The sequence below is a fragment of the Cynocephalus volans genome, chromosome 2 (genome assembly GCF_027409185.1).
Source record: "Cynocephalus volans isolate mCynVol1 chromosome 2, mCynVol1.pri, whole genome shotgun sequence".
Classification (NCBI taxonomy): Eukaryota; Metazoa; Chordata; class Mammalia; order Dermoptera; family Cynocephalidae; genus Cynocephalus; species Cynocephalus volans.
Genome location: NC_084461.1, coordinates 54,405,727 through 54,913,974, shown reverse-complemented (window position 1 = coordinate 54,913,974; position 508,248 = coordinate 54,405,727). Strand labels below are relative to the sequence as shown.

The window sequence follows — 508,248 nt, the reverse complement described above, 5'->3', positions numbered from 1 at the left end:
GATAAGAAGGCAGAGTTATAGGAAAATATGTTTCAGAGGAGAGAAGAAAAAATGTGGTCTAGTGCACAAATGAATGGAAATCTACTGATGTTTTACAAATGAAGAGTCTTGGACAATCTTCCCCTGAGTCTGTAATAGAAATTCAGTGTTGTTGATCTTAGCCCAATATTAAAAAGAAAATCTAGGTTTACAGTGTCTAGCTCCTTAGCATATGTTTATAAAATAATCTATTGAACAAATAAAGGGCTACAAAATAATAACATCAGCTGACATTGGGGAGTGAGGCTTTAGAACTCTTGAGTTTTCAATTTAATTCCTGAAATTCTGACACATCAGAGAGTGGTAAAAGAAATTCCGAGTCTTCTGCTAGGGAGCCAGCTCAGAACCTGGCTTGCGCTTTTTGTCCGAATCTTGTTCTGAGATAAGAGTCTACAACTCCTCTCAATAACCTGATCTAGCATGCAACAAACCTTGCAGCGAGGACATTCTTTTTTACGTATATTCTACATTTTCTCCCTAGAGCACTTTAATTCCACTTCTTTAGTGAATATAGGAAATAAATAGCATCTGTTGCCAGACTTGAAGTAAGACAGATGAGTTAAAATAAAAACTGGGTTTTCAAACTGCCGGCGTTGCTAAGTCTTTGGAACTCTGACAGAAATGGGGAGAGAACTAGGCTGGGAGAGAAAGAACTAGGTTGTCTCTCAACCCCAAGACATGGAAGATCTAGGGTTCCTCCTCCCTAAAAGAATTGGGGAATAAGAGGGCCCTTCTAGGGGACTGAAAGACGGAGGTTTTACACCGGACTAGGATGGATTCCAGCCCCTTCTGTTTGGCTCATTCTGTCCTCTTTTCATTTCTGTGGAAGTTGGAAGGACTTCTCTGGTGTCCCTGTTCTGGTAGTCTGGCAGAAGAAGAGGGTGTCTGACTTGTAGTTTGGCAGCAGCTGCAGCTGCAGTGCCTCTGGCTTTTTCAAAACTGCCAATGCAGAGTCCACCCCAGCTGCACTGATTTGTTACACAGCCACAGGTGAGAGGAAGCCACTATGCTCTCTACGGTAACTCTCGCATCCTGAAAGATTCATATCAAGCCACCTGTTAGGTTTTTTCCTTCCAGGCAAAAGCATTTAGTTCCTTCACCTTTCCTCAAAGATGTACACAATCATATTTGTTATTTCAAAATACTTGAAACTAACCAATGTAATAAGGTCTCTAACAATATCTTGATCGAAGTGAAAATAACCTTCTTGTGCCTTCATATTATATCTAACGAATACATTGAAGCTCTAATTACTATTTTTAAAATTAAATGACTGCTCTAATAATCTATGTTGACTTTGTGGTCTAAATGATAGTTATCAGATAATTCTTACTTTATATAAAAACATTAGTAAGAGAAAAGATAGAATAATAGACTTTTAAACCAGGTCTAAAAAGATAAATAAAATAGATAAGACAATAATAAAGGTTGATTAATAAGACATTTCAAAAAGAAAGGTCTTTGTTTTATCATTATCAACTATTTTTTTTGTGCATTTAAAGGGGCCAATAACTTCTTTTTATATATCTGATCTTTCATGTTACTCTATAGTTATAATTTCAATGACAATTACCAAAAAGTTCTTAGATAAGTTGACCAGGAAGTACTAGATATCTGGAGGAAGTATCTGAATCTAGCACTGTCCAGGAATATACTGAGGAATCAAAAACTGATATCGATGATTGATAGATATTTCATTACAAGGCTAAAAGACAATTGATTACAAGGAATTCATTACAATGTTAAAATGTTTTTTAGTTTTGTACAATAAACTCAGATTATCATCAACAAAACTATTGAATGTCTGGTGTTGGCAGGGCATTAGGTTATGCAATAGGGAGTCCAAGAAATTAGATGACACAGTTTCCACCTTCACAGCCATACAGATATTGATCTGAGAGAGTAAAGCTAAATGTCATAATTCACGACTGACTATGAGGCATTATATCAAAGGGGAAGAAGAAAGTCTAGGTGCGATTAAGACAAGGAGAACTGATCCTTGATGGGGAACTAACTGTCCATTATTCTGTGTTCAAACAGACAGGGCAAAATGGGGTGATTCATATTCACACAAATATCCACAGAGGTCTAATTTAGTCAGCAGATATTTCTTTTGGTTTGAAAAACATGACTCATGTGGTTACTAGTGGCTGGGTGTTGGGGAAGGGGTGGTGGGGAGATGGTGGTTAAAGGATACAAAATTCCAGTTAGAAAGGAGGAATAAGTTCAAGAGATCTATCGTACAACATGATGATTATAGTTAATAACAATATATTGTACTCTTGAAAATTGCTTAGAGAGCAGTTTTTAAATGTTCTTACCCCCAAAATAATCAATATGTATGATATGCATATGCTAAATAGCTTGAGTTAGACATCCCATAATATATGCATATTTCCAAACATCATGTTTTATGAGATAAATATATACAATTTTAATTTGTCAATTAAGAAAAATAAATAAATAAGTTAGGAGAAAGAAAACATTAGAGAAAACTAAAATTGAACAACACTCTACAAAAACCTGACTAACGTTCTTCAAAAAAGTCATGGTCATGACAAGGAAAGACTGAGGAACTATCAAAGATTGGAGTAGACTACAGAGACATGATGACTAAATCCAATGTGGTATTCTTGATTAGATCCTAGATCAGAAAAAGGACATTCATGGACCATCTTGAAATCTGGAGTCTATACTTTGGTTAATAGTACTGTACCAATGTTAATTTCTTAGTTTTAACAAGTGTACCATGGTTATATGTGAAATTAACATTGGGGGAAGTTGGGCAAAGGGTTTACAGGAAATCTTTGTACAATTTTTGCAACATTGTCATACATTTAAATTATTCCAAAATGAGAAGTTTATTTTAAAACATGACTCATGTACCTACTATGTGTTAGATGCTGAAGGTACAAAGACAAATAAGACAGATCTTTGCCTAAGAGAAACTTACAGTAACAGAAGTAGAAATGGCAACCAATATAGGTAGGGTGGCAGAATCATCTGTGACAGAAGCCTGTTGGGAGTGAGTGAGTCTCCAGCAGACAAAGGAACAGGGAAGCAGGCTAACGAGTTCAACAAGATTCTGAGGTCACAGAGAAGCAGGCTGATATTTGGACCTGGATTCCACTTTGCAGAAGGAACTGGAAAGTTGAAGAAAAAATTGAAGCAGAAATTAGGTGATATGGACCATGCATGCCAGCACTCTAGGGAACAGAGAAAGGCTGCAGCGCAACGACTTTACTGGTATGCAAACTCATCCACACCAGGCTTCTGGACTTTGGCAATGAGACTGGTTGTAGATATGGAAATTTCTGTGTACTACCTGCCTTAGGCAGGAGTGTCTGGAAAGCTGGGAGTAGAGCCGAGTTGGCTGTGGCACACACAGTGTCTTATTTGACTACAGCAGGAGAAGGGAAGGACTCACATTTTTTTACTAAATGAGTAGGTGGCCAGAGTGCTATAAAAGTTTAGAGGAGGAAGCTAGCACATTGCTGAAGTTGTAAAGAAAGTTTAAAGAGAGAGATGAGATCTGAGGTGGGTCTTGAAGAAAAGAGATGAGACTTAGATAAGGAGAAAAGAATGGGGAAAGCATTCAAGGCAGGGGAATCAGTGTGAACAAAAGCACAAGAGGAGGGTTCAAATGCACATACTGTAGTACGTACTGGGAATGAAAAGTACATCAGTTTGGCAGGATCAGAGGGTTTATATAAGAAATAATAATCAAGAAGATTGGAAAAGTGGGTGGGAGCCAGATTATACCATGCTAAATATTTTGGACTTCATCCCATAAACAATAGAGGAAATTGATTTTATTTTGGAAATAAAAGTTAGCAATATTTTGAGAAGATTAATCTGTTATCAGTGTGTAGAATGCACAACATAGAGATTAGAATGAGAAAGATTATTGTCCTAAGATAATGGAGGCTAGTATTAAAAATAGCAGTGGAAGAGGAGAGGGGGAGTTGTGAAAGACATTGCAAAGGAAGACTTGATAGGACTTGGAATGATAGGAAAGGGAGTCTCCAGAGTTGTATATTTAGGAGGCTAAACAACGTTGGAATCATTGCCTGTATTATCAAAATCCAGAGGAGAAGCTGGATTATAATAAAAAAAAAATTATAGGGAAAACAATTAGCTTTGATATAGAAGTATTAAACTGAGGTGATAATGAGCCTTCTTAGGGAAGTAGTCCTGCAGGTAATTATATATACCACAGCTGAAATTCCATAGAGATTGGGGCTCAAGATTGTGTCTGAGAATCCTTCTGGTAGAAGTGAAGTTTTAAGCCCTTCACTTAATAGATCATTCTCCAGGTGAATGTGTAGAAAAGTGATTCTCAGCCCAGGCTGTGTTTTATAATCACTGGCACAGTGAGCAGCTATTGTTTCTTCTACCTTGACTCTTCTGGTTGTTACCAGACAGCTCTTCTTATCTTAGGGGCTGACTTTTTTACTCTCCATATGATTCTGGTGGCAGGTGGGGAGGGGAGCTTATTATGGAGTCCCACTTCTCATATCATGAAGGAGGGCCTGCAACCCAGTCTGGATAATTAAAGCATTCATCTCCTAGATATAATGACTGGTCCAAAGGTAGAGATATGACTCAGTGTCCTTTTAGTATTTAGCATGTAGACCAAGGTAAAGAGGGCCTAACTCTTCTCTGGAATCACTAGCTGTGTAGATGATGGGAGCCAGAAGTTTCCTATAGCCCTCTTTTCCACAACATAAAGAAAGCCTGACTGACAATAAAGCCAACATAAAGAGAAGCAGAGATGGGGTCCTAATGACCTCATTTGAATCCCTAGAACAGACATTCCTGAATTTAGTTGTACCACATGTCTGCCAACATGGCCACTTTGCATGCCATCAACCTGCACCAGGAGGTGGCTGAAGAAGGAGGTAGAGGCACTGGCAAAGGTTGCCGAACATCAACTGGCTGAGTCATCTTGTTCATTTGGCTAACTGGACCTTGCTGATGATGGGATAATCCTGTATCTTGTTGGTAGTGGTAGTTACACAAAACTACACATGTGATACAATGACATCTACACACACACATTAAACCAATGTCAGTTTCATGATCTTGATATTACACTATTGTTATGTAAGATGTAACTGTTGGGGAAACAGGATAAATGTACACAGAACTTCTCTGTAATATGTTTTCAACTTCCTGTGAATCTATAATTACTTCAAAATAAAATCTAAAAAAAGTTGCTATTTATAAGAGACACATCTAAATACAAAGATACAGAAAGACTCAAATTTAAAGGATGAGAAAATACATTCTATGTAAATAATAACCAAAATAAAGTTAATAGATGTATTAATATCAGACAAAATAGACTTTAAAATGAGACAATTATGTAAGATGATGAAAGTCACTCTGTGGTGGTAAAAATTTTAATTTACTACAAAGGTATCTAATAATATAACCTCAAAATATATAAAGCAAAAACTGACAATTAAAAGGAAAAATAGAGAAACCCACAATCTTAATAGGAGATTTTAACATAAATCTTTCTCAATAATAGATCAAACTGTCAAAAAAAAAGTCTGTGCTAAAGTAAATCTGAATAGGACAATAAATTGACATATGTCCAGGATCTACAACTATAGAATGTGTACGTATAGAAATATCAACTCCATGCTGGACCGTAAAGCAAGTCTCAACAATGTTCAAAAGTCTGGCAGCATACAAACTTCATTCTTTGGCTACAATGCAGTTAAGTTAGAAATCACAACAAGAGATAACTAGAAAATTCCATATGTTTGGAAATTAAAAAAGACACATACACTTCTAACAGTTGTGTCAAACAACTCATGATGGAAATTTTAAAATATTTAAATTGAATGATATGAAAATATTGTACAGGTGCTCTTTGAGTTAAGATGGGGTTATATCCCAATAAACCCATAAATAAACCCATTGCAAAGTAGAAAAATCTAAATCAAATCATCATTAAGTCAGGGACTGTCTGTATGTCAAAGCTTCTTTGATGCTTCTAAAGCAGAAAAGAGAGGGCGATTTAGGGCCTTAAATGTTTATATGAAACAGAAGGGCTAAATTAATGAGCTAAGTATCCAAGTCAAGATTTTAGAAAAAGACAGTGGAGAAAAAAACCCCAAAGAAAATATTTGGAAGAAAATAATAAAGATAAAAAAGTAATTAAAGAAATGGTAAACAAACTGACAATAAAAAGGATCAATAAAATGAAATTGTTTTTTTGAAAGATTAATATATTTGACAAACCTCTGGCAAAGGAGAAAGCATATGCAAGCAATATTAGTCTTTTAAAAAAAGGTCATTTCTATAGATGTTGTAGACATAAAGACAGTAAGATATGAACAATTTTATGTCAACACATTCCAAAATTAGATGACATAAAAAAATTGTTAGAAAAACTTATTTTAAAAAACTAAAATAAAATTCTTTTCTCAAAGAAGAAATACAAACCCCAGATGGCTTTATGGGCAGATTTTATCAAACTTTAAAGCAAAAAAATAATTCCAATCTTAAGCAAACTATTCCTGAATATAGATAAAGAGAGAGTATTCCTGATAACTTGTAACACTAGCATAATTTTGATAAGGATAGTACAAGAAAAGAAAATTATAGGTCAATCTCACTCACACAAAAACCCTAAACAAAACATTAGCCATGATAATCTATGTACAAAGATGTTAATACGGCATTACCAAGTTGGGTTTATTCCTTTCACGGAAGGTTGATTTAATACAAGAAAATCAATCATTATAATTTTTCACATTATCAGCTAAAAGGAGAAAAATTATGATAGTTTTATCAGATAAAGCCATTGACAAAAATTGACAGCAACTTATTATAAACAGTCTATGAGGAAGCTCGGAAATAGAAGGAAAATTAACAAACCTTATAAAGGGTATCTACAAAAGACTTAGAACAAGCATTATCCATAGTGGTGAAACACTGAAAACATTCCACTTAGGATTTGAAAAACTACAAATGCCTGTCATAACTACTTGCATTGACATTGAATTAAAGATCCCAGCCAGCATGATAATGTAAGAAAAAATAAAGGAAATAGGGAATAGAAAGAAATTATTATGTATAGAAACCCTAAAATAATCTACAAATAAATTGTTAAAAGAAATAAAACATGTTTATAGTTAAAAACTTAGAAGAAAAAATAATCATTTACAGTCTTGACACCCAGAGGTAACATGTTGGTGTACTTTATTTTAATCTTTTTTTCTACATTTTTTTAAAAAGTATCTTTATTTTTTCATACATTTAACTTTCTGTTATATGTATGCAGTTTTGTAGCCTTGATTTTCACTTTAGCCTTGCACTTTTCCTTGTCACTTAAAATTATTTAAAAAGTCATTTTGTTGGGCCAACCCTGTGGCTCACTCGGGAGAGTGCGGCGCTGGGAGCGCAGCAGCTCCCACGGCAGGTTGGGATCCTATATAGGGATGGCCAGTTCGCTCACTGGCTGAGCGCGGTCACAAAAAAGGACAAAAAAAAAAAAGTCATTTTGTTGACTGTATAATATTCTCTTATATGGATGACAATAATAACTTTATTTTCCAAATGTTTAGGGAGTTTCCAAATGTTTTTACTGTAAATAACCTAGTGATAAAGGTCTTTGTCTTCATTTTACAATATGTTCTTATGATAAATTCTTAAAATGAGGCCTACCTTTAAGATCATATGAATGTTCTAAAACCCTTAATAAATATTTCCAAATTGCTGTTCATGCATCACATTAATTAAACTGCAACCATCATATTTAACAGTTTTCAACTCACTAAACCCAACGATCATTTAATATTATCATCTGAATTTATCTTTGCTATTGAAAGAGTTAAGAATATGACACCCCAAGGTATGCTGCTCTGGCATATTGACTATTTTGAATTAAAGGCACTTAAAAAAAAGAGCAGGTACAAGAAGATCACTCTTTCATTCTGTTTCTTAAAAGCAGAAGATGAAATTCCCATGTGAAAGATGTCCTTCCTATACTAAAAGGAGAGTAACATTCTTATCATCAAAGATAGAAAGTTGAAACCAGGGAAATCTGTACAAACAAACATTGTTAATCTAACGCTTACCTTATCCCAAGTTCCTTTACCATATCACAATTTGACTCTAAATGTTCTTTGGATCTTCATTTCCTTTTGAGAACTCCCATGCCATGTAAAACTATATTAAAGAAATTTTTATGCGCTTCTCCTATTAATATATCTGATGTCAATTTAATTCATGGACTCAGCCAGGATCCTAAGAAGATGGAGGTGGATTTTTTTCTCTCCTACACTATTTTGAGAGTAGGACATTTTTTCAATAGTCTTTATTTTTTTAGAGCAGTTTTAGATTCACAGAAAAATTGAGAGGGAAGTACAGAGATTTCCCATATATCCCTCGCCTCCCCCGATATCAATATCCCCCAACACAGGGGTACATTTATTACAACCAATGGACCCAAATGACAGAAATTTACATCTTATTTTATTTGATATTTCCTTAATTGCTACTGAGGTTGAATATTTTTCATGTTTCTGATTTACTTGTACTGTTTTATATATTTTCTTTTCATTACCTTTTCCCATTTATCTATGGTAGTTTATCTTTATGGTTTAAAAAATTGGTTAACAGCTGAATAGTATTCCACTGTGTATATATACCACGGTTTTTTAATCCATTCATCCATCGATGGGCACGTAGGTTGATTCCATCTCTTAGCTGTTGTGATTAGTGTTGCCCTGAATGTGGCACTGCAGGTGTATTTTTGACATATTTATTTCGTTTTTTTGAGTATATATTCAGCAGTGGGATAGCTGGCTCATAATGTAGATCTATTTTTAGTTCTCTGAGGAATCTCAATCCTGTTTTCCAGAATGTCTGTACCAATTTACATTCCCACCTGCAATGTAGGAGGAGTTCCCTTTTCTCCACATCCTCCCCAGCATTTGTTATTTTCTGTCTTGTTTGTAATAGCCTTTGTAACTGGGATGAGATGACATCTCATTGTGGTTTTAATTTGCATTTCCCTGATTAGTGATTTTGAGCATTTTTTCATGTGCTTGTTGGCCATTTGTATGTCTGTTCAGGTCCTTTACCCATTTTTTAAATTGGTTTATTTGTTTTTTTTGCTTTTGAGTTGTATGAGTTTCTTATATATTCTGGATATCATCTCCTTGTCTGATGTGTAGTTTGAAAACACTTTCTCCCATTTTGGAGATTATCTCTTCACTTTGTCAGTAGTGTCCCTTGCTATTCAGCTATAAAAATAAATTATACCCTGTCATTTGCAGCAGCATGGATGGAATCAGAAACCATCATGTTAAGTGAAGTAAGTCAGGCACAGAAAGACAAATTCTGTATGATCTCATTCATATGTGGAATCTAAAAGAAAAAAAAAAAGTAGTTCTCATAGAAGTAGAGAGTAGAATAATGATTACCAGAAGCTGGAAGGTGAGAAGTGGTGGACTAATGGGTACAAAAGTATGCTATCTACCCTAAGTGAATCATTGTGGAGTATACACTTATATTGAAAAACACACTGTACCCACAAAAATGTACAAAATAAAATGTTAAAATAAAAAAAGAAAAAGAAAATTAAAAAAACAAATAATTGGTTAAACTCTGAATATAGTGAGAATATCATCATTTTTCTATATTTGCTGTAAATTGTTTTCCAGTTTTGATTTTTGCTTTCTATCCACAAATAATAACTTTTATTTTCTTTGGATACAATGTATAGTAAAATATTTTAAAAATTTTATTTATTATTATTATTATTATTTTACATTCTAAGATGTTGCAGAACAGTGGGAAAGGGAGGGGAGAGGGGGATGGAGGTGGGGGTGAAGAGGTGGGCTCCTCTGCTGGCCTGGTTGTAGAGGGCGGGGGGATGTGGCTGAGGCCCTTGGCCCCCCTCCCACCCCAGCTTGGGAGTCTGGGGAGCTTCCAGCTCTTCTAGGTTTTACAGGTGTTCATTGGTGGTGTTAAGATATTTAACAGATAATATCAGAACTTTGTCTCTGATCTGTGGCTTTTTTGTGTTTTCTTTCAGTTCTTTGTTGGATTATTAGCTATCCTCACCCCTTTAACTCTGCACTGGAACTAATATGTTGTCTTTTGCTTACTTCTAAAATGGGATAACTTCCTATGGGGACCAGCACTTGTGTCCTGTGAATGAGCTAAATTGCTGCTTTGCTGCTGATTCTCTGGGAAGGCTTTTGTGCAGCTCAGGTTTTAATTGTTGACCTTGTAAGTACTTTTGGGTCTTTTGAGGTTGGATACACCTTGCTTGTGTGCACACTCTGGTCTGGGCCTGAGTCTATTCAACAAACTGCACCCTCTGCAATTCTATATTCCTGACCAGTCTTTACTGAGTGAGCCTGTGCTGATTGGGAGGCAGATCAGCTGTCCATGCTGTGCCCTAATGTTCCTCTGGTGGGCCAGTCTCTTCCACCCCACACTCTAGACACTTTCCTTGTGGCAAGCCATGCACAAGTCCCTTGCAATGACTCACTGGCCTTTGAGTGGCTCCTTTATTCTGTTGTTCGTGGCCTCTTGCTCCTATGTGGGTATACGGGAACCCTGTCAGTGGTCTTGCTGGCCTGGTGAAAGCCCTCCTTTCCCCTGCAGTCTCCAAGCAACTTCACACAAAGGGCACAGCTGTGATTTTTGCCATTTCTTGCTCTGTGTGCTCCCCAGCGTTGAAATGACTAGGGCTCAGAATGGTTGGAGCAGTCCCTTCTTTCTCTAATTGTGGCTTCTCCCATCTTCATGCACTCCGTAAGTCTCTCCTCCTCGTCCCCTGAGCTCTGGTGGCCCCAGCTTGGCAGTCTTTGCTTTTTAAAAGTTGTAAATTCATAAGTTGTGACTCTGGGGATGGTCTATTCTGCCATCTTGATTCTCTCCCCAAATTTATTGTATTATATTTTAACTTTCATTTCTCTGTTTTTAGCAAAATTATTTTGTTTCAGAGGAACTGAGAAATAGTGTAATATCATACATACAAAGTGAGAGAGAAAAAGTGAAGTTTGGTTGAGCCAGAATAATACTTTTTAATATTCTAATCATAAGGTAATATGAGAAATGGTAAAAGTGTCCACATTGCTGTGTGTTTAATATTTTAACCAGGAATGGTGATCATTATCAAGTAGAAATGACCAATTAAATGTCTCTGTGCCTAGTTGATGGTAACAGTCATCTTCTCTGAGTGTGGCATGAAGAGCACTTATGCAAAAAGGACTGGAAGAGAGCTTTCAATTTCTTTTCCCTATAGGCCTAAATTCCCATTGTTTAAAAAAGCTTTTTTCTCTTAACTAATAGGCCTAAAAATAGCTAATGATTCTACTGTCTTTGGAGAAAGAGAGGTCAAAGAAATATCTGAATCTTTATCCATAACTTTGTATGTTGCTTCCTGAGTTTTTGCCACTGTCTCTCCTATTAGAGTTGTCCCTCAAAACTTCTAAAATGATTTAAACTGACATAAAAATTAAGTAATTTGAGGTTTCCTTAGACATTAGGCCAGTACTATTTCCTGTCTTGACTTACGGACAGCAACATTGTCCAACTGACCTCACAGAAAAAAGATATCACCAGAAAACAATACAGTCGTCCCTCTGTATCCATGGGGGATTGGAACCAGGACCACCCTCCTCACCTACTCCCCACCCCAATACTCTACAGATACTGAAATCCATGAATGCTCAAGTCCCTTACATAAAAACATGGCACAGTATTTGCATATAACCAATGCACATCCTCCTATAAACTTTAAATCATCTCTAAATTACTTATAATACCTAATACAATGTAAATGCTGTGTAGGTGGTTGTTGTAGAGTATTATTTTTATTTGCATTACTTTTTGTTGTTTTTTTTTCCCAAATATTTTTGATCTGTGGTTTGTTGAATGTGCAGATGCAGAGGGCCTACTGTACGATTATAGCACAAATAATATAAATTTAATAATATAAATTTCCTGAAAATTAAAATTTAGGAATCTGAATTCCTCTCCCACTATCAGTTTCCCTTAAGAAAATTAAACTCCACCTCCAAGTAAATGGCCTCTTTTAATTCTTAATCTGCACTGAAATTTTAGTAGCTTCATTAGCACAAATGTCAAAACTCTCATCTATGTATACAGTTTGAAAAAGCTCATTTCATTCCAGGTAAAAATAAATGAAAAGATACTTACATCCATACATTCTAGCAAAATATTTCAAATATTAGGATAAAGAAAAAAAAAATCCTATAAGCACAAGGGAGGAAAAATAGGTTAACTACAAAATATCAAAAATCAGGCTGACTTCAGATTTCTCTTTTGCAATATTAAATACCAGAGGACAATGAGCAAGGTTTATAGAGTCATAATGAGAAAAAATTATAATTTCCAAATTTTATACCCAACTAAGCTGTTTTGTATATGTGAAAGTAAAAGAAGGACTTTTAAAAAACATGTAATGACATATTTTTCTTGATAAAATTTTTGATAGTTGAAGCAGAATTAAGAGCTAAAGAGTGGAAAAGTATAAAATACAAAGCTAAATCTGATTAGTTTGGTCACCCTGGTAATATAACTACTCTTAAAAAGGGGCAATATATTGATAAATATAACACAATAGAAATAATCTAAGTTTTAAGCCTCAGAGTTTGCTAACTAAAGCTGTGAACTATAAATGTAAAAAGAATGGGGTGAGCATTGAAACCAGCCCAAACAAAGCTAGATGTAAGCAACTGTGGTACATCTGGTTATGAACTTATCTAGAATACAAGTTACATGGTACAAATATAGCAACACGATAATAATCTAGACCTTAAATCTGAGACATTGCTATGCAAAACTGAGAATTAGTGGGGAGGAGAATGAGGAGTTAAAAGTGTGCTACAACAATTGCACACCAAGAGAGAGGAGAGTGGTATTTAACCACTGACATTGTTTAGAATTTCTGGTGCATGGTGATAATAAAAAGACCAATTTCAAGTTGGTTTTATTTTCATTTAAAAATATTTATACCATTTAAATTTCCTGAGCCCATTCAGACTTCTCCTACTAACCATTCTTTCCACTATGCCATAGGTCTCATCAAATGGGGAATTTAAACATGGCATATTGCTTACTATCAACTTTAGAAAGCAGTATAAGTTAAATAATGCCTTTAAAGAATTTAGGAGAACTTCTAAACATTGGAAAATTTCAAATAAAGAGAAGGAGTGGAAACTTCTAATAAATGAGTGTAGTTATTTGAATCATACCACAGATATAATTATAATAACTGGATAAAATATTTTAAAATACAATAAATTAAAGGTATTGGAAAGCATCTGAAATAGAAGCTGGAGAAAAGTTTTCCCTTGAAAACTGCAATTGGAAAGGGTAAAAATTTCAAGGTTTTGGCTTGGCCTCAGAAGGCCTTGGCCTGACTGTTCTCCCCAACCCCAGGGCTACTGTGTTAGAAAACCACATATGTGAACCACAGACTTATCAATTCAAGGTGCCAGGTTAGACTTCAGGATTGAAAAGCAGCTGGAAATTTAAAGGGAAAATTCTGAATGAGACAATGACAAAGAGTATAAACTCTGCCTAAATTTCCACAGTACTAATGTGTGGATACACAGCAAAAAGCAGAGACTTCAAAAGTAGAGCTTAACACAGTGAGAGCTGTGTTTGCTGCCTTTTTTTTTTTTTTAACTGAGTGTATTTCTCAATTGTGTGCAGTTTGAGCAGCATAAAGCTGAAAATTAAGGGAAAATAAGTGTCAGAAGACAAAGCCTAAGGATGGAAGAGTATCGAAATTAGGGAGGGATTGCTAGAAACTAGGAAACTCGAGAGTGAGCCCTCAAACATGAGTATAATGTCTGTCCAAATCCTGGACGACTGCCAAATAATACAGGCACAGGCTATACACCAAGAGCCAGTAACCACACACCATAAGATTAGAACACATATATCAGTAGTTGCATAATGCATGAAACACAAAGTTTACAGTTTGAACACAAGCAAGATAGCTACTTAATAGAAAAAGAGAACAACAATCTTCAGATAAACATAACAGAATTCAAAGTCACGTCAACTTATTATTACATAATGTTTAGTTTCCAACCAAATATTAGTAGACGTGCAAAGAAACAGGAAAGTGTGAGTCAATAAAAAATAACTCCAAGTGAGCCCAAATGTTGATGTAGTAGAGACCAAGATTTCAAAGCAACTATTATAAATGTATTCATAGAATTAAAGGAAAATATGTTCAATGAGCTAAAAATAAATGATCTTCTTGATCAAAATTTTTTGGCAATTCTGGTCCTTTCCTGTTCCATATAAGTTTTAGAATGAGCTTCTCAATTTCTGCAAAAGAGCCTGTATGGCTTTTCTTAGAGATTTTGTTGAATCTATAGATCAATTTGGAGAGAACTGACATCTTAATAATATTGAGTATTCAAATCCATGAATACGAGATATCTCTCCATTTATTTAGAACTTCTCTAATTTTTCTCAACAATGTTTTGTAATTTTTGCTGTACAAGTCAGCCATTTCTTTTGTTAAATTTCTTCCTAAGTGTTTTGTTCTTTTTGGTGCTATTATGAACAAAATTGTTTCCTTAATTTCGTTGTCAGATTGGTCATTGGTAGAATAAAGAAATAAGATTGATTTTTGTAAATTGATCTTGTATCCTGTGATTTTGCTGAACTCCTTTATTAGTTCAGTTTTTTTACTCTTTAAGATACACTTTTAACTTTAAAAGTTTTAGATTTTACAGAATTGTTGTGAAGATAATACAGAGAGTTTCTGTATACCCCATTTGAATAGTTTTTTTTATTTAGATTCTTCTTTCTTTCTTTCCTTGTTTTCTTTCTCCTTTTGTTCTTCTTATAGTGTTCTCCAGGACTCAAATAATCTTTTAAACAGTGATGATGATAGAAGTCAGCCTTGTTTTTTTTGCAGTCATGAAGGGAACATATTTAAAGTTAGTTTACTATGTAAAATTTTGCTGTTGGTTCACCAACCTAAGAAAAGTCCTTTATTCCTTAGGTTGCTACAAATTTTTAATAATAAATACTACATAACTTTATCAAAGACTTTTTGCTTTGCATCATTTGCCGTAATCATTTAATTTTCTACTTCAATATATTAATATGGTGAATTATATTGATAGACTTTTCTGATGTGAAACCATTCTTAATATTCTTGGGATAAACTCTAAACAATGTAATTTTGAAATGTACTACTGGATTTAGTTCTTTTTTAAAAGTAATTTTATACCCACATTTATGAAATGAGTTTATAATTTTATCTTCCTCTGTTATTATCTGGTTTTGGAATCATGATTACACTAGTCACATAAAATGAGAAGTTTTGTGTAACTCACTTGTTAAATATTCTTGGCCTGTAGATTTTTGGAAGGAGAGATTTTTGGCCACCGTTTCAATTTCTTTAATGTTCACTTATTTGTTCAAGTTTTAATTTTCTTATTTTATCAAATTTGGCACTTTGTATTCTTTTAGATGTATCCATTTAATCCAGGTGCAATTGAGCAAATAACCAACTGGCAATATTTCAAGGGGTTGTAGCACCCTGGAGTACCTTATCGATTGACTAGATTCCATCAGTCCACAATAACTACTGTAAAATATCATTCCATACAAACATCAGGTTTTCACTTGCTTTGTTCTCACAAGGAATGTCAAAGCCCACACCACAAAGATAGTATTTCAGTGTCATAATATTAGAAATGATAAAAAAAACAGCTTAAGAATCATGTGGTAAATCAGAAAACAAATTGTGAAGTGCCTAGATTCTAAGCAAAGGTGAAAGGGAAAAGCCCTTTTGGATTATGGTAGAGGCAGGAAAGGGCCCCCCTGATTATGGCAAAGTCTGGCAAGAATGGGGCTAGGGTGAGGGGAAGGCATCCTGCAGTCTCTGGAGGGCAAGGGCTGTGTATTTTGTTCATTTTCTTATCAGCACCATGCACAAGTACCTGGTGCGAGTATAAGCGTGTTTAAATTTTTCGAATTAATGGATAAGTTGAAAGACTCCCAACAGACAGGAGGAACCATGGAATTGGGTGCAGAAAAGGTTTTATTTAGAGTTTTTTTACTAATGGGCTCCTATTTTCCTTCAAAGAGGGCAAAATCCTTACAGAGAGGAGCGTGAGGATCATGGTCAAAAATGTTCGCCCAACAAGATTTTAAAGAAATGAGCGTTTACTATATTCCCTGAACGATGACGTCCGCTAGTTCGAGATCGGCTTCAGGCATCCTGAGAAAAGAAGAAACAAGTGGTGTCCGTTAAGCTTTCAATGGCCCTCGCGCAACTGAGATGGGTGGAGCCGCGCACGCAGGCCGCGGGCAGGAGGCGCAGGGAGAGCCGGGAGCTGCGCGCAGGCCGCGGCGCGCCGTGCTCGCGTGGCCGCCGCCCCAGCCCTCCCGCGCGCCGGGCCACCACGGCCGAGACAGCCTGTTCCTTCCCCGGAAAATGGAGGCCGCAGAGGCACTGTCCCAACCCTCAAAGCGGGAGCCAGAGCCCTCTCCGATAACCTGGGAGGACAGATCAACAGACATCGGTCCGTACGACTTGACCATCCTTCATTTCAACGATGTTTACGACGTGTACCCGAAGCTTGAGGAGCCCCTAGGAGGCGCTGCTAGGTGTGGGCCGCCATCTTTCCCGCCAAATCCTGAGGGGACCGGGGGTGGGGGGCGGGCTGGAAGCCTGGCGCTTCTCCCACACAGACCTTGTGGGTCCCTGTTGCAACTCCCTGCTGGTCCTATTAGTAAATGGGCTGGTTTTCGAGGCCAGGAGCAAGTGGCAGGGTTTACTAAAGGAAAAAACCTGGAATTAGTGTGTGCACGTGTCAGAACAGGAATAAAAACCTATTCAAGTCTGGGCTATGAGAAATGCCGTTATTGTGTTTGATTCAGACCTGAGTTCACACCCAGCTTTTCCACTAACCATTTGTATCATCTTGGACAAAGACTTACACTTCTTGAGCCTGTTTCATCATATGTAAAAAGAGAATTATTCATGGAAAGTGTCTATCACAGTGTCTTGCCTGTGGTAAGCAGTTAATAAATGCCAGTTTTTAGTTATTCCTGCTTTTCTGTAGTATAAAATTGTCAGTGCTCAGTGAGACCTCTGTAAGTACTAATAGCCAGGGACCCCCAATTTTTTTTTTTTTTTTTTTTTTTTTTTTAGCACATCTTTTCTTCTTTCTTTGCCAGGACTTTTACAAACTAGTAACACTGGCGTGATCAAGAAAGACATTTGGCTGGAATTTAAAGAATGGATATGATGTGGGTTAGGTGGAGATGGGAAAGATTTCAGGATTGGTATTTAGGGGACTAGGTTTTTTTTTTTTCTTCTTCTTTTTTGCTAATTCTGTGGTTTGAAGCAAGTTACTTTAACCTTCTCTATGGGCTTTCTTTTTCTTTTTCTTTTTTTAAATTAGGAGGTTGGACTCCATGCATCTGACATTTTGCTCTGGCTGATTCAAAGATGGAAAGTACTAGGAAATGGGGAATTACAATGGGTGCTAAGGTAAGGTAGTGTGCTCAAGTAAAGGAATAGTGGGTTATAAAACTTGGGGTCGTGAAGACTTCAGATGCTTGGCTAACAGATGGAGAAATAGTCCAGATTTTTGGATGATCAAAAAGGTGTTTGTGACATGACCCAAGAGGTGTCTTAGAAATATTAAGCATGGTTTTGAGTGGAAAGATCAGAATGGGGTAAAACCTGGTAAGAGGAGAAATCAGTGAGACCTTTTGTGCTAGTATAGTTATGTCAGTTAGGTGGCGCAGTAAGAATCAAAAGGAACAGATGGATTTGAGAGAGAGCAGACACAGTGAACAAGACATGGTTACTCGATGTGTGAGTGTGTGTGTGTGTGTGTGTGTGTGTGTGTACATGTACATAAGCAGAAAGGGGAGGGATCTACAGTTCTGTTGTTTAATACTGTTTTTGAAGGAGTAGCTAGTGTGATGGGAATTAGTGTTGGAAAGGCAATGTTAAATCAGTTGAATTTAAGATGCTTGCTGACTATGTAGGTAGAAGTTAATAGCAAGCAGTTGGGCAAATAAAATCTCCCAACTATCCTTTCTCTTTCCAGTATTTTTTCCTAAAGCTCTTTTGTCTAATGTACTTGGTAAGAAAATCCTATTCTTAAAATTCTGTGGCTTCTCTGTGGGGAAGTCCACTTGTTGTGGTACTGGCCATTTTGGGGGCTGCTAAGTACCTCTACATAAGGGTAGGCTAGTTTCTTTTCTTCAGATACCCATGCTTACCATCTGCCCATATGTTTTTGGTGAAGGCTTCTGGACACTATGGGAGGTGTACTTGGCATCATATGTTGAGGATCAGGTAGGAAGCTGCATTCACCCTTGATTGTCTTTAAGAACTTTGGTGTTTGCATTTACATCAGAACATAAACTACTCAGATGAGAGACTTTGTTTTTACTGTCACTATTCTAAGCACCTGTAGTAGTGACTGGTACAAAGTGGGTACTGAGTAAATACTTTATGAATGGATGAGTATGGTAATTGCTGGTATAATCTGAACCAGATAGAATGGCTCTGAATGTTGGCTTTCATTGTAACTTAATCTATGGAGGTGGCGGTGGTGGTGAAGTGAATTCTATTGATTCTTGGCCGTTGATTTATTTTTATTAAACTTTATTTTTTGAGGTGTTTTAGATTTACAGAAAAATTATGAAGATAGTACACAGTTTGCATACTCTCCCTATTATTTACATCTTACATTAGTATGGTACATTTGGTATAATTAATGGGCCAAAATTGATACATTATTATTAACCAACATCCATCCTGGATTCAGATTCCTTAGTTTTTACCTAATGTCCATTTTCTATTTCAGGATTGCATACAAGATACCATATTACATTTGTTCATGACTCCTTAGGCTCTTTTTAGCTATGACAATTTGTCTAGACTTTCCTTGTTATTAATGACCCTGACAGTTTTAGAGTTCTTGGTCAGGTATTCTGCAGAATGTGTTTTACTTGGGATTTGCCTGATTTTTTTTTTCATGATTAGACTGGGGTTATGAGTTTTGGGGAGGAAGATCATAGATGTAAAGTGTCAGTTTCATCACATCATTTCAGGGATACACTTTATTGACCTGACTTAACCTGACATTTGCCTGGTTTCTCCACTATAAAGTTACTCTTCCTTCTCTTCCCTTTCTAAACTGTACTCTTTGGCAGGAAGTTACTATGCACATACACACTTGAGTGGGGAGTTATGCTCCACCTCCTTGAGGGTGAAGTACATAAATTATTTGGAGTACTTCTGAATGGGAGATTTGTGTCTTCTTTCTCATTTATTTATTTGTTCAGTCATTTATTTATATCAGTATTGCATTAGTTTCCCAAGATTGATGTAAGGAACTACTACAAACTGAGTGGCTTGAAATAATAGAAATTTATTCTCTCACAGTTCTCGGGGCTGACAGTCTGAAATAAAGGTGTCGGCAGAGTTGGTTTCATTAAGGGTAACAGATGGAGAAATGGCACCATTTATCAAATGTACCATGTGAGGAAGAATCTGTTCCATGCCTGTCTCCTAGCTTCTGGTGAAGGTCCACAATTCTTGGTGTTTCTTGGCTTATCATTGTATTATTTTAGTCTCTGGTTCTGTCTTCACATATAGCCTTTTCCCTCTGTGTGTCTCTTTGTCCAAATTTCCCTTGTCTTGTAAGAATATTAGTCATTGAATTAGGGCCCATCCTAATGACCTCATTTTAACTCGATTATGTCTACAGAGACTCTGTTTCTAAATAAGGTCACATTCACAGGCACTGGGGGTAGGGCTTTTTTTGTGGGACACAATTCAGCCTCTAACAAGTGTGGATTCATGGATGTCATTGATTTTTAGTAGGATGCTTTTCAGTTTTTGTAGAAGCCCAAAGAAAAGCCATGGGTTGGCTTTTGAGGGATTAAAAACAAGGTATTTTATATGTCACATGGCAGAGTGGTATTTGGGAAATGCATTTTTCTATGGATTGTGTAGTTCAACGTGGTTTTATTGTAGGACTTCATCTCATGCCTCTTATCCAAACATACTATTCATATACATATTAGTCATATAAATGAAAATGCCAGTTTCTTAGGAGATTATGCAGCTGCAATGTGTTTGGAAGGTCAAAGGTATAAAACTTAGAGACCTTATGCAGAGATAATAGTGAATAAAACTTTAGTGACTGGCCTTTGAAGACAGAAAGTATTCATCTTATTTCTGGACTATTCTGGTTATGAAAAGAAACCTGAGCTCATTAAATGAATATTCTTCTATGGTTGGTGCTTCGGAGATATTTCTGTTCATAATTGTTCTTCCTAGCAAAGTGGTTGCTATAAGAATTAGTGTTTATTTAGAGTGGTGACAGATCTGAACCATTTTTACCAAGGTGAAAGATTACCTTTTCTTTTTAGCACTAAGATGTTATAATTTCTGTATTCTTTAAATGTTGATATGTCCTAAAGTTTAGTCTTCAGCCTCTTTGTTCACTTCTCTATGTGTGTTCTGGATATTAATCCTTTGTCTGATGCATAGTTTGCAAATATTTTCTCCCACTCTGTGGGTTTTGTTTTTGCTCTGTTAATTATCTCTTTTGCTGTGCAGAAACTTTTTAGTTTGATGTAATCTCATTTCTTTATTTTTCCTTTTGTTGCCTGTGCTTTGGGGGTCTTATTCATAAAGTCGTTGCCCAATCATACTTCTTGAGTGTTTCCCCTCTGTTTTTTCTAGGAGTATTAAGTCTTTAATCCATTTAGAGTTGATTTTGGTATATGGTTAGAGGTACGGGTCTAGTTTCATTCTATATATGGATGTCCAGTTTTCTCAGCACCATTTATCAAACAGGCAGTCTTTTCCCCAATGCATGTTCTTCAATTCTTTGTTGGAGATTAAGTATGTGGGTTGATTTCTGGGTTCTCTATTCTGTTCCATTGGTCCAAGTATCTGCTTGAATGCCAGTACCATGATGTTTTGGTTACTATATCTTTGTAGTATAATTTGAAGTCAGGTAGTGTTATGCCTCCAATTTTATTGTTTGTGTTCAGGATTGCTTTGGCTACTCAGGGTCTTTAGTTGTTCCATATGAATGTTAGAATTTTTGTTTTCTATTTCTGTGAAAAATGTCATTGGTATTTTGATGGGGATTGCAATAAATCTGTAGATCACTTTGGGTAATATGGACATTTTCACAATGTTAATTCTTCCAATCCAAGAGTATGGAATATCTTTCCATCTTTTTGTATCCTCTTTGATTTCTTTCAACAGTGATTTGTAGTTCTCATTTTAGAGATCTTTCACTTCCTTGGCTAAATTGATTCCTAGGTATTTTATTTTTTTGGTGACAATTGTAAGTGGGCTAGCTTTCTTGATTTCTTTTTCTGCTAGTTCATTGTTGGAATATAAAAATACTGCTGATTCTTGTGTGTTGATTTTGTATTCTGCAACTTTACTGAAATCATTTATCAACTCTAAGAGTGTTTTTTTTTTTTTTGTTAGTCTTTTGGCTTTTCTATATATAGGATCATGTCATCTGCAAACTGGGATAATTTGACTTTGTCTTTTCCAATTTGGATGCCCTTTATTTCTTTTTCTTGCCCAATTTCTTTGGCTAATACTTTCAATACCATGTTAAATAGGAGTGGTGAGAGCAGGCATCCTTGTCTTGTTCTTAAGGGAAAAGCTGCCAATATCACCCATTAAGGATGATACTGGCAGTGGGTTTGTCACATATGGCTTTTATTGTTTTGAGATACTTTCCTTCTATACCTAATTTGCTGAGAGTCCTTATCATAAAGGGATGTTGAAATTTGTCAAATGCTTTTCCTGCTTCTATTGAGATAATCATATGGCTTTTGTCCTTGATTTTGTGGAAGTAGTATATCACATTTATTGACTGGCATATGTTGAACCATCCACATATCCCTGGGATGATTTCCACTTGGTCATTGTATATAATTTTTTTGATGTGTTGCTGTATTCTACTTGCTAATATTTTATCTGAGGTTGTTGGATGAAATGTTCTGTAGAGTTCTGCCAGGTCCAATTGGTCTAAGATGTTGTTTAGATCTTGTGTTTCTCTGTTGATTTTTTTCCTGTATAATTTGTCAGTGTTGAGAGTGGGGTGTTCAGGTCCCCTACTATTATGGTATTAGTGTCTACCTCTTTCTTTAGGTCTAATAGTGTTTGCTTTATAACTCTGGCTGCTCTGACATTGGGTGCATATTATATTTATGGCTGTTGGATAGATCTTTTTATCATTATATAGCAGCCTTGTTTATCTTCTTTTTATGATTTTTGGTTTAAAATCTGTTTTATCTGAAATTAGAATAGCTACTCCAGCTTGTTTTTCATTTCTATTTGCTTGATATCTCTTTTTCCATCTGTTCACTCTCAGTCTGTGTGTGTCTTTACAGGTGAGGTGAGTCTCTTGAAGGCAGCATATTGTTGGGTCCATGTTTTTAATCCAGTCAGTCAGTCTGTGTCTTTTGAGTGGGGAATTCAGTCCTTTTACATTGAGTTATTATTGAAAGATGTTGCTTTGCCTTGCATGGGTTTATCACCTCTCTTTCCCTGGGTGACAGAGATGCAAAGGATTTCTCAAAGCCCATCTCTTTTGGGCAGTGAGAGATCCCGAAGGGGTTAATCTCCTAGAACCCTTAAGAGAGAGGCATTCCTTCCTTAGGAAATTAACCCTGACTTGGGGTTCTCTCTCAGTATTTATTCTCCAGGCCAGAAAATTACAGAAAAGGAACATAGGTGGAGTTATGGCTAAGTATAGTTTAACAATAGAAGCTGGTAACATCAGTGAAACAAGTAGAGTGACATTCCATAATGCAATTTGCAAAAGTTTAAGTTGATCCACCAACAAAAGCTTGATCTTAGCAAGCACTGTTTTTCCCTACAGCAATTTCCCCAGTATTTTACATATCAGTCAAGTAACTTGTCTATCCTTGAGCCAGCAACTTTGCTGTGTTACAAGAGTTTAGCCTGAGGAAAGTTTCCTGTCTTTTGCAAGGTTAACATTTCTATATGTAATTCCAAAAGGTAAGGCTAAACCTGAGACTACAGGACTTTGGAAAATAGGCCCTGTGAAATACATTTGCTTTATAAATGTTAGTGCTCTCTACAGAAAGATGTTGATTTACTCCTGTCATTTTGTTGATTTTTGTTTGGATGTTTTAAATATCTTTTGTTCCTTTCTTTCTGATTTGCTGTTTGTCTTCTGTGTTTGTTGGTTTCTTGGGATGGTAAATAAACTTTTTTTCCCCTCTATATTGTTAGCATTTTTATTTTACTGATGGGTTTAGTTCTTTCTTGAGTATTCACTGTAGTGATGGTTGGTTTTCAGGTACCAGACCCAGTACTCCCTTGAGAATTTCTTGTAAGGCTGTTTGTGTAGTAGTGAAATCCTGCAGTTTTGTCTGTCTGAGAAATATACTATTTGACCTTCATTTCGGAAGGATAGCCTTGCTGGTTAAAGTATTCTTGACTGGCAATTTTTGTCTTTTAGTATTTTGAATATATCATCCCATTCTTTTCTGTCTTTTAGGGTTTCTGATGAATAGTCTGATGTTAGTCTCATAGGGGCTCCCTTATAGGTGACTTGATGCTTTTCTCTTGCAGCTTTTAAGATTCTCTCTTTGTCTTTGAGTTTTGCCAATTTGACTATAACATGTCTTGGAGAGGACTTTTTTTGGTTGAATAATATTGGGGGATCTTTCAGCCTCCTGAATCTGAAGATCTGTATCTCTCTCTATACCTGGAAAGTTTTCTGCTATTATTTTACTGAATATGTTTTCAATGCCATTTTCTTTTTCCTCCCCTTCTAGAATACCCTGGATTTGGATATTTGAGTACTTAAGGTTGTCTGTTATCTCTCTTAGATTTTCTTCAATTTTTAAAATTCTTTTTTCTTTTTCTTTTTTGTCTGCTTGCGTTATTTCAAACAGGCCATCTTCAAGGTCAGAAATTCTCTCTTCTGCTTGTTCTAGCCTGCTGGTTAAGTTCTCTGTGTTTTTTATTTCATTGAATGAATCCTTTAGCTCCACAAGCTTTGCTACATTCTTTTTCAGGGCATTGATTTCTTTGTACATTTCCTCTTTCAGGTCCTGTATACTTTTTCTCATTTTGTTGTGTTTTCTAAGTTTTCTTGTATCTCATTTAGTTTCCTCAGAATTGTGGCTCAAAATTCCTTGTCAGTCATTTCAAGGACTTCCTGTTCTATAGGATCTGGAAATTAGACTTGTTATGTTCCTTTGGTGGTGTCATACTTTCTTGGTTTTTCATATTTCTAGTATCCCTCCATTGGTGTTTAATCATTGTGTCAGAGGCTTTCATGGTCCACTTGTTCCACCCTGGTGTCTGCAGCAGTGGCAGGGAGTTTTGCTCTGGCTCAGCTGCCTGTTGCTGCCTCCGGGCCTGGGGGCTATTAGTTTGGGCTTCTCAGGGGAAGGAACTCAACTGTCCTGGATCCTGGGGCGTATGCCAGGTGGGAGCTGTTGCCTCAGAGCCTGGAGGTCATCCATTAAGGCCTCTTGGGCAGGGACTCACCTGGCCTAGATCCTGCAGGAGCTGCCAGGTGGGAGCTGTTGCCTTGGGGCCTGGGGGTCATTGGTTCAGGCCTCTTGGGGTCAGGGACTAGCCTGGCCTGGATCCTGCTGTATTTTTCTTTTAAATGGTCAATAAAAGAAAAAAATTAACCCATATTTGCCTTTTCCACTGCCTTTCATTTCTACCTGTAGTTCAGTGCATTCGCCTGGCATCATTCTTTTAGCCTGCATAATTTTGTGTAATATTTCTGGTAATGCAAGTTCAGTGTCAATAGATTTTCTCAGTTTTTGTGTATAAATGTTATTTCATTTTTGAATAATTTCTTGTTGAGTGTGAAATTCTAAGTTAGCAGTGTTCCCCCCAGCACTTTAAAAATGTCATTCTAATGTTTTCTGGCTTGTTGCAATGATAGCCATTCATAATATTTCCTACCATTGCTATCACCACCCCACCACTCTTGCTTTATGTTATATTTTTTCTCTTTGTCTTTGTTTTGTTAGCAGGTTGACTATGATGTATCAAAGTATGTGGGTAGTTTTTGGTTTATTTGTCTGTTTTTATATTTTTCCTTCTTTGGTTCACTGAGATTCTTGAATATGTGAATGTGTATTTTTTTTTTTTTAATCAATCTTGGGAAACTATTAGTCATGTCTCCTCAAATATTGTTTCTGATCCATTCTCTTTTTTGTATCCTTCTGGGATACTAATTACTTGTACGTTGTGTATGTTGGATTTCTTTCTTTTTAAAAAAATGCTTCCACATTTTTTATGCTTGGCTTTGTTTTTATTCCCCCATTTTTTTTCTGTGCTTCAGGTTGAGTATAATAAATATTAAACAGTTTAGAAATTTTATAATTTCCATTTGGTTTTCTATTAAAATTTTTCATCTCTTCATGCTGTCCTTTTCGCTTGTAGTTTCCTTAACATTTTAACTTAAATTATTTTAAAGCCCTTGTTTGAAAACTCCAATGTCTGGATTATCTGGGAGGCTCCCCATTTTCTAAATCTTAATTATTGGATATGTTTTTGTCTCTTTTCACATGTCTAGTAATTTTTTAATGCATACCAGACTATGTATGAGGGATCCTCAAAAAGTTTATGGAAATATTCATATTATCTTTTAGTTGGTTTTTTTTTTTTTTTTTTTTTTTGCAGCTGTTTGGTATGGGGATATGGGGATCCATTTTCATGAGCTTTTTGAAGTACTCTCATAAGAAGGAACTATAGAAGCACTGGATGATGCTTACTTCTTCCAGAAGTGTGTCCTTTTTTCCTTTTCTCCTGTTTTTTTTTTTTTTTTTTTTTTTTCGGTGGCTGGCTTGTGCAGAGATTGAATCATGGACCTTGGTGTTATCAGCACCATGTATTCCCTATTCCTTTGTCATAAGGATAAGATGAGGGGTTGATCACCTTAGCCTATCAGCTGAATCAGCCTGAATCAGTTTTGATTGCAGTTTTGGCAAAATTCATTCTGCCTTTGGTTCTTCCTTATTCATCAGACTTTGAGAACTTGTTGAGTCTTTACCACATTAGCCTTAAAAGATTGGGAGATTCAGTCTGCTCCTTAGAACTTTGCTCTTTGGCCTGCTATCCCATTCTATTTACAGATTTGGCAGCTATCATTCCTCTAGTAGAACGTAGTGTCCTATCTACCATGAGACTATAGGAAATTTTATTTTATTTTATAGAGTTCTCTACCCTTCCAGAATGTAGGAAACATATTGCTATAAATTAGCCACACATTTTTGACTCCTGAAATTTCCAATTTATGTACCAGCTCTATACAATCCCTAAAAACATTGCTAGTTTCTTTTTTTTCCCTAGAAAATCTCCTCTTTGTGGACCAAGCTCAATCCTCTGCTCTTATTGATTCATAATTCACAAATATCCCCAGAGAAGAAAACAGCCAGTGATTGTTTATCTCAGAAAGGTTTTCTACTTTCTGGAATTTCAGGTCACTTGGTTCTTTTTACTTCCTTAGTTCTCTGATGTCTTTAAAAACATTTTTTTGTTTGTTGAAGTGGGAATATGGTCTGCTACAACCTGCTTCATTTTACGTAAGACCAGAAATCCAACTTAGTCTCTAACTAGACCGTTTAAAACTCAAGTTTAGGTAGTATTTCTCATACTTTTTATAGTACAATACTTGGTATTTACTAAATATTTGGTGATTGATATGAGATTTTGATTTGGGAATCATATCAAAATATGGACTGTAGTTGAGAACATGTGAGTGGATAAGTTTTGTAACAGAGGAGTATAAACTCAGGATACATTTATTGGATACATACTGAGTGCCAGGCATCCCACAGATATAAAAGCACTAGGAATTTAAATATAACGAAGACAAAAATATTTATCCTCAGAAGCTTAACAGTCTTAGGGGATTGGAGGAAAGACATGTAAATAGATTAAATGTCATGACACTGTTATCATGAAGGTGTCAGGAGATTCTTCACAGCACTAGGTCTTAAACTGAGTCTTATGGAACAAAAAAGAGTTTCCTGGATTGGGTTGGTAAATGGTACTCTATTTTGGAAGGAACAACGCATATGAGATGGAGGTTTGAGAGAGCTCCTGCAATATGCCTCTTACGAAAGTCCATTTCGGAGAAGGAGATAAGGCTGTAAAGACATGTAGGAACCAGACGGATCTTTAAAAGGTCTTAGGTTTTTGATGGTAATGTGGTCACAACAGTAAGTTGCTCAAGTGGACTAGAGATGGTCATTGAAGTAGAGAGCCAGCTAAGGCTGCTTTTACAGGGTGTTAAAGTCATCAAGATGGTTTCAGAATATGGAGTAAAGTGAAAGGTTTAAGCCACATGAATGTGGGGGTAGTGAATGGTAGTTTTCATTGGGAAAAATGGCAGATCAGAAGCACCTGGGTAGATTTTTCAAAATATACACTTGGGTCCCCAAAGCTAAGGCTGTTATTACATGTACATCAGAACCCACTGGCATGGAGAGTGGTAAATTCATATACTGTGAGGGTTGAAAAGAAGAGCTTATTGTCCAGTCTGAAATTAGCTTTAGGGAATGTCTTATTTCTTTTCTCGCCATTTCCCTTACTGTCTATTTTGTTTATTGTGGAGAATCAAAGAATGTGTAGTGGCCACTAGAGAGGGCTGGTGTAGTTAAGTGCTTTCCTCAGGGGAAGTTTAGATTTCAATGAAAAGCAAGAGGAGGCAGTAGGATGAAGGAAGTATTCAGTAATGAGGTTTAGGAGATTTGTTTACCATTGGAACATTAGATTATAAGGCTGCAGAGAGGCATTATCTTACATCAAACTTGATGCAATGAATTTAATTTTAAAAACCTAGTAAGACATTGAGCAAATCTCCTTTCATCTTGCTTCCAGGGGATATAATTTGTATTTAAGGATTTGCATTATGTAGCATAGTTTGAGTTTTCCTATATACCCTAGAGTATGTGTATTTTTTTAAGCAATTAAAAATTATAATTTTGAGGACATTTTCTGTGGTATGATACATTTTATATTTAAATAGAAAATATGACTGATTTAAGAAATGTGTTTTAGCGTGTCCTTTTAGAATGCAAATATGCTAAAAGATGAGGTATGTTGGTTATACAAAGTGGTTTTATTAAAAAATTTTTTATTCACACTTTAGTTTTTATTCTAATTTAGAATAATCTTCATGTGCTATTTAAAATATTTCCTTTGTTTTTGATAAAGACATAAAATTATAGCACTTACGATTATTTTTTCAGATTTGCAGCAGCTGTGAAAAACTACAGTTTCCTGAATCCACTTTTGATTTTTAGTGATGACTGCTTAAATCCTTCAGTTTTAAGTACAATAACAAAAGGAAAGCATATGATTCCTATATTAAATGAATTGGGAGTACATTTTGTAGTTTTTGGTAAGTATTTGTAAGCTATCCCTTTTACTCTTATTTGAAGTTTCTAAAGTAATTTATGTACTACTTTTAGATTATTTGATTTAAGAGGAGTTGAATAATTCTGTTTATCAGTTTATAGGCATTGAGACAGAGCATTTGAGAATAAATTAACAGGATTGCTCAATGAATCTGAAAATTCGTAATCAAACCTAGATTTTATTTTGTGTGGTAAGATTTTTAATTGTGCCTGTACAAAAGTGAGAAGTGTTTTCAGAATAGTTGAGATCATAGGCTTTAAAGTTAGTTGGGCTTGGATCTGAATCCTGATTCTACCATCTTCTAGTTAAGTGATTTTTTAAAAAGTGACCAATCTCTCAAAGCCTCAGTTTTCTCAGATGTAAAATTAGGAAAATAATGCTACCTACCTCACAAGTAATGAAAAGAAAAAATATCTGAACTATTGGTGAAATGTGTTGAATTTTGATGGGAAGATAATAGTTTGGACATTATTTACCTATGTTGAAGAGATAACTAGGGAATTTAGATAGAGGCTGAGATAATAGGGATTTATCTCTATATCTAATTACCATCTTATTTTAGAGATATACAGTGGTTAATAGTGGATATACAGGTATAAGAGATTTTCATGTTTTTCTGTGAGTTTTTCTAGATTTTTTACAGTGAACCAGTGGGATCATTGATACACATTGTTTAATAATTTGTTCCCATTGGGTCAGCATACTATGTTTTCATTTTAAAAAGAAAATTTTATATATTTTGAACATTTTCCCATATTATAGAATCTTTTTTATTATTGTAAATATTTATAACATAAATTTACCATTTTAACCATTTTTAAGAGTACAGTTCAGCAGTATTGAGTACATTCACATCGTTGTGTATAAAATGGTTTTTATAACATTATTTTTAATGGTTGCATAGCATTCCATTCAGTGGGTGGTATTTCATTATTTAACAAATATAAAATATTTAGATTGTTTCCAATTTATTATTATTTCAATAAAATTGGGAGTTTGGAGAGATTGATTTAGGGAACGAAAGGATGCTTAAATATTTTAGACAAATATTAGTGAATGCCTGTTGTTAGAATAGGTAGGATAGCAAGGCCAAGCAATTAAAAATGAAACGATTACATAGAATCTGAACATTTATGCCATTCTTCCAAACCATGAATAGACTTTGTTTCTTTGGGTGATGGAGGAGATAAAGAATCAAGGGAAAAAAGGCAGAATGAGCCCTAGGATTTAACTATTCTTTCTTCACTTTAACCTACTTAACATGGTCTTTGGTGTGTCTGCCACAGACTTCCAAAGCTCATTACCATGTGAGGTAAGAAGTTAGAATATAAAATTGTACCATGTTTAAATCCAGGATATATTTGGTTCCTAATTTTAGTCTACATGTTGAATTGGACCATAAGTCCTGAGTTTCTTCTACTTACTTACCTATGTTATAAAATTAGGAATGTGTGAATGGTGAAACCCCAGCTTTGTGAGGAATGTATAGATCTGCTGTAAATGATACCATTTTCAGTTTATTTGATGCTCTGTGTATACCTCAAATCTATATTGATCGATTTCAATTTTCTTTCTTTTTTAAAATTTTAATTTCTCAATATACATTGTAGTTGACTTTTGTGAGCCTTTACCCATTCCTCTTTCCCTCTCCCTCTGTCCCCTCCCTACCCCCCATATCATATCTGTTCCCTTGTCTTAACATGTTCAAGGGATTGTTGTGGTTGTTGTGTCTTCTTCCCCCTCTGTCTGTTTGTGTGTTTATCTATTTATTTTTAGTTCCCACAAATAAATGAGAAAATGTGGTATTTTTCTTTTTGTGCCTGACTTGTTTCACTTAATATAATTTTCTCTAAGTCCATCCATGTTGTTGCAAATGGTAGTATTTCATTCTTTTTTATACCAGAGTAGAATTCCATTGTGTAGATATACCACAGTTTCCTTATCCACTCATCTGATGATGGACATTTGGGCTGGTTCCAACTCTTGGCTTTTGTAAATAGTGCTGCAGTAAACACTGGAGTACAGGTATTCCATTGGCGTGATGATTTTCATTCCTCTGGGTATATTCCCAGCAGTGGAATAGCTGGGTCATGTGATAGATCTATCTGTAATTGTTTGAGGAACCTCCATACCATTTTCCATAAAGGCTGCACCATCTTGCAGTCCCGCCAACAGTGTAGGAGGGTTCCTTTTTCTCCGCAACCTCTCCAGCACTTATCATTCTCAGTCTTTTGGATATTAGCCATCCTGACTGGAGTGAGATGGTATCTCAAAGTGGTCTTGATTTTCATTTCCTGGATGCTGACTGATGTTGAGCAGTTTTTCATGTGTCTGTTGGCAATTTGTATCTTCCTTTGAGAAATGCCTATTCAGCTCCTTTGCCCATCTTTTAATTGGGTTATTTGTTTTTTTGCTGTAAAGTTGTTTGAGTTCCTTGTATATTCTGGATATTAATCTTTTGTCAGATGTATATTTTGGAAATATTTTCTCCCACTCTGTTGGTTGTCTTTTCACCCTGTTGATTGTTTCTTTAGCTGTGCAGAAGCTTTTTAGTTTGATATAATCCCATTAGTTTATTTTTCCTTTAGTTGCCTATGCTTTGGGGGTCATATTCATGAAGTCTGTACCCACTCCTACTTCCTGGAGTGGTTCTCCTTTGTTTTCTTTAAAGAGTTTTATTGTGGGTTCTATTGTAAGGTGAGAACAAGTAGTCAATCCATGTTGGTTGGTTATACTCAGCTTATCAGTTTGGCTAAGTATTATATTGCATTTTTGTTTTGACATTTAAAATTCTTTTTATGAATTCAATGCAATTTGGAGATACAGAAAAGTACCAAGAGACAGAAAATAATCACTCCAAATGCTATAATTTAGGGTAACATTTTGTGATATTTCCTTCCAGTTTCTTTCATGTACATTTTCATGTAGTTGAGATCATACTGTAATTGTACAATTTTGCATACTAGTACTTTTTCTTGAACATTATATCAAACATTTCCACATGTGTATGAGTTTCATCCTGGCAGTAAATAGATGACACAGCTACATGGGTAATTAAAAGAGTTTAATAAAAAGACTATTTACAAAGGTATGGGGAGGAGGAGGGAAACCATAAGGGAGGGGTAATATAGTATTGAGCACTTAAAATGTGGCTAGTCCAAATTGAGGTGTGCTGTAAGTTTAATATATATACTGAATTTATAAGAGTTTGAAAATAGGAGAATGTAAAATATTTCATTACTTGTTTTGTAAGCTGATTACATGCTGAAATGGTAATATTTTGGACATATGTTAAATAAAATATATTAAAATTTCTTTCACCTTTTTTTTTTGATGTGGCTACTAGATAATTAAAATTATATACATTGCTAACATTATATTTCTGTTAGTGCTAGTATGGAGTATAGTATAGGGAGACATCTCTAAGTCTGTAAAAGGAAGAGAGGAGTCCCATGGAAAGGTCAGCTAGTGGAATACATATCTGTAAGTAGAGGATTGCAGCCAGTCTACATTGACCCAGAAAGAAGGGGGAAGTGTGGGGAATAAAGACTTTGATCGTGTTCTGTTCCTCAACCATTTCCTCTCAGATTCCTGCCTCTGCCTAACATTGGTTTAATCAAACAGGAAGCCAGTAGATAAGAGAGCCAGTTGATACAGTTCATAGGGACTGGCCTACCTGAGTCCAGAGCAGGGTAGAAAAAGAGAGAGAGTGAATCTGAAGGAGCCTGCTGAAGATATCCGGAATATCACCTCATTAAATGCTTTGAAAATATAATTTTCAAGAATTGCACATTCCATTTTATATATTGTATTGTGAATATGCTGGAAAAAGTTATGTAGTCTAATTATCAGAATTATTTAGGGTATATAGTTTTGTTTAATATAAATAAAAGATAATTCAAACAATTTTTTGTTGGAACAGCAATCGAGCATTTCATTGATAGTTTTTTTTAAGTGTACTCCAGAATTTGAAAATTGATAGAATTTTGACATTGCCTATTTAATCCTCATATATAAAGTAACACTTTAAGATTATTATTAATTTTTTTTATCTAAACTGACAGTGGGGCATATAGCCTTGTTTGGGGTTGACTTTATTTAAAACTTTTCTATTTATTGATTTAATTCTGAGATATTGATTGATAATCTAATTCATTTTAATGGAACTTGATGATTCTAAGGTGATGAAAATCAGTAGTTCATTTCATTTTTAAATGATAGAGCATTTAAAAATGTAATTTTTTTCATTACAAGCATGCATATTATGAGCCATTTGTTAATAAAGGCTTGGTAAATAAAGGACTTAATTAAAAGGCTATCTAGGACATTTTCTTTCACTTATCTATGGGATTGAATGTCTGTTAAGTATGAGTAATATGATTTCTTACCTCAAAGAGAATACACTAGCGTCATCAAAATCTTTAAAGTTTGTTCTCAGGTAGTTTGAGCTATGCCCTTAAAATATATTTTTGCTTTGTACTTTTATTATAGACATTACAATAAAAACATCTGCTCAGTTCTAAAACCTAATACACATTCAAAATTAGTAGAAATAACATTATTTTCTTAGTTCAATTTTTTCCTTTTAACTCTATTTTTTATCATTAGTATTTCAGAATTAAACTTGTAACATATGAAAGTCTTAGTAGGTGATTATTCTGATTATTGATATGTGTAGAGAGACAAAACTCAACTGTAGTTCCTTTTGCGTTTAGTAATGGCTATCTAGTTCTGAAAATGTTTTAAGATTAAATAACGATAATCCATGTTCCCTGAAATATACTATTCCTTTGGAAAACTTAGCGTTTTCATAAGATGTTATTAATTTTATTAATGTGTTTAACTTTTTCATATAGGCAATTACATAGTTCAATAACCAAAAAATTTTAATTATAGAATAAAAAATCTCTTTCCTATTTTTGGCCCCTTCTGCCCAGTTCCTACTCCTCTTAAGTAACTTTTCTTTTTAGTTTTTTAGGTTTTTTTTCAGGGTTTCTTTGTGTGTATATGTAAACAAATATGCACATTGCTTCTTATTTTTCTTCATTTTTACACAAAGGGAGCATATTACATATACTGTTGTCATTTCCTCACCACCTCTTTCTTACATTTTTCTTTTTATTTCTGCTTTTTGGTCTTCCTTACTTCTTTTATTGATTCTTAATTATTGGATAAACATTTTGTCAAAATTTAAATCTCTTCTGTGGGAAGATTTTTTTGAATATTCTTTCTTGTCAGGTAAGTTTTGCTGCTTTTCCTGTCTTTTTTCTTTTACCAGTATTGTGCCAGGTAGGATTCAGTGCAAGCTGGTGATGGGAGTTGTAGGAGTTGTTGGAATTGTTCCTATGTTTGGGAAGTTAAAGCATTTACAACAAGTGTCAGTGGGTGAAAGTAGTGACATAATATGTTTGCTCGTGTATCGGCTTGTTCTGGAGTTTGGTCTGTGGTCGCTCCCTTTTTGCGTCTAGCTGGGTGTAGTTCTGGCTTTTAGTGAAAGTGACTCAGCATTAAGAGATGAGCTGCCCGAGTGCATTGGAAGTTATTTGGTGGTTAGGAGCCTGACCAGACAAAAGTAAATGATCCAGGATGGCTGGGTCATTTTAAAAGTAATCTTTTAAAAATATATAGCTAAAAGTCAGACTCAAATTTCAAACATAACATTGATATCTAAGTTCAAGTTTGTGTTAGCTAAATTCATATCTGAAGTGAACTAGTCTTCAACTTTAGAAGAAAGTCCCGATAAAAATAAATCTTATTTAGATTTTAATCTAATCTTATTTAGATTTTAAGTGTTCTCACCACAAAAAGATAAATATGTAAGGTAATACATATATTTTTCTTTGACTATAAGTTGTTATACATATATTTTAAAGTTTATTTTTATAATTATTATTTTTAATTGACAGATTATAATTATATTTATGGAGTGCAGTGTGATGTTTTGATATATGTATACCATGTGGAATGATTAAATCAAGCTAATTAACATTCATCACCTTACTTAATATTTTTTGTGATGATACATCTGAAATGTATTCTCCTAGTTATTTTGAAATATACGATACATTATTATTTACTATAGTCACTCTGCTGTGCAGTAGATTTCAAAACTTGTTCTTTTGTCTAGCTGAAATTTTATACCCTTTGACCAGCAACTCCTCATTCCCTGCCCTAGGCCCTTGCCCAGCCTCTGGTAAACATCATTCTACTTTCTACTTTTATGAATTCAACTTTGTTAAGATTCCATGTAAAAGTGAGATCATGCAGTATTTTTCATTCTGTGTCTGGCTTATTTCGTTTAGAATAATGTCTTCTAGATTCATCTATGTTGTGCCAAGTGACAGAATTTCATTCTTTTTTTAAGGCTGAATAGTATTCCATTTTGTATATACACCACATTTTCTTTATCCATTTATCAATTGATGGACACTTAGATTGATTCCATATCCTGGCTATTGTGAATAATGCTGCAGTGAACATAGGAGCGCAGATATCCCTTCAACATATTGATTTTAATTTCTTTGGATATAGTCCCAGAAGTGGGATGGCTGGATCATAAGGTAGTTCTATTTTTAGTTTTTTGAGGAACCTGCATACGGTTTTCCATAATGGCTGTACTAATTTACAATCCCACCAATAGTGTACAAGTGTTCCCTTTTCTCTGCATCCTCACCAACACTTACCTTTCATCTTTTTGATAAAAGACCTTCTAACAGGTGTGAGGTGATATCTTGTGGTTTTAATTTTCCTTTCCCTAATGGTTACTGATGTTGAGCATTTTTTCATGAACCTGTTGGTCATTTGTACATCTTTTTTTGAGAAGTGTCTGTTCAGGTCCTTTGCCCACTTTTACTTGCTTATTTGTTTTCTTGCTATTGAGTAGTTTCAATATATTTTCTACATATTTTGGGTTAATACCTTATCAGATGTATGGTTTGCAAATATTTTCTCCCAATCTGTAGGTTGCTTTGTCACTCTGTTAATTTTTTTCTTTGCTGTGCAGAAGCTTTTTAGTTTGACACATTCCATTTGTCCAGTTTTACTTTTATCTGTGCTTTTGGGGTCATATCCAAAAACTTATTGCGCAGATTAGTGTGTAAAGCTTTAGGTTTTTGTTTTCAAATGAATTTGTAAATCACTGTTTATTAGTACAGTAATGAGCCATATAATGAGCTTTTGGTCAATGATGGACCACATATGCAACAGTGATTCCATAGATTATAATGGCTATACCACATAGCCCACGTGTGTAGTAGGCTACACCATCTACGTTTGTGTAAGTACATGCTATGATGATTGTGCAATGACAAAATCACCTAACGATGTATTTCTCAGGACATATCCCCATCATTAAGCAATGCATGACTGTATATCCCTCATTTGGAGATTCATGCTGTATATCATAGTGTAAAGATGCAGAGAAGTTGATGAGTAAAGAAAGCCCTTTAACTTTTGCTTAACCCATTTTTTTCAAAACAACTGAAGAATTATGTTGAGTCTATTAATATCCCAAAGAACTAAGATTTCACGGAATACAGTTTGGTAAATATGGGCCCAGAAAAAAAGTCGGATGTTGTTTTCATTCACTTCTACCTACCTTGAACTTTGCTAAAGCCAGTGGTCATTTCTCAGTCCTCATTTTTTTTTCCTTATTAATAACATTTGATGCAGGTGATAATTCCTTTCTTCCTGAAACACTTTCTTCACTTGGTTTTCAGAACACCTAATTTCCTTTTTTTTTTTTTTCTAGTTATACTGGCTGCTGTTTCTTGATCTCTTTTGCTGGTTGCTTCACATATCTTCAACCTCTTAATGTCGGACCATCCCAGAAATAAGTTCTTGTTCTTCTTCTCTATATTTCCTCTGCTATTGATCTCATCCAAACTTCTGACTTAGAATCCTATTTGTTTGCTGACTCCAAAACCATATATTCAACCTGGACCTTTTCCCTCAAAGCCAGACCTGATTAACCAACTGCTTAATTGATATATTGACTTGGGTATTTAATAGGTCTGAAATTAATTCTTTATTTCCCAACAATATATTCTCCTATGCAGTTGTGCCTTTCTTAGTTGAGTTAATACAACTCTATCTTCTTTATTCCTTCACATGCTGAGGTCAAAAATCTTAGGTGCCATTCTTGACTTCTTTGAACTCTTACAGCCCCCAACCAATTTGCTAGTAGTTCCCTTTGGCTCTGCTTTCCCAAAATATCCAGAACCTATCCACTCTCTGTTACCTCCAGTCTATCACTCTGATCCAGGCACCTTCGCCTCTTTTCTGGATTATTACAATACCCTCTTAAATGGTTTCGCTGCTTCCGCTCTTGCCTTCCTACAGACTATTCCTATCAACAGCAGGCAGGGAAATCTTTTTAAATGACAGATAATGTCATTTCTCTGTTCAAAAATTCCAGTGTCTCCTGAACTCATTCAAAGTAAAAATCAAAGTCTTCTGTGCCCAACTAGACCCCATCTGATCTAGCTCTCCATTATTTTTTTTGTTTTTATCTACTATTGTCTTGTCACTCATTTTGCTGCAGTTACTTGTCAGTCTCCTTTCTGTTCCTCAGTCACACCAGTTATATTCTCAACCTGAAGTCTGTGGTTTTGCTATTTCCTTTGCCAGGTATTTAAATGGCTGGCTCTTGCTTAAATGTCATCTCAGTGTGGCCTCCACTAAGGAGACTATTTCACCTTATACCCTCTACTCGGGTACTGTCTGCCTTTCTTGTTTTATGTTTTTCCATCACGCTAGCTTCTAATACATGACATATTTTACTTAATTATTTGTAAAATATTTATATTTTACTTAATTACTTTTTTATTGTCTGTCTCCCCTCATTCCATGAGAGTAGAGATTTTTGTCTGTTTTATATCTGCTATATGTCTAACACCAAGAATAGTGCGTGGCACACAGAAGTTGCTCAATAATGTTGAGTATGTGAATGAAAGCCTTTATTTGCACCATCTTCATTGTTTCTAAGGTCATGAGATTATCTTGACTTGTTTCATAAATTGTGCAGTGTTAGTATGCAGGGTCAATAATTATGCCATAGTAATAATGGGGGATGTTCGTGTCACTATCTACACTGTTTTCTAAGTGAGATTACCAATATTTATAACCAATGAAATTGTGATGCTTATAGCAAACTGCCAGGCTTTTACACATCTTTACTGCTATATCTTTTTAAGAAAAGGTAGACTTTATTTTTTAGAGCAGTTTTAGGTTCACAGCAAAATTGAGCAGAAGGTACAGAGATTTCTCATATACTCCTGCCCCACATATGAATAGTGTCTCCCATTACCAATATCCTCAGCTAAAGTGGTATATTTGTTAAAACTAATGAACCTACATTGACACATCATTATCACTCAAAGTCTGTAGTTTACATTAGGGTTCACTCTTGGTGTATATATTCAATGGGTATGGACAAATTTATAATGCATGTATCTACCCTTATAGTATCATACAAATAGTTTCACTTTCCTAAAAATCCTCTGTTCTCTGCCTATTCATTCCCATTCCTCCACCCAACCCATGGCAACCACTGATCTTTTTACCCTCTCCATAGTTTTTTCTTTTTCAGGATGTCATGTGGTTGGACTCATACATTGTGTAGCTTTTCTAGATTGGCTTCTTTCAGTTAGCAATATACACTTAAGGTTTCTCCATGTCTTTTTATGGCTTGATCACTCACTTCTTTTTATCACTTAATGATCCATTGCCTGGATATATCACAGTTTATTTATCCATTCACCTACTGAAGGACATCTTGGTTGCTTCCAAGTTTTAGCAATTATGATAAAGCTGTTATAAGCATCATGTGCAGCTCTTTGTGTGGACACACATTTTCAACTACTTTGGGTAAATACCAAGAAGTACAATTACTGGATAGTATTGATAACAGCATGTTTAATTTTGTAAGAAACCACCAAACTGTCTTCCAAAGTGGCCGTACAATTTTGCATTCCCAACCGCAGTGAATGAGAGTTCTTGTTGCCCCACATCCCCACCAGCATTTCGTGTTGTCAGTATTCTGGATTTCCTAATAGGTGTGTAGTGGTATCTTATTTCCATTTTTATTCCCCTGATGATATATGATGTGGAGCATCCTTTTACATGCTTACTTGTCATTTGTATAACTGCGTTGGTGAGATGTCTGTTGAGGTCTTTGGCCCATTTTTAAATTAGGTTGTTTGTTTTTTAATTGATGAGTTTTAAGAGTTTTTTGTATATTTTGGATAACATTCTTTTCTTAGATAAGTCTTTTGCAGATATTTTCTTCCAGTCTTTGGCTGTCTTCATTCTTTTGACAGTGTCTTTTCCAGAGCAGAAATTTTTAATTTTAATGAAATCCAACTTATCAATTCCTTCTTTCTGCCTTTAGAGTTGTAGCTAAAAAGTCATTGCCAAACCCAAGACCATGTAGATTTTCTCCTGTATTATCTTGTACAAGTTTTATACTTATTGTGTTTTACATTTAGGTCTTTAATTCATCTTTGGTTAATTGTTATGAAGGGTATAAAATCTATTTCTAGCTTCATGTTTTTAACATGTGTGTGTCCAGTTGTTCCAGCATCATTTGTTGAAAGGCTATCTTTTCTCCATTGTGTTGCTTTTGCTCCTTAATCAGAGATCAACTGACTGTATTTATGTGGGTCTAATTCAGGGATCTCTATTCTGTTCCATTGATCTATTTGTCTATCCTTTCACCAATACCACCCTGTCTTGATTACTGTAGCTTTATAGTAAATCTTGAGTACTTTCAGTCCTCTGACTTTAATATTATGTTGGCTCTTCTGGGTCTTTTGCCTCTCCATATAATCTTTAGAATTAGTGTATTGATATCCACAAAATAACTTGCTTTTGACTGAGATTTTGATTGGAGTTTCATCAAATCTATAGAATGAGTTGTAATTTATATAGATCATATACATATTTTGTTAGATTTATACCCAAGTATTTCATTTTTGGGGTTGCTAATGTAAATAGCATTGTGTTTTTAATCTTAAATTCCAGTTGTTCATTGCTGGTGTACAGGAAAGTGATTGACTATTGTACATTAACCATAAATCCTGCATCCATAATAGTTCCACAGTTATATCTTCATAAGATTTGTGAACATCAAAAGTGTTATTGTAGGGAATTGTAAGTAGTTCTTTAACTACTATCTTATTATCTCTAATAGTCCTTCCAAAGAGTTTTCCCAAGTAATGCTGTGGGGAAGAGGGAGATATGCCGGAGGTATTGGTGATAAAACTTTTCAACTAGTTTAATATTTATAGAATTCCCCAGGGGTGTAAAAAGGCAAATTTAATTCATCAAGATCTGTGATTTAAAAAAGAAGTGCAGATGGATTGTCATAATTTGTCAACACATTTTCAGAAGTAATGAAACCAGTTTACACTTGATTTTTCCCTAAATAGTTGGTTTCGGGCCGGCCCGTGGCTCACTCGGGAGAGTGCGGTGCTGATAAATAGTTGGTTTCATATATCATCCTGATTAATTTAAAAAGGCATATACATTTTTTTACTGTATTGTTCAAACATCCTGCTTTCTATAAATCTGATGCTTCAAAATAGTAAATGATAAAAAGGCAAATCAATAGAAAATTATTAATATTAGTGAAGTATTTTTTCATTTACAAAGTGATCTACCAGAGGACGAGTTTTAGTAGTAATTTATGATTTCAAAAAATCATCAATTGTGATTTTCAAAATTACTATTTATTTACTCTAATAAGGAGCACAACTCAGAAAATCCAGCAGCACTACATCAGATTTGTATTTAGTCCTTAATGGTATGGATGAATTTTTAAAAATTTTATTGTAGTTAGCAATAAAGATATCTTTTTATGAAGTAGGCCGGTGTGTCTTCACTGACTAAAAATAATCTTTAAATTGCCATGCTGTTAACCCAGGATTCATTATATCATTGCATTTCCCCAATATTGTAAGGCGCCTTTTGCATTCTACTTCAGAATTTCTTTGAGAATACAATGCTACCTGGATTACAAAAAGAAATTCTGTAGAAAAAAGACTTCTAAAGGTTTTATTATTTGTAAGTGAAAGTTGGGATAATTAAATGCAGTATTTGATAGAATGCATGCTTTTAAAATATAGTCTTGCAAGTACAGGAAACTACTGTTTGGAGAACTACAGTACTTAAGTATAAAAATGGAATAACATTCTCAATTTTTAAAATTTTCATTTTTATTTTTTAGGAAACCATGAGTTTGCTTTTGGTGTGGATATTTTGGAGGAATACACGAAACAAATGCACTTTATGTGGTTTCTCAGTAATGTCTATGACACATTTACTTTTGAACCTCGTGCACATGGTGCAGTAAAAAAAATAGTTAATTGGAACAATGTAAAAATTGGCTTAATGGGATTAGTTGAAGAAGATTGGCTAGATACTTTGGCTACAGTTAATAAGTCAAATGTAAACTATAAAGATTATGTTGAAGTTGTTAATGAAATAGCAGGAGAACTTAAAAAAGAAGGAGTAGATCTTGTTATTGCAGTAACTCATATGAAATGGGAAATGATACTAGGCTTGCCCAAGGAGCAGAAGGGATCAATTTGATTCTTGGAGGCCATGACCATGATTATGGAGTTAGGAAGGTGAATGAAACTTGGATTGTCAAAAGTGGATCTGATCTTAAAAACTTGACAAAAATAAATTTAGAGTCTTTGGTGCATCTCTCCAATGTGTGTTTGAGTAAGTGGACATTTTGAATTATTTGGAAGAAGATTCATATATTAAAGCAGTAGTAAAAGATTTTACTCAAAACACACAGGTAGCTTAATATTGCTTATGTAATTCAGCGAAGTACAGATTGATCACATGAACATTTATTCGACAGTACTGCAACATAATAGCATGTAATTAATGAATAACTAGCACTGCAAATGGCATCCTCAGTCACAGTAAATTAGTGTTGGTGTTAGCTGTATTGGATTTTAATTTTCATATTAAATTTATATTTTATTTTGACTTTATAAGTAACATAAATTTAGACCCTACTTTAATGTTTATTCTTATTTTAACTACAATTATGAAAATATTTTTCAACACAAATTCTAGAATAATTTATTTCTTTAATAAAGGGATTACTACTCAAATTTAAGAAACACTGCATTAACAAAAGAACAGGTGAATTTTACATCAGCTTGTAATGAAAAGGCACTTTTTCCTCCCTTCTCTTCTACTTTACTACGTCAAATTTTGAATGGTTCATAATTAAGACACTTAAACTTTTGTATGTGTTTGAAGCCTTGAGGCCTGTCTTTCTTCCAGGAGCCCATACACATTGGAAAAAGTATAGTGCCCAAGGAAGTGCATGCATTACATTTGTAAGAACTGATGGAAAATATGAGCCAGGTTCTATTTACATCTATGCATGTATTATCTCATATAACCTCTGGTACCTGACTTGGTTCTATGGGAATGGAACTCCCTGTTTTAGTTTTGATATAAGTATTAATGAATGACTTTATGTTTGGATCAGCTTGGTGTCAAGAATATTCGATATTGTTATAACAGTTTTCTGTCTGTGGAAGGTATAGATGGGGGCTCCTAAAATTTATAAGGGTACTTCAGAAAGCTCATGTAAAAAATAGAATTGAAAGATAATACGAATCTTTCCATGAACTTTTTGAAGTATCATCTGATGGCCTGGCTTCTTAAATGGCTCTGAAAAGTAGATGATTGGAATACGTAATACAGGTTGAGCATGCCTAATTCAAAAATTCTAAATCTAAAATGCTTCATAATCCGAAACTTTATGAGTGCCAACATGATGCCACAAGTGGAAAATTCCACATCTGATCTTGTGACAGGTCTCAGTCAAAACACAGGAGCACAACACAGTTTATTCATCAACCCTAGGGAAAAAAAGACCCAGCCCCCTTCAGCTGTGATATAGCTTTTCCATACACTCCCAGATTCCCCCACACAAGCATGTCCACACAGGCTGGATGTGCCCATGGCGGATTACCATGATGCCCCATATGGGGCCAACACCTATGTGCCTTATTCACTGTGTTTTTTTTGCTTGTTCTCTGTTCTGTGGTGTAAAGATATCATTGACAATGCTAAAAAGGCCTGCAGATACCCCTGTGGGTAACAGTGATAAGAAAAAGAGGAAGCATTTATGCTTATCTGCATCACAGAAAGTCAAGGTGTTAGAGAGACTGGATAGCAGGGTAAGTGTGTAGTGTTGAAATGACCACCATATATGACATAAAGAAACAGAAGGATAAACTGTTGAAGTTCTATGCTGAAAGTGATGAACAGAAGTTAACGAAAAATAGAAAAACATTGCATTAAGCTAAAAGTGAAGATCTCGATCATGTATTAAAAGACTCAATCTGTCAGTGTCGTAGTGACCACATGCCATTTAATTGTATGCTGATCATGAAACAAGCAAAGATCTAGCACAATGAATTGAAATTGAAGGGAACTGTGAATATGCAACAGGCTGGTTGCAGGAATTTAAGAAAAGACACAGTATTAAATTTTTAAAGATTTGTGGTGATAAAGCATCTGCTGATCATGAAGCAGCAGAGAAATTTATAGACAAGTTTGCCAAGGTCATTGCTGATGAAAATCTGATGCCAGAACAAGTCTATAATACTAATGAAACACCACTGTTTTGGTGTTATTGCCCCAGAAAGACACTACAGCTGATGAGACAGCTCCTACAGGGAATTAAGGATGCCAAGAACAGAATAACTGTGCTGGGATGTGCTAATACAGCAGGCATGCATAAGTGTAAACTTGCAAAAGCTGTGACCTCGTTGTTTTTCAGGAGTGAATTCTTTACCAGTCCGTTATTATGCTAACAAAAAGGCAGATCATCAGAGACATCTTTTCTTACTGGTTTCACAGACATATTGTACCAGTGGCTTGTGCTCACTGCATAGAAGCTAGACTGGACGATCACTGCAAGATTTTGTCATTTCTTGACAACTGTTCTCATCCTCCAGCTGAAATTCTCATCAGAAATAATGTTAATGCTATGTACTTTCCCCCAAATGTGACTTTATTCATTCAGCCATGTGACCATGGTATTCTTAGATCAATGAAGAGTAAATATAAAAACTCTTGAACAGCATGCTAGCTGCAGTGAATAGAGGTGTAAGGTGTGGAAGGTTTTCGCAGGAGTTTAGCATGAAGGATGTCTTATATGCTGTTGCCAATACTTGGAACATAGTGATTAAAGACACAGTTACACATACCTGGCACGACCTCTGGCCTGCGACTGTTTAGTAATGAAGATAAATAAGCTGGTGACTATTTGAAGGATTCTGTATATCAAGTGAAAAATAAATGATGTCTAACCTTCTTACATATGCAAAAAATATATCTTCAGAGTCTGTCAGTAAGCTGGAAGAAGTGGATATTGAAGTTTCTTCATATTGATAGTGAGGTTCCAGTTCATTCACTGACTGATAGTGAAATAGATGAAATGGTCACGAATCAAGGTGATTATGGTAATAGTAATGATGAAGATGACGTTGTTAACACTACAGAGAAGGTGCCTATAATGGTGAAAATGTGTGATGGGCTTAATGAAGACTAGAGCAGCATGCATTTATAACAGTTTTTATGTCTCTATTCAATATTCATGAGGCATAATAGTGTGTCGTTTTTCTTTTTGTATCGTCTTTGGTTTTAATATTAGGGAAATACTGGCTGCATAATATGAATTGTGAGGCATTCCTCCTTATCCGTTTTTTGCATAAGATTGTGTGGAATTGGTATTAATTCTTCTTTAAGCATTTGGTAGAATTCTTTAGTAAAACTCTCTGAGTTGGTAGATTTCTTTTCTTTTTTCGAGGCTTACTCCATTGTAGGTACATACCAAGTTTATTTATCCATTTACCTAAGAGTGGACATATGGATTGTTTCCAATTTTCTCCTTTTATAAACAGCACTGCTGTGTGAATCCACACACATGGTGTCGTTCTGTGTAGATATGCTAACTTTCTCTAGGATCAAACCTAGAAATGGAGTTGCTGGGCATGTACAAATGCAGCTTTGCAAAATTGCTCCCCATAGTGGTCATAACAATTACTAAGCTCACCTGCAGTGTATAAAGTTCACATTTTCTCACTTGGTATTATCAGATGGTTTAATTTTTGCCAATCCCATCATTAAGAATTATTCTATTTTAGACTCCTGAGTAGAAAAGATGGACTGAGAATTTAGGTGTAGCTCCCAGAGCACTTGCTTTAATCCTTTTTGTCCTCTACTGTGCTACACAGTTATGTGGGGACTTCAAAAAGTTCATGAAAAAATAATATTAAGTGATAAAAATGAACAGTATAAACTTTATTTCTCAACATAAGCTCCATCAAGTTCAAGAGACTTTTATAAGCAATCATACCAGCTGTTTACTCCATCCTGAAGAACTGAGGGCCTGGGAATTTAACCATGTCAATGGAGTCTTTCTTACATTATGAACTGAAGATAAATGGGTGCCCTTCAAAGATTTTTTAATATTAGGAAACATATAATCTTTGTACCTCATAAATATGTACAATTAATACGTGTCAATTAAAAATAGATTAAAAAATGTTTTTTAAAAATAAAGAAGACCAAAGCAGAAAAAAAAAAAAAAATTAGGAAATAGAAGTCAGAAGAAGCCAAGTCAGAACTGTAAGGTGAATGCCTAATGATTTGCCATCGAAGTGCTTCCATAATTGCCTGTTTGATTCGAGAAATGAACAGGAGGAGCATTGTCGTGGTAGAGAAGGACTCTGGTGAAGCCTTCCCAGGTGTTTTTCTGCTAAAGTTTTAGCTTTCTTGAAACATTTTCATGATAAGTAGAATAATAACAATAATGTTATTGTCTTTGGCCTTTCAGAAAATTAATGAGCAAAATGTCTTGAGCATCCCCCCAAATCTTGCCATGATCTTTGCTGTTATCTGGTCTACTTTTGCTTTGACTGGACCACTTCTGCCTCTGGGTAGCCATGGCTTTGATTGTGCTCTGTCTTCAGAATAGTATTGAGAAAGCCATGTCTCATCTCCTTTTACAGTTCTTCAAAGAAATGCCATAGGATCTTAATCTTACTTGTTTAAAATTTCCATTGAAATCTTATCTTGTCTGTAGCTGATCTGAGCACAACAGTTTTGGCAACCACGTTGCTCAGCTGTAATTTTTCAGTCAGAATTGTGTAACCAGTTGAGATGTCTATGTTGTTGGCTGTTGTTTCTGTTGTTAATTGTTGGTCCTCCTCAATTAGGGCACAAACAAGATAATTTTTTCCTCACAAATTGCTGTGGATGGTCTGCCAGACTTCAGTGTCATCTCATCCATTCTCAAAATGAGTTACCCATTTGCTGATTTCTTTGGGGCATTGCCCCATAAGCTTTCCATAAAGTATTGATGATTTCATCATTCTTTCACACAAGCTTCACAATGAATTTGATGTTTGTTCTTAGTTCAATTTTATCAGAATTCATGTAAGGGCTCTTTAGAAACTGATATCTTATACTTCTTAGTGCTTCAAAGTAGATCCAGTTCAGACATGTTATTACAAGTTAGTACAAAGTTATTTTGGCGCAAAAAAGTTTTGAAATCCATGCACAGTTTTTCGCAATACACATTTTCCATGAACTTTATGAAGATCCCTTCTATATGAGAATACTTCAAACAGTTTGTGGAAAAATAGAATTAAAAGATAGTCTGAATCCTTATATGCACTTTTTGGAGTACCTTCGGATACCAACACAGTAGCTGAGAACTGATATTCTATCCTATTATGACCAAACATTTTATTGTATGAAGTGAGTGCCTTCTCTCTCCTCTTATTTGTTTTCAGAATGATCATACAATAAAATTGATTTTTTTGTTGTCGTACAGTCCAGTGAACTTTAACAACACATGTATAGATTATATAACCATCACCATAATCAGGATAAAGAAAAGTTTCATCACCCCCCAAAAATTTCCTTATGCTATTCTTTATAGTCATATTCCTCCCTTTTAAGGCCTTGCAACCACTGATCTGTTTGTTCTCAATCACTATAGTTTTTTTCATAATGTCACATAAATCATGTAATCATAAAGTATATAACCTTTTGTGAGTAGGCTTCTTTTGCTCAGTATAATACTTTCAAAATTCATTTAAGTTGTTAAATGTCAAAAGTTTGTCATTTTTGTACAGGTTTCTGTGTGAAAATTATTTTTAGTAGGGTTGTTTTTAACATGATAAATATGTTTGTTTTTTTATAACAAACTGTTAAACCTTTTCCAGAGGGTTTGTAATATTTTTTACATTTTTACCAGCATTGAAGTTTTAGCTGTCCAGCATTTTTGTTTTATCTATTCTAATAAGTATGTAGTAGTATCCCATTATAGTTTTAATTTTGTTTCCTTTGTGACTAATGATGTTGAACATCTTTTTGTGTGCTTCTTTTCTATCCATATATCCTCTTTGGTGAAGTATCTAAATCTTTTGCCCATTCAGTATGTATGGAAAAATCAAAATTAAAATTACAATATTACTTAAAAATTCTCCAAAGAAAATGAAATACTTAGGTAAAAATCTAACAAAATATGTATACAGTATGTATGCTGCAAGTTACAAAGTGCTTATGAAAGAAATCAAAGGAAACTTAAATAAGTGGGGAGACAGACCATGTTCATGGATTAGAAGACTCAACATGGTAAAGATGTTAATTCTCTCCAGATTGAGCTGTACATTTTAATTCAATTTCTATCAAAATTCCAGAAAGATTTTGTAGTCGTAAGTTTATTTTAAGATTTATATGGAAATACACAGAACCTAGACTCACTAACACAATTTTGGTAAAGTGTAAAATGGGATGAATACCCAATGTAAAGGCTTAATATAGCTACAGTAATCAAGACTGTGGTATTTAGTAGAGGAGTAGATACATAGATAAATGGAATAGAATAGAGAACCCAGAAACAGACCCACATAAATATGCTGATCTTCTCCACACTCTGAACCACAGCTCCTTTTTTTCAGTTTTGGTTCTTGTGGAACCTACATCCTGGTTCCACTTCTGGTATGTTGAGTTTAGGCTGGGAATTACTGGAGGGAAACAAGGTAGTAAACTCACCGCCAGTTCAGTGATATTTTAAATTCTGGTCTTTTTCTAGAATGTACCCACAACAGCTTACTTTTCAGAGTCTTCAAAGACCTGTTTCATCCATTCTGTCCAGGTTTTATTAATGTACAGTCATGCATCGCTTAATGATGGGGATTCATTCTGAGAAATGCGTCATTAGGCAATTTCATTGTTGTGTGAACATCATAGAGTGTACTTACCCAAACCTAGATAGTATAGCCTACTGTACACTTAGGCTGTACGGTATAGCCAGTATAATCTTATGGGACCACTGTCATATATGCAGTCTGCCTGACTGAAATGTTGTTACATGGAGCATGACTGTATTTATTGGGATGGACAGGGAGGAGTGTGATTATATCTAACCCAGAATTAGAACCTCCTCTCTTAGACTGCAGATTATGACTGTGTGACCATCTTTGGTCAACCTAAGATATTATGCCATCAAAGTCTTTCTTTTTTTCCCCTCCCTTCCTTCTTCCCTCCCTCTTTCTTTCTCTCTCTTCCTCCCTTCCTTCCTTCTGTCCATCCATCCTCCCCTTCTCCCCTTCTTCTGCTCTGGGTGCTTTTGGTTTCTTACATAAACTAGTAAAGGGAAAATAGAAAGGTATGTGTGACTTTGTTTCTTTCTTCCACCCTATTGCGGAATTCCAGTTTTCTTTCTTTTCATTGTTGGCATCTTTTCATTGGCCAAGCCTACTCCTTGCCATCTCTGTCATTGCCTTGTCATCACTGCCAGCAGATCTGCTCTTGGTCAGTCCTATGTGCTTCTCATTCATTTTTTTCCCTCATTTTTTGTATCTCTGACTAGTGCTTTTCTTATAATTCTCTGCTTTCATGCAAAATCCTTCATGTCAGAGCAGTTTTTCTTTTCTAGTGATGTAACAGTTATAGTGAAAATCAGATGTATTTTTTCTCATTGTCTCTGTGTTGTTTTTCTTTAATGGGGATCTGTTGTGGTATATGTGTGGGGGCAGGGCGGGGAGAGATGAGTACTATATTAGTGATCCAGGGATGTATCAGAAGCCCTGTACTTTGGATAATTTTTTTTTTTAAAGATTAAAACAAGCAGTACTGTCTTTTTTCTTTCTTTATGTTAACTAGCTATATGAATAACTTGACCTTAGTTTTTATGCTGTATTTAGCACTTTTTCACTGCATCAAAGCTTAGAAGAAAGAATACTTTATTAGTAAGGAGATTTGTATCTAATCATGGTTCTAGTACAGTACTTGTTAGGTAATACTAAATATTAATTTTACTAATTCATTATATTTTATTTATGAATGAAGTAATAATGATTGGATAATACCTACTGCAAATCTGGGTACCAAACAGGGTAGTTCCCTTTGGTCTGAAACTTCAAGAGGAATGAGCAGGTGCAGGGGAGGAAAAGAGACAACAGGCAGTGGAACCAAAATGAAGAGTCCTTCAAGAAGGTCATGCAAGACTGAATTTATGAATTTAGAAGGCAGATTGCATGGGAATAAACCATTTGGTTTTTTCTTTCCCCACATTTCCAGTTTTACCTCAAAATTACCAAAAAGCTAAAGGGAATAGGGGAAATATCTGTGATCAGAAGTAGTTATTGGAGAAAAATTAAGGATTCGTTAGGCTTACACTTTAAAGATGAGAAAGGGACTTTGCTTCCTCCAGGCCATGGTACCTGTTTTTTGTGCCCTCACAGCACCTTGTGCCCACTTCTCATGTAATTCTCATCACTCTGTGTGACCATTTCCCACTTACTTAACTGTTTCTCAAACTAGATGACAACATTCTTGATGGCAGGATTTGTATCTTTCTAGTACCAAGCACAGTCCATGACATATAGGTGGTGCTCAGTGATTATTTTATTAATGAATGCATTTTAAAGATATTAAAAAAATTATCTCTAATAGCAACAAATTCATTGCAGGCAAACACATGAGAATTGTGTATTCTAATTTTTAGAAGATGAATAAGACAAAAAATGCTTATTAAGATGCACAGTTGTATCTTACTTATACTCTGTGTTACTCAGGAGAATAAATAAGCATAATAATAAAACTTTTAAAATCCCATTGCTATTCACTTTAAGGACATTATATAAGTTGCCCAAATGAGAAGTGGTTTGATTGAAATTTCAGAGCATCTGCTCTTAATACATTCAATTTGGTAGTCTTGTTTGAAACTAGTTCTTTTCTCTGCCCAAGATGTCTTAATATGTATATGTTACAACTTGAAATTATATAAACTTCTTACATGTTGGTTTCAGTTATTCTGGAGGATTTCTGCCTGACTCCTTTAAGTTGCTCCTCTGGAAACCTCTAAAGTGAAAGTCACATTTACTGTATAGCCTGTGCCTATAAGTTTAGTAAAAATCTTTTTAGCCATTTCTTAATGTTGAAGTAATAGTCAAGGAGAAACTAGCTAATATTTATATTTAGTATGGACTGCATAGATAGCCAACATTTTTAACAGATGTATATATTGTCTGCTGTACCACTGTATTCCTTTAGGAACTGAGGATGGAAACAGACAACAGAAGTCTCAGAGTAGTTTAAAGTTGTAGGAGAACAGAAATTCTCTTTGAGTGGAAGAAAATAAGAATGAAATTTACTATCATCTCTTTATTTCTTGAAAACAGGTCATTTGGCAAATTCTTCCCAGCTGTGTAAAGCCACCAACCTGTACACGCTTTGGTCATTTAAGTAGCATAATAAAATGTGCTCACTTAAAATTTAATGCTTTCTCTTACCTATTATTAATATATCTTTTGCAGAATTATCCAAGAATATATTTTTAAATTTCAGATTTCCTCAAGTTGCTGGAATAGAATTTGGATTTGATCCAGATGCAGAACCAGGACAACGAATCATAAGAGATACTGTAAAAGTTCAAGGACAATACTTATGGAAAAAAAAATTACTTTCTTGCTATTAAAGAGTACATTGCAAATGTGAGATTAATTCCTTTTGAAAACATTTTAAATAGTCATTATCTTATGTTAATACATACATTCATATACGTGCACATAAACATGTAATTTTCTTTTGATGATTTCAGACCTATGGTAGTTTAAATGTTTTCCATTTTTATAGTTGATGAATTAAGTTTATTTTATCATATGCAAATTTGATTTTATTAATTTTTTCTATTATCAGATTTAAAAATACAGAACATCCAATATTCATGCTTATTAATGGTGTTCTCTAAATGATTGGCAAATATAGCCAGAGGTAGCTAAACAAATACAAAAAATGCCATAATGGATTGCTGAACTTTAAATTTAGTGATAAACACTTCTAACACATTTAATGTTCATATTTTAAGTATATTTTAACTGTTTATGTCATGTTTAGTTATGTACAATAAAACTTCGATGACTAAATCTATAAGGACCTTTAAGCTTAGTTCAGAGGGTTCTTCAATTCTGGAGTCTAGAGCTGTGTCAGGGTGGTGGCAGGAAGCTTGTTAAAGCAGATTTTAGAGTTCCTTTGCTCGGAAGCAGATTCCAGAGTTCCAGTGCTGAAAGCCATTTGGTAGATTTCAGATGAGGTTCAATATTAACATTCTAAAGAGACCTCTCAGTTGATTCTATTTTATAGCAAATTTAAGCATTGTATGTAGCCCACTCCTAAAGCTGCTAGCCAATAGAGCGAAGGACAACAGGTTCAAGGCCATCATGTTTAGATCCAGGGAGAGGGACAGAAATTTAAAGTATGTTAGTTTACATATATGGAAATTTATGCCTTTTTGTACAAATGTATGAAATTGCATTTCAGAGCCAACTATAAATTTAAAATAGATATTTGTTTTGATTTATTCATATTTCTGGATTAGAAAATAGAGTGTTTTGATATTTCAGGGGAAAGATGGTTACATTATGCTTAGAAGTTGTCCTCGAATGGTTGACACAGAAACTGCACAAGTACTTTCTACAGTACTCATGAATCACTTTGAATCAATAAAAATTTTGCATGGAAGGAAGAAGTGCCTTTCAGGCCATCGGATGAGTTTAATTACTATTACAAACAAATCACCATCACTAACAGGTGACAATATAGTTTATTTTATTAGAAGTGTTTCTTTTTTGAATAATTTTTTGTTAAATTCTGGGCAGCAGACAAATACTTTTTGGCACTCTATTTTCGTATGTTTGGGGAAATGTAATAAAAAATGAACAGAATAGTAAAGACCGAGCTTTATTTGCCAAGGCAAAAAGCTAGACCTGAAGGAAATACAGTTATAAAAGAAGGCATAAGCAAAAAATCAAAGCCAAAAAGCCCAAATAAGTTCTAGAAAATTATGTTTTTCAAATTCTTTTTCTTCACATTCTTACCTCAAGTACCTTTTTTACTTTTTTTCTCTCACTTCTATTCTGCATGAGCCACTTTAATTAGTCAAATTGGCTTACTTAGTGTCTTGTAAAACATCTTGTCTTTTCGTACCTAATAAACACTGTGCCTTAGCTTATACAACTTATTTTATTGATTCCATTTGGAAGTTTTATTCTTTTAAAAGTGTCACTTAGCCATCACTCAAGACCAGATTAGACCAAATTCATAATAGGTTTTTATACTTGGTTAATTGTTTGATAAAATAATTGTCTTCCTAAATATACTCAATTTCTGAAAATCATAGTTATAATTTTAAAAGTAAAATTTACCATATTTTAAGCAAAAAAGAATTAATGTCCTTTTGATTATCTATAAACTTAGTAAATGTCTCTGTTGAAATCTTATTCATGGTCGTACAGTTGATTGTAGGGAATGGATATTCAGAGAAATTCTGGTTACAATTTTATTATTGATGTGAGTTTTAATTCATGCATTCTAATAAACTTTTAGGCCTAATTATATAATATTGATTTTAGAGGCCATAATGTATTTCAACTGATTTTATTGTACTTACAGCTTTTGAGGAAGAGTCAGTTAAACCATCAGCAGTAATTGCAGTACCTGGCATAGAAGGTCGGATTTGCCGTATTTCTCAGGACATGAAAGAACATTTGCACCAACTTAGAACTGCAAGAAAACAAGGATTAAGTTTTCCCACCATTAGTGATAATGCATCTGCACATTCTGATTCTGATTGAAATACTATTTAGGTAATGTGTTTTATTAGTCAATGCCAAAGTGAATTGTCAGCATACAATTTTTGTCATTGTTAAGCATAGTAATATAATTTTGATTCTTTTGTATTGTTCTGAAATTGATTTTAATTTTAGAGATATTGCTCTAAATGTTCTTCTGTTCCTTTGATTCTTATCAAGTCATGTAACTTTTGACTCCTCAATGTGTTATGCAGGAAACAATATATGCATACTTGTGAACATGTTGTTTGTGATTTAAGTATATATATCGCATAATGTTTCAAGATTAAATTATATCCATGCTTATTTTTTCATAGTACTTACTGACATATTATTATTGTTTTTTCTCGATCTTGCTTTATTTTTTTCCATCTGAATAAAATATATGTCCTCTTCCTTCCATTGTTAATTTAAAATGACTTTATTTCACTTTATATTATGACTCAGATTTGATTCAAAATAAGGGGAAAAATGTATATGACACTGATCATTACTATTCTTTGTTCCAGTAAAGATGATGATGAAGTTGTAAGATATAGCAATGGAATATTAAATATTTTCATTTTAGAAGTCCTGAGTTTTTTTTCTTAATGAAATAAGACAATGTAGTCTTTTTCTGCAGTTTGCTTACATGTTATTATCATTTCAGTTAAAGCAGTCTTTCTTCTTACCAGAAAGAAATGAGAGGAAACATTGTAGCGTTTATCAATAAACTTGATAAAAACTAATTTCACAATAATTTAAAACCAGATTGAATCAAATTTATAGTGGGTTTATAATTGGTTAATTGATTAATAAAATAATGGTCTTTCCTAAATATACCTCATCTCTGATAGTTTTTAAGTTTATAATTTTGGAAAGTAAAATGCACCACCTTTAATTCTTCCTGCCTTTTCTCAGTTAAAAGCTGTGCATATCATAATTAGGGCAAAGGAACATTTCTAGCAAGGCCATGTATGCCTTTTCCTAATTTGAAAGAAAAAGATACACCTAATTAGTGTCTAGAAGCGGTGAATAGCAGTAACATGAGGAATTATGTACCATAGCATAGTGGAGGTTTATCAAGTAGAAAGCTGTGGTAGTGCAATTTTCATTTAATTTTCCTCTGCATTTAGCTATTAGCCATAAGAAGAAATGGAAGTGCTGACATTCATATACTCATATACCTATTATCTCTGATGAATCCACGATAATAGAAAGCAGACAACAGTAGAAAACTTTGCTTCCAACAGTAGTGTTAGCTTTCATTTGAATAATCAGATACCAGGTAGATTTCTGATGTCTGTTTTTAAATTAGAAAGAGTGTATAGACTGTTAGGTCACAAGAGTATTATTATGAAATCCTCATGGTCAAAAGTTGAATTGAACGTCATTTATAGAGTAAGTGGGCATTCATTCATGTAATGGATATTTATTTAACAGGTACTCTTTTTGTTGGTTGAATGCATGAATGAAGGAGGGGAACTTGTTATGTGTTGTTGTTGAGTTTTACTGTGTACAGGACTGCTATTTTATATGAAAGTTTTACAGTAGAGAGAAATGTAATGAAGGAGGTTAAAACCATAAAGGGAACTACTTCATACAGGAAAACTGAAAGTAGAGCATCCGCAAGGATAAACAGGAAAGACAGTATGCAAAAGAAAAGAAAAAAAAAAACGGGTGCAGGGGGATATAATACTTGGCTATGCTGTAACTTACTATTAGCTTTAATAATTTATTGATATTAACTTTAAACAAATATATATTATATATAAAATAATTTAGTAAAGATGGCAGATATAAAATGGCTTTTCAAATTATGTTTATCAAAACAAGAATTTCAGAATTAAAGGCTATTTTGTCAGAGAAGTAGGAAGTACGATGCTTTAAAGAATGTGTATTAATTTAAATTCATATTCAGACAGAGCTGAATAGGAATATATAATATTCTTTGGAAACCCCTTATAATGCGAATATATAGTATTAAAATGTTTGATGGTTTAGAATACATAAGAGAACATTTTAAGCTATCTTCTCAAGCCATTTACCTATTCGCATGTGTATTACAAATCTTCAGAAGCCTCTTAAAGTTTTTCTCTAATTATACTTAATCGATGAGGGTTATGGAAGTTTCTACTTTTCATAGGCTTGCAATGTAGTTACTTGAAGTTTTCTATGTTTCACTTTTTTCTTTCAGCAACCTACTTATTTATCACTTTCTATCAGACCTCAATTCAGCATCAAGTTTCATTTCATTTTACTGACACATGACTTCCATTGAGGCAGGCTCCCTATTGGGAAGCAGGGGGTGTTAATGAAAGGATCTATTTTTGGTTGTTATTCTTTGAATTAGATTGTCAGTTATTGTACAGAAGTGAAGAGAGATATCCTGTATTAATTGTCATGCAAACATATTGAACAAAATTTAATGACCAAAAAGTCACAAGTGGGTAGAAATAGGAGGCTACATAGGTCATTAGTTCTCAAACTTTACCACATATTAGAATTAACATAGGGAGCTTTTAAGAATCCCTATTTCTGTATCAAATCAGATTATTTGGGGGGTAGGACTAAATATTGTGGTACCAAATAATGGTAGGCATTGTTAGTATTTTTAAGAACTCCCAAGTAATTCTACTATGCAGCCAAAATTGACACAGATTTATAGTTGGCAAACTATGGCCTAGGGGTCAAATCCAGCCAGTGACCTGTTTTTGTAGTAAAGAAGAAAGCTTTAAAAAGGCAGTTAAAAACAAAAATATGTGACACATATGTGGTCTGCAAAGCCTAAAATATTTACTATCTAGACCTTCACAGAAAAAGTTTATTGGCCTATCATATAGATGGTGTTGTTTTATTAGACTGGTAGCATTAGCATCACATGAGAACTTATTAGAAATGCAGAATTTCAGGCCTTATCTCAGACATATAATCAGATCTGCATTTTAACAAGATCTCTAAGTGGCTCACATATAAATTAAAGTGTAAGAAGCATGGATACATTTGATGTTGATGATAATAATGTAAGTGTTAAGCTCCCTGTTACTTCCCCTTACTGACATAGGTATCTCAGTTCATTTGGATTCTTAGAACAAAATGTCTTAGCTTGGGTAATATATAAACAGAAATTTATTTCTTCCCAGTTCTAGAGACTGGGAAGTCTAAGATCAAGGTGCTAGAAGATTTGGTGTCTGGGGAGGGCTTGCTCTCAGCTTCACAGATGGTGCCTTCTTGCTGTGTCCTCACATAGTGGAAGGGCAAACAACTTCCCTTGGGCCTCTTTTATAAGCGCTCTTATCCCATTCACGAGGGCTCTGCCTTCATGACCTAATCTACCAACACATTGGGGATTAGGGTTCAACATATGAATTGGGGGGGACACATACATTCAGACCATAGCAATGGATAATTGAGATTGATTGACTACATAGTTGACACATTATTCAATTTTGTAATCCTTTTACCGAGAATTATTTTCATATTTCCTAAACTTCCCATGTGGTGATCTCCTAGACTGATAGATTAAAAACTGGCCACGAAATCTTTGCTACTTGTTCCACTGAGAATCTTTTTTTTTTTTTAAAGAATAAGAAATTCTGTTAATATTAATTTTTACATTCTAGGATGTTGTTGAAGAGCAGTTGGGAGGGACGGGGAGAGGGAAAAGGGCAAGGAAATGGGATGGAAGAAGGAAGGAGGAGGAGGGGTGGGATTGAGGCCTGTGGCCTCTCATTCCCACAGGGGAGACGGCGGGGGGGGCTTCCGGTGGTGGCTTGGTCATTACTGGGCTGAGTGCAGATGTCAGGGGGGTGTGGAAAAGCCCTCCCCCACATCGTTTCAGCTTGGGAACCTGGGGCCCTTCTTGCTGTGGCTTGGTGGTCATCACTCAGCTGGTTGCATGTGTTGGGGGGCATGGCTGAGGCCAGAGGGCCCCCCTGCTTGGGAGAGCCTGGAGTGCTTCCTGTGGTGGCTTGGTGGTTGTCTAGGGGCTGGCTGCATGTGTCCGTGGGGTGTGGCTGAGTCCCTTAGCCCCCTACCATCCCGGGTCAGGACAGACTGGGGTGCTTCCTGCAGTGGCTCAGTGGTTCCAGCTGAGCTAGCTGTGTGGGTCAGGGGTGTGTGGCCAAGGCCCTCATCTCCCACCCTTGGGATTGGTTGTGAGTGTCAGGGGGCATTGCTGAGACCCCTGGCCCTCCCCACTTTCTGGCTTGGTATCCCAGGGGACTTCCAGTCCTTCTCACCAGTTCTTTCACCAAGAACAGGTGTTCTTTGGTGAAATGAGACCTTTGCTAGTTAATATGAAACTTTGTCTCTGGTTGCAGGTACTTTGTTTTTTCTTTCAGTTCTGTGTTGGATTATTTGCTGTTCCCACCATTTAAACTCTGCGCTGTAACTAATTTGTTGTCCTCTGCTTACTTCTAAAATGGAGAAACTTCCTGTGGGGACCAGTACTTGAGCTGTGTGGTTGAGCTAAATTCCTGTTTTGTTGCTGATTCCCTGGGGAAGGGTTTTTGTGCAGCTCAGGTTTTAATGGTTGACTTTATAGGTACTTCTGGCTCTCAAGAGATCTGAAACTCAAGTCTGGGCCTGAGTCTTTTCATCAAACTGCACCCCATGCAATTCTATTTTCCTTACCAGTCTCCTCTGAGTGGTCCTTCAATGACAGGGGGCAGATCAGCTGTCCTTGCTGTGCCCCATTGTTCCCCCAGTGGGCCCATCTCCCCCACTGCCCATGCTGCAAAACTTCCCATGGGACAGGCTGTGTGCCAGTTCCTTGCAATGACTCACTGGCTTCTGAGTGGCTCCTTTTTTTCAGTTGCTGTGGCTTGTCGCTCCTATGTGGGTCCACAGGAACCCTTTCAGTGGTCTTGCTGGCCTGGGGGTCGCCAAGGCCCTCTTCTCCCCTGCCGCCTCCGAGCAACTTCATCCAAAGGGCACATCTGTGGCTTCTGCCAGCTCCTGCTCTGAGCACTCAGCAGCTCCAGACTGGGTGTGGCTGGGGCTCAAAACGGTCCGAGTGGTTTTTTCTTTCTCTCATTATGTCTTATCCTGCCTTCATGCACTCCGTAGGTCTCTCCTCCTCTTCCCCTGAGCTCTAGCGGCCCCAGTTTGGCTGTTTTTATTTATTTATTTTTTTTATAGTTGTAAATGGGTTTATTTGTGGGAGAGAGTGATCTTGGGGACTGTCTATTCTGCCATCTTGACTGGAAGTCCTCCACTGAGAATCTAATTCTCTGTTTCTTGAATCTGGTCTGTGTGACTTTCTTGATCAACAGAAAGCAAAAGGAATAACATTTCAGGACTTCCAAGGCTGGTCTTAGGAAACTTTGCAGCTTCTGTGTAGATTTCATGGACACTTCCTCTAAGAGTTCTTGAGTCACCATATAAGATGTCTAACTACCTGAGACTGCCATGCTAGAGAGGCCATGTGTTAGGTGCTCCATTTGACTGTTTCAGCTGAGCCTAGATGTTTAGCCATCTGTACTAAGATACCAGTCATATGAGTAAAGCTGTCTTAGACCCTCCAGAGAAGTCCATCCGTCAGCTGAATACCATCAGGTGACTTCTGTTGATGCCAGTGGAACAGAAGAATCAAGCAGCTGAGCCCTGTCTGATTCTCTAACCCACAAAAATTGAGATATAACAATATGATTTTCTAAGACATTAAATGTGGGGTGGTCTGTTAGTCAGCAATAGACCACCTACATAGAACATTCAAACACTTTTACGGTACAGGAGAATTATTACAGGTTATGCCATAAACTTTTAATTTGGGTTTATCTTCATTTTAAGATTGGTCATTTTGTATCAATAGCCCAAGGATAAAATTTAGTGAAAGAGAAGTTAGCTGAGATGGGTTTGTGGTATGTCATCTTGGCTAGGCTAAACTACATTCTGTAGAATTCTCTTTCCAGTACAGTTCTGGACAAGTAGGCTAGAAGAGATAGTCTCTTGCAAGAGCTGGAGGATGGCATGGAAGCATGAGCTGTTTTGTAGCAGACACACACTTTCTCTTAATTATTCAGTCAAACACTCTACTAGCTGCTGTTGTGAAGAGATTGTGCCGGTATAATTAATGTCCCTAATTAATTAGGGAGATTATCCTGCATGGGCCTGACTTTATCAGTTGATAGGCCTTAAAAGAGGACATAGACCTTCTCTGGAAACTGAAACAATAGCTTCAGCAAGTGTCTGTGAGGCTCTAGTCTTCTTGTGATCTTTTCTTTCTGATTGCCTTCCTTATAGACTCTGGGATTGGTTAACCAGCCTCCAAAACTGTGTAAGCCTATTTCTTGTTATATGACATGTACACACACACACACGTATGCATAGACAGATAGACATCTTCTGCTTGTTCTGCTTGTCTGGTTGGACCCTGACCCAGGTTTTTGTACCAGAAGTGGTTCTAGAGGAACAGATCTTAATAAGGATGAGTTCTCTGAATTGGTTCTGAACTTCTGGAATTCTTTGTCTAATCTGATAAAATTTAAAGGTGCTAATTAAGCCTGTTACCAGTGGTGGAAAGGACACTGGTAGACTATGGTATGATGTTGCAAAAGAGTTACTCAAGTGATCATCTTTAGATACTATAATTGAGTACCTATAGAAGGTGAGAATCAGGGTGCTTAAGTATGAGCTACTTGAGAACATTTTAGTTAAAATAAGGAGTGTAATGGAGCTGGCTGGTTACTAACTGCCCTAGAGAAAGTGGCAAAGGAAAAGATGAGCTCAGGGCCTTAAATTCCTAGCTAACCGACCTGACAGCCTTTATATCTTCCCTCAAAAAAAATCCTATTCTGTAGCTATAAGGGTGGGGTTTCTGAAAATGAAAGTCACAGTCTTTTCCTGTGAGTGGCAAACTGAATTTCCAATCACTTCCGTTAAAGTTTGGTCACTGATTAGGAAGTAATGGGCTTCTACAAATGAGAGTGGGGAATTATGGGTAGATTCTGATAAAACTGGGGAGCTCAACCTCCTAAATGAAATTGCTCTTTGTTTCTAGTAGCAGCAGTCCTTCCACCTCTGCCTGAGGAAGTATGATGTTTGATTTTATGTGTCAACTTGAGTGGACCACAGGGTGTCAAGATATTTGATCAAACATTTTGGGGGCTTTATCTGAGGGTGTTTTGGGATGAGATTAACATTTAAATCAGTAGAATGAATAGAGCAGATTGCCCTCCATAATGTGGATGGATCTCATCCATCAGTTGAAGGCCTAAATAGAAGAAAAGGCTGACCCTCTTCTAGGAAAGAGAATTTTCCTGCCTGATGGATGGCCTTTGAACTGGGACTTCAGCTGTTCCTGTTTCTACAACAGCCTACCAGCCTTCAGCCTTCAGACTTAAATTGGAACACTGGCTCTTCTTCCCGGCTCTACAGCAGCTTCTGGCCTTTGGACTTTAGACTATCAGCTCTGCTGATTTTGGACTTGCCAGACTCCATAATTGCATGAGCTGATTCCTTAAAATATATACTCATGTGTAAATATACATATGCACACACACACAGACACACACACACATCTATTTCTCTGAAGAACCTTAATATAGGAAGACAGCTCCCCTTTTCTGAAAAACTGGGAATAGCCTCCCCTGAGGTATTTGCCTATAAGGTACTCCTGACCCTCCTTGGGACCTACTCCCCAACACCCCTTTTTGTTTCTAGATGTGTAGCTAGACTCAAGTTGAAGTAGTCCTCAAAAGATGAGGTACAAGGCACACCTTGTGACTCATGAACAGGTGTGATATACACCAAAAAGATCTGCATGTTTTTTCAATTTATATGAACAGAAGTCAGAGGGATACGTGTGGGAATGGATATTAGGGTGTGTGATCAAGGTAGAAGGAATATAAGGTTGGATCAGGCTGAATTTACAGGCTTACTAATCAGAGATGGAATGTTTTAGCTCAAGGTGTTAGGAAGGGCTTAACTGGTTGGTTGGTTGGTTGGTTGATTGTTCAGCTGGACCGAAAGAGTGGCTTACACTAAATAAAGTTGAAATGCCTTGTTACATTGTGGAAGAAGGTATCCAAAAGCTTCAAGAGATTGCAGTGTTAGAATATATTTATAGTGCAAGACATATTTACCATGCAAGATTTCTCTCCAATCCTGGAAGGACGTGCCCTTCACAATAGCTGTAAAAATGAATTTGTTGGGGAGCCTTAGTTAGCATCCTTGAAAAGCTCTGTGGTATCTCTTCATAAGTCAGAAATTACATAGGAAACTACTACCATTGAACTAGGATCCCCAAATGCAATGGAGATAATGAGATGCTCTGATGTCAGGGGCCAAATTCTGGCACTTAATTGGCAAAGATAAGGTGGGCATAGTTACTATAATGGACAGCAGAGTCAAAATTGTTATTATAATAGTTTGACTTGAAGAGATTATGGTGTTGATGAGTTATCACGATGATTCTAGAATAGAAATAGATGGGCAGTCTATTAAATTCTTACTTGATTTGTACACAGGCACTTTAAAAGAGTTTCTGGAAAAATGAAATTGAAAGATAATATGAATCTTTCCATGAACTTTTTGAAGAGCCCTAGTGTGAGCAGATGAGTTCTAGGTTTAGTGAAGAGAAGTCTGACTTGAATTACCAAAACATAGAATCAATTCCTTCAATCAATTCCAAATTTGAGTCAGGTAACAGACCCCCTTGAAGAATGATCCTACTACACGGTCAAAAATTTATACTGTTACTGTTTCTTTCACTCTTTCCCCCAAAGTGACCTATGGCCCTTTACTACGTCGACTATGCATTGTGGAAAGGGAATTCTGGGGAATGGAGTTCAGCCTAGCCAGGTCGAACACCACAAAGCCATCACAGTCCACCTCTTGTCAACTTGTCATACACATTTCCTTAAACCAGCTCCTTAAAACATACTGCCTACATGATACAACTATCCCATATATAACTGCAAACGTGACGATCCTTTTCTCAGAAGAGAATATAAAATCATTGGGTGACGTTCCTCTTCTCCTTTGTAACTTAAATACTAAGATTAACTATCATTAATACAGCTTGGGTTAGATGTGAGGATGAGAGGGAAGAAAACAAAAATGTTCAGTTAATATTCATACAAACATATTCGTACAGAGAGGAAGAAATTCTCATAACTAATGCAGTCTTCATTTCTGCAGCTGGCCATGTGGTTGTAGCTGGTATTTATAACTGCCTTCTTCAGTTACCCATTTCATATTCCCTTCGCTTTCAGCAGTTACCTCAGCTGACCATGATTTTTTGCCTAGTGGGATGACACAATCCTTCATTCCTGAAGGGTCTGGGCCATTATCAGTCCTGCCTGATGTGCATTTTTGTAGCTTTCCATTGACATGAATCACAGGACGTGAGTACTAGGCGGCACTTTAGGAGCTCTTCTGTATTCCAGACATACTCCTCCTTATACCCATTGTGTAGTAAAAACCCCATCTTGATAGTCAGAAGCAATTACCTCAGCCATTATAGTAACCTCTTTGTTTGCCTATCCTTCCAGAGGCATAAGGAACACAAAGTGACCAGGTGGTAGTCTCAACTTCCAGTTTAGTGGAATAATTGTTATATGCCCTCGTAGAAGCATTTGTCCCTCTGGAACTAAGATCCACTGAAGAGCCTTCTCTTGTTTTGGACTGTATTCTATACTGGTAGCTTTTGGGGTCATTTGGTAAATGGGTCAGAGTAGTACACTAGATACATGTACATGTATCTGTACATGTTACATACAAAATCCAAAGAGGATCCCTGGACATTGTGCCTTTTTTCAATGGTAGGTGGTGGGATGTAGCACCTTATCTTTCACCTTGGAAGGGATATCTTGACATGCTATATACCACTGCACCCATAGATATTTCACTGAGGTGGAATGCCCCTGGATTTTTGTTTTATTTTCTTACTGTTAGAGGAAAACTCTAAATCAGGGATTGGACTTCTTAGAAAATGTAGTGGAAAGAATAAAGCCTCAAGCACTAGGCATATCTGGGGTTTGACTCCTATCTGTACCACTTGGTAGCTGTATGACTTTAGGAAAGCTAGTTAACTTCTTTTAACTCAAATTTTCTTGCCTATAAAATGGATGTGGTAATAGAAGTTTTTAAAGGTGAGAAGTGAGATAGTACATGCACCTTGATAATTACCTGGCATATACTCAGCATTGACAATTGTTAGTTCCTCCTTCTATTATTAAGAATCACCCATACAAATGTATAGATAATAGGCTGGCTGATTAGTTCAGTTGGTTAGAGAGTGGTGTTATAACACCAGTGTCAAGGGTTTGGATCCGCATATCAGCCAGCTGCAAAAAAAAAAAAAAAAAAAAAAAAGGTATGGATAGTAGGTGATTTTCAGTCTATAGCTGTCTCTGTCATTAGGTAGACATAATTGACTGTGGTGGTTTTAATAACTGTGTCAACTCGGCTAAGCTAGAATTATGTTTCCAGTATGCCTTTTCCCATAAGGCTCCACTGTAGTGGTTTTGTTCTGTGCCTTTTCTATGGGTCCAGTGGTGTATAGCATGGAAATAGTTTTTTTAGAATTTCCTTCCCTGTATGGTGCCAGGACGAATTTGTATGAGATTTGAAAGTCAGAAGCAAAACAGCTGTCATTATACACTGAAGGTCTTTGTGGTTAGAGGCAGTAAGAGGCTGATGCACAGGTTTTAGTTTGTCCTGTTCTTTCCTGATCCGTGTCTGACCAAGAACAGCCCCAGGCCCACCACTTGCCTTTGGCTATGGGTTAATAGAAGTAGTAGCTACACAGAAGCAATAGCTTTAATAGACCAGCTCCACTTTGTGGTCCTACTTCAACAGTTGGATTTGCTTAGCTTCCATGTTTCCTTGAAACCTCCCTTTCCTAATACTTCATGAGGACTTTTCTCTGATCCTCAAATTCTCCTTTTCAGACCCTTACTTTTCCAGCTCTTCCCAGAATTGTGTCAGGTCTAATTTCTACAATAAATTCATTATTGCATAATAAAGTACGCATAGTGGCTTTTCTTCCCTGATTGAGCCTTGACTGATACATTGATATTAGCCTGTATTGTCTAATACAGTTGCCAGCTATTAGCCACATGTACCTATTGAGCACTTGAAATGTGGCTAGTCTGAGTTGAGCTGTACTGTGTGTGTGAAGTTAATACTGGATTTTGAAGACTTAGTACAAAAGTAAGCATCTCATTAATTCAAAATATTTATATATTATGTTAAAATGAATATTTTGAATATTTTGGGTTAAAAACATTATTAAAATTAATTTTATCTGTATATTTTTACTTTTTTATGTGGCTACTAGAATATTTAAAATTACATATATGGCGCATGTGATACATCTCTGTGACAGTGCTGATCTAAGCCTTTTTCTGTTATATAGATACAACACCCTCCAAGGAGGATCTTCCTCTCTTTAACCACTACCTTATTACATCTGTGGTAGGTGTTTCTGCTGAAGGAGATAAATGTATTCCTAGATATCTAGAATTCTATCTAGGAATATTCATATGTCCCAGGAAGTGGGGTTAGGTGCAGTTGAAAAGTTGTATCAGTACTCTGCCTCTAATACATTATATAAGTTTATATGGACTAGTGGACTAGTCTAGAACTCAATTATTATAATTTTTTTCTATGAGAAAATATATTCAAAGTTCCAAAAAAAAAAAAAAAAAAAAAAAACCTTAGAAGGAAGACTTTGTAAAAATATTCTGTTTTTAGTTAGAGACTATTACTATATCAGGAAAACACCATAGAATTTGCTTTAAAATATTTTAGAGCCTATAAAGTATAAGCATTGAAATTTACTTCAGATATCAAAAAATGTCCTTATTATTACATTAAGAATTAATAGCCTTATGTTAAAAAAGTGATTGACTTAAAAAAATTACCTTTAATCTAGAAGAGCTCTTTAGTGAGCTTAAAGATAATGTAGTATGCTATCCTGAGGGTTATGACCAGAGATATAACTCAGTGATGTACTCTGACTGCATTTTATGATTTACTAGCTAGATTAATACATTTATGATACTTTTATATGAATTCATAACTGTACGAAATAGGAGTCTCCTTTTTGCCCCGAATTGATATGAAATGACATGTAGTATATACGCTATACCTAAAAAACACGAGTGCAAAAAATTAAGAGCACTATTTTAGATTGAATTTATGGTAATAAAAGTCTTCTGTATGTTAAACACTATGAGAAATAACACTGTAATTCAAATTTTTAAGTATCATCAATATTATTTATAATTTTAAGAAAATTAATGAATGCCAAAATTGATAGCAAACATTTATTTCATTGAACACAAAACTTGCTGGATAACAGATTTAGAAAATCATACTCCTCAGCCTTCTGAGTAATTTTGTAAATTTAGCATAAGACATGCTTTTGCTTTAAGTTCTCAGTAAGATGATTTTTTTGGTGTAGCCGTGTGTCAGTAGCCATGTACTATGAATTTACTAAATCTATGGTTAAAACAAAGTGGGACCCATGACAAAATATAAACAGACTTTCATTCTGTAGGCTAGAAAACTTGACCTGTAATCCAATTGTGCCTGATGGCCCAGTAAATGGATCAATTCTTTGCTTTACTATGGCTATAAGCTTAAGGGATTATGACATTTAATTAGTGGTAATTAAGGATTCTAGTTGTTGTCCATAAACAATAAATGTATTTATATCTCATTAATATCTTTTTAAAAATAAGACCTTTTCTGTGGCTCTTTCAAAAGGTAAGTTTTTAAATGAGGGGAAGGAAAAGAAACACATTTATTGAGTGCTTGCTTTCATTAGCATTATCTCTTTTCATCCAAAATACTATTTTTTTCTTTATTATAAATGAAGAAACAAAATAAAAGGGATTAAATAGCTTGCTCATTATCCAATAGTTGGTAAATATTGCCTTGTCTTTGCACACACCTTTTATTAAAGAACTTTTCTATCTGTTCTCTAATTTTCTTGTGAATTGAATTTTATCCCAGCAGTAAGGCTGTGAAGGTCTGTTTTATTATGCATAATTCTATATGTGAGGAAAATGAGGAAAACAAAGTTAAGCAAATTTTAGTCATATAACCTTGGATGACAATCAGGTGTATTGATTTTTGCAATTATAATGTATAGTAAGAATTAGAGGTAAGCAGAAATGCCATAGTATATATTTTCTTTCCTGTTGCCAGATGTGGTATTATAATTTTACACTTATTCTATTCGAATAGATCCTAGATATATGAAGACCAAAGGGTGGGTAATGAGGGAAAATAGAAAAAAGTGGGGAAATAGATTTTTTTATATATAAAAAAAGCAAAAGTTTGAATTACAGATTTTAAATAAACTACTGATGTATTACTACCTAGACTTTATTTTTGTTTGCATTTTTCCCTCAAAGATTTTATTGAAGTATATTATATATACAGGAAAGTAAACATATCATAAATGTATGGTTTCAAACATCTTCACAAATTAAGTCAGTATGTAACCAGCACCCAAATAAACATACACACTTCCCAGCACCCCTGATATTCCCTTCATACTCCCAGTTATTAATCCCCCTCAAGGGTAACCACTTATAACCTCTAACTTTTAATGTACGGGCTGTTATTGCATTGTATTTTATATTAGAATAAAGCAGTATGTACTCTGTGTCTGGTCTTCTTTCTGAATATTACATTTAAAAAATTCATCCATACCAATGTGTACAGTTGAAATTTTAAAAAACAGTTGTTATCTTCTTGTTGATTTAAAACACAGTTTATTAATTCATTCTACTGCTTGTGGACATTTCGGTAGTTTTCATTTTGGATCTACTAGAAATAATCAGTGGCAGGCTGTTCATTTTGTGAAATGAGCAAACAAATGACCAGACCAAAGGGCACAGAAACAAGATTTAAGAGAAAGTGTCTCATGCTTTTTATCTTCATCTATATCCCAATTCTTCACATTTTAGCAGACCTATTCTCATAGGAAAGAAGGCTATCTGAGGGCATTTGGCATCAATCTTCTGTTTACCTTTACACAGAGGTTCCTACTTTAGTACTTGGGTACTACAGGTCTATATTTTATTTTTTAAAGATAATTTATTACATAAATGTGGGGTACAAAGTTGACTTTCAGTCGTTGTGTACAATGTGTGATGGTCAGATCAGGATGGTTCGCTTATTCATCATGACGACAGGGGATCCTTGGTGTCTGTTGACCAACTTCTTGTTACCCCTCCCCCCTCTCCTTTTCCACCTCTAGTAGCCACAGTTCTTTTCTCTCCTTCTGAAAGTTCAACGTATTATTGTGATTGTTGTTTATTTATTTCTTTCTGTCTGTCTCTATTGTTTGTTTATTTATGGATTCAGCTCCCACTTACACATGAGAACATGCGGTATTTCTCTTTCTGTACCAAGGTTGTTTCACTTAGCATAATTTTCTCCAGGCTCATTCATATTGCTGCAAATGGCAGAATTTCATTCTTTTCTAAGGATGAGTAGTATTCCGTTGTGTATATGTGCCACATTTTCCTTATCCAGTCATCTGTTAATGGACATTTAGGTTGGTTACATATCTTGGCTATTGTAAATAGATCTGTGATGACCGTGGGAGTGCAGGTATCCCTTTGACATGATGATTTCCATTCTTTTGGGTATACACCCAGAAGTGGGATTGCAGGTCATATGGTAGTTCTATCTGTAGTTGTTTCAGAAACCTCCATACTGTTTCTCATAATGGCTGTACTATTTTATAGTACCACCAACGGTGTAGGAGGCTTACCCCTTCTCTATATCCTCTCCAACATTTGTTTTTCTTGGTCTTTTTAATAACTGGCCAGTCCAACTGGGGTGAGATGAAATCTCAATGTGGTTTTGATTTGCATTTCCTGATGATTTGTGATGTCTAGCATTTTTTCATGTACCTGTTGGCCATTTGTAATCTTCCTTTGAAAAATGTCTATTCAGCACCTTTGTCCATTTTTTAATTGCATTTTATTCTTTTTTTCTCTTTTATAGTGAAGTTGATTGAATTCCTTGTATATTCGTTATATTAATCCCTTGTTGAATGCATAGTTTGTAAATATCTTCTCCCATTCTGTAGGTTGTCTTTGCACTCTGTTGATAGTTTCCTTTGCTGGGCAGAGGCTTTTTAGTTTGATGTAATCCCTTTTTTTCTTTTGTTGCTTGAGCTTTTAGGGTCTTATTCATGATGTCTTTGTCCAGTCCCATGTCCTGAAGTGTTTTCCCTATCTTTTCATCTAGGAGTTTTATAGTTTCAGGTCTTATACTTAAATATTTATTTTGAGTTGGTTTTGGTTTATGGTGAGAGGAATGGATCTAGTTTCTTTCTTCTACAAATGGACATCCAGTTTTCCCAGCACCATTTACTGAAGAGGCTGTCCCTTCCCCAATGTATGTTCTTGGTTTCTTTGTCAAAGATCAGTTTGCTGTAAGTATTTCTGGGTCTCTATTCTGTTCCATTGGTCCATGTGTCTGTTTTTCTGCCAGTACCATGCTGTTTTGGTTGCTATAGCTTTGTAGTATAGTGTGAAGTCAAGTAGTGTAATGTAGTCTGTTTTATTTTGGCTCAGGATTGCTTTGGCTCTTTGGGAGCTTTTTTTGTTCCATATGAACTTTAGGATTTTTTTTTTCTATTTTTGTGAAGAATGTCATTGGTATTTTGATGGGGATTGCAATGAATCTGTATCTTTCTTCGGGTAGTATGGACATTTTCACAATGTTAATTCTTCTAATCCATGAACGAGGAATGTCTTTCCATCTTTTTGTGTCCTCTTTCTTTCAGTAGGGTTTTGTAGTTCTCATTGTACAGGTCTTTCATCTCTTTGGTTACATTTATTCCTAAATATTTTATTATTTTGGTATCTATTGTAAATGGGTTTGCTTTCTTTTTCTGCTTGTTTGTTGTTGGTGTATAAGAATGCTACTGATTTTTGTGTATTAATTTTTTATCCTGCAACTTTACTGAATTTGTTTATGAGCTCTAGGAGTTTTTTGGTAGAGGTTATGCACTACCATGGATTTTCCACTCAGCTAGTCTGCCTGCTCACCTGCGGGGGAGCATGTGCTGAGTGAGTTCGGATGTGGGTCCCAAAAAGAAAAGGGGCACTCCCTCAAGGTTAGGGAGTTTGTGGTGTCAGTGGGAATAGCTGGGGTTTGTGGTGTCAGTGGGAATAGCTGGGGTCTTTTCCAGCTTACCTTCTCTCTGTCTGGTTCTAGGCCAGTCCCTGTAGCGGGGCTGAGGCTGGATGCCTTGTTCTGCCCTTTATGGTGCTGTTCTCTTCTTCCATGCTTCACAATAATTTCCTCAGTCTCTTGGTGCTCTGCACCATGTTTCCTCAGGGTCCAGTCAAAACTTACTTGTTTGTCTCTGTTGTGGTCTCTTTTTATGTGAGGGGACTAGTGCCAGACCTCTCTAGTTGGCCATCTTGGGGAAAAAAACCCTGAGATCAAGTTACGATCAAGACAAATGCCAGATAGTGTCCTGCAGATATTAAGAATTTTTTAATTAATATAAGCCATTCAGAAGACAATTAGAATATCCATTTAGAATGCTCCTCCAGATTCTGCTTTCTTTTTTTTTTTAAGGGCATTATATTTATTTAAGGGTATTATATATATTTGTATTTAGTTTAGTTTATAGATACAGATCTACAAACTGATACATATCACTGACTTGACTAACATATATACAGGGAATCAACTTTGTTTCTCTGAGAAATCTGTATTTATAATAATTATGTATTTACTTTAAGTTACATATAATTAAAATCAACTTTTAGAGTAATTTAGGAATGAACGAAGACATATTTACTAGAGCATATAATCCAGGAGTTGTCTGGGAAATGGCTGCAATTTGTTTGACAGTTCTTAAAATATTCCTCCCCTGCCGCCCCATCCCCCCGATTCAATATGAGTTTTGTTAATTTCTCAATCTTAATATGTATATTAAGAGGGCTGACATTTTCCCTTATAGCTTATCTTTGAGTAATAAATTAGTGATCATAAATATCCATTTATGAGCAGTAATTTATCTCTGTATTTCTAAATTGTATTTAGTTTTCTGCCTTTTAGATTTGATGATGTCTAATATATATTATTATTTTCTTTCACAGATAAATCTGTACTATTCTTCCATATTTCTTAGAACATGACATACCATCAATCCAGTGCTTTTATTAAAACACACTTAGTATTTAGGCCAAATTTTTGCTTTTCATAGACTGAACTCTAAGCCCAAGCCATCTCAATTTTTTTTGGGGTGGTGGTAGTATTTATAGGGCCATGAGACATTCACTGATTTTATGTAAAAACATGCTTACTGAATTATCAGATATATGACATCATAGTGTAGAAATGTTGGATTAGCAGTTCATAATCAAAACTTTTGTTCTAGATTTCACAAAGACATCTGAATAACTGAATAAATAAGCTTATATCTCTTTCTGCTTCAGTTTTCACACTGTTGAAATTGATACTTGCCCCAATTCCTTCCCACATTGAAGTAAATTGAATCTCCTTTATTTTTCAGTAAGAATTGTAAAGATTACTGTAATTATAAGTACAAATAAATGTCAGTTTTTCTTTCTATAAATACATTAGCTTATTTCCAACAATTCTTTATTCCAGACATTAAATAACAATGACAATAAAAAAATCTAAAAGCCACTCTTTATTGCACATTTAAAATATATTTGACACTCTTCTAGTTAAATGAATCACTAAATTCATTACATTTGGACATGCATTGCTCTTTTAGACTACTGAAAGTCAGTAAATTTTTTTTTTTAAATTTCTTAAGGTGATCCATTCTACAATTTGGAAAGTGTTAATACAGTTCTCTAAAGTGTCTATTGGTGGGAGTTAGTCTCGTAGTTTGTTTGTATTTACTATCCTCTTGCTTATAATTAAAAATGTTGCACTAAAGCTATTATTTAGCTCTGCACAAATATGGTGGTCAGTTTTACTGGTAATAGAAGGGAACATAATTAGAGATAATTGGAAACTGAAACTGAATATACCCTGTTAGATTAGTTCCCCCAAAATATAGTTTATTTTTAATTGATATAATTTGCCTGAGAATAAGTGGTGATTGGCTAAATATTTTATCAATGAAGGTACTATCTACTCAGATTATTATTTCATTTTATATTTTTACTATTTTTAAGTGGTGGGAAAACATGTCTTTACAATAAAAATAAGTATAAAAGTGATATTGTAAACTGAGAGTCCCAAATCCTAAACCAAGAAGAATCATAAAACTAATACTCACAGTGCATTGTTGCTAAATGCTGGATAGACTAGCTCTTGAATAAAATTTAGTTTCTTATATGAAAAACATTGATAAATAAGTCCATTATTCTCAGGCTTTCTATAAACACCAACAATTTATACAATGCAACATTATAAAAACTTCAAAGCACATTTAAAAAATGTTTAAGCAATTGTTATTTACATAATTTGATTGTTCAACTCTAGTAAGTTATGAAAATTCCTAAAACGGAAAGAAAAAATAGCAAAGAAAGCAGAAAACAACAAATCCAATGACCCAGTTCACGGAATAAATGTAGATGATCACCATATCCATATCAAACCACCATCCACGGCTATCATCCTCAAAGTGCAGGTAATCCATCCTGTGTGCACCATGTGGGAACTGCCTTCTTGTAACTGGAGCTGCACGTCTGTGGAAACCTAGAAGATGTATGAATATATGATTTTAAAGCTCATTAAATTTAGTTAAGTGCTCAGAAAGGAAGCTGAATTATGAACACAGGTCCCATGCACATATCTTGGTTTCACTGAGTGGTATGTTGTATTCCTGACAGTTTTTGCAATGATACACAACTGTCAGAAGTCTCTGCTAGTTCAGGGTGGTAAGGACAGAGACAGTAAAGTTAGCAAAGAGCATGGGATATGGAACCAAGAGACTAGCCTTGTTCTGTCACTCACCTGAGGAAATATTTATCTTTTTGGGTCTATATTATCTGATCATTTCAAAAATTTGTGAGGATCAAATGTAGTTATTTTGACATGAGAACATTTTCTAAACTTGAACTCCACTCATGTTTTATTTTCATAACTACTGTTACAACTACTGTTTGTAACTTTTGATCACCAATTTAATCTTGTACCTTGAAAATTCCATTTAGTCCAGTTATTTGAGCAAAATTCCCTGAGAAAAATGTCTCTTATCTGTGTTGTCATTGAATAAACTGGACAGACAGACATAATGGTACTCCTTTGAAAAAATTTAGCATTAATTTTAATAAATTTCAAAGCATGGGCCTACTTAAGGATATTCATTGGCACATAAAAAGCAAATCTTGAAAGTAAACTACAGTCTACTTTTTACTAAATAAATATGACATTTCTGAGAAATATTGCAGTTCATGAAATGCTGGGTTTTTTTCCCTTTGTATATTTACATGCTAATTATTACAGCTTGAGTATAAACTTATCAAATGGCAACCTGTTTTTGTTGGGTGACCAATATATAACACCAAATGCATTTAAAAAACAAAATTCAATTTCCTAAAGACTGATAATCTCACAATCTTTTTTCTTTTTACTTATTTACTGCCTACCTTAAGTATTTATGTGTTTATTAGTGTTAGAGAATGGGGATAGCACAATAAACTAAGGGAAAAAAGCTGTAATTCTGGTACTTGCTAGCAACTCTGGTGATATAGGTTCTGTGAGGCTCTAGCTTGAAGAAAATTCTGGTTCATCCAGTTTAACAATTGAGTAATGTTACGTATTATGCTGTAGATCAGGCTGCTTATTCTGACAGCAAGGTTGTACTCACCTGGATATTAGTATGGTCATTTAAAGTCAAACCTCTTTTGTTTTTTGGGGGGGAGGCAGGCAAGATGGCCAACTAGGGCCACCTGTACTCATCCACCCCACAAAAAAAGGACCTAAATAATGAATATCCAACCATATCTTGATGGTAGTGCCTGGGAAAATATACTAGAGAGCACCAGAATAGCAGCAAAACCCCTCTGAAATGTGAAAGCCCAGGATACCAACACAGAGAGGGGAACAAGGCACCTTCCCTTTGCCACACCATCTACCCAGCCAGATGGGCTCAGAGTCAGGGAGGACTTCCTATGGGGAAAAGGTAAGCTAGAGAACCCCAGGGGTCCCTATAGCTGCCATAGACACCAGAAGTTTTTGCTATAAAAGAGTCCTCCAGATCCCACAAGCCCCAAATCCAGGTTGGAAAACTGGATTTGGAGTCCACATGGCAGTATTGCTCCAGAGTGGAAACTCACATAGTGCACCTGCCCCACCTGTGTCTTAAAGTGCTGCAGCAGGGAGCCATCTTCAAACCAGATTCACTGCTGGAGTGTATCTGATCATGGGGGCCAATGCCACCACTTCTCTTTATCCCTGAGGATCTGTCATCATATCACTGCCTCTACTGGGGTGCCTACACTGTTGCAGCCCCAGCTGCATGGAGCTTGGGCCTGAAAGAGTGACCAGAATCCTGTGTCCAAACCCATGTGGTACCCCATAGCCCCACAGGAGATAGGGCAGACTAGTGTCATGGAAAAATCACTGCATGACCAGCCAACCCTTGTACCAGTATGGTGTGATCTAGCACCAAGCCTAATACTAGGTGCAACACTGTCCTCATCCTCTGAGACACTACTACACTTCCAGCTTGCCCATGTGCAGTTCAACAGTAGGCTCAATAGTGGCTCTGCCTCCCTGAAGTCATGAAAGTACAGCCCACAAGTCAGGAGTAACTGTGACTGGCCCCAACAGCAGGCCCTGTCATGGTCCTGCTTCCTGGAGGATCTGTGCTGCAGCCCATTGGCCCATGCTGACAGCATCTACCCCCAACACAAGACCAGCTACATCCCTGCCTCATGAAGACACCACTGCACTTCCAGCCTGCATGCTGTGCCTGCATCTTGTCCAACAGGCTCTGAAGTGGCCCCAGCTTCCTGAAGACATCACAGCACAACCCACTAGCTGGCAGCACCAAGAATACTATACTTGGCGAAGATATCCTTTAAAAATGAAGGAGAAGTAAGGTTTTTCTTATTTCAAACAAAAACTGAAGGAATACATCACTACAAGATCAGGCCTACAAGAAATGCTAAGGAAGTCTTACCTCTGGGAGCAAAATAATGATAACTACTCTCATAAAACATGTGAAAGTAGAAAACTCACTAGTAGAACAGATACACAAATGAGAAAAAGAAAGGAATCAAACCTTAACAGTACAGAAAACTACCAAATTGTAAAAATAAACAATCAGAGAGGAAGAAAGGAAGAAAGGACATACAAAACAGACAAAAAAAAAAAAATCCAAAAAATGATAGTAATAAGTCCCCAGATATTAATAATAACATTGAATGTAATGGATTAAATTCCCTAATTGAAATGCACAGACTGGCTGAATGTATATTTTAAAAAATCCAATTATATGCTGCCTACAAGAAACTCACTTCACTTATAAAGACACACATAGACTGAAAAAGAAGGGATGAAAAAAGATATTCCATGCAAATAGAAGCCCAAAGTGAGCAGGAGTAGTGATACTTATATCAAATAAAACAGACTTTAAACCAAAAACAGTAGAAACAAAGAAAGATATTACATAATAATAAATGGATTAATTCAACAAGAAAGTATAACAATTTTAAATATATCCACACCTAACACCAAAGCGGATTTTTTAAGCAAATACTATCAGATCTAAAGAGAGCGATAGACACCAATACAATAGTAGTTGGGGATTTTTAACATCCCACTCTCAGCACTGGACAGATTATCTAGACAGAAATCAACAAAGAAAAATCAGAAGTAAACTGCACTATAGACCAAATGGACCTAACAGACATCTATATCCAACAGAGGCAGAATGCACATTTTAAATATCAGCACATGGGACATTCTCCAAAATTGGCCATATCTTAGGTTACAAAACAAGTCTTAACAGGTTTAAAAAAATTCAAAATCATATCAAGTATCTTTTCTGACCACAATGGAATAAAACTAGAAATCAATTACAAGGGGAATTTTGGAAACACTATAAATAAAAGGAAATTAAACAACTCTTGAACAACCAATGAGTCAAAGAATAAATTAAGGAGGAAATTAAAAGTTTCTCAAAACAAATGAAGATAGAAGCACATACCAAACTCTACTGAATATAGCAAAAGCAGTACTAAGAGGAAAGCAATAAATGCCTTCATCAGAAAAAAAAGAAGAGAAAAATTTCAAGTTAACAACCTAAGAATGTACCTCAAGAAACTAGAAAAGCATGAATAAACCAATCTCAAGGTAAGTAAAATAAAGGAAATGATAAAATTCTGAGCAGAAACAGATAAAATTGAGACAATAAAAACAATATGAAAGACTGATGAAACAAAAAGTTGGCTTTTTGAGAAGATAAACAAAATCAACAAGCCATTAACTAGATTAATAATGGAAAAAAGAGAGAAAAGATCCAGATGAAGTCAGAAATGAAAAAGAAGACATTAAAACTGATACCCCAGAAATATAAAGAATCATTAGAGGCTGTGATGAACAACTATATGCCCCAATACTGAAAATCTAGAGGAAATGCATAAATTTTTGGACACATATCACCTACCAAAATTAAATGAAGAGGAAATAAAGAAAACCTAAACAGACTAAGTATGAGCGATGAGACTGAATCAGTAATAAAAAGTCTCCCAACAAAGGAAAGCCCAGGACCAGATGGCTTCACTGCTGAATTCTAAATTCTACTGAACTATTAAAGAAGAACTAATACTAATCCTTCTCAAACAATTTTAAAAAATTGAAGTAGAAGGAATTCTTCCAAATTTATTCTATGAGGCCATCATCACCCTAATACCAAAATTAGACAAAGACCTAACAAAAAAAGAAAACTACAGGCCAATATCCTTGATGAGCACAGATGCAAAAATCCTCCACAAAATATTAGCAAATCATATTTAACAGCACATCCAAAAAATTATCAATCACAATCAAGTGGGATTTATCACAAGAATGTGAGTATGGTTCACACAAATCAATAAACATGATACACCACATCAACAGAATGAAGGACAAAAACAATATGATCATTTCAATTACCACAGAAAAGTATTTGATAAAATTCAACATCCCTTCCTGATAAAAACTCTCAACAAACTAGGTATAGAAGGAACATAGTTCAACAAAATAAAGGACATATATGACAAACCCTAACATCATACTGAGTGAGGAAAGCTCTCAGTTTTTCTGCTAAGAACTGGAACAAGACAAGGATGCTCTCTTTCACCACTCTTACTCAATACAGTACTGGAAGTTCTAGCTAGAACAACTTAACAAGAAGTAAAGGGCATCCAAATTGGAGAAGAGAAAGTTAAATTGTCGCTGTTTGCAAATGACATGATCTATTATCTAGAAAAACCGGAAGACTCCACCAAAAACCTCTTTAGAGCTGGTAAATTTAGTAAAGTTGCAGGATACTGACAAAATCAATACACAAAAATCAGGAGCATTTATATACACCAGCAATGAACTAACTGAAAAAGAAATTACAAAGGCAATCCTATTTATAATAGCTACAAAAATAAGTAAAATACCTAGGAATAAATTTACCCAAGGAGGTGAAAGATCTCTACAATAAAAATTATAAAACACCGATGAAAGAAATTCAAGAGGACATAACAACATGGAAAGACATCTCATGCTCATGGATTGAAAGAATCGATATAGTTAAAATGGTCATACAACCCAAAGTGATCTGCAGATATAATCCAATCCCTATCAAAATACCAATGACATTCTTCACAGAAATAGAATAAACAGTCCTAAAACTCATATGGAACCTCAAAAGACCCTAAGTAGCCAAAGCAATCCTGAGCAAGAAGAATAAAGCTGGAAGCATCACACTACCTGAGTTCCAAATATACTACCAATCTATAGTAATCAAAACAGCATGGTACTGTCATAAAAACAGACATATAGACCAACGGACAGAATAGAGAACCCAGAAATAAACCCATGTATTTATAGCAAAATGATTTTTGAAAAAGGTGACAAGCACGTACACAGAGAAAAGGACAACCTCTAATGAATACTGCTGGGAAAACTGCATATCCACATGCAGAAGAATGAAAGTAGACCTCGATCTCTTATTATATACCAAAATTAACTCAAAAGGGGTTAAAGAAATAAATGTAAGACCCAAAACTATGAAACTGCTAGAAGAAAACACAGGTAAAAAGCAAAAATGGGCAAATGGGATTATATCAAACTAAAGTTTTTACACAGCAAAGGAAACTATCAACAGAATGAAGAGAAAGTCTGCAGAAAGAATGAAAATACTTGTAAACTGTGCAAACAAGGGATTATTATCCAGAATATACAAGAAACTTAAACAACCCAACACCAACAAAATAATCCAATCAAAAAATAGACAAATGAACTGAATAGACATTTCTCAAAAGAAGACGTACAAATGGTCAACAAATATATGAAAAAATGCTCAACATCACTAATCATTAGGGAAATGCAATGCAAAACCCCAATGCAATATCACCATACCCCGGTTAGAATGGCTATTGTCAAAAAGACAAAAAATAACAAAAGCTGGAAGGATGTAGAGAAAAGGGTACTTTCATATCTTGCTGGTGGGAATGTAATTTAGTATAGCCAGTATAGAATACAGTATGAAGAGTTCTCAAAAAACTACAAATAAAGCTACCATATGACCCAGTAATCCCACTACTATGTATATGTCCAAAAGAAAGAAAATCAGTAAGGCAAAAGGATACCTTCACTCCCATGTTTATTGCATCACTATCCACAATAGCTAAGATATGGAATCAATCAAAGTGTCTATCAACAGATGATTGAATGAAGAAAATGTGTTGCATATACACAAAATAACACTACTTATTCATAAAAAAGAATGAAAATCTGCCATCATAGCAACATGGATGAGCCTGGAGGGATATTAAGTGAAATAAGCCAGGCACAGAAATATACAAACCACATGTTACTAGTTGTTAGTATAGGTTGGAAAGGTTTTGAAAGTAGAATAGGGAGATGTTGGTTAATGGACACAAAATTACAGCCAGATAGGAGGAATAAATTCTAGTGCTCTATAGCACTGTAGGGTGATTTTAGTTAACAATAATTTACTGTATAATTTCAATTAGCTTGACAGAGGATTCTGAATGTTCCCAAAACAAGAAATGACAAATGTTTGAAACAATGAATATGCTAATTCCTCTGATTTGATCAATACATACTGTATACATGTATTCAAATATCACATTGTACCCCATAAGTATGTACAATGATTGTTTTAATTTAAAATAAAAATTGAAGAATTAAAAAAATAAAGTCAAGCCTCTTTAATCAAAAACAATCTTATTTTACTGTTTATGTATGTTTATTTGTAAATTATATTTGTACTATGTAAATTTAAAATAAAAATAAAAAGGATGAGATAAAAATGAAGAGATGTTTTATTTTTTTACTTATTTTTATACTGTCCACTTTCTAAAATTTTTTAAATTAAACTTTTTAATTTTACTTCTCAGAATACATTGTACTTGATTTTCATGCCCCTTTACCTGTTCCATTCCACCCCTTCCATGTCCCCCCTGCCCCCGATCATATCTGGGCACTTGGCTTAAATAGTTCAAGGAATTTTTGTGGTTATTCTGTCTTCTTCCACCCACCCTTTATTTGTTCGCATGGTTTTTTTAAATTAATTTTTAGCTCCCACAAATAAGTGAGAATATGTGGTATTTCTCTTTATGTGCCTGACTTGTTTCACCTAATATAATTTTCTCTAAGTCCATCCATGTTGTTATGAATGATAGTATTTCATTCTTTTTTATAGCAGAGTAGTATTCCACTGTATAGATGTACCACAGTTTCTTTATCCACTCATCAGATGATGGACATTTGGGCTGGTTCCAGCTCTTGGCTATTGTATATAGACCTGCAATAAACACTGGAGTACAGATATCCCTTTGACGTGATGATTTCCATTCTTCTGGGTATATTCCCAGCAGTGGGATCACTGGGAATATGGTAAATCTATCTGTAATTGTTTGAGGAACCTCCATACCATTTTACATATAGCCTGCACCATTTTTCAGTCCCACCAACAGTGGATAAGGGTTCCTTTTTCTCTGCAACCTCTGCAAAACTTATTGTTCTCAGTCTTTTGGATGTTAGCCATCATAACTGGAGTGAGATGGTATCTCAGTGTGGTTCTGATTTGCATTTGCTGGATGCTGAGTGATATTGAGCACTTTTTCATGGGTCTGTTGGCCATTCATATATCTTCCTTTGAGAAATGCCTATTCAGCTCTTTTGCCCATTTTTTAATTGGGTTATTTGTTTTTTTGTTGTAAAGTTGTTTGAGTTCCTTCTATATTCTGGATATTAATCCTTTGTCAGATATATATTTAGCAAATATTTTTTCCCACTCTGTTGGTTGTTTTTTTACTCTGTTGATTGTTTCTTTTGCTGTGCAGAAGCTTTTTAGTTTGATATAATCCCATTTGTTTATTTTACCTTTAGTTGCCTGTGCTTTTTGGGTCCTATTCATGAATTTTGTACCCACTCCTATTTCCTGGAGTGTTTCTCCTATGTTTTCTTTAAGGAGTTTTATCGTTTCAGGGTGTATATTTAATTCTTTAATCCATTTTTGAGTTGATTTTGATACACGGTGAAAGATATGGGTCTAGTTTCATTCTCCTACATATGATTATCCAGTTTTTCCAGCACCATTTGTTGAAAAGGCAGTCTCTTCCTCAGTATGTAGACTTGTTGCCTTTGTCAAAGATCAGATGGCTGTAGGAATATGGGTTAATTTCTGGGTTCTCTATTCTGTTCCCTTGATCTGTGTGTCTGTTTTTATATTGGTACCATGCTATTTTGTTTATTATAGCTTTATAATATAGTTTAAAGTCACGTCTCATTATGCCACCAGCATTTTTTGTTGTTGTTTTTTTGCTCAGGATTGCTTTGGCTATGTGTGCTCTTTTTTTGTTCCATATAAATGTCTGAATAGCTCAGAGAAAAATGTCATTGGAATTTTGATGGGGATTGTATTGAATTTGTAGATCATTTTGGGTAATATGGACATTTTCACAATGTTAATTCTTCCAATCCAAGATCATGGGATATCTTTCCATCTTCTTGTGTCCTCTTTAATTTCTCTCAACAGTGGTTTGTAGTTCTCTTCATAGAGATTTTTCACCTTCTTGGTCAGCTTTATTCCTAAATATTTTATTTTTTTTGGTGGCTATTGTAAATGGGCTAGCTTTCTTGATTTCTTTTTGTGCATGTTCACTGATGGAATATAAAAGTGCTACTGATTTTTGTGTGTTGATTTTGTACCCTGCAACTTTGCTGTGAAATCGTTTATCAACTCTTGGAGTTATTTTATAGAAGCTCTAGGCTGTTCAATATATAGGATCATATCATCTGCAAAAAGGGACACCTTGACTTCATCCTTTCCAATCTGGATGCCCTTTATTTCCTTCTCTTTTCTGACTGCTCTGGCTAGTACTTCCAACACTATGTTGAATAGGAGTGGTGAGAGTGGGCATCCTTGTCTAGTTCTTGTTGTTATCCCATTCAGGATAATACTGGCAGTGGGCTTATCGTATATAGCTTTAATTATGTTGAGATACTTTCCGTCTGTGCCTAACTTGTACAGAGTCTTTATCATGAAAGGATGATGAATTTTGTCAAATGGTTTTTCAGCGTCAATAGAGATGATCATGTGGTTTTGGTCTTTGCTTTTATTAACATGCTGTATCACATTTATTGATTTGTGTATGTTGAACGAACCTTACTGGGATGAATCCCACTTGATCACAGTGTATAATTTTCTGTATGTGTTGCTGTATTCTGTTAGCTAGTATTTTATTGAGCATTTTTGCATCTATATTCATCAAGGATATTGGTCTGTAGTTTTCTATTTTTGATGCATCTTTGTCTGGTTTTGGTATCAGGGTGATATTTGCCTCATAGAATGAGTTTGGGAGAATGGCCTCTGTTTCAATCTCTTGGAACAGTTTGTAGAGAATGGTATCATTTCCTCTTTGAAGATTTGGTAGAATTCTGCAGTGAACCCGTCCAATCTTGGGCTTTTCTTTGTTGGGAGCCTTCTGATAACAGTTTCAATCTCTTTTACTGTTATTGGTCTGTTCAGATTTTCTATATCTTCTTGTCTCAGTTTTGGTAATTTGTATGCATCCAGAAATTTATCCATTTCCTCCAGATTTTCAAATTTGTTGGCATATAAATGTTTATAGTAGTCTCTAATGATTCTTTGAATTGCTGAGGTGTCAGTTGCAATATCACCTTTTTCATTTCTAATTTTTGTTATTTGGGTCTTCTCTCTTCTTTTCTTAGTTTTGTTAAAGGTTTGTTGATTTTACTAATCATTTCAAAGAACCATCTTTTTGTTTCATTAATATTTTGTATTGTTCTTTGTGTTCCTATTTTATTTAGTTCTGCTCTGATCTTAATTATTTCTTTCAGTCTATTAACTTTAGGTTGGAATCATTCTTGTTTTTCTAGATCTTTAAGGTGAAGTGTTAGGTTATTTATTTGCCATCTTTCCAGTCGTCTGAAGTAAGCATTTAATGCAATAAATTTCCCCCTTAAAGACTGCTTTTTTAGTATCACACAGGTTTTGGTATGATGTGTCATTATTTTCAAGAAATTTTTTGATTTCCTGTTTAATTTCTTCTTGGACCCACATGTCATTCAGTAGGATGTTGTTTAATTTCCATGAGTTTAGATAGTTTTCAGAGTTTCATTTATTATTGATTTCTAACTTTAATCCATTGTGATCAGAAAAAAAAAATGGAATAATTCCAATTTTTTTGAATTTGTTAAGATTTGCTTTGTGACCTAACATGTGGTCTGTCCTGGAGAATGTTCCATGTGCTGATGAGAAGAATGAATATTCTGAGGTTGTTGGGTGGAATGTTCTGTAGATATCTGCCAAATCCAATTGGTCTAAAGTACTGTTTAGATCTTGTGTTTCTCTACTGATTTTTTGAGTGGGGTATTCATGCTCCCCACTATTATGGTGTTAGTATCTATTTCTTTTTTTAAATCTACTAGTGCTTGCTTTGTAAATCTGGTTGCTCTGACATTAGGTGCATATATATTTATGATGGTTATGTTTTCTTGCTGGATAGATCCTTTTATCATTATATATTGGCCATCTTTACCTCTTCTAATGGTTTTTGGTTTAAAGCCTATTTTATCTGATATAAGAATAGCTACTCCAGCTTGTTTTTCATTTCTACTTGCATGATATACCTTTTTCCATCCTTTCACTCTTAGTCTGTGTGTGTCTTTACAGGTCAAGTGAGTCTCTTGGAGACAGCATATTGTTGGGTCCTTCTTTTTAATCTAGTCAGTCAGTCTGTGTCTTTTGAGTGGGGAATTTAGTCCCTTTACATTCAGAGTTATTATTGAAAGGTGTTGATTTACTTCTAGCATTATACTGATTTTTGTTTAGATGTCTTAAGTATCTTTGGTTCCTTTCTTTCAAATTTTCTGTTTGTCTTCTGTATTTGTTGGTTTCTTGGGGTGATAGATAAACTATTTTTTCTCTCTTTTGTTAGCATTTTTGTTTTGCTGGTAAGTATTGTTCTTTCTTGTATATTCATGGTAGTGATGGTTGTTTTTGTGGTATCAAATCCAATACTTCCTTGAGAATTTCTTGTAGGGCTGGTCGTGTTGCAGTGAACTCCCACAGTTTTTGTTTGCTTGATAAATATACTATTTGTCCTTCATTTTGGAAGGATAGCCTTGCTGGGTAAAGTATTCTTGGCTGGCAATTTTTGTCCTTTAGTGTTTCGAATATATCATCCCATTCTTTTCTGGCTTTTAGAGTTTCTGATGAAAAGTCTGATGTTATTCTGATTGGGGCTCCCTTATAAGTGACTTGTTGCTTCTCTCTTGCCTCTTTTAAGATTCTCTCTGTCTTTGATTTTTGTCAGTTTGATTATCCCATGTCTTGGAGAGGACCTTTTTGGGTTGAATGTGTTTGGTGATCTTTGGGCTTCCTGAATCTGGGGATCTGTGACTTTACCTGTATCTGGGAAGTTATCTGCTATTATCTCATTGAGTATGTTTTCAATGCCATTTCCTTTTCCCTCCCATTCTGGAATACCCATGATTTGGATATTTGAGCATTTAAGGTTGTCAGTTGTCTCTCTTAAATTTTCTTCAATATTTTTGATTCTTTTTTCTTTTTTTCTGATCTGCCTGTGATAATTCAAACAGCCTGTCTTCAAGGTCAGAAATTCTCTCTTCTGCTTGTTCAAGTCTGCTGGTTAAACTCTGTTGTATTTTTTATTTCATTGAATGAATCTTTCAGCTCCACAAGCTCATCTACATCCTCTTTCAAGGCATCAATTTCTTTGTACATTTCTTCTTTTAGATCCTGTATGTTTTTTCTCATTTCATTGTGTTGTTTCACTGAGTTTTCTTGTATCTCATTTAGTTTCCTTAGCATAGTTACTCTAAATTCCTTGTCTGTCATTTCAAAGACTTCCTTGTTCTATAGGATCTAGCACTTGTAAGTTATTAATTTCCTTTGGTGGTGATGTACTTTCTTGATTTTTCATATTTCTGGTTTCTTTCCTGTGGTGTTTCCTCATTGTGGCTCAGGGTATTCCTGTTCACTACATTACATATGTTTATTACATATTGTATACATGTATTCAAATATCACATTGTACCCCATAAATATGTACAATGATTGCTTCAATTTAAAATAAAAATTGAAGAATTAAAAAAATAAAGTCGTCTCTTTAATGAAGAACAATCTTATTTTATTGTTTATGTATGTTTATTTGCAAATTATATTTATACTATGTAAGTTTAAAATAAAATTATAAAGGATTAGATAAAAATGAAGTAAGTGATGTTTTAGAATAAATTGTAGGGCCACATTTCAAATAGGTCTTTGATAATTTTTAATTTCTTTTGGCTGGCCTATCATATTTGATTTAATTTTTAAACTTGTATAGCTTACAAAAAGTTTAGGATAATGTGTTAGCTCCTTCATTTTTGTTTTCTTTTGTTGGCATTATTAGTATTATCTTAAATCTGATATCTTTATTGGATTCAGTTTAAGTCCCTTGTCTATTTTGTGTTGGTAGTTTGCTAAGAGCAGATACTATAACCCATTCAACTGGGCACTTGTTAACCTCAATACACTACAACACATGGAAAATAAAAAAACTAATAAAAGTCAGCCCTTCTGTGTTGTCAAACTTCCAGTTTTTCCTCAGCTAATGTTACATACTATCCTGGCATCTAAGTGAGAATGCCAGTGTCAAGTCTCATTAAATATTACTAAAGCTTAATTTTTCTTCTATTTAGATAAACATAATAAGAAATTTTAATGTTACCTTCCTATATTCCACTGGATTGCCTTGCACCCAACCTGTGGCATTCTACTTTGGAGAGCACCAGTCTAGGAAACTTCAATACCAACAGCTTTTCTAGATTATCTAAACCACTGTTTTCAAACCTTTAGTAAGTATATGAAGGGGAAAGGGGATTTTTTATTTGTGTAGAAGAAAGGGGAAGTGGGAAGAATTTTTCTCACATCTAAATATCCTACTGCATAAACACAAATATTCTCCAGGTAGAATTTAAATACTTTTTCAAAAGCTTCTTCACAAATATAGGCCAGAGAACAGCTAACATTGTTACTAGGAATCATTATTATTAAAAAGATGTGAGGTTTCTTCCTGTGCAAAAGGATTAGGTCTAGGCCTTAGATTCTTCAGATTCAAAAGTTTCATTTGTTTGGGTCAGAGGAGTAATGATATTAATGGAATAGGTACAGAAAACAGAGTTGAGAGTAGATATGGCACAGAAGACTAAGAATTATGAGTAGGGTGATCATACATGCTCATTTCCCCAGGATGGCTGCAGTTTACTCTTGTTGTCCTGGCATAATTACTTTTATCCTAGAAGTGTCCTCATAAATGCTAATTTATTGGTGGATGGATGGAAAATGCTGGATTACAAAATGCCCAGCTCTGAACACCAGGTGATGTTGACCCATTAGATCAATTATAACATGAGAAAAATTACCAGAACACATAATCATGGTGATTAATTCCAGATTATTTTGTAAAATGATAATAATGAAAATACTTAATTCACTGGGCTGTTATGAAGATTAATACATGTAAAGCACATTCCTGGCTCATAGTAAAGGTTCAATAAATGTTAGATTCTTTTTCTTGTTTTTTTGTTATCACTATGGTTACTACTTTTTTAATATGAGGAAGAAGTTGCCTTTTCCTGCCAGTGCTTGCTCTTCATATAATGTCTCTTTTCTGAACAGTTGTGTAAGCTTACTATTCTTTGTTCAAACAAATGACTGTGAAACTGTGTCCTGCAAGTATGAGCTGATCTCTCTAAGTCAGTTGCTAACTTTAAATAAACCGCCAGAATTATCATACATTGAAACTATAGTATTAAACATTTATGGAGAGTATATGTACTCTATTTTAGTGGATGAAGATTTAAAGATACTTTAAGACATAGTTCCCATCTTAGAGAAACTTAGTCTAGAACAGTGTTTCTCAATCTTTTTTTCCATTATCATCCCCATAAGGAAAAAAATTAAGTTAAATTTATTTAAAATTAATTATTTTATTCAATAAATTAAATCAATCTAAATTTAACTTAAACTTAATTTCTCCCTAATAAGAAGAATGGTAAGAATAAGATTTTTATCTGGTAGGGTTGAGTTCTAAGGGCCACAAGGCACTGGAGTACCTGAGATTTTTTTTTTTGTCCCCCAAGAACTAATTTTTGCGCCCATTTATAGTGCATAGTTTAGGAGACAGAACACCTAAAACCATTATAATAATAGTCAATGTATATATCTTAATATATACAACCATTCCAAAAAAAGATTTCTATTGGACATAATGGAGTGAGAAGCTTCTGCACCAGGAATTCACTTTTACACACTTAATCACAGCCTACTATTTGTGATAAGCTAATGAGAATTGCTTTGGTATTAAGGCATGGTTTAAAGAGTATCCAAAACTCCTAATATATTTTAGTTTTAACACAATAAAGACACATACTTCAAACACTTTTTTTTTGCCATATATTCTAGTGGGGAAAAAAAAACATACTGTAGTAAAAATTGTATTCTTTAAGGATTCTGAAAATTTGGATTCTTGTGCCAATATTCCACTCATTACTGTCAAGTCAAAATAATTTTTCTGTATCTACTGAGATGTTCATATGGTTTTCTTCTTTAATCTGTTAATGTGATGAAATCAACCAGTAGATTTTTCTAATGGTGAATAATTTTTTAAAATATAAAGTGTTAGATTTTTCAATGTTTTATCATTCCTTCATATCTAGGATAAATTCCATATGTTTCTAGTATTGGTTTTTAAACACTGATGGACTGAACTTGTTAATATTTTATATGATATTTTTGTGACTATTTTAAAAGGGAGATTGGTCTATAATACTCTGATTTATGCTATTTTTGCCTGGTTTATGTATCATGATTTTATTGGCTTTACAAAACATGTTGGCTGTTAGGTGACAATGCTCCATAGATCTTTGTGTATTTGCATATCCTGCAAGCAGAGGCACTAACTGCCTTTGTTCTGGATTATCTTTTGAAAGATAATTGTAGCAAACAGTCTGGGAAGATAGAATGTCTCCCTTTGGAGCAGATGGCAAGTTTGCTTACAGTCTTGGAACAGTGCACACCTAATACCTATTATAAAAGATCTGAGTTTCATAAGATCAGAGTTCTACCATGTAACCCACCCCATTGCATGTGTAGATATCACCTGGCCCTATTTGCGATACCCTATGGGAAATGGGGCTCAGATATCTATCACAAATGCTGCTATTCTGGCCACTGCTGTGAGTTAAACTGTCCTTTGTTTCTGACCCATGAGTCTTGTGTCTTCTGCCAACATCCATGAAACTGGTTGAATTACTTGTTAGCTTGCAAATACGATAAAATCTCAGACCCTTAACAGTTCTTGACAAGGGTAATCTTGCAATCTCATTTAGTCTCTGAAACATTCTGCATAAAATCAGAATCCTTGAAGGTTTGATAAATCTAGCCTGTAAAACCATTTGGGCCTGTAGTCTTTTCAGGTATAGGGGCAGATTTTTAAATATCAATTGATTTCTTTAATAGCTGTTGGTTTGTTCATGCTTCCTAGCTGTTCTTGAGTCATTTTTGATAATTTTCATACATTTTCCATTCTAAAATTTTCATAGATGTGGTACACTTAGGGATTTTCACAAATATTCTATTCTCTTTCTGAGTACATGGTTTATTTGCACTTCCCTGCCCCTTGGAAGTTAGGCATGGCTATGAGAGTTGACCAGTGAAAACCACTGTCCATTGAAAGTATGTTGTTTCTGGATAAATGCGTTTATCAGATTAAGATGCTACAGAAGTCTCTTTTTCTCTGCCACAACCACCATTAATGTACCACACACAGTTTGCTCTGTCATCTTGGGTCCCAAAGTTTACAATGATGTGGAGTGAAGTTAGCACCCAGCAGTTTAGGGAAAATTATTTCAATGTTAGTATGAATTCTGACTAAAAATCATGGAGTAACATATAAAACTATTGAAGAAACAAGTGATAAAAATCTTTCACGTGTGATGGGACAGACAAAAGGTTAAAGCACAGTGTTTTACTGCTCCATACTCTTCACATTACATAAGAATTCTGTTGTGACAAAAATTGATTGATATAAGTAGGTCTTAGCAGAGGTGGAGTGATTTATTTATAGTCCCAAATAGGTATAGAGTTACTTGAAAATTTAATGCAAAATAGATTTTAAATTTCATCTTTATTTCCTATACCTTTAGGCTCCTAGAGTCAAATTTATTAATCCTTGCAATAATTATCTTTTAACTGAATAAGTTAAAATGTCTTAAAGATGACTTATAATGCTATAACGTCTGCTTAAATTTCAATGTAGTTTATAAAGTTATCAGGATAAATTACAATTTTTTAAAATGTTTTGGTTCCATAACCAGGTAAGAAGTGAGCACACCATGTCTTTTCAAAAAAGTATTTTATTGGGTAAACTATCTATATATATAACATAAAGTTTTCCATTTTAACCATTTTTAAGTGTAGAATTCAATGGCATTAATTACATTCACAATGTTGTATAACCATTACCACTATTTATTTCCAAAAGTTTCTTCATTACCCCAAACAGAAACTGTAGCCATTGCAATAACTACTCATTTTCTCCTCTCCCCAACCCCTGGTAATCTTTCATTTACTTTCTTCTCTTTGCCTATTCTAGATATCTCATATAAGTGGGGTCATACAATATTTGTCCTTTTGTGTTTGACTTATTTCACTTAGTATGTCTTCACAGTTCACCTATAGTGCAGTATGTATCAGAACTTCATTCCTTTTTATGGCCTACATTCCTTTTTTCCCCCACTGTATGTATATGTCACAGTTTATCTGTCTATTCAATTGCTGATGGAAACTTGGGTTGTTTCCACCTTTTGGCCATTGTGTATAATGCTGCTATCAACATTGGCATACAAGTATTTATTTGAGTCCCTGTTTACAATTCTTTTGGGTATATACCCAGGAATGGAACTCTAGAGTAATATGGTAATTCTACATTTAGCTTTTTGAGAAACCTCCAAAATGTTTTCACAATGGACTGCATTTTACATTCCCACCAGCAATTTCTCCTTGCCAACACTTGTCATTTTTCTATTATTATTACTACTGCCATCCTAGTAGGTGTGAATTTCATTATAGCTTTGGTTTCCATTTCCCTAATGACTAACGATAGTGACATGTTTTCATGTGCTTCTTGGCCATTTGTATATCTTCCCTGTAGAAATGTCTGTTCAAGTTCTTTGGCCCAGTTTTTAAATTGGGTTGTTTGCCTACTTGTTACTGAGCTATATGATTTCTGTGTATATTCTCAATATTAAGCCCTTATCAAATATATAATTTACAAGTATTTTCTACCATTCTGTAGGTTTTCAGACTGCCATTTTACTTTCTTGATAATGTCCTTTGATGCACAAAACTTTTAATATTTAGGAAACCCAATTAATTTTTCTTTTGTTACTTGTGCTTTCGGTGTCATCTTTAAGAATCAATTGGTCATAAAGATTTACTCCTATGTTTTATTCCAAAAGTTTTGTGGTTTTCAGCTCTTACATTACAAAATGTTCCTGGAAAAATGGAATTAAAAGGTAACATAAATCTTCCTATGAACTTTTGAAGTCCTATTGTATTTGGGCCACTGATCCATTTGGAGTTAATATTTGTATATGATGTGAGGTAGGGGTACAATTTCATTATTTTGCATGTGGAAATCCAGTTGTCCTAGCATAATTTGTTGAAGAGACTATTTCTTTCCCTATGGAATGGTCTTAATTCACACCCTTGTCAAAAGTCATGGCCACAGATATATGGATTTATTTCTGGACTTTTTATTCCATTGGTCTACATGTCTATGTTTAGGCCAGAACCACACTGTTTTGATTCCTGTAGCTTTGTATTAAGTTTTGAAACTGTGAACATCGTATTTCTTTTTCAAAAATTTTTTGGTATTCAGAGTCCCTTGAAATCAGTTTTTCCATTTTTGCAAAAAGGCTATTGAAATTTTTATAGGAATTACATTGAATCTGTAGGTAGTTTTGGATAGTTCTGATGTCTGAGCAATATTAAATCTTCTAATCCATCAACACGGGTAGTCTTTCCATTTATTTGAATCTTTAATTTCTTTCAGTAATGTTTTATAGTTTTCAGTGTTTCAGTCTTTTGCATCCATGATTAAAATTACTCCTACATATTTTATTCTTTTAGATGCTATTGCAAATGGAACTTCTGTCTTACTATCCTTATTGGATTGTTCACTGCTGGTATACATAACACAATTGATTTTGTATGTTGATCTTGTAACCTGCAATGTGGCTAAATTAGTTTATTAGCTCTGGTAGCTTTATTTTAGATTCTTTGGGATTTTCTGTGTACAGGATTATGGTATCTGTGAATAGAGATAGTTATGCTTCTTTTTTTCTAATTTGGATGACTTTTATATCTTTTTCTTATCTAATTGCTCTGACTAGAACTTCTAGTACAATGTTAAATTGCAGTGGTAAAAGTGGGCATTTTTGCCTTGTTCATAATTTTAGGAAGAAAGTTTTCAGTTTTTCACCATTGAGTGTGATGCTAGCTGTAACTTTTTCATAAATGCCTGTTGTGTTGAAAAAGTTCTCCTCTATTTCTAGTTTTCTGAGTGTTTTTTATCATAAAAGAGCTCTAGATTTTGTCAAATTACTTTTCTGAATCCTTTTATTTTAATCATATGGTGTATTATATTGACTGATTTTCTTCTGTTGAGCCATGCCTGCATTCTTAGGATAAATCTCATTTGCCTGAAAAGTATAATCCTTTTAATATGCTGTTAGAATCAGTTTGTTAGTATTTTGTGGAGGAATTTTGCATCCAAATTCACAAGGGATAATGGGCTGTAATTTCCTTTTCTTGTAATATCTTTATCTGGCTCTCATATTGGGGTAATTCTGGCCTCATAGATTGAGCTATGAAGTGTTCCCTCCTCTTCAATTTTTTGAGAGTTTGAGAAAATACGTGTTGCTTATTTAAATGTTTGGTAGAGTTAATCAGTGAAGCCATTTAGTCCTGGGGTTTTCTTTGCTGGGAGGTCTCTGATTATTGATTCAACTCCTTTACTTGTTATAAGTCTGTTGATATTTTCTATTTCTTGTTGAGTCAGTTTAGATAATTTGTGTGTTTTTATAAATTTGTGCATTTTACCTCTTACCTAATTTGTTCATGTACAGTTACTCATAGTATTCTCTTATAATCCCTTTTATTTCTGTAATGTCTACACTTTCATTTCTGATTTTATTTGCATCTTCTCTATTTTTTCTTTGTCAGTATAGCTAAAGGTTTGCCAAGTTTGTTGATCTCTTCAAAGAGCCAACTTTTAATTTTGTTGATTCTCTCTATCATTTTTCTACTCTGTATTTCATTTATCGCCATTCTAATCTTTTATTATGTCCTTCCTTCTGCTAGCTTTGGGTTTAGATTGCTCTTTTTCTAGTTCCTGAAGGTATAAAATTATGTTGATTTAAGATCTTTCTGCTTAATTAATGTGGGCATTTATAGCTACAAAAACACTGCTTTTGCTGCAATCTATAAGTTTTGGTATATTATATTTTTGTTTTTATCATCTGAAGTATTTTCTGATTTCTCTTGTTTAAGAGCGTGTTGTTTAATTTCCACATATTTCTGAATCTTTCAGTTTTCCTTCTATATAGATTTCAAGTTTCATTCCATTGTGGTCAGAGAAGATAATCTGTATGATTACAACCTTAAAATTTATCAAGACTTGTTTTGTGGAGGAGTATGTTTTTTTAACTTTTATAACTTTAAGCACCAAAAATAAAGTTGAATTTATGCTTTAATTTTTTCCTTAGGTTTTGCGGGCTCTAATACTTGTCATTAGGATATATAGTTTATAATATATTTACATTTATATTTTATTTATTATTTTTACATTTTATATTTACATTTCTTTACATGAATTCTGAGTTTACATAATTTTATTTCTAATTTGCCACAACTAGGCTTGACATAATTTATTTTTATTTATTTCTCTCTCCAGAGTAAATATGTATATAAAAAACACAAGTGTTTGAACTCTATTAAAAAGGTAAGCAAACAGCAATTATGCAATATTTAGTGATTTTAGTTTTGACTGAGTGATTGCTTTCTAAGATTTAGACAAGTATAATCCCTTTTTTTTGATTTGTTTTACTTTAATAGTATAAAATTTATGTTCAATTAGATTTTCTTTTTTTCTTTTTTTTTGGTCTTTTTCGTGACCAGCACTCAGCCAGTGAGTGCACCGGCCAGTCCTATATAGGATCCAAACACGCGGCGGGAGCGTGTTCAATTAGATTTTCTAATGTAATCTTTTTATATTCAAAATTGAGAATTTTTTCCATGTAGCAAAATTTACTGTTTTTCTTCCCTAAGAAATGTAGTGTTTTTTTTCTTCACTTGTGTTAACACGGAATACAGAATAAACTAGATCTTATCAATTAGTCCATTTATAATTATATAACCATATGTTAAAAATTTAAGCTCATTGGTAATATTTTTAGCAGTAAATTTGGCCTGGAGATCTTAACTCTTAAACTGAACCTAATTTCAAACATATTACAAAAGTATTTTTTGTCAAGAATACATCAAAGAGCCTCATTTATGTTGTGAAACAGAGTGTATTGGGTCATCACAATTATCAGCAAGTCATTCAGGATGGATATGTTCCCCCATTTGACAGATTAAAAATAAAAAAAGAAGGCTCTGGGCATTGGGAGTTTAGTTGGTTTGCCATGGGTCAATATAAGTAAGTGATGGAGCTGCGTCTTCAGTCAGTTTCTGTTTCCATATCTATGATAACACTGTAAATTTCATATATTTCAAAGCTATAAGACAATTCAAAAATCTCCATTAGCCTGACATTTTATACAAGAATATTTCTAACAAATTGATTTTTGAGAAGACGGTTATTTTTAAAAATCATTTTATCGGCTCCCTCAGGATACATAAGTATATCTCACTTTAAAATCCTTTCCTTGACCTTAAAAGAATAAGCAACCCTAATTAATGTTTAAATCCATTTGTAACCTCAGTTGTTCTCAAAGGGTTATGGTTGGAGACATTTGGAAATATATGGGGCCATTTTTGTTTGGTATAAGAAGTTGAGGGAATCTACTTTTGGTCAGGTGTGCTAAATGTTCAGCAGTGTTGATTAGTCTCACAGCAGTGTTGGGTTAAAATTGACCAATAGGGGCCGACCCCGTGGCTCACTCGGGAGAGTGCGGTGCTGGGAGCACAGCAGCGCTCCCGCCGCGGGTTCGGATCCTGTATAGGGATGGCTGGTTTGCTCACTGGCTGAGCGCGGTCACACACACACACAAAAAAAAAAGGACAAAAAAAAAAAAAAATTGACCAATAGATGTCCTTCTGGGAGACACTGTTGGGGTCCCTTACTTGGCAATCTTTCTGAAACAAAGGAAAGAAGAAAATGGCCCATGGGTGGTTAAAATCATAACTAAAGCTTATTATTATATAAACCTATCTTGTCAGATCATGGCTCAACCAAGGCATTATTTAAGTAGTAATATCCATATTAAACAAAAAATTATTTCTCTAATGTCTAAATCAACAAATAGAAATTATTAGAGTGACATGGTAAATAATTTATACTATGAGTTATATTACTTGGTAATCAATTTTATAAATATCTAGTCACTTAGAGAATGAAAAAAATATATATTTTATAATTTTTGATTTATGTAGAGATTTTAGGTTACTAGTTATTAAATATTTTGAACATCATCCTAATAGGAAATGTTGTTCAGAAAAGTCAGACTCCATTAATTTAATGACAACTCAATTTAGTAAAAAAACATTTTATCTGCTTGAGAGATTATTTTCCTTTTGAGGGTAAAAATAGTAAAAGCACTATTGCTTCTGTTAAGTCATATGTTCTCAAGCCTCTGATAGTGTTCCTGACAGTGCCCACTTGACAGGAAGTCATATTATCAAATTCAGCTTGAAAAGTCTCATATATGGCTATCAGTTGTTTGCATAATTTCTTTAAAACATGAGCCATTAACCTATTTTTTTGATGTATGTGAACTCTTAGTATATTCCACATAGGAAAGTAGAATAAAATAATTTGAAAGCATTGTATATATTTAAGAGTGAACTCAAATTTTCAAGTCATTTAAATTCTTTCTTTCAAATTACCTTTGTAATATTTTAAGAAATCATCCTATGATTTTCATCATCTTTCATTTTCTCAGACCAGGAAAAAGTAAGAAAAAAAAAAAGCATTCCCTGTGGCATATCGTATTGTTTTATCTCTTTACTATTTTAGGAAAAAAAGGATATTTAAATGTAGTACTGAACAAAAAAAAAATGGGACAAAAACTAAATATTTTCAGACAGCTTATATTTTCAGTTTATATTATATATATATATATAATAAAATCTGTAATTTATATATAAGCTTGCATTATATTCAATCTACCTATAAAATATTTTAGCATATCAGAAATGTAGAAGATTATATGTTTTAGGTGATAAAATAATATGGTAGAACCTTGTTTTAGTCCGTTTTGTGTTGCTATAACAGAAATACCTGAGACGGAGTAATTTATAAAGGAAAGAGGTTGATTTGGCTTACGATTCTGGGACAGCTGCATCTGGCACAGGCCTCAGGCTGCTTCTACTCATGGCGGAAAGTAGCAGGCAGCCAGCGGGTACAAGCAGATCACATGGCGAGAGGAAGCAAGAGAGAGGACGCGACAGACAGAGAGAGAGAGAGAAGGTGCCAGGGTCTTTTTGAGCAACGAGCTCTCGCGGGAACTAATAGAGCCAGAACTCACTCATTAATCCTCCCTCCCCCAGGGAGAACATTAATCCATTCATGAGGGATCCACCCTCATGACTCAATCAGTTTCCAACACTGCCACATTGGAGATCAAATTTCCACATGAATTTTGGAGGGGATAACACATCCAAACTCCGTCAAACCTCTATTATATTACCAAAATAATGGTCTTGCTTACAAAAGAGTAGTATCTACCATTCCTCAACAAAACCTTGAGTTATTACAATACAATCCTAGAGAAGTTAAAACATGTGCGTAGAATAATTTTTTGTTAATAAAAAATATTGAATTGCCAGCATAGTTATAATGTTTTTCTGCAACACTTTATTTATGAGTGAATAAAATCTAAAGCTGCTTTGGTTAATTTTAACACAAGCCTGATACCGGTGAAGGTAAAGATCCATTTTAAACTCTTCACTTGTTTGTAAATTTTCAATAGCAAATTGTAAATCTACAAACATTAAAATGCTTTCATATTATCCTATTAATTTTAATGAGCTAATACTCTAATAGCTACTGAAATTTGAGTATACACCTAATTTAATAGTCCTCTGTTTTAAGCCATAATAAATAGGTCCTTCTACTTAATATGTACTGTGGAATATGCAACTACAGATGTGGTATGGTAAATCATGGTAGTAGCTTCACCAGCTGGCAAAAAAGGTCTGAAACTTTTGTTTTTATCATTACGCCATGTAAACATTTTTTTGTGGCCTTGTACAAATTTCTCCCTATCCCTCCCTTGTGCTCCCTACTTTCCCTCTTCTGGTGGTCTCAGTTCCATTCTATCCTTTTGAAAGTTCAAGGAATTATTGTGATAGTTGTATCTTTCTTTCTTTCTTTTTTTTCCCAACCCTCACTTATGAGGACATGAAGTATTTCTCTTTCTGAACTGTTTTTTTTTCACCTAATTTTTTCTAAGTTCCTCCATGTTGCTACAAATGGCAGAATTTCATTCCTTTTCATGGCAGAGTAGTATTCCATCGCGTATCAAGCATATCTTTAAAATCATTAACATACTTCTCACATCCCCAAAAGAAAGTTGGAACTGCCCCTCCCCTCTTCTCCAGATACTTGTATACTTGTTACCTTTCTTTTTGAAACTTCTTTTTTTTCCAGACTACCTTGATATCCATTTTCACCCACTTTCCTCTTTTTTTACAGATTTTTTTAAATGTAATTTTTTACAAATATAAAAAGGAAATAAATTTAATGTCTCGTATACAATACAGAAGTACTTTAAACACTTTGTGGTCTCCCAAATCCCATGGCATCTTCCCCAGAGTGGTGGTGTTCTCAGCATATTGGCTAAACTCAAATTTGTGAAATTACTTGCAAATTTCTTAAATTTGCACTGTAATTTCAATTAAATTTGTATTTGCTATCCAAAACAAATGGACAATTGCCATGTACTATTAAACTATTACTATACTATGCCAGAGTTAGCTTCATTTCAGTGTAACACAAACACCGTTTATCTCTTTTATTTACAGCATTGCATTCCCTCTGATTAATTCATTTTTCATAGTAATTTAGACATGTTACTATGTGGAAGTCAGAGAATAAACAAAAGGATTTTTCAAGATACCTTTCCATTTTGAGTCCACAATTCTGTTCTGCCTTATAGTATCTCTTAACCTTGGTACTTTGACTGAACACTGGCATCACCCAGGGAGCTTTAAAAAATGCTGGTATTTGGGACTCATTTCCAGAGACACTGAATTAATCGGTCTGGGATATAGCCAGGGCACTGGGGTTCATTCAAGGCCATAAGTGTGAAAGAATAGAAACTAATACCCAGAATTGTTTCACAAAACAAAACAAAACAACACAAAACAAATCTTTAGATCTTCTCTTCCCTCACGCAAAACATTTTAGTTTTTCTTTTTCATCTGTTAAAGTTAGTTGAGGACCTTGGGATTTTCCAATATGAGATGAAAAGTTCAGTTTCATAACAATGGTCTTATTTTGTAGTTGCTCTGTTTTGGGAAGCCCATTTCCTAAAATTCTGGATTAAGATTATGAATGCTGATAGCTCTTTTAGAGGTTCTTTACCTCTTTATTAGAATCATCAAGCTAAATCCTTGATTGATTGACTGAGCAGTTTACTCTAAGGAATAAATGATTTCAAACTGTAATTTCCTAGAAGCTGGTTATTTTATGTCATTTTGAAAAATCTTTTAATTGAGTAAATATAATCATACTCAAAAAAATAATCAGAGCAAAAATTCTATAACTTCTTTTGGTTCTAAAATAAATTTATAAGATTTATGTATATTTAAAATAATAGCTTATAAACAATAGTGGGCTTTTGATAAGTAATATAAGTAATGTTGGTTAATAATCCCATCCTTAATTTATGTGAAAGAAAACAAATTATTTATATGTGTTTCTTTTTGCATCTCTCATGGCAATTGTTCTAAGTGTTATTGGTTGGAAGTGACCCAGCCTTTAAAGAGAAATCCTTCTTTTCAAATCATTTATATCTGAATGTTGACAAAAACTTCACTAAGAAATTGCTTAGACTATACACATCTTTTTAATCTATCTATAATTAATATATTTTAATTTTATTTAATAAGAATCTCACCATTACTTTATTTTTCTCGTATATAAATGTTGGGGTTATTACACTGCTTCCTGATAGTTATGCATAGAAGCCAAGAATACCCATATGGATAGTTATCTATCCCAATGGAGAGGCTACCCTCAGGGTCAAGAAGCCAAAACCATAACTACAACCCCCCTCAGAAAAGAGACAAGACACAGAGTGAACATATACAGACACTTCTGCTGTGCACTGCAGAACTCATAGACAGCTATGTCAAAGGTGCTTCCCAGAGTTGGGCAGTGTGGCATCCCTGACTTCAAAGCTCTCATTGCTTTCTTAACTTCGAAGAATTCAAGAGATAAATAAATTCATGTAGATAATCCTCTAAGATGAGGTAGGCTAGAAACCATACCTTGGCTAGCTATATTATTGCTGTGGATTGAACGTGTCCCCCAAATGTTCATGTGTTGGAGACTTTCTATTGTAATAGTGTTAAGAGGGTGGGAAATCCCATTATGGTAATTGAAAGGTGGGGCCTTTGAGAGGTGATTAAATTGTGAGGACCCTACACTTGTGAATAGATTAATCCATTGATGGTTTAATGGTGGTCATGGGTGTGGTTCTGATGGCTTTAAAAGGAGAGCAAGTTAGGTTAGCTCTTTCACTCAGCCCATTCACCAGGTGATAACGCTGAGTCACTGTAGAGTCACCACCAAGAACAAGGCCCTCACCAAATGTGCCCCCTGGACTGTGGACTTCCCAAATTGTGAACTGTAAGAAATACATTTTATTTCTTTAAAATTACCCAATTTTAGGTATTCTGTTATAAGCAACAGGAAACTGACTAATACAATTATCTAGATTCTGGAAAATGGATCACTAGCCAAATAAGAAACAAAACACTGCTTTACTGCTTCGGGCAGTTACCATAGTTTCCAAAATGCAAGGCTAATGGTAAAAAGATCTGAAGAACTAGGGGCCTCTTGTTCCCTCTTTTAGTCTATAGCTTGGGATCCATACATGAGGATACATCAAAAAATCCTGTAAAGATTTACATTATTTTTTAATTCTATTTTCCCACAAACTTTTTGAAGTAACCTCATACAGAATAAGAGGTAGAATTAAGCGTAGAGATTGAACTGTCAGTCTGTTTACTCAACCCAGATGTATAGTTGAAGGAGCAGAATTTAGAGAAGCACAGCAGGTTTATATCATTCAACCTATAACAGACAGAAGAGAATGGGAACAGTGAATTAGCTAAAAAGGGCCCTATGGGGTTCAGAGAGAGGAAGTGCATGGGTGCCCAACGTACTTCAGTACAGGAAGTGGAAGTGGGAGGAAAAAGAGTAGGCAACACCACTCCAAAGCACTGACTTCGAACACAGAGTCCCAAGCTACTAATAACATATGGCCCCATGATTGCCAAGCCACAACTTTTCAGATTAGCCACTGCCCTTCCCTGGAAAAGGATCTTCTACATCCTTGTGTATTGTGTGTGTGTGTGTGTGTGTGTGTGTGTGTGTTTACTCTTTTTAAAATTTTTTCTTTCTACTAGTTCCTGACACAGATGTGTTGAAATTTCCAACTGTGATTGCTGATTTATATCTATTTCTCCTTTTAATTGTCAAATTTTGTATTATATGTTTTGAAACTGTTTTTAAGATGTATGAAAATTTATGGTTTTATGTTTCCCTGTTGAATTGCCTGTTATTACCATTAATTGTTCCTTTTTATTTGTAGTAATTCCTGTTCACTTAAAGTCCATTTTTTTTTTATACCAACATAGCAATACCTGCTTTCTTTTAGTTAGTGTTTGCATGGTATATAGTTTTCTGTACTTTTACTTTCAACTTTTCTGTGCCTTTATATTTAAATGTTTTCTCTTATAAACAGTGTATAGTTGGTTCTTGTTTTCTAAATCCATCTGTCAATCTCTCTTTTAATACAAACGTTTAGTTTGTTTAAATTTATTTGTTGTATCCAATCTTTATTCCTTTATTTTTTTTATTGCTTTCCTATGGATTAATCAAGTATTTTTTCTTATTCTATTTTCTCCACATATTATCTTTTTTATTTTTATTTTTAATAAATTTTAAATTTTATAATAGTTTTATATTTACAGAAATGTCACAAAGATAGTACAGAGTTCCTATATATACTGTTTCCCTTTTTACTAACATGTTACAGTACATGTCATAATTAATGCAGTACAATACATGCCATAATTAATGAACCAATATTCATACATCATTATTAATTAAAATCCATATTTTATTTGGATTTCACTAGTTTTTATCTAATGTTCTTTTTCTGTTCCAGGATCCTATCTAGGATGCTACATTTTACTTAGTTGTCATGTCTCCTTAGGCTACTCTTGGCTGTGATAGTTTTTTAGTCTTTCTTTATTTCTTTATTTTTATTTTTATTTTTTTATTTTATTATATCAATATACAATGTAGTTGATTTTCATGTCCCTTTACTGATTCCTCCCTCCCCCCCACCATCAACATCATATCTGTTCACTTGTCTTAACAAGTTCAAGGAATTGTGATTGTTGTATCTTCTTCCCTGCCCCCCTGTTTGTTAGTGTATTTATTTTTAGCTCCCACAAATAAGTGAGAACATGTGGTATTTCTCTTTCTGTGCCTGACTTATTTCATTTAATATAATTTTTTCTAAGTCCATCCATGCTGTTGCGAACGGTAGCATTTCATTCTTTTTTATAGCAGAGTGGAATTCCATTGTGTAGATATATTTTTAATGACCTTAATAGTTCTGAAAAGTATTAGCCAGGCATTTTATAGAATGTCCCTCACCTGGGATTTGTCTGATGTCTTCCCCATAATTAGACTGTGGTTATAGGATTTTGAGAGGAATTCCAGAGAGGTAGAGTCTCTATTAACTTTTAATTGCACATTCCTTCATTTTTCTTTGAGTAGTTACTCCAGCCAGTAAATATGCAATTTGAATAATGACATATTAGTACTTTTACCACTTCCCAAACCATGCGAGAACCTTATAGCAGTTTAACTCCGTTTACTGCGGTCACCATTTTTGCTATTACTGTCATATAATTCATTTTCTATGTTTGAACTCACCAGATATTATATTGCTGTTTTAAATAGATAACATTTATTCTTATTACCCACATGATTACCCTTTCTGGTGTTCTTCCTTGCTGAAGTTCTATGCTTCTAACTAGGATCATTTTCCTTCACCCTAAAGAACCACCTTTAGTTTTTCTTGCAGTGTACTGGATGCCTGAAAATGTCCTTATTTCACCTTCATTTTTGAAGGATATTTTGCTGGGTAAAGAATTTTAGATTAGAGCATTATTTTTTATTTCAGCACATTAAAGATGTTATTCTACTCTCTTCTGGCCCTGCTGTTTCTGTTCAAAAGTCACTCACCCTTGCTTCCTTTCTAGTCTTTCTTCATCAAAGGTTCAAAAAATCCAGTGTCCAATATCAGAGTCACTTACTACATATTTGAACATTTTAACTTGGTGTCTCTATTCTGCAAGGTAGTTAGAGAAAGCATTAGTATTGAGACTAATGAGCTCAGGGCCAAGGTCAGGACTGCAAGATGCAAGTTACCTTTTCCTACCAGGAGAATTAGTTTCCTGTGCTAATTTCAGAGGTCTTGTGGTCAGTGGGGTGGATTTTTAATGCATGTGCATAGGTATGCATTTACGTTATGCATGACAAGTGTTTTAAAATGAAGGCAGCATTTCCTACCAACATCCAACTTTATATGGAATTAATAAGCAAGGTCTGTATATGCAAAATAATAAAAAGGATGGAGTTTAGGAGGAAGGGAGAAAGAGAAGAGGAAGATTGAGAGAATAAAACACTGCTGGTAATATTTAAAATAACTAGCAATTATTGAGTGGTGCTATTTGAACAAAATGTACAGTTTGTATTATAATTCATTTGAATCCTAAACTTAATATATAAGAAGGAATTTTGAGTTCATTGCCCAAGTGAACTATTTAGCCTTAGAAAGTGACCCACCACCAGAATAACACTGGGTAATGTGAAAAGGAATGGAAATACTCTAGATAAATATAAGCTAGCACTTTACATTGCTTATCAGGTCCTAGTTGTACTGATGACTCTGTCAATCGTAGTTCTTCTCCCTGAAATATCTATCACTTCCAGGCATTGCATCCTCAGTTTATTTTATTAGTATCAAATTGACACGATTTCTAGCCTCATTAAACTGGTAATCAGGATCCTATAATCAGGTTCCATGGAAAACAACTGAAGTGATATGGATATTTAGTGTATGGATTTAAAGACTTGTAGGAGACATTATATATCTTTGCATATTTTAAGTCATGTAAAACAGATTAAAACAGACTTGAGCCAATAAAAAGAAATTGTGAGAAGGCAGATTTTCATTCGACATAGAAATTTGTCTGATAGAGTTGTTAAAATGGACAAGCTTACTTTTTAAGGTGGTGAGTTCCTTATAGCTTGATGGAGTTTGGATGTGTTGTCCCCTCCAAAACTCATGTGGAAATTTGATCCCCAATGTGGCAGCGTTGGAAACTGATTGAGTCATGGGGGCGGATCCCTCATGAATGGATTAATGCTCTCCCTGGGGGAGGCAGGAGTAATGAGTGAATTCTTGCTCTATTAGTTCCCATGAGAGCTTGTTGTTTATAGGACCCTGGCACCTCCTCTTGCTTCCTCTCTCTTGCTTCCTCTCACCATGTGATCTGCTTGTACCTGCCGACTGCCTGCCACTTTCCACCATGAGTAGAAGCAGCCTGAGGTCCACACCAGATGCAGCTGTCCCAGAATCGTAAGCCAAATAAACCTCTTCTCTTTATAAACTACCCAGTCTCAGGTATTTCTGTTATAGCAACACAAAATGGACTAAAACATAGCTACATGTATAAGGAGTGCCTAGAAGTCTGTCTCTGAGTGTGATTGTTGAGGCTGTTCTTGAATTGGTTGGGGCCATTACTTTACGCATTCTCTCTAACTCTTTAGAATCTATGATTTTACATTTTAGTGGGAGAGCATGTAACTACTTGTTTTTAAAGTAGTTTATGATAATGTAAGACTTATTATGGGGTCAGCACTGAAATAAATTTTAAACTCATAAGTAAACTCTGCAACAAAACCAGAATCTGATTCTGCCAAAATAAAGAAAAATACACTTTAGAATTTGTAGGCTCTTTCAAAAAATTATCTTGTGAACAAAATTGTTACAGTTTCATAAGAAATGCAAAAGACCTTTCTGCTAAAAGGCAGCACTAAGTCTACAGCATATTTTAAAATTTCTAACTTACCTCCAACTTTCTGAGAAGGCCGACTTCTGGGTTATATCCAAACTCCTGCTGTTTGAGCATATACTGTTTTGTTTTCTATGTCAGACAAGCATTCTTTTCCATATGGATATCCTTTGATTTATACTGACCATGTTTAAACTCACAGAATCAATCTAACACCTTCAGACAAACTAATGACTAAATAAAACATTTCCCCAGGCTTTCACTAGTGTTGGAAAAATAGAATAATTTAATCAGGCCCCCTCGCCTTAGGTCTGGTTGGGGGTGCTGCGGCGCATTCTCTGTAAGCAAATTGTATGTGTGGGTGGAGTTAGTACCCTGCCCAGTGCCGCCAACCTGGCTGGCGTTGACTGCCTCGGGCGTATGCCCACACAGCCATGCTCTTGAACCTATGGCTTCCAAGGACCTGTTTGCTGGTTATCTAGCTCATAGACTTGTGTGTGAGGGGTCTGGTGACCCAGCCTGGCATGTGAAGGGTTTGTGACCCAGTCTGGACAATGGGCTTGAAGGGTCTGTGAGCTCCAGACTCAGCCCTAGCTCAACAATTGGCCCAATCGGCAGGATTATGGGCAGATAAAAGAGCTCGGCAATGAGAAATGAATGAATTTTTCATAAATATAACTCAGACACATGCATTTTCAGCTGCATGTTTTTGTTACAGCCAACGTAATTTGGACATGGAATTTGAAATCCTGACTTTCTTTTTCATTTCTTGACTTTAGTATATGTAGAAAAAAAACTTCAACAATGTGAAACCTTTTTTTATTTTGGGAAAATATTTTAGTAAAACGTCTTAATATAATTTGCTTTGTGTATGTGTGTGTATATATATTATCTGTGTGTGTACATATTATCTCTGTTAAGAGATGCAAAGTGTTATCTCACAGTTATCTAAAATATTTCCATTCATTTTTATATTACCCATTTTATGTATAAAGCATGAAATATGTATTTGTAAGAAGAAAAAAAATTTAAATATGTCTGCTTGCTCATCAATTTAGCCAAGATACTACTTCATAGGGTAAAAAGAAATGGATCTATTACAGGTAAATGGGAGCAGTTTTATGGCTGAATTCAAGAAATTTCATTGGTTAGGAAACCTATAACTATGTTAAAATGTTTTTTTTTTTTTTTTTTTAGTGTGTGAAAGAAACACTAATTTTGTGGAGAAAAAGATTTTCAATCTATGGGAAAATCCATTCTTTCCCATAAATTCTCCCCTCTCCACTTTCCTTCCTTGTACTAACCTTGAAAATCTAAGCTGAGAAGTACATTTCTTAGGAAATCTATTAACATAGAATAGATGGCATAGTATGTTGAGTAGTGCAGTATAAAAATGGGAATACAGACCCTAATTTTCCAATATGATCCTAATTTTGTATATTTTTACTATTTTTAATCAAGATGGTTTAATCAATATATAATTAAATTGTGTTAAATTATGAAAAATAATTAGAAATAATTAATAAAAATACTACACGTGATGAGAAATTTATAGCTTTAAATAATAAAGAGAGTAACAATGATAAAAATTAATGACTTAGAAAGTCACCTTAATATTTTATTAAAAAGAACAGAATAAATCCAGAGAGAATAATAGTGAGTATTTAATAAAGAGTAGAAACTAATTAAATAGAAAATAAAGATACACTATAGTCAATTTTAAAAAACTGGTAATTTAAAAGGAATAATAAAACTGACAAATATCTGGCAAGATCAGAGAAAAAACCAAAACAGGACATGAGTAAATAATATTAAAAATACAAACAGAGCATAACTATTTAGATACAGGAGAGATTAAAAGGTATTAAAATATTATAAACAACTTTATGCCAATAAATTTGAAAACAGAAAAAATATGAAAAAATTCCTAGCAAAATGATGTATTATTATATAAACCGATTTAAGAAGAAATTAACAAAATGAAATGGCCAGGACACTCTTGAAGCAAAACAAGTTGGAAGAGGAATATTAAGACTTATTATAAATCTTTACTAATTGAGACAGTATGATTTGGCATAATTATAGACCAATAGACCCCTAGAACCAAATAAAGACCTCAGAAATAGAACCATATGCATGAAAATTTAACTGTGACTGATTAGCACTGTAGATCAGTGGGGAATGATAAATTATTTTCAAAAAATAGTTGTAAGAAAAAATTAAATAGGAAAAAAATCACACAAAGTCAGATCCCTACGTACAACACAGCAAAAAATAAACCCACAAAACAACAAGAACATGAATCAATTCTAAAGACCTTTAAAACTGTTTGATAAACACACAGAAACATATCTTTATGACCCTGGAGATAGAGAAAAATTCCTTAAGCAAGACAGTTTATACCAGAAAGATGAGGAAGAAAATGAAAAATACATTGAAATATCATTAAAATATATCGTTAAAATATTTTAATGAATTATCATTAAAAGATATTGAAAGAGACCTAGGCCAGTGAATGGCCATCTTTGGAATAACTAAGACCAAGCAGAAAATTTCAGTTAGCCATGAACTTAGGAACAATGCTATTACAACCAGTGACTTGCTGGAGTCACAGTTCCCCCTTTTTCAAGTGAGTCATAGTCATTCCAAGCCGAGGAACTGACAGTCATCAATTCCTTCAGGTTAGCAGAGAAATTGAGAAACTGACCGTTAAGGCCGAAACTGCCTGGGGATGAAATCATGCCCCAAAAGGATCCTTCTCAAAAGTTTATTTCTATTTATCTCTCATTACATGCTGTTATGTTAATTTACTTTGGATGCTGCACACCTAAAATTAAGAATTGAAAGTAAGTTTTCTTGTTTTCCCTATCTTTCCTAATCAACTGCAAATGAAAGAATTCCAAGAGAAAGGCAAAGCACCCTCACTGATTATTAACACACTTTCTTGCTTAAAGGAAAATTGCATTCACGTTAGTTGGAGGTATAAGTCAGGTATTCTTATGTTCCAGTGGTGCTTGACTGAGGTTATTGTCTTTGAACTCTCCCTAGGAGATAAGGAGCCTGGCCCAGAGATAACATCAAGGGTTTGAAGCTGACCAGTCGCCAACTGCAGACTCCATGAGGCTAAAGCACTCAGTCCGTCATGGGTCCCTGACATCTGACTCAGACCCTCTGCTGATCCCATGACCAGGCTCCCCCTTTGCTTGCAGGACCAAAACCCTTCCCTCACCTTCCCGCCTCTTCCCCTTTATAAACTTAAGAATAGGCATCAATAGGTGGGATGATTTTAGCCTGGTCATCCCCCAGATGCCAGTTATCTGAATAAAGCTTTCAATCCTTGCACCAACTTTTGGATTTTTGGGTCATTTGTTTACAAGGCATCTGAGCCTGTTGATGGTAACTATTTCATAAAGTGAAAAGACAAACCACAAGAACTGGGAAAAGATAATAGGCATTTATATAATTAACAGAAAAAGGAGTCACTAGAAAATACTTTAAAACTCTCAAAAATCAACAACAAAAATACGATAGAAAAATAGACAAAATTTGCAGGCAGGCATTTCATCAATGAAAAAACTCAATGGCCAATACACATATAAAGCTATATTCAACCCCCGTTAATAATCACGGCAATGAAAACTAAAACCCCAGTGATACCATTTTATACATATCAGACTAGCAAAATCTGAGACTGAAAATACAAAATGTGGTAAACAAAGGTGGTGAGAGAGAGATCGGTAGAGCCATTTAGAAAAACAGTTTGGTTTAGGAACTCAAGTAAAAAATGTGCTTTTCCTATGACCCAGAAAGCTTCCACTGGAATTTATTCTAGAGAAACTCTTATGTTCCAGGAGACAAAAAAGAATGTTTATAGCAGCACTGTTTATAATAACAAAAACTGGACAACTCAATTGTTCATCAACAGGTGAACGGATAAATTGTGGTATATTCACATAATTGACTATAGTGCAGCAGTAAAAATAAATGAATTGGCTACACTTACTGAAATGGATGAATTTGAGAAACACAGTATTGAGTGACAAACTAAATGCAGAATACATACATTGTCACCACTGCAAAAGTTCAAAAACAAGCACAATTAAATAACATTGATTAAATATTCATATGTATACCTATATAAAGAAATGCAAAATTCAGGGGAAGCAGGGTAAACAAAGAAGAAGTACAGAAAATGTTTCAAGAATACTGGTAATTGAGGAGTCTGGTTCATAATTAAAATCCTGTCAGCAAGTTTTCAGGCCCGACCACAGGCAATTACAAAGTCTTTCCCTGGCAGGACTTGGGGGGGAAAGCTGGCCTTCCCACAACAGACCTGGTACACAGCCAGTGCATTGCAGTCTGTGAAGGAAGTTGCAGTCAAGGTCTCAGGTCCCCCTGGCCACAGATGCTTGTTCACATATTCAAATTCCTAGCCCCAACTTCATTCCTAGGTTTTTTTATCTGAGGCCTTGGGCAAGAGGCCTCCTTAAAGGGGTGGGAGGAGAAAACCTGCAAGATACTTTTTCCCCACTCTAAGTCAGTACCAAGTATTTCCCCACTCCTAGCCTTCCCCCCTTGTCACACCTCCTGGCCCTAAAGTCCACATTACTGATGGAGCTTTTTGTCTGGGGCTCCCTTAATGGTGAGGCAACCTCCATGACTGTGCTGCTCCACCTGGCTCTGGACAAGTGCACCGTTCCATGAGGGCAGAGGAACAGGGGGGAGTTAGCATCTCTTCTGGTTTTAGATTCTTGCTAACATTGCAGTAAGTGGTTAAGGCTTAACTCTTTCATTTTTGGATTGCTGTTTTAATTGCCTGCTCTGGACACCTAACAGCTCAGCTCTCGTCCAGCTCAGCTGAGCTCCTGATAGTAATATATTTTTTTAAGTTGGGTGATATAAAATGCTACTTTGAACATCCTCCATAAAAAATATATTTAAAAAATTATGTGGAATTCCTATGGGAAAGACAAATAAGACGAAATTACAAGGAGGCAACTGTTTAAATGATAGCTTCAGTGCTACATTGGAATACAAAAAGACAAAGGAAAGTGTAGGGTTATTGTAAAAGAAAGATGCTTCATTCTTTTAAAAACTTGAGTATAAGGTGAAAGGTAGGATACAAGGGAGGAATCTTTTAAGAAACATAATGTAAATTACAAACTTTCTTTGACATGAAATCCTTTAAGTAAGACTGACTTTCTTATATTTAATTTCGTTTTGGGCTAAATGTAATATATTTCAAACCTATTTAAATCAAATCTCTAGATAATAACATTTTACAGTTTCTAACCACTTCATAAAGTAGTATGTGCTTATAAAATGTCCTTAAATTATTTTCTTCATTTAAACCATGATATAAAGTTATATTGGTCCTTAAACTACTTCTTTCAAACTTAAGAGAGTTCATGTATCTATTTTTCGCCTCAACCGTACAGGTGCTGCTTCTATCTCCTTTTGGTTTGTGTCATTGTTCTATTGATCTTGTTGCTGTTCTTATGTACAAGTTCCTCCTGTTCCCTAAAGGCCACAGTTCCTCATATCTGAACTTTTCCTACAAGGCCCCATAACATCATAAGTGGTAAATACTAAAACTGCACAGTAGTTCATGCTCTAAGGAACATGGTTTTATAGAAGATGAAATTATATTTTATGCCCATACTGTATACACAGTAACAAATTCTCAAACCTGAAAAAGGTATTAGAAATTGCCTTGCCTTTATTTTGATAATTCCTTATATCTATACAGTGCAATTAGTTATAAATGAAAATGTGCTTTCACATTAGTTCATTTGATCTTTACAACGGTACTAATTAGGTGGAACAGATATAATTATCCCCATTTTATAGATCAGAAAATGGAAACAAAAGAGGATTCTATGACATCCCTGAAGTCATACAGATACTTAGACCTGAACCCAGAAGTTGGTATTTCCAGATCATGTACACCTCTGATCCATCCTCTACAGCAAGGTTCTGTCACTTTCTACTTGTCTTAAATAATAATAGTAAAAGAATCTTTAAGAAGAGTACCAGTGCTTTTGTCAAACACAGTTTTTGTCAGATCTGACACTTTTGAGATGCTTTTTCATTATCTATCCACATGTTAAACATTATTGATGGCAAAGCAAAATCAACTTAGTCTTGGGTTTCTCTCAAATTTGGTCTTATTGCATAGTCTTCATTTTCTTCACATGTAGGAGGATACTTCGAAAAGTTCATGGAAAAACAGACTTAAAAAATAATATGAATCTTTCCATGAACTTTTTGAAGCACACTTGTACACCCATAGCTTTCAGCAAAGAGATACTTAGCAAAATCCTTACTTAAAGTTAATTAATACAGAATATGTTTCCATTAGCATTTCTTTTGTTTGTTTTTTATTTTATTTATTTATTTTTCCCACTAGCATTGTAGAAGTTCAAGCAAAAAAAAAAAAAAAAAAATTAGCTTTTAAAAAAAGGCTTGGACAAAGTTACCAGAATTTTTTTTTTTTTTGTATTAGTTTTCTTACCTCCAAAAAGATGAAATGCTTTTCTGCAGTTTGGTAGGGGCCATTTTGCAGAGCTGGATTTCTGAAAGCTTTGCTTTATTTTTAAATATTCTTTAGTAAAGAATGTTTTTGTGGCATTGTTCAGTTCTACAATAAAGGAAAAGAAAACAGTATTTTTAATCATTAATTTGAATAAAATGCCAAGAACATGACAAATGTTTGCTGCAGTGTTATGATAATAAGTTCAGATCTCTTTGAGTCAATGAAGACAAAGGTAGATTCAACTTTTTTCTTAACTCAAGCAAACACAACTCCCCCAAATACATATCTGATGCAACTTTGATATGCCTACGTATAGAACATAATAGTTACTGAGTAGCTCCTATGTCAGGTACTACACCGGCTATGGAGAATACAACAATAAATAAAACATAGTCCCTGACCTCAAGAAGACTGCAGTCTAAAAGATGGAAATAAACAGGTGGACAAAAAAGGGGGAATAATGTGTTACACGTGTAGCAACAGACTAGCTAGAGTGCAGTCAGGGCTAAGGAGTGACGGTGAAAAAAGAAAACCTTCTTAGAACTTTTTACTTCATAATCTATTTCATTCTATATGTGATGGATTGAGCATTTACTGAATCTCATGTTGCATATTTAAGAAAGTTTAAAAATGTAAAAATAAATTATCAACCTTTCAGCCTGCTAATGAGTTAAAAAGGAAATACTCATTTGAAGTACACACAGACCAGTCAGAGAACACACATGATGATATTCATGTTTAGAGGTGGAAAGTCCACATATATATGAGCCATGGAAAGCAAGCCTGATCTGAATCAGACTGTTTAATGGAAAGTTGTTCATAGGCCAGTGCAGAGCTGGTTATTAACCTGAGAAGTAAGCTAGCCTTTCCATCAATTATCCCCTTCTAATTTCATCTCACAATTATCACCTGTAGCGTTTCCTCAATTTCTAGCCTACTTCAGGCTTTGAGCTTCAGCTCAAGCCAGTTACCCTAAATTTTCTCTGTATTTCCTAATCACTGCCTTAGATTGACTCTTACCTAAGAAATTCAAAGGGAAAACGGATTCACAAAGTTTACATTTAACAACAAAAGGAACAATTTTAAAAAAGACTACTTTAGGCAAGTGAGGTTATGTATTCAACCTGCAACTCCCAACTCACTTCCCAATTCCACACGTATGACTAGTAATTCAAGCATACAAGTTAAACAAAAGGTATTTTCATAGTCTGTATACTTATGAGGTATGCTATGGTTGCTATAGCAAGCCATTGTTATCCTTTATATGCTTAATAGTTAAACTGTTTCAGGTTGGATATTCTCACACTGGTTTCTGCAGCAACGCACAGCTATTTAAGTCCACTTAGCCCACTGCCCGTGAATAGCCCATTAGTACAAGATGATCGTGGCACTATCACCTGGTTAAAAGGGCTCATCGGTGCCATTCATACTGATGAAGAGAATGGAAAAAGTTATCAAATGACTTGTAACACAATCATTTACAGTAACAATAGTCGTCTTGCAAAACTTATCCTTAAGAACTGATGACAGTAATTCACGATATTTTCTGAGAAATTAAAAATCCTGTGAGATGAGTGGTATTGTTCTAACCTATGAACTCTTGGGCAAATTCATCACAACTTTCTAAAGGCGCTTATACATGAGACCAGCGTGTGTCAGTGAAGATATCACCTGGGGAGATAACACAAACCAAGGTGAAGAGTTTGAAACTCAAGAATTCTTATTAATCCTCCTCTTTCCCTTCCTTTCCCCTCCCTCTCTCCTCCTCCTCCTTCTTGAAAGTTTGTAGTCATGTTTTGAAATGTTGATGCAATAAATAGAGATACCATTGCACTACCCTCTCCTAGACTGAAAACTTATTTGCAAATGTAATTGAATTCTAGTACAACAGATTAAAAAGACATTGTAGCAATCATTCAATACCTGAAGTTTTGATAAATGGCCACAAACTTCTTATAGGAAGTGGATGTAAGAAGTAAAAGCAATAATGATGACTGTGATATTTTGTTTCCTGGCTTCAAGGAACTTATTACACAATGTGCTTTCTAAACTATTTAGTAAACCCACATACTAATGCACCAAAGCAGAAAAGGGTCAGGACGTATCTTTATAACACCTAAGAAAATTATGATCAGAGAAATTATTTAATTAAAATTTACAAGATGAGATGGGAATTGTGTCTACAGCATATTGTTGATCATATACACCTGTATGTCCATAACATAATCTTAAGAGACTGACAATTTTGGATGATTTACTATACTTGATCTGAAAGACCTTTGGAAAAGAGAGGATCCAGAAGCCCTTGTTCCTCCATTGCTGGGGCAAATAAAAACTGGGTTCTAATGCTTCTTAATTTGGGACATTCCATAAAAGTCACTGAACTTCTCTTTGTCCCCACTTTCTGCCACATCTCTTGCAAACATTTATTTTGCGCCTGCTATGCACGTGACACTTTGCTGATCTAGCTAGGAATGCAGAGACAAATGAAACATAATTCCTGTTTACAGGGCAGTGTACTAGGTAGGTGTTTCCAAAATGCCTGGCTATGCATCAAAATCATGTAGGGTACTTGTTAAAAAGACAGACATAGATTCTAGGACTTCATCTAGACATACTGAAGTAGAATCTCTGTGTATGTGACCTAGGATTCTGCACTTTCTAACATGCTTATTGGCTGATTCTGATACACCTCTAGATTTGATTAACATTGGACAAAATGATCTTAAATCCTCTTCTGTTCTAAAATTACTTAAATTTATTTAAGTATGTTAAGCCTTATCTCACTCCACTATAAAACTGTACTGACATTCTCCAAGGATGTTGTTCTTTCTATAGCTCTATCTGTGTTGCCCCATTCCAGTGGCATCTGAGCTTGAAAATGCAGGATTTGGCAACAAATAGAATATTCAAATTATTTTCCTAAAATTACCTGGAAAAAACAGTAAGAAAAATCTCAAGGCAGACCAAGATGTAGGGCTTTGAGATAAAGGTGATGAAAACCTCTTTCATCTTCTCAGCCAAAGCTACCTATTAGGATAATTTTGAACTGCAGAATGCACTAATTGGTGGTACAACTTTGATTTCAGCCTTATGCTTAAATGTTGGTAACTTATTTAAATGATTAATTATAATTAAGCAAATATTTGTTAAGAATAGTTTCAAGCATTCTGCTAAGTGCAGGAGTTAAAGCTGTGTAATAGGGATAGTACCTGTATTAATCCTATCTACTAAAAAGGTAATACTAAAGTTATGAGGTAAGTGCTCTGATAGGGTCGGTCCAGGGTGGCTTAGAGTCTTATTTAGCAGAGGGAGATGATAAGAGTATTACTATAAATATAAGGCACAGTCATTTAGGTGGCCCCACTGGAATTATGTTCTAATTTAAAAGGATAGGAGATGTTTGTCCAGCCACCACATCATTCAGATTATTAAAGACCTTGTTTACCTATTTAAAATTATTTCTCATTATTCTAAAAGCTCCCCCTACCAATTCCCTTCTCAGTTCTATGTTGTTTGATACATATTTCATTTTTTCTGGAGATGCAAAGTGCACAGAATGATCTGACCAAAAGGAAATTTGTAATATGCTGTAATCATAACAACAACAATAATAAAAAGATTACTTTTCCAGGAGTTTTGAATGTACACTTAGGATGGGTCCTGACATGGAGTGCAGATCCAACTCTCCTAAGTTGTAGTAGTTGTTGTGTATGCTTGTTCACAGGCATTATTTGGTTTTAGGAGATTAATGTACAATAAGGGGCATTTGTATAGAATAGACACGATTGGGAATTAAAGTCCCAGTCAGTGGCATTGGTGTAAAAAGGGAGACCTCTAACAAAATAATCTTTACCAGCTGATGCTAAAATCCTTGTTTCTAATATAGCTTTGGGTTTAATAATATTTTGTGAAATGATCTTTAGAACTTTTAGATTAGTCTCATCTCACTCTTATCCCTTAATATGTTGATTTTACTATTTTTCAAAGGTATATAATCTAAAATTTTTTCATTGTATTGTTGAACAGTAGCAAGAGTAAGGTTGGATTACAATGCTGTGTCAAGGACATTTGAGATCACTCCCTTACATAGGAATGGAGAAGGGTTAATATAGTGAGAATATGAATATGACTTGCTGTACATCAAGGAAAATCCACAAACTGTCTTAAAACTATCTTTAGGGATCAGGGCAATGCTTACTTTGCACCTCTGCAAGAAGGGCAAGAAAGTCCCACTTGCAAGGGACCCTAACAGTCCTTCTGGCAAAATTCATTTGCATCCATGTGAGGAACCCAGAAATGTTTATAAGGTGAAAAAACAAGTTAGAGAAAAATTTGGGTCTGCTATCCCAGCTGTTCCAATTATTGAAAAAATTACCAGTTCGAGTCACAGAAATACATAATGTAAAATAGAACTGTTTAAATAACAGAGCCAGCTCTTGAGATCTGGCAGGTTCTCATGATGTGGTAGCTACAAGGTCTACAAATAACTGCACGCTCTATGGGATTTAGGGCCTAAAGACTTTGTATGCTGGGAAAGGAGAGGCCAAACAGGAATATCTCACCCAATACTGATAAGTACTTACTGATATATACTCTGACAGCAAATTTGAATCTGATTTTCATACCTTTTCCTAGTGAACTGTTCAATGTTAAAATCTTGCTTGGGAAGTCCCATTCTCTAGCTAAATATGTAGCCCGATGACAGAGGCATATACAACAGGGACCCCAAAAAAACATACAAAAATCATTTATTGGCCTGGTGGTCAATGCTGGGCTGGATGTGGATGTTGGGGGGCATGGCTGAGGTCCCTGGACTCCCCCTGCCCTGGCTTAGGAACCTGGGGCCCTTCTGGCAGTGGCTTAGTGGTTGTTGCTGGGCTGGATGCAGATGTCAGGGGGCCATAGCTGAGGATCTCCGCCCATCTACCCAGGTTCAGGAGCTCACAGTGCATCCAGCAGTGGCCCAGTAGTTGTCACTGGGCTGGATGTGAACATCAGGGGCCGGGGGGAGGGTGTGGCTGAGGCCCTCAGCCATCCCCCCACCCCAGCTTGGGAGCCTGGGGGCTTTCCAGCTCTTCTAGGTTTTATATGCGTTCTTTGGTGGTGTTAGACCTTTACTGGTTAATATCAGAACTTTGTCTCTGATCTGTTGGTGTTTTGTTTTTCTCTCAGTTCTTTGTTGGATTATTCACTATTCCCACCACTTAAACTCTGCACTGGAACTAATTTGTTGTCTTTTGCTTACTTCTAAAAAGTGGGAACTTTCTGTGGGAACCAGCACTTGAGCACTGTGGTTGAGCTAAATTGCTGCTTTGCTGCTGATTCTCTGGGGAAGGCTTTTTGTGTAGCTCAGGTTTTAATTGTTGACCTTTTAAGCTCTTCTGGGTCTTGTGAGGTCCAGTACTCCTGGGTTGTGTGGAAACTCTGGTCTGGGCCTGAGTCTTTTCAGCAAACTGTACCTTCTGCAGTTCTATATTCCTGACCAGTCTCCACTGAGTTGTCCTGTGCTGACTGGAGTATAGATCAGCTGTCCATGCTGTGCCCCATTGTTCCCAGGGTGGGCCAGTCTCCCCTACCACCTACACTCCAAACACTTTCCACGGGATGGGCCATGTGCTGGTCCCTTGCAATGACTCACTGGCCTCTGAGTGGCTCTTTTATTCAGTTATCTGTGGCCCCTTGCTCCTATGTGGGTCCATGGGAACCGTTAGTGGTCTTGCTGGCCTGGGGGCCACCAAGGCCCTCTTCTCCCCTGCTGCCTCCAAGCAACTTCATACAAAAGGCACAGCAGCAGCTTTTACCAGTTCTTGATCCGTGTGCTCACCAGGGCCAGTCTTGAAATGGGTGGGGCTCGAAATGGTCAGAGTAGTCCTTCCTTTCTTTCATCATGGCTTCTCCCACCTTCATGAACTCCATAGGTCTCTCCTCCTCTTCATATCTCTAGCAGCCTCAGCTTGGCTGTCATTGCTTTTTAATAATTGTAAATTGGTTGATTGTGGGAGAGAGTGATGCTAGGTGCCATCTACTCCACCATTTTGATCAGAAGTTGTCTTTTTATTGTTGAGTTGTAAAAGTTCTTTATATATTCTGGATATTATATCCTTATCACACACATGATTTACACATATTTTCTTTCATTCAAAGTTTCCAACTTTGGCTGAGTCTAATTTATCCATTTCTTTCTTTGGTTGTTGGTGCTTTAGGTGTTAAATCTAAGAAAGCATTGCTTAATCCACAAAATCCAGCAAATCCGTTGTTGGACCCTAACACTACTTCTGGCAAAACTCATTTTGTACCCATATGAGGAACACAGAAATGTTTATAAGGTGAACAACACAAACTAAAGAAAAATTTGGGTCTGCTGTTCCAGCAGAGTTACTGCCATGGCCATGGCAGCTGCAAATACGGCTCATCATCACAGTAGCTGTCAGAGCCACTGTGCAGGTGGCCTGCCAGTCACTCAACCAAACTGACACAAGGAGAGTTACCAGTAGAGACTGGAAAAAGAGGAAGTCTCTATCCTCGTAGCCCACTCTAGAGTAATAGAAGAATCTGCCCTACCAGAAGACTCTTAGACATCAACATAGACATTCTGGGATATGAATATCCAATAAAATATGACACCACTGAAAGAATACAGTAATTCTCAAATACCAGACCGTATAAGAACAGGAAACCCTTGAAATGACTGAAATGGAATCCCGAGGAACAATCCAGGAAACTCAGTGAGATATGAGAAGGCTCAATTAGACACCATAATGAAACAAGAAAAAGAAAATTCAGGATATGAAGAAGGAAATTCACAAAGAGATTAATATCTTAAAAAAGAGTGTAGCATAACTCATGGAACTGCAATATTCATTTAATGAAATAAAAAAGACAACTGAGATTTAAGCAACAGGCTAGAACAAGCAGAAGGAGGAACTTCTGATCTCAAAGACAGTCTTTTTGATATAACCCAAGTGGACATTAAAAAAAAAAAGAGAAAGGAAAAAAGCATTTTTAGAAAATGAAGAAAATCTAAGAGAACTAGCAGACAACCTTAAGTGCACAAATGGGTATACCAGAAGGGGAGGAGAAAGAAAAAGGCATGGAAAACCTATCCAATGAAATAATAACAGAAAAGTTCCCAGGTATAGGGAGAGATATGGACCTTCAGATCTAGTAGGCTCAGAGATCCCCAAACAGGTTCAATCCAAAAAGATCCTTTCTGAGACACATTATAGGGAAATAGGCAAACCACAATGACAAAGAGAGAATCCTAAAAGCAGGAAGAGAAAAGCATCATGTCACCTATAACAGAGCCCCTATTGGACTAACAGCAGACTTCTCTAAGGAAAATCTACAGGTGAGAAAAAAATGGGATGATATATTCTAAATACTGAAAGAAAAAAACTGCCAGCCAAGAATACTATACCCTGCAGGATATCCTTCAGAAATGAGGGAGAAATAGTGTGTTTTCTAGACAAAAACTGCAGAAGTTCACCACCACATGACCAGCCCTATAAGAAATCTTCAAGGTAGTCCTTCATCTGGAATTTGAAAAATTATAATCACTACCATGAATACACAAAAAAGAACAAAACCCAGTGGTAGAACAAAAATGCAAACAAGAAAGGGAAAGAAACTAAATAAAACTACCTTAAAAAACCAACAAACATCAAAGACAAACAATAAAAGGGAAAGAAAGGAACAAAAAATATTTAACATATACAAATGAAAATTGACAAAATGCCAGGAGTAAGACAATACCTTTCAATAACAACCCTAAATGAAAATTGATTAAATTCCCCACTCAAAAGACACAGACTGACTGACTGGATTAAAAAGCTACACCCAACTATGTGCTGTCTTCAAGAGACTCACCTCACCTGTAAAGACACATGCAGACTGATAGTGAAGGGATGGAAAAAGATATACCATGCAAATAGAAATTAAAAATGAGGAGTATCTATTGTTATATAAGATAAAATAGAATTAACCATAAAAAGAAAGGACACTATATAATGATAAAGAGATCTATCCAACAAGAAGACATTTATAACAATTATAAATACATAGCACCTAACAATGAGGCACCCAGATATATAAAGCAAACACTATTATGCCTAAAGAAAGAGTGACTATTGTGAATGGACTTACTTTCCTTATTTCTCTTTCTGGTAGTTCATTATTGGAGAGTATAAATGCAACTAATTTTTGGGTGTTGATTTTATATCCAGTAACATTACTGAAATTATTAATCAGCTCTAAGAGTTTTTTGGTAGAGTCTTTAGGTTTTTCTTTATATAGGATCACCTCATCTGCAAACATATACAGTTTGATTTCCTCTTGTCCAATCTGGATGCCCTTTATTTCTTTCTCTTGCTTAACTGCTGTAGCTGGAACATCCAGTACTATGCTAAATAGGAGAGGTAAGAATGGGCATCCTTGTCTTGTTCCTCTTCTTAACAAAAACCCTTTAGTTTTTCCCCGTTTAGGATGATATTAGCAGTGGGCTTGTCATAAATGTTTTTTATTGTGTTGAGTTACTTTCCATCTCACACCAGTTAGACTGGGCAGTATCAAAATGATAGACAATAACAAATGCTGGCAAGGGTGTGGAAAAAGGGGAACACTCCTACAGTGTTGGTGAGACTGTAAATTAGTGAAGTGATTGTGAAAAACAGTATGGAGGTTTCTCAAACAATTGCAGATAGAACTGCCATATGAACCAGCAATCCAGTTGCTGGGTGTATACCCAAAGGAATGGAAGTCATTATGTTGAAGGGATACCTGCATTCCCATGTTTATCGCAGCTCTATGTGCAATAGTTAGGAGTTGGAACCAACCTAAATGCCCATTGATGAATGATGGATAAGGAAAATGTGGTGTATACACACAAAGGAATAGTACTCAGCCATTAAAAGGAATGAAATTCTGACATTCACAGCAACATGGATGAACTTAGAGAAAATTATGTTAAGTGAAATAAGCCAGGTAAAGAAAGAGAAATATGTCATATCCTAACTCATAAGTTAGAACTGAAAAAAAAAAAAAAAAGTAAGTAAGAAAGGTACGACAATTGCAATAATTTCTGGAACTTTCAAAAGGAGAGAATGGAACTGAGGCCACCAAAGGTGCGAAAGGGGGAAGGGATGTTAGGTAGAAATTGGTAAAGGACCACAAAAAATGCTTATATTGTGTAATGATTAAAAAAACATATATTTTTCAATTAAAAAATGAATTAAAAAACAAAATAAAATGCCAACTATCCCCAAATTAACCTATAAGTTTAATTAACTTGTGAGTTATTATAATATGTGCTAGAATAATTATAAGAGCAAATTAATGGTATAGGACAAGAGAGAATGGTGAATGAAAAAATAGTTGTCAAGAAACACACATTTTGATAATTATTATTATCACTGCTTTTTTAAAGGAAGACAATTCAATCAGCAGAAGAAAAATGGATTGGTTAATCAATGTTGCTGGAATACATGCCTAAGGAATGGAAAAAAGATAGAGTACTTTGTTCTTAACCAAACCATGCACCACAATATATGGATTGGATTAAATGTGGGCAAATGAGGGTAAAATGAAACCTAAAATAAACATAGATAAAGTGAATGTTTATATAATTTGTAGTAGGTAAAGCCTTTTAATACCTAACTTTGAGATTAGAAATAATAAAGGCAAAGGTCACCACATGAGACTACATAAAAATACAGAAGTTCTGCACATTCATGCAATACCATAAACAAAATTAAAGTACAAATGACAAAAAGTGAAAATTATTTGCCTTATATGACAGAAGTTGACATCAAATATAAAAAAATCCTCATGGTCAGGGATTTAAAAAGGAAAATTACAATAGCCAAGACTGTAGCTCTCATAATATTGCTGCTTACAATAATTTTGGAGCATAATTTTGCAACACATACATACCCTTAAAAATATGTAGCCTTTACCATTTCTACTTCTGGAAATTTGTCCCTAGAAAATACTCTGAGATATGTTCAAATATTTATCCTCATATATCAATCAATAAATAAGTTATAAATAATAAATTAAATGTTCCAAAAGAGTAGATTCGTTAGGAGAGCATGAAATCATCATAAGAACTTTAAATTAAACAAACAAAGCAGGTTAAAGACCATATGTACAATATAATCTGATTTTATTTTTCTTGTAAAAACAACAAAAAAGATTAAGTCTATGTATACAAAATATTCTGGAAGGATATTCACTAAATGTTGTCTTTAAATGTTAGGAATATGGGTGATTTTGAGCTTGTAATTTTACTTATTTGTATTTTCTGATTTCCTTATAATGAAACTGTGTTATCCACATATTTTTAAAAGTTAATTTTATAAGAATACTGGACCATATATTTTTGGCTACTAGCAATGTTGCTTTCCCTACTTCATACTCTGATATTTCCTCAGTTTTTATCAAAGCATACCGTAAGAAACAATGTCAGCATACCAGATACTGCATTCACTCTGAGGATGTTTTTGAGGACAATGTCTATTCCATCTCCCAATACGCTTTAGAGGAGAAATCACATAAAATATTCCTTTTAAAGATAAGTGCCAGAAAACCTTTGCTTACCCTGAGGAACTGGTATGTTTCTTTTCATCGGTCATGAGAATCATTTAATTGTGTACTTTTATTTTTCCTCAGGCAGTCAAAACATTTAAAATCAAATACTTCATTTTACCGTAGTTACTATGTAGAGCCATATGGCTTATGTATTTGCCTACCTCCTCTCACCCCATTCCAATTCATAATTCTTTTGTCCTATTTCATTGAATGCATTTTATAATCATTTCAAATACTTTTCAGGTAGGGTATAAATAATTAGTAGGATATTCTCATTATTATTATCAGCCTCTAAATGATAGTGCATAACTAATTATAATCTTCACTGGAAGAGACTATAAGTATTCCCAATATGATTTATTTTAGAAGCACTGATTTTGAAAACAAAGAAAAATATGAAATTGTTTTGATAAATGAACCAAGAAAGGCTTGAGTCATTACTGTTCTAAGACCTAAAGTAAATAAATGTTATAATCCCTACCAGTGTTAAACAAGAGCATGGAAGGCAGGGACGACATGTCTAAACACTATGTACACTGCCTTGATGCTTCCTATCAAAATGAGATTTTACTAAATGCTTTCTTGCATAGCTGGCAAGAGATAACATTGAGAAAGAGATGTCATTGGTGCTCCTCTCTTTGTTCACCCCAAAGAACCCAGCAGGGGCTCTAGTATAAGAAAAGAGCCCCTTTCTCCCACCTCAAAGTCCCAGCCATAGGCCAGAGAAGAGGAACTCCCAGTAAGCTTCTGCCCTCTCATGGAAGTGCCTCCTTTCCTCTCTCCACCCCTTACTTGTTCTTCTCCACGAAAGGAGGAATAACTGAACCACCTGGTGAAAAGGATGACAGTCTGGTGTCACAACCACATTTCTCTACTGATACAGTCACTATGCTTGGCGTGTCCTCTTGTCTCTGAGGTCAGTGCAGTGATTTGGGGCTGCAGTCTACATGCACTTCTCATATGAGAGAGACACCTCTTTACTTTCTTTTCATTGTCTGATTACTGAGCCTATAAGGCAAGTTTGCAAACCTTCATGCAGCTTGTTGGGTGAGGGTACTCAAAGTGTACTTTAATAATCTACTTCTCCCATGCAGATGGGTCCTTGGATTTCTTTCAGGGAAGAAAAATATGTGTGTATATTCTCATTTCACTATTAATGAAGTACATATTTTGACCCCCATTTGGCTCCTTTATGGCGGAGGTGAAAAATGGAGATAGAAATTTTTCCCTCTAACATGTAGCACACTTAACATGTAGCACACAGTAGTGCACACTATCATTGTACCCATTTTTTACAGTAGTTCTCTATATTCCACATTCATTAGTTTTTATCTCTCCATTAAGATGTTTTAAATACTGTGTTATATTCCATTTTTTCATGACAATTAGGTAAACAAATCCTTGCTCCAATTTTACTTTTTTCTTGTTCAAAAAGAAAGACCTTATGAACATTAAGAAGTTTGAGAAGACCTGGAGTTTGAGGGAAAGGCATAATAATTGTACTCAGATATGTGTAGATGTATTTTCTGAGACTCCAGAGGAAATAAACCAGGGCCAAAGGATGATTTGTAGTGGAGGACAGTATGAGAAATAAATAATGAACAGCACTGCTTCAGATGGAATTTCCTTGACACCGGACATGTACAAGTAAAAACTGAACAATTAATCAGGATGTTTGTGAAATGATCTGAGTGTAGAGTAGGGAATTAGAGATGAGGACCTATTCTCATCTGTAATTTTATGATTCTAACATAGTTTATGAGTTGGGCAAGCACTATTTTACAAACTGAAGAGTAACAAATTATGCTGTATATGATTTTCAATAACTTTTTCATAATAATTTATAAAGTACCTTTAGAACTAGAACAAAGAGGTAGTCAGAATAATCAGACAATCGTGTTAATGAAAGAGAACAGTTACCTGTCTGGAAAAAGACTCTAGAAATAATTGTCCGACACAATGGGCAGGGAGTGCTTGCAGGATTGTCTTTGGCCAGAGTCCGTAAGCAGGGCTCACAGAAGATGTGGTGGCAAGGGTAACACATGTAAGGGTTGAAATAAACATCCAGACACACTGCACAGATGTAGCTATCCTTTTCTTCTGCATATTCATTATCATCATCTGTACTCATCTCATTATTCAAAGTCTGCAAAACATAAGAAAAAACAATTTTCTCAGTTCAGTATGAGATTGATTTCCTTGAGAGAGATTGACTTTACATTTTGTTTAAATGAATACAAATATTTATGAGAAGCATATAATATCTATTTCTGTGACATATTCAAAGTGACAGAAATGCTGCCTTCCAAAGTGAGAAGAAACTGAAAATATATATGAAAAACCCAGAAGTCTAATTGTTCTTTTCCGTATTTTTACATAATAATGCTAAATACTAAAATATACCTAAACACATTGAGTATACCTGTATTTCTATCTCACCAGCGCTAGTTAAGTAGGTGTTAGGTGTACCAGTCCTAGGATTACAGACTCCTCATCTACCCCACCTCTACCACAGCAAATAAGTTGATTGTCTATAATAAGCTTTAATGTGAGCATCTACGCATGACGAAAAGTGAGGGCTGAAGGATGTCATGCGTGGAGCATTTTCTGTTATATACCTTGCATCTTCCTGAACCTCAAAGCCAAGAAAGAGCCAAAGCTTAGGTAATATCAGGAGGTAGGCATGGCAAAGAACTCAGGGTAATTATGGGATTAGCCTTGTGGCTAGGAAATATTATGAGCCCCTTGCCGCTCCCAAATGGAGTAGGAGGAAAAAGGTAGTTAAGAAAGAGGCAGAGCAGAGCTTAGTAATACAAGGTCTGGCAGCAGAATTTCTGTTACTTAGCCTCACAATTTCTTCATCTGTGAAGCTGTTGTGAGGCTGAATGAGGTAATCCACTTAAAGAGTTTAATACAGTGCCTGGCACTGAAAGACTCCCAAAGTGGGTAGTCAGTCAGTTCAGGGAGACCCTCCCAAGGAACAGCGAGACCACGAAGACGGATGCAAACAGCAAGAGGTTTATTTGAACACACGGGTACCCGGGCGACACAGTCTTTTGGAAGACTGGCGCGCCGAGTGAAGCTCCTGGGTCCTTTTTATAGCAAAAAGCGCGGGTACAGAAGCGAGAAGCGAGTTTAATTGGTCAGTTCAAATAAGCGCGGGTACAGAAGCGAGAAGCGAGTTTAATTGGTCAGTTCAAATAAGGCCTGGGGTGAGCTTCGGTTATGTGGGAGTCCTTGAAACAGCTGAGGGGCACCCTGGAAACTGGTGGGAGTCCTTGAAACAGCTGAGGGGCACCCTGGAAACTGTTGGGAGTCCTTGAAACAGCTGAGGGGCACCCTGGAAACTGTTGGGAGTCCTTGAAACAGCTGAGGGGCACCCTGGAAACTGTTGGGAGTCCTTGAAACAGCTGAGGGGCACTCTTGAAACTTTAACTGACTTGTCTATTTCTGGGAACTATCCGCCCTTTGCCTCGGGCCGGGGCCCAGGTGCATAACCACAGATATCCTGTTCGTTATCTGGTCTCAACCTCAGGCTGTACTTTTCCTATGCTAGGGACTTTTAACCAGGGTAATGTTTTGTGCCTTGCAAAATGGCGTTACTACGGCTAGCTTAAAAAGTTCTTTCTTCATTCCCCCATTTCTTTTGTGGATAGCTCTAATCTTAGAGCGGAGTTAAAAGTTATTTTCATTATCTATAGTCTGATATTTTTGTCTAAGAACCAGGACTTTAATTGTACTTATTCTATCATTGATGAATTGGACTAACCTGTTGATGACACAGGGCCCCAGAATGAGCAACAGAAGAAGGAGTACTAGGGGCCCGGCGATGGTTGATAGTAGGGTAGTGAACCAAGGGGAGCTATTGAACCAACCTTCAAACCAGTTTTGATCTTTTTGGCGCTCTAACTGTCTTTTATCTAGTCTTTGTTTGAGTTTGGCCATGGTGTCTCGTATCACACCTGAATGGTCTACATAAAAACAGCACTCCTCTCTGAGGGCCGCGCAGAGGCCTCCCTCTCTTAAAAACAGTAAGTCAAGGCCTCGCCTATTTTGGAGTACTACCTCAGATAGAGAAGTCAATGAGTCCTCTAACTTGCTGACTGAATCCTGGAGGGCCCGGAGGTCAGTGTCCATGGCAGTCTGGAGCTCGGTTAGGCCCCGCTGGAGGTCTATAGGTCCTTTAATCAGAGCAGCCGAGCCGGTACCTATACCTGCCACAATTCCCAGTAGGACAGCTAGGGTAAGTGTGAGAGGTTCTCTCTTAAACCTGGGATGAGGGTTGTCATAGGCCTGCAACAAAGTTTCTTCAGGATGGTAATAGATGCGAGGAATCAGCTGAACCTGGACACAGAAATCCTTAGACTGATTAAAAACTGAGAGGGAAACGCAAGGGGTGAGACCGGTGCTGCAAGCCCACCAGCTATGGTTGGAGGGGAGAAGGTACTGATGGTCCCCGGAGGAATTGATGGATAGGGTCTGGTTGCAAAGATGTTGATGGGTAGAAGGTATTGTTCCTATACATAACCCTTGTCCTGTGACCTCTGTGAGAGTAAGCTTTCCCTGGGTCCCCCAACGGCAACTCTCGGCGCTGGTATAATTGGCCTCTCCCAAAAAGGCTATTCCTTCATAGTAGGGGGGGCTTATGGCCAGACAGAGCCAGCAATGCTCTGTGGCGTTCGGGTTGGTGGCATTTAGAGCTAGGAAGGCCCCCTGTACAAGACCAAAGAGCCTGTCACCCGTGGTGGGGGGTAGAGTGCCTGGTGATAGGAGGCTCTGTGTAGCAGTGCTCCTTTGTGCCGCGGGGGGTTGCCTGCTAGTCATTGGGTACAGCTTGTTGCTAGGAGGTCCCTGTTCTGCAAGGACGGGGTCGGGGCCCACTGCCACAGTTGGCATATTGGTGATATCTAGGCGAATGGTGAACAGTACACCTGGATCGTTTCCCGTCAAATAGAACCTTAGTCCCCAGGTTCTTCCTTGTGCCCAATCTCTGGAATTTTTTCCTTTCTCTGTGAATTTTATTTTAAGGGGGTTACACCAGCCGGTGTTGTCACAGTTTTTACTGCTATCGTTACGTTCTACAGTTATGAGGTCCCATGAGGAACTAGGTCCCCAGTAGACTGTCCCCGTGGTTTCACAACCCCATTCTTTGCAATATAGGGATTCCAGCCCTCCGCACCTTCTAGCTTCTGAAAGGGTCCGGCCATCCCGGGGGCACACGTAGAAGGGGGAAGCGGCAAGCCTGTTTCTAGCTCGGGGATAGCTGCACCCTGGGACCCCCCAGGTGATCTGATTATAAGCTTTTGTGTAGTCTGAATCAGGGGGTCTGATCTGGGCCTAGCCCGATGCTATGTATCCCGGGATATCCCAGGTCTCAATACCCGCCGCCAGGGCACATACATCAGGTTTAAGATCGGGCCACCAAGTCCAAGGCGGCTGGGTAGCCTGTTTGGTCCAGACAACTTCTCCAGTTTGGGACAGTACCTTCCAGGTGAGGATCACAGGCCGGTGGGGGTTCTTACCCGGTGGACTCATTTTTCCGCCGCCGAATACGCAGCTTAAGAGGATGATCAGTCCTTTCCAGCTCCCAGGTCTCGTTTGGTGCCGGGGGTGGTGCAGGCTTGAGATGGGAAGCATGGACCCAGGCAGCGATGCCATCAACTTTTACTGCGGTCGGGGTGGTCAGCAATACCAGATACGGGCCTTTCCACCGAGGCTCAAGGTTGCTGGGTCGATGGCGTCTGACCAGCACTCGGTCTCCGACCTGGAACGGGTGGGGGACAGCTATGGTACCGGGCTGATATGTCTCTTTGATCTGGTCCCAAATCTGGGTCTTCACAACTTCTAGAGCCTTTAAGTGGGTAAATAAGACAGGGAGAAAATTATCATCGGGACCCAGTGTTTCTCCCAACTCAAGTATGGGGGGGGGTCCCCCGTAGAGGATTTCATAGGGAGTTAGACCGAACTGGCCAGGGGTATTCCTGGCTCTGAACAGCGCTAAGGGAAGGAGGGCCACCCAGTCTTTTCCACCGGTCTCTAAGGCCAATTTAGTTAAGGTCTCTTTGATGGTTCTATTCATTCTCTCTACTTGACCTGAGCTCTGGGGCCTATACGCACAATGTAATTTCCAATTTATCCCCAGTTGTGTGGCTAGTCCCTGGCTTACCTGAGCAACAAAGGCTGGGCCATTATCTGACCCGATCACCTTAGGGATCCCGAAACGGGGCGCGGACCTGCCTGGGGGTTGTGGGAGTAGGGATCTTCATAACTGTAGCTTTCCGGGCCGGGGTCAGCCATCTTTTTCCCCCTTTGAGCAGGTACCCCAAATAGGTGACCTCTTTCTGGCATAACTGGGCCTTTTTAGCTGATACCCGGTACCCCAACTTACTCAGTTCCTGCAAGAGCTTTTGTGTCCCTCTTTTGCAGCCTTCATATGTGGGAGCTGCCACTAGGAGGTCGTCCACATATTGGAGTAATATGACCTGGGGGTTGAGAGCCCTAAAAGGAGCTAAATCTCGGTGGAGGGCCTCGTCGAAGAGAGTGGGAGAATTTTTGAACCCCTGTGGCAGCCGTGTCCAGGTCAGCTGACCTGTGTTACCTTTTTCTGGGTCTCTCCACTCGAACGCGAACAGTGGCTGGCTGTTGGGGTGTAGTCTGAGGCAAAAAAAGGCATCCTTGAGATCCAGGACTGAGTACCAAGTGTGACTAGGCGGAAGGGAACTCAGGAGGCTGTATGGATTTGGGACCGTGGGATGAATGTCTTGCACCCTTTTGTTAATTTCTCTCAAGTCTTGGACTGGCCGATAGTCATTGGTCCCTGGCTTTTTTACTGGTAGCAGAGGGGTGTTCCAGGGCGATTGGCAGGGCACTAAGACCCCTAGGTCTAAGAACCTTTGGATGTGGGGTCTGATGCCTTCCCGGGCTTCTTTAGTCATTGGATACTGTCGGACGGCCACCGGTGAGGCACCTGATTTCAGCTCTACTACTACTGGTGGGACGTTATTGGCCAGTCCCATACCTGTCTTTTCTGCCCATACGGTGGGAAAAAGTTGGAGCCAGGATGGGTCGATGGAGGGAGAGGCCGGCTTTTCATACAGCCGGTATTCTTCTTCTAGGTTTAGGACCAGGCACATGGTAGAGTGATCTCCCCATGTTACTTGTGGGCCCTCTGTGGAAAACTGGATTTGAGCCTTTAGTTTGGTCAGGATGTCCCGGCCCAACAGAGGAGCAGGGCACTCAGGTATGACCAAAAAGGAATGGGTCACTTGCCTATGTCCGACCCTTAAAAGTCTCTGAGTGGTCCAGGGGTAGACTTTGCTGCCGGTCGCTCCTACTACGACTGTCCGCCTGGACCCTACCTTCCCCATGGGTTGGGTCAGCACCGAATGTTCAGCCCCGGTATCGACCAGAAACTCGATGGGGGTCCCCTCCACTGTCAATGTTACCCTAGGTTCGGGGAGGGGGTCCGAACCCCGACTCCCCTAGTCATCTAGGGATAGAACCTTGGCTTCTCTGATGTTCTTTTTCCGGGGACATTCTCTTGCCCAGTGACCCTTCTCTTTACAGTACGCGCATTGGTCTTTGTCTAGAGGGGGTCTTCCATCCCTAGGTGTTTTCTTTGCCCGGTTGCTCAGGTTCCCTGTCTGCCTATCTCTAGACCCTCTTTCACCTACCACTGCGGCCAAAATCCTAGTTAAATTTTTTTCTTGGCGTTTATCACGCCGCCTCTCTCTCTCTTCTGTCTCTTTTTTTTCTCTTTCCTGTCTTTCTTCTTCTGTTTCTCTCTTGTGGTACACCTTTTCTGCCTCCTTTACTAAGTCTTGTAAGGAAAGGTCTTGGAGCCCCTCTAGTCTTTGTAACCTTTTTTTAATGTCTGGGGCTGACTGGCCGATGAAGGCCATTGTGACCGCAGCCTGCTGCCCCTCAGAAGAGGGTTCAAACGGAGTGTACCTTCTATAGGCCTCCATTAGGCGTTCTAAGAAAACCGAAGGGGGTTCTGCCGGTCCCTGCAAGACCTCTCTTACCTTGGCCAAATTGGTGGGGCGCCGGGCTGCCCCTTTGAGACCTGCCACTAGAGTCCGGCGGTAGACCAGAAGACGCTCCCTACCTTCGGCCGTGTTGTAATCCCATTGAGGTCGATTGAGGGGGAAAGCCTCATTAATGAGGTTCTCGAGTTGTGTAGGGGCCCCGTTATCCCCGAGAACGTTCTTGCGGGCCTCCAGAAGAATCCTTTCTCGCTCTTCAGTGGTGAAGAGGATCTGGAGTAGCTGTTGGCAATCGTCCCAAGTGGGCTGGTGAGAGAACATAAGGGACTCAAGAAGTCCCGTGAGACCTGCTGGTTTTTCAGAAAAAGAAGGATGGTTAGACTTCCAATTGTAAAGATCTGCTGAGGAAAAAGGCCAATACTGCAAAGGGACCAAGCCATTTGGCTCAGCTGGGGGCCCTATGGCTCGGAGGGGCAAAGCTACGGTGGAGTCAGGACCGGAGCCGTCTCTCGGACTGCGAGGTTGGCGGCTCCTAGTCCCCGCAGCCGGTCCCTCAGGGCTAGGATCACCGGGCGCTCGGCCTGGTGCCGATCTGTTTCCCTGAGGGGCCAGAGGGGGCAGCGGAGCCGCCGGGTAAGGTGGGGGTTCAGAGAGAGAAAATAGGTCATCTGGTGTCGGGAGGACGGGGGGTTGGGGAGGGGCGGAAGGCTTCCTTGTAGGTGGCCTTTGAGTATTTTCTGATCCCGAAACAACAGCGACTTTGCTGGAGGGTGGCACCCAGGGAGGGGGATTCTGGGCGAGGTCTTGCCATACCACGACATAGGCAACCTGGTCCGGGTGTCCTCCGGTCTCCTGAAAAACAATCTTTTTAACTGCAAAAATGACAGAAAGGTCAAAGGTTCCCTCTGGCGGCCAACCTACGCCGAATGTGGGCCACTCAGACGAACAGAAAGTCTGCCATTTTCCTTTTTTGATCTCCATGGACAGATTGTGAGCCCTGGCTTTGACATCTTTCCAATGATCTAGAGTAAGGGAGAGAGGCGTAAGGGCACCTTGCCCCATCTCGAAAATTTCCAATAGGGGAACGACGACGCAAAGACCTATCACAACTAAGACAAAAAGAAACCAGAAACGGCGACGAGACCGAGTGCCGTAGAAATAGAAGAAAGAGTCCGATGGCAGAGCGCGCCTCCCGAGACGCGGTGAGACCAAAACACAATAATCCTCTGCCAAGGGGTCCACCAGGCGTCCCTGGTCCTCCCCTGATCCTGGGACGTCTCCCAGGATTGCCGGGTGGCGAGCCCCCGAACACGTCTGTTCGCTACCCGCACTTCGCTCCCAGAGCGACTAACCCGGAACAAACTGAAACCAAAATGCGCGCACTCAGAAAGACAGTCAGAGTCACAGGATTAGACACAGAAACGAGACACAGAAACGAGACACAGAACGACTGCTGGCCAGCTTACCTCCCGTTGGTGGGTCGGTGGTCCCTGGGTGGGGGTCTCCGATCCCGGACGAGCCCCCAAATGAAAGACTCCCAAAGTGGGTAGTCAGTCAGTTCAGGGAGACCCTCCCAAGGAACAGCGAGACCACGAAGACGGATGCAAACAGCAAGAGGTTTATTTGAACACACGGGTACCCGGGCGACACAGTCTTTTGGAAGACTGGCGCGCCGAGTGAAGCTCCTGGGTCCTTTTTATAGCAAAAAGCGCGGGTACAGAAGCGAGAAGCGAGTTTAATTGGTCAGTTCAAATAAGCGCGGGTACAGAAGCGAGAAGCGAGTTTAATTGGTCAGTTCAAATAAGGCCTGGGGTGAGCTTCGGTTATGTGGGAGTCCTTGAAACAGCTGAGGGGCACCCTGGAAACTGGTGGGAGTCCTTGAAACAGCTGAGGGGCACCCTGGAAACTGTTGGGAGTCCTTGAAACAGCTGAGGGGCACCCTGGAAACTGTTGGGAGTCCTTGAAACAGCTGAGGGGCACCCTGGAAACTGTTGGGAGTCCTTGAAACAGCTGAGGGGCACTCTTGAAACTTTAACTGACTTGTCTATTTCTGGGAACTATCCGCCCTTTGCCTCGGGCCGGGGCCCAGGTGCATAACCACAGATATCCTGTTCGTTATCTGGTCTCAACCTCAGGCTGTACTTTTCCTATGCTAGGGACTTTTAACCAGGGTAATGTTTTGTGCCTTGCAAAATGGCGTTACTACGGCTAGCTTAAAAAGTTCTTTCTTCAGCACATAGTAAACATTCAATAAATGTTAGCCTCGGACATACCCCTCCTCCCCACCCCCAAATCCCTTTCCCCCTTCTCTGCAGGCTCTGTAGTTTTTGTTAAGGCCTTGAGAACATTTTCCTCAAACCAGGAATGTACTTAATCCAGTGGGGCATAATGGGAGTCTACAGAGTCTATTTTTTTTCTCCCCACTTTGATGTTTATAAAAAATGGAGGTCAATAATTAATATTTGAGTGGGCCTTGGGTTTAATAAATATTCGTATGTTACATGAAATGTAAAGCTACATAAATGAGTCAACACAACCTTGAGAACAGAAAAACCTTTTGTTATGATTTGGTGTTTGTGTCTCTTGCAAAATTCATATTGAAACTTAAATTCCCCATGCAATAGTATTAAGAGGTAGGACTTTGAGGAAGTGATTATGTCATGAGGGCAGAGCCCTCATGAATGGGATTATGTAGAGCTAGGGCTGGAGTCTGGTTCTCACAGACCCCTTGAGCCCGTTCACAAACCCTTCACACGTAGGTCTATGAGCTATGTAACTGGCAAAAAGGTCCTTGGAGCCTTGGTTGAAGAAGGAATTGTCTTTATTCAGCACACCCACGTCTGAGAGCTAAGCAGTACAAAGAGAAACTCAGAAACTCCAAAACTCAACTGCTATAGGCAAAGTCCAAAGAAAAACTGAAACTGAGCAGCTGCCAGCAGAGTAAACATGCTCTATTTTTAGACACAAGCTAGCAAGCTGGCTTCAGAAACTGAAGAACACACAATAGCAATTAACTAGAAAAATACATAGGTGCACATGTGCACCAACTCCACCCACACTTGTTTACAAAGAAATGTGGAGGGAGCCTGACTAAATTATCCTATTTTCCCCACAATCCACCCCTTCAGGGTCCCTCACCGTACAATCTATGTGTTAAAAATCTTCTGCGATGTTCCTTTAGTGAGGATAAATGACCCTTTTATTTATACAACCCATTGTCTGTTTGATATGGCTTAAGGCTTGTCCTGTAGTTCTGTCCTTCAGTCACACATGTCCGGTTAGTAGTCATCACTGGTGTGATTTTCCACAGTAATCTTGTGGTGATACTGATGTGAGGTTCAGTGTATATTCGTAGATGATCACGCCAATGTATGTGTGTACCCAGTTGGCTCTGGTGCAGTGCCTGCAGCCAGAACACTATGGGCGAAAAGACAAAAGGGTTATTGGAACCAATAGGGGAAGTTCTCGCCCCTCTGGTTAGATAACATGCCAGTTTGCCATCAGAGAAAGGATGGTTGCAGGAATAGGTATCTTACCTGGTTTATGATACCATACTTTATCTGCTAACACTGTGGGATCTATAGGTTCTACATGTAACAGTACAGGGGAACTCATAATTGACCATACTGATAATGCAAATGTGCCCTTTAGAATAGAGCACTTACCTGTTCCAGGCCATGTTACCTTTACTTGAGGAGGCCAGGTACTTGTCACCAAGGTGAAACTTGCAAGCCCTTCCTCTTATCCTTTTCCCCAAGGCCCCATTAAGCCATCCCAGCATATATGGGGGCTTTTATTCTCCAAGGCCATTCCCATTGTATTGTCTGTCCCTGTTGCAAACAGGTTGGGGCCAGTAAGAGAATATTTCCATTCTAACCATATCCTGGCTTCAAAAGCTCATCTTTAGTAGTGACTTGCAGTTGTATAGGTGCTGCAGCCCTATGCAACAGAGCTTCCACTGGAGAGGGCCCACCCCTGTGGGGTCTCTCATTTAGAATTCTGACTGTTGGCCATTACTGAGGTGACCACCCCTTCAGGGATGGGGGTTGGGTAGATAGCCTTAGTCCCTTTTTTAAAAGACCGCTGTACCATTCAATCATTCCCGCTGCCTGGGGATGATATGGCACATGTAACTTCCACTGAATGGACAACTGGGAGGCCCACCTCTGAACCCCATGTCCACTAAAGTGGGTTCCATTATCACTTTCTATAATTACAGGCTGGCCAGACATAGCCATAAGGCTATTCAGTGCCTTCACAGTGTTTACCTGGTCTGGGGCCTTACAAGGCCATACAAACAGACCAGTAGCCATATCAACAGCTGTGAAGATGTATCCGAAATTCTCTGACCTTGGCAGTGGTCCCACAAGATCCACCTGCTACTGCATCAGGGACACTCTCACAAGAGTTATCTGCCCATCAGGGGCACCCATCTGCTCATCAGGAGCACATCTGCCCATTAGGGGCATTTTTTCTTGGGTTAACGTGGTACCCGGCGAGCCACTGACCACCCGGCCTTTCAGCCAGCATGCTGCATTCTCTAATGTAGCCACCCAGCTACATCACCTGCTGGAGCTCTCTCCAGCCACCTTACCTTAGCCAGTGCATCAACTTCATCATTGCCAATTCAACATGAGGCCTCCAGTCCCCGCCTGCCCCCAAAAGATGAGCACCTTGGCCTGCTCCCTAATCAGAATGGAACAGTTCATCTGCCTCCTCAAGAACAATAAAAAAAAAAAAAATCCTTTAAATCCACTGAGCATCCCTTGCTACCTGTTTCTGGACATCTGGTGAAATGCTGATCAGAGTGCAATTGTTGCCACAAGGCAAACAGAACTGCATTTGGTTGCCAGTCAATTTTCTTTTTGTCAACCCCTACTGCAAGCAGGTCAAGCCACATCTGCTTACAGCTAGTCTTGCTTGGTCCTCTCGGGATAAAATCCTGAGTACTTCTTGGGGATCTGGTCTTAGTCACCACCTTTTAGAACCATTTTGCTTATCTGCTATCCTCTACTTCACCCAAGCTGGCTATCATGGTCATTACCTCATGTAGAGGATGACCAATGTATGGGGCCAGTATGACCATCAGTGACCCAAAGGACATTGATGGGGCATTCTGCAGCACTATGTCTCTCATGCTGCCTATAAAATTTTCATCATCCAGGCCACGAGTGTTCACATTAAACATGGACTGCCGCATCCCCAGCTCTCAAATTATTTGAACTAATTCAGCATACGTTTGCCACTTACTAACAATCTTGGGCAGTTCTCCAGCATTTGCCCACATGGTTCGGGCAGCTGCACTCACCCAGTCCGTTAAGGAGTGATTAAATGGCCCTTGTGCATACCTGTGGCTATTCTTCAACCACTGCCTCAGTGACGGGGGCCTGGTGACGGAGGCCAATTTTTCCATCTCATCACCAGAGCATATCACACTATCCACCCCTAGATCTCATAACCGCAACAGCCAAGCAGCAAGGGGCTCCCCCTGTTTCTGCTGAAACTGTCTGGCCAAGTCAACTAACTCAACCCGGGGATATGCAACATAGGTGGTAAACTGGGTCATCTGTGGATTGCCCACTGGTTGCTCGCCTGGTCCCACAGGCTGCTAGTGCTTCATTTTCTGATGCACAACAGGTCATACCTGGGGACACAGTCTCCCCCAACTCACCACTGGGTTTGTCATCTTCCCTGGTATGAGAAGCTGGAGTGGCCAGTTGCTGCATGTCATCCTCCAGGACATTTATCTGTGTTTCCAACAACTCTGCCTTTTGCTTCATATCTTCCAGTTGCTGCACATCATCCTCCAGGACAATTGTCCATGGTTCCAACAACTCTGCTTTCTTCTTCAGCTCTCAATAAGTTTGCAGCAGAGTGAGCAGCAGCCAGGCTCCGGTCAGCAGAAAAGTGGCAATTGAGCACCACACACTCAAAGACAGCCACATTTCCTCCCCCTCCCAAGGGACTTTCTGCTTCAGTGTCTGGTCTATGCTGCCTTGCATTACAGTGAGCAGCAACCAGATCCTTGTCAATAGGAAAGTGGCCACAGGGCCTAACATGTTCAAAAGCAGCCACATTTCCTCTTCTCCAAGGGCTTCTTGGCTTCTGTACCTGCTCAGAATCCTGCTCTGACTATGTCAATTGTAGAGCTAGGGCTGGGGTCTGGTTCTCATAGACCCCTTGAGCCCATTCACAAATCCATAGGTCTATGAGCTAGGTAACCAGCAAAAAGGTCCTTGGGGCCTTGGCTGAAGAAGGAATAGTCTTTATTCAGCACACACATCTGAGAGCTAAGCAGTACAAAGGGAAACTCAGAAACTCCAAAACACAACTGCTACTGGCAAAGTCCAAAGAAAAACTGAAACTGAGCAGCTGCCAGCAAAGTAAACATGCTCTATTTTTAGATGCAAGCTCTCTGCCAGCCAGCCTGCTTCAGAAGCTGAAGAACACACAATAGCAATTAACTAGAAAGATACACCCATGTGCACCAACTCCACCCACACAACTTCTTTACAAAGAAATGTCCAGTAAGCCTGACTAAATTATCCTATTTTCCCCACAGATTAGCAACCTTATATAAGGACTGGAGGGAACACTATTCATCCTTTTTGCTCTTCCACTCTTCTGTCATGTGATGTCATGTCTTGGAGTGCGTGTCCCCTCCAAGAAAGCAATGTTCAAAGCACCATCTTGGAAGCAGAAACTGGGCTCTCACCAGACACCAAACTTGCTGGGGCCTTTATCTTGGACTTCCCAGCCTCCAGCACTGTGGGAAACACATTTCCATTTTTATAAATTACCCAGTCTGTGGTATTTTTGTTATAGTAACACAAACAGACTAAGACACCTTCTACCACTGGATAAAACTGTTATTTAATTTATACAGATGGCTTTGCTTCCCCTCTGCTATCCTCTTTCTGCTACCTGTTGGTATTTTCTCTTTTATAAAAGACAATTTGAGTTTTTAGCCCATTTATTTTTAATTGGGTTGTCTCATTTTTAGTTAATCTAGTTGTTTGTTGTTACTGGTTAGATATTTTCTAAGTATTTTTTTCCATTTCTCTTGTTCACTTTTTCACTCTACATGATGTCCTTTTATAAAATGAAATTCTTAATTATAAAGTGGTCTATTTAATCACATTTTTCCCTTATGGTTACTGCTCTTTGTGTCTTATTAAAGAACTCTTACCTTTACCAAGATCATTAAGGTAGTATTATTTTACATTTCCTAATATTTCATAATCTTATAATATACCTGAAGTGGATATTCATGTATGGTGTACCTTACAGGTAAATTTCATTTTTCTTCTTCACATAGTTAATTGGTCCAGCCCATTTGTTGCAAAGCCTTTCCTTTCCCTCACTGCTCTGAAGTGCCACTTTATCATTAATTGAGACCATATATGCATGGAACTTCTGGGACTTTTATTCTGTTCCATTAGTTTACTGTCTATTCCTATGCCATAATCATAATCTGTTGAAGCTTTATAATAAGCTTCAATATTTGGCAGAGGAAGTACTATCATCATATTATTTTTCTTCAAGAGTGTCTTGGCTTTTCTTGGCCTTTTCCGTGACTATATAAAATTTAAAAATACCTTGTCACGTTCTTTCTTAAAAAGTTGAAATTTTTATTGGGACTGCATTGAACCTACAGATAAGTGTAGGAAGAGTTAGAAATCTTTACACTATAGAGTTGTTAAGTATATGAGTCTGGTTTATTTCTCCATTTATTAAAATTTAAAAAAAATTCATGGTACAAGTCTACTTATAGTGAGCCAATGTTTTCCTCTCTCTCTCTTTTTTTTTTTTTTTTTTTACTACTTCACTCCCTTTTCTGAACAAGCTCATTCCTATTAGTATATATGACATCCATGCTGTAAAATCACACCAAAACAAAATGAATAAATGAACATGTAAAAAAAAAAACTTCTCCAGTTCATGCTACATTCCTTTATTTCCTTTCACAGCAAAACTTCAGAAGATACTTGACCATACTATATGTGACAACATTATATTTCTGCTTCCTCACCTCCTATACACTCTTCAACTCACTCTAACCTGACTTCTGTTCTTAATACTCTGCTGAATCTGATCTTATCCAAGTCACTAACAGCCTTGAGTATAGCCAAATCCAGGGTACCTTCCTGACCTGTGTTCCTCAATCTCTCAGAAGCATTTCTTAAGTAGACCAGGACCTTTTTCTTCCCACTTTCTTAGTGGCTTCTTTTTACATTTGGAATAAAATTAGACTCCTTATAATAATCTACAGAACGCTGAATGACTCAGCCTACTTTTTTTCCCCTGTATTGAGCTATTCTCCATTCACTGGTTGCCTGTCAGCTCAACAAACACACCAAATACATTCTTGCCTTAGGGTCTTGAGACTTAATGCTTTTCTCCTCCTAAAAAGCTCTTACTTCATGTGGCAGAATACAAAATAAATAAAATTCTTCCTATCTTATATGTGCACACTATATATTTCATCAAGATGGAGAGGTTAGTTTTCCACCCTCTGAATTTAGGCTCTGCCATATGACTTGTTTCGTCCAATGGATCATAAACAAACATGATGCAAGTAGAGGTTTAAAAAATGCTTGTGCCTTGGAGATAGCCCTCCTTTACTGTTCTTGGTAACCTTGAATCCACTACCATGTAAACAAGACTAGGCTAGCTTGCTGGATGATAAATGACACATGGTCCAGTTACCTCCATTGTGACTGCTGACAAGCCAACCACTAGATGTGAGTGGAACCAATGATTGTCCGCTGACTGCAAATGTACACATGAGCCCAGATGACACCATTAGGAGCAGAGACAAGCCATCATAGCTCAGCCCAACCCAAATTGCCAACCCAGAAAAGTCGGTGAATAAAGGATTTTTTTTTTTAAATAACTAAATTTTAGAATAATTTGCTACATAACAAAAGTTCATTGACTTTGGTGTTGATTCTCTGTCACTGCTACTTGTTTATTTCCTTTACAGCTCTTATAATTTTTGTTTTATATGCCCATTTATATATGTGTCTCATATGTGTATATATATGCTGAATAAATGAATAAATGAATAGATAGGTTGTTCCAAAGTTGATGCTACCACTCAGTATCCTGATTATGGTTGCTCTCATCTTCAAATGCTCACAGGTTCAGGTTGTACAATATCATATTGATTTGTACCCTCTTGTGGGTACTTCTGTTAAGTTGTTCTTAAGTATTCTTGTGGACCTTTTGGATATTTCCAGTGAGACAATAAGCATTCTGTGAAATTCCATGTACTATATACAAAGTTCAACACAGAAAAGATATGAAGTAAATGCCCTTAACCAACAGAAAGCTTGTGGCTATGATTTAAACAGTGATGAAGAAAAATCTGCTGGAAAGGCAACAGTACCTTTTTGCTCATTATTGACATATCACTGTTCCCTCCTGAATTTAAGAGACATTTGAAAAATGAAAGCTATAATGGATAATTAGTACTGAATTGGGTGCCCCAGATAAAAATATCTTTGGACGTACAGGCTTACTTACCTAAATTTTATTTCATAGTGCCAGCTTATTCAGTTGCTATTAGAACGTCAAGATAGTGCCTTGAGATTTGAACTCATTAACCTTGAAGAAACCCGTGGCATACAAAAGCTTAATTTGAAGAACCTCCTACAGAATTACAAATTGTGCCCCAAATATTTGTGCAGAATTTTATTTATATGAAATATTTTATACCTACATATACAACAAAAAATGACCAGACTTCACTAAAATGTACTTCATAGAAACAAAATATTTGCTATTTAAAAACACAACATCCAACACAGAACTGAAAGAAAAAACAAAGTACCCACAACAGAGACAAAGTTTGATATTAACTAGTAAAGATCTTATTTCACCAAAGAATACCTATAACACCTAGAAGGACTGGAAGTCCCATGGGCTACCAAGCCAGATAGGGGTGAGGGCCGGGGGCCTCAGCTATGCCCTCCAACACCCACATCCAGTCTGGGGAGAGGGGGCTGAGGGCCTCGGCCATGACCCCCTGATACCCACAGCCAGCCCAGCAATGACCATCAAGCCACCAAAGGAAGTGACCCGGGCTCTCCTGAGCAGGGGTGGTGGGGAGCCGAAGGCCTTGGCCATGCCTCACTGACACATGCAACAAGCCCAGAGATGACCACCAAGCTGCAGCAAGAAGGGCCCCAGATTCGTGACCCGGGGTGGTGGTGGTGGGGGATGAGGGCTTTTACCATTCCCCCCTGACATCTGCACCCAGCCTGGCAAGACCAAGCCACCACTTGAAGCCCCCTGGTCTCCCTGTGGGAATGAGGGGGGAGCTGTGGCCTCAATGCTGTCCCTCCTCCTTTCTCCTTCTTTCATCACATTTCCTTCCCCTTTCCCCTCTCCCCTCCCTCCCAACTGCTCTGCAACATTACAGATTGTAAAAAAAATTAATCAAATTTTTAAAAACCCCAACAATATTCTGAAAATATACAAAGATGAAAGTTTGTAAATAGAATATAAGGTTGGAACTATTCATCTATTATTTGAGCTACATGAATCAATACACAAAATAGAAATAACTCATACAAAGACCTCTTGGATCATTGTTTTAAGAGATTTAAAAGGCTTAAGAATTTTCATTAATCCAGTAAACTGCACATACCTGGTTTAAAAAAACAAAACAAAAACAAAAAATAGTGTACAAGGACAACAAATTACCTCAAGGGTGGAATTCCACTGGGTTTTTTTCCAAACTGGTTAGACATAGGGTTGTAAAGTAAATTTGCTGTTGGATAGATAGTTATATTTGTAAAAATCACGCATTAATGGATCAATGTTAACCTGGAAAGAGGTTTTTCATGGATGTGCCTATAAACTCATCCTCATCTCCTCAATACTTTAGTTATCATAGGTGGGAACCCCAAAGATGCTTATCAGAAATATGGGGGAGGGGACAGGAAAGATAGCTGACTGGTTTAGAACAACCCAAATCCTTTCTGGAACAAGGTATGACATTAACAGATAATGTAAAAATATAAACTAGGCTAAACCAGATGGCAGAGTCAAGATTTAAAAAACAGTCTGAAATCAAGATGGAATTTTTCAAGGATAAATATAAATCCCTTATTTAAGACTCCAAAATCGACTTCACACATAGAAGTTGAATGAACCTAAGCCTAAAGCAATTCATGTAAAAAAGACCTGGGGATTATAACTGACTAGAAGCTCAATATGTAATATGTTTGCTTAAAAAGCAAAGGAAACTTGAACTGCAGTATAGTGTGGATTTACATGCCTACCACTGTACGGTGATGATATCATAATCAGTAGCACACAAGTTGTACTCCTTTGAGGGATGCAGACTTTGTAGCCACTTTAAGGGACACAGACAACTAGAGTTATTCACAGAAACGTATTGAGGGCCAAGGCGATGAGTTCTGAAACTACGTCAGGTGAAGTATGGTTAAAAGACTGAGGATATGAGGTCAAAAATATTAAGAAGAGACAAGATAAGCGTATTCAAGTATTTGTGTAAGAAAGATCATAAATTTCCTGTGTTGTTCTCATGATTAGATCTAAAAATGAATGGATATTATAAGAACACAGATTTTGAGAGCTTATAAAAGAAATTCCTACTTACAAACCAAACGGACATGACCATGGAACAACGTATATTCAGCCAGGAGCCAAACATTTTATCTTGTGTTCCCTACCAGATACTTTGGGACTTAGATGCAAGATGATGAAAGTTGTATATATTAACTCATTTTCTCAACACAAAAATCCTATGAAGTAGTTACTATTATTATCACCAGTTTTATGATCAAAGGGAACTGATATATACAAATCTCACGTGCTCAAACTACCAGTGTGAGGCTGGGGTTTCAATCCATGGTTTGTATCTAGAATAACATTCTTCATCACAACATTCATAAGTGAATTAATGTACTTCAAATAGTTCTGGCAAATAATTGATGCTCAATAAATGTTATCTGATGATGATAATGAAGTAGGTTAAAAAAAGAGAGGCAGATTTAGACAGGACCTACAGGGAAGTTTGAAATAGCAAAGCATCATTATCATAACCAGCAAATGAATATAATAGGTGCCCAGTTGTCTAACTGCTTCTGGCCCACGGAAATTATCTACAAAGTCAACTAGACACACTCAATCTCTCAGGCTCCTTTTTCAAAAAATAATAAAGTGATAAATACTATAAAGCAAATAAGCTTTTAAAAAATCAGTAAAAATTAGTATAAAATTTAATAGACTATGAGTATTTATTGATAATAAGGACGACAAAGCAGCAGTGACTTTGAACTCATTTACAATTATTGTGATTAGTGTTATATATGGCCTCATTCCTCTTATTGTTTTCAAGAAGCGACAGTAGCATGGTGGTTAACAGCACAAATTCCAGAGCCAATATGTCTGGATTTTGCTACTAATGCCTGTGTGATCTTATGCAAGTTACTTAACTCCCTGGGGTTAGACTTCTCATTTAGAAGGTGGGGATTCTAATGGTACTTAGCTCATAGAGTTGTAAGGATCAAAAGAGTTAATATATATAAAGTATTCAGAACAGTGTTTGGAATATAAAAAGCACTATATAATTGTTTGCCATTATTATTTCCGATTTCTACTGTTCTCAAAATTAATCTCAACCTTTAACAAAAATAGTTGAAGTTCAGTACCTGTGAGTATAAACTCCCTCTTCTAAACAAGACAGAATGCATTTTACTCCCCACCCAAAAATACACACTGCTCTGTGCCTCTACTTTGTTAGGAATGCCTTCTTCAAAACTGAATTAATCTATATTTATTTTAACTATGTTTTATTCTTCTGCTTATTTTTATTCTTCAGCTTAACATTGCTTCCCCATGTCCCTTATTATCCTCTCTCTCTTGGATTCCTTTAATGCTTTACTCTAGTGTGTCCTTGAGACTTTTTTCTTTTTCAGAAAATGTATGTGGATGGTAAATTTTGCATGTTCTTGCACGTTTTAAGCTCTCTTTATTTTGTCTTCACATTTGAATTTTATTTGAGTATAAAACTGTTTTGAAAATAATTTCACTCAAAATTTTGAAGATATTGATCCACTGTTTTGTAATACGTAGTACTGCATATGAGAGGTTTGAATGTCAATCTTATTTTTGTTTCTTTGTTTGCTGAAAGTTTTTATAGCTTTCTCTTTATCCTCAGATTTGAAAAATTTCACTAGTATGTGTCTATACTTTTTCCTGTTCAGTACTCAGTAGTACCATTTAACCTGAAGACTCAAGTTTTTCTGCAATGCAAGTTTCATTTTTTCCCCTAATTAATCACTGCTATCTATTCTCTCTGCTCCTACTTCTGTAATTCTCATTATACACAGATTGGATCTCTTGGATCTATCATTCATGGTTCAATTTTGTCTTCTATTTTCCAACTCTTTATGTTATGCTATATTCTAGGAGAATTCCTCAATTTTATCTTCCAGGACATTGGAAAATCATAGTCACTCATTCTTTGATTCAACAAATGTTCACTGAGTGACGGCTAAAGAGTGGACACCATTCCAGGTGCTGGTGACAAAGTAGTGAGTATAATACAAAATTCACCTCTTCAGGAAGCTTGCTTTCTAGGCTTATGTTTTGCCCCATTCTGTTACACAACCCTCATATCATTGTTTCTTTTAATTTTTTTTATTTCAGCAATCATGTTTTTAATTTTCTTGAATTCTTTCCTGTTCTCTTATTGCTTTTCAAAATTTAATAGGCTATTCTTGCCCTCAAGATACAATAACCTCTTGAATATCTTAGAATAATAATTAGAGCTTTTATAATATCCCTCCTCTTTCCTGGATATATCTGTTTCCCCTGGGATGAATTTTTCTGTTTATCCTTCATAGTATTGGTGTTCCTCAAAAGTCTGACAATACTTGGTTTATTTTTATAGAGAAAGGATTAGGTTTATTGGTCTAGGTAGCTGGCGCAGATTTCCTTAGCCAAGTAGGTCTGTTTCTGCAAGAGACCACTACTCTGAATAGGAGACGTGACCGAAAACCCTGTACAAATAATCCAAATATGTCAACAAATATGCATCTTTTGGGTACATGAGTGGAAGCAGGTACCTATAAGCTTAGGATTCTCAAAATTGCTTACATATAGAATATTTTCCTATAGGGTGAAGAACACATTTTATTTCACTCATGAGATCTGCTTTTCCACACCTACCATCATTTTCTTTCTAGACTTTCCTTTTCTTCTGCTCCCAACTCCAAGACCCAGACATACCCTTGAGTTGATTTGGAAAGCAGTTCCCAAGGTGTTATCCAGGGGTAAACGTCACAGCCAGGTGTTCCTATGTAAGAAGGGCAGGAGCAAGAGTAGACCAGCTATTCAGTAGGTAATCAAGTAATCAGTTATCATAATGTTCACACCTGTGGTTCTAAAACTTCACCACCTGTAAGAATCACCTAGAAAACTTGTTAATCCAGAGTTTCTGATTCAGTAGGTCTGGGGTGGGGTCTGAGAATTTTAATTTTTAACAAGGTGAGGCTGATGCTGCTGGTTCAAGGACAACACTCTGAGAACTAATGATTCATACCACTGCCCACATTCCTACTGACTAGTTCATTTTTTTAAAAAAAAAGCAATGTCCGGACCATTTTAATAAAGTTCCTCACAAGTCCCACTGTTCTAGATCTTACGGATCCTGTCAAAATTCTGTAAAAGTAAAGATTTATCTGTATATGTTTGTTTTGTTCTGATTATTGATTTTTTTTGTTTGTTTTGGTAATAAAAGTCCCCAGGCATGTGGCCTAAGAGAGCGCTGACTTTAAATTCTGACACCACTCTGCACTCATTCTTTAAAAGGAACGACTTCTTCCTTGGCTGCAGGATACTCTCCTCTGCTCAAATCATATACTGTGTTGCTCAAAGAGAACATAATTTACTTATGACCTCAACCAACCCACATGAAGGGCGCAGGAAAGCTCTAGACTTCTGTGCAAAAGTGCTAGGTTCTAGTGCCAGTGTTGCCTGGGTCTCAGACTCATATTTTTTTTTTTAGTTTTGCATATTTAAATAACAACTTCAAATTTATGTAAAAAGTAAAAAGCACAAAGAATAATACAAAGAACCCTAGGCTCATCAATTGTTAACATTTAGTCTTTCTCATATTCTTTCTTGTTCATATTCTTTCTCTTATATCTAGGTGACCTTTTTATAGGTACAGACTTTTCTAAGTACAGTTTTACTTCTATTTTTAATTTTTTTTATTATTAGAATCCCACTTGAGCACAGTGTATAATTTTTTTGATGTGTTGCTGTATTCTGATTGCTGTATTTTGTTGAGGATTTTTGCATCTATGCTCATCAAGGATATTGACCTGTAATTTTCTTTTTGTTTTGTTTTTAATTTATTTTTATCTTTTTTCTTAATCTTTATCTGGTTTTGGTATCAAGGTGATGTTTGCCTCATAGAACAAGTTTGGGAGAATGGCTTCTGTTTCAATTTTTTTGGAATAGTTTGAAGAGAAGTGGTATTAATTTTCTTTAAAGGTTTGAAAGAATTTAGCTGTAAAGCCATATGGTCTTGGGCTTTTCTTTGTTGGAAGATTGCTGATTACTGCTTCAATCTCATTGCTTGTTATTGGTCAGTTCAGGTTTTCCATTTCTTCTTGGTTAAGTCTTGGTAGTTTGTATGTGTCCAGAAATTTATCCATTTCCTCCAGTTTTTGTACATTTGGTTATAATAATCCCTAGTGATTCTTTGCTTTTCTGTTGTATTAGTCGTAATGTTTCCCTTTTCATTTCTGATTTTTTTATGTGGTTCTTCTCTCTTCTCTCTCCTTTATTTTTTTTTGTTAACCAAGTTAATGGTTTGTCTATTTTATTTATCTTCTCAAAAACTAACTTTTTGTTTCACTGATCTTTTGTACCATTTTTTTGGAGGGGTCTCTATTTCATTTAGTTCTGGTCTGAACTTAATTATTTCTTTCCATCTATAACTTTTAGGATTGGATTGTTGTTGCTTTTCAAATTCTTTGAGGTGTAGTGTTCGGCCATTTATCTGAAGTCTTTTCATTCTTTTGGTGTTAGTGTTTATTGCAATAAACTTTCCACTTAACACTGCTTTTGCAGTATTCCAAAGGTTTTGGTATGATGTATCTTTATTTTTGTTAGTTTCAAGAAATTTTTTGATTTCCTGTTTAATTTCTTCTTGGACCCATAGGCCATTCAGGAGTTTTATGTTTAGTTTCCATGTACTTGAGTAGTTTCCAGAGTTTTGCTTGTTATTGATTTCCAGTTTTAATCCATTGTGGTCTGAAAAGATACTTGGAATGATTTCAATTTTTTAAAATTTGCTAACTTGATCTGTGACCTAACATGTGGTCTATCATGGAGAACGTTCCATCGGTTGATAAGAAGAATGTGTAGTCTGTAGTTGCTGGATGAAATGTTCTGTAGATGTCTGCCAGGTCCAATTGGTCTAAGGTATAGTTTAACTCCTGTGTTTTTCTGATGATTTGTTGCCTGCAAGATCTGTCCAATGCTAAGACAGGGTATTTGGGTCACTCACCATTATAATATTATGGTCGATTTTTTTAGATCTAAGAGTGTTTAGTTTACATATCTGGGTGCTCCAGTGTTGGGTGCATACATATTTATGAGATTGTTATGTCTTCGAACTGGATAGATCCCTTTATCATTAAATAATGGCCTTCTTTGTCTCTTTCTATGGTTTTTGGTTTAAAATCTATTTTATCTAATATAAGAATAGCTACCCCTGCTCATTTTTGTTTTCCATTTGCATGGTATATCATTTTCCATCCCTTTGCTTATAGTCTGTGTGTGTCTTTATAGGTGAGGTGGGTCTCTAGAAGACAACATATAGTTGGGTCCAGCTTTTTAATCCAATCAGTCAGTCTGTGTCTTTGGAATGGGGAGTTTAATTCATTTACATTTAGGGTTGTTATTGACATGTACTGCTTTACTCCTGTCATTAAATTGCTTTTTGTTTAGATGTTTCAATATAATTTATTCCTTTCTTCCGCATTTGTTTTTTATTTTCAACGTCTGATGGATTTTTGAGGAGACATGATTTAGCTTCTTTCTCTTTCTGTTTGCATTTTGGTTTTAATGGTGGGTTTTGTTCTTTCTTGTGAATCTGTGATAGTGATTATTGTTTTTCAGGTTCCAAATGCAGGACTCCTTTGTGAATTTCTTGTAATGGTTGGTTGTGAACTCCCATAACTTCTGTTTGTCTGGAAAATGCACTATTTCTCCCTTATTTCTGAAGGATAACTTTGCTGAGTATAGAACTCTTGGCTGGCATTTTTTTTCTATTAGTATTTTAAATACATCATCCCATTTTCTTCACCTGTAAGGTTATAGTTGAAATATCTGCTGTTAGTGTGATGGGGTTCCATTATAGTTGACGTGACACTTTTCTCTTGCTGCTTTTAGAATTCTCTCTTTGTCTTTGAGCTTTGCCAGTTTGACCATAATGTGTTTTGGAGAGGATCTTTTTGGACTGAATCTGTTCGGGGATCTTGGGTCTTCCTGGATGTGAAGGTCTGCATCTCTCCCTATACCTGGGAAGTTTTCTGTTGTTATTTCCTTGAATAGGTTTTCAATGCCTTTTCATTTCTTCTTCCCTTCTGGAATACCCATGATTCAGATGTTTGTGTGCTTGAGGTTATCTGCTAGCTCTCTTTGATTTTCATTTTTTAAAATTACTTCTCCCCTTTTTTAGATCTGCCAATGTCATTTCAAAAAGACCATCCTCAAGCTTGAAATTCTTTCTTCTTGCTCTAGCCTCTTGCTCAAGCTTTCTGGTTATATTTTATTTTATTTCATTGAGTGAATCCTTCAGTTCTAAGAGTCCTGTTACATACTTTTTAAAAGTATTAATCTCTGTTAATTTCCTTCATATCCTGGATATCTTTTCTTGTCTCATTGTGTCCTCTAATTGATTTTTCTATAACCTCTTTGAGTTTTCTTAAGATCAGTGCTCAGAATCCTTTTCAGACTTTGAAGGGTTTCCATCTCTATGGGGTCTGGAAACTTGAGAATTACCACATTCCTTTGGTTGTGTCATATCTTGTATATTTGCAGTCCTAGTATTTTTTCATTGATGTTTGGTCATCTGGTAGGGCACTTATTTCTTCTATTACTCTGGAGTGGGCTATGAGGGGAAAGGCTTCTTCCTCTATTTGCTTTATTTGTAGGCTCTCCTGGTGACTTCTCTTGTATCAGTGCAGTTGAGTGTGAGATGGGCTGCCTTGGCCCTTGCTCAGTTGGTGGGTGGGCATCTCTTGGGCTGAGATGTGGGCTGGAAGCACAGGACTGGCACTCACCTGGGCTCCTGCTCTGGCCTAAGTACAGCTTTAGATTTACAGAAAACTTGTGCAGAAAGTACAGAGAATTTCCATATACTCCTCCACACCTGCCCCAACAGTTTTGCCTATTATTAACATCTTGCATTAGTGTGGTACACTTGTTACAACTGATGAATCACTATTGACACATTATTAGTAACTGAAGTCCATAGCTTACATTAGGGCTCACTATTTGTACTGTATAATTCTGTGGGTTTTGAAAAATGCATAGTGTCATGTATCCATAATTATAATTCAATACAGAATAGTTTCACTATCCTAAAATTCTCCTGTGCTGTACTTATTCATCCCTCTCACCTTCTTCTGCAAGCCCAGTCAACAAGGAATCATCTTAGTACCTGTATCGTTTTCCTTTTCCAGAATGTCATAGAATTAGAATCATATAATATGTAGCCTTTTCATACTGGCTTCTTTCACTTAGCAATATACATTTAAGGTACCCTCCTATATAAGTAATCTTGAAATTTCTCTAGATTTCTCATGAGAACTGCTCTCAATTCTGTGTCAGTTTTTCTCTTGGAACTTTTTTTAAAAAAAAACAATTAGTCCACTTTGTTTTCTAAATAAATGAAAATCCAATTGCTTTTTACCTTCTAAAAATTCCCAAAAGAGTCTGGTCCACTGATAGTATTCTGTTTTGTTTTCCAGCAGTGTGATTTATTTATTCTTTTAAAAAATATACCTTATTCTGTAATTCTACTTTCTTTAAAACTATCACCTAAAAAGAAATAGAAGTATTAGAAAAATTGTTTCCAAGGATGTTGTGAGTATGATTAAAATAAGTTAACATTTGGAGCAAATTCTATTTTATATATAGGTATACCGGTATATGTATGTGTGTTTGTGTATATATTGTATTTCAGTGTAAAATCAATAAACTTAACATTCTCTTGTAATATAGAAATATACAACAGAAATAAAAGATAGGCATTCAAATTGCTTTCTCCACCAACAATACATATATATTTCAAATTTTCAAGATTTTTTTTTTTTGTATCTAACTCTTTTACTTTCTATCAGTTGTTAAGATTCAAAGATTAAGGATATATTAGGTTAAGAATTAAATGTGTTGGATTTGGAAATTTTTATTCCTAATTTAATAGTTAGATATAGAAGTGACCATGCATATAGCTTAGGTCACCTATTTGTTGCAATTTAAAAGATACAGGGACAATTTCACAAAAAAGTCACTATTCTCAACCCTAACATAATATGTTCTCAATAAATTATGTATAGATGAATAAATATTGCTCGGGCCATACATTGTCCTTTCTAATTAGGCCTCTTTTTTTTATAATACAAACACTTCCAGAAATGGGCACCTCATTGCCTGTCTGTAGTATCTTTGTATGAGCTTATTAAATCATATTCCTCTGGAACAAAATAAAAAGATAGGGTATTTGTGGCAGAGAAATGTTTAATGAGAGAATAGAGTTTTGTAGGACAATGATTCTCAAAATGTGATCCATAGATCCCAGGGAGCAACAAGACCCTTTCAGGGGATCCAGAAGGACAAAAGTATTGTCATAATAACACTAAGATGTTATTTGTCCTTTTCACTGTGTTGACAATTGTCCTGACTCTGCAAAAGTAAGTGAGTTAAGAGTGATGTCACTAGGAGTTTGCAAAAGTGTCGAAAGCCATGGTGGGCAGGAGAAAGGATCACTTCAAACAGCCCTAGCCCCAGTCTTCACTTCTAGGAAAAAAGATCACTTCAAAACGCTCCATCCTATTTCCCAAGCCAGCATAGCTACTCATAAAGTTCCCCTGTACCCACACAGGAGAAAGAGGCCACAACCAGTGGGAAGAAAGGATCACATCAGAACATTCCATCTCCTACCCCCAAGGCCAGCACAGCACCATAGGAGAAGGCCACTGAACTAATGTCTCAGAGGTGAGAGAAGAGAGTAAGAGATGGGTATCTGATTTGCCCAGTGGTTTTTTAGTTTTCACAGGGGACTCATCCAGTGCCTGCTCCACAGGAAACATGTGGAAGGCTGGGGTGGGTGTGCTGATCTACCAAGAGTGCATTAAGGGGCAGTGTGACAGCTGATCTGTGTCCGGAGCAGCACAAGTGCCACACAGTGGGGACTGGCCAATGTAATAATGCTCTGGGGGGGGCACAATCCATGGAAAAGACTCAGTTCCCAGGCTGGATTTTCCACACAGCCCAGTTGCTCATGTAGAGTCTCCCCATGACCTTAAACTAACTAAAAGGCCAACAATTAAAATCCAGTCTGCACAAAACATCTTCTCCAGACTGAGAAACAACAGCAAGGCAACAATTTAGCTCAGGCACAGCATTCAAGTTCCGGTCCCCACAGTAAGTCATCCCCAACCCAGGAATTAAAGACAAAAAATTAAATTTTAAACAAAATTTAATTAACAGAATTAAAACAAAAAGTTAATTCTAGTGGAGTGTCTAAGTGGTGGTGGTTACTATAAATCCTCCACAGAATGGAAAAACAACAACAACAAAACAAAAAAACAAAAAAACTACAGACCAGAGAACAAGTTCTGATATTGAGCAGTAAAGATCTCACATCACCAAAGAACATATACAAAACTTGGAAGAGGTAGCTATCTCCTCAAATATTTAGGTATCAGCGTAAAGACACAAAGATCAAGAAAGAACATAGAAATTTGACATCAACAAAAGAAACCAACAAAGTTTCAGGAATGGACATAGAAGAGACCGGATTTATGAAATTTTGGGCAGAGATTTCAGATTAATTCTCTTAAAGATGTTCAGGGAGTCACAAGAAAATACAAGTATAAAATTAAATTATATTTGGAAACCAATCCAGGAGCAGAATGAGAAACTTCACATGGAATAAAATCAGTTAAAAAAAAATAGAAATTCTAGAAATAAAGAATAAATTATATGAAATGAAAAACTTGATAGAAAGCCCCCAAAGCAAACTTGATCACATAGAACTGCAGCAATCACTGGACACCATCAAGTGAAATAACCTACACATGATCAGAGTACCTGAAAGAGATGAAAGGGGAAGAAACTTAGAAAGCATATTTAAGGAAATAACGGCTGAAAATTTCCTGAGTATGGAGAAAGATGACAGCATCCAGGTACAAGAAGGTCAGAGATCACCAAATTTAATCCAAAGAATGAATTTGGCAAGGCACATCATAATTAAATTATCAAAAACAAAAACAATACTAAAAGTAACAGGAGAAAAAAAACACATAGCATTCAATGAAGCCCCAATATGGCTTTCAGCAGATTTCTCTGTATTTCATGAAAATAAAAACTAAAAAGAGCAGGAGTAGCTACACGTATATCACATAAAGTAGACTTCAAGTCAAGGAAAGTAAAAACAGATAAGGAAGGTCATTATATAATGAAAATAGGATCAATTCAGCAAAGAGAATATAATAATTCAAAATCTATATCCACCCAACATTGGAGCACCCAGATATATGTGAATATTATTAGACCTAATGGGAGAGACAGACTCCAACACAGTAATAGTTGGGACTTTAACATTCCACTTTCAGTAATGGACAGATCATCCAGACAGCAAAGTAATCAAGAAACATCAGAGTTAATCTCCACTGTTGGCTGATTGGACCTAACAAGCATTTACAGAACATTCAACAGCTGCAGAATACACATTCTCAGCAGCACATGGAGTACTGTCTAGAATAGACCAGAGGTTAGGCCACAAAACAAGTCTCAACAAATTTCAAAAAATTGAAATTATATCAACTATCATTTCTGACCACAATGAAATAAAATTAGAAATCAATAACAGAAGGAACACTGGAAAATGTACAAATACATGGAAAGTAAACAATATGCCCCTAAACAACAAATGGGTCAAAGAAAAAATTAAAAAGGAAATTAAAAAATCCTTGGAGATAAATGAAAATGAAAACACGACATACCAGAACATATGGAATACAGCAAAAGCAATTCTAAGAGGTATTTAAAAAATTAAAAATTTTAAAAATTGAAACATAATTGATTATACATATTTGTGGGGTATAGAGTTGAATATCAGCACCTATGTACAATATGTGATGATCAAATCAGGATAATTAGTATATTAATCATTAGAAAACATAATAATTCTTTGTGACCCTTTACCAATTTCTCACTGGTTCCCCTCCCCCTGCCCCTCCCTCTTCCACCTCTAGTAACTGTAGTTCTGTTCTTTCCTTTTGAAAGTTCAACATATTATTATGATAGTTATATCTTTCTTTCTTTTTTGTGTATTTGTTTGTTTTTTAGCTTCACTTATGAGTGAGGACCTGCAGTAATTCTGAGGAATTTTTATAGCAATAAGTGCCTACATCAAAAAAGTAGGAAGACTTCAAATAAACAACCTAATGTTACACCTCAAGGAAATAAATAAAGAGAACACACCAAATCCAAAATTAGTAGAAGGTGAGAAATAACAAAGATCAGAGCAGAAATAAATGAATTAGAAATTAAGAAACACCACAAAACATCAATGAAACAAAGAGTGGGTTTTTTTTTTTTAAGAAATAAAGAAAATCTATAAAACCTTTAACTAGACTAATGAAGGAAAAAGAGAAAAATCCGAAATGAAAAAAGAGACTTTACCACAGAAATACAAAGGATCATACAGGAGTGAACAACTATACCTTAACAAATTGGAAAATTTAGGAAAATGGATACATTCCTGAACACACTCAAGTTGCCAAGGCTGAATCATATTAAAAAACCTGAAAAGACCAATAATGAGATTGAAGCAGTAACAAAAAGTCTTCCAACAAAGAAAAGCCCAGGACTGGATGGCTTCACTGCCAAATTTTATGAAACACTTAAAGAACTAATACTAATTCTTCTAAAATTCTTCCAAAAAGTTGAAGAGGAGGGAATACTTCCCAAACTCATTCTATGACACAAGCATTGCCCTTACACCAAAACTGGAAAAGGATACAACAAAAAAAGAAAGCTATGGACTAATATCCCCAATTAATGTAGATGCAAAAATCTTCAACAAATTGCTAGCAAACTGAATCCAACAATACATTAAAATGATCATTCACCACGATCAAGTGAGATTCATCTCAGCAATGCAAGGATGATTCAACATACGCAGATCAATAAACGTGATACATCACATCAACAGAATGAAGAAGAAAAACTATATGATCATTTCGATAGATGCAGAAAAAGCATCTGATAAAATTCAGCACCACTTCATGATAATAACAGTCAACAAATTAGGTACAGAAAGAATGTACCTCAACACAATAAAGGCCATATATGACAAACCTGCAGCTAATACCATACTGCACAGACAAAAGTTGAAGGCTTTCTTTTAAGATCTGGAAAAAAGAGATGGATGCTCACTTTTCCCACTCTTATTCAATATAGTACTGGAAGTTCTAGCCAGAGCAATAAGGCAAGAGTAAGCAAAAATATGAAATACCTAGGAGTAAATTTAGCCAAGGAGGTAAAAGACTTCTACAATGAGCACTACAAAACATTGGTGAAAAAAATTGAAGAGGACACAAATAAATGCAAAGATATCCCATGTTCTTGGATTGGAAGAATTTGCATCATCAGAATATCCATACTACCCAAAGAAATCTACACTTTCAATGCAATCCCTATCAAAATACCAATGATCTTCTTCACAGAAATAGAAAAACAATCTTAAAATTTTATGGAACCACCAAAGACCCCATATAGCAAAAGCAATCTTGATCAAAAAGAACACAGTTGGAGGTACCTCACTTCCTGATTTAAAAATGTACTATAAAGCTATAGTAACCAAAACAGCATGGTACTGACATAAAAATAGACCAATGGAACAGAGTAGAGAAAAATACAGTTACAGCCAAATGATTTTTAACAAAGGTGTCAAGCATATACAGTGGGGAAAGGACAGCCTCTTCAATAAATGGTGCTGGAAAAACTGGATATCCACACACAGAAGATTGAAACTAGACCCCTATCTCTCACCATACACAAAAATCAACTCAGAATGGATTAAAGATCTAAATTTAAGATCTGAAACTATGAAACTACTAGAAGATAACATAGGGGAAACACTACACAAAATGGGAGTGGACAGTACTTTTTTGAATGAGACCACAAAGGCATGGGCAATTAAGCAAAAATACACAAATGGGACTATATCAAACTGAAAAGCTTCTGCACAGCAAAGGACACTATCAACAAAGTGAAGAGAAAACCTGCAGAATGGGAGAAAGTGTTTGCCAACTACACATCAGACAAGGGGCTAATATCCAGAATATATAAGGAACTCAAACAATCCAACAGCAAAAAATCTAATAACCCAATTAAAAAATGGGCAAAGGACCTGAACAGACAGTTCTCAAAAGAAGACATACAGGCCAACAGCCTCGTGAAAAAATGCTCAACATCACTAATCATCAGGGAAATGCAAATTAAAGCCACAATGAGATACCATCTCACTTTAGTTAGAATGGCTATTATCATCAACAATACAAAAAACAACAAATGCTGGTAAGGATGGAGGAAAAGGAACTCTCCTATATTGCTTGTGGGAGTGTAAACTGTTACAGCCACTGTGGAAAACAGTATGGAGTTTCCTCAGAGAACTAAAAACAGATTTACCCCATGAGCCACTATTGTGTATACACACCTAAAGAAAATGAAATCAATATATCAAAGAGATACCTGCACTCCCATGCAGCACTATTTACAATAGCCAAGAAATGGAATCAATCTAAATTTCCATCAATGGATGAATGAATAAAAAAATTATGGTATATATACACAATGGCATACTATTCAGCTATATAAAACAACTGAAATTCTGTCATTTGCGGCAACATGGACGGAACCAAAGACAATCATGTTAAGTGAAGTAAACCAGACACAGAAAGACAAATACTGCATGATCTGCCTCATATGTGGAATCTATAAAAAAAAGAAAAGAAAAAAAAAAGTGGTTCTCATAGAAGTAAAGAGTAGAATAATAGTTACCAGAGACTGGGAAGGCAAGGGGGCCAAGGAGGAGGGGAAAAGTTGGATTCATGGGAACAAAATACAAGTTAGGAAGAATAAGTTCTGGTGTTCTAGGCTGACTAGAGTTAACATTATATTGTATATTTCTAAATAGGTAGAAAAGAGGATCTTGACTGTAAACACCACAAAGAAAAAAATAAATGTTTAGGTGATAGATAAGCAATTTACTCTGTGAATCATTGTACAATATATGCATATATTGAAATACTATACCCCAGAAATATGTACAATAATAAATTGAAACAAAAAATAGTAATTGTGAGTTAAACTGCTACTGCAAGTTAATCAAGGCAGTGAACCAAAGTGTACCAAATCATTGCATTCTTTGCCACCATCCACTTGCAAGAAAAAAAATAGAGCCAATTTCCATTAAGACTATGCTTAATGAAGCTAGAAAATATTATCTTTTATTGTTTTCACCCTTAATTATACATCTCTTAATACTACATGTGACAAAAATGTGAAGTCCACAGAAAGCATTTCTTTTGCAAACCAAAGCATAATGGTTATTTTGAGAAGAAATGGTATTCCACTTACATAGCTTTTCATGGAAAGCTAAACTAGCTGCTTTTTTTCATGGAATACCACTTTTACTTAAAAGAACAGTTACTGGACAAACTGATTATTCAGACTTGGTCATTTGGCAGACACAAAAAACCCAAAGTAAATTTGTCACTTCAAGGGAAACAATAACAACATTAGTTGCCAATCAAAATGACAAAATTTGAGTTTTCAAGCAAAATTCATCAGAATTTTAAAAACCTGTATGTATTTACAGCTTCTCCATAGTACACTTTTCTGAAGAGATTGGTGGTTATATTAACAATTTTTTTGATATTACATAATGAAATATGTCAACATTTAGAAGAGCTGCAAAACTCAGTGAACCAATATTTTCTGACTGTTCAATACATGATATTACAAAATCATGCATGGGAAAATGAACCATTCAATGTGCAAAGACAGACCAATGGATTTTGATGTAACAGAATATTTAAAGTTAATATCAGGTATTAGATTCTGTATTGCAACTAGTCTTTTAAGAATCTAGCATTTGTCAAGTTTTCTGTAGTATCCAAGACAAATATCCCAAATTATCCTGAAAAACTATTATAATACTACTTTTTTTTTTTTTCTGATTACCTATCTGGCTGACTTTTCTTCACATGCTTCAACCAAAACAGCGTATGGCAACAGATTGCATGCCAAAGCAGATGTGAGAGTACATCTGCCTTCTATCAAGCTAAATATGGACATTAAAGAGATTTGCAATAATGTAAAACAATGCCACTCTTCTCAAATAGTTATTTATCATAAAATATGTTATGCTACGTGCAATGGTATATCATCTTTATATGAATTAATAAATAAATACTTTAAATTTTTCTTAGCTTTATTTTCTAATATGGTAAATATTATAATCCAAACACACAAAAGCCCTTTGGTGCTCTCAAAAATTTTTAAGACTGTAAAGGGATCTTGAGTCCAAAAAGTGTGAGAACTGATACACTGGGAGACAGAAATAAAAGGCAATTTGAGCCTTAGGCATGTATTAGATACTGTATTAAAATATGTAAGTATTTAATTAATTGGTGATACTGTTAATGATCTCATCAATAATAATAATAAGCATGATAATTTGCAGTAAAAATTCAATGTGAAGTCTAAATTATGATAAATTCTTATCTGGGATCCAAAGAAATAAAAGCTCAAAGAGGTTAAAAAAAAATGTTGGCACACTGTAAATTTTACAGGGAAGGACAATAAAGGAAAAATACTAAGTATATACCTCAGAAAGCCACAGCTAGATATATAATAGTATCAATTCAAAGATTCAGCTTTATATTTATAGTTCTATTATATGATAAATAATTTCACTTAAAATTAGAAGAGCTACTATAAGACCTAAAGATGACCTCTGAAGCATCAAAGAAAGATGAAATTATCTTCCATACATTTTCAGCTGTATTTTTAACATTGTAATTATTTAAAAATTGGTAATCCATATGGAGTTGTTTAATATATTCAACTAATAAAAACATTTCATTAGTAAATTATCCTACATAGATTGCAAATTATTATATCTGAATGTTTTTTATACCGATCATTTTGCAAGACAAGAATACAGTTTTAGTTTAGAGTTCAATCTAGGAATCTGTGTCAAAAGTATCTAGTTGCCCTGGCCTTAGCGTTTGTGTCAAGGTTACTTAAAGAAAAAGTCAGAAATAGCATCTTGAGCTACCGAATGTGTGTTAGTAGCTATTAGATACAAAAGAAGAAACAGACCAAATCCCTGAATTCGTGGGACCTCAAAGGAACTCAGGCTGTGCAAACCAAAAACTTGACAGGGAATTTCCCAGTACTTATTCCTATAATCTACCAGCATACCCATGGAAAGGAGGGGACTAAAGGGAGCCTCCGCTTGTCTCTGAGAGGTCACCAGTGCTGGTTGAGAGTATCTTTTCCCCAGTCACCATCACATTGCTATGAATATTTGCAGGTTAATACAACACTCACTATTGCCAAGAGCATCAGACATAGTTATTCAGACTACTTATTCTATTTATGTTGCTCGATTAATCCCATCAGGGTCTGACTCTATGTACTAATAAAATTGCCACCTACTGAGACACGTGTGTAAAACTGAAAATTCCAAAGGAGCTGTAATTTTCCTTAAAAATTCACTAGAAGAATTACACTTATCTCATTAAAAGCTCTGGGGAATGCAACACTACATAGATTACTTGCTGCCCTAATAAATACTAATATTATATCAAAATAATAATCCTTTTACTTGTGAAATGAAATGAGAAAAAAGAGAAAAATTTAATAAAGGCTAAGGAAATAGTCCTTACCTTGAAAGAACTGAAAATGACCCACATTCATAGTAAACAATTGCAAAAGCTCAGGCTAAGATTTATAAGTTCCTGCAAGTTGCTCTTGTTTGGGGACTAAAAACAATGAATTAGAATAAAAATCCTTCTCCAACAAAATTGAAAGACTTTATTTCTGCTTTTTTTGGTTCTCTTTAGAGTACATAATTTTATGTACACTTTTAATAGAAAAGTCTATGACTTCTGCTTTTTATAAGCTATGTGGTCCACCACCCCCAAACCTGGTTTTAGAAATAAAAATTTTGTAACATTTTGTATAGACTATCACAATTTGAAAATATCTTCTTTTTTGCTTTGAAAACCATGGATGTGCTAGCACTTATTTTTAAAATACTCTGTATATTGTATAAATTTTAGATCTTTAGAAAATAATAAATGATGGTGTATATTCTATGGTATATTTTCAAAAAAACATTTAAATCCAATAATTACATACACTAGAACAATCACTAGCCTGTCTGAAATTAACTAAAGGAAGAGAGTTTTCTAATACTTGGTAATTCTGGAAAATTTTCACTTCATTTAGGAAGTCTTCTGCCATGTTTACTTAAGGCAAGAGAATGGGAATTCCAAGTGATTGGTAGGGCCAAAAAGAACATGTCAAGACATTATATCTTTATTTATGCTTATAGTTGCTAAAATACAACCAAGTCATTCAAAGCCACTAGTTAGCATATCCTTAAAAGACTACAAAATGCATTTATCATATTATGGAAGACATTTTACTTAGTCTCAGTTTTACTCTGTGTGTGTGTGTGTGTGTGTGTGTGTGTGTGTGTGTGTGTCCTTCCCTTTGTCTCTTTCAGTTTGGCTGTAACTGTACATTTGTTATATCTTCCTTTTTCTCTGAGTATGTCAATGTGTACCTTCCTGTATGTCTATTATGTACTTTTTTTAGACATACAATTCACAGTTTTAAAGTGTACAATTCTGTAGATTTCAGTATATTCACAAATTTGTGCAACCACCACCATTATCTAATTCCACAATATGTTTATTACCCTCAAAAGAAACTTCGTACTTATTGGTAGGCACTCCCCATTTTTTCCTTCCCCCAGTTCCTGGCAATCACTAAGCTACTTGTCTCAATGGATTTGCCTATTTTGGGCATTTTTATATAAATGGAATCATACATTATGTGGCCTTTTGTTCCTGGCTTCTTTTACTTAAAATAATGTTTTCAGGTCTCATCCCTGTTATGCTAGTTTTCAGTACTTCATTCTTTATAGTATATAAAGGATATAGTATATAGTATATAGGATATAGTAATATCCTACTATATAGATATACCATATTTTGTTTTGTTTCTTGTTACTGACCTTTTATATATATCCTTCTGTCAAAGTCCTTTTAGTGAGGGTGTTCTGAAAGATTTTGTTCTGCACTTTCTACTTCTCTGGGTGAATTTACCCTCCCTCCTTGTCTCTAGTAACTATTACCATCATGCTGATGCCACTTAGTTCTCCATGTTTCTCTCTCTTCTGAACTCCAAATCTACACTTATAGAAGCAGCTTCTTGGAAATCACCATACTAAAACACCAATGATACTATATCACAAACTGAATTAACTTCTCTCCCTGATTTGACACCTCTTTCTTCTTCATCTCCTGTAACAATCCTTGCAAAACTTAGTACTTCAACAATTTTAATGTTCCCCTCCACTTACCTATGTTTTCATGCTTCCTTTTCTTTTCATTGCTAATTCCTAATTCAGGCCCTTATGATAGAGATAATTCACTCAACAAATATTTACTGAGTGCCTACCTATACCAGGCACTGTCTCAGGTTTTGAGAATACAACATTTGGTCTAGTGGAAGAGAATAAAAGTATGCTAAGAAAGCATAAAACCAAAGAGCTCAAATTAAACCTGGGGTCCAGAAAGGCTTCTGTGAGGAAGTGGCATTTAAGTGGAGATCTTGCTAGAATTCTTTTTGTTACAAGTGACAGAAAACTCAACTCAACAATTAAAATGAATGCATTGGGATAAGTAATCAGAAAATCCAGATTATATATAGCTTCAGGCAAGATTTGACTCAGTAGACTAAGTGACATCTTTAAGAACCTGAATTTTCTTGGCTATGCTATCTGATGACAGTTTTATCCTAAGGCCCAGCAACTTCATTCTCTCAGACCTCGTGCCCTTAAATGGCTCTGGCAGCTGTCAGTCTCACATACTTGTACTACCATATTATGCAATGAGAGAGGGTCTATTTCAGTAGCTCTTACAATATGTTTGCCTATCCTTACACAAATCACTATGCTCAGGGACACGATTGACACTCAATCACTTAAGCTAATTGGAGCACACAGTTATGGCTGTAAATGGGGGAAGGGTAAATTTTCTAATAGAGAATTAGGAAGTTATTGGCAGAAGATGGTTGGAACAGATACTTGAGAGGTTTCCAAAAAAAAGTCACTAAACCAGACCATGTCAAATCTGAATAGTTTTAGGAATTAGCTATGGGAAGAATAGAGGTGGAAAAAGCATTTCAGACAGAAGAAACAGTTTATGTAAAAGTCTCCAAAACAGGAAGGAATTTGGTGCTGCTGAGAAACAGAAAGGTAGTTTGGTTAGGTGAATATGAACCATGAAAGAGAGGACAGAATTTATAATTCGATTTAAGAATTTTAGACTCACACCCTAGTTCATGTATAGGTATATCCACATCTACTTTGTCAGGTACTTGAGGACAGGAAACCATAGTGATCGTTGTGTCTCAAGGATTAGGCACTGTACGTTAACACATACTATACTGGACAGAAAGTAAGTGTTCAGTGACTTAAATTCCAAAGTCTGATGCAAACCTATGCTTTTGCAATCTGGTTAGTATTTAATCTGAGCTACATTGACCATAACTTAGTAAGGACAGAAGAGTGTTCCACATTCCCAAGAGCTAGGCTAACACTTAGTATTCTTCAGATCAAAGTACCTGTAAATTCTACCATGAAATTCGTTTTGGTATTTTTAAGTCCAAAAGTGATTAAAGCCTATTAAAATACATTATAGTTGTTCACCAAACCCATTTCTTATTATTCCTGGGTCCTCAGCTAGACTACATATCCAGACTGCCTATCAGTTAGATGTGGCAGGAAGAGATGAATGACTGATGTGACTGAGCTCTAACCAAAGAAATATAAGTGGAAGTGAGGTAGGCCACTTTCAGGCTTACCCCAAGTAAAACTTTCCACTGGTGATCCTCCATACTCTGTCCCCTTCCAGATTGATGCAGATAAGCACAGTTGCCTTGGAAGTCACATGCTGAAAGATAATAGAGCTACAAAATGGAGGAAGCCTGGATTCCTGCATTACCACTCAGAAAAGGACTGTGTGCTGATGAAAACTTTACATAAAAATTTATTCATGAGACTTCCAACCAAGATGGCAGAATAGACAGCCTCCATCATCACTCTCTCTCACAATCAACCAATTTACAACTATTAAAAAGCAATGAATGTCAAGCTGGGGCCGTTAGAGCTCAGGGGTAGAGCAGGAAAGACATATGGAGTTCATGAAGGCAGGAGAAGCCACAGTGAGAGAAAGAAAGAACTGCTCCAACCATTTTGAGCCCTGACTGACCACTTCAAGGCTGGCCCTGGTGAGCACACGGAGCAAGAGCTGGCAAAAGCTGCAGCTGTGCCCTTCATATGAAGTTGCTTGGAGGATGCAGGGGAGAAAAGGGCTTTGGTGGCCCCCAGGGGTTCCCATGGACCCACTAAGAGTGAGGGGCCACAGACAACTGAAGAAAGGAGCCACTCAAAGGCCAGTGAGTCACCGCAAGGGAATGGAGCACGGCCCACCCCATGGGAAGTGTCTGGAGTGGAGGAGGCTGGCTCACCTTGGGAACACTGGGGCACAGCACGGACAGCTGATTTGCCCTCTAATCAGCATAGGCTCACTCAGTGCAGACTGGTCAGGAACACAGAACTGCAGGTGGTGCAGTTTGCTGAAAAGACTTAGGCCCAGACCAGAGTTTCCACACAACCTTGGTAAACTGGACCTCACGAGACCCAGAAGTACTTACAAAGTCAACAATTAAAACCTGAGCTGCACAAAAAGCCACCAGCAAAGCAGCAATTTAGCTCAACCACAGGGCTCAGTGCTGGTTCCCACAGGAAGTTCCCCCATTTTAGAAGTAACCAAAGGACAACAAATTATTTCCAGTGCAGAGTTTAAGTGGTGGGGGTAGCTAATAATCCAAAACAGAACTGAAAGGAAAAACAAAAAAGCCACAGATGAAAGTTCTGATATTAACCAGTAAAGGTCTAACACCAGCAAAGAACAATTATAAAACCTAAAAGGACCAGAAGCGCTTTGTGCTCCCAAGCTGGGGTGGGGGGGCCAAGGGCCTCAGCTATGCCCTCCTTCCCGACATCTGCATCCAGCCCAGAGAACAAGACTACCTCTGGAAGCACCCCGGGCTCCTGAGCCAGGGGGATGAGGGGCAAAGAGCCTCAGCCACACCCCCTGACATCCACATCCAGCACAGTGACAACCACCAGGCTGCTTGGGAGGTGCCCCAGGCTCCCAAGCTGGGGCAGTGGGGAGCTGAGGTCCTCAACCACGCCCCCGAACATCCACATCCAGCCCTGTGACAACCACTAGGTCGCTGATGGAAGTGCCCTGGATCCACTAGCTGGGGCAGTGGGGGCTAAGGGTCTCAGCCATGCCCCCCCGACATCCACATCTAACCCAGTGATGACCACCAAGCCACAGCTGGAAGCACCCAGGGCTCTCAAGCCACTACAGGTGGGAGGTCAAGGTCCTTAGCCATGCCCACCCAATGTCCTCATCCAGCCCAGCCATGACCAAGCCACTGCCAGAGGCCCCTGGCCTCCCCTGCTGGAGTGAGGGTGGTGCCACAGGCCTTGACCACATCCCTCCTCCTTCCTCCTCCTTCCATCTTATTCCCCTCCCCTCTCCCCTTCCCTCCCAACTGCTCCACAACAATATCTTAGAATTTAAAATAATAATAAATATATTTTTAAAATTTTATTCCATGAAATAAATAAAAAATTATTACATTAAATGACTGAGATTTTGTGTCAGTTATAGTTAGTATTACCAAGTAATACAGAAACTTATGTCCGTAAAAGTTTTTTGCAGCTCAGTAACACTTATTAGTAAAAGTATTTTGCTGTCATAACATAAACCTAAAATATGAGGCACTGGATTAGCAGACAGTGAGGAAAATAACTGACAATCAGACTACAAGATGGAAACCTATATTATGCAATGACAAAATGTTTTGTAAAATTATCATCTGCAGCAACACGGAAGGGAGATGATGTACCTATGTAGCCTATAGCTCTAGGAGAAGTGGCCAGAAAGAGTCAGAGTAATGTGTACATTGACTTTTATGTGTTTAAACTATATGATAAATGACATTAATTTTTGAATGTTGAACCAGCTTTGAATACATGAAATTACTTGGTCAGTGTATAATTCTTTTTATATATTGTTGGATTCAATTTGCTGATATTTTGTTGAGAATTTCTGCATCTATGTTCATGAATGATATTGCTTGTATTTTTTTCTCTTATAATGTCTTTGCCCAGTTTTGGTATTAGGGTAAAGCTGGCCTCATAGAATAATTTGGACGTACTCCTTCTGCTTCTGTCTTCTTAGAGGATTTATAAAGAACTGGTGTAATTTCTTTCTTTCTTTTTTTTTTTTTTTGTTTTCAAGGTCTTTTTAAAAAATTGATTATGCATATTATGGGGAATAAAGCTGACCATCACCACGTGTGTCCAAGAGGTAATGTTCAGATCAATACAATCAACAAGCTCATTACCACAAATTGCAATTATTGCCCATGTCCCCCATCCAATTAATCCCCAACCTCCCTCCTCCTTCCCACCTCCTCTCCCTACCCCAGGCAAGCCTGGATATGCTCTCTCCCTATGCAAGTCCAATGCACCACTGTGGTCTTTCCTTACTTCTTTCTCTCTTAGCTCCCACTTATGAGGACATGCAGTATTTTTCCCACTGTGCCTGGATTATTTCACATAACAATTTTCTCTAAGCTTATCCATGTTGCTGCGAATGGCAGGATTTCATTCTTTTCTTATGGCAGAGTAGTATATGTGTCCATGGTGTATATATACCACATTTTCCTTACTCAGTGGTCTATTGATGGACATTCATGTTGGTTCTATATCTTAGGTACTGTAAATAAAGCTGTGATGAACATGGGAGTGCAGATATTACTACAACATGATGATTTCCATTCCTTTGGGTATATACCTACAAGTGGGATTGCTGGATTGTATGGTAGATCTATCTGCAGTTATTTGAGAAGTATCCATACTGTTTTCCATAATGGCTGTACTAATTTACAGTCCTACCAACAATGTAGGAGTGTTCCCTTCTCTCCGCATCCTTGACAGCATTTGTTTTTCTCCATCTTTTTGATTATAGACAGTTTAACTGGAGTGAAGTGATATCTCAATGTGGTTTTGATTTGCATTTCCCTGATGATTAGTGATACTGAGTATACTTTTAAGTATGTGTTGGCCGTTTGCATGACTTCCTTCAAAAAATGTCTACTCAGCTCCTTTGCCCAATTTTTAATTGGGTTATTTGCTTTTTTACTGTGTATTTGCTTGTGTTCCTTGTATATTCTGGATATTAGTCCCTTGGATATACAGTTACAAATATTTTCTCACATTCACTTTTGTTGGTTATTTCTTTTTTTTTTTTTTTTTTTTTTAATTTTATTTTGTCGATATACATTGTAGCTGATTAATGCTCCCCATCACCAAAACCTCCCTCCCTTCTCCCTCCCCTCCCTCCCCCCCAACAATGTCCTTTCTGTTTGTTGTATCAACTTCAAATAATTGTGGTTGTTATATCTTCTTCCTCCCCGCCCCCCGGTTTGTGTGTGTATGTGTGTATGTGTGTGTGTGAATTTATATATTAATTTTTAGCTCCCTCCAATAAGTGAGAACATGTGGTATTTCTCTTTCTGTGCCTGACTTGTTTCACTTAATATAATTCTCTCAAGGTCCATCCATGTTGTTGCAAATGGCAGTATTTCATTCGTTTTTATACCTGAGTAGTATTCCATTGTGTAGATGTACCACATTTTCCGTATCCACTCATCTGATGATGGGCATTTGGGCTGTTTCCAACTCTTGGCTATTGTAAAGAGTGCTGCGATGAACATTGGGGAACAGGTATACCTTCGACTTGATGATTTCCATTCCTCTGGGTATATTCCCAACAGTGGGATGGCTGGGTCGTATGGTAGATCTATTTGCAATTGTTTAAGGAACCTCCATACCATTTTCCATAGAGGCTGCACCATTTTGCAGTCCCACCAACAATGTATGAGAGTTCCTTTTTCTCCGCAGCCTCGCCAGCATTTATCGTTCATAGTCTTTTGGATTTTAGCCATCCTAACTGGGGTTAGATGGTATCTCAATGTGGTTTTGATTTGCATTTCCCGGATGCTGAGTGATGTTGAGCATTTTTTCATATGTCTGTTGGCCATTTGGATATCTTCCTTAGAGAAATGCCTACTTAGCTCTTTTGCCCATTTTTTAATTGGGTTGCTTGTTTTCTTCTTGTAAAGTTGTTTGAGTTCCTTATATATTCTGGATATTAATCCTTTGTCAGATGTATATTTTGCAAATATTTTCTCCCACTCTGTTGGTTGTCTTTTAACTCTTTTAATTGTTTCTTTTGCTGTGCAGAAGCTTTTTAGTTTGATATAATCCCATTTGTTTATTTTTCCTTTGGTTGCCCGTGCTTTTGGGGTCGTATTCATGAAGTCTGTGCCCAGTCCTATTTCCTGAAGTGTTTCCCCTATGTTTTCTTTAAGAAGTTTTATTGTCTCAGGGTGTATATTTAAATCCTTAATCCATTTTGAGTTGATTTTAGTATACGGTGAGAGGTATGGATCTAGTTTCATTCTCCTGCATATCGATATCCAGTTATCCCAGCACCACTTGCTGAAGAGGCAGTCCCTTCCCCAGTGAATAGGTTTGGTGCCTTTGTCAAAGATCAGATGGCAGTAAGTGTGTGGGTTGATTTCTGGATTCTCTATTCTATTCCATTGGTCAGTGTGTCTGTTTTTATGCCAGTACCATACTGTTTTGGTTATTATAGCTTTGTAGTATAGCTTAAAGTCAGGTAGTGTTATGCCTCCAGCTTTATTTTTTTTGCTGAGCATTGCTTTGGCGATGCGTGGTCTTTTATTGTTCCATATAAATGTCTGAATAGTTTTTTCCATTTCTGAGAAAAATGTCTTTGGAATTTTGATGGGGATTGCATTGAATTTGTATATCACTTTGGGTAGTATGGACATTTTCACTATGTTGATTCTTCCAATCCAAGAGCATGGAATATCTTTCCATCTTCTTGTATCCTCTCTAATTTCTCTCAGCAGTGGTTTGTAGTTCTCATTATAGAGATTTTTCACCTCCTTGGTTAACTCAATTCCTAAGTATTTTATTTTTTTGGTGGCTATTGTAAATGGGCAGGCTTTCTTGATTTCTCCTTCTGCATGTTCACTATTGGAGAAAATAAATGCTACTGATTTTTGTGTGTTGATTTTGTATCCTGCTACTGTGCTGAAATCATTTATCAATTCCAACAGTTTTTTTGTAGAGGTTTTAGGCTGTTCGATATATAGGATCATGTCATCTGCAAACAGGGACAGTTTGACTTCATCTTTTCCAATCTGGATGCCCTTTATTTCCTTCTCTTCTCTGATTGCTCTGGCTAGTACTTCCAACACTATGTTGAATAGGAGTGGTGAGAGTGGGCATCCTTGTCTAGTGCCTGTTCTTAAAGGAAAAGCTTTCAGCTTTTCCCCATTCAGGATGATATTGGCAGTGGGTTTGTCATATATGGCTTTAATTATATTGAGATACTTTCCCTCTATACCTAACTTATAGAGGGTCTTTGTGATGAATGAGTGCTGAACTTTATCAAATGCTTTTTCAGCATCTATAGAGATGATCATATGGTCCTTGTGTTTGAGTTTATTAATATGGTGTATCACATTTATTGATTTGCGTATGTTGAACCAACCTTGCATCCCTGGGATGAATCCCACTTGATCGTGATGAATAATTTTTCGTATGTGTTGCTGTATTCTGTTTGCTAGTATTTTAGTGAGGATTTTTGCATCTATATTCATCAAGGATATCGGCCTGTAGTTTTCTTTTTTGGTTATATCTTTACCTGGTTTTGGTATCAGGGTGATGTTTGCTTCATAGAATGAGTTTGGGAGATTTGCGTCCGTTTCAATCTTTTGGAATAGTTTGTAAAGAATCGGTGTCAATTCCTCTTTGAATGTTTGGTAAAATTCTGCTGTGAATCCATCTGGTCCTGGGCTTTTCTTTGTTGGGAGCCTTCTGATAACAGCTTCAATCTCCTTTATTGTTATTGGTCTGTTCAGATTTTCTACGTCTTCACGGTTCAGTTTTGGGAGCTTGTGTGTGTCCAGAAATTTATCCATTTCCTCCAGATTTTCAAATTTGTTGGCGTACAGTTGTTTATAGTAGTCTCGAATGATTCCTTGTATTTCAGATGAATCAGTTGTAATATCGCCTTTTTCATTTCTAATTTTTGTTATTTGAGTCTTCTCTCTTCTTTTTTTTGTTAGCCATGCTAATGGTTTGTCAATTTTATTTATCTTTTCAAAAAACCAACTTTTTGATTCATTGATCTTTTGAATTGTTTTTTGGTTTTCAATTTCATTCAGTTCTGCTCTGATCTTAATGATTTCTTTCCGTCTGCTAACTTTAGGATTGGATTGTTCTTGTTTTTCTAGTTCTTTAAGGTGAAGTGTTAGGTTGTTCACTTGCCATCTTTCCATTCTTCTGAAGTGAGCATTTAATGCAATAAATTTTCCCCTCAATACTGCTTTTGCAGTATCCCACAGGTTTTGGTATGATGTATCATTGTTTTCATTAGTTTCAATAAACTTTTTGATTTCCTGCTTGATTTCTTCTTGGACCCATATGTCATTAAGTAGAATGCTGTTTAATTTCCATGTGTTTGTATAGTTTCCAGAGTTTTGTTTGTTATTAATTTCTAGTTTTAAACCATTGTGGTCTGAGAAGATACATGGGATAATTCCAATTTTTTTGAATTTACTGAGACTTGATTTGTGACCTAATATGTGATCTATCCTGGAGAATGATCCATGTGCTGATGAGAAGAATGAATATTCTGAGGTTGTTGGGTGGAATGTTCTGTAGATATCTGCCAATTCCAATTGGTCTAGAGTCTTGTTTAGATCTTGTGTTTCTCTACTGATTCTTTGCCTAGATGATCTGTCTAATATTGACAGTGGAGTGTTCAGGTCCCCTGCTATTATGGTATTAGTGTCTATTTCCTTCTTTAGGTCTAATAGAGTTTGTTTTATAAATCTGGCTGCTCCAACATTGGGTGCGTACATATTTATGATTGTTATGTCTTCTTGATGGATCAGTCCTTTTATCATTAAGTAGTGTCCCTCGTTGTCTCTTTTTATGGTTCTTAGTTTAAAGTCTATTTTGTCAGATATAAGAATAGCTACTCCAGCTCGTTTTTCTTTTCTGTTTGCATGGTAAATCTTTTTCCATCCTTTCACTCTTAGTCTGTGTGAATCTTTATGGGTGAGGTGGGTCTCTTGTAGGCAGCATATAGTTGGGTCCTGCTTTTTGATCCAGTCAGCCAGTCTGTGTCTTTTAATTGGGGAATTTAAGCCTTTAACATTAAGAGTTGTTATTGAAAGGTGTTGATTTATTCCTAGCATTTTATTGGTTGTTTGGTTGTCTTAGGTGTCTTTTGTTCCTTGCTTTCTGATTTACTGTTTGGTTTCTTTGTTTGTTTGTTCCTTAGGTTGTAGATAGTGTTTTTGTTAGCTTGTTTTCTCTTCATGAATGCCATTTTTATTGTACTAGCGGGTTTAGATTTTTCTTAGGTTTTTATGGCAGTGGTAGTTATTTTTCAGGAACCAAACCCAGTACTCCCTTGAGGATTTCTTGTAAGGGTGGTCGTGTGGTAGTGAACTCCCGCAGTTTTTGTTTGTCTGAGAAATATACTATTTGCCCCTCATTTCGGAAGGATAGCCTTGCAGGGTAGAGTATTCTTGGCTGGCAATCTTTGTCTTTTAGTATTTTGAAAATATCATCCCATTCCTTTCTAGCTTTTAGGGTTTGTGATGAAAAGTCTGATGTTAACCTGATTGGGGCTCCCTTATAGGTGATTTGACGCTTCTCTCTTGCAGCTTTTAAGATTCTCTCTTTGTCTCTGAGTTTTGCCAATTTGACTATGACATGTCTTGGAGAAGGCCTTTTTGGGTTGAATACGTTTGGAGATCGTTGAGCTTCCTGGATCTGAAGATCTGTGATTTTTCCTATACCTGGGAAGTTTTCTGCCACTATTTTTTTGAATATGTTTTCAATGGAATCTCCATTTTCCTCCCCTTCTGGAATACCCATGACTCGGATATTTGAGCGCTTGAGGTTGTCTGATATCTCTCTCAGATTTTCTTCCATGTCCTTGATTCTTTTTTCTTTCTTTTTGTCTGCTTGTGTTATTTCAAACAGCCCATCTTCAAGTTCAGAGGTTCTCTCTTCAACTTCGACAAGCCTGCTGGTTAAACTCTCCGTTGTGTTTTTTATTTCGCTGAATAACTTCTTCAGTTCAGCAAGTTCTGCTACATTTTTTTTCAGGACATTGATTTCCTTGTATATTTCCTCTTTCAGATCCTGTATACTTTTCCTCATTTCATCATGATGTCTAGCTGAGTTTTCTTGTATCTCATTCAGTTTCCTTAGAATTATCACTCGAAATTCCTTGTCAGTTATTTCAAGGGCTTCTTGTTCTATAGGATCTAGAGTATGAGATTTATTAACTTTTGGTGGTGTACTTTCTTGATTTTTTGTATTTCTGGTGTCTTTTTTTTGGTGTTTATTCATTGTTGCAGGGGGTTTCACAGTCCACCGGTTTAAGACTAATGGCTAACTAGGATGTTGCTGTGGTTGCCAATTTGGTATGGCTCCTGCCGTGACTGCTCAGTTGGCCTCTAGTGTCTTGTGTGTGTGGTTGCCTCGGGTCTTGGGCTTCTCCGGGGATCCACCTTCCTGGTCAGCTTGTACTCTGCTGGGCTGGTGGATCACGTACCACAGGGTGTGTGATCTCTGTTGAGCTTTCACTTTCTGTACAGGACTTCTCCCCGTTCCGTGTGCTCTGGCCCAGGCTGTTAGATCGTGCAGTGGCGACCCCACCAGGTGTGTGGTTTCTGTCGAGACTCTGCCTCCCTGGCCGCACGTCTCCCCCCTCTGTGCACACTGTGCTGGGCTGGGGCGTGTCTTCTGCACCCCTCGTCTATCAGCTGGGCCTTCAAGACCCTGCTCAGCACCGCCTCGCCCAGGAAGTCTACCAGGTTTCTGCTAGGCACAGACGACCGGTCTCTCTGGGTGCCTTTGTAGCACTGTGTAGATCTTTCTCGGGTCTTGTTCACCTTTGTATCCCCCCGGTATAAACCGAGTCTAGTGCCCGCCTGCAGCCTGCTCTCCGGCAGGTTCAAGCGGACCTGGGAACTCTCCTACCACACACTATTCCCAACCAGAAATTCGTTAGGCTTTTTTCCAAACTGGTGGTCGCAGAGATGGTATCTCCCTCCCAGTAACAGGAAGTTTACCGGGGCCGGAGTCCAGGGTGTGGTGGAGTGACAGTCGGCCCGCACGTACTTCCTAGCCCTCCCAAAACTGGTCGGGACGCCCCACTCCCCCAGTCCTGCCAGAGAACCGCGGAGGGAGTGGGAGATGAGGTCGGCCCGCAGGGTCCGGAAAGCCCCGCGCCAGGCCAAGCAAATGGGCTCAGTGATGGCCGAGCAGGGCGGAGCTGCCCGCACCTGGGAAAATGGAGGCAGCACCGGGGCAGTGAGTGGCCTGGTGGTGCAGGCAGAAGCCGCGTGGGCATTCACCCCCGAACAGAGCTGTGCCAGGGATCACTCACAGTGCTGTGCCAGGTCGGGCGCTCGCTCTGTCTCTGGTTTGTTGCCTTCCGTGTTCTCGGCGCTGCCGCCTCGGGCTGTTCAGTCGCGGCGCCGCTCGGGCGCTCCCAGGAATCTTCTTTAATGCCGGCCTGAAACCTCGAATCCTGAATAGGGCAGCTGGCCGCCTTCAGTGCGGCCCCAGCCTCCGGGATCCTGGCTGCATCCACAGCAGCCCTGGCGCCGTGTTCCCTGTTTCAAGACTCACTTTTGCAGCTAAGAATCAGTTCTTTTCCTGCTCCACACTTCAAAGCTGTTGCCTGTAAATGAGGCAGCCTCTCCTGCCGGGGGCAAAGTGGCGTTGAGCCCCCACGACCGGCCAGCAGCAGCAGTCCTCCCTTAAGAGATGGCCAGAGGAAGGTCCACAAGTTTCCCGGCTGCCTGAGGCCCAGTGGCCACCTTTTCCACCTCAGCTACTCCGCGCCAGCCGCCGCAGCCGCCGCCATCTTGAAAACCGCCTTGTTGGTTATTTCCTTTGCTGTGCAGAAGCTCTTTAGTTGATGTTATCCCATTTATTTATCTTTTTAATTGTGGCTTGTGCTTTTGGGCTCTTGTTCATAGAGTCTTTGCCCAGCCATACTTCTTGAAGTGTTTCCCCTATATTTATCCTTAGTAGTCTTACAGTTACAGGTCTGATGCTTAAGTATTTAATCCATTTTGAGTTGATTTCGGTATATGGTGAGAGGTGCAGGTCTAGTTTCATTCTTCTATATATGGATATCCAATCTTCCCAGATCATATATTGAAGAGCCAGTCTTTTCCCAAAGTATGTTTTTGTTGCCTTTGTCAAATATCAGTTGGCTGTAAGTCTGTGGGTTCTCTATTCTGTTCCATTGGTCCAATTGTCTATTTTTATGCCAGTAGTGTGTTGTTTTGGTTACTATAGCTTTGCAGTATAATTTGAAGTCAAGTAGTGTTATGCCTCCAGCTTTATTTATTTATTTATTTTTGCTCAGGACTGCTTTGTCTACTTGGGGTCTTTTGCTGTTCCATATCAACATTAGGATTTTTTTTTTTCTATTTCTGTGAAGAATGTCATTGGTATTTTGATGGGGATTTCACTGAATCTGTAGATCACTTTGGGTAGTATGGACATTTTAACAACATTAATTCTTCCAATCCAAGAACATGGAATGTTTTCCATCTATTTTTGTCTTCTTTAATTTCTTTCAGTAGTGGTTTGTAGTTTTCATGGCAGAGATCTTTCACCTCCTTGGTTAAATTGATTCCTAGATATTTTATTATTATTTTTTCTTTTGGTGACTACTGTAAATGGGCTTACTTTCCTGATTTCTCTTTCTGGTAGTTTGTTATTGGAGAATATAAACACAACTGATTTTGGGGCATTGATTTTGTATCCTGCTACATTACTGAAATTGTTAATCAGCTCTAAGAAATTTTTTGATTGAGTCTTCAGGTTTTTCTATATATAAGATCATGTCATCTGCAAATAGTTGTGGAGTACACATAAAGCAAATGTACTTCACAGGGTCTGGTTTTCCAAAGCCTTGCAGTTTCAAATATTGACCTTGCAAAGGACAGGAAATTTTCCCCAGGCTATAGTCTCTGCTGTAAGATAAAGAATTGTAACACAGCAAGGTTGCTGGCTCAAAGACAGACAGATTACTGATTGATATGTAAAGATACTGGGAAATTGCTGTAAGAGAATGTTTGCTAAAATCAAGCTTTTGTTAGTGGATCAACTTAATTGCATTATAGAATGTCACCTTGCTTGTCTTACTGAATGTTACCAGCTTCTATTGTTAAACTTGTTAATATGTACTTAGAAAAAACCCCACCTGTGTTCTCTTCCTGTAACTTCCTGGTCTGGAGAATAAATGCAGGAAGAGAACCCCAATTCGTGGTTAATTTCCCAAATGGAAGGAATGCCTCTCTCTTGAGGGTTCTGGGAGATTAACCCCTTTTTGGGGCTTCTCACTGCTCTGAAGAGATGGGCTTTGCATAATCTTTGGTGGCTCTGTCACCCAGGGGTAAAGGGGTGACAAATCTGTGGGAGGTGAAAGCAACAAACAGTGACAGTTTGACTTCATCCTTTCCAATCCAGATACCCCTTATTTCTTTCTCTTGCTTGATTTCTCTGGCTAGTACCTCTAGTACTATGTAAAATAGGAGAAGTGAGAGTTGGCATCCTTGTCTTTTTCCTGTTAAGAAAAAGCCTTCAGGTTTTCACCACTCAGGATGATACTGGTGGAGGGCTTGTCATAAACAGATTTTATTCTGTTTCGATACTTTCCTTCTACACCCAACTTGCTGAGAACTGAGAGTCCTTACCATGAAGGGATGCAAATTCTGTCAAGTGAGTTTTCTTCATCTATTGAGATAATCATATGGTTTTTGTCCTTTTTTTGGTTGATGTGGTGTATCACATTAATTGACTTGTGTATGTTGAAACATCTTTGCATCTCTGGGTTAAATCCCACTTAATCTTGGTGTATAAATTTTTTGATGTGTTGCTGTATTCTTATTGCTAGTATTTTATTAACTATTTTTGCATTTATGTTCATCCGAGATATTGGTGTCTAGGTTTTATTTTTTGTTTTTTTTGTATCTTTGTCTGTTTTTGACATCAAGGTGATGCTGGCCTCATAGAATGAGTTTTGAAGAGTGGCCTCTGTTTCAATTTTTTGGAATAGTTTGAAGAGAATTGGTATTAATTTCTTTTGAAAAGATTGGTAGAAATCAGCAATAAAGCCTTCCAGTCCTGCACTTTTCTTTGTTGGGAGACTGCTGATTACTGCTTCAATCTTATTGCTTGGTACTGGTCTGTCAGGTTTTCTATGTCTTCTTGGCTCAGTCTTAGTAGTTTGTATGTGTTCAGAAATTTATCCATTTCTTCCAGGTTTTCAAATTTGTTGGTGTGTAGTTGTTTGTAATAGTCTGTAATTTTTTTTTTTTTTTTTTTTTTTTTGCATTTCTGTACTATCAGTTGTAATGTTTCCTTTCTCATTTCTGATTTTTGTAATTTAGGTCTTCTGTCTTCTTTGTTTTTGTTAACCTGGATAATGGTTTGTTTATTTTGCTTATCTTCTCAAAAAAACCCCACAACTTTTGTTTCATTGATCTTTTGTACCATTTTTTGGGTCTCTATATCATTTAGTTCTTCTCTAATCTTAACTATTTCTTTCCATCTACTAACTTTGAGACTGGATTGTTCTTTTTCTAGTTCTTTTAGGAGTAGGATTAGGTTGTTTATTGAAATCTTTTTTTTCTTTTTGATTGAAGTATTTATTGCGATAAACTACCCTCTTAGTAGTGCTTTTGCAGTATCCCACAGGATTTGATAAGATGTGTCTTTACTTTCATTGTTTGCTAGAAATGTTTTGATTTCCTGTTTAATTTCTTCTTGGACCCTTAGGTCATTCATGAGCCTGTTGTTTAATTTCCATGTATTTGTATAGAGTCCTGAGTTTTGCTTGTTATTAATTTCTAGTTTTAATCCATTGTGGTTTGAAAAGATCATTCAGATGATTTCAATTTCTTTAACATTTCTGAGACTTGATTTGTGACCTAACATGCAGTCTATCTTGGAGAACATTCCATGTGCTAATGAGAAGAATCTATATTCTGTAGTTGTTGGATGAAATATTCTGTAGATATCTGCCATGTCCAATTGGTCTAAAGTGAAGTTTAAGTACTGTTTTTCTCTGTTGATTTGTTTCCTGGATGATCTGTCCAATGTTAATAAGGGGGCATCAGGACCCCAGTATTATTGTGTTGGGGTCTATCTCTTTCTTTAGGCCTAATTGTGCTGGCTTTATATATTTGGGTGTTCTGGTGTTGGGTGCATATACATTTATGATTGTTATGTCTTCTTGCTTGATAGATCCATTTATCATTATATAGTGGCCTTGTGTCTTTTTATGGTTTGAGGCTTATAGTCTATTTCTTCTGATATAAGAATAGCTACCCTACTTGGTTTTAATTTCCATTGGTTTGGCATATGTTTTTTCATCCCTTCACTGTTAGTCTGTGTGCATCTTTACCAGTGAAATGAGTCACTTAAAGACAGCATATAGTAGAGTCTTGCTTTTTGATCCAGTCCATCAGTCTGTGTCTTTTGGGTGGGGAGTTTAATTTACATTTATGGTTGTTATTGAGAGGTACTATCTTGTTCTTGGCATTTTGTGGCTTTTTGTTTATATGTTTTAAGTATCATTTGTTCCTTTCTTCTCCTTTGATTATGGTCTTCAATGTTTGTGTGTTTCTTTTTTAGGCAGTAAGATTTAGTTTCTTTTATCTTTCTCATTGGCATTTGTATTTTACTACTGGGTTTTGTTCTTACTTGTGTATTCATGGTAGTGATTATTGTTTTATGGATTTCCAATGCTAGACACCCTTGAGAATTTCTTGCAGGGCTGGTGGTGTGGTGATGAACTCTCCTAGTTTTGTTTGTCTGGGAAATACACTATTTCTTCCTCATTTCTGAAGGATAGCCTTGCTGGGTATAATATTCTTGACTGGAAGTTTTTTTCTTTTAGCATTTTGAAGATGTCATCCCATTTTCTTCTCTCCTGTGGAGTTTCAATTGAGAAGTCTGCTATTATTCTGATGGGGGCCTCTTTATTAGTGTCTTGATGCTTTTCTTTTGCTGCTTTTAGGATTCTATTTTTGAGCTTTTCCAGTTTGACCATAATGTGTCTCACAGAGGATCTCTTTGGGTTGGATCTGTTTGAGGATCTTTGAGCTTCCTGGATCTGAAGGTTATGTCTCTCCCTATTCCTGGGATGTCTTCCATTATTATCTCACTGAATAGATTTTCAGTGCCTTTACTTTTCTCCTGCCGTTCAGGAACACCCATGATTTGGATGTTTGTGCATGTAAGATTATCTGCTAGCTCTCTTAGTCAGTCTTCATTTTTTAAAAAATCTTCTTTTCTTCTGTCTGCCTGGGTTTTTTCATAATGCCCACTTTCAAGTTTGGAATTTCTTTCTTCTGTTTGTTCTAATCTGATGCTTAAGTGCTCAGTTGTGTTTTTATTTCATTGAATGTGTCTTTCAGTTCCATGAGTTCTGCTACATTCTTTTTTAAGGTATTAATCTCCTGGATATTTTCTCTTGTTTCATTGTGTTGTCTTACAGAGCCCTCTCTTATCTCATTGAGTTTCCCTAACATAGTACTCAGAATTCCTTTTCAGTCATTTCAAGGGTTTCCTGTTCTGTAGGATCTCATACTTGACAGGTACTGAATTCCTTTGGCAATGTCATATTTTCTGATTTTTTTTTTTTTTTTTTTTTTGGTATTTCTAGTATTTCTATGCTGATTTCTGCTCTGCTGGCAGATCAGTTTCTTCTTCTATTACTCTGGAGAGGACTTTGAGGAGGAAGACTCCTTCCTCTTTTTCCAGTCTCCTCTTATGACTCTCCTTGTGTCAGTAAAGTCAAATATGTGGTGAGCCACCTGCATGGTGGTTGTGTATGTTACTAAGACAGTGAGCCGTCCTGTAGCGGTCATAGCCTTGGTGGTGGCTGTTGTGGACCACCTCTGAGGAAGCCGTGTGAGGTCTTTTGCCTTGGTGCAGAGTCTTCCCTTCTGCATGGGTGGGGTGGGGACTGGCTGGGTGGCTGGCTGGGTTTCCTGCCTGCCTGGGGCTTCACACATCCTAGTTTCTTCCTGAAATATTTGTTTAAGGAATTTACTAGAAAACCCATCAGTGTCTGGAGCTTTCTGTTTTGGAAGGTTACTAATTATTGATTTAATTTCTTTAGTAGGTAGAGGCCTATTCAGATTGTCCATTCCTTTTTGTGTTTTTCTAGATTTTATCTTTCAAGAAATTGGTCTATTTCAGGAGGGTTGTCACATTTGTGAGCAAAGAGCTGTTCATAATAATAATGTACTATCCTTCTAATGTACATGGGATCTGTAGTCACGTCCCCACTTTCACTTCTGATATTAGTAATTTATGTCCTCTCATTTTTTTGGTAGTTAGCCTGGCTAAAGGCTTATCAATTTTATTCACTTTCTCAATGAACCAGTGCTAGGTTTTATTGATTTTCTCTACTAAACTGTTTTCAATTTCATTGATTTCTGCTTTAATTTTTCTTATTTTTTTATTCACCTAACTTTGGTTTTAATTTTTCTTTTTCTAGTTTCCTAAAGTGGAAGCATAGATTGATTTTAGGTAGTTCTTCTTTTCTAACATATTCACTCAATGCTTTAAATTTCCCTTTAAGCACAGCTTTTGCTATATCCCACATATTTTAATAAGTTCTATTTTCATTTTCATTTAGTTCAAACTATTCTAAAATTTCTCTTGATATTTTTTGACCCATGTATTAGTTAGAATTGTGTTGTTTAATCTCAATTATTTTGGGGATTCTCCAGCTTTCTTTCTGTTATCGATTTCTAGTTTAATTCCACTGTGGTCTCAGAATATATAATTTTTATTTTTTATATTTGTTAAGGTGTGTTTTATGGTCCAGAATATGATCTATCTTGGTGAATGTTCCATGTGAACTTGAGATAAATGTGTAACCTGCTGCTGTTAGATAAAGGCATCTATGGATGTCAATTATATCCAGTTGATTGATTGTGCTATTGAATTATTACTTCAGTTGAGTTCAAATAAGTCCTTACTGATTTTCTGCCTGCTGAATCTGTCCACTTCTGATAGAGTAATGTTTAAGTATCCAACAATAATACAGTAAATTTATCTATTTCTTCTTGCATTTCTGGGAGTTTTGGTCTCATGTATTTTAATGATCTGTTGTTAGGTGCATACACATTAAGAACTGTTATGTCTTCTGGAAGTACTGACCACTTTATCCCTCTTATGTAAGGCCCCTCTTTATCTCTAACAACTTTCCTTTTTTTGAAGTCTGCTCTGTCTGAAATTAATGTGGTTACTACCACTTTCTTTTGATTAGTATTTGCATGGTATATCTTTCTCCATCCTTTCAATTTCAATCCATACAAAAGTACTTCAGAAAGTTCATGGCAAGATTCATATTATCTTTTAATTCTATTTTCCAGAAACTTTTTGAAGTACACTTGTATGTGTCTTTATATTTAATGAGGCTTGCAGACAACATATAGTTGGGACTTGATTTTTGATCCACTTGGACAATCTCTGTCTTTTAATTAATTAATTTAGACCTCTGGCATTTAAAGTGATTATTGATGTAGTTGGATTAATACCATATTTGTTACTGTGTTCTATTTGTTGCCCTTGTTCTTTGTTCCTATTTTGTCTTCCACTTTCTGCCTTTTGTAGTTATAATCAAGCAGTTTATCTAATTCCATTTTCTCTCCTTACTTAGAATATCAATTATACTACATTAAAAGGTTTTTTAGTGGTTGTCCAAGAGGTTGCAATATACATTTACACCTAATCCAAGTCTCCTCCAAATAATACTGTACATTACTATTTTATGGGTAGGACAAGCACCTTATTCTAACAAAATATCCCTAATTCCTCCCTCCTGTCCCTTGTATCATTGCTGTCATTCATTTCACTTATGTACAAGAATACTTAAGTATACATAATTGAATACATTGTTGCTACTTGATGGAGTTTGGGTGTGTTGTCCCCTCCAAAACTCATGTGGAAATTTGATCTCCAATGTGGCAGTGTTGGAAACTGATTGAGTCAGGGGGGTGGATCCCTCATGAATGGACTAATGCTCTCCCTGGGGGAGGGGGGATTAATGAGTGAGTTCTCGCTCTATTAGTTCCTACAAGAGCTCATTGCTTAAAAAGACCCTGGCACCTTCTCTCTCTCTCTTGTTTCCTCTCTCTTGCTTCCTCTCACCATGTGATCTGCTTGTACCTGCCGACTGCCTGCCACTTTCCGCCATGAGTAGAAGCAGCCTGAGGTCCACACCAGATGCAGCTGTCCCAGAATCGTAAGCCAAATAAATCTCTTTCCTTTATAAATTACCCAGTCTCAGGTATTTCTGTTATAGCAACACAAAACGGACTAAAGCACTACTATTTTGAAAAATTTATCTGTTAACTATTAAGAATAAGAAAAACAAAAGTTTATATTTTAACTTCACTTATTCATTCTGTGATGATCTTCCTTTCTTTATGTAGACTGAGTATCTCACCTATACCTTTTCTTTCTCTTTGAAAAACTTCTTTTAACATTTCTTGCCTGGAAGGTCTACTGACAACAAATTCCCTATTATTATTATTATTTTTTTCTGAGAAAGTCTTTATTTCTCCTTCACTTTTGAAGAATAATTTTGTAGGTACAGAATTCTACAAAATTGATTATTTTTCTTTTATTTCAACACTTAATATTTCACTCCACTCTCTTCTTGGTTATATTATTTCTGAGGAGAAGTTGGATGTAATTGTTATCTTTGATACTCTATAGGTAAGGTGTTTTCTCCCTCTGGCCTCTTTTAATCCCTTTTTTTTGAAAAATCTTTGATTTTATAAAGTTTGGATATGAAATTCCTGTGTATTTTTTTTGGGGGGGGGGGAGATTTATCCTGCTTGGTGTTCTCTGAACTTCCTGGGTCTGTGGTTTGGTGTTTTACGTTAATTTGGGCCATGTTTGCTTCAAATACTGCTTCTGCTCCTTTCTCTTTTTCCTTCTTTTGGTATTCTCATGACAGTACGTTATACCTTTTATAGATGTCCCACCACAGTTCTTTTTTTTTAGTCTTTTTCTCTGTGATTTTCAGTTTTGAAGGTTTCTGTTGTCATATCTCTAACTCAGAGATTCGTTCCTCAGCCTTTTCCAGTTTCCAGTCTACTAATATGCACATCAAAGGCATTTGTCATTTCTATTACAGTACTTTTGATTTCCAGCATTTCTTTCTTATTCTTTTTCAGAATTTCTATCTCTTTGCTTACATTACCAATCTGTTCTTGCATGTTGTCTATTTTTCCCACCAAAACCCTTAGCATATTAATCACAGTTTTTAAAAAGTCTTTGTTTGATAATTCCATATCTGACTCTAGTTCTATGATTAATACTCATCTTAACAGTTATCTCTAAGTCTTTAGTAAAAGGCTATTGCATATTCCAATTTTGTGTTACTGGTTATTGAGGAACAAAGAAAAATATTTTATGTTCTTACTCTGGGCAAGGTGGGAGTGAAATAGAAAAGTGGTATTGGGTGGTGGGGCACAGTATTTGGGATCCAGAGGTGACAGAAAACACTACTCCACCCCACCAAATAGAACACACACTCCCTAGAAATTGTCAGAATATTGTGGCGGATATTAGACTTCTCAAATTATAGGCATAATTTATTTGTATATTAAAGGAAAAAATGACACCAGAATCTTTGAAGACATAAATATGCTATAATATAAAGTTATAAAGAAGGGGACTTTATATAAGAAGTTGATATATATAGTTGATTCTCATTATCTGTGGTAGTTATATTCCATAAAGTACCTGTGAACATTGAATTAGCAAATACTGAATCATTGCTCCAATGCATAACTGCACCACAGTCAAAATAGCCTTGGTTCCTTCTTGTACTCAGAACAGGTCAAATTTATATCATAATTCATACTATTACACTCTTCTAGGAATGCCCTTCATACTCTTTTCCTGAAAATTTCAATTACTTCCTTCAGAGCCCGACTAAAAATTCATTTTTGAGAAGACTTCACCTGCCTCAGCCATATTGCTTCCTGTGATTTAGCATATTTTGATTGCTATATGTGCATGAGTCAGATTTATACTAAACAATAAACTTGCTTATACTTAGCTTTGTAAGTGTTCTTTGAATGCTTTAAAACAGTATTTTGTTTTCCCAGTTAGATAATAACATTTGACAGCAAAGAAGAGATGTCTAAATATTAACCCTAATTTTCAAATGCAGTTTAACCAAGTCTCATTAAGATGTGACTGTGTCAGAAATAGCAAATAAGCTTCATGTCTTAAGCCAACTTAATTAAATAATGATCATTGTTAAATGAATAATGACTGCCTGAAGTATCTGAATACTGTTTTGAGGTTTCTGAGGACCTGTCCCAGGCTAGATGGGTAAGGGCCACAATTGATTATTAATGCCTACAAAGGCTACAGAGAGAAATGAGAGGAAGCATGGGGAGTATTTGTTATCCTTTGACTCGTGTTATGCTTTTAAAAATGATTTAGGGATATTTTGGATTACATTACCCATTTGATGGTCACATCTTTTTAGTGGACACTGGGATGTACATGTTCCTTTCCTATATATAGGTTACATGACCTTTCTGTTTTTCTTTGATCTCCATTAGTTTAAATTTACCCCCCTTTCCAAAATGTCTTTCCTGCTATGATTGCTAGACATTACATATTTCCTTTCTATTCAAAATAGACACCTTAAATTCATGTTGCTTTTTTATATTTTTATAAATACAAATATTTTTACATACATTATCTTATTTTTAAAAATTAGAACCTAAACTTTTCCAACATTCATGATTTTCTTTACTGAACCTGTCTTTCCACTGTGATATCATCAGTTTAATACTTACTCTTTCAAATAGTTGTTCTCAATCTGAATAATAAACATGTTACTACTTTGTAAATAAATATAAGGGTACTTCAAAAAGTTCATGGAAAGATTCATGTTATCTTTTAATTCTATTTTTCCATGATCTTTCTGAAATATAGTAACCTCACAAAAAGCAAATAATGATTTTTATGCAATTGGTCTCAAGAAATTTATCTGTAGATTTAGCTTAGCTCTTTTCAAATCTAGTAACTACAAGTTACTTTATTAAAAAGTATGGAAGTACATTATAGCTGTAGTAGATTAGATTTCTCTTTACCCAATTATCTACTTCTAATCCTTATGAAAGGATTTGTGTACTCCATTGATGTCAAGTTTGGCCATGTCACTTGTTTTGTCCAAAGAAATGTGAGTGGAAGTGATGAAAACCATGTCAAAACAGATTTCTTTAAAGAGTCACTGCATGATTCTACCATGGCACTTTTACCTTGTCCTTAACAATGACATGTCACAGATAGTGGCTGCTCCATAATTCCAGATGTCAGGATTAAGCAGCCAACATCTAACATGAGAAAGAAATAATCCTCTGTTGTCTGTAAGCCACTAAGATTTGGAGGTGGTCTGTTGTTGTACCAACATAGTGACTGATAAACTGGTACAGAGGTACTTCTGTAACAGAGTCTAAGATGTGTGGCAGGGACTTAGTGAGAAAACTGTTATTAGGAGCTGGAAAAAATGGTAACTCATTTTATGCAGTGGTGATACATTTGATAAAACTGTCACCTGTGATAAACTGGAAGGCAACTATTGAGCAAAATTAGCTTAGGAAAAAGAATTCACTAACATGCCTTGGTGCTACTGGCTGCATTTAACATGGCACAACAAGAAAAAGATAAGCTCAGAAAGAAATGATCTGCTTTCAAACACCAATGAAGAGAGAAAGAAAGAATCCAGAATTCTAGGACTCATAGAATTGAAAGATACAATTTTTTCTCATTTCTAACCAGTAAAAGGTAATGTTAAAAGTGCTATGAGAAACAAAGGCTGACCTGGAGTCAAAGACCAAATCGAATATATAACTGTCATGTCCTTTGTTACATAACTTTCCAATAAATTAAAGGGGCACCCAGTAAATACTTTCTAGATTAAATGCAGCCCCTGTAAATTTTTGAACAAAAGTGGATCAAAGAAAAGAGACTGTGCATTTTCTCAAGTAGTCTGATAAGCTTAAGGTGACAGTAGTTAAGTCTAAAGAAATGAAGATATCTTGAAAATAACTGTGTGTGTGGCTACTGACACATGTAGACAATCGGAATAAAATAAATAAAAAGGTAAGGCTCAGACATTTATACTGCTGAGATTGCTTCTAGCATGGACTAAGAGAGACTGACTATTTGAGACTTGAAATGACCCTTAGGCTCCATTCTTCTATGTCAATGAAGCGGCCTGATAAAGTTACTTAGCCCTAACAAGATAAATATTCCTCAATACCTTCTTCTGATGTGGCCAAGGAAGACACTGGAAAAGGATGAATCAAAAATAAGAATCAAAATCCATGGAGACAATGGACTAGAGAGCTAACACTAGAGAAGAGAATCAGAACTAAGTAAAAAGAAACAAAAAAACCCCTCACAACCCCTAGTGTAGGTGTCCCTTGTAACATACTGCAATGCGATTTTAAAATTGCTATTAATTAGTGATTCTTATGTGCCACCCATTTTTCCCCTTTCTGAATTGGAGTTACTGTGATTATACTGTCCCTTCTTCAGCAATGTACTCTGGGTATATGTGGAGCAGATAACTTGTCTTTTTAGTTTGTTGCTCACTGGATTAAGAAGAGCCAGATGGAGATTTGATACAAAAACTAGCATTAAATCCTGCACTTTGAGTCTGAAATGGGACTTAGAACGTCTTAGAGAGTGGGTAAATATTCTGCAATGTATAAGAGGAAGAAACAAATATTTTTGACCAAAGGGGTCACAAATATGGTAGACTATATCTATGTTAAGTTGTATTATTGCTTTGCATTATTCACTCCCACTTCTTGTGAAAGAATTATAAGTTGTTGCCCTTAGTCTCGGCTATATGACTTGTTTTGGCCAATGGAATGTAAGTGCCATTCCTAAACAGAAGGTGTAAGAGTCATCACTTGGTCCTCCCCTGCCATGAGAATTGAGACAACCTGATCAAAACCAAACAAATCATCAAGAAAAATGCAATTTGAAAACTATATATATTCATATTTGTTTTTTCCTGATGCTCTATGCAACAAATATGACTACGATTTCTTTAAAGCAGCTCTAATTTCTAGATGATCTGGTTTTTAAAAGGTCATTATACTCACTGCTGAATATTAAGCCATATGCCTGAACATTAATCAAAGGGAAGAAATGGTCAAGTTCTTTCATAGAAATGTTTCTTAACTGTATTTTCCAGATCTAACTGTTCTTTCTTTAACAAATATGTAGTAAAAAATAAAACAGTTAATCAGAAAACATCTGCAATTTCATAAAGTGAAATTTAAAAATCATCTTTCTCTTTAATTATTTGGTTAATTTTCAGAACTAAGTAAAAAAAATCATTGTAAGATCACTGAAATACTCAATAATCTAAACTCAAACATGAAATTTTTTTTGAAGGTCAAATCCTTTGAAGGTAAGGTTAATAATAACTATCAGAATTGTACAGCTGTCACAGATTTGCAGTTGTATATATATCATACTGAATAAATTTAATTGTTATACTTGGGTTTGTTCATTTGCTGTTTGTTCTTGTTGCTGTTGTTTGGTTGGAAGGGCTACGGATAATATACTCAGGAATTCTGTTACTTTCTTCCATCCAGCAATGAATCTTTATTGTTTTACAATGCACATACAGCACTGTGGTAGAAGGATTGTTTTGTAAGAAACAAACAAATCAACCAGCCTCTAACAATCTGGAATTTATCTTTCTGGAACTCTAGGGTTTGGAAATGTCTCTGAAAGTGAAGTGGTAGTTCCTGGGAATCCAGCATCAATTTTCCTAAATATACCAATAATCCTTGAAAGCAATGAGGAACAAGGTATATGGCGTGATACGGGTTGAGTGTTTGTCCCCTCCAAAGCTTGTGTGGAAGATTAATCCCCAATGTGGCACTGCTGATAGGTGGGGCCTTTAGGAGGTTATTGGATCATGAAGGCCCTGCTCTCACAAATGGACTATCCATTAATGGGCTAATGGATTAATAGGTTGTCATGGGTGTGGAGTGGTGGCTTTATAAGAGAGCACATGAAAGCACTCTTGCCATTCTCACCATGTGACAGTATTGTCACCTCGGGCCTTTGTAGAGAATCCACACCAAGAAGAAGGCCCTCATCAGATGTCCCCCTGGACTTTGAAGTTACCAGCCTCTAAACTGTAAGAAATAAATTCCGTTTCTTTATAAATTACCAAGTTTCAGCTATTCCATTGTAAACAGAAAAGTAATACATGAAAGTATAAAACTTGGCAAATGTTTACTGCTGTACCACATTGTTCTCATGCTTTAATTTTGTTTTTATTTGTATACTCTATCACGTAGTAAAATAAGAGTAAATAGATAACTTCTATAATTGTGTTTCTGTCCCCTTATTCTTGAATTTCAAACATTTTTACTTCATGTATTTTGTTGCTTAAATCATATACATTTAACAATGCCATACTTCATTACTAATCATAGGCTTTATCAAAATTATCCTACGAGAGTCAGGTTTTTATACTAGACTCCCTATATTTGGTAGGTTTACTATTATAATGTAAAGTCATACTCTGGTTGGTTGCTACTATCTGTAAAAGTATGAACTTTTCTGTGACTATTGAGAAGGAACAGAAATTACAAATATTAAAAGTTAAAGGAATTTTAAAAGATCCTGAATAGAAACAGTGACCAAAAACAAAAACAAGGTTAGTGAACAGGAGATATAGTAAAGAGTTAGTAATGTATAGAGCAATGCTTTACTAAAGAACCAAATGACCTTCAACACAGTGCCTCTGAAGCCTTAAAGCATCTCTCTATTGTGTGCAATGGTAGGAGATGCAGAAATAAGTGGGAGAATACAATATTTGTGCCATACTCATTAGTATTTAAATGCTCAAGATCTGATCCTTAAGGAGTTAATTCTCAGATATCCAAACAATGTATTTTCTTAGATCAGTAGTTCCCAAAGTTGATTGCTCCTGAAAATTCATTTTTGTGCTTAAGAGATAGGATGGCTAAGTTCCAACACAAGCCTACTGAATCAAAACCTTCTAGGGTAGGGCTTGGACAAATGTACTTTTTAAAAGATGATCCTAACACATACCTCTGGTTAAGAACAGCCTCAGAGGCTAGATCTAGATAGGTATATCAATTTTCATTTACAATATAAAAGAATGCCAAACAATAAACAAGAACATTTGGCATTTTAAAATCAAAGGGCTGTTTTGAAACATTTTTATAATTAAATAATAAGGATTAAAGACAGACAACCAGATGAATGTTTAATTTGTATGTCTGTAAGTGTCATAATAGCCCAGTAACTACTGAAGTCATTGCTGTATAGGCATGGGATAATGACTATTTTCATAAATCATGACCCCATGTTACCAAGAAAAATAATTGAATGTGTCAGTCCATTCAGTTGCTATAACAAAATACCATAAATTAGATGGCTTATAAACAGCAGAAATTTATATCTGATAACTCCGGATCCTAGGAAGTCTAAGTTTAAGGCACCAGCAGATTTGCTGTCTGGTGAGGGTCTGCTTCTTGGTTCACAAATGGAGAGCTGTCTTTTCACCATGATCTCATATGGTAGAAAGAACAAGAGAGCTCTCCCAGTCCTCTGTAAAGAACACTAATTCTGTTCCTGAGGTCTCTGCCCTTGTGACCTAATCACCTACCAATGGCCCTACCTCCTAATACCGTCACTCAGGGGGTCAGGATTTCAACATATGAATTTTGAAGGGACATAAACATTCGATCCACTGCAGTATGCTAATGCAGAAAAGGGCATTATACATTCTATTTTTGGAATGATATCCTCAATAAAAAAGTTTCACTGCTTAAAAGAGTAAGATTTAGTTTTAAGAAAGTATTATTTTATAAAATAACATTTAGACATGGACTAAATATAATCTTTTTACCATAAACCAATATACTCTTTTGCAGCTTTTAAATTTTCCTCTCATTTCAAGTAACCAAGTTTGTAAGCTTTCTCCTGAAGTCTCTTAGAAATTGTATAGTGAATTCAACTTTGAAGTCAAGTCTATTTTCTTCTGCTATGGGTCAATACTAGAAAAAAAAAATTTATTATTTCCAAATGGTCTTAAGAAACTCTCCTAAGAAGTAGAAACTGCATCCAAATTTGGAGGGATTTAAGGAAATTGAAAATAAAATTGAACAGTTTAATTGAACAAAATAATTGATCTATAGAGAGAACAGACTGGACCTATAAACCTTGGCACTTCCTGCATTGCCCTGAAAAACATAAGAAACCAAGGCCTTTTGTGAGAATTCTCCAAGAATCTCTCTCTCTACAAATTAAAAGAAAAAAAAAGTAACTATGAGAAGAAACCAAGCTATCTCAACCAGTATAAAAAATGTTAGAAGAACAGACTATATGTACCATCTGATGAGACTAATAATCACAATAATTTAAATTTATTAATTTATTTTCAATAATTTCAGTCTTGATCTATTATTTCTAACTAGTAGTTATTGACTAGAATCTACTTCCATAACATTTATTTTAAATATGTGTTACTATCTCCATTTTTCCATATGTAAGAAGTTTATTTTTGTATATGTTTATAAGATATAGCTAGAAAAGTCACCCTTTTCCTATTGAAAAACCAGACATATAGGGTGTGAGTGTTCCACAAATAATGATGGAAAGGCCTTTCTCATGCATAATCAAACCTTCATTTCAAGAGAGGTACAGACAATGGTATCTCCTGATGTCTAGGCAGACAGTACTGGTCCTCGGAGGAAGGTGGCAGCAGCTCCAACTATGCATTTCCCCATAAGAGCCTGGGACAGGAGAGCACCAGCTGCAAAAACATTCTAATTACACGTGCAGTGGCACATTTAACTCATTAATGCTTAATCCTTTTCCTTTTCTTTTGCTGTTGTTTTTCCTCCCAAGATCCTTCTGAGAGTCTCATGAAAGCTATGGATTCTCTCCATACTTTCTATACATGCTATTTTGCATAAAATTTCTGGGGGTTCCCAGATACCTTAAATCTTGACCATGGATCAGATTTAAACTTCTTGTTTAGCACTGGATAGAAGTTTAGTCTTCAGTTAATAAAATTTGCAACATTAAAGTACCTAAAGATATAAATGTTAAATTGAGCATCTTTAAGAATATGTCCATGACTTAACCACGTTCAACCATACTATATTTTGAAACAAATCTGTTTTCTTCTCTCTATTGTCTATTTCTTCATTAAGTAACAAAACAGTGGGGTAAGTAATATGGGATAAATATCAGGAGGCTGATCCTGATATGCCAGTAGCCCTACTTTAGAAATTGTACCTGTATAGACCTTAATGCCCGCCAGATTCTCTCTCTAAAAAGTCCACTGTCCATTTTCAAGTTCTTCTCAAAATTGTCTGAAATAGCCTGTGATCACAGTAGGAGTAAAGTTCTTTCAATCCAAATCTACTACAAACACACCAATAATCATGTTTCTGGAAATGATCTTATTTCTCCTACTGGCAGAGCAAGCAATGGAAGCAAGTGAATAGAAGTAGAAATGGCTAATCAATAACCCTCATGCCATTTCTATATATCTTCTGCCCATCAAGTAGGCACCATAAATATTATGTTTAACCAGTGTGTTCCTATCACTTAGAAGAGTGTTTGGCACATAGAAGATGCCCAATAAATAAAATAAACTTAGAGAAAACTAAGACTGATAAAGGAGAAAAATCTTTCAACATACTTCAAAAATGGGGAAGATCCTAGAGAAACATTCCAGGTGAGTACAAGAAAAAAAGACTAAAAACAACCTAAATGTCTACATATAGGATGCATTAGTTGGAGTTGTCCAGGAGGCGGAGCCTGAAGTAAAAATTTACCTGACACTATTCTGTTAGGGAACACAATGGTGAGGGAAAAGGGAAGTTAAGGGAAAGAGGGAGAGCAAATATGAAGACATGGATTTGTGAGTAGGACTTCAATCAGGATCAAATACAATCTTCCCCAAAGCCCTATGAACTATTATGTCCCAACTTCATGTTGTATGAGCTACAGACTGTTGAGGGATGAAGGGAGAAGAATTTATCTGCTGGAGCCCATCTCTTATAGGTCAAAAGTTTTGTGCATAGAGCATTAACACCTCATTACTTCCAAATTACACACACATGAGAACCAAGCAGGTTTCACTGCATCTCATGCTTTAGTGGCAACAGAGAAGCCGCAGGAGACAAGTACTATTATTCTCCTTGCTGGAGTAGCAGCTGGGCATAGCCCAAGATAAATTGTTCTCTGAGATGATAGGCCAGAAAGAGTGTTCAAAGGCCTAGAGACAGTTGAAAGTAGGAGGATTCATAGAAGCACAGATGAAGATACTGTGGTATATTCATATAATGGAATACTACTCAAAAATAAAAAAGAATAAATTGTATACCCAACATCATGGATGAATTCCCAAAACATAACACTTAACAAAAAAAACTTTACACAAAAAATATATAGCAGGCTAGCAGGCTGGCCAGTTTGCTCAGCTGGTTGGAGAGCAGCCTTATGACACCAAGGTCATGGGTTTGGGTTCTCGTATTGGCCAGCTGCCAAAAAATAAAAAGTATATGTGTATGTGTATGTGTTTGTGTGTGTGTGTGTGTGTGTGTGTGTGTGTGTGTGTGTATGCTTTTATATATATATATATATATATATATATATATATGTATGTATATATGTATGTATATATGTATGTATATATAGCATATGATTCTATCCATAAAATTCTAGGACAACTGAGATAAATCTATGGTTAAAAAAATCAGAAGTTTCTTTTGAGGGTTGGAACAAAAATGGAATGGGAAAGGGGAATAAGGAAACTTTCTGGAGCAATGGTAATGTTTTATGTCTTGGTGGGGACTGGGTTACATAGGTGTGTGCATTTGTCACAATTAAATGGATAAACAGCCAAGATTTGTGGATTTCACTGTAAGTAACGTTTATATCAAAAGAAAAATACATAAACAAAAAATGTGGTGTATTCATACAATGGAATATGATTCATCAGGAATGAACTATGGCAGCACAATTAAATATAATATGATACCATCTTTGTGAAATAATGCAGGAATAACAATGTTATATATTTTTTATGCATCGATCTACCTACCTACCTACCTATCTATTTATCTAATTATTTTCTTTAAAAGGACAGAAGGTATAAATTTCTAATGGTGATTCCTTCTGTGGGAAGTAAGAGAGGATCTAGATTGGAAGTACTTGTTAAAAGATCCGTCACTTTAAAAAAATTTTTTTATAATGTCCTATTTTTTTTAAGTGGAAAAATGTATTAACACAATATTTATATTAATTTATCATTTAAATATAAAAAATTGTAAAACGATATTAAGGTGTAAATGGACTCAAATGCAATTAGTATGTGGTGACTTGTTACCCCCACCTCCACCCCCAATATTTTTTCTTCTTTGCCTGAAGTATGGAATAAAAACAATAACTGGTTTAAAAACCCAACCCCAAACGAAAACTGTTGGCAGGTGGTTATAAGAGAGGACTAGAATCTTTGGAGCTCTTTCTACTTAACTTCTGTGGGTAGTTTTGAAGCATACAGGCCCATGCATCATGCACACATAGCTACAAAAATACATTTTTTAAAAGTATATTTATATACAAAGTGAATGTGATTATGCAGAATATAGGAAAAGGATGCACCAAAGGATTCTTTAGTGGTAATGTTCTACTTTCTTTCCATTATATATCACTTTTCAGAAAAAAATATTCAATATGCACTGATATTTAACTGAATTTCAGTATTTAGTATAATGCTGTTTCTGGCAAAAGATGTTTGAGTACTTGCTATAGTTTGAATGTCCCCCCAAAACTCAAATTAAAAACTTAATCCCCAATGTGGCAGTATTGAGAAGTGGGTACTTTGGGAAGTGATTGGATTGTGAGGGCTCTGTACTCATGAATGGATTAATTTATTCATGGATTAATGGGTTATAACAGGAGTGGCACTGGTAGCTTTGTAAGGAGAGCAAGTGGGTATGTTAGCACTCTCAGCCCTCTTGCCATATGACACCTTGTGCCACTTGGGGACTCTGCATATACTACCCATCACAAAGAAAGGCCTCACTGGATGCTGTACCTTGACCTTGGACTTCCCAGCTTCCAAAACTGTAAGAAATAAATTTCATTTCTTTCTTTCTTTTTTTTTTTTTTTGACTGGTAAGGGGATCGCAACCCTTGGCACTGTGTGGTCTGCACCACGCTCAGCCAGTGAGCGCACCGGCCATCCCTATACAGGATCACGAACCTGCGGCCTCCACGCTACCAGTGCGGCACTCTCCTGAGTGAGCCACGGTGCTGGCCCTTAAATTTCATTTCTTTATTAATTACCCAGTTTCAGGTGTCTTGTTATAAGCAACAGAAAATGCACTAATACACTACTTTCTTTGAAATGAGGTTCAGAAATAAAATGTGGAAAGTAATAGTAAGTAGATCACCAATAAATCACCTATGGCTCCACTTCCCAAATAAAACCCTGCTCATATTTTGATGTGCTTTCTTTTAGATTTTTCTTTTAATTTTAAATAATATTTGTAATTATACAGTAGTTAAAATTATGATTCTAGATTCTCATTTACATGGTAGATTAAGAGCTTTGCCTCACAATAAACAATATGTTTAATGGCTGTATAATATTGTGATTTCAAATTTACTATGGTTTGCTTAAATATGCTCCTATCACTAGCTGTTTAGAGTAATTGCCTTTTATCTTTTCACGAATTCCACATAACTTTGTGCTTGCTATTTTCTCCACCTCAGATACTTTCCCCTTGTCTCTATGAAGGGCTGGCTATTTTCTACTTCCTTTAGGTCTCACCTCAAATATCATTACCTCAAAGAGTCCTTCCCAGAAGACCCTATCTAAATTAAGGCAGCACCTTCCCACCTCCACCAGCTCCCACCACATACAAAATGTAATCCTTTATCACTGGGGTTAGAAACAATGAGCAAATCACTTAACAGATTTAAGCTGTTGTAACATCATATGTAATATACGAAAATGTTTGGTGATCTAAAATTGTTATAGCAATATAATGCAACACACACACACCATTTTTGCCCAGCAGAACTGAGGACAAGAACACCTCCAAACCACATTATTTTTTAAAATTTTAGTTTCTCTGAATACATTTCTACTACCAGAAAAACACCCTGAAATTCCACCATTAAAAGGATGGTATAATTACAGCAAAGTAGGTGTGAGACCAACAGTTTGGTGTAGGCTTTATCTCCATGGAAAAGTTTGCATCAGCAAGAATACCTGTCTTATAATTTAGAAATCATATTTCATATATTCAACAGTTTCGCTGGTTATTGTTTTTTAATGTAAATTTCATAGCTCAATAAATTATAATTTATATATAACATTACTATGATTTGAATGTTTGTCCCCTCCAAAACTCATGTTGCAACTTAGTCCCCAATGTACAGTATTAAGAGGTGGAGCCTTTAGGAGGTAATTGAATAGATTAACCCATTCATGGATTAATTAATTAACGGGTTGTGATGGGAGTGGGTTAGTTATAACTAAGAGTGGGTCTGTTATAAAAGCCAGTTTGGCTCTTAGTGAGCCTCTTTCCCATGCAATGTCTTGCACTGCCTGCAGAGTCCCATAGGCAAGAAGGCCTTTACCAGATGCGGCCCCTGGACCTTGGACTTCCCAGCCTACAGACTATAAGAAATAAATTTATTTTCTTTATAAATTACCCAGTCTCAGGTATTCAGTTACAGCAACAAAAAAATGGACTAAGATAAAAATATAAAATCCAATTTCATATAATTTCCAGAAAATATTATAAAACTTAACTATACCTACCTCCTGATTTGCTTATTGGTAAGGTTCCTGAAATGTACTGGGTTATTAAACTGATTAAATCATAGTGGTTACCAGAGGCAGGAAAAGGGAGGGTGGGTGCTGGGGAAATGTTGGTAGACTGGTACAAAGTTACAGGTAGATAGGAAGAATAAGTTCTGGTGCTCTAGTGTGACAATGACTAATAATACTGTATTATGTATTTCAAGATAGCCAGAAAAGAAGATTCTGAATATTATAACCACAAAGAAATGATAAACACTTGGGTGATAGATATGCTACCTATTCTGATTAAATCATTATGTAATATATGCATGCATTGAAACAAACTGTACCCCATAAACGTACAATGAAAAAATAAGTTAAAATAAATTTAAAAATTACATTGATTAAGTCAAAACAATATTCCCAGGAGAAATAAATAAAAAAACAGGAGCTATGTTTTAATAGGTTATAAAAAGAGTTTTAATCATGCCCCTATCTGCAACTTCAAATTAATATAAATGGCAATAAAAAGTTTGAGGCAAAAGTAAATATATTCAAAATGCTTATTCATCAAAACAAAACAAAACAAAACAAAACACTGACAGTTTCCTAAGAAGTTATTATTGGCTGTCAAAGCCTACAATTATATCTTTACACAACTACAACTTCATCTTCTCTATCTTATTTGCTCATTGATGTTCCAGATTAACACTTCCTTTCATCCTGAAGACTCTGTCCTTTCTGATTACAAATAAATTTGTTTCCCTAAGAGGAAATGTGTACAGTATAAGTAATTGTGATATTTTCACCTTTTTTTCAGTGTAGCTGATAACCTTTATTTTGATTTCTTTGGTGAACGGCTTCTTTATCTGATGAATCACTGTGATATTAACTGCTATTTATTTGTCATAATTTAAAGCTAAAGCAAGCAACAAACAAACAAACAAACAATACTTGGGAAACATACATATTCATATTGTAATCCCAGAATAATTCAACAGGACATTGATGAGATATTCTGTCATACCTGGAATAAGGATGAGTTAGGAAAGTTACCCTATATGTCCACCTGTATGCCCAGTAGTACTCCTGAAGTACTCTGACACTGTGAGAGCCCCAAATTGTGCCAGGCAGTTTAAACCATATTATTCTGGTAGTTCTAAATTAGGATTTATATTTCCAAGGTATTAATTTCTTCATGTTATTTCAAACATTAAATTAATTGCAGATACTGAGAGGCAGGTATACTTAACCATAGGATATCTGTGTTCTTGGATAACCCAGAAACTGTACAGAATCCTCCACCTGCCATTATAGGTCAACTAGATATTCTAGAAACTAACTGGATGTGAGCCCATTCTGAGAATTACTCAGTAATGGTAGAGAAATTTAGTAAACCACTAATAATAACTACTTTATATTTGTACTGGGGTTTCTTTACTTCATTTGACTCTGGTAACCTGTTTTCAATTAATTGATATTACAATATAAAAATAAACCCAGACTTTTCTTTCTAGATTAGCATTTGAGTTTTTCTATCTTCTTGCCCTAATTTCCCTTCCAGTTCCTTTATCACTCTCCCACAGGCGATTTGCTCTGCGAGAAACATGTCCTATGTTTATAGGGCTCTGTAACTTTCCTTGCTACCACTGTTCCTCTTCCAGAAACCCTATCACTCTTTGCTGTATCTCCTGTGAAATTCAATTTCAGCTTCTCATATACATAGTTAGTCCCTTCACTTGGTATGTAAACTGAGAAGGGATCATCCCTTTCTTACTTCTGTATTCACATTAAGTTTCTAGAATAGAGCACTCTGCACATAGTAGGAGTTGGTTGATTACTTAATGAATGATCCAAATGCAACTTAAATGGAAAAGATAAACATTCGCAGAACTCCGATTGTTTGAAAGATTTAATATGCCTCAAAAAGTGATCAATAGACTCGAAACTCAATTTTTCAGTTCTAATACAGCTTCTGGCTTCTCATCTTTCAATTATCCCCCTTATCTTTCTCTTATCGGATGATTACACTGCTTTTCTGTATAGTTAGTGTATTGGAATTAAGGGCTTGGGCTTTTGTAGTCTGACTGTTCACCAATCATAGAAGTTTAATCTTCAAGTATTCTGGTAATTCATGTCATAGAGCAGTGACTCTGTGGCTTCAGACTGGGACCTCAAGTTTCTCCATTGACCTGGTTACTAAGACATCAAATAAATGATGTTTTCCTACATACATACTTGCTAATGTAAATGATACCATATTATTAAAAACCATATTTTTGAGGCTGCATGTCATTGTTGAAAACTTTCTGGATTCGAAAATTTCCTAATAATCTTTTCATTAACAACTGCAACCTTGTGTTAAGCTACCTCATCAACTGGCTTCATTTGTGGAGAACTAAGTGACATTTAAGCAACATTGGAGTTCTTATGTTTTATGATTTAATGGCCTAATAGTATCACTGACTCTTATTTAATATAAAACTCTGTTTATGTAGCCACTTACATTTTAAAGGAACAGTTAGCTAAGAGTATGTTCACTTACAGATGGCCTATTTCCATGGATTCAACCAAGTGAGAAACAAAAATATTCAGGAAAAAAAATGTGTCTGTACCAAACATGTACAGACTTTTTTCTTGTTATTATTCCCTAAATAATACGATATAACAACTTTTACATAGCACTTGCATTGCATTATGTATGACAGGTTGAGCATACCTAATTTGAAAATCCAAAATCTGAAATACTTCAAAATCTGAAACTTTTTTGAGTGCCAACATGAGGCTCAAAAGAAATGTTCACTGAAGCATTTTAGATTTCAGATTTTGGATTAGGGATGCTCAACTGGCATGTATTCTGCAAATATTCCAAAATTCAAAAAAAAAATATGAAATTGAAAACACTTCTGGTCCCAAGCATTTTAAATAAGGGATACTCAAACTGTATAAGTAATCTAGAGATTAAAGTATACAGGAGGATGTGCATAGATTATATGCAGAGAGCATGCCATTTTATATCAGGGACTTCTGTGAATTTTGGTATCCAAGGCAGGTCCTGGAACTTATTCCCCGCAGATACAAAGGGATGACTTCATATTTTAATATTTTGCATATTTTATGAAAATGAATTGTTAATTTTCTTGGATGTTTCCATTTTGGCTTCTGCTTGTGTGCTTGTCTTGTAGTGTTTGTAATCAAGTTCCTTCTTGTCTGGAAATATCTACCATTCTATTTTATGTAGATGTGAAACATTTCCCTAATTAATGAGAGTGTGTATAGAATGAATCATACACTTACTATTCCCATTATCTTCAATTATTCAGGTGAAAAGTAGTCATCTCATTTTAGTAGAAAGTAGTATTGGAAAGATTTTATATAAATCACTGTAATTTAATGGAAAATTATAATTATTTTTTAATCAGACTACCTTTTGAAAACATAGAAGATATGTATCATACTTTTGGGAAAGTAGAAACAACCATTACGAAAATTTGCAGAATTTAGGAGTGTAGTAAGTCCTTTATATCTAAGCCTTACAAATGTCTAATTTCTGAATAAAAAATGGCATTAAATAAAATGTAAATGGCCCTATGCAAATAATTATCATGACAATAATACTGTTATTTACAAAGTAATGAATTTATTTTATGTAAGTTCTGTCCAGCTGTTCCATACACTGGCTCTCCCTTTTTACGTTGTTCAAGTTAAATTGCTTGCAAAATAAAATGTTTGAACCAAAGACTGTGTATATTGTTTAAAATATGAAAAAAATGCTCAAACACACAGTATTTTAGTATCTGGAGGGTGGATGGAAGGTAGGATATAATCCTTGACTCAGCTGAAGGGGGCTAGTGGGGAAGGATCTCAACTGTTGAAAATACCCTAAGGAGAATTGTTGGTCATCCAAATCACAGTGCCCATAGGACATAATGATTTTAAATCAGTCTAGGCTAGTATCAATATTCAAAAGCCAGATATGAAGCATAGGGAGTGGCAGCAAAGATTCCAGGGCAGTGATGACAATCATGGCATTTCAAGGACTCCATGTATTTGATATAAACCCCTAGACAGAAAAACTTGACAAGGTCTAACACCAAAAGGATGGAAAAAAAAGGTGGCTGTAAAGTTACTAAGGCACCACCTAAGTGAAACAGAGCTCCAGTCTAAGGTGAAACATGAGTGCAAATCATGAAGGCCACAAACTGTACAAGCTCAACTGAAGGCAGAGGCCACGCTTGGTAACAGGACTATTTCTGACCCATTTTCTACCAGAGATGGAACACCTCATTGTTAACAAGCTTAGGGAGAATTGGTTCAGATACAGTGTGAAGCTGAGCTGGGCAAGGCTGGGTAGGCAATGATTTTTATTACTGACATTTACAACCAAATAGGATTCCAAAGCAAAAATATCTGACTATATACATCTTTGGCTGTGATTCTTTCTTCCCAGTGTTTAAACATTTCTCATATTGGAATGTAATTTTAACCAGGTGTTTTAGTATGTTTGTGCTGCTAGAACAAAATATCACAGATGGGATAATTTATAAAGAACAGTAATTTATTTATTACAGTTCTAGAGGCTGGGGAGTCCAAGATCAAGACACCAACATTGGTGTCGGGTGAGGGTTAGCCTGTTTCCAAGATGGTGCCTTGCTGCTGCATCCTCACATGTTGGAAGGCAGAAGGGCAAGAAGGGTGAACTCTCTAAAGTCTCTTTTATAAGGGCAATAATTCATTCATGAGGTAGAGCTCTCATGACTTAGTCATTTCACCAAAGGCCCTACCTTTTAATACCACCATAATGGGGATTATGTTGCAACGTAAATTTTGGAGACACTGCATTCAAACCATAATGCGAAATATGTTTCTTTCATTTGAAAATCTTCCCACCTCTCCCCAAAGGCTTTACTGATTAGATTGATTATGTCAGTCCATGGTATCTTAAAAAATGCAGGAAATACAGCAAGTTTGCCTCTAAGTTAAAAGAATAAAGTTACTATGCAACAAAAACATTTACTTAGTGCTTACTGTGTGTTAGGCATAGTGCTAAGTGCTTTTCTATATAACATCAAATTTAATTCTCATAACAACTATTATCATCACTGTTATGGACTGTGTTAAGGTCTGAATATGTGTCCCCTCCAAGGCTCATGTGGGAACTAGATACCCAATGTGACAACGTTGAGAGGTGGGGCTGTTAAGAGGTAATTGGATAGTGAGGACTATGCTCTCACAATAGGATTAATGCATTCATGGACTTATAGGTTAATGGAAGAATGATTATCACAGGACTGGCACTAAGGACTTTATAAGGAGAGCAAGTGAACATACTGGCACACACTCACCCAGCCCTCCTGATGTGACAACACTGCATCGCCACAGGACTCTGCAGAGAGTTCCTATCAAGAAGGCCCTCACCAGATGTGCCCCACATGTGGGACCCTGGACTGAGAAGTCTCCAAAATCATAAGAAATAAAATTAGTTTCTTTATAAATTACCCAGTTTTTGGTGTTCTGTTATAAGCAACAGAAAGCTGACTAATACAGATTGAATGTTTATCTCCTCAAAATTTATATGTTGAAGCCCTAGTGCCCAACGTGATGGTATTTGAAAGCGGGGCTTCTGGGAGGTAATTAGGCTTATATTAAGACATAAGAACTGGACACTCATGATGGGATTAGTGTCCATATAAGAAGAGGAACACAGAGAGATCTCTCTTACCCTGTCTCCACAGGCATGTGCCAAGGAAAGGCCATGTGAGCATAGAGTAAGAAGGCAGCTGTCTATAAGACAGGAAGCAGGTCCTCACCAAGAACTAAATCTGCTGGCACCTTGACTTTGAGCTTCTCAGTCTCCAGAACTGTGAGAAGTAAATATCTGTTGTTCAAGCCACCCAGTCTATGGTATTTTGTTATGGCCATCTGAGCAGACTAAGATAATTCCCATTGTACAGATTAGAAAAGTGAGGCCCAGAGTGATTGAGTAAGGCTAATGTCACAATAATTTATTTGAGCCACAGCCCTGCTTGACTTCAAAACTCAAACTCTGAACCACTTCTCTATACTGGATCTGTGAAATTTAATGCTGTGCTTTCAATCATATATTACTTTACCAGCTTCTTCTGTATTTTTCGTATAACCCACATTCATCATCTGGTGGGCATAATCATCTACTGCCAAAATTGCTGCAATAGCCTCTTAACAGGCCTCTCTGCTTCTACCTAGAGCCCACATCCACATTCTCTCTTTCCTTCCTCCATGTTCCTTATAGTCTATTATTAGCATAGAAACTAGAGGAATTTTTATTTTTTTATTATTTTTTTGGCAGGTAGCCGGTACAGGGATCAAACCCTAAACTTTGGTGTTATTGGCACCATGTTCTAACTAACTGAGCTAACCGGCCATTCTTAAAGAGGTATTCTTAAATGTCACATCATATCACAAGACTGCTCAAATCTACAAGGCTCATAAAACCACTAGCAGTAACACCCACAATCTTTACAGCCTCTAGGCCCTGCATGATTGCCCCCAGCTACCCTTACTACTTTGACCTCATCTCGTACTACTCTCTACCGCATACCATATTCCAGCCGCATTCCCTTTTGGTCCTACCTTATGTCCATATTTTTGCCTTATGATCCTTACATTTTTTATTCTATCTAAGGATGCTTTTCACAGATATGTTTCTCATCCCCTTCAAGTCTCTGATCAATTCTCATCTTCTCAGTAAGATCTCCCTTAACTACCTCTATTTAATATCACAACCTGCTTCCTCCACCTCCCAACACTGCTACTGTGCTCTACTTTTTTCCATGGAATTTATTACCTTCTGACATACACGTATTTTTGATTATTGTGTTTATTGTCTGACCTCTCTTACAGAAACTAAGACCTATGAGGGCAAGAATCTTTGTCTGTTTTACTCACTGATATAACTCTAAGTACCTAGAAGAACACCTGAAACAGAAACAAAATATATACTGATTGAATTAATTAACTTTAGAAGACATAAGATGACTTGTTACTAGAAGACAGGCTATGTCTTAAATGAGATATTGGAAATAAAAGGACCCAGTCAACTCTTCATTAATTCATTAACATAATGTAGTAGGAATAAAGGTAACTCTACATGGTCTCAAATGTGTTTAGAGTCTCAATAAATATCCATTATGGAAAATTAAGAAATAGAGAAAAATACAAAGAAAAAATAAAAGCCATCCATTAGCCAGTATAATTATTAATAATATTTAAGCGCATATCTTCCTCATGTTTTTTCTTATGTATAAACAAACCTTTAATTTTTTTAAAAATTAAGATCATCCTCTCTCTCTCTCTCTCTCTCTCTCTATATATATATATATATGTCCTTTCCTAAAGGAGATATAAATGTACAAACATCTTTTATTAAAAAAACCAATAATCAGCCACAATGTATATCGACAAAATAAAATTAAAAAAAAAAAAAAGCCAAAAAAAAAAAATACTCCACTAATTAAAATACTTACTTTTAAAAGCTAAAAAAAAAAAAAAAAAACCAAAAACGAAAACACAACATAAAAACCTCTTTGGATGCTACATTTCCATCTAGCTACAATCACTTCTGTCCTTCCCATTAGAGTCAAAGTTCCTGCTCCTTTCTGTCTATTATTTCCCACTGCTCACTATTAAAATAAACCTTCACTAGCCAAAAACCTATGTCCCAATAGCCACATCTAATAGACTATTTTTAATTCTTGTTGTACTTAATAATTCTGCAGCATTTAACGCTGTTGGCTAATCTCTTAAAATTGTTTAATGCAAGGATGCCACTTGAATAGAGTTTCCTTTTAACCCTGTTTCTTTTTTTTGTCTGTTCTTCCTCTGGCCAACCATTAAATGTTGATATTCTGTAGGGCCCTGCCTTGGACCATTTCTTTTCTAACCGTATATGTTCTCCTTGACTAATCTTTAATTCTTATGGTTTCAACCACTGCTTGTAATATTAATGATTCAGTAATCTCTTGCTTTAGCCTGGATCACTCTCCTGAAACTCCAAACAATTAATCTATCTATTAGATATCCATCTCTTTATGGATTTTCCATAGAGGCACAGGAAACATAACATGTTCAAAGGTAAGTTAACTTTTCCTTTAAACCTGCACCTCATCCAAAATCTTAGTGACTGTTACCACAATCCAATTGTTATTTATCCAAGAAAGAAATTTACCAATCATTTTAGATTTTTCCATTATCTTCACTTTCTATATCTCACCAGCCATCGATTCATTTAAATTCCACTTGCTTAACAGCTCTTATATTTTACTCCCTTTTCTCTCTTGCCATTGTTACTGCCCTTGTTCAGCTCTCATAATTTCTTGTCTGGATTTAGCATCTCCTCCTCTTTCACAATCCATACAATTCATACTTTGTACTGCTGCCAGACAGATATTTCTAAATGAAGTCTGGAACACATACATTGCTGTCTGTGTCTCTTAGAGGGAAGGAAACTTTTTACTCTCTTTCTCAATACAGAGAAACCTCCATCCAGCTTCACATGAAGTATTTACAAATCATGTAAATCAGTGTACAGGTAACACACCAAATCATGATTGCTAACTGGTCGATGAGGTGCTATGTTAAAAGTGTAGGCCCAGCTACCATCTTCTCCTTTCTTTTTTTCACATGACACTTTGATGCTTAGAAATCTCACACTTTTAGGCTAAGAGACCAGCTGGTTGGCTGACGGTATCTTTGAAATTAGATCTATATTTTCTAACAATAAAAGTAACACATGTTTATGGTAAAAAATGAAATAATACAATATAATAACTTATAAAGGCAAAACAAATAATGGCAGACACTACTGGCTGGATAACCCAATACTTTTCCTAACCCTCTTCTCCTGTTTTAAACCTTTCCCCATTATAGAACCTTTTAAGCCTAACTAGATGTTTAGCTAGGCTTTCTTACAGCTGGAGTTGATCCAGATTTGGTCAATGGGAACAAAAGAAAAGTATGCTGAAAGTTTCTGGGAGAACTTTTGATGTTCTGATGAAAAGGGCAGAAATAGCTGACACTAATTCCTTTCCCTTTCTTGAACATGATTGATCTTGATATTTGGATCTGTGTCTGCCATCTTGCAACACAAGGCAACATGCTTGAGAACAGAAGGAAGGTGGACACAAACTTAGGGTCTGTATCCTTGATTGTAGAAACTATCTGTAGGGCCGAGCCTGTGGCACACTCGGGAGAGTGCGGCGCTGGGAGCGCAGCGACGCTCCCGCTGCGGGTTCGGATCCTATATAGGACTGGCTGGTGCACTCACTGGCTGAGTGCCGGTCACGAAAAAGACAAAAAAAAAAAAAAAAAAAGAAACTATCTGTAGACTTCTTATATGAGAAAATAAACATCAACTTGCAAGCTCCTGTCAGTACTGTTTCTATTATTTACAGCTAAAATCACACTAACTATATCCATCCCACCTGCCCACTTCCTATCTTCCAGAGGCAAGCATCCTTGGGGCAACATGGTGAATCCTTGCATACCTTTTCTTGGATCACACAAAATATAAAAGCATGTGTGCCCATAAGTACACTGCTGTTGCTTTTCTTCCCTTACCAACATATCACGATCTCTCTATAAGTTAGTATATATTGATCTATCTTCTCCACTTATTTTTGATCTAAATATATACCTATTTTATAAAAATAATATGATCTCGTCTGTTTTTTTAAATTTTATGCTTTTCCTTATTTTCATTTTGCTTGCCCTCCCTCTCCTCTGCTCTCTTAATCTTGCTCATCCTTCTACTCTCTCCAGTCTCATTTCTTGTAGTGCTCCATCTTATATCTTTTCATTTCTTCTGTGAGGGGTCTATCACTCTCTTTTCACTATTCTACCCTCTATAAAATGTTCCATCTCTTTCTTTCTCTCCCTACTATTCTTTTTATACCTTCTATAACACCTACATTGATTACCTATATATACCCCTCCCCCCATTTCATTTATAAGACCCTTGTGGGCATAGATGGTGTTTTATTTTTATTTAATTCCTGGACTTGGATGGAAGAATAGAAAGTGGAATCAAGGAGAGAAGTGGAGGGGAAATTCGAGCCAAGTGGAACAACATGGAGTGTGTAGATAAGGTGCCTGTCAATCTGACCAGATTGAACTTTTCCTTTAAGGAGCAGTAGGCCATATTCCTTGGAGAGCTAAGGTAGGTCAGTTGCTATTGGCCAGGGGTGGGCAAACTGTAAACTGTGGCCCAAATCCAGCCTGCTGCCTGTTTTCATAAATAAAATTTCATTAGAACACAGCCACACTCATTTGTGTATATATGGTGCATGTCTTCTTGTGTGCTACCATGGCAGAACTAAGTAGGTGTGGTAGAGACTGTACAGTCAACAAAGTCTACAGTAGAGGCTATTACTTATCAGCCTGAGAAGTCTCATCACATTCCTGAATGCAATATAGCACTGTTAATTTCCATTGCAGTCAGCAAATATTTATTGATTGAGGTAAGCATAATTTCAGGCTTGGGGCAATATCTTAATCTGCTTGGGCTACCATAACAAGATACCACAGTTTGGGTGGCTTAAACAACAGAAATTTATTTCACGCAATTCTGGAGGCTGGAAGTCAGAGATCAGCGTGCCAGCATGCTCAGGTTCTGGTGAGGAGTCTTGTTTTGACTTGCAGACAGCCACCTTCTAACTATGCTTACCGTGTGTTAAGCCCACCTTTTGGGGAGGGGATCAGTCTCCTTTCCTCTTATAAGGCCACCAATCCTACTGGATTAGGACCCCACCCTCATTTAACTGTAATTACCTCTTTTTAAAAAGCCCTATCTCTAAATACCATCACATTGATGGTTAAGGCTTGAACATATGAATTTTAGGAAAACATAATTCAGTCCACAGCAAGTGGACTGAATACACAAGGCACTAGGGATGCTGCAGTGAATGTATCAAGCAAGTAACACCAATAAGCGAATTTTTTTAAAAAGGACAAAAACATGAAAGAATATATTTTCAAGAATATAAGTGCTAAGTGGCAGAAAGCGGCAGTAACTAGGACACGGGTATCAAGGGCCTGAACCAGAGTGGTTCACCGGGAATTTAAGAAATTTTGAAAGCAAAATCAGCAGGAGCTAATTTTCACTTGTGCGGAGGAGGATACATTGGTTTTATAATGAACAATTTTGATTTTTTTCCTTGTAAGTCTTAAAATAATCTTATCTCTTGAGTTCACATTTTAAATTTGATTTGCATTCCTCTATTTCTTTTGAAGAGTTTAAAAAAGAAGTTGAAGACCTTAGTTTCTGATTTCCAGGTAAGTGAGTAGTCCTTCTGGGTTACCACCTAGAGAACATGGCTCCCTAAGAAAAGCCATTTTTCAGCCTCCAGCAACAATCTGTATACCTGTCAGTTGGCCTAGATCCACTGAATCCAGCTACTCCTAATCCACAGCATGCCACACATTTTAAAAAGTTAAGAAGTCTTTTATTCTTCTCTTTTCTTTACCAAATCTCTTGGGCCTCTATTCCTTTGTCTTTTATTTTCTTTGGTTCTTTGTAACAGAAAAACATTTATATATTAACCAAAGTGTTTTTTGTTTCCAGTTCTGGTTATGCATGACCCTCCTCCATTCAGGCAGAAGCAGATAATGTTTTAGTTACTGACTCAAGGAATGGATAACACAGCAGTATATTAAATAACAAAAAAATTAAATTATTATATTTTTGGCATTTAATTTTCAAAAGCCTAGGATTCCAAGCATAAATGATAGATTTGGAAGCTGTTTTTCCTTCTCCTCCCATCCCTATCTCCTAATACTCAACACATACGAGAATAGACTCTATGAGGTTGAGGCAAGATGCTGGTGGATCTCTGGGAAGGTACTCTACAACATATTCACCTCTGCTTAGAACTGGTAGAAGGATGATGAACAGAATAAGACATTCTATCAGGTTTGGAATTTTGTCAGCAGGGAAGCCCACACTGTCCCAACTCCAGAGCACAGTCTAAGGAGAAAGCAAGGTCTCAAAATTCTTTCACACTTAGTGTATTGAGGGGACAGCAGAATATGACACTGATTTGGTACTGAGTAGATAGTAAAGATCTTCTAGTCAGTACAAAACACAAAGTACAGTGACTTGGTAGACTGAGAGCTCAGTAGGCATCAACCAGGCCAAATATTCATACCATCTGCCAACATACTGAGACTTGGACTTGGATGGCACTAAGGACACAGACCTAGGTGGAAAGGGGGAGATGAAGACCCTGTTTTGGTTAAGGTTATTTTCTAGCCCCTGATAGAAAGTGGGCTCAAAATGGAAATAAAATTCAGTAACTAATCCAACAAATACCCATTATACCCATTGTATTATATACAAATAACTTTTAATTAAAAATAATAAAAATTAAATTTCTTAAATATCTGACTTTGTAGACTGTGATTCATTCTTAGAAAAAATTCCTTCCTCTCCCGTCTTTTCATCACATCATTGAACCTCTTCACATAAACTTGAAATATGCTACTTTTCTCTAAATCTTATTCTATTGCATTCTTCATATGTCTGCCACAAAGTCCACACTATGCTATGGAAAAAGTTTAGATATTAAGGTTATCAGAAATTAGCAGTGATTAAGAAACAACATATGGAAGTTACTTTAAATATATAGACATATATGTTACAGAATCCTTTTAATTTCTGATTCTTAAAGAAATGTAAATTTTTATAAATGTCATTGTTGTGTCACAGGAATTTGTATTTCTAGTCTCAGAATATGACTTCAAATTTGCATAAATACATATTCCAAATATGACAGTTTTGGATTTCTAACATATGCTAGCTTCCATATCAGCCATCAAAATATTTATTTTAAGAATCAACTAGAAAAGTTTTTTATATAGCCAAAAAAAGACTTTGGACAAGTTGGAGGGCCAAGTAGATGCAATAAGTCTCTCTCCAGTGCTAATTAAATAGAAATGCTATATAAAAGTTTTAAAAATCTGATATGTATGTTGGGGATACAGGCTGGGAGTCAAAATTTTGGGCTCTAAGTATAGCGGCAAGCTAGAAAGCCTGTTTGATTTGAGGAATATGGCACAGAAGCCAGCTAGTCTGGACAAAGGGTAGAAAAAGAGTCCCTAGAAGGATACCAGCACACCAAACCTGTACTACTATGTGTGGGTGTGAGACTGAATTAACACTTCTCAAGAAGCTTGGAAACCCTGAACAGAAAACTAACGTTAAAATAAGTCTTTTATTAGTGAAAGCCATAAAATCAAGAGAAGTCAAACACAAAACTGGTCCCACTGAGTTGCTTCCACAATTCAGGATATCCGAGACTCACACAGAAACAACTCCCACTGAAAACAAGCTCAGAGGTAAAAATCGCAAAGTACGCCAGGAAACAAACTGCGGATGAAAAAGTATAAAAGTAGATGAATGAACAAATTCACTTTGAAGAACTACATATAACTGAGAACTATATAAGAAACTTTAAAATAAGTTTGTTAAAAGAAATTAGAAGAGGAATACAGTCAATAAGGCAAGAAGGGGCCAATAAAAAATAATTTCAAAAAAGTACACAAATGGAGATTTTAAATATGAAAAGTCAGGCTAAAGAATATAGAATGAGTAAATCAGAAAACATTAGTAAAGAAACATATGCAACAATGTTCCGTACGTTGCAGCTTGGCTGGCTGGTTAGCTCAGTTGGTTAGAGCATGGCCTTGTAATGCCAAGGTCAAGGGTTCAGATCGCTGTCCCAGATAGCTGCTAAAAAAATCCTTAGTTTATTTTAGAGAGACAAGGTAAAGGCTTTCTTGAACCTTCCCAAGCATGGCATAGGGCTATACAGAATTTTTAGAAAAATAGTCTAATTCAGCACTAAAATCAGGGCTTCTTTGAAAATCTCTTTCAAATAATGCTCTGTACATTTCTGTGTGACATTATAACTGTATATTCTTCTAGACTGGCAGTTCTCAACTCCAGTGGCAAATCTGTGGAAACAATTCTAATACGTTTTTTCTGGCCACCTTATTAAGTCACTGACTAGCTTTCTGATATGACTCTTCTGAAATCTTCGCCACTCCTTTCAAATTCTTCCTGGATCTACAACTTTGCTCTCTCTAGTGGCTTTCCACATTTAAAATACAAAAACATACAAACAAGTAGAATTGTCTTAATCTTGCCTTTCCTTCCAGCTACCTCCTTTGTCTGTACTTTTCTTAATTTTCTTACTTCCATAAACATTCTTCAACCCACTTTCTGCTGTTACTAGATCCAACAGATATTCTTCAGTCTTCATCTTTCTTGACCTCTTGGTTGCATTTGACACTGTTGACTATTCCCTTCTTAAACCTTTTTAAATGTCTTAAAATATGTGCAACTTCTCTTCACCTTTATGCTACGACATTCTTTTTTCCTACTTTCCTGCTTGTTCCTAAAGTGCACATTCCTCTATCCTCCCACAAAGTTGGAGTTCGTTAATGCTTGATTCTAAACCACCTCATTCAATATGCCCATACTGAATTCACAATCTTCTCTCCCTAACTGAGCCACCTCTAATTTTCCTTTACCTATTGAATACATCCAGCTCCATAAGTTAGTACCCTAGATATTATGTTATCCTTGATATTTCTTCCCCATTTATCAGTAGACCCTATTCATTCTAGTCCCTGAATTTCTCTCAAATCCATTCCTATCTTTCTATCTTTACAACCACCACTCTCTTTCCTGGACTACTTCAATAAGTTACTAACTGGTCCGTATACTCGCTCTTGCATCTCTCTAATAATGTTTGCACAGTTTGCCAAAATATTTTTTTTCTAACAGTCATTCTTATCATGTCATTGCATAGTTTAAAAACCTCCAATGTCTTCCATTGCTTTTAGGTGAAAGAACTAACATATGTACTATGGTCCCTCCTACCCCACTCACTCCAACCTCACCAACTTTATCTCTTACCATCTATACCATTGTCCTCTGAGCTCCAGTGTGACCTTTTTCTTTCTTAAAACTACCATTTTCCTGCAGGATATAGACTTTGGCAAATGTTGGTCTGTTTATCTGGAATATTTGGCCCTTATACCTCTTAACCTAGTTAATGCCTACTCATTTATTAGATATAGGCCAAAAAGGCAATTTTTCCAAGAAAGCCTTCCCTGATTCCTCAATCTAAAATAGGTCCCTCACTTATATGCTGTCACGGCAACATGTACTTCTCCTTCACAGCATTTATCGTAGTTTGAATTTTACATATTTGGGTATGAGACCTTCATTAATGTGTGCCACTCCCACTAGACTTTAAGCTCTACCCAATACATTGCCTGTTATATAGTAGCCACTCGATATTTATTGAATGTATGTTACAATAATTGATCAATGTATGTTGAATGTATGTTACAATAATTGATCATTACCAATGTTTGTAAATCATTTAGTTTTTAAATTCCTTATTTCTATTTTATTCTATTTGATACACTCTAAATCTATTTGCATTCTGATTTTCTCTTTTTGATTGGAAAAGAAAGAGATGGGTTATAACTGCGGACCTGGGAACTGTGCATAAAACTGGGGATGTTCCTCAGAAAGTGTGTGAAATCCTCTTTCTTACATGTCACAGTAAGAAAACAAAACAAAAAAAATAAAAACCAAAAAAACTGATAACTCTTGTTCTAGACTGTCAACTAATAGCTTGCTTGTTATTTTTTAAAAATAAAACTAAAGTTCTAAGAAAAGTAGAAATAATCTTGAGACACATTATGCCTCTCTAGGCTAGTCAGCAACATGTGACTGAGAGAGGTCACATTTTATTCACTCTATTGTATCTGCTCCGTGGTGTCCTAGTTTTAATCTCCCCTCCAGGAATGAGCAAGCTTTTTTGATAAGAAACTATAACAGGCAGAAAGTAGAACAATCCAGTCTTCCAAAATAATGCTTCAAGTTTAGGAAATATATTATATTTATTATAGTGGCAGTTTTATACAAGAAAGAGAATATCAGGGACATGCTCTAGTTCCATGGAGATCAATAAAAATTAAATTTACATATATATATTTTTTTCTTAATTTATCAATATATAATGTAGTTAACTTTTGTATCCTTTTACCACTGATAAATTTACATATATAATATTTACTTCAGCCTTTCAAGCATCATGCATTGTATAATATGCTGAAGTAAATTTTAAAATGTTGCCCAGTCTGTGGAAATTATAGTATCATCCATTTAAATAGTTGAATATTATATATAATGCATTATTTTTCTGATTAAAAAATTATTAAATGCAAAAAAAACTCACAAAGAAACTAAGCCCCCAAATAACACTTTCTCCTGATGACCAAGAATAAGATAACCACTGTTAATATTATATATGTTATTTGAGTTTTGTTTTTGGTATGTCTGTGTACGGTTTTTTACAAAGATAATATCATGGTGTACATATTTTCCTATTGGGAACATTTTGCAAATCTGTATTCTTTCCTATCCTTCATATTGGATGCAAAATATTCTAGAGCAGTGGCTTTTAATCAGGGTGATTTTTCCTCAAGGGGATATTTGGCAATGTCTAGTAGCACTTTTTATTGCTATGACCAGCTAAGTAGGGATAAGGAAGTATTGTTCTAGCGTGTAGAGACCAAGTATGCTGCTAAATATCCTATAATGCATGTGCAGCACCCATAATAAAATTATCCACTCAATAGTGGCAAACATCAATAGTGACAAGGTTGAGAAACCCTATTTTAGTACATACTGCATTTTAAATACTGCAATAAATGGAAGGTAAATTTAAATCTTACACTGCATTATTATAAATTTCTGAAGATGTATTACTAAATCTCCACTATACCTTTTCTACAAAGATGCATAAAGTCCCTTTTAATATTTCTAAAATTATCTGTGATTTATTTCTATTGGGTAGCTTTTGAAAAGCAAAGAAAAATCCTGGCACCCAATCCATAAAAATCCATTTGTGAAAATGTAATTTTTAACTCAGCATTATACACTTTCATAACACTGTGAAACTCTTCTTCCTAGAATTTGTCACAATATAATTTTTAATTGATTTATGTATCTCCTCCACTAAATTATAATTTCCAAAGGACAAGGAACAGGTCTGTCTTTTCTCATCCCTATGTTCTCTAGCACAAGGCCTTGCACATAGTAAGCACTTAAATACTTACTAAAAGAATGACTAACATTAGTAATCAGTGCAATGATGTAATCAGTTTTTATATTTTGGTCACAAAACTCAAATAAAATATAAATATAAATAACACAAAAGTGATATGTATTAATTGTATTTAATATTCAAAATCAGCATATAAAATTATTCTAGCAAATGTTCAAAATTAAAAAGAGGATTCAGCATTACTAAAATGCCAGAAAATACCAACAGTAGGTATTCATACACATTACACTGTAATTTTTTAAATAAATGATTTAATACAATAATCTGGTTCATACTCAGTACTAGTTTTTTAATTTCTACATTCACTACTTTATCTATATAGTCTTAGTTCAGTTTAATACACAGGCACAGAAGATCAGTCATTACCAAGCACATGAAATATCTAATTCCTTCAAATTAAGTATTTTATTGCTAAATTCTGTTTTGTCTCTTTCAACTCTAATAGGAATCAATGACCAACAATTACATTTAAAGAAGTCAATTAAAAGTATTTATAAGACTTTAAGCTTATAACTCAACGATACAAGGTTAACAAAATTACATCCGTTATTTTGTGGTCATAACTTAAGCTCTTTCTTATTTTCATCAAAATCCTCTGAATTTACCATCAGATACATTTTTAGTATGAGCAAAAGATTCTGAAATTATATACTTCCCTCAGTTACTCAAAATCTAAATGGGAGAAGCAAAATAGACAAATAGCTAACAATTAGATTACAAGTAAGATACAGAAAAATTTTTTTTTACATCCTTAAAATTTATTGCTTCAGAAAGGCATAAGTTGAATCTCCAATTTTGCCACTTGATCGATTTTGCAATCCTGGACAAATTATTTAATCTCTCTGAGTATCAGTTTACTCAAACTGCATAATGGGAAAAATACCACTTACCTCATAGAGTTGTAAGAATTAAATAATATCATGTACATAAGAACCTGACACAAGAGCACATTAAATAAACTACCCCTTTAAGGCCACAGGCATATTCAGCAAATATAATTCAGAATCCCTTACATTCCTGGGGAAGAAAGGCAAGAACATCTTGCAGTAGTTTGCTTACTGGTTAGATGGCTGTATGGGGAAACGAATAGAACATTTACTCATCACGTTCCTTTTTCCCTTCCCAGCTATTTACTGTCAAACAGAAGAGAGAAGAATATAGACTAACACTGCTTTGGTGGTGTAAAATCCAACACCAGTGAAGCCCACTATTTGATTTGTCATCACTTAGGCAGGCTGGTTATCAATAATAACACTCCCTTCTAAAAATGCAATAAATATAGACAAGGCAAACAAAATGGTTTACCATTTTAAAGAGATCTTCTCATGTGTTTCTGTGAAATATACTAATTCATTTAGGATGCACTAAAGAAGTAGGCTTGTTCATTGATTTGAGTGGGTAAGGGGGGAGAGAGGAAGTAACTCCTATCAGCAGATTATTACACGAGCAGGGTCTACCTGGCCCATGGATTTTAGCCAGGCAATGAAAGCCTGCAGTGTTTCCTCCAGTCAATATCTGCAGTAACTGAAAATTGATGGCTACCTCTAAGTTCCAAACTAAAGTTTTAAAAAGTAGGTCATTACTTCACATACATGCCAAAACCTTTGCTGCTCTATTAGAAAATCAGCTTTAATTCAAAAATAATCTTTAAAATTTGAAAATAAAGTCAGAGGTGAACAACTGCGGTGCTAATCACAATTTCCAAAGGCACACGTGATTTACTCTGATGTTCCACAGCTTAGCTGAACGGTGCTTATTAGAAGAGCAACTTATCTCAAACACATCAGGGCCTTTGGTAAGGTCTTTTGAAAATCATTTCCACTTCCACTTAGAAAGAAACAAGTAATTTTCAGGCATTTACCTGGGGATACCGGAACACTAAAAAAAGAGACTGCAGTGCTCTATGAGGCACAAGGAAATACAGAAGAGTTACCTCAAATTTGTCACATGTGGGCTACTGCTGGCAATGACAGCCCATCACAGGGGAAATTTTAGGGAGAACAAAACCATCACACATTTTCTCTTTAAAAATGTGACAGAGGTGTGATAATTTTCATTGGGCAAATATATAAAGAAGACAGCAAGAAAATAGTAAAGATGTAACAAAAAAGTGACTAGAATAGGATGGATTCAGTTTAACAATGTGTCATTGGATGGGCTGTTTGAAATTACTCACAAAGAAAGTGACAGATATAGACCATTAAAGAAGAGAAAGGACAAAAGAGAGACAAGAATGGTATGACCACGGCCATGGATATGAGAATTAGCAAGTTGGTTTTGTTTGTTTGTTTGTTTTTTGTCTTTTTGTGACCAGTACAGGGATTGCAACCCTTGGTGTGGTGTCGCCCGCACAGCGCTCAGCCAGTGAGTGCACCGGCCATTCCTATACAGGATCCGAACCCGCGGCGGGAGTGCCGCTGCGCTCCCAAGCGCTGCACTCTCCCGAGTGCGCCAGGGGGCCGGCCCAGAATTAGCAATTTGGATGTCAGTATGCAACAAATGGAAGAGATATTAGAGGAAGTAACAGTAGATAAAAGTGGTTTGGTGGTTCCCTGATAGAGGATTTTGATGCTGTGTTATGAATCAGTATAGGTTTCAGGGAAGGACTCCTGTGATTAAAAAGGAATGTTTGAGGAAGAGCTGGCAGCTCTGCATATAACTGACAGAAGAGGGACTAAAGGCAGGACACCTACTGAAAGGTTGTTGCTGCAGTCCAAATATAGGACGATGAAGGGCTAAACCAAGTTTTTAGCTGTAGCACTGCAGGGAAATGAGCAACCGAAGAGGGTAAATTTTGCTTGGAAAGGAAATTAGAACAAATTGGTTCTTTCGGTCCCTAAAAGTTGAAAATTTCAAAATCTTACTTTGGTATGTTCTTCTCCTTCATGTGTAAGAAGTATTTTGATTTTAAAAGTTAAGGATTCACTAAGATGGTAGTATCTGAAATGTCAGTGTTTAAATGTCAGCAGAGGATATACAGATAAGTTTTTGTGCCTTCCACACAAATTCTCTCTACCTAAGACATTTGGAAATTCATAATAGGAAAGGAAAAAGAAATGTCCATTTTATTTTTCATTTCTTTGAAATGGAAATGTCATGAACACTAAAACATAGAAGTAAATCAAAGTATTTCACTGCTTCCTAATTTATAATTAGGCTCTAAGAGAATACACTCTGAAAACTAGTACTATATCTAGAATTCAGCCTAAAAATACATACTTGGATGCTTTGTCTGTTGTACAGTAAACTCAAAATAAGGCAGAAACTGTCTAATATAACACTAGGTAAAAGTAAAGGCATATTTAAACTCCGGCTTCATCACCTTCTGAATCCAAATGAATCAACATCAGAACAAATAAGACAGACACATTTATGGTGAATATTATCTGTAACCATAGTCCAAGATTCCAGGGTTTCTTAAATTGTGCCCCATGGGTAGAAATGTGTGTGTGTGAGGAGTCTATGACTTTGGATGGTAAAAAGAATTACATACTTACTTTATCCAACCTCTATTTGATACTTATCATTTCCTTAAATAAGACAACTTGAGAAGTATTAGCACTCCCTGTGACTCTGTCAACAGAAATCAAAGATATTGGCATAGGACACTGCAGTGATTGCAGATACCCCCAAGTATCATTTACACTCACCACTGCAATGACTTTACAGTAACAATTAGGCTCACTGCTAGATCCTATTATTTAATGCCTTAATAAAAAGTACACATAGTACTATATCACAATTTTTTCATATTTTGATAACTTTTTCAATATAATTACTTTCTTATCCTTGTATTTTATTTTACACATTTTAAAACTTTTTTTTTTTTTAAAAATAAAAGTGTCTATAAGCTTTACCAGTCTGCAAAAGAGATTGATGGCACAAGAAAGCTGAAGAACCCATGGTCTAGGCATGAAATTTGTTTACTGCAATTATAATCTGTTGATAGAATCCTTAGGGTCAGTAGTGTTTCAGAGTTCAGAATTTTTAAAATTTCAGACAGGCAGAGAAACAATATAATGTAATGTCCCAGAACAGTTTGGGGCAGCATCCTAGAATCAAACATAGTAATATTTCTTCAGCAAAAATATAAAAATAAATACCAAGTAGAATAAATGAAAGCAATAAATAATTTCCCCATAAGTTCAAGTCAGATTTTGCTACCAAATACATTCAGATCAGGACAGGTTTTGTGATCAAATGAATTACGAAAACAGAAACAAAAAAAGCTTGGTTTTCAGGAGTTTTTGATCTTGGGAATTGCTATAGTTTGGATATGTCCCTCCCCCCAAAGCTCATGTTGAAATCTGATCCTCAGTGTGGCAGTGTTGGAAGTCCTTTGGGTCAGGGAGGCAGATCTCTCATGAATGGATTAATGCTCTCCCTGGGGGGGGAGGGGTATTGAATGGATTCTCACTGTTTGTTCCTGCAAGAGAACAAACAGTTTGTTGTTTAAAGGATCAAGGCACCTCCTCCCTCCCTCTTTCCTCTTGCCATGTGATCTCCTTGTACCCACTGGCTGTCCTGCCATGAGTAGAAGCAGATATCTCCTTGCCTTGCCTGAAACCTTTTCTTCCCCAGTGCATCACTTCTATAGCTTTCTCATGAAAGACTGCTCCTCCTATATCACACTCCTCACAAAGGAGGTGGTGTTATTTTCCAGCCCCATCAATTTCTCTTTCAGATTATTGCTCTTCTACTTCTGAGAAAAACAAAACAAAAAACTTCCATTAATACTCACTCACACATGTGGCTACATAAGCTTCTCCTACCCACTGCTGTCCCATTGTCTGTCATTACTCTAGAATACCTTACCTCTGTACTTTCAATTTCAAGCAAGAGCCCTGCCTAGACTTACATCTCTTGTTTCTTTATTCCATCTTTTAATGATGGTGTTCCTCAAGTTGCATCTACAACTCCTTTCATTTTTCAAATTACCTACTCTCCCTTCATGAAACTAGTTGCCCATGTCTTATTAGTTATTACCTAAAAGGTATTTTTCAAACTCTATTTCAGCCCAAAGATATTTTCTAAACTCTAAACATATATAATATATAAAAAAACAACTGTTGAATATGTCTACCTATATATCCCACACCTCACAAGCATATCAGTTTCAACATGTCTACCCATTTCTTACCTCACTTCCCTTCCAAACTTGTTCCCTTACCTGCATTTGCAATCGAAGAAAAAAGCATCCCCAACTAAACCACCAAAAAACCTTGATTATTCTTCCCCTCCTCTCAACCACTGCATCTAACTGATTAAGATACTAAGTCCTTTTGGGACTCAGTCATTTCAAGTTTGTCGTTCCTTGATGTCATTTTATTGGTTTAGTCTCAAGAATTCCAATAATTCTAACCAGAATTCCTATAATCTAACTCGTTTCTCTTTCAACCTTATCCATCTCCCTTCCCCCATTCACCCTCCATACTTTCACTATACTGACTTCAAAACCACAGCCTTATCAGGTCACTCTTAATCTTACTTGTGCCTAGCAAGGCATAAAATGGCCTTTTAGTTGTGGGCTCTACACACTTTTCTACCTTAATTCCCAGTGATAAATGTTCCCATATTCATTCTTCTACCAATGTTACCAGAAAATGTGGTTAGTCCTTGAAAAGTCCATGTGCTCTTTTCTCTCTTCTCTACCTCACCTGACCAGTCACCTCCTTACTGTCCCACAAGACTTCAAGCAAGGATTCCCATGAGGAAATCCCTTCAGACCTTTTGCCTTTCCCAGACAGAGTTTGCTGTTTCTCCAACATCCTCCTGTTACGGCACTGGCCAAATTATGATGTCATCACTACTTTTACCTCCATGTTGGCTTAGACTGTGATTTCCTAGAGGACAAGAAGTATATCTTTATTTCCTTAGCAATAAGCAGAGTATCTTACACACAGAAAGTGTTTAGAAAATGCTGAATAAATGAAATATATCAAGAATTTTGAAGCTTTACCCAATGTCGAGTTTTTTACTTTTTAGATCGTTGTTTCAAGGATTTCCAAAACAGTAAGGATCCATAATTTATCTCATAGATGATTAACCTTTTGAACAATGTTTCAAAAAGTTTAGTTCAAAACAATTGTGATCTTTCTTTAGAACTATGGAGAACATGATTTATTTGTGGGAAAAGTGAAGTAAGGTACAATTGGAGCTGACTTCTGAGAGTGTGGGCTCTCTTTCCCTAAAGATCAAGATATCGGATGTCATTTCAAATAGCTCAAATGTATTTACCAAATAGCTTTCCAAGGTCCCTTATGAACTTGTGAATCCAGGAAATTATATTTAATTATTAAAGGCTGGAGAAAACCACAGGAATTAAAGTTTTCTTCACTGTCATTCTGTACATCTTCTTAGGCACTTTGTCTCATGTAATTTGCTTGAAGCTCACCATATGGTATAATTAGCTAAGTCCATTTTTTCATAAAATTTCCAAACAAAAATATTATATAAAAAGAATAAATAACCTTAAGTGACTGTTCCTGTACTTTTATGATGGTTTGCTTTATGACTGTGTCATTGCAAAAGCCAGTTTTATTTGCTAAATCTATTTATAAATTAATTTTTCTCCAGCTCAACTCTCCCAAATGCTTTTTTAACATAACAAGTTATAAAGGAATGTTGAAAAATTCCAGAGTTTTCTGATCTCACCAAGGCATAAAATACTTTTTTGCTATTTAAACAAAAGGAGAAATACTGTAAACAATTTCTGTTTGAAGAGTCACAGATTACCAGAAACAAGGCACCAATATGGTTTTGCCAGTCTCTGAGAAGAAATTATCAGATGAAATACCACCTCCACAATTTTCATCTTCATCTTGTCATCAGGACCCACCATTCTGACATTGCTCCTTAAATAGCAACTTCCCTAAAAATAGCTAAAAGTGGACTCAAAGGTTTAGCTCTCTAAAGACTTTAGCTCTCTGAGGTGTTAGTACTCTTTAAGCTTTAAAAATACTTTCATAACCTTGATTTCTCAACCTTTTATATAACTGAATATTTTAAAATATCTTTCATTTATCAAAGGTGAAGTGGTGGAATTTGGGCCTAGTATTCAAGTTTGGAATACCCAAATGTTGTATTTTACCTTTCTGGATAATATCAGTGTAATCATTAAGAATACAGGTCTGGAGAGAAAGGGTATACCCCTAGTAGCAAGGGTAAATTTAATATAAAAAATTATTTTAACTTCAATAATAATAGCTAATATTTATCAAATGCTTACTATGTGCAAAGAACTGTCCTTAAATCAAAGTGTATTATCGCACTTAATACCCACAATAACCCCAGAAGGTAGGTATTATTATCTTTAACTTACAGATAAAGACATAGTAACCCAGAGATGTTGAGCTGGTTGACAGCTAATAACTGAAGAACCAGGACACAACAGACTTGATCTATTCCAGAGCCCAGATCCTTAATCACTATTCTAAGCTGCTTAACCTCTTAGACTACTAATCATGTGATAACTGATTTAAAACACATTGAGATTTATGAAGCAGATAAATAACATTTAAACAACCAACAGATTTTTTGGTTAATGCTTTTAAAATGATTTGACTTATAAGTAGTGATTTATATAAATTTTTCTTTTTAGCCACATACCTACAGCTCACTTATTCAACTAATATTTATTAAGCTAGACACAGATTTAAGTACTAGGGATACAGGAGTAAAAAAGACGAAACACTCTCTCCCATGGAGCTTACCTTCTAAAGGAAGTGAGAAATAATATACAAGTAAACAAAATAAAAAGGATAATTTCAAGATAAGTACTATGAAGAAAATAAAATAGGAATAGGTGACAGCTATGAGTGATCAGAAAAGGCCTCTCTGAGAAGATAGCATTTGATCAAAAACAAGAAAGAGCTAGCCATGCAGAGATTAGGAGAATAGCAGAGCCAAAGGCCTGAAGACAGAACCACATCTGATATACAGTCACCCCTCTGTATCCATGGGGGATTGGTTCCAGGACCTCCCATGGATACCAAAATCCATGGATGCGCAAGTCCCTGATATAAAATAGTGTAGTATTTGCATATAACCTATGTACATCCTCCTGTATACTTTAACTAGGTTGACTAGATTATTTATAATGCCTAATACAATGTTCAATACAGACACAATTTTTTCTTCTAATATTTTGGATCATGGTTGGTAGAATCCACGGATGTGGAACCCACAGATATGGAGGGCTGACTGTAACTGGGAAACAGCAACAGGGACAGCATAATCAAAATGAAGTAAACTAGTGGGAGTATGATAGAGGAATGGTCAAGGAAGTAGGCAGGAGTACTGGGCACATCATTAGGGCCTTGAGGACACAGTAAGGAGTTTATATTTTATTCTATGGCATATACCTTATGGAGCAACGAGAAGCCATAGAACATTTTGATACAGGAGAATAAGACGATCTGATTGACGGTCTAAAAAACCACCATGGCTGCTATGGGGTTGGTGGTGGGGGTGGGGGGGTAGTGGATGGAATGCAGGGGGCAAGAACAATAGCAGGAAGATAAATTGAGCTGGTGCAGTGGTCTAGGCAAGTGACAATGGTGACTTTAATGGTGGAAGATGAAGGAAAATAAATGGATTCAGGAAATATTTTGTAGATATAATCAACTATATTTGGTTGACAGAAAATAACTATTTTTGTTAGACCAGAGGAACTTGCTATTTCAAGGAAGCCTATGGCAACTACTTTGAAATACAAATTTGTCTTTATTTCAATCATAATATAAATTTAGAGTTTGACATATCAGATTTGATTAAAAGTAGAATATGCCTATTTTATCTCTTACATTGGTTTTACTCACATATTTTTTATTGAAATGTAATTGATTATACATATTTATGGTGTACAGAGTTGAATATCAATACCTGTATACAATGTGTGGTGATCAAATCAGGATAATTAGCATATTCATCATTACAAAATTTAATCATTTCTTTGTGATGAGGACATTCGATCTCTCCTCTTCTAGCCATTTGATAATATGCAGTAAATCAGTGTTAATTAGAGATACCTAGATCAACTGTATACCAATAGAACTTATTATTTCCTAACTAGCTGTTTTGTGCCCATTAATGTAAACACAGGGGTTATAATGAGAAGCTTCATGTATTAAAAGCATTTGCAGGATAAAGACTCTAGAAAAAAGTGAAAGCTATTCTACTTCTAACTATATGTTTTATCCTAAGATCTTACTGATCTTCAGTTTTGCCTATGCATAAAAACTCCTAAGAATCCATTGCCTTTACCAGGTTCATGAAATAAATAAAACGCAAAAAATGAGGAACTACAGTCTCTACTCAAGAGATTTTCACAGACTGAAAAATTGCAATCCCAATAATATTTTTGTAAAACAATGTTAAACACCAGGGGATTAAATTTTAACCTTATTTATTTATTCAAAACAAGAAGAGATAACTGTGGAAATTTCAAATTTTTATTTTTATTTTTTGTCTTTGAAGAAAAAGAAGTGTTAGCATTCCACTAATTTACAGAGAACACTACTTCAGTTGTGATGGTTAAATAACAAGAGGGATATAAATGATGTGAAAAATTCATAGAAATTGAAAGCTCAGCTGACGAAATTCTTCATATTCTACAAGAGACATAAACGCTACTGAAATGCCTTAAACTCTTGGCATTAAGAAAGAACAAGTCATAGAATGAAAGTCTATAGCTTTACAAATGTTTATAACTTTTTTTTCTTGTACACTTGAATTTGGCAACTTTGAAAAATATGAATTTCAAAGTTACTAAACTCAGATGTATAAGAACACAATCATTTCTCAGCAAGTGAACCTAACTTGTCTCTTTCGCTCTCATTTCCTCTGTATAAGACTAAGAAACAATCTTTAGGGAAAATCATTTACTTCCAGGTTAAAGCTATTTCTTTGTGGTAAATAGTTCAGGATTCTTTTTTGAAGAATCTTGTTTTTTAACCTTCTCCTTCCCTTCTCCCATCCTCGATCCCTCAGAGGATTTTGGGAGTGTATTAGTCTATTCTGTTGCTTATAAAAGAATACCGGAAACTGGATAATTAATAAGGAAAATGACATTTCTTATAGCTTTGGAGGCTGGGAAGTCCCCGGTCCAGGGAACATATCTAGTAAGGGCCTTCTTCTTGGTGGTGACTCTCTTCAGTGATGCAGGATATCACATGGTGAGATATGGCATGAGCAAGAGAGTTAACCTTCTTACTCACCCTCCTATATATAAAGTCATCAGAATCATGCCCATGTTGACCCATTAAACCATCAACCCATTACTTCGAGAGCACAGTCCTCATGATCCAATTCATCTATTAAAGGTCCCATCTTTCAAATACCATCATTGGATTTCATACCCTCTTAAAACACTGTTACAATGGGGATCCAGCTTCTGATGCATGAAATTTTGGGAGACACATAAGACCCATAGCAGGAAGGTACAGAGCTTACAAGATTGAGGTCACATGAGAGGTGTGTGTGTGTGCGTGTGTAGATGAGGAGGTTGAAAGGTTCATGGATGTCTTCTGTCATTACTGGCTCTGCTGTGATCTAACTGGTTCTTCACTGTCCTCATCAATGTGCCCCAGAATCTACTACTAATGCCTGTGTCCCCACAAGGCCTCCAATCACCATGCCATCATCTCACCATTGTATGAAGCCCCTTTAGATCCACTGTCTTCTCAGATATGCCCTTGACTTCTTTGAGACACAGAAAACTTTTAAGTTTTCCATGCTTGGAACCACTAAACTCTGGGCAGCTGCCCTCACACCCATCCATTTATATACCTAACTCAATAGGTGGCACCGAAATAGATGACTTTTCTATAAGACTTGTCATCTTCCCAAGCCCTGCTTTCTTTTCTTAAATTTATTTTTAGTTTTTTTAATTGACAGACAAAATTGTATGTGTTTACAACACAATGCATTGAAGTATATATACACTAATCTAGCTAATTAACATATGCATTGTCTCACACAGATATCATTTTTATGTTGAGAACACTTTACATTCACTCTCATAGTATTTTTGAAGAAAACAATGTATTATTAACTATTGTCACTGTGTTGTACAGTAGATCTGCTGAACTTATTCCTCCTATGTAAAATTTTGTATCCTTTGACCAGTCTCTTCCTAACAGCTGCCTGCCCCACCAACCCCACAACCCCACCCAAGAAACCCCAGCCCCTGGTAACCACCATTATATTTTCTACTTTTATGAGATCAACTTTCTAAGGTCCTATATGAGTGAGATCATGTGGTATTTGTCCTTCTGTGCCTGGCTTATTTTACTTAACATAATGTTCTCCGGGTTTATCCATGTTGTCACAAATGATAGGATTTCCTTTTTTTTTTTTTTTTTATGGCTGAATAGTATTCCATTGTGTATATATACCACATTTTCTTTAGCTATTCATCTGCTAATGGACCCTCAAATTGATTCCATATCTTGGCTAGTGAGAATAATGCTGCAACAAACATGGGAGTGCAGATATCTCTTTGACATACTGATTTAATTTCCTTTGGATATATACCCTGTGGTAGAATTGCTGGATCATATGGTAGTTATATTTTTAACTTTTTGAGGGACCTCCATACTGTTATCCATTAGACACCACTAATTTACCAGTGTGGATCATAATCCCAAAAGACACAACCCCGAACACCGTAATCCTGAGTGCTGAAATCCCAGAAGATCAATATCCTTAAAGTCTGAAATCCCCAAACTCCCAGTCCTAAAGGATCAAAACTTGAAAATTATGGAAAAAAAATTTTTTTTAATTCTCAAAAAGACATTTATTATTTACATTTCTAAAAGAGGATTTATTTGGGAAACACAAAACCATGACAGAACACATCATAGGCTACTTTACCCAACAGGTGATAATAACATACATATTTTTGCAAGCATAAACATTCAGGTATACCAACAATAGTTGTACAGATATAACAGCTATGAAAAGACAAATCATATTCATAAAGAAGTGGGTCAAAAAGTGAAATGTAGAAATGCTTATCAATATAGTTGGTGAATGTGTGCACCCAGCTTTTTAACTGTGGTTATCTAAAATATTGTGAGGGACAACCTAAGACTTTTTTTTTAATTTGGGAGCTGGCCAGTACGGGGATCTAAACCCTTGACCTTGGTATTACCAACACCATGCTCTAACCAACTGAGCTAACCAGCTGGCCCAAACCGATTTTGATGAAATCAATCAAAAACTGTGATGGATCACCACCATATATGTAGTCACCCAAAGAACTGAGATCTTGAGAAATTTTATTTTTCACAAATGCAGATATACAGAAAACCCATCTCTTCACATATTGAGGAAATTTCCACATTTTTACATATATGTACTTAAAGTCTTGTCAACCCTTGTCAACTGGGCACCCATACATATTTCCTTAAAACACAGTTAATTTCTAAATAAAGACAATAATAAGGTAATAGTTTTGCCTAACATGATGCAGTAAAAATGATGAAACTATTTTGTATACAACCAAAAACACACTAATCCCTTCCCCAGAATTCAGCTTTGAGAATTTCAGTATGCAGGATTTTAACCATTTGAAATTGTGATTTTCAGAATATTAGATGTTAGGGAGTTTAGACTTTAGAGATTTTGATCATTAGGGTTTTGATCCAATTTGGATGCCTTTTATTTCTTTTTCTTGCCTAACTGCTCTGGATAGAACCTCCAGTACTATATTGAATAGAAGTGGTGGTAGTGGGTATCCTTGTGTTGTTCCACACTTAGAGACAAAGCTTTCAACTTTTTCCTATTGTGTAAGATGTTAGCTGTGGGCTTGTCATATATGAACTTATTGTGTTGATGTACATTCCTTCTATACCTGGTTTGTTGAGAGTATTTATCATGAAACAATATTGAATTTTGTCAAATGCTTTTTCCAAATATTGTATTAAGATGAACATATGGTATTTGTCCTTCATTCTGCTAATGTAATGTATCACATTTATTGATTAATGTATGTTGAACAATCCTTGCATACCTGGGATGAATCACACTTGATCATGGTGAATGATCCTCTTAATGTGCTATTGAATTTGGTTTGCCAGTGTTTTGTACAGGATTTTTACATATATGTTCACCAGGGATATTGGCTGGTAGTTTTTTTTTTCTTTTTCTTTTTTCCCAGTAGTGTCTTTCTCTGGTTTTTGTATCAGGCTTATGCTGGCCTCATAAAATGAGTTCGGAAGTATTCCCTCCTTTTCAGTTTTTTTGAAGATTTGAGAAGAATTGATATTAGTTGTTCTTTAAATGTTTGATAGAATTCAGCATTAAAGCCATCAATTCAGGGCTTTTCTTTGATGGAAGACTATTACTGATTACTTGTTTTTTTTGATGGAAGACTATATTACTGAATACTCATTGTGGTCTGTTAAGACTTTCTATTTCTTCATAATTCAGTCTTGGTAGGTTGTATGCCAAGGAATTTGTCTGTTTCTTCTAGGCTATCCAATTAACATATTATTATTCATAACAGTTTCTTATCATCTATTGTATATCCATTGTATCAGCTGCAATGCCTTTTTCATTTCTGATTTATTTGTCTTTCCATTTTTTCTTAGTCTAGCCAATGATTTGTTGATTTTATCTTTAAAAAAACTAGTTTTGTTGATCTTGTCCATTGTTTTTCTAGTCTCTATTTCATTTATTTCTGCTCTAATCTTTATTATTTCCTTCCTGCTGTTAACTTTGGGCTTAGATTGCTCTTATTTTTCTAGTTCTCTGAGGTGTGACATTAAGTTGCACGAGATATTTCTCTTTTTATTGATGTGCGCATTTATTGCTATATACTTTGTAGGCATTTATTGCTATATAATTCTTTGAATTGCTTTTGCTGTGTCTCATAGGTTTTGGTATGTTGTGCCTCTATTTTCTTTTGTCTCAATTTTTTAATTTCCCTTTTTATTTCTTCATTGACCCATTCATTGTTCAGGAGCACCTCATTTACTTTCCATATATTTGTGAATTTTACAATGTTCTCCTGTTATTTATTTCCAGTTTTATACCTTTGTGGTCAGAAAAGATACTTGACATAATTCTAATCTTCTTAAATTTAAGATTTGTTTTGTGGCCTAACATATGATCTGCCCTGGAGAATTTTCCATGTGCTGTTGAGAATATGTGTATTGTGCAAGCTGTTGGATGGACTGTTCTGTATATGTCTGTTAGGCCCATTTGATCTAGAGTGTAGTTTAAGTCTGATATTTCCTTACTGATTTTCTTCCTGTCTGGATAATCTGTCCATTCCTGAAAGTGGGGTGTTGAAGTCCTCTGCTATTATTATAATCTATTATTATAATAAATCTGCTACTATTATAATAGATTAATAGCCCCCTGATATTATTGTAATCGAACTCTCCCTTCAAATCTATTAATATTTTCTTTTTACATTTAGATGCTCTATTTTGCATACATATATTTACAAATTGCTATATCCTTTTGCTGAATTGTCACCTTTATTATTACATAATGACCTTGTCTCTTTTTACAATTTTTGACTTAAAGTCTATTTTGTCTGATCTCACAGGTACAACTTCTCCTGCTCTGTTTGGTTTCTCTTTGCATGGAATATCTTTTTCTACACCTTCACTTTCAGTCTGTGTGTTTCCTTACAAGTGCAGAGTCTCTTGCAGGCAGCATACAGTTTGGTCTTGTTTTTTTAATCCATTCAGATAATCCATGTCTTCTGATTGGAGAACTGAATCCATTTACATTCAAGGTAATTAATGCTAGGTAAAATTAACAAATAGTTAATTGTTTTATAGTTGTTTTACAGATCCTTTGTTTCTGTCATCCTCTCTTGCTGTCTTCCTTTGTGGCTAAGTGATTTTCTCTAATGGTATGTTTTGATTGCTTGCTATTTATTTTTTTGTGTATCTACTCTAGGCTTTTGCTTTCTAGTTACCATGAGGATTACAAAACAGATATCATAGTTATGACAGACTGTGCTAAGCTGAATAACAACTTAACTTTGCAAAACAAAAACAAATGAGAAAGCCACTCTACATTTTTACTCCACTTACCCCACCTCATTTTGAATTATGGTTGTCAAAATTTACAACTTTTTATATTGCATATCCCTTGCCAACTTATTGTAGCTATCATTAGTTTTAATTTTTTTATGTTTTAACCCTCACATTAAAAAATAATTGAGTTACACACCACTATTACTGTGTTAAAGTATTCTGAATTTGACCGTGTACTTACTTTTACCAATGAGTTTTATACTTTCAGATATTTTCATGTTACTTCTTAGTGTCCCTTTCTTTTAGCTTGAAGAACTCTCTTTAGGATTTCTTGTATGACAGGTCTGATGGTGATGAACTCCCTCAGCTACTATTTGTCTGGAAAAGTCTTTATCTCTCCTTCATTTCTGAAGGATAGCTTTGCTGGATACAGTATTCTTGGTTGGCCGGGGTTTTTTTCTTTCTTTTTTTTTTTCCTTTAGCACTTTGAATATATCATCCCACTCTCTCCTGGACTATAAGGTTTTAGCTGAGGAGCCTACTACTAGCCATATTGGAACTCCCTCATATGTTATTTGCTTCTTTTCTCTTGTTGATTTCAGGATCCTCTCTTTGTCTTTCTTTTTTGACAGTTTAACTGTAGTATGTCTTGAGGTAGGCTTATTTGAATTTAAATGACTGAAGACCTTTGACTTTCCTGTACCTGAATATTTACGTATTTCTCAACAGTCTCAGTTACCTGTAGTCAATCTTAGTACAAAAATATTAAATAGAAAATTCCAGAAATAAACAATTCATGTTTTAAATTGTGCATGATTCTGAGTAGTGTTATACAATATTGTGCTGTCCCCTCTGTCCCTGTCAGAAATAAATCATCCCATTGTCCAGCATGTCCATACTATATACACTATCCACCTGTTAATCACTTATTAGATTTCTTGGTTATCAGATCAACTGTTGCAGTACTGCTCTATTTTATTATTAATAAGTTATTGTCATTAATTAATATCTTTCTGTGCCTAATTTATAAGTTAACCTTTATCACTAGTATATATGTATAGGAAAAAATATATAAGGGGTCTTTAAAAAGTTCATGAAAAGATTAGTTCTATCTTTTAATTCTATTTTTCCACAAACCTTTTTTGGAGGACCTCATATACAGGGTTTGGTACTATCTGTGGTTTCAAGCACCCTCTGGGGGTTTTGGAACATATACCCCATGGGTGAAAGTTGTGTGGTCCCATCTGGCCTGAGGTGGGTTTAGAGGCTCAGTCTATAATGGCAACCTGGAATATGGAGCTGTGGGAGGTCTACTCAGTACTGGGTTTCCTGTGGAAGGCTTATTTCTTTAAACAAGCTTTGTACTCCTTTATCTTTCTCTTATCCTTCTTGAACTCCTATAACTCGAAAATCTCCCCTTTAAATGCTGTCCAATAAATCCCATAAGCTTTCTTCATTTCTTCTTTTTTCTCCTGCCTGTTTATTTTCAAATAACTTGTCATCAAATTCACAGATACTTTTCACTTAATTCTGCTGTTAATGCTATTTCATTGTCATTTCATTCATTGTACTCTTCAGTTCCAATATCTCTTATCTTTTTTTATTATTTCTACCTCTCTATTAAACTTCTCATTCTAGTCACTTACTGTTTTCCTCATTTCATTGAATTGCTTAGCTGTATTTTATTGAAGTTTGTTGTGCTTCCCTAAAACAATTATTTTGAATTCTTTGTCAGGCTGTTCATACGTCTCCATTTCTTTAGGGTCAGGGACTGGCATCTTATTTTGTCTATTGGTGATATGATGTTTCCCTAATTGTTCTTGATCCTTATAGTCATGTTTCAGTGTCTGAGCACTTGAAGAATTAGATACTTATTCCAAGCTTCAAAGACTGGCTTTGTCTGAGAAAGCCCTTGGTAGGTGCAGCACTGGGGTGCACCAGAAGCCCAGGGCCCACTATAGCAGGCACAGTGCTGGGGTGGGCCAGAAGCCCAAAGAAGATGTGGCCAACAGGGTGCTGGGTCACACCAGAAATGCAGGGCCTCTGAGGGCTGCCTGCCACTGAGGCCACTGAAATCAGCCCAGCAGGGTGTGGGCCTGAAATCAAGTCTGCCATGCAAATTTGAAGCCTAGGGTTTATGTGGTCCTACCAGGCACTGAGGTCAGTCTAGAGGCTAAGTCATGATGCCAATCTGGAATATTGAGCTGTGGGAGGTTTACTCAGGGCTGGGTTTTACTGTTTAAGGCTCAATGTTGGAGTCAAAACCCTGTGCTTACTTCTCTCTCCTCCAAGCAAATGGTATCTCTCTCCACACTATGCTGCCTGGGGTTGAGGGGGGTGTGATACAGATAATGTAAACTCTCCTTCCTACCCTCTTCAATTTGTCTTTTCTTATTATTATGCTACAACTACATACTGTCATCTCTCACCTGGTTTCCTTAGCTCTTGTGAAGGTATTTTTGTGCATGGATAGTTGTTCAAATTGATGTTTCTGTAGGGGGGCAATTGTTAATGAGTACTACTCCACCATTTTGGTTCACTTCTTTCTTCCAAACTTCTTTTTTTAATGATCTTTTGCTATATACAATAAACCTTGGACTATCAATGATACGAACATTTTTTTTTCCTTGCACCAAAGTTATATGATTGAGGCAAACTTAATCTTTATAATTCATGAGCTTAATGTTTAAGCCTTTTGATTTTGGAATTTCAAAAATAGTCTTTCATTTTGCCTTGAAGTGGGGTAAAGGAAATTACCTTAGTTTCTGTTCAAATCTTGTCTCTTCCCAGCATGCTGAAAATGACTTCCTATGATGGAGTTAGACAGATGTGAAGGGAAGTTCACCAGCTGTCTAGCCACTCTCATTGTTGTTTAATTACATTTTCTATCTATCTGTCTTTTATCAATTATGGAGGCCAAGAAGTCCCACCACAGAACATCTGCAATCTGGAGAACCAGAGAAGCCAAGAGCATGGCTTACTCCAAGTCAGAAGGCCTTTGAAACAAGAAAGCTGATGGTGTAACTCTGAGGCTAAAGGTCTGAGAGTTGGGGGGCCAGTGGTGCAAGTCCCAGAGTCTATAGGTTAAGGAACCTGGAGTTACGAAATCCAAGTGCAAGAGAATGATGTTCTAGCTCCAGAAGAGAGCTAAACCCTACTTTCTTTAGCTCTCATCAACCTTTTGGAATGCTCTGTTATTCTTCTCTCCTCATCCCTCTTTTAATTTCAATGCCCAGAGTAAACAAGGTTTGGGATCCATTTCTAAAGTATCCATCCCCACCATTATTCATTCACTTTGTTTTCACAAATTTTGGGGAGGGTATGGAACAGATCTTCTCCCCCAGGTATAGGAAAGATTTTTATCTGCCCTCTACGTGCATGAAAAATAAATTTCTACATTAATCCTTATGCCTTTCCTTTTCAATCACTTATGGCATAAAGTTCATGTGTAACTCCTTCAGGACTTTGTCTTTGAATTTTCTCAAAACTTGTCTTTTGTCAAAGAGCCCAGTTCTTACAAATCAAAGGCTTTTATTTTCTAGAAAAACAAATTAAATTAAAAACATCATCAAAAACAAAATAAGCAAAGAAAAAACCAGACGCTCTACTTCATTGATATTTTTTCTGTGCTGTGTTTGCCGACTACTTGTGAACAATACATGGATAGAAAGCAGTTGAATGAATGATGGAGAAAAAGTGAGGGGAGTGGGGACACATGGGAGAAACCTCTATTAAAAGCTTATAAGATTATCCACTACAATAAGACTTTCGAACTTTCTTAAATTGAGCTGCTAACTGCAACTCTAGGAAAGTTACACTTTTTTATCATCTTTAATTTAGAGTGTAGCATAGCATTGAAAATTAAGATAAAATTCATTAGGCTGCCTGGGTTACTAAAAGTACTTAGAACATGACCATTTCTCATTCTCCAATACTCAAAGGCATAAATTAATACAATGTAAGAATCATCAACTGTGTGCCAAGCACTGAGCTTACCCTCCTCATACAGATTTTTGTATTGGTTAAGAAAGCTTTCAAATACAATAAACAGAATAAGTGATTATATGTGTTTAAACAAATAGGGGTTTATTTTATCATGTACTAAGAAGTCTGAACATGTAGGCTGTATGATGGCTTCCACAGCTTTAGGTACTGCTTTGTTTAAGACAGGAAAGAGAAGGGTCTGGACCAGCTACATTTATTCCTGTTGTACACAAGTAGAAGCTTTCCCAGAAAGCTCCAGGACATGTTTGCTTATTTCTCATTGACCTAAATTATGCCACACAGATAGTCCTAGCTACAGGGGAGACTGGCAAAATGAGTAAAATATTTAGGTTTTATTTATTTGTTTGTTTGTTTGTTTGTTTTTTAATCCTGCATCGCAAAGGCAGGAAAGGAAGTAGAAGCCTGGAAATAGGTGCTAAATTAGTGAACTAACAATGTGTGCCATAATTGTGTATTTGATACAGCTCTAAAATTATGTGTCTAATGTTAAAAATACAACTGAGAGAAGCTCAAACAGAAATCTAATTTCTACATACTTACTGCAATGTTTGTCATTCATTCATTCTTATTGAATTTCTAAGTGTACAGTAGTAAATACAACCCCCAAACATCTTTTTCCTATATAGCTTATAGTCTAGTGGGAATAGAGAAATAAAGTAAATATATATTTGATGGCAATAAGTAATGTGAAAAAAAATAAACTGTGTTAGGAAATAGAGTATATATGTGTAGGGTAGGCAGGTCACTGTTTAGACAGGGTAGTCAAATAAAGTCTAAGACATGTGAATAGAGATGTGAATGAGGAAAGAGACTCATGTGGATATCTGAGGGCAGAACCTTTTAGGTAGAAGAAACAACAGGTGTGTGCTTGGTGTGCTCCAGAGATAGTGAGGAGACCTATGTGAATAAAGCAGAGTGAATAAGGGGACAAGTGATCAGCGATGCCCTCAGAGAAAGGGCACAGTATCAGGATAGGATGTTGCAGTAAATCCCACTTTTAGGAAGTAATCATGGGTTAAAAGTTCTGAAGTAGCTTTGTTACCAAGTTTTCATTGGGAAGGTAAAATCAGTGACTCTGTATCAGGTACTCCATCCAACACATCAGTATGTTTAACTCTAACAACCTAGTTTAGAAATAAGGAATAAGGTTCCCACTAATTAAGGCTCTCATAGGCTCTTTTATAATATGTCCTCATCATCTAGGCATATGGCCTGCTAGTCCTTGTCACATAGTTGTGCTAGAAATGCTGGGTAAAGCAAAATTTTTAGATTTATTTCACAGAGGATTCATCAGAGCTTTTATTTTACTGATTTGTATTTTGAGTATCCAAAAAGAAGATATAGTTTATAGAGTATTTCTATATTTATTATACTAGAGAAACACTGATTAACATTATGTGGAAAGCAAACTATGAAATGCTGCTATATATTATAGTTCTATATGTATTTATTCTGCTGATGGCTAATGTGGAAGAAGGATACAAGTATCCCTTCATGTTAAAATCTATTTGGTTCTTGAGTTCAGATAGTGAGGAGCAAGAATACACAAAGGAAATGCATATCTCTGAAAATTTATTCAAATTTGGTTCCTGAGTTTAAACAGTGAGAGATACCTGTAAATGGATGAGCAGTACTTTAGCCATTTCATCCAAGATTTGAAAAGGCAACATCTAAAAATATATTTTGTTGTATTCAGCAAACAATTGTAATCTCAAATAGAACTTTTATCATGTTTCTCATTTAAAGTACAGATACGGTCTCCTTGAAGAAATGAATTTGCAAAGTAAGCATTTTCAGATGATGATAATGCTTCTTATGCTTTTTTTTTTTTTGTAAGATTATAGTTACTTATTTATATCCAGGCAGATACATTATAAAATTTTCATTAGCACTAGCACATCTTTAAGAGAAAGATAACAGAACCATGACAGAGAGCACCATATTTCATAAGATCACTTATTTTAAAATGTATCTATCTGCCAAATGAAGCCAAATTAATAATTCAGCTAGCTCTAAATGCCACAATCAATACAACAGCTTTTAACTCAACTGAGGAACAACACTTTAAAAGACAACTGTCTTATAAAATTGACTACTCTTGTTTTGAACCAGACACAAAAAAGCAAGCTTTTCAAAGAAAGGACAGTATTTACTACCAGACAGAAAAATGTAACATACAGCAAAAGCAATTACTACCAGGAGCAAAGTAAACTATTTATAAAGCTGGAATGAGCTGGGCACAAAATAGCTGAAAACAATGATTCTCAGACATTAAAGGGTATATAAATCACCTGGAGAATATATTAACACACTGATTCTAATTCAGTAAGTACAGTGGGGCCTAAAGTAGTATGTTTCTAACAAGTTCTTGGGTGATGCTGATGCCATTTGTCAATGGACCCCACTTTGAGTAGCAATACCTTAAGTATACCATTTATAAAGTCATCATACATGGGATACTGCTGGGAAGACTATACTACATGGATCAAACTAATACTCAAATCCTTTCCTTAAAAAAATTATGCTTAACTCGTAGAAGAAATGGTAAGTTCTCCAAAAACAAAATCCCACATCCACAAAGCACTAATCACCATTATAAAATTAATCTTCAAAATTATAAAAATTTCAACTGATATTTAAGAAAGAGAAAAAAAGACTAATTTGAATATTAAGAACTTCAGGGTCTCTATGGCAATGATTTTATGCACATGACACCAAAAGCGCAGGCAACAAAAATAAAAACAAATAAGTAGGACTAGTCAAACCGAAACTCTACACACAAAGTAAACAAACAACAGAGTGAAAAGGCAACCTATGGAATAGGAGAAAATATTTGCAAACCATATCTGATGAGAGGTTATTCTCCAAAATATATAAGGAACTCCTATAACTCAGCAGTAAAAAGCAAATAACCCAATTTAAAAAGTGGACTAAGGACTGAACAAACATTTCTCCAAAGAAGACATACAAATGGCCAACAGGTACATTTAAAAAATGCTCAATGTCACTAATCCTCAAGGAAATATAAATCAAAAATATAAATCAATGAGATATTACCTCATACCTGTCAGGATGGCTATTAAAAGAAACCAAAAGACAAGTGTTAGTGAGGATGTGGAGAAAAGTAAACCCTTGCTTACTGTTGGTGAGAATGCAAAATGATATAGCCACCAATTTCACAGGGTGGTTGCAAGAATTAATATGCACTAATAGATATAAAGTACTTAAAACAGAACCTGGCACAAAGTAAGAGCTATATAAGAGTTGAATGGGTGTTTTTAAAGGATTAAGCTGGTCTCTGGCTAATGCCATGTCTGAGATGATATTATTGTTATAATTATGTTTTGTCTCCTGAGTCTATTAACTAGCTTTAGGACCTTTGGAGATAACAAGCCAGATAGAAGAGGCTAAATCAGAGCTAGAATACCTTAATGTGGTCAAACAGCAGGCAAGGAAGAACTTTACCCAGTGTTTTAAAACATGCAGTAAAATGGCTACTCATAAATTGCTGGTAGGAAGGTAAAATGATTCAATGTTTCTGAGATACAATTTGGCAGTATGTATCAAACCAAGATCATAACAATTCTGCTTCTAGGAATTTAGCTTAAGGAAAGTAATAGAGATTTTCAGAACACAGTGATTTATATTTAAGCTTCCAGTTTATAATAACAACAATTTGGAAATAATCCAAATTTTCAACAATGTGATATGGCTGTAAAAACATTTGGTATATTCACATATTGCAATTTTATTTACAGTATATTAATTACATAGAAAATATTCGATAATGTTAAATTCTGAAAAGCTGAATACAGAACTGGAGGTAGAATAAGGAACACAATGTTCTTTAAAAATTCTGAATATAAGATACATAGGAAAGTTTATAGGAAATCAGTATTTCTGGAAAAAAAATAAAGCTTTAATATTTAAAGAAAAATTCCCTAACAGATATATTTCCTTTATCTGGGTATTCTAGGGACACATTTTTATACCACAAAAGAAAGGATATAAAAAAAAGTTGAGTTTATTATTTGAATCTATCTTCAGATAGCTCTGAAGGTATCTGATACATCATTCAGGATGTATGCAGCAACTATAAAAATATATCTAAAAATTAAGTTGTTAGATTTCTTTAACAGTAATGCATGTTGAACTATTTCCTATCCCTTAAAATAATATGATTTTTCTCAAATGTGGCATTTTAATGCCTTTCAAGATCTGCTGAATATTTATTTAGTTCCTTATAGATAAAAATATGAATGAGCAATAGTCAGTGCATTCAAGGAGAGACCAGGCATTTATATGAACAAGGGAGAAGATGCTAAGTGACACTTACTTGCTTTTAATAAAACAAAAACAACTTTTTATGTATATTCACTCCGCAATGACACAAATTAAGTTTACTTTCTATATTTAAACTTCAAAACACATAATATAGAGCATATATACACTTTTAAATAATTTAAATTCAAATAGTATAGTATCTTAAATTATAAATGACTCCTCTAATCATTTGATTTTTTTTCCATATAGAGGAGGAATATATTTAAGTATTCCCCTGACCCACCCTTAACAGCCCCACTCTTGGATAGAATACCTCAGAAGTATTACCACATTGTTATTGTTTTTGTTAAGTGTTTATACTGTTCTAAGTACTTTATATTTATTAGCTCATTAAATCACAGCCACCATATAAGGTAGGTAGTAGTATGAGTCCCATTTTAAAAACAAAAGTGATTAAAACATATTTAATCATATAACGACTTTAATCATCAGAGATTTTAAATACACTTAAGTTAAATAATAGATGACAGATCTAGGATTAAAATCTACAATCTGGGTCCAGAACCCATGCTTATCAGCATTATCTTATTCTGACTCCTGAAAACTATAACTAGAGGTCTTCTTTTAAAATATGAAAGAGAGAAATTAAGGCCTGGATGGATTAATGTATTTAGAGGGTAACAAGCACATACAGTCATAAACAGCTAAATATGTAACCTTAAAATATTTAAGTAAATGAACAGATAATTGTTGAATAAATGAATTATTAGGAAAACTAGGATGTATTAACAAAGCACAGATTTGATCTGCTGAAACTGAATCAAAGAGAACCATCAAGTCCTTCTTCTGGGGCCATACATTTGCCTTTAACAAACAAGCAACCTCCTATTCATTGCAGTTTCTATAGTTTCTATTATCAATGCTATATGAGCTATTCTGATCCAAAGGCAGCTTTGTTTAAATGACTTATTACCTGTACAGAACTCAGAACAGGGCCTATCACAGCAGTGCTCAGTAGATGTTAATAGTTATCATCATCATTATTGCCATTTAAATGTACTTACATATATCATAGTACACCAAGCACATAACAACAATTATGCAAGACCTGCTTTTGTTTATTTGAGCATTCTTCCAACACTCTTAGTGACATTTTTATGTGCAAATCGACTTAAAGAGATCTGTAAATTTTCCCCTTCAGGTCTAGAGAATTAGATTCATTGTGTTTCCAAAGCCTTCAATGTTGCTGGAGATGAAACAATTCAGAATCAGTGTGTCCAGATGCAAAGGCTGGAGGAACAATTTATACTGTTCGGTGTTACTAGGAGAGAGGGCCAATGTAAGAGGTGAAACAAAAGAAAACTGATAATATCTTGCCTTTCAACTTCAATTCCCAGTATTCTATACCCTTCTGCCTGCTAAGGGGCTGATTAAATTTATTATTTTTACTTTTCAATAATAACAGTAACTATTGAGCGTCTCTAATGCTAAACAAGTGTGTCATTTAATCATTTCAACACCACAGTGAGATAGCCACCTTGCACTTTTCTCTGGAAAGGACACAGATCTAGAAATTGGACACGTTTGCTTTGAAACCACAGCTTTCTCATGTAGAAGTAGTAGGATACTGGGTAAGTTTTTAGCCTCTTTGTATCCCGGTTGTTTCATTTGTGAAAAGGTTAGAGTAAATGCAGAATACTATAAAATTAGAAATATCTTTTATATAACAGGCACCTATATATATGACTATATGCCACATATTTTTTACATTTCCAAGAATTCTGATTTCTGTAATGCCATTTTAATGACTTTTGATCATTTAACCATATTTAGTTTTACTTTCTAATATTATCTCATAATGACATTGCTTCACCAAGTGGGAAAACTTAAAATGTTTTAGTAATCCATAGTGTATAAAAATATGTCATGTGGTTAGACAGCATATGACAGTATTTCCACAGGCAATTTGGCATTAAGTATAAATAGCCTTAAAACTCTGCATATCCTTTGATGAAAGACTTTACTTCTAGAACTTATTCTAAGGAAATAATCCTGGATACACACAATATTTTTAGCTATAGCAATGTTCATTTAAACATGCTAAACAACTGCCCAACAATTAAATATATTTTGACATAATAATCCATTTTAATACTATATGGTTATTTAAAATGTTATAGGAGTATATGTACTAACATGTGAACATATCATGATATAATTACTGAGAGAAAAGCAAGTCTCAAAATAATACATACAATTTGACTTTGTTTTTTTATAAAAAGGAGTGACAAAATGTACAGAAATGTGTAATGACAGGATATACATAAGGATGTTAATAGCAATTATTACTGGTGAGATCACAGTTGATTTCTATCTTTTTGCTTACTATTTTTTTTTTTATAATAAGCTTGCATTTTTGCTGCATGATAATAGGGACCAAACAGTTAACACTTCATTTATATAAATCTAGTTATACAGAGATATGTAAATAAATAAAAAGATAGATGTTATAGATATAGAGAGAAAGTCCAGGAAAGAAAAGGTATGAGTAGATTCTTAAGGCATACTAGCAGCAGATGTAAACATAAGCTGCTGGAAGAAAGAAAGAATAAAGGCAGGAGAAAGCATTATCAAGGACAAAGGCAGTAACACAGTAAAGCAGTGCAGAAAGTCTGATGAGGCAAATGCTATATAACTAACCATTTGTGATGCCTCATGCTCCCTGTTCCTGGTTTATTGCCATCTATATGTGCCCACTTATACGGCTTTTAAACAGTAATGGTCATTAGAGTAAATGGAAAACAAGGAACACCATTCTTCCACCAGGATAGCCTAAATTTTCACATGTATGAAAGAAGAATATAGAGGGAATACTTTCCAAGAATAAATTAAGACATTGAGAAGTACCTTAAGAAAGGAGCTTATTCATTAAAGTGTTACCATTATCATTTATCATATTTTAAACTAATCTAAATTACTGTAGTGGGGCCCTAACTCCAGCTTGGTTGACTGTTAAAGCTGATAGACCTGTCCTTACTTGGTGACTAGAGTATCAGCAGGAGAGGATAACCTTGAAGTCCCTGCCATTCTCTCCTTAGAATATTTGTTTTCCACTTTGGTAAAGACTGCATGCTTCACTACAAGTACAATATTACATCCTCAGGGACTATGTCTGGGACCTGTAAACCCCATTGCTATAGGTTCTCAGGCACCCTGTGCATTCCTTATTACAACATTCTTTATACAATATAGTATTTACCTCTTTAATATCATGACTAATAGACTATGAGCTCCATCTTGGGTAGGAGACATGTCTGTTATGCTCTCTGTTGTATTCCTAGTGTGTAGCATGCAACCTGACATAACATAGGTACACAAATATTCCCTGGATGTATGGGTAACAGCTATATGCCTTGATGACACTTTGGTCCTTTGCAGACCTGTCATAAGGCTACGAGCTTACATTAAGATGAATTATAAAAAAAGCTCCTCAAAATTTATTTTTCTACTTATAACAAGAAAAGTTACTGAGAACATGGTTTGCCAAATTAAATATCCTTTTTGTGAGGGGCTACAGGGAGATGACTTCTCAGCAGTACCAAAAGTATGTTTCTCAAACTAGTTTTTACTTCACACACTATTAATTATATATCTGGTCATTTCCCACTTTATAGTGGCTCTGTAAATTTTGTGTACTAACCTTAACCACAGACTCATCTTATTTTAGCTATTCTCGCTTGTCCTTCCCCAAATTTCTTCACTTACAAATTATATATACGTGTGTGTGTGCATGTGTGTGTGTGTACCTCAAATCTTTCTAGGAACAAATCAGAAGATATAAACAGATTATTAATTCATGAGGTCGACATTGGCAAAATTATAATAATCTGTGGCTGAGACAATTCTGGAAATCCAGTGCTAAGGATAATCAATTTCCAGCTCCTACTATATTCAATTAGTATACTTTAGGATAATTAAGGTTTGAAATAAGTGTCTTTAGTAGGACATTCCTTAAATACCACCTTGGTTTAGTTCTCCTAACTCTATTATGTTTCTTTCCATCCCTACAGATAAGGTATTATTTAAATCCCTAACTGGATTACTTTGACATTCCACTTTCTGATATTCTGGTCTCTGAAGAACTTGTCTCAGTCTGCACAAAGCAATCACTTCCAGAATAGTGACCTCTCTAAAATGCAAACCTGCTCTCTAAAATGCAAACCTCCCTGTTGCCTAAAGGTGTCTTTAGCATGGCCTATAAACCTGTCATTGGGTTTTGTTCCCCCGACCACCACCAGTTTTCCAGTCTCTTGTTTAGTCATACCGAACTATATGACGTTCCAAGAACAAGGCTAATTCATACCTCTGTACTTTTCTTCATGTTACTCTCACTGCTTGGACTGCTCTTCCCCACTTTGCCTAACCAGCAGCAACCTTTTCATTTTCCAAGATAACATCTACTCATCTTACCAGACTCAGCTCAAGCATCGTGTACCTATGAAACATTTTCAGTCCTTTGCAGGTAGAACTAATTACTTCCTCTTTTGTACCCTTATTGCACCTCATAAGATGCCCATCATCACACTTTATTTTCATTTTTCTTTACATTTGTCTCCCTTCACTAACATGTGTTCACCAAGAAAGAGGTCATGTTTAATTTTTTCCCATATCTTCAGGACCTAGCATAGTGCTAACACACGGCAAGGGCTTACTTGACAAATCTATATTGAATTAAACTAAATTCCTCGCCTCAACTACTTGTATATTTTTCTCTGCCCAGTTCTTTGCAATGATTCTACTGAGAAGTATTGTGCAATGCTAGGATAAAAGCAGCAGTACTGGTGGTGGTGGCAGCAGCAGGCAAACCAAATGGCTTTTAACACTCACAAAATGACTGATTTTGAGCAGAGGCATGAGACGGAGACTCCAAGATGAAGAGGCATAGTCACAATCCATTAACAATCTTTAGAATTATTTAGAAGTAGTATTTATTCAAACTGTAAGTTTTGGCCCATTTGTGAGTCGAGAAATCAATTTAATGGGCCAAAAGAAAAATCTGAGACTAACCATGCATCCTCAAGGCATAAAAAACTATCCCTTTTATTTAAGCCATTCTTATACATGCAGAATGTAAAAACATCTTCAGGCCCTAAGTTCATAGCAATAGTGATTCGTGACTCTGCAATAAAAATGAATTAGATCAATATGCTGGCCTTTATATGTAGTCCAGCTGTAATCTGTTTCCCTACCACTGTCATCTGGCCAGGTTCCCTAATATGCTCCTTGGGCACATTATATACTGCCTTGTTGGCTCAATCTTCTTCAGAAATGGAGTCCTAGAGCTGAAACTCGGGTCCTTGTGTGGATCTCTACTTTCCTCCCTAACTAACCTGAATGACCCCTATGCCACCAGGCTCTTTTGCCCCATGCTCCATGACCCTCCTCCTCTGTTTACTATTTTCTCCTTTTCTTCCTGAACCTTTTTTACACTGAACACATGCAGCTTGCTTTTGTCCTGGTCTCACCTGTTGAAGATATTGTCTGTATAGCTCGGCACTTCCATGAGGATTCTGCCATGTCCTGGTTTGAGCTACAGTGGTGTGATAATCAGGTATGCCAATCTACTACTCCTTGGATCCTTTTCTTCAGGTGTGCTTTAATCCTATTCTATTAAATTCCAAAAGTATGAAGGATAAAGGCTTTTATTATTTTTTATTTTAGTCCTCTAGGAACTGCCAAAAGATCTGCAACTGTTTCAAATATTATAACCAAGTTAACTGCAGTACAGAATAAAGTTCTACTTTAAAACTTATAATGATCTTGATTTTCTTTATAAAACTGATAGTTTCCATTTTATTCTATTGTCAAAGTACTTGGCAAACAATTCATGAAAAATGCTACTTGTTTTTTGCATGGAAAAGTATGTGTAAACAGATACACATACATGCATATCTACATGTGTGTGTATATGTATATATATATATTCATAGGCCTTTAATTTTGCAAGGATTAACTGTCCCTTAATAGTAATTCCAAGCTTTTGTTTTTGAACAATTAATTTTTATGTGAATTTCACCTTCCCAAGGCTGTTTTAATTTTATACTACAACAGCACTGAATATTTTTTTATTTTAGTGAACAGAAGCATTGATTGTTAGATTAATAAAAACAATTTACATCAGTTATCCAAATATAACCTTTCACATCTGAAGTCATCCTGAACTTTTTCAAGTCTTCTTATAGCCACTTTACGAAAGAACAGACTCAGTCCTGAGAAAATTATAAAATATAAAAACAGCCATAAAAAAGACTCATATCTTAATAAATGCCAGAAATATAAATTTTATTTGCAGATAAAATTTTAAAGGGTACTTTCTCTTCAATATGTTTTACTTCTTTAGCAGAAAGAATACATATGCTTGATGAAAAGTAAATAATGTAAATTACTTACATAATACACAAATAACCTAAACAGTAAATATTTTATGATATTAGAACATCAGAAACATATGGGTAGACACTCAGGAACTCTTACATATGCATGTTGATCCATAAATAAATAAAGAAATGTAGATGCAAGAAAGTACCTTTATAAAGAAAAACATAAAGTAATAACACATAAGCATCTTCTTTTGAATCCAAATATGAGAGACTCAAAAAATGACACATACTAGAGTTGGAAGCTGAAAGACAGATCCCTCCTAAATGAGGCTGATTGACACTAACATAAGCAGAGTTATATTGGTAAGTGCCAATTTGTACGTGGTGGAGGGGGTGGGGAGTGGAGGCTGGTTTAAAATAGAAATTGATAATGAATTTATAGATAAAAATCTTTTTCTATAGACCATTATTTAGGAACTATCAAAAGATCTGCAGCTGCTTCAAATAGCTCACTTGTGGTTTATATGAATTAATAATAATCCTTTTTTTAAGGTCAGAGTTAAAATATTATTCAGTTGTAACACAGTACTAGATTAAACATTTCCTTTATGTGATTATTAATTCTAAAACATTAACAAATGTTTCTTTTCATCTCAGAGCTACTCTACCACTTACTTGCTACAAGACTTGGATTAAAATAGTTCATTTCTCTAAGCCTCAGTTTCCTCATCTATAAAATAAGCATACCTATGTGATAGTGTGCAAATTGGAAATAATATGTGTAAAGTACCTAGCACTTTTCTCTTTTTAATCACACAGCTAACAAACAGCAATTTCAGAATTTAGGTTTCTTAATTTAATTAAAAAAACAAAATTATTATCAGTTATAGTAACCATTCTACAGTATTACAACTAGTTACTCATTATTTTCATCTTCTTGATGAAACATAGTTAACAAAATTATTCTTGTGTACTTTGTTAAAATTTCTTATCTTCAATACTGTGTTTGAATAAAGATCTTCATTATGTGGAATTTTTTTGGGACAATGAAACTAAGAGTAAATATTTCATTTAAGAAAGCTCTTCTCGCACCCCAACACCCATGCACTCAACTAAATTGTTCTCAATTGTTATTTTGTTTTTTATTATTTGAGGATTTAAGATTCATGACTAATCTTTACGAAACTCAGTCATGAAAGAAAAAAAAGAAAGAGGAAATTAGAAACCAGTTTATGTCACATTCAACAAACAATAACTAACTGCCTACTTTATGGCTGGACCTGTGAAATATTAAGATGAAAGGCCCTGCCCTGCAAGGCTCACAGTCTAGTTGGAGGACGCATGCAAATCTTACAACGTGTTACATTTTATAATCAGGGTACTTATAAAGAGCCTAGAAGACGGGAAAGCAGGTACATTTGCCTGGGTAAGTTGATAAAAGTTTAATACTAGTACTGAGTCTTCAAGGATGAATAACTGCGTAAATGGAGAACGCAGAGTAGAAAAATCAAAACAGAGGGGCCAGTTATAGATACGTGAAAGCACATGTCATTTTCAGGGAACTGAGAGAAACCTGGACCAAAGAGAGGTGGCAGGGAGAGTTGAGGGAGAAGAAATGAAGATGAAAAAAGACATGTAGTGTGGGACTATACTGTTAGTTTGAACATTATCCTTCATAAATGATGATTCATAGATTTTTTAGGCAAAGATTGTTGTGATTAGGTATATTTTAGCTGTAATTCAAGGAGACAGTAAGGGTTTAAACTAGGGCCTTGAGTGATGGGAACAGAGAAGAAAAGGACCACTTAAAGGTGGAAGGAATCGAATTTAATAGTCATTATATCTGAGTGTGATAACTAATTACATGTGGGCAATAAAGAAAATGGAGACACGTAAGACTCCTAAGTTTGTAGCAATGGCAAATAGTTAAATGATACTATAAATTTAGGTAGAAAATTCAGGAAAAGTGGTAAGAATTTCAACACAGGGGTTGGCTATTTTAGAAAACTTTGGAATTGTATGTGGATTCAGCATTACTATGAGAATAGCTATCATTCACAAAATGAATGTGTAAACCTGTCTCAGAGTATAGCTATCTTTCACAAAATGACTGTATAAACTTGTCTCAGAGTGTAGCTACCTCTGGCAAATGTACGTCTTAAGGGAGAAAAAGTATTGTTTATTTTTTGTTATAGAAGAAATTCATGCTTTTTAAAATATTTGGAAAGACAAAGAGAAAGATCTTTGTAAATCCCTATAAAATTTCGATGTTTTCTTCCAAGTTTTTTTCATGGTTGTGATTAAATTATCTGTAAACACACTTTGATAGCCTGCTTTGTTTTTCACTTAACATTATGACATAGCATTTTAAAGAAATACTTTAAAAAATATTATTTAGAATTAAGGTAAATTAAGAAAGGGTAACTGCCATCTGGAAAGTTCAACCATATTAGACTATGAGTTAGAAAGCCTAAGGTCATAGTATTGTCACTGACCATGTTGGTAACATTTAATTAGTCTTTAATTAAAAGGAAAAAAGTGCTTGCTAACTGAATCACAAATGGGAAGGAAGAGACATGTCAGCAGCACCTATCTATCTAATTCTTCCTTTCTGTGGATAAGGCACCAGACATGTAAATGAAAGGAAGGCTTGGCTGAATTAAGTACCTTGCATAAAACCACTCAACTAAGTTACCAGGGTAGCTAGGATTCCAATCTGTTGGGACTTCTAGTTCTCTTTCCAATATACTGTGCTGCCCTCCTCCTGCCCCCCAATTATAAGCCATGCAGAAGGACAAGTTTTTTGAAATAGTCCAAGGCATTCTTTTAAAACACCAGGAAATTATTTAGGGCAGGGAGTCTTAATCCTAGTGATGGTGAAGAAGAACCAGGCAGAGTGAGCTTTTCCTGTTCTAACATTCTGTGACTCTGCAATCCTGAAGGATTACTGAATTCTTGTTTTCTTTCAGCTCCCAATGCAATCAGTTTTACTTCACAGATTTTGGTATATGTTACTCAGTACACATTGGTCTAAAGTCTCTTCTCAGAGGCCTGAATACAATTCCCATAATAATTAGGGGAGAATATATGCAATAGCTCATAGGCAAAACCTGTCTCTTTGTGTCTGATAAATTATTAATTTCTCCTCACATTTTAAAAAATTTCTTTCATTTATAGCTTCATTAAAATTATTTATGTTGCCTATTTTATTTCCTATTTTCAGTACTTCACATTGCTTTAAATTAGGTGCAAAACTTAAAACTCAATAAGGCAACAATCTGGTCTTTGAAAACTGTTTCACGTAACTTCTGATTCTACCAGCACAGGCACTGCTCACTTTTTAAAAATATCAGATAATGAGCAGTATAAAAAGAATATTATCTAATGTAGTGGTTCAAAACCCTGGCTGTACATGAGAATAACACAGAAAAGATTTTAAAAATGACAATGACTAGGCCTGCTCTAGATGAATTAAACAGGAATCTCTGGAGATAGGTCCTTAATATAGGTATTATTTTAAAAGTTATCTGCAAAATCCATTTAAACCAAAGGCCAGTATAGTCATCAGAGAGCAAAATGCATTGGATACAATCAGTTTTCCAAGGAGTTTTCTAAAGGAAACAAAAGGCAACTGAGGATTAACCCTTAACATTCTGAAGTTTGCTATACTTGTGATATACTGTCTGAAAATATGGTCATAATAACTCTTCTCATGCTTGTATGCATGTTCCTTCTCAATGTGACTTTGTTGCTCCTCTCATCTAGAGGAATACTCTATTTCCCCACCTTATGAATCTGGGATGGCCAACAGTATGTAGTAGACATGATGTTTTGTGACTTCTAAACATAGTCCTGATACATTCTTCAGCTTCCACTCTAGTCCTCTTAGAAGGCAATAATGCCTTGTGAAAAAGCCCAAGCTAATCTCCTTAAGGATCAAAGACCATACAGAGAGAGAAGCCAACCCGACTGCCAACACAAACCTCCTGACATGTGACTGAGGCTATCTTGGAAACTTCAGCCTACTTGAGGGGCAGATGATGCAGCTGAGACCAGAAGAAGAAATGACCAGCTAATGCTAACTGAAATTGTTGACCAACAGAATTGGGAATAATATTAGTGTTGTTTTATGCCATTAAGTTTTGGAGTAATATACAGTAAGAGATAATTAATATAGTAGTCTTAATGGATATGGTAAATATTAAAGACAAAGTAATAGTTCTTTCCTGCTTTGCCCAAAATAATTTTTATGTGCTCCAAATACTTGTTTATGTATTTTAAAAAAGACAAGAAAAGAAACCAAATGTATAATTTATCAAACATATCTTTCTGTTTTCTCTGTTAATAATTCAATAACAGGTATTCACATTAGAACTTGAAATGAAGGATGAAAATATAAGGAAAGACCGTTTATATCATACAACAAGCTACTATATAAGTGATTTTGTAACGCGCATTCTACATTTAAAACTTACAGATTCCTCACTTTGTTTATGAAAAAGCTCACAAGCCAACAAGCTCACGAGCCTCAAAACTTTTAAAAGTTAGCCTAACACAAAGTATATATCATATGGATGAATCCATGAAATCACTCAAATGTATAGAAAGTTTCAGTATACTGCCTTTTCACAAAATTCACGAATGGCTCTTATATTAACCCATTCACTTAACCATTTATTGTCTATATACAAAGCACTGTGTTAGATGTTATCCATGGAAGAACCAAAGATATCTGGTTTAGTAATTTTTCACTACTTACAGAAACATGAGAAACAAAGAAACAATGATTGCTGCCTAAATAGTTAACGGAAGAGTCCAAGAAAAAGATGTACTTTTAATTGCACCTTAAGAGATGATCAACATTTCAAAAGGATGCACTGGAGGACAATCCAGGCAAGTGGAGTCACAAAAGAAAGCTAAGAGATGAAAAATGTTCAGAGTACAGTAAGTAGTCCAACTTGGCTGAAACACAGGGTATATGTACAGAAATTGTGGGATACAAGTGACATTAGATCAACAAAGGCCTCGAATGGCAACCTAGATGTTAATTTATTCGGTAGGCAACTGGCGTCAAAAAGGTTTGAGAAGACAATAGTAATAGGAACAAATGTGGAGCTGTAGACACATTAACATACACTGAAAAGAGAGACTAATAAAGAAGGCCGGCTGGGAGGCTACCACAGTAGCCCAAATGCCACATTAATAAAGATGGAAATGAAAGAGACTAGTAAAGAAGGTCAGCTGGGAGGCTACTACAATAGTCCAAATGAGAAGAAATCTTATCTGTTACTGCAATAGGCAGTAACCCTAGAAATAATAAGAGAAAGAAGCAGAATTTGGAAGGTATAAGCAAAGGGAAATCATAAGGACAGTAAGTCTTTCCATAGGTAGTGGTGTGATGATGCTGTGCACAACTCTCCAGATGTCCCAGGATTCAGAAAAATAACTGCTTGTAAGCAGTAAGTCAAGCTCTGGAAGATTTTTTCTTCGTAACTGCTTGGGAATAAGATGATTTCATGTAAGGAAATTACTTCAGCAGCTTAATAAGGACATCAAGAATTGCTCCTTGTGAGTTCTCACTATTAGCCACTAACATCTTCTTGAGAGATGCTGGTAGTCCTTCCTTATTGAATTCCTCTAGGACCTTTTTGTACTCTCCTGCAGCAAAGAGTCCCTAGGGATGGGACTGCCTGTATCCTGGTGCTTAGATTGTGATCTTAGTTTTTACGACATACCAGCTATAGCTAATATCCAAACCACAAGATTCTTTAAAACTACCAATGCTTTAAATTGGTCCATCTAGATTATTTCTGCACAGCAAACTACATATTTCTATTATCTCACTTGAGAGTTTTGTTGAACTATCCATACAGCCATACAACTGCTAAGATCTAACCAGTTATTACATTCCAAACAGTCCTGTTTCCAATAATTTTTCATTTTTTAGGCTTCTTGACTGTTTAATGTCTCAAAATTTATAATACTCATTTAATGATAGCTATCAATGATTGGGCGCTTATTATGTAAAATGCATGTGTTTGATATTTTGCAAACATTTCTTAACTTAGTCTTATCTAAAACCTTATAAGTAATATGTTTTAAACTTCATTTTTTTTTTGAGGAGGAAACCACAAGGCCCAGAGAGAGTAAGTAATTCACCTAAGTGATTACATAGCCAGTGCTGTGCACAAAGCCCATGGTTTAACCACTTACTGTGTTGCTTCTCATTATTCATATGGGGCTCCCCAGCATAAAAGAATCACGAAATAAAATGAAAAGCAGAGGATGGAACATAGTGACTAAGGGCACAGCTTCTTAAGCTAATGGCATGGGTTTGAGTACCAGCTCTACCACTTATTAGTTGGGTGACCCTGGGCAAGATACCTAACTTCCATCTGTAAAATGGCAATAATAATAATAATAAATAGCAATAATAACCACTTTACAGGGTTGCCATGCAGATTAAGTGAGTAATACATCTAAAGGGCCTGGAGTAGTACCTGGCACATAGTAAATGCTATATAAATATTTATTGATTTTGTTGCTATTGCTGTTATTTATCACTATTATTATTATTTCCATTCTTTATCTCCAAAGTGAAAAGACTACCTTTGAAGTCAATCCTTTAAATGTGGCATACCATTTAAGAAATTTTATTAATTTTCATTCACTAATATAGATCTTATGATCTTTGACAGAGGTAGTCTAGTAACATTAGGGAGAGAATGATCTCCTAAGGTTTACCTTGAGTTGACATTTACGAACAAACATCTAAGAGTTACCAAGCCTAGCTACCCATTTGTATTAATGAGGGTGCTTTTAAAAATTTTCTGGGTCCTATCCCAGACTCGTAATACCACAATCTCTGGGGAAATTTTATGAATTCCCCTGGTGATTCTGATGCAGCTGACCCATAGATGAGCATCTGAGAACCACAGTGCTACACATTTTTTAAGGAGTAAAGAAACTAAAGAGACTAAAATCTCCACTTATTCCCTAAGCATGTTCCTAAGGTCAAGTTCTATGAAAAGGCTAGAAATATAAACCTCGATGCTCTGGTATTCTTGTGAAGGTGAAGCCATTACATTCTCAATATTTATTACTGCCTAATGGACAGGAAACCTCTGTCACTCAGTATGACAATTACGTATTAGGTACCAATAAACAATGTGTACAAAGGTTTTTGACTTCTCAAGTATGTAGTCCTGAACTTTGATAAAAGTGTTTTTAAAAAGTATTATTAAAAAGCAAAATACCCTAACACAGAAACTAGTCACTTCAAATAAAGAGACCTTCTCCTATAATTTCAAGTGTGCTGAAATGAGCAGTCCTACTCTTTGGCTCACACAGACCCATAGTGGTGGCAAAGGCTTTTTGTTCTCTTAAAATGAGCAGAGACATTATTTTCTTTCCTCTTTAGTTTTAATTCCAATAATGAACACATTCATCTAATCTAGGCTAGAGGATGGAACTGCATGAAAGTTAGGGACTGTACAGAATGCTCGAGAGCCTGCTGGTAGAACAGAATTCAGCAGTTCACTTCTGAGGAAACAGAAACTCATAAACATATCACAACATACACTATTTCCCAAACTACTACTGATTAGTTTCAAGGCTAACTCAAAGATCTGCTCCTATATTCAGCATAATGATTTGGGACCTACATAACTAATGAACTAACTGAAGGAGAGTTCAACTCTTCCTTATCAAGTTCAACTCTTCCTTCCAATTCAGCAAGTTTATGGTATCTATTTCTCATTAAATTCACACCATCTAAGAAGAAATTGAGATGTTCTTTCATAGGGCATTTAGTCAATTCAAAATAACAAAAATAACATGAAAAAACTAGACTTTTAGTGTACTTAACTCACTAATAAGTGTAAAAAACTAACACACATTGGCACCCAAAATGAAAGCTATCATCTTTATCATTAACACACGTCTGGTCTGTGACGTTTACTATTTCCATGGACTGAAATGGACACTAGTAGTCCAAAGGTCTTGGCATAGCTTTGTGCTACTTGGGAGTTATTTTCATACCAAGAAGATGTGGTTTGTCATGTAATACTTCTTCACTTAGTCTTGGTTCCAGGCGGCAAGTGCAAGGTAGGTCAATATTATCTTCAGTCCCATACCTTTTACCTTAGCAGCACATGTGGCTCTGTTCAGGGCCCACTAAACCCTTTCAAACAATGCCTGTGACTCTCACCTTTCCTGATCCAGCTTGCCATCCAAATTTAATTGCCCTTTATACTACTTAGGCAAGACCCAATGGACTTATCTGGTCATTTCTCTCAAATTATGATAGTAATGGTGGATACATAATTAATGAATTATGCTTCCTAGAACACATTTGGATTCATTTTCAAAACCCCAAGAAAAACTAGAGTAATGTGGTACGTAATGTGGAAATTCCAGGGAAGGTCAGAGAAAACACTCATTTTTCTAGAAGCTATCAAGACCTGTAAATGGCTATCTCTTCTCTTTCAAGGCTGGCCTAGCTCAAAGATTCTATCCAAACCATTTGTGATAAAGATGATATACCCCTATGCCCCCCAAAAGAGGCCCACATCCTAATTCCTGGAATCTGTGAATATATCATGTCAACTGGCAGTGAGAAATTAAGATTGCAGATGGAATTAAGTTTACTAATCAGTTGACCTTAAAAAAAAAGATTACCATGGATTAATTGGGTGGGCCTAGTGTAATCACAGCGTTCTTAAATTAGAGAGAGGGAGAAGGGTCAAAATCAGAGAAAGGACATCATAAGAAAGACTCAACCAGCTATTGCTGGCTTTGAAGATTTAAGATGGGCACAAGCCAAGATGCAGACAGACTCTAGGAGCTAGAAAAGGCAAGGAAACAGACTGCCCCCTAGAGTCTCCAGAAAGGAATGCAGCCCCGCCAACACATTGGTTTTAGTCTAGTGAAATCCATTTCAGACTTTTGGCCTCTGGAACTATAATAAATTGTGTTTTAAACAACTACATTTGTGGTAATTTGTTACAGCAGCATTAGGAAACAGATATACCATCAAAGTACACAGAGAGAACTAGTATCTCATTTCCTTAAAATACATGCTTGGTATTTATCCTGCTGGATTATGCTGCTGCTTTATAGTAGAAGTTGCTTTGTTCATATTTGCTAGTGATTAGATAACTTAAATATATTTTTGTTTGGCTGTAGATAAAAGGGAAAAAGAAAAATCTGACAGCCAGAAACAATTTAATGTACAACATAAAAATATCTTTAAATGTTTAATTGGACAAAAAAAGTATAATTAGTAAAAAAAAGTCATTGGCTGGTGTGGCCTTGTTCCAATCACTCTTTTATTTAAGACTGGAAGAAGGATGTTTCATCAAATGCAAGTTAACAAAACTCTGCTAAATATAAATATATGTGAATGGTTCACTGTGACCTACTGGCTTACATCATTCCACTCCCCTCTGCCAGCACCCCACTCCACACGGAAGCACAATACTTGCCATTGATCTTATCCTAAACTTAACGGACATGACTATTTCCAGAAGCCTACACATGCCACCTGAAACTTAAAACCAACCAGAATAGAAGACATACATGTAGGTCCTTAAAAATAAGTTGTCCCAAGCATTAATCCAGAGTAGCTGTTTTATTCCCCTCTGAACAAACATTAATGAACAAACAAAAATAAATGTCCCCTGAAAAACAGTTTAGTAAAAGCACTGAAAGATTCTCAGCTGATGGCAGCAAGAGAAAGCCTTACTATGATTCTGTAAACCCTTTCTCACAAAGCATACAATCTCTTACTTTTATGATCTGTCAAGAAATTAAAAATATACCATTCCATATTCTACCCCAGTCTGAAATTCTCTGATAGAAAGAAATGACTTTGTTTTGCTCCAGGAGGAAATTTGGTGCCCTCTGGTGTTGGAAAACAAGATGATCCATTTCACCTTTACAAACTAGCACTTCACACAGGCTCATAAAAGCAAGAATTTAAGAGCAGAATACCATAAGGCAGTGCAACACAGACATATAATTATTTTTTAGTAGAAAGTTTTGGTCGTGGATTATTAAATATTCAATTATTATGACAGAGTATTAGAAAATCATTATTAAAAACTGAACCTCTTAGGTAAAAGAATATTTGCCTATATTATCTGTTGGAAATTTTCCCTCTAGCTTTACAACAAGGACAATAAAGGTGAGTGATCTAAGATTCTGCAATGAAATAATGAATGAAAAAGGGATGACATCATTAGGGAATATGATTTATAATGGATTCTTCAATGTTTTATAAAATACTGTAGATATACAAAACGTAATAGAACAGAGGATAACATTTGTTATTATACTACCCAGCTTAAGAAATAAAACATACTCAATTAAGTTGGAACCCTCTACATAGCACCCCAGATCTCATTCTCCTTTCCTTTCACAGGTAACCTCTCTCTCAAATTTGGCATTTAAATAACTGATTTTTAAATGTGCTTTTCATTTTCTTGCACTTTCTCTATTGCTTCTAAAATTAAAAATTAACTGTAAAATATTACTCTGTAAAAGAAAGTCCAAGTGATACCAATTACATTTGATCATGCCGAGCCAAGGAAAAAATTCCAGGCACCTCCCCAGTTTGGGGGCAAAAGGAAGCTGATATGATATTGTGAGATCTCTATGTGTGAGAAGAGTAAGTGAGACCAGTATCTCAGCATGGGACAAGTTTTAAGGAGGTTTGAACAGGACAAAGAGGCACATGAGTGTGGTTTTTAAAATGTGTAAGGGCAAAAATGGGGCAATAAGGGAGAAAAATAGGTTGGCAGTGTGTCTTGGTTGATGTGGCAAATGAAGAGAAATGTAGAGGTTTAGAATAAAAAAACTGACATAGTCTTCCCAGTGCATACAAGGCCAAAAATGCTGAAGGCATCACCTAGTTCTATTCATCAAACACAGCTGGCACTAAGTCCAGACCTACATAGCATGTTCAAGTTTTCTGTTTGTGTTGCTCTGTCACTAGCTCACTGATGATTCGGATTCTTCCCTTCCCAAAACAAGTTGGCCTTATACAAAACTTAGTGCCTTAGTCCATTTGTGCTGCTATAACAGAATACCTGAGACTAAGTAATTTATTAAAACAAAAAAATTATTTTCTCACAGTTCTGGAGGCTGGGAAATCCAAGGTCAAGATATCAGCATTTGGTCTGGTGAGGCCCTTCTTGCTGCATCCTCACGTGGCAAAGGTGAAAGGGCAAGAGAGCAAGCTTGGAATGCTGTGTAAAGCCTCTTTTATAAGGGCCTTAATCTCATTAATGAGGAGCCCCCCTTAGGGTCTAATAACCTTTTAAAGGCCCCTCCTCTTAATAATCTCCCATTGGCAACACCCGATTTCTGGAGGGGACACATTCAAACCACAGCACTTGGGAAAGATAGCATGCATCTTTGCTGTTCTCCTATCTCCCAATTGCCTTTTCTCCCCGGTGCCTGAGAAGGTCAGTGCTCCTCTCTAGCTGCCAAAGCCTGCCATCCTCACAGCTTCTCTATATGCCCCAGTGATCTAATAGCTCATGCAAATTAGGTAATACAAGTGAAACATCCCATACTGTACCTAGCATAAAGCTCATTAAATGTTAAGTGCTGCTATCATCACTCTCACAACCACAACTTACTTCTTCCTTCCCTTCCCTTCCTCCCTCCCCCACCTCCCTTGTTACTAATCAAAGCTCATGGTCTCTCAATACCAGGCTAAGAAAAGTTATCTGAATATACTAAATGTTACTTGGACATAAATATTTATACCTTTTTTGACAACACATAAGGAGATATATTAGGTGTTGGAAACTATAGGATCAAAATATTTTGTCTCCCTCAATATTCATTAGCTGAGCATTTCTCCCCTCTTCTCTGTCATCAATTTTCCCACTTCTGCATAATCTTCCCACCCCTTCCCAATCAAGCTTGCTCCTTTGTGACTGCTCTGGGGTTTTCGGTTGCAATTCATGGTCTTGGCCAAAGTAATGTCATATTAAGTAAACTGTTGACCAAAATTTTCTATGATATGGCACATACGCAAATACACAAAAAAAATGATGACAAAAATGTGTCTTCCCCATCCACTGAAAAGTCTCTAGGGGAAAGATAACATTTCATTCATTGTTGCATCCTCAATTCTTAGCACAGTTTCTGGCAAAGAGTAAATTACCAAATGATCATTAGTTAAATGAAGGAAAAGATGATAAAGAATACAGATATATAATAGTAAAATATTTTCTGAATCATCAAAGAAAGATGAAATATGTATGAAAAATTTTCTTTCTTAAGATTCTGAAGTCATCACCTAGAATAATGGTTAAGAGCATAAACTTTGGGACCTAGATCTATTATCATATACTAGGTTTGTGGGCATACGAAAGTTATTTTAACCACTCTCAGCCTCAGTTTCTCCATCAATAAAATGGAGATAATAATAGAAATTATCTCATAAAATGGTGCCAGGATTAAATTAAGCACTCAGAAAAATATCTGGCATATAGTAAGGTCAGGTAGGCAGAATAATGACTTCCCCAAAATGTCCATGTCCTAATTTCTATAATCTGTAAAAATGTTACATTGTGTGGCAAATGGGACTCTGCACTTATGATTAAGTTAAGGACCTTGAGATGGGGAGATTACTTTGGATTATCCAGATGGGCCTAATGTAATCACAAGGGCCCTTAAAAGGGTCAGAGAGAAGAGTGGCAAAAAAAGCCAGGAGTTGGAGTAATGCCAATGCTGAAAGAGGGCCACAAGCCAAGGAGTGAGGACAGAATCTAGATACTGGAATGAGCAAGGAATGAATTCTATCCTAGGGCCTCCTGAAGGAATGTAGCCCTGCCAACACTTTGATTTTACCCCATAAATTTTCAGACTTGTGACCTCCAGAACTATAAGATGATAAAACTGTGTTGTTTTAAGCTACTATGTTTGTGGTAACTTGTTATAATAACAACAGGAAACTAATATAAGGGATATATAAGTGTGATAATTATTTTTTTCCCTCTATTACATAACATTCCTGAGTTAACAACAACAGTGTTGTTGTATTGATAGTATATATTCTTGTAATGTGATGAGAATGGCATTTTACCTCTGTGGTCTTCCTCCCTAAAATTCATGCGTAGGGACTGTCTGCTCTTACAAGTTGGCCATTCTGGCATCCAGAAACTTGAATTTTGGGACGGCTCCCACCATCCCAATTAATAAGGGTAGCTCACTGTACCTAAATTGTTTGTGCAAACAATGTGGTTTATACTGAAACCTCCTGCTTTCTTCCGGAAGACTGGAATTTTGGTACATTCTAGGCAGAGGGGTGCTCTCATGACCAGTCCCCCCAAAAAACCCTGGACACTGAGTCTATAATAAACTTCCCTGGTACACAGCATTTCACCCATGTTGTCACAACTTATTACTGGGGGAATTAAGCACATTCTATGTAATTCCGTGGGGGAGAGGAAGCTCGCAAATGGTTTCCTCCATATTTCACTCCATGTATCTTTTCCCTTTGCTGATGCTGGCTTATATCCTTCTGTGGTAATACAACAGAGATCGGAGTATGACTATATATGCTGAGTTGAGTCCAGTAAGCCTTCTTAGTGAATCACTGAACATGAGAATGGTTTTGGGAACTCATGACAGAGGCCATAACCCCAGTTTAATCATGGGGAAAACATCAGACAAATTCCAGGTGAGATACTACTAAACATCTAATCAGTACTTCTCGAAACTGTCAAGGTCATCTAAAATAATGAAAAATTGTCACAGCCAAGAGGAACTTAATGAAACATGACAACTAAATGTAATGTGATATCCTGGAACAAAAAAAGAACACTGGGCAAAAACTGAGGAAATCTGAATAAAGTACAATCTTTAATTAATAAAAATGAATATTGGTTCATTAATTGTGACAAACGTACCATATTAATAATGTAAGATATTAGTAGTAGGAGAGACCACGTGTGGGGCAGATAAGAATTTGCTATACTAACTTTACAACTTTTATATAACCCTTAAGCTATCCTAAAATTTAAAAATGCTTATTTAAAAAAAAATCCTGAACACTCATTATGTACAGAATACTGTGCTAAGCGTTAGAAAATTTGCATCTATGTAATTACTTAAGGTAAAGGCATAATCAATTCTATGTAATTCTGCTCCACATCTATTCATTTATCTATATTTTGAAACTATTCACAATAGCAGGAAGGCAAAATTAAAATATTTAGTATGTTTATTTAAATTGACTTCATATTTATATCTTTTTACCCTACTAGGCGGTGACTTCCTGGAAGGTAGAAGCAAATTAGAAGTATCAACCTATTGATCAAGCCCTAAATAAAAATGTTTGCATTCATAAAATGAAGAGACTGGCAAACTTATACTGAAATAGTAATTTGACATAAATTAGAGTGAGCAATAAACATTGATCTGTCTCAAGACACGACTGAAAGTCATGATATTCTTTCAATCTATTGTCTTTTTCCTAAAAGAGCATTTCATGGCTATGTTTCTATGTTTAATGAAACCATCAATAATCTGTATCTTCTAATTAAAACTGTCCCATTGTTATTACTTAAACTTTTCATTCCAATAAACTATTAATTTTGTTTGAAGAGGAAAAGAATGAATGGGGAATAATTCTTCAATATTTGGATTACTATTATAATTCTGAAGCACAGACAACCAAATACCTTTTTGGAGTGTGATTTGTATGTGATTTGAACATGATAAATAGAGTGATAAAAAATTAAATGAACTTTAAGAACTGAAAAATTCTAAGTAATCCCAATGTGAAATTCCACGAAAATAAAACCCAGTGCCTTTGTGGACGATATATCCTTTGTAAACAAACCTGAATAAGCAAGTCTTTAATATAATTTATTGGCCTCTATTCTCCATAGTGGCTAAATCACACCCTTTTAATACAAGCTGCCTTACTTAGCTCACCAAAAAGAATGTAATAGAATCATTGTAGTTGATTCAGTGATTTATTACAAACCATGATATATGGTCAATTGTTTAAAGTTTTTATGCACAATATTCCATAGAAACATAAGGCATTTAAAAAGGCATTTAACTATGAATTTGATTTCTTAAACAATTATAGGAAAATTCAGGTTATCTATTTCATATTAGGTAAGTTTTGTCAGTTTGTTTTCAAAAAATGATCCAAGCTGTAAAAATTATGTGTGTAGCATTGTTCATAGTATTTCTTTCTTCCAACAAAGAAATCTCCAACCTTAGGTAGTTTCAAACATTTAAGTAAAAATTACATTAATTCCCCTCAGTATTTTCTGAAAAATAGAGGAAAGAACTAACTCATTTTATAAGGCCATCACTAGCCTAACATCAAAGCCAGACAAAGATGATACAAAATTAGAGAAAATTTTAGACCAATATCCTTCATGGATGGAGGCAAACCCTCCCCCCAACAAAATCCTCAAAAACTATAGCAAATAGAGTGTCCAGCAATATATAGAAAGATTAATATAATAAAATGGGGTTTATTGTAGGAATGCAATACTGGCTCAATATTTTATCATCAATAAATATTAACATTGAAAACACATGATCATATCAATCAATACAGAAAAAACATTTGGCGAAATTCAATATCCATACATGATAAAACAAACTATCAGCAAAGTAAAAACAGAAGGAAACTTCCTCAACCTGATAAATAGCATCTACAAAAAACCTACAACTACTATCCAACTTACTGTTTAAAGACTGAATGCTTTCCCACTAACATCAGGAAAAACACAAGGATATCTATTCTCACCACTTCTATTCAACATTGTACTCAGAGTTTTAGCCAGTGCAATAATGCAAGAAAAACAAACAAACAAAATCCAGATTGGAAAGAAAGAATTAAAGCTGTTTTAAATTATCATCTAAGTAGAAAACCTAATGGGAACTACAAAAAAACTACTATTACTAATAGGTGATAACAGAAAGATTGTAGATAAGATCAACATATAAAAATCAATTGTATTTCTGTATACTGTAATGAAAAATTGGAAATTAAAATGTAATAAAACATTACCATTTACCAACAGATTAAAAATATGAATGCTAAAGGGATAACTTCAATAAAAGATGTCAAAGACCTGCACTCCCACACCACAGGATACAAAGTCAAAAGTTGATCTACAGATTTAACAAAATTCAAATCAAAATCCCAACAGGATTTTTTGTAAATATAAACAGCTGACTCTAATTTTTATATGGAAAATCAAAGAAACAAGAATAGCTAAAACAATTTTTGGGGAAAAAAAAATAAGCTAGAGGACTTGTGGAACCCTACTTTTTGACTTACTATACAGTACAATAAACAAGAAAAAGGGGTACTGACAAACGGATAGACATAAAGATGAACTTAACAGGAAGGAGTCCAGAAGTAGACCCACACATATACAGTCTATTTTTGACAAAGCTGGGAAGAATTTCAATCAATAAAGGACAATGATTTCAACAAATGATGCTGGAACAACTGAGCATCTCTATACAAAATAGTGAACCTCAACTTAAACTTTGCACCTTATTTAAAAATTTAATTCAAAATGAATCATTATTCTCAGTGTAAAACTGAAAACGATGTGACTTTTAGAAGAAACCATAGGAGAAAATCTTCATAACCTAGGGTGAGGCAGAGTTTTTAGATATGACACCAAAAACAAGATCCATTAAATTTTTTTTGAGAAATTGGATTTCATTAAATTTTTGCTCTACAGGAAAAAATTGTTAAGAAAATAAAAAGACAAGCTACAGACTGGAAGAAAATATTTACAAATCACATGTCCAGTGAAGGACTTGTATCCAAAATATACAAAGACTCTCAAAACTCAATTGGAAGAAAATAACCTAATTAAAAAATAAGCCAGAGATTTGAATAGATGCTTAACTAAAGAATATACACAAATGGAAAATAAACATATGAAAAATATTCAGCATCATTACAAAAATGCAAATTAAAACCACAATATGATATAACTACACATCTATTTGAAGGACGAAAATAAAAAGTATTAACAACACCAGGTGCTTGCTTTCAAGGAAGCACAGCAAGTGGAACTCTCATACATTGCTACTTGGAATAAAAAATGGTACAGCCATTCTGGAAAACAATTTGACAGTTTCTTATATAGTTAAATATATATTTACCATACGATCCAGCAATCCCACTCCTCAGTATTTACCTTAGAGAAATGAAAACTTAGGTTCACACAAAAATATGTACACGAATGTTTGTAACAGCTCTATTCACAATTGCCAAAACCTGGAACAACCCACCTGTCCAACAAATGAATGGATAAACTGTGGTTTATTCATACAATGGAATACTACTGAGAAACAAAAAAGAATAAACTATAGATATATGCAAGAACTTGGAAGAATCTCACACAAAATTTTGCTAAGTAAAAGAAGCCAGTCTCAAAAGGATACATACTGAATGATTCTATTTTTATAACACTATGTTGTTATTATAACATTATCAAAAAAGACAAAACTAAAGTAAAGGAGAACAGATCAATGGCTTTCAGGGATAAGGGAGGGATAAAGGCATGATTATAAAGGTGCAAGTATACAGCACAAGGTAGTTTTGGGGGTGATGGAACTATTCTGTATCCCCATTGTGGAGGTCATTACATGAATTACACTCATGTTTAAATCACAGAGCTGTATGCAGAGAATTAAGTCAACTTTACCACATGATAATTAAAATATAAATTAAAAAAGGACTGTGATGAGTGCAAAAGAGGTTTCCTGGCTAAATGCAGCTCAGTACTATGTCTTTCCCCAATGTAGATGCTCAATTAACATTTGCTGGATAAAAACACTGCAAACTGGATAGTAGTTTCTGCTTCAATATCAGCCTCATTTACATCTCTAAGTTTCAAAAATTTAAGTGACTTTTTGTAGGGTCTTTAACACTTTCTTTCGTGGTAAATGTCACTGAAAGATGCCTCGATTACACAAAAATTTATTTAAAATGTCAAGTGAAAGTTGGGAATCCAAATGTCCCAACCAATTATTTTAAACTTCTTAAAAATGATCATTAATAATCGTAACTCTTACTTTATATTTTGTATGCTTATCTTCCTCATTTAAAAAAGGGTAGGAACTATATCAAAGTCATTACCCAAAGGTATGGTATCAAGAAACAGGAACTTGATAAATGCTTATAGAATTAACCTTTATTAAACATGCAATAAGCTGCATAACTATGCCATTAATTTATTTCATATATTAACTTTTTCTAGGATTTGTCATCTTGCTTGAATTAGCAAGACTAACTTCTAAAAATTATTCTTCTTTCTGGCTCTCACCATGGTGTGTACTCATATCACTAACTCACTACATTTCTGTGATGCTCTACTTTTTTTTAAAGTTTTACTTTTTTTTATTGTATTTGTTTATGAAGTACAGTTTGTTGTTTAAAAATATATTGCTCTATGCTTTAACATTTTCTTTGCTAGAGACATTGTACATTTATTTGGCTGTAGATCCTGTGCAACCAATCAAACCTGTTAGGATCCTGCCACACCCCTATACTGATCTGTGACAACAGGTCGAAGATGCATTAATTCTGATCAGTTAGCTAAGCAGATTGGTCAAATCACACATGTGAATGAATACAAATAATTTCCTCTATTAAAAAAGCAACAACTACCACCTTAAATTTGCTCTTCCTTTGCTTTAAACTATGTAAAAGGGTATTCCTATGCTGTAAAATAATTAATAATATAGCTGAGGTTTTCAGAAGTACCTAGCTCAAGGATTAAACACATTTTTAAAATTTCAAAGATGTTACTCATATTTGCATAAATTTACAGTACAGAGAAAGTATAACTTTCACACTTCTTTTAAATTTATATTTGGTAGAGAATTATTTTACAGCCCTCCACATTACATTCATTGTTTTTAAAGTATTCTTTCTGAATATTCACTTAACATATAATCATCTCCAACTTACCTAGGTAGAAGTCAAATTCTCAATAAAAATTTAAAATTTTACAGCTTCAATAAATTAAACTATGAAATATATTATAATAATGCTAAAACATATTCATTTTCTACATTCTATAATCTATACTTTGATGTCACATTACACCATCACTTGCAAATAAACCAAATTGGAATGCTCTTGTTAGCAACCAGGCAAAAATATAATAAAAAATTACTTCTAATTATAATTGTACTATGTAACTGAAAGATGAAAAAACCACCAATATGATTGAAACACTCAATGCAGTAATTTTATTTTATCAAGTCTACAACTATGATCATAGACCATAATGAGTTTGCTTATTTTTAAAAGAATAAACTATCATATGAAGTTGTAGCTTTCTATATTTTAGTTCTGAGCACACTGTAATATTCATCACACTGATTAGTAAGGACTACTGTCTATTATGAATAAGTACATAATAAATGCAATTTGCAAAAAACAGTTTATACAGACATATATAAGTCCTCAAACTTCCAAATTTTCATAAGTCCCTCATCCATTGGCTTTAATGGGTTTGCATAGCATCTACCATTTACTGTTCAGTCCCTTCACACATGCTACCCTGGAGCATATTATTATGGGCACAGAAGTAGTTCAAATCATAATGAAGCATGCTTTCCTACAAAATTAAAGTAAGGCTAAATTATCCTTTAGGTAATTTTCACAATTTAGCACAATTAATCATGTCTGGATCATGTGGGCCCCAAATTAAGTAAGACTCCTTGGAAATATCCGTTTAAGCTAAATATGATGAAAGGTGAATGAATTTGCTACCTGACTAGATTTACTTAAACATTTTTTTTTCACCTTAACCTGAAATAAAATCACTGCAAAACAATTCTAACATGCAATAAACTTAAAATGAATGTGACAAATGACTGAGTATCATGAGATTGATATTCCTCTAAAATGTTAGCAGAATTAGGAAAAACTGCACAAAAGAGGCTTTTCTGAAACGTGTGAAAAATACAGAGTTATACATATCAATTATAATTGGACTGCATGATTATTAAGTGCACCTAGAGAGAGAGATCATTTCAAAAATTATGAAAACCAAGTTTTTGTAATACAGGTATTCAAAGTTAGCTCTACTCCCCAAACTCTGATATTTATAATACGGAATTTCTAGTAAACTCTTTTTAAAAAAGTTACCTGTTTCTGTAACCATCTTTCATGCCTTCGTTGTTTCCTTCTTAGATTCTTCAACTTGTTCCTTTCTCTTTTATTGAGCCTCTGATTAATGGTACCCAATGAAAAACTGGCTGAGTTCAGGAATTGCAGAGTGGAAAGGTGGTCTTCTTGGTCTGAGGCCTCCAGCATGCTTCTGGTAGCTGAGGGCAGGTCCATCAGGAAAGTCAGGTTGTCAGTATTAGCATGGTCAGAGTACACTGAAGAAGCTTCCAGACCACACTGAAATTCTCTTCCTCTTTGTGTCTGGGTCTCACGGGGAGCCACTGAAAATCTTTGCAGCAGCATATTAGGATCAAAGCTGGATGGATTTTGAAAGGAACAGCTATTTTTACTAGATGGTAAAGGCAAGCCTGAAAGGTCAATAGGCTGTGTTTCATTTAGCCTGGAAAAGGCAGTAGTCTTACTATGCATTTCATATAAAGTGGGTAATAAAGTTAGTTTCTCACTGATGTTCAGATCCAAACTATGTGATTTTCTATGAAAAGCTCTTGCAGCATATCTGCCAGTTGCAAGCTGTGGAACAAAAAGCTGGTATTTAGGATCTGATGCTCTGAAGAGCAGTTTTTCATTCTTCATCTCAAAATATGTTGATCGCACCTCTAGGCAGAGTGCTTCTGTTAATCTCCCAGGGCCATTATTGATTTGGGCCATGGTTAAAAGCCTGTGATTTCTGTTTTTGGAGCTACCACCTGTGAGCAGAGTTTCCTTGTCACAACTTGACTGAATTCTAGGATGTGACAAGTATTTCAGCGATGGTCTCATCAGTCTGCCTGCCTGTGTTGGCTGATAATCGGTCCGGCTCTTGGAGAGATGTACAGCTGCAAGCTGGCCACAGGAACATTTTGGAGTGCTGACAAAATCAAAGCCCCCTAAACGGGCCCCACAGAAAGGGCAATTCAGTTTTCCAACTGTCCACTCGGCCTACAGGTAATAAAGGAAAATAAAGACAACGCCTTCATTGTAAAATAACCGAAGAGAATTGAGCTCAAATAAAAAGAAAAGAAAAGAGAAGGAAAATCAAGCTGATCACATGAAAGTTTTCTATGCCACAGAAAAAGCTAGTTTTCTGTTTTCTGATTAGTAGACAGAATAACAAATGGAAACAAGCCTTCCAATAAATAGAGATAAGCAGCTCCAAAGTTCTGGAATGATAACATATTGCAAATCATGCCTATCCAAACAATACTCCTAAGAATTCTAAAAGAGAATCCCTTAAACAATAGGTTGAATATGGATACAGTGTGAACTAAGGAAAAGAAAAATACACCCTGGAACCAGGAAGGAAATCAGTCTACAGAGCTTAATTTGCAAGTAAAATTTCACAGAAAAGTGTCTGTTTTGATACACTTCTTGCATACCAAGCACTGTGGAAGGGAACTTTTACCCAACCAACAGAATAAAGCTCTTCCTGGCCTTTTACATACAAAAGATATTGACTGCATACATCAATTTATGCATTTTCTATACTCAGATTAGAAAACTAATAACAAACTGGCTTAAAATTATCTTTTCAACAAAGATGGTAGACCATCTGTGGTGTCCTAATATATCTTGTAAAGTTCAGGAAACTTACAAGCAGTGCACTGGCATTTTCCCAGGAAATCATCAAATGTGAGACTAGATGTAAGGGGTATCTATCAAACATTAATTTTTTTTAACAAAAATAGTAAGCAACTCAGTGGAGAAATGTGATTACAGTTTTCCCAAAATCATATTACTTATATGTTTCTAAGGCAGGTGTTTTGAATTGTGAGAAATAACTATACCATACTATTAACAAGGTAAATTCTTGATCTTATGTTTCATTAAGGATCCTTTAAAGTGTAGTATTTTCATTTTGATAATACCAATAAGAGTCACTAATTATCCAGTTTATTTTATATGTGGATATATTGTGTGTGTATATATATGAATGATAAATACAGGATATTTCATTCACTCAACAGGCACCGTTCTGTTTAGGTGCTGTAAACATAGGAATGAACAAAACATAAAAATCCCTAACTTCACAGAGCTTATATTCCAGTGGATGAGCTAAAAAATCAACAAGATAAGCTATATTTGTTTGTGTATAAAATGTATATATTTATATATGTCATATACACTTATGTACATTCATAAGTAATATATATTATTTGTAGTGTGTGTAGCTGTAAAATATAGATATGTATATAAAGCAACTAAGGGAAAAAGACAGTGAGAAGAGGGGTAATTGGGGGAGGGCACTTGATAAGCAATGCATCCAAGAAAAATAGCTCTAAAATGTAGACAAAAAAATTCTGATGGTAGAATAGTCCTAATTTTACTCAGAAACTAAGAAACTTACTTTTTGTATTAGGCAGTTTATCCACTCTGGAAGGGCTTCTATATTCATGTGCCACACATGGCAAATATTTTGAGCATCAATTGAATCATGTCTATCCTGTTATATAAAAATGAATATTAGTAATTACCAGTTCAGAATTTATTTCACAAAATTTATATTTAAGTAAAATTCAAAAATACCAATTCAACTTTAGCTAGAAAGTAAGTACACACTGCCCTCCTTTCCTCACTCCCGTCATTAAAAACAAGCCCACAAGAAGATAACATTTTTTGAGTGAATAACTACCTGTAATTAAAAAAAAACACAAAACACCCTCCATTTCATTAAGTTCATGAAATGAAATTTAAAATGCAACATTAAGTTACTGAATGGACAAATGCAGTGCTTTATTCTTTGTGTGTGTGTGTGTGTGTGTGTGTGTGTGAGTGAGAGAGAGAGAGAGAGAGATAATATAGTGCCATTCATGGCAACTTTCCTCAGCCTTCAGTCTCTGATTCTATCTGGATTCTACGAATGACAGAATAAAGAAGTTGCTATATTCTCTATCAAGATACTTGATAAGTGTGCAGGATGATGAGGAGAGGAACGATAGTGTTCAGAACACACTCCCGCCAAATATGCCACCTTAACATACTGAAAAATGACAGAAGCAGGAAGGTCTCTCCAACCCTTCCCCTGTCCTTTTCCCCTGAAGTTGGTCAAAAGCCTCGGATTTTCTGACCTCCCTTGAAGCATGTCATTAGACTCTCATGTGAGAGGGGCCCCTTTTCTACCTGGAAGAAAGAGCATCCTTATCTCTAAAGAAGGGTCACAGAGAAGAATCAGAACAAACAGGCCTTGCTAAGTTTCCCCCAGTTCATTATCATGCGATAACACCCCCTTCGCCCTATCATACTTCTCTAAAATTGTTCTTTCTTCATCAAACCTAGCTTAAAAACACACATATTTAACCATTTTTTAGGTCTTCATCTCCTAATGAAGGTTCCTATGTCACATAAAACTTACATTCAATAAATGTGCATGCTTTTCTCTTGTTAATATTACTTCCATTATAGGGGTCTCAGCCATGAACCTAGAAGAGGTAGAGAAAAAGATATTCTCCCTCCCCTACAGGAACAATTGTGTAGGCAGCTGAAAAAGCCATCACCAAACTTCAGCTGTGTAAGACCAACAAAATTTTAGAAAAAGAGATCTTAGGCTTTCTAAAGTAGATTTGTAGAAATAAATGTTATATATAATTGAGATAGTACAGCTTTCCAACATGTCAGAAAAATGCAGGGTAGACCAAGATGAAGATATGTGGCTCTTTACTACATATGTGACCTTAGACGAGTTAATTTACCTCTCTGGGTCTGTTTCTTTACCTGTAAAATACTGCTTGATAATTGCTAAGGTCCCTTCTGGGTCTACAAAATTTCACTCTATAAAATGACAGTGATATGGTTTGAAGGTATCCCCCAAAAGTTCATCTGTTAGAAACTTGTTGGCCATTGTAGTGGTGTTAAGAGGTGGGGCTTTTGGGACACAACTGGGTCATAAGGGCTGTGTCCTCATAAATGGATTAATGCTGTTATCACAGAGTTTGGTCCCCTTTTCCTCTCAGTGTCATGTACTCACTTCTGCCTTCCACACTTCCACTATGAGATGACCCTCAGCAGATGCTGGTGCCATGCTCTTGAACTTCCACAATGCCCTTGAACTTCCAGGCCTTCAGAATCATGAGCTGAATAAACTTCTTTATATATATAAAATAATCCAGTCTTTATTTCTAGACTGTCTATTCTATTCTATTCTATTCTATTCTATTCTATTCTATTACAGCAGTAGAAAATGGATTAAGACAGAAAAATGGTACCAAAAAGTGGGGTGGTTGCTGTAACTGATACCTGAAAACATGGAAACAGCTCTGGAATTGGGTAAAGGTTGGAATAGTTTTGAGGAGCAGGCTAGAAAAGCCTGTATTGCCATGAATGGAACATTAAGGGCAATTTTGGTGAGAGCTCAGAAGAAGACCCCAGAGCTAGGGAAAGTCTGAATCTTCTTAGAGCTTATATGTGTGGTTGTGAACAGAATGGTTGGTAGAAATATGGACAGTATAGGCCATTCTCATAAAATCTCAGAGAGAAATGAAGAACAGATATTGTAAACTGAATTAAAGGCCATCCTTGTTATCAATTAGCAAAGACCTTGGCTGAATTGTGTCCATACTGGAGGGTTTTGTGGAATGCAGAACTTAAGAGCAAATGAACTAGGATATCTGGCAGAAAAAATATCTAAGCAGCAAAGCCTTAAGGCTGTTGTGTGGTTACTCTTGAGTGCATACAGTGAGTTGGAAAAGAAACGACTTAAAAATGGAATTTATAATCAAAAGAAGCAGAGTGGAAAGATTTGAAAAAAATCTCAGCCCGGCTGTGTAAAGAGTAAGAAAAGCATGTTCAGGAGGGGAACCCAAGGGTGTGGACCAGTAACCTTCTGCTAAGGAGATTAGCATTGATAGAAGTAATCATCAAGACAATGGGAGAAAGACCCTGAAGGTATTTCAGAGATCTTTGACACTGCCCCTCACACCACAGGCCCAGGGCTCTAGGAAGGCAAAATAGTTTCAGGGGACAGGCTCGGGGAACCCTCCAGGGTCTTGCCAACCAGAGCCACCTTGGATTTCTGTTCCCTGATTTCTGGCATAGCACATATCAGCCACCTCAGCCATAGCTCAAGCAGAATCAGGTACAACTCAACTCACTGCTCTAGAAGGTACAAGCCAAAAGCCTTGGCAAGATTCACATGGTGCTAATTCTATAGTTATGCAGAATGCAAGAGCTGTGTGAGTATAGCTAACTCCACCTAGATTTCAAAGAATGTCACAGACAGCCAAGGGGCTCAGGCAGAAACTGGCCACGGGGGCAGAGCTGCCACAGAAAGTCCCCACTAGAGCAATGCAAAATGGAGCTGTGGAAGTGGGGCCACTCCCAAGACCACAGAACTACAGAGCTACAATCATGCAATGCTAGCCTATGAGAGATGCAGGCATGAGACTCGAACTGAGAGTGCTGAATTGTGGTCTAAGCCCAGCAAATGCATGAGGGCAGGGCTGCCCAAGGCCTTGGGGGCCAACCCTTGCACCAGTATACCCAGATGGTGAGACATGGGAGTGAAAGGAAATTATTTTCCAGCTTTAAGACTTAATGTTGTTTTCTCTGTTTGGCTTCTAACTTACCTGGGGCCTGCTACTCCATTCTTTCCCCTATATTTCCCTTTTGGAATGGGAATGTCTATCCTATGCCTGTCCCAACACTATAATTTGGCAGTAGATCAATTATTTTCACTTCATAGGCTCATAGCTGGAGGAATTTGCCTTGAGACAGTAATGCCTTGAATCTCACCCATACCTCGTTTAGATGAGATGTGACTTTACAGTTTGAACATTTGAGTTGATGCTGAAATGAGTTAAGAATTTTGGGAATATTAGGATGGAATGAATGTATTTTGCATTTGAGAAGAACATAAATTTTGGAGGCCAGGGGCAGAATGCTATGATTTAAATGTTTCCCCCAAAGTTCATGTGTTGGAAACTTGGTTGCCATTGTGGCAATGTTAAGAGGTGGCGCCTTTGGGAGGTGATTGAGTCATGAGGGCTCTGCCCTCATGAATGGATTAATCCTGTTATTGCAGGAGAGGGTTCAGCCCCCTTTTCCTCTCTGTCTTGTGTGCTTATTTCCACCTTCTGCCCTTCAACCACGGAATGACTCTTGCCAGATGATAGCACCAGACCCTTGGACTTCGTAACCTCCAGAACTGTGAGCCAAATAAACTTTTTATGTTTATAAATTACCCAGTCTGTGGTATTCTGTTACAGCAGCAGAAAATGGACCAAGACAGGATAGGATTGGTTGAGAGAAAAAGGGAAAGAGTAAGGCTATTACCCACATACTGTTTCTCAGGATCAGATTTTACATTGAAGCAGCTCCACAAGTTACCCAAGTACGATGCTTTCTCTCTTGGATTTCCTAAGCAGTTGCACTACTAGTTACTAAAATCAGGTTAATAAAATAGCAAACAAATAAATTTCTAAACACATCCTGTAAGTCTGTATTCAAAGTGATATAAAAGGTGCAGGGTTGAATCTCTTTAAGAATACTCCTCTGAAATCTACCTTAGGTTGTATCTTAGAGCAGAGACTACCCAGAATTTCTAGGCTTAATTTCCCAAGCCAGTCCATGCTGGACCTTACACCATTTTTCTCTTCCATCATTAGATCTTAAGATACTAAAAGTTGACCAGACGTAGACAAAAAGTTTCTGTGTGATTTATTTGTATATTGGAAAGATACATAAAGAAGCCATCTCAATCTAATTTTCTTCAGGCAAAAAAAAAATTACAATGTAAATTAGAAAGGGAAAGGGATTTGAGCTATTGTTATATGTTGGACAACATTTCATTATTTTGTAACACTGCACACAACAGTAGTCCATATACTATAAACATAAACCAGTGCTAATCCAAATTCAATATTATAATGATAAAAAAAAACTCTCAAAAAGATTTTGAAATTTTTACAGTTCTAATGTTTTAAAGATCCTACAACACATGTGGAAAATATTCAATGGCAAATAGAAAGTCTTGGGAGGGTTTTTAGTAGGCCAAAGAGAAACTTCAATCTTATGCATAATGCCTGAACTCCAAATTCAGGGTAACAAAATGCAACTTTTCTAACTTTCAATACCGAGAACAATGAGAGGGGGCCAGGCAAGTGCATGGCAACATGAAAAGAATATTATTAAATGGAGGCAAAGTTAAGAAAAGGAAATGCTAGTATTAGTCTCTAGCTCAATCACTTTAACACTCCCTAATATGTCTACTCACAAGAGTAACAAATAAATACACAGCAGTTTATTTTATTCTATTTTCTGATACAATAACCTAGGGAAAATTAAGGCAGAGAAGGATATAATTATTGCTTTCAAGATAGTATAGTGAGTACATATTCCAATCATTCTTCCTTTGAAACCACAGAACCTATAGAAAAGACTTTAAAAAAAAAAGTAGCTGAATTAGAAAGTACAGATGGGGAGCTTTCATGGACCAGAAATTGTGAGGACTCTTTGAGAGATTAATGAAGGAAAAAACAGCATACTGTATTCAAGTACATGATATATAAGAATAACACAAAAATGATCCATGCCACAATGTCAGAAAACAGAAGCAAAAAAGGGGCCCTGGGGAAACTATTGGAGGTAGAGTTGAAGTCTGTCTCCAGGCAGAAATAGTACTTGGGTCAGAAAGAAATAGGGCAGCATGCTAGTTTGGCTGGAAAGGCCTGGAAGAAATGGAGAGTATTTGCAGCAAGTCCAGAGATGAGTTGGTAAGGACCAAACTCTGTTCTTATTGAAAAGAGTACCATGAGAAATAAAGGGAGTGATATAGATTTGTTTGTACTGATAAGATACACACCTAATACTCTTTGTTAAAAAAAAAAAGTAAAAGAGAAATAAATACAGAATGCTTCATATCTTATAATAGTGGTAGTTACATAAGTATGTATACATTGGTCAAAACTCACTGAAATGTGCGTTTTATTATATGTAAATTATACACTAATAAGATAATTCAAAAAATTCAAAAAAATATTCTTTAAAAACAGTGATCAAGAAACACTTGCAAATCACAAAATTTTATTCTCCACCCCCCCAAATTAGCAAAAATTAAAGTATACCTCTTCATACAAATAATTAACAGCAAGAGATCTGCTCCTTTTTGCATTTGTACCTTGGAGAATTAGAGTGCAATATAAATTATCCGGGTTAAATTACTCAGTAAACAGACTTTTTTCAAAAAGTTGTTTGGATATTTCCTTCAAATTTGCAGAAATTAAATTCTCTGGGGAATTCTGTCAAAACTTCAGTTGAATCTAGCCCTCTAAGTTTACTAATTCATCTCATGAACTGGGCAAGAAGGGGTATACTTCTGTGCAGGTCTGTACATGGGTAAGCATATGACAGACTAATAGAAATTTTGAAAAGTGTATCTACCAAAAGCTTGACCTAAACTGCCCTCATAAAGATTTCAAACTTTTAAAGTTGCTTTTAACTTTACAAAAATGTCAGATAAAATTAGAAAGTTTCAAAAGTAACCAAGATTCAGGCTAGCAGAGACTAAAAACTACAAAATTAACTAAACTAAGGCCAAGGACCAATTCCAAGAGTTGATGGAAAAGGAAGTTCTATGTGCCTGGAATAGTGGTAACTGCTTTACATGTATTTTCCCATTTAATCACCATAACATCATGAGATAGTTAATGTAACTAACCCAGTCCTACAGATGGAAAATTGAGACTTTAAGAGGAGAGTTGTCGCTCAAGTTGATATATGATTAGGTGGCAGATTCACATGGGACTTGAACTCATGCAGTCTGGATGAGCGTCCTGCCTTTAGTCACTAGACTGTCAGGTCACAGGCTAAAACAACTCTGGGCAGAAAGCCTTCAGCATCCTTCAAAATCCTCAAGATAAGGCATCTTCAATTTTAGCAAGAGAGGAGAACTTCAAGTCACATTAGTTCTCCACTGGTTTAGCAGTAAGCAAATGGCATGAAAACAAGCAAACATTCTTGGATCCTTTTTCCTAAACCTATAACATAGGTAACAAATGTTAATAGCTATTATTAGATTTGCCCCCTACAAGGAGAAATTCTGGCATTGTTCAGTCATTGGTAATTCTAGGGCTTTCAACTTTAATTATTCTAAGAAATCTATGGACAGCAAATTCTACAGAGATTTTGAGATAGAACAGCAAAACTCTGGTACGTTTCAAGATTCTCTTTTAACTAGCACTAATGAAAATAATCTAGATCAAGATCATAAGCTCTGTGAAGGGCTGCCTTAGAACAGTGTTTCCCCAAATGTGGTCTCTAGATCACTAGCATCAGAGGCCACTGGGGTACTTATTAAAACTTTATACTCCTGGGCCTAAATTCCTACTTACGATCCTCATATACACTAAGGTTAAGAGCCTAGAGACATCTTTTTTAGAATTTGATTTTGTGTGCTTTTGTTATCTACCTTTTCCAACATTTTATATTCTTATAGTGATTAATTTTTAATAACAGTTCAGTCATTACTGGCCTTTCTTTCCAACACATATATAAATTAGGATGACATGGTGTCGAGCTCTTTTACCTGCCCATAATCCTGCTGACTGGGCCAATTGTTAAGCTAGGACTGGGTCTGCAGTGCACGGACCCCTCAAGCCCTTTCACAGACTGGGTCACAAATCCTTCCCATGCCAGGCTGGGTCCCCAGACCCCTCACATGCCAGGCTAGGTCACCAGACCCGTCACACGCAGGTCTATGAGCTAGGTAACTGGCAAACAGGTCCCTGGAAGCTGTGTAGGTTGGAGAGCATGGCCATGAAGGTGGATGCCCAAGGCAGTCAATGTCAGCCAAGGTCGGGGCGCTGCACATGCACACTAACTCCACCCACACACAACTTGTTTACAAAGAATGTGCCACACCACCCCCAACCATCCCTAAGGTGGGGGGGGGGGGCTGATTAAATTATTCTATTTTCACAACACTTGGGAAAAGCACTAAACTGAAGATCCTCTCTATCTTTAGTGTACTTTATCAGGAAGTTTGAGAAAGATATCTTTAAAGGTAGAATACATTGGCAAAAGATGGAAAGAATCTGCAGCCATTAGATTAAAAATAAACAAGGTATATTTAAATGTTTCTAAATGCTTATGTTGATCAAAATGTTAAATACATCCACTCTATTTCATGTTAATATTTTTAGTATTATTACAGTTATAAAAATACGAAGAAAAATGATTTTTCAAATAATTTTATTTTCTATATATTCCAACAACTAAAATATAATTTCATTTTGTTTATGCTCATGACACATAACCCTGTTTTTCATCCGGAAATAATCTTTCATCTCCTGAAAATCTCTCATTTAAATAGTAGAGGCCTTTCTTGTTTTAATTCCCAGGTCCAAATCCCATTAATTGGTAAGCTCCATGGGGACTGCACTATCTTAGTCCTCTTTGTACCCTCAGATTATAAGACATGCCTTGAATATAACAGGTACTTAATAAATGCTGGGTGAACAGATGCCTACTTTGTATAAAATTTTATATATTTCACTGTAATCTTTACTTTTTACCTCCCCTAGCTTCTACCAAAAATATGTCCTGATAACAGAGTGCTTGCTTTTTACTTTATATATTGTTTGAAATTTTTCATTTAGAAATCTGAATTCTCAATAATTTGATTCCATATAGGTCAGGATCCATTATAACAAATTTAAATGGGCTATACAAATCTATTTTTTAAAGAATCTTGGTGAACTTATTAGAAGTGACTCAATAAAAATAAACAGTGTAGCTTTACCTAAATACTTCGCTTCAGAAACAAAATGAAAGAATGGATAGTTTTTGAAAACTAGAATTAATGTGAAACATCCATAATCATACTCATTATCTCCTTCTATTAGAAGCAGACAATTATGCAGATTAGTACAACTCTAATAAATTCTTAAAAAGGCCCTTATAGAGAATACAAACTGGAATGGACTAATAAAGTTGTCTTTTCATTACTACATCCAGAATTTTTTCTGACTTTTCAACATTCTTTCTACATGTAGGAAGGAAAGAAAGAAATATAAAGAAAATTTCTACACTGGTAGAAAGAATAATAGAATATTAATATCAAGGTAATTTAATGGCAATCAACCTATCAATATTTATACAGTAATTACTAGATATAGTGTCGACCATACGAAGAGTGTGAAGAGACTTACTTATTAATATGCCAGGAACTGTGCTTACATGTATTATCTCACTATGCAAATTTCATTATTTCACTTAATCATATAAATTGAACGTGATGTTTAATCACATAACATTGATCAAAACACTAAGAAACCACTATCCACTATAAATTCTTGAAATGCTTTGTGAATATTCCTATGATAATAAACAGGGTCCTAGTTGCAGGTAGGTGAAGGAAGTTTTACAATGTACTTATTCTTATTTTTACTACGTAACAAACATTTATATTGTGCTTACTATTCCCGAGGTACCATTTTGAGAGTTTTTACTATCTTACAGATAAGGAAACTGAAACAAGAGAAATTAAATAACTTTTAAGTAATTTGTCAAGGTCACACGTAAGCAGCAAAACAAAGATTTCCATACAGGCAGGCTGGCTTCATAACCCATGTCCTCCACCAACAATCTTCCAATATTACCTCCTATAACAGATAAATACTATAGTTCTTAAGGCAACAAACTTTCTTATCTCTCTAGCCTGAGTATGTTTTAAGGCATGACACCGCTTTTCTTCCCTAAGCTTACAAAAAACAAAACCAAAACTAGGGCATAACATTTTTTAATTAACCCAAAATAATACACTAATTTATATATGGAGAGGTAGGTTTAGAAAAAATCCCTCAGCTGATTCTGCTATTTGATCCCCCAACTTGACCTCCTTCATTTGAGAACTATTATACAGAGCAAGCACACATTTTCACTAAACAGTTAAAAGTTAAAGCATACTTCCATGCCAAAAAAAAAAGAGGAAAATCAGTACACTGATACAGGTGGGAGGAGCATAAATGACTCAGTTGGGTGTACAGTATTGTTTCCTTTTCTGAAAACTTAGATATGGAGCTCAGGCAAAGACAGACAAGCAGGGTACATACAGACACGTCAATTATAAATGAGACTGCCAACTATTTCACTGGTATTCACACAGTTTTAAAAAATATACATATATGTATGGTATTTGTGATATTTATTTCTAATATAATGTTACAGGTAAAATAGGACATATCCATTATTATTATTTTTTGTGTGTGTGACCGGTAAGGGGATCGCAACCCTTGGCTTGGTGTCGCCCACACCGCGCTCAGCCAGGGAGCGCACCGGCCATCCCTATATAGGATCCGAACCCGCAGCAAGAGCGCCACTATGCTCCCGAGTGCGCCACGGGGCCGGCCAGGAGATATCCATTATTAAATTTACATTTATAAGCCTTAAGTCACTTAATTTTTTAAAAATTGCACAAATACATATATGATAAAACAAGTTTTAATGGGCACACTCAGATGAATGATGAAACTGGAAACGACTGATTTATGGAATTCAAAGCCTTTAAAGTAGTGGCACAGCAGTTTATCTACTTGGGAAAAATTAAACCAAAAATTAGAAAAATTGTTTTACTAGGATTAAGGAAACTTTATTGGACAGAATTTTCATGTCTTAAATTTATCATGCGGGGAAAGCAGGAAGAAAAGAAGGAAAGTAACTAAGCCAATTTCATATAATGTTGTCAGAAAAATGTTGACAAAATAATGTCTGCACATGAAATAATCTGTTCAAGCAGCAGAGGGAGCTAATGCATTTTTTTTGTTTTTTCTTTATGGTAGAGAATGTTTTCGGTTGCTGTGTACAATGAGAACATCATTTAATTTTCAAATTACAAATTTGATGCATTATCTTTTTATTATGTGATCTTTAAGGTTTTTAATTAAGCAGAACAGATAAAATGTAAAAATTTAACTAACCATTTAATTTTATTATATGCTATTTTGAAAAATGTTTAACACTTGGCATTTCCAATATAAGCAATAACATTCATTTAACTAAAGGGTAAAAGTGAGCCATCTATATTATTTAACTACTGCAGCTATAAACACCAGAGGGAACATATTATGTAACAAAAATGTCATTTAGATGAACATTATTAATTAAATGTTCAAAGGGTTATAAATTAAAGGAACCAAAATTCTACTGGACTGCCTGTTTTTTCAATTTGTACTTTGAGAAGTTACTTCAAGGGTGCAAACTTTTTAAAATCAAAAGTTCACAATAGATGAAAAAAAAGTGAAAGCCTCACTTGAGAGCAGATAGGCTCCTTCCATCCGTTCTTGCTACCTTTCTAGTTCACTCTTCACACTATAACCAAATGATCTTTTTACAAGGCAAAGACCATGTACCTTCCTCTCAGTGATTTCTCAGCTCTTAGGATAAAGACTATAGTCTTAATTTGACTTACAAGACCATAAAAGATATGACCAATATCCATCTTTTCAGCCCCAAATCTTGTCAAGATCCCTCTTGATCTCTGAACTCCACTCACTGTAATCTCCCTTAGTTCCATGCACCCACCATAGGGCCTTTGTACATGCTAGTCTTAAAGCTTGGAATGTTCTCCCTCCTGTGCTGCTCTCACTCACTTATCCATCACATCTATACACAAGTCACTTTCTCAGAAAAGCCTTGCCCTTATCTTACAGCTAGGTCCAGCACCCTGTCTATATCCTACTCCTACTGCTCCACTTTTCCTTTTTGCCACTTATATAGCTAATCACTTAATATTTATATGATTGACCAATATTTAATTTTTACATAATTGATCAACATTATAAATATTATTATTATTAATTTTTTTGACCGGTAAGGGGATCGCAACCCTCGGCTTGGTGTCGTCTGCACCACGCTCAGCCAGTGAGCGCACGGGCCATCCCTATACAGGATCCAAACCTGTGGCCTTGACGCTAACAGCACTGCACTCATCTGAGTGAGCCATGGGGCTGGCCCATAAACATTATTTTAATGTTAAATTATAAACTTAACATTACATTACTAATATGTGTTAACATTATTAAGTATAGTATATAATTAATTATAACTATAACATGTTTATAATTATAATGTTATAATAATTATATATTAAATTATAAATTTCTAAAACATCACAAGGACAAACCATCTGTCTTCTGCTCATGTTTTAATTTCCATTGCCTATTACAGAGCCTGTGGTGTCTTAGTCTGCTTGGCTGCAATAACTAAATACCATAGACTGAGTGACTTAAACAACAGGAATTTATTTTCTCACAGTTCTGAAGGCTGAAAGTACAAGAAATGAGTGCCAGCATGTTTGGTGCCCATTCTGGTGAGGGCTCTCTTCCTAGTGTGCAGACAGCTGCCTTCTGTGTCCTTACATGATCTCTCTTCCTCTTTGGAATAGGGCCCCACCCTTATGATCTCTTTTAACCTTAATTACCTCCTAAAGACTCTAACTCCAGATATAGTTACATTGCAGCTTTAATGTATGCATTTAGGGGCAAACAATTTAGTCCACAGCATGTGATATAACTAAGTATGGAATAAATATATGCTGACACTAAGAGAAGGGAGCACAAAATATTAAAAATAAAATAAGCAATAAAAATATGATTTATTTCAGTATTATAGCCATTGAAGGAAAGATGTCACCAGAAAAAATAAAGCCAGAGAGAAAATGGGCAAATTATCTAACCAAAAAGTGAAGGAAGAGGTATATAATCTAATAATCAATCCAGCATTCATTAGTCATATTCATGGCAGCCAGTGCATTGGCAATGTTGTTAAAAGGATGAAACACTTCACAGCCTGGTGATGGGAAAAGAGCCATAATCCAATAATTAAACTGCTTTATAGTAAGTGGTGAACCATTCCTCAGTTCCCAATGTCCTCAACCCATTGTAATTTGGTATCTGCCCCTACAGATCTCACAATTACAATGAACGCTGACAAATTCCCTCTTTGCTAAAACCAATGCAAACTTTTAACTCTCATTCAGGGTCTTTACATACAGCTATACAGTTTGTATGCCAACTCTACATTTCACAGTCTTTCTAGCACCTTCTAGAATTGTGTAGTATACAACCTGCACATTCAAGGCAGTGTCTTGCCTTCTAGATCGCCCTACAACATTCAACACTAATAACCAATCCTTTTTTCTGGAAGATATTTATTCCTTGACTTCTATAACACTATATCCTAATTTCCAGTCTAATTTTTTAATGACTCTTTTGTTCTCCTTTGTGAGCTTCTCTTTTTCTTTCCATCCTATAAATGTTCCTAGACCCTCTTCTCTCTCACTCCATTCACACACTGCATGGTGATCTCATCTACTCTTCCTGCTTCACTCACCACTTAAATGCTGATTACTCCAAAGTTCATACTTTTAGTTCCGATCTCTATTCTGAATTCCATATCCATAGAACCAGCAGCCTACTAAAATATCTGAATGTTCTATAGGCCATGTAAACTTGACACATTCAAAACTGTAACAAAACTAACTGAAACTGAGGACACCACTCCCCACCACAGACTATACAAATGGAGATAATTTCTGTTATTTTACTTTTATGTTTTAGTGTTTTTGTTACCATTTTGGTTTTTGCCCATACTTCATGTATCTTAGGCCTGAAGGTAGGGTGGAAGTTCCCTTATCTCCCTGTGGACACTGCAGATTATCTCAAAACTCCATTCTAAATTCCCTGTCTAAATTCCATGCAGCATGCCTTACTGCATGCCAGTGGCTGGAAAAGTAAAGCTCAAATGTCCCAGATTCCCTTACAGCTCAAGTTCCACACATGACCTAGCTTCCACCAAGCTGATACACCTGCTCAGTATTACAAAAGCAAAAGTGAGGACTGTATATGTAATGTTTCTTGTAGCAAGCTTGGTTTTGGAGATACTTTGTTATTCTGCAGCAAACGTCACAGAAATTCTAGTGTCCAGTTCCTAGCTTTGTGAAGGCTGAGAGGCAAATGAGACTTCCATTTCCTGGCAGTTGTTAGGGCTAAAGAATTGTGGTACTGGAGCCAACAGCTATGGATATTGTTTTCCCAGTTTTCTGATCTTCTATTTTGTTCTGAGGGCCATGTCTGCACAGGGTGTGGAAGACAAGTTATAAGGCCCAGGACTTGCTCAGGATGGAGAAAACCTAAGGAGGAACACCCTATATAAAGCTGGGTTATAACCTCAGTAAAAGGGTAAATGAGAAATAAACCTGCTACTCAGAAGGACACACAAGGAAACCTTCTATCTCAACTTTGTTATTTGGTAGAAGGAAAAATAAAACCTACCCACCAAGATACAGAAGACTTTCTTAAACAAAAAGTACAAAACATAAAGAAAAGAACTAATAAATTCATCTAAATTATATTATGAACTTCTGTTCATCAAATGATACCATAAGAGTGAAATATAAGTTACATAAACTGGGAAGATATTTGCAATACAGTAACCAACAAAGGAACAGTATTTATAATACATAAAGAATTTCCAAAAATCAAAACAAAACCTAATAGAAAAATAGGCAAGAAAAAAAGACATTTTGCAGAAAACACAAATGACCTCTGAGAATGAGAGGTTAAATGCTGGTGAGACTGTCATTTGAAAACAGCTTAGCACTACCCAATAAAGGTGAACATGCACGTACCCTATGAAGCTGCACCTCCACTTCTAGTAATATACTCCTGCCCACGTATGCCAAGATATGTACAAGAAGGCTCACAGAAGCACTGTTTATAAGAGCAAAACAAATAGATATAACAGAAATGTCTATCAAGAATAGAATGAATTACAGATTGTACGGATTAATACACTGGAATACCATACAAAAGTGAAAATAAACTAAAGCTATACTTCGACATGGTAACATTGAGTAAAAGCGGCAATTCCTAGAAGAGTATCTACCTACAGTGTTATTTCATTGATACTAAGTTCAGAAACCAAACACTTATTTATATATATATATAGATAGATAGATAGATAGATAGATAGATAGATAGATAGATAGATAGATAGATACATTTCTTTAATTCTAGTTCCTTTAATAGGCAACAAATTTAGGTAATTTGATATGTGATAAATTTCAGCACAGCATCTGATAAAATTGTTTTTAGGCTCCAACAATTTGTTTGGTGGTTTCTTTTAATTAAAATAGATTATTTTATAGTTCATCTTTAATATTTTTATGAAGTGCCTACATTTGTAAAATATGGTATGTTTTTATAGTTTACAAAAGGATTTCAAGAAAAGCAAATACCAATATGCCCACTACCCAGATTAAGAAATATAACATTAACATTACTTTAAAGGCCTCCTGATAGTCCCTCTCTGACTACACACTACTCCTTCCTCCAAGACTTAACTGTGATATTGAACTATTTTTGTCTTGTTTTTAATAGTTTTTATATGTGTATATTTTATTGTACATACATATATTTTAATATATATTTTTACATATAATTTTAAATTATAATAAAAATTTATATAAATATATATTTTATTTCATGAATTCAAATAGTTTATATATATATTCTTATTATGCATATGCATATATTTTATTTCATATATAAATCTATAGAGACAGAAATCAAATTACTTGGGGATGGGAGCAGGACAAACAGGCATGAGGAAACTTTCTGAGGTAATGAAAATGTTACGAAACTATACTATGGTGGCAGTTGTACAACTAAACATCATTGAATTGTATTCTTACAATGGGTGAATTTCATGGTTTACAAATTATATTTAAAAACTGTAAAAAATACATATGTATATGTATGTGTACGTGTATATACATATATATGCTCACATATTACCTCTTCTGGGAAACCTTCTGTGACTAGCCCAGGCAGAAGTTTGTTTGCATTCTCTGTTACAGTACTTCCCCAAACAGGCTACACTAGTTGGCCTATTTTCAACTAGAATTTAGAGCTCCTAGAAATCTGAATGTTTTTTCAATCCTGTATCACTTTCTTCCACTACCCATTCCAATACTTCCTATAGCAGTCCCTGAACTGTTCTTACTCATTAAATATTTGTTTAAAGGATGAATGAGTGGGAGTTCTCTGGGTAAATGAAAGAACCAGCCACTCTACTGAGAAGGTGTGAAATTGCATGATATCCTGAGGGAGAAGCAAATGCAGCAATGAGAATGTAGAGGCTAAGAGCACTGGCTCTGGAGCCTCATTGCCCAGTCTAATCATAGGTGCACTTAGTAGCAGTGTGAATTCAGGCAAATTATTTCACCTTTTGTGCCTCAGTTTCCTTATCTGTCAAACAGAAATAACAGATTATATTTCACAAAGAGTTAATGTAAGGGGGTTGGCCAGTTAGCTCAGTTGGTTAGAACATGGTGCCGATAACACCAAGGTCAAGGGTTCAGATCCCCATACTGGCCATCCACTAAAAGAAAAAGTTAGTGTAAGAAATGAATAATATAAATAAAGCATTGAAAACAGTACCTAATCAAAAAGCACACAAAAAGGTACTTTACATCATCAGTTACCAGGAAAATGCAAATTAAAACTATAATGATACACTGTCTATAAATGCAAATTAGAAGTATAATGATATACTATCTATCAGAATGGTTAAACTTATAAAGACTGAAATACTAGGTATTGGCAAAGATGCAGAGCAACTTGAATTCTCATACTTCGCTATTGCAAGTGAACATTCACTTTAGAAAACAACTAGCAATTTCTAAAAAAATTAAAATATACCTACCCCATGACCCCCAAATTCATTCCTATGTATATATTAAAAAGGAATAACAAAACATATCAAGAATTTTGCAAAAATTTTGATAGCAGTTTTATTCATAACTTAAAACTGAGATGAGTGAAAATGTCCATCAACAGAAAAACCTGATAAATTGTGGTATATTTATATAAATAGCGTACTACTCAGAAAAAAAAAAGGAACAAACTACACACAAAACATAAATGGATGTCTAAATGACTGACAAAAATAAGTCAGGCCCAAAACAGTACATCCTGTATTATTCCAGCTGAATGAAGTTCAAAAACAGGTGAAACTAGTATATGGTGATAGACTTCAGTTTAGTGGTTGCCTTGTGAGAGGAATAGCATTGCCTAGAAAAGGGGAAGACAGAAATTTCTGGGGTTATTCAACTGTTGTGTATCTTGGTATGATTCACAGCAGGGCTGATAAAATTTATCACATTGTACATTTAATTTTTTTTTACTCTATGTAAATTATACTCAAAAAAATGCTCTTAACCTGAAATTTTTTTTTCCTAATTAAAATGTTATGTCAGTTTTAAAAAAAGTATCTGCATGTAGCAAGTATGCAATTAAAGTTATATACTATTATCAGTTCAGGTTGCCTAATTTGTTAGAGTGGAGAGGAAATAATCATGAACAAGTATGGCTGAGGCAAACAAAACAAAACAAAAACCTGAGTGTTTCCCTCAAAGGAAGGAAGGACACAATAACAGGTGACTATAGTCATGCTCTCTGTTGAATTAAGAATTCCCTGCAAAACCAATGGATTATTTTCTAGTTTGCATCTCTTTGATACTACCTATTCGATATTGCTCTTACAGAAATTTAGGGAATTTTGTTTTTGTAGTTTTGAAAACACTTATTTTTATCAGAATGACCAATCAAATGCTTTTAAATAATATTCAGATTTTCTTGTGGGTTACTTTTATATATATTACACATGAACTTTCTTTTCTAGGCCCATATTGAATACTCAAAACATAACTATGTAACAGGTTTTCCATTTCTTACTAGGATCCTGAATTTAATTGTGCTGTGATCACTAAGGTTCACTCATGGCAGGGGTAAAATTCATGGACTATTATCTTCAATTTATGTTTATGACATTGCACTTAAAACTTTAAGGTCATGTTAACATTAGCAGCTAAAGATAAAATTAGCTGTAACTGAGGAAGGTAGAATGCCTACTGATACCACTTTGGAATGTTTTCAGTGGGTTGGTAAGATAAGGTAAAAGCATAATAAGGTGTGGAGGGGTAAGTATGACAGTGTGTGGTTGTGCCAACAGCATTCCTGTACTAGGAAACTGTTTGAAGATTGAAGTTAGCAATACTCACCCTATTCACTTGATTCTCAGGATATTTCATGAAACAACCAGAACTCGCTATACATTTTCTACATTTCCAACAACGAAGAATACTTATTTCCTTTTGATTACGATTTTTAGTTATCGATTCTTCACTTCTTTTCATCTGTGGGAAGATTAATGCATTTTTAGAATGTTAAACCATGTCAGATAAACTTGATTTTCTAAATCCTTAGCACAACATTAGCTACAAGTGGGGCATAAAGAAGAAAACTATCTTTTATTGAGGTGCCTACTAGCTGCCAGGTCTCAGGCTAGGGACATTCTATAAACCATGTTTGGGATTGAAACTTCCACTTAATACTGATGACGATGCATTATATTATTAATTACCAGCTTATTTTCTTTTTGCAGAATATTTTACGTTTACTGCTTTCCATTTGTCTCTCACGAAAAGCAGTGAAAAGTGAATGTTGAAGAGTCAATTCAATAAGTTATTGCAGTGGTTTTAAAACAGTCATGAAAAAGAACTATAAACATTCTTCAAATAGGATATTTGGAACAGCTACATTAAAATTGAAGTATGATAGGATTTATTGAGTTGTAGTTAATTATGTAAAAATTAGAAGTGCTAATTACTTTAAACTGACAACAAAAACCCTTTACCTGAATGCAACAAGTTCTCCTTTATATTGTACTCAATGGAACAGTTAACTATGTACATCTTCTGACATATGTGTCAAACAATGACTCAGAGAATAGCACCCAATTTTTGTCTGTTTTTACACCCAAGATTTTATATCAATACTTTGATTTAGACCATTTGAAATAATAGTTTCACACTAATATGTAAAAATCCCAAAAGAGAAATTTATTAACTTGCCTGGTAATTATTCATTATAAAGAAAGGTAAATGTTATTTATTAGGCTACCCACAAGGGCCTGGCTAGTTCCCTGGCCACATTTCCTCATTTGTCCACTCTCATTTTTCATTCATTCACCATTTACTGAAAGCTGATCATTGGCCAATGAGTCAAACTCTGGGGACATGAAGTCTAAAACTTATTTTCTGTCTCAGAGATGCTCACTATGATATAGATGAAGAGTTTTCTAATCTAGCACATTAGAATCACATGGGAAGCTTTAGAAAATAGTGATGCCTAGGCCCCACTCCTAGAAATTTTAATTTATTCTAAAACAGGACAGGTTTTTTGTTTTTTCTGTTTTTCCTGGCAAGATGGCTGAGTAGAGGCAGCTAGCCCTCACTTCTAATGCAAGAAAAGTCTAAAGCAACAAACAGTCACCTGAAGAATAGAGTGTCCAGTAGAAAACAATAGAACCCAGCTAAACAGTGAGGAAAACTCCCCAAGACCTGGAAACTCGTGACAGCAATGTCAAAGGATAGGAGAAACTCCTGACCAGGACTGGTGCAGACACTTAAGAGACCCTGCACTGCTGGGACAAGATAGGCAGGGGAGGGCCAGCAGCCAGTGCTCCCAACTTAGACACCTGCAAACCAGGCTGCAGGGTAAGTCTCATGGACAGTATGCCCAGCATGCGAAGTGGCTAAAAGCCCACGCAATTGTACTTTCCCAGAGAGAAAATACATGCAGAGTCACCCCTCCCCTTTTGGTCCAGGCTGCTGCTGGACATTGCCATTTTGGGATAAGAGCTCAGAGTCCTGCTGACCCAGTGGCTCCACATACCCCAACAGAAAGCACAGGAGTGGGGATGGGAGTGTGCCAGCTACCTGGATACATAACTTCCTTCTTTCCAGGAGTGCAGAACCCCAATCAACATAGGGGAACTGCCCATGCCAGCGGACAGTTGGGGAGCACACTGGTCATCTGGATCAATGCCTTCCTCCTCTGGGGTCTCAGAGCCCCACCCAACTCAATGCCCTATGTCTGCTCCAAGGGACAGTGAGCAGGGGTTGCACCAGCCCCTTGTGCTGGTTGCCTAGATCCATGCCCTCCTCCTCTGAAGCTCAGAGCCCCACCTGACTCAGCATCCTGCACCATCCTCAGTTGGCAGCAAGAAAGGGCTGTACCAGTCCATTGCTCGGGTCATCTGAGTCCATGTACTCCTACCCCTAGAGCTGACACAGCAAGCCCAACAGCACCAGCAGAGAGTGCACCAGGGGTATACAAAAGCCTCTTAGATCCATGCCATTTTACCTGACAGCCATCTGTCAGTGTCCCATCTGACACAGCAGCCTGCCCGCACCAGCAGAGAAGGTACAGAGAGTGAGTCAGCACTTACAACCACACCCACCCAGAACCAAACCTATGAAGCTCAACCTGATAAATACAAAACACTTCTACAGGTAAGAGTCTCTCCACTAAAAAACCATTTTAAAATTTAAAGGACATGACTACACTACCAGATGCCCAGACATCAATGCAGATATACAAGCATGAAAAAAAAAGGGGGGGAAACATGACACCTGCAAAAGAAGACTACAGTTCTCCAATACCAGACACCAAACAACAGGAAACTGGTGAATCGTCTGAAAAGAAATCCCAAATGTCAAAATATTAAGGAAACTCAATATGATGGACCAAAAAAATGGATAGAAATAATAATGAAATAAAGAAAAAAAGATGATGATCTAGGACACGTATGACAGATTCAACAAACCGACAGAAACAATATAAAAACCAAGCAGAAATGCAAAAGCTAAAGAATTCATTCAATGAACTAAAAAAACAACTAAAAGCAGACTAGAACAAATGCAATAAATGATTTCTGAACTAGAAGACAAGTTTTTTAACACAGTGGGACCAAGAAAAAGGAATTTTTAAAAATGAAGAAAGCCTATGACATATTTATGATAACCCTAGTGTACGAACATCCATATTATTGGTGTACTGGAATGGGAAGTGAAAGGAAAAGGCATTGAAAGCTTCTTTAATGACATACTAGCTGAAAACTTCCCAAGTACTGGGAAAGATATGATCCCACACATCCAAGAAGCTCAAAGATCCCCAAACAGATTGAACCCAAAAAGGACCTCAATGAGACACACTGTAGTTAAATTGTCAAAAGTCAAAGACAAAGAAAGAATTCTAAAAACAGCAATAGAAAAATGAAAAATCACATACAAGGGAATCCCCACCAGGCTAGCAGCAGACTTCTCATAAGAAATCCTACAGGCCAGGAGAGAGTGGGATGACATATTTGAAGCCCCACTTCTGTTGAACATTCAGTCAAACAGAATTTTTTTCACCAGCACAAGACCAAAAGAAAAGAAAAAAAACCTGCCAACCAAGAATACTATATCCAGCAAAGATTTCCTTCAGAAATTAAGGAGAAATAATATTGTTCCTAGAAAAAGAAAAGCTGTGGGAATTCACCACCCCAAGACCAAATGTTCAACAAATCTTCAAGGAAGTCCTACATCCAGAATCATAAGAGCAATATATATCACCATAAATACTCAAGAAAGAATAAAAATCAGTAGTAGAACAGATACACAAAAGAGAAAGAAAATATATCTTATCACTACCAAAAAAAAAAAAAAAAAACCCAGCAAAAGTAAACAATAAAAGGGAAAGAAAGGAACAAAAGAAATATAAAACAATCATAAAAAAATTAATGAAATGACAGGAACAAGGCGATCACTTTCGATAACCCTAAATATAAATGGACTAAATCACCCACTTAAAAGATAGACTGGATGAATGGATTAGAAAACTAGACCCAACTATATGCTGCCTTTATTTATGCACTTCACCAATAAAGACAAACATAGGCTAATAGTGAATGGATGGAAAAAGATATTCCACACAAAAAGGAACCAAAAACGAACAGGAGTGACTCCTGTTTGTTTTTGGTTCCCTTTTGTGATATAATATAGCATTCAAACCAAGAACTATAAAAAGAGACAAAGAAGGACATTATACAGCGATAAAAATATCAATGCAGCAAGAAGATGTAACAATCATAAATATCTATGCATCCAATATCAGAGCACCCAGATATATAAAGCAACTCTTATTAGATCTAAAGGGAGAGACAGCCCCAAACAATAATAATTGGGGAATTTAACATGCCGTTCTCAGCAATGGCAAACAGACTGAAATCATATCAATTATATTTTCAGACCACAACAGAATAAAACTAGAAATCAACAAACTTTGAAATCTATACAAATACATGGAAATTAAACAACATGCTCCTGAATGACTAAAGAGTCAAACAAGAAATGAAGGAGATCAAAAAATTCCTTGAAACAAGTGAAAATATAAGCATGACTTACCAAAACCTATGGCATACTGCAAAAGCAGTACTAAGAGGTAAGTTTATTGCCATAAATGCTTACATTGAAATAATACAAAGTAAAAATAAAGAACCTAACAATATACCTCAAAGAACTGGCAAAACAAGAACAATCCAATCCCCAAATTAGTCGAAATATTTAAGATCACAGCAGAATTAAATTAAATAGATACACCCCCAAAAAATGATATAAAAGATCAATGAAACAAAAAATTGGTTTTTGGAGTAGATAAACAAAATAAACAATCCATTAGCTAAGCTAACTAAAAAAAAGAAGAGGGAAGATGCGAATAACAAAAATCAGAAATGAAAAAGGAGACATCACAACTAATATAACAAAAATACAAAGAATCATTACAGACTATTACAAACCATATGCCAACAAATTTGAAAATTTGAGGAAATGGATAAATTTCTGGACACATACAATCTACCAAGGCTGAACCAAGAAGAAATAAAAAACTTGAACAGACCAATAATGAGTAATATGATTGAATCAGTAACCAACAGTCTCACAACAAAGAAAAGCCTAGGACAAGATGGCTTTACTGCTGAATTCTACCATATCTTTAAAGAGGACTTAATACCAATTCTCTTCAAGCTATTACAAAAAAAATGAAACAGGCCATTCTTCCAAACTCACTCTATAAGGCCAACATCACCCTGATACCAAAACCAGACAAACATACAACAACAAAAAAAGAAAACTGTAGGTCAATATCTTTGATGAACAAAGATGAAAAAATCCCCAATAAAATATTAGCAAATGGAATATAGCAACACATCAAAAAAATTATACACCATGGTCAATTGGGATTCATCCCAGGAATGCAAGTATGGTTCAATATATACAAAGCCAAAAAATGTGATATACCACATCAACAAAATCAATGACAAAAAACATATGATTATCTCAATAGACACACAAAATGCATTTGACAAAATTCAACATTCTTTCATGATAAAGACTCACAGCAAATTAGGTATAGATGGAAAGTATCTCAACACAATAAAAGCCATATATGACAAATCCACTGCCAGTATCATCTTAAGAACAAGACCAAGACAAGGATGCCCACTCTCACCACTTCTATTCAGTACAGTATTAAAAGTATTAGCCAGAGCAATCAGGCAAGTGAAAGAAATAAAGGGCACACAGATGGGAGAAAAATGAAGCCAAATTGTCCCTGTTTGTGGATGACATGATCCTATACATAGAAAAACCTAAATACTCTACCAAAAAACTCCTAGAGCTGATAAACAAAGCAAAGTTGGAGGATACAAAATCAATATGACAACAGTCACTAGCATTTCTATACACCAACAATGAACTAGCAGAAAAAGAAATCAGGAAAGCAAACTCACTCACAATAGCTATCTAAAGAATAAAATACCTGGGAATAAATTTAACCAAGAAGCTGAAAGATCTCTACAATAACAACTACAAAACATTGCTGAAAGAAATTAAAGAGGACACAAAAAGATGGAAAGACATTTTATGCTCACGGATTCAAAGACTTAACATTGTGAAAATATCCATACTATCCAAAGCAATCTACAGATTAAATGCAATTCCCATCAAAATATCAATGACATTCTTCACAGAAATAGAAAAAACAACCCTAACACTCATACTGAACAAAAGACCCCGAATAGCCAAAGTAATCCTGAACAAAAAAATAAAGCTAGAGGCATTACACTATCTGACTTCAAATTATACTACAAAGCTATAGTAACCAAATCAGCACAGTACTGGCATAAAAAGACACATGGGCCAATGGAACAGAATAGAGAACCAGAAATCAACCCACTTATTTACAGCCAACTGATCTTTGACAAAGGTACTAAGAACATATACACGGGAAAGGAGAGCCTCTTCAGCAAATCATGCTGGGAAAACTGGATATCCATGTGTAGAAGAATGAAACTAGACCTGTACATCTGGCCATATATAAAAATCAACTCAAAATAGATTAAAAACTTAAAAATTTGACCTGAAACTATAAAACTCCTACAAGAAAACATAGTAGAAACATTTGAGGATGAAGGTCTGGGCAAAGACTTTGTGAATAAGACCCCAAAAGCACAACCAACAAAAGAAAAAATAAACAAATTGCCATTATGTCAAACTAAAAGGCTTCTACACAGCAAAGGAAACAACAGAATGAAAAGACATCCTATAGAATGGAAGAAATATTTGCAAACTGTACATCTAACAAGGGATTAATATCCAGAATGTAAGGAACTCAAACAGTAAAAACAAAACAAAAAAACCCACCCCAATTTAAAAATGGGCAAAGGAGCTGAATAGACATTTCTCAAAAGAAGACATAGAAATGGCCAACAAGTATATAAAAAAAAAAATGCTCTACATCACTAATGATCAGGGAAATGCAAATCAAATCCACACTGAGATACCATCTTACCCCAGACAAACTGGCTATTATTAAAAAGACAAGGGGTAAGAAATACTGGCTAGGATGTGGAGAAAGGGGAATGCTTACACACTGACGGTTTTATGAATTAGTGCAGCCATTATGAAAACAGTATGGAGGTTCCTCAAACAACTACAGATAGAAGTGCCATGTGACTCAGCAGACCCATTACTGGGTATATACCCAAAAGATTGGAAATCATCATGTTGAAGGAATACCTGCACTCCCACGTTTATCCCAACTCTATTTACAATAGCCAAGATATGAAACCAACCTAAATGTCTATCAATAGATGACTGGATAAGGAAAATGTGGTATGTATACAAAATGGAATACTACTCAGCCATAAAAAAGAATGAAATTCTGCAATTTGTAGCAGCATGAATGAACTTGGAAAAAATTACAGTAAGTAAAACAAGCCAGGCACAGAAAGAGAAATACCACATTGATAAGTCCTCATTCAGAAGTGGGAGCTAAAAAGATAAATAAAAGAAAGAAAGTCCACAATATGTTGAACTTTCAGAAGGAGATAACAGAACTGTGGTAGCTAGAGGTGTGAAAGGGAGAGGGGAGGGAGGTTAGTGAGAAATTGGTTAATCAACACAAGGAATGATTAAATTTTATAATGATGAACATGCTAATTATCCTGATTTGATCATCACACATTGTACACAGGTATTGATATTCAACTCTGTACCCACAAATATGTATAATCAATTAAGCTTTAATAAAAGGAATAAAATGGGAAAGGGAGTAGAAATGAGTACTTTTTATTTTATTTATTTTTCTTTACAGGTTAAGACAAATTTTATTAGGAAAGATCAGTTAGTAAGACATTTAAACTAATTATGAAAAAATGAGGTAACCTGGCAGAGGTATATAATGCATATATCTAAATATATGCTCAATATTGATCATTACAGAGAGTTAAATATGTCATAAAATCTTTTAAAAATTTTTACTTATTTTTTAATTGAAATATTCATTGTACATATTTATGAAGTGCAGGGTTATATTTCAGTATGCATATAATGTGTAGTGATCAAATCAGAGTAGTTAGCAAATTCATCATCACAAAAATTTATCATTTCTTTCTGAGGAGAACATTAAAGTCCTCTCTTCTAGCCATTTGAAAACATACAATAAGTTATTGTTAATTATAAATGCCTAGCACTACTGTACACCACTGGAAATTATTTTTCCTGTCTAGCTATAATTTTGTGTCCATTAACTATCTTCTCTCTGTATGCCCCCTGCCCCCTCCCCAGCCTCTAGTATCACAATTCTCTCTATTTCTAATAGCTCAACTTACATATTAGCTCCCACATAAGAGTAATAGCATGCAGTATTTATTTTTCTGTGCCTGACTTACTGCACTTAATGTAATGTCTTCCAGGCTCATACATGTTGCTGCAAATGACAGAATTTCATTCTTTTTCATGGCTGACTGGTATTACAGTGTGTATATATACCATATTTTCTCTATCCATTCATCTGCCAATGGGCACTTAGATCGATTCCATATCTTGGGCATTGTGAATAGTGCTGCAATAAACACAGGGGTGCAGATATCCCCTTGGTATGCTAATTCCATTTCCTGCAGATAGATACCCAGCAGTGAGATGCTGGATCATACCCTATTTCTATTTTTCATTTTTTGAGGAACCCCCATTCTGTTTTCCATAATGGTCAAACTAATTTACATTCTGACAAAAAGTGCATAAGAGTTCCCTTTTTTCTGCATCCTTGCCAGCATTTGTTATTTTTTTTTCTTTTTGATAATAGCCAATTTAACTGTTGTAGTGCAGTCTCCATGTGATTTCTTTGATTGTATTCAATGTTGGAGTTGTCTGTGTCTCTGCTGCCTGGAAGCTAGGGCATTTGGCAGCTTCTTGCTGAAGTATGCAACACTGGGCTGTGTCCCAGGGGTCATGGACGAGGTCTTGAGCTCTTGGGAGAAGCACTGTAGTGCTCCGCAGCTCCTCAGCTAGAATGGGTAACCCTGGATGGCATGCTTTGCAGCTCAACTTAAGTGGCAACCCTGGATGGGACTTCTGGGGTTGCTGTCAGGACCTTGTACCTTGAGGGACAGATACAATGAGGTGCTCGCTAGCCCCTCAGATGAAGTGGGAGACTCTGGGCAGGGTCACTGGGGCTTTGGGCTGGGCTCTGCCCACCAAAAGAGGCAATTTGGAGCTACTCAACTGAAGTGGGTGAAACTGGGCGAGGTTGCTGAGGCTGTGGAGGAGGGGTGGCCTTGTCACCTGAGGAGAGATGCTGGGGTACTCTGCAGCTGCTCAGCTGAAGTGGACTTTGGGCAAGGCCACTATGGTCGTGGATAAGACCCCTGTATCCCCAGTAGAGATTCTGGGTGCTCTGTAGCTCCTCAGCTGAAATGGACCACTCTGGGCAAGGTCATCAGGGTTATAAGTGGAACACTGTAACCCCAAAGAGCAGTGGGGTGCCTGGCAGTTCCAGTGTTAAAGTGGTCTGCTCTGGTGTGGTTTTTGGGGTCCTGGGTGGGTCCCTGCACCCTCAAAAGAGACACTGGGCTGCTCTGCAGCACCACTGCTGTAGTGGACCACCCTAGGTGAGGTCATTGAGGTTGTGGATGGGATTCTGTGCCCAAAGACAGATGCTGGGGCACTCTGCAGCCACTCAGCTGGAGTGAGCCACTCTGGATAAAGCTGCTGGGGTTGTGGGAAGGACCCAGCACCCCAAGAGAGATGCCAGGGAACACTGCAGCTCCTCAACTAAAGTGGGCCACTCTGAGAGAGGCTGCTGCAGTTGTAGGTAGGCCCCTGTACCCCTAAGAGAAATGTTGGGTCACTTCATAGCTCCTCAGATGAAGTGGACCACTCTGAGTGAGGTTGCCCGGGCTATAGATGAGCTCCCACAACCCCAAGAAAGACACTGAGTCACTCCACAGATTCTCAGTTGGAGTGGGCTGTACCATGCAAGGTCTCTGGGGTTGTTGGTGAGCCCCTGTGCCTCCGAGAGAGCTGCTGGTTGCTCTGAAGCTTCCCACCCAGGGTGGGTGGCCCTGGGCAGGCTCACTAGGGCTACAGACAGGGCTCTGTGCTCTTAAGAGAGGTGTGTGGGCACTCCAATTTCCTAGCTGAAGAATGTGTCTGGGTATGTTTGCTGTGGCTGAGGTGGTACCCTGTGCCCCTGGGAGAGGTGCACAGGTGTTACACTGAAGAGAGCAGGGCTGGTGGCAGTGGCAGAAGGCCCCAGTCAGTTGGCTCTCTGGCTCCAGAAACTGCATGCACTGGCTGCCCGTCCTGAGGGTAACCTCTGCACTGCGCTGAGCTGCATGTTCCCAGGTTGCAGGGCGCCATGCTGGCTCAAGTCCTAGTGTGATGAGGGGGCCTTAGGGCTGGAGATGTCAGAGCTATTGAGTAAAATGTACTCAGGTGTTGACTTTAATTTCAAAATAGCAACATGCTGCAGCAGGCCAGGACCCAGGCTGTGGGGGAATTCATCATGATCTCCCTTCCTGAATTAATGCAAACCATGTGTGCTCCCAGCAGCTTCCCACACTGGGATCACAGTCTGCAAGAGCTGAACAGCTCCCTTGTAGCTTAGATTGCAGGCTTCTGTGGCACAACTCTGGCTTACCTTTTCTCTACAGGCAGAAGTTCCTCCTGGTTTCCTGCTGCTCCTGGCTGGGGGATGGGGTGGTAAAGGCCAGTATTTTCTTCTATTCTCTATGTGGCTATCCTTAGCTTCTGTGCTCACTAGTGTTTCTGTTACTCCTTTGATGTACTCCAGCTCTTTAGTTATTTTCACTCAAGTGTCCTTGCGTATTTGTTATTTTGTCTGTCTTTGAGGGAGACATGAGCGAGCAATAGTCTTCTAGTCAGCCATCTTGCTCCCAGGGATGAGTACTTTCTAAAAGTTACCCCGGTGATTACACAATGTGGTCAGGGTGATGACAGAGATGCATGTACACAACTAAAATGCCACAGCTCTAAGAACTGTAAGAGAGGGAACACAGATAGACCATAACCAAATTAAAGGAAGGATTTAAGTAATTCTGGCAAGGAGCTCAGAGCAAGTTCCTCTTGAAGCCAAACTAGCTCTGACCTTTCAGAAGCTAGGCAGCAGTTCTGTCTCCACTGACTTATCTTCAGAACCCATCTTAGGGCACTCTTTAACCTACGACCTCATCATCGATCATCAATCATCAAAATCTCTTAAAGTGCATATGTCCTACCCACAGCACTTACCTCTTACTTAACTTCTTTAACATCCCTACCTTTCTATACCTTTCTCAACCTCCTTTTTCCTCATCTTCTTTTGACACTGGTTCTCAGCCAGAAACAGGGACTGCAGAATCAACTATGGAGAAATTCCATATCTGCCTGTGTCCCTGTCTTAGTCCATTTTGTGCTGCTATAACAGAATACTTGAGACCAGGTCATTTATAAAGAACAGAAATTTATTTCTCACAGTTTTGGAGGCTAATAAGTCTGAGATCAAGGGACAGGCATCTGGTGAGGGCCTTCTTGCTGCATTATCCCATGGGAGAAGATGGAAGGGCAAAAGAATAGACATGAGAGAGAGGGAAGGGGGCTGAACTCATGAACTAGCCACCTCTTAAAGGTCCCACCTCTCAACACTGATGCATTGGGAATTAAGTTTCCAACATATGAACTTAGACAGAACACACTGCAACCACAGCAGTCTCCCAACTCCAAGACACCCACCAGCTTCCTGAGATTCTTCCATGCCCTCTTGGGGTACAACTATATAGTAGAAAAAGCCCTGTAGGTAATTCTAATAAATTTTCATTGAAATTCACTGAAAACTATACTCTCTCTGTGTGACAACTCTTCTATGTTTATTATTTTAAAATCTATATATCTAGTTTGGATCTTCTTCCAAAGCTCCAGACCAATATTTTCAACTTCCAGATGCCAAATGCACATCTCCACATCAATCCCCTTCAGGGTCTTTGTACTGGCTATTCAGTATATAGCTTTGCAAATCTATATGGTAGCCACTCGCTAGATGTGGCTTTTGAGCACTTGAAATATGACTAACCTGAATAAAGATGTGCAGTAAGTACAAAATATACAGTGGATTTTGAAAACTTAGGGAAAAAAATGCAGAATATTTCAATGCTTTTTATATTAATCTGTTAATGATAATATTTTTAATATACTGAGTTAAGCAAAAATTTTATAAATTAATTTCACCTGTTTCTATTTTTAAATGTGGCTTTACAGTTATGGCTTGCATTATATTCCTACTGAACAGCACTTACCTAGACCTCCTCATTCCAGATCTTTGCATTGCTGGCTCCTTTCTCATCATTCAGATCTCAGCCCAATGTCACTTACTCAAAGATATAGTATAAGAAGCACCTGGTGAGTTTATTTAAATACAGGTCACTGGGCCACAATCCAAGAGATTCTAATTCAGTATTTCTAGGGTAAAACCCAAAAATCTACATATTTAACAAGCACACTATGTGATTCTGTTACAGGTGATCTGATGACTACACTTTGAAAGACACTGACCTACAGAATACAATCTAAGCTCCCTACTTAAAAATAAATAAATAAATAAAGGCATTTTGGTAGCATGAGTGATCCTTGTGATAGAACTGTTCTGTATCTGATTGTGGTAGCGGGCACCTGAATCTATGCAGTGATAAAACTGCATAGGATTAAATACACACAGAAATGAATGCACGAAACTCGTTAAATCTGAATAAAATAGACAGATTGAAGGGTGTACAGGATCTCACTGTGAATCTACAATTCACAATTCATGCATTAGCTCAAAAAGTTAGAAAAAAAACCTTTCATACATACATTACAAACTCAAAATTATAGAACCATAATATTTTTACCAATTAACCATCCTGACACACGAATAATTCTCTATAACACTTTTTCCCTAACTCTTAACTGCATGCTTTTTGATTGTCTCTTTATATAATAACTTTGTAATATTTTTTACAAAGTGAATAAAAAGATAATTCAGTCTTTCTTAAAAAAACAAAACAAACAAACAAACAAAAAACCAAAACGGCCTTTTACACCCTTTAAAACCTGACTCCAAACTGATTCTCAAATCTTGGCACCAACTCCATGAACACTTCTATGCAGATCTTTGCATAGTTCCCTAAAAATATTTTTTTCTGCTTTTCCACCTTCAAATTTTCTGCTCTCTCTTCCTGTAATACTTGCCTTTCCCCTGACTTAATGTTAAGAAATAATTCTCATCCTTTAAGGTTGAGTTCAAATTTTTCTTTTGCAGATAATCCCCAGGAAAACACAATTACTCTCTCCTCTGTGTTCTAATAGCACTTTTGCACTCCACAGCATTAGTCATTCTGTATTATCTCTGTATATGTATGTCTTATAAATTTAACTGTGAGTTCCTAAAAAGAACTGTACTCTATTCAACTCTGTATTCTCACAATCAAACATGATACCTGGCACCAAAAAAGACTCTCAACAACTGTTTGTTGAAATCAAATGAACAAGATCTGGCAGAGAGCTCAGCTTACACAATCTTTTTCTAATACCAGTTGTTAAGTATGTCTAGCCAACTAGTAGGACACCAAATAGAAGACCTTTTGCAGTAGACATGAGGAGCCTACTGGGGAAGAAATACAGCTGTGTTTATATAGATCTGAGCTTAAAAGAACTGAAGGCTACCCAACAGTGATCTATTCTTGGAAGAGCTAAGTTGCCTTCTGTCAGAGAACTTATGCTAAAAGAAGGGGTTCAACATGGTAACTCAACCTATCAATAAAATGGTAGTCTTTGAATGTATTTGAATACAGCATGTTTATTGGCTGCTAAGTGAAATCCATCCTCAATCCAGCAGTTTAGACACTAATATGGGTCTTAGGAACAGAGCTAACTGCATAAGTAAACTGAAAACAATGCTTTCTGGGCACTACGACACATGGGGTCTAAACAATTTTGGGTAGCATAAACCACATGGCTTTAATATTCTGAGACCTTGGGCAGCAACTAGAGAACTATTCAAGCAAGCAAAGAAGGAGCAGAGACAAGATGATATTGGCGAACAGTACAAGATAACAGGGAAATGATCTTATTCCTGAGTACCCAGATGCTCAGATGCCCTCAGATGCTTGATGATCTCAGATGCTTAAGATGCCCGAGGATGCTAAGAAATACTTATAGGAACTCTGCAAGGGGGTTGGTTTCTGAGTAACAGATCAGAAAAACAAACAATAAGATTCTGATATTAACGTTCAAATGGATTCAGGAGAACTTACAGACTGACAAGGCCTAAGAAATTCAGGTATCTTAGTCTTCTATTTTCTTCCCAAATCCTGTTCCTCATTTTTTACTCCAATTCTGATCAGATCAGATGAATCTAATTTTCTAAGATAGAGTGCTCTCCTTGAACCCTAGTTCTTCCTACCAATGTTGGTCTTTGTCATGGTAACCTGATCTTCTTATCTCCATGGCTGGTCTCTTGAACCAAGCTATGTGCTAATATCTGCTTGACTTTCTTAATATTGCCTGCTCATAGATTTCCTCTTAGTACACTTCACTACCTATCCTGATATTCCTGTTGCTTTCTGGCATTTCCTGAATATACTGGGTATGTAGAAAATAATGTTTTGCTGAGTTATGTATATCTATCAAATACTGAAATATTATACAATATTGAAAACATCACATTTGTTAATATCACCACCAACCTTAGCAAAAAGTTCTTTAATTCTTGGGCAGCAGTCAAGGTCATAGGGGTAGATACAAATTTTCCAAAATTCCAGTTTTTCTTTAAAGTTCAAATTTTATCACTTGTAATAAATACTGCCAAATATTCGTCTGAATAAACATTGTTGTCAATCATTCAAGTGAAAATGGTGTGCCACAGAAAGGTGGCTAGTTAAGCTCTCAATTAAAACAACTGAATAAGGCTCCTCAAGACTACCATAGCCTTCAGTAGAATGCAGAAGAGCTTTAGATGTTCTCTTTCCCTCCCCCCACAAAAGCTATTAAAAAGACATGAATTTAAGAGTAAAGATGTAATAAAATCAATGACATTCACTGCTTTGATACACAGTTTTTTTAAACTGTATGTGTGTGTTGGTGAAGAATAAAATGACTACTAGAACAGGTTGTCTTCATTGCCTTGGTTCAACTAAGGAACCAGCAGTTTTATCCACTGTTGCTTTTGTATTATTAGTAAAAATGTCAACATGGGGAAAAGGCAAATAACATCTCAGTGTTACCAACAAAATAGTTTTGACCTGATTCCCTGAAACCGTCTTCACACACAAGGGGGCATGGACCACATTTTGAGAACTGCCACTTTGCATAAAACAGCTGTCTCAAAAATGTTGCCTATGAAAATCTTATTTCCCAATAACAGCCTTTAAAATATTTAATTAGGACAGATGTGTCCCTGTGGAGAAACATATTCGTAGCAGATTAAGTTGAAATTTTCTGTAACACCAAGCACTAGAATTATAACCTCCATAAAGAAATTGCATTCCTTTGTTTACCTTCTGCTATCTCCTACTCTTTATGGTAAAATACCGGCATTTGCCACATATATAATTTCATGGTCCTGGGTATCCAATCTTTTCAGTCATTCTTGTTTGTTATTATGGATTTAAACTTGAGATGAAATGGACAAAATTATAAACTATTAAAAGTAACCTAAAGTTAGAAAACATAAAAAAACCAAAACAATTTCAAAAATTGAGATAGACTCCAGATATTTTCAAAACCAAAAAAAAAAAAAAAAAAAAAAAAACTTTGGAGGGGATAAAGGCACAAATAGTCTAACTAGCAGATTTTACCAATCTTCTTAGAAATGGATAATATTTGGGCCGACCCCGCTGGGAGTGCAGCGGCGCTCCCACTGCAGGTTCGGATCCTATATAGGGATGGCCGGTGCGCTCACTGGCTGAGCATGGTGTGGGCGACACCAAGCCAAGGGTTGCGATCCCCTTACCGGTCACAAAAAAAAAAAAAAAAAAAAAAAGAGAGAGAAAGAAAAAAAATGGATAATCTTTATAACTTATGTAACTATGATCAAGAAAACAGAAAAGAACAGATTCCACAAATAATTTTATAACATTAATATAACACTGACATATATTTCCAGATAAGGAAATATAAAACTAGACAAGGAGAACATAAGTAAATTATAGACAAATCTATTTATGAGTACAGACACTAAAATCTTAAATAAAATATTAGCCAAACCCATTAATAAATTAAATATCAGTTTTAGGAATTTCAAGGATGATTCGAATTGCAAAAAAAAAAGTCTATTCAATACATTCAACAAACTAATTGATTAAAAGAAAAAACACATGGTCATCTTAAAAGATGCAAAAATAAAACTTTTGGTGACATTTAACACTTGGGCACAATTGAAAAGCAAAAGCACTTAGCATCCTAGAAATAAAGAAACTTCCTTAACCTGATAAAGAGAGTTTATAGAAAACTTTAGCAATTAAAATACTTGATGGTGAAACTTTAAAAGCATTTCGTCAAAATCGTGAAGAGCACAATGATGCTCACTTTTTGCCCTGGTATTCAACTTTGTACCAGGACTCCTAGCTAACAACAGAAAAAGACAAGTAAATAAGAGGAGTGAGGATTGGAAAGGGTTAATCCGTGAAAAAGAAACTAAGTGCCTGTTATACATGACACCATTTTTCCCTTTTAGGCTACATAAATTTCCATTTTGTTAGAACTATATATAAGTCACAATGGTTAGCAAGTATGTTCTCTGTTGCTGAGGAGCTGAGGAGTACACATGTATGGATAAACAATATATGCATTATATTACACACAAACACACACCCCATGTCGATGTGGTATTTCTTCCCTCACTACATATGGAGATGGGTAACGACTATTTGCTCTCTCAGGATTTTCACCTCAACTATATCACTTTCATATATTTGATATATAAAACATGCCTATACTAGTAAATATATTTCATTTAAAATGTTTAAATTCAACTTTTGGACTTACATTTGATAATTCTTTCAGCATTACTAATCAGCCAAAACAAAACAAAACAAAACCCACTCCCACTATGTACATTTCTCACTAGTTTACATGGTAAGAATAAAATCATGTAAATATTTTCCTACATGGTTTCCCTTATTTGAAGGAGAAATTGTGCTGCTCAAAGAAATCTGCCAGGATACAATGTTAAATAAAAAAATATTGTATGTTCTCAAATGGCTAGAAGATCAAATGTTCTCATCATGAAGAAATAATAGTTTTGTGATGATGAATATGCTAATTAATCTGATTTGACCATTACACATTGTATATGTGTATTGAAATACAACTCTGTACCCCTCTTCAAAGAAAAAAAAAAGTAATATTGGAAAGTAATATTGTGGAAATCAACATTAAATGTATTTTCAAGAAGTCAATATTAAATGCATTTTTAATAATAATAGGACTCGGGTCAACTTTTAATCCTTTTTATTAAAAAAGTTAAATATTTATCTCTAGACAATTTGTTAATGAATAAATGCATACCTAAATACTTTCAAGAGCTAATATAGTCACAGGATTGAAAATATACCATTTTCTTTGACAAAATAATTTAAGTGGTACACTGGAAAGGGGAAGCAAGACTGAAATTATTTATACCATTTTCTTTGTCAAAATAGTTTCTGTGGTACACTGGAAGGGGAAGCAAGACTGAAATTATTTATTCTATTTTCTTTGTCAAAATAATTTCTGTGGCATGAAAGGGAAAACAAGACTGCAATTATTTGGGAAGGAAACAGGGGTTCAAAATTGGATGCAGACTTAGAGGGTGGAGGAAATATGGAAATGCCTGTCAAAGGGTACAATGTTTCAGTTATGCAAGATGAGTAAGTTCTGGAGACCTAGTGTACAGCATGGTCACTATAGTTAAAAATACTGTCTTGTATACTTAAAATTTACTGCGAGTAGACCTTAGTGTTCTCATCACACACACACAAGAAGTAATTATGTGAGGTGATGGATATGTTAGCTTAATTGTGGTGATCATTTCACAAGGTTATGTTTATCAAAACATCAAGTTGTACACCTTAAATATATGTAATTTTAATGTGTCAATTATACCTTAATAAAGCTGAAGAATAAAGAAAAAATAAATAAAACACAAGGATTTAAATAAATAAGTAATAAGCTAACGACATTTGATAAGCTTTTTTGGTACTAGAAATAAATAATTTCTGATGTACTATTAGTTTCCTGCTCTGGGTACTGGTTATATGGGCATGTTAACTTTGTGAAAGTTCATCAAGCTGTATGCTTGTGATCTGTTCATTTTTCTGTATGCATATTTCAATATAAAAACGACTTTAAGAGCTTATAGTAACTTCAAAGTGTGTCTCTCTTCCTCTCTCTCTCTCTCCCTCTCCCTCTCATCAATATAACCACGTTTGCCTCTGAAAACAGTAGATAAAGAATGCTCAATATGGAGCAATGTCAACAGTGAAAACTCTCAAGGAAGTCAAGTATTTCCAATGGGACAAAGAAACACAGATGTATTTTCCTACTCCTGCCTATACGAGCGGATTACTTATCCATCTTCAAGGAAAAATTGGAGAATACGGAAGTGTAGGAACGTGTTCAGGGTGCTCTCTCATTATAAAAGTGATATATGACAAAGATCAGTTTATATTTGGATAAACAGTCCCAGCTTCTTTTACCACTGAAGTTTTGGTTAAATGCTAAAGACGACTTTCAGAATCCAAATCCTGAACAATTGGGAATGGGCCAAAATAGAAAAATCTAATGTAAGTTGAAGATAAAAAAATAATTTTGTGACATACTATTTGTTACGTTGACTGACATGCTAGTATTTTTTAAGCTTTACTGAGGTATAATTGATGCACAAAAAATTGCACATATTTAATATATATGTATTGGTGTATTTGACCATACACATACACCTATGATAATATCACTACAATCAAGGTACTAAACATATTCATCAGCTCCAAAAATGTCCTCATGTTCTTTTGAACATGTTGTACAACATGTTCTCTATGTTGTACAACAGATCTCTAGAATTTATTTGTCTTGCATAACCGACACTTCATACCTCCATTCTCCATGGGAAGTAACAATTCCCCATTTCCTCCTCCTCCCTGCCCATGGCAATCACCATTCTATTCTCTGCTTCTGTAAGTCTGACTTTTTTAGATTCCACATATAAATAAGATCATGAAGTACTTGTCTTTCTGTGACTGGTTTATTTCACGTAGCATAATGTCCTACAGATTCATCCACGTTGTTGCAAATGTCAAAAAGAAGGATTTCCTTCTTTTTAAGTCTGAACAGTCTTACATTGTATATACATACCACATTTTCTTTATCTGGTCATTTGTTGATGGATACTTAGGATGATTCCATATCTTAGCTATTGTAAATAATGCAATTAATATGGGGACAAAGGTATCAAAACACACAATGGGAAAAGGACAGCCTCTTCAACAAATGGTGGTGGGAAAACTGAATATCCCCACTCAAAAGAATGAAACTGGACCCCTATCTTACACCATACACAAAAATCAACTCAAAATGGATTAAACACTTATACATAACACCTAAAATTGTAACGCTGCCCAAAGAAAACAGAGGAAAAGCTTCTTGACGTTGGTTTTGACAAAGATTTCTTGGATTTGGCACCAAAAGCACAGGTAACAAAACCAAAACTAAACAAGAAAGACTACATTAAACAAAAAGCTCTGCATGGCAAAGGAAATAATCAACAGAGTGAAAAGGCAACTTATAAAATGGGGAAAAAATATTTGCTAACTATCTATATGATAAAAAGCTAATAATGAAAATATGTAAAAATCTCTTAAAACTCAATAGCAAAAAAAGGCCCAACCCAATTAAAAACCAACATGTTAATCTTTTAAAAAGTCAGACAACACAAAAGACATTTTGTATTTCATGCATAGAACTTTGTGAAGTATTATAAATTTTCTATCAGAATACTAAAGAAAGACAAGTTCAAATCAGTATTTTCTAGCAGTTTCATCATCTTCTTGTGTTAACATCTCATTATTTGTGGGGAGGGAGAGAGGAATGAATAGGTGCAACATAGGGGAATTTTAGGGCAATGAAACTATACTGTATGATACTATAATGGTGGATACATGGCATTACATATTTCTTGAAATCCATAGAACTATACAACACAAGTAAATACAATGCATATTATGGACGTTACTAATTATAATACATCCATATTCATTTTCCAGTTGTAACAAGTGTACCACACTAACACTTGTATAAGATGTTATGATAGAAGAAACTGTGGAAGGGAGAGGGGGTGTTCTGTACTTTCTATACAGAAATAAAAACGGCAGCTTTCTGTACTTTCTGATCAATTTTTCTGTAAATTTGAAATTGCTCCAAAAAGAGTCTATTAATTGAAAAGAATCTAATTATTTTGGTATCTAATAATAGTATCATCTACTCAAAGTAATTACTATTCATTAACAAAAAGGGGAAGTTTACTTTGTCTTGCTTATTTAGATAATTCAAAATAGCCCTTCCTTTGAAATTTGATATCAACACTGATTTTCTTTTTTTAAAAATTTAATTTTATCAATATACAATGTGGTTGATTATTGTGGCCCATTACTGAAACCTCCCTCCCCCCCCACCCCAACAACCTCATATCTGTTTGCTTGTCATAACAACTTCAAGGAACTGTGATTTCAACACTGATTTTCTAATGTAAGAAATTTTCTGCCTTGTTGGTAGAGTACCTGTACTAATCTGCTTGGCCTGCAAGAACAAATTATCACAGACTGGGTGGTGTAAACGATAGAAATTTATTTTCTCACAGTTCTAAGGGCTGGAAGTTCAAGATTAAGATGCTAAAAATGTTGTTTTCTGGTGAAGCCTCTTTTCCTTGCTTGCAGACAGCCATGTTCTTGCTGTGTCCTCACATGACCCTTCCTCTGAGGACATACTTCTGGCTGGTGTCTCTTCCCCTTCTAATAAGAACACGAGTCTTACTGGATTAGAGCCCCACCAATTTGATTTGTGTAACCTTAATTACCCCGTAAATGCCCTATGTCCAAATACAGTCACATTGGTGGTTAAGAATTCAACATATAGATTTGGTGAGGGGAGATAATTTCATCTATAACATTCCTCCCCCTGTGACCCCCCCCCCCCAAATTCATGTCCTTCTCATATGCAAAAAACATTTACCCCATTCCAACAGCCTCCAAAAGTCTTAACCTATGCCAGCATTAACTCCAAGTCCAAAGTCTCACCTAAATATCATTTAAATCAGGTATGGGTAAGATTCAAGGTATGATTAACCCTGAGGCAAAATTTCTTCCCATCTATAAAATGGTGAAACCATACAAGTTATGTACTTCCAAAATACAATACTGGGACATGAATAGGACAGCCAAAGCCACTGCCATTCCAAAAGGGAGAAATCAGAAAGAAGGGGTGACAGATCTCAAGCAAGTCCAAAACCTAGCAAAGCAAATTTCACTAGATCTTAAGGCTCAAGAATAATACTCTTTGGCTTAATGCTCTTCCTTATGGGCCCAGTGTGACAGTGCCTTTGCCTTCTAGGCCCACTGGGATGTCAGAGCCACTACCTTGGCTCAAGGCAGCAGCTTTGTCCTTCAGGGTATGGGCAGGAGCAGCCTAACCTGCTGAAACTGAGGAGGTGGCCCATACTCTGAAACAGAGGAGGCAGTGGCCGTTCTGCCAATCCTCTAAATCACCCTTGAGGACATTCTTCCCTTTTCTTGAAGGATAAGGCATGTTCTCAGCTAGATAAGTCTATTGTCCTATTCTGTAGAATCCCAGAAGTCCAAAAGCCTTCCATTATTTTGACCTGTCTGCCCCCTTTAACTCTAAACTTGCAGTGTTTCTGCTTGAATAATCCCATTTCTATTCCTGGTTTCCACTGAGATGGCTGATTAAACTATAGGGAATCCCTTATGAAGAGATCGTCTAGTTACACACTGGGAGTTCTCTCCAGAACATGCTTTATAATTTTTACAATATGAATAGGCTGAGAATTTTCCAAATCTTAATTTCTGATTCCTTTTTCCTAACCAATTCCTTCTACAATTTGTCCCTCTCCTCTTTCATTTTACTACGAGCAGGAAGGAGAAACCAGGCTGCATCTTCAACACTTTGCTTAGAAATCTGCTCTGCTAACTACCCACGGTCATTACTCACAAGTTCTACCTTCCACAAAACACAACAATACAATTCAGCCATTTTTTTCCATATTATAACAAGAATTGCCTTTTTTCCAGTTTCCCATAACACATTCCTCATTTCTGTCTGAGAGTTCAACAAAATTATCTTTAACATCCATATTCCTACCAACGATTCCTTCAAGGCAATCTAGGCTTTTTCTAATAGATATATCAGAACTCTCCCAGCCTCCACACATTATCTAATGTCAAAGCCACTTTCACATTTTTAGGTATTTGTTGCTGTAGAACCCCATTTCAGAATAATACAAAAGTCTGTATTATTCTGCTCAGGCTGCCATAACACAATTCTACAGACTGGGTGGTTTAAATGACAGAAATTTATTTTCTCACAGTTCTGGATCATGGAAGGTTCAGGATCAAGGTACTAGCTGGGTTTCTTTCTGGGAAACGTGAAAGAAACCTCTCTTCCAAGCCTGCAGATGACTGCCTTTTTGCTGGGTCTTCACATAGCCTTTCGTGTGTGTGTGTGTGTGTGTGTGTGTGTGTGTGTGTGTGTGTGTGTGTGTGTGTGTGTGTGTGTGTGTGTGTGTGTGTACTTCTGGTGTCTCCTCCTCTTCTCATAAGAACACTAGTCCTATTAGATTAGAGCCTCACTCTTATGACCTCATTTAACCTTAATTACCTCCTTAAAGGCTTTATCTCCAAATACAGTCATATTGGGAGGTAGAGCTTTAACACATGGACTTGAGGAAGAGGGAGACACAATTCAGTCCATACCAGTACCTACAGAACCCAAGCCAGTCCTCTCAATTTTGACATTATTAGAATGCTCATGTTTTATTGTGTGTCTTTTCTGTTATACTTAATGCATAGAATAAATACATGGCATAAAGGAGAAAAATATTGAATTCATAATCTCTCAAAAGGTAAAAATCACCTGTTAGTGAACAAGAAAAAAATCAAAAAGTGAAATGACCAAGAAATTTGGAGCTTCCATATTATCAGTATATTTCTTAAAAATTGGAAAAGATAAAAAGACAAGTGAGGTAAAATTGTTAAATGTATAAAAGGAGCAATGCCTAACAACTCAGAAAGTAAAATGCTTAAATGATTTAGCCAGTTCAGACCATTTCAGAGCAAATAATATTTCTAAATTTCATTTTTTTTTAAGCTTCCCATACACTCTGGGGGCTTATATAAAAAATGTGCACAGTTTTTGGCTTACAAGCTCCATGGTGTATTTGTAGCCATTAGATTATGGCATAATCAATCACCTAAAAGTTATATACTGGAAGTGCTCAGTACATTATATCTCCACGAAATGAAAAGGAATATTCCTTTTGTAGACATAAAGAAACAGCATGTTCTTAATGTAAGAAAAATCTCATTGTTATGTAGGACTATTATTCCCAGAAGTAATCCACAACTGCTTTGTAGAAGTGAGCTTTGGAACCTGTGACTATTCACATGAACAGAACATCATATGTAATAACTCTGCCAGGAAGGAGCTGCACACATACTTATTATTTCGTAAAATTGATAATGTATGAGCTCCCCTAGAAGTATAAATTCACATCCCAAACCTGAAGTTAAAGATTCACAGGTGATTTGGAGAATGTCAGAATCTGAAAATGTATAAAGGAAAAGAATCCAATCAAGTGTTACCCTACCTTTGCTATACACAGACTTTTTCAGGGTAACCAAACAGGTGGTAAGAAAAAAATCTTCAGTTTAGAAACATGGTGCTAATAAATGTAGAATGATTATATTAAAATTACCATTGATATGATGATATGATGATATGATGGATCTAGATAAAACCATCAAAAGATGCAAAAACTATTTAAAAAAATGATAGAGCACTTTATAATGGATGGAACCACTTTATCTACTATATGAAAAATAGAGGAATATGTTAAATGACACCATGAGGACACTACTAGCCAAATCCAGAATGTGGGAAATTCTATAGGACAAATGACTTATTTTTTTCAACAAATAAATTTTTAAAAGAGGGCAGAGAAACTTGAGATTTGAGACACAGTCATCGCTTAAAGGGTACAAAAGTTCAGTCAGACAAGAGGAACACATTTTTTGGTATCTATTGCACAGCACAGTTACTATGCTTAATAGCATATTGTGGGTATGTATGTATGTATACACATACATATGTATATCATAAATCACTTTGCATCCCATAAATATACAGAATTATAATTTGTCAGTTTACAGTAAAAAACGAGAGACAGAACAACCAAAAAAAAAAAAAAGAGAGAGAGAGAGAGAGAAACATCCATCAAATGCAATGTGTAGACCCTTGTTTGAATCTCAATTCAAACAAATCAACTCTAAAAAATATATTTTGAGACAACTGGAAAAAAATCACACACGTAATTGGTACTGGATGATATTAAAGAAATGTTAATCTTGTTGCATGTGATATATAATAGTTATGTTTTTTAAAGGTCCTTAGGCCAGAGGTAAGCATTGACGTATTTACAGGCAAAATTATATAGTGTAGAAACAAATTATATAATGTAGAAAATGAACAAGAATGAAAGAGTATTAATAACTATCAAAGCTGGCTGATGGATATATAAGGATTCATTATGCCATTCTATTTTTGTGTATGCTTCAAATTTTCCATAAAAAGTTTTAAAATCTTAAACAGAATTTTCAAATGAGACTTTTCCTCACCTTTTACTTAGAGATTTGGCCAATACCGACTTCCTTATAGCAGTGGACCATTTTTTCTTACCTACTGTTCTTCTGAGGATATTGACCTTCCCAAGTCCTGGCTTTCATAGGGGTCTCAGGTCCCACCTCTTTGCTTCATGTGTACCCAAGGCCTCAGTCTCCTGCGTGGCCATGAGTACTAATGAGTACTAAAACCCAGGCACTAGACTAGTGAAGCTAGCAACCCCACCCTCACACCAGGGTAGTTTTTATTTGATGTATCTATTTGCCAAGCTCTCCCCACCATGGTTCTTTTTGGTTCCTGGGGCTTTCCTTTCCATTGTTACAAGTTCATCTATGCATCTTTCAGCATTTAGTCAAATATTTCTACAGCAGTTCTAGGTATTTGTAGCATATGTTTTCAGGTTATCATAACTGAAGGCTCCCCTTCTGTTAACCATTCCAAGAAAAACTTCTAATTCCAGTCATTTGGCAATATCACTCAGAGTTACAGTCATGATTCTTAAGATTTGGCCTGAAAACTTCAGGATCCTGAAGGGAAGGGGGAAAAGGACAAAAAGAGGTTACGGTGGGTTGAGAGCAAAAGCTTTCTTGCCAGCCAGCTCTTTCAAAAAGGTAAAACGGAGCAAAATTTCTCTCTTTTACAGACCAAGGAAATTTTATCCCATATACTCTATAAACAATAAGCAAATATGTGACTTCAAAAATTATAGGCCAGAAATTACAGTTCCAGCCAACAAGGTTTTACTTTATGAAAATCTGAAGCACTTCTATTCTCCATACTGAAGGTGGAATCCTTCTTGAAATGCAAAACATATTATTCTCCTGCTCCCTTCTGGGGCTTCCCAGTCCTCTGCTGACCAGGCTACTACCCATGCACTGCCTCAGTCTGCTCTGCAGTCCAGCAATCCAGCCCTCTTTCAGTTCCTCTACTCCACCAGCAACCTCCTTCTGCTCCAATCCCTGGATCCCTGGGAACCTTGTCTCTAGCCTCTAGGGAGTGCCACCACATCCTTCAAGTCTCAGCTTAATGTCTCAGTGTGGGAAAGGAGATGGGGAAATGTCAGGTCTTCCTTGGCCTAGGTATGACCCCCTCTTATTTTCCTCCAAAGGCCTTTTTATGTTTTCTTTTAGAAAATTCATCACACTGTTAATTACTTGTTCCTTGTTTGTCTTCTTTGCTGATCTGCAAACTCCTCAACAGTTTAATAAAATATAGTGCTAGCACAGAGCTGGGCACTTATCAGTAGAATGAATGCATTTGAATAAGCAAGCAAGCACAAGCAAGACAAAAAAATAAGTCACCTTATCCTTATTCTGCTTAAAGTCAGAGCACAATTTATTGGCATCACCAGGATAAATTTAGTGAACACCACCATGGGAAACTGTATTACCTTCATAAAACTATTATAGAGATTAACTTTCTATAGACTCCATTACAGAACACAGCCTGAGTTTCATAACATCTTATATGGTTTGATGACTGTCTGTTACTGCATGTATTGAAATTATTTATAATCCTCCTTATGAAACTATCCATCAGAAAATACATAGTTTTCCCCTTTTTAATTAGCAATGGGCCAGAAAGTAGTATACCTTCCATAATTTTAATCCTAAAATCACATATTAAAACATGAAGTCAAGGGGTTGATTTTTTTAAAAAAACTAGCTACTATTTTTGAGTACAGTACTTATTAAGTGACATTAGCTCCTCTAATCATCACGATATTCCTATGAGGTAGGGATTAACTTTATTTTATAGATAAGAAAACTGAGGCCTAAAGAAGTAATTTCTCAAATTATTCCCATCAATTTGTGAGGAGGATGTTCTTATTTTCTAGAGTCTGGAGATTTCTAAGGATGAGATGACTGAGGTAGGCTGAAATACTGAGAGAGAGAGTTCTAAGTTAGGATGGGGAAAGGTGCTCTCTGTGAAGTCACTTATTGGAACACAGGAGAAAACAAACTTCATTGACTATCCTCCCCAACCTGTATATTAGCTGGCTACAGTAAGAAAAGCAGAAGGTAAGGCATAGAAGCAGCAATGAACTCCAAGGTGAAACTTCAAGATCTACATACACTCTTGGTCAGCTTTTGGTTGACATCAGAAGTGGTCTTTAGCCATTCTAGAAATAAAACAGGGTCCAATAAGTTGGAGGAGTCCACCAAAACTCTGCACACACTACTATCTAACCATATGGATATTGGTGGACTTTTTTACTTTTAACTTTTGCTTTACCTTTGTGTACTTTCCCCCCCTTTCTTTGGAAATATGAAATATACATCAAGACATACCCAATTTGCTATCATTTATTCCCCTGTTCTCTTGAGCTTACCATCGTCTGGCAGCAAATGCCTCTGCAGACAGCTGTTCTATACAGTCCTTCAGCATGGATCTCCCTGAAATTCAGAGATATTTTTAGATAATAAGATGAAGATTTGGCTTGTAATATTAAAGCAGCCAAGCTGTGCTAGTTGTTTCTTCTTCCTCACTCAGTGAGGCCCTTAGAGACTACTGAAGTATTTAGGGTTTAGCTTGCCTTCTTTAAATGTTTCGAGGCATTAATGTTCTCTACATTCTGTATAGTTACTCATGACTCTCAGTAAATGCAACATCATTTTCACAATAAAACTTTTAATGGTGATTAGTGAAAATCCCCTAATGAAATTAGATTGATTCATTTTGTGAAATTTCTTCAAAATAATTTTTTTCAGAATCACATTATTTAAGAAAGCAGAAGTTGCACTTTTCCTCTCATATAAAATCTTACAAAGATTCCCAAAATGTCAACCTGACAAAAGCAATGAAGGAATTAAAATTTTCACTATTTGCAGAACCAACAAGGCTTTACTTTATGCTTTTACTTTAAACACAGATTGAGCACTACTGATATAAAACACAGTATTTATGTACCACAATAAATCAAGTTATTGAAATTAATGTTATTTTACAATTAGTTTCAATAATAAAATTTCCCTTATTAAACGGTATTTCAGAGTTTTTATTTTAAGTTGCTTTATTTCTATTTCTTCCTATACATGTTCAGTCACAGGAATATTTGCCCAGGCTTGGTGCCAAACAGACAAGTTGAGGAAATTACCCATGATCCCTTTTCTGCCCACTTGCACAGAGCTGAGGTAGCAAAGAAGCTACTAATAAAAAAAAAAAAAAAGGCACTCTGTCCAGTTCCCCTATGTCTAACAGGCCTTCACCACCTGATTCTCTGTTCTCTACTCTGTTTTTCAGAGGGGGTATCTTGCACTACCTCTTATTGCCTACCTGTTTTCCTGGGACAGGCACTTATATGACCCATAAAAAAAAAATTGTAATTTAAATTGCTGCCAAGTATTATCACCAGGGTACTTTGTATCGCAGGCCTCCAAGTGCTCCATGGCACCCACCGTAAACTCCCTCTCTGCCTAATGACTTCTTGGAATTTGCTGGGAACACAGGAATTAAAAGAAAATCCAGCAGGTTCTGCCTTACAGAGCACATATGAGAGAGAGAAGGATGTCTTTTCAATTTGCTGGTTAGTAGAGGCACTATATGAGGGAATTGTCTACAGGGGCAGAATGAAGCCTCTTAGCCATTCAACAGGCAGTCCAAATCACAGTGCAAAGGTGGGATATGCAGGTGCTGATGTGGGAAAATTTCTCTCAATCTAGGGCCATAAGCTCCTTAATTAAGGTTACCTCCTCCTAGTTTTTGTGTTTTAGAAGATTTTTTTTTTTTGGTTTTGTAGTGAATTTTCATTTTATCCTACATACTCATAGGAACTTAATGAAAAATGAGATAAGGCTACACTGGATGCTGCTAGTTAGATCCTATTTTTAAACTGGGAGACTCTTTCATATAAATTTTTAAAGATTAATCATTTTATGTATATTGCAATAAGAAACTATGTGGCATGTTTATTTCTTCATTTATTTATTTATACCCTATCTTTCCTAGGAAGAATTTTTGAAAGTAAGGTAGAAAGCTACAAACCTTGGAAAGGTCAAGGTTGTGACCACGTGCTGTTCCAAAAGAAAACAGAGTAGAATATATTGATAAATTGAAATATTGATAAAAAATTTCAACTTCAGTATAAGAAAATAGACAACCTACAGACTAGAAGAATAAATCTGTAAATATAATAAAATGGTTAATATCTATAATTAACTCTACCACACAAATTTTTAAAAAGACAAATAACTAATAGAAAAATGAACAAAAAGAAGAGAAAACCCAAATGGCCAACAATCTTATGAAAAGTTCTCAACCTCACTAGAAATTAGGAAAACTAAAATTAAAATAAGATATCATTTCACATCCATCGTATTGGGAAAAATTAAAAAGTCTTACAATACCAAGTATAAAAATGATATGGATCAACAAAAAGAATGTTATAAACCACTATGGGGGGGGAGGGGTATAACTAGGCATAATCATTTTGGAAAGCAATCAGGCAAGATCTGTTAAGACAGGATTTGTAGTTCTACTTCTAGCTTTGTATGTACATAAGAAAACGTATCACACAAGAATGTTCATTTTAGCAACACTTTGCATCAGTAAATTTGATAAATATATTTTTGTTCATTCATATAATGGAATACTATATAACAATAAACATTAATAAACTAAAGCTACATATATCTAGAAAAAATCCAAAATTATTTTGAGCAAGTAAAAAAGCTACAGAAATATACACACTAAAAAATAATACAGCACAGTAACAGTTTAAAAAGTTTTAAAGCATGTGAAACAATGTTACATTTTGTTTACTGATACATGCATATGTAGCAAAAGTATAACAACATGGATGACACTGAGATTAGGATAATAGTAACGTCTAGGAAGGAATCTAAGGGGGCTAAAATTTATCTGCATTTTTCTTTTTAAAAAAATCAGAAAATAAAATGTTAATATTTTATAAAGCTAAGTGGTGGGAACATGATTTTCCCTGTCACGATTCTCTGTATTGTACATTTGAAATATTTTATAATTTTAAGAAAACTAAAACTTTATTTTTTATTAGAAATATGGAAACCACATATTTTGCATCCTTTATCATAAGCATTTCACAATGTGAAAAACACAAAACATTTATTTTGCTTTGAAGAGTACATAAAGTAGCATTATATTTCCATTTAAGCCTTAATTACTAAAGAATACTATCTATATTGAGAGGAAAGGGGCTGCCACCATAACAGTTGGGTCAAAATTATTACCTGTGCAAGTGGTTCTCATATGTTGTGCATCTGAAATATCTGAAAGTTTCAAAAAACAGAGGCTCAAGACTCATCCTAAACCTGCTTGAATCAAACTGTCTGCATTAAGAACCACATACACCAAGACTGAAAATCACTGATCCATGTAAATGGCACAAGGAGAAAAATGAGCAACCTTGATTGATTCAGACAAATCATGAGGTTGGAATGGTCAAGGGTCAGTTTTGTCAATGGCCATGTGGACAGTTCTATGTATCTTACCTGTGCATTGTACAACAAATTTAGGTAAAATATGAAAAAAAATAAATCATGGAGAAGAAATTTGATAATACTAAACTAGCTAATACCACAAAAAAATGGATAGTGGTTACATTTCATATGAAATGCACCAATCATAAAGTGTTCCTGGATCTTACAACTGAATCACACTAGGAAAAACAGGGATGTCTTTTAGGAAATAAAGACAGAGCCAAAAAGCTTATATAACTATAATGGAAACACTCTCTTGATATGACTATAGTTCCGGATATTCTTCACTCTCTCCTGATCTATTCTCCACCTTCTTTTTTTTTTTTAAAAAAGATGACCGGTAAGGGGATCTTAACCCTTGACTTGGTGTGGTCAGCACCACGCTCACCCAGTGAGCGAACCGGCCATCCGTATATGGGATCCGAACCCGGGGCCTTGGTGTTATTAGCACCGCACTCTCCCGAGTGAGCCACGGGCCGGCCCGAAAGTCATGGGCAATGCTTTTTTTTTTTTTAATGTATATATAAACTACTGGAGGTTATGTTTTTTTTTTTTGTTTTTTTTTTGGTCGTTTTTTCGTGACCGGCACTCAGCCAGTGAGTGCACCGGTCAGTCCTATATAGGATCCGAACCCGCGGCGGGAGCGTCGCCGCGCTGCCAGCGCAGCACTCTACCAAGTGCGCCACGGGCTCGGCCCTATTCTCCACCTTCTTTACTTTGCTCTAATTCCCAGGAGGCTGACTTTTGGACAGCAACAACATAGCCACATGGCTGGGCTGCAAATTTTCCAAATCTAAATTCTCTGCTTCCCTTTTAATTATAAATTCCAGCTTTATGTCATGCTTTTGCTGTCATAACTGAGCACAGGCTGTTTACAAGTAGCCATGCAGCTGTCTGAATACTTTGCTGCTTAGAAGCTTCTTCCACCAAATATTCTAGTTCATAACTTCAAAGTTCCACATTCCATAAAACTCTAGGGGATGAACAGAATGCAGCCAAGTTCCTTGCCAGTTCACAATAAGAATGATCTTTGTGCCAGTTTTTAATAATCTCCTCATTTCTGAGACCTCCTAAAATAGTCTTTATAGTCCATATTTCCATAAGCATCTGGTCACCACCATTTAACCAGTCTCTCAAATGTTCCAAACTTTCCTCACCTGCATCTAGGTTTTTCCTAGCCTGGTCCTTCAAATTCTTCCAGCCTCTCCTCAACACCCAGTTCCAAAGTCACTTCCACATTTTCAAGTATTTGTTACAAGCAACACCCCACTTCTCTGGTACCGATTTTCTGCATTAGTCCATTTCTGTTGAATAACAGAAATACCTGGAACTGGGTGATCTGTAAGAAAACAAAATGTATTGCTCACAGTTTCAGAGGCTGGGAATTCCAAAGTCCAGGGAGCACATCTGGTGAGGGTCTTCTTGGTGGTGACAGTGATGCAAGGGTCTCACATAGCAGACGGTGGAGCAAAGAGAGAGAAATACTCTCACATGCTCTCCTTTTAAAGCCCTCAGAACCACACTCATGAACTAGGGTTCTAATCACCTCTTCAAGGCCCCACTTTTCAATTATCATGATAGGACTTCCTACCCTCAACAGTTATAGTGGGGATCAAGCTTCAATGAATTTGAGGGGCCATTCAATCCACTGCACTATCTGAGTAATAAAATTCTTTTGTAGATCTAATATTATAAGTTGATATATCCAACTATTATTCACTGTTCTAAGTACTGAGTATGATTCAGGAAAAAAGATATCTGAGGGGTCTTCAAAAAGTTCATGGAAATATTCATATTATCTTTTAATTCCAGTTTCCATGAACTTTTTGAAGTACCCTTGTGTGTGTGTGTACACACATACATACAAACATACACATATGTACATGTCATAATTTGTGCCTTTGAGGAAAAAAGTCTAGGTGGAAAACAAGTTCAAGGCCAACATAAATGAAATAACCAAGAAACTGAAAGTAAATAGCAAATAGAACTATTAGATAAGCTAAGAACAAGAAATAAGAACTAGGGAGTAGATAAAGACTGTGTAGAGAAAGTGGTATTCCAGCTGAGCCTCCAAAGACAGGATTCAGATATAACTAGCCAGGTAGAGTGGAGAGGAATGGACATCTCAAGCAAAGAAAATAAAAAAGCCAAAACACTAAGTTGGGAAAGGGTACAGTTGTTTGGTCAGAAATGCATACTATACAATGCTTGACTAGAGCTGAGAGAGATTTATTTCTTACTAGTTCTAAGTCAGATGGGTGCAACTAGACAAATATTTGTTATACAATTTATATATTGTCCAGAAGATAAATGGTCTGGAAAAGAAAAGATTCTACCCTAAAATCAAAATTTCAAGCAGAAAGATATGCCGTAGTTTTAATTTTATTTCTATTAAATAAACTTTGAGTAGACAGTACCTAATTTACCTATTATATCACTGGCCCACATATCTATTCTACTCATTCCATGCTGTCCTAAATTGATGTCCACAGGTCAATTTTGGCTCCTTGCATAAATCTTTTCAACAGATTTCTGAATAAGCTAGGCAATTCTTATTCAGAATAAACCTCATGTTTATCTCACCAATTTTTTGAAAGATGTCTTAAAGGTGCTTTTAAAATCTGTACTAATGTTTAAGGTTGTCCAGCTATCAAACCATCAGTGAGATAATCAGGAAAAGAGACTATGGTATATGAGGACAGTTCTAGTACTAATAGAACACTCTCTAATATTTCTGCTTGCTCTAGAGGAATTCATCAAGATAAACAAAAACACAACAGTTCTATTTCCTCAGCTAGCTTTTGTAAGACACTCAATCATTCAAGCCGTTTCTCAAAAATTTTCTAAAATCTAAGAAAGCAAGAAAACACCTTGTTAATTAAGAGATTAATGCTTACTACACCAAGGGTACTTGTTTTGGTTAATAATATTCTTTTTGAATACTTTATTGTATACTAAGCTAACAAAAGATATTTTGATTTGGGCATTTTTACGAGGCTGTTTTGATGAGGCAAAATTATTTATTTATTTATTTTTAAAAAGGTGACCGGTAAGGGGATCTTAACCCTTGACTTGGTGTTGTCAGCACCACACTCTCCCAAATGAGCTAACTGGCCATCCCTATATAGGGATCTGAACTCATGGCCTTGGTGTTATCAGCACCACACTCACCCAAGTGAGCCACAGGCCGGCCCTAAAATTGACATATCTTTAAAAATGAATTATTAAATTTCCAGATTAAGAAAAAAAATTTTCGTTATATATGAAAAACATATCCTCTTCCCTCTCCTGAGTCTCTCTTTACCTCCACCTACCTTCTGTCCAAAGGTGTCAATTAAAGATAAAGTATGGTCAGAGACTGGGGTGAGGGTCAGAGAGGGAGTACAATTCATGGATGAGATGAGAAGGGCATGGGACATTATCCAGCAGGCAAATTATACGTATAACAGGGAAAAGACGTTTATCACCACAATTGTTTATCTTAGAAAGGGCCATTCTAGGGGAAAACTTCTGCTTGTCTGCTGATAATTTACCTGTCACTTCAACAGTCTACATTTCAAAATCTGTGATTTCTCTCAAAGTTACCATTTACTCTAATTAAAATGGATTTGGCTGATAAATAATGGAACTTTTTTACTGAAATATCAAAAGATAAGCACCTCTTTTTATATAGCCCTGATTATGCACGTAGTACACAGCAGAATGAAGTATATTTGCAGCCACAGTATTATTTCTTGTTATCAGCAACAGACTGCACAGAAAATCGCCTACTCCTAACTATTACGACTTCATATGTGTATCATAAAACTCCTTCTTAATGGATAGTTTTGGAGGACCAGACAGGCCAATATCTCCTTAACTGCTAATATCACTACATAGTCTTCTGGCACTTATAATGTATAATATATACTATGGTCTAAATGTCTCCCCTTCAAAATTCATGCTGAAACTTAATCTTCATCGTGATGGTATTAAGAGGTGGGGTCTTTTGGGAAATGATTAAGCACAAGGGCTCCACCCTCATGAATTGATTAGTGCCTTATGAAAAGGCTGGAGGAAACTAGCTTAGGCTAGTTCCACCTTTTGCCATGTGAACACAGCATTCCAGGCACCATTTTGGAAGCAAAGAACAGAACTCTCACCAGACACTGAAAGTCTCAGCACCTTGATCTTGGACTTCCCAGACTCAAGAACTGTGAGAAATAAGTATCTTTTCCATACAAATTACCCATTCTCAGGTATTTTGTTATAATAGTGCAGACTAAGGAAATATACAATAGTCATAAAATTTTGAAACAACCCAGAAATGAGTGAAGAAAATGAAATGTCTCTGGTAAGTGGTGTTAAATAAAATTTATAGGAGGTGTATTAGTCTATTTTTCTTGCTTATAACAGAAATATTTGAAACTGGGTAACTTATAAAGGAACAATATTTATTGCTTACAGTTTTGGAGGCTGGGAAGTCCAAAAGTCCAGGGAACCCACCTGGTGAGAGCCTTGCTGGTGGGTCCTGACTCTTCACAGCAAATCAGATGTGTCACATGGCAGATGGCAGAAGCAGAGAGAGAGAGCTTCTCATGTGCTCTCCTTTTAAAGCCATCAGAACTATGCCCATGACCATCACTAAACCATGAAATGTATTAATCCATTCAGTATGGCATGGTCCTCACAATCTAATCACCTCTTCAGGGCCCCACCTTTTAATAAGAATAGAATCTCACACTCTCAACAATTACAGTGGGGATTAAGCTTCAGTGAGTTTAAGGGCCATTCAATCCACAGAATTCTGCCCCTGGACTCCAAAACTCATGTCCTTTTCACATGCAAATACATTGATTTCATTCCTATAGCCCCAAAGTCTTAATTTGCCCCAGCTCAAAAGTCTGAAGTCCCATCTGTGAAATCAAAAGAAGTTATTACTTCCAAGATACAAGAGTGGGATAAACATAGAGTACATATTCTCATTCAGAGATGGAGAAATAGGCCAAAAGATAGGGTTAACAAATCCGAAACCCAGCAGTGCAGGCATCAAATATGAAAGATGATGAATCATGCACCTTGACTCCATGTTGGGCATCCTCTGCAAACTGGTGCAGGGATTGGGCCTCCAACTCCTTGGGCACCTCCACTCCTATGGCTTTCCTGGTCTCCAGCCATGCTTCAGCTCTCGCAGGCTGTGGTTGCACACTGGTGGCTCCACAATTCTGGGGTCTCCATGGAGCCACTCTCATGGCTCCACTAGGCATAACCCTGATGGGGTTTCTCTACTGTAACTCTAACCCCACATTTCTGCCTGGCATTGCTTTTAATGAAAGCCATCTGTGATGACTCCACCCCTGTGACAGGTCTCTTCCTGGGTCCCCAGGCTTTTCCACACATCCTTTGAAATTGGGGTGGAGGCTGCCATGCCTCTGCCTCTCTTGCATTCTGCCAGCCTAAAGATTTAACACCACATGGATGCCACCAAGGCTTTTGGCTTGTATCTTCTGAAGCTGAAGGTCCAGCTAGACGTGGGGCCAATTTAGCTACAGTCGGGACAGCCAAGGCAGCTGGAGCAGCCAGGGTGCTGGGGCTGGAAACAGCTTCCTGAGGTAGCCCTGGGTGGCGAGCCTGTGCAGGGTGCCTTGGGCCTGTTCCCCAAAACCATTCTGTCTTCCCGGGCCCTCTAGGCCTGTGATGGGAGGTGATGTCTCAAAAATCTCTGAAATGCCTTCAAAGCCTTTTTTCCATTTTCTTAATAATCCCTTTCTTCTGTACTAGTCTCCTAAGCTAACAGTTGCTGGGCTATAATATTGTTTTCTTCTTCCAAAGACACCATTTTATTCTTTATGTCGCCAGATTGAAAGCTTTCCAATTTTCTGTCTTCTGCTTTCTTTTGAATTATAAATTCTGGCCTTATGTCATGTCTTTTCTGCCATAACTCAGCCTAGGCTGTTGCAAGTACCCATGCAGCTTCCTGAATGCTTTGCTGCTTACAAATTTCTTTCACCAAATACCCTGGTTCAGCACCTTTAAGTTCCATATTCCATATAGGTTTGGGGCTTGGACAGAATGCAGCCAAGTTCCTTGTAAGTCCGTAGCAATGGTGATCTTTGCCCCAGTTTCCAATAAACTTCTTATTTCTACCTGAAATCTCCTCAGAATGGACTTTCCTGTCCATATTCTATCAGCATTCTGGTAATCACCATTTAGTCAGCTTCTTAGATGTTCTAAACTTTCCTCTAGGTTTTTTCTAGTCTTTTTCTCCAAATTCTTCTAGCCTCTGCCCAATATGCGGTTCCAAAGCCACTTCTATATTTTCGAGTATTTGTTATAAGCCACACCCCCTTCTCTGGTACCAGTTTTCTGTATTAGTCTGTTTCTGTTGCTTATAACAGAAATACCTCAAACTGGGTAATATGTAAAGAAACAATATTTATTGCCTACAGTTTTGGAGGTTGAGAAGTCCAAAGTCCAGGGAACACGTCTGGTGAGGGCCTTCTTTGGTGGTGAGTCTACAGCAAGGCAGGGTATCACATGGTGAAATGGCAGAAGCAAAGAAAGTGAGCTTTCATGTGCTCTCCTTTTAAAGCTATCAGAACCACACCTATGACCACCACTAAACCATCAAATGGATTAATCCATTCACTATGGCATGTTCCTCACAATTTAATCACCTCTTCAAGACCTCACCTTTCAATTATTATAACACAATTTCCCACTCTCAACAGTTATAGTGGGGATTAAGCTTCTGTGAGTTTGGGTGGAAATTCAATCCATAGCAGGAGGTCACTGTTTTAGACTAAGCTCCTTTACAAGGCCACAACAGACAAAACAAAATGAAGACACTCACACTACGTGCTATATAATCAAATGAAACTTTCACAAGGCAGGTAAAACCCCAAACAGACCAGTTTTTCCTAGAAACAGGAGATTCACAGCAACCAATTCAAAGGGTCTCCAGTCAACATGAGCCAGCATAATAAGGAAATCACCTCTGCTTTAGCCCTTACAAGAAAAGTAACCTGATGTTAACCAGTCCACTTTTTCATTATTATTCTGCTGCTTCGTTTCCACCTTACACAAACAATTGTTATGCCATGCCTAGCAGAGCACTCATTCTGTTTTATAGAATGAGATGCTGCCTGATTCTAGAATCACTAATAACAGGCAATTAGATTTTTAAATTAAATTTGTTGAAATTTTGTCTTTTGACAGCAGTGTAGTCAAGAAAGTGGCATACACACCACTTGCTAATAATTTTGAAAACAGTAATTTTATATTTTGCTAATAATATTGAAAACAGCAATTTTATATTTTGATAAGGCTATTTTTTCCTCAGCCATACTGCACTCAAAATACATAATGTGGAGCCAAATGTTATGATTCTAAATTACTGCAAAGACTTACACTTGCATCTATGTGAAGTTCAAACTTCTTTATGAAATATACTGTTGGGATAATAGAATAGTTTAATCAGGTCCCCTCACCTCAGATCTGGTTGGGTGTGGTGCAGCACATTCTTTGTAAACAAATTGTGTGTGTGTGGATGGAGTTAGTGCACATGCGTGCCAATGTATCTTTTTAGTTTTGTTGCTATTCTCGTGTTCTTGAGAGTTGTGTGGAGCAGTGGCCCTAAAATGCTGGTCAGCAGAGAGCTTGCATCTAAAAATAGAGCATGTTTACTTTGCTGGCAGCTGCTCAGTTTTTCTTTGGACTTTGCCCGTAGCAGCTGAGTTTCGAGTTTCTCTTCGGACTATCCAGCTCACATCTGTGTGTGTGCAGAGAGAAAGACTACTCTTTCTTCAACCAAGGCTCCAAGGACCTTTCTTCCAGTTACCTAACTCGTAGACCTGAGTGTGAAGGGTTTGTGACCCAGTCTGGACAACAGGCTTGAGGGGTCTGTGAGCTCCAGATCCAGCCCTAGCTCTACATATACTAATATTGCTCCAGTATGATGTGTGATCTACTTAATGTAGTCTACTCAGCACATACGTAAAATATTCTCAAGAAAATCAATGTGATTGTAACAAGCTGAACAGAAGTGACTCCATTTTGTTAAACTTCTAAATTAAAAAGTTTTTTTTTTTTTTACTCTTGTAACCTGAACCACATAGCTTGCAGCGGGACATTAGAATACAATGATTCTCGTTCACATGATTGTTAGAACATAATGACTTTTGCTCACATTGTACACAGAATAATCATAGAAGAAACTATTAACTCAGATAACCATTATTTACTAGCTTATTAACTAGATCTTTTTGGAGGTTAACAGGAACTGAACCCATGACTTGACTTCATGGAGGATGGGCACCATGAATCAGCTATCACCTGAGAAGTTCTTTGACGTTTATCTGCAATTTTATGATTATGCCTGCACGTCCCTCCTTAGGTAATCATGAATCAGCTCCCACACCACCTGTTCCCATAAAACCCTTTGGCAAGTTTGGGAAAAGTGGAGATGGTCTTTGAGACATGAGTCCACCATTTCCCCCATCTGCCTACTTCCTGATTAAAGGCCACCTTTCCTTACACCTACACGTGTCTCTCAATTATTGGCTACTGAGTGGCGAGCAAAAGGACCTTTGGGGTTTCAGTAACATGATGAAGAGGTAACTCATGGGTTACAATACAAATTATTAGTTTCAAAGTGCTTGACAACATGCAAATGTACACATATATGTTGAACTTCGGCATACCAGTAAACATTGCCCCCTTCACAGTAGCCCTCAGGGAACGTTGCAAGCTTATTCTAACAATTTTGCCATTATTTAAAACTATTTTTAAATTATCTTTTTGAAATTGGCTTCATAGCCATCACGATAATCCTTTAAATATCCATAATAATGGTAAAATCTTGAAGGTAGAACTAATTTTTGCAACCCTGCAGAAATCATTCTGCCAAGTTTAGCAAATAAAATAGGTGCTCAAGCTGAGTTACACAGTTTTTTATTTAAAAAATACAAACAAAAACAAGTGTTTATAAAAATGATCATAAATTTTTTTTTTTTTTCTTTTTAGCTCAGTTGGTTAGAGTGCAGTGCTATAACACCAAGGTCAAAGGTTCAGATTCCCATACTGGCCAGCTGCCTTGATATACATATATATACATATTTTATGTTACTCAAAAAAATTGACTCAAAATTTCAAAAGATTCAAAATAGTTATGAATAGCAGCAGCACTACTGGAATAAGTTTTTAGCCTCCTAAGGTGACTACTTGGAATGATCACATGCTCTTTAAAAGCATGAATGTTTAGGGAAAGTGTTTCATGACTCTATAGTAACACTTCAAAGTCACAAGGCAGTTTTCTTCCATAGTCTTCAAACTATTTTCCAGACATTACTTTATTAAGTCTCAAAATATTCCTATGAAGGAGAAGACAGATTCTTTTTTCAGACGACTGAGTGGATGTGGTATAAGGGAAAGAGAATTGTGTTTATTCCATGAGGCAACAATTAAGATTAGGTACACTATCCCTTAAATTATGTGCTAGTAGTTAGCAAAACTTAAGTAAAATTTTTTAGCTATAATGCTCCTTGACAAAAACACATTATGTGAGTAAAAAGTATTAATATTCAGGTAGCTGTGTCATAAAATATTACAGAGATCTATTAAAAATGATTATTAATTCATAGCATACTTGCCTGGAAGAATTCCTGCTTGATGTATGAGTTACTCATTAAAGAGGCTGGTGCCTGTCCTCAGACACACTCATAAAAGTCCTGGTTAAGTCTATTTTACCAAGAAAGAAAGCTGTTGGTTTTTTTTCAACTCTTCTTTGAATATTAGAGTAAAAAAAAAAAATCTTCACTTTTTTTTTTTTTTTTTTTTTTTTTCTGTGACCGGTAAGGGGATCGCAACCCTTGGCTTGGTGTCGTCCGCACCGCGCTCAGCCAGTGAGCGCACCCGCCATCCCTATATAGGATCCGAACCAGCGGCGGAGCCAGCACCGCACTCTCCCGAGTGAGCCACGGGGTCAGCCCAAAAATCTTCACTTTGAAAAACCAAGTATATAAAAATTAAAAAGAGGAAGAAAAACGGAGCAATAAAAGATCCAATTGGGAAAACCATTTAAGGGCAAACCCTACGGAAATTGGTAAATTGTTGATGACCCTGGAGAGAGGAAAAAAGCACAACATAATATGCATACTATTACAACTTAATTTTCATTGAAATCATTAAAACGACTATTCTCCTAAATTTTTAATTCTCTATGAGAAAAGAAAACTTGCTGTTCAATATTCAAGGATACTTAGTAGCTCGCTTCCTCCATTCTACTTATGTATTAAATAAACATTTCGGGTCTCTGCTATGATCTTGGGCTACCAGTGGCACTATATTTATACAGAAAATGAAAGATTTGACAGATGGAAAACAAAAGACATACACCCCACTTCGACTCTGGTAATCCTATTTCAATGACTGAAAAGATTCTGATCTTTTAAGTATCGCTTTTGGGGGGAACTATTCCAAGAGTTGAAAGGATTTAAGATTTAAGGAAGAATTAATGAGTACATAAAAATAGAATGAGTATCAGACAGGCATTCTTTGAGCGCTAAATTTTGTTTGAAGCTGAGACTGACCGGGCCAGGATAACTCTTCTTCAGAGAAGTTCTAATCACAGCTTGCACAAGGGCTGACTGCTTAGTTTTGATATAATCACTTTCTTTCCTGGGTGCCTCAGCTGTCTGGTCTGTAAAATGGGGTTAATAGTAACCTGACCACATAATGCTCCTTTGAAGTTCACTAATGAACGTTCTGGCGGGTGCACGTAAGGCTATTAGATGCTACAGAAATATTAGGCACCATTTCAAAAAGAACGCGGTAATGTATACATGTTAGTACTAATTATGGCACTAATAATAATTTCCCACCAAAGGACCCTCTCGCCACCTCCGCAACGGTGTATTTCAGAGCTTACTTATGACCTCTGCTAGCAGAAAGTCTGTACACTCCGGACCCAAGGCTGCAACAAAAGCAGCTGAAACGCTGATACTGAAATGGACCAGACAAAAGAAAGTGGATCTGGGCAGAGGGAACCGGCCCTGGAAGGGGGTGTGCGCCGACTCTCCCACACGCTCGGAGGTGAAACAGGTCGCAGTTCCTCACCTGGGAACGCGTTTAGTAAGGGGCCCAACACCCCCCCCCCCCCCCCCCCCCCCGCGCCGCCAGGGCTCGGGTTTCCAGAGCCGGCGTAATTCCACACCCTAGGCGGGGCGCGCCCTGAGGCCACCTCACAGAGCCCCCGGTGCCCAAGTTAAACCGCCGCCGCGTCTCCCGAGGCCGGGGCGGGAGGCGGCCCCGCCAGCTCCAGCCCAGCCCCTCGGCGGCGCGTCCTCCCTTGGGCCAGCGTGGCGGCCTGAGCCGACGCAGCCGGGCAGGGCCGGGCTGAGGCCGAGCGCCCCGGGGAAGGCGCCGCCACCGCCGTGCCGCGCCGCGCCGGGCTCCGAGCCGCCGGCCTTACCTGCGTCCGCGCCCGGGAGCCGCCCGCTCCGCGCCCTCTCCTGGCGCGCCGGTCCTCCGGCGGCCCGGCTCTGACGACTCGCGGCGGCGGCTGCCGCGGTGGCTCCAGGGGCGGCGATGCCGGTTCGACGAGACGGGAAGCGACAGGAGCCAAACCCCGCGGAAAACGCTCGAGCTGCGCCGGCAGCCCGACCCCAGGCCTTGGACTCGGCGCCCGGTAGCTCGCCGCCACCGCCGCCGGCCCTGCTGACCCCACCGCTGCGGGTTCGCACTCGAGCCCCGCGTGGGCGGCGCCGGGCCCTGAGCCGGAGCAGACTGGCGGGCCGGGCGGAACCGTGGGAAAGTTTTCTATCTTGTTCTCCCCTTACCGGAGCAACAGAAGTTGTGGGAGCTGTGTCCCTTGTCCTCACCAGGCCCCTGCTACAGTTCGGAGGTCCGAGTTCACCTGCCCGGTCTGATCCCTGCTAAAATCGGTAGGCGTCCCAGCCACCCACCTCCATTCCTGAGATCTTACAAAGGCGGCACCACTGCCTGGGTTTAGTTTGCCCTTCTGATATCACTGTCTTCGTTACTTACCTTTCTGTGCCTAAGGCTCCACCTATGCGCAACCAGGATTAGCTACTAAACTGTGCTTGACTACTCTTGACAAATTTCAATTGGGAGGTGACTTAATGATTAGAGGTGAATCAAAAGTGCTTATTCAGGGAGTGAGGGGGCCACTTCCAGTAAATGTTGACTTGCCAGCGCGTCCTACACTCTGGACAGAGCAATGAAAAGAGATGATCAAAAGAGTATAAGTAAGACTTGGAATATGAAAAGCAGGTTTGGCTTGAGGAAGAGAAAGGAAGTTAGGAAGAAACCTCAAAATATTGTGTAGCTTTCTTTGCTAGATATAGAAATTTTCATTTGCCTTATCCCAAGACTAGAGCTCTATGCAGTGACTTCCCACCTGAAAATCCAATGAAGTGGGTAACAAAATCAAAGACATCACAAGAAAACTACAGAGCAGTATACCTTATATTAATGTAAAAATCCTCAACAAAATACTAGCAAACCAAATCCAGCAACATAGAAAAAGGATTATTACACCATGACCAAGTGAGATTTATCTCAAGAATATATGGTTGGTGCTTACATACAAAATTAATCAGGATAACACACCATTTTAATAAAGGACAAAAACCACATGATTATTTCAATAAAGAAAAAGCATTTGACAAAATCCAACACCCTTTGTGATGAAAACACAAACTAGGAATAGAAGGGAACTTCCTCAACCTAATAAAAGTTCATCTATGAAAAATCCATAGTTAATATCATACTTAATCGTGAAAGAATAAATATTTTTCACTTAAGATCAGGGATAAGACAAGAATGTCAATTCTTGACGCTTCTATCAACTGGAGGTTCTAGTCAGAGCAATTAGGCAAGAACAGGTCGAATATCTAAGAGAGTAAATAAAGGAAAGAATTATCTGAAAAAACCAGGACAGCAGTTCTCAGAACTGAAGGACAATAGCGAACAAGATCTCAGATCAGTGGATAAAAATTATCTATACCAAAGTGTACTATTGTGAAATTTCAAAGAGCGTGGGTCAGAGAGATCTTAGTAACTTTTAGGGAGGACAAAATAGATCATTTATGAGGATTCAGAAGTAAGAATGGCATTGGACTTCTCAACAGAAACATAAATGAAAGATAACTTGAGAGAAATTATTTCCAATCTTGAAATTGATAAAGTAGAGGTTAAAAAAAGACATTTCAAATATGCACAGTTTTAAATATTTTTCTTAGGCATCCTTTCTCAGGAAGCAATTAAAGGATGTATTCAGCTATAATTAAGGGGCAAGAAAAGGGGTCAAATAGAACAAAAGAGGTGAACGATTATCTAAGACAACTGTGGTAGGCAGAATGCCCACCACCCTAAATATCCATGTCCTAATCCCTGGAACCTGTGAATATGTTACATTATCTAGCAAAAGGGACCTTATGGATGTTACTAAGGTTACAGACAAAAATAGGGAGATTATCTTGGATTACTCAAGTACACCCAATCTAATCACACAAGCATTTAAAAGCAGAAAATTTTGGGGGGCTGGGCCATGGCTCACTCGGGAGAGTGCGGTGCTGACAACACCAAGGCCACAGGTTCGGATCCCATATAGGGATGGCCGGTTAGCTCACTGGGTGAGCATGGTGCTGACAACACCAAGTCAAGGGTTAAGATCCCCTTACGGTCATCTTTTAAAAAATAAATAAATAAAATTTAAAAAATTTTTTAAAAGCAGAAATTTTTTTTCCAGCTGGAATCAGAAAGATGAGACAGCAGATGTCAGAGAGATTTGAAGACTGAGAGGGACCTGACTTTCCATTGCTGGAGTGAACCACATGGAAAACACGTGGGAAATTGTGGGCAGCATCTAGAAAAATTTGGCTATGGGGCTGAATTTGCAGTGCTTTCTTTTTAAAGAAATCAACACTGAGAGAAGCAAGGTTTATTACAAAAAGGCCTGAAAAAAGAAAGACAAGACAAAAAAGTCTTAATACTTTCTAATGAAGGAATGTAATTTAACCTACTACTTGCTGTGAAGCCACAGAGTAAAATCAAAGAACTGATAGGGTTGATAAGCTTGGCAAGTAAAATCAGAGGATGCAAATTTAAAATCAAATTATTGATAAACAGTGAATACATTTGTTGGGAAAATATAGAAAAAATGGTCAGGGCCCCTCAGATGTTCAGAATCTTGCTGAGCATCTGATGTAGATGTGCACGTGCACCCAGGTGTTCCTTGTTATTGTCTGATGTAATTGTGCATGTGCACCCAGATGTTTTGGGTTATACTTAGGTATAAAGGACTAACAGCTCTGATACAGGGGCTTCTTGGGACTCTGTGGGAAGCCACGAGGGCGAGGGCGGCTGCTCCTATCTCTGAGTAAAGCCTATTAACTTTTCACCCACAGCTCCCATGACCTTTTCCTATTACTAGCTCATAGACCTGCATGTGGAGGGTTTGTGACCCCATCTGTACAACTGGGTCTGTGAGCCCTAGCCCTAGCTTTACAACATTTTTAGTATAAAAATACTTACACTAAAAATGGTTGTTAGAGATTAAACTAGGTGTTCCATATTTATCTAGGAATCCTAAAAAGTGTACCCTCTGAGCAATGGTTCTCAGCCTTGGAAGCACATTAGAATCACTTGGAGTGCTTGTGAAACTACTAACACCCTGTTGTCACTCTGGTATAATTGCATCAGAATGGCTTGGTGTGAAACCTCAGGTGACTTCAATTAATGATAAGTTTGAGAGCCATAGCTCCAGAGAAGAGTTCATTTGTACAAGTCTGGTGAACTAAAAACAACCTGTAAATTTATAACTGGAAGTGAAGAAACAGTTTTCTTCAATGAACATCTTAACAAATATTCATAATCTCAAAGTTATAAATGAAGAGTATTATTTTCAATATGTTAGGGAAGATCTTTTACTTTTTAGTAAAAAGACAAAACCTCAACTTTATGATTATAAGATAGAAAATAAGGACAGATGTAACTGCTTGGTAATTGATATAACATCTCTCATCTCACCATATTTAAAGTCTAGCTGAATCCCAGAGCACCTGTGTTGATAATCTGTGTTACCTGATGGTTGAGTTTTATAACCTCTGGCGTTAGTTATGATATCCAGCCAAGCCTGAATTAATTAATATAAAATGTAACTTTTTCCTACAACCTCAACATTTTTTTGCCATAATTTATGCCATTTGAGGCTTCAGCAAGACTTTTAGGTGATATGGAGGCAGCAGGCAGTTCAAACTAAAAAGCTCGAGTTAATGATATCATTGCACAGAGATGATATTTGAAGTTGTGAGATCACCAAGGGAAGAACACTGAATCCTTAGGAAAATTCTAGATTTAGGAGGCAGAGCAGAAGAAAAGCTAAAGAAGTTCCTATTAGAAGGATTGGAAAGCAAAGGCTTTTTATGAGAGTTCAAAGGACAAGTGGATAGTGTAGAAGTGGCAAAGAGGCTAAGACTGGATTTGCTGACTCAGAGGCAGCAGTGAATAGCAGAAGTGTGGAACTTTGGGGCCATGGTGCCCTGTCTTGAATCCCAACTCTACCACTTACAAGTGTGTAACCTTAGGACAGATTTCTAAATCTCTGTGCCTCTATATAGTTTCTTCATCTATAAATTCTATAGTTTCTTCATCTATAAATAGGTGATAATTATATTAACATTATAGAGTTATAGTGAGGTTTTAATGATTTTTTTCAAGTAAAGTGCTTTAGAATGATATCTGGCCTATAGTAAGTACTCAAAAAATATCTGTTGTTATTGTTAGTATTAAGGACAACATTTAAGAAAAAAGTTTCTGTAGAGTAGTGCGTTAGTTAGGACTCACTTCAATGAAATGTCGGAAACCCAACTCAAGTTGGCCCAAGGAAAATAAATATTCATTAGTTTATATAAATAAGTCTACAGTAATTTCAAGCATGTTTGGATCTAAATGCTCAAATGATGCCATCAGCAATATATGAAGGTCTTCAAAAAAGTTCATGGAAAGATTTGTATTATCTTTTAATTCTATTTTCCCAAGAACTTTTTGAAGTACCCTTGTATTTTCATCTTTTGGCCCTATTTTTCTCTGTGTTGAGTTCTGTTCTAGGTAGAATTAGTCAGTAGCAAGATTGGCTTCCCCGCTTCCTACCCCCCCAAAAAGGGCTGGCCAGTTAGTTCAGCTGGTTAGAGCATGGTGTTATAACACCAAAGTCAAGGGTTCAAATCGCCAACCAGCCAGCTGCCAAAAAGAAAAAAAATTTAAAAAAAAAGAAAAGAAAGAAAGAAATTATATACTCTTAGCTTCAGGCTTAAATTCAACCAATTTAGCAACCCAATGCAAAAATAATGCCTCTTTCCCAATAGTTCAGCAAAGTTCTGGAACTGAGTCTCAATATGCAGACTTAAATTACATGCTCATTCCTATGAAGAGAAAGAACTAGCAAGTTGACTAGTTGATGGTATCATTCGCTCACCCATAAAACTCTGTGTGTGTATATGTTATGGGGGTTGGGGGGATCAGCTCTTCTCAGACCACATAGATTGAAAGTGGGAGTGGCAGAGTTTCCCAAAGGAATCTTGAGGTGCTGTTATCAGAATAAATGGAAGTGAATAGTTGGGCAGGCAAAAATAAAATAATGTCCATTATAAGTGGTGAGTTTGTAGTTAATTGAGGGCAAAGTAAAAGATTACTAAACATCAGGGGGAGCCCAGCTGAGACTTGAATGATGGCAGAAATTTATATGTACGTTTTGAGACTACTCAAAATATTCAGCAGCCCAAAAGAGAAACAAAGTACAATGATATAATTCCCATGAGTCTCAGGATTGGGAAAGTGAGTTTGGCCAAAGGGTAAGGAGTAAAGGAAAGACTGTGACATAAAAACGAGTTGAAATGGCAACCCATGGGGCCCAGGTTGGGCAGGAATGCAGTAAAACCAGAAAGAAATTGACAAAGTAAACCCTACATATCTGGATGTTCCTGCAGTAGAAAAGTCATGAAGCCAGTGATAAAATTATTGAAGAGGGTAGGCAGTGCTCCTAGAGACTTAGAGGTAACATGATGGGAGATGGGGAGAGACCTCAGGAAAAGGTATTTATTTTTACTTTTCACTTTCTCTCTTCAGTAAGTTTAAGACTAAGTGGACATATTCCAAACTGGAATGGGATCACATAACATCTAAAAAGATGAAAAAAATCTGATTTTGTATTTGTAGTTAACCAACACATATTAATTTTTATTTTATTGCTACTAGAAGGAATGTAATTTCATTCAAAATACTCTAGTAAGTCAGAAGTTTATTAATATATTAATTATGATATAGACTTTATAATTAGCATAATATAGTTCTACATAATAATAAATATTATATATTTAATAATAAATATATAATACATAAATTAATATTAATCAAATTAAAGACAGAATTTTTTTTACCAGGTATTATCATTCCCCAATCCTTAAAGCACATGTCAACCTAAATAACTAAATTCTTTTAGAGACTCTCTAAAAAGAATAATGAGTTTAATTGGGAATAGAACATTGCAAAGAGAATATGCATGCCATAATAAACTATGTGCATTTTCAGGAAGGTAAAGGAGGATTACATAATTATTTGGGGATAATTATCCTTGGCTACAAGGATCAATAAAAAGGGTGATGTAAGTCCAAGTTTGGACAGGTAGTTGCTGGGCAGATGTCCTTGCAGAAATATTCTTTTATTAAGGGTGTTATGGCCTGTAGCACTACGGGCTCTTCTTCTTGCCTGTTCACAGACTGGGTCACAAACCCTTCATACACCAGGCTGGGTCACCAGACCCCACACATGCCAGGCTGGGTCACCAGACCCTTTACATGCAGGTCTATGAGCGAGGTAACCAGCAAACAGGTCCTTGGAAGCCTCAGGTTGGAAAGCATGGCCACTTGTGCAGCAGCTGCCCAAGGCAGTAAAATGCCAGCCAAGGTGGTGGCGCAGCAAAGGTGCACTAACTCCACCCACACACAACCTGCCCACAAAGAATGCTGCACCACCCCCAACCTGCCCCGAGGTGATGGGGCCTGATTATTCTATTTTCCCAACAATCCTTCCCGGTACAATCTACGCATTTAGAATCCTCCCCATGTTTCCTTAGCGAGGATAGATGACCCGTACATTTACATATTACACATTCCATCCCAGTCAAAAAATCTTTAGCTTCTTGCAGCACCAACTCAAAAGTCCTAAGTCCAAAGTCTCATGTAAGACCAAAAGCAAAAGTCCTTCCAGCAGTGAACCTGTAAAGAGTCAAAAACAAGTTTATCTGCTTCCAAGATACTGTGGGACAGACATTGGGTACACAGTCCCTTTCCAGAAAGGAGGAATAGAAAGGAAAAACAGTCCCCAAACAAATCCAGAACCCAAACAGGGCAAACGTTAAGCACACTGGATTCCTAAAATGTTAGACAGCCTTGCTCCTACAGCTCTGCCAAGTGCAATCGGCTCATTGAGCTGCCTGGTGCCTGTGGCTTTTCCAGGTTGGCGCTGCACACCACCAGCATCCCCATGGTTCTGGGCTCCTGGTGGCAATCCTGCCATCCTGGCTCCACTAGACATTTCCTCAGTAGGGGTTCTCGGTGGCGACTCTGAACCCACTTTTCTGCTCCACATCGCTCCATAGATGACCCCTGCAGTGGCTCCACCCCTGCAGCAGGTCTCCACCTGAGTTCCCCAGCTTTTTCATATGTCTTCTGAAATCCAGGTGGAGGCTGTCATGCCTCCACTGCTCTCACATACTGCCGGCCTGCAAACTTAACACAATGTGAATACCACCAAGGTTTTTGGCTTTTGTTCTTCGTGGGTGCTGAGGTAGGATTGCTTCAGCCAGAGCGGCTGGGATGCAGGGAGCAGTTTGCTGAGGGCAATGACACCTCAGGTCTTTCCTCAGGACAACTCAGTCCTTGTAGGATAGAAGGGGCACTCTCCCAAACTTCTCAAACGCCCTCAGGGCCTGTGATAGGTGGGGCATCCATCCAGACTTCTCAAATGCCTTTAGGGCATTTTCCCCATTGTCCTGGTTCTTAGCATCTGGCTGCCTCACTGCCAAGATAATGTCTTTAGAAAATAGCTTATCTGCTTTACCCTTGTGTTTTTCTCTGGCTCTCTGCTTCTCTACTGCATGACCAGGCTGCAAATTTTCCAAATCTTTATGCTCTGCTTCCCTTTTACATTCTGGCTTTTGAATTACTTCAATCAGCTCAGCTTAAACCAGCTATTCACTCAGTCTCAGGCAGCTTTTGGCAGCATTTGCCCACAGTTCAAACAGCTGCATTCACCCAGTCCATCAAGGAGTGGCTACCTTGCCCCTGTGCCTATTGCGGCTCTTTTGTAACCACTGCCACTGAGACAGACGCATAGTAATGGAGGCTAACTTTTCTACCTTTTCACTAGGTGAAAACATGCTTGAAATTCTACAGGGGCACCCATCCTCAGGTCATCTGCCCATCTGCATGTGGCACTCTTTTCTCTGGTTTTACAGCACCCAGCTAGCCATTGGGTTAAGTGGAACCCTCTGAGCCTTTTGCCTTCAGACAAACATGACGTATGTTTACTGAAAGAAAGTGAACCAAAATGCCAGGTACTGATCAAGCTTTATTAAAGGAAAAGAATCTGCCAGGCTGCACTCAAAAGGAGGACAGCACTAGGTGTGGCATGGGAGAGCTTATATAGGGTTGGCTGATACAATCAAGGAAGGGCATTATGCTAATGCAGAAGCTATGTGACCAGGGGGGAGAATTGTACCCTTGCAGAAGCAAAAGGGTTTCGGTTTCTCAGAAATCATGAGGTTTCTTACAAAGGGAGGGGCTGGCTACTATTTTGTGCTTGTTGTGTGCAAAATGGTGCTGGTCACATCCAAGATCCATCATTCCTGCCTTTTAAGTATAAGGAGAAGGGGAAAAGGGGCAAAGGTCTCATTCTTCTGAAGCTACTTCCTACTGGAGATGGGCGAGGATATGGAAAAAATAAAAGATTTATTTTGGTGGGTAAAACAATTAGGTGGCAGGGTATTGGTTTTGTGTGGGGAGGCTATATTCTTCTGGGGAAGGGTTGCTGATTCTGAGGGGGTTGTTATCCTTCTCCCATGAAGAATCCAGTGACCTTTTGATTGGTGAAGGCCTGCATATGTTCCTGTAAGAAACTAGAGAAACACCAAAAGAGGCAGGGACCAAGAAGAAGGATAAATTCTATCATGGTTAGAGGTCTGATGTGTTTTGTCCTGAAGCTCTCCCCCATCGCTATAGCCTAGGTGAGTGGTTTGGGTGAAGCAGAAATGTTTTTGTGGGGGGAGGGCACTGGACTCCAGCAGAATCCCCACTGGAAAGAGCTATCCAGTAGTTTTTACCCCCGTAAGAACATGATGTGGCAGTTGTCTGGTCATAGCATGTTGTGGGAACATATGTCAGGGAAGTGAATGTGTCCTGTAGGGTTCCCCTGAAGATTCTGGGTGGCAGACCTGGGAGGCTGGAAAGTGTGCTTCCACCCACCAAGACCTTGGTTATACATTGTGAACAGGGTGTAGCATATGTCTCTGTCAGGAAAAGAAGCAGGAAGAAGAGAAAAGGCAAGTGTTCAGGGTCTGAGAGGTTGAGAGGGTGCATAGTAGAAAAAGGAGAAGAGGGTAACCTTGTCGGGGGTGTAATCACAGAGGGCGCCCTGCCAGGCTAAGTCAGTTACCAACTTAAGGATGTCTTCAACACTGGAGGTGGAAGGTTGGGACCAGTCTTGGAGCAGCTCCTTTGTGAAGGACGTGAAGCAGGCCTGCAAGAGTAAGATGATAATCACTGGGAAAAAGATCATCCTTCTTCTGGGATTGGGGAAAGAGTGAAGGTCCTAGAGATCTTCAGTTTTGTGAGTCCTAAAATGGATGAAGTGTAAGAAGATGTTGGGTTGGGGTTTGAGCAAAGGGACCCCTCTGGTTTGGTGTTGCAGATTCTTTGGGTAAAGTCTCAGGTGCTAGTTTTGCCAAGGATAAATGATACCAAGGGGCCTTTCCTAGTACTTTTACTGCCATGGGGGTGGTGAAAAGTCCTGTATAAGGCCCTTCCCAACATGGTGAGAGGGGCTTTAGGATTCAGGTCTTAATATATGCTTGCTGTCCCAGGCTCAGTTTAAAGTGTGAGGGGGTGGTGGGGAAAGGATGAGGTAATAGAAGGTTGGCTTATTCCTGAAGAAGATCCCTAATGAGCAAAAGAGTAGGGAGATACTGGCCTAAAGGCGATGAGCTGGAAGGGAGAGGTGTGAGAGTGAAGGGTCTACCATACATAAGTTCGAAGGGGCTGAGGCCTGTGGGCTTGCGGGGGGCAGCTCACAGGAGAGTGAGTGACTGGTAGATAGGCCAAGACAAGGGATGATTTCTGAGGTGAGAGCATGAGTTACTGCTGTAGCATCCTCTGAAGTGCAGGGAAAAGCCTCAACCCAACCTGGAAAGTTATCTGCTAGGGTTAGAAGATTGAGTGTCCTTTTGTGGGGAGACATGTCAATTTGCCAATCCTGGCCAGGAGTGTATCCTCTGGCCTGGTGGGTGGGAAAGGACCGAACTTGGAGGCCACCTTCATTGGAGCAACAAGTACACAAAAGACAATTCTGAGTGATTTGTTTAAGTAACTTGGCCATGTGGGGAGAGTAATATAAGGGCTGAAGAAAATGTAGCAGGGGTTCATAGCCTATATGAACTGAATTATGGAAACCTAAAAGGATTTGCTCAGTTTGTGTGGTAGGGAGGACATAGTGACTGGAAAGAGTAAACCAGTGTCCTTCCTCTGTGCTCCCAACTGTTGGAGGTGTTGCATTTCTTGGGGTGTGTATTGGGGTAAGGGCATAGAGGCCATGAGAAGGGCCTGAGCTGGAGAGGAAGAGTGTGGGCCTGGTGATTGAGCAGACTGTCTTGTCGTTAGATCCGCCAGTTTGTTTCCCTGAGCTATGGGGTCATTGGAGGTTTGGTGTCCTCTGCAGTGTATAACCCCAACCTTCTTTGGGAGTTGCGCAGCCTCAAGAAGTATCTTGATAAGATGTCCATTTTTTATGGGCTCTCCTTGAGTGGTCATGTATCCTCTCTCCTTTTGTATGGCCACGCACATGTGTAGGATGTAGTAAGTATACTTAGAGTCAGTGTATATATTGACTCGTTTGTTACTTGCCAGAGTGAGAGCATGGGTGAGGGCAATGAGTTCTGCCTATTGGGAAGTGGTGTTAGGGGGGAGGGGGGAAGCCTCAATAGTTTGTGTTAGATTTACTATGGCATAACCCACCTGGGGGGTGGGTGTGGAGGTGGCGCTCCCATCTATGAACCATGTACGTTGGGGCCACATGATGGGATGTGAGAAGATGTGCGGAAAGGGATTGAGAAAGAGGTCTAAAGCCTCCGCGCAATTGTGTTCTAAAGGTCATGAGTGTTTTGGGATGAGAGTGGCTGGATTTAAGGGAGGGCAAGGTTTAAAGGTAAATTGGGAATTTTCAATGAAATTAAGGTGAATAAGTTGCAGGCTGGAAGGGAAGAGAATTGACTTGGCCTTATGGCTGAGAAGGTCTTGACTAAACTTTGTTGTCCAAAAGTTAGTTTAGAGCTTTCTTGTGTTAAAGGGGTGGCTGCCACCAAGGCCCATAAACAGGGGCCCATCCTCGAGCTGTAGTGTCCAATTATTTAGAGAAGTATGCAACTGGGGAGAAAACATCTCCTGCCTCTTGTCCCCAAACCCTGACTGCTAACCTTGGGTCTCAGTGACATATAGGACAAAAGGATGAGATAGGTTTGGGAGTGATAGAGCTGGGGCTGTGAGGAAAGTGGCTTTTAATTGCTGGAAGGGAGAATGAGTGGGCTTTGTGGGATCTAAGGGAATGGCAGGATCCCTTGTGGCTGCTTTATAAAGTGGCTTTGCTAGCACGCCAAAGTTGGAAACCCATAGGCAAAGATACCCTGCAAGCCCCAAGAAAGAAAGGATTTCACCCTTTGGGGTAGGAGTAGGAAGTTCAGAAACTAGACTCTTGTGATCCACCATTATTTCTCTGGTGTGGGGGTGAGGTGGGCTCCCAAATAGGTAACTCAAGGGGAAGAATTTGGGCCTTGCTGGGGGCACTTGATATCCTCTGGAGGCCAGGAAATTAAGGAGAGCAAGAGTGTGGGCCTGTGAATCCTCATAGGAGGGGCTACAAAGGAGGATGTCATCCACATGTTGCATTAAAGTGCTAGAGGTTGGAGGAAGTTCAGATAAGTCTTGAGCTAAGGCCTGGCTGAAGAAGTGGGAGCTATCCTAAAATCCCTGGGGCAAAACTGTCCAAGTAAGTTGTTGAGAATGGCATGGGTCAGGATCAGTCCTGTACTACACAGTATGACTGATTAGGCTTTATAACCAGAAGGATGGGTGTATTAAAAGGCGAGTGGGTAGGTCGTAAGAGATGAGAAGAAAGGAGTTTGTGTATGACGGGTTTTAAGCCTATTAGGTGTTTGTTAGTGATGGGGTATTGTGGCACATCAGAGAACAAAGAGGGATTCTGCAATTTAACAAGGATAGGGGAATGGTGTGTAGCAATGAAGGGAGAGGAAGTGTCCCATACTATGGGATTAACATCATCCATGGGGGAGGGGCAAGTGGAAGCCTCAGGGGCCAGGTCTGGGGTGGCCTATAACAGGATTATTGTAGCTGGATTTAAAGTGTTTAAAGTGAGAGTAGCTTTGAATTTGAAAAGAGTGTCCCATCCCAGTAAGGGGGTTGGGCATTGAAGCATTATGAAAAATTTGTGTGTGAATTGGGTGTGATGTAGGGTGCAGGAAAGGGGTTGAGTGGTATTCCATGGGTGGTATTCTGATTCTGTGACCCCTACCATTGTGATAGAGAATGGGGTTGTTGATCCTGCATATTCAGGAAGGGTAGATTAAGTGGCCTCTGTATTGAGATCAGCTTACCTGCTATGAAACAAGTTACCTTGGACTCACATGTGGTGATCTCCATGGGGACCTCAGTTCCTGGGCATCATCAGTCCTCCTCCTGGGCAAAGCCAAGCATCTCCGGTAGGGATGGCCATGAAGCCAAAGGTTGTGGGTTGGTATTTTAGTCCATTTTGTGTTGCTATAACAGAAATACCTGAGACTGTGTGATTTATAAAGAAGAGGGGTTTATTTGGCTTATGATTCTGGGACAGTTGTATCTGGCATGGGCCTCAGGCTATTTCTACTCTTGGTAGAAAAGTGGCAGGCAGCTGGCATGTACATGCAGATCACATGGTGAGACAGGAAGCAAGAAAGAGAGAGGAGGTGCCATGGTCCTTTAAACAATCAACTCTTGAGGGAACTAATATAGTGAGAACTCACTCACTACCGCTCCTCCCCCAGGGAGAACATTAATCTATTCATGAGGGGTCTGCCCCCATGACTCAATCAGTTTCCAACACTGCCACATTGGAGATCAAATTTCCACATTAGTTTTGGAGGGAACAACACATCTAAACCCATCATTCCACCACTGGCCTCCCAAAACTCATGTCCCTCTCACATAACAAAATACAATTATTCTATCCCAGCAGTTCCAAAAGCCTTAGCTTGTTCCAGCACCAACTTAAAAGTCCAAAGTCCAAAGTCTCTTCTGAGACCAAAAGCAAAAGTCCTTCCAGCTGTGAACCTGTAAAAGTCAAAACCAAATTTATCTACTGCCAAGATACAATGGTGGAACAGGCATTGGGTATACATTCCCATTCCAAAAGGGAGGAATAGGCCAGAAGAAAGGAAAAACAGGCCTCAAACAAGTCTGAAGCCCAGCACAGCAGACATTATGTCTTAAAGCTCCAAACTAATGTTCTGACTCCAAGTCCTATATCCTGGGCACAATTGGGCATCTGGGCCCCCAAAGCATCAGGCAGCCTTGTTCCCACAGCTCTGCCAGGCACAGCCCAGTGGGCCACGCTGGTGCCTGTGTCTTTTCCAGGCCTGCATTGCACGTTACCAGTGGCCCCGAAGTTCTGGGATCCTGGTGGCAGCCCTGCTGCATTGGCTGTACTAGACATTTCCCTAGTGGGGGCTCCCCATGGGGGCTCCAACCCCACTTTTCTGCTCCACATTGCTCTAGTAGATGACCTCTGCAGTGGTTCTGCCCCTGTGGCAGGTCTCTGCCTGGGTCACCAGGCTTTTCCATGCATCCTTTGGAATCTGGGTGGAGGATGCCATGCCTCCACTGCTCTCACATCCTGCCGGCCTGCAGACTTAACACCTCATGGATGCCAGCAAGGTTTCGGGCCTCTACTCTCCAAGGGTGCTGCATGAACCACACTTGGGGCTGTCCAGCCAGAGCAGTTGGGATGCAGGGAGCAGGATCCCGAGGGCAGCTGTGCCCCAGGTGTGTCCTCCAGGATAACTCAGTCCTACTAGGCCTCAGGGTCTGTGATTGGTGGGGCACCCTTCCAGACTTCTGAAACGCCTGCAGGGCTTTCCTCTCATTTTCTCCACTATTAGCATCTGGCTGCCTCATTGCCAACATAATATCTTTAGCAAGCAGTCTATCTGCTTCACCCTTGCATTCTTCTCTGGCTCTCTGCTTCTTTACCACATGGCCAGGCTGCAAATATTCCAAAACTTTACTCTCTGCATCCCTTTTAATTTCTGGCTTTACATCATGATTTTTGCCACCATAACTCAGAGTAGGCTCTTAAAAGCAAACATGCAGCTTCCTTAATGCTTTACTGCTTAAAAATTTCTTTGGCCAAATGCTCTGGTTCACAACTCTTAAGTTCCAACTTCCACAAAGTCCAAGGGCATGGACACAGTGCAGCCAGTTTCCTTGCTATGGTAACAAGGGTTATCTTTTGTCCAATTCCCAATAAGTTCCTCATTTCTATCTGAGACCTCATCATCTGCATGGCCTTTGCTGTCCACATTTCTATCAGCATTCTGCCCACCACCACATAAGTCTCTAAGACATTCCAAACTTTACCTCATCTTTTTTCTCTTCTTCTAAGTCCTCCAAACTCCACCAACCTTTGCCCATTACCTTTGCTCCAAAGATACATCCACATTTTCAGGTATCTGTATAGCAACACTCTACTCCTCAGTACCAATTTTCTGTTTTAGTCCATTTTGTGTGATTTATAAAGAAGAGAGGTTTATTTGGTTTATGATTCCAGGAAGTTGCATCTGCCATGGGCCTCAGGCTATTTCTATTCATGGTGGAAAAGTGGCAGGCAGCTGGCAGGTACACGCAGATCACATGGTGAGAGAGGAAGCGAGAGAGAGAGAGAGAGAGAGAGAGAGAGAGAGAGAGAGAGAGAGAGAGAGAGAGAGAGAGAGAGGAGGTGCCAGGGTCCTTTAAACAATCAGCTCTTGAGGGAACTAATATAGTGAGAACTCGCTCACTACCCATCCTCCCCCAGGGAGAGTGTTAATCCATTCATGAGGGATCTGCCCCCATGACTCAATCAGTTTCCAACACTGCCACATTGGAGATCAAATTTCCACATGAGTTTTGGAGGGGACGACACATCCAAACTCCATCAGTTGGGGACTAGGCCACTCCCTCTTTGGTGAGTGGAAATCAGCCCCCCAGTGATTTGGCTGTTTGCAGTGAGGATTGGGCCCAGGAGGAAGCCTGGGGTTATGACAGACCCATACCCAGTGGCCCGGTTGACCACATTTGAAGCAATTATCAGGTGGCTTGCCCCTAGAGGCAGCCGGCTTTGGGGTATGTGAAACTCAGATGGCATTACCAAGGAGCTGGTATTTGGCCTAATCTCTTTTGTAATGATCTTTCTTCTCCTCCTCTACCCTGTTGTTAAAAACCTTGAAAGCTGCATTGAGGAGGTCTCATTGAGCTGTATTTGGACCATCCTCAAGTTTTTAAAATTCTTTTTTGAATGTCAGGGGCTGATTGGGTATTCAAATGAGAGTGTAAGAGGACCCTGCCTGCAGGGGAGTTTGGGTCTATATGTGTGTATTTATGTAGGGCCTCAGAAAGGCCGGTTAGGAACTCGCTGGGATTTTCAGTGGATCTCTGTGTGATTTCTTTAAGCTTGTCATAATTGACTGACTTGTGAGTTGCCTTTTGGAAGCCATAAATCAAGTGTGTGATCATGTTATCCCAGAGATCCCAATCCCCGTGTCCAGCCTGATAGTCTCAATTTGGGCCCATGCGAGGTATGGCAATGGCTCCCATAGGCCGCCTATTATTTTGGGCATGTACCTCATCTGCCTGTTGTTGGGCCATTATCCAGACCTGCTCCCTGTCTTCAGGGGACAGATATGTATCTGGGTCAGACTGGAAGGATCCCAGTCATTTTTCAATTTGGGAAAGGTCTGAAAGAGAAAAAGGGACATGGACTTGGACAATTCCCTCCATCCCAGCCACTTCACAGAGGGGGATATAAAGGAGCTGGGGCTGAGGCAGGGTTGTTATCTGATGAAGGGGGAGAAGGAGAAGGGTTGAGTGGCTGAGGATGAGCATCTCAAGACCAGGTGGGGGAAGGGAAAGGGGGAAAAGGTGAAGAGGGTGGTGAAGGATATGGAGCATGAGGAAGTGGTCTGACTGATCAAAAGATTGATCTGAGTCCAGAAGGGGAGGTTGAGCATGAGCTGGGAAAATTTGAGATGTAGGACAGTTTTGACGGAGAGAAGAACATGTTCAGAGATAGAAGAAGGCTTGGACATGAGGAATCTCTCCATGTTTGCCGTTTTGGTGACAAAAGTTGTTTCTAAATTTCTAAGAGTATCTAAATCAAGAGTGCCATCTTGTGGCCACTGGGATCCATTGTCTAGTTTGTATTTAGGCCAGACCTGATTGCAGTATAAAATGAGGCTTTAAAGTTGTAATGTCTCCCTGGAGGCAATAAAATGAGGCATTAGAGTTTTAATGTCTCCCTGGAGGCTGAGAGATTGTCCAGGAGACAGCCTGGAGGCATAGAACACGGAGTACAGTAGAAAATGAAACATTTAAGTTTAATGTCTCCCTTGAAGTCAAGGGATAAATTGGCCAGGAGACAGCCCAAGGGCATAGAGCATGGAGGTTTGGATTTTGAGGATCCTATGTAGAGGGTGAGAAAGGAAACGGGCAGTCCTAGTAGATGAAGAGTGCCAACAAAGAGCATTCTCTTTGCTGTGCACCTTCTTTTCGGAGAAAAGCCACCAACCAGCAAGAGGAGCATCCTTCAATAACTGGGGGGCATGAGAGGGGTTCTCTTGGCCAGGTGCCTGTGCTTCAGGAAGTAGTGAGAGCGAGTTGAGGCAACCTGTGCTGAGAGAGGACTGACCCATTGACTCACCCTGAATTGAGGCCAATGTTGGATGTGTTGGTCTGAAATGGCAAAAGGAGAGAGTCCCAGAGGTACACAGTTTGGCAGGTCTGGGAAGGGTGGCTGAGGGCCAGTCAACCCAGGTGGGGATCATCCAAGAATGCCAGCTAGAACCCTTCCCAGGTTTTGGCACCAAAATAAAAGAAACTGAGCCAAAATGCCAAATGAGTACCAATCAAACTTTATTAAAGGAAAAGAATCTGCTGGGCTGTGCTCAAAATGGAGGTGTGGGGGTGGGAGAGCTTATATAGGGCACAAAGGGATGGCTGATACAATCAAGAAGGGGCATTATGCTAATGTGGAAGCTATGTAACCAGGGTGCAGAATTGCGCCCTTGCGGAAGCAAAAGGGTTTCTAATTGTCAAAAATCATGAGGTTTCTTACAAAGGGAGAGGCTGGCAACTATTTTGTGCCACACAGGCACACTAACTCCACCCACACACACCTGCCCACAAAGAATGCTGCACCACCCCCAACCTGCCCCGAGGTGAGGGGGCCTGATTAAATTCTATTTTCCCAACACGGTCTCTGTGCAAGTTTGTAGTTTTGCAGAGTCTTTTCTAATAGTTTTTGTTTTGTTTTGTTTTGTTTTTTTAGTGATGGCTTTTTATTTTTTTTTTAATTTTTATTTATTTATTTATTTATTTTTTATTTTATTTTTTATTTTTTTTCCTTAATTTTATTTTATCGATATACAATGTGGTTGATTATTGTGGCCCATTACTGATACCTCCCTCCCTCCTCCCTCTCCCCTCTCCCTCCCGACAATGTCCTTTCTGTTTGCTTGTCGTATCAACTTCAAGTAATTGTAGTTGTTATGTCTTCTTCCCCCCCCCCCGGTTTGTGTGTGTGTGTGTGTGTGTGTGTGAATTTATTTATTTATTTTTAGCTCCCACCAATAAGTGAGAACATGTGGTATTTCTCTTTCTGTGCCTGACTTGTTTCACTTAATATAATTCTCTCAAGGTCCATCCATGTTGTTGCAAATGGCAGTATTTCATTCGTTTTTATAACTGAGTAGTATTCCATTGTGTAGATATATCACATTTTCCGTATCCACTGATCCGATGATGGACATTTGGGCTGGTTCCAACTCTTGGCTATTGTAAAGAGTGCTGCGATGAACATTGGGGAGTGGTATTTCTCTTTCTGTGCCTGACTTGTTTCACTTAATATAGTTCTCTCAAGGTCCATCCATGTTGTTGCAAATGGCAGTATTTCATTCGTTTTTATACCTGAGTAATATTCCATTGTGTAGATATATCACATTTTCCGTATCCACTCATCCGATGATGGACATTTGGGCTGGTTCCAACTCTTGGCTATTGTAAAGAGTGCTGCGATGAACATTGGGGAACAGGTGTACCTTCGACTTGATGATTTCCATTCCTCTGGGTATATTCCCAACAGTGGGATAGCTGGGTCATATGGCAGATCTATCTGCAATTGTTTGAGGAACCTCCATACCATTTTCCATAGAGGCTGCACCATTTTGCAGTCCCACCAACAATGTATGAGAGTTCAGTTTTCTCCGCAACCTCGCCAGCATTTGTCGTTTAGAGTCTTTTGGATTTTAGCCATCCTAACTGGGGTGAGATGGTATCTCAGTGTAGTTTTGATTTGCATTTCCCGGATGCTGAGTGATGTTGAGCATTTTTTCATATGTCTGTTGGCCATTTGGATATCTTCCTTAGAGAAATGCCTACTTAGCTCTTTTGCCCATTTTTTAATTGGGTTGCTTGTTTTTTTCTTGTAAAGTTGTTTGAGTTCCTTATATATTCTGGATATTAATCCTTTGTCAGATGTATATTTTGCAAATATTTTCTCGCACTCTGTTGGTTGTCTTTTAACTCTGTTAATTGTTTCTATGCTGTACAGAAGCTCTTTAGTTTGATATAATCCCATTTGTTTATTTTTCCTTTGGTTGCCCGTGCTTTTGGGGTCGTATTCATGAAGTCTGTGTCCAGTCCTATTTCCTGAAGTGTTTCTCCTATGTTTTCTTTAAGAAGTTTTATTGTTTCAGGGTGTATATTTAATTCTTTAATCCATTTTGAGTTGACTTTAGTGTATGGTGAAAGGTGTGGGTCTAGTTTGATTCTCCAGCATTTTGATATCCAGTTCTCCCAGCACCATTTGCTAAAGAGGCAGTCTCTTCCCCAGTGTATAGGCTTGGTGCCTTTGTCAAAGATCAGATGGCTGTAGGTGTGTGGGTTGATTTCTGGATTCTCTATTCTATTCCATTGATCAGTGTGTCTGTTTTTATGCCAGTACCATACTTTTTTGGTTATTATAGCTTTGTAGTATAGTTTAAAGTCAGGTAGTGTTATGCCTCCAGCCTTATTCTTTTGCTCAGCATTGCTTTGGCTATGCGTGGTCTTTTGTTATTCCATATAAATCTCTGGATAGTTTTTTCCATTTCTGAGAAAAATGACATTGGAATTTTGATGGGGAGTGCATTGAATTTGTATATCACTTTGGGTAATATGGACATTTCACTATGTTGATTCTTCCAATCCAAGAGCATGGGATATCTTTCCATCTTCTTGTATCCTCTCTGATTTCTCTCAGCAGTGGTTTATAGTTCTCATTACAGAGATTTTTCACATCCTTGGTTAACTCAATTCCTAAGTATTTTATTTTTTTGGTGGCTATTGTAAATGGACAGTCTTTCTTGATTTCTCTTTCTGCATGTTCAGTATTGGAGAATAGAAATGCTACTGCTTTTTGTGTGTTGATTTTGTATCCTGCTACTGTGCTGAAATCATTTATCACCTCCAAGAGTTTTTTTGTAGAGGCTTTAGGCTGTTCGATATATAGGATCATGTCATCTGCAAACAGGGACAGTTTGACTTCATCTTTTCCAATCTGTATGCCCTTTATTTCCTTCTCTTCTCTGATTGCTCTGGCTAGTACTTCCAACACTATGTTGAATAGGAGTGGTGAGAGTGGGCATCCTTGTCTAGTTCCTGTTATTAAAGGAAAAGCTTTCAGCTTTTCCCCATTCAGGATGATATTGGCAGTGGGTTTATCATATATGGCTTTAATTATGTTGAGATACTTTCCGTCTATACCTAACTTATATAGGGTCTTTGTCATGAATGAGTGCTGAATTTTATCAAATGCTTTTTCAGCATCTATAGAGATGATCATATGGTCCTTGTGTTTGACTTTATTAATGTGCTGTATCACATTTATTGATTTGCGTATGTTGAACCAACCTTGCATCCCTGGGATGAATCCTACTTGATCGTGGTGAATAATTTTATGTATGTGTTGCTGTAATCTGTTTGCTAGTATTTTAGTGAGGATTTTTGAATCTATATTCATCAAGGATATTGGCCTGTAGTTTTCTTTTTTGGTTATATCTTTACCTGGTTTTGGTATCAGGATGATGTTTGCTTCATAGAAAGAGTAGGGGGGTTTTGCGTCTGTTTCAATCTTTTGGAATAGTTTGTAAAGAATCGGTATCAATTCCTATTTGAATGTTTGGTAAAATTCTGTTCTGAATTCATCTGGTCCTGGGCTTTTCTTTGTTGGGAGCTTTCTGATAACAGCTTCAATCTCCTTTATTGTTATTGGTCTGTTCAGATTTTCTACGTCTTCATGGCTCAGTTTTGGGAGCTTGTGTGTGTCCAGAAATTTATCCATTTCCTCCAGATTTCCAAATTTGTTGGCGTATAGTTGTGTATAGTAGTATCGAATGATTCCTTGTATTTCAGATGAATGAGTTTTAATATAACCTTTTTCATTTCTAGTTTTTGTTTTTTGAGTCTTCTCTCTTCTTTTTTTTTGTTAGCCATGCTAATGGTTTGTCAATTTTATTTATCTTTTCAAAAAACCAACTTTTTGATTCATTGATCTTTTGAATTGTTTTTGGGTTTCAACTTCATTCAGTTCTGCTCTGATCTTAATGTTTTCTTTCCGTCTGCTAACTTTAGGTTTGGATTGTTCTTGTTTTTCTAGTTCTTTAAGGTGAAGTGTTAGGTTGTTCACTTGCCATCTTTCCATTCTTCTGAGGTGATCATTTAATGCAATAAATTTCCCCCTTAATACTGCTTTTGCAGTATCCCACAGGTTTTGGTATGATGTATCATTATTTTCATTTGTTTCAATAAATTTTTTGATTTCCTGCTTGATTTCTTCTTGGACCCATATGTCATTAAGTAGAATGCTGTTTAATTTCCATGTGTTTGTATAGTTTCCAGAATTTCCTTTGTTATTGATTTCTATATTTAATCCATTATGGTCTGAGAAAATACATGGGATAATTCCAATTTTTTTGAATTTGTTGAGACTTGATTTGTGACCTAATATGTGATCTATCCTGGAGAATGATCTATGTGCTGATGAGAAGAATGAATATTCTGAGTTTGTTGGATGGAATGTTCTGTAGATATCTGCCAAGTCCAATTGGTCTAGAGTATTGTTTAGATCTTGGGTTTCTCTGCTGATTCTTTGCCTAGATGATCTGTCCAATATTGACAGTGGGGTGTTCAGGTCCCCTGCTATTATGGTATTAGTGTCTATTTCCTTCCTTAGGTCTAATAGAGTTTGTTTTATAAATCTGGCTGCTCCAACATTGGGTGCGTACATATTTATGATTGTTATGTCTTCTTGATGGATCAGTCCTTTTATCATTATGTAGTGTCCCTCATTGTCTCTTTTTATGGTTTTTAGTTTAAAGTCTACTTTTTCAGATATAAGAATAGCTACTCCAGCTCGTTTTTCTTTTCTGTTTGCATGGTAAATCTTTTTCCATCCTTTCACTCTTATTTATGGGTGTGGTGGGTCTCTTGAAGGCAGCATATAGTTGGGTCCTCCTTTTTGATCCAGTCAGCCAGTCTGTGTCTTTTGATTGGGGAATTTAAGCCTTTTACATTAAGAGTTGTTATTGAATAGTGTTGATTTATTCCTAGCATTTTTTGATTGTTTGTCTTAGGTTCCTTGCTTTCTGATTTACTGTTTGTTTTCTGTGTTTTTTGGTTCCTTAGGTTGTAGATAGCCTTTTGTTTGTTTGTTTTCTCTTCATGAATGACATTTTTATTATACTAGTGGGTTTAGATTTTTCTTGGGTTTTTATGGCAGTGGTAGCTATTTTTCAGGAACTAAAGTACTCCCTTGAGAATTTCTTGTAAGGGTGGTCATGTGGTGGTGAACTCCCATAGTTTTTGTTTGTCTGAGAAATATAGTATTTGCTCTTCATTTTGGAAGGATAGCCTTGCAGTGTAGAGTATTCTTGGCTGACAATCTCTGTCTTTTAGTATTTTGAATACATCATCCCATTCCTTTCTGGCTTTTAGGGTTTGGGATGAAAAGTCTGATGTTAGCCTGATTGGGGTTCCCTTATAGGTGATTTGACGCTTCTCTCTTGCAGCTTTTAAGATTCTCTCTTTGTCTTTGAGTTTTGCCAATTTGACTATAACATGTCTCGGAGAAGACCTTTTTGGGTTGAATACGTTTGGAGAATGTTGAGCTTCCTGGATCTGAAGATCTGTGATTTTTCCTATACCTGGGAAGTTTTCTGCCACTATTTTTTTGAATATGTTCTCAATGCAATCTCCTCTTTCCTCCCCTTCTGGAATACTCATGACTCAGATATTTGAGCGCTTAAGGTTGTCTGATATCTCTCAGATTTTCTTCAATACCTTTGATTCTTTTTTCTTTTTTTTTTTTTTGTCTGCTTGTGTTATTTCAAACAGCCCATCTTTAAGTTCAGAGGTTCTCTCTTCAACTTCCACAAGTCTGTTGGTTAAACTCTCCGTTGTGTTTTTTATTTCACTGAATAACTTCTTCAGTTTGGCAAGTTCTGCTACATTTTTTTTCAGGACATTGATTTCCTTGTACATTTCCTCTTTCAGATCCTGTATACTTTTCCTCATTTCATCATGATGTCTAGCTGAGTTTTCTTGTATCTCATTCAGTTTCCTTAGAATTATCACTCGAAATTCCTTGTCAGTCATTTCAAGGGCTTCTTGTTCTATAGGATGTAGAGCTTGATATTTATTATCTTTTGGTGGTGTACTTTCTTGATTTTTTGTATTTCTGGTATCTTTTCTTTGATGTTTATTCATTGTGGCAGTGGGTTTCACAGTCCACAGGTTTGACACTATTGACTGACTAAGATGTTGCTGTGGTTGCCAATTTGGTATGGCTACCTCAATGACTTCCTGTTCCCTGCACTCTGGCCCAGGCTGCTGGGATGCCCCGAGGCACCACAGAGTGTGTGGTCTCTGCAGAGCTTCCCCTTCCCCTGCAGGATATCTCCCTGCTCTGTGCACACTAGGCTGGGCTTGGGATGTTGCCAGGTGGCAGTGGGGAAGCCTACCTTCTGCTGGATTGCAGGGCAGTAGCCTGGACCCTGTGGAGTTCCCAACTCCCCTGCTGGACGACTCCCTGCTCTGTGTGCACTGGGCTGGGCTGGGAATGAAGCCAGGTGGCGGTGGTGAAGCCTACCTGTTGGATCATTAAGTGGCGGCCCGCAGGGTGTGTGGTCTCTGTGGAGCTTCTGCCTCTCCCGCTGGACCTCTCCCTGTCTCGGTTGCCGGTTGATTCGCTTCCAGCTCCATGGATGGCGGGTGGCGGCGGGGTTTCAGAAACTGCGGTCACCGTTGCAGCCCAGCGTGACACACGCCGGCTCAGGCCTTCATGTTTCCAAGTCTGCAGCTGCGGCTGGGACGCGGCCGTGGTGCACCGGCGAGTCACGCGTGCGCGTGCGGGTTGGGAGAAGGTTCCTGGTTCTCGGCAGGGTAAAGACACCCTTTCGAAGCCATTCCTTTGCACCGATTCTGCTACAGCTGCATCTGGCGCGGGCCTCAGGCTGCTACTCGTGGCGGAATAGCAACAGGCAGCTCTCCTCTTCCGCCATCTTGACCTCCACTCCTCCCATTAGCAGCTGGCCTTGAAGGTTTTATTTGGACCCCGAACTGGTTTCCTCTCTAATCGGATGGACGGGTGGCAGTCTTTCTTCTCCAATGTCTGCTTGTGGCTCTGTAATAGTTCTTGTTATCAGGCATACGTTCATGAGAATTCCTCCCTTCATGGCCTTTTCTTAGCTCTACCTGTCAGGTTTTTTTTAAAAACTCAGGTGACTATTTTGATTCTGAAAACGTTCACACACATAATAGAAAACACCTTCTTTCAAAGAAAGAAAAGCATGGCATTATGAAAATGCTAAAGAATACTTGAGATTTCTGATTTTTCAGCCACTCGATCTTAGATAAATCACATAATAGCTTTGATTCTCAGTGTCCTCAGCTGTAAAAATGGTTTATCTTAAGTGGTGTTTTAATCAGTTGTTGCGATTATCAAATACAAACAGTATGTGAAAGTGTTTTTTAAACAACAAAATCACTTAAATATGTTATTTTTCCTCTACCCAGATGTAGGCAAGAAACAGAGCACACCCAGGTTCCTAGGCAGTAGAAGAGGGAGGCATACCTCACCCAGAAATAGGCAAGGGGTATGCCAAAAACACCACTTCCTTGTGGGTAGCCCCCTACAGCACTGCTACAGCCACAGCTACTGCAAAACCAGCTTGATGCCACAGCAGTAGCCACAGCTACCACGCAGGTGGCCTGCCAGACACTCAACCAGTGACACAAGGAGAGTCACCAGCAGAGACTGGAAAAAGAAGAAGACCTCTCTCTCCTCAAAGCCTACTCCAGCATAATAGAAGAAGAAACTGCTCTATCATGCCCCTGCTTTGTTTCTGATTTTAGAAATTTCTGTCTTCTCTCTTTTTTTCTTGTTCAGTCCATGTAAAGGTTTGCAAATTCTGTTGATCATTTTAAAGAAGCAAAAAAAAAAAAAAAAAAAAGACTATTAAGCAGTCTACAAAGCACCATTGATATAAATATTTTAATCAAATATTAACTTTAACTAATTCTTTTAGGGTATAATAATCTTTATATATATTATGCAACTTGTTAAATATGTAATTATCACTCATTTACATTGACAGACTTTGTTATGGGAGATTGAAATCAAGCTCAAAACTCATTTCTCATTATAATTTAAGTTTTATTCTGTACTTATTTCTTTTCTGTTCTCTTATGACAGTTTTAAATTCTCTAAATCATACAGTTAAGAAAATTTTGTTTTCAAGAGTTCATCATAGTACATTTCTATATTATTAAATAAAAATAAATAAAAACAATAAAATTATTTAACAATGTTATTTTCTATTAGCAATGGTTTTACAACTTAGATGGCTATTACAGTAATCTTTAGGTAAAGTTAATATTAATTTACTAACCAGCTTTTAAAGGAAATACATTTTCAACACTAACTTTTCATTTAAGTAGTTTCTCCCAGTTTATTGAGATAACTTCCCAACCAATCAGAGTCTGCTGTTCCTCACCTTAGAATTGTGTTTTCTAAGATAATAATTCAAAGCAATCTTTAACAATCAATTCATTTTCCTAACATTGAGAATATTACTAGTTTCAAAGAGGTCACATATCCCATCCATCATCAAATATAGTTATGGGCTCCTTTTCAAATGTTGGTTGCTGAGTTTCAGAGTTTAAATGAAATTGGTTTGTGGAAGCAATTTTTATTCATCAGGGAGTATGAAAGTGGAAGCAGAGAGAAAACAAGACCTGTGATTTTTATGTGCTGTCTTCCCAAAATAATTCAAGCAAATATAACCTCTTAAATATTGTGATATCCACCCCACCCTCACAGAAGGCAGGAGCCCACACCACCATATCTGGGGAGGCCCAGGCAGGCAAAAACCCCAGGCATCCCTCTATCCCACCTGCACAGAATGCAGGAGCCAGTGCCACCAAGTCTGGGGAAGCCCCAAACACTTCTGCAGAGGTGGTCCACAGAAGCCACCACTTCAGCTACGACCACTGCAAGGACAGCTTGCCAGCACAATAGCAGCCCCAGCCACTGTGCAGGTGGCTCACCATATATACAACTGCATTGACACAAGGAGAATCACTAGAGGCATCTGGAAAAAGAAGAAGTATTTCTCCTCAAAGTCCACTCCAGAGTAATAAAAGAAGCAACCGATAAACCAGATGATCAAAAATCAATGTAGAGATACTAGAAATATGAAAAAAAACAAGAAAATATGATACTGCCAGAGAAATATAGTAATTCTCAAGTACCAGACTTTACTGAACAGGAAACACCTGAAATCACTAAAAAGGAATTCCAAGTAACTATCTTAAGGAAACTCAATGAGATAAGGAAGAATCAGTTAGACAAAACAATGAACTGAGAAAAAAGATATCTAAGTTATGAAGTAGGAAATTTACATATAGGTCAATACCTGAAAAAATAATGTTGCAGAACTCCTGGAACTGCATGACTCATTTAATAAAATAAAAAACACAACCAAGAGCTTAAGAAGCAGATAAGAGCAAGCAGAAGAAAGAATTTCTGATGTTGATAGCAGTTTTACAAAATAACCCAGACATATATATATAAAAAAAAGGAAAAAAAGAATTTTAAAAAATGAAGAAAGTCTAAGAGAGCTAGGAGACAACCTTAAGTATACAAACATCTGAACCATGGGTGTTCCAGAAGAGGAGGAGAAAAAAAGGCATTTAAAAATCTATCCAATGAAATAATAATGGAGAACTTCCCAGATATGGTGAAAGATATGGACCTTTAGATCCAAAAAGCTCAAAGACCTCTAAACAAACTCAATGCAATAAGATCCTCTCTGAGACAAATTATAGTCAAACTGGCAAAGCTCAAAGATAAAGAGAGAATCCTAAAAGCTAAAAGAGAAAAGCATCAAGTCACTTATAAGGGAACCCTATAAGACTAACAGCAGACTTCTCAATTGAAACTCCACAGATGAGAAGAAAATGGGATGACATATTCAAAATACTAAACGAAAAAAACTGCCAGCCAAGAATACTATACCCAGCAAGGCTATCATTCAGAAATGAGAGAAAAATAGAGCATTTCCTAGACAGACAAAATCTGCTGGAGTCATTACCACATCATGAGCCCTGCAAGAAATTCTCAAGGGAGTCCTGCTTTAGGAAACCAAAAAGCAATAATCACTACCACAAATACACATGAAAGAACAATACTCACTGGTAAAACATAAATGCAAATGCTAAAGAGAAAAAAACTAAATCTTACCAACTCAAAAAGCCAATAAACATTGAAGATGAATGATAAAACTGGAAGAAAGGAACACAAGATATTTAAAATATCTTAACAGTTAATGATAAAATGCCAGGAATAAGACAATATCTTTCAATAACAACACTAAATATAAATGGATTAAACTCCACATTCAAAAGACATGTACTGACTGACTGGATTAGAAAGCCAGACCCAATTATATGCTGTCTTCAAGAGACTCACTTCACCTGTAAAGATGCATACAGACTAATAGTGAAGGGATGGAGAAAGATATACCACACAAATGGAGAACAAAACCAAGCAGGAGTAGCTATTCTTATATCAGATAAAATAGACTTAAACCAAAAACTGTGAAAAAGAGAAAAAGAAGGAATGATAAAGGGATCTATCCAGCAAGAAGACATAACAATCATAAATATATATGCACCCAACACCAACCAGAGCACCCAGATATATAAAGCAAACACTAATATATGTAAAGGAAGAGACACAAACACAATAATAGTGGGGGACCCAAATAGCCCTCTCTCAGCATTGGACAGATCATCCAGGCAACAAATCAGCAGAGAAACACAGGATTTAAAGTATACTTTGGATCAACTGGACCTGGTAGATATCTACAGAACATTTCATTCAACAATCATAGAATATACACTCTTCTCAACAGCACATGGAATATTCTCCAGGCTTGACCACATGTTAGATCACAAGTCAAGTCTCAACAACTTTAAAAAATTCAAAATTCTCCAGGATAGATCATGTTAGTTCAGTCACAAATCAAGTCTCAGCAACTTTAAAAATTTCAAAGTCATATTTTTTCAGACCAAAATGGATTAAAACTAGAAATTAATAACAAGTGAAACTCAGGACACTATATGAACACATGGATATTAAACAATAGACTCCTGAATGACCTGTGGGTCCAAGAAGAAATTAAACAGGAAATCAAAAAATTTCTTGAACCTGTGGGATACTACAAAAGCAGTACTAAAATGAAAGTTTATTGCAATAAATGCTTACATCAAAAGAATAGAAAGATTTCAAATAAACAACCTAATGCTACACCTCAAAGAACTAGAACAACAAAAACAATCCAATCCCAAAATTAGTAGATGGAAGAAATAATTAAGATCAGAGCAGAACTAAGTGAAATAGAGACCCTAAAAATAATATGAAAGATCAACAAAACAAAAAGTTGATTTTTTAAGACAATAAACAAAATAGACAAACCATTACCTCAGTTAGTAAAAAAAAAAAAAGAAGAGAGAAGACCCAAATACCAAAAATCAGAAATAAAAAAGGAGACATCACAACTGATATCAAAGAAATGCAAAGAATCATTACAGACTGTTGCAAACAACTATATGCCAAAATTTGAAAACTTGAAGGAAATGGATAAATTTCTGGACATATGCAAACTACCAAGACTGAACCAAGAAGAAATAGGAAACCTGAACAGATCAATATCAAGCAATGAGTTTGAAGCAATAATCAGCAGTCTCCCAGGAAAGAAAAGACCAGGATCAGATATCTTTACTGCTGAATTCTACCAAACATTGAAAGAGGAATTAGTACCAATTCTCTTTAAACTCTTCCAAAAAGTTGAAACAGAGGTCACTCTTCCAAACTCATTCTTTGAGGCCAGGTTGCAGAAAAAGCATTCGACAAAATTCATCATCCTTTTATGATGAATGTTCTCAGCAAATTAAGTATGAAAGGAAAGTATCTCAACACAATGAAAGCCATATATGACAAACCCACTGCCAATATACTCCTGAACGGGTAAAAGCTGAAATCTTTCCCCTGAAGAACAGGAACAAGACAAGGATGCCTACTATCACCACTCCTAATAGTATTGGAAGTAATAGCTAGACCAATCAGGAAAAAGAAAGAAATAAAAGGAATCCAGATTGGAAAAGACAAAGTCAAACTGTCTCTGTTTGCAGATGACATAATCCTATATGCAGAAAAACCTAAAGACTCTATCAAAAAACTCTTAGAGCAAATTAACAATTTTGGTAATTTTGCAGGATACAAAATCAATGCCCCCAAATCAGTAGTGTTTATATTCTCCAGTAACAAACTAGCAGTTAAAGAAATCAAGAAAGTAAGCTCATTTACAAGTCACCAAAAAAAAAAAAAAATAATAATTTAACCAAGGAGGTGAAAGATCTCTGCAATGAGAAGTACAAAACACTATTGAAAGAAATTAAGGAAGAAACAAAAAGGTGAAAAGACATTCCATGCTCTTGGATTGGAAGAAGAATCAACATTGTGAAAATGTCCATACTACCCAAAGCAATCTACAGATTCAATGCAATTCCCATCAAATACCAATGACATTCTTCACAAAAAAAGAAAAAAAACATCCTAACATTCATATGGAAAAGCAAAAGACCTTGAATAGCCAAAGAAATCCTCGGAGAAAAAAAATAATAATAATAAAGCCAGAGGCATAACACTACCTGACTTCAAATTATACTACAAAGCTGTAGTAACCAAAACCACAGATACTAGCATAAAAATAGACACTCAGACCAATGGAACAGAATAGAGAACCCCAAAATTAACCCACATACTTAACAGCCAACTTCTCTTTGACAAAGGCACCAAGAATGTACATTGGGGAAAAGACTGCCTCTTCAATAAATGGTGGTGGGAAAATTGTACATCCATATGCAGAAGAATGAAACTAGACTTGCACCTCTTGTCATGTACCAAAGTCAACTCAAAATGAATTAAAGACTTAAGTTAAGACCTGAAACTATAAAATTACTAAAGGAAAACATAGAGGAAACACTTCAAGAAGTAGGACTCAGCAAGGACTTTATGAATAAGACCCCAAAAGCACAAGCAGCAAAAGAAAAACTAAATAAATGGGATTATATCAAACTAAAAAGCTTCTCCACAGCAAACGAAACAATCAACAGAGTGAAAACACAACCTACAGAATGGCAGAAAATATTTGCAAACTATACATCCTACAAGAGATTATTATCCAGAATATAAAAGGCACTCAAACACAGTAAAAACCACAAATAATCCAATTAAAAAATGGGCAAAGAAGCTGAATAGACAGTTTTCAAAGGAAGACATACAAATGGATAACAGGTAGATGAAAACAATGCTCAACATCACTAATCATCAGGGAAATGCAAACTAAAACTACATTGAGATATCATCTCATCCTAGTTAAACTGGCTATAATAAGAAAGACTGAGTATAACAAATGCTGGTGAGAATATGGAGAAAGGAGAACCCTCCTACTCTGTTAGTGGGACTGTACAGCCACTAGGGAAAATAGGATGGAGGTTTCTCAAACAACTACAGATCTCTCTACTGTGTGATCCAGCACTCCCACTTCTGAATATATACCCAAAGGAATAGAAATCATAATGTTGAAGGAATACATGAACTCCCATGTTAATTATGTGTTAACTCCCATGCTGCAATTTACAATAGGCAAGGTATGGAACCAAACTAAATGTCCATCAGTAGACAATTGGATAAGGAAAATGTGGTATATATACACAATAGAGTACTACTCAGCCATAAAAAAGAATGAAATTCTGCCATTCACGGCAACGTGATGAGCTTGGAGAAAATCATGTTAAATGAAATAAGCCAGGCACAGAGGGAAAAATAACACGTCTTCACTCATAAATGAGAGCTAAAAGAGAAAGAAGGAAGGAAAGAAAGACCACAGTGGTGCGTTGGACTTGCAGAGGGAGAGAACAGACCTAGTGTTGCCAGGGATGGGGTGAGGGGGGTGAGAGGGGAGTTGGGAAGAGCTTGGGTGGGAGACATGAGGAATAATTGCAATTTGAAGTAGAGGGCATGCTGATAGTATTGATCTGATCACCACATCTTGGGCACAGGTGCTGATAGTCAGCTCTGTGTCCTATGAATATGTATAACAATAAAAATAAATAAGTAAGTAAGTAAATAAATAAATTAAATTGTATCATGAAAAAAACATTGTGATACTTCTCACTCTAGCTCACTGTCAGGCAGCAGTAAGATCTGAATTTGTCAGCCTGTTGTTTCAGGGAAAGCTGAACTTACAGTGTGCCCTGATATTTAAAAATTTATGGTTTGGGGCGTAATGAACATGACATTTTGAAATTTACCAATGTAGCAGATTTACACTGGTGCATATTATTTCACATATTTCTTTGTCCATAGTGACTGTCACTTCTCTCCTTTACTGAGGGATTACCAGTTTGCAGTCTCATAGTTTCATTTGCTAACTTTACTGTTAACTACCCAGTAAGTAAAGAATTTCATGTGAGTAATTCTCAATAACAAACAAAAATAAAGTTATTGGTTTGAGACTTGCTCTGATAGAGTACTACTTATATAGCAAAGTTCTAGATACATTGCATCCATAAAATTGGATGTTTTAAGTATGTATTTAAGTTTTATCTTTTGTAATATGAATAAAGGATCAGCATGAATGCCACTATGATGGAAAACCTAAACCTACTACTTTTGGACAAATCACTTAACCTCCCTGAACCTCAGTTTCCTTACCTATGAAATAACAGAATCATAGAATTTTAGGTCTGTACGTCACTTGAGAAACCAGGAATGCATGGAAGTTTAGCTCCACCTTATCCAGTCAAAATTTAGTCTTGAGACAGAATTCTGCATTAGCTTCAGCTTCAGGCTTTGGAAGGCCAAAAAGTCAAATGCTGACTAGACTGTCATTTCTGATAATATAGAGACATCTGTTTTTTTAATTTTGAAAACGAATTATATTACTCTTTTGTTATATTACTAAATCCAAGGTTTAAGGAAAAAATAATTCTCTCAAGTGTTTGTGTGAAGCAATGAACAGAATGTAATTCCATTCAGAACCCTCTAGTGACAGTGAAACAAACAAAAACAACAACAAACCAGGAGGGAAAACATGTTAAGTCTGTTTCAGGAAGCATTTTGTCCAGTCAGGACCTGAAGCTGCTGTGTTTGGGATTGTCACTGAAATTGCATTCATCATCAATAACAGATAAGGGCTTAATCCCTGTGGATATACAAGGATGTAAGCAATCCAGGAGCAGCAAGTACAAAGGCTGGGACAGCTTCATCTGGCACGGGCCTCAGGCTGCTTCTACTCGTGGCGGAAAGTCACAGGCAGCCAGTGGGTACAAGCAGATCACATGGCGAGAGGAAGCAAGCGAGAGAGGAGGTGCCAGGGTCTTTTTAAACAACCAGCTCTTGCAGAAATTAATAGAGTGAGAACTCACTCATTAATCCCCTCTCCCCCAGGTAGAGCATTAATCATGAGGGATCCACCCCCATGACTCGATCAGTTTCCAACACTGTCACATTGGGGATCAGATTTCTGCATGAGTTTTGGAGGGGACAACACATCCAAACACCATCAGGGATCAAAATACAGAATTTAACATTTATCCTTATTAACTTTTTTTGTCATTAAACAAATATTTATTAGATACCTAATATGTATCATATATTGTTCTAGATATTAGGAATCCAGTGGTAAATAAAACAAGAATGGTTTCTACCTTCATGAAGGTTTCAGCCTAGTGTACGAGACAAATATCACATAAAGAAAAGTAAAATTTTAATAATAATTGCTGCATAAGGGAGATACAAGGTAGGATGAGAGACTGCACTAGGAAGATTTGACTAAATCTGGGAGCTCAGAGAAGATTCTTGGAGGAAGTGATGATTGAGATGGACCCGAAAAAAAAAGTGGGCAATTTTGGTGAAATGGAAAGAAAAGAGCTTGTGCAAAGACCCTGGGGCTGGACCATGAATCATAAGTTCAAGAAACTAAAAAGAAGCCACTGGGGCTGGTATACAGCCAGCGAGTAAGAGTGGAATATAAAATGAGACTGGCAAGATAGAAAGGGGTTAGGTCATGTAGGATATGGTAAATATTTTTTTCTTTATACCTAAAGTAGTGAGAATCCATTGAAGAGTTCAAGTAACTGGGTGAATTTGGTCAAACTTGTGTTTTGAAACTATCACTCTGGCAGCAATGTGGGCAACAACTTGAAGGGAGTTACAAATAGACCCAGAAAACCAATTAGGAGGCTACTGCAGTAGTCTTGAGGAGAAATGTTGGAATTATGGCAGAAATGGAGTAACTCATATTTGAGAGATCTTGAAGAGGTAAACTTGGCAAGTAAGGGGAAGTTCGTGCCTGTGATAACCGCGATATGTTTCTGGTTTGCATAATTGGCTATATGGTAGTACCGTTCAAATTAAATAAAGAACATTTGAAGAGAAAAATATTTTAGAAAGGAAGATCAAGAATTTGGTGTTGACTTGGTTAGTGTGTGGTGCTGATAACACCAAGGTCAAGGGTTTGGATCCCCATACCCGCCCCCCCCAAAAAAAAAATGGTGTTGGCTATAAGAAGCCTATAAGACATCCAAGAGGCAAGGTCAAGTAGGCAGGTGGAAGTATAGGTCCTGAGCTCAAAAGACAGGTCTCTATATGACTGGCAATCTATATAGCTGGTAACCATCATATTGGTTTTGTTTTTTGATACAAATCTATCAATATTTTTAAAGTCTTGATTCTATTATTTGAAGTGCTATCTACTGTTTTTACTTCTGTGCTCTGAAATTTGATAATATGCTTTTCATGTGTTCATTCAAATCAAAAGGCCTTCTTGGCAGCATTTAAAGAGACATATCTCCTGCAGCCAGAGGACATAAACTGAAAGCCAGGCTCAAGACCTAATTATGAAAGTAGCAGAACTTCAGAGAAGGTTGAATTCTCACTTGTGCCAAGTGTCTTACACAAAAGTCAGCATTCTGATAGGAGTGTGGCATTGAGACTTGGGAAGGGGTATCACGATAGTCCATGTGATAGCCTTTGAGAATCTTGAACTCCTGGATTTTCCTAAATGCTCTGCACTTGCAGGATTGTCTTACTCACCTTTTTGAAAGATAAAGTTTCACTTGCTTGGAGACTATGAAGTGGCTTCAAATGAGGCATGCACCTTAAAGAACACTGTCAGCCTTCCTTGGAATCTGCCCCCTCTCCCATCCTGCACACCAGAAAATGAAATCTCAGCATATCTTGACTGTTGTGTTTCTGGGAATTCTAAACAGAGTAGAAGAATTACGTGTCAAAATTGATATAACTCATGGATGACATATAGCAACCAAAACAGGGAGAGTATACTGAGAATGGATCCTGAGGATGCTGAATCAAGAGAGGAGGAATGTAAGGCTGGGTAAGGAACAGTTTGATATGGGAGTACTCTCCTGTGATACAGGATTTAAACCCCTGGTAATGTCTTGAGTGATGATACTAATACACTTCTGGGACAACTGGTGGAAGTTTGGAAAGAGTGATGGCCTGCATTAAATGAGGTAGACATACCAGACCTGTGCTGCCAAACTATGGAGGAAGGGATCTAAAGGCATAGAAGAGGGGGAATATTTGAATTATTCTAATATTTAAAAAAATGGAAAAGCCAGCAAGAGACTATATGTGTATCATTCTGGAAGACCCACATCAGAAGCAGGATCAGAAGAAATTTGTGTTCAAATGGATAGACAACATAGTCTAGTCTCAGGACTGTATTAATTGTATTAATTCTCCAGCTCTCTCTCATCTAGTCTAAAGGGACCTTACCCATCCAGTCATTCTGCTGAATATTACATCAGTCCACTTTACTGATGATATGTTAGTTGAACCTGATGAACATAAGGTAAGCACCCTGGATGGCATGGTAAAACACATGCCCTCCAGAGGGGGGTTGGTAAACTATACAATGATTCAGAGTCCTCCCATATCTGTGAAATACTTAGGGCTCTCTCACCTTTTGATTCAGGATAGAGAAAAGAAATGGCTTCTTGAAGGTGCAGCTGAGGTACCAGCTTGGGAATGATGCCCTCTCAGGATGAGGCACTGGGCTCAGAATGCAGTTTACATCTTCACAGTAAGTAGAATTGCATGGATCCAAAAACCAAAGTATCAGAGTGGAATCCACACCCAGTGCCTCACTTGAGTATTAACTTTAGGCTTTATGGATTTAGAGGTCCTTGTTCCTAGGGGCACTGTAAGAGTTCCACCAAATTTAAATCTATGGCTTCCATCACATTGAGATCTTCATGACCGCTGACAAGCAAGTGAAGAAAAACTCACTACACTGGTAAAGGTGATTGATCCTGACCATCATGAAGAAATAGGAATGCTGCTACACAATGAAAACAGGATGGAGTATGTTTGGGGTTCAAGTGATCTACTGGGGCTTCTTTTGATATACCTGTGCTCCATTGTAACTATAAATGAGCAATACAGTAAACATGCCTGATAACTGTACAGAAACCTCAGGGATGAGGGTCTGGGCCAACCTCCCAGGCAAGCCACCTAGACCAGCAGAAGTGCTAGCTGAAAGGAAGGGGACTCTAGGATGGTTGTGAAGGAGGCAGATAACATCAATTTTGGCCTCAAGAACAAATAGCAGCTGGGACTCTGTTCCACTCAACAGTCGTCTTTTTTGTAAGGTTTTCCAGCAATTGTATCCCTCCAGAATCCTGGAGAATGTATGTTTGGTTGAAGTAATGTGAAAAGCAAGTGAATCTGAGACATACAATGGGTTTGAATGCAGTCGATGCTGTCAGTGCCCAACCCAATTCCCTTTAGTGACCAGAGCACCCTTCACCCAGCTGCTGTGAGTTGGCTGACAACAGCTCGCAGCTGCCCTCTTCTACATAGAATTTCTCTTGGATGAAAGGAAGCTATCTTGCACAGTGGCTGTGTATTTACCCCTAGCTTCAGTCAGTAAATGACTAGCTTGAAGGTACCCTTGCTTTAAGGTGGGAACAACAATGTAGTGCAATTTGGGCTCCAGATCATCCATGTAAGGTGAGATTAAAGCTCATCTCCAGTTGAGAGTGTATCTATGCGTAGCATTTCCCCCTGTGCCCTATTCAGCTTCCCTCACTCATCTTTTTCTGAGATCACTTACTGAACAAATCACATGAGTAGAAATTCCTGTTACAGGCTCTGCTTCCAGAGAAATGAACCTAAGATAGTCATTGTCTAGTTGCAACATTCTATGCATCGATGATTATAATATGTGGAGTAAAGTAGAGTTAGGATGAGGTTATAAATAGCTAAAGGGCAGAGAAGGCCTGAAGAGGTAGGGGCAGCAATTTCTTTAGACCAGTGCTGTTTGGCAGATAGCTTGGTCAGGGTCTAGTACACCAGCCATTTGGTGGGAATGACAAGTGTGTAATGAGAAGCTGACAAATGGTTTTAAAATTAAATATTGATTGAGTAGGTTCTGTGTGCCAGAGATACAAAGAGTGGGTGAGTCATTGGTAGTAACAGTTTAAATTCCCGCATCTCAAATATGATGGGCAAACAAATCACCTGAGGATTTTTTTAAAATGCAGATTTTCAGTATGTATTTCTAAGAAGTTCTCAGGTGACATCTATACTGATGCACAGTCCACAGTTTGAGTAATGCTATGGATTGAATGTGTCCCCCAAAGGAACTTAATCCCCACTGTGACAGTGTTGAGAGTGGGAAATCCTAAAAGAGGTGATTAGATTGTGAGGACTGTACCCTTGTGAATGGATTGATTTATTCATGGAGCAATAAACTGACAGTTTAACGGGAAGTAATGGGCATGGTTCTGATGGCCTTAAAAGGAGAGCAAGTGAGGAGGTGAGCTCTCTCCTGCTCAGCCATTCTCTGTGTAATACCTGGTTGCCACGGGAGCCTGTAGGGAATTCCCACTAAGAAGAAGGCCCTCACCAGATGTATTCCCGGGACTTTAGACTTCCCTACCTCTGAAACTGTAAGAAATAAATTTTTATTTCTTTATAAATTACCTGGTTTCAGTTATGCTGTTATAAGCAACAGAAATGGACTAAAACAAGTAGTAAGGCTCTAGACCAGAGTGATGCAATAGAAACATAATGTAAGACATACGCATAATTTAAAATTTTCTAGCAGCCACATGAAAAGGGGAAAAAAAGTGAAATTAACTTGAAAATATATTTTGTTTAACCCAATATATGTAAGATATTATTTCAACATAAAAATTAAGATATTTTATATTGTTTTTTTGCACCAAGTCTTCAAAATCCAATGTGTATTTCACACTTATAGAACGTCTCAATTCAGATGCTAAATTTTCATGAGAAATATATGTATTCATAATTCATGCTTTTTACAGTTGAAAGTACATTTATGTACTTGGGTTATTCCAAACGTACTTAAAAGTATTCAAATAACTGAATCAAATATGAGCTTTTAAATGTAAACAAATTAAAATTAAATTTAAAATTCAGTTCCTGAGTGGCATGCACTAGCCACATCTGCAATGCTCCAGAGCCACATGTGGCCAGTGGCTACCATAATAAACAGGTAGCTCTAAATCATGCAAAAATGGCAAGAAAATGCTGAGTTGCTCTGGAGAAAAAGAGAACTTGGGAAGTGGCTTGAACAGATTAAGAAAAGAGGGAAAAGGGCCATGAAAAATGATTACATTGTATAATGTTGAACATACTAATTATCTTGATTTGAGCATCACATATTGCACACAGATATTGGTATTCAACTCTATACTCCACAGATATGTGCAATCAACTGCTTCAACAAAAATACAAAAAAAAATAAAAAGAAAGGACTGTGGAATAGCTATCTTCTTATTTAGGGAATGATGGTTTCTTAGGAAGTAAGTGACAGAGTGAGTGAATAATGAAAAAAGCCCCTGTCTTTTTCCGACCATTTGTTACTGGAATTATTTTAACTTGTTTTGATAACTCAAAGGCATTAATATCTGATTTTCTTTGGCAGCAACGTGGACCTAAGCACTTGGCATCTTTGTTTTTATTTAACAAAGTATAAGATGTGGAGCATTTTAATGATTAAAAGAAATATGGCCCTTAGGGAAGAGGTACTTCTTCTTGAGACCTGCATAATTCCCCACCTATCACTTTAGAGATGGGAGTATTATGACCTCCAGACTCTGGCTACAATGATAAACAGACTTGCTATCTGAAAGGGGTACCTACTTCCCTGTGGCCACTAACACTAGGCTTGCCTGACTTTGCTGGGATAATTTGCCAAATTCTCTGGCACTGGATCAGGTTCTCTGACAACCCAACTGTTCATTCTGTGGAATCCCCGTGTAGATGTCATTCTCCTGGACAATCCTTCTCTTTCTCTCTCTCTTTCTCTCTTCCTGCCTTTCTCCCTGCTTTTTGGTGAGAGTAAAATTCTAATCAGCTTTCTGGCCTCACTGTCTTCAGTTCAGACTCCTCGGTAAATCTTGGTCTGCCTAATTTTCCATCAGTTGCCCCTCTGAATTGCTGACCCAGTGTGGTGGCTGGTTGCTGGGCTGGTGAAGCTTTACTGCCCCCTTCTGGCTTGAATGTTGAGCAGATACTTGTTTAATGAATTCTGGAAATGTATGACAATAATTGCAAGCCTTTTCAGATGTTAGTGTGTAATGAAAAGCTGCATTAAAAAAATTGAAATACTACTTATTGAGCAGATTCTGTGTGCCAGAAATACTAGGCGCTGGAGATATAGCAGTGAGAGAAACAGACAAAAATCTGTGCCCTCATTGAATAGTTAGGAGACAGACAAGACATACATAAGCAAATAAAATACATGGTAAATCAGGGATTATATAAAAGACAAAGTGGGAATGGAGATAGGGAGTGGGGTGGCATTTAAATTTTAGATAGGGCCAGGGAAGAGCTCCCTGAGACCTAAAGGACATGAAGGAAGTGGCAAAGAAAACAACAAACACTGAGGCAGAAGGCTGCTTGTTACGTTTGAGGAACATGAAGGAGGCCGGTGTGGCTGAAGCACTGGAGCAGAGTGACAGAGGGGAGAGTACGAAGACATAGGCCAGACAGCTACGTGTGGAAGGGCAGGAGGGTGCTGATTACACAGGGTCATAGGCAATTTTATGCATACATATACATATGTACATATGTAAAGGTACTTTAAATAGATCATGGAAAAATAGAATTAAAAGATAATATGAATCTTTCCATGAACTTTATAAAGTACACTTATGTTTGTGTATATATGCAGACACATATCTGAATCAGATTGGAAGAGTTTTGAATAAAGAAGGGACACAGTATGACATGTTTAAATAGATCACTCTGAGGACTGTATGAATAATAGACTGTAGGGCTGGCAAAGGACAAGCAGGGAGACCTCTTAGGAGGCACAACGTAACAATGACTTGGACCAACGGCAGAATGGAGGAGGGGGTTATAGTCGAGTTCTAGGTGTATTTTGAAGATAGAAGATTTGCTGATGGATTGAATGAGGGGTGTAAAAGAGGACTCAAGGATAACTGGATGGCTGAGCAATTGGACAGCTGGAGTTGTCATTTACTGAGATGGAAAAGTCTGTGGGAAGGGCAGGTTTAAGATGCCTATTGGACATATACCAAGGAAAAAATCAGAAGAGAAATCTAGGGTAGTGATAAGATGTTTGGAGATACATCCTATACATGGTATTTAGAATCATGAGATGAAATCAAATTAAGAACATTAATTCAGTGTGGCAGAAGTTATCACTTGCAATCTGTACATGTTTCTGACTTCGATGCAGCTTCAAGATTTAAATGCCCATTTCATCATGTGATATATGATGACTTTATTTTCCTACTACTTTTCTCTGTTTAAAGAGAAACTATAATTTGTCAAACTATAATTCGTATAGCTCACTCTGTAGTCATCTGGTTTTCATGTGCCATGACTGTGTCCTTTATGAGTTAATTCCACTTCTTTCTTTCTCTTCATAGTTTATCACAATACAGCTGCTGGCAGCAAGTTCAAGTACTGGCAGTGTTATGAAGTGCTTGCCATGCCTTCCCAAGTGCCACATCCTCTTGTTCAACTAGAAAATTTCTACATCTTTTAAGATTCAGTTTAAATGTCATCCCCTCTTAGAGCCCTTCTTAATGTTTCTGGGCAGTACCTATTGCTCTCTTTTCTGTGTTTTGATCATGCTTTTTTTTTTATATCTTATAGCCCTTGTCATGTAACTAATTATTAGCTTTCATATCCTTTCTGCCATTGATTATAATCCCCTAGGGGACAAGGATTATACTTCACTCATTTTTGTGTATTTGGTGACACAGTTACTGGCACATAGTAAACGCTTGATAAACATTTAATGGTATTAAAACAAACACCATTTATGTTAAATACAATGGCAGGTTTCCATTTGGGCCACTTTTATGTTAAATAAATTAAAATAGTATAATTTCATAAACTTTTAATGTCTAAGTGCCTTCCAATACAGGAGAAAAAAGGCTCTTTATTCTTCTCTGGGCTACAGAAGTGGCTGCCTAGGTTCTTCTTTTGTTTGACATCAATTCAGCTGGCCAGAGCAGATTCCACCTGAAGAGCTGCCGGACTTCATTCTTCACTGTTGCTCTTTGGCACGTCTCACATCAAACAGCTGTTTGGAAGTTTATTCATGTTGAGGCTTTCTGGCTCCTTGAACTAGTTTGAGGTGAGAATCCATTTGGGAAATTAACTGTGTGGTTCTCAGCGTTAGTTGAAACTTTTTTGTCAACAATTAATGCAGTGATATTCCTTAGCTTACCCCCACACCTGTTTCTCCGCAAACATTGGCCCAGGAATTTTGGCCTTTTATGAGTTTCATTCTAATCAGCTTAAATTTTGTTCCCATTAGCTATTTACTTTGCAGGTCTTTATTTAGCTGTTACATAATTTTGGAAAATACTTTAAAGCTTCCTATTCCAAAAAATCTAGATTGAAAACGGTAGCTTTTCAAACTTGTACTCAGGAAAATGATTGTTAAACAAATATCTATTGACTATTTCCCATGGGCCAGGAATTGTTATGAAGGCTAGAGACACAATAGTGAGTTAGATAGACAAAGTCCCTTGCTGTCATGGAGCATACTTTCTAATGGATAGATGATAGGCAATAACAAAGAAGTATGATAATTTCAGATAGTGATATGCTAGGAAGTAAATAAAACAGGGCAAGGTGTGAGATGGTAACTCACAATTGAGTGTGTGGGTGCTGAAGCATCGTGCATACCTAATGTGCCAGCACAGGCACCTGTCGCAAAGTGTTGGCTCCTTCTCTGAGATCCTAGTGTTTTGGTTCTTCTCCATTTGCCACCCCACTACCCCTGTATTCATTCTTTGCTGTTCTCTGTTGGGTTCTATACCCTGCAAGGCTGATTTCTACAGACCATTACCTGGGTTCTCTGTCTTAACGGCTTCTGGTCGGGATCTGGAGGCATTGACTGGTGATCAGAGGGTAGAAGGAAAAAGAGGTTGAGATATTTATTCCCCTCTCTCCCTTCATGACTAGCAGCATGGTTCTGGTGGTCCAGCGTTGCTCTCCAGCCACAACTCTTGTCAGTTGACACACTTTCTGTGGGTCCAGCTCTTGCCACCTCTGATCACTTCTTTGTCCATTCAGGACAAAGGGTGGTAACAGCTTTGGGCTACAATAATCACACTGCTCACACCTCTATAAATAGAACCTTCATTTAAGTCTCTTCACTTAAACCTTCTTGGGCATGCCTTCTGTTTCCTGTCAGAACCATGAATGACACAACAGGGATGTTGAAGAATAACCCATCCACATATGTAGATCTTCTCTCTATCCATTTCTATGGACAAGGCATTTCCTCAGATAGTCTAGCTCTGTCTCTTACATATTAGAGGTACTTATGTACATTTTATTATTGATGATGAAAAATATCTGAAAAATCTATTCTTGGGTCTCCGAGCTTTTGTAAAATAGGATCACTCAGACCTGATCTCTTCTTTGAGTTTGGTTTTACCTCTACTTTGGTCTCATGAGCATATGCTATTATTGCTATGCATAGCATTTCTTCAAGTGATACTGTAAAATCTAAATTGAAAGGTTTATAATTCTAGATACTGGAAAATGTCTTCACATTAAAAGAAGAATTAATATTTGGGGGGTGGGGTGGGCAGGCATTAGAGGCTCACTGATTTAAATAGTGTGAATATTATTGTAAGTATTGTAACTCCCAATGGTGAAAGAGTGTTTGCTACATGATTTACCCAGTGGAATAAGACTGGCTAATCTTTTTTTTTTTTTTTTTTTAATCTCTAAGTATGAGAACTCTGGCTGCCTTCTATGGCTGTAGAAAATCATGTGCTTTGATGCCCAAGAATTTAAAAGTAATCTAACATAATATTCTATGTAATACAAAATTAATTTCTACCACAAAATCTTCAATAAATGGCTTTCCAGTTTCTGTAATAACATTTTCAGGTTGCAAGATCTCATTGTACTACCTTAAAAGGTAATCTATTCCATTTGTGATACCTTTAGGTATTAGGAAAGTTTCATTGACCTCAAATAATCCTCTCTGTAACTTCCTTTTCCCCCCAATTTTTAAAAATTGTAAAATACACATAAAATTTATTATCAATGATTTTAAGTGTATAGTCCAGTGCTATTAAGTACATTTATATTGTTGTGTGACGATTACCACCATCTAACTCCAGAAACTTGCAAAACTGAAGCTATATACCCATTAAACCATAACTCCTCATTCCCTCCTTTTCAAGGCCCTGGAAGCTACCATCCTACTTTCCGTCTTTATGACTTGGACTATTCAAAGTATCTCATATCAGTGGAATCATGCAGTATTTGTCTTTTAGTGACTGGCATATTTTATTTAGCATAATGTCCTCAAAGTTCATCCATGTTGTAGCATATGCCAGAATTTTCTTCCTTTTTAAAGGCTGAATAATATTTTATTGTATATATACACATCACACACCATATTTTGCATATCCATTCATATATGGACACTTCGGTTGCTTCCACATTTTAGCCATTGTGAATAATGCTTCTGTGAACATGGGTGTACAAATATCTCTTCAAAATCCAACTTTCAATTCTTTTAACTATATACCCTGAAGAGTAATTGCTGGATCATAGTAATTTCTATTTTTAATATTTTGAGGAGCTGCCATACTGTTTATACAGTCATACTGTGACTGCACCATTTTTCATTCCTACCAACAGTACAAAAGTGTTCCAATTTCTCCACATCCTTGCCAACAGTTGTTTTTTAAAATTTTTTGTTAGTGGCCATCCTAATGGGTGTGAAGTAGTATTTCATGGTAGTTTTGATTTGCATTTCCCTAATGATTAGTGATGTTTTGCATCTTTTTATGTGCTTATTGACCATTTACATATCTTTGGAAAAAATTTTATTCAAGTCTTTTGCCCATTTTTTAATTGGGCTGTTTTGTTGTTGTTGTTGAATTTTATTAGTTTTCTATATATTATGGATATGAGTCTCTTATCAGATATATGATTTGCAAATGTTTTCTTGCAAATATTTTCTCCCATTCTTTAGGTTAACTTTTTACTCTGCTTGTAGTGTCTTTAAACAAAATTCTTTATTATAAAAATTAAAGAATTCAATTTGTCTATTTTTTTCTTTTGCTACCTGTACCATTGGTGTGATATCCAAGAAATCATAGCTAAATCCAGTGTCATGAAGCTTTTGCACTGTTTTTTCCTCTAGGATTTTTATAGTTTTAGGTCTGACATTTAGGTCATGGATCCATTTCGAGGTAATTTTTGTATATGGTGTTAAAGATCCACCTTAATTCTTTTACATGTGAATGTCTAGTTTTCCCAGCACCATTTGTTGAGAAGACTGTCCTTTTCCTATTAAATGGTCTTGGCACTTTTGCCAAAAATCATTTGACCATATATGTGACTTTGTATTCTATTCTGTCGGTCTATATGTTTGTCTTTATGCCAGTACTCTACTGCTTTGATTGCTGTACCTGTAAAGTTAGTCCTCCAGCTTCGTTCTTTTTCAGGAATGTTTTGGCTATTTGGTGTCTTTTGAGGTTCCATATGAATTTTAGGATGGGTTTTTCTATTTCTACAAAAAAAGGTCATTGGGATTTTGGTAGAGATTGCTTAATATCTGTAGAGTCCTTTGAGTAGTATTGACATCTTAAAAATATTTAGTCTTCCATTCCATGAACATGGGCTGTCTTCTTTAATTTCTTTCAAAAATGTTGTGAGTTTTCATTGTACAAGTCTTTCACCTCCTTGGTGAAATAATCACATCAGCTTTATTGACATATTAACATACTAACATTATTCATCACCTCAAATACTTATTTCTTTGTGGTGAGAACATTTAAAATCCATTCTTTTAGCTGTTTATTAAATATACGATACATCATGAAAACTTTACAAATACATTCTAAAATTCAGATGGAAATGCAAAGGTCCTATAATAGCCAAAAAAACCTTTTAAAAAGATGAACAAGTTAGAGGGCTAACACTACCTTATCTCAAGACTTATTATAAAGTTATAGTCCTTAGGACAGTATGATATTACCACAAAGATAAATACATCAATGAAGTAGAACAGGGAGTCCAGAAATAGGCCCACACAAGAATGAACAACTAATTTTCAACAAAGGTGCAAAGACAATATAGTGGAGAAAGAATAGTCTTTTCAAAAAATGATGCCACAACAATTGGATATCCATACGTAAAAAAATTAACTTTGATCCTTACCTTATAAATATTATGACAGTTAATTTCATGTGTCAACCTGACTGGTCTAAGGGATACCCAGATAGCTAGTAAAACATTATTTCTGGGTGTGACTGTGAGAGTATTTCTGGAAGAGATTAGCATTTGAATTGGTAGACTGAGTAAAGATCACCTCACCCATGTGGGTGAACATTATCCAATATGTTGAGGGCCCGAATAAAACAAAAGTGCAAAGAAGATGCAAATCACTCTCTTCTCTTTGAACTGGGACATCCATCTTCTCCTGCCCTTGGATATTGGTGCTCCTGGTTCTCAGGGCATTGGACTGGGACCTGGACTTTCGCCATTGCACCCCACTCCCCTCTACTCAGACCTTCGGACTTGGATTGAATTATACCAATGGTTTTCTCAGTTCTCTAGCTCCAGATGGCAGATCAAGGGACTTCTTGGCCTCCATAATTGTGTTAGCCAATTCCTATCATAAATCTCCTCTTACACACATACACACACTCTTCCTTTGTCTTCATTCTGTTTCTCTGGAGAAGAGTAAAGATCTATGCTCCAAAATTCTGAAACTTACAGAATAAAGCAGAAAAAACAAACGAACCAAGACAAAACAAAACCCTTTGTGACCTTGTGTTAAGCTAAGATTTCTTAGATACAGCACCATGACTATGATCAATTTAAGATTTGTGAGTACTTTCTCCTGGCCTTTGGCTTCTCCTTTTATTCTCTGAACAGTGCCTTTTGATCAGCAGAAGTTTTTAATTCTGGTGAAGTTCTTTATCAGTGTGCTCTTATATTGATCACATTCATGGTGTGTACAAGAAATCTTAGCCTAACGCAAGGTCACAAAAGTTTTTTAGCTACAATACATAAAGAACTCAAAACTCAATAAGCAAACAAACACCCAATTGAAAAAAAGTGGGCAAAACGTTTGAACACACTTCACCAGAGAAAATATATGAATGGAAAATAAAGAAATGAAAGATGTTCAGCATCATTGGTCACTAGAGAAATGCAATTATAACCACAATGAGATGTCAATGTATACCTACTGAAATGGCGAAAAGTGAAAAAACTGACCATAGCAAGTGTTGGTGGGGATGTGTAGAAACTGGAGCTCTCATACAAAGCTCCTTGGAAAGTAAAATTGTATAATCACTTTGGAAGGCAGTTCAACAGTTTCATTAAAAGTTAAAAATATATAAACCATATCTTCTAGCCATTCAACTCCTAATTAGTCATGAGAAATGAGCACATACCAATACTTCAAAGACTTGAAACAAATGCCCATATCACTTTTATTTGTAATAGCCCCAAACTAGAAACAACCTAAATGTCTGTCCACAGGTGAATGAATAAACAAACTGTGGTATATCATATAGTGGACTACTGTTCTGCAATAAAAAGGATTGAACTGATACAAAAACATGGGTGAATCTCAGAACAATTATGCTGAGTGAAATAATCCAGACATAAAAGAGTAATACCATATGATTCCATTTATATGAAATTCTAGAAAACTCATACTAATGTTTGTGACAGAAAACATATCAGTGTTTGTCAGTAATGGGGGTGGGGTAGAGGGCTGGGACAAGTGGGGTGGAGGAATCACAAAGGAACATGAGGAATCTTTTGGTGGTGTTGGACATGCTCATTATCTAAATTGTGATGATAGTTTCACAGGTGCTTATATATGTCAAATCTTACCAAATTGTGTACTTTATATATGTGCAGTTTATTGTATGTCGATTATATCTCAGTCAAGATGAGATATAAAACAAAAGGGTGGTGCAGATTCATTTCCTAGATTGTTTTATCTAACTTTAGAGAAATAAAGCAGTTAGCAAAGCAAGGTTTGTAATGGTTAAAGATAAATTTAGAGAAAACAAAATTAACTTATTTAGCAAGCATTTATTGTTATAAGTGTACTCAGGCACTGTAAAACGTAATACAAATGTAACCTTGAAGGAATTTCCAGATTAATGCAACTATTTGCAATTTTATCCTGTCTTTTTATCATTTTCAACAACTGCCTTCAAAAGGTATTCATTTCCATATCAATTGTGTGATCTGTAATAAACTCCCAAAATGTTTGGCTTGTGTTTATTTCTTCTGCTGTCCTTACAAAAATGTATTCTACTATGTCTCTAAGTTTATTTTCTAAGTTTATTTTCTCTCAAGGTAATGTACTTTTGATATACAATGTTTTTTTTCAGTTTTGCTTTATATTGAAACATTGATTGTACATATTTATGGGTACAGAGTTATATCTCAATATACGCATACATTGTGTGCTGATCATTCAGGGTAATTAGCCTATTCATCATTGCAAAACAATTATTTCTTTGTGATGTGCACATGTGACCTTCTCCTAGTCATTTGGTTACATGCAGTAAATTATTATTGATTATAGATTTCTAGGTCTATGTTCACCAGTAGGGCTTATTTTTCTTATCTCACCATAGTTTTGTGCCCATTAGTTAGCAACTCACTATCCCTCTTCTCCCTCACCTTTTCTGCCTCTAGTAACTGTAATTCTTCTCTTCCCTCTTAAAAGTTCAACTTATTATTATTATTTGTCTCGTTCTCTCTTTTTTTTTTTTAGCTTTCACATGTGAGTGAGAACATGCAGTGTTTCTCTTTCTGGCTTATTTCACTTAACATAATTTTCTCCAGGCTGGTTCATGTTGCTGCAAATGGCAGAATTCCATTCTTTTTTATGACTGAGTAGTATTCCGTTGTGTATATGTACCACATTTTCTTTATCCAATCATCTTTTAATGGGCACTTAGGTTGGTTCCATATCTTGGCTATTGTGAGCAGAGCTTTGATAAACATAGGGGTGCAGGCATCCCTTCAACATCATGCTTTTGATTCCTTCAGGTATATACCCACTAGTGGGATTCCTGGGTCATATGGCAGTTCTATCTGTAGTTGTCTGAGAAACCCCTATACTATTTTTCATAATGGCTGTACTAATTTACAATCCCACCAACAGTGTACAAGGGTCCCCTATCTCCACATCCTCTCCAGCATTTGTTAATTTCTGTCTTTTTGATAACAGTCAGTCTAACTGGGGTGAGATGGTATCAATGTGGTTTTGATTTACATTTCCCTGATGATTAGTGATGTTAAAAATTTTTTCACATACTTGCTGGCCATTTGTTTTCTTCATTTGAGAAATGTTTGTTGAGTTCCCTTGCCCATTTTTAAATAAGTTATCTTTTTTTTTTTTTTTTTTTTTTTTTTTTACTATTGAGTTGAGTTCTTTGCATGTTCTGGAAATTAGCCCATTGTTGCACTCATACTTTGCAAATACATTCTCCCATTCTGTAGGTTATCTCTTTGCTCTGTTGATTCATTCCTTTGCTGTGCAGAAGATTTTTAGTTTGATGAAATCCTATTTTTAAAATTTTTTTCTTTTGTTGCCTGTGTTTTCAAGGTCTTATTTATGAAATCTTTGCCCAGTACTATGTCCTGGAGCATTTCCCCTGTTTTTTTCCTAGAAGTTTTATAGTTTCAGGTCTTATGTTTAAATCTTTAATCCATTTTGAATTCATTTTTGTATATGGTGAGAGATAGGGGTTCAGTTTCATTCTTCTACACAAGGATATCCAGTTTTCCCAGCTCCATTTATTTAAGAGGCAGTCTTTTCCCCAATGTATGTTTTTAGTATCTTTATCAAAGATCAATTGTCTATAAATACATGGGTTTACTTCCGAGCTTTCTATTCTGTTCCATTGGTCCATGTGTCTGTTTTTATGCCAGTACCATGCTGTTTTGGTTACTATAGCTTTGTAGTATTATTTGGAGTCAGGTAGTGTAATGCCTCCCACTTTACTCTTTTTACTCAGGGTTGCTCTGGCTATTTGAGGTCTTTTATTGTTCCAGATGAATGTTAGAATTGCTTTTTCTATTTCTGTGAAGAATGTCATTGGTGATTTTTTAGGGATTGTATTGAATTTGTAGATTGCTTTGAGTCATATGGATATTTTTGCTATGTTAACTCTACCAATACATGAGCATGGAATATCTTTCCATTTTTTCTGTCCTCTTTAATTTCTTTTTTCAGTGTTTTGTAGTTTTCATTGTAGAGATCTTTCACCTCCTTGGTGAAATTTATTCTTATATATTTTATTTTTTGGTAGCTATTTTAAATGGGCTTGCTTTCTTGATTTCATTTTCTGCTAGTCATTGTTGGCATATAGGAACACTACTAACTTTAGTATATTGCTTTTATATCCTGCAACTTTACTGAATTTATTGGCTCTAAGGGTTTTTGGTGTAGGGTCTTTAGGTTTTTCTGTATATAGGATCATGTCATCTGTTAAGAGAGACAGTTCAAGTTCATCTTTTCCAGTTTGGATACCCTTTTTTTCTTTGTCTTGCCTAATTATTCTGGCTACTACTTCCAGTAGTATGTTAAATAGGAGTGGTGAGAGTGGGCGTTCTTGTGTTTTTCCTGTTCTTAAAAGAAAGGCTTTAAACTTTTCCATGTTCAGGATGATGTTAGCTGTGGGCTTGTCAAATATGGCTTGTACTGTGTTGAGATACTTTCTTTCTATACCTAATTTGTTGAGATTTTCTAGCATGAAGGGATGTTGGATTTTATTAAATGTTTTTCTTCATCTATTGAGATGAGAATAAGGTTTTTATCTTTCATTGTGTTGATGGGGTGTATCACATTTATTGGTTTGTGTATGTTAAATCATCCTTACATCCCTGTGATGAATCCCACTTGATCATCATGTACAATCTTTTTGATGTGCTGCTGGATTCTATTTACTAGTACTTTGAGAATTTTTGCATTTAAGTTTATCAAGGATATTGGAATGTTGTTTTCTTGTTTTGTTATGTCTTTGTATGTTTTGGTATCAGGGTGATGCTGGCCTCATAGAATGAGTTTGGTAAAGTACCCTGTGCTTTGATTTTCTTGGAATAGTTTGAGAAGAGTTAGTATTAAATCTTTAAAAATTTGGTAGAATTCATCAGGGAAGCATTCCATTCTTGTGCTTTTCTTTTTTGTGAGACTGCTGATTCCTAATTCAGTCTAGTTACATGTTATTGGTCTGTTCAGGTTTTTTGTTTCTTCTTAATTCAGTCTTGGTAGGCTGTATGTATCCAGAAATTTACCCATATCCTCTAGCTTTTCAAATTTGTTGGTGTGTAGTTGTTCATTATAGTCTTTTTTTTTTTTTTTTTTTTTTTTCTTTTTTATTTTTTAAATTTTATTTTGTCGAAATACATTGTAGCTGATTAATGCTCCCCATCACCAAAACCTCCCTCCCTTCTCCCTCCCCCCCCTCCCCCCCAACAATGTCCTTTCTGTTTGTTTGTTGTATCAACTTCAAATAATTGTGGTTGTTATATCTTCTTCCTCCCCGCCCCCCGGTTTGTGTGTGTATGTGTGTATGTGTGTGTGTGAATTTATATATTAATTTTTAGCTCCCTCCAATAAGTGAGAACATGTGGTATTTCTCTTTCTGTGCCTGACTTGTTTCACTTAATATAATTCTCTCAAGGTCCATCCATGTTGTTGCAAATGGCAGTATTTCATTCGTTTTTATAGCTGAGTAGTATTCCATTGTGTAGATGTACCACATTTTCCGTATCCACTCATCTGATGATGGGCATTTGGGCTGGTTCCAACTCTTGGCTATTGTAAAGAGTGCTGCGATGAACATTGGGGAACAGGTATACCTTCGACTTGATGATTTCCATTCCTCTGGGTATATTCCCAACAGTGGGATGGCTGGGTCGTATGGTAGATCTATTTGCAATTGTTTAAGGAACCTCCATACCATTTTCCATAGAGGCTGCACCATTTTGCAGTCCCACCAACAATGTATGAGAGTTCCTTTTTCTCCGCAGCCTCGCCAGCATTTATCGTTCATAGTCTTTTGGATTTTAGCCATCCTCACTGGGGTTAGATGGTATCTCAATGTGGTTTTGATTTGCATTTCCCGGATGCTGAGTGATGTTGAGCATTTTTTCATATGTCTGTTGGCCATTTGTATATCTTCCTTAGAGAAATGCCTACTTAGCTCTTTTGCCCATTTTTTAATTGGGTTGCTTGTTTTCTTCTTGTAAAGTTGTTTGAGTTCCTTATATATTCTGGATATTAATCCTTTGTCAGATGTATATTTTGCAAATATTTTCTCCCACTCTGTTGGTTGTCTTTTAACTCTTTTAATTGTTTCTTTTGCTGTGCAGAAGCTTTTTAGTTTGATATAATCCCATTTGTTTATTTTTCCTTTGGTTGCCCGTGCTTTTGGGGTCGTATTCATGAAGTCTGTGCCCAGTCCTATTTCCTGAAGTGTTTCCCCTATGTTTACTTTAAGAAGTTTTATTGTTTCAGGGTGTATATTTAAATCCTTAATCCATTTTGAGTTGATTTTAGTATACGGTGAGAGGTATGGATCTAGTTTCATTCTCCTGCATATCGATATCCAGTTATCCCAGCACCACTTGCTGAAGAGGCAGTCCCTTCCCCAGTGAATAGGTTTGGTGCCTTTGTCAAAGATCAGATGGCAGTAAGTGTGTGGGTTGATTTCTGGATTCTCTATTCTATTCCATTGGTCAGTGTGTCTGTTTTTATGCAGTACCATACTGTTTTGGTTATTATAGCTTTGTAGTATAGCTTAAAGTCAGGTAGTGTTATGCCTCCAGCTTTATTTTTTTTGCTGAGCATTGCTTTGGCTATTCGTGGTCTTTTATTGTTCCATATAAATGTCTGAATAGTTTTTTCCATTTCTGAGAAAAATGTCTTTGGAATTTTGATGGGGATTGCATTGAATTTGTATATCACTTTGGGTAGTATGGACATTTTCACTATGTTGATTCTTCCAATCCAAGAGCATGGAATATCTTTCCATCTTCTTGTATCCTCTCTAATTTCTCTCAGCAGTGGTTTGTAGTTCTCATTATAGAGATTTTTCACCTCCTTGGTTAACTCAATTCCTAAGTATTTTATTTTTTTGGTGGCTATTGTAAATGGGCAGGCTTTCTTGATTTCTCCTTCTGCATGTTCACTATTGGAGAAAATAAATGCTACTGATTTTTGTGTGCTGATTTTGTATCCTGCTACTGTGCTGAAATCATTTATCAATTCCAACAGTTTTTTTGTAGAGGTTTTAGGCTGTTCGATATATAGGATCATGTCATCTGCAAACAGGGACAGTTTGACTTCATCTTTTCCAATCTGGATGCCCTTTATTTCCTTCTCTTCTCTGATTGCTCTGGCTAGTACTTCCAACACTATGTTGAATAGGAGTGGTGAGAGTGGGCATCCTTGTCTAGTGCCTGTTCTTAAAGGAAAAGCTTTCAGCTTTTCCCCATTCAGGATGATATTGGCAGTGGGTTTATCATATATGGCTTTAATTATGTTGAGATACTTTCCCTCTATACCTAACTTATAGAGGGTCTTTGTCATGAATGAGTGCTGAACTTTATCAAATGCTTTTTCAGCATCTATAGAGATGATCATATGGTCCTTGTGTTTGAGTTTATTAATATGGTGTATCACATTTATTGATTTGCGTATGTTGAACCAACCTTGCATCCCTGGGATGAATCCCACTTGATCGTGATGAATAATTTTTCGTATGTGTTGCTGTATTCTGTTTGCTAGTATTTTAGTGAGGATTTTTGCATCTATATTCATCAAGGATATCGGCCTGTAGTTTTCTTTTTTGGTTATATCTTTACCTGGTTTTGGTATCAGGATGATGTTTGCTTCATAGAATGAGTTTGGGAGATTTGCGTCCGTTTCAATCTTTTGGAATAGTTTGTAAAGAATCGGTGTCAATTCCTCTTTGAATGTTTGGTAAAATTCTGCTGTGAATCCATCTGGTCCTGGGCTTTTCTTTGTTGGGAGCCTTCTGATAACAGCTTCAATCTCCTTTATTGTTATTGGTCTGTTCAGATTTTCTACGTCTTCACGGTTCAGTTTTGGGAGCTTGTGTGTGTCCAGAAATTTATCCATTTCCTCCAGATTTTCAAATTTGTTGGCGTACAGTTGTTTATAGTAGTCTCGAATGATTCCTTGTATTTCAGATGAATCAGTTGTAATATCGCCTTTTTCATTTCTAATTTTTGTTATTTGAGTCTTCTCTCTTCTTTTTTTTTGTTAGCCATGCTAATGGTTTGTCAATTTTATTTATCTTTTCAAAAAACCAACTTTTTGATTCGTTGATCTTTTGAATTGTTTTTTGGTTTTCAATTTCATTCAGTTCTGCTCTGATCTTAATGATTTCTTTCCATCTGCTAACTTTAGGATTGGATTGTTCTTGTTTTTCTAGTTCTTTAAGGTGAAGTGTTAGGTTGTTCACTTGCCATCTTTCCATTCTTCTGAAGTGAGCATTTAATGCAATAAGTTTTCCCCTCAATACTGCTTTTGCAGTATCCCACAGGTTTTGGTATGATGTATCATTGTTTTCATTAGTTTCAATAAACTTTTTGATTTCCTGCTTGATTTCTTCTTGGACCCATATGTCATTAAGTAGAATGCTGTTTAATTTCCATGTGTTTGTATAGTTTCCAGAGTTTCTTTTGTTATTAATTTCTAGTTTTAATCCATTGTGGTCTGAGAAGATACATGGGATAATTCCAATTTTTTTGAATTTACTGAGACTTGATTTGTGACCTAATATGTGATATATCCTGGAGAATGATCCATGTGCTGATGAGAAGAATGAATATTCTGAGGTTGTTGGGTGGAATGTTCTGTAGATATCTGCCAATTCCAATTGGTCTAGAGTCTTGTTTAGATCTTGTGTTTCTCTACTGATTCTTTGCCTAGATGATCTCTCTAATATTGACAGTGGGGTGTTCAGGTCCCCTGCTATTATGGTATTAGTGTCTATTTCCTTCTTTAGGTCTAATAGAGTTTGTTTTATAAATCTGGCTGCTCCAACATTGGGTGCGTACATATTTATGATTGTTATGTCTTCTTGATGGATCAGTCCTTTTATCATTAAGTAGTGTCCCTCATTGTCTCTTTTTATGGTTTTTAGTTTAAAGTCTATTTTGTCAGATATAAGAATTGCCACTCCAGCTCGTTTTTCTTTTCTGTTTGCATGGTAAATCTTTTTCCATCCTTTCACTCTTAGTCTGTGTGAATCTTTATGGGTGAGGTGGGTCTCTTGTAGGCAGCATATAGTTGGGTCCTGCTTTTTGATCCAGTCAGCCAGTCTGTGTCTTTTAATTGGGGAATTTAAGCCTTTAACATTAAGAGTTGTTATTGAAAGGTGTTGATTTATTCCTAGCATTTTATTGGTTGTTTGGTTGTCTTAGGTGTCTTTTGTTCCTTGCTTTCTGATTTACTGTTTGGTTTCTTTGTTTGTTGGTTCCTTAGGTTGTAGATAGTGTTTTTGTTAGCTTGTTTTCTCTTCATGAATGCCATTTTTATTGTACTAGCGGGTTTAGATTTTTCTTAGGTTTTTATGGCAGTGGTAGTTATTTTTCAGGAACCAAACCCAGTACTCCCTTGAGGATTTCTTGTAAGGGTGGTCTTGTGGTAGTGAACTCCCGCAGTTTTTGTTTGTCTGAGAAATATACTATTTGCCCCTCATTTCGGAAGGATAGCCTTGCAGGGTAGAGTATTCTTGGCTGGCAATCTTTGTCTTTTAGTATTTTGAAAATATCATCCCATTCCTTTCTAGCTTTTAGGGTTTGTGATGAAAAGTCTGATGTTAACCTGATTGGGGCTCCCTTATAGGTGATTTGACGCTTCTCTCTTGCAGCTTTTAAGATTCTCTCTTTGTCTCTGAGTTTTGCCAATTTGACTATGACATGTCTTGGAGAAGGCCTTTTTGGGTTGAATACGTTTGGAGATCGTTGAGCTTCCTGGATCTGAAGATCTGTGATTTTTCCTATACCTGGGAAGTTTTCTGCCACTATTTTTTGAATATGTTTTCAATGGAATCTCCATTTTCCTCCCCTTCTGGAATACCCATGACTCGGATATTTGAGCGCTTGAGGTTGTCTGATATCTCTTTCAGATTTTCTTCCATGTCCTTGATTCTTTTTTCTTTCTTTTTGTCTGCTTGTGTTATTTCAAACAGCCTATCTTCAAGTTCAGAGGTTCTCTCTTCAACTTCGACAAGCCTGCTGGTTAAACTCTCCGTTGTGTTTTTTATTTCGCTGAATAACTTCTTCAGTTCAGCAAGTTCTGCTACATTTTTTTTCAGGACATTGATTTCCTTGTATATTTCCTCTTTCAGATCCTGTATACTTTTCCTCATTTCATCATGATGTCTAGCTGAGTTTTCTTGTATCTCATTCAGTTTCCTTAGAATTATCACTCGAAATTCCTTGTCAGTTATTTCAAGGGCTTCTTGTTCTATAGGATCTAGAGTATGAGATTTATTAACTTTTGGTGGTGTACTTTCTTGATTTTTTGTATTTCTGGTGTCTTTTTTTTGGTGTTTATTCATTGTTGCAGGGGGTTTCACAGTCCACCGGTTTAAGACTAATGGCTAACTAGGATGTTGCTGTGGTTGCCAATTTGGTATGGCTCCCGCTGTGACTGCTCAGTTGGCCTCTAGTGTCTTGTGTGTGTGGTTGCCTCGGGTCTTGGGCTTCTCCGGGGATCCACCTTTCTGGTCAGCTTGTACTCTGCTGGGCTGGTGGATCACGTACCACAGGGTGTGTGATCTCTGTTGAGCTTTCACTTTCTGTACAGGACTTCTCCCCCTTCCGTGTGCTCTGGCCCAGGCTGTTAGATCGTGCAGTGGCGACCCCACCGGGTGTGTGGTTTCTGTCGAGACTCCGCCTCCCTGGCCGCACGTCTCCCCCCTCTGTGCACACTGTGCTGGGCTGGGGCGTGTCTTCTGCACCCCTCGTCTATCAGCTGGGCCTTCAAGACCCTGCTCGGCACCGCCTCGCCCAGGAAGTCTACCAGGTTTCTGCTAGGCACAGACGACCGGTCTCTCTGGGTGCCTTTGTAGCACTGTGTAGATCTTTCTCGGGTCTTGTTCACCTTTGTATCCCCCCGGTATAAACCGAGTCTAGTGCCCGCCTGCAGCCTGGTCTCCGGCAGGTTCAAGCGGACCTGGGAACTCTCCTACCACACACTATTCCCAACCAGAAATTCGTTAGGCTTTTTTCCAAACTGGTGGTCGCAGAGATGGTATCTGCCTCCCAGTAACAGGAAGTTTACCGGGGCCGGAGTCCAGGGTGTGGTGGAGTGACAGTCGGTCCGCCCGTACTTCCTAGCCCTCCCAAAACTGTTCGGGATGCCCCACACCCCCAGTCCTGCCAGAGAACCGCGGAGGGAGTGGGAGAGGAGGTCGGCCCGCAGGGTCCGGAAAGCCCCGCGCCAGGCCAAGCAAATGGGCTCAGTGATGGCCGAGCAGGGCGGAGCTGCCCGCACCTGGGAAAATGGAGGCAGCACCGGGGCAGTGAGTGGCCTGGTGGTGCAGGCAGAAGCCGCGTGGGCATTCACCCCCCGAACAGAGCTTTGCCAGGGATCACTCACAGTGTTGTGCCAGGTCGGGCGCTCGCTCTGTCTCTGGTTTGTTGCCTTCCTCATTATAGTCTTTAATGGTTCTTTGTATTTCTGTAGAATCAGTTGTAATGTCTCCTTTTCATTTTTGATTTTTGATATTTGGGGTTTTTTTTGGTTAGTCTAGCTAATGGTTTGTTGATTTTGTTTATCTTCTCATAAAACCAACTTTTTGTTTCATCAATCTTTTGTCTCGTTTTTTGGTCTCTATTTCAATTAGTTCTTCTCTGATCGTTATTATTTCTTTCTTTCTACTAATTTTGGGGTTAAATTGTTCTTGCTTTTCTTGTTCCTTGAGATAAAATGTTAGGTTATTTATTTGGGACTTTCCAACTTTTTTGATTTAAGCACTTGTTGTAATAATATTCTCCCTTAGTACTGCTTTTGCAGTTTCCCATGGGTTTTGGTAGGTTGTACTTATATTTTCATTTGTTTCAAGGAATTTTTTTATTTCTTGCATTATTTCTTCTGTGACCCATTGGTGCTTCGGGAGCATGTTGTTTAATTTCGATGTATGTGTACAGTTTCCAAAAAGTTTTGTTTGTTGTTGATTTCTAGTTTTATTCCTTTGCAGTATGAAGAAAAAAGTTGATATGATTTCAATATTTTATATTTGTTAAGATTTGATTTGTGGCCTAACATGTGGTCTGTCCTGGACAATGATCTGTGTGCTGATGAGAAGAATTTATATTCTGCAGTTGTTGGATGAAATGTTCACTAAATTTCTGTCAAGTCCATTTTGTCTAAAGTGCCATTTAAATCCAATATTTCTCTGCTAATTTTTTGTTAGATGATCTGTCCATTGTTGAGAGGCATGTTAAAGTCCCCAACTATTATTATATTTGGGTGTATCTCTCCCTTAGATCTAATAACGTTTTCTTTATGTATCTTGGTGCCCCAATGTTGGGTGTGTGTGTGTGTGTATATTATATATATATATATTTAAGACTATTATATTTTCTTTCTTTTTTTTGAAGATCTTTTATTTATTTAATTTTTTGAAATTACATTTGTACCTGTGTTCCCCCCTCATTTATCCCCCAACCTCCTTCCCCCTCCCCCTCTCACCCCGACACCCTTTGTAGCCCTAGGACTGTTCCCTCCCTCTGTAAGACCAAAACACTGCTGTGGTCTTTTCTTCCTTCCTTCCTTTCACTCTTAGCTCCCACATATGAGTGAGCACATGCAATATTTATCCCTCTGTGCTTTGCTTATTTCACTCAACATAAGTTTCTCCAGGTTCATCCATGTTGTTGCAAATGGGAGTATTTCATTATTTTTTATGGCAGAATAGTTTTCCATAGTGTATATATACCACAGTTTTCTTATCCAATCATCCATCGATGGACATTTAGGTTGGTTAAATATCTTGGCTATTATAAACAGAGCTGTGATGAACATGGGAGTGCAGGTATGCCTTCAAAATGATGATTTCCATTCCTCTGGGTATATACCCAGAAGGGGGATTGCTGTATCGTATGGAAGATCTGTCTGTAGTTGTTTGAGAAACCTCCATACTGTTTTCCATAGTGGTTATACTAACTTACAGTCCCACCAACAATGCAGGAGTGTTCCCTCCTCTCCAAATCCTTGCCAGCATTTGTTATTCACCATCTTTTTGATTATAGCCAGCGCAACTGGAGTGAGTTAGTATTTCAATGTGGCTTTAATTTGCATTTCCCTGATGACTATTGATGTTGAGCATTTTTTCATGTATCTGCCCATTTGTATGTCTTCCTTTGAAAAATGTCTATTCAGCTCCTTTGCCCATTTTTTAATTGGGTCATTTGGTTTTTTACTGTATAATTGCTTGAGTTCTAGGTATATTCTGGATATCAATCCCTTGTCAGATGCATAGTTAGCAAAATTTTTCTCCCACTCTGTAGGTTGTCTTTTCACTCTGTAGATTGTTTCCTTTCCTGTGCAGAAACTTTGTAGTTTGATACAGTCCCATTTGTTTATTTTTTCTTTTGCTGCTTGTGCTTTCAGGCTCATGTTCACAAAGCCTGTGCCCAGCCCTAATTGCTGAAGTGTTTTACCTGTATTTTCCCTCAGTAATTTTACAGTTTCAGGTCTTACACTTAAGTTTTTAATCCATTTATAGTTGATTTTATTGTATGGTGAGAGATGCACATCTAGTTTCATTCTTCTGCATATGGATATCCAGTTTTCACAGCACCACTTGTTGAAAAGGCAATCTTTTCCCCATTGTAGATTTTTGTTGCCTTTGTCCAATATCAGATGGCTATAAGCCTGAGGAGTGATTTCAGAGTTCTCAATTCTACTCCACTGGTCTGAATGTTTATTTTTATACCAGTACCATGCTGTTTTGGTTACAACAACTATGCAGTATAATTTGAAGTCAGGTAGTGTTATGCCTCTGGCTTTATTTATTTATTTATTTTGCTCAGAATTACTTTGACTATTTGGGGTCTTTTGTTTTTCCATATGAAAGGCAAGATTGTTTTTTCCATTTCTGTGAAGAAGGTCAAAGGTATTTTGATGGGGATTGCATTGAATCTGTAGATTGCTTTGGGTAGTATAGATATTTTTACAATGTTAATTCTTCCAATCCAAGAGCCTGGAATATCTTTCTATCTTTTTGGGTCTTCTTTAATTTCTTTCAGAAGTGGTTTGTAGTTCTCGTTGTAGAAGTCTTTTACCTCCTTGGTTAAATTGTTCCCTAGATATCTGATTTTTTTCATGACAGTTGTGAATGGACTTACTTTCTTTATTTTTCTTTCTGTTAATTCATTATTTGGGTATATAAATGCCACTGATTTGGGGGCATTTATTTTGTATCCTGCAACATTACTGATGTTGTTAACCAGCTCCAGGAGTTTTTTGATAGTCTTTAGGTTTTTCTATATAGAGAATCATGTCATCTGCAAATAGAGAAAGTTTGAGTTCATCTTTTCCAATCTGGATTCCCTTTATTTCTTTCTCTTGCCTGATTGCTCTGGCTAGTACCTCTAGTACTATGTTAAATAGAAGTGGTGAGAGTGGGCATCCCTGTCATGTTCCTGTCTTTAAGGGAAAGGCCTTCAATTTCTCCTCATTCAAAATTATACTGGCAGTGGGCTTGTCATAAATGGCTTTTATTATTTTGACATATTTTCCGTCTATACCAAGTTTGTTGAGAGTCTTCATCATAAGATGTTGAATTTTGTCAAATGCTTTTTCAGCATCTATTGAGATAATCATATGGTCTTTGTCCTTGAGTTTTTGATATGATGTATCACATTTATTGACTTTCATATGTTAAACCATCCTTGCATCCCTGGGATGAATCCCACTTGATCATAGTGTATAATTTTTTTAATATGTTGCTGTATTCTGATTGCTAATATTTTGTTGAGATTTTAGTATCTAGGTTCATCAAGTATATTGGCCTATAATTTTCTTTTTTTGTTGTGTCTTTATCTGGTTTTGGTATCAGAGTTATGTTAGACTCATAGAATGAGTTTGGGAGAGTAGTGTCTGTTTCAATTGTTTGGAATAGTTTGAGGAGAATTGGTATTAACTCCTCTTTAAAAGTTTGATAGAATTCAGCTATAAAGCCATCCAGACCCAGACTTTTTTTTTTGTTGGAAGAGTGCTGATTACTGCTTCAATCTTGTTGCTTGTTATTGGTCTGTTCAGGTTTTCTATCTCTTCTTGGTCCAGTCTTGGTAGTTTATATGTTTCTAGAAACTTATCCATATCTTCCAGATTTTCATATTTGTTGTCATACAGTTGTTTATAATAGTCTCTAATGATTCTTTGTATTTCTGTGGTGTCAGTTGTAATGTCTTCCTTTTCATTTCTTATTTTTGTTATTTGGGTCTTCTCTCTTCTTTTTTTTGTCTAGCTAATGATTTGTTTATTTTATTTATCTTCTAAAAAACCACCTTTTTTGTTTTGTTGATCTTTTCTATTTTGGGGGGGCTCTGTTTCATTTAGTTCTGTTCTGATCTTATTTCTTTCTGTGTACTACCTTTAGGTTTGGATTGTTATTGTTTTTCAAGTTCTTTGAAGTGTAGTGTTAGGTCATTTATTTGAATTCTTTCCATTCTTTTGATATAAGCATTTACTGCAATAAATTTTCCTCATAGTACTGCTTTTGCAGCATCCCACAAGTTTTGGTGTGATGTATCTTTATTTTCATTAGTTTCTAGAAATTTTTTGATTTCTTGTTTAATTTCTTCTTGGACCCATATGTCATTTAGGAGTGTATTATTCAGTTTCCATGTATTTGTATAGCTTCCAGCCTTTTGCTTATTGTTTATTTCCAATTTTAGTCTATTGTGGTCTGAAAAGATTGTTGGAATGATTTCAATTTTTAAAATTTGCTGAGACTAGATTTGTGACTTAATATGTGGTCTGTTCTGGAGAATGTACCATGACCTGATGAGAAGAAAGTGTATTCTCTAGCTGTTGGGTGAAATGTTCTGTATATATCTGCCAGGTCCAGTTGGTCTAGGGTGTAGATTAAATCCTGTGTCTCTTTGTTGACTTATTGCCTGAAAGACCTGTCCCATACTGATAGAGGGGTGTTCAGATCACTCACTATTAAAGTATTAGGTCCTATTTCTTTCTTTAGGTCTAAGAGTCTTTGCTTTATATAGCTAGATGCTCCAGTATTGGGTGCATACATGTTTACGATTATTATGTCTTCTAGCTGAATAGATCCCTTTATCATTATATAGTGTCCTTCTTTGTCTTTTTTATGTTTTTTGATTTAAAGTCTATATTGTCTGATATAAGAATAGCTACTCCTGCTCATTTTCGGTTTCCATTTGCATGTTATATCTTTTTCCATCCCTTCACTTGTAGTCTCTGTGTGTCTCTATAGGTGAGGTGGGTCTCCTGAAGATAGCATATACTTGGGCCTCGCTTTTTAAGCCAGTCAGTGAGTCTGTGTCTTTTGAATGGGGAGTTTAGTCCATTCACATTTAGAGTAGTTATTGACAAGTGTTGCTTAATTCCTGTCATTTAATTGCTTCTTGTTTAGATGGTTTAAATATCTTTTGATCATTATTTCCCCTTTTATTTCTCTTCTTCAATGTTAGTTCAGAATTCAAGGCGGAATGATTTAGTTTCTTTCTCTTTCTTGCTGGCATTTTTGTTTTAACTGTGGGTTTTGCTTTTTCTTGTGCATTTGTGATAGTGGTCACCATTATTCAGATTCTAGATGAATGACTTCCTTGAGAATTTCTCGCAGGGCTCATCATATAGTGGTGAATTCCCACAACTTTTGTTTGTCTGGGAAATACACTATTTCTCCCTCATTTTTGAAGGAAAACCTTGCTGGGTAAAGAATTCTTGGCTGGCAATTTTTTTTCTTTTAGTATTTTGAATGCATCATTCCACTTTCTTCTGGCCTGTAGGGTTTCAGTTGAGAAGTCTGTTGTTAGTTTGATTGGGGTTCCCCTATAAGTGACCTGATGCTTTTCTCTTGGTGCTTGTAGAATTCTCTCTTTGTCTTTGAGGTTTGCAAATTTAACTATAATGTGTCTTGAGGAGGATCTTTTTGGGTTGAATCTGTTCGGGGACCTTTGAGCTTCCTAGATCTGAAGATCTGTATCCCACCCTACACCTTGGAAATTTTCTGTTACTATTTCCTTGAGAAGGTTTTCAATATCTTTTCCTTTCTCCTCCCCTTCAGGAATACCCACAATTTGGATGTTAGAGCACTTGAGGTTATCTGCTCTCGCTCTTAAGTTTTCCTCATTATTTTTAATTCTTTTTTCCTTTGTTTTTGTCACCCTGAGTTATTTCAAAAAGACCATCTTCAAGCTCTGAAATTCTTTCTTCTGCTTGCTCTACCATGCTGCTCAAGCTCTCAGTTGTATTTTTTATTTCATTGAGTGAATCTTTCATTTCTAGAAGTTCTGATGCATTCTATTTTAAGGTATTTATCTCTTTGTAGATTTCCTCTTTCATATTCTGGATATTTTTCTTTGTTTCATTGTTTCTGTAATTGAGTCTTCCTTTATTTCTTCAAGTTTTCTTAAAATCATTGCTCAAAAATTCTTTTTCAGACATTTCAAGATTTCCCTGATCCATGGGGTCTTACTTTGGAGCATTACTGCATTCTTTTGGTTTTGTCATTTCTTTTTGATTGTTTGCACTTCTAGTATTTTTTTGCTGACACTTGGTCATTTGGTAGAGGGCTTGCTTTTTCTATTATACTGATGTTGGCTGTGGAGTGGCCCTGGTTGCTATTGTGGAGGTAAAATGTCTTTGCTTGACAGTAGGTGTGGTGGTGGTTATATTAAACCACCTTGGTTCCTGTTCTACACTCTGTGGTTGTAGAATTAGCCCCTGCATGGTTCTTCTGGGCACAACTCAGTGGGTCAGACCCTGCAGGCTGGACCTCACCCTCCCTGAGTCCGAGGAGCAGGGAGGGGCCTCATCCAGGCATGTTATTCCACTCCTGCTGCTGCTGCCACTGTGCTCACCTCCAGTGGCATGGGGTTTGGGAAGCAGGGGCAGGGCCCGGCACTCACCCTCCCTGTGTCCATGGAGGGGGGAGGGGCCGTGTCCAGCTGCATGGTTCTGCTGCTGTGGCTGCTGCCAAAACTGTTATATTTTCTTGCTGAGTTGATCCTTTTATCATTATATAGTGTTCTTTATTGCCTCTTTTCATAGTTCTTGGTTTAAAGTCTATTTTATCTAAGTATGGCAAATCCTGCTCATTTTGGTCTCTCTTTGTGTGGAATATCTTTTTTCATCCCTTCCTATTAGCCTATGTGTGTCTTTATTGGAAAAGTGAATTTCTTGCAGACAGCATATAGTTGGGTCTAATTTTTTAGTCCATTCATCCAGTCTATATCTTTTAAGTGGGGAATTTCATCCATTTACAATCAGGGTTGTTATGGAAAGGTATTGCTGTATTCCTGCCATTTTATTAATTTTTATGGTTATTTAATCTCTTTCTTTTCTTTTTGTTGTATGTCTTTGCTGTTTGGTGTGTTTTCATAGTGATAAGATACAATTTTTTTTTCTGTTTCTCATTTGCATATCTGCTCTCCTAAGGATTTTTATTCTTTCTTATGTATTAATTATGATAGTTATCACTGTTTTGATTCCAGATGTAGGACTCCCTTGAGGATTTCTTGTAGGGCTGGTCTTGTGGTGGTGAATTCCCACAGTTTTTGTTGTCTGGTAAAGATACTATTTCTCCTTTGTTTTTGAAGGATACCTTTGCTGGCTATTGTACTTTTGGCTGGCAGTTTTTTCTTTTAGTGCTTAGAATATATCATCCCATTCATCAGTCTGTAAGGTTTCTGTTGAGAAGTATGCTGTTAGTCTAGTGGGGATTCCCTTATAGATGACTTGTTGCTTTTCTTTTGCTGGTTTTAGAATTCTTTCTTTGTCTTTGACTTTTGACAATTTGACTGTTATGTGCCTCAGGGAGGTCCTTTTTGGGTTGAATCTGTTTGTGGTTCTTAGAACTTCTTGGATCTGGGAGACTGTATCTCTCCCAATACTTGAGAAATTTTCAGCTATTATTTCATAGAATAAGCTTTCAATGCCTTTTCCTTTCTCTTCCCCTTTTGGTACAACCCTACTACAGATGTTTATGTACTTGAGGTTGTCCAATAGACCTTGCAGGCTTTCTTCATTTTTTAAGTTTCATTTATCATTTATATTTATTTATTTATTTATCTATTTATTTATTTATTTATCTATCTATCTATCTATTTATTTATTTATTTATTGGTCCAACTGGGTTAATTCAAACAGCCTGTCTTAAATTTAAAAAAAAAAGCCTGTCTTGTTGTTAAGAAATTCTTTCTTCCACTTGTCCTAGCCTGTTACTTAAGACCTCAGTGTATTTTTTATTTCATTGTATTTCATTGTATTTTTTATTCCATTGAATGAATTCTTTAGTTCTGGGATTTCTGCCTGGTTCTTTTTTTATGGTTTCTATTTCTTTGGTTTATTTCTTGTACATGTCCTGGATTGTTTCATTTTTCATCCATTATATTGAGTTTCCTTAAGATTGCCATTTGGGATTCCTCTTCAGGCATTTCACTCATTTCCTGTTGTTTGTGGTCTAGTATTAGAGAATTATTGTCTTATTTTCGTGGTGTCATGTTTCCTGGTTTTTTCATGCTTCTCATATCTCCACATTGATGTCTGGGCATCTGGTGGTGTAGTTGCTTCTTTAAGTTTTTGGAGTAATTTTTTTTTTTTTTTTTTTTTAAATAGATGACCGGTAAGGGGATCTTAACCCTTGACTTGGTGTGGTCAGCACCACGCTCACCCAGTGAGCTAACCGGCCATCCGTATATGGGATCCGAACCCGGGGCCTTGGTGTTATTAGCACCGCACTCTCCCGAGTGAGCCACGGGCCGGCCCTTTTGGAGTAATTTTTGAAGAGAGAGACTCTTACCTGTACAAGTGTTGTGTATTGCTAGTCAGGTTTAGCACTGCAGGTTTGTTTCTTAATGAGCATGATAGTAGGTGCCAGCTCATTCCCCACACCCTCTCTGCTGACTTTGGAGGGTCTGGTGGGTTGGATGGGATTCTGAGCTCCCAGGGGAAGGTCACTATGGATCCAGAGAGCCAGCACAGTTCCTCCATATTCTCAACTGTGGTGGGCAGGCCCACTGTATCAGGAGGGACTCTCAGTTCCCAGGGAAGGTAGGTGTGTATCCAGGCAGCCTCTGCACTGCCTAGATGGTCTCTGCTGGTGTGGGGAGAGCTGCTATGTCAGGCAGCACTCTGAGCTCCCAGGGAAGGTGGACATAGATCCAGGAGGCTGCTGCATTCCCCCCACACTCTCTGCTGGGGTGGGTGAGCCTGATAGGTCAGCAGGATTCTGAGCTCCTTTGGCTCCTATTCCAAAATGGTGACACCCATCAGCAGCCCAGAACTAAGTGGGGGAGGGGGGGATGGGGACTCAGCAGTCGTGTGGGCTCCTAGCAGCACCCCATGCTGGGCTCACTGTTCATGAGGGCCATGGAGTTACTTTTCATCCTAATTTGCTGTTGTCTGTGCTGGGAATGCCAGCTGCAGAACTCTCCCCTCCCCCATATACCTTGTTCCAGAAGTGCACAGTCTCTCCAGTCTGTGCACCAGTATTGGTGTCTTCTATGTTGCTGCCTTGAGTTTCTAGATTTGGGGGGGGGGGGGTTCCTCATTGTTTTGCTGGAATCCATTGTTTTCTCCTAGACACTTTACAAGTTATTACCTACTTGTTGTTTTGGACTTTCTTTGCATTAGAGGTGAGGGCTGGCCACTTTTAGTCAGACATCTTGCCAGAAAAAAAAAAACAAAAACAAGGCTTCTTAATCCCTTTCTTTTTTAAAATTTTGTTTTTAATTGACAAATAATTGTATATATTTATGGAGTAGAATGCGATGTTTTGATATATGTATACATTGTGCAATGATCGAATAAGGCTAGTTAATATTCATAACCTCACATACTTATTCCTTTGACATTTAAAAATTAACCCCCTTTCTAATAAGATCATTTCTGTTGAACGATACATATAAATATTGTAAACATGAGTCTAATCCTGCAAATTATAAGTGATGATAAAAATTTATGACTTTTTTTTGTTAAAATCCTAACTTAACATGAACATTGTCCTATATTCTACAAACTGAAGCCATTTTTTAAAAGCCCCAATAAAGACCACCATACAAATAAAGTGACCTAGAGTTCAAATAAGGGCAAGTGATAGTGGAAGTGAATTATTACATGCTAAATGGTGGTGTAGTCATGACACTTGGTATTATTTTTAGTGTCATTTTAGATACTTTCTGTTAATGTTTTCAAATTCTCAACAGATATTCATCTTCAGGATTTGAGAAAGAAGTTCCAGAATTCCCAGGAAGTCTTGAAATGAACGTTATTCTTAAAGTATATACAACATTCTTCACATTGCTTACTCATTATTGTAAATTAATCTGTAATAAATAAGAAACATTAAGTTGATAGCATTTACAAAGAACTATAGTGGATTGGGGACATTCATACTCTCAGAAATATGCCAGTGAATATTATTGGACAGCAGTCAAAGAAGTAAAATTTTGAATCTGCTAGCAAGGTTAACTTAAGCTCTGTATGGAACTGCATGCCAAAACTGCCAATTTAAGGACTTATGTGGGTCCAAAGTTATTTCCTAGAACACCACTTATAGGATTTATATAATGTGTATATGCTCATATACCTACTAACATTTATTTTATTTGCAAGAATGACTCACCATTAGTTGCATAGGGAATGATGAACATGCACTACTAACTTGGTGACAGCAACAAGCAAGACTGATTAGATTGTGACTGCTTTTTCCTTTGTGCTCTGATTCATTTCCTGGATATGTTGACCTTAACTTTGGGTTCTGCATGTCAACATTTCCTGCTCTTGCCTTAGTCTTTACTGCAGTAGATTATTTCTAACCAGTCTCTATGTTGAATCCTAAGGTTTAATTCTTGCAAGATGCCATAAGACCTTTTCCATTTTCTCAACCTATAAATTCTTTAGATAAAAAATTTCTAAGAAGGACTTTCTGCATGAAAAAACTGCTTTCTCCACTAGTTGCTGGATATCCCAATATTGGATAATCTAAATGATTTTGTTTCATAATGGGAATTTTCAACTTCCAATTTAAAACATTTTTGGTCAGATCTACAAATCATTTGGCAAACATATTCCTTGAGTGTTTATTTCTTTCTAACAACCCATCATTAAAGAACTCATAAGTGGGAGTTAAAAATAAATAAATAAACAATAATAATAAGTTGAACCTATAGAAAGAGCAGAACTGTAGTTACTAGAAGTGGGAAAGGGGAAGGGGGAAGGGAGATAGTGAGAGGTTGGTTAATGGACACAAAACAGCTTGACAGAAAAAATGTTTTATTGTTATATAGTCAAGCTAGACATCTATAATTAACAGTAATTTACTGTATGTTATTAAATGGCTGGAAGAGAGATCAAATGTCCTCATTACAAAGAAATGATTATGTTTTATAATGATGAATATGCTAATTACCCTGATTTGAAAATCACACATTGTATATATGTATTGAAATTGAATTCCATACCCCACAAATATGTATAATCAATATGTTTTAATTTTTTAAAAAAGAACCTTAAACTGTGGTCCAGAAATTTAAATCCCGTTCTTTGGTATCACTTATGTGGCCATTAACTTCCCCATAGATTTTTTTCTTCAAAAATCCCAACTTTTGGTTGGAAGGCTAGATTAAAGTTTATCAGTGTCTCAACTAGTCTTGGGGTTCCTGCCCAGGACTTCAAGTTCATTTCTGTGGGAGTCATGCATCCCCATGGAGATCTGCAGGAGGAATGAAGCTCAGCATATTCTCCAAGATTTCTCAATTACTCTGAGCTTCATTCCCCTCATATTTCTTTTCTCAAAGGACTGTTGAGGATTAAAGGGTATGCATATGCACTTAGCTGTGAGCTGTGTAGAATACTAGAATATGTCCATAAATGGTGGATACTAGAATATGTTCACTATTAGTAACAGGAGTCCTCACATTTGTTGTTTGCCAAACATTGTTAATATACAGACACAAGATAATACTTCTCTTCCAGAAAATCTATATCTAACACCCTAGTACAATAGCAAAATCTGATCTCTGATGAAATTCTGATTGCTTAGTTTGTTCTTGCTTCTTCTTCCATGTCGTTTCTTTCCACTTGTCATGGTCTCCATTACTTGCGAGGTGTGTCCTTGAACAAGTGATTAAATCTCTTGGTGTCTCAGTTTCTGCATCTGAAAAATGGGAAAAACAATAACATTTATGTTTGTGTTGAGGCTTAAAAGAGATAATCTAAGGAAAGTATTTAAAACAATCTGGCACATGGGAGGTGCTCAGAAATGTTAGTTGCTATTTATTATTATTATTAATACTGATTTTTAATTTTGTTTGGCCTTCCCAGAATCTTTGATTCTTGTATTACTCCTGAGAGTGAGTCCTAACTTCTGTCTGGACACTTTTTATCTTTCCTAATGAGACAAAACATAGAAAGGGATTCCTAGAGTCCTCTTTCCTTTAATTCATTACTGGCAGATTTATAATTAAGACACAGTGGCTGAGTGTTTCTGGGGGGAGGGCAAACACTTCTATTTCTACGCCTGTTCTCAGGAGCAGCTGCTGCCCTCTGTGCTCCTCCCTGCCAAAGTACCCACATCGTAGCTTAATAAAAAAGACGACCTCTGTTTTGTCTGTTCTTGGCTCTGAGCAACACCTTTTTCCTCCCATATGGAACTTTCTCTTCTTATTGCTCCCAATTTTATCCAAACATTTTTATCTGTGGTAGCATCATGGGATTTGTTATCAGTTATGAAGAGGGCAAATGCATTCGAATATATTCAGTCTGAATTTTTAAAAACAAAATCTTTATTTTGTAGTCATACCTCATTCATACTTAAATTTAAATTGCCATCTTGAAGTTCAAAATACAGAGCAAATTGGATGAGTATTTTAAGAAAAATAGCAGCACTTTTTTCTCAGCTGTATCCTGCTTTGAGATAGGATGTATTGAAAAACTCTTCATGAACCCAACTGTACTCTCCAAGAATTTCATAGAAACATCCACAATGAGTGAATTCAAACACAGTCCATAGTTGTTTTTATGGGAAAGGTCTAATGATTACAACGTATTGATCCACAGGCAAGAGTCTAGGGGAATGCATAGTTTCATTAAGCTGGTTTATTGACCCACCTGCCTGCTAATGTGAATAAAGTTATGTACGGATTGCTCCAAACAATATTCTATGTCAAACCAACCTATATCTGAAGGCACATCTTTTGCTTTTTAATTAAGCCTTCTTAATACCATTGATATTTCTAATCCCACCCTACAGATGCATCGAATAGTTCCCTGCTTACCCTAAGCAAGACTAACATGGCCACTCTCTACCTCTGTCCATTAAAGGGACACAATCCTGAACTTGAGTCAAACACACAGCAGAACCTTGGCTATGTGAACTCTCGATACACTATCCTTCTTGACTTCTGCATGAAGAAGAGAAGAGAGAGGGAGAGGAGAGAATTAGAGAGGCTAATGATAAGAAAATAAAATAACGGAGTCTAGTCTGTTTCCTTTTTATATACTTCAGTGTGCATTCTGTGTGGTATGATCAATCTCTCTTCTATTGAACAGCTGCCATCTACAATGAAATTTTGTTCTTGAAGTTTCTGTTTTTACTTTCTGTCTACTAGTATAAATGGCCAGAGTTGGACGCAAGTAAAATTCACTCTAACAATTTACTTCTCAAGAGGCTTCATCCTGTTCTGCAAGCCTCAAGTGAAGGTTTTCCCCATAAATTCCCTATTTACCTTTGGTTGATTTTTTTTTAACTGAATACTTTGCCTCATACAATAAGCCAGAGTCACAAAGTTCTAGAGCAAAGAGCAACTCAGAGATCAACTAGCAAAGGAGTTCAAAGCTTCCCCCAAATTTGGTGCAAGTTGGCTCTTACACCAGACATTCTGATTTAATTGATATGGATGTGACCTTGTCATTGGGAATTTTAAAAGCTCCCCAGGTGATTGTAATATACAGCAAAGTTTGGAAACCACTGATATAGTGCTAATCCCTGCCTTTTCTTATAGCTGTGATAGGGCATATAGCTAGTAGGTGCCCAAGCCAGGAGTTGAAAGAGGGTCAATTGTTACTTGGACCAGTACACTTTCCATTGTTCCAACGCTGTGTTTCTTCTGAATGATATAGCACCAGATGACAGTAAATATAAAATTAGAGAAATGTTTGAGACTTTATTAAGGTATGAAGCGTATACTAAATGTGTACTGAAGAATGAAGGTTAAGATAGGCCATTCGAAAAGAAAAAGCTTAGTAATATTGCACTGTTTCAGTATTATAGAACATAAATGACATTATCTTATTGCTATCAAAATACTGGTGAAATGAGAACAGGTCTTTAGCAGACAAATAAATATTCAATTCTTCATAGTGGATCACTAAAAGATAGATTGGAAAGATTTGTCCTTTTTGTAGGATGACATAGCTGTTAATATTTTATAACTAGAAAGAAAATTATGCTCACAGAGGCACCTGAATAGTCTTTTCCTTTCTGTCTATTAGGAAAAATTTGTTAGAAATGTTTAAATATAAAAATAGTAACATGAAGTTCAAAAGCAAGCAACACAAAAACAATTTGTGATAACAGAACACCAAATAAAATTTAATAACCATAAAGGCATTTTAAGGCCCTTGGTCTCAGTGCTACCATTAATAATTGACTATCTGACCTCATTGTTGAACATGTCAAAGCAAAGAATGTGCAGTTGGCCTTCGTCATCCTGGTGTTCCCCATTCTCTGATACTCTGTGAATACCTCCTAAGTGACCATCAATTCCCTTGGTGCTCTCCTGTCTGTTTTTATTATAAATAGTAGCAAGATACCTTTTGCAGTTTCAATCTAAAGACAAAACTATGGCTGTAAGCTGAGGCATCAAATCTGCATATACATTGCTACCCACAGTCTTTATTAAAGTTGTTTGTATATTAGAAGATATACAATTTTTAAAAATATTCTGGATTTTACAGGATGGCATTAGTTCCTAATATGCTCTTCCAGAAATACGTGTGCTAATCTTGGGTTGATCAAATATAATGGTTTTATGCTTCTAAATTTAGAGTGGTTTATAACCTTGCAAGAGAAATTGAAATAGTAGTGGACACACTGATTTGTTTGTGAAAATATCTCCTTTCTTTGACTTCTTCCCCAATATAACCAGGAACTTGCCAATCAAGGTACTTCCCCTTGGGAAACCTTAACCAGCATAGGGGTGGGCTGTGGCCTAGATTGGATTAATGATAATGCTATGACCCCTTTGCTAACATGATTGGCCCAAGGGATGGCACATGATTCAAACAGGGTTCATTCCCAGAAGTTTATTAGTTAGAACTGGAGGGAAAAACTCTTTTGCTTATTAGGTCATTCAGCAAGTAGCCTCCCCACAGTATGGAGAAAGACTTCCTGTATGAGGAGACAATGAAGATGTACAAAGAAAAGCCTAGAGAGGAGAAGAAGGGAGAGAAAACTGATTGTCCCTGGGCTTCTGCTTCCAGTCACCATGTTCATCGGAGTTTCCCTGGTCCTGCAGCTCTTCCTTAATTTCAGAGAGCTGCAATCCTTTCAATAAATCGTTCTGTTTTGTGTAACCTAGTCTGAGCTAGTATTCTGTCACTTGCAATCTGTAAGAATCTTCACAAAGAGCTTGAATTTCACCCTCATCATCAGATATCCTCAAGAGAGTGTGATTTTGAAAGGCGGCCATTTGTGGGCCGAAGGGAGAATAACGAGGACACCTTAGGGCAAAGCCTTTTGAAATAAGAGAGAATTCTTGTTAAATAAAGGGGTCAAATTAAGGGCAGATACACAAGACAAACAGAAAATGCCAATTAATTAACAAGGCTTTTTCACTGATGGAAAAGTATATCCCTCCTGAAGTTGAGTTATTAGTACTGATTAAAATGCCATATTCCTTGGGTCTCTGCTGACTGTCCTTTGTCCCCCAACCATGTCCCCAGGCCATCATTAATTTATTTCAATTTTAGGGCTGCAAAAAAGTTAATATTACCTGTCTATAATCCAGCTGTCAATATACTGGGAGCAGCACAATTATGTAGAGGGCATTAGCTGGACAGAGAACCAATGCCTGCAGGGAAGACACTGTATACTATTTAATTCCCAATATCTAATCAGTAAGAAATAATAATGTAACAAAGGAACAATCTGGTAGTCTTAAAGAACCAATAGAAAAAGAGTGAAATTTGAGCAAAAAAGTAAGGAAATTGGAATTATGTAAAATCATACAAAATGGCTCCTCATGAATGTTACAAAGACTCTGGACATTGTTTACTATCTGTATAGTACTTTGAAATTTGTCTCACCATGGGAATCCTAGCTAATAAGGTAGCATTTCTGGTAAAGGATAGTTTGAGGTGTTTGGTAAAGGGAAAATAACATTTGGATTATGTTTCAGATAAAGACGAATCATTTAGAAATATGCCTCAAAAAACTGAATTGTTAAATGTTTAAAAGTTCAGAAATTTTAAACTACATTACTTCAAAGTACATAATTTATAAACTACATAATTTCATCTTAATGATATTTTATTGATAACCATCCTTTATAGGTATGTGTGTTTCTCATGGTGGTTCTGTCTTTTTATTAGTCATGAATAGGGTTCTTGGCTTAATTCTTACCCACCTCCCAGGAGTTTCTTAGGCTGTTCTCCCCTTCTTATTTTTACTCAAATGTATACTTATGGAGTAAAAAAATAATTTAATAATAAATCATTGTAAAATATAATTAAGAAGCTAAATCATAGGATTGTAGATGTTTAGAACTGGAGGGCACAATAAAACTCATTTGGTTCATTGACCTTATTTTACAGGTAAGAAAATGAGACTCAAGGAGACTAATTTGTGACCCAAAGTTACATTTGCTGCTGAGAAAAATTAAAATGCTCCCAACCTAAATATAAACGATTCTTAGATTATCTATAGTTTTGGTGTTTCTGTGCCTCAGTTTTTCTTTCTTATTCTTTTTAGAGCCAAATCTCTTTGACTGGCTTTATATTTAACTTACTGATTGATACAGTCTAGTACAGTGATTCTCAAGTGCAGTCCCTAGACCAGCAGCATCAGTATCACCACAAAATTTGTTAGCAATACAAATTCTTGAGCCCTATCCCAGATATAGTGAATCAGAACTCTGGCAGCAGGGTCTAGCAATATGGTTTTAACAAGCCCCTAGGTTATTCTGATGTACTAAGTTTGTGGAATGACATTTGGTCTGAGTGTTAGAAAAGTTAGATCCTACTCCAAATTCTGTAACTATCTGGTAACTATGAGCAATTCACTTAAAGCAAATCTAATATGCTTTTTCTGTTTCCTAAAACCCTCTAAAGTTCCCCCACAGATGACTACAGAACACAGTTTAACCTTCTTTGCCCTGGGTAAAAGGGCTAAAAGAAGTAGAAGATCCCTTCCACTTCTATAATTTCATCTCCCTTCAACCACTTCCTCAGGTTTTGGCTACTTCAGTACTAATCTCTCTGTTCCATTGCTTCTACCGTTCCCTTGCTAGGAATGCTTTTTCTTTCCTCTTCCCTGTCTCAGCTCCTTTATGAATCATACTAGAGGCCACAACTTTCAGGAACTCTTCTTTGGCTCCCTCCCAGCAGGGTTTCGGTGCCTTCTCTATGGTTTTCATAACATTCTGTGCATATGACATAGCTAAGAGCTGAAAATATGTGGGTATTAACTAGCTGAAGGAGGAAAATGAACTTCCTAGGGCAAGAGGGTGGCTTGTGCAAAGGTCCTGTGCTGAGAGCAAGCATGGTACAAACAAGGGGCTGAAAGAGGGCTAGTGTGGCTGGAATAGAGAGAGTGAGAGGAAGCAAAGTGGTGCAAAGTGGAACTGGAGAGGTAGATAGGGGTCAAGTTATGCAGAGCATTGTAGGCACACTAGGGAGATTGTCTTTGTCCTAAAAACAATAGAAAAAACAGATATATTTTAAAGAAGTGAATGTAATAAGATTTGTATTGTAAGAGAATCACTATGGCTACTGTTAGAGGGTAGTAGGAGCAGATGTTAGTCAATCAGTTAGAAAACAGTGGTAGAGAGAAAGAGACAGTGAAGCTAGGACTTCTCTTGGTGATGGTAGAGGAAATGGGGAGAAGGGTGGATTCATGACGTTTTCAGGACTTGGGGATAGACAGATAGGAAGGATGAGGGACAGGAACTGTCAAAGATGACTCCAAGGCTTTTAATTTGTGTAACTAATACATTCAGTCACTTAGTTGGGGGATACTAGAAGAAAACCAGGTTTTGGAAGAAAGGTTATAAACACTGGGAATTTGAGGGAATGTAGGTGGTGAAACTCAGTGGAATGTCAGGGACAAATATAAAAAAGTGGGGGATCATTGCTTATAGGTGATTTTGATATAGGTTTTATTGGATTAGAGGGGATAAAAGCCACTTTGAGCAGTGAGTGGAAAGTGAGGAGCTAGAAAGAAAAGTTTTGTTAAGTATCCTAAATGCAAATGTGAAGGAGAGGAGGATAGGGAAGTTGCTGGAATGGGTAGTGTAGACAAATTAGGGTTTTACATGATTTAGAGACTTGAATGTATCCAAAAGCTGATGAGAGGGACTCAGTTGACGAGGAGAAGAAGAATTTGTAAAGAGGAGAAGTGATAATTGACAGTAAGTTTTTCCAGAGCAGAAAGTGATGGAATCCAAAGCTTGAGTGAGGGAATTAACTTTAGATAGGATTTGTGACAGCTTCTCTATGACTGCATTGCCAAGGGTAGTTTTATAAGTTTGCTAATCAGGCAGTTGGGGAAGGTCTTATCCAAAAGTTTGTATTCTCTATGTAAAGCTAAAGGCTCAATCATCTGCTGATTCTGACGGGCTTTGCAAAACTTCATTCTTTTTGTTAGCGTTATAAGGATTACCAGGGGCTTCAAAGTAGTACCCTATTACTACGAGGTGCCTAGTGCACAGTATGAGGTAGTAAGAACATGGAATTTTACCTTAGTAGATCTGAGTTCAAGTCTCATCTCTGCACTTAAGAACACCTGGACCTTGGTCATCTTCCTCAACCTTATTTTACTCTGATGCATTTCCTCATTAATAATTTTGAGAGGATAGTTCTTATCTCACAGGGTTGTTGTAAACGGTACATATAAATGATAAACCTGCGCTAATGTTAGTTATTTTAATACAGCACTGTTCAGGAGCATGGATGTTTAGACTTGAAGTTTCCTTATGGATTCCTTAGTCTAACAACAACTTGCCAATAATGGGCATTAGGGAATTGAGGCCCAGGGCAGCAGGGTTAGGATGGCCTGAATTATCCTATTCACTGGTTTTTCCATTCTTTTATGTTGTTCAGCATTGCCTTTGGAAGAACTAGCATATGTGATTACTTTTTATTATGTCTGGCTCACTTTTTCTTTTCATTATTTTTTTCTATCATATGTATTTCAAAAATAGGATTTAAAGCAACTTATAATTAACATGCTTATATTCTTTTACTCTGGTTGAGTGTAGATTTTAAGTCAGTATCTAGTAACTGAAGATATTGGCTATCCTGGTTATACCTGGCAGATTTACAGTACCAAATAATAGGAACACACCCATTTAAATACTATGAACAAATGTAATATATATTTCCATTCCTATGTAGCCTCAAAGCATGACCAATTTATTATGGACATTGAATATTCTAGCATCTCCTTGAGACTATCTTTAAGAAGATGGTAAATAACCATATTTACCTGTTAATCTCCTTGACCTCCCACCATACATTCACTCATAGCAATAGATAGGAACTATTCAATTGATTCTCCTGTATTATTTCTGTAACATTTGTTTCAGATATGATCCTGGTCATTTGTTCCCGTAATTGCTCCTTGTTCTGCCTATGAATATTTCATATTCATATCTTTTGCTTCTTGTTGAGGTTTAATGATCCCCTTTCTCCTTTACTGTCCCTTGGATATATTACTCTCATTAGAGTAAAAGGTCAAGGGTTGAACAGATTTTTTGAGCCAAGACCAAGATTTGTAAAACTTCTAAAATTTTTGGCTGTATCAGAATTCATGATTTAAAAAATCTGGCTAGGAATCTTGAGAGATGTATTTGTGAGGCAGCTAATGATTTAAGGTCACTAATTTTTTGTGGGGGCAGGGAGAATAGGGAAAAAGATTCTAAATTTGAAAAATCCTTGGGCTCTGCATGAAATAGCTAGTTAGTTACCTAAAGTGGCCCTCCAATTTCAATAATTTTAGAAGACTGACAAAAACCAAGATGAGCAAATTCTATGAAACCAAGTCATTGGATGAAACCAGAGAGGGCCTAAAATCCTAAAATATTATTTCTTTTTTTTTTTGGATAAATAACAGAATTACCCTCCAGGATTATTGGATAAATGCCTGGTGGTCCTGTGAACACATTAAAGGAGATATGACAATTGAAGATTGTCAAGAAAATGAGTCAGCTGTTAAGAACCAACAACTGTACTTGGCAGTACTTCCTAGTAGGAATTGCATTTGCGTGAGTAGGATGTTTCCAGTGGAACACTGTAACATTAACCTTGAATTATGCACCTGGATTGCTTTATAGATAAGAATCTATTATGCTGTGATACTTTTGATTTGTCAATAATTAAGCACTCTTTGGATGGGTATAAGACAGACTGGCTTCTTAATGATAATTATTCATTTAAGATAGAGGTTTCACTCTATTAGCAATTGACAGATGAACAAATTAGTTGCCAGAGTTTCTTGATGAAATAAAAGCAAATTGTTAGCAAAATGTAGAGCAGGTCACATCTAATCAAGGTCTGAGATCTGGTTTAGGTGTCTCCTCTGGCCTTCAGAAAAGGATGAAACTGTCCATAGTTGACAATATTTGATTGTTTTCACCGTCCTTCAGGTACTCCTTTAAACATGTAACAAGGTGTGCTCTGAATCTATCCCATTGTTCTCTACAGCCACCTTCTCAATTCTGTCCTCTGGCAAAGGACCAGCTAGTCACCATTTTCTTTTTACTTGCTAATGTTAAAAATCCTTACTGTCATCTCTTTTCTCAGCTGAAATCCAAATTTATATAACTTTTTCACATAGAAGATTTTCTCACCTCCGGCTTTACCCAATGATCTCTCTGAAACTCTCTCCAGGTTCTTCCGGTCCTTGGATGTAATAACTTAATGAGATTGTTTTGATACTGCAGGAGCCCTTTGGATTCCAAGACTCAGCCTGCCCGTTATCCTGCAGCCTCGAACTGTTCACTCTTAATACTGCTGTTCTCAGATCTCCATTCTCACCTTGCCTAGAGAGCAAAGCACACAGCAATTCCCAAGCAGTGATGCCTTCTGAGTGGAGCAGAGATACGATTCCAGGGTTAACAAGAAGGCCCTCTACTGCCCACCTCCACCCTGGAGTTTGCTCTTTCTTCCATAGAGGAAAAGCCATAATTCCACAATTAGATAAAGCTTGCAATGCAAATATCCTCCAAGAGAGATGATATAGCACCATACCTTTATTTGTATAAAATTATAAATGTTTAATTTAAGACCCAGAAGTCATGCTTTATAATAGTTGGAGGGAGTGTGGAGATACTGATGGAGTACCACAGGGCTGGAAAAAGGGCCAATATGATTTTGCTTACTCCATCCCTCTATGGCTTTTTATTAGAAGTGGTAATAGTCCCTGAAAATACTGGGCTCTCAACAAGAGTTAAACTATTTATTGCTTAGACTTAGTCTTTAGTGTGTTACTTCTTGGCCTATCTTCAAAGCTCCCTGATTCTTTATTTGGCCATGTCCTGTCTATTGGGGATCCCATCAAAGGCATTCTTCATTTCTATTACTGTGTTTTTGATTTCTAGCATTTCCTTTTGATTCTTTCTTAGAGTTTCCATCTCTCTGCTTACATTACCCACCTGTGATTGCATATTGTTTATTTTTTCCATTACATCCCTTAATATATTAACACAGTTATTATTTTAAATTCCTTTTCTGATTATTCTAACATTTGTGTCATATCTGAGTTTGGTTTTGATGTTTGCTTTATCTCTTCACATTGTGTTTTTTATTTTTGGCATATCATTTAAGTTTTTGTTGAAAGTCTGACATGTTTGTTTCAGGAATAGGAACTGAAGTAAACAGGCTTGTAGCATGTGGATTTATGGTAATTTGGCTAGGAATTGGGTTTTGTTTAATGTTTTATTGTAGCTACAGGTTTTAGGTCTTCAAATTCCTCTTTTGTCTTTGCTTTGTCTCCCCTCTTGACTTTGGGTTTCCTTATGTATTCCTCCTCAGAGAGTCTGTGTCTCATAGCTCTTTAGCTTTAATCTACTGGGGGTTTTTTTCTTTCTTTTTTTTTTTTTTTTGTGTGGCTGGCTGGTATAGGGATCTGAACCCTTGACCTTGGTGTTACAGGGTGGTGCTCTAATCAACTGAGTTAGCTGGTCAGCCCCTATAATCTGCTGTCATACTGTAGCCCCATTGGTGTGGTAGGAAGGTCTGGGGGAGAGAAAATAATTCTACAATATAATTAATGGGCTTGTGTCTCTCATCTGTGATCTTCACAATTGTTTTTCCATGGTACAGCCTTTATTTTTCCCTTTGGATAAGACAGAAAGGCTAGAGTGGGCAGAAAGGTGAGGAATGTGCTTTCCCTAGCTGGGATAAGGTTCTGGTATTCATTTCTGTTGCTGAATAGGTCTTTGTTACAGAGAACACTTTGGCCTATTTCACATTGGTTACTCTTTCCCTCCACCTGCCAGAGTCGTGAGGATATCTTTCTCAGATCTTCACTGTGAGCACTTGGCAGGGTTCCTGAAGGTCAACCCATGAAAATGTTGATCTGCCCCAAGACTGTCACCTCCAGGAGCCTCTCTATCATGCTAGTCCACATTCAGTATACAGCAAGTCATTGAAACTACCATATAAGTGTTAATACCAGTTTATGGATCTAGCCCTTCTGTTTCAGGTAAGCAGATCTTGGTTGTCATTTTCTGGATTCATCTCTCTCTCTCTCTCTCCAGATTTTGGGTGGTGGTTTGCCCTGTAACCTAAGTTCTCTGATGAGTCCAACAAAAGTCCCTGATTTTCAGTTTGTTCAATTTTTTTTTTATGTTAGGGGGCAGGAGTAATGACTTCCAACTCTTTATATGTCAGAACTGAAACTAGAGGTCTATATTACTTCTTCATGCAACATCCCTTTGATGTTTTTACTAGTATACATCCAAGTTATTTCTCCCAGTACTTATTTACTCCACTTATGGCAACATGACTATTTTTATAAAAAAAAATTGAAGTGACTGTAGTTTATTCATGGTTACACACAAATCAGTTCTGATGTTAGAGGAGTTGAGAGAGGAAAACAAAATAACTTTGGAAGATGGAGCATTAGAGTGGATTCTAAATTCTACTTATGGAAACCTCAGAATATAGAAATCTTCCCCACTACAACCTCTCCTCCCCCATGAAACACTATGTCAAAAGCTCCCTTGATATGGGGCTCAAGCTGATATGACCTAAGCATTTAAAAATAATTTTTAGTTCTCTAAAATATCTCTTATTTTCCCAACTCTGATTCTTTGATCTGCTTCTGTTTATGTTTCCTACCACATATACAATCAATTTGTGAAAATTCTACTTATACTTTAAGTGTCACATTATATACATTTCTGATAATCTTAAGTGGAATTAACTACTCCCACCTTAACTTTAACTATTACAGTTGTGTGCTAGAGACAGTTCATGCTGGCTCACGGGAGCTTAATGTGTGCCTGCCTCTCTTCCCAGTTCCACACTCAGTGACATCATATTGGTATACTAAAATCAGATATGGTGGGAGCATTTATACCATGGAAACTGGAAAACACTACAAATCAGGATTTTTTTTCCCTGTAGAGCCAGTTAAACATTTATCATCACATCATTGTGTGTGTGTATGCAGATAGATGGACGTACAGAGAGAGAGAGCGAGTGAGAGAGAGAGAGAGAGAGAGAGAGAGAGAGGGAGAGAATAGTTGTTCATATTCTTAGTTATGTATGTAGTTTCTTGGTTGTAGATGTTGTAGATGTAGTGAGCAGGTGTTAATTTTTTCCTCCTAGGTATCCACCCCCTCTTTTAAAGTGAGCACTTGGCCCGCTATTTTACTCCTGGTCATTTGGGATAGGCTTAATGCTCTCTTGGTTTCTTGGTTCCTGAGGCAACATGAACTTGATAAATCAGTATCTTGGCTCTCTCTAACCATAGTGATTGATTCAAAGGTAGTCACATGACATAAACTGAGTTAATCAAAGCCAATGAACACCAGCCCTGAGACTTTAACTGGAACTATTGGGAAAGCCCTCTCTTTACACTGAGGTCCTAAGTTGGGACTACTGGTGGCCGTTTAGCCAATGCAGTGGTAGAACTTGTCTAAGAATAAAATCAACACAGAGAAACAACGAACCAAGAGATGAGGAAAGAAGATTCCTGATAATTCTCAGCACCTGGATCTGTTCTTAAGTCTCATGCTTTTTCAGGTATGTTAGACTGAAATGTATATAGGTATGTGAGCCAGGTATGTGTTTTTACATTGGTTAGTTTGAATTGGGTTTCTGTCACTGGAAAGCAAAAAATCCCTGACTAATATAGTAAATTAAATACGCTATAATGTAAAAAAATCTATACAGCCCTACAGCAGCCCCTGTCTACAAAAGGGGCTCAATAATTATTCATTGAATGAAAGATTGAATCTGATATAAATACAAATGCAAAGCTTGCTGTCAATGTGAGATATATTTATTTCCTCCCTAAAACCTTATTAAATATTTGAATAGTTTGTTCATTTCTGACTGCATTCATTTCTAAAGAGGAAAAAACTGCGTCTTATTACATGATATTTATTTCCCCTCTGCTGTGAGATATAGTAAATACATCTGTGTTGGACCTTTTAAAGTTAGGGATTTCATTCTTTAAAACATAAGATGAATTATAAAACTCCATATTATTCAATAAATGAGCTGTTTGGAAGCTATTTTTAGGTGTAAAAGAGAACATTAATCTAGAATGATAAAAGAAATTGCAAGAAAGTTCACATTTTATTCACAAAATAAAGCAAAATAGTGATTTTTAAAATTAAGTAACTGCCTAAAAATCTCTATAATAATTCTTTTTTGTATTTGCGCACTCTTTGGTTGCCTCTACATATGACAACAATTTTGTAATATCATTTTTCATGGAGAAAGTAATAGGATAATTCAGTCTTTCCTCTAGAATTATTCTCTTTTTGAGGTCATCCCAACAAACAAAACCCATGCCTTTTTTTGGTGTGTGTTGCCCTCTTCTGTTCCCTATTTTTTTTGTTTTGTTTGTTTGGGTAAGTATGCTTGATGTTTAAATAATTGAGGAGGAAAAGTTCTCTGTTTGGTCCATAAGGGCTAAGCTCAGAGATATGCAGAAGCCCTTTCTCTTTCTTCGGTAGCTAACAGAAATTCATTATTAAAAAAACCAAAAGTGGCAATGCATTTATTTCACTTTCAGGAGTTGTTTGAACAATTAAGTAGGGATGCTGAGAGCAGTTTTCTTTTTATTACTTTTTAAGTGGATTTAGCCTGCCCTTCTTTATACTTTCAGGTTTTATAGCTGTTTCGCTGAGTAATTAGCTGGAGAGCTAACTTTCTCCTTATCATTTCATTTTCTCTTTTCAGTGATCAATTACTGGTCCAGAAAATAACGAAAGACCCTAAAGGAACCATGTCTAGATGATGATGCCAGTCTGAAGCTGGACAGGCAGTTGCTGGGCAGATGTCTTTGCTGAAGTGTTTTTTAAAATTGAAGTTGTGCAAGGCTTTGTGGCTTTGCAGAGTCTTTTGTGATAGTTCTTGTTATCAGGCATAAGTGCATGAGAGCTCTCCCATTCATAGCCTTTCCCTGGCTCTATTTGTCAGGGGTTTTAACCCAAGTGACTATTTTGTTTCTGAAAACTTTCACAAGATAGTGCTTACTTCAAATTTGATTTGCTTAATTCAGATTTTGGCAAAATGATATTTTTGTATCTTCAAGCTATGTGATCACTCAGGAGTAGAGAGGAGTCAGGATTGTCAAGGCCCAAGACTAAACGTAAAGTCTTTGTTAACAGTGAAGTCACTGTGGTAGACAATGGGAAAGAGAATGTTGATACAGAAGCTTCTGTTGCCTTCCTTACTGGGAATGTTGGAAAATCGGGGAAGGTAACAGGGGCAACTGGGTTGGAGATGTGCCACAGAAGGCCTTGAGATTTACTGGGAGAGTGGATTTTACTTCTTGGTGACAATTTCTGTGGGTCACAGAAATTAATACTGAGCTAAGCTTTAGACAATAGACATAAAAGCCTGACCTCCCTTTCCTTTGCTAGCTACAGGGTGCCTTCTAATCTTGCTTTCCAGTATCTAGCCCTATGCTTTTGTCCCTTCTTATCTCACATCTTTAGTGATCACTACATTTGAATTCTTTGTCAAACACTTTGTGGGGGATATATAAAGCTGCTTAAAGTATGGTCCCTGCTTCCAAGAAACCTAGAGCCAAGTAGGAGAGATGGTCTTTTCTCAAATGACAGTGAACAATTAAGTATCAGATATGGGCACATAAAAAAATGCCATAGTACCTAAGGAGAATACTAAGGAGCTACCAGGCACTATGGATTACTAAGAGTTGGCCAAATTGAAGCTGAGACCCTTACTTCCTCTACCCCAGTATTGACGCTGTGGAATTTTTTTCTCACCAAGAGTAAGGGAAAGGATGGTATTATAGACTGAATTGTGTCCCCCTAAAATCTGACTGTATGTGGAGATAGGACATTTAAAAATATAATTAAGGTTAAATGTGGTCATAAGGGTGGGACCCTAATCCAATAAGACTGGTGTCCTTATAAGAAGAGAGATGGGAGGCAAGAGTGGATGTGCATAGAGAAAAGGCCATATAAAGACAGAGAGAAGGCGGCCATCTGCAAGCCAAAGACAAAAGTCTCAGGAGAAATCAACCCTTCTTGCACTTTGATATCAGACTCCCAGACTCCAGAACTATGAGAAAATTTCTGTTATTTAAACCACCCAGTCTGTGGTCTTTTGCTATGTCAGCTCTGGCAGAGTAATAAAGAGGGTTTTCCCATTATTGAACCAATTAAGAGAGGTCACAAGAAAACTTCTTGCAGGAATTGGAAATGATGGTGAGACTGACATCTTAACTTCCTGGGAGTTTGTTCGTGTGCATGAAATTAGAGAATGTAGAGTTGGTTTGACCATGATTGATGATTTTTTTAATAAATGCATGTTAAACTGTTTTCACTGAAAAAGGAATACACTTGAGATGTCATCATTGAGCATGGAAGATAGATCTCATGGACCATGTTTAAAAGGAGTAGTGGGTGGAAAATAAAACCTTCCTGTTCAAATTGTTTAATAAACTGGTTATGCATGAAAAAGTAGGACCCTCTGCATTGCAAATATCTACACGTGTCACTAACCTCATTGAATATGCTCTAATACAAGTGGTGGTTTTATTTTATGGCATTATTTTTTAAAGTGCTTAGTTTCTGATTCAGAATATAATCCCCAATAACCAGATTTATGAGCTAGGAGGAAAATGTAGTTATCTTAGTTCAGGCTGTTGTAACAGATTACAATGGACTGGATGCCTTAAAGAACAGAAATTTATTTCTTATAGTTCTGGAGGTTGAGAAGTCCAAGATCAAGGTTCTAGCAGAACCGATGTCTGATGAAGGTACCCTTCCTGTCTCTTTGCTATGCCCGCATATGGCAGAGAGCAAAGCAGAGAGGAAAATCTCCTGTATCTTCTTATAAAGGCACTAATACTATTTATGAGGGCACCACACCCATGACATAATCATCTCCCAAAGGCCCCATCTCCTAATACCATCATGTTGGGGATTAGGATTTCAACAAAACAATTTTGGAACGGGACACAAACATTTAGTTCATAACAGTAGCAAAACAAATGTACTTTATATTTACATTTTGCCTTTCTTCTCCAAGACTAGGGACGGCCGGCTTTTCTAAATTCTGACATGTCTTACTTTCTGTGTTGCTTTTTTTTTTTCCTTTTTTTGAAGATCAAATCATGGATATAGCTTCTCTCTCTCTTTCTGTGAGTGCTTGTGTATGTGTGTGTGTGTGTGTGTGTGTGTGTGTGTGTAAGTGAGAAGAATTCTTACAAATTAAATTCTCTATATTATAATATTTAAATATAGAGAATTAATATTTAAACTCTCACTCTCTCTCTCTCTCTCTCTCTCTCTCACACACACACACACACACACACACACACACACACAAGCATACTATTCTGCTATAAAAAAGAATGAAATACTGCCATTTGCAACAACATGGATGGACCTAGAGAGAAAATTATATTAAGTGAAACAAGTCAGGCACAGAAAGAGAAATGCCATATGTTCTCACTTATTTGTGGGAGCTAAAAATAAATAAATAAATACACAAATAACCTGGGGAGGGGGGAGGGAAGAAGACACAACAATTACAATTCCTTGAAGTTGATACAACAAGCAAACAGAAAGGACATTGTTGGGAGGGAGGGGGGAGAAGGAGCAGGGAGGGAGGTTTTGGTGATGGGCCACAATAATTAACCACATTGTATATTGACAAAATAAAATAAAATTTAAAAAAATAAAAATAAATATTAGAATTCTCTATTTTAAAACCAACTTTTTTGACCAATGGAAGTATTTAATGGACTATATGGATGGCTCAGCAGAGGGCGCTCATTATCTGTTTATTCTTGGCTCAGATATTGTACAATTTAAATCAACGGTAATTGAATTTATAAGTCATAAACGTGATAGCAACACGATTGCCAAAATTAACTGACATGGGTGTTTCATTGCATTTGCCATCAGACATCATACCACCTGCCAATACTATTGGCATATTTAGTTGGTATCTCACTTGACTAGTTCTTACACCTCTCAGTGAGAGAATACGAGCTATGACTTTTTGCTATGAGATCTCCTCCCTTAGAGACAGTAGGGTTAGTAAAGAAGCTTAGATTGTTTGTGGTACTAGGATAGTGCTGAAACAGAGCAGGGAAAAAATATTCAGGATTCAAGTGAAGAAAATAAGCAATACATTTATGGCAATTATATGAGGGGGTTGTCAAAAGTCAGAAAATGGCTGAATACCAACTAATTTGTAGCCAGTTTGCCAGGGAATTCCATAGCAGTATAACAAAATTGTCCTGTATTGTTAGACAGAGTTACCTTGTTAATATTCATGTTATCCTTAATTGAGCTTGATCTGAATTCATTTACAAATACTCAGCCTACATTTCTCTCACACTAATGTATGTAATCACTGAGCACAACAACTGAACAGAAGGCAGATCCAGTGAATATCCCAAACTTGGTCATCAATCTTATGGAAAGAACTCACATTGCATCATAAACTGCCATCTGTTTTTGAAATGCTGTGTATCAGTGAACTGACTGGCTTGATAGTTATCAGCTTTGTTTACCTATCCTATAACCTTAGGGTGATAGGGACTCCCTTCCATTGCTCCTGTTCCAACACCCATTGTGAGAGGCCCCCAAATGCCCTCTCCCCTGAAAGGAATCCATGTCAAATCCCTGGAATTTGAGAATGCTACCTTATTTGGAGAGAAAGTCTTTGCAGATATATTTAAGTTAAAGATCTTGAGATAATTTGGATTATCTGGGTAGAGAGGGAGGGCAACAGATGTACGGAGGAAAAGAGGTGCCCAAAGGTGCCGAATTGTTTGCCTCCCTATTTCACCCTTGTATTAGTCTGTTTGTGTTGCTATAACAGAAATATGTGGAGACTGGGTAATTTATAAAGAGCAAAGGTTGATTTGGCTTACGATTCTGGGACAGCTGCATCTGGCACAGGCCTCAGGCTGCTTCTACTCATGGCGGAAAGTGGCAGGCAGACGGTGGGTACAAGCAGATCACATGGCGAGAGGAAGCAAGAGAGGGAGAGAGAGACAGAAGGTGCCAGGGTCTTTTAAAAAACCAGCTCTCATGGGAACTAATAGAGCAAGAACTCACTCATTAATTCCCCCCACCTAGGGAGAGCATTAATCATTCATGAGGGATTTACCCCCATGACTCAACTCCCAATACTGTCACATTGGGGATCAGATTTCCACCTGACTTTTGGTGGGGACAACACATCCAAACTCCATCAACTCTCAACCTTCAAATACTATTCCTTCCTACCAAGTTACTATTCCTATCAAAGCTATTTCCACCAGAATACCTGGGCAAGAATTGGGGAAGGGAAGTGGTTCAGAACTGGTGATGCTGCATAACTGCTGATACTAAAAAGTAGAGTACTTTGGGTGAGGGTTGAGACAGGAGGGACTCATTTTGGAGTTGAGGTTCAGAGCAATCTCCAGGCAATAAGAGCAGACAATGATGCCGCTTCAGGAGAGCAGAGGTGAACAGAGAGAAAGGCTGCAAGAAGCTGGGAGTTCATCCAGGAAGGGCACACATCAGTCTGCCCTCCAGCTATAAATCTGAGAAGAGGAATGAAACATCTTCCAAGTAGACAGAACAAGACATATCAGAGGTCTGTGGACAAACATATAAACAGAACTTGTTCAAGCAGAACAATAGGGTCCTAGAAGATCACCACTAAAAATGATTTATGCCAAAGTATAGAAGGACATTTCAAGAAGCTTTATGATATTTTCATCAGAGTACAAAAATATACAACTACCATAAAATGGGAACAAAAAAAGAAAGAAATGATAAATATGCAAAGATAAGACAAAAAATATGGCAAGAAAACCTTGTTTTCTTGTTTTTCCTCCCTAAAATTTCTAGGCTAAGTTAAAAAGTTAACAAAGATTTTCCAAAGGCAAACTGATGTTTTAAATTTAAGAAAAAACAAAAATAAATAGAATACTCACCTAAAAAAAGGGAAATAATTGGTGAGAATAATAACAGTATAAAGGGATGAATAGTCTTGGGCGATTCTAAACATGTTAGGGTTTTATTACTCAATCAAATATATCACCAATGGTATAAATTAAGGACATGAAAATACTATGACATTTTCATTGATCAGGTTCAGCTAGTTTAGTGTATAACATTTTAGGATAGATGTTTTTTGTAAATGTAGAAGGAAAGAATAATAAAAGATGAAAGTATTAACAGTTGGCAATATGTAGTTCAGAGAATGCAATGTTAAACACTAATTAAATAACCACAGAGGTGTTTGCAGTGGGGACAGGCAGATTTCCCATTATACTTGGGAAATCTGGCCTGGGAAGAAGTATGGTGGTCTCAGAGTGGAAAGGGAGAGAAAGTACAGCATCATCCTCTTAGAGACTGAAGTCTCAGAGGTAGCCATGGCAATAGTTGGCTGGTACATTGGGGGAGGCACAGAGGCTCCAGGCAGCTGCAGAATACTGGAGCTTTAGGGCTTAGGGAGAAGAAAGAGAACAAAAATGGCTGTAGAGAAAAAGAAAAGGACTCACTAGTGGAGGAATAGACTTTGGGATTTCAGCAATAAACACGTCTAGAATGGGAATAGGTTCAGTCATGGCTGGAGGCGTGAGGGCAATTCATATTCTGTAATTTACTAGAAAATATTTTGCTGAAGCCAGTCTCATACATGAAACATTTCTGTCCTCCGGTCTTTTATTAGGGTGTGTGTACCACTGAGCCATGCAGAACCATAACATTTGCAGAAGCGCATATGCTAAGTATTCATATGCTTCAGGAAAAAAAAAAAGTTTGTATGCCTTTAATATCTTGCTTAATAATAAAAAGGTTTGTGTTCATTCCCAGACATTTTCTTAACCAGCGCACTTATATAATTTTAAAAAAAGATAACTTCAGTTTCAGAGAACTCAGCAAAAAGTTCAGAATCTATAAAGTTTTTTTTTTGTGGTTTCTCATTTCCAGTACTTAAGTAATCCTGCCTATATTTACTTTTGTCTATTTGCTTTCCTGAAATCCTGTGGAATAAACTTACAGAAGAAGCTAACTCAGTGGTATGTCCACATTATTTTTGTTAATTTGTATAATGAAAACACATTTACTTTCCTCTTATGCCTTTTTGAGTTAGTTAAGAAATATGCTTCCAAACTTAACAATACTTGAAGTGTCCCCTAACAGTGAGTGGTGGTCAAGTGACAATTAAAAGCTCCTCCTCTGAGCTGAGTTTAAGAGGGAAGTCAACTCTAATCTGTCTGTGCCAGCTACAAGTGTGTAAAAATTTCCTGTTATAATCCATGTCTGACGTCTCGACTTCATTTTAGCAATAAGCTTCAAGTATCATTTTCCTTTTCTCATATGTTTTACAGAAATACTGGAGTTAGCATAGGACTTACGGTATATATTTCTGAAGCTAATCATGTGTCAGGGGGATCATTTAGTGCTCTTAATGGGTCACAGTTCCTTTACAAAATCTGATGGGGACTATGGGCCATCTTCCCTGCCTAAAAACAGATATCAATTGTGTGTACAACTTCAGAAAGTTTAGAAATCCCTCTGCTCAGCCATGGAATATTTTCAAATCTACTTCAATTTCTTATTTTGTATTTAGAAAACAGTTAAGCATATGGACAAATGTTTATTCAAGGAGAGCTTATTAACAATTATGTTTAAGTGAGCTTAATTTCAGTGTCCATTAAAATTTTTTTTCTCTCATACAGATGACTTTTGACCCATTTAGACAATTGATCGGACTTAGCTGTATTTTATCTTGGCCAATATATGTGTATGTGTGTTTGACTGAGGCAGACTGACCACCCTCTCTTTTCCTCCACCTCCCAACCCCCAGGTTGAATGAGCAGATTGTGCAGATGGGAGGAAATCAACTTCCCTTCACTCAGCATTATCTCAGCCATCATACTTGCATTTCCAAATAGCTCCTGAAGTTACGCTCAGCTTATTTAAATACTCATTTAATTGAAAATAAATGCTGTTTATGAGTCATATGTTAAAAAATATCATGCTTACTGATTCAGTGCACCTTCCTAAACCTAACCTCATGCCAGTACTGTAAAGCTACATGACTACGCCAATTGTATGGTTAAGGTTAATTCATAACTAAAGCCAAACGTTTCATTATTTTAGTTATACTAAGTTTCCATCTGTATTGTCAGGACTAGGGCTCAGACCCTTAAAGCCCATTGTACAGACTGGGTTACCAAACCCCTCACATGCCAGGCTGGGTCACCAGACCCCTCACACACAGGTCCATGCTAGGTAATTGGGAAAGACTGGCAGACGATAGGAGCTCAGTCCTCAACAGCCTCCAGCAGCAGTAGAGGCATCCTAGGGTTGGGGGCCCTGTGGATTAATGCCAATTGTCCTTTATACTTAAGTCTATAACCCAGGACACCTGGGTGCACATGCGCAATTACATTGGAAAATGACCAAGGAACACCTGGGTGCATATGGATTTTTAAAGCAAATTCTTGGCAAGGTTCTGAACATCTGAGGAGCCCTGACCATTTTCCTATATTTTCCCAAGTACCTGTTCATAGTGCTTTATAGCTTTCTTCCTTTTGTTTAGGAAAGCAATTATATTTGAAATTTTTGTCATACTTTGTGGTTGTGTATGCTATTATGATTTTTCCTTGTAAAGTGATAGGTTAATCACACTGTTTCAATATTGTTATTAAATACTGTTAACTGTCTCCTCATTTGCAGCAATCGCTATTTATGAACTCTGTAATCACTAGCCCATCTGTTTTGCTGGGCCCCTTTCTCTGGTTACCATAACAACTGAAGAGCTGGTCAAAAATTTATATCCAGTCTCCTTATAAGCAAGACAGGGGCCTTCCAGAAATACCAGTAGGCCTAAAGGAGTTATGTAAAGGACAACAGCAGCAGCAGCAACAACAGACAGTTTTCAGCTACAATGTTTATAGAATGTATCACAGACTTAGAATTGGAAAGAGCGTTGCATTTCATTTATTCCTCCTTCCTACCCAACTCAGGAAATCACCTATATCATATCACTGACAAATGACCATCTAACCTTGAAACCTTGGTGATAAGACATTTTCACTTTTTGGTGCAGGCTATTCATTGTCAACAGCTTTAATATTATACAGTTTCTTTCTTGTGCCGATGAGAAATCTGCTTCCCAGTAACTTCTTACACAATAATTTTTGTTATTTCATGTGAGACTTCACAAAATAAGGTGGTTGTATTTTTAATTTGTCAAACATTCAAATATTTGAAGGCATTATTGAAGAGGTCATTGCAATTTTGCCTGCCCAGGATCCAATTCCCTTGCTTCACATTAAGTCAATTTCCCAGTGAAAAAATATTTACATCCTGTTTTACAAAGGAAACTGAGGCAAAAAGAAGTTAAATGGCTAGCTTAGGGCCATGCAACTGGCAAACAGAGGTAATGGAATTCAGATCTATTCCTATGTAATCCCTACAAATGGTACCACCCCACAAACACAATCACAGCAAATGGTCATAATTATAACTCAGAAATACAGCCAATACCTAAAATTCGGTTTCTCTTATGCACACGCCCGTCTGTCTTCATTATAAATTTTAAATGTCATACATTTTAATGTGTTCTAACTCTTTGAAAATTGATTAATAAGCCAAGGTGCACAAGGTAACCTTTACTTGTCCATGTTTAGAGAACACCTAAAGAAGGTGTATATGTCATGTAATCATGGAAAAGTGTACTTTAATATTTGATTGCCTATTTAATACTTTAGTAAACATTTAGAATAGAAATATCTACAAATGTTTGCAGCAACTTTTGCAGAGTTTTACAATAAATTGGAGTTTGAGAACAGGAATTGGTATTATAATAATTAAACTGTATCTAAACATATTGTCATGATTCTGCCCTATTTGTTATAAACACGTAATGTTCTAATGGTTAATCTTCTTCTTCTTTTTTTTTTTTTGTCTTTTTCGTGACTGGTATTCAGCCAGTGAATGCACCAGCCATTCCTATATAGGATCCGAACCCGTGGTGGGAGTGTCGCCGCGCTCCCAGCGCTGCACTCTCCCGAGTGCGCTACGGGCTCGGCTCCTAATGGTTAATCTTTAAGTGACTAAATATCCCAGGTAAATAAAATGTTTTTATTTGAAGTTAGAGACAATCCTCAATGTATTTTGTGTTCCTTGGCTCTGTTTTGATGACTTTTCTGTGTAGAGCCTCTAGATGAACTTATTTTATCCCTTGGTCACTACATTGTTCTTTGTGACTTGGCTGGGAGACCTCTAGGGAAGAAAACTAATTAGCACTTTGTGAACTCCTCAGCTGTACCTGGCCATGAATTTTAGCAAATCTATGGCAGCTTGGCAAAGGGGTTGGGCAGAGCTCTTTGGCTGTTCTGTTTGTCACATTGTGTTAGGTCTGTTGCACCAGCAGGTGTCATACTGGGCTGTACTTTCCCACAGAAATATATCAGGTAAAAATTCAGAATCATTTTCTGTTCCATAAACTCCGAAAATAGAACACTAGCCTCAAGCACTGTACAATACAGAAGTGGTAAGATGTGTAATTTTAATTATGAATGCATCAAATATGAAGACACATTTCTGCCCTCCCAGGTCTCTTATGGAAGGTGCACACAGGGTTGTTAATGTAGGCTGCTAGTCAGCCTTCATTATGTTCTTAAAAGGGTCAAAGAACATTTAACGAGTCTTCTTTTGCTGGCTAGGGCTGAGGTTGCCTTTCCAAAGGGGCATGGATTTAACTCAGTGGTTCATTAGTCTTGACCATATATCAGAATTCCCTGAAGGCCCAGTTATAACAGGGATTGCTGGATCCCACCCCCAGAGTTTCTGAATTTGCATTTCTAAAAAGTCTCCAGAGGCTGCTAATGTGGGGACCAGGTTTTGAGAACCATGTTGTTAACTTAAGGCTTTGTGTGCCTTGGGACACTTACCCAGCTAGATGTTGTTAGGTTTTGTTTCCTTCTTTCTCATTTAGTCAAACAGCCCAAGATCTGCAGCTTTGGGAAGTAGCTCAAATTAGGAAGGCTTCTTAAAAATAAGGGCATGAGATAAAGTCACACTTCAGGTATTCTGTTACATGTTAAGGTTTTTTGATGCAAGGAATAGAAATGATTTTAGCTAACCTAGCATAGTACACACTGTGGGGTTCTCACTCAGATCCCCCTTTCCAGTCAATGCAGCCATTCCCTAACAGTTGAAAGTGCTGTGGATAACGGTTTCAGCTGTGACCTTTAGAGACTTTCCTTTGACTGGTGGGAGCTGCCTCTCCCAGAGATGTCTAGGAAGTTTCACGCCCACCTCCCTGTCCCGGGGTAGTCACTGACTGAATGATGTGGAGGTACCAAAGCCCCCTTGACTAAAAGTGGGACATTCTGAGGTGCAATTTGCAACCTACAGCTGTAACGCCCAATACAGTTCTAGTCACAAGTGGCTACTGAGCATTTGAAATATGGCTAGTCCTAACTGAGATGTGCTGGAACTGTAACATATACACTGATTTTGAAGACTTACTGAGAGGAAAGGATGTAAAATGTTTTACTAATGGTTATAAAAATATTGATTGCATGTTAAAATGACAATTATTTTGTATATTTTGGGTTAAATATATGAAAAATAATTTACTTTTTTTTTTTTTTTTTTACATATGTGGCTCACATATTTTTATTAGGCAGCACTGGTCTAGAGCCTCCACAGCTAGACTTTACTTGACTTTACTTGAAACTATACAAATCTCCAGAACAAATCAAGGCTGGATGAGTAGAAGGCTGACATTAGTTATACACTAGAAAGTCATGATCCCTTTACCAGTATCTGTATTTGAACCAATTTTTGTTCCCAGAATCCATTAACTAAAAGAGAGTCTGGGTCCCCATGAGGAAGAACCCTACAACATTATGACAAATGTATACAGTAATATATGTGTTCGATTTCTCCATTCCTTCCCCTAAAGACACTTGCAACCATTTACTAGAGTTAAAATAAACTTGGGAAAAGAGAATATGCACACCTTTTGAGGGATGTTGAATACAGGGTCTTAACTGATACACCAAATAACTCAGAGAGCTATCATTGACCCCCTTTTAGAATAAGGGCATATTAGGATCCAGTAATAAATGGAGCTCTAGCCCACATCTATCTTACTGTGGGTCCATTGGATCCATGGACCCACCTGGTGGTCATTTCTCCTGTTTCTAGACATAGATTTATAATGGAACTCTCCCATTTGTTCTCTGATCTGTTAAATACAACCTATTTTAGCAGGAAAGGCCAAGTAAATCCCCAAAGTTGTCTATTTCCTATCCCCACTAATACAGTAAGTTGAATAATAATATGACAGAGATTAAAAGAAGCAGGGATGGCAGGTCTGAATCATATCTCCATTTAAGTACTGGTCTGAAACTTGCAAAAACTGGATGAATTATGACATACAGCAGTGGATTACCCTATACCTAACCAAGTTCTAGTCCCAAGTGAAGTCTCTAGTGCAGAGTTTGTAGCTATTGATCTTGTGAATGCATTCTTGCCATACCCATTGGTAAGAATAAGTGATTCACCTTGACACTGAACAGTCAAATGTGTACATCATAGTATGTTTCATGGTCGATGTTAACTCTTTTACCTGTTGCACAACATAATATGAAAGGAACTGGAAAGGTGGAACAGTCTTCTGAACATTACTTTCCTCCAACATATTGATAACAATATGTTAAACAGACCTGATGAGCAAGAAGCTGTAAGGCCTCAGAATACTTGGTAAACTCATGTATACTGGAAAGTGGAAGATAAATCCCACAAAAATTCAGGGGGCTGCCACCTTGGTGAAGATGTTTGAGGTCTAGTGAGCTGAAGCATTGAGACAACCTCTGCAAAGCAAAGGATATGATGTTGCACCCTGTACCTCCCACCATTAAGAGAAAAGCAAAATACTTGGTAGTCCTCTTTAGTTTTTTTGAAGTAGCACTTGAGAATACTGCTATGGGGGCTGGCCCGTGGCTCACTCGGGAGAGTGCGGCGCTCATAGTGCCGAGGCCACAGGTTCGGATCCTGTATAGGGATGGCCGGTTTGCTCATTGGGTGAGCATGGTGCTGATAACACCAAGTCAAGGGTTAAGAATACTGCTATGACCATTTGTTGGGTCAGGTGAGCATCTACTAATTTTGCGTGAGATACAGAGCAAGAAGAAAAGATTGTGTAGCAGGTTCAGGCTACAGTACAAGCAGTTCTGACACTTGGGTTATATGAATTGCGGTGTTAAAGATATCTGTGGTAGCAAAAGATGCCACTAGAAAAGTCCCAATAAAAGAGTGGCAGGGCAGAGCAGGCCAGTATGCACTGTGCAGATAGGCCTGAGCCACCCACACTGGACAGGCAGGCACTGTGCTGTGGGACTCCCAGCCCAGGCCAATCCCTCTGGCCCTGCAGTCCCTACAGGATCCAAGACAGACACTAGGGTCAAATGAGTGGACTGGGAAATCCCCTGCCACAATGGCAAAACACTAAAGGAAAAATACCAGAAATATGAAAAATCAAGAAGGTATGACACCACCAAAGGAAAATAATAACTCTCAAGCTCTAGATCCTATAGAACAGGATGTCCTTGAAGTGACTGACAAGGAATTTTGAGCAACAATTCTAAGGAAACTAAATGAGATACAAGAAAACTCAGACAACACAATGAAATGAGAAAAGATATATAGGACCTGAAAGAAAACATGTACAAAGAAATCAATGCCCTGAAAAAGAATGTAGCAGAGCTCGCAGAGTTGAGGGATTCATTCAATGATGTAAAAAACATAACAGAGAGTTTAAAGAGCAGGCTAGAACAAGCAGAAGAGAGAATTTCTGACCTTGAAGACAGGCTGTTTGAAATAACACAGGTGGACAGAAAAAAAAAAGAATTAAAAAATTTGAAGAAAATCTGAGAGAGATAACAGACAACCTTAAGCACTCAAATATCCAAATCGTGGGTATTCTAGAAAGGAAGGAAAAAGGAAATGGCATTGAAAACATATTCAACAAAATAATAGCAAAAAACTTCCCAGGTATAGGAAAAGACACAGATCTTCAGATTCAGGAGGCTCAAAGATACCCAAACATATTCATTCCCAAAAGGTTCTTTCCAAGACATGTTATAGTCAAATTGGCAAAACTCAAAGACAAAGAGAATCTTCAAAGCTGCAAGAGAGAAGCATCAAGTCCCCTATAAGGGAGCCCCAATCAGACTAACATCAGACTTTTCACTGGAAACCCTAAAAGACAGAAAAGAATGGGATGATATATTCAAAATACTAAAAGACAAAAATTGTCAGCCAAGAATACTTTACCCAGCAAGGGTATACTTCTGAAGTGAAAGACAAATAGTATATTTCTCAGACAAACAAAAACTGCAGAAGTTCACTACCACATGACCAGCCTTACAAGAAATTCTCAAGTGAGTTCTGGGTTTGGAACCTGAAAAACAACCATCACTGTCACATAAATACACACAAAAGAACAAAACCCACTGGTAAAATAAAAATGCTAACAATAAAGAGAAAAAAAAGTTTATCTGCCACCCCAAGAAACCAACAAATACAGAAGACAAACAGTAAGTCAGAAAGAAAGGAATGAAAGATACTTAAGACATCCAAACAAAAATCAATAAAATGCTAGGAGTAAATTAACACCTTTCAATAACAACTCTTAATGTAAAAGGATTAAATTCCCCACTTAAAAGACATTGACCGACTGAATGGACTAAAAAAGTGGACTCAACAATATGCTGCCTTCAAGAGACTCACCTCACCTGTAAAGACACACATAGACAAAGAGTGAAAGGATGGAAAAATATACACCATGCAAATAGAAATGAAAAATGAGCTGGAGTAGCTATTCTTATATCAGATAAAATAGACTTTAAAGAAAAAACCATAAAAAGAGATAAAGAAGGTCACTATATAATGATAAAAGGATCTATCCATCAAGAAGATGTAACAATCATAAATATATACCCACCCAACATCAGAGCAGCAAGATTTATAAAGCAAACACTATTAACCTAAAGAATGAGAGAGACACTAATACCATAATAGCAGGGTACCTGAGCACCACACTCTCAATATTGGACAGATCATCCAGGCAAAAAAATCAACAAAGAAACACAAAATCTAAACAACACTTTAGACCAACTGGACTTGGCAGATATCTACAGAACATTCCACCCAACAACCTCAGAATATTTATTCTTCTCATCAGCACATGGAACATTCTCCAGGATAGACCAGGTGTTAGGTCACAAATCAAGTCTCAACAAATTAATAGCAACTGGAATTATTCCATGTATTTTTCAGCTCACAATGGATTAAAATGAGAAATCAATAACAGACGAAACTCTGGAAACTGTACAAACACATGGAAATTAATCAACATTTTACTTAATGACTTATGGGTCCTAGAAGAAATTGAACAGGAAATCAAAAAATTTCTTGAAACTAATGAAAATAATGACACTTCATACCAAAACTTGTGGGATACTTCAAAAGCAGTACTAAGGGGGAAATTTATTGCATCAAATGCTTACTTCAGAAGAATGGAAAGATGGCAAGTAAGCAACCTAATACTTCACCTTAAAGAACTAGAAAAACAAGAACAATCCAAACCCAAAGTTAGCAGGTGGAAAGAAATAATTAAGATCAGAGCAGAATTAGATAAGATAGAAAAGCAAAAAACGACACAAAAGATCCATGAAACAAAAAGTTGTTTTTTTGAAAAGATAAATAAAATTGACAAACCAAAAGCAAGACTAACTAAAAAAAAAAAAAAAAAAAGAGAGAGAGAATACCCAAGTATCAAAATTAGAAATGAAAAAGGTGATAATACAACTGATACCTCAGAAATCCAAGGAATCATTAGAGACTACTATAAACAACTATATGCCAACAAATTTGAAAACCTGGGGGAAATGGATAAATTTCTGGATACATACAAACTACCAAAACTGAGGCAAGAAGATATAGAAAATATGAACAGACCAATAACGGTAAAAGAGATTGAAGCTATTATCAGAAGTTTCCCAACAAAGAAAAGCCCAGGACCTGATGGGTTCACTGCAGAGTTCTACCAAACCTTCAAAGAGGAACTGATACCAATTCTCTACAAACTATTCCAAAAGATTGAATTAGAGGCCATTCTCCCAAACTCAATCTATGAAGCAAACATCACCCTGATACCAAAATCAGACAAAGATACATCAAAAATAGAAAATTAGAGGCCAATATCCTTGATAAATTTAGATGTAAAAACCCTCAATAAAATACTAGCTAACAGAATACAGCAACACACACACAAAATTATACACCATGATCAAGTGGGATTCATGCCAGGGACGCAAGGTTGGTTCAACATACGCAAATCAATAAATGTTATACACCACATCAATAAAATCAAAGACAAAGACCATATGATCATCTCTACAGATGCTGAAAAAGCATTTGACAAAATTCAATGTTTGTTCATGATAAAGACTCTCTACAAGTTAGGTATAGATGGAAAGTATCTCAACATAACTAAAGCCATATATGATAAGCTCACTGCCAATATCATCTGTGATGGGGAAAAGCTAAAAGCTTTTCCATTAAGAACAGGAACTAGACAAGGATGCCCACTCTCACCACTCCTATTCAGCATAGTATTGGAGGTACTAGCCACAGCAATCAGAGAATAGAAGGAAATATAGGGCATCCAGACTGAAAAAGATGAAGTCAAACTGTCCCTGTTTGCAGATGAAATGATCCTATATATTGAACAGCCTAAAGCCTCTACAAAAAAACTCTTAGAGTCAAGAAAGGAAGGAAGGAAAGAAAGACTGCAGTAGTGTGGTGGTCTTACAAAGGGAGGGAACATTCCTAGGGCTACAAAGCGGAGTGGGGGGGTGATGGGGTGGGGGAGGGAGGTTGGGGTGTAATTGGGTGGGGACATGGGATACAAAAGTAATTTCTGGTAATGGGTATGCCCCCAGTATGAATCTGGCCCTCATATCATGGGCATGGGGGGGTAACAATTAGCTTTGTATCTCATGAATGTTCTTAGTAAATAATAAAAAAAACCTCTTAGTGTTAATAAATGGCTTCAGCAAAGTTGCAGGATACAAAATCAACACAGAAAAATCAGTAGCATTTCTATACTCCAACAGTGAACATGCAGAAAAAGATATCAAGAAAGTAAGCCCATTTACAATAGCCACCAAAAAAATAAAATAAAACTTAGGAATAAAGTTAACCAAGGATGTGAAAAATCTCTATGATGAGAGTTACAAACCACTGTTGAGAGAAATTAAAGAGGACACAACCAGATGGAAAGATATCCCATGCTCTTGGATTGGAAGAATTAACATTGTGAAAATGTCCATACTACCAGAGTGATCTACAGATTCAATGCAATCTCCATCAAAATTCCAATGACATTTTTCTCAGAAATGGAAAAAACTATCCTAACATTTATATGGGATAACAAAAGAGCATGAATAGCCAAAGTAATTCTAAGCAAAAAAAATAAAGCTGGAGGCATAACACTACCTGACTTTATACTAGAAAGTGATAGTAACCAAAACAGTATGGTACAGGCATAAAAACAGACACATGCATCAATGGAATAGAGTAGAGAATCCAGAAATGAACCCACATACCTACAGCCCTCTGATCTTTGACAAAGGCACCAAGCCTTTACACTGGGAAAGAGATTGCCTCTTCAGCAAATGGTGCTGGGATAACTGAATATCCATATGCAGGAGAACGAAATTAGACTCATACCTCTCACCATATACCAAAATCAACACAAAATGGATTAAAGAATTAAATAGACACCCTGAAACAATAAAACTTCTTAAAGAAAACATAGGAGAAACACTTCAGGAAGTAGGACTGGACACAGACTTCATGAATATGACCCCAAAAGCACAGGCAACCAAAGGAAAAATAAACAAATGGGATTATATCAAACTAAAAAGCTTCTGCACAGCAAAAGAAACAATTAACAGAATGAAAAGACAACCAACAGAGTGGGAGAAAATATTTTCAAAATATACATCTGACAAAGGATTAATATCCAGAATATACAAGGAACTCAAACATCTTTACAGCAAAAGAAAAAGTAACCCAATTAAAAAATGGGCAAAGGAGATGAATAAGCATTTCTCAAAGGAAGATATATGAATGGCCAACAGACACATGAAAAAATGCTCAACATCACTCAGCATTCGAGAAATGCAAATCGAAACCACTTTAAGATACCATCTCACTGTAGTTGGGATGGCTAATATCCAAAAGACTGGGAATGATAAATGCTAGTGAGGTTGTGGAGAAAAAGGAACCTTCATACACTGTTGGTGGGACTGCAAAATGGTGCAGCCTTTATGGAAAATGGTATGGAGGTTTTTCAAACAATTACAGATCTATCTACCATACGACCCAGCTATTCCACTGCTTGGAATATACATAAAGGAACGGAAATCATCATGCCAATGGGATACCTGTACTCCAATGTTTATTGCAGCACTCTTTACAATAGCCAAAAGTTGGAACTTTGGCTATTGTCCATCATCAGATGAGTGGCTATTGTCCATCATCAGATGAGTGGATAAGGAAAATGTGGTATATCTACACAATGGAATACTACTCTGCTATAAAAAAGAATGAAATACTACTATTCACAGCAACATGGATGGACTTAGAAAAAATTATAGTAAGTGAAATAAGTGAGGCACAGAAAGAGAAATACCACATGTTTTCACTTATTTGTGGGAGCTAAAAATAAATAAATTAATATATATACAAACAAACAGTGATGGAGGGGGTGGGGATTAAGAATACAACAATCACAACGATTCCTTGAACTTGCTAAGACACGTGAACAGATATGCTCTTGATGGTGGGGGAGGGAGTGGGAGGGGGGAAAGAAGAACTGGTAAAGGGACACAAAAATAACTACATTGTATATTGATAAATTAAAAGAAAAAAATACATATCTTCTCGGTAGATACCCCCCCACACCCCCAAAAAAACAGTGGCAGGGAAGAACCCTAGAATTCTGAAATAAGGCTGTTGAGTCTTCTGCAAAGAACTGTACACCATTCATAAAACACTCTTATAATGTCCCTGAGACCTAGACTGAGCATCAGAGCATGGGATGTCAGGTTGCCATATAGTCAGAGTTGCCCATCATGAGTTGGGAGATTGTCTAACCCTCCCATTCACCAAGTTGAGAAGGCCCAGTAACAATCTGCTGTAAGATTTTAAGATGCATTATTAGAGGGAAGTAGTACTTTTGAGGGTCTTGAGCAAGTCTAGAGGCATAGTCAAGCTGCATGAAGTGGTGGTGCACTCTTCCAGTTGCTCAGGCACTTATCCCTTACCTTACACCTATGACTCATGAGAGTCATTCCTTATGGCCAGTGCACAGAGGAGTTAAAACAAACAAACAAACAAACAAAAACCAATCTTGGTTCATGGATTGGTTGACTTGCTATGGTGGTGTAAGCACAAAATGGACTAATTTTGAAATATAGCTGCACTCAGGGATGACCCAGAAAGACTGTGGTGAGGGGGATATCCTCCCAAAGGGCAGAGCTCAGGTTAGTAAAGCTCACCATCTCTGTGTAGAAACAGAAACCGAAGCTAGGATAAACATGGCAGTGGGAAATGGTTTAGCTGATCAGATCTTCTGCCAGGCCTGGCAGAAGCAAGATTGGAAGGGTAGGATTAAGGAAATAAAGGGAATCGCCATATGAACAAACTTATGTGAGCGGGCACAATATGTGAAGATTTTTGTATGCACACCAGAGAGCATCACTCCAGAAGAGGTCCTGAAAATCCATATAGACAGGATAGTTCTGAAAAGATGAATTTCTTGTTGAAAACTAAAGGAATTGTACAAGCAATGCCTAAAATGTTTTGATAGTTTTTCTGATTTAGGGAGAACAGTGGGGAAAATTAAAATTCTCGGTGCTGTGTTTAGCATATAGAAACTAGAAAACAGAATTTCAGTCTTCTGAATACATGAAATTAAGCACTGTGAGTTTTATTATTTTAGGTACCAAATTGGGGCACAGCTTTGAAAAATTTACCGTCAGTTTTCCATTTTGCAGACAGAAGTCCTCAAGAGAAGACCTACAATGAGCTTTCTGGCTTCCAAGTTCTTAGGATACTTTAAAAATATTATAACATTCTTAGAATATTATTTTTGTTATTTAATCCATGTTGGAAAGGAGACTTTAAAATCTTTCTTTATAATCATTTCTAACTCATAATTTTGTGGCCCGGGAGGAAATATCAGAGAGCTAAATTAGTCTTCACTGAATGCAAAAAGTTAAATAAATGACTTCAAGTTCTGTTTTGGTGCATTAACATTTGACAATATCTAATATGCAGAATAATGGCTTCTCCAAAAACGTCCATTCCTTACCCCCCAGAACCTGTGACTATGTTGATTGATGTTCAAGACCTTGAGATGGGGAGAATACCCTGTATTAACCAGGTGGGCCAAATCTAATAACACGGGCCCTTAAAAGAGAACGTTTTCCAACTGTGGTTGGAGAAATGAGACAGAAGGAGGAGTAAGGATTCAAAGTGTGCCAAAACATATCCTCTGTTGCTTGCTTTGAAGATGGAGGAAGGAGACCATGAGCCAAGGAATATGGCTGGCCTCTAGAAGCCAGGAATGGCCCTCAGCTGACAGTCAGCAAGAAAATGGGGATCTCAGTCCTATAAGGATTTGAATTCTCCCAACGACCTGGATGAGTAAGAAAACATATTTTGCTTTTGACTTTCCAGAAAGAAATCCAGCCAAGTCAACACCTTGATTTTAGCATGGTGAGACTGTACTGGACTTATGACTTACAGAAATGTAAAATAATAAATTTGTGTTGTTTAAAAAACAAAAGTCGGGGTAATTTATTACTGCCCTCACAGATAACTAATACACTTTCCTCATCTGCAAATAGGTAGAATGCAATCTTCCTTTCCTACCAAAGACAAAATGAGATGCTACCTGGGACAATGCCTGAAAAACATTAAAATGCTGTTCAAACAATAGATATTATTAGATTTAGAACCAGTTCATCTGGTACTCTCAGGAGAGGTCTTGGTGCAAATAGCTAAACATATTCATTGTTTCCAATTCTTGGAAATGCAATAAGGTAAAGGAAATAAATGATAATAAATTATTTCAAATTCTGTTTTGGTACATTAACATTTGACAGTATCTAGGCCTTACGAGGTCACAAAAGCAAACATAGAAAGCTATGCTGGTGAAGATTACATACTTGTCATAACAGGAGTAGAAGACAGATGAACAGAACCATTGTTGCTTTAATATAAATCTTGGCCTGAGAGAAAGAAAAGTTAATTAATATGTACTACCCAAGAACTAAATAGCAGATCCATTTTCATTTTAGTTTATTGAGTTTGATTTGATTATGTTGATTCTTAAGCACCAATGACTGCTTGGTACTATCAGTCTTGGCCCTGTTTTCTTAATCAGAGAAGCAATGAAAAATAGCTACTATTTCTTGCACATGGTCAATCATGTTGGATTATTTATTTTGGAAGGGCCCACAGAGCTTACTTAGGAAACTGGACAGGCTACCTCTTTGCTTTTAGGGATAATCGTTTCCAAAGAAACTTTTTACATATAGGCCAGTTTGTTCTGACTTTTTTAAAAAGACAATCAGAACTAGGTGTTTAAGCATCTTAGAGAATATATATTGTGTCAACATAAATAACAAGGAGAGACTTTCTAAAAGAAAGTTTAACTGGGAATAGAACACTGCAATGGGAATATGTGTGCCATAGTAAACTATGTGTGTATTCAAGGAGGTAAAGGAAGACAACAACTTTTAAAGGAAAAATGATGGAGGATTACAGGATGGTTTTGGGATAATTATCCTTGGATACAAGGATCAATAACAAGGGTGATGCCAGTCTGAAGTTGGACAGAAAGTTGCTGGGCAGATGTCCCCACAGAAGTAGTATCGTTTTGTGTAAGGTTCCCCTGGGCTTTGTACAAAGTTGTGGTTTTGCAGAGAGTCCTTTGTGGTAGTTCTGTTATCAGGCATGCATGCATGAGTACAACTCTCTTTCATGGCCTTTCCCCAGCTCTATTTGTCATGGTTTTTAACACATGCGACTCCATTTTGGTTCTGACAACTTTCGAAGTTGCAAGAAAGCTATTCAAGCTAGTCCAGTGAAGGGAGATTAATTTTAAGAATTCAACAGGCAGCCTGAAGGGTATAAAAACTGAAATACAGGTAGGCTTGTGAAATCAGGAATTTGTAAAACAGAGACCAAGGCTTCCTCATCCACCCTTCATCAAGCTTTTTGTCTTGTTTTTGCCGGTCTCTAAGTGCTTGCTCTACCTTCCTGCTTCTCACTGCAGACCACCTGCTCAGTTGTTGGCATGCATATAGCTAAAAATGACAGTCTCAGGCAACTTCTTTGTATATTGAATTCAACTGAACATATCTGTGTCTCTTAGTTTAAATTAAGTATATAGAATATGATTAATCACTAGCTGGTTGAAGCACTGGATACTTTCAGTACAATACACACTCCTAGTTCTATGAACTGTGATGTTGAGGTCACATGGTACAAATTTGTCTGCAGAGGCCTGCAATTTCATCGTCTAGTTCCCAGAGAAAAAGGCTATGGGGAGGCAGGTACCTTAACACATGCATTAAGCGTACTTAATGCTTTAGTTCTTTGCACCTAAAGAATGAGTCAATCTCCTGTGAGGTTTATGCCCTGGAGCAATGTTTTTTACTATTTAACTTTAAAACATTACATATTTTCTCCTTTCCTCTAAAGCTAATGAATAAAGAAAGAGAGCACAATATCTTTTCTGCAATAGAAATGTCACATTGTACAAAGTAATAAAGTTTTGTCCTTCATGAATTTATAATCATAGTTTTTCTGTAGTTATTGCTATTAAGGCTAGGAATAATATGTGTACATAGTTTAGTTTTTACCAAAATTGTTTATTATTATTGTTTTCTTTAAGTAAGAACTGATAATGTTCATTGTCTTGGAATATCTTGATGACTATGGAAGTTTTTTTCTTATTCCTGAGGGTAGCTTCTGGAGCACATAATATCTCCTTCAAACATATATTGATTTATAACTAGTAAATTAAGAAAAAAAGACTCAATTCAGTAACAAAAATCTGAGTTCACAGCGTCAAAAATGTAATGCTGAAACAGAAATCTGAACTCCCCATTATAGGGGAAACTTTGTTTTATTTTACCTGTGATGTTTCATTAAAAGAACGTTAAGTGGTATTATGAACAGTGCAATTAGAAATTTTTATGAGTCTAGTAATATTGTAGAAAGTATCTCTAAGGCTGTTTAAGTTCTAGAATTCTAATTAATTTGAAGTTTTTGGAGAAACTGATTACAAAAGGATTTAGTCATATAATTTTGAGCCTGGATGTACTAGGGTACTTTTAAAAGTTCATGAAAAAGTAGAATTAAAAGATAATACAATTATTTCCATGAACTTTTTGAAGTACCCTGATACTAGACAAGACCACAAAGGACTAATATAGGATAAAAGCCTGACAAATATGGCAGAATATACTTGCCTGAAGTTGCTTTCATTGTGGTTTACTTTTGCACCAGTAACAGGATACCTGACATCAAGGATATAGATGAGTGAATCAATGAAGCCCTTCACAGCAACTATTTAGTTTTTCATTGTGGTAACTCTGATATTTAGTGCTCATAGTAGACTTCATGAACAAGCCACAAGGTCACAAAAGCAAAGAAACTGTGTATTGTTCCCCACCCCCTACCCCCTCATTTTAGCTAGAGAAGAAACTAAACTAAGTTATTGCTGCTGTTGCCATGGTTATATAGTCCCCTGTTCTATTTATTACTAGGTGTACAGTACACCTATCCATAGCCTACCATATTAAATTAATTTTCATTTTAACATCGGGAAATTGTGATCACGAAAAAAATCCCAAAACACTGTTGTCAAGCTCTCCAATAGACCAGTTTCAGGAGTCAGATTGAATGAATTCAGATCCTGACTTTGCCAAGTTGTAGGACCTTCAACTTTAAAATCTAAATAAAATAATTTCTGATTCCAACTATGACCAAATAATTGGTATTAGACATGCCATCCCACAATAAACACAATAGTACTGGAAAAATGTATGAAGTATCCGTGTTTGAGCATTGGACAACAGTAGAGTACAATGGTCACTGAGTGAAGGGAAAAACATGAAATATTTCACCCCAGCTCTCTGCTTGGGGACACTTTCCAAACATATAAGTGGAACCCAGAGACTAACAGTTGAGATGGGCAAAAAAGCAAAACAAAACCAGATATAGGTTTTAGGTCTTCTGAAGTGACTGGAATTTGTAGGACAGAAGATTAGGGTGTTAGGAACTATGCAGACAAGAAGATACATAAATCTGCATAGGGATCACCTCAAAAATTTGGCTGAATACTCAGCTGCATAAGGTCAGAGCAAGATTCCATGAGACCTGAAAAAAAAGCAGCTTTTGGGAGAAAATCTGAATATAGATTCTGGATATTGCGCTTTTCTGGGAGACACTGGGGTTGGATTCAGTGCAGAGACATCATTAAACACCCTGGACATTTCTATGATATCATAGAAAAGCCACATCTTCAGAGTAGGGCTAATTCTAGTCCTAGAGTGAGGGTTACTCTAGATGCCTAAAACCAAGTCTCAACAGGACCAAGTTGATTCACCTATACATTAACTACATTCCTGAATAAATCTCAACACTCTTTAAAGTATTGTAACAAATCCAAACTCTCAAAAGTACCATATTCAAAATGTTTTGCACTTAGAAAGTACTCTTACTTAGTAGACATGTATAAAAGCAAGAATATGTAATTAATAACAAGGAGACTAAACAATCAATAGAAATAGATCAAGAGATGATGCAGATGTGTAAATTAGTATACAAGGACTTTAAAACAGCTATTAAAACATGTCTGATGATGCAAAAGGAAATATGGGCATCTGAATAAATAGATAGGGAATCTCATTGGAGAAGTGGAGGCTATAGAATAAACCAAAAGGACATAATTGAAATAAAAATATAATATTTGACATGGAAATTTTTCTGAATGTACTTTTAATGGTAAATTAGACAATAAATGAAAAGATAGGAAACTTGAAAACAAGTTAATGAAAACTATTCAAAATAGTGCACAGAACAAAAGAAACCAAAACAAATGACAAAAAGTGAGAAGAAACTCAGGGACCTGTGGGACAAAATTAGGTGGTCTAATAGACATGAAATTAGAGTCCTAGAAAAAGAGGAGAGAGACAGTGAAGCTGAAAAAGAAGTTTAAAAACTAATTATTAAAATTCTCCAAATTTGATTAAAAAAAATCAACCCATAGATCCAAGATACTCAACAAATTCCTAGCAGGATAAACATAAGAAAATCGCATTTAGACACATCATGGTCAAAATTCTGAAAATCCAAGATAAGGGGGAAATCTTTAAAGAAGGTAGAGAAAAAGGTACACTACATATAGAATAATAAGAAGAATGATCTCTACATTTCGTCAGAAACAATTCAAGCCAGAAGACAACAGAACTATACTGTTAAAGTTCTGAAAAATAAAACCAACATGGAATAAAGATAGACAAGCAGATCAATAGAACAGAACAGAAAATTCATAAGTACACCCTGTCTTCTGTTTAGTGTTGCTATAACTGAATACCTGAGACTGGGTAATTTATAAAGAAAAGAGGTTTATTTGCCTCGTAATTCTGTGGCTGGAAAGTTCAGGATTTGGCAGCTGTATTTGCTAATGGCCTCAAGTGGCTTCAACTCATGGCAGAAAGTGGAAGGGGAGTGGGTGTGTGCCAAGAGATCGCATGGCAAGAGAGGAAGCAAGAGAGAAACCAAGGAAGTCAGACTCTTTTTAGCGACTTATCTTTCAGGAGCTAATCCAGGAGAAGTCACTCACCCCTGTAGGAGTGCATTACTCTATTCATGAGGGTTCCACCTCCATGACCCAAACACCTCCTACTAGGTCCCACCACCCAACACTGTTATATTGGGGATTAAATTTCAACCTGAGTTTTGGCAGGGACAGACCATATCCAAAGCGCAGCAGATTCACACCACCATTAAATTATCAGTTAACTTTTGACAAAGGCATAAAATCAGTTCAATGGAGGAAAGGGAAGTCTTTTTTTTCCACCCTAAATGATGCTAGAACAACTGAATATCTGTATTAAAAAAATAAACTTTGTTACCTGCCTGACACCACACATTAGAAAAAGAAAAACAAAAGTTGAGATGATCATAAACCAAAACATAAAAGTTAAATCTATAAAGTTTCTGGAATAAGACATAGGAGATTATCTTTATTACCTTGATGGAGGCAAAGTTTTATATAGAACACTACAAATATTCACCTAAAAGAAAAAAAAAATGATAAATTGGGCCTAATCAAAGTGAAAAACTTCCATTCATGAAAATACTACACTGAGGTAATGAATAACTGAGTTACACATGGGAAGAAAATATTCACATTACCTACCTCTGACAAAGGACTTGTATCCACAATATGCAAATAACTTTTATTTTTAATAATAATAATACAACCTGCTTCAAGTAAAAGTAGGCACAGGACGTTAGCAGATACTTCATAGTGGAAGAATGCCAAATGATCAGTGAACAAATTAAAATATGCTCAACATCATTATTCACAAGGGAATAGAACTTAACAAAAATAAGATACCACTAGAAACCCTTAAGAGTGAATAAATTTTAAAATAAATTTAAAATTTAATAAATTACCAAATGTTGATAAAGATGTGAAACAACTGGAATTCTCATACACTGTTGGTGGGAATAATAAATGACACAAAAAATTTGGAAAAATGTCTCAATTTCTTATAAGATAAAACAAACACCTAACTATGGCACAACAATTCTAATCTTAGATCAAGAGAAATGAAATCATATGTCCAAAAAATGATTTGTACAAGATTACTGACAGCAGCCTTATTTATAATAGCTCAATTGGAAACAATATATGTCCATCAGTAGGAAAATGGGAAAACAAACTGTGGTATATTCATATAATGGCTTACTAACTGATATGTGCTATAAATGGGTGAATCTTAAAAACATTAATTTGAGCAAAAGAAGCCAGACCCAAAAGAATACATGCCATATGATTTCACCAATATGTAATTCTATAATAGGATAAACTAAAGTCCAATGACAGAAATCAGAATAATGGTTATCTCCAGAGATGGTAGTTCAGGAAAGGGAACTTTTCTAGGGGCATGAGAAATTTGGGAGCTGGTGGACTGTTCTATATCCTGTATTAATTTTTCCAAACTCATTTTCATGTGTGTACATCATACCTCAAATTTTAAAAAGAAATTGAGATAACAATATTAACTATTTTATGCAGTGGGAATTAAATGAGCTAATTATGTAAAATGCTCACAATAGTGCCTAACAAATTGTAAGTAAAATGGAAGCCTTAGAAATAACCATTATAATTCATCTTGCTATTTCTAATTCTCCACTCACTTAACTACTATGTGATTCTGTGCAGATATTCAAGCCATGGAGTATATGTCAGAATGTTAGAAATAATACCTCCACTGTATAGAATGAGACTTCTCTGGTATTATTCAGTTCTGCTGTTAAAAAGGAATTGCAGCTGTTTCTACTCATAAAACCTCTGGACACTCCCTAAATTCCCCATCTGTGGTTTCCCAACCAGCTGACTTCTAAATGGTTGCAAGTTTACCTTTCCATTCAATTATCTAAAATTTTAAAGACAAGTAACTAATCCCTTGATCAAATGGGGTAGAATCAGACTGCTTTGATTGTTCCTTACCCTGAAAGGATCTTAAGCTTCCACAGATATGGCATTTAAACCACGTTTAAACAGAACATAAGGTGGTTTAGAAAATGGTTTTGTGGTAACATCCCCCAAACCCATAGCTTAAAGCATTCATCTGATCAAATCAAACAAAAATGATCTTTCTCCTGAATTCTTTAGGGAATTGCTTCATCTACACAGTGCATAAGTGCCAACATTTCAGCTAAATTGTAGGGTGAAAATACCAGACAGTTACCTTCATCAAGTGACAAATAGGGGCCAAACATTACACTAGTGATGATACTGAATACCAGGGGTAATTTATTTTTTAAAAGGAATTTATTTTTTTTACCCCTCTGACTTGGGAAGAAAATGTTCGCCAACAGATACCAAAGAGTGAAATGTAAATGGTGAAATTGCAGAGTGGAATATAGTTTCTTTTTGACAGTGAGAGTCAGCCTCAGTCTAACATTCGGTCTTAACTGTTTTCATAGAGGTTTCAAAGTTGAAGATATTCTATACCCTGTACAAAGAGTGGGTATAATTTCTGGGACAGTGCTTATAAAGTAGATAGTAGCTCAGTATAAAGATCACAGAAACTAAAATACCAAAATAATTTATTAAATAAGCAAAAATAAAGTCATGTTCTAACTCCAATTTGCTTTGCTATAATAATTCCACCTTCTCTGAAAACTAGATGTAATAAAATGTCCACCAGTTGGTTGGCAGTAGCCTCATTACCCAGTTCCACATAATTGCTATATTTGATCAAGCAAGGCTGAGCAGCAGCTGGCCCAGATATTAGTCTGTGCTCTCATTTTAGACAGAGAAGTTTGCAGGGTGCACAAGCAATTTTTTTCCTCCATTGGCTAAGGTATGGGCATTCTATACTCTATTCATGGTCAAAGAACTTTTGAAGCTGGATATCATATCAGATAAGCCATGCTATGAAGGACTTTGTGAAGAGACAAGGTTAACAAGGCTTTCCACCACTGTGCCTTTTAGCATTTGTAGTTTGTTCTCTTAAAGAAGAAAATTAGTTTTAAAAAACTTATTTTTTTCCTAATAGATAGCAATGGTTGAATGAAATCTTCTGTCTCTTAATTTTCCCTGGAATTACTTTTTGTGGGCAAGCTCCTAACGAGAAGGCCTGAAGTCTTTATGATTATAAAGAGCCAATTCTCAAGAAATCCAGGTTTAGAAATTTGAAATAGGACATGACTATTGTGTCCTAAAAATGAAGGGAAATACTGAAAAGTTAATCCATAAAAGCAATTCAATCTTAAAGAAATGTATATGTACATATTTATATTCACTAAAAAAGTCTTAGTTTTTTTTGTTTGTTTTTGGAATGTTTTTGCTGGTAAGTTGCCTTTTCATACATAAAATCATTTTAGGCAATAATTTACTAGGCCTTTTTATCATTCAATTAGAGCAGCTCTAGAAATTCTTCCTTCAAAATGCTACACAAAATTTGCTTATTCAAAATATCCCTGTAAACCTAGAGACTGATTTCAGGAAAAATCAATCTGCTAGCCCACAAACATCCACCCAACAAACCAATAAAGCTATGTTTATAAATCAGCCTTTCAAACCTTTATAAAGCCAATTACAACAATGCCTGACACTAAATTGTCTAAGAGCTGTTTAGGCAAGGCAACAAACAAGAAACAAAACTGAAGAAATAAAAAAATCCCTCTTAAACAAATATCCCTAAAGAAGTTTGTTCCTATTGCTCTTTCTAAAGTTCAAATCAAAGAAAGTTTTCTAAAAGTACAACTAAATTTTATGCAAAAATCCAACACAAAGCAAAGCTGCTTTGAGTATGCAAATGTCTTCAGTGTTTTCAGCGATTGTAATAGAGAAACCTATTTGTCATTTGCCAAATATGAGTTGTCAAATATCAGACCAATTTATAAAATGTCATACATCTACAAACAATTCTAATCCCACAAATTAGAAACACCAACATGACCAGAATTTACCTTAAAATGTGTTTTAATTTTATCCAATCCCTAAAAGTATAGTGTGTTGGGAGAGGGGGTGCCTCACTGCATTTCTACCTTCTTTTTATTTATTTATTTATTGTTAATTATGAAAACATGGCAATTACATTTAAAAATTGGGGATAAGGAGGAAAAAAAACACATTCATAATTATTCAGCTCAACTTGATCACTATATCTCATATTTCAAAGAAAAGGAAACCTCTGTGTAGGGAAAGTAAGGAGGGTCACCTTTTCTTGGAGCACACTTGTAGGTTCATTCACATGGCACCACATGGCTGATCTGTTATATTTCATTCCTATACACTGGTGGGGATAACATGCTACCATCTGCTTTTCTCATATTGACCCCACATGCTGGCAGTTCATGAGATTGCCGCTGAAAGCCTTTGAAAGCAAGATGCAACATGTTGTATTTTCGCAGCTATTAGATTAAATTATGGACTATTCCTACTTGATTCCAAGTAACATACTCACACTAGACATTATTGAAATCCTGTTATGGTACTTGAAAGGTGAGGCCTTGAAGAAGTGACTAGATTCTGAGGACCATGCTGTAGTGAATGGATTAATAATGGTGGTCATGGGTGTGGTTCTGGGGGCCTTAAATGGACAGGATGTGAGAGTCTCTCTCTTCTCTGCCATTCTGCCATGTGAGAGACTCCTTTGTTGCTATAAAAGCCACCACCAAAGAAAACCCTCATCAGATACGTTCCCTGGACTTTGAACTTCTCACCTTCCAAAACTGTAAGCAATAAATTTTGTTTCCTTACAAATTACCCAGTTCCAGGTATTTTGTTATAAGCAACAAAAGTGAACTAATGTGAAGAGTTGGTACCAGGGAAGTGGGTTGTTTTCTTATAACAAATACTTGAAAATAAGGAAGTAGCTTTGGAACTGGGTGTTGAGGAGTGGCTGGAGGAATTTGGAGAGGCAGGCTAGGAAAAGCCTAGAGGATGGTGGAAGTTTAGAAGACAAGAAAACCAGGGAAAGTTTGGAACTTCTTAGAGACTGGTTAAATGGTGATGCGCAGAATGCTGATAGAAATGTGGACTACAAAGACCATTCTAAGGAGGTCTCAGATAGAAATGAGAAGTGGCTTATTGGACACTGGGGCAAAGATCACCCTTGCAATGAACTTGCAAGAAACTTGGCTGCATTCTGTTCACACCCAAAAGTTTTATGTAATGTGAAACTTAAAGGTGAATGAAGGTATTTGGCAGAAGAAATTTCTAAGCAGCCGAGCATTCAGGAAGTCACATGGATACTTGCAACAGCCTACAGTGAGTTATGACAGAAAAGTCATACCATAAAGCCAGAATTTATAATTCAAAAGAAAGCAGAGGGCAAAAAATTGAAAAAATGTCAGCCTGGCTGTAGGGTAGAGAAGAAGAGAGCAATTTCAGAAGAAAAATGCAGTGGTGCAGCCTAGCTATTGTTTGCTAAGGAGATTAGTGCAGAAGAAAGGGATTAAGAAGAGAAAGGAAAAAGGACCTCAAAGGCCTTTCGGAGGCTATGTATTCCTTTACAGGCCCAATGGCCTGCAGAGGCAGAGTGGTCTCGGGGATCAGACATTAAGCACCCTCCACAGGCTCACTGCCAAAGGCTACCCCAGGATGCTGGTCCCTGCACCAGCATGCAGGCTGCTTTGGCTGCTCCAGCTGTGGCTAAATGGGCCCCAGGTGTGGCTGTACATGCAGCTTTGGAAAATATAAGCCATAAACCTTGGTTTTCTCCACATGGTGTTAGGTCTGCAGGCTTGCAGAATTCCAGGGCTGTGAAGGCTTGGGAGCTTCCTCTTCACTTTTAAAGGATGTGTGGAAAAGCCTGTGGGCCCAGGAAGAGATCCGTTGGATTCACCACATAAAGCCTTCACTAAAGCAATGCAGAGAGGAAATGTGGAGTCGCAGTTGCAGCAGAAAAACCCCACCAAGGTCATGCCTAGTGGAGCCATGGGAGTCGGAATGCCATGGAGACCCCAGAATTGTGGAGCCATGAGCATGCAATGCCAGCCTGCAACAGTTGAAGCATAGCCTCAGACCAGGAAAGCCACAGGAGTGGAGCTGCGTGAGGACTTGGGGACCCAATCCCCACATCAGTGTGCAGAGGACATCAAACATGGAGTCAACGTACATGATTTGCTAGCTTTGATATTTGATGCTTGTCCTGTTGGGTTTCAGACTTGCTTGGGTCTTGTTATCCCTTTCTTTTGACCTATTTTTCTCTTTTTGAATGGGAATGTGTACCTTATGCTTGTCCCACCATTGCATCTTGGCAGTAGATAACTTGCTTCGATTTCATGGATGGAACTTTGAACTTTGGACTTTTGCATTGAAGCAAGTTAAGACTTTGGGGATGGAATGAATATTTATCTGTGAGAAGGACATAAATTTTGGGGGCTAGGAGAGGAATAACATGGATTGAATTGTGAATCTCAAGTTTTCTGTATTAGAAGATTGATCCCCATTGTAATTGTTGAGGGTGGGAAATCCTATAATTGTAATTGATAAGTTGGGCCTTGAGGAGGTCATTAGATTCTGGGGACCATGCCCTAATGAATGGATTAATAATGATGGTAATGGGCACAGTTCTGAGGGCTTTAAAAGGAGAGCATATGAGAGTCTCTGTTTCTCTCTGCTCTGACATTTTTGGCATGTGAGATCCCTGGGTCACTATTTCCACCATCAAAGCCTTCACCAGATGCATTCCCTGGACTTTGGACTTCCCAGCCTCTGAAACTGTAAGCAGTAAGTTTTGTTTTCTTACAAATCACCCAGTTCCAGGTATTGTGTTATAAGCAACAGAAATGGACTAATACAACTTTAAAAAATATATACTTAATAAGTAATCTTGATGGACTCTGGTCCAAGCAGTAATATTTTAAACAACATAAAGGAAACACTAAAATTCCAATACAACGTAATAGTTGGTATGTCTCTTTAGAGATGAATATCCCTATTACCTCTCTCTGACTTGGTTTCCTCATATATAAAGGGAACCATCAAGGAGAATCTATCAGCAAACTACAAACTTAGCTAGCCTCTTGCAATCAGTACCTAGCCTCTCTTCTTCCTTGTTAAAACTGAAGCTGCTTCTTCTTGGTTCCCCTTCTCTTTCACTCCTCATCATACATCAGTCTGATTTCTTTTCCTACTACGCCACTAAATCTGGTCTTGTCGGGATGTCTAGCCAATGCCTTCTTGCTAAATCCGATAAACACCATTCAAAACTTCTTTAATATGACCTCTTGGAAACAATCCATACTGTGGACTATTCCCTCCTTCCTGGAACACTTTATCTGTGGTTTTCACAGTGCAATACTCTCCTGGTTTTCCTCTTATCTCCCTGGCACTCTCTTCGTCACATCTTTTAAGTCTCCTTCTCTGCCAGGTGGTCCTTACATTTATTTCTTGGACTTTCTGACCTCACGCTCCAACCCCCTTACTTTATACATCTTTCCTAGGAAATAGCATTTACTTTCATGCTTTGTGTACTGATGATTTCCAAATATGAATCTCTAGCCCAGTTTTCTTTCCTGAGTTAGACACTTTGCTTATATATCTCACAGGAAAATCAAATTCACCAAACCCCAAAAGGAATATACTATTTCCTCTCAAACCTGTCTTCTGTATTCCTCATCTCAGTGAACGGTTTTGCTATCCATTCTGATGCCCAGGTCAAAAACCTGACCTTCATCTTTTCCTTTTCCGTACTCTCCCATTCAATCAATTATCAAGCAATTCTATTTTCCAACCCTATCTCCATCCACTCAGTATTTTCTGCCCTTACTATTACTTCCTAGTTTCAGCGCCATCCTCTTCTGCCTGATTACTGTTCTTAGGCTTGCTCCTTCTAGTCTATCCCAACACTGTTGACAGAGTAATTTTCTAAATGAAAAATATGACCATGTCACTGCCATGTTTAAGATTCTTTAAGTTTTATGCTGTCCTCAGAATAAAGTCCAAAATCTTTAACATAGTTTGCAAAGTCCTGATTAATTTCTAGCCTTATCTCACTATTCCTTCCAGGACACTCTGTGTTCCCACCACATGGTGAAAGGATGTTCCTGCAAACGGATTATAATCTTTAACCTCTAGGAGTTGCACATGCTGACCCAGCATACACTGTCCCTCAATGCATCCCCATTCACTTGCTCATCTCTTTACTTTGGAGTTTCAGCCTAGACATTACTATCTGTAGGGAAAACCTCCACTCCAATCCTGCTGTGGCTGTTCTCCCATCTCCTTCTACTTTTATCCCTGCTGTAGCACTGTCTGTATTCTCCACTATACTGTAAGCTCCTTAAGGACAAAGACTGTGTGTTGTTTACTGTTATATTCTAAATCTCAAGCACAGTGCCTGGCATGGGTGGGTGGGTTGGGAGTGGGGGGTAACACATCAAATAGTTTTATCCAGTTGAGCTAAACCATGAAAATATCTTTAAGATCATTTAAAATAACATTCTATGATGCTGAATATATAGAATCACTATATTGGGAATTATTTTCTTGAAGATCTTTTCTTTTTCTTATATGAGCTCAAAAATGAAGACTTACAAAGATATGTCTCATGTAGAATTTCTAATAAGATTTTTTAAAGCAAACCACCAAGAATCTTTGTTTCTAGAAACAGTTTACTTTTCTTGAATGTAAAGAAAATCCATTGATTATACCTTCATTATACATTTATATATGATGGTAATTGCATTAATTGGGAATAAAGATTCACCTGTTGTATTAATTTCCTAGGGCTGCTGTAACAAAGTACCACAAACTGGGTGACTTAAAACAACAGAAATTTATTCTCCCACAGTTCTGAAGACTGGACATTTGAAATCAAGGTGTCAGCAGGGTTGGTTTCTTCTCAGGGTTCTGAGAGGGAAAATCTGTCCCTTGCTTCTTTCCTAGCTTCTAGTGATGGCTACCAATTCCTGGTGTTCCTTGGCTTATAGATGCATCACTCCAATCTCTGTCTCCATCTCCACATGCCATTTTCTCTGTCTCTGTCTTCATCTGATGTCTTCTCATAAGGACACCACTCATATTGGATTAGGGGCCCACCATAGTCCAGTATGAGCTCAACTTAATTATACCTGCAATGACCCTATTTCCAAATAAGGTTACATTCTGATGTACTGGAGGCTAGAAATTCAACACATCTTTTTTTTTTTTTTTTTGGTTGGGGGGAGCTACAATTCAATCCATAACCCCCATTTTAGGGTACAAGCATAGGGTGAAGAAATCCATTTAGCTGTTTCTGAAGAAGAAACAAAATTATTATTTGGTAAAATCTCATTGGTTTGTTAACATGGTCAACTGGATCAAAATTAAGTTTTAAATCTCAAAAGTAACATATGTTCATTGAGAGAAGTAAAAACGATTTAAAGATGTATGCATAAAAAGTCAACTTTTCCACCTTGTAGCCCATCTGTAGCTGAACTACACCGTAAACAGTATGGTTTGTGTCCTTATCTATCGTTCACCATGTTTATACAAACACAGCAAACACATAAACGATATGTGGAATGATTTACCTTTCTTTTTAAATCACAGTGAGAATAGTTTATCTTACTTTGAAACCTGACTTTTTTTCAATCTAATATACTTTTTAACTGTTGCATGGTATTATTTAATATGGAGATATTAAATTTTTTTTAACAATTTCCCTATTTACGTTCCTGTTGTTTCCACTATGAACAACACTGCAATCACCATGTGTTATATTCTAACACACATCCTTACATACTAATGTTTTAAGTTACAGAAGTTTCCAAAAGTGGGCATGCATGGTCAAAGGATTTAGGTATGTTTGATTTTAATGGATGTTTCCATGTTACCTTCCAAAAAGAAAAGATGTAGCATTTTAGCCTCATCAGCTATTTTGAGAATGCCCATTGCCTCACCAACACAAATGATTTTACACTCTTTAATTAAGACTAATGTGGAAGGTGGTAGAAAAACCTATCTCATTTCTTTAAATTTCATTTCCAAGACATCTAGTTTTGGTTGAGATTTCTTTTTCCGTGTATTTATTGGCCACTTGAATTTCCTCTTCCATGAATTGCCTGTTTTTAATCCCTTGCTTATTTTATACGGTATTGTTTGTGATTTTCTTATAATTTTTTAAAGGAGATTTGGGTATATTAGAAATACTAACCTTGTTTCTCATGTTCTACAAATATTTTTTCCATCTATTGCTTAACTTTAGAATTTTTCCGTGTCCCCTTTTGCCATATAAAAGTTCCATTTTCATATAGTAAATTACGTAGTGCTTGGATTTCCCATTCTGCTTGAGATAGACTTTCCCACCCTAAAATGATTTATTTTCTAAATTTTCTTCATGTTTACTTTTTACATTTAGATCTTAAATCTATTAGTAATTTATTTTTATATTTTATATAAGATCGGTGTTTAACTTTGTTTTCCTCCAGGCAGAGCCCAGTCATGTCAGCACCATTTATGTATTAAATAAAGCATCTTTCCCCACTAAACTGACCTATAATGTCTTATCATATTTGAATTCCCATATAATACTTGTATCTATTTTGAGACTCCTTTTCTCTTTTACTCAGCTATTTCTCTGTTTCTATGCTAATACCATGCTATATTTATTACAGTGAATTGACATACTTCTAGCTGTCTGTCTAAGGTCTTATCTTCCTTTCTTCCTTACTAACAGAACCTCAGTTTTACTTGGAGTAACAATGAGCTCAGCTAGAAAATTATATTTTCTTTCTTCTCTTTCAGGTAGGTGTGGCCAAGTGTCTAAGATCTAGTTAATGAAATGCAAATGGAAATTGCTGGGTGGGACATTTACAGATTTCTTTAAAGTGGGCAGAAAGCTGAGGGGTCCTTTTGTCCTAGACTCTCATCAGGATGTCATGGAGCTAACGTATCACCTTTGGGCTACCTACTCGGCAAGTTTCTCAGGTGAGAGAGTAGATTGATTTCTAAATCAGCTCCCTATATTTGACCAACACAATTCCTAAGAGATACATTTGATATTGAAATTTTATTTTTATTATGGTAAAATAGCACATAACATAAAATTTATCATCTTAACCATTTTTTAGTGTACACTTCAGTAGTTGAAATAAGATTTAATATTTGGAAAAGCAAATACCTCTCACTATTGTCCTGTTTCTTAAATTTCTCAGCTATTTTCAGAAATTTTTGGTCCATAGCACTTCACAATGATTTCAGTTCCAAAAATTCTGTGCAGCTAGCTGGCTGGGGGCTATGACGGCTGGCTGTGAGATCTTAATCTGTGTCGGTCCTGCCTGTGTTTGGTGTCTCTTGGTGGTGATTGACCATTATGTTGTAGTCCTAGGGCTGTAAGAGAATCCCGTAGTCTCTTGGTCGGTTGTTTGCACCTATTTCATCAGCCTGTTCCCAGAAGGTATGTCAGGGAGAACACTAGGAATGTGGGGTCTCATCCTCCAACTCTACAGATGGGTTTGAGAACAGAGGCAAGACTAAGCCCACCACCAAATGTACTAAAATTTTAAATGGTTATTGTTAGTGTAGAGTAAATATATTGATTTTTGTTTAATTATTTAGTTTATAACCAAGCACCTGACCAAATTATCTTAAAATTCTAGTAGTTTATGTTTATAAGTATAACTTGTATTTCCTAGTACTTATAATGCCATCTGCCAATAGATATATATTTATCCTCTTCCTTTCTTATGTGAATTCATTATTTCAGGTTTGATCTTATTGCTTTAACTTGAAACATCCAAAAATATATTGAAAAAATAGTGGCAATGGGATTATTCCTAATATGTTCCTGATTTTAACATTTTATTTTTAGTATGATATTAGCTATTGTTTTTTTGGTAAATATATAATTTTTTAAACTTTTTTTTGCAGGAGTAAACGGCTTTTTAAAGAAATATGTTTACATAGTTTTTCTTTCCCTATATAGACCGTGAATATCATGAAATACCTTTTAAATATATAATCATATAATTTTTCTCCTTTTACTTGATGTAATGAACTCTATCACCAGATTTCCTGCCATTGATTTAACCTTATGTTACTGGAATAAACTCTCCTTGGTCATGGCTTGTTTTTCTTTTAATATACAGCTTCATGTTGATGTAATTAATTATATTATGGATATAATAAACCTTATTTTCGTGGCATGTTATTCTTTTTATATACTTGTGGATTTTATTTGTTAATATTTTATTTACAACTTTTACATCAAAATTTATGAGTAAAATCTGCATTACTTTGTAAACTGAAAAACTATAGGAAATAATCATTTAATAACCATGTAGCTATCACCTAACTTAAAAAAAAATCAATACATCTTCAATCGAAGTCCTTTATGTATTATGCATTACATTCTCCTACCTCTCCCAGAGGTAACCATTCCCCTGAAGTTGGTGTTTTCAATTCCTATGCATGCATTTAGATAATAAAAATACTAAATTTTTATTAGAATTGCTTTGGATGTTTTAAGATGTTGTGCATATGGTCTTGTACTATACATATCATTCTGCAGTTATTTTAGTTTAACATTACGGCCTTGAGATTTATTCATATCAACATGTGTAGTTCTAGTTCATTCATTTTCACTGTTATATAGCATTCCATTGTTTAAGTAGTCGGGGCTCACCAGAGAAACAGAACAAATAAGATGTATGTAGACATACGAGAGGAGATTTATTACAGGAATTGGCTTACAATAATTATGGAGGCTGGGAAGTCCTGTGATAAGTTGTTTGCAAGTCAGAGACCCAGGAAACCTGGTGGTATAATTTACTCCAAGTCCAAAGACCTGAGGACCAGGGAAGCCATTGGTGTAATTCCTGGAGTCCGAGGTCTGAGAAGCAGTAGCTTTGCTGTCCAAAGGCAAGAGAAGATGGATATCCCAGCTCAAGAAGAGAGAGAAAATTTGCCTGCTCTCCCTTCCCCTTTTTGTCCTGATTGGGTAGGCCTTCAATGGATTGGATGATGCCGCCTACATTGGTGAGGGCGGATCTTCTTTAGTCAGTCTGTTGATTCAAATGATACTTTTTTTCCAGAAATACCCTCACAGACACAGCCAGAAATAATGTTTCATCAGCTATCTGAGCATCCCTTAGCTCAGGCAAGTTGACACATAAAATTAACCATCACAGACAGTAAAGAGGTGAGGAGCAACCCAGGGATTCCTCCCATAGCTTCTGTCTTGCAGTGACCCTCCCGATAAACTTTGTGGTCCTTCAGACAAAAAGAGGGTTTCTCCAGGAGATTTTTTTCTATCTACATCCTCTGTGCAGTTATAGGATTCTGGCTGCTCTAGAGTCTAAGCCTGGAAGCATGGGAGGGGGAAAAAAGCCAAGAAAAATCTCTGCCATACCGCTTATTGTTTGTTGGTTTTTCTCTTCAATCTTCTTGCCCTTATTTACTTTTCAGAGTCCTCAGTACTCTCTTTATGTATCCTGTCCAGCATTTTTAGTTGTAATAAATGGGAAAGAGACAATGAGATGTGCTTTACTTCATCCTAGCTGGAAGTGGATACTCCCACATTGAATCTACCTCCTCATAACTGGGAGGGGGACAGCCCAGCCTGAGTCACTAAGGCCTCCCAGGCTCTAGAATGTTTAGGGGCCAAGAAGGCTACAGGTCAGAGAATCTTTAAATTTACATGTCTTCATGTTTGTCATATATTGGGAGATTTTTTTTTTTCACTTTGTCATCCAGAGTTCAAATTTGGTTCTCATCAGTGAATGTCCTTTTGCTTAATTTCTCTACTGACTTTGAAAATTAAAACATCATAATTTTAATGTTTAGAAAATCCTCTTTGTGTTCTAAATTATCTTCTTGAGTATTTTTATTTATTTTTTAAATGAAAGCTCTCATGTCTTTCCCATCAATTCCTCTTCAGTGTAATTTATCTCTTATAGATCTTTAGCTTGGTATTCCTCCATTAGCTATTGGGCTTCCTACAGTAAGTTTTAAATTTCATTAGCTATTCATGATTTTCTGAAAGTATTTCATGCTGATAGGGTCTCTAGTGCCAGTAAAGCAACATCCTAGTGAAGAATGTATGTGGAGGGAGGGCAGCCTTCAGTCCTCTCTACAACACACAGCCTGAGAGCAGTTCCACTCATCAGTGCAGCTATTTTCCAGGTCCTCTGGGCTTGGCTTCCCAGGACAATACACAAACAGCAGCCATTGGAGATACAGTTTCCTTCTGTAGATACTCAGGCTTCTATCAACTGAATGGCTCAAGAGAACCACAAAATATTTTTTCCCCTTTGCCTCCTCTCCTCTCTCTCTCTCTCTCTCTCTCTCTCTCTCTCTCATGCGTGTTTTCCTCTAGAGAGTATGGGAGACTACCTTTGCTCTGAGGTGACCACTATAGGCCCCACCAGTTTTATTTTTCTGTTTTTGTATTAAATCATAGAGAAAGTTGGAAAAAAGAGAGTCAGCAATTTCTCCCAAAGACTCTTCCCCAAATGCTTTGTGATTTTATTCTCATTCCTCAAACCCAGTCGAAAACCATTAAATGCCTAGTGAATTTTGTTGCCACTAATTTAAAGTTAACAAATGTGGCTTATTTAATTTTGCCTATGATTATTGTAGATCAGTTACTTTCTTGATTTGTGTCACCATCTCCTGTTAAGGACTAATAAAGTGTTAATCCACAAAAGGTTACCCTCCAATTCTCTGAATAAATAATTGAAAACACATAAATAGGGACTTGCTTATTTTTATTTTCACATGCACAGGTTTGTTGTATTGTTTTGTTTCTAAAAGTGCCTTAGCAAGGTTTAAAATGAAGCAAGTTTTTGAAAAATGACTTCTTAAAAACCCATTCCCATTCCTGACTGGTAAGCCTAAAATTTTTCTATTTCAAAGAAGCAGTGACTGTAGAACACCTGGTATATTTTCTCTCTGATAGGTAGGGGGGAGCAAAACCTTTACAGATAAGACACTGAGGCCAGGGAAGGACAAACAACTTGCTTATTCACACCTTTACAAATGGGTAAGGCTGGAACGCAGATTTGCATGTTATTCTTTCTACATCTCCACACTGGAGCAATGAAATGATTTAGTGATAGACACAGTTGATAGTTTCAGACAATAGAGGAGGAGACAGAAAGCAACGTAAGAGAAAATGTGAGCTATCTTTCATTTTACAAACATCTTAGATGACTCATTCCTCTTCTTTGCTGGATATTTTGAAGAATGTGGTATTTCTCATTTGTGGCTATCTTGTATATACATATTCTTTGGAAATAAAATCTTAAGAGCTAGTAAAGCTGAAAATATGTCTAAAAAGGCCAATTTATCACTTCAGATACCGTCTACTTATCAGACAGGAAAAGAGTTTTAAGGCACTAAAACAAAGGAACAATCTTATATATTAAGAATAAGTGAGAGTAACATCAGTAAGATGGTGTAATAGGAAGCCCTGGGCTCTCCTTCCCTTCATGGACACATCAATTCAACAGCCTCACATCAATCAATTCCCTTTGTCACAATCTAGAAACTAGTTTAAAGGCTCCTGCACACTGGGTGATCATGAAACCAACTACATTAAAAGCAGTGGGAAAAGCAAAGTCATTCCTTCCCCATAATCCTCACTGCTGGCACAGCACCATACAATTGGGAAGGAAATCCCAGCTCCTAGCTTCTCCATAAGGAGTGAAGAAGTTGGACAGTACATCTAGTGTGCCAACTTTTCTAGGTGATACCCAAGGTACTAGTTTCTATCCTGCCTTTCTGGTAGCGCTTACAGGGCCCAACATACATTAATCTCCTGGAGGCTATGGAGAAAAAAATCAGAAGTTTGAACTAGTGTATGGGCACCCTCTACAGCACATTCCCCCAACTCAGTGTAGAGTCAGTGGGTGACAAACCCTAGCTCTAAGCTTTTTCTTGAGGAGGAAAGGAGTTGGATCATGTACCTAAAATCCCAACTTTTTTATAGGCTGCCCAAAGGACTGGCTTCTGTCTTGCCTGTTTTGGAGTGCTGACTAGAGTAACGTAGCATACTCTAGTCAGCTGGGGCTGAGTGAGAACAAAGACAGTGATGGATCTAGCATGCAGCTAAATACTACAATTTCTCCCCTGGCTCTGGGCAGAGTAAACAGGTGAGGAAACTCAGATCCCAACTTATCCCCAGGGAGGGAACGACTGTCTAATACTCTAACTTCTCTTGGGGCTACCTGAGGAACTGGCTTCAGTCTCGATTACCTTGGGGCACTGATGGAATCTGGCATACTCTAGATACTTGGGATCCCCTCAGAATAAAGAAAGCATATTGGAGTAGCATGAATGTTTGAGAGGCACTCAGAATCTCTGGCTGGGTTTATTAGTCAGGGTTTTCTCCAGTATGAGGCCAGTTAGTAAGGATTGGGAGAAATTTTATTTTATTTTATTTTATTTTGTCTAATATGAAGACACCAACACAGAAAGTCAAGGGAAATGAGGAAACAAGAAAATATGTTCCAAGCAAAGGAACAAGGTAAATCTCCAGAAACCAATCCTAATAAATGGAGACGTATTACTTAGCCTGACAAAGAATTCAAAACAACCATTGCAAAAATGCTCGCCAAGCTCAGGAGAAAAATGCATGAACAAAGTGAGAATTTCAACAAAGAGATAAAAATATGAAAAAGACCAAACAGAAATTATGGAGCTGAACAATACAATAACTGAACTGAAAAATTCACTAGAAGTATTCAACAGCATGCTAGATCAATCATAAAAAATGAACAGTGAAATAGAACACAGGTCATTGGCAATTATTCAGGCAGAGGAGCAAAAAGAAAAAAAAAATAAAAAGAGTGAAGAAAGCTAAAGGGACTTATAGGACACTCCAAGCAGACATATATGCATTAAGAGAGTTCCAGAAGGTAAAAAGAGAAAAGGACAGAAAGCTTATTCTGAGAAATAATGGCTGAAAACTTCCCAAACATGGGAAAGGAAATGGGAATCCAGGTCCAGGAAGCCTAAAAGACTTAAGATAAGATGAGCCCAAAGAAATTCACACTGAGACATATTATAACTAAATTGTTAAGTCAAAGACAAAGAGGGAATTTTGAAAGCAGAAAAAAAAGACTTATTATGTACTAGGGGACCTTCATAAGATCATCAACAAATTTTGCAGAAGAAACTTCACAGACCAGAGGGCAGTGGGATGAATATTCAAAGAACTGAAAGGAAAAATCCTGCCAACCAGGAGTAACTACACCTGAAAAAAACTGTACTTCAAAAAAGAATTTACCAGATAAATAATAAAAGCTGAGGGAGATAAAAGCTAAACTGCCCTGAAAGAAAGGCTAAAGGGAATTCTTCCATCTGAAATAAAAGGATACTAAACAGCAACTTGATAACATAAAAAAGTATAAAAAGCAATGTAAAGGTAAATACACAGAAAAATACAGAATGTGATATTATGGTAACAGTGGTGGGTAAATCATTTTTAATTCTAGAATCAAAGTTAAAAGACCAAAGTATTAAAAATAAGTTGAACTAAAATATGTTTATACTTACATTAATAACATATAATTTATGTGTTGGGGTGGAGAGGTGAAAGTGTAGGGTTTTTGTATGCAAATGAATTTAAGTTGTTATAAGCTTAAAATAGACTGTAATAAGATGTTTTTTTTGTAAGCCTCATGGTATTCACAAAGTACCTAAAGAAAATACACAAAAGAAAAATAGAAAGGAATTAAAGCATATCAATACAAAAAATCATAAAAGAAGACAGCAAGAGAGGAAGAGAGGAACAAAAGAACTGCAAAACAGAAAGGAAACAAAGTGGTAATAGTAAGTTCTTACCTATCAATAATTATTTTAAAAATAAATGAATTAAACTCCCTAATCAAAAGACATAGAGTGGCTGAGTGGATAAGTTCCAACTTTATGCCATCTATAAGAGACTCAGTTTAGATTTAAAGACACATGCAGGATAACAGTGCAAGGATGGAAAAAGGTATTTCATAGAAATAGTAACCAAAAGAGAGTAGGGGTGGTTAAACTTACATCAGACAGAATATACTTCAAGTAAAAAAACTGTTATAAGAACAAAGAATGTCAATATAAAATGATAACAGGGTCAATTCAACCTGCAGACATAACAATTATAAGCATCTAAATATACAAAGCAAACATTGACAGATCTGAAGGGAGATATATAAAGCAGTACAATAATGGCAGGAAACTTTAACATTCCACTTTAAATAATGAATAGAACATCTAGACAGAAAATCAATAAGAAAACAGCAGATTTGAATGATATTTTAGGTCAAACAGACCTAACAGAAATACAGAACATTGCACCCAACAGCAGCAGAATACACTTTCTATTCAAGCACGCGTGAAACATTCTCCAGAACAGATCACATGCAAGGTCACCAAATAAGTCTTAATAAAAAGATTGAAATCATCACAAGCATCTTTTCCAACCACAATGAAATAAAATTACAAATCAATATCAGAAGGAAAACTAGAAAATTCACAAATATATGTCTTGAGAAAAATGAAAACAACATTGCAAAATTTGTGGAATACAGCAAAAGCAGTACTAAGAGGGAAATTAATAACAATAAACACATTTTTTTAAAAAAGGAAAATTCTCAAATTAATAACCTAACTTTATGCTTTAAGGAAATAGAAACAAAAGGAGAAACTAAACCCAAAGGTAGCAAAGGAAAGAAAATAATAAAGATTAGAGAAGAAATAAAGTGAGAATAGAGAAACAATAGAAAAAAAAAAAAACTGAGTTTTTTTTAAAGATAAGCAAAATTGACAAATCTTCAGCTAGACCAACTAAGAAAAACAGAAAAACTCAAATAAATCAAATAAGAAATGGAGGAGGAGACCTTACAACTTTTGGCACGTAAATAACAAGCATCATAAGAGATTACTATGAACATTTATATACCAACAAACTAGATAACCTAAAAGAAATTGATACATTTACAGAAACATGAACCCTATGAGAAAAATCATAAAGACTAGGATGTCTGAATATGCTTATAACTAGTAATGAGATCAAATCAGTAATCAAATCCTCTTCAACAACAACAAAAAACCCAGGACCAGATGGTTTCATTGACAAATTATATCAAACATTCGTAGAATAATTAATGTCAATCTTTCTTAAATTCTTCAAAAAAAAAAAAAAAACTGAAGAGGAGAGAACACTTACAAACTCATTTTATGAGGCCAACATTATACTCATAACAAACCAAATACATCACAAGAAAAAAAAAACACAAAACAGTAGGCCAATATGACAAACATAGATACAAAATCCTCAACAAATACTAGCACATGGAATTCAACAGAAATTAAAAGGATAATACACCGTGATCAAGTGGAATTTAGCCCTGGAATGCAAGGGTGACTCAGCATACAAAAGTCAACCAGTATGATATATCACATTAACAGAATGAAGGATAAAAATCACATGATCATTTCAATAAGTGCAGAAAAAGCATTTGATAAAATTCAACACCCTTTCATAATAAAAAGTCTCAACAAACTAGGAATAGATGAAAAGCAGTTCAACATAATAAAGGCCATATATGAAAAGCCCATACCTACCATCATGCTCAATGGAAAAACTGAAAGTTTTTTCACTAAGACCAAAAACAAGCAAGGATGCTCACTCTCACTCAGCACTTCTCTTCAACATAGTACTGGAAGTCCTAGCCAGAGCAATGATGCAAGAAAAAGAAATAAAAGTTATCCAAATTGGAAAAGAAGAAGTAAAACTGTCCATGTTTGCAGATGACATAGTCTTATATGTAGAAAACCATAAAGATATCAAACACAGAAAATTGCTAGAACTAATAAATTCAGTAAAGTTGCAGGATACAAAATCAACATATAAAATTGTTTGTATTTCTATACACTAATAATGAACTACTAGAAAAGGAAATTAGAAAAATTCCATTTACAATAGCTTCAAAAAATACTTAGGAATTAACTATGGAAGTGAAACATGTGTACACTGAAAACTACAAAACACTGATGAAAGAAATTCAAGAAGACATAAACAAATAAACATCTGTGTTCGTATATTGGAAGACTTAATATTATTAAAGTATCCACACAAGCCAAAATGATCTACAGATTCAATACAATCCCTATTGTAATGCCAATGGCGTTTTTCTACAGAAGCAGAAAAAAATATAATACTCATATGGAACAAAAAACCCCAAATAGTCAGAACAATCTTGATCAAGAAGAACAAGGCTGGAGGCATCACATATCTGGATTTTAAAATATAATACATAACTACAGTAATTAAAACAGTATGATATTGACATAATGACAGACATGTAGAGTAGAACAGAACAGAACAGAGAGCCAGAAATAAATCTGCACACATATGGTCTACTGATCTTCAACAAGTGTGCCAAGAATACACAATGGGGAAAGAAAAATCTCTTTAACAAAGGATTCTGGGAAAACTGGATATCCACATGCTGAAGAATGAAATTGACCCCTATCTTACACCATACACAAAAATCAACTCAAAATGAGTTAAAGATGTATGACCTGAAAATATAAAAGACCTAGAAGAAACTATAGGGAAAAATCTCCATGATATTGGTCTTGGCAATGATTTCTTGGATATGATGCTAAAAATACAGGTAAGAAAAGTTAAAATAGGCAACTGGGATTATATCAAACTATAAAGCCTCTGCACAGCCAAGAAAATAATCAACAGAGTGAAAAAGCAACCTACAAAGTGAAAGAAAATATTTGCAAACCATATATTTGATAAAGAGTTAATATCTAAAATCATTTATCACCTCCAAGAGTTTTTTTGTAGAGGCTTTAGGCTGTTCGATATATAGGATCATGTCATCTGCAAACAGGGACAGTTTGACTTCATCTTTTCCAATCTGGATGCCCCTTATTTCCTTCTCTTCTCTGACTGCTCTGGCTAGTACTTCCAACACTATGTTGAATAGGAGTGGTGAGAGTGGGCATCCTTGTCTAGTTCCTGAATTGATAAATGATTTCAGCAGAGTGGCAGGATACAAAATCAACACATAAAAATCAGTAGCATTTCTTTTCTGCAATAGTGAACACGCAGAACGAGAAATCAAGAAAGCCTGCCCATTTACAATAGCCACCAAAAAAATAAAATACTTAGGAATTGAGTTAACCAAGGAGGTGAAAAATCTCTATAATGAGAACTACAAACCACTGCTGAGAGAAATTAGAGAGGATACAAGAAGATGGAAAGATATTCCATGCTCTTGGATTGGAAGAATCAACATAGTGAAAATGTCCATACTACCCAAAGTGATATACAAATTCAATGCAATCCCCATCAAAATTCCAAAGACATTTTTCTCAGAAATGGAAAAAACTATCCAGTCATTTATATGGAACAATAAAAGACCACGCATAGCCAAAGCAATGCTGAGCAAAAAAAATAAAGCTGGAGGCATAACACTACCTGACTTTAAGCTATACTACAAAGCTATAATAACCAAAACAGTATGGTACTGGCATAAAAACAGACACACTGACCAATGGAATAGAATAGAGAATCCAGAAATCAACCCACACACTTACTGCCATCTGATCTTTGACAAAGGCACCAAGCCTATTCACTGGGGAAGGGACTGCCTCTTCAGCAAATGGTGCTGGGATAACTGGATATCCATATGCAGGAGAATGAAACTAGATCCATACCTCTCACTGTATACTAAAATCAACCCAAAATAGATTAAGGATTTAAATATACACCCTGAAACAATAAAACTTCTTAAAGAAAACATAGGAGAAACACTTCAGGAAATAGGACTGGACACAGACTTCATGAACACGACCCCAAAAGCACGGGCAACCAAAGGAAAAATAAACAAATGGGATTATATCAAACTAAAAAGCTTCTGCACAGCAAAAGAAACAATTAACAGAGTTAAAAGACAACCAACAGAGTGGGAGAAAATATTTGCAAAATATACATCTGACAAAGGATTAATATTCAGAATATATAAGGAACTCAAACAACTTTACAAGAAGAAAACAAGCAACCCAATTAAAAAATGGGCAAAAGAGCTAAGTAGGCATTTCTCTAAGGAAGATATACAAATGGCCAACAGACATATGAAAAAATGCTCAACATCACTCAGCATCCGGGAAATGCAAATCAAAACCACACTGAGATACCATCTAACCCCAGTTAGGATGGCTAAAATCAAAAAGACTCTGAACGATAAATGCTGGCGAGGTTGCGGAGAAAAAGGAACTCTCATACATTGTTGGTGGGACTGCAAAATGGTGCAGCCTCTATGGAAAATGGTATGGAGGTTCCTCAAACAATTGCAGATAGATCTACCATACGACCCAGCTATCCCACTGTTGGGAATATACCCAGAGGAATGGAAATCATCAAGTCGAAGGTATACCTGTTCCCCAATGTTCATCGCAGCACTCTTTACAATAGCCAAGAGTTGGAACCAGCCCAAATGTCCATCATCAGATGAGTGGATACGGAAACTGTGATACATCTACACAATGGAATACTACTCAGCTATAAAAACGAATGAAATACTGTCATTTGCAACAACATGGATGGACCTGGAGAGAATTATATTAAGTGAAACGAGTCAGGCACAGAAAGAGAAATACCACATGTTCTCACTTATTGGTGGGAGCTAAAAATTAATATATAAATTCACACACACACACACACACACACACACACACACACAAAACCGGGGGGGGGGGAAGAAGATATAACAACCACAATTACTTGAAGTTGATACGACAAGCAAACAGAAAGGACATTGTTGGGGGGGAGGGGGGATGGAGAAGGGAGGGAGGTTTTGGTGATGGGTGGCAATAATCAGCCAAAATGTATATCGACAAAATAAAATTTAAAAAAAAGAAAAAGAAAAAGAAAAGGTACTGAATATCAGTTCTCTCAGGTTGCAAATACATGGATGCTGCAACTATTTTGCCATCTCTTTTTGGCCCCCTCCTAGTTTTTATTTCCTTATAGAGCTACAGGTTCATCAACCTACCCTAGAAACAGAACCATACTGATTGTGAGCTCCCCACTTTTCTTCCTACGAACTTTCTCTTGCCTTGTGAATTCCATCTTCTCCATGCTGTCTTATCTTACTGATCTGTGACCTAGTCTTCACTCTCTAATATCTGTGTCTATCTCTGCTAAACTGTAGAAACCCAGCTTTGCCACTGAAGAGAGTTCTTGGGAGAACTTGAGATATCTCTGGCATCCGGGGTTATACAGGAGCAAGCAGACTGATAACAGCTTCTCACCTGGAACACACTGCAGGCCAAAGGTTGGACAGTGTGGTCTCTCAATGGAAAAACAAAGAGAAATGTCAGCAATGGGAAACCTTGCACTGTGACTGGTATAGGTAGAATGTGTGAACTTTCTGTGGCCCAAATAGAGGCCATAGATAATAGCTAAGGTCAAACTATCTCAAAGGTGTTCTGCCCAATAGGGCAGCCAGCTGGGGCAAGAAAACCAAGTGTAAGAGGCTATGCAATGCAATGCCAAGAGCCAAGTGGGGGCTGGGGGGTTCAGCTGAATGAATTGCTTATATCAAGGCACTATAAAACATAGGCATTTTTCAGAATCTCCAAAGAATCTATGTCTGTACCCGACTACATAGCTAGACTTCAGATGCCTGCCATGTAAGCAAATTACAAGAGCACTAGTGGCATAAGACTGTTACCCTTGTTTGTCTAAAACTCCTTCCCCCTGCCTGTCCCTGAAGGAGCCAAAAGCATCAGGGAAGAGGTGGGAGGAAGAGTGAAAAACACAGAGCACACTCTTCTTTTCGGCTGCAAGTCCCAGGAGAGCGGTAAGAGTCATGAAAGGAAAAGGAATTTTTAATTGGGTATGAGCTTAACATTTTCATTTAGAATGGATAGGAGCTTTTAATGTCTGAAAATGAACTCTAATTATGAAAACCATGCTTATAACAGAAAATAACAGAAAAGCTACGACATCTTGCCAAGATATCATTATACACAGGGGAGGGAAATCCAACAGAATATGTTTGAAGGCAGTAGTAGGTTATAAGTAAAGTCATTTGCTGTTTGAACCCCACCAATCTCAGACTGTTTCATTGAAAAAGGAATATTCACACACATACACATAGTATATGAACTGATTTTTTTCTATATTAGATATTTATTTTTTATTTTTATTTTTTAAATATCGAATCTTACTCTTATTTTTTTATGTGATCTTCAAATCAGGATAACTAATGTATTTATCATTACACAATGTAATCATTTTTTGTGGCCCTTTACCAATTTCTTGCTAACTTCTCTCCTCTCCCCCTTTCCCACTTCCAGTGGCCTCAGTTCCTTCCATTCTCTGCTTTTGCAAGTTCAGCAAATTATTGTGATTATTGTATCTTTTTTCTTTTTATTTTTTTTATTTATTAGTTGTCGTTTTTTTTTTTTTTTTTAAGCTCCCACTTATGAGTGAAGACATGCAGTATTTCTCTTTCTCTGCCTGGCTTAATTCATTTAACATAATTTTCTCTTAAATTTGTCCATGTTCTGTGAATGGCAGAATTTTGTTCTTTTTTATGGCAGAGTAGTATTCCATAATGTATACATACCATTTCTTCCTTATCCAGCCATCTGTTGATAGACATTTAGGTTGGTTCCAACTTATAGCTATGGTAAATAGAGCTGTGATAAACATGGAAGTGCAGGTATCCCTTCGACGTGATGATTTCCATTCCTTTGGGTATATACCCACCAGTGGGATAGCTAGATCACATGGCAGTTCTATCTGTAGTTGTTTGAGGAACCTCCATACTGTGTTCCATAATAGCTGCACCAATTTACAGTCCCATCAACAGTTTAGGAGACTTCTCCTTTCTCTGCATCCTTGCCCGCATTTGTTATTTTCTGACTTTTTTATAATGGCCAGTCTAACCAGTGTGAGATGATATCTCAACATGGTTTTGATTTGCATTTCCTTAATGTTTGGTGATGTTGAGCATTTTTTCATGTCTGTTGGCAATTTGTTTATCTTCCTTTGAGAATGCCTATTCAGATCCTTTGCCTATTTTTTAATAGAGTTACTTGTTTTTATACTGTTGAGTTCCTTATATATTCTGAATATTAATCTCTTGTTGGATGCATAGTTTGCAAATATTTTCTCCCAGTCTGTAGATTGTCTTTTCACTCTGGTAACTGTTACGTTTTCTATGCAGAAGCTTTTTAATTTGATATAATCCCATTTGTTTACATTTTCTTTTGTTGCCTGTGCTTTTGGGGTCTTATTCATAAAGTCTTTGCCCAGACCTACTTCCTGAAGTGTTTCCTCTATATTTTCATTGAGGAGTTTTATAGTTTTGAGTTTTATGTATAACTCTAATCCATTTTGAGTTGACTATGGTAGATGCTAAGAGGTACAGGTCTAGTTTCATTCTTCTACACATGACTAAAAAAAGAAGAGAGAAGACTCAAATAACAAAAATAAGAAACAAAAGAGGAGACATTACAACCAATATCACAGAAATACAAAGAATTGTTAGAGACTACTATAAACAACTATAGGCCGACAAATTTGAACCTGGAGGAAATGGATAAATTTCTGGACACATACAAAGTACCAAGGCTGAACCAGGAAGAATTAGAAAACGTGAACAGACCAATAACAAGCTTCAAGATTGACACAGTAATCAGCCGTCTCCAAACAAAGAAAAGCCCAGGACATCCAGTTTTCCCAACACCATTTATTGAAGAGGCAATCTTTTCTCCAATGTATGTTCTTGGTGCCTTTGTTGAAGATCAGTTGGTTTGTCTATTTTGGTTATCTTTTCAGAAAAACAACTTTTTCATTGATCTATTGTATTGTTTTCTGGGTCTCTACTTAATTCAGTTTTGCTCTGATATTAACTATTTTTTCTGTCTACTAATTTTGGGATTGGATTGTTCCTGTTTTTCTAGTTCTTTATGGTGTAATGGTAGGTTGTTTTAAGTCTTTCTATTCTTGTAATGTAAGCATTTATTGCCATTATCTTCCCTCTTAGTACTGTTTTTTCCTGGTCACACAAGTTTTGGAATGATGTGTCTTTATTTTCATTAGTTTCAAGAATTTTTTTTTATTTCCTGTATAATTTCTTCTTGCACCCATAGGTTGTTCAAGGGTATGTTGTTTAATTTCGATATATTCCTATACTTTCCAGAATTTTGCTTGTTATTGATTTCTAGTTTTACTCTGCTGTGGTATGAAAAGATACTTCAGATGGTTTTGATTTTTTAAAGTTTGTTGAGACTTGATTTGTGACCTAACATGTGGTCTACCCTGGAGAACATTTCATGTGCCAATGAGAAGTATATTCTGTAGTTGTTAGATGAAATGTTTTGTAGATATCTGCCAGGTCTAATTGGTTTAGTGTGTAGTTTAAATTGTGTGTTTCTCTGTTGATTTGTTGCCTAGATAATCTTCCTAATGCTGTCAGAGGAGTATTCATGTCCCCTACTATTATTGCACTGGAGTTCATCTCTTTCTTTAGGCCTAATAGTGTTTGCTTTATATATCTGGGTGCTTTGGTGTTGGGTGCATATACATTTATGATTGTTCTGTCTTCTTGATGGATAGATTTCTTTACATAGTGGCACTCTGTGTCTCTTTTTATGGCTTTTGGTCATTTAATATTATAACATAAATATTTCTTATGACATTAAATATCCTTCCAAATTCTTTTTCTGGCTTTATAGCATGATTTTTTACAAGGACACTGTAATTGATTTAGTTGATACTCCATTATTGATCATTTAGATTGTTTCTCCTAAGTTTTCTATTATAACCAATGCTGTAATAAATAACCTTGTATATAAAGCTTCACCCATAACCATGATTAGTTCTTTCAGATAGATCTCTAGAGGTGAAATTACTAAATCAATGAGTATATACATATTTAAAGATTTTCATATGTAGTGTCAAATTTTGAAATGGATAATTTATTAATAAATGCATCTTCAACTAATGTTTATAACTCCTCAATACTCTGCTAAGCTTATATGCATTTTTAGTTGTCAAAATTAAAAGTTGACAGTAGAATATTCTAGATACCAAAAGTTGTTTTGTACAGTATTTAGTTAATATAAGATATTCAATATTAAATTAAAATGCAAAGTTTTAAGAAATAGTTTTAAAAAATTCAAGTCAAACTACAAACTATAACCTTCAAAATAAAAAGCCTGCCACATAATTATTACATTTCTGGGCTTTTTGGTAAAATTGTTTTAATGATCCTTCTCCTGGGTATCTATATGAAATATTCTCATCCAGAAATCTATAGAACAAGGGATTTCTTTCATGAGAGGGGCTTTCTGGGTAGTAGTTAGACCCCATGAATACTTGAGTTAAAAATCAGAGTCACATCCAAATGATCAAAATTATAAGACTTTAGTACAGTTCACCAGTTTTCTGGGGAAAGAAAAAAACTGAGACAGGACATGGTTAAGCTAACTAACTGCTAAACATAAAATGTTAGCATGTTATCTGAATATAAAACAGAATAGTTCAATAATTGTAATTATTGGTCTGTGAGCAATAATAACAAATAATTTTAAATTAATATTGTTTACAAGGAGTATATAAAGCACTTTTATATATACCATCTCATTTGAATATCATAACACCCCTACAAGGTAGGTTTTATTATTTTCATTTTATAAGTGAGGAAACTAAAGCTCAAAAAATTAGTTGGCTCATCCATAGAAAAATAGTTCTAAAACAAACATAGCCAGGAATCAAATTTGTATCTTAATTTCAAGTCCAGACTTTTTCTACCATGCCAATCTGCCTTTTGGTAAATTTATTTATTTGTTTGTTTAGGAAATAACTTTTCGAACATCAGTATGTACCAGGAATTGTTCTAAATAACTAGTATAAAACTGGTAAAGAAAACAGGAAAAATCCCCACCCTCTCATATCTTGTGATCAGTGGTGGGAGGCTGGGGGAGGGAAACAAGATGGTAATTTAAAATTAATTTGTTATTTCTCATGGAAAGGTAAGTGCTGTGAAAAATGAATCCAGGTTAGAGGAGACAAAGTGATAAGAGATGCTATTTAAGATTTAGTTCTCAAGGAAGTTCTCCTGGATGAGCTTGACATTTAAGCAGAGGCCTATTTCTGGGGGATCAAGCTGTGCAGACATCAGGGGCAAGAGAATTCCATGAAGTGCTTGGCAACCTGTTTTTTAACATTAGTTGCTCTCCTCACAGAATAATTAATGGCGGTCTTGCCTTTCTTTCACTTGATAATTAACTCTTGATGCAGAGAAAATGCATTTTGTTTAAATAAGATTCATATGAAGGAAGACAGAGACTAAATAGCATATCCACTGCACAGAAGCAAACAATTAAAGTAGCTGGGATTTCTTCCTCTAACTGGCATAACCTTTCAATACTCAACTTTCTATGCAGGACAGCATTGGAGAGTTTGGCTTTTTATGTCATTGTTTTTCAATCAAATTTTGGCTATTATCAATAGAATTAGATTAAATAAATTTCATCCACAATCTTGTAAGTACCTTTTGAAGACGCTTACTAAGAGATAAAGTGGAGTTTTCCATTTGTTTGTTTTTTAAATATTTTTCTTGTTTTATCAATCTTTTCTGACATCTTAAAAAAGGATTGTAACCACTTTCTACCAGATGTCTTACAAGTCCTCAGCGTCGGGTAATGCGGTATAATATTACTCACATCTTTAGTATGAGATATCGGAGATCTTGATTATCTAATTACTTGGAGAAATGAAGTAAATTAAAGAATTCTAATAACTTAGAGAAACCTTTTTAGAAATAATTGTTTGAGATGAAATAATAGTCAAGAGATGCCAAAGTCTTAATTTTCTTACATGCATGACCTTATGATGTAGGGTTTGTGTAACTGCTGAAATCCATACCGTAATTTTCACTACCAATTTTTAAGCTCTTACTGTGAGACAGGCCATGTGCTAAACACTGCACATGCATTGTGGCAAAGCCTCCAATGGTCGTAGGAAGTAATTACTATCAAAATTCTATAATTCTTATTCTCCTGACAAGGAGAGGTTAAAGAAGCCTAACAAAGGCCCTATTGCTAGTAAATGCACAACCAAGATTTGAACTCACTGTAGAAGCCAAGGCTCTCACAGAACTTACTAGACTGACTCTCTACAATGAGATTTAACAGCTATACATAATCTGTTCCCCTCAACTCAAGAAACCTCAAAATTTAGACACAACCATCCAGAAGTCCCAAGCAGTTCAGTGAGTTCAGTGTATGCAAATTGGAAAGTGAGATTAAGGATCAATTTCCTTTGCTAATTAATGAAGATTTGCTGAGTTCCTGCTAAAACTAGAACAGATTCACAAAAGACCCAGCCTGCCCTCCTCCATAACAGAATGCTGTGTGACTGAAAACAATGACTGTGTCCTTCCCCAGGCCCAATGTGATGCCTGTGACATGGTCAACCTTCACCTGTTGGGAAGAAAAGCAAGAGAAGGAAAACTGAACCTCCTATAGAGAAGACAAAGCCTACACAGAGGATGAGACTTAAAATCTCTTATGGAGTAACCCATCACCCAGTGCAGAACTGGCATAACGTATTTCAGCCATCCTGAGGCCACTGAGCAACCCTCAGAGGCAGGACACAGCACCAGCAGGTAATCGCTGACAAACTAGACCAAGCCTGGACCAGCTTTTGCAGCTCCCTGCTTTCCTATTAACAGTGTTTCCTCCAGGCTCTGGGAAAGTGTTCTGACAAGTTTTTATCATCTATTAATTATTGTCTTTCCCCTAAAAAGAAATATTTTTCTGACAAGTTAAAAACCTGTCTGCAATAAAAATGCCTTCAGCCTTTCTGAGCCATCACTGTATTTGAGCACTAGCTTCTGGAAAGATGCTATAGCAAAGTCTTGCAGTCATTTGCCAGACAAGTATGAGCCCATCAACCAGAAACTGCAGTTATTACTTAATGCTCAAAGTGGGATATAAGTATAGCCCTTGGAAACCATGGGGAATTCTCAGGTTCTCCTGACCTGGGATCCTGGTCTGATAACAAACAATTCTATGAGAGAAACCCTAAGGAGAGAAGGATCTCAGGTGTGTGTCTATGTGTTTGTAACTGTGCATTTGTGTGTCTATACACACATTTTTTCCTCTACTCCATGTTTTCTGAAGAGAATGGCAGATACAGTATAAAGTTTGTACAGCCATATTACCAGGTACTGGAACAGGTCTAAAAGGATGTGAGTAATGAATGATGATGAAGCCTCTAGAATAAAAACGGAGATTAGAAAAGAAAGGGGCAGGCACAGAGGGGCAGAATATGGTCTGTTTTCTAGAGAGTATGAACTTCAAAGAGGGTCAGTAGACAGTGGATATTATGAAAAACAAACAAAAGTTGAGAAAAAGAAACCAGAGACATAACTAAATACAATGAGTGTAATTCAAGTGGATCATGGAATAAAAGAATAAATCTTAAAAGATACTTTGGGGACAATTGGGGAAACTTGAATTTTTGTCATTATTTCATAATACTATTAATTCAAAGAAAAAAGTAGATTCAAAATCCAATGTAATCATTGATATAGAAAAAAATGGGAAAATGCTTCAAGAATTTTCCTTAGCAATAGTTTCTGTTTTACTCCTAGAAATCTCTTCTCAGAGCATCTGTGGGACTGTCTTGCTCACCCCAATCCACCCAAAACATCGCTCCAGAGCTCAGCCAGGAGCTAGTGTCAGGGGCTCTCACTTGTTGAGGATAGCAGTTAAATTAAGGATAGGGAATAAAAGCTAGAAGAAGGATCTAAATGACCAGATCTACAATAAAAATCATCAAGACAAGCCCAGGAGGAACAACACAATGATTCAGTTCCCATACAAGGATCCATGGTCCTCTGAACAGCAATGGGGTATATTTTTAGAGCTAGCTGAATCTACAAGTATAACACATCAAGTTAAAAAAAATAGGGCCGAGCCCGTGGTGCACTCGGGAGAGTGCAGCGCTTGGGAGCGCAGCGACGCTCCCGCCGCGGGTTCGGATCCTATATAGGAATGGCCTGGTGCACTCACTGGCTGAGTGCTGGTCACGAAAAAGACAAAAAAAAAAAAAAAATAAACACATGGTTCATAGGGATAAGAGAGATGAGAGGAATGGATTGTTTTTTAAAGGAAAATAAATATTGATCTGGAGGCACAACTTGGTACCCCACGCAACCCTGACTCTGACCAGGCTTGCCCTGGCTTGGGCTGAGCCTGTAGAAGAGAAGGAAATTGGATGCATTTGAAGGGAGAAGAGGAAAGTGAGAACAGGGAATCTGCTAAGAACTGAAACATTGGAGAAGCAGCATCTTCCTTCTCTGTTCCTCACCCTTTCATGTTTTTATCTCAACGGTTACTAAATGTTCTGTATGATTTGTGGGTAGAGGCAACAGGAAGGAGGAAGCGGCTTTGCCTCCTTTTCTTTCCCAAGTATATGCTCATAAGGGTGTGAGGGAAACTCCCCACCAAAAATGAAACATTGAACAAAAATAGATGAAAGCATTACAGTAAAGCTCATTGGTGCAGATCCCATTACCCAGTAGCTGGAAAAATGAAACTTTTCCTATAGAGTTCTATGTATAGCACTAATTACCAAGGTGTTAATGTTGCACACATAAACATCATTAAAATCAGCAGGAGGGAGGCTTCCTTGTGAGTCAGTGAGGAAGCAGCAAATATTTCATTTTCCACTGATGTTGGTATTAAAGGCAGATTGGGTCTGTAACCAAAAGGAGATTTCTACCACAAGAGTAGATAAGCAACATATAAGGCATGTGTAAGCCTGAGGATGAGACCTTACCAGCCAGCAAAGGCACTCACTGTCTTACACGCTTGATTCTACTCAGTGACTAGTAATTGGGCACCTCTACTACTTACCAGGTATGTTCTCACTGTTGGCACACAGCCTTTGTCCTCAAGAAGCTCACACTACTTGTCTAAATTCATCATCATAAGGTTTCTTTATCATCCGTAAGTGTCTCCCTGGCAGGAAAACAACTTGAGCAAATAAATACTTTTGAGTAGCATAGATTAGGGTTCAGTGGTTTTACACACACACTCATATACTCACACATCCAGCTACACTTAACACCAAATCCATGCTGTTTATACCATACCTATACTAAACAGTGAAGGAAGAATGGGCAAAATGAGGCCTCTAACATGAGAATAATGGTTTGAAAGAGAGATTTAAGCATTAAAAATATAACCTAACACCTCAGAAGAATGGAAAGATGGCAAGTGAACAACCTAACACTTCACCTTAAAGAACTAGAAAAACAAGAACAATCCAAACCTAAAGTTAGCAGACGGAAAGAAATCATTAAGATCAGAGCAGAACTTAATGAAATTGAAACCCAAAAAAACAATACAAAAGATCAATGAATCAAAAAGTTGGTTTCTTGAAAAGATAAATAAAATTGACAAACCATTAGCATGGCTAACAAAAAAAAGAATAGAGAAGATTGAAATAACAAGAATTAGAAATGAAAAAGGCGATATTACAACTGATTTATCTGAAATACAAGGAATCATTCGAGACTACTATAAACAACTATACACCAACAAATTTGAAAATCTGGAGGAAATGGATAAATTTCTGGACACACATAAGCTCCCAAAACTGAACCATGAAGACGTAGAAAATTTGAACAGACCAATAACAATAAAGGAGAATGAAGCTTTCATCAGAAGGCTCCCAACAAAGAAAAGCCCAGGACCAGATGAATTCACAGCAGAATTTTACCAAACATTCAGAGAGGAATTGATACCAAAACCAGGTAAAGATATAACCAAAACAGTATGGTACTGGCATAAAAACAGACACACTGACCAACGGAATAGAATAGAGAATCCAGAAATCAACCCACACACTTACTGCCATCTGATCTTTGACAAAGGCACCAAGCCTATTCACTGGGGAAGGGACTGCCTCTTCAGCAAATGGTGCTGGGATAACTGGATATCCATATGCAGGAGAATGAAACTAGATCCATACCTCTCACCGTATACTAAAATCAACCCAAAATAGATTCAGGATGATATTGGCAGTGGGTTTGGCATATATGGCTTTAATTATGTTGAGATATTTTCCCTGTATACCTAACTTATAGAGGGTCTTTGTCATGAATGAGTGCTGAACTTCATCAAATGCTTTTTCAGCATCCATAGAGATGATCATATGGTCCTTGTGTTTGAGTTTATTAATATGGTGTATCACATTTATTGATTTGTGTATGGTGAACCAACCTTGCATCCCTGGGATGAATCCCACTTGATCGTGATGAATAATTTTTCGTATGTGTTGCTGTATTCTGTTTGCTAGTATTTTAGTGAGGATTTTTGCATCTATATTCATCAAGGATATCAGCCTGTAGTTTTCTTTTTTGGTTATATTTTTACCTGGTTTTGGTATCAGGATGATGTTTGCTTCATAGAATGAGTTTGGGAGATTTGTGTCCGTTTCAATCTTTTGGAATAGTTTGTAAAGAATCGGTGTCAATTCCTCTTTGAATGTTTGGTAAAATTCTGCTGTGAATCCATCTGGTCCTGGGCTTTTCTTTGTTGGGAGCCTTCTGATAACAGCTTCAATCTCCTTTATTGTTATTGGTCTGTTCAAATTTTCTACGTCTTCATGGTTCAGTTTTGGGAGCTTGTGTGTGTCCAGAAATTTATCGATTTCCTCCAGATTTTCAAATTTGTTGGCGTATAGTTGTTTATAGTAGTCTTGAATGATTCCTGGTATTTCAGATGAATCAGTTGTAATATCGCCTTTTTCATTTCTAATTTTGGTTATTTGAGTCTTCTCTCTTCTTTTCTTTGTTAGCCATGCTAATGGTTTGTCAATTTTATTTATCTTTTCAAAAAACCAACTTTTTGATTCATTGAACTTTTGAATTGTTTTTGGTTTTCAATTTCATTCAATTCTGCTCTGATCTTAATGATTTCTTTCCGTCTGCTAACTTTAGGTTTGGATTGTTCTTGTTTTTCTAGTTCTTTAAGGTGAAGTGTTAGGTTGTTCACTTGTCATCTTTCCATTCTTCTGAAGTGAGTGTTTAATGCAATAAATTTCCCCCTCAATACTGCTTTTGCAGTATCCCACAGGTTTTGGTATGATGTATCATTGTTTTCATTAGTTTCAATAAATTTTTTGATTTCCTGCTTGATTTCTTCTTGGACCCATATGTCATTAAGTAGAATGTTGTTTAATTTCCATGTGTTTGTATAGTTTCCAGAGTTTTGTTTGTTATTAATTTCTAGTTTTAATCCCTTGTGGTCTGAGAAGATACATGGGATAATTCCAATTTTTTTGAATTTATTGAGACTTGATTTGTGACCTAATATGTGATCTATCCTGGAGAATGATCCATGTGCTGATGAGAAGAATGAATATTCTGAGGTTGTTGGGTGGAATGTTCTGTAGATATCTGCCAATTCCAATTGGTCTAGAGTCTTGTTTAGATCTTGTGTTTCTCTACTGATTCTTTGCCTAGATGATCTAATATTGACAGTGGGGTGTTGAGGTCGCCTGCTATTATGGTATTCTATTTCCTTCTTTAGGTCTAATAGCGTTTGTTTTATAAATCTGGCTGCTCCAACATTGGGTGCGTACATATTTATGATTGTTATGTCTTCTTGATGGATCAGTCCTTTTATCATTAAGTAGTGTCCCTCATTGTCTCTTTTTATGGTTTTTAGTTTAAAGTCTATTTTGTCAGATATAAGAATAGCTACTCCAGCTCGTTTTTCTTTTCTGTTTGCATGGTAAATCTTTTTCCATCCTTTCACTCTTAGTCTGTGTGAATCTTTATGGGTGAGGTGGGTCTCTTGTAGGCAGCATATAGTTGGGTCCTCTTTTTGATCCAGTCAGCCAGTCTGTGTCTTTTGTTTGGGGAATTTAAGCCTTTTACATTAAGAGTTGTTATTGAAAGGTGTTGATTTATTCCTAGCCTTTTATTGGTTGTTTGGTTGTCTTAGGTGTCTTTTGTTCCTTGCTCTCTGATTTACTGTTTGGTTTCTGTGTTTGTTGGTTCCTTAGGTTGTAGAGAGTGTTTTTGTTTGCTTGTTTTCTCTTCATGAATGCCATTTTTATTATACTAGTGGGTATTGACTTTTCCTATACCTGGGAAGTTTTCTGCCACTATTTTTTTGAATATGTTTTCAATGGAATCTCCATTTTCCTCCCCTTCTGGAATACCCATGACTCGGATATATGAGCGCTTAAGGTTGTCTGATATCTCTCTCAGATTTTCTTCAATGTCCTTGATTCTTTTTTCTTTCTTTTTGTCTGCTTGTGTTATTTCAAACAGCCCATCTTCAAGTTCAGAGGTTCTCTCTTCAAATTCAACAAGCCTGCTGGTTAAACTCTCCGTTGTGTTTTTTATTTCACTGAATAACTTCTTCAGTTCAGCAAGTTCTGCTACATTTTTTTTCAGGACATTGATTTCTTTGTACATTTCCTCTTTCAGATCCTGTATACTTTTCCTCATTTCCTCATGATGTCTAGCTGTGTTTTCTTGTATCTCATTCAGTTTCCTTAGAAATATCACTTGAAATTCCTTGTCAGTCATTTCAAGGGCTTCTTGTTCTATAGGCTCTAGAGTTTGAGATTTATTAACGTTTGGTGGTATACTTTCTTGATTTTTTGTATTTCTGGTATCTTTTTTTTGATGTTTATTCATTGTGGCAGTGGGTTTCACAGTCCACCAGTTTGAGACTAATGACTAACTAGGATGTTGCTGTGGTTGCCAATTTGGTATGGCTACCTCCGTGGCTGCTCAGTTGGCCTCTAGTGCCTTGTGTGTGTGGTTGCCTCGGGTCTTGGGCTTCTCTGGGGAGCCACCTTTCTGGTCAGCTTGGACTCTGCTGGGCTGGTGGATCACGTACCACAGGGTGTGTGATCGCTGTTGAGCTTTCACTTCCTGTGCAGGACTTCTCCCTGTTCCGTGTGCTCTGGCCCAGGCTGTTGGATCATGCGGTGGCGACCCCACAGGGTGTGTGGTTTCTGTCGAGTCTCCGCCTCCCTGGCTGCACGTCTCCCTACTCTGTGTGCTCTGTGCTGGGCTGGGGCGTGTCTTCTGCACCCCTTGTCTACCAGCTGGGCCTTCAAGACCCTGCTCGGCACCGCCTCGCCCAGGAAGTCTACCAGGTTTCTGCTAGGCACAGACGACCCGTTGCTCTGGGTGCCTTTGTAGCACTGTGTAGATCTTTCTCGGGACTTGTTCACCTTTGTATCCCTCCGGTATAAACCGAGTCTAGCGCCCGCCTGCAGCCAGCGCTCCGGCAGGTTCAAGCGGACCTGGGAACTCTCCTACCACACTATTCCCAACTAGAAATTGGTTAGGCTTTTTTCTGAACTGGTGGCCACAGAGATGGTAACTGCCTCCTAGTAACAGGAAGTTTACTGGGGGCCGGAGTCCAGGATGTGGTGGAGTGACAGTCGGCCTGCCCGTACTTCCTTGCCCTCCCGACACTGGCCGGGGACGCCCCCCGCCACCAACCCGCCAGAGAACCACGGAGTTAGTGGGAGGGGAGGCCGGCCCGCAGGCTCCGGAAAGCCCTGGCTGGGCCAAGCAAGTGGGAAGGCTCAGTGACGGCCGAGCCGGGCGGGGCTGCAAGCACCTGGGAAAATGTAGGGAGGTCCGGGGCGGTGAGTGACCCGGTGATGCAGGCTGGAGCCGGGTGGGCGTCAGCCCCCCAAACAGGGCTGGTCCAGGGGTCACTCACAGGGTTGTGCCAGGTCGGGCCCTCACTCTCTGCCTCTGGTTTGCTGCCTTCCCCGTTCTCGGCTGCTGCCGCCTTGGGCTGTTCAGTCGCGGCACTCAGTACCTTTTCTAATTGTTCTGAGTCTAACATGTAATTATTTACATCTGACCATCAAAATGGAGATACCTTGTCCTAAAGATGAAAAATATGTGTCAAAACTCAACACAAGGGAATATTAAAAATGTAACCCTAGCTCCAAATAATTAATAACATCCATTTTTCCCCTGTGACAGGAAGATAATATAATTTTTAACACGATATGTGGTTCTTCTAGAATATCCATGAACAATTTGGCTTACAAGATCCAAAGTATTTGTTGCATTACTTTTATTATATTCAATTTTATCCTTTATACAAAAATTTAGTAGTTTTTTGCTTATGACACTTGAAATATTCAGAGACAATAGCTCTTCTGTGTATTTTTTATTTTTAATTTTTTTCATTTTAAAAAACAAATTTTATAAAATGTATTGCTGCTGTACTGAATATACATGCTATTATACTGTATGTTACAAGATTCATCTTGCAAAGATTAAAAGGTGTGTCATAATGGCAGACCAGCAACAAAGAATGATTGTAGGTTTTCTGAAACATGTAAATTCTTTGTTCCATCAATATATATGAACCCAAAGTAAGAGCAGTAAACTGGGCTGTACTCAAACCTAAACACATGTGTATTAATGAAGAAAATATACAACAGCAAAGTTGGAATCTCTAGGAAAAGTTCATCTGGGTATCTTTCAGGTCGTGTTCACTAAGTTCATAAATTTACTAGTGGCTAAGCATCAGTGATAGAGGCTCAGTTTCCAAAACTATCAGCACAGTGAAAAATCAATTATTTTTTCAGGTATTGTTTCACATTAATCAGCCTCATGGAAATGAGTGTATAAAGCAGAATGCCAATGTATCAATCTCCCATCAAAAATGTAACTGTTCATATCTTGTGTAAAATTTAAATTGCTAACTCAGCAACCAATTATCTCTTCTTCCTATTAATAACTGAAAGTTTAGTTGGGTAGACAAAACTCACCCATGGGGTCCAGAAACTTAAAGGAAGTTGACCTAAATGTCAGGTTTAGATATTGACCATGGCTGGCCTAATGAGCAAAATACATATTCTATTTAGGCATTCCATGCAACCATACATACCATTTATTAGATTTGAGAGTAAAAAAGGAAAGTTACTAATAATAACAATTTCAGGTCAGTGTGAAACGAGATTGGTCTGAGAAACCAGAATGTGTGATTCCCTTACCTAAGCAGTCCAGTTAGGGTGAATCTCTGAGTTCCCTATTGGAATCTTAGGGCGGAAGTATGCTCCCTTCCACTGGGCATGTACAATGGAGCAGATAGCCTCAAATGTGCTGATTGAAACAGTCTTCAAAGAAGGTGGAATGCATAAATGAAAGCAAATTAGTTCCCTGGTGACACATTAAGCTGTTGGGTCAGCCAAACTTAAAGCCCACACCATGTCTGTATTTCCACTCATTCAAAGCAATAACTATCTATATGTTTATTTACTTATAGTGCCAAAATCTCTTTTAATTTAGTTTTCTTGTTGATGTGGTATATAATAAATCAGTGGGAATAAAGAAATGTGTTATTTCTATTCATGTAGTATTTTTTTTACCTTTTATTCTGAAATAATTATAGATTCGCAGCCAGTTATAAAGAAATAAATGAAAACATCCCATGTGCCCTTCACTCAGGTTCCCACAATGTTAATATTTACATAAATATTGTACAATATGGAAACCAGGTAATTAACATTGGTATTATCCATAGACTCATTCACATTTTATATTACACATACATCACATGTACATGTATATGCTTGAGTGTGTGTTTACGTGCAGTTTGATAAACGTTTCTTACATGGGTAGCTTTATGTAACTTCCACCACAACCAAGATACATAGCCATACCATCCCCACAAGGCTCCTTTGTGTTCCCCCTTGTAGCCAACCTCCAACACATGCCTTTCATTCTTAACTCTTCTCACCCACTAATCTGTTCTCTATCATCATAATTTTGTTAAAGTGTTACACAAATGGACTCATGCAATATGAAATCATTTGAGAATGACTTCTTTTTTTCACTCAGCATAATTCCCCTGAGTCTCATCTAAATTGTTGCCAGTTTTGATAATTTGTTCCTTATTATTTCTGAGTAGTATTTCATGTATGGATGTACCATAATTTATTAAATCATCCACTCATTGAAGGATATTTGGGTAGTTTCCAGTTTTGGGCTATTACAAATAAGCTGTTATGAACATTTGTGTACAAAGTTCTGAATGAATACAAGTTTTTATTTCTCTGGAATAAATGCCTAAGGATGCAGTTGTTGGGTCATATGGAAAGTCCATTTTTAGTTTTAAAAGAAATTTCCAAACTGTTTTCCAGAGTGGCTGTGCCATTTTGTGGTCCCACCAGCAATGTATTAGTGATTTGGTTTTTCTGTATCCTTGCCAGCATTTGGGGTTATTAAAATTTTTAATTTTGGCTGTTCTGATAAGTGTGTTCCCCTAGTTTTTAAACAACTTTGACCTGGGTTTTTGGTAGTTTTGAAATGACGAATACTAACTGATGTACCATAGGATGGGACAATTGAGACCACTAGGCGGCATATAAAATATTGGTTGGTGAACATGGAATCCGAAGAGGGTATTTATTCAAAGAATTTAAATATGAATGGCACCAGATTGTAAATAACCTAAATTATTAGATGATTAGAAGGAGTTATCTTTCCCAGGCACTGGAGGGGAAAATCTTTGGGCCAGGGCCCCCTTCTCTTGGACAATCCTTGTAGGGCTCTGTAAGCACCAGCCTTGAAGAATCTACTTTTTGGTTCCGTATATTTCTATGACTGACTAGCCCTACTTCTTTTTATTTCTACTTTTGACAAGTCCTACATTGAAAAGTAATCTTTCTATATTATCTTTCTTTCTACTTATTAATGTATTTAATCAGATTATAGTTGTAACAAATTCTCTTGACCTTAGATATCTAATTCGATGCATATCGTTACATTAAAAACTCAGTCTTGTAACAAAAAGTAATTTAAGAATGAATTTCCTTCTTTTCCTGCATCTCTCACAGAACAATAAATAGGCCTAAACCAAAACTCAGAAAACTTCCCAAAACCCTTTCTCTTCCTTTTTCAGTTCTTTAGTATCCTTCAATTCTCTCATGTGAAATCCCAAACCTTTCTCCACTCTGACTTTTTGGCCCGTCTCCTAGATCTTCACTTAACTACTTCTTAAAAAATGTTTCCTAATATTTTAATTCATTACCCAGACTCTCCACAAGGAAAGGAGAGGAAGAGCCTGGGCACTCATCTGGTGAAAAGAATCTTCCTTCTTCAATCCTGGCTTTGCATTCCCGGTTATTTCTTCATGTCCCCCCTTTTCTGTAACACTATGAGCTTAAGACTGGTATGGCTAAGTCAAGAGTATCCTTAGAGGGTGGGTAGAAGGGGAAACTGTGGGAAAGCTAAGCCAGAAAACTAAAGTTTTCCTGTGAGGTAGGCTGAGAACATTCCCAAGTCAATAAATCTTGATCTCAGTGTGTAGTCAGATCCTACAGACCTGGAGGCTATTCTGTCTCAAAAGTAATTTGTTCTCTCCTTCTGAAAGTTTAACTTATTGTTGTGGTCTTTTCTTTCTTTCTTTCCTTTTTCCTTTCTTTCTAGCAGCCAGTTATGAGTAACAACATGCAATATTTCTGTTTCTTTGTCTAACTTATTTTACATAATGTAATTTTCTCCAGACACCCGAGAGGACAAACCTAAGGATGCTAGAGATGGGGGAGGGGCGGGGAAAGAGGTTGGGAAATAATAGGTCTGGCAAAGGGCATAAAGAAATATCACATTTTGCAAGAATGAATATGCTAATAAATAAAAATTTAAAATAAAAACCCCATTGCAATAAATTATTAAAGAAAAAGGTAACTTGGCATCTCCCTGCTCAGTGTGACTATGTATTAATATCAGAGCTGAACTCTCAAAGGGCAGTGTTATTTCCCTCATTTCCAAGTCCTGGGGATGGTGATGGAATGTGGATGAAGTCAGGGGTGAAGGAGTTGGTAGAGACTCACTGTAACCCTTAAGAACCAGTAAAAGCTCTGATGAAGCCAAAGGCATAAGCTCCATCTCTGGTTGGGTTGATTTGTTCTGTTTTGATTTGTGCTGTCAGTCACAGACATTCTGCAAATCCATCATGCCTGGGGGGAACTGGTCTGAAGCGTGTGCCCTACTAATGCAGGGTCAGCAGCAATATGTTTAGATATAAAAGAAAGCATATCCATTACCATATTTTTATATCTATATTTAGGCTAAAAAGTACTCAGGGCAATTTGCATTCATTTTAGGATTGAAATATTACCCTTGATATGCATATCAGTAAACTGGGGCTATAAATAGCATCTCTTTCACCTTTGCACGCTGCTGCACCGTTGGCTGAAGGGGGAGGGAAGTCTCATTTTGTAAACACTTACCTGTCCTGATCAGTATTTTTGCATACCTGGCCTGTTAACCTTGCCATACCTGTGACTGAATCTTAGGTACAGGGCCAACCGACATCTCCACATTGTACATATCTTTGTGTACTGAAGCCATGTTTTGGAGAGGTTTGTTGCCATTTATAGTCCTGTTTTAGGATGAGAACAGATCCTTTTTTTACTTGGAAAGAGAAACCTGGTAATTTCAACCACAAAGGTCACATGCTTTGTTGAAAAGTCCTGAATAAAATTTCAGTATTCTGGGCTCATGTGTCTATTATTTAACATCACGCACAGGTGCTTTTGCTTGCTTGAGATGTTCCTCAGCTCTTTGTGATGACCACACATCATTGGACACTGCTCTTCTGTCTGTTCTACTTTCCACATATATTCATATGTCTGATTTTTATTGATGTCTTGCTAGGTTTGGCTCTTGTTGATTTCTTTGATGCATAATTTATGTCAGATATTCTCAGATGGAGTTCAGGGTATCAGAACCACCTCCATATGCTCTCCTGTCTCCGAGGGATTCTAATACATCCCCAACCTCTTGATCCAGAACAACTGACTTTGATGTTTTTGTTCATACATTCCATAGGGCAGGAAGTGGTTTTGGTGAGTGGGAGGACTGCCGTGTGCAAGTGTGTTGGGAAGGGTGATCTGGTAGCTGACTGAGATGAAAGCCGTCTGAAGGAAAGGAGCTGACAGGATGTGTCTGGTACAGCTAAGCTTTGGGTTGGCTGGACTGGTCACCTCCCTGTGCCGTGAAGGTGTAGGACTAGTTCCCAGATCTTCTTGCTCAAACTGGCTTGGAAAGGGTTCCTTCTTCCCGTTCACGTATCCAGTCCTACTTGTGCACCAGAATCCTCCTTAGGTCCCCTCTCCTCCTTAGAGCCTTACCACAATGTATGTCTTCCTTGATTTCTATCTTTTTTTGACATCGAGTAGTTACATTTCTCACTTTTGCGTATATGATGCTCATATTATTTAACTGTTCCCTGAGTGTATGTCTTGTCATTCTAACAAGGCTATATGATCCTCAGAGGTTATACTTTTTACCACTTTAAAAATTTTCCAGAGGAGAGAACTTTGGAAGAAGGAAACTAATATTTGTTTAGCACTAGAATGTGCCAGGCACTGTGGGAAGCCCTTGATATCTTACTTCAATTTATTTCTGCATAATATTACCTCTGTTTTTCAGGTTAAAGTGTAGTTTGGAGTTTTAAGTAACTAGCTGAAAAACACATGAGTTGTAGCAGAGAATGTACAGATGTGATTTAAGCTTACAGGACTCCAATTTCAGCTGCCACCGTAATATTGAAGCATCAGCCTCCGTATATTGTAAAAGTGTGTCTATTGTCCACTGTATTCAGAGATTATATTGTCTTCTCTTTTTAATCTGTACTACAGGTGATTTTATCTATCTTCATATAATTTTTCAATGCTAGCTTTCATTGTTACTACAGCTCATAACTCCAGATTAAATGATGATTGGCTAGTCATATTATGATCAATTAATTGTCCAAAAGCCTTGATACAACTTCTTTTTTGGGGAGTATTGTGCTTAGAAGTATACATATAATTATTGCTATCAGAATCATCTGTTCTTTTCTCAAACATTGTAAGAATACTTCTAGTAGTGAAAATAAAAACAATTTACTTTGATAATACTATTTGTATTTAACATTTATTTTTATTTATCGCAGGAAATATTTTTCATAGAGACAGGAAATCATTGAATTGTAGTTATATTTTTATGATTTAATATTTTTACAAAATTTTAGTCCTTTTCTCTAAGTATGTGAGTATCAAAATTGTTAATCTTTCAGTTTTATTTTATAAATGATTTGAGTTAATCAGTAAACATGCTTACCAACTCTTCTGACTTCATAGTGCTAGTCAGAAAATTTTATTTATTCTGACATTTTCCAATATCCAAGCTATTCTTTATCAGTTTTACTTCAACTGTTGAATTCTTGGAAGATTTCATACCCAGTAGCACTTTTCAGGCAATTTTAAAAATTACTTTCTGACCGCCAAAATCATTTTATTTTGTTATTTTTGGTAAAAACTTAATTTTTGAGAACTGTGTTTAATAGTCTCAGATATTTAAAATTATCACTGTATATATGAGTATATGTGTATATGTATGTATACATATTTTTTCCTAAATGCCAGCTTTTATTTTTTTTAATTTAATCTCTCTGGGTTTTTTTTAAAATTACCATCTCATTTGTCTGAACCACTTTGCTAGCATTAACATCTTCAGGTTTATATACTTATATGCCTCTACAAGCTTCCGGTTTTATCTAATTTATATCTGAAACTTGCCTCCCAGCTTTTTATTGAAGTCTCATGGTATATTAAATATACTTTTCGATTGTTTACATCTGGGGAACTGGATCTCAGAAAAAGAAACTATTATGGGAGGTCTGTATGTCTCTATTAAATATGGAACTAGATAAAGGCAGTCAGGGGTAGAGGGATTAAGAGCATAATCTAGAACCAGACAGCCGTTGACTTGAAACCTGGCTCTACCATGTATTAGTAGTAACTTTGAGCAAATTATTTAACCTATTGTGCTTTAATTTCCTTATCAATAAAATGGGGGTTATAGTAGTCACTTCCTCATTCAGTTGTAGGAAGGATTAAATGAGTTAATACATTTACAGTGCTTAAAATAGTGCATATACATATACCTATTTGTGTGTGTCTGTGTCTATAGAGGACACTCTTAACAAGGCTTTATTTAAAATGTATCTGTCTTGGATTCAGGGTAGCACATATAGAAATTGCCCACAGCACTCTCCTTTCCTTACCCATAATATACTGGTAATGTAGTAAATTTTGGTATTCCTCAGTGGCATTCTTGTGAATCAGAAAAAGACAAGTATTTTTTAAAATTTTTTTCCTTTGGAGTAGCATATGCTGATCTTTATACAAAATGCTAGCAACTCCTCTCCTCCCCTCTTCACATTTTCTCAAGTCATTGTCTGCCAAGAGATATTGGCAGCTCTATTTCTCTCCTGTAACTGTCTCTAGAGGGAAAATCAATACAATAATTAACTGGTACAAAGATGTCTAAGACTATGGCCACGAATATCTCTGTTTTTTTTCCCCCAATACTAAGACTTTCGCAAATGGCCTTGATAAATTTTGCAGAAAGTCCATGAATAAATTTGTAACTGTATTCACATGTAAAAATAGTTATATGAATTCAAATTTCCAAGAAAAAGTCAGGGCCTGAAGTGGAGGGAAATACATTACTTTGTTATATGCACTCACCATGGTCCACACGAGCTTAATAACCATTTCTTCCTGATTCACTTTCTGTTTGTCAAAATCCCACCTCTCCTTGAAGGTTCTTCAACTCATGTCCTTTTCTTCATGTAAAGGATGTGAGTTATCCTTTTCTTTATGACATCTTTGAAAGCCTCTATTAGAATGGATCAATCCATGCTCTTTATTTTTCCAACCTTGGTTACATCACTTAATGATACTTCATATCCTACATCATAGACTTCTTGAGGTCAGATTCTCCATTGTATCCGTCTTGTCTTTAGTTTTATATCCTACCCACACTGCCTCACTTCTTGCCCAGTGCCCTAGCTCAAGTGGATCAGTCCTCAAAAAATTGTCCCAGATTGAATGGTTTATGAATGACTAGAAATGGTATGGAACTTAGAAATCATTTAGTTAAATTCCTCATTTTAGGCAAGATAAAACTGGGGCCTAGAAGGATGTCTAATTTTGTCAGGATAAGATCTTACAAAAAGTACATAAAGGGGAAAAAGACCTTCCTTGTACTTGTGTACATTTTAAATTGAAATGACTAGAATCTTAGAAGCACTGGTACTTGAGAATTATAAATATCTAGAATATCCGAGCCATTGTTTTGGAAGCAGTTGCAGCAAATCAGGTATTTACCTCTAAATGTTGTAAATGTGATTCCTATTTAGTCAAACTTGTCACTTGATTCAACAGCTTTATTGAAAAAGATAAATTCTGTATTGTATTGTACTCAGTAATCTTCTGTCATATTTGACTTGTAAATTGAGTTGGCCAATCAACTGTTCACAATTGTCAGGTTACTTTGGCAAAATAGAAGCCTCTGACAATTAGACAAAGATGTAAATTATGTTTCTTCCTCCACAATACTGCTATCAGATGAACTGTTAAAATTAAATCAGTTTCTTGAACCAAATACTGCCACATAAACACTTTTTTGTTTGTTTTTTCAGATAGCAGACACAAACCATTGAAACATCAACATCTTTTTCCTGTAAACCCAGTGAAGCCCTGCTGTTTGTCCTTTCAGTTGTTCTGACAAGGACCTTGCATGAATCATTCATTTTGAGAAAAATACAACAATATTCTATCAGCAGCATCAGCTAACCCAATTGAATCAAGAAACAGAATCTACCATTAAATGGATGGACACAGGATGAAACAGAGTTCAAAATCATGGATGTTACTTTGAACATAGCCTGCTGAGCTCACCAGAGTTGTGTGTGTGTGTGTTTGTAAAACAAACAAACAAACAAACAAACAGAAAGAGTTTTAGTTAAAATAGCAATGATATACAATTTTCTTTACCCACAAACTTGACCAAACTATTGTCTTTTTATTTTATTTTACTTTGAGAGGTATCCAAAAGTGCATTCCTAATTTTTTTTATAATAACTTTTTTGAGATGTAATTCACATGCCATCCGATCTACTCATTTAAAGTGTACAATTAGACTGTTTTTAATATATTCAGAGTTGTGCAACTATCACCACAATTTTAGAACATCTTTATCACTCCAAAAAGAAACTCTACCCATTTGCAATCACTCCCCATTTTCCAGCTGCTCGCTCCTCCCTCCCCACCTCTCTTAATGGCTTTAGGCAACTTACTTTCTCTTTCTATCCATCCTTTTGTGGACACTACATATAAGTGGAATCATATACTATGTGCTCTTTTATGATTGACTTCATTCACTTAGCATGTTTTCAGGGTTTGCCCATGTTGTAGCATGTAGGCAAGTGCTCTATATGGTATATAATTTGCAAATATTTTCTTCGATTCTGGGGTTTCTTTTTCACTTTTTCAGTGGTGTTCTTTGGTCATAAAAGTTTTTATTTTTGATGAAGTCTAATTTATCTATTTTTTCTTTTGTAGTTCTGCTTTTGATATTGTGTCTCAGAAACAATTGGTGGATCCAAGGTCATGAGGATTTATACCTATGCCTTCTTTTAACAGTGTTATAGTTTCAGCTCTAAAATTTAGGTCTTTAAATATTTTGAGTTCATTTTTGCTCATGGTATAAAGTAGGGGTCCAACTTCATTCTTTTCCATATTGCTATCCAGTTGTTCTAGCACCATTTGTTATAAAGACTACTCTTTCCCCATCAAATTTTCTTCATACCCTTGTCAAAAACCAATTGATTATAAATGTGATGTTTTCCTTCTGGACTCTCAATTCTATTTCATTGATACATTTGTCTATTCTTATGTCAGTACCACACTATTTTGATTATTGTAGCTTTGTAGTAAGTTTTGAAATTGGAAAATGTGATTCCTCTAACTTTTTCTTATTAAATATTATTTTGGCTATTTTGGGTCCCTTGAATTTCTATATGAATTTTAGGATCAGCTTGTGAATTTCTGCAAGAAGCCAGCAAAGATGTTGATAGGAATTGCATTTAATATGTAGATCAACTTGGGGATTGTTGCCATTTTAACAATGTTAAGTTATCTGATTCATGAATATGGAATGTCTTTTCATTTCCTTAGGTTTTCTTTAATTGCTTTTAACAATTTTGTTGTACCTGTATAAATTTCCTAGCCAAACACATATTTTGAATATCACTAATTTTGCCAGTGAAAATTTAGTTCTAAGGTTCCCCATGATACTATATGAACTCTCCAGTAATGATTCAGATATTGATATTTGAAGGACTTGCCACCATCCCAGACCTAGAGAGTGGGCTGCTGATTACTTCAAATGTTAACAATGCCTCAGGTTGTGGTTTCAGTTGAATTCATACACTTTATGTAATACTGTTTGTACTGTATTACTTTAAAGTAAATTGGAGATAATGTTATAGCACTGATGCTCATCTTGGGGTCCTGAGCTTTTAAGAGTTCATTCATATGGTCCTGGGAGCTATTTCCTGTATTTCCAAAAGCCTGATGGAAATAATATCCATGGCAAGGATTCATAGGTTAATTAAAACCACAACTTGTAAAGGTCATTATTACACTAATAGAAAACTGATTTTTTCTATTTCTGACCTCTAGACACAGATCTAAAATTCTCATATCATTAGGTCAGGTCCATTATGATAATCTCCCTCTATGAAGGCCAACTGATTTGGAACCTTAATTACATCTGCAAAATCCCTTCTCAACAGTGTTTGGTTGAATGACTGTGCGTACTCCAGGGACCAGGATTGTTCGGGACCATCTTGGAATTCTGCCTGCTATGGTTTATCCCTGTGTTATGTTGTACTGTAAAACTAGAAACAATCCAAATTTCTAAGAATAAAATACTGATGAAATAAGCTGTGGTCCATTCATATAATGAAAGATTATAGTAGTATTCAGAACTCCTTATTTTAAGGAATACAAAATGTCATAGAAAAATACTGACAATGATTTAAGTTAAAGTGAAGACATTAAACTATGCATAGGTATAGAAAGAGACTAGAAGGAAATACATGTAAATATTAACAAATGATGACAGTGTAATAGGTAATTAAAATGTCTTCATATTTTTTCATATTTCCAGATATTTTATAATAAGTCAGTCCTAATTTTGTAGTCAGAAAAAATACTTTACTTGAAAAACATTTTAACATTTTTATACAGTGTTTTCTATTTTGGTCTTCTCATCCCTAAACCATGACTCTAGCTGCCATACAAACTGTCTTGGCAATTGTCTCACCTTGTCACCTTCAGTATCCTTACCGTGCAGGCCAGGAATCTTGCTGCACTTTTCCTCCTTGGCTCATGCTTAGCGCCAACACTGGTATTTCTTGTTACTATTCCCTTTCTCCTGTGCCTTTGGCAGACAGTATTAACTGATCAAGGCACTCTTTCCCCCTGACCTTAATCTGTTTTCTAAGTCACTCCAGTCAGCTATGCCTGATCAGTGGAAATTGGCATGAAAGTTAAAATCAGCAAAGTCTAAATTAATCTGGGAATTGAGAGATGCTGGCTGTGTTTTGAGAGCTCATGAGGCAGGCCAGATGGGTTTCTATTCACATGGAGGAGTAAAGAGCTTATTGGAACAATGTTCTTTCTAAAGTACAAGAGGTCAACGTATATGAGATTGATGGCAAGGCAAGCTGTTGTCACTAAAGGAGAAAGGTGATTTTGATAGCAGGATTGCATTTGCTAGTCTGATTTCTCTTTGTCACAACACCATAGCTGGGTCCTAGGGAGCACACAAGGCAACATTCCTTTATGAATAGGTTGCACTAAATGGAGATGGCTAGTAGTGTTCCCACTTGAGCAAAATAACATCATCCTAATACATCACATTCACGAACTGCAGAGAAGAAAATAGTACAGTATATGCCAATCATGCCTCAGGAACTTTCCAAACTAATTAAGAGTAATTTCAGAGGGGCTGGAATTTCTGAATTCTAAAGATGGGATCAGAGACAGAGAGAATATAGCTCTGCTACTATTTTAGGTTTTCTACTATAGCCCCAAATTTGTATGACCCATGAATACATGAGTTATTTTCATAAATTATGTGATACAGGTAGGGGAGCTAGATGGTCTTCATTTTATAGATTAATAAAAACATAGAGAGGTTACACCTATTCACACAACTTATGTTCAAGAAGAACTAGACTGAATTGTGATTTAGTATTTTTTTCCCACTAGACCTCATTATGACTAGGCTCTAAACACTTGCTGAGCACTAGAATAATGCCTTGTTTCAGATGCTCATGGCTACGACAGGTATAATTAGAAGTGAAGACTCAATATAGCTCATTAAAGGCAACAGACATGATTTGATCTATAAACGTCAACTGAGTCCAATCAGAATTCCAAGAATCATCATATAGTGGATTTTATTTTCTGAAGACGGAAAATCTTACATGTTCTTCCAATGTGATGTTGACACTCTTTTATTGAGAGGTTGGAGTGTGTGTTCCCTCCCACTTTACTTGGATCCCTGAGCTGCTGTAAGAATCTTGGCTACCTTGAAGCTGTCATCCTGGAGAGACCATGAGAAGGGACCACAAAGAGACACAGAGTGATTTCTGAGAAGCCCCATTTCTTCCAGACCCTGCTCTACTCTTCCCACCCCAGGCTATAGATATGTGGGTGAATAAACCTTCAAGGACCTCAGCCTCAGCCACCATCTGACTGCAGCTTCCTAAGAGATCATAAGCTGGAACCACTCACCCAAGCTGCTCGGAAATTCCTGACTCAGAAACTGTGAAAGAAATTAATATTGTTGTTTTATTCCCCTAGGTTTTGAATGATTTATTAGGCAGAAATAGTTATCTAATGAACAACAGGACAGGCATATTAAAAAAATATTCTCAGTTGCAATTCCTGCTTTACAGAGCTGAGAATGTAACAATATTTAATGCAAGATACCTCTTTAGAAAAATAAAACTGATGAATCCAGCCATTTCTACATTATTGCAAATGTGTTTATCTTTAATTTGAGTGCTGTTTCACTTCTGACATATTTTTCAATGATTTTTTTTTTAACGAGAAGCCATCTTTTATAGTTCTGTAAAGTGTGCTGTAAAGATCTCTACTGAATGATGACATTCCCAGATTCCTTGTTTAGGATGACATGAAAAAGGAGAGGCAGCGAAAGCCAATTGACATATACTCTTTGCTTCCTCCAGTTTCTGATTCCCTGGAGCCTGCATCTTCTAAGCAGCTCTGATTTCATCCTGTGGTGGGCTGGCTGAGGGTCTAAGAGAAACAGTGGAAGCAGAATCTGAGAAGCTCACCTTATTTTAAAGCATAACCAATGCTAAGTAAATTCAAGTGAATTTACTAGGACTGCTCACAAAGAAAGTATTTTTAGGTGTTTCAAACTTTTTTCTCATATTTCGGCTGGCAACATGTTGAAAGATTTTGGAGAATATCATATTACATACAATGATCTTACCAAAAGAGCCTTTGCTCTGTTTTCTTACCTCCCACCTCTTCCTCTTCTTCCTCCCCTTCCCCCTTAACTGAAGTCTCTCTACTACGTATTTAACTCCTAAAGCAATCATTTGGAGATGTAATTTAATCTCTAAGTCTTTCTACTCAGCTATAAAATGAAGTTAACAACAGTAGTCAGTTTTATTTGCCTGGTGAATCTGTTATCAGGTCAATACATAATTTACTATCTATATAGTATTAATTTCTGATATCGCAACATCCTATAGCTGTTGGATTTAAATAAGGGACTGTGAGTTGATGGGGTATGGCTACTCTATTATACAGGTTTGAAAAGGCCTGGGCTCCAAGGTCACGACACTTTGACCAGCGCTCCTAGACTCCCAGGTGGTGGTTGTAGAAAGTTGCACAGGCAGCATAAAACCAGCTGAGTGGTCTTTGTCCCTCAGGTTTCTTCCTACTCTTACAGAGTCCTCAGCATTCAGAAGGACACTTATTTTTATTCTGTTTGGTGCATAAGAGAGAATAAGGCTCATTATTTTCAGGGAATCCAGGGAGGTATTGCCTTTCTAAGAAAAACGGGGTGAAAATGGGGTCACTTAAGGCCAACATTTGTTTTCCTCTTTGAGGGAATGGTATAATGCAATTTTAGGGGAAAACCAGGCAGAATAAGTTTTTTTTCATAGGAAAAGAACTTAGAAGGCCAGAGAATGAGAGGGAAAGCACTATTAAATATACTTGATATTATTCAGGGAAACATAGCTTCTTTACAAAATCCCTCTATGACAGTATATTTAAACTATGTACTCTCTGCCTATTATGCTGAAAATATAATTGGCAAAAAAAAGTTATTGAAGCAGTTGAATGAATTTCATGGGCTAAAACACATAGGGAATTTGTAAGAACTGATTTTATATAAATAACATTTGATCAAGAAATATGGTTCAGCTAAGGCAACTTTTCTTTCATTAATTTTCCATAATCGTTGACTTTGACTTCTCCCTCAGGCTCCCAGACTCCTGGACAGGAGGCCTTTCATCTTCAGCTCCTTTATACATGTCATGGAGTATCAGAACTGCAGTGCACATGTGCTCTGGTATCTTAAAGCCTGGGTTGCACCTTGGCCCAAGCACTTACCAGTTGAGTGTCCATGGGGAACTCCATTATTGTCTCAGAGACTTGGGCTCCCAATGTTGCAGAAAGCCAGAAATAATACCTTATAGATAGCCAGTGAGAACCAAAGGAGATAAAATATAAAAGTGATTTATATACTCTAATATTTAAATGAATGTTGGTTATTGTATCTACTTTGTTTCATAATTGTCTTTTTATATTAGACTGAAGAGTTCTTGAGGTACAGATTTTGAGTGTTCCCTAGTCTCTACCATAATACTTGCTGTAAAGTAGGTGTTCAAAATTTTTTTGGAGGAATGCATGAATTAATAATGAACATATTTTGGAGGCTCTCTCCCTATTATATAACCCTTCTGCCTGAATGACAGGAGAATATAGAGGATTATAATTTAAATTGTAGGCCTCTTTTGGGGTAATCGTTGCTTACAGAAGATTTTATTTTTAAAAATCAGTACATATGATGCCACTTGCAGTCAGTTTTGTGGTCCAGGCTCCCTGGGTTAGATGTTAGATGTTACAATGGTACAACTGCTACTGGCAAATTATCCTGGGTTTTGCTGATTTGCAAGTGCAGATTTACAACTACATTGTATAATGTTGGATATACTAATTATCTTGAACTGAGCATCACATATTGCACACAGGTATTGATATTCAACTCTGTACCCCACAGAAATGTTACAATAAAAAATACATAAAATAAAATTTAAAAAAAGTTTGTGGAGTAATTTTATAAGAATTAGGATGTGAGGCAAATATTTGGGATAATTGGGAATGGGTTCATTTCCTTTGCACGCTTTAATCTGAACTATGGCCCAGGAAATCCATTCCTACATTTTAGAGCAGTGGTTCACAAAATGTGGTCCCTGAACTAGCACCATCAGCTTCTCCTGGAAACTTGTTAGAAATGTAGATTCTTGAGCCCCACTTCAGACCTACTATGTCAGAAATCTTGCAGGTGGGGCCCAGGTATCTGTGTTTTGTCAGCCCTCCAGGTGATTCTGATGACGACCCGACTTAAGCATAGGGATTAATAGACTATACAGTCTAGAGAAAACCAAAATAGAGAAGAAAAATAGTACCTTATTGGTTTTAATAGTTTATTTGTTTTTAATAGTATTAGGTTTTAAAGTGTTTTGAAATGCTGCCAAATCTGTTACTCTAAAAGGAGCCTTTTTTTTCCAGGTAAGGAAACTAAGTCACAGATATGGTAAGTAATTTGAGCTAAGACTAGGTCAGCCTGAGAGAGCAGTGTCCACTTTCTTCAGTGTTCTCCTGGTGACTGGTTTTCCCAGTTAGTAAATTCATTAAGCTGACTGAGCTATGAAATGTGTCATCTCTCTTAGGCAGTGTGCTGGAGATGCATGTAACTAACTGAAATTGGTCACTCTGATGATGCATATGTGTGACTTGATCCTATCCTCAGTGAGCTCAGTCCATTTGGACCAGTTATAAAATCTGTGTCATATTCCAGGCAGTGGGAATAAAGCTGTTCTCAGGATCGTGAGACTTAGCAAAACGCTACCAGAAACTTGAAATAGAACTATCGAGCTATTCTATACTGAGTGAAAAGCTGTGGTGGGCACAGGCTTTATTTACAGCTAGGCCATAAAGGGGATGAAAGTCAGAAATAATAGAAATGAGGGAATTCATGGCCATTTCCACTACAAATATGTCAAATAGGACAGTTACTTGATGAAAAATTGTGTGCACCAGTGCCAAATAAAGTGTCATGCTGTCATTGAAAAACAGGAACATTTTACTTTCTTTTTTTATGCTTGAAGTCATATTGCCCTAGTCAACAATAACAATTTTCACAATGCTATTTGGCTGCTTTAAACAATAATTGCTCTAGTCTGTTTTCCCTGTAATTGTTTTATTGCCTGCCTTTCCTCTCCCTTTTTAGTAATATACCATTGTTTGTGTTTTGAAAGAAAATTAAATGCTAAAACCTTAAAGTAACATATTTGATTTTTCTGTGGAAACTGACAATACCAATGTGCACGGGAGTCTAGTCCCACCTGCAGTGTAAATGCATTATTTCTTATAATTTGAGGCAACATTTCGGTCCTCCTCCTGCCTTCTATTGACCTTCCTACAACATCCTGCAAGTTTGGTAACTTTTTTATTTGTCTTTGCACCTCTACCTCCTCATTGAAATGAGAACCCAAAATTTGCTTGCTGCAAAAGGCTTTTTCCTCTAACTTAGGAGAAGACCGAGGATGTTTTTATTTTCTAATTTTTTTCTAATAGATACTAATCTTCTTAAAGTTAAATGTTGTGTTTTATACATTTCTGTATTTCCCACCATATCATACAGTGTCAAGCAACTAGTAAGTGCTAGACACATACTGTGGTCTGAACACTTGTGTCTCCCCAACATTATCCTAACCCCCACTGTTATAGTATTTGGAGGTGGGATTAGGACATGAAGTCAGAGTCGTCATGGGTGGTATTAATGCCCTTCTGAAAGAGGCCCAGAATAGCTCCCTCATTGTCCCTTTCACCACGTGAGGTTACAGTGACAAGATGGGAAGTGGGCCCTCACCACACACCAAATTTGCTGGCATCTTGATCTTGGACTTCCCAGCATCCAGAACTGTGAGACATAAGTTTTTGTGGTTTATAAGCTACCCACTTTATGTTAATTTGCTATAGCAGCCCAAATGGTCTAAGGTCACATATTTATTGAATTCAGTTCCTCATTGCAGTATTCACCCAAAAAGGAGGGTGAAAGCAAATAGAAAGAACAACAAAATCCAGGGTAAAATCAGTTTATCTTCTCCCTCTTGTCCTTGTACATATATACTCACATGACCATATACACTACACATAACACTGTAAAGAGCTATAAGGGCCAGGACATGACATACATTCAATATAATGCCAACACTGCATTTAAACTTGCTGTGTTTGTGCACACTAGAGTACTTTGTCCTGCCAACAGAGATTGTTCTCACCTTAAAACATGGATGGTATAAATATTTCACTGCCAGAAAGAGCATCTGACTTTTTTGGAGGCCTTTATGTCATTGTAATTGGGGCAGTCTTGGTGCTAAATCCCACTATGGCTCAGTCATTGGCAGGACTGTCCAAGGAGAAGATGGACAAGGATGTGAGCAATCATAGGTATGTGGGTCGGGTTGAAGGTTAAGAGATGACTGATTAGTATAGCAGGCCCAGAGAAGGGTGAGAGTCAGATAATTAGGAAAATAGAACTGTGAACAAGAGAATGAAACAGAGAATTCCAGATGAGAGGTGAAGGGTTTGTGGGTGTCTCCAGCCTGGAGACTGGTCCCTGTCCCCAAAATGGCAGAAATTAACTGTAGGGTTGCCTTCGCTTCATCTTAATGGTCTTGGAGCTAATTGTCCAATGAGGGAGAGAGCAAGGAGGCGGAAAATGGAAATGAATTAAAGGCAATCAAGAAACTATATGGTCCTAGGAAGCATGTGTACTTTTGGGGAAATTGCTGTGGAAATGATAATTCAGTTGTTTGGAATTACAGAATGGAATAGTGATTAACAAAAGGATTTTTCAGCTAAGGCAATCAACTCAGATAGGTAGCCTGGGCACATGAAGCATGACAAATAATAATCTCTTCTTTAGCTCTCGAACTATGTGTCTTCTAAGATTGAGAATAATCAGAAGACAAGGTTGGCTCTTAGGAAGACAAAGGGGAACTTGAGTTTTCGAGGGTTGTAGACTCCTCTAAACACAGATCTGTAAGGGGGGTCACACTTGCCGACAGTGTCTTTTCAACTGCTTTTGCTGTTCTCCTGCTCTGGAGTCCTGGGACTTCATGATGCCTTCTGAGGATACAAAGCTCCCCAGTGAGGTTCCTCTGGAGGGCAGGATTGCAGGCTCCAAAATCTTTCATCTCTCATTCTTGTTTCCCTTACAGTTCTCTTTTGTAATCTTGTTGAGTGGCAAATGACAGTTTGGCTGGAGATAGGAATGGAGGATTATTTGAGGCACTGAGTTTTGCACAGAATGTAAACAGTCAAGACTACTGATCTATAGGTTCTAATAGGCCAACACAGAAAGACAAATGGGGCAAATTCTGACCTTTCCTCCTTGACATTCTGGATAAGCAAGTGGCAGCAGGCTTCTTCATAAGCAAGGAAGATGATTATCTCAGGGGAAGTTTCCAGCAGAAACTTCAATCTTCTTTCCCTAAGTGAATTATGCCCATGAATCCGTCACAACATAAGAAATTCCACCATTAGTCTTGCCTTCCTTTGGATTAAAGCACTAGCCTCAAATACTGTTTTCCTTTCTTCTTTTATTAATTCAGTCCTGATAGAAAAGGGTCAGTCAAGCAAGCAAAACAAACATATTCATAGGACCAGCTTCAAGGAAAGCACAAGTGTCCTCACCCATCCTTTATGTCTGTGTACATCCCAAGTTTACAGTTGCAGCCACCACTGATCACCTCTCAAGTTTGCGAGAGCCAGTCTTAAGGGAACCTGTCTCCAGGCCATGAATAATGGTGGCTGTAGCCATCTGCCTGGCAGTAGACAGCAAAAGAGAAGGAGGCACAGGTGTAGACAGACAGGATGGAGGTGTCACATTCTCATGAACTAATAGCTCTTTTACTAAAACTGGACAGAATGGGCCACCCCTGGTTCACAAACCCTAGGTAACACTGGATGAAGATACCGCTGTATCATGTCACAAATTTATCTTTGGTTCTCTTGCTGTGACCATTCAGACTTCTATCTCATGATTTCTGGCTGCATTAGAAAGTTTGCTTCCTCTCAGACTCAGATATTTGTGTCATACCTTGTTGAATCTAATTTTATTTCTTGATTATGGACCTTTCCTTTCTGGAATTTCTCTCATACTTTGTTTGTTTGTTTAATTTAGTGACTTCAAATTTACCTTATGTTTTATAATTTTTGTAACCTTAATTTTTATTTGGGCTATGATTCTCTAATGAAGTTGTTAAATAAGATTGCAGTGGTAGCAATTAAAATCCTCTTTGTAACTCAGTGTATTTCCATTTTAGATTTTTTTTCTCGGTGCTTCAGGCTGTCTTTTGCATTCAGGATCCTGCTCACATCTGAACTAATTTGAATTAATTTGATCATTCAGTTACCATGAGCTTCGTGATATGTAACAGCTTAATTCCTTCATCCCATAAAGTGAGAATGTCTTTGAAGCCTCAAGGAAGTGTTATCTAAGTGGTTGAAACTGTCTACAGAGTTTAGGTGCCACAAAATTCCCACCTGAAATGAGACAGCTGGGTCAGATTGCTCTATGCAGTTGATCTGTAGGGTTAGTAAAAATCACTAAATGTTTGGGAACTCTAGTGAATCTGGCCTAAGAGATGATAGGCATCAACACTTTTAGCCCAGCTGGTGATTCGGTGGAATTCATTTAAACTCTCCCTACTGTGACTTTGGTCATAATATGGGTAACATTTTCGATTTATTGAATATAAACTTTTGAGGAGTCACACAATTATAAGGGAACCCGCATTTTAGATTAAAGATTAATGGTATACTCATATTATCTGCTACTGATAAATATAATTCATTATTTTTATTTATTCTTTATAGTAAGCACATTCTAAGATTTTGTTGGGGGAGAGGTGGAGAAGAGACGGGCTGGCCCACGGTGGGCCTGGTTGTGGGAGGGGGTGGGGAGGGCTTCAGCCCCCCACCCCGAGCCCCCCACCCCACCTCAGGACCCCAGGGGCTTCTGGCTCTGGCTCTGGCCTGGTTGTGGTTGTCAGTGGGTGGGACCGAGGGCCATGGACCCCAGCCTCAGAACCCTGGAGGCTTCTGGCTCTGGCTCTTGCCCTTGCCTGATAAATATAATTCTTGATATTGTCTTTCTTTAATCTTCCCTTTCAGAAGCTAGTTGACAGAGACACATACTCTTTCTTCCACTTGCTCTCTTGCCAGGCCACCTGTTTGCACAATTCCAGAGGGCCCCATCCTATGGACAATAATAGTGCCCTGCAGTTGTGCAACATACAGCCTGCTCTAAGTCAAGTAAGTTGCTTACAATTCAATTTCTCTCCAATCATTTGTTTTTCCTACTGCTGTAGATTACATGAATGCCTTGGAAAGTAATTCTATAGTCAGGGCATTCTTTTATTTTGGAAAATATCATGTGACATAGTTGCTTTTTCTGTAACTTGTCTTTGTCCACTTTTACCTAATAATTTTATTTAAATATTATAATTTTACCATATATTCTATATCACTATAGAACATTTTTTTTTCTATTTTTATTTTTACTAGAATCAGTAAAAAGCACAGGTTGTCATATCCTTTTCTTCCTTTCTTTCCTGTTGATCAAAAAAGACTGGCTGCTAGTATTAATACTATTATTTTCCTTATAATCTAAAAGACTCAGACTGGTCTAATTGTTCTTTGATTCCCCTTCCCATGAATGATGTGCATAGGTTCCCACACCCTACATAGTTAGCTTTTCTACGTTTTCATTATGTGAGTGTAACACCATCATACCATGCACAATTTTGATGGTATGCACAAAGTTAATTCACTCAGCCATTTGATACTTTTTTAGTCATGGGTTTGTTCTTTAGACTGTCTGTGACTAAGAGCAAGAATGCAGAAAACACAGACAAATTTAAATAAAGGGGATCCTATTCACTTCTTCCATCTCCTCTAAGACATCTTATCCTGGTGCAATGGACAGCTCACTTCCATGGGAGGAGGGAAGGGGACAGAAGGAAGAACAAAAGAAATCCCAAAATGTAAGTTAGCTCCCTATACCTAAATGAGTGATGAAAGGAAAAGAAAATAGTTCAAGCTGAGTTAATTTTCTCTTTAAATAAAATATATGACTATAAAATATGACTATAACAGTCCCAAGGGCATGTTCTTAAGAACTGTGTGGTTCTATATCAAGCAGCTTTCTGGGTTTTTTTTTTTCTTTCTTTTTTTGTCTCCCTAAATCATTGAGTAGTATTGATTAGAAGAGAGAAAACTCTTTCACTGGAGGAGAGAAAATCATTGGATTTGGTCAATGAAAATAGAATATAAGGTCAGTGAATTCAGGGAAACATGAACATGTTAGCAAGATACTGGAAAGCGATACAGTAAGGAGGAGATTGCATTGTTAATGTTTAAGGGGCTATTGGCAAGAGTTCAAATAAAGGCTATCTGCCACTCTCTTTTTCTTATCTCTAATTTGTCCCACACCTAATGGTACCACAAATGCGTACAATAGACATTCCAGCCCTCATCCAAGTTCTGGACACACCGCCACCCCCAAAATAAATCATTTGGTTTAGGAATGTGTATATCAGCAGCATGGTCAGTTTGTGGGCGAATAGGTCCTGGAAATAGCTGGAGCATTTTGACCTGAAATTCTAGCATCCCTGGTATCTGGAGATAGGATGTAGAGGGCTTACGCACTTTGCTGTATGGACCCCTTGACCAGTGGGAAGGAATGTGAACAGACAAAGCCAGAACAAGAGCCCTCTGAAGTGTAGGGGCCTTGGGTATATGGATGTTATTGCTCAGTTCCTGAGATCCCAGTAACAAAAGGCTCAGAGGACAGGACCGAGCCTCCATCAACAGTGCTTATCCATTTTTGGTTGCTTTGGTTATGATGCTAGCTGTTATATGAAGAATATTAGATTAAGCAAAATCACACACAAATAAAGTTAATAGTAATCAAGGGCAGAACAATTCATGATCAACCAATGTCATCTTGGGGAATATTCTGCAGAGTAGTTTGGGAGGGTATTGAACCGTGAATAAAGAGTGGCATTCAGAACTGCTGATTTTACAAACTCTTTCTCACGTAAACTGAACTTCTGATCCCTTATATCATGAATAATCAGGACAATCCACTTGGCCTTTAGCAATCACTGCTTTCTATTATTGGCTATTTCCCCTGCTCATTCATCACATTTTCTTCCTGGAAACAAGACTCCCATATGTCCTGTGTATAAATTTAAAAACCTGGGTGTGAAGTGGAGAGATTACTTGTTCTAAGTTCCTTGGTGGCTACAGAATAGATTGGATAATATTGTGGGTCAGAGATTAAGGGCGGAGTCATTTACAATAGACAGTTTAGAAACTGACAACTAAAAAATCTGCTCTGACCAGGTTAGCTAAATTATAGAGCCTTGGGAAATTCTAGATGAGTCAGTAGTCATGTCCCATGTGTTAGAAAATGTTAACATAAGACCATTTTTACTTAGGAGCAGACATACTGGCACCAGAGAAGTAATAAAATAGTCATACAGTCCTTCTTGTAACACTTATCCTAGATTCCTGCATGTAAGATATAACCTAGTAACAATTCCAAATCTATACGTCACGTACAACCAATAGAAAAACTGATGTAATGATAACGGGGGTGGTTCTCTTCTTTCTCGCCTTTAATTCTTTCCCCTCCTTGTGATTATAAAATGCTAAGAGCTGCTGGTGCCCTTCATAGCACATTTCTCAGGGTGACCTGACCTCATTGCAATCATTAAATTGGCTCAGTAAATATTGCACTTTATATGTTCAGTCTCAGGTTCTTTTAGGTCAACTAAACGATGGATGCAAACTGTTGTCAATTTTTATCAATAATGAGTTTTATTACCAGCATATTAAGGTGATCTACATTTCTATATGAAGATAAGACAACATTGTCACTACACAGTCACTACTTAGACACTACTTGGAAAATATCCCCTTCAGGACCAGTCTTTATTCAGTGGCATAGAGAATACCAATGCACCCAATGCAACACAGGAGACATAATTCTCCACTGGCTGTTTCTAAAGTGGTGGTGGTATAAGTGTGTGTGTGCATGCATGTGTGCGTGCATGTGCGTGTGTGTGTGTGAGCCAGGAGAGAGAAGAAGATCAGGAAGACACTTTCTCACTTTTTGCCAAAATCCCCTGGAGGGCTTCCCTTTGCAGGTTTACACAAACCATAGTCTGAAAGGCTGAACAGAATGCAGTCTGAGACATAGTGAGGAGTTGGAGCTGAAGACCACAGGTATCATTTCATGGAGGAACTTGATGTTAATTGAAGATGACAAAGTACAAAAAACCCAAGGGACAAATCCCCTTCATTGTCTAGGAGAGGAGGAGGGCAATTTACATATATGTGAATGTATCATAAATAACTGCATATCTGCAATCCAGCTGAATTAATTTGCACATAAAAATCTGAGAGTTGGTCAAACTGCCTCTGGGAAAACTGAATGTCAGTACTGAAACTTGTAGTGGGTTTATTTCGGAAAGTAGGATATCCTTGAACATGAAGATCTTGCAGAAAACAGGTATGGTCCCCATTTACTTCAGGGAGAGAGGCAATGCAGTGAACTTGGGTTCCTTCTGCTGGTTAGCCCACAATATGAACACCAGGAGAAGTCTCCAGATTCCACCATTTCTTCCTGAACTTCAGTCCCTAGACTTCACCTTCTGGTCTGCTGTGTAAGGAAAGGTGATGCAGCGAGGGACTTGCTGTCATCTCCTGCCTGCATTCCGCTGTCTCTAACTTCTCTACCTCCTTGAAGTTGAACACTCCGATGGCTCTAACTCGCAGGTGCATGACAGTCCTAGTCCTGGAAGCAAAGCTGGCAGAAAGAGACTGCATCTTATTTGCCTTATCAGCCTTTCTCTTTCGGTCTGCTGAAAATGTGTCTGGACAGAGTGGAGCTCCATCTTAGGAATTAGAAGCAGGACATTCTGTCAGAGTTAACGTTGAGGAGACAAATCAGCCAGTGTCATGGGTATGAACCATATAAAGAAAGTGGGAAGAAGACAAGGGATGATGAGTTTCAGAGCTCACTTGGGAACCAAGTTTGTTCTGTCTGGAGAAGTAGGCAGGCAGCTGCTTGGAAGTATAGGAGGCATATGTCAGTGACCAAGTGACTTATATCTGGAGCCTTAGTCATCCAAGGCCTGACATGAAGAAAAAAACTATACTATTTCCTCAATTTTTAGGATCTGTCTGACTCTCCATTCCAGACCCATGTGGCTTCTGTCTTAATATTATAATTCTAGTTATGTCCCCTCCAGGCTTTGGTAAATACTACCTTATTTTCAAGATAATTCTAACTGCTATTTTAGTGTCCTGGACTATCTGCCTCCATTATATTATATTATTTTGTTAGCCAGCCCTTCTGTGCTGTGTTCTCTGCTTGCTGTGTAGTTAGAATCTCCCAGTATTTCTGTGTTTCTTGAACTTTTGGCCTGGGTCCTGACCTTTGTTAACCAATATTTCTTGGCATGGTGCATATTTGTACCTCCTTTACACACTTGTTCCTTTTTATTCATGCTGATTCTTTGAATCCTAGTCTTTGCTTCCCTTTCTATTCTTAAATTTAAAACATTTCTTTCCGTATAGTGATTGATCTCTTGGCTGTTACCACATCCAGATTCTTGAAACCACTTTGGTTCTATCCTTACTACCCAGGCCTACTACTGTGCTATGTCCTTGGCACAGATGGTAGTCATTTTGCTTATCTGTAAAAAAAAGAAAGTGGGATGGCAGTGATAAAAAGGACAGAAGAAACTTACAGAGTATCCATCTACTAGGAGTAGAGCTGAGCTGCATGGAACCAAGTAAAAGATAGGCACTGTCTTTCTCTTATTGTGGCCATGTGGTCTATCATTTCTACTTCTCTCCACGTCTATACCGTTCTCAATCTCTTCACACTAGCTTTCTTTACAAGCCTGTTAGTTTTATCCCTCATAACATTGGTTTGGCATAGATTGGTGTATGGTTTGGTTCCCAATATATAAAGTGTCCACTTCTGATCCAACTAGAGATGGCCAAAGAGATGGCTCTTGTGGCAAAACATAGCCTCCCTTCACTTTAGCAGAAGCCATGAGTAAAGATGACTTCCAAAGAAAAAGGCAGGGATTGAACATGTTCCCCAAACACGTCTAATACAATTATTCCCCAACTCTAAGAAGTTGACTGAAAATTGATCAATTCAAAGGCCATGCATGAATAGATCAATAATATTTTGAAAACCAAACTAGGTACTGCAAAGTGACAGAGGTGGTGTTAAATATTCAGAGACAAGTGATTGAAACTAATCTGGTGTGAGAGGTTGGCAGACAAATATATACTAAAGGGAGCTAAGACATTAATGAAATTTAAAGAGAGTGGAAAATGTAGATAAACTTGATTTGGTGACTCAATAAATTCTAAAAATATTCTGCAGGAATATATGAGGGCACGTAAGGCATTTTGAGTTTACTTGGAAAAATATTTCTAACTATTGAAAAGTATGTCCAGGGTTTTGTACTGTTCTGTTAAAATGTCATTATGAAACTAATTAGAAAATTATAATTATCATTGATTGCATTTCCTTTATTGAAAGAGCAGAAAAGCATATCAGATATGATTAGGTGAAGAAGATTAATAGAATCAGATGTGGACAAGCAGATCAAGAGAAGGGCGGCCTGTGGTACAACATTGATTCTCCCAGTGCCTGTGTCCTTCAAGGACAGGATCTCAACTACAGAAGGGGGCATGAGTCCCTCATTTTTTCTGAATACTTACCTCTGAGAAGGTGGGATCTTCTCTAAATTGCTGTCAGTGACAGTGCGCGGGTAGCCATGGTACATGGCAAGTAAGGCATGGCAAGCAAGATTGGTGTCTGTTATCTGAAAGCCAGACAACCTGGAGGCAGAAACACATGGGAGTCGGAGTATTCATACAGGAGGCAGTGAGTTTAGTGGGTAAGAGCATAAACATGAGAACAGTGTTTGAATTCTAGCCCAGCACTTACTAAGGTGGATTTAGACAAACTGCTTTATCTCTCTAACCTTATTTCCTCAACTCTGAAATGTGGAATAGTAATTCCTACTTCATAGAATAGTTGTTGGGTTGTTTGTAAGATATATGTAAATGCCTAGCACTGTATCTGACCTGATGGGTTTACAATAAGTGGTAGTTGTTATTATGACTCAATGTAAATGAAAGAAAGAGGCAGAAAATGTGATCTAGGGTGGAGTGTAGCAACTGTTATGCATGTAGAAGGGATTCACTATCTCCCTGGTATATGTTAATAAAGCTTGGCAGATACACGCTTCTTTGTATAAAATGTGTCAAAGAACTACAAGTACTTGGCGCTAGTTTATTGTAACAAAAAGAGAGCTAGGTCATTTGGGGAGACTTCGAAATTTTTGCAGTTAGTAAAAAATTGCTGCACTTTTTCTCTCTGTCTTTACTTCAGATTTCCTTCTTAGTATTGTCTAAAAAGTCTCAGAAACCCCTTTGAGCCCTTTCTTTTTCTTTCAACATGAATGTAGGAATCACTGAATTTTGTCTCTTCTTCCCCAATCTTTCTAAGAGTCTTTTAGGTTCTTCAGAATCAAAGTTCGGGGGTAGATTTTAAGCATCTCATAAAGAGACTCTACTGTGATTTTCCCTAGGCTGGGCTCTCTCTACTGTGAATCCAAAATATTAATGCAAAAGACTTTTCCTATTTCTATTTTTTCTTTTCCTTTTTCCTTTTTCTATTTATATTTTAAATATTTCATTCAAATTTCTGCACTAATATTCTGTTGCTCTTGACATTAGATTCCAATTTCTTTTAAAGTGTCAAAGTGCCTGAGCTTTTGGGATTGTTTCTATTTCAACAGAAACTATAAGCAAAACCATTTGAATGTAAATTGTAGACAACATAACTGTTTAATGCCTCCCCCTAATATTTAAGTATAAGAACAAATTATCCTACGTTACTATAATACCATTTTCACATTCAAAACACTAATATTGATATATTCGTATTTTCTAATATGCAGTCCATATTCAAATTTTCTTAATCATTCCTAAAATATTCTTTATAGTTGCTTGCTTGTTTGCTTTATATCCTCAATGCACGATTCCTTTGGGGTGAAAATTTTCAAATCAATAGTCCCTAAGAGGCATTCCAACTGAGCTAGATGGGAAAAGGATAAGTTTTGACATCAGAGGGGCTGATCATCTCTTGAGAATTCTGTATTTCCCTAAAAGCCAAAATTGTTTATTTAGGATTTAGCACTTGCCAAATGTTATGCAATTGCCAAATAGACCTCTAAAGTAAACTAATATTTTCAGTCAAAGGTGATTATTTGACCAGTGAAAAGAACCAGAACTCACCAGCAAAGGTCTAATTATAAAATGATGAATGTTAATATATAATATGAAAAAAATTATGATTAGTGATTGGCATCCCCATGTATGTCTACATTGTGCTATTCTTTTCAGTCTTTCAAAGAATGTTATCATTTTTTCCAATATTTCATCACTCTTGGCTCTAATGAGAAATTTTTTCATCTTGCCTGATTTAAGGGCTATGAAAGAAACTCTGGAAAACCTGACATTGCTTTAGGGTTTAATAAATATTGAAAATCATTGCAAATAAGATCAACAATAGATAGTAGAAAAGTTACATGAAGCTATTATTCAAGTATTTCATCAATTAAGAATTAGTTGATTGACAAATTGTTTCTAAAGTGATGCACTTTTAAGAACAGTTCTAGAAGTTGTCACTTTCTCCACAGCATCCTCTGATATAAAATGTTAAAGTTATGTAGAGAGCGTAAGAGTTACTACTTTTTGTTTTTTGTCTTGACATGGCCTTTCCTCTAGGATTATTATTTTGTTTCTTTTTGCATTATAGGTTTTATCTCAGTTGCTTTTACTTCCAGGAAAGCCTTCCAAGAATGAATAGAAGAATAAGGCATGTTGATTGCTTTAACTTGATACTGACAGCAAACTTTGAGTTTTTTGATTGTTGGGGTGAGATTTTCCTGAGATTGACAATCTGACCCTGTTTTCCTTCCTTTCACCTGCAGCAGACAGAATATGAAACAAAAGACAAGGGCATGCAGTGAACCTTGTGCTTTGGGTTCAGGTAGTTTTAGCTTAACTCTGGATCAGAAATTTGTGACTGTATATTCCAATTGTGCAAGGTGAAATTGTGATTTCTTGCTGTAATATTTATTGTTCAGTATTTTCTTCTCATTTTCTACGTTTTCCCTGCCTCTCCCCATCCAGTGTTGCTAAGAAATTTTAAATAATTTTTCTGGGCAGTACACAGCGTTGAGAAGGTATGCAAAAACCACAGGACAAGTTTTCCTGGGAGTGAGGATGTTAATGATTTCACTTGAAGATTTGGGGGAAAAGTTAAAAAATTTAAATTAGTAAAATTATTTAAAGTTTTATATAAATTATAACAAATAAAAATATGCTAATACAATGCAAAATCCACATGATTTAAAAAAATAAGAACAAGACTTCCTAGACATCTTTTTTTTTTTTTTTTTTTTTTTTTTTTTTGCTTCTGCTAGAACTGTCCTTTGCTCTTAGGGGTTCTATGGTAGCAAAATTGTAAGTAGTCATAAGAGCTTCGCATCCAAATCCAGATAAAAGCTAACTTTAAAGTTGCCAGGGAGTTGGTTAACATGACTAAGTTTTACCCGTACCTTTTAAGGCTTCTTCTACCTTCCCTGCCACAGCTTGTATTCCCCAGTAAGCAGATTCTGAGATGTAGTAGCTTTGTCTTGTCTCATCTAACTCCAGCCAGACTTTTGCATTCAAGGTCCCTCAAGCCAGTGACCTGTGTGAAGGCACACAGAAAATAAGACTGCACCTTTCCAGGCTGTAGATGACACAGGTTTTCAGAGAAGATCTGTGGATAGGGAGGAAATGATTGACTCCTTCGGCCTAGGTAGACTTGTGAAATTAGCATACAGCATCCCAAAGTAACTGCTTTGGAGAAGTAAACATTAATTTAGATATAAAAAGTCTAATATGCTTGTTAAAATTCAGCCTTAGAACTTACATTTCTATATATATCTCTCTGGGATGGCAGTGGAGCCGGAGTGATATCTTTTTATGAAAGCAAGCAGCATTTCCTTTCTAGTTTGAGCCTCCCAATAGCTTTGCACTAGCTCAACATTGGTAAGGGTATTCCTCAGTTATGCTATGATGATTTTCTCTTTTTAATATATTTGGAAAACAGTGAGTTGTGTCTTACTATACACTGCAGGTTTGAAATGTTCTTTTCCATCATGAATAGCCAAACAGCATCCAAACAGACTCATAAGTCAACATAAACTATGCAGCCTAATGTTCCAGATTCTAGAATATGATTACAGAGTAAAATGTTTCCTTCTTCCTTCTCACCGTTATAGAACAACCAAAATGAGAAAGCTTAAGATGCACCTGAATGCCCAAATGAGTCATGTTTAGCTTAATGGGACTGTCAGCATTGGCCTAGCCGCATGTTGGCTATTTGTGTTGCGCATTCAGCTACCTGTGAGTTACACCATCTAGTTTTTGGAATCAGAGACAGGGCACCTCTGTGTACCATGTTTAGTCCACTCCTGAACTGAGACTGCAAGTCCCTATTCTTTCACAGCTCTCTGGGCAGCACTCCCTTATGTCCTTGAATAACACTGATAAAGCATTGTACCTCACATGGCTGGCTCTAATTTTTCACCTTGTCACTGCACTCTCTTCATCAGGATGAGGCCTGCTTGCTGGTTTCATTATATTTAGTCTTGCATCCCAGGGATCGGGCTAGTTCCTGTTCTTATTTTCAGACAAATTACCTGGGACAGAATGACCCTCAAATGATGTTCCCATTGTTCCCACCACCAAAGATGGGTCCATGACCCACTCCTCCCATTTTGGACTGCTTCATTTGATTTTCTACCTTCCTTCAATGGAACTTGATTTGCCATCATCCTGTTGTGGTCTGTTCCCTATCTGTCAGCCACTAGTGAGGTCAGTGTTGTGCCTACTCCTGTTCCTCACCCCACATGTTCAGGCTAGCCTCTCTTTCTCTCTTAGGCTGCTGTAAAGCACCAGCTATGTGACCTTATGTGTTTACTTTACTTGTGGAAAGTAATATTGTCATTAAATGGAAAGTTAACTTATTCCTTAAGATACTCAGTAGTTACTAGAATCTGTTATGTGATCTCGCCATAACATTAAAACTACAGTGGGTTTCTTTGCTTCAGGTCTTGGTTTATATTAATACCCTTACTGAAAAGACCGTAATATCCCCTCACCATCTCTCATTCTGCTTGCATTGGAGATTAAATTTGGCTTGGGAAACTTCTAATCTTAGATGGTTAAAGTAAGAATCTGGAAATTCAAAGTAAGATAACTAAATAACTCTCTGAGAATCCTGGAAACGTTCGATTTTAGGTATCTTTCTCTTTCCCTCCCCACGGAGGCAAAGCCAGGAAAAGAAATCAGCCAAAAAATCGGAACAGTTTTAATCCATGAAAGGGATAAAATGTTCACTGGAAAAGTGTGAAAATGGCATCCTCAAAATAACAGAAATAAAAACAATTATCAACGTTATCACATCCATTAGTATCATTCCTGCTACCACCACTGGTACCATTTAAAAAAAACCCTACCCTGAAGGTACTTTGAGTTCATTTCCTTATTTAGCCCTTCAAGGGAGGGATTATTTTCCTAATTTTACATGGAAAGGAAATTGAGGCTCAGAGAGATTAAGTAACTTGTCTAAGATCATATCGGAAAATGGCTGAATCAAAAATTTAAGCTAGATCTATTTGATTAAAACAATCTACGTTTTAGCCACTATACTAGGATGACTCTCATCATCAATCAATTTGTTCAAAGATTGCATCTTCCAGGCTTTATATACACAAGTAAAATAGAATGGGACACATTTTCTGGTAAACTGGAAGGCTGATTTCCCTTGTTAGTTTTATTTTTCCTTTTCTGCTTGTGCAGATGTTGGCAATGTCTTTGCACGTAGCCAGCCAAATTGACTAGCAAATCTCTCCAGTGAATTGCATACACCACTTAGGCTAGCCATGGCTGTTTAACTGGCTCTCTGTGGCCAAGTAGCTCCAAGGATTTTGAGCCACATGGCCCACTGGGGCAGACATTCCAACCTGACTGAGATCTGTTCACCTCTGCTTTTGATTTTAGACCTGCTCCTTGTGTTAGTGTGGCTTTTTAGTGTCAAATTCTAAAGATAAGATCATTTCATACTTAGCTTATACTCTTCAAATAGTAATTGTTGACACACTGTATTGACTCACCTGTGCCACCCTCTGTGATGAAGTCAAGTGTACAGAAAGCAACCCAGACAGTGGGCCTAGATTTCTCTGAGCCTTTCCACATAGAGAATGGCATTCACTTTTTCTTATCCAGCATTACTGATTTCTGGGGTTTCTTTCCCAGAAGCAAGTAGATGCGTAAACCAAGTAAGACAGTATAGATGGTAATGATGTTGTTTATTATCTAAAACTAATCTGATCAGTAGAAGCAGCAATAGAAGGCCCTTATCTATGCCTTATAGAGCATGCAGGCTTAAACTAACCCCTTTACACATGCCATATTCTTCCCTTTCATTGCATCCTCCTTGTTCTATATTGCAAACTCCTCCCCAAACTCTTCCTCAGATCTTCCTCTAGAAATAGCTCATCAGGAATTACTCTTTGCTTCATTTTTATTTAATTATACTCTTTTTATCTCTTGCCATAAGGTAAATGTTTAATTGCCAGTGCAACTGCAATTGGAGTTTAGTATGGTGCTTTTAATCTCAGCTCTTAACTCTGTTTGGTCTAACTTCCAAACGGAAAAGAGCTATGTTATTAGCTCTTTTCACTCTTGTGGTTAAAATATTGCAAACCATCTGCCTTCCCTGTCTTTTTACTCTTGTTTGCCTCTAGTTCTTCTCAAGATCTAGTGTCTTTGTACTCTGCCAACTTTACAAATTTCATTCCCTTTCTTTATATTAGCTCACTTTGATTCCTTTCCCTTCATTCTGTATCAGATTCTCTGTTGGATCAATATATTTCACTCAAGAGAAACTGGTTTTAAAGCTCAGTTTCTCAGTTCAAATCAGAAAATAAATTAAATTATTGTCAAACCCTTTCTTGTATGGGACCCCTGTTAAATAAGTGGAGAAGATTTAGACCACGCATTTAGACTGATCAAAATGCATGAATTCTCTATTAAATCACTTCTTGTTTCCAGAAACAATAGAACACCAAAATGTTTCTAGGTGGCTGGGTGAAAAGAATAACTAAAATTTCTGCTTAATGATGAGGAGAGTGTTTTAGTATTATATGAGCTCCCATCATTTAGAAACCGACAAGTAGAAATTCTGGTGTGTCTGGGTGAATCAGAAAGAAAATAGAATTCATAAATACGTATTAAGAAAGGACACCACTGATAAGTTTAACTTCCAAGAAAAACAATTTAAAAAAAATTATATGTGACACATGTTGGCTCTCAGAGACCTGATTAGAATCATAGCATCAAGGAACCCTACAGTGGGAGAGCTGCTTAGAGAGCATCTATTTCAACCCCTCATTTTACTGATTAGAAAACTGAAGTTAGAAAGGCAAAGTGACTTCCAAGACTCCCCAACTAGTGTCAGGATTCAGACTGGTGTTTCTTGGTATGATATTCATGGTGCACATATCTTATTGAGGAGTAGATCATAAATATGTTTCCATTTGAAGCTACCCTGGGATGTTTATTTCAGTTCAGTTTAATCAGGTTCATTTAACTACTATCCTTATGGCTTCAAACTATTTTGGAAACTTCCAAGCAAATTGAAGTCCCTGGAGCTAAATAACTAGAAATCAAGACAGTCTTGACAAAGCTCCTTTCCACAGAACTTGATATCCTAGAAGGTGAAAATGACCATCTTTGGACAATAGGTCTTGGGAAAGAAATATAGAATATAACGTTTTATGTATTTATTGAAGTACGTCTTAGGTAAGGTTCCCCATAAGCAGATCCTCAGCCAAGGATTTGATCAAAAATAATTTCTTTGAGAGATGATCCTAGGAAGTACTGGTTGGCAAATGGGGATATAAGCCAAGAAATGGTATCTTATCACTACAGGGAGCAGTGCCTGATGGAGACCTCTGAAAGGCTATGTAGAATATGCCTCAGAGTTGTTCTGCCCAAGGGAAGCTGGGGTACTTATTTACCAACTCATGTATGTGATTGAGAGTTTCTCCTGGGAATGGGCACTTTATGTCTCCCCTGGGAAAAAAGCTGCACTCTAGTTCCTATGGCCACAGAAAGCCCTTGGTCAGAGAATTGTGGATAATTGCAGTAAGAAACCATTAGCAAGCATTCTTTTGGTGTGTGCTGAGGAGATATGGGTGGGGTGTGGAAATTGTCTATTACACAGGGAAAATGAACAGCGGTGGGAATGGGGGATGAAGCATTTAAGCTCAGCTGCATCTGCCAAATGCATTTTGCATCTCATGATAAGTTTCTCAGAATTTGAGTTTGGGTTTACTGGTTTTTAGTTTATAGAAATGGCTTATCTTAAAGATAGATATTTTGTGGTTTTTCTATGGGATTTGTTGTGTAATATTGAAGCTAACTGTTATATTCCCTGGACATTCCCATAGGGTGTTTCCCAAATATTCAAAACAAACTTTTGGTAAAAACCTTATTCAGAGCTTCTTGGTTTAGAAACATCCCAGGTCCGGGGAGTTAAGGGTCAGGAGAGGTATGGTTGGGAGCTGACATATGTACAGCTAGAGAGAGTGACAACTGAAGATCACTGAGTATTTTAGTTACACTGAATTGTAAATACTTGAGTTGTAGTTAACAATAAAATGTTAAAAGGCTGTAAAGTCTAATGCAAAATAATACTTTGAGAAATACCTTGGCATGGTTAATATTTCAAAGCCTTATTTTTCTTTCAATCAACGTGGAGACTTGAATGAATCAAGAATGTAAGGAGACAGCCAAGGAAGGTGGCCACCTAAATCTGAATGTCCTAACACATCTTCTAAAATCTATGCAGATCAACAGAAATAATAATTGAAGCCACAAAAATCCTATCTTTAGCATGACTATAAGTTAGAGTACAACACATAGTACAATTTTCTGTAAGTAGAAAAATAAACACTAATTTTCTTTTTTTTAAAATTTTTTTCTTTTTTTATTACAAATATTCATGAGATACATAGCTTATTGTCCCCCTTTGTGCCCATGATGTGAGGGCAAGATTCATACTGGCAGCATACCCATTACCAGAAATTGCACTTGTACCCCACGTCCCCCACCCAATTATCCCCAACCTCCATCTCCCCCTCCCCCCCCACTTTGTAGTGCAAGGAATGCTCTCTCCCTCTGCAAGACCAATGCACCACTGTGGTCTTTCTATCCTTCCCTTCTCTCTTAGCTCCCACATATGAGTGAACACATGCAGTATTTATCCCTCTGTGCTTTGCTTATTTCACTCAACATAAGTTTTTCCAGGTTCATCCATGTTGTTGCAAATGGTAGTATTTCATACATTTTTATGGCAGAGTAGTATTTCATGGTGTATATATACCACAGATTCATACTAATTTTCAATAGAGATATTTCTTAACTTTCCACCCCAAGATTCCCAGAGAGCAAAGTTTAGGAAAACACAGCAGAAGAAAAACACTTCTGGGGAGATGAGAATAAAAGGCAAGGGAAAAGAGCTCTTTGGAAAGTACATAGTGAAGGGAAAAAGAAGCAAGAAGGAAAATTTAGAATGATGTAGGGTAAGTAAGAAAAAAAAATGACACAATTTTTCCCTATTTTGCCCCCACACTAAAAAGTTACCTGCTTTACTTCACTATGGAAGAGGGTGATCTAGAACCAGTAATTCTGTTAACCTCCTGTATTAGTCTGTTTTTGTGTTTCTATAAAAGAATACCTGAGAATGGGTAACTTATAAAGAAAAGAGGTTTATTTGGCTCACAATTCTGGGACAGCTGCATCTGGCACAGTCCTCAGGTTGCTTCTATTCACGATGGAAAGCAGCAGGGCAGCTGGTTTATGCAAAGAGATCACATGGCAACAGAAGAAGCAAGAGCATGAGGATGAGGAAGCGAAGGTGCCAGGCTCCTTTTAACATCCAGATCTGTGGAAACTAACAGAGCAAGAACTCACTCCCTCCCCCAGAAAGGGCATTAATCTATTCATTAGTGATCATCTGTTCCATTGACCAAAATACCTTCCACTAGGCTCTACCTCCCAGCACTGCCACATTGGGGATTGGATTTCAACATGATCTTTGCACGGACAAAAATATCCAAACTATATCACCTCCCAAATTGTCATTCCTGGCTACTAAATGTGGAGATGCAAGCATTTATAGTAAGAAGACAGTGGAGAATTAGAATAAAAAATCCTAATCAGAATAGAATTAGAGTTAGAATCAAAAGCATTTCATCTGATGAAATTATCTTTAAAAAATCAACCACAAACCAGAATACTGTCATGTAACTCTACAAAGTAAATTAAATATTTTCAAATAAACATTTGGAAATATTTTTAAAAGTGCCTTGAATTACCTTCCTAAGAGCAGATTTGGCAAAAAAAGGAAAGGAAAAATAAAATGAGCACTTCTTTCTTCCATTCAGGAAAGACATACAAGAAAAAGACATTAAATTATAAGTTGCTCAATAAAGAATAAATTTAAAAAATACTTAATAAGGGTCAATGAAGATGAGCAGAGAAACAACCAAAAGAATGAAAATGAGATAAAGAAGAAAATAAAATGGGTCAGAAGAAAGTGTTTGTAATGGAAAATAGGTAAAGATACAACATATAAATAATTGAAGTCCCAAAAGGAGAAGAACAAAGCAATGGAATAGAACTAATATTTAAAACAATAATCTAAGACAATTTTCCAGAAATAAAAGAAAACTTGTATCTCTATATTGAAAGAGCCCATTGGGTACTTAGGAAGACTGACATAGAGTGATCGAATCTGAGGCATATCCTATTAAAAATTCTGGACTTCAGGTCCAAAAATTTCCCAGTGTCCTCAAATGAAAAGTTTAATGACTTATAAAGGCAAGAGATTTAGTGTTAGAGGGTGAACAAAACTAATGCCATCTTGTGCCCTGCCCACCAGATTGACTCCTGTTTAACCTTATTCCTTTGTTTCACTAACCAATTATAGATTAATCTTAGGGCAAACTGTAAAGGGAACAGAAATTTGAGGGAGTGAATCACTGATTACAGCAGATAGCATCAGTGGTTTGAGGATTAGCATCACAAGACCACCTACCTCACAGATCACAGAATGCCTGGTGAAAGATGTTACCAACTTATTTTTCTTAAGATGGTTTCTTAGAGTTATGTTTAGTAACAAAGCTTTTCCTGTATAAACTTTGCCTAAATCCAGAGAACTAGAGCTCTCATCTGCTGCAGACATCTGATTCTTTGCTACGTGCAACTTCCCTGTATGTAAGTCACTCCTGTAATAAATGTCTCTGATTACCAAATGGACCTGCCTGATTCCTTCTTTGGTCTCAAGGTACTTTCTAAATTCAGAGGGCATTATACTTCAACACCCACACACTTAGAGGAAAGCAACAATGATGAGGTAGTTTCAAGAAACTTGAGGAAAGAATGTGTGATCTAAGGATTTTATATACAGCCATGATTTCCTTCAGATATCAAGACTAAAAAAAAAAAATTAAAAACAAGCAAGAATTCAAGGAATTCCTAGCAAATGCTGAGAAAATATGCAGAAAACACCATGTATAGTATGTCTAATAAACAATAATATGACAGAGTTGAGACTAAATATATTAGTCATATCAATAAATATGAATAAACTTAATTCATTTATTAAAATAAAAATTATTGTCAGTTTGGCTCACCATGCAAGATCCAACTATATACTCTATAAAAGGGACACATCTAAACCAAAGTGATTCATAAGTGCTGAAATAAAGGGAGAAGCAGAAGCATAACAGGAGAAAGGAAATGAGGAAAAACCAGGGGTGAAGATACTGATATTCCTGCCAAAGACGCATTACCTCAATGTAATCACAAGGAAACATCAGATATACGCAAAATGAGAAAGAGTTTAGCAAATAATTGGCCCGTGCTCTTTAAAATTTTCAAAAATGTCAAGGTAATGGAAAACAACAAAGACAGACTGAGGAACTTCCCTGATTAAAGAAGACTAAGAGACTTAATAACTAAACGGAAGGTGGGATCCTGGATTAGACTCTGTACCACTTGTGTACCATACACACATACACACATACACACACATGCTACAGTGGACATTATTGCAGTAATTGGAAAAACATTAACAAGGCTTACAGATTAATAATGTTATATAAATGCTAATTTTCTAATATTGATATTTTTACTGTGATTATGTAAGTAAATGTCCTTGTTCTTAGGAAATGCACATTGAAGTTTTTAGAGTTAAATAAGCATAACATCTGCAACTTATTGCTGAATGGATCTGAAAAATTATAATGTGTATGTGTGTGCATGTTTATGTATGCTGTGAGTATGTGTGTCTGTAGGTAAAATGCCTAGGAGTTCTTTGTACTATTCTAGCAACTTATCATAAGGCTAAAATTGTTTCAAAATTAAAAGTTACAAAAATAGCATTTAGGGGAGATATATAAATTAATTATGTTAGGCATTTCTTGCCACTGTAAGTAGTATGAAAATATTTCCTGCAGGCTTTGCTGGGTCATAAACTTTACTGTTTCTAGGGGAATCCTTTTCAAGGGCTTGCTCTGCCCTGGTGTTGGAATGTGATGTCTACAAATGCTACCAAGTTTAAAGTAGTGTTATTTTAAATGAGAAAACACACATTTGAATTTCTTCTAAGTTATTTTGCCTTTCCTGGAAAGAATATTGGATAAAGTGAAATAGAGAGTAAAGGCTGAGAGAGTGAGAGCTTCTTTAGACTTGGATGCTTTGGAGGGTTTCTTGTGAAGCTATTTTTATTCCCATATGTAAAATATAAGCATTTAAAAAATATTTGAGAGATCCTGGAGTTTCTAAAATTTACAAGTGCATTTCAGATTCATCATAGGACTCAATGGTAAATTAAAAGCAGAGATAATGGCTCTTGGAAATAATAGTTCGTAAAACAGTAGTTCTTAGGCAGCTTGCACACTTTGGTAGCTATGGATACTTTCTTTTTCATTGATTTTTGGAAAGAATCAAGGCATTATATGATAAATACAAATATGTTTTTAAGCTTCCAGACACAACATGAGATTAAGTTCAAACTCTACTAACAGGGTTACTTCACTCATTTACCTGTAGGGAAAAAAGGAATGTAAATATGTAGACATTTCATTTTATGACCTTTTATTTTCCTTTAACCTATAATTATAATCACATTTAAAATATTTAGCACTTAAAAAAATTTGAAAGCTGTTAAGACACACACAAGTACAGGAGCTAGCTTAAGAAATATTCATGATTTCACCACCAAATTAATAAATATTAATATTTTCTTATTTTTGCTTCAGATATATTCTTTTTAAACTTTATTTTTTTTCCTTGTACATGTTTATGGGGTATAGTGTGATGTTTCAATGGGGAGGTCAGGGAAGGGGGGATGAAGAGAGGTTGGTCAATGTGTACAAAATTACAGTTAGATAAGAAAGAATAAATTCAGGTGCTCTAGGGTAACTACGCTAATAATATTGTATTGTATATTTCAAGATGGCTACAAAATATTGTGAATGTTGTCACAACAAAGAAATGAGAAATGTTTAGGAGATATATATGCTAACTATCCTGATTTTTATCGTGATACAATGTACAGATACATTCTTAATAAAAGAAACAAATATTAAAAAGTCGATTGCATTTATCCCCTCACAGTTCCATTTCCCTTCCTTCTTCCTCCAAAACTATCTTGAATTTAGTATGTATTCTTCAAGTCCATGCCCATTACATATATTTGTCCATAAATTATATATTTTGGTTATGCAGGTGTTCAAAATTTCTTAAATCATATCATGGTAGACATATTTTTTTCACTAAATATTGGTTTGAAATTTGTTTAATGTGACTATATTTAAATCAAGTTATGTCATTTTAATAGCTATATGGTATTGTAGTGTATAAATTGCAATTAATTTATCACCATCTCTATGGATGGAGATTAATTCCCCATTTTAGTTTTTGGTATTACAATCAATGTCATAATTAGCAAATTTGTACATGCCTCTGGAGGCCCATGTGTAAGATTTTTCTCTGCAATGTATACCTAAACTTTACTGGATATTATTGTTCTTCAAAGCTGTTCAAAAACATAGTTGTTCTTCAAAGTGGTTAAACAAATGCATACTCACCACCTGTGATTTATGAGTCCCTGTTTTCCTAGAATGGTTATTGGTTTTTGCTATGTGTTTTGGCTAGATTCATTTTATCAGGAAAGAAAGCACTTTTTATGGTTAAAGTTGTAAGATATGTTTTATCACAAATGGGTGTTGGATTTTACACTTTTATTTTTAATGAGTTGGTTGAGAGATCATGTGCTTTTTACCTTCCCAAGGGTGAGCACATGACAGGCTGGCCCACTGGGCTAAAGGAAACACTCTTAGCCCACACTTGAGGAGGTGTTTTATCTTGCTTCATTTTTGTTTGTTTTTGTTTTTTGTTGCTGGATATGAAAAAGGTAGTATTTCCCTTATTTCTGCAGCAAACAATTCTGAGAAATAAGCTAATACAAAGGGGACCCAAAAGTGAACCAAAAATAAAAAAGTAGATCCTAACTCTCAGGGTCCTACCATGGAGCCCACCCTATCTCCCTCCTTTTTATTAAGAGAATTGTTACTATTCTTAACTTTTAATCCAGCTTTAGTTTGAGTTATCTATCTCTTGAAGCTCAAAGCTCAAAGAAGGGTGGTAGACCTTACTACCACTGCTGGTAACATTCAGAAAACAGTTATAGTAAGTTCAACTGTTGACAAGGACCGAAAATGTCATGAAATACAATGCGGAAATTCCGCAAAGCTAAGATCACATTTTAAAGACAGTGAGAATGGTTATCATTTCTTTTCCAATATATTTTATCATATTTTATACATACTGAAGTAGGTTAATTAATGGCCAAAGTAATGGAAGGAGATTTATAAATTATTTCGAGCCTGTTTAAGGTATAGACTCTGAAACAACTACCAGTTGTGATTTTCTCTAAAATAATGTGTGAAAAGCACTTAGCAGTGCCTGGCATATAGTAAGCATTCAATAAATGTTACTGATTGCTGTCATTCAGAGGAAAAGAATCCTTTTCTTATTAGCCCTCTATATGCAGAGGTTTGAAATATAATGTACTTTTCTTATAGCTATTAACTGATTTCTTTTTTAAAAAAAAGTTAAATTCCCATTAACACAAACTTTTCCAAATGGTGGAAAATCTTTAATAACTCTCTTATGTAAGTATGAAATGAAAATTTCAATTTGAGACAAAGAGAGCAAGGAGACAGAATGGTTATCTTTAAAGCTACAGCAGAAAATTTAAGAGCAATTTGATACTGTCCCTAGTTGTGGCAAGCAAGCTATGACAACCATGTGATGGTGAAAAAGAAATGAAATGATGCCTAATGGCTATTTCCCTTCAGTTAAAGACCATGACTCAGTGATTATGGTGTGTTCAAAATACCAGTGAAGTCTGGAAGGTTGCTGCCTTGGGAGAAAAACACTATTGGAGGTTGATAAAATACAAACTATAACTGAAAACTGTAAGGTTGCTTAGACCAGGAGGTAGTGACTGTGTGAATAGATGCAGGGGGATTGCTACATGGACTGCTAAAACTATAATTATGACTTGATTCTTGGAAATAAATTGATCAGTAAAGTTTCCAGATGGATGGAAATTTTTTCCTGTGTGAAAATATCAGTGGAGGTATGTTTAGCCCTGGGAAAAGAAAGACGACAAAGGGGTGATTTTGAATATGGAAGTTGCAATGAGGAGATACTCTAGCATGTCAGGGATATGCTGACAAGAGGAGCCAACCTTAGATGGAAACCTCAGTGCCATCTGGACACAGTGATTCACAGCATAGCCTCTGGAGCTAGGCTTCTTGGGTCTCAAGTGCTTTTTCTGTTGCTCATTATGTGTGTGACCTTGGCAGGTTACTTAGTTTAGTGCCTCAGTCTCCTCCTTGAGATGGAGATGCAAAAATGACCTACCTCATAAAATTTTATAACATAGAAAAAGAATTAATTTGTCAAAACTCTTAGAACAGTGCTTGGAACACGGTTTTTACTTTGTTAGTTATTGTCATCATTATTAGAAAAAACAGGACTGTAATTCCTGATTGTTTTAGATGTTTGTGCAGAAGTGGGGGCTAGACCAAATGCTTTAAATCATCCAAACTGAATCTGATCTCCAGAAAGCCAACTTCTCTGGAAATAGAACAGAGTAAAAGAAGCTCACGGAGACAGTAGTTGTGGCAGAGTGCCTGAGTGTGAAGTTGATCTCTTGTTCTAGACAGGACCAAATGTTATCTTCCTGTCTTGGGTGCCGGTCCCCTGACAGGAAGGTTGGTCTGAGGGGCAGAGCCTAAAAGGAAGATAGATATCTGGACAATCAAGATCATGTCCTTGGCTCAAGAACTACTTCAGGCTTCAGAAACAGAGAGAGAGAGAGAAAGAGAGAGAGAGAGAGAGAGAGAGAGAGAGAGAGAGAGAGAGAGAGAGAGAGAGAGAGAGAGAGAGAGAGAGAGTCTTATGAATACCAAGTAGATATTATTTTTGTTTTTCTTCCTCTTTTATCAGCTGATTCATTGTGGCAAGACCAGAATATTGCTATATAGCATGTATAGGAGGGCCACATTTTTGATTATATGCATTTTTCTTCTTAGACAACTAGGAAAAATCTAAATAATCCGTGAAGAAATTTGGACCTTTAAGTTGTACCTCCTAGACCTGAGGGGTCAAGGAAGGCTTCCAGGAGGAAGCAATACTCAAACCCAAAACTAAAGACTGAATAAGGGGCCAGGGGAGATGATGAGGCAGAACACACCAGGCAGAAGGAAGAGTAAAGTATTCTTGACCACAAATATGCTACTCAGGTACTGTTCCCCCCACGCCACCATCATTCATTTAATGCTGCTTTTTCTCAGAGACATTACCTCCTTAGTCAGGCTCCCTTGGGATACTTCAGGCCAGGCACCACAGCCCTCTAACTTTTGAAATATGAACACTGCTAATTACCCAGGAAGCCTTCAGGGGCCCCAGAAGGCGGGATGAGGGGGCCTTTCCACGTGCTGCCATAGTCCTGTGCTCCAAGACATAGAGTAGCATTGATTACATGGTATAGTAAAGGTTCTCTCACTTTCTGTACAAGACACTGAACTATCTGATGACAAGGACCACATCTCATCGCCAGTGTGGGCTCAGCACCTGGTATAGTCCCCGGCGTATAGTGCGTTCTTTGTAAATGTTTTTTTTTTTTTTTAAAAAAGATGACCGGTAAGGGGATCTCAACCCTTGGCTTGGTGTTGTCAGCACCACGCTCAGCCAGTGAGCAAACCGGCCATCCCTATATAGGATCCGAACCCGTGGCCTTGGTGTTATCAGCACCGCACTCTACCGAGTGAGCCACGGGCCGGCCTCTTTGTAAATGTTGAATGAACGAATCTCCAGGAATTATAGTTCTGTGATCTTTTCTGAAAGCTTGCCAAGAATGGGGACAACTCCCTTGAGTCACTCTCCTGCTTAAACTTCAGTGGCCCTCCCACTGCCATCAGGATAAAAGATGTCTAGATTAATTTCATCTACTTCTTTCAAATAAATGCCATGTTCAGTCCCACTTTACTCAGTCCCACTTCCACAATGTAACTTGTTCTTCTAAATGAACTCAGATTTCTTTTATTTTTGTCTTGCTCACATAGAAGATTCATCCTCCAAGATTCAGCTTACATTTTGGTGAAGACTTCCAAACTCCTTTCTCCAGCGCTCCCTTTCTTACTCCAAATCTTCCCTCCAACAACTAATTTTTTTCTCTCCTTTTTCTTATAAAGCTGTTTGAATATCATTCCTCTAGCAGTTTTCATATTAAAGGCTAGTTTTTCTTTATGTTTCTTTCCCTTATAAGACCAAGAACTCTTAGAAGGGAGAGAGAATGATTTATTCATCTTTGTAACTTAACAGGAGGCTGTCATATTGTTATTTTTTAAAAAAATTTTATTGAACCACAATTGATTATACATATTTTTGGTGTTCAACATTGACATATTTTGATTGAGTCAATATTATTAGCATATACATTGTTACAAATCATCCTTATTCTTTATGCCCCTTGTCCAATCTCTTCCTATGTCCCCTCCCTCACCCCTCCCACTTCTGATAACCCTGATTTCTTCTCTTCTTCTGAAAGAGTAACGATTACTCTCTTGATTTGTTGCTTAGATGATCTGTCCAATGTTGAGAGGTGTGTTCAGGTCCCCCAATATTATCATAGAGCAGATGCTTCTTCTGTCACTCTGGAATGGGTTTTGTGGAGAGAGACATCCTCTTCTTTTCTTTGGTCTCTGCTGGTGACTCTCCTTGTGTCGATGCACTCCAGTGGCTGGTGGATCATCTGCATGGTGGTTGTGGCATTTAGCCACTTTTGTGGCAGCTGTGGTTATTGTGGTAGCTGTGGTAGGCCACCCACATGGAGGTGATGTTTTTGGCATGCTCCTTGGCTCTGGCAGTGTGCCTGATTGTGGGGGGGGGGTCTGGTCTCCAGCTCCATAACTCAGGTTCCCGGGCAGTCCCTGAGGTGCTGGCAGTGTGCCTGGTTGAGGGAGGGGGGGGGGTCTGTTCCCCAGGGGCCTGTCATATTGTAGCAGACATGTACAAAGCTTCAACTAACATCTTCTTGGCCTTCTCTCTGAGTTTAGCTTCAATAGGGCTGAGCAGTCTGTACAGATTTCAACTCACTTCAGCTGACAGCCCCTCACCTTGCTTTCTGCCTTGGATTCCTCTGATATCTTAGATACTGAAAAAGGGGTTTGGGAGTGGGTGGGGGTGGGGAGGTAGCTTCCTTAGTGCATGCATAATGGAACTTAGAAGAGTGGATAAAATTAACCACCACAGCTTAACTCTTTACCTTCGGGGACTGGGGCTCTCAGATAATTGCTCCTTCCTCCCATCATTTAGGGAAACAATTCCAGGGAACAGTCTGATGGTTCTCAAAAAGTCCCAGCAGAACTGTGTGCCTGTTGTCCGTAATGATGCCCTCAATAATGTACTCTTACCTTCATTGGTTTTCCTTATTTCCTTTCCTTCCTTCTTCACTCCACTTATGATCCTTGGTATCACCTTCCAAAGACATTACTTGTATCCAATTTGTCTTAGGTTCTGCCTTTGAGAAAACTAAGCTAAAATATATACATGTTTAAGAATATTTTTGGAATGAATGAATAAATGGTAAATAAACAAATGAGGTAATGAATGAAGGAATAAATGGTTATTGTGTACCAGACACTCCAATGATTTATTTATTTATATATTTTTAATTATTATTATTATTATTATTATATTCATCACTACAAATCATAATCCTTCTCCATGCCCTCCACCTGATCCATCACTCCCCAGCCCCTCTCTCTCCCTCCACCCATCACTACTATCCTTAGGTTTGTTCTCTCCTTCTGAAAGTTCAGTGCATTACTGTGGTTTCTTTCTTTCCCTCCCTCTCCCTCCCTCCCTCCCTCTCTCTCCCTCCCTCCCTCCCCTCCCTCCCTCGTTTCCTTCCTTCCTTCCTTCCTTCCTTCCTTCCTTCCTTGCACCCAGTTATGAGTGAGGACATGTGGTATTTCTTTTTCTGTGCCTGGCTTATTTCTTTTTTTTTTTTTTTTTAATTTTATTTTGTCGATATACATTGTGGCTGATTATTGTTCCCCATCACAAAAACCTCCCTCCCTTCTCCCTCCCCCCTCCCCCCCAACAATGTCCTTTCTGTTTGCTTGTTGTATCAACTTCAAATAATTGTGGTTGTTATATCTTCTTCCCCCCCCCCCCGGTTTGTGTGTGTGTGTGTGTGTATGTGTGTGTGTGAATTTATATATTAGTTTTTAGCTCCCTCCAATAAGTGAGAACATGTGGTATTTCTCTTTCTGTGCCTGACTTGTTTCACTTAATATAATTCTCTCAAGGTCCATCCATGTTGTTGCAAATGGCAGTATTTCATTCGTTTTTATAGCTGAGTAGTATTCCATTGTGTAGATGTACCACATTTTCCGTATCCACTCATCCGATGATGGGCATTTGGGCTGGTTCCAACTCTTGGCTATTGTAAAGAGTGCTGCGATAAACATTGGGGAACAGGTATACCTTCGACTTGATGATTTCCATTCCTCTGGGTATATTCCCAACAGTGGGATGGCTGGGTCGTATGGTAGATCTATTTGCAATTGTTTAAGGAACCTCCATACCATTTTCCATAGAGGCTGCACCATTTTGCAGTCCCACCAACAATGTATGAGAGTTCCTTTTTCTCCGCAGCCTCGCCAGCAATTATCGTTAATAGTCTTTTGGATTTTAGCCATCCTAACTGGGGTTAGATGGTATCTCAATGTGGTTTTGATTTGCATTTCCCGGATGCTGAGTGATGTTGAGCATTTTTTCATATGTCTGTTGGCCATTTGGATATCTTCCTTAGAGAAATGCCTACTTAGCTCTTTTGCCCATTTTTTAATTGGGTTGCTTGTTTTCTTCTTGTAAAGTTGTTTGAGTTCCTTATATATTCTGGATATTAATCCTTTGTCAGATGTGTATTTTGCAAATATTTTCTCCCACTCTGTTAGTTGTCTTTTAACTCTTTTAATTGTTTCTTTTGCTGTGCAGAAGCTTTTTAGTTTGATATAATCCCATTTGTTTATTTTTCCTTTGGTTGCCCGTGCTTTTGGGGTCGTATTCATGAAGTCTGTGCCCAGTCCTATTTCCTGAAGTGTTTCTCCTATGTTTTCTTTAAGAAGTTTTATTGTCTCAGGGTGTATATTTAAATCCTTAATCCATTTTGAGTTGATTTTAGTATACGGTGAGAGGTATGGATCTAGTTTCATTCTCCTGCATATCGATATCCAGTTATCCCAGCACCACTTGCTGAAGAGGCAGTCCCTTCCCCAGTGAATAGGCTTGGTGCCTTTGTCA

General features: G+C 36.8%; 2 protein-coding genes across 7 annotated transcripts; one reads left to right on the top strand and one right to left on the bottom strand.

Moving 5' to 3' along the window:
* The first annotated feature begins 16,357 nt into the window (after nucleotides 1-16,357).
* On the top strand, nucleotides 16,358-52,704 carry LOC134370500 (trifunctional nucleotide phosphoesterase protein YfkN-like). The gene is given in 11 exon segments (XM_063087597.1): nucleotides 16,358-16,686; nucleotides 28,345-28,496; nucleotides 40,740-41,057; nucleotides 41,060-41,206; nucleotides 41,209-41,318; nucleotides 42,601-42,726; nucleotides 43,896-44,016; nucleotides 50,389-50,530; nucleotides 50,532-50,565; nucleotides 51,475-51,661; nucleotides 52,523-52,704. Coding segments are annotated over 11 exon segments (1,848 nt in total).
* Nucleotides 52,705-71,109: 18,405 nt separating this feature from the next.
* RNF180 (ring finger protein 180) lies at nucleotides 71,110-318,696 on the bottom strand. Of its 6 annotated transcripts, XM_063086191.1 has the most exons (10): nucleotides 318,447-318,696; nucleotides 308,155-308,336; nucleotides 305,526-305,554; nucleotides 303,874-303,937; nucleotides 276,960-277,094; nucleotides 259,254-259,349; nucleotides 256,889-257,848; nucleotides 121,020-121,245; nucleotides 108,492-108,617; nucleotides 71,110-71,355 (listed from the first exon to the last, which is right to left on the bottom strand). In XM_063086191.1, the coding sequence occupies exons 2-10, from the start codon at nucleotides 308,158-308,160 to the stop codon at nucleotides 71,156-71,158; spliced, it is 1,842 nt and encodes a 613-aa protein (XP_062942261.1). In that variant the 5' UTR covers nucleotides 308,161-308,336; nucleotides 318,447-318,696; the 3' UTR covers nucleotides 71,110-71,155. The 6 variants fall into 6 exon arrangements, with proteins under 6 accessions (XP_062942261.1, XP_062942262.1, XP_062942265.1 ...); XM_063086192.1 differs by lacking the exon at nucleotides 305,526-305,554; XM_063086195.1 differs by lacking the exons at nucleotides 305,526-305,554; nucleotides 308,155-308,336.
* Between the last annotated feature and the right edge of the window lie 189,552 nt (nucleotides 318,697-508,248).

Coding starts and splice junctions, on each gene's coding strand:
- RNF180 (XM_063086191.1), bottom strand. Junction 259,350..276,959: donor CTGAGAATCAAGTGAATAGG/GTGAGTATTGCT, acceptor TTTATATAACAG/GATAGACATGATTCAATTGA. Junction 108,618..121,019: donor TAGAGTCTTTTTCCAGACAG/GTAACTGTTCTC, acceptor CCTTTATTGTAG/AACTGAACAATGCCACAAAA.